Source organism: Mauremys mutica, chromosome 2, assembly GCF_020497125.1.
Source record: "Mauremys mutica isolate MM-2020 ecotype Southern chromosome 2, ASM2049712v1, whole genome shotgun sequence".
Lineage (NCBI taxonomy): Eukaryota > Metazoa > Chordata > Testudines > Geoemydidae > Mauremys > Mauremys mutica.
In genome coordinates, this window is record NC_059073.1 from 292,772,102 (window position 1) to 293,238,521 (window position 466,420).

General features: G+C 46.8%; 4 protein-coding genes and 1 long non-coding RNA gene across 19 annotated transcripts; 2 read left to right on the forward strand and 3 right to left on the reverse strand.

The window, feature by feature from the left end:
* Nucleotides 1-31,586: 31,586 nt before the first annotated feature.
* CSPG5 (chondroitin sulfate proteoglycan 5) lies at nucleotides 31,587-68,568 on the reverse strand. The gene is made up of 5 exons (XM_045006455.1): nucleotides 68,454-68,568; nucleotides 65,139-66,792; nucleotides 50,157-50,345; nucleotides 40,687-40,759; nucleotides 31,587-32,041 (listed from the first exon to the last, which is right to left on the reverse strand). Exons 1-5 carry the CDS (start codon nucleotides 68,551-68,553, stop codon nucleotides 31,880-31,882), a joined length of 2,178 nt encoding a protein of 725 aa, XP_044862390.1. The 5' UTR covers nucleotides 68,554-68,568; the 3' UTR covers nucleotides 31,587-31,879.
* A 20,541-nt stretch (nucleotides 68,569-89,109) lies between these two features.
* On the reverse strand, nucleotides 89,110-236,445 carry SMARCC1 (SWI/SNF related, matrix associated, actin dependent regulator of chromatin subfamily c member 1). The gene is made up of 28 exons (XM_045004886.1): nucleotides 236,211-236,445; nucleotides 224,834-224,953; nucleotides 221,515-221,600; nucleotides 217,555-217,636; nucleotides 215,232-215,324; nucleotides 209,960-210,029; nucleotides 206,742-206,811; nucleotides 203,442-203,517; nucleotides 194,238-194,363; nucleotides 193,359-193,477; nucleotides 185,162-185,286; nucleotides 179,813-179,872; nucleotides 178,888-178,925; nucleotides 176,579-176,700; nucleotides 172,187-172,258; nucleotides 169,009-169,122; nucleotides 167,983-168,136; nucleotides 167,466-167,579; nucleotides 163,903-163,962; nucleotides 151,530-151,788; nucleotides 150,585-150,746; nucleotides 137,211-137,266; nucleotides 133,417-133,531; nucleotides 132,263-132,417; nucleotides 120,915-121,049; nucleotides 114,219-114,477; nucleotides 93,069-93,245; nucleotides 89,110-91,210 (listed from the first exon to the last, which is right to left on the reverse strand). Exons 1-28 carry the CDS (start codon nucleotides 236,388-236,390, stop codon nucleotides 91,122-91,124), a joined length of 3,288 nt encoding a protein of 1,095 aa, XP_044860821.1. The 5' UTR covers nucleotides 236,391-236,445; the 3' UTR covers nucleotides 89,110-91,121.
* A 318-nt stretch (nucleotides 236,446-236,763) lies between these two features.
* LOC123363116 lies at nucleotides 236,764-260,849 on the forward strand. The gene is made up of 3 exons (XR_006576709.1): nucleotides 236,764-237,050; nucleotides 245,940-246,048; nucleotides 260,725-260,849. It is a non-coding gene; the product is annotated as an uncharacterized LOC123363116 (long non-coding RNA).
* An 822-nt stretch (nucleotides 260,850-261,671) lies between these two features.
* Nucleotides 261,672-422,550, reverse strand: LOC123363114 (KAT8 regulatory NSL complex subunit 1-like). 10 transcript variants are annotated; one of them, XM_045003909.1, is made up of 16 exons: nucleotides 422,438-422,550; nucleotides 419,786-419,926; nucleotides 395,561-395,648; nucleotides 389,954-390,106; nucleotides 369,239-369,380; nucleotides 351,179-351,385; nucleotides 336,206-336,333; nucleotides 313,624-313,825; nucleotides 312,036-312,201; nucleotides 305,810-305,971; nucleotides 303,660-303,835; nucleotides 300,771-300,892; nucleotides 299,662-299,716; nucleotides 283,050-283,162; nucleotides 264,086-264,311; nucleotides 261,672-262,356 (listed from the first exon to the last, which is right to left on the reverse strand). In XM_045003909.1, exons 4-16 carry the CDS (start codon nucleotides 390,034-390,036, stop codon nucleotides 262,075-262,077), a joined length of 2,064 nt encoding a protein of 687 aa, XP_044859844.1. In that variant the 5' UTR covers nucleotides 390,037-390,106; nucleotides 395,561-395,648; nucleotides 419,786-419,926; nucleotides 422,438-422,550; the 3' UTR covers nucleotides 261,672-262,074. The 10 variants fall into 10 exon arrangements, with proteins under 10 accessions (XP_044859844.1, XP_044859843.1, XP_044859846.1 ...); XM_045003908.1 differs by lacking the exon at nucleotides 422,438-422,550 and adding an exon at nucleotides 421,424-421,526; XM_045003911.1 differs by lacking the exons at nucleotides 395,561-395,648; nucleotides 422,438-422,550 and adding an exon at nucleotides 421,424-421,526.
* Nucleotides 422,551-422,588: 38 nt separating this feature from the next.
* On the forward strand, nucleotides 422,589-463,868 carry DHX30 (DExH-box helicase 30). Of its 6 annotated transcripts, none has more exons than XM_045003903.1 (20): nucleotides 422,589-422,682; nucleotides 427,831-427,885; nucleotides 441,381-441,511; nucleotides 442,132-442,242; nucleotides 444,494-444,849; nucleotides 445,726-445,849; nucleotides 447,959-448,108; nucleotides 448,578-448,730; nucleotides 450,093-450,914; nucleotides 452,150-452,228; nucleotides 453,737-453,841; nucleotides 454,985-455,160; nucleotides 456,906-457,112; nucleotides 457,701-457,782; nucleotides 458,351-458,544; nucleotides 458,619-458,778; nucleotides 459,241-459,398; nucleotides 460,026-460,129; nucleotides 460,424-460,563; nucleotides 461,636-463,868. In XM_045003903.1, the coding sequence occupies exons 2-20, from the start codon at nucleotides 427,858-427,860 to the stop codon at nucleotides 461,869-461,871; spliced, it is 3,516 nt and encodes a 1,171-aa protein (XP_044859838.1). In that variant the 5' UTR covers nucleotides 422,589-422,682; nucleotides 427,831-427,857; the 3' UTR covers nucleotides 461,872-463,868. The 6 variants fall into 6 exon arrangements, with proteins under 6 accessions (XP_044859838.1, XP_044859839.1, XP_044859840.1 ...); XM_045003904.1 differs by having other exon boundaries at nucleotides 422,613-422,736; XM_045003905.1 differs by having other exon boundaries at nucleotides 422,681-422,810.
* Nucleotides 463,869-466,420: the final 2,552 nt, after the last annotated feature.

The following is a 466,420-nucleotide window of genomic DNA, read 5'->3' on the forward strand; positions in this document are numbered from 1 at the left end:
GAAGGCCTCCTTTCGCCTTGGGGATGAGGAAGTATCTGGAATAGAATCCCCTGCCTCGCCTGCTGGGAGGCACCTCCTCGATGGCACCCACGCTCAACAGAGATTGGACCTCCTGTAAGAGGACTTGCTCGTGAGAGGGGTCCCTGAAGAGGGACAGGGAAGGTGGGTGGGAGGGAGGGGGCGAAATGAACTGTAGGCGGTAGCCGTATTGGACAGTGCTGAGGACCCAGCTGTCTGATGTTACAGATGACCACGCCTGGAGGAAGCGGGAAAGGCGATCGGAAAACAGAAGGGGTGGATCCTGATTGGAGAGAGGTGAGCGGCCCTCGGGCGTCCCATCAAAAGGCCGTCTTTGGGCCTTGAGGGGCCTTGGACGATCCCTGGGCTTGGTTACGCCGCCCGCCCGATGGTCTGCGGCGGAAGGGGGCTGAGCGCCGATTGTTAGGCGGGCGAGGTCTGTTGTGTTGATAGGGCCGATAAGGTTGATGCCGGAAGGAACGCCTTTGGGTGGCCGGCGTGTGCATTCCTAATGTGCGGATCGCCACTCTGCCGTCCTTTAGGGTCTGAATGCGGGTATCAGTTTTTTCTGAGAATAGACCCTGCATCTCAAAAGGAAGGTCCTGGAGCGTGTATTGGACCTCCGGCGGCAGAGTAGAGGACTGAAGCCATGCAATGCGTCGCATGGTTACCCCTGATGCTATGGTCCTGGCCCCCGAGTCCGCTGCGTCTACCGCTGCCTTAATCAAGGTTCGGGAAGCCAGCTTTCCTTCCTCCAGCAGTGCCGAGAATTCTCGGCGGGAATCCTGCGGGGTGAGCTCTGCAAATTTCCCTAGGCAGCCCAAGATGTTGAATGTATATCTTGAGAGCAGGGCCATTTGGTTGGCGATGCGGAGTTGGAGGCCGCCCGCTGAGCAAATTTTTCGGCCTAACAAGTCCATGCGCTTGTACTCCTTCGACTTTGGCGCAGCGGCGGGCTGTCCGTGTCGCTCCCGGTCATTGACAGATTGGACAACTAGAGAGTCCGGAGCCGGGTGAACGTAAAGGTATTCGTACCCCCTCGGGGGGACCGAGTACTTCCTCTCAACTCCGCGCGCTGTAGGCGGGACGAAGGAGGGCGACTGCCAGATAGCGGCATTGTTCTTTTGTATTGTCCGAATGAAGGGGAGCGCTACCCTCACGGGGGCCTCCGCTCCCACCACGTCCGTGATGGGGTCATCGACCTCCTGGACTTCTTCCACGGGTAGGTTGATGGCCTTAGCTACCCTTCTGAGAAGGTCCTGGTGAGCCTTGAGGTCGATCGGCGGAGGTTCCGACGGTGACGCCCCTGCCACCGCCTCATCGGGGGAGGAGGATGAGGAAGGACCCGGTAGCACTTCTTCCGGTGCCTGCTCCGTGTCTGCGGGAATAGGTGCCCGCGTTTCATGCTCTAAGTGCGTGCCGTGAGCGGCGGCCTGTGGAGTGGGGGACGGAGGTGGCCTGCTGACAGTGGCTACCGGTACCGACCGCACCGAGCCTGGCTGTCGCGGCGGAAGGGGAGGCCCCTGTTCATGTTCGGCCCAAGGCACCCAAAATCCCCATTGCTGAGGTCCATGTTCTGGTGGGAGGGACCCCGCCCGGAAGTCAATTGCGCTGCCCCCAGGGGAAGCGACTGAGGGCTCTCTTGATGGCCAGGGGGGAGCCGAAGCGGTGGCCGGGCGGACGTCCGGTGCCGGAGTAAAGTGCCCCCGCGGTGCCGACGGACGGTGCCGGTCGTCACGTGGTCTAGCCGGCGAACGGGACCTGCGCGTGGCGCGGTGCTGGGAGCTCGACCGGCGGTGCCGGGAGCTCGACCTTCGGCCCCGGGAGCTCGACCGGCGGCCCCGGGAGCTCAACTTGCGGCGTCGGGAGCGCGACCGACGGTGCCGGGAGCTCGACCGACGGTGCCGGGATGCGGATCTGGACCGCGTGCGGCGGCGCCTGGAGCGACTACGTGACTCTCGACGCCTCTCGCGGTGCCTGGAGCCGGACCTGGTACGGTGCCGGCGACTCGGCGACCGGGACTTGGAACGTCGCCGGGAGTGCGACCGGTACCGCGACTGGGAGCGGTACCGGGACTGCGACCGGCGAGGAGACGGGGAGCGTCGTCTTGACGTGGATCGTCGTGCCCGGTGCGGTGGAGAGCGGTGCCGTGAGCGAGATCGGGATCGAGATCTGGCGGCGGTGCTGCGATCAGCTCGGACGCCCGGGGACGGGGGGCGCATCATAAGTGGCTTCCCAATAGATTTGAGAGTCCGCACCGGTGGCAACGGCAGCTGAGCGCTTGCATCAGCGGTAAGGTCAATCAAATGTCTTGCCGTCGCGAACGCCTCGGGCGTGGACGGCAGCCTCAGCTCCTCCTCGGTAGGTACCGGGGAGCTGGGCGGTGCCGGACTTGACGGGCCTTGGAGTCGACAGCACGGTGCACGTTTTGTGCACAGCCTCAGCCTGCACCGTTACAGTCGGAGGCGGCTGGGCTAACGGTCTCTTGTGCTTGTCAGAGACCGTCTTCGGCACTTTGCGCTTCTTTCCCGGGGAGATGGAGCGGTGCCGGGTCTTCGGTGCCGGGTGCCGAGATGCATCATCGGCACCGGGGCGGCTGGGTGCGGTCGGCGCGCTGCTAGCTGAGTCAGTCTTTGGCGCCGCCGGTGCTGGTGCCGGAGGTTGGAGGGCCGACTCCATGAGGAGTTGTTTCAACCGTGAGTCCCGTTCCTTCCTCGTGCGAGGCCTGAAAGCGACGCAAATGGGGCACTTGTCCGACCGGTGCGACTCTCCAAGACAGCGGAGGCAGGAGTCGTGCGGGTCACTCACCGGCATAGACCGCTGGCAAGCCGCGCAGGGCTTGAAACCCGCCGGTCCGGGCATAAGCCCGCACCGGGGCGGAAGAAGAGGGCTAACCCCTCTAATTCCCTAATGACTATCGTAAACACTAACTATAGAACTATTAACAAAACTTAACAACTATGATAACTATATACACTAACGATCGGAGAACGCTAAGGCTGTGGAGGAAAGCAGATCACTCCACTGTTCCTACTAGCCGTCACGGGCGGAAAGAAGGAACTGAGGAGCGGACGGGCCGGCTGGGGTATATATCCGCCGCCATGGCGGCGCCACTCCAGAGGGCGCCAGCCGGCCCGCCGGAGTTGCTAGGCTAAAAATGTTCCGAAGAGCCGTGCACGCGCGGCGTGCACACCTACATGGAATGGATAGGAGCAATCACTCGAAGAAGAACCACTGGCTTCCCAGTAAACAGTCTAAAGCATCTTGGACTCGAGGCATTGTGTACTGATCAACCACTGTACGGCGGTTCAGGGTGCGGTCAATACACATCCGGATTTTCCCATTCATTTTACGGACCACCACAATGGGTGAGGCGTATGAGCTGCGGGACTCTGTAATGATGCCATTTGCAGCCAGCTCTTGAAGATGTTGTCGCACATCTTCCATCTCGGAGAGAGCAAGCCTCCTAGATCTCTCTCGGAAAGGTCGGGAGTCATGTAGTCTGATGTTGTGCTCTACTCCTTTTGCACATCCCACATCCCACTCATGCAGTGAGAACACCTTGGGTCTTTCACAAAGTTTCCTCCTCAGGCGATCTTTCCACTCCTCCGACAATGGTGAATCTCCAAAGTCAAACTTTGCTGGGTCTATTGTCGGAACTTGAGTCTCGCACTGGGGTTTCACAATTGATTCAGGCTCGAAGAGGTCTGCTATCTTTTGTCCTTGCTTCACAACAACATCTCGACATGTTTCATTAGCAATCAGTATAGTCACCTTTTCCTGGGCTTCAGCAGGTAGGGTTATGACTCCACTGGGGACCAGCACTCCTTCCGGGAGCTCTCCTTCAACTGGCTGCTCTATCATTGCTAATGCCCCTTTACTGCCTTTCAGCCTGGTACTCATGACAAGCACCTCTTGCTCTGTCCTTGCGGGCACTACTAAGGGGGTTGTGCCCATGTACTTCAGTGCCCCAATCGGTAGCTCAGATGTCTCCTTTTTAGCACTCTCAATCTTCCTATAGGCTTCAGCACAAAGCGTATGGATCATCAGGGTACTCAGGTACTGGTCCCCAGCCCGTCGTCTGCAGTAATTCGCGAGCACCTTGAAGAGACTGGAGTTGGTCCCTATCAGCACAGACACATCAGAGGTCCCTTTAGGGTCAGGGCATATTAAGGCAGCTGTGTCTACCTCTTCCGTTACCCCAGCAACCTCCTCTGGGAATTCCAGGTGCACTATTACATACCCTTGGTAGGGGTATTCATCCATGCTGAGGCCACACAGACCAATGCCAGTCAGTGGCTGTATAGGCAGGTGCCTAAGCATCTGTTGGTAGAATGACTGAAATATAATAGTCACTTGAGATCCAGTGTCAAGCACGGCTTTACACTCCACCCCTTCAATCCTCACCATGACCTCTGCTCATGGCCCTATCAGTCCTGCAGGGATCCCAGCTGGACGGTCTCTTTGGGGGGAATCTTCAAATCCTGTCGGTCTAGGTGGTCTCTGTCCCCAGACCTTCTGGCCGCTACTGGGTCTCTCCCAACTGCTCCTCAGCTTTTCATACACTAAGGAGGGGTTCTCTTCCTTATGGCAGTTAGTAGCACTGTGCCCATCCTGACCACACCGATAGCAAAAGAATTGCCCTTTCCCCCTTCGCCGGGGTGGGACAGTAGCTCTAGATACTGACTTCTCCATTGTCACAGTCTGAGGCTCCTTATTCCTGGAAATCTTAGCTCGGTCAACGGTGCTTTGCAGCTCAGCTATCCGTTCTGTCAGGACCTGCATTTGTTGGGCAAGTTCCTCTGTAGTGCTCACCATCAGTACACTGGCCATTTGCAGTGGCGTTGTGCTGGCTGGTTCCAATGTTTGGGCTTCCCAACACTCGCTGGCAGCCTGCCTTTCTTCCTCTTCCCTGACCTCCTTTATCAGCTGGGAGTAACTTGGGGGATGATCCTGCCGTTCTCTTAGTCGGAGATGAAGTAGGATCGGGTTCTGATACCGAGTCCCTCTTACAACTTGAGCCAGTCTGGTCTGATCCATCTGCTCAGCAGTCACTGCTCCCCTCATAACAGCTCTCTGAAGCAGTCTCTCCAGCCTCTGTATATAGGCTGAAATTTTCTCGCCCCTTTCCTGTCGGGAATCAAGGAATTTACAGTAACTGTCTTCAGGGCTCTCTACGCTCCCAAAGGTATTATCAAGGACCTCTAGGCAGTCCTTCACACTGACCTTAGGGTCAATGAGCTTCAGGGTGCAAAGTACATCTAATGCTGGGCCACTAAGGCTCTCTATTAGACATCTTCGCTTTTCTACATCAGGTACGGCCCACTCCCGCAGCATTTCAGTGGTATGCTCCAACCAGGGTTCAAACTCCTCTTCCCCAGCAAATAACCTTAACTTACGACAAAAGTTTGACGTAGCATAGGCCAACACAATCTTTTCCAATATATGCCCCAGTGCTTGTGCCCAATCATTGGCTGAGGCTGCCGCCCCTGAGCTAGGGGCTGCAGGACTGGGGCCCAACAAATCCGACATATTAGCCATTATACAAACAGTAATTCCCTCAAAATATAAAGACAATTGTTTCCCAACACAGTGGAACACTCAACAGGTGCTTGCGAGGGGTACTGACCCAGGGATCCCGGACGAGCCCCCAAAAATGTAACCCTTCTGCCCCTCTGAGTTGGCAGCAACAAGGGCCGGGTTCAGTATCCAGGGGTTCCGTTTCAATAACACAATGCAAAACCGGCTCGAGCCCCCACCCAGTGACCTGGGACAATTACCTACCACCACCCCGGGAGCCTCTAGGAGGCAATACTTCCCCACTCGCAAGCACGAAGTCTGAGTGTAGCAAAATCCTTTTAATAAAGGAGGGAAACAATGTGGCATCACGTTGGAGAGACACCACAAACAGGACTATACACAAACCATAAGCAAAACCCACCTCCAAGTACATTTGGCACTGTCCTTAGGGTCTTAAGTCCAATCACCCCAAAGTCCAACAACCCAAAAGTCTCAGTCTCCGGTCAGTGCCACCCCAGAGTTCAAAAGTTTATCTGCAGAGTTTTACTCCCCCCAGCCTGGGTGGAAATGGGGGGGGGGGTCACGCACACAGGGTGCTAGGGACACCTTACGTGGGCCAGGGCCGACTGCCCCGCTTCTCCGTGGAGTTCTGCTGCAGCCTTCACCACGACTGGCTCCACTCCACCAGCTGTGCCGCTCCTCCAGCAGACCCGTGAACCACGTCAGCCGTCCCCCACAAACCGCTCCACACTGCTCACTGGTCCATGGGCTGCTCCAACGTGCTGCAGACTGCTCCGCTCTGCCAGCTGCTTGGTGATAGCTCTTCAGGCTCTCCCACTACTTAACACAGCACTCAGTGATCTCAGCTTAGTAAGCTTAGCTCTTTTAGTGATTTCAGCTCTTAGTGATTTCAACTTGTAGTAGGAGAGCCCCACTGCCACATGGCCCAACGTGAATTCAGGTCAGCAACCTCCAGATGGACTCCTAAAGGATTCAAAATTAGCTCTGCTCTTCAACAGTGGAGAGAGGAGGAAGTGCAATTGGTGTTCCAGGCCCTCAAAAGGGGCCCATACCATCAGGTACACACACCAGTCCCCAGCCTCTCTCCCTTCACTGGGGTTTGGAACCCATGTCCCTTGTCTAGCAAGTACTATTTAATGTAGGTTGAGTCATTTCTGCCATAAAGCAGTCTCATAGTTCCTCATTCACATAATTAAGGTAACAGCCCCTTTTTTTCCTTCCTGCCCCAATAACAAAGAAATTGGGGATTCCACAGTGTGAAAATAACCATCCCATGCTGCTGTGTGTTATGCTAAGTGGAGTGGGCTTACCAATGCAAATGCACATTCCTAAAATTCCTTTGCCCACTCCTCATAATGTACCACCAGATGTCAGGGTAGATCTCATCCTGACTCTGCTTACATCAGGAAGCCTGTTTGCAGAGACAAGCTATCGGCAGTTTTGCTCGTGATTGGAGGTTAGTGATTGGAAGAAGCCTGTTTGCAGAGACAAGGTATGGGCAGTTTCCCAACCGCGCGGTTCTCTCCTCAGCTTACTTCCGTGTATAAGACGACCCTCAATTTTTAGTCTAATGATTTTAGGAAAAAGTATTGTCTTATACACGGAAAAATACGGTACAAAGGCCGCTCCCTGGGGAGTATCCTTTGGGATATGGAAGGAACCGGCCCCAGTGGTGGCAGTGGCATCACGGGAGGTGGAGGGGATAAGGATGGGGCTGGCATCAGGGATAGGGCAGGGGTTAGGAGTAGGGGCAAGCAGGGATCAGGAACAGAATCGGGGAACGGGGACAGAGGCAGAATCCCGAGCCTCAGTAGTTGGGCCGCTGGAAGGTGGCCCCTCTCAGTCCGGCTCAGGAATGAGGGGAGTGGGAAGGGGACCCTCAATGATGCCGGGCTCAGCCAAGGGCCAGTCCCTCCGGATGGCCGGTGTGGCAGCCACGGCATCTGGAGTTGGATGGTCATCAGTGGGGTCCCCACCCGGGAAGGAGATTGGTTGCCCCACACCTAAAAGGGACACCCCATGGGAATCGGGTCCCGGCAGTGTGGCACCGGCCATCGCCTCAGTAGGCTCGGCGGCCATCAGCGGGGTGCCACCTGCGGCCGGGCAGACGAAAGACTCCAGGGGACCCTCAGAGGCGGGAGCAGAAGCAGCGGTTAGAGGAAGGGAACCCGGGGAAAGGGGAACCAGGGTGAGGTCGCTCAGATGGAGGCCCGCTGGCAGAGGGTCGTCCTCCCCCTGCGTGACCGGGGTCAGACCCAGGGCCTCAATCTCCATAGATGGAGGGGAGATCACCTCCCCAGGGCTCTCCCCGCCAGCACCCAAAGCGACGGTCGCCTCGGTGCTTGCAGAGTTTCGGATGGTAAGGGGGCGAGAGGGGCTCCATCGGGGGCTTCCACAGGAAGGGAGGAGGGGCGATGTTACCTTCCAGTGCTGCCACGATGTCCCCAGCTGGCACCAACGAATGGGAGTTGTCAGGGGGCAAAGCGGAAGGCATCGGTGCCCCCCGCCTGCTCTTCCGGGGGGTCTCCGAATCTGAAGGATGGAACGGGGCCCAAGCCTTCCGTTTGCCCCACTTCCTCTGTACTAAGGACCAGCCCTCCATGGCATCATCTGGGGGCTGGCTAACAGAGGTCGGGTCGGGGGCCAAGGGCCATGGCTCAGGGACTCAGGGAGGCAATGGTAGGGCAGGACGAAGGAGGGAGGATTCTCCCTGGGGTGGGCCCTCTCCCATGCCCAGCGGTATCTCTGCCGCACCCGCCTCCACAGGCCCCGCCAGCTCGCAGACAGCAGAGGCGGGACTCTCCCGCTCATCTGGGCACGCTGGGGGGAGTACCCCTTGGGCCTGAGCGGGAGTAGCGATGGACCGAGAAGGAGGAGGGGCAGCTAGGGGCGTCGGTGATGACAGGGCCGGCGCCTTGCCGGGGCTCGGGTCCCGGACGCTCCTCCGTGCCGGGCCAAGGGCCAGTCCCTCCGGATGTGCCCCATCGCCCGGCAGAGGTAGCACCGGGCCTCTCCCGTAGAATAATGCACCCGGTAGTGGGCTCCCTGGTAGGGAACCAGGAAGGACCCCTCGAGCGTCTCCATCACGCACTGTCAGCGGCAGTTGAAGCTGCACCTGCCGGCGGAACGAGAGGACTGATTTAGTTGGGTTTGGTCCTGCTTTGAGCAGGGGGTTGGACTAGATGACCTCCTGAGGTCCCTTCCAACCCTGAGATTCTATGATTCTATGATTCTATGACGTGATGGAGGGCGGGGTCTTTGCAGCCCAACGAGAGAGGGCTGATGACAGAGATGGATCGCCCCAGGGTAGAAAGGCAGGCAGCAGGGCGGCAAGGGAGGGACAGAGGTCAGGATTAAGCGGACTCCCAGGTCTTCCAATGGCATACAAACTTAAGTATAGAACCCTTCTGCGCTTGTATAACTAATTCTATTTCATCTTTCCGTTTTCTTTTTTGTGACCCAGAAAGTTGTTTTCAACACGACATTATAACTTATAAGGGTATTTTTTTAAAGAAATAACTGCTTAAATGATTGTTTAAAATAGGATAGCTGTGAGTCTGTGACCTTGAGCTAGTGTAGACACACCTCACAAGGCACTCCACCCTGACTGAGACACAGTAGAGTTGGAAACCCATGTCATTTTTACAAAATCACTTTTTAGTTTTAAATATATAGTGGGCATCAGTCTTAATGTTAGTTACAACTCTATATCAACTTTATACTGTAAATAGATTAATGGCATTATCCAATTTAATACGCTGGGTTTCCAAGCAATGGGAAAAATAGGATCTTAATTTTATTCCTAGGTAAAGCACAAAGTGACCAAAATGAAGCCAGCACAGAATCATCTCATCTTGATTAACGTAGGACAGAAATGTTACAGAAGTCCTATCCACTAAAATTAGTGCAGCCATGGACAGAGACAAACTAATTTCTCTTTCCTATCTAATGTGCCCTTGTTACAGAAGGACCCTCTCCAGGTTTTGTCACTCATCCTTTCTGATAAACAATGCCAATTATGACAGTGAAAACTTCCATCACCAGTTCATTTTACATAGACAACTGAGTAATCAGATGATGATAACTTCTGATCACTTGCAATCTTGACTGGATATCAATACTTTGCTAGCAGCATGACTGCTTGAAGAGCCATTCTTTTCCATCAAGAGCTTATTCAGAAGAAAAATATTTTTTGAGATATTTCTGTGTTGCACCCACACCTCTAAGCTCTGCCTGTTCATACATCTGACCTTAAAATTGTGCCTTATTTTGGTTGGAAAGATGTGAGCAATAGCAGCACATTTTTGGCACTGCCAGAAATACATGATAAATCACTGCCTCTAAAGTTCCATCAAAAAGTTGGAAGGTGAACGGGGTCGCCACGGACATTTCCAGGAGCGATGTAAACCAGTGCTGGCATAGCCATGCCGGAGCTATCAGCATGACCTGGTCCCAGTCCCTGTGGATCTTGAGGAGCACCTTGTGGACCAGCGGTATCAGTGAGAACATGTAAAGCTCGTACTAGGAGTAGGAGAACTGTCAGCTCTGCCATTTTCTTGTTGTTCGCTTGTGCTCGCATTATTAGTATTATCTTCAGTCCGCGGTTTCTTTTCAGGAATCTTTTTAAGCCACTTCCCCATTTTGTGAGGGTTAGTTTAGTTTAAACTAGATAATATAATCCATAAATCCACTTAACCAGGCACACGTAAACTGCAATACGTCGCAATACGCTGAAAGCGAATGAACGCGTGAGGGCACCACTGTCAACTCTCCGTATTGTGGAACTGCCACTCTTCCCTCAGGATACCTCGCAGGGCCGGCTCCAGGCACCAGCATAGGAAGCACATGGCACACTGTAAGGGGTGGCATTCTGGCCAATCTTAGGATGGTGCTCCTCTGACTGCCCCACATTTTTCCCCTCTGGCAGCGCTCCTCCTGCCACGCCACCCTTTTGCTCCGGTGGTGCTCCTCCTGCCATGCCCCCCAGTGGATCATCTTGCACATCCCCTGGGGTGTGTGCACCCCTCTTTGGAGACCACTGTATTAGGGGATAGAATTACACAGATAGGGAAGGAGTAAATGTAAATGACTAATAGCTATATAATAAACAAACCCAATGACAGCAGCTCTTCCCTGCTAGCGTGAAGCTCAGGCCCAAGAATGAAACTAAACCCACCCTGGCATTCAAGAAATATGACCTCCAACTTAGAAACCCTAATTGCTTTCTCACTCAATTCCCAGCACTTCAGTGCCGGCGGTGAAGTCCAGGACTTCTACTCCATAGGTAATTGAAACCCTTGGAGGAGGAACACTGGAGAGTCCCTCGATGGATGTCAGGACAGAAGAAGCGGACCAGGAACCCTCTGGATGGTGGTGTTCTCCAGGTGCAGGACAGGTAAGATGGTAATGTGTCGTCTTCTTTTCTTTTCACTCTGGGAACGAATGGTGTTCTTCACTGATGCACAAGTGCCACGAAGACCCGAAACCATACACACCGTTGTTATGATGGACTGCCCCATCAGCCTGTGATCCCAGTTCTTTTATAGAATCTATGGTGGGAAAACATGATACGATCTGTAGAAAAGCAGGAAACCATCTGAGGTGATGGAATCTTGGGGATCACCCAGTGGCGGGAAAAACCCACTCAGTCCAGTTTTATCCAGACCAGACTGACAGTGTACAGAAGGTCACAAGATGACAGTTTTCAGACTCCATCTTGGATTACCACAGTGTTCTTAAAATCACTGATCGTAGGGTCTGATACTCACACATAATTTAATAAACAGTGTGTAATGAACCAGAGAACAATACAACAGTCCATACTCAACACAGAGTTGCAGATAGTGCACTATTTGATAACAGTCCAATATCCAATCCACATCCTTCATTCTCTTGGAGTGCAATATTACTTTCAGTAGTGACTGCTTTTTCAGTCTTGTTTGTATTGAGTGTTTCCTCCTGTGCAAGAACACTAGTCTGGACTGTTTTTGTATTTAAATCACACGTTTTAACAGAATCATCACAGGCTTGCTCTGAACTATTAGGCCCACTACTAGCTGTAGTGACTAGCGGTTCTGCCTGATCTTCTTTAGGCCAAACCCCACAATCAAACAAAGTATGACTACCCTTCCTACTTTTTTCAAGTAGGGCTTCTTTTTCTTGTTTTGCTCTCCGTTTCTGAGCTCCGGACTTACGTTTGTACTCCATAATGACACTCTGCCTGACCGCCAGTCACACCAGCAGAGTGCAGCAGCACTTTGGCAAACTATTACTGTCCAAATGGGCTATTTTTAACCATCGGTGTAGGGTTTTTTCTTTTTTTTAGCAGTTGTGATGTAAATTGTGCTATTGTGGGCTTCAGCTATTTTGCTGACCCTCACGCCAACATATATTGTCTGCCTGAGAAGTGCTGCACTTCTCCCTTTCACCCACCAGAGGGCGCTGTGGCTTGGCAGGGGGTGGTGTGTGGGGTGGACATGTGCACAGCCGGGAGCCGCTACCGCTGCGCATCATGCAGGGCAGGCTGGAGCCAGTCCCCACGCTGCTGCTGGCCCGATGGGACATCGTCACACGGACGCGTAGCTGGATCACATGCGGCATCTGGTGAACGCGTGCACAAGCTGCGCCTGCGCGGACGCGATCCGCCTGATATTTGGGGGGCCCCGGGCCCTTTTAAATCGTCCGGGCCCCTAGGAAATTGCCCCCTTTACCCCCCATCGGCGAGCCTGTGAATGTGGACCTAATTGAAAACCTAATCCAATTATGCCTTTAGAGCTGGACCTGTTTGAAGACCTGACTGGCTCTTCCCTCGGGTGTTTGGAGTGATGTTTCTTTCACCCCAGTCTACCTGCTCGCCATTGGCTGAACAGTCTAACACCACCATTTTGGTTTTCACAACTCGGATTCCTCACGGCCGCTGCTTTCTCTCTCACTGTGACTGCTTAAAACTAACTTTGACTATTTAAATCTTTATCATTATAAAACAAATTACATATTTATATGCATCTTATCACCGTGTTTCACTGTCACCACTCCAATTTCACCAGGGCCGTAGCAACAAAGAACGTGGCCCCCTCCGAACATATGTCCGGGGCCCCTTACAATGCAGAAACTGGAATGCGGTATTTATTTTATACAATATACAGGGTTCATATTATGTGTACATAGGCCTACAGTGTACATGTATTTCGTATTTACGCAAAGCGCTTCTTTCAAGCCTTGTTCTCCGCAAATTGGTTAATCAATGCGTCATAGTCCAGAGATCTGGCAATCTTGTTTTCGATTGAGATAACTGCAAGCGCAGAAAGCCTGTCATCTGTCATGGTTGAGCGCAGGATATTCTTGATCAGTTTCATTCTGCTGAAGCTCCTTTCAGCACCGGCGACAGTAACTGGTGTGGTCAGAAGAATTCTGATGCAAATGCAAAGATTCGGATATATCTCCTGAAGGCTGTTCTTGTATATGTACGTTAAAAAATTGTTTGCCGTGACAAGTCCTCTCTCTTTCTCGATGACATAAATAAAATGATTCAATTCCATTATGAGTTCGTTGGCATCAATGTCTCCCATTTTTCTTTCAAAATTTTTGCTGTGATTCTCCAGTTCATTTTCTCTGTGACACTGCTTCAGGCTGTTAGTGTTGTACAGAAATCCAAACAACTTATACCACTCCACGAGTTGGTCAAATCGCGACGAAACAGAAGATATGGCCTGATCAGTGAGAACAAGAAAGAACTGCGATTTGAATTTTTCTTCGGCAGAAAGACGACTCAAATCATCAGCACATTCGTAATCAAACATTCTCTTCTTACATCGCACCCTGGTTTCTGGAAACACCTGCTCAATACCCATATACTCTGCTATTTCACGTGCATTTGTGACCACAGAGTTATATCCTGTATTTCGATAGTCTTCCAAAAACTTCATTGTAGCACCGACTTCTGCCTGCAGTGCGTCAATTGACACATCTGGTGACTGAATTAATTTGCTGGTTTACTTGACGTGAAATAGTATATCGTACCACGTGTACACAGTCAGAACAAAAGGCCACGTAGTAACATGGTCTAAAAGCGCATCGGCTTCTGTTGCTATATTGCCATCTTTCTTTTCGAGCGCATATTCTCGCAAAGATGACAAAGCATTGTACAATTCTTCAAGGTGATAACGCAATGGCTTCACAGCATCAATTCTCGACTCCCAACGAGTGTCCGATAACCCTTTAACAGATATTGGCATATGTTCTTGAAGTATATCCCAACGTGAAGGTGACGAAGAAAAGATAACGTATATTCTGTTAATCAGACCGAAAAAGTCAACGGCATATTTCGATGACTTTGCCGCGTCTGAGATCACAAGATTCCAAGTGTGAGCTCCACATGGTACATACAAGGCACGGTCATTTATTTCTAGCATGCGGGCTTGAACTCCTTTATTCTTTCCTCTCATATTTGCGCCGTTATCATAAGCTTGGCCTCTCATGTCAGCAATGTCTATTCCTAAGTTGTTTGCCTTTTCAAGAAACGCTTCCAATAAGCCCTCGCCAGTTGTATCATGAACATTAAGAAAACCAACAAACGCTTCACGAATATTGACACCATCTTCACCGTTGCATTCAACAAAGCGTAACACCACAGACATCTGTTCTTCATGTGACACGTCGGGAGTACAGTCCAAAATAACTGAATAATATTTTGCTTTTTTAAGCTGCGCTATGTTGGCCTCTTGAATGTTACTGGCAACAAGTTGAATCAGCTCGTTTTGGTCTGTGGACTGGGGTACTGAACATGTGTCTCTGTCTTCTTAATCCTCTGTAAAAGTTTGCTGAGGACAGTATCATACTTTGCAAGCAATTCAAACAGTCCCAAAAAGTTGCCATTCGAAGGATCGACGAGCTTTTCATTACTTCCTCGAAATGCCAAGTTTATTTCGGACAAGAAAATAACAACATCAACCATGCGTTTGACAACATTTCTCCAGAAATCTCTTTCTTTCAGAAAAGCCTGCAATTCGAGTTGGTCAATAGATGTACGGTTTACTATGCCTGACCGAAGGTCAAACCATTTCACCATACAGTCTTGATGACCTTTGCCTGTTTCATGCTGCTGAAGTCTTTTTGACAGTGCTTTCCAAGCAGATGTTCCACGAAGTAGCGGTATGTTGCCAGTGCCAAATAATTTACAACAAAAACAAAAAATGGCATCTTTCTGAACTGAGTACATTAACCATGAACGTCTTATTTTCTCGCCATTTGCCATGGTTCGATAGAAATGAGTATTTGTGAACCTCCGTCTTTCCTCGTTAAATGGAAATTCGTAACTTTCATTCTGCTGCGGTGGGCCACGTGCAACAATGTCACACACTTGCCTGTCCGATATTATAGACGGCCAATCTCCTGGATCATCAGTCAGTGGTTCAGATACAGATACTTCTTTCCCGGCAGCAGCTGGAATATCTGTCACAGTTTGTTTGGTAGAACAACTGGCTTCACCTTCGACCTCACTTGAAGCACTTCTGGATACTTCTGGATACGATTCGTCGCTGCTAGCGCTGTCCGTTTCATGTGCCTGTACCTGTACGTTGGATTGCAGCGCAAAATACGTTGACAACTTTGGAATTTTCTCAAGTTCCTTCTCGGCATCTTTTGCTGCCTTTCGTTTACTAGCTCCGCTCTTATACGTTCTCTTAGACATCACAAAGCACGCTTCTGCGTTGGAAACGAATCCTCCCATCTCCTCTCCCTTCTTCCTCTTGCCAGCACTCTTCTTCAGGACTAATCCCAGCTATCATGAGGCATCCTTGTCCCTACCGAGTCCAGGTGCACCCTCTCTGGAGAGCACTATTGTACCTATTGCCTTTCTTAATAGATTCCCTCCTCACACTTTGGGGTTTGTCGCTGTGCTAAACCAGTGAAATTACAACTGTTAAAACTGTTGCCCCAAACCCTCCTTCCACTTCCAGCTTATTTTTTATACGTACAACCCATCAAACCTTATAAATATCAAAGTGGAGACATACGGAATGCATAGGGTCATGATGTGGCCTATAATCAAGTTGCTACCTTGACAACAAAGCAGTGGATAAAGGCAATGCATGACAGTACTAAGCAGCTTGATTTCATGGCTTTCCTTATAATTCCCAAGAGTGTGGCAGGGAACCTGAACTAAAAGTATGGGTCTCCTTCATGTCTTGTATATGTGTGGGGGGGGGAAAGCAGACATATGTAGATTACCTCCCTGGATTTCCTAGCTCAGGGAATTGAGGTGCCTGACTGACATATTTCAGTCTCTTAGGATATTAACAAATCAAAAACATGTCATTGCAAACAGAGCAGACCCCCTCACCTCCTAAATACAGGGGTTTTCTCATACTAGATAACTCAGTCATTGCTGATCAGTCCTCCAGGCTGCTATGTAAAGCCACATCAAAGCCATGTTAACGAGGGAGCAGTTTGGTGCAGGTTGGATAGCAAGTGCCGAGGATAAGAAAAGACACAGGCAAATTAACACTTTAACTCAGCTCATGTTGTGGGGATAAATTCAGTCAATTTAATATTTGAGCAGCACTGTGCCATGACAAAGAAGCAGCTGGAGGGAATCATGGAAGGGAGCCTGCTTGCCAGGTGCTGAGTTTCACTGAAGCAATGTGGGAGCAAGACTCAACAGAATTTCCAACCACGTGGGTCTCTCTGTGTGACAGCAGGTGGGGAAGAGGAAGCTGCAGGCCTTAGATAGAAAATAGCACAATGCCATTGCCAGTGACCCTGCTTCTGCCAGTGTCTCTATTACTCACACTGTTCTTTCCTCCGACCATGGCATAACCTCTGGCAATGTCCCTTTGGTGTCAACAGAGCCAGCTCTTTTCTATAGGCAAAGCAAACAATTTCCTAGGGAAGCAGAGCAGCTGGGTTCTGTTTGTTGTTTGAGTGTCAGCTGGGTGGGGTGGACATTTGCCCTATTTGCCTCTAATTTGCCTAGGTAAGTGCCACTCTCACGGATATCACTTGGGCCCACTGCCAGTCCTTTTGATAGTACCCACTGGGACCCTCACAGTCACTGTCACCACTCTTTCTTTCCACCCCCTGTGGTTAATGGCACTCTACCCTCCATCAGAGGACTCAAGATCCATGCTCACTTAAACACAGACGCCCCTCCCCAGGCACATTTTTAAATATATTGGAGGCTCAGATTGTAACATGACAAACAGCCACCCAGCAGGCTCAGGAAGGATTGGGAACATCCCTTACAATCCTGACTGTTCTTTCTTGGCAAGGGTTGGGAATACCATGGCTGATGAAACTGAGTTGCTCAAGCACCTGCAGATCCCCAGTTCTCTCCTCAATAGCTCACTGTGAGGCCACCTGTTTCGCAGCATCAGGGAACAGAAAAGGAAAGCCCCTGCTGAACTGGTTGGGAGAAACATGAAAATGCCTAGAACCCAGCAGGAGGCTGAGTGGACTTCAGGACTCCTAGGCCAAGAGAGTCCTTTGTTGATGGAACAGTCTGTGTAATCTAACACCCTGCTAGTAATGGTAGCCTAAGAGTTGTCCTTGAAAAGTGACATGCAAAGGGGAAAAAATAGAGTGGGCTGCCTTTTCCCTTTCTTTATGATGGCTAAAGAAGGCCTGAAGCTATTTTTAAAGGGCTTTTCCTTCCTGTTTTTTTACATTCGAAATTTTGGTCCTGTCTACCCTGTTTTTCCTGGAAGATTCTATGAAGAACTAGTAGGATTGTGACATCAGAGATACAACATAAATAAAGCTGATTAACTGAGAAGAACATTGATTTGTATTCAGTCATTTTCAAATTCTTTGCTTTTTGTTTGTATAACTCCTATTTAACTCAATTATGAGATTAACAAAGATATATATTTACCTATGTGTTTATGATTCAGCATCCCATCTACCTCCAACGAAGGGCTGAGAAAGCTCATAAACTTCATTTCTGAGACTTCCAGCAAATCCTCCAGCAAAATCAGGAAAGGCAAAAACTTGGCACTTCTGATAAACAAGCAGAAAACCCTTTGGACTTTCATCATAAAGCAGAAAAAAATACCACAAAACCAATGTTTCTGCCTCCTTCTTCAGATCACCTTTAAAATTAGCTTTCGAGCTTGGAAGCTGAAACACCTGCCAATGTTCCACCAGGGGGCACCATGCTATTTTCCAGGGTAGACTGAAAAATTCCTGTGGAAGTGAGGAAGTGTGCTGAAAAGAGCAGGAGTCAGAGAGGAAGAGTCATCAGAGTGGGGGTTTCTGAAGATGGGAGAGACTCAGACGACCATTGCAGATAAAAGGGGCTCAACATACACAGAAAGAAACGCTCTCCTCCTTGTTCCCTGTCACAGAAGTTTCTCATCTGCTCTCCTCCTCTAACACGTCCACTTCCCCCAGTGAATGACGCCATCATCATATATCCTGGTCTCCCTTGTGCCCACTCTCATCCCCTCCCTTATTCTCCCCTTAATCTCTCACTCGTGGAGCTTTCTGCTCATAAGACAAACACCACTTTAGTTGCTCCCATATTAAACCGGCCTTTGACTCCACTTGTCTCTCAAACTACCTCCCCATCTCCCTTCTGCCTTTCAGCTCTAAGCTCCTTGAACGTGCTGTGTACAATGACTGTTTGGAGTTCCTCTCCTACAATTCAATCCTAGGCCCTCTCCAATCCAGCTTCTGCCCCTTGCACTCCACCAAAAGTGCTTTTGCCAAAGCCTCTAACGACCTCTTCTTAGCCAAAAAACAGAACCTGTACCCCATCCTCATCCTGCTTGACCTTCAGCCACCTGTGGATACATCTATACGGCAAACAAACAAACAAAACTATAGCAGCAAGTCTCAGAGCCCAGGTTAACTGACGCAGGCTCATGCTGCAGGGCTAAAAATAGCAATGTAGACATTCAGGCTTAGGCTGGAGCCTGGGCTCCAAGACCCTCCCCGCTCACCGGGTTTCAGAGCCCAGGTTCCAGCCCAAGCCCAAATGTCTACCCTGCTCTTTTTAGTCCCAGTGTGAGCCCTGTGGGCCCAAAGCAGCTGATCCATGCTCTAAAACTCACTGCTGCAGTTCTTGTTTTTTGCTGTATAGACATACTCCTAGATGCTATTGACCATGCTCTTCTAGAAATGTTGTCCTCCCTTGATTTCCATGACTCTGTCCTCTCCTCCTCTCTAATTATTCCTTCAGCACGTCCTTTGGATGGTCCTCCTTACCGCCCTCCAACTTTTCCGTGCAGCTTCTACAGGGCTCTGTTCTTGGTCCCCCTCTCCTCTCCCTCTACATCTTATCTTTTAATACTCTCATTGCAAACACAAATGCAACTACTAGCTCTATGCAGAGGACTCACAGCTCTACCTCTCTACTAAAGACGTGTTTCCTTCTCTGTCCAAACTAAAATCTTGCCTTGTCGCTGACATCTCCTTGTGGATGCCTAGCTGGTGTCAGCTTGAGCACAACAGGACTAAACCGGAACTCTTAATCTTCTTCCTCCCCAACTCTTCCTGCCCCTCCCCCCAGCTAAAAAAATCCCATTCCCTCCTTGATTACTGTGGACAAATCCACCATCCTCCCTGCCACACAAGCTCATAACCTGGTTGTCATCTTCAATTCAGTCAGCTTGCTAGGTCCTTACATCCAGGCTATGTCCAAATCTTGCTGATTATTTCTGCATAACATCTCTAAAATACCACCTTCCTTATCCATCCACACAGCTAAAACCCTTGTCCAAGTTCTCATCATCTCACATCCTGATTACTGCAACATCCTTTTCTCTGGCCTTGACAAATGCTAAATATTTCCCTTCTTGTATCGATTCAGAATGCTACTACAAAGCTCATTTTCCTAGCCTGTTGCTTTGATCATGTCACCCCCTCTTTGCATCCCTTTACTAGTTCCCCCTTCTTTATTGCATCAAATATAAGCTACTTAGCTTAACTTTCAAGGCCCTTCAGTGCCTATCCATATGCTATCTACCATCGCTCATTCACTACCAAAGGTCAACTCCCACCTCTGATCAGCCATGTCAGCCTCCATCAAATTTTCAAATCTCTCTCATGCTGCCCCTCACACTTGGGATGGCCTCCCTGTAAATATCCACAAAGTTACTTCATTAGCCTCCTGAAAATTCTGCCTTAAAACTCTCCTTTGCCACGATTCCTACAAAAAACTTGACAATGGTGTGACCATGGGTGTGCTAAAAACACTGCCCTACCATACTGACCAATATTGTCTCATTGTCTCCTTGTATTCTCCTGTCTCCATCTGGTGTCTCTAGTCTCATGCTTAGATTGTCAGCTCTTTGGGGCAGGGACCACCTTTTTGTTATGTGTTTGTGCAGTGCCTAGCACAATGGGGCTCTGGTTCATGCATTAAGAAAAAGAAAGAAAGAAAGAAAATCTGAGCAATCTGCCAGAGTCCAGGCATTTCAGGGGACAGGCAGAAGTAAAGGAAAGAGGTTTATCATCCAGACAGGCCAGAGCCGCAGCCTCACTTCTGTCAGGGCTTGTCCACACTTGGAAGATGCATCATGTTAGAATGATGTAAAACAATGTAGACAAGACCTGTCATGCTTAAAATCCTCTTGGCAGGTTCTGAGGTTTAACCACGACCATCAAGCACAGTGTTAAACAAGCACCGCTGGCCCTGTCTACCTGGAGTGTTTTCCAGTCTGGGGGGGTTTGAATGAGGGATTTGCTCTAGGCCCATCTTTAGATCCAGGTGCGTATCACTTTAATATCTGAGACATCCCCTGTCAGGGGGAGGACGGAGCATCATGGTCTAATTGGTATTTCCCATCTCTAACTATTATAATCCTAATACGCTGTCTGACTATTTGTGTACCAGAGGGCAAAGGTCATTATGCTAATGAGAGGCAAATGTTTCCCTTAGAGTCATACATGCCCAAAGGGAACCCAGCAATGACAGAAAAATGTCATGCTCACAATGGTTCCCTCTTGTTGCACTACAGGGAGTGGACTCCTCCAGAGAGAGGCTGATATTTCAATGCTGCATATCTCCTTTAAGTCATGATGCTGGGGCAGGAAAGTAACGCTGATGTACAGTGAAATGCACTACCCTCCTCTCGCTCAGCCGGCCCTGCAGCAGTGCTAGACAGAGCAGTTCCCAGTGATGACCCAAATAGATCAGAAGAAATCAGAACTAGTCCCACAGCCCTGACCCTTCTTCACCCGTCCTGGGTCCTGGGAAATAGAAATGCTGAAAGAGAGAGAGGGTGATAATGGAGGATAGTGAGGCCTGATTCTGTGAGGTGCTGAGCATGGAACCTGAAGGCAGCAGGGTTAGATATGAGTTTTCGGTGCAATGTGGCAGTGAACAAGGCTGACAGCTTGGTGCTGCACACATAGTGGCACTGTGCCCCACGTCTGGACAGGAACGGTCCCTCTCTAAACAGCTCTGGTGTGTCTGCAGTATTGGGTTTATTTCTAGGAATCTCGGTACCTGAAAGACAAACTGGAGGAAGCTGAGAGCAAGACAGACAATCAGGGCCCAGGGATTGATGTGGGAAGAGAGATTACACTGAGACCTGGTCTACTTTATAAAACTAGGTCAAACCAACTACATTGGTCAGGGTTGTGTCAGTGATGTAATTAAGCTAACCTAGCCCCCGCCTAGACAGCACTAGGTTGACGGAAGAATTCTTCTGTCAACCTAGCTACTGCCTCTTGGGGCGGTGAACTACCTGCGTCTATGGGAGAACTCCTCCCATCACGGAAGGGAGCATCTACATTGAATCTCTACAGCAGTGCAACTGTGCCACTGTAGCATTGCAAGTGTAGACAAGCCCTGAGTAAACAACTACTAAGGGGAAAGGGGGAGGAACACGATAACAGTAAAAGGAAGGTGGAGCAGACCCAGCAGCTACCCTTAAAGAGGACACTGGACATCCTTGTGGCCTTCCTCCTAATTAGCTAACATCACATGGATGGATACCTGAGCCTGTTGTTGGTAGGGTTGTGTAGGCAGGAAGGTCAGGGCCAGCAAGGGTGGACTGGCTAATCAGGGCCAACGAAGCTGGGGAAGCCAGGCCCTAGGCCCCCTTCCGGACCACCGGGCCCTAGTAATTTGTACCAGCTTCCCCCCCTCTCGTCGGCCCTGAGGGACAGAGGTAAATTTGGGTCTGAAATGAGCAACACTCCCTTGCAATGGAGGGGGCGGGCACGGTTAAGGAGGGAAGGGGGATACCAAAATGCCAACGGTGCCCAACACGGAGAGAAGAGAAGCTGCTCCCTTGACCCCTTTTCCTCTCCTTTATTATGCCCCCCTGTCCCTTGCTCCGGGCCTGTAGTTAGTGAATCAGAACTCAGCGCTATTCTGTTTTGAGCAGGCAGAGCTAGTCAAAGAGAAGAAAGGCTCCTTGTCTGGAGGGTCATGGCTCTAATCCGCTCATGTGTCCACAACAGAAAAGAGAGCGACAGAGTGAGAAAGACAGACCCGGTTTGTATGCCAGTTCCCTCTCTTTTATACCCTCTCACCCATGCCAGCCATCGCCCTCTCACAAAAGACAGTCTCCCCTCCCGGCCAACTAACCAAGCAACTAAATTGAAGAGCTGCCTGCAGCCTCTCAAATTAGAAGTGATTAAACATCTTATTAAAGCACATGTGTCATTCTGCTGAATGGGAGGCACATTCCTTTGCAGTGAATGTGAAATCAATTCAAGGGACCAATTTAACACAGTGTGGCACCTCTTACCCCTTCCCTGCTTGGCCTGCACCCTGTCTGTCTTGTGTCCCACTGTATTGGAGTGAGGCCCTGGACAGGACCCAGACCCCTCAAATGTACCTGATTACCCAGGCTGTCAGTCCTGTCCTTTCTAGGACTAGTTTTGCCTCTATTCCATACAAGACCTTCTGTTAGCTCACTTTTCCCCTCCATTATTGATAGCAGATACACTGGAGCATTAAACCTGAGGCTACAGAAGACTTTGTAGGTAACAATGAGCAAAGCACGTTATAAACATTACCCCTCACGTCAGCTAGAAAAGGTTCACCAACCTCATTATACACATGGGGAAACCGAGGCACAGAGCGGCAAAGTGACTTGCCCAAGGCCCCAGAGGGAATGTGTGCAAAAGATGGGATTGGTGCTCCTGGCTCCCAGTCATGTATTACCACCCTTTGGGTCTAGGCAGGAACAAGAAAACAATCAAACTCCATGTATCTGGATGGAATGGGTAACTTCACTGGCTCAGATACTACGTTGACAGGCGTAGATAGAACTGAACTGAGCAGACAGACTAGAATTGTCGAGGGGAACCCCTAAGCTGAAGTAATTTACATCTTCTGGAGCTCTTAACGCGTTGGTTACATGAACATGGGAGCCCTTAGACTTACTCATATACTCCAGCCTGACTGCTGCACTCAGTTACACCCCCGTAACCCACTGAAGTTGGTGGGCATGCATGGGTGTAACAATGGACAGAATTTGTCTCTTAGGTTCACAGCCATTTATACCCCTTTACTCATATCCTCTGCAGCGAACCTCTGGAGTGTACTGGCCTAAGAGTGGGTTTGGAGGCAGGCACCAGTGCACTCAAACAGGTGGGTAGGTGAAGCACAGGTGCTGCTTGGTTTTTTTGCTATCTGCTCTATTTTCTATGCTTGTTACAGCCTGAGCTGCTTTCTGAGCAGCCAAATAGCAGCCAGAGGAAAAGGAATAAAAAATGAGTCATGCCGTCTCCAATGTGAAGGTCAATTACCATTGAAACCGTTTCCCACCAGAAGCCCTGGAAGTCTCACAAAGGTGCTGAGAGCAGCGGCTGTCTGGGAGGAGGGCGACGGCTCAGACCATGTTTCTGAGCCAGCGGGCTGCTGGAAAGCCGACCAACCGCTAAACAAACAAATTCAAAAAGCGAAGGCAGAAATGCTAATTTCCTTTCTTTCTCAGAGCCAAATGGTGATGGCAGCCCAGCTACCCAGTGGGAAATCTCCAGTGCTTAATTTGTAATGAAAGAGGTGCTGGGGCTCACGCCATTTTTTTACTTTCATAACTGATGTGGCAAGCCCAGAAGTGCCCAGGCTATGAACTGCTAAAGCCTAGAGGTGCCAGGGCTCAGCCCTTGCAAGTCCTGGCACAAATTAAGTACTGGAAATCTTCTTAGGGCTTCCTAGGGAAGCAGGGACAGAGTGGGCCCTGGTCTACACTACGTGTTTAAACTGAATTTAGCAGCGTTAAACCAATTTAACCCTGCACCCGTCCACACAACGAAGCCCTTTATATCGATATAAAGGGCTTTTAAAACTGATTTCTGTACTCCTCCCCGACGAGGGGAGTAGCGCTGAAATCGGTATTGCCATGTCGGATTAGGGTTAGTGTGGCCGCAATTCGACGGTACTGGCCTCCGGGCGGTATCCCACAGTGCACCATTGTGACCACTCTGGAAAGCAATCTGAACTCGGATGCACTGGCCAGGTTGACAGGAAAAGCCCCGCGAACGTTTGAATTTCATTTCCTGTTTGCCCAGCGTGGAGCGCTGATCAGCACGGGTGGCCATGCAGTCCTAAATCCAAAAAGAGCTCCAGCATGGACTGTACGGGAGATACTGGATCTGATCGCTGTATGGGGAGACAAATCTGTTCTTATCAGAGCTCCATTACAGAAGACGAAATGACAAACATTTGAAAAAATCTCCAGGCTATGATAGACAGAGGCCACAGCAGGGACTCAGTACAGTGCTGCCTGACAAGCCTAACGGAAAGCCAAAGAATCAAATGGACGCTCATGGAGGGAGGGAAGGGGGACTGAGGACTCCAGCTATCCCACAGTCCCCGCAGTCTCCGAAAAGCATTTGCATTCTTGGCTGAGCTCCCAATGCCTGAAGGGTCAAAACCTTTGTCCTGGGTGGTTCAGGGTATATGTCGTCAATTTACCCCCTTCCTCCCCCCGAAAGAAAAGGGAAAAAAATCGTTTCTCGCCTTTTTTCAATGTCACTGTATGTCTACTGCATGCTGCTGGTAGACGGGGTGCTGCAGCGCTGAACACCAGCATCCCCTCCCCGATGGCAGATGGTACAAAAGGGTTGAAAACCGTCCTCATCATCCCGTGAGTGCTCCTGGCTGGCCTCAGTGAGGTTGGCCGGGGGCGAATGGGCAAAAATGGGAATGACTCCCGGTCATTCCTGGCAGATGGTGCAAAAGGCTTGAAATCTGTCCTCATCTCATAGCAGCTGGATGCTGCGCTCCTCCAACCTCCCCCTTTTCATGTCTAAAGAAGATGCTGTACTTCCTAGACTATCATAGCAGCTGGAGGCTGCCTCCCCTTCATTTTATCTCACTAAAAACTCAGTGTTTCTTATTCCTGCATTCTTTATTACTTCATCACACAAATGGGGGGTTGTTGCAGGGGCACCCCCTAGAATGGCATGCAGCTCATAATTGCTGCGGGATCTCTGGGGCTCTGACCCGGAGCGGCTGTGCTCTCTGGTTCTCTAGTACACTTGACCCATATTCTAGGCAGGACTGACTCTATTTTTAAACAAAACATAAAGAAGGGAATGAGCTGGGGAGTCATTCCCATTTTTGTCCATGCACCCCCGGCCACCCTCAGTGAGGCCAGCCAGGAGCACCCATGACAGCAGCAGATGGTACAAAAGGATTGATAACCATCATGGCCAATTTCCAAATGCAAATGGTGCAAAATGACTGATAACCATCACCTCATTACCAATTTACAATGGCAGACAGTGCAATAGGGATGGTAAACATCTCTGCTACCTTGCAAAGGCAAATGAATAGTGCTGTGTAGCACTGCAGTACCGCGTCTGTCCGCAGCATCCAGTACACATATGGTGACAGTGACAAAAGGCAAAACGGGCTCCATGGTTGCCATGCTATGGCGTCTGCCAGGGCTATCCAGAGAAAAAGGGCACGAAATTATTGTCTGCCGTTGCTTTCACGGAGGAAGGATTGAGTGACGACATTTACCCAGAATCACCTGCGACACTGTTTTTGCATTGGGATCTCAACCCAGAATTCCAATGGGCGGGGGAGACTGTGGGAACTATGGGATAGCTACGGGATAGCTACCCACAGTGCAACGCTCCGGAAATTGACCCTAACCTCGGTACATGGACGCACACCACCGAATTAATGTGCTTAGTGTGGCCGCGTGCACTCGACTTTATACAATCTGTTTTAAAAAAACGGTTTCTGTAAAATTGGAATAATCCCGTAGTGTAGACATACCCTGGGTCCCTCTGTCTACTGGGGCTCTTACTTATACTCAGTGGTTCCCCTGCGAAGGAAGGTTTTCTCTCTCCTGCAAAACTGAATCATCTGGGTAGCCAAATCCACAGCACTTAGCTCCGATAACTCCTCTAAATGTGGGTGGCAGCAAAGTGAGTGGAGTGTGTTTCTGAAAGACCCTCATTGCAAGTGCTCAAATACTATGGTGATGTGGATGGCATAAGAACTAGTGAAGCAGAGATCGCAGCGAGATAAGGACAGGACAAGTCAGCTGTGAGTAACGCTGGAGCTACCTGGTGTCTACTCTTGCAAATGCGCTCCAGAGAGACATGCACGCTTAACATATAAATACAGCCAGCTGGTGGATTCTTTCACACACACTCAGGGAACGGTTAGCATTGTACCTGCTGCACACCTTGTCAACCCCTCAAGTGCGTGAAGGGCAAATGGGAGAGTTCTCTGGAAGTTCCCGCCGAGCGAGGCACTGGTTTGAGGTCACAGGAAAGTGCAGTCAAGTTTAGCCGGAGCGGGAGCATGGTGAACTGTGCACTGTGCACAGGGCTGGGGCCAGGAAATCCTGGTGTCCAAGCCCAGCTCTTCCGCTGACTTGATGTGCAGGCTCTGGTGAGTCATGCAACCTCTCTGTCAGTTGGTCTGTAACCTGGCTTAGCGCTGTACTTACCTCCTGGAGTGGTTTGCCGATGGATTAACTAGTGGCGGTTGCAAAGCCAGAAGGGACCATTGTGATCATCTAATCTGACTTCCTGTGTAACACAGGCCAGAGAGCTTTCAGGAACTCATTCCTGTTTGGATTAAAGCTAAGATCTTTAAGAAAAACATCCCATTTTATTTAAAAATTGCCAGTGACAGAGACTCCACCACAACCCTTGGTCAATTGTTCCAAGGGTTAATTACCCTCACTGTGAAATCTTTCTAGCTTCTACTTCCTGCCATTGGCTCTTGTTAGACCTTTGTCTGCTAGGCTGAAGAGCCCACTAGCAACTATCTGTGCCCCATGTGGGTACTTACAGACTGTGAGCAAGTCATCCCTTAATGTTCTCTGTTAAACTGAATAGACTGAGCTCCTTGAATCTATCACTATAACGCCGGGGATCTAATCCATTAGCCATTCTCACGGCTCTGCTCTGAACACTCTGCAGTTTATCAACACTCTTCTTGAATTGTGGACACCAAAACAGGAGACAGTATTCTGGCTGCAATAGCACCAGTGGTAAGATACAGAGGTAAGATAACCTCTCTGCTTCGACTCAAGACTCCCCAGGGACCAGTCTAAGTTTGATGGTGAAATATTGTTTTACTTCTTTTCTCTGACTTGGAGGGATTGGCTTGCAGGCTTCCATCCTGAACACATGACATTTTTCTAATGGTCTGCTAATTGCTGATTTTTCTCTCTCTGAAGGCTATATTAGGCTTGGCTTGAGGATGAATTCCTCCTCTAGGAGAAACCAATAGATCTGGGCGGTCACTTGGAGAATGGTACTGAGTAGCAGGCACAGTTTCGCTTTCCCGACAGCGTTGGGCTTGATTGTGCTGTCCCTGCTCATACAGCAAGCCAGATTCTGATCTCAGTAACTCTAGCACAAATCTGGGATAATGTTGTTGAAACAAATGGAGTTAGTCTTGATTTACACCCATGTAAGTGAGAACACAATCTGGTGCAAAGTCACTGAAGTTAATAGGAGGTCTGCTTAAGCAAAAATGGCAGGATTGGGACCGTCTGTATTCAGCCCCTACAAAAAAAAACCCCCACCTGTGTGAACTTTGAATTAGGGTTGTTACATTGCCTATCGCTCCAATGCAAACCATACAAAGCAAGGAATAATGCCAGTTGCAATTGTCCTCTGAAGAATCATTCTGCCCAGTTTGGAAGATGAAGTTCAACCATTACGGTGTGCAACCCGGCGATTTTAGTGCTGATTTAAGTGCAAATCTCAATGGGACCTGAACTACAGAGTTGTTACCAACACAATCAGAATACGTCAGACAGTTCCGTCTGATTAAAAAAGTATTGGGTGAAATCCTACTCTCACTTACGCTGTGTTATTCCAGAGTAACTCCTGTGACTTCTCCACTGTAACTGAATGCAGAAGTTGGCTTGGAGGGTTTGTTGATCGGGGTCACCTGCTGAAGGGTCGCCTCACTGTCTGGGTAAGCACCACAGACCAGGTCAATATATTGCTACTCCTTAATTGTATTACAGTAGCACTTAGGAGAATCAAAGAACAGAGCCCCTCAGCCCCATTGTGCAGGGCACTGCAGAGTCAGCAGTAAAAACGAACTCTCTGCCACAGTGAGCTCACAGACCAGGTTAGCACAATATACAACAGGGGCCGGAAACAAACGAATGAGGGGGAGAGAATGAGGTGAACTAAGTCAGTCACTGTACGCTAAACAGGGGTGTCTGCTCACCATGGGCCCGATCCAAAGCCCAGTGGAGTCAATGGAAAGACCGGATCTGACCCCACCTGCCTAGCTATGATAAGCATTGCAGGTAACGTGGCAGGACTGAGGCCTCAGGTGGAACTGGAAGAGTAAAGGTAGAAATTTGGCTGATTTTTGCGAGAGGTTTTAATGCAAGAAAGCCTAGTCCATTGAAGAGAGAAATGACCTACAGACGGTGACAGCCAGGGATGTTGGCAGAGAGAAAGTGAGTGGTCAATATGGGGAGGCATTAACAGGGCAGCTAGGCAGGTCAAGGCAAGTCAGAAAGGGATCTACAGACCAGAAGCCTGAGTCGGTGGAAATATTCTCCTTTTGTCCCCCACTGCTGAGCCTGGTTTCTATGTCCAGTAGTGATAACCAACAGCAGCTTTACTATGGCCTGATGTCAGTCTTCGTGTCACATCCCCTGGCTAATGTAGCCTGCAAGCTCTTGGGAGCAGGGACCTTGTCTTCCTTATTTGTGCAGCACAGTGCACCTAAGGGACATTCTGTACATCACCATTTCTCAACACCAGGCAACATGGTTCTGTTTCATTATCCTGCTCAAGTGGTTGAATTCCTTCAGCATCAACAGGGGGAAAAATCCAGGAGCAACCATTTACCTAATGCCCTGGACTTAATCCGGGGGAGGAAACTAGGACATTAATAATTGAAATGTAACGATTAGGCACTCAGCAGTATAAAGTCCATTTTGTAAAAAATTTCTTTTTACGTAATGGTTTGGCAACGTTAGAAGATTGTGAGCGGCTGCCTGGACCCCCGTCTACTATCACTGGAATAGACAATGACATTGACCTAACTAGTGGGCTTGGTGCAAATAGTTCTGAACTTTCTCTCTCTCTCTCTGAAGATCAGTTTGAGAGAAAAGTATTTAGGAATAATAGTCATTTATTATAAGAGTTTGAAAAATTAAAAAAAAAATCTAGCAACGGGGCATCATCACTGTACATAGTACTTCACACACCAACAAACGCTTACCTAGAGTTCATCTGGATTAGTAAGGGCGTCACGTTCAGAATTCTAATGATTCTTGGCATTTACAGAAAGCAGCCTGATTTTAGATGACCACCTTGAGGCATCTTCAAAGGTATTGAGGTGTCTCGTTAGCACCTAAGTCCCCCATTTAGGCATTCAGCAGCCTTCTAACCCCATAGGGACCTAAGTCCTGTAGATGTCTACGTTTCCGCTGGCCAGCATCCATAAAACTGCCTAAATCCTGACACCATCCCACAACTAACGAGCCACTGAGCGTCTTAGCATATGCCAAGGTCCCTCCACACAATTCTCAAGTTAGTCGGAGGAATTTCTATCCTGCCAGCAGGGTCTGAGCCTTTAGGCATGCTGTGAGCACACCTAACAGCTGCTGGACCCCCACAGCACAGCTTCACAGATTCCAAGGCCCAAAGGGATCATTGTGATCATCTAGTCCGACCGCCCGTATGACTCAGGCCAGAGAACTGCCTCGAAATAAGGCAGAGGGCTGGCTGCAGGCCTCCAGTAGGTAACGGGGCAGCACAGCATCCATACAAAAGACAAATGGGGGCCCAGGGATCTATGGGGTGAACATGAGAGAGGTATCAAGTATCAGAGGGGTCGCCGTGTTAGTCTGGATCTGTAAAAGCAGCAAAGAGTCTTGTGGCACCTTATAGACTAACAGACGTTTGGGAGCATGAGCTTTCGTGGGTGAATACCCACTTCGTCGGATGCATGTCAGATGCATGAGAGAGGTACTGAGTGTGGCAGGAGAGAGAGAGAGAAATAAGTGTGATGGCTACGGCATGGGCTACTTAAGTGCTTCCACTGACTGCAGGGAGAGCTCTGGGAACTCAGCACTTCTGAACTCAGCCCCTGCAGGCGTCTGAAGTTGGGCACCCAAAGGTTGAGGCATCTAAAATTCGTCAGTTTGTCCTGACATTTCACCCCTCACCGTGCTTAAAAAGATCCCAATGGCCTTGGGCCTGGGCATGAAGTTTCCTACCTTGATAGCACTGATGGGGGTTTTTTTGGACCAGCTGGGTGTATCCTCTAGGCTCAATTACCTGCAACAGCAGGAGGAAGGAGAAGGGGGTTATTGCTGGAGCTAGGGCTTTGGAGTCATCATCTGTATGACTGACTCCATTGTGGAAGGGGCAAGAGAAGTGACTTGGCTTGGGGTCCTCTGTGTCATTTGAATTTCCCTTCCCGTTGCTTCTCTTTAGCTGCACCTGGCGTGCCCATGGCCGTAGCATGCAGTGAAGTGCGGCACCGATTCCCTTCCCAGCAGTGTTTCATCAGCACTGGCCCGGTATCATTCTTCATCCAGCCTTCTCTCCCCTCCCCACCCCAGCAGCTGATGACAGTGGCAAATATGAGCAATGGCTTGACACGGCAGTGGTAGTATGAGAGCGTGTGCTTCTCCTCCGCGTGCCTTGTCCGGCAGGCTTTATGCAGGGCAAAGCTCCCAGTGCCATCACAAACACACTCTCAGCCTTTGCCAAGATGGACAGTGCAACGCTGCAGTAGGACCCCACCTTGCAATGGAGTAAATTGAGGCTCTGACTCAGTTTCACCCTGGCATTATTAGGCAAACCAAGCAAGCCTCACGGGCCAAACCCCATTGATGCCAATGAGAGCTTTTCCTGAGTAAGGACTTCAGGAAATTACCCCCTTCTAAACAACATTTCCCCAGGATCCTCGCCAGCCCTCCACTGGTGGCATTAGGAAGTTGTGTTGGGAATTCTGCAGGGGGAGCTGCTCCCTGTGACTCAGCAATCAACACCCCAGCAGGGTGTCAGACAGTACTATTCGGCTGGATGTTAGCTGCTATTTGTTATTCTGTTTAACATGCTTCGGTCTGCCAGTAAGGGGCAGAAACCATATAATGTGGCTTGACTGGGTTAGCACAGCCCATGACTAATGGCTAGCCACAAGGTGTGGTGAACAGCTCCCTGCCAATCCATGCGCTAACATTTTTTCAAATCGGGTGCAATTCAAGGTCACTGCACCACTACTTTGAGGACTTCAGTCCTGCACAGACTTTGTGCTGGATCTACGGACAGCTGCGGGTTATCACCCATAATCCATTTGGCAAATACTTACAAATATATTCACGATCAATATGCAAATAGCACCAAGGGCTAAATTTACAACAATGGTTGTTTGCGATGAGTAATCGACACTTGCTGAGCGCTGAAATGGGCAGCCCCTTGGAAACAGGAGTCGATCGCGGCCTATCGATGACCTATTTGACCTTTTCCATCTCCAAGCCAGGAATTACAGTCCAGCCCACTCACACAACAGCAACAGGCAACCGCATGGCTTAACTTTAAAAAAATGTTTTATTTCAAGATCTTTCTTTTTTTTGTTTTTAACTCGTATTTCAAAAAAAGTTGGGTAGAAGTACAAAAAAAGTCAGTTGAGTAACAGCAAAGGTTTAGAAATCACAGCCGTGGAACTAACCCAAGCAATATACAGACAGAGCACATACCAGACAACCCAATGGACACAATTCATCTGAAGAGCATTTTGATTCTTCTTTTGTATTATTTTTTCTCTGTACAAAATACACCAAAGCATGCCATGGAGCTGGGGAAAATATAACAAACTAGTTACTAGAAATGAGAGTTGTACAATAGGAAATGGAGTGTGCTCTCTCTCTCTCTCTCTCCCCCGTCCTCTCAGTTTCCTTCATGTCAAGTTGTTCTGCAGACAGTTCACACCGGCCTCATCCTGTTCGCCCTTCCCGTTATCATGCTTGGGTGACGTGGAGTTCTGAATATTAAATGATTCCTCTTCTTTCATGCAGGATTTCAGCGAGTCCTGCAGTTTGTGGGGAGCATTGGGGTCATCCTAGAAAAGAAAGAGGGGGAAAAAAGAAGGGAGAAGAGAGGTAACAGAGGAGGCTCTGAAGGAAGCCAGAGTAGCTAGAAAGAACAGGAGTACTTGTGGCACCTTAAAGACTAACAAATTTATTGAAGCATGAGCTTTCGTGAGCTACAGCTCACTTCTTCGGATGCATAGAATGGAACACACAGACAGGAGATATTTATACATACAGAGAACATGAAAAGGTGGAAGTATGCATACCAACAGGCAGAGTCTAATCAATTGAGATGAGCTATCGTCAGCAGGAGGAAAAAAACTGTTTGAAGTGATAATTAAGATGGCCCATAGAAGGTGTGAGGAGAACTTAACATAGGGAAATAGATTCAATTAATGTAATGACCCAACCATTCCCAGTCTTTGTTTAGACCACAGGTAATTGTGTCTAGTTTGCATATTAATTCGAGTTCAGCAGTTTCTCTTTGGAGTCTGTTTTTGAAGTTTTTTTGTTGCAAAATTGCCACCTTCAAGTCTGTCACTGAGTGGTTATTATTATTATGCTTCAATAAATTTGTTAGTCTTTAAGGTGCCACAAGTACTCCTGTTCTTTTTGCGGATACAGACTAACACGGCTGCTACTCTGAAACCTGTCATTATGCAAGGCACTGCATTTAGCCGTATGGAGTGGAAATCCATCAACTTCATGAACTTCAACCTCTCTAACCACTCAGTGACAGACTTGAAGGTGGCAATTTTGCAACAAAAAAACTTCAAAAACAGTCTCCAAAGAGAAACTGCTGAACTCGAATTAATATGCAAACTAGACACAATTACCTGTGGTCTAAACAAAGACTGGGAATGGTTGGGTCATTACATTAATTGAATCTATTTCCCTATGTTAAGTTCTCCTCACACCTTCTATGGGCCATCTTAATTATCACTTCAAACAGTTTTTTTCCTCCTGCTGACGATAGCTCATCTCAATTGATTAGACTCTGCCTGTTGGTATGCATACTTCCACCTTTTCATGTTCTCTGTATGTATAAATATCTCCTGTCTGTGTGTTCCATTCTATGCATCCGAAGAAGTGAGCTGTAGCTCACGAAAGCTCATGCTTCAATAAATTTGTTAGTCTTTAAGGTGCCACAAGTACTCCTGTTCTTTTTGCGGATACAGACTAACACGGCTGCTACTCTGAAACCTGTCAGAGTAGCTAGAGAAACCCTGCCTCTCTTTATTAGCAGAGCACTGAAAAAGCAGGGGGTGATCAGCACTGCGAGTTGGAGCAGAGGGGCTCCCTCGCTGCGAATTACCACAGAAGGTTCTCAGCCGGCCTGTCACCCACACTCATCCCGCCTGCCATCCTCTCGGCCATGTCCTGCCACGAGACCCCATGACTCAGCTTTGAAACAAACCCACAATGAATTAAATCTGCTCTCAGTGAGTTACTGCATGGCCTTGCTCTCAGCTCTGAAAGCCACTGAGCATAAACAAAGGACCCTGCCTGCCTTAGGGGCCAGCTGCTGCCATGCATCCTGTCACAGCAATGGAGACTGCCCGAGCTGGGTTCAGTTTCGAGAAGGCGAAAGGCAGGGCTGGGGAATTGTGTCCCCCTCGACACACAGCCTTTGCAGGGAGGATTGAGATTGTTTCGTTTCCTCCTCATGTTGCCGATGGAGGTTGTTTACTGGGGTTTCCCAGACATTGCTTCCATGCTGCAGCCCCTAATGACCAATCATACTGAGCCCTTTCCACCTGCAGATGTCAGAGCACTTTACAAAGTCGGGGGAGGGACTAACAGTTACCGTAGCCACCGCTGCACTAATTGGCACTGCTAGGTAAACCGCAGGAACTAAATCTGAGACAGGGCGCCAGTGTCACCATAGGCACGGACTCCATGGGTGTTCAGGGGCTGGAGCACTCACGGGGAAAACTTGGTGGGAGCTGAGCACCCACCGGCAGCACCCCACCCCGCCCCAATGCCCCAGCTCTCCTCCGCCTCCTCCCCTGGGCGCGCCGTGTGCCTGTTTTTTCCCCCTCCCTCCCAGCGCTTGCGCCATGAAACAGCTATTTCACACGGCAAGCGCTGGGAGGGAGCGCAGAGGAGGGGAAACGCGGCACGAGGCAGGGCCGGGGATTTGGGGAAGGGGTTGGAATGGGAGCGGGGCTAGGGAGGCACGAGCACCCACCGGCGCTGGGGAAAGTTGGTGCCTATGAGTGTCATCACCTTAATCTTTTACAGCTGAGGACACTGAGGCAGAGTCACTCAGCCAGTCAGCGGCAGAACCAGGAATAGAAACTGGGCGTCCTGATTCCTGATAGGATAGAGGTCTATAAAATCATGAGTGGTGTGGAGAAAGTAAACAAGGAAGCGTTATTTACTCTATCCCGTAACACAAGAACTAGGGTCACCAAATGAAATGACTAGGCAGCAGCTTTAAAAGAAACAAAAGGAAGTATTTTTTCGCACAACGCAGTCAACCTGTGGAACTCCTTGCCAGAGGACATTGTGAAGGCCAAGACTATAACAGTGTTAAAAAAAACCACAACTAGATAAGTTCATGGAGGATAGATCATGAATGACTGTTAGCCAGGCTGGGCAAGGATGGTGTCCCTAGCCTCTGTTTGCCAGAAGCTGGGAATGGGCGACAGGGGATGGATCACTTGATGATTCCCTGTTCTGTTCATTCCCTCTGGGGCATCTGGCACTGGCCACTGTTGGCAGACAGGATACTGGACTAGACGGACCTTTGGTCTGACCCAGTGTGGCCGTTCTTATGTTAAAAAAAAAAATCACTGCTGCCTAGTGCTCCAATGCCATACCCTCATCGGAGCCGGCCAGGGTTCGTCACCAGCCCCTTGCTCCTGGGGGAGCTTCTTCGGCAGAGCCCCAGCATTATGGATGGTGCAAGGCGTCTGGTGGGCTGCGAGCCGGATGTCTGTGAGGGAGCTGCTGTTTTGGAGGCAGCGTGAAGGGCTCCTGGGGATCTTTCTGGGGGCCCCAAACAGCAGAGCCTAACCCTTCAGATGTCCTTTGCATATTGCTGCCACGCCAGGAGGCCCTCTGGGCTGTAAAATCTCCATTACCACATGAATGTTAAAGGATTGCAAAGACAGCTGTAGATGGCATCCCCCGGGGCCCAGCAGAGCCTCCAGCAGCTCCGGGCTAGCTCACACCTCTGCCCATCGCGCCTGGCTCCTGTCCGGCAGCCCTTCTGCTCTTCCACTTCTGGGTCCTTTCCCAGCTCCGCCGAGCCGCCTCACTCCCGCTGTGCCAGTCCTGCCTCCCACAGCCTTTCAGCCCCGCTCCGCCACACCGCCTCCACTCCCCTTCGCAACAGCCTCTGCTTTTCCGACCCCTGCCTCCCCTGGATACAGAGATGTTAACGGCTGATCCTGCCGCGCTGACATGTTAACATGCTGCCTCTCTGCTGTGCTACCCAACCATTGCACCAGCAATTCCCTCAGGGATTTGGGGGCTTAGTCTGCACCCCGTATCACAATAATTCTACAGACAATGAATCAAGTCCATTGACGGGAGGTTTGCTACGTGTACATGAGCATGGTGCCATGAGCCACTCCAGAAATCAGGAGGAATCTGCCTCTGGTAAGGCATGAGCTGGTACGTTTGGATCTAAAGGCATTCTGGACTGCTCCCTTGAACTAAAGGGAGAAAGCCATTAGTAGTGACTAACATCACTTCCAGACCTCCAGCCACTAGAGAGTGAGATGAGTCCAGCCCTGTGAAAGGTCAATACCGTATCTGCAGCACTGCCCTCTACTGGATGGAATCAGTACTGCTATGCCGTGTGTCATAGGTGCTATACTTCTAGCAGGTAAAGGAGATTCTCTTTTGGCTCAACTCCTAGGAGCCTATGCTTTTGGAGGAGGAGGAAGATCTGAGCTCTGTCCCCAGTGCTGCCGTGAAGTTCTGCATGGCCATGATAGGCAGCATAATGAAGACCTAGGCAGTTGCAGGCTCCTTGCAGGATTTTAGTACCCAACATACTGCATATGAGAAAACAAATGCAACAAATAATGAATTTGTAGCTATTAGCGGGTGCTACGCTGAGAAACTGGCTGCCTGCCAAGAGCCCAGAGAAGGGTTAGCTAATCACGTGACACACTAAAGTAGCACGTTCGACCAGCAGGCTTAATTAAATGCCATCCCAATCACTGATGCTTTGCACATCGAGTAACTGTGGTTATGTAGCTGTGGAGCGACAGATGCAAATTCTGAGACTCAAAGTGCTCCAAGCTGATCAGATCTGTCCAGCGGTAGTTCCCCTGTCACAAAATACTCATCTTTAGGCCAGTTTCTCCTTACCAGTTTTCCCCACATTTAACTGAGCATGGTGAAGGTACTAGATTAATATCCCTGGAGCCTGAGCTCCCCTCTGTGTGCACAGGACAGGTACAGCCTGGACAGATTCAGTGGAAGATTCATACATTTTAAGGCCGAGGAGACCATCTGGTCTGTCCTCCTATATAACACAGGCCAGAGACTCTCCCCTAGCGAGCCCCCTAACTTCTCACACACCTCACTCTGCCGATCTGCCTGCCTTAGCCCCACTCTGGGGATGGGAGGGCAGTTCATTCTCCAGGGCCAGTTCAAACCTATGGTCAGCTGTGGTGGTGGATTCTGAGATGGGGAAACCCAGACACCCCCAGCCTGCTTCCCACAGACCACTAGACTGGACTCAAAGCCAGGCCCTAGAAGGGGAAGGTGCCACCATCTGGAACCAATCCTTGAAGCCATCCAGGCTGCCATTGCTGCAAGGTTTTGTTTGTGTTGGTGAGAAGGGAAAGAAAACAAATGAAGCAGCTCAAAGCCAGAGCAAGGGGTTTGGAGAAGACACCTGGGAGGTGCTGGAACAGGTCTGATCCTTGCACTCCTTCCTCTCCGCTGAGCCAAACTCCCATTACACAGGAGCAAGCCCATGGGATGTAACCAGGAAGGATGCTGATCTGCAGAGCAGTCAGGAGAAGAGGGCCAGCTCCTGTGCACAGCTCCTTACCCAGCCAACTTAGGCAGCTGATGGACCTGGGAAGCAATGGGTCAGACCGGGGAGGTGGGGAAGACAGAGGACTTGATTATACTGATGGTTGATGGTCCCCCAGCCTCATGGATCCAGATGCCAAACGGCCCATATATTAGTGCTGCTAAGTTTCTCTCATATTTCTCAAGATGTCTTCCACCCTGGAGTGGGGAAATGAATGGCTCCTTCATTTCTCTAGTGGAGCCCTCGGGATCTCTCCTCCCAGCCCCCCGCGAGCCATTCAGCTCAGCAGGTTAGTGCATAGCCCTAAGGACAGGGGGATTGATGGCTACGAACCAAGGACGGACAGTTGTGGTGAGAGGAGTGAGAGATAAGGAGAGTTGGGTTCTTGTCCCAACCCTGATACTGGCCTCCCGGCATGCCCTTGGGCAAGTCACTTGGATTCTCTCTGTTTCTGATTTTCACCCTCTGAAACATAAGGCAATATTATTCCAACTGTGGGGAAGTGTTTTTGAGCTCTGGAGGATAAGTGCAAACCCCCATGGCCTGAAATCTAGCAGTGCTGTTCCAATATCAGCCAGAGGGGACACTGCACTTTCTAGCCTCAACTAGCTGTACTGCACAGTGTTACTGTGTGCTGTGAATCAAGTGCTGGGATCCACCCCAGAGCGGGCTGCATTTCAGTGGTGGGTGAAGTGATCCATATATATCCATCCCCTTCTTCTCAGGGGTGCCATGGGAGTGTGTGCCAAGCACTTTGAGATCCCCCATGAAGGGAGCTATAGAAGAGTGAGCATCATTCTCTGTCCTACCCAAAGGTCAGGATCGTTAGAAGAGGTAGATTAATCGCAATAAACGCTGCAGCTCACCCTTGCCCTCCTCTTCGACTGTCACCTGCTCTCTGCGTCGGTCTCTCATTGAGTCTTCTCTAAAGCCCTGTACACGCTCTGGAGCTGGGACTGCGCCTGTACTAACTGTCTGCGATCAGTGCTGCCCAGGGCTCCCGAGGCTCTGGCTTGCGACTCAGTGCTCACTTTCAGGGGTGAGTCAGGGGATGGGCAGAGGAGACCAAGAGAGCAGGGCCGGCTTTATGAACGGCGGGGTCCGATTTGAATACCCGGCGGCAGACCGGGGCTTTGGCAGCACTTCGGTGACGGGGGGTCTGCTCTGGGTCTTCCGTGGCACCGAAGGACCCCCCGCCGCCAAAATGCCGCCAAAGACCCAGAGCGGCCCCACCCCCTACCCGCCAGGTGAGTAAAAAAACAATTAAAAATTAAAAAGACACCTAAGGCGCGGGACCCGAGTCCAGGGAATCGGGGGAACTGGCCTAAAGCCGGCCCTGCACGAGATAACAGGTTCATTTTCACCCCCAGTGGTGGCATTCTCTGCACCCAGGTCCTAACCTTGCAACACCTTCCTACCGAGAGGCAAAGGGGAAGCTCTGGGTGAGCATCTGTCCTGTACTTGCCCTTAGCTGGCCACGCTCTGCAGTTTGCATCTTTGGCTCCCTTTTCTGACAGGGAGTAAGGAGCTGGGCACAGGCACAGAGGAAGCCCAGCCTCTGGAGGATTCAGCAGGCTGCAAACCCACCGGGCCCAGGTGGACGGGCCAAGAGTGGCCTCCTGAGGTAAGACCCCTTTGCTGGGAAATTGGAGGGGGGCATGCAGGATCTCTCAGGCACCCTGCCCTTGGCTGGGTCCCATCTGGCTGCCCCATGCTGCTGCGTCAGCACCACTCACTCCCCAAGGAACCCTGCTTGCTCCGAGGGGGCAGAGCGGGCACAGGGACGTGGAGAGGTGAGCTGGAGGCACCGGGGAAATGGGAGAGAGAGGGAGGGAGCCGGAAGGAGGGCAGAGAAAGGGTGTGGGGGAAAAAATGCTCCCTGGATTTCAGGGATCAGTGACCCACATCATCCCAGATCTGGCGGGGCAGGACCCTGCAATGTCCCACGCATGGTGACACAATGGGTCCCTCAAAATCTTACATTCAGAGGGTCCCACAAAGTGCCACAGTGTCCCACACAGAGAGGGTCCTGCAATGCCCTGTGGTTGGGGGCACAGTGCCCAGAATGCCCCACAGTTGGGGGTGCTGGGTCCCACAGCATCTCCTGGGTCATGGGTCAGCTCAGCCTCTCCCATTTCAGGGCTTTGTGTCGCCCATTTGAGGGCTTGAGACCCCTATTTCCATGTACAACACCCAGGGCTCAGAGTCCCCCTTAGCCCCCATGCCCATGCCTTGGGGTCTTTGTCCCTTTCTCAGGGTCCACCCCCACCCCCCCGACGCAGCCAGCGAGGTCCTGAGACATGGGATAGGGGTTTGCACCAGACAGGGCCTCAGAACCTCACAGGCCCCACAGCGCTTTGCTGGAGCGAGTGAGTGACACACAGCGACACACCCAGACCAGCCACGCCGCCCTACCATCCAGGCTGCACAGCACTCCCACGTGAGCATGGACACGACAGAGGGAGGGCAGGGGAAGAAGCCGAAATGAGCGACAGGGGGGAGACGCTGACTAGACGGGCTGGCAGCCGCTACGGCACTGACGGAGGCTGCTTCAGAGTGCGAGGCGCAGGCCGAGCAGGGGGTCCTGCTCCAGCAGGGCGAGCTCCCGGAGCCTGCGAGGATCAGGGGCCTCGCTCAGTGTCAGAGAACAGGGGTGGGAAAATGGGGATTTCTCCCCACTCCCGCCATTGCTGTTCTGGGGTTTGCCCCGAGAGGGGGGCCGCTCTGGGCACCGCCAGTGAGAAGGCGGGAGGGAGAGCAGGACGTTCCACCCAGCGGCTTCACTCGGGCTAACGGCTGCCACCTCTGAGGTACGAAGTACCGGGAGGTCTGGGATGGTCCTGAGCCCACAACACTGGCTGGCTGGCAGTGGGTGCTGAGCACCCTTCCACACTGCCCAGGACAGTCCTGGGAAATCCTTGGCCAGTGGCAGCCCCACTCAGACCCGTGTCTATGTCAGGGTCCCCAGGGTGAGTCCACGGCCCCGGCCTGCAGACATCCCCCCTGGAGCCAGTAACCATCCCCGGCAAACCCTTTCTGTGCCCCCCGGCAGGGCCCTGAACTCTGCATTCCCTCCCCATGGCCCCTCCATGGTGCTGGCTCCCTCCTAAGCGTGTGAACCTCGGACATCTTCAGCCCCTGCACTCCCTCTCCTCAGACCTGAACCTGCTCCTGGCTCCCACCCTGTCCTGCCCCGCAGGCTCCTGCCTGGGATCCCTGCGCCACCCCAGCTCCTGCCAGGATCCTGCTGTATCACAAGCGAGCAGGATGCCAGGCACTGCAACGCTCATGGGTGGGGTTACAGTCCACGACACGTTGCCACGTCCTGCTGGGCAGCCTGTCACGGGCCCAGGAGTCACCTACACCTCTACTCCCCTCTGCACTGCTCCCAGGGGCAGGCCTGTGCAGATGGGGCAGGGGGTTTCACCACAGCCTGATCCAGTGCCAGCCTATTGGCACCAGTAGCCGCAGTGCCCCCGCTCTCTGTGCCGTGACTCTGCAGGCGCGCGCTGAAGCAGCCCCTGGCCAGCGCAGGCTGTGGGGAGGGGGAGGCGTGCAGAAGGGGGAGACATGAAGAAGACGAGTTACCTGACAGATAATGTTATCATAGTAAGCCAATGCACGGGCATAAGGGGAGAGGTTACATGGGGTGTCGCAAAGTTTCCTTACATTTGGATGGGAGCCCTCGGCAATCGTGGACAGGGAAAAGTTATCGTTGTGGAGCTCGGACGGCGTTCGGTACCTGCCAGCGGGGAGAGGAGACACAAATGGCGAGAGGTCAGTAGCCTGCTGATCAGTCGTACAGTCAATTGCTTGACCACATTTCGGTTAGGAAATATACCCAAGAGACCAAATAACACACTGATTAGTATGGCACAGGGGAAAGGTTCTACGCGATATGAGCCCCAGAAGAGCCATCCCATGCAGGGATGTTCCATTCACCTTACGCAGAAGGCAGGCTGCCCAAAGCCACGCCCTGAAACCAGTATTTCATACCCTACTTGTTTACCAGAAAAAGGTACCGCATCCGTCATTCAGCTTTCACGTGTTTGTGAGCCTGGTGTGCCCCATGTATTCCAGACGGGGACGTACCTTTGGCTTTGTGTCATAGAATCTCAGGGTTGGAAGGGACCTCAGGAGATCATCTAGTCCAACCCCCTGCTCAAAGCAGGACCAATCCCCAACTAAATCATCCCAGCCAGGCCTTAAAAACTCCTAAGGAAGGAGATTCCACCACCTCCCTAGGTAACCCATTCCAGTGCTTCACCACCCTCCCAGTGACATAGTGTTTCCTAATATCCAATATCCTAATGTCGCGTATGGACGTTCCAGGTGCTAAGGGGGATGAAAGCACCACCAAGGTTGTGTGGGCAGCTCCTTTCCCGTTGTTCTGAAGACATAATCAGCTGCCCTGATGCCGACAGTTTGCCTATCTAGTCGGGCCAAGGCCTCCCTCGGCCAGTGCAAAGAGTTATGGGATATTGAGCATCAGTGTTCAGGATTATGACGCAGGGGCGGGCCAAGTGGCCTCCATAGGTACAATATGTATATTTAAATGCTTGGGATATAGATAATGTGGGAAGTATTATTAGGATAATACGTACATACGTGCTGGCCAGTGGCTATTAGTCAACAGGCCCCACGAGCTCAGTCAAGACACAGCAAGGAGCACATGCCGAGCCAACCGACCCTCCCATCCAACACCCAGCTCCCAGCCCCTCCTGCCCTGGCCCTCCACCCAGCTCATCCCCAGCGCCTTCCCAGAGGCCTTCGCTTCATGCACTCTTGCTAACACAGAGTGACGGCACAAGGAGGCGCCTCATGCCAGGGATGCCCAGGGCCGCCCAGAGGGGGGGGGCAAAGGGGGCAATTTGCCCCGGGCCCCGGGCTCCGCAGGGGCCCCCAAGAGAAGAGCGGAGGCTCCCGCCTCCACCCCTCTCTTGGCGCCTCGGCGCATCAAGCGCCGAGTCTCCGGCCGAGCCCCTGAGCCCCGCCCCGCTCAGAGCTGCGTGGTGAGGGGGGCGGGGCAGCTGCCTCCACTGGGCGTGGAGCTCACAGCCCCGCCCCCTCACCACGCGGCTCTGAGCGGGGCGGGGCTCAGGGGCTCGGCCGGAGACGCGCTCAGGTAAGGGGCCGGGGCGGGGGGGAGGGGTTAGAGGCTGAGGCCGAGGCCGGGGCCGTGGGACCTGCCGCCGCCGCCGAAGTGCCCCGAAGGCCCGCGGTGGGGACCCCCCCGCCCCGCCCCCGAATTACCGCCGAAGACCGGGCTGCGCTTCGGCGGCGGGTCCCGCTTCGGCGGTAATTTGGCGGCAGGGGGCTCCCGCCGCGGGTCTTCGGGGCACTTCGGCGGCGGGTCCCGGAACGGAAGGGCCCCCCCGCCGCCGCCGAAGACCCCGGGCCCCCGGAATCCTCTGGGCGGCCCTGGGGACGCCTCCCTAACAGCAGGGAGTGGGGCTGCTGTCACAGGCAGAGTCGGAGATGGGGCCGTGCTAGTGCCATCTCCTGGAGTCCCCACACGGACCTTCCCACGGTCACACTCACACATACTGGCCTGTACGCACAGCTACACTGGTATGTGCATAAATGCATGCACACTCTCACACATTTGCGCGTGCGCACACACACACACACACACACACTTGTCCACACCCTCACCTCGAGTCCCCTTTGTACACATTCATTCGCCCGGCACACTGTTGTGTACACACTCCCAAGCCAGCCTGCACGCCCATATGCTCACTCCCCATCCTACATGAACTTGAACCATCGCTGCACTCACGTGCACACACGAGTGTCTCCACACACACATGCCATGCTGCACGCACATCTCCACCGATTAGACCAGGTATGCACATGTGTGCACCTATACCTGCGCATGGGCATTGTAACAGGTACACTGTCCCTTTAATCCTAGAAAGACCCAGAAGACCCCGTTCCAGGAACAATGGAATGAACAATGGCTCAGGAAATGGTGGACGCTGGAGGAGAGGCAGCAGCCCCAGGGGATTAGTAGTGGGATGGGAAAAACCCAGGACACCGTCCTTTTCAGGGCGCAGGACAGGGTGGGGCAGGCCCGCTGGGAGGAGCTCTCCGCAGGAGGGCAGTAGATCTGCTGCCTGCCTGCGCCCGCAGCACACCCGGCGGTGGGCAAAAGGAGGAAGCCGAAAAGGCTGCGCTCCGCCTAGAAAGGGCTGGGTGGGAGGGGTCGCTGTGTGCGGCGCAGACTTGGGCAGAAGAGCTAGAGCTGAGTGTGACCCTTCGTGTTGTGGCCTGCGGCTTGTTTTGAATAGTTTCGGGGGGTGGGAAGCCATGAGAAAAATTGCCTGGAGATCTTTAGGGGCAACAGAGGCAACCTGCTGCAAAACTGCCTCTGGCCACAAGGGGGGGTAACTCAACAGGCAGCTGCCCTGATATAAGCATATGCTTCCCCCCCCCACCCCCCACACACACACTACACACTCTTCCATGGACACTGGTGTGCACCCCTCCCCCATACACACTAGCACACCCTCTCCACGCCTGCTGTGCCACCCTGCACTAGTGTGCACACACACCCCTCTCGTGCATGCCCCTCCATGCACGTTCACACAGGTCAGGGGAAGCGGCTGGGGTGATGCTGCCGGAGTGACGGCCAGCACCCTTCCCCCTGCCCCCCCGGTGACCAGAGGCCCAGAGGCTGGTGCCTGGTGGAATCTGGTTTTCCCCAGAGGCTCCTGGCCCTGGGAACGGACAAAACACCATCTGCTGCTGCCAGGCTAAGCAGCCCCATGCAGAGCAGCAGCTGCTGAGGGCTTTGCAAAGCTCTTTCCCCGTGCCTCCCCGGAGGAGGGGCGGAAGGGACACCCGCTTTGTGGCTGTGCATTCAGGCAGGGCCCAGGGCCTGGCTCGTTTGCATTTGTGCCCGCGAATGGGAGAAAGGTGCCGCATGCACGTGCTGACATGCAGGCCGGGCCCATGACCCCCAGTCATTCAGGAGGAGAGTCCAAGGCAGTTCCCAGGCTGTACAGAGGGGCAGCCGCTAGGCACCGATCCCGGCAGCTGGGCTTCGTTAGCGCTTGGATTTAGATCTGAAAAGAGCCGCTCCAATTTACAGAGCCGCTTTCATCCCAATGAGAATCCCAAGCCCTGAATGGGCACCAGTCAGCCAGCCAGCTCCCTGCAGTGGGGAGAGGGGATACCGTTCCCCGAGACACCAGGGTCACCCCCACTATGCCACGTCCACCCACCTCTGCATCAGGGCCTCATCCAAAAGGGCCGCAGAGGGTGGGTGCATCTTAGCATGGAGCCAAGTGCAGGCTGGCAAGCGTGTGTGAGCTCGTGCCCTGCTGCAACTTTGTGGACGGTTTCAGAAACCCAGGGGCCTGCCCATAACCCTGGGTCCTATTGTGCAGAGGCTGGGGTGAGACCCCAAGTGTCCTGGCCAAATTCAAATGGAAGAAATGTAAATCCCGCTCCTCTTAATCTCCTCTTGTGTTGCAAGCTGAGAGGTTTGCTCACAAGACTGGGAGCTAGGAAATCGTAAGGATTAAACCTTGCTCTGAAAATGACCCTCTTCATAGCGTTAAGGTAAATCATGTCCCCTCAATGCCTCAGTTTCCCCATCTATAAAATGGGAATAATCTTTAACGACCTCAGTGACAGGGGGTTACAAAAATGGTTACTGCCTGGGAAGTGCTCTGAAGATGTAACGAGTGCTAATGAACCACCAAGGATTGTGATTCACTGGATGGAGAATTCTTCACTGCCGCGCTACAGTGTTGTGTCCTGTTGCTGTGCGCTGTTAACAGCTACCAGGTGTCACTCCAGAGCTGGCTGCATTTCTGAGAGGGCTGAAGCAATTCACATGTCCTGTGTACTGCAGAGTTTACTGGGACAAAGAGCTATCGATGTCAAGCTCTGGAGGAATGCGAGAAAGAGTCTGCATGATCCTGTAGGGTGCACCCACCACGGAGGGAGAGGGGCTTAATGAACAGACAGCAGGGGCTGTGGGGCGCCAGCTGGATCAATGGGATGAAATTAAGAAAGGTTAAAAATGAGGCCGCGTGTTAGGAGCGAGGCATGGCTAGCGAGACTGGGCTGTGGAATCGGCTCCAGGGGGAGAGAGGTGAGCGCCCCATCGCTTGGGACATTCAAACCAGGCAGCGCAAAGCACTTCCTAATAATAACACTAGGCACTTTACAAACATTAATTAACCACTCATTAGGGAGCCCTCCTGCCTGGCCCTGGGGGATGGGAATCTAGCTGAGCTCGTCCAGTCCATCACAGGCGGTGGGGCTCCTACAAGCCTTTGCAGTCCAGCACCGCGCTGCTTGGGGGGTATAATCAGAGGTTGACAAAGCCAACAGATGGATGCTCACGGGATGGGGGTGACTCCAGCAGCTGGCTCAGTCTGTTCCCCTCCAGCCTCTTCAGGGCAGAGAGTAACATGCACCTACAGTCTGAGCACGCAAAGGCAAAGCTCAGTTGGGTCTCTCTTGAGGAGCTGGGATGGTTTTGGGTGGGGCCGTCTTCCTGCACTCCAGATCTCACTGGGGCTGGGGAAGTGGTAAGGCTGCCCCAGCCCTTTACCCTGCTAACACAAGCTGAGAGCTGCCCCTAAGAGATGCATGGCTTGGCACACAGCCCTTTGCCCAAGAGACAAGCACCAAGCCGCAGTGTGGGCTATGGGTCCGAGCCCAACAACGGGAGCCAGGAACGCCTGGGTTCTAAGCCCAGCGACGACATGAACTGCTGCCTTGTGCCTCCGTTTCCCCATCTTTAACACTGGGAATCAGAGATCTTAAGGTCGAAGGGCTCATCTTGTCTCATCTCCTGCATAATTTAGACCAGAGAAGTTCAATAACCTCCAACTCCCATGGGGGCCATGAAAATTAATTAGTTAATGTTTATAAAGAATGTTAAATTATTAAAAATGCTGCAGGGTAACAGTGATGAATGACATGTCTATAAAGCCTTGCAGCCCAAGCCTCCAAAGTGCCAACTCACTGAAATGCAGCCACCTCTGGGGTGGGTGGCATCAGCTGATGAACAGCACACAGCAACACTACCCAACAGCCTGGCACAAGTCGTGAAGAATACCTTCTCCACTTAACACTGCCAGAGGATTTAGAGAGGCAGAATCTAACTATCCAGACTGGACTCTGACTAGGACACGGGGGGGGCGGGTTATACTCCAACTTTTCCAAAAAATGCCAGGGGATCTTCGATAGCCGCAAATTGTCAGCACCTGTTTCATGGCTCACTCAAAAGATGGCACTTCCCGCAGCACAGCGCCCCCTAGCACCAGACAGGGGCATTGCTTCAGTACTAACAGCGGTAAGTGCACCACCTACTGACTCACCCACACCACTGGGAGGTTTCCCACCCAGACTCTGCTTATTGGCAGAGATCTCAGCCTGCTGAGATGGTGACAAACCCCAGCCAGAGAGAGTCAGAGACACCCTACGGCCCCTTAGGGTGACCAGACAGCAACTGTGAAAAAACGGGACAGGGGTGGGGGGGTAACAGGTGCCTATATAAGAAAAAGTCCCAAAAAACGGGACTGTCCCTTTAAAAACGGGACATCCAGTCACCCTACGACCCCTCCTGCCTGATCCCAATGCCCTCCCTGCTGAGGCTGCTCCTGTGGCTTGCTCGCTGCTACGCACGTCTGGGATTTCACCCGGGAGATTTACTAGCTGACGAGCATAACAGCGACGGACGACACTGTTCCAGCTCACCGGCCAGGCAGCCCTCTGCCCGGCGCGGCGGCTCCCCACATAACTCACGGGCTCTGGCAGGGATTCCGCGGCTCTCCGGAGTGTGAAGCTGTGCCGGGCGGGAGCACAATGCTGCGTCCCATGGGGCTGTCCCATTACTCAGCACCCGAACCAACCCAGCCACTTCCTCCTGCGCCGTGGATGAATGCACGTTGCACAGGGAAACAGTGCACGGGCCTGCACTGGGACTGGGGCGTTCCCTACATCCTGCTCTCCTACACCATTCCCAATAGACTCCTGCTGGGCCTGGGGCGCTCCCTACACCCTGCTGTGTGACACCGCTGTGATGTTGCACGCCATATGTTTATGGAAACAGGCTTATGAGTGTGAATATAATGTAACTGGAATATGCTTTATGCAAAAAGGTCTCATTACAAAGCTTATCATCTACTGAGTGTGTTCAGCCTATTTGTATGAATGTATCATCCTTGTATCTGAAGCTAGCAATATGAAGTATAACTCTGAAGTCCTACTGTCATTGTGCAAAGTGTGGGCCATTAATGGTGGCTTGGAATCTTGATGGCTCCCATAGACTAGGACAACTGGTTGTGAATGGGTTTATTGACCTGCAAGCCTTCCTGTGTAGTGATGTGGGTAATGAAGAATGAGGTCTTACAGTGACATGTGGCCATGTCACGATACTGGAATCCATCTTAAAGCTGGTGCTGTTCCATTTAGGAGAAGGGTGGGGACCCAGAGAGACAAAAGATTCCCGCCTTGGGCCAAAGCTATAAAAGGGGGTGGAGCAGGACAAAGGGGGCTGCAGTCACGAGAAATCCCCCTAGTTACTACCTGAGCTGGAACAAGGACTGGACATGGGGAAAGGATTAGGCCCAGACTAGGAAGGAGCCTAGTCTATGAAAGACGCTTATTGAAACGTCTCTGAGGGTGAGATTTTACCAGTAATCAGTTTCTTAATGTATTAGGCTTAGACTTGCATGTTTTGTTTTATTTTATTTTGCTTGGTAACTTTGTTCTGTTATTACTTGAAACCACTTAAATCCTACTTTTTATACTTAATAAAATCACTTTTGTTTATTAACAAACCCAGAGTAAGTGATTAATACCTGGGGGAGCAAACAGCTGTGCATCTCTCTCTATCAGTGTTATAGAGGGCGGACAATTCATGAGTTTACCCTGTATAAGCTTTATACAGAGTAAAACGGATTTATTTGGGATTTGGATCCCCTTGGGAACTGGATGTCCGGATGCTGAAGACAGGATCACTTTCTGAGCTGTTTTTGGTTAAGTCTGCCTGTAGTGAAGCGGTGCAGCGCCTCCTGCTGGTGGTCCTGGGAATTAGCTCGATTCCAGCTTGGAGCGCCCTCTGCTGGCCAGTGGTTCACCTGCCTCAGGCCCCTGGTTCAATTATCCTGGGGTTCTGCCCTCTGCAGTAGCCCGCTCTGCGTTTCCCCTTCCTGGGGAACCCCCAACCCTCTATCCCCACCTCGCCTCAGTGGCTACTGCCAGTCATTGTCTAGCCGCCGCTCACTGGGGCCAACCGCAGGCTGTAAAAGGCCACTCATCACTGGCAAGGGGGGTCGGACCAGCTGTCTCCATCTAACTCCAGGCTACAGCCTCTGCAACCCCAGTACCTGTTTGGCCTTTAGCAAGGCCCGCAGCCTGGGGATTTGCCAGGCTGGAGCTCCCCAGCATCTCTGGCCTTTCCCTGTACCCTGAGCTCCCAGGCAGCCCGGTCCTTCTCCCTCCAAGGCTGGGGAGAGACTGACTCAGCTCTTGGCTCACAGCCCTTTTATAGGGCCAGCTGGGCCCTAATTGAGCTGGCCACAGCTGTGGCTGCTTCCCCAATCAGCCTATCTTGGCTGTTTTAACCCCTGTTCTCCAGGAGTGGGGCAGCCGCCCCACTACACTGCCACTTTGGGGGCGTGGTTCAGACCTGGGTCTGGGTTGCAGCAGGCTGGCGTGTCTGGCTCAAGAAGGCAGGGTACTGGAGTCCCAAGCCATCAGGGAAAACGGGCTCAGAGGTAATTTCAGCACCTCAGGTGACAGTCCCAAGGGGCTCTCTGTGACCGAACCCGTCACAACCATTCCCGATAGACTCCTGCTGAGACTGGGGTTCTGGGGAGCTCCCTACACCCTGCTGTGCGACACCATTCCCAACAGACTTGCTAGGGGAGTCTGCTAGTAACTGTGAGCTCCTCCTTCCCTCCAGTGACGCCTGCTTGAAGGCTCAGAACGCTCTCTTTCCTCTCAAAGCTCCTGGACTCCACGATCCAGATTAGACTTTCGCAGCTCAAGCACCCCCTTAGCTGGTCTTAGTCAGCATAACAAGAGCACACGCTGTGAGAGCCAGACGCAGGGCAGTGCCTTGCTCTTTGCTCACACCGATCCCTTGCTAGAAATGGGGTTCCCAGTAGCACAGAAAGTACCGACACCCCAAGAGTTTCCAATGCAGCCCAAACACTGGCTGGCTGCAGGCTGTTCTAGGGGAGTCAGCCACAGGGCTCTGGCCAGATTCAAACCTTGCATTTTGCCCCATCCATTTCAACTGGACAATTTCATTCCTGTCCTAATCTGCAGCACAGTATTGCTGTGTGCTGTCCAACTGCACCTCTGGCCTTCCAGTTGTCCCTCTGTGGCACATGCGGCATGTCCTTAGGGCTGCCATACATTGGTGGCTGGGTTTAGTGTGTGGGAGCAGGGTGGTGCTGATGGCCTGTGACATACCAGGGGCCGGATGAGATGATCCAGCGTCCCTTCTGGCCTCGAACTCTATAACTGGCTCTATAACTGCTGTGTCCTCCCACCCCCACCCCCCAGAGGTGGCTGCACTTCAACAGGGGGTGCATGGCATGTGGGGACCTTGCTGGATGACAGGCATGTACACACGCATGCCAGTCTTTTGCTCCACACCTGTGGGTCAGGACCCACACTGGGGAGAACTGGGCCAAAGGTGGGAGCAGAGATGGCCTAAAAACCGTGAGCTCTCTTGTTCCACAGTGTCGCCTCCCCAGCTGGCAGGGCCAGGGGGCAGGAATGCCCCCGGGGGTTGGCAGGCAGTCACTCCCCTTGGATAGTAGGTAGGTGCCCTTCCGTTTTTCACTGGCATCCCATGGGCGGGCTGGCTGGCATGTGCTCAGGTACCCTCCCACTCCCCATGGGTTAGACAAGTGGATGCTCCCCTCCAGGTTAGCTGCATGTGCCCTCCCGACCAGCATACTCCCTGTAAGCTAGCAGACAGGTCAGCTCCCGTGGGACCCCAGGTGGGCATGGTACAAGCTGATTAGCACATGGACCCTCTCCTGTGAGCTGCCAGCTGGGTTCCTTCCCACTACCTCCCGCATCCTGCCAGCCCCCTCCCCGTGGGCTCTCTCCCTGCCCTCCCCACCGGGCCCCTGCCCGCTCCCCAGGCCGCTCACTTGGTCTTGCGCAGCTTGTTATTCTCAGTCTTGAGCAGGTAGAGCTTCTTGGCGAAGAAGACGGTCATCATGAAGAGCAGCAGGACCACGAGTGCCGCCGAGCCCACGGCCACGCACATCACCTGGAAGTCGGTGATGATGGACTCGCAGCGAATTCCCTTGTGCCAGATGTAGTCCTGGGTGTTGCACCTGCAACGGGACCCGTCCCACCAGTGAGGGGCCAGCTCAGCAAATGCCACCCAGCAACAGAGCCAGCAGGACATGCCGAGAGCTGGCTCAGCCTGGGGGTGGGGGTAGGAAAGGGGTTTGCAGGATAAGAGAGGGGCAGTCAAAGCCAGTACTGCGGGGGGCTGCCTAGGCACCAGGTCACTGAGCAGGAGGGGAGAGTCCATCAGCCCACAGCCACCCAGGGAGACGGAGACAAGCAGCTGAAGGATTTACAGGCCAGACAACGCGTCTGGCTGGGCTAAGCACAGAGATGACAAGAGGCTGAAGGCTGTGAACACCGAGGAGGGCGAGGAATTCTTCAGGGTGCTCCGCGGGGGCCTCCCCAGGAGGAAACAGGATTACACCAAGAAAAGGGGAACCCCAGGGTGAGTAACAGGAAATGGTTCCTAGCGGTGGGGCGGATGCCTGCAAAAGTGTTGCCTAGGGCAGGGGAGACGCCTTTACATAGCCCCTAAGCCCAGCTCTGAGGTGATGCATGGCGGGGGGAGTCATGTGCTCCCCCCGCCCCCGATTTACCTGCTTGGCTTGTAACATCTGCTGAAGACACTGCCCTCACTCTGCTCTTACTTATGCCCCCTACACACACAATCCATAGGTACAGGGTGTCTCTGGACCAGCTTGCGCCAACCCAGGTGCCTAAAGTCAGGCGTATCCCTCCACAGTTCGGTCCCCGAAGGAAAGCTGATCACTGGAGTCAATGGAGGCTCTGGTCGCCAAACCCACGTGCCTGGGTCCAGATGAAAATGCCTCACTTGACCAACATCCAAGTCTGAGAACTATTGGCCGCAGACTCCTGGGGCGGGAGAATTTCCTTGCGAGTTGCTGATGTGCCGCACCTCCAGACAACTAATAAACACAACGATCAATGCAATAAACCTCAGCATACAGCTTGGCGGCCTAGCGGCTTTCATGCCCAATGGATCCCAGACAACATTGCAGGGTTAACCCATACACAGCCGGGGGGCTACAAGCAAGGGATTAGGAAAATGAGGCCACGAGGTACCAGGAGGCTGTTCTAGATGGCCTGAGCTGCAAAGGAGAAGGCTCAGGAGTGGTACGAGCTGGTACTAGATGGACAGAGGGGGCCAGGGTAGCAGAGAGGGGACATCAATTAAATCAGCTGGAGCACGTCCAGGGGCGGCTCTAGACATTTCGCCGCCCCAAGCAGAGCGGCATGCTGCGGGGAGCACTCTGCCGGTCGCCGGGAGGGCGGCAGGCGGCTCCGGTGGACCTCCCGCAGGCGTGCCTGTGGGATCTCCACCGGAGCCGCGGGACCAGCGGACCCTCTGCAGGCATGCCTGCGGGAGGTCCACCGGAGCCGCCTGCCGCCCTCCCGGCGACTGGCAGAGCGCCCCCTGCGGCATGCCGCCCCAAGCACGCGCTTGGCGTGCTGGGGCCTGGAGCCGCCCCTGAGCACGTCCTTGGAAGGATGTAGACTCAAGGGGGGCAGGGTGGAGCCGGGTCCTGGAATAAACAGGAGGCCGACGCGGAGTAGTTTAGCGACAATAAATAAAACTGTTCCCTCCTCTAGCACCCTGTGAGGACCTCACAGCATCTTACAAACCTGCAGGAACCGAGCTCGTAGCCCCAACCCCCGTGAGCTCGTAGCACCCCCACTGCACACAGAGGAAGCGAGGCACACAGAAGTCGCATGGCTTCCCCCAGGGCACACAGCGAGCCTGTGCCGGAGCCTGGCAGAGAACTCAGACAGTCCTGCCTCCCCTGGAGAGGGGCCGGGGCAGCGCTCTTATATCCGTGCTGGCTGCACACGCTGGGAAAGCTGTGGGGAGTGGGGGCAAAAGGGAGGTCTGGGACAAGACAGCGAGCACAACCCTGGAGAACGGACTGCAGGGGGCGCTCCTGAACTAGCCAAGGGAGATGCTCTAGGGCTGGGGCTGAGGGGATCAGAGTGCGGGAGGGGGCTCCGGGCTGGGGCAGGGAGTTGGGGTGCGGGCTTGGGGGTGGGGCTGGGGATGAAGGGTTTGGGGTGCAGGAGGATCCTCGGGACTGGGACCGAGGGGTTCGGAGGGCGGGAGGGGGATCAGGGCTGGGGCAGGGGGTTGGGGCGTGGGAGGAGGTCAGGGGTGCAGGCTCCGGTCGGCGCTTACCTCAAGCAGGTCCCAGAAACAGCGGCACATCCCCCCTCTGGCTCCTATGAGGAGGCACAGCCAGGCGGTTCTGCACAGAGCCACGGCATGTCCCCACCCCACTAGGAGCTTGAGGGCCGGATTAAAAGGTCTGATGGGCCGGACACAGCCCACAGTTTGCCCACCCCTGCTCTAGGGGGCCCAGTAGGTCTCTTCCATCTCTAGCTTCTCCCCTCGGATCCAGTGGCCCAGCAGAAGAGATGTAGGTTCAGATAGGGGAGAACTGAGGCATCGGCCGAGCCAGCAGGAGGAGGGGCTGTCTGAGCGCTTCTGGTGCTGTACCAGCAGGAGGCTGTGCTGGGCTGGTCACAGGGCAGCTTGCTCCATGCTCACCAGCTTTGTGCCCAACGGTCTCCAGCCATCTCAAGCCCTGGCTGGCCCAAGCCCTCGGCTGCCTCATAGGTTACCTCTGAGAAAGCCAGTCAGTCCTAGAGCCTGCCATGTCTCCTTGGGGTGTGGGGAAGTCAGCATCCAGGGACGACACAAACGCTCCCCATCTAAGGAGCAGCCCCCAGAATCCCGGCAGCGATGGGTGGGAATCTCTGCCTGATTCCTTTGGGCACAAGGCCCCAAACCTGTTCTGGACAAAGGGGAAAAGCAGCCCCGCTGACTGGTGAACGAGAAATGTCTAACAGCACAGGAGCACCATGCCGCCCAGGGCTGTGGTGAGGGGCTCAGCCAGGACACCAGAGTGCACCTAACAGCAGCGTACCCCCACCGGAGGGCCCCCACGCTCCTGGACACGGGCTTTCACCTGTTCTGGAAACCATCTGTCTGTGCCGTGAGCACCTGGACTAAAGGGCCAGGCCTGCGTTGGCAGGGCCTCCGGTGGAGTCATACCACGGACCGATCTCTCAGAGACAGTGTGCCTCAGATGGGCCCTCCGCCCGCCATCCATGGACTCTGGGGCTGGCCACCTCTACTCCTGTAACCCTCTCCTGTCTGTGCCCACCACATCCCACCCCCAGTCTGTCCAACATGCCACTGCTCCAGCCATGTGAACCCCTCCGTGCCTCTCCCAGCAGCCAATGAAGCTCCTTGTCCCCGCTGCAAGGTCCTGCCATAATCCTGACCTCTCCCACTGCTCACTTGTACCTCCCCAACCCTACGCGCTTCCTTGTCCTGTAGCCTTACCTTCCTCCCTTCCCCTTCTTTTCCCACCCGGAGCTGCATGGCTTCCATCTCCCGGCCCCAAGCCCCCAGCCTCACCCTCACTCCACCGCTCCTGTCCTGTGTCTCCGCCCTAGTTGGATAGTCAGTGATTTGGGAGGAGGAATTGTCTCTTTCTATGGCTCATGGGGACTGGTCTAACTCATGGAGAACAGGGGTTTCAAAAGCCAGCTGGTAGGCGACCAGAGGAGCTAGCGAAAAGGGGAGGTTTGCAAGGGAGTTTAGACAGGGAGTGTGAGAGCCCGATAAACCTAACAAATATTCCCTAAACTTAGGCCAGTAACATCCCACCCCCAAAAAGCAAACCCCTGCAAGAGTAAAAATAACGCAGGCAGAGTCCAGCGGCAGAGTGGGCGGTATCCAGTTTATTGGACTGAATGCAGCATGTCCGGGTACCCACCCTGTGGGCAGGTGGCGTATGTGGGCCTACAGTACTAGCAGCTCATGGCTCTCAGAGACTGAGGACGGGTCCTTGAGCCCAGAGCAGCTGAACTGGAGGAGCTAAGGCAGACAGAGAAGTACACAGAGGAGACTTTCCAGGGCACAGCCGAGTGGTTCCCCCCTGCCCGACAGCCTCCGTGCTGCTGAGGAGGATGAAAGTCCTGGGGCAGGAGAACATCAACCTGGAGCGGAGGGACATGATCCCATAGTTGGAACTCTCCTTCCAGCTGACGTCATGGTGTCCTCTCACACTGAGGATTCCCCCATGGGGGAGGGGACCCCAGTTACTAGGAAGAGACAGGTAATAGTAAGGGGGAATTTGATTATTAGAAATAGAGAGAGTTGGGTTTGTGATGAGCGGGAGAACCGTGTGGTGAATTGCCTGAGGGGTGTGAAGGATGCGGACCTCTTAAGACATCTAGATAGACTTATTTGCAGTGAAGGGGAGCAGCCAGTGGTTGTGGTACATGTAGGTACCGATTACATTGGAGAGAGGTCCTGGAGGCCAAATTTAGGCTGCTAGGTAAGAGATTAAAGTCCAGGACCTCCATGGTAGACTTCTCTGAAATGCTTCCAGTTCCACACACTGGGCCAGTTAGACAGGCAGAACTGCAGGGTCTCAACGCATACATGAGGCGACGGTGTTTGGCAGAGGGATTTAGGTTTATTAGGAACGGGGGACCCTTTTGGGAAAGGAGGTGTCTGTATAGGGAAAGTGGACTCCACCTAAATGTCACCAGACTGCTCGCATGTAAAATTAAAAAGGTCACAAAGGAATTTTTAAACTAAGGGCTGGGGAAAAGCCAACAGGTGCCTAGGAGCACACGGTTCGGACCGAGACATCCCTTAGGGGAGGATCTATTAATGGGGATTCCCTGTATCCTAGTAAAGAGGAGAGGATGGAAGTTGATAAAGTGCAGGTAGCAGCTGAAGAGAAACAGTCAACGAAAGAGAGCCCTATTCAATTACATCACAGGCAGGCAGCCCACAAAATATTGATACACTTTACAAGTGCTTGTAGGAGACTAAATACTAAAATGGGCGAACTAGAGTGCCTGGCATTAAATGAGGTTATTGATATAACAGGCATCACAGAAACTTGGTGGAATGATAATCAATGGGACATGGTAATACCAGGGTACACAATATATAGGAACTATGGCACTATGTGTTAGAGAAAGAATAGAGTAAAATATAGTAAAAATCTTAACTGAATCAAACTGTACCATAGAATCTCTATGGAAAGAAATTCCATGCTTGAATAATAAGAATATAGCAGCAGGAATTTACTGCTGACCACCTGATTAGGATGGTGATGGTGATTAGGAAATGCTCAGGGAGGTAAGACAGGCTACAAAAACAGAAATCTCAATAATAATGGGGGATTTCAACTGCACCCATGTTGACTGGGTACATGTCACCTCAGGACAGGATGCAGAGATAAAATTTCTAGACACCATTAATGACGGCTTCTTGGAGCTAGTCCTGGAACCCACAAGGGGAGAGCCAATTCTTTATTTAGTCCTAAGTGGCGCATAGGATCTGATCCAAGGGGTGATGATAACTGAACCACTCAGTAACAGTGACTATAATGTAATTAAATGTAACATCCTTATACGTTAAATCATCCTTAATTAAATTTCCCCTTATTTGGGGAAAATACCAGAGAAACCCGCCACAGTAGCATTTAACTTCAAAAAGGGGAACTGCACAAAAATGAGGACACTAGTTAAATGAAAATTAAAAGGAACAGTCACAAGAGTGAAATGCCTGCAAGCTGCATGGAAACATTTTTAAAACACCATAATAGAGGCTCAAATGAAATGTGTGCCAAAATTTAAAAAAAAAAAAGGAGGACAAAAAAATGCCACGATGGCTAAGCGACAGAGAAAAAGAGGTGGTTAGAGACCAAAAGACATCCTTTAAAAACTGGATGTCAAATCCTAGTGAGGAAAATAGAAAAGAGCACAAACTCTGGCAAGTCAAATGTAAAAGAACAATTTGGCAGGGCAAAAATAATAAAAAAAAGTGAAGAGCAACTAGCCAAAGACACAAAAACTAACTGCCAAAAAAAAAACCAACTAAGTATACCAGAAGCAGGAAGCTGCCAAACGATCAGTATACCCTGGACACTCAAGGTGCTAAAGGAGCACTCAAGGAAGACAAGGCCACTAGCTGTAGAGAAGCAAAATGAATTCTTTGCATCTGTCTTCACTGCAGAGGATGTGAGGGAGATTCCCTCAACTGAGCCATTCTATTTAGGTGACAAATCTGAGGACTGTCCCAGATTGAGGTGTCAATAGAGGAGATTTTGGAACAAATTGATAAATTAAGTCACCAGGACCAGATGGTATTCACCCAAGGGTTCTGAAGGAACTCAGCTATGAAATTGCAGAACTATTAACCATGGTATGCCCTATTGCTAATGTGACGCCATTTTAAAACAAGCTCCAGAGACGATCCTGACAATTACAGGCTGATAAGCCTAACTTCAATACCAGACAAATTGGCTGAAACTAGTATCAGACACATAGATAAACACGATACATTGAGGAAGAGTCAACATTGTTTTCATAAAGGGAAATCATGCCTCACCAATCTATTGGAATTTTTGGAGGGGGTCAAACAACCACGTGGACAAGGGGGATCCAGTGGATATAGTGTACTTGACCTTTAGAAAGCCTTTGAAAAGGCCCCTCATCAAAGGCTCCTAAGCAAAGTAAGCTATCATGGGATAAGAAGGAAGATCCTCTCATGAATAAATAACTAGTTAAAAGATAGGAAACAAAGGGCAGGAATAAATGGTCAGTTATAAACGGAGAGAGGTAAATAGTGGTACCCCCCAGGGGTCTGTGCTGGGACCAGGGCTGTTCAACATATTCATAAATGATCTGGAAAAAGGGGTAAACAGTGAGGTGGCAAAATTTGCAGATGATACAAAATTACTCAAGATAGTTAAGTCCAAAGCTGACTGCAAAGAGTTACAAAGGAATCTCACAAAACTGGGTGATTTGGCAAGAAAATGGCAGATGAAATTCAATGTTGATAAATGCAAAGTGATGCACATTGGAAAATATAATCCTAACTATATATACAAAATGATGGGGTCTAAATTAGCTGTTACCATTCAACAAAGAGATCTTGAAGTCATTGTGGATAGTTCTCTGAAAACATCTGCTCAGTGTGCTGCGGTAGTCAAAAAAGCGAACAGAATGTTGGGAACCATTAAGAAAGGGATAGATAATAAGACAGAAAATATAATGCCCCTATATAAATTCATGGTACGCCCACATCATGAATACTGTGTGCAGTTCAGGTGGCCCCTTCTCAAAAAAGACCATATTAGAACTGGACAAAGGACAGAGAAGGGCAACAGAAATTATTAGGGGTGTGGAACAGCTTCCATGTGAAGAGAGATTAAAAAGACCGGGACTGTTCACCATAAGAAAAGAGACGACTAAGGGGGAATGTGACAGAGATCTATAAAATCATGAATGTTGTGAAGAAAGTGACTAAGCAAATGTGATTTAACCCTTCACATAACACCAGAACCAGGGATCACCCAATGAAACTAATAGGCAGCAGCTTTAAAACAAACAAAAGGAAATATTTCTTCACACAACGCGCAGTCACCCTGTGGAACGTGTTGCCAGGGCATGTTATGAAGGCCAAAGTATAACAAGGTTAAAAAAAGAACTAGATAAATCCATGGAAGACGGGTCCATCAATGGCTATTAGTCAAGATGGTCAGGGATGGAACCCCATGCACTGGGTGCCCCATAACCTCTGACTGCCAGAAGCCAGGAGTGGGTGACAGGGGAGGGATCCCTCGATAATTGCCCTGGTCTGTTCATTCCCTCTGAAGCAGCTGGCACTGGCCACTGTCAGAAGACTAGATGGACCTTTGGCCTGACCCAGGATGGCTGCTCTTATGTTCTTAAGTCCCATTGACTTCAACGGGGCTACTCGTAGACTAAGTCCGAATCCAGTCATCTGCGTGTGAACTGGTGGGACTATTGAAATGGATACACTCATGAACGGGATCCTCTGACTAGGTGTCCTGTGAAAGCAAACGACTGGACTCAGAGACCCAGGAGATCCCGTCTAGTCCTATGCTCCTAAACAAATTACCACCCCGGCATGCACATACACACCCACTTTGATCACAACAGGGAAGACCCCTGGTAATGACGACATTCTATAGGATCCTACAGTTATAGTCTAGGCTCTGCGTGACCCTCCCTGCAAGCTGCAGTGCCTGGGACCAGGCCTGTAGGATCCTAGAGCATCGTTCTAGATGAGAGAAGCTGCTCCGGTACATGACCCTCCAGGTCGGTTCCGCTACGGATCTGCAGCCGCTCTCCATCCCCTATGGAGTCTGGCCTGGGTCACTCGGTTTCTCCCCTTCGCTCTCACCTGGAACTGGAATCAGTTTGGCTCCTCTGCTTAGGCGAAACAAACCCCTCTGCACGGGCCCTGGGTCTCATCCTGCTCATTTTCCACTTAAGCCCGTGGAGCCCGCCAGCTGCTCTGGCATGTACACGCACAACTCTGCAGAGGGCGCCAGTGCTTGCGCTGTGCAGAAAAGGGATTTCTGGCCATTGCATTTAGGGTGTGTCCCACCACTATGGAGAACAGTTTGGGCTCAGAGTAGTTGGAGGGTTTTTTGCGTTAGTTCTGGAGTCAGTACATAGGACCCAGAGGCTGTTTCCCACACTGGATTCTAACGATCATACAGGGGACGAGGGAGCTTGACTGAGATTTGGTGCCTTGTTTCTTCGATAAACCTTACAGAGCATGGCTGAGCCATGTGCTGGTGTCAGGATCGGGCTGGAGGCCCTTTCGTTCCTCTACCGTAATAACCCCTCGAGTGCTCTCGCAGGCTACAAGATCAGGTGTGTTCTATTATTGGCCTCACCGCTGTGTTTCACGTGGTGCAGCTTTTCTATGAATTACCGCACTGATGCTGGGAACACTGATGGCAATTATATAAGTAAACAGCCAGGTTTGGGAACACAATGCAGTGGCCTTGGAGTTTCAAGTAGCAGGAGTTGCTTCTACCTGCAGTTATAACATGACACTAGCCTGGGCTGAAAAAATGAGTTGCCGAGCCAGGGTTGCCACAGATAGGGCTGGGCTATGCTGCGGGCACAGCCTGTGGCTGGAGCCCAGGCAACATCCTCCCACATTACATGTCTCCCCACACACGTCAAGCATCTCCCTGGGGCTGTTGGGAGAGCAGCTCTGCTGTGCCCCATGCTTGTACGCCCCAGGTCACACTGCGGCAAACCTCCTCCAGCTCAGCCGCATGGGGACCAATCGGACTCGTCTCTGATCTAGTGCTGGGGGAAGCTTTCCCCGGCAGGGGTGCGCCTGCCACTCCCCAGGCACATCGCGCTATCTGTCCAGGTCCTCATCTGGCCCTCGTTGGTAGCATCCGAGACCCTCATGCTCGTTAGTGGATTTTCTCCTCACTGCCCCCCAGGAGGGAGAGGAGCATCATCCCCACTTCACAGGGAGCTGAGGCCCAGGGCGGAGGAAGTCACTTGGCCAAGGTCACACAGGAATCGAACCCTGGCTCCCGAGGCCCCATCTGGCATCCAATCCACTAGGCCACCCTTCCGCCTCGGAGAGCGCTGTGCTGGATGAGGGCACGCCCGTCCTCTGCCCGAGGCCCACCCCTGAAAAATCACAAACCCCTAAGGCACAGGCTGCATGTCCAGTCAGGCAGTGACCCAGCACGTCAGGTCAGCCCATTATTATTATTATTGAGATTTCTGTTTTTGTAGCCTGTCTTATCTCCCTGAGCATTTCCTAAAATAACTCCAGTGCTGCCGGTGGAGCGAAATATCGGGACGTCTGGTCACCTTACCTCTACCCAGGAGTCCACTCACATTCACCAGATAACATTCCATTCTCTTTGTCTCTAAATTCATATACAATGGGGCCTCTCACATCTGCACACAGGGCACATGTACATTGTGTGTGTCATACAACGCACATTTGTCCTCCCCATGTGCATTAGGTACACGCTGTACATTACACACGTGTCCTCCTCCCAGTGCACATGGGGTACATGCCTTTTGTACACGTGGCCTTCCCTTGTGCACATGGGGTACATACTGAACTATACACACATGGCCTCCCCCTTAGCACATGGGACATATGTCGTATGTTACATATGTGGCTTTGTACATGGCATACATTACACATCCCCTGTGCACACGGAATACATGGCATACATTACACCAGGGGTCAGCAACCTGCAGCACGCGTGCTAAAGGCGGTACGTGAACTGATTTTCAGTGGCACTCTGCTGCCAGTCGGGGTCCCACCCACCGGCCCCACTCAGCCCGCTGCCAGCCTGGATGGACAGAACCCCGGGCCGGCAGCGGGCTGAGCAGGGCTGGTGGCCGGGACCCCGGCTGGCAGGAGCCGGCGGATGGAACCCCAGACTGCAGCAGGCTGAGTGGTTCAACGCGCTGCTGGTCTGGGGTTCCATCTGTCGCCCCCACTCTGGACTGTGGTTCCATCCACTGGGCCCTGCCAGCCGGGGTCCCTGCCACCGGCCCCGCTCAGCCCACTGCCAGTCTGGGGTTCCGTCCGCCGGCCCCTGTAGATGTAAAACGTATAACTGGCACGCAAAACCTTAAATTACAGAAACTAAATGAAGACTTGGCACCCCACTTCTCAAAGGTTGCCGCCCCCTGCATTACACACATGGCCTCCCCCTGTGCACATGGGATACATGGCACATATTACATGCATGGCCTCCTCCTGTGCACACTGGGAATATGGCAGTGGCCCATCAATGGCCAGCCCTGGCTTTCCTGCAGCACAATCTGCCAGTGCCGATTAGAGACACGGGAGCATCGCAGTGCACGTCTCAGCAGAGTGGCATTGACCTAATTCCTACCCCGCTAAGCCCAGGCAGTGCTGTGGGGGGAGGGAGGGATGGGAAAATCCTTCCCCCTCGCCATCCTCGCCCTGCCGGCACTCAGGACCTGGCCTGCCCTCTGAATTACTAAGGGCACCCAGGCAGCAATAGAACCAGCTGCCCCAGCCACAGGGGGCTGGTCCAGGACCCACGCTCCTGGAGGGCTTCTGTGGGAGCGGCAAAGGGAGCAGAGGAGCTCTGGGGCTTGGCACTCACCAGCTCCTTCCCGGCATCACCCGGAGTTCAGCTCAGTCCCCAAGCGAGCGTTGCCAATGGGGCCTGAGCGGGGAGCACGAGAGGGGCGGAAAAGGCCAGTCGCCAGCAGGCGTCTCCTTCCATTGCTGCTCCTTCCGGCTGATGCAGCCTGACGGGGGAGAGGGGCCTGCTTCTGCCCCATCCCCCTGCCAGACACTGCAGCTCCCTGGAGGGATGGGACTGCAGAGGCCACGGAGAAGCAAAGACAGGGTGGGGAACGGGGAGAAGGAGCCCCCTGGAGCCGGCTAGCAGAGCTGGGTGGATATCAGCAGCCATGGGGTCAGGGGAAGAGGGAGTCGTGTGATTATCGGATGCGAGGGGACCCAGAGTAGCCACACACCCTGCTCTGAGAGGCAAGGAGCTGTCTGCAGGTAGTGTGCCACCCCGAACAGCCTCCAGCACCACCGCTCGCAGGCCGGCACCACCAGGCACAGGCTGGCGGAGCTCCAGTGGCTCACCCGGAGAGACCCGGGAGATTCCTGCCCACAGGGATCATGGTCAGTGACCCCAGGAGCCAAGCAGGGAAGGGAAAAGAAATTCCCCCCAGCCAGGTGCCGCAGAACATCAGCAATGGGCATGCCTGGGAAAACACCAATTGTTGTACTGCTGCTGACTGCAGATAGTAGCTGATCCCCTTCAAATCAGAGCTTGAAAGAGAGGCGCTGAGAGGGGGGAACGGGGAGAGAGGAAAGGCAGCGGGCAAGAGACAGAAAGGGAGGGAAACGTGAAAGGATAGAGATAGAGGGAGTTACATGAGTGCTGTTAAGCGTTATTACTGACAGCAGCTTCATTCGCTTTTGCCCTGGACCTGTGGTGCTCAGATCACACAGGGACCGGTGCTAACACAAAAACGACAGCGTGGGAGGGGCTGGCCAGATGGACGGACAGACCGACCGATAGGGTTTACCTGGCACAATACAAATTCCTCCTGGGTATTCCCTAAGCCCGGACGGACACGCAATTTCCCCTGCACTCAGCCACAGCCACTAAGCACCTGCTGCTGCGGCAGCCCCATGGTAGCTGCTGTAACTAACCCGCTTCTGAAGGCGGAGATCGGCCTGGCCGTGATGCCCAGAGGGGTAAAGAGCAGGCGGGGCGGCAGGCTGTGATCCTGTTCAGGAGGTCGGGATGTGGCTCTGCCCCTCATGGGTCCTGGGTCACCCCAACCTTGTGGCTTGGAGGCTCTATCACCCCCCACCACCACCACCACCAAAAGACACAGGGCAATTCGATATTAGACCTCATCTTGACAGATAAAGAGGAACAGATCACAGAACTAAAAATTCATAGTGGCTTACGTACGAGTGATCACAACTTGATCACATTTATAACGCGCAAACAGAATAAAGTCCAAACCAGTGACATATACACACGTGGAGCTTCAAAAGGGCCAATGTCACAAGGCCGAAAACAATCATGAGCCACATCAGCTGGGAGGAAGAACGTAATCAGCAAAATGTGACCGATCATTGGGAACGGTTCGAGAACACTTTACTGGATGCTCAAAAAGCCACAAGCCCACAACAGAAGCCCGTATTGGCTAAAAAGCCGACCTGACATAGCGGGGAAGTGGAAGCAGTTTTTAACTCAAGCCTGGAGGGCTTTCTAGAGATCTGCTCTAGGAACTATTCGGGGGGAGTTCGCTGGCCTGTAGCGTACAGAAGGTCAGACTCAAGGATCGCAGTGGTCCCTTTTGGCCTTGGAATGGATGGATCTATGAACCTGTCCGCCACACTCCACGCTGGCTCCCCACAGAACCTCGAGCCTAGATCCAGGTCTCGATCCTTATCTTCAAAGAGCTCCCTGGCCTGGGCCCAGCATATCTAACAGCCTGAAGCGCTGGGATTTCGGGCCACGGTCGACAGCTCTGCTCCTCAGGCACCAAACGGGCACAGATCATCTGTGTGAGAGACAGAGCTCGCGCCAGGGCTGGGCCGAGCATGTGGAACCAACCAAGGGCCACCACAAACCTCCCCACAGCGAGGCAGGCAGCCAGTCGCCCTGCTCCGACCAGTCCTTCTCTATATAAACACAGAGCAGTGTGAACACCACCCTGCCAAAACACACAATGCTCTGCTGCGGGAGCGGATGAGAGAACAAACTGCACAGGACAGAGGTTGGTCGTGTCGCTTACTGCCCCGCTGGAACGAGCCCAGAGGCTACGGTGCTGAACACGGAATAAGGAAGAGAAGAGAAGACACCTGACGCTTCCCTCAAAGGAAGCCCCTATCTGACAGCACCAGTGAGCTGGGACAGCAGCCCTGCTAACCCATGACTCTGCCCACCCATGGACCCCCCTGGACAACCCGCTCCATGCAGAGCCCAACAGAAATGTAACCCAAGAGCACTTGCACTGGGCTGTTCTATCATCTGAGCTCCCGTCCCGCTGGGAGCAGAACCATGTTAGCTCCTGCCCTGGGGGGGTGGGGGGGGGGCTGTAATGGCAGCTCCCAGTGCATCCATCACCACGCACAAGGCAGTACACAGCGCTTCACTGCATTACACACACGAGGCAGGAGGCACGGTGCATTCAGGAAGAACAAATCAAATGCTAAAACTCCCTGGAAATTAAATAACCTCTCCAGTCTACAAAACTGCCTGGCGTCATCTGCAACTTCGTTCCGGCAGGTCCCGCCCGTCCCTCCCCCTGACGGCTGCACCTCAGAGGCCATCCACATCCCTCCTCTCACTGCACTGATTGCATCTCCCTTCTCTTTGCCCCCCTCTGCCCCAGTCTCCACACTCCAGCATCCAAGGGTCAAAACTTCCATCACAATGGGAACATATCAATATATGCAGGCAGTGGGGTTCGGATCTCACAATGGAGTTGCTCCAGATTTACACGAGCGTGCCTAAGGGGAAGGATGGCCCAGTGGTTAGGACCCTAGTCTAGGACTTGAGAAACTGGCGTTCCATTCCCTGCTCTGACACAGATTTCCAGTGTGCCCTTGGACAAGTCACTTAACCACTCTGTGTCTCAGTTTCCCATCTGTACCACGTGGGTAACAGCACTGCCCTCTCTCGCAGGGGGGCTGTGAGACGGGGAGATGATCAGGCAGGCTGGTAATGGCTACCTTAGGTAGGGAGCAGAAGCAGACTCAAGCATGCTCAGATAACAGCAGCAATTAAAACCTTTCATATATTTTCTCCCATCAAATGCCACCTGCCTCTCTATGCCATGGTCTCTACGTTCCTCAGAGAGAATATTAACTGGAGGGTGCCATGCTGGTCCCAAGCAGGCCTCATTTTTGCTGGGGCCTCTTCCCTCTCTCAACTTTTGATCAACCGGCTCAAGCCACCCAACGCGATCTACCTCTCTGAGACCGCAGGAGGGCGACGGCAATCGACGGGAGCTTGCTTCAGGGGAAAACACTCGCTATAATTTAATAAACCGGAGCTTTGAATGCTTGAGATATAGTGGGGCGAATACTGCCCATGCAGCCTCCCAGTTTGGTCCAGGATGTCTCGAACTGTGTCATGCATTTTGGTCCAAAATCTAGAGAACTGGAGACACTGATCTCTTCTCCTCTGCACACTGGAACTGCCTCTTCCTGCCACCATTCAAATCTCAGCTGAAAACGCTTCCGTTCTCCCCTGAGCTTGGCCTGTTAAACCCTGTCCCCCTCCCCCCCCCGATCATAACCTGCCCGCACGACCTGCCACTGCACAGCCTGATTCTGGGAGGCATTCGGGGGACCCTCCCCAGGGAATACCGTTGCATGGCAAGTTTCAGACCTCCTGCCACACTAGTCCCTTTGGGGGCTGGCCCCGGCACCTCCTCGCAGCCCAGGTGTGGGTGCTTACCTGCAGAAAGCGCCCAGGCCCTCCACGAGGTAGCACTGGCCCCCGTTGTGGCAGTAGCTGGGGAAGATGTCACACACGGACTTGCAGGAGTTGTTATGCCTGACGTAGCCACTCCTGCACTCGGTCCCGTTCTCGCCCCCGGGTCCCGCCGCCACGGCCGACTGGCTCAGGTCCTTGCTGGTCTCTGCCGGGCGAGGTCTGGAGGTGGCGCCACTCCCAGAGACGATGAAGGTCTGCAGTGGGGGGATGACGTAGCGGCGGCTGGTGGTCTCGGCCTGCTGCACTGTGGTCTGGATTTTGGGCGTGAGCGGGGTAGGCAGCTTGGAGTTGTTCTCATCCTCCAGGTCCCTGGCCAACCCACCACCTCCGTCCTCCTCCTCTTCCTCCTCATCCAGCTCATCATCTTCACCATCCTCATCCCCGTCCGTGTAGAAGGAGGTGGTGGGGTAGAAGTCGGACTCGTCGAAGGGCGTGAAGTCGTCGTAGAGCTCGTGAATGGCCCAGGACGTCGTCTTGTCATCCAGTTTCCTCTTGGGGGCGTCTGCTCCCCCAGGGCCCCTGGCAGGGAAATCCTCCAGGCCCCCACCCCTGCCTTGGCTCTCCCCACCAAAGAGGTCGTAGTAGTCGATGTCGATGATCTCGGAGACCGATTGAGCTGAGGGAGGCTCGGGGGTCTTGAGAGCGTCGACAGGGGTCGTGATGGCCAACTGGGGCCCTGGGGACACTTCAGTATTGAGCCAGGTTAGATCGGTGCGGCCTAGGGCCCTCTGGGCCGGGGAGCTGCTGGACGACGCCAGCCACAGCTCCAGGGGCTCCTCCTTCTGGGCGGAGTCCTGTGCCAGCCCTGTGCTGCTCTGCGTCTGGGTGCCCAGCTCGGGGGCACGGCCATCCGGGGTGGGGGGCTGCAGCACCACTTCCCTGAAGGCCTCCAGCAGCAGGTCCATCTCGGGTGAGTCAGAGCTGAGGCCGGGTCCTGCCGACGAGCTGGCTGCGCCCGCCATCTCCATGGGGACCCGGTAGGCGGGCGGGGTGACCGTGAGCTCCACGAAAGCTCCCGGGTTCCACACATCGCCCGGAGAGGCTCTGGCAGGCTGGTCTCCGCTCCCGGCCTCCTCCTGGCTCTCAGGCACAAGGGCAGTGCTCTCCGGCGCTCCCTTTATGTCACTTAATGCCAAAACAATGGCCTCTCCATTCACAGGCCAAGCCACACTAGTCACGGCTGAAGAGGCTTCCATGGCCCCCTCATTGTCCTTAGCCAACAAAGGCTTCGGGGGCCAGGCACTCTGGCTGTCAACCCCCCTGGGGCATCCCAAACAGAGCGATGATTCATTGTTCTCCTCGCTAATCCCGCCGGGATAATACCGTACAGAGATCCCTGCTCCAGGAAGGCTGCTGACTTGGTCGGCGGAAGCTGCAGCAGCTGTGCCTACGCCTTCTGCTGCCAGCCCTGGGAGATCAGCAGGTGTCTTTCTCCAGGATTCCTTCACTCTGGCTGCCTCCGAGGGCGCCACTGTGTAGCTATTTTCCCCTGCCCCAGTGACATTTCTCAGGAGCTCTCCGCTCTCCCTTCCACTGTCCGGGGGTGACGGAGGGGCCTCCCACACAGCCCCCGGGGCATCCGTGGTGTTCTGGTGCTCTGGGTGCCTTTTGGACGCTAGAGGGTAAATTACACAGGAAAGGAAAAGCGTCAGGCAGTGCTTTAAAGCCGGGTCTGCAAATCACAAGGAGGAACGCGCTGCTCTGTGTGTGTGTGTGTGTGTGTGTGTGTGTTTGTGCTCTGCATGTACATCGCAAATAAAAGCAGCACCTCTGCATGCCCAAAGGGTACCCCCCGCCCACCGGCCACCCGGGCAAATGTTCATGGCATCATTTTGAAACAAATCATTGTTTTCATAACAACAGACGCCCCGGTAAAAATAGTGTCTGCATTTGCTAAATTAAGCCCTCGGCTGCACTCAATCTCTCTCCTACACTCCCCACTCACACACACGCTCTCTCTCTTTGATTCATGGTTTCCCCCCACACACACACATTTCAAGCGTAGTAAAGCAGCATCAGCTGCAGGAAATAAAATGGGAAAGTTTGTTCCCAGTTCCATCCCCTCCCCGCTCTGGCTTCATTTTTCCATTCCTGCCTGGGCGTTCCCCCCGTCTAACCCAAATCCCTGCCTGTCTCCCTAGAACCCTGCTGAAGCAGAGATCCCCTCTCTGCACAGGCAGCCAATAGGAACTGGGGGAGTGGGTGTATGTTGGGGGGGGTTACCCCGGCATGTGAACCTTTGCAGGACTGGTGAAAGCAGGCAGCAGTCTAATCTCTGCCCCTCTGGCTGTTATCATCATAGGGTCCATTCATGCCTTTCATGCAGCCACTACTGAAAAATACACAATTAGCATCTGAAGAAGTGGGTATTCACCCACGAAAGCTCATGCTGCAAAACGTCTGTTAGTCTATAAGGTGCCACAGGATTCTTTGCTGCTTTTACAATTAGCATGGTGTTCCTCACTCGTTTTCACTGGAGGGAGGAGACAGAAGGGACTTCTTATTTCCCAAGGCCGAAGGCCCCTGAAACCGAATTCACTGGGTCACGGAGACGTGAGCTGTATCACAGAGTCTCAAGCCAGAAGGGACCGCTGTGATCATCTAGCCCCTCGCAACACAGCGCCGGCCAGAGAACTGCCCCCAAATCACTCCTGGAGCCCGTCTGCTAGGGAAAAACCATCCCGTCGTGAGTGATGGAGGCTCCACCAGCACCCTGGGGAAATGGCTCCGCTGGGATGGGGCTCTGATTGTGTGTCTTGCTGCGCTTGAAAAGAAAAAAAATCCTTCCAAAATAAACCAGGGCCCTGATTCTTTTTTGGGGGGTGGAGGGGAAGGTAAGAGGGGAAATGCGCCCAGTACAGCTCCAATTTCCCTGTACCGCATCCCCCCCACCCCACATCCTACAGGTCACACATGCACCGTGGCCAAGGGGGGGACCCCCCACCTTCGTCCCCCTCCCCCACACATGCACCATGGCTGGGGGGGACCCCCCACATTCTTCCCCCCCACACACACACACACACGGCCGAGGGGGGAGGGACCCCCTCAACACGGCCGAGGGGGAAGGGGAATGTCCCCCCACATTTCCCCCCCCCCCTTTTCAATACAAAACATCGATGTTTGCAGTATGGGCTCCATTTCTGGGGGGGCCCCCCCGCCCCAGCTCGGCGTGGCCGTGCGGCATCCCTGCACGGAGCGAGGCTGAGGACGGGGAAGGCGGGGGGGGATCCCCGGGGAATGAAACGCACCCCCAGACCCCCCCCCGCGGGTACCTACCGGGAGCAGCCCCCGGGCCGGCGGCGAGGATCAGGGCGAGGGTCAGCAGCAGGGCAGGTCTCCGGCAGGGACCCCCGGCGGCACCGGCAGCGCTGCCCATTGTGGCATTGGCGAAATCGCCCCCCCTGCGCGCGCCCCCCCCCGGCTCGGCGCTTCTCCTCCTCCCACCCCGACGGCGCCCGGCTCAGCCCCGGACGCGCAGCAGCCGCATGGCCCGGCCCGGCCGGCGGTGGGTGGGGGGCGGCCGCGGGCTCCCCGCCTTGCCCGGCTCCAGCGCCGCCTGCACTGGCGGAGCCCAGCCCGCTGCACCGCCCTGGGCTCCCGGCGCCCGCACGTCAATGCTGACGCCGGCTCGGCTGCTGCTGCCCTGGGAGGGGGAGAGAGGCGGGGGGGGGGTGCGGCCCCTGCCCCCCCTTCCCCGCCCCGATCAATGCCCGCTGCAGCCCCCCCGCGCCCCGCTCCCGTGTGACTGGGCAGCGGGGACCAGGGACCCCCCACCGGCTGCGGAGCGGGGAGCCGGAGCGGAAAGCTGCGGGCAGAGGGCGGGGACCGGGCTAGCCCTGCCTGGGGGGCGACTCGGACCCCGGCAGAGAACAAGGTAGGGGCGCGAGCCCCGGGAGACGGAGCTGGGGGTGCCGGCTGGAAGGGGCTTCACAGGGGTCACCGTTGGGTTCAATGGCTCTCAGCAGCACCCCCCCCCCCCACTACAGGAATTGTTCCCGCGCCTCTGCACCCGGATTAGAGGGATGGATGGGGGCGGGTGCATGGGGATGGATGGATGGATGCAGGGGTGTATGGAGATAGCTAGATAGAGGGGGTGTAGGGGGATAGAGAGATAGACAGACAGACGGTCTCACACCCATATGCTGTAGCTCCACTGCAGGTTTATGGGCTTGGTGCAGGACTCACTGGTGAAATTCTGAGACCCGTGTGGTGCAGGAGATCAGACTAGATTATCCTAATGATCCCCGTCTGACCTTAAAATCCCTGACTCTGCACACCTCGGACAGAGATACTGAGACATCTACCACATGGGCACGTATGGAGAGACCAGACGGATGAGACCTGTAGCGACACAAAGCAGTAATATCAAGAGAAGGCGATAGGACGGAGGTGTCTGTGCAGTGAGGCTGATGAGACAGACACATGCAGCTCCATAGCACATCCCAGATACAGAGCTGTACACACACGTACACACACAGGCATCACATATCCAGGTATGAGTGCAGCTCATGCATTCAGACGAGGGAAACATCAAGAGGTACAAAGCTTAATGTGCAGCCGTGAGAAAGCCAGGTATGCTCTCACAGGGGGTATAGTACACTGTAGACATGCAGGTTGCTCCTATGAGACAGAGCCGGCCCATCTCACCACGCCAAGTCAGCGACATGCACCAGAATGAGCTGTGAAGCAGCATTACACACGAGTGGATAAAGGGCCAATCCGCACAACATGAGAGCCCATGATGGGATGATAGAAAGGTTTTATCGACGGGCATCTTAGCCAGAAGACTCGAGAGAGGGATGTGGATCATGCCAAACGAGCGCTGGTAAAACCTTCCAACCTCTCCCTGCCCCAGGTAGTCTGCATATTAGATCCAGTCAGAAAATAGAATTCCCATCCCACAGGAAATTCTAACATTTCAAATTTGATTTTTCCCCATTCCAAGTCAGGCTGGAAAAAAAAAAGTCAAAGTTTCCCACAGATCGGAAATTCCAGTAAATGTCTAGTCAAAACTATTTAAAAGCTTAATTTCAATAAGATTAAAACATTTCCATTCAATAACATTGAAGCATTATTATAACATATGTTAAAATTAATATTATAAAAGGCAACACAAAATAAAAACTATAAAGTTGAAACAAAATGGTTTTTAACCCATATCGAGACAAAAACCCTTTTGACATGATTGAAACAAGAACGTTTAAATGACTGATTTCAAAACACTGCCGTATAAAAATGTCATGAAAATTGACAGGGTCCCCCAACATGTTTCAGATTCAGTTAAACTGCATTTTCTGGTGGAAAACTGTTCCACTAAACTTTTTCAACCAGCACTAGCCTATATGTCGCATATGTCCCAGCCAGACTCTTCTTAGGAACAATTCGGAGAATTTAAAAACATTTACTGGCACTATTTCTTTTATCCATCTGCCTGCAAAGTGCCGTTATCCAGAGCAGGTCTACAGGGCTCAGAAGGGGACAAGGAGTAATTCCACTTTAATGTAATTGTCACATTAGCACTGACCCCCCCTCCACTTGGTAAGGCAACTCCCATCTTTTCATGTACTGTGTATATATACCTGCTACTGTATTTTCCACTCCATGCACCTGAAGTGGGTTATAACCCACAAAAGCTTATGTCCAAATAAATGTGTTAGTCTCTAAGGTGCCACAAATACTCCTTGTTGTTTTTGCTGATACAGACTCTGACACCCCTAAAAGTGACCCTAAATATCTTTTCTCTAAATTATGATTTAAGGTCCAACCCCTCGCAACGTATCAGGGCTCAACACAAAAAGGAAGCTCTCAGTGCTACTGCATTATGACTCTACAGCCTGCAGGTTACAAAATATCAGGTTGCCAAGCTGTCGTAGGTTCAGGCCTGAATGTTGCCTATCAGACAGATGTCGTTTGGAGGAGGAAATTCCATAGGGAAGGGCAGAGAAAGGGCAGGCTGTGTTGATCAGAAATGGTGCCTGTTTGATAGAAATAGACCTGGTGGCAGGATTAGTGAGCAGCAGGCAGGTGACACCATGCAAGCAAGACTGGATTAATTCATAGACTCAATAGGCCCATGCCTAGCACCAGGTCTTGGAGTCATGTGATGATATGCGAACCTCGGTTTTCTGAAAAAAAAAAGTTTTTAGTCCTCATGGCTGTGGAGAAAAGCTTGGAAGCGTGACCTGAAGTCAACCAATGCCGTGGTGTCTGCCTGAGCCTGCAGACAGCCTGAAACAATAGGGTGAACTGCCCTCTACATCTCAGTGGAGTGTTAACACCCAGACCCACAGCTCTGGAGGGCCCAGCCAACACCACCCCAGCAGAAGACTGTTTGTGTGGGGCAGGAGAAGAGTGTAGTGGTCCCAGCTCCCTCCCTACCAAATAGACATGCCCCATCCACTGGAGTAACTCTGGGGGCTCCCCTGCTGCCAACCCTGCCTCTTCAGAGTTGGGGGAACCCTTGCTGCTGTGCCTGCAGGAGGGGGGCTATGCTACTGCCCCCACCCCTTTAGGAGGGAGAAAGCTCACCACCACAACGCCAAGTAGTGAGCAGGGCCATGCACCACAGGGCCCCACCGCAGTGTGCACAGGAGCCTGGGTTGCCTTGGTCTGGCTTTGTGTGCAAGTCACCTCACATGGGAGAAGGGCTCAGGCCATAACTAGCAGGAAGCAGGGGCTGATAGAGAGAGCTGGGGACAGAGCCTCATCCAGTGCACATCAGGATACTCCACTGAGTTCAATGGAGCTGGGTTGATTTGATACCAACTGGAGGCCTGTCCTCCGGAAGGGATAGATATAGGGTGTGGGGAGGGGGGCCTGGATGGATGGACAGAGAGACAGAGGGGGGTGTGTGGGGATGGGATAGATAGAGGGGGTGTATGTGGATAAGATGAATAGAGTGTGTGTGGGGGGGTAGATAGGTAGAGGGGGTGTGTGGGGATAGATAGATAGATAGAGGGAGTGGATGGGGCTAGACAGATAGACAGACAGACAGAACAGGGAGGTATACGACATACAGAGAGACACTGCAGATGGAGATCCTGGCCAGGCAGATGGCAGGTTTCCTGGAGAACTGATTTTCCCCTCCGTGAGCGTCCAGGCTGACAGCGAGATGCAGGTGCACAGACACCCCCCACCCCCTCCGAACTGCCACCCTGAGGAACGCAGCCGGCTCGGCGCTTTCCCTGCCGGGCTGCTCAGTGTCCTTTTGAGGCAGAATCGCCTCCTCTTCAGCTCCAGGCGGGCAGGGCTCTCATACAGAGAGGGGGGATCCTGCAGGGGGTCCTCCGCAGAAGTGGGGCATCAAGGGGATTTCCTGTGCTGGGGACCGGTCCGGAGGGAGGCTGCCTCTGGCAGCGGGGTCCTGCAGAGAAGCTCAGCAGCTGTGCAGAGTGGGCCGGGAGCTTTCTTCCAAGCATCCTGCTTCTTCCTCAGCCAGCTCCTGGGCTTTAGCTCACACATGGCTCCGGGCTCCAGCAGTGACTGCTGAGGAGGGGGCAGCGCCTGGAAGGAGGAACGGCTGCCCCTCACCCCCAGCCAGTGCAGCCAAACGCAGCATGGGCCAGAGACACCCGCAGTGCGGAGCTGGGCCCAAACCCGAACCCAGCGGGGAGTTCTGGCCAAGGCCCCTGGGCCAGGTGCTCAGCTGATGTAACGCAGCGCAGCTGGGCCCATTTCACGTCAGCGCCTTCGCTTTGGAAGGGGGCTGAGACCAGCCCTGGCCCCAAGCCCACCCAGGCTTCGACCGGGCAGCCGCGTGCACAGGCTCGTTCACCTCTTACCCAGCAGCCGCGGGCGCCGTGGGAAGGAGAGAGTGGGGCAGCCCTGGGCATGGGGCAGACAGGGGGCAGTTTTAACCGGTCCCCCCCCACGGGAAGCAAGGCAGCAAGGTGCAGATGATGACACACCAAGGGGCCCGATTCTCCCCCTTCCCTCCCCTGAACCCCAGTGACTTCACTCAGAGGCTGCGGTGGAAGGATCAGGACCACAGCGGGGAGAGAATGCGGGGGAGGGGCTGGATGCCAGACTGCAACTTAGCTCGATTGAATGGGCCTGAGCTGGAAAAGAAAGGGGCTGGAGAGGGGAGCTCGCTCGGGAGGAAGGGGTGGGGGGGGCCTGCTGGGAGCCGTACAGAGGCTGGATTGAGGAGGAGAGCAGAGGGAAGGAGCTGTGCGGTCGTGACCGGCTTAGCAATCGGAGAGAGGGAGAGATGCAGAGACGGTCCGGGCAGCAGGACAAGGGAGTCTGGGGCCAATCATCCCCGGGGGGACTCCCCTGGCTCCAAGGGAGTAGTGCTGGTAGCAAACCTCACCCTGCGGTGTTAGGGGCCATTAGATCTAAACCACCGACTGTGTGTGCATGTGTGTGTTCGTGTGTGTGCCTATGCACAAGTGCAAGAGTGAGTTTGTGGTGTGCATGCACGTGCGTGTGTATAAGACTGATCATGCTTGTGGTGGCACAGATTGTGTGTGTGTGTGTGTGTGTGTGTGTGTGAGAGAGAGAGAGAGAGCAAGAGCACGGGTGTGTCTCCACCCCTCCTGCTCCCATAGAAGTCAGTACCTCACTAGTCAGTACAGCACCGGAGTCGGGCTTGCTGCCTGCGGAACGGAAATGGGCCCAACCTTCGGGGGGCAAAGCTGGGTCCTCGCGCAGCCAGGCCTGGTGCACTGGGGGAAGTTCCAGAGGCCTGGTACAAAGTCAAAGTTGACCTTTTTTGAATAGTGGCACAAGGGACTGCGCTGCATAACCATCGGCGGGTGAGCCTGGCTTCGATCCCTGGGACAAGCCTGGAAAAATTGCTGTGTGGTGCAACCAGAAAGCCTTCAAGGCAGGTAGCACAATTCATGCCAACCAGTCTGGGTCTATGGAAAATTGGTCTGGTCAGACAGTCGTGCTATTGTTTTTAGCTGAGGCCACAAGTCAGGCTGATAGAGGTGAGAACTGATACACGGACATCGGGGTACATGGAGGCATTTGACTTCATCCCATCTGATATGCCAATAAAAAAATTAGCACTATACAAAATGAATGGAACCCATATGAAATGGATTAAAACCCAGCTAAGTGATAGATCGCAGAGAGGGGGTGTGTCTAGTGGGATCCCACAGGCCTGGTGCTAGTCAATATCTTTATCTATGATCTGGAAGAAAATATAAAATCACTGCTGGCAAAATTTGCAGATGATCCAAAAATTGGTGGGGGCCGTAAAGTCTAGTGGGGCGAGGTCAGTTATACAGGGTCAGGTGGTAAACTGGCTAATTTGAACAACATGCATTTTAATACAGCCAAATGCAGGGTCATACATCTCAGAACGGAAACCGGAGGTCAGGCGGGGGTGGGGGGATTATCCCACACTCTTAAAGACATGGGGGTGGGGCCCAGTAGGTACCCAACTGACTGGGAGCTCCCAGTGTGAGGCCGTAGCTGGGAGGCCTAAGGTGATGACCCTTGGACGGCTGAGCAGAGGAATACCAGGTAGCAGCAGGGTGGTGGTATCACCCCTGTATACGGCATTACTGGATACTGCGTCCAGCTCTGCTGTCCACACTTCAAGGGGGTTGCAAAACTGGAGAGGGGTGCAGAGAAGAGCCGCCAGAATAACTGCAGGACTGTAGGAAATGCCTCCCAGTGAGGGATGTAAGGAGCTCCGTCTGGTCCATTCATGCTCTAGGAGACTGAGCGGGGACTAGATTACAGAGTACACCACCACCAGGAACTAAAGGGCTCTTTGGCCTGTAACAAGAACCAATGGTTGGAAGCTGAAGCCAGACAAATGCAAATGAGAAACGGGGCAGAAATGTTTTCCGTGCTTCCCGGAGTAGGAGCAGGCAGGGCGTCAGTTTTAAACCTCGCGGCGCTTAGCGGGCTCGACACCGACGCAGAGGGAAGAGCGCTACCATCCGCACTGCCTGCAGCTCCTGGGTTTCCCCAAGCTGTCGCCAAGTCCTGTGCTGACCCGGCCCAGCCCTGCTTAGCTTGGGATGGGCGCTAACTGGGGAGCGGCCCCAGGATCCCAGCCCATGGGGCGGAAGGAACAGGACTCTGTGTGCAGGGTGACCAGATAGCAAGTGTGAAAAAGGAACACACCGTGTGGTAATAAAGGTAATAATTGGAGATATACCAATCTCCTAGAACTGGAAGGGACCTTGAAAGGTCATTGAGTCCAGCCCCCTGCCTTCACTAGCAGGACCAATTTTTGCCCCAGATCCCTAAGTGGCCCCCTCAAGGATTGAACTCACAACCCTGGGTTTAGCAGGCCAATGCTCAAACCACTGAGCTATCCCTCCCCCCCATGTGTGTGCAACATGCACAGTCTGACGGACATGGGGTGGGTGTAAATGCACACAGAAGGCCCGCTCTGATCTGCGTGTGAGCTGTGACCTCTACAGTGTATCGGGGTTTGTGTGAGCTGCATAGTGTGCATGCTCTGACCCATACAATGTGCGTGTGCGCATGCACGAGTGCTCTGACCCATGTAGCGTGTATCTACGTGTGCACACATGCGCTGACCCACATAGTTCATATCTTTGTGTGTGTTTATGCACTGCCCCGTGCAGTGCGTAGCTGTGTATCTCTGTGCACACACCTGCTCTGCCCCGTGCAGTGCGTAGCTGTGTCTGCATGTGCACAGGCGCACGCTCTGCCCCGTGCAGTGCGTAGCTGTATGTATCTCTGTGCACACACGTGCTCTGCCCATTGCAGTGCGTAGCTGTGTCTGTGTGCACAGGCGCATGCTCTGCCCCGTGCAGTGCGTAGCTGTGTCTGCGTGTGCACAGGAGCACGCTCTGCCCTGTGCAGTGCGTAACTGTGTCTGCGTGTGCGCAGGCACATGCTCTGCCCCGTGCAGTGCGTAGCTGTGTCTGCGTGTGCACAGGAGCACGCTCTGCCCCGTGCAGTGCGTAACTGTGTCTGCGTGTGCACAGGCGCACGCTCTGCCCCGTGCAGTGCGTAGCTGTGTCTGCGTGTGCACAGGCGCACGCTCTGCCCCGTGCAGTGCGTAGCTGTGTATCTCTGTGCACACACCTGCTCTGCCCCGTGCAGTGCGTAGTGTGTCTGCGTGTGCACAGGCACATGCTCTGCCCCGTGAAGTGCGTAGCTGTATGTATCTCTGTGCACACACGTGCTCTGCCCATTGCAGTGCGTAGCTGTGTCTATGTGCACAGGCGCACGCTCTGCCCCGTGCAGTGCGTAGCTGTGTCTGCGTGTGCACAGGAGCACGCTCTGCCCCGTGCAGTGCGTAGCTGTGTCTGCGTGTGCACAGGCGCACGCTCTGCCCCGTGCAGTGCGTAGCTGTGTCTGCGTGTGCACAGGCGCACGCTTTGCCCCGTGCAGTGTGTAGCTGTGTGTATTTCTGTGCACACACGTGCTCTGCCCCATGCAGTGCATAGCTGTGTGTGTTGCATGAACCCTGAAAGCGGGTGAGGAAGACCCTTTTCCCTGGAAGTGGGGCAGTCCCTCGGCCTCCCCCCGCGGGGCCCGCGCCGCCCTGCCGAGCACGCTCAGCTGAGAGCTGATGAGTATCAAGTCTGGTTTCACTGACCTGTTGTTGCAATTGCCTCCTTCCTCCTGGGGCGAATTGGGCGGTGCGCAGCAGGGGGTACGGCCCGGCTGATGGGATCTCTGCAGTCACCCACCCATTGGCTGCACGCGGGGTCACAGCTGGCTCCAGCATGGGACACTCCTCCTCCCAGCAGAGCTCAAAGACAGTGCTGGCGCCAATCCTGACCAGCCCCACTCCCTGGCTGGTGTAGGTGCTAAGGGTAAGGGCTGTGTGTGCCCAAACGTCTGCACAGCTGGGTGAGTCTGCACAGCTGGGGGCTAAGCGAGAGACCATCACACAGATGGTGCCTAGCCCTCCCCCAAGGGGGCTGTGTCTTGCAGGGGCTGGGGTGGATGCCCCATGACCCCACTGTGCTCGCTCTTGCTGGATTGAACCCCCATCTCTCCGGCTCCCCCTGGGGCCCGCTGGGCTGAGCACTTTGGACCCAATCCAGAAGGGACGGAAGTAAACTCCAACATGCCTCCTTCCCCCCACTTGCCAACACAGGGCGTAGCCACAGCCAGGATCTGCGAGGCGGGGGACACTGACACAGGCTGGGGGGCACTTACACGGACACCCCACTGTTAGCAGCTTTCCCTGCCGTGCACCTCTCTCCTGACCCCTCATCTCTTAAGAACATAAGAACGGCCACATGGGTCAGACCAAAGGTTCATCTATCCCAGTATCCTGTGTACCGACAGTGGCCAATGCCAGGTGCTTTAGAGGGAATGAACAGAGCAGGGCAATCCATCCCCTGTCATCCACTGCCAGTTCCTGGCAGTCAGAGGCTAGGGACTCCCCGAGCATGGGGTTGCGTCCCTGCCCATCCTGGCTAATAGCCATTGATGGACCTGTCCTCATTGCAGCAGCTTGGGCTCCCAGGCCCACCTGATCCCCTGGGCTGAGCTCAGGTGACTGGACGGAGTATCTGCCAGAGACAATGTTCACATTGCCATTTTTAGCACGCTACCTTGGGCCCTGCTGGCACGCATCTGACTGCCCAGGCTGGGCGGCTCGCCCCCCGCTGTAGTGTAGGCAGGTCCTAAGTGACTCACCGAAAGTTAAGGGAGAAAGAGAACCCAGGAGTCCTGACTCATAGTCCCCTGCTCTAACCAGACAAGATGCAAGTTCAGGAGCCTGCGAGTCCCCTGGCAAGAGTTCCCGGCCCAGGGCCTCTAGCACGCTCATTGCTAGGCACCAGCTTGCTAGCAGCTGGATGCGTTCGCACCAGAGCCCGACCGTGGCCTCCAGGCATTACTGGACTAGAAATACAAATCAATAGACACTCTAGTCCTGGAGCCAGTGCAGGAGCGTCCTCTACAGTATCTGCTCCACCGTTCATTTTAAATATCCAAAGGGATGGAGCTTCCACCACTTCCCTTGGAGACCAAGAGACTTCCACGTGCGAGTGTTTTTTCTTTGTTTAATTTCATCCTATTAGAAGCAACTGATCACATATCACTTATCACGCGGAAGGACTTCTATAAAGCAACCACGTCACCTACCACTGACATGCAGCCCCCTCTGGGCTGCAACAGGGTCTCTGTTTCACACTGCACAGCAGTTGGTGAGGTGTGACAGAATAGTGCGCCCACGTGGAACTGCAGGGGGATGCTCAAAAGGGGGAAGGCAATTTCCTCGGTTGGCATTTGGACAGGGCACTGCACTGTCCCATTGTGTCCGGAAGAGGACCCCTCCAGCCACCCAGGTTCCCGAACACCAAACTGGGGCACTGGCTCGGTACTCACTCAGGAGGGGGAGCAGGGCCCAGCTACTGACTTACCAGCATTGCTCCCCCGGGGTCACCCTGAACTCCAGGCCTCTCCTTGCACCGCTACTACCCGAATACTGACTCGGCCTCCTAAACCACGGGGTCAAAAAGCTTGTCTGCTCCCCTATAAACGCCCCTTGCATGCGTCCACCGCTCCCTGGTTGGAGCGAAGAGGGAAGTTACCTGGCCACAGAACAAGCGGAGCATGGCCAGGTGCAGGGCAAGCTCCCTACCCCCGCCCATGCCTTCCCCTTGCCCAGGTGGGATCCTCTCAAGGGATGAGTTTGGTTTCTGCCGCCTTTCAGCCCTTGACTTGTGGCCACGACCAAGGGGCCCAGTTAGCACCACTTGTGATGGTGGTTTCCTGCGGGGGACAGCTGGGCACTGGCAGCCAGGCTGAGACCCATCCCGCTCATTTCACATGGTCTAGCACAGAGTCACAGAGGATACCAGCCCCTTTCGGTCTCCACCCAGCTCCTGGAGGTGGGAAGCGTCGGCTCCCATTGCCAGCCCCTTGAAAGCAGCCATCCCTCCCTTCTGCTTGGACAGCGGTGTTTTCCTGAGCGCAGTGAGGACTGAGACCCTACGTTTTTGATCCATGCCAGGCACGGTCAGCCTTGGTGCCCCATGTTGTACTGGGTGCATTTCCCATGGGGAGCGGAGAATTCAAGGGTGCTGGGGTTAATCTGACAGGAACGGAGCCCTAGAGGTGCCCCCAAAAGCCATCTCCTGGGGATCCCTTCAGCCCCATGCTCACCAGGGATGCTGAGCCATCCCGATTCCTCCGAGAGCCCCGTGGCCACGAACAAGGACACATCACCCCCGCTGGGGCTCTGAACGCCCCCAGGGGGGTCCTGTCACGCAGCACTTGCTGCAAACAAGCCCGGCTCTGTCTGCTTTGATGCCGGTTTTCACAAGGAGATTGAATGGGCTGCACCTGCTTAACATTCCCGGCGCTTCCGCCTGGGCGGGATGAATGCGCTCCCAGACTCCCGCGCACGTCTCGGAGCCGTTTCCAAGGGGACCAACCGAGAGGCCGCTCGGCCAGGCCTCAGGCTTGCTGCTGTGCCTGGGGGTGGGTAGAGAGGGTGGAGCGCTACAGCCGCTGGCTGCCTGGGAAAGGATCATCGCATGATTAGTGCAGAGCCCACTTCCAGCCCACCCCATACTGCCCTCCTGGAGCGCCCACACCATCACCGTGAGACGCAGCCTCTCCCGCTCTCCATCTTGGAGGCGTCTGGCCATGCAATGGGGGGGAGGGTGAGCCTTCCCTCCCCCCCCTTTGGAGATTGTAAACTCTTTGGGGCTGGGTCAGACTCGCAGTCTGGCCAATCCAGTGTCTTCGTCCAAGCCAGTGCCAGCTGCTCCAGAGGAAGGTGGGCAGAGGTGGGATTCTCCTCTCACTACATGGCTGTGCAGCACCATGAGTCCTGGATCCCAGCACTACCACAACACAGTGAATCAATACTGCCGTGGGGACGCTAAGGACAGAAGCGAGGGGCCATGGAGGAGCCATGCAGGGAACGCTCACCCACAGGACAGCACCATGCACCTGCCCCTCCCCAAGACCCTGCCCCAGTCACTTGCTCCTCTCCCCCCGTCGCTCGCTCGCTGGATAGTCTCAAGGAGCCTGGCTGCAATAGGAGGTGGCGCCAGCTGAGCAGCGGCTGGTGTGGGTTAATGGCCCAGCGCCTTCTCCTGCTCCGTGGTATCTGGGCTTTCGGGTCGGGTGCCATTTAGGGTTGCCGGGTGCCTGGTTTTCAACTGGAAAGTCTGGTTGAAAAGGGGACCTAGCAACCCTACATCACAACCGCACACAGAAGCCCGAACCCGGACAGGTGGCAACCCTACACGAGCTGCCAGCCAAGAATGTTCATTGGCGTCTCTCCCTCCCTTGTTTGTAGGGTCTGGATAAAAATACCCTGAGAACCGAAGTAGCACGACAGGTGCCGTCCTCCCATCCAGCAGATGCTGTCTGGCATCTGGGTGGGTAGCTCTTTGGGGTATGGGCCAGGTGTCCCCTGCAGTCTGGTCTGAAGCACCCGCTGAGCTTTGAGTTGTGCTGAAATACAACAGCACTCAGCAGTCCCCACGTTCATTGTTAGCGCGATTAATGCTGTGTATTACGGTAGCGCCCCTGGTACAGTTGCGGCCCTGTGGTGTTAGGGGCTGTACGGACAGACAGTGAGAGAGGGTCCCAGACCCAGAAGCGCACAGATTCAGAGGCAGGAACACAGGCTCTCGGGAACTTTCACTGCAAAAACACAGGGGCCGAGTGAGGTCAGGCGCCCACAGCGTTTGGCAGCCGCCCTGCGGGAGCTTTGCGGATCCCAGCAGTGCCTATACACAGGCGCTAGGCACTTAAGCAGCTTGGGGAGGGTAGCCCAAAGACCTGGCAGCTGCACTTCAAGACACGGGTCAGCAGGGGGACAGCAAGGAACCAGTGGGATGAACCGTGGTCACCGCTCACCAGTGGTCTAACTGTGGTTCAAAGTTTCTTTGCTACCTGCCATCACTACCACCCTGGGGAGGCTGGGAAACGTGGCCTCCGGTCAGAGCCAGGACCCTACGGCCAAGTCAGTACCAGGATCAGAACTCAGGGCTTCCCAAGTCCACACCCTGTGCTCCCACCATCACCCAGCCTGCCCACGGGGGCTCCAGCAGAACCCGGCTCGCTGCAGAGCGACGAGACAGCGCGTGATCCAGACAGCCCCACTTCCAGGCAAGGTCCCGGGGGAACCAGGCAACGAGTCCAGAGCAGTCTCCTCTATTAACAACGAGCACATTTAACGATCACCGCCTGCACGAAACGTCATCCCAGGCACCCTGCATCCCAAACCAGCAGCATCAGCCTCTAACCCGCTCTGAGCTTTTCCCACAAAGCACCTCCCCTCACTCTTGACCCAGTGGGAGGTGTGTGTGTGTGGGTGGGGGAGAAGCTCCATCTTTTCCAGCGTCTGATGCATTGACTCATCTCTATTCCTCTATCCCAGGGATCTCAGATTCTGTCTCTTCCCTGCTCCCAGCTCCCTCCTACGGACCCGGCACCCATCCTGTGTCTTCCCCTCCCCAACCCTACTGCCTCTTGCAGAGCCGCCGGGGAGTCTTGATCCCACAACTCTTTCCTACCTATGGGTTTATAGATCATAGATTCTTAGGGTTGGAAGGGACCTCAGGAGGTATCTAGTCCAACCCCCTGCTCAAAGCAGGACCAATCCCAACTAAATCCCCAAATGGCCCCCTCAAGGATTGAGCTTGCAACCCTGGGTTTAGCAGGCCGTGCTCAAACCACAGAGCTACTAGTGCCCATCCCCATAGCAGCTGAGACCGTGCCTCTTCTTAAAGGGACAGAGCACCGAGTCTTCCCCCCCCACTCCCAGCTCGATTCCAACAAGAGCCCTCAGTCAAAGGAGGGGAGGGGTTGGCCACACCCTAGCTCCTTCCTCTAGCTGTGGAGCCATGTTGTCCACACCCCGCCCCACCATCCATCCCTGGTGGCTGCCTCCTCTCTGAGGGCCTGCTGTCACCACAGGGACATGAGCCAGGCGGGCTCCATCCCCACCCCCAGCCCTTTGCTTTCCCCCATCCCCCCACGGACCCAGCCCTGAGCCCAGCCCTGGGACAGCCCAGGGGCAGCAAATGGAAATGGGGGTGGGGGGGACCCTGTAAGGGGGGCTGTGAGGGGCCACCCTGCTGAAGGGGAAATCCGGGGCCTGGTATGAGGCCAGCTCTAATGGCCGCTGCGACACCCCCAAGCCAGAAAGCACGGCAACCACAGGGGACTTCAGCTGGGGGGCAGTGGGAGATGGGGCCAGTCAGCTCGGAAGGGGAAGAGCAGCGATTCCTTAGAATAAATCCAGTAGCAGGAACAAAAGGCCCATCACAAGCACCCCTGCCCGGCCCCCTCCCTATTCGCCCCTCAGCACCCACCCCCTCACATGCGCCCACCCCTCCCTACTCAGCACCCACCCCCTCACCAGCCCCCTCCTTACTCCCTCCCTCCCTCCACCATGCCCCCTACTTACCCCCACCATGTCTCCTCCCTACTCACCCTTCAACACCCAGCCCCTCCCCCTCCTTACTCACCATCTCCGTTCCCTACTAATCCCCACCCCCTCACCATCCCCTTCCCTATTCACCCCCCATATCTCCCTACTCACTCTCCAACCCCTCACATGCCCCTCTCCTTACTCCCTGCCCACCCCCTCCCCCACCATGTCCCCCACTGCACCCTGACAGTCACAAATGGGGGAGGGATAGCTCAGTGGGTTGAGCATTGGCCTGCTAAACCCAGGGTTGTGAGTTCAATCCTTGAAGGGGCCACTTAGAGATCTGGGGCAAAAATTGGTCCTGCGATGAAGGCAGGGGACTGGGCTCAATGACCTTTCAAGGTCCCTTCCAGTTCAAGGAGATAGGATACCTCCATATTTAAAAAAAACAAACAAGAGTGTTGGGACAGGGCCCAATTAATTATGTATCAAATTAAAAACAATCAGGTACCCTGGACTGATTGGCTTAGTCACTTGGGTCCAGATTTTTAAAGGCAAGACCCCACTAGGTGCCTAAACCCCTTGGAACATGCAGCCCTTTTCCCTTTAATCGTGTACACACCTGCATCTTTTAAATGACCGGCTGCCAATCCAAGCTCTCTCACCTGCCACTGCAGAGTCCAGGCCCTGGGCCAGGGACATTGGCTCCAGCTCGCTGCAGAGCGGAGAGGCTCCTGATTAGATCTCAGGACAGCGCCGGGGAATTCAAAGGCAGCTTGGGATGAGCCAGTGTTCCTCTCGCTGCCCTGCGTCCCTTCGCTGGTGTGTGCACGTCGGGTGAAACGATGCTTATTGACAACACTCTAACCCTTCCAAGGGCAGGTATGTCCTTTGCTCCGTTATGAAAGACCTGGGTTCTACTGAGCTCTGCCGCAAGTGACCATGTGCAGTTAAATTACCTTGTTTATCACATTGTATGAACGTGATGGATGAAACTCCATTCAGTTCTGTCTCCAGCTCTCTCTAGCCCAGAGGGTCCAAGGGCCACATCTGGCCCATCCTGCCTGGCCCCTGACCGGGGAGGCTAGCCCCTGGCCCCTCCCCTGCTATTCCCCCTCCCCCGGAGCATCAGCTCGCCCTGTCGCCGGCGCAATGCTCTGGGTGGCAGGGCTGCTAGCACTTGCTGGGCAGTGCACCTGACCTGGTGCTCTGTGCTGCACGGTGGTGTGGCTGGCTCCAGCCGGGCGGCATGGCTGCCTGTCCTGGTGCTCTGGGAGGTGCCGTTGTAGCGCCGCCAGCACTCCAGGCAGCGCGGTAAGGGGGCAGGAGGGGGTTGGATAGAGGGCAGGGGAGTTTGGGGTGGTGGTCAGGGGGGTGGATGGGGGTCGGGGCGGTCAGAGGGCAGGGAACAAGGGGGGTGGATGGGGGGCAGTCAGGGGACAGGGAGTGGGGTGTGTGTGTGTGTGGATGGGGCAGGGGTCCCAGGGAGGCCGTCAGGGGACAAGAAGCAGGAGGGGTTAGATAAGGGGCAGGGCTGGGCCATGCCTGGCTGTTTGGGGAGGCACAGACTTCTCTAACCGACCTCCATACAATTTCGGAAACCTGATGTGGTCCTCAAGCCAAAAAATTTGCCCACCTCTGCTCTAGCCTATTTCCTATTAGATACCTGCAGGGTCCACAAGATGGCAGTCTGCCACCCGGAGTCCGTGAGTCTGCTGGATGTGTCCCTACCTGCCTGGCTCAATAAATCTAACCTGATTGTCTGCCCCACTGGGCTCCCCCCATGACTCATTTTCTGAGGAATCTGCCATATTCACAGCTCTCCAGAAGCTCGGAGAATTCCTGGCAGCGCTGAGATAGTAACTGTCCTTCCTCTGGTCCCTCCTGCTGTAGCTGCACCCTACCTAGAGTTCTCAGAGGTAGAAGCAGCCCACTTTGGGTTTGCTTGAACAGAATGCAAATAAAGCAATTGATCCTACTTACACATTTCCCTACATTGCTGAAAACCAAACCACAGTATCAGGCTAGTGCCTAACCACCCGCACAGTGAAGCTGATTAAACCAACGTAAATTGGAGTGAGCCGTCCGGTTTCTTTGGCCAAGATGAGCAAAATGCAGAGAGTGAGCCACCACCACCAGAGGGAATTCGATTAACATTTTCAGTTTTAATAAGATGAGGTGTCATCAAATAATGCTTACATTTCATCAGTGCCTTTTATCGCCAAGGATACACGATTTGTGCACACGAATCCCTTTACTGCTGAAACGCAGCCACGTCTAAGGTGGAAAATGGCAGATGTTTAACAGCTCAGGGCAAGGAGTGAATAGAATGCTGTATCCAATGGAAACTGCAGGGAATGCTTAGGTAGGCAGAATGTAATGTAAAGCCCTGGCTGGGATAATTGACTGGGGATTGGTCCTGCTTTGAGCAGGGGGTTGGACGAGATGACCTCCTGAGGTCTCTTCCAAGCCTGATATTCTATGATGGTATCTGGCTCAGACTGATGATAGCCCTTAACTCGTACAAAAACCGTCACAGAACCTTTAATGACTTCGAGTGTTCAGGACCTTGGATTTATGTTTCATCCAGATGATGGCACCTCCAGCTGTGCAATGCTATCTGGTACCATACGCTGCGGTACTGGTTGCACAATCAGACAGAAGAGTGCCCCCTCATGAGTCACTCGCTGCTCACATGCACCAGTGGATGTGCAGTCCCAGGGCGGAACTCTCCAGCCTGGATGCACTGGGACCGTTACAAAAATATGTCCCTAAAGTGGTGGCGGCGGCTAAGAGAAAAGATCAATAGAGTCATGGGAAGCAAAAACACAAAGTGTAAAACATGCTTTAGATGTTTTACTCACACCTTTTGCTCTAAAAAAAGCGTCTTTCATTTAAGGATTTCCAACCACTTAATGCCATTCTAAAGCCAGCACAAGCCCCCGAACCTGCTTCCCAAGCTGTGACAAAGCGGAAATTTTTTGTACTAGATTTATGATTCCTATGCATGCCTCAGTTTCCTTCCACACTGGGCCTGGCTATTGGGGGCAAGGTGGGGGAGAAGGATTAAGTCTACTCTCAGGGAAGAACAAGAGACACAGGTGGGCATGTGTCACCTAGCTGTCTGGGGCATTAATGAACAGGCTGGAAAAAACTGACCCAAAGCAACAGAGGATCCTCCGGCAAGACAAAGATGCTCCAACACCTGAAAAATCCACACCTAACAGCTGGAAACCCTGGCAGGCGGGACATGTGAACTGAGCTGGAGAACAAAGAGGAAAAGATGTCAGGTGACTAGAATAGCTGTCCTTTGGGTGGGGACAGGGGTTTAAGAGCTCTCGTCTGGGGGAGGGCAAAAGGACAAGAGAGGGAGCCAGAAATGAAGTCCATCACAGCTTGGTTGGCTCATCATAGCACTGTTTTGACTAGGATGGACTAGGGTTAACTTCTGCCTCTCTTTGCCAACCTAAAGACTTTCAGATTCTGTAGCCAGGTGCTTAATAAATTGTGACCTTGTTTGGAAAGGCTGCCTGTGTTGCTGCAAGTATTCCCTGAGCGCGTTGCGCCCTGAAGGAAGACAGTACAAGCCTCCCGCAAGACTCTGGCTGGGCTGGATTCACTGCAGTGAACCATGGAGAGAGAAAGATCACTGGGGCTGAAGGCCCAGTCTTGGAATCTTGTCAGCCATGTGCCTGCCCCTTGGACCTGTGGGGGTCTTTGGGGCCTGGCACATTAACGGGGTCACTCCCAATAAACTGGTTACAGGCTGAGGCATAGACCACATCCTGTGACTCCATGACACGAGACACTTGTGCCATTCTATAAACTGGCAGGCTGAGTACCAAGGTCTCCTGACTCCTAGCCCTGGCCTGCAACTCCAAGACCATCCTTCCTCACTATAGATATGAGTTGGAGCATGATTCTTTACCATCATTCTTACAAAGTTGGGCAAGGTCAACCTTATAATAGTATTATATATTATAGTTCTTATACAGCACTTTTCATCCCTGGATCTCAAAGTGCTGAACAAAGAGGGTCGGTATCATCACCCCCATTTTACAGATGGGGAAACTGAGGTAGAGGAATGAAATTACTTGCCCAAGGTCACCCAGCAGGGCAGTGGCAGAGACGGGAATAGAACCCAGGTCTCCTGAATGACAGCACAGTGCTCTATCCACTAGGCAATTCCACTTTCCATGGCAATACAATAGTGTCCTGAGTGTTGGATCTGGTGCAATGCACAGCATAGACATGGCCATACCTGGCTCGTCTATCCCGACCAAGGGAACAGGGCTAGAATCCTGCTAGGAACAAAAGTGATTTGGGAACACAGCAGTTAGCACAATTTTGTCATTAGCACAGATAAGGCCCTAGTATCCAGTGCACACTACCTCCATTTTGAGAGGAACCACAGGAGCTTTGCAAAAATCAGCAACTCAATTATCTAAACATTTCCCAGGAGAGATGCTGAAGTGACCTCTCAGTGAATGGATTGCCCAGGCGACAGGGAGATCCCCTATTCAACATCCCACTGGCAGAGGATTCACAGAGCCTTTGAAAAGGCTCCCTGAACTGTGACCCCCAGGGGTCTCCCTGAAAGGGAAATTTCTATGCATGCTGCACACACAGCTGGGAGGGAGACGGCACAGACAATGAATGACACTGTTCCTAGAAAGCCGGGCAGGGATTGGATTTGGAATAGCCAAGCCATTCACAACTCACTCTGAATCCCAGATCAGAGAGAATGCCCCCGGATCTCCATTTTGCTCAACAGTGTGTTGTTTGTAGTGCAGTAATGTGATATTTAAATTCAAGGGTATTTATTAGTCCACTGGATGAGCTTTGATGCCCCGCATCATAGGGTTGCTCCAACTTAGAAGGGAGAGGCACTCCCGTTACACTTATCACAAACCTAAATCAGCAGCAGGGAGTTTAAAGGAACTGAGTATCCAGCACTGCTAATGCCCCACCAACCTCTTCTGAAGCGGTTTCCAATGATCAGGGATTGGGGAAAGGAAGGATGAACGAACCTCACTATTCCAGTAAAACAGCTTTATAAGCAAACTTCACTCATCTATCGCTCAGCCCCTAAAAGCAGGACAGCAGAGAAACCTGTGTGGCAAGTTAAGAACACTGGACTTGCCTAGGGTGACCAGATGTCCCGATTTTACAGGGACATTTTTCTTATATAGGCTCCTTATATACCCCACCACCTCCTGTCCTGATTTTTCACACTTGCTGTCTAGTCACCCTAGACTTGCCAGACTAGATCAGAGCAGTGTGCCCATCTCGTTCAGTATCCAGCCCTTTACCAGTACCAAATGCTTCAGGGGAAGGTGGAAAATACCCATGATGGTGTAACCTGCCAGTAGGGGAAGTTTCTTTCCAACTCCTTTAGGCACTGAATTGGTTTCTATCCCAACTATGGAGATTCTCATTTAGCCTAATGAGCTCTTGGTCTCAATGACTTCTTATGGGCAGTGAGTTCCACAGGTTAATTATGCTTTGTGTAAAAGGTTTTATAGCTATTTTAAATGAGGTGCCTTTCAGTTGAATGTTTTTTGTTTTATGAGGTGGTAAATTGGAGTCAATTTATGGTCTCTGTACCAGTCATTATTGTGTACATCTCATGTCCTCCCTTATGTCTTCACTCTAAGCAGTCCCAGTCAGTTCAATCTCTCTCCTGCATTCGAATCCCCTTCCATTTGACAAGCTGTAACAGATTAGAAGTGGCAAGCTCCGAAGTATCACAAAAGGATATAAACATGGTGGTACCATCAGCATCAGAGGTCTGATCCTGTGAGGGCTTCGTGTGATGGCTTCAGCAGAGTTTGGATGAGGCCACACTTCTCTTTATCCAATCTTCCTACGTATTTTACTGTGACTGAGCATCTTTTCACTTCTGTAGCACCTTCTATCACAGGATCTCCGAGTGCCTGGCACACTGTGGATGCTATACAACAACAAAGTACACTAAGACTCAGGATAACAGTGAGGCAGGTGGTATCCTTATTTTCCAGAAAAAAAAACGGAGACAGGTCAGTTAAGTGACTTGACTCAGGTCCCCGAGTTCTCTTCCTAATGTGGCAAAGTAAGGAGGAGAACCCATATACGATTACCAGTCCTACAGCTTAACCACAACATGATCCTTCCTGGCAACCATAAAACTCTGTAGGGAGGGACAAAATTGGTACATTAAAGTGAAACAGTCAAAAGAGAAGGAGATGACCTTCAGATCCACTCTGGAATTGGAAGAAGGGTGACTTGGCCAAGTTCACATAGTAGGTGAGTGAAAGAGCTGGGAACAGAACTTGGAAATCCTGCCGATCAGACCCAGGCTTTAATCTATCATGGTGTGTGGCTTGATTTCACCACTTCCATTAAATGTTGATTATCTGATGCCTGGGTATGTAAAACACTCATTAATACACAGAAATAAATCAGATGCATTGGAAAGGGCCCTTCCTCCCTTATCTGAATGACTTTGATGTTCCCCATCTCAACTGGGTAACAAGCTTAGACTTGTATATACTTAGCTGTAGCCAATGCATTATCTGAAAACAATTCGATACCCACATCTCAGAATATTGCGCACGAGAATTTACTTCAACTCCCCACAGATTTGCAAAACAGTTTTGTACAAAAACCATGTTTTTTATTTCACAAAATTGGGTGGCTGTGTTGCAGGAATAAAACCGGCCCTATACAGAGGATCAGATGAAAAAGTCGCCACATGTATTTATACAGAAACACAACAGCGTTAAGAATTCAGGTACTTTGTAGGATCATCACTAGTACAGTAAAAAATAGTCTCCATCTGGATCCTTTAAATTTGAAATTGATCACACTAAAAACAACCTGAGGTTATTCTAAACTGGACCATGGCCTGAACCAGAATTCCATGCTCGCTCCAAAGACCCTGGAGGGAAAGGTAACATGTGGAATGGATTTCTTTTATGAAAGGTGGGGGAGGAGAGGTCCTGACCGTTCTTTGCTAGGCACTGCAGATTCTTGGAGCTTGACAATGGGAAAGTGTTATTCCTATACACTGGAAGTAACAAGGCCAAGTACAATTGTATGAGCATGGAGTTGATGTGCAGACAGCCCAAAAATGGTTACTTCACATATGTGCGCAAATTGTCAGGGTCTGGAAAGTTCAACTATTAACATTTCGAGGCATCAAGCACTTGAGTGCTCTTCAAGGCAAATCTGTATTTGTTCTACTTTATGAAATAGCATTGTGGGTTTCAGATCCTCCACCCCACTAGTGAAACAGCTGTGGTCAAGCTTTAAAACAAACAGCCCATCTTACACTCCTGATTACAGAGATCCACCCCTGAATGATCCTAAGTGCGTTGGTGAGGACGCTTGTCAGAAAGCTCTCTGGAAGGAGAGGGTCTGAACCACATAGAGGATGTGAACCATGCAGTCACTAATGATGAGGGCAAGGAACAGCATTTGGCAGTCCAAACTCAATCCATATTAGTGGCATTGTGTTGGCCTTCTCAATCGCCCCTAATCATGGAGCGTGCTTGGAGTCAACTGCCAAAGCTGTTCCCCCACTGCCCTACAAAGAATGGAATGATAAAGCTCAGCAAGTGGAGGGTGAAGTGTGAACCGAGGAGCGAGTGTTCTCCCACCTCCAATCCCAGTCCAGAAAGGAAAAGTACCACGTTCGCTGAATTCTGCCCAGCCCGGCTGACTGCAAGAGGTAGTTCTGGCGTTCACACCCCCAGCCATCCCAACACAATCCCATACACTAGCACTTCATTGCTATCTACTATTTTTTTTTTTTAAGTTCAATTTTAAAAGAAAAAAGTATATGCTCCAAAAAGAGAGGGACTAAAATTTGTTTTATTCCTCAGTTGGCTACTGTACCGAACTACCCAGAAGGAAGAGGATTCAACTACAAACTTCCCCTCCTTCCAATTAAACACAAAATAAAATATAAACTGGAGCAATAAAGCTCAGACAGAGTGGTTTGATTCTAACTGATTCACTCCTGGCTCTATTCACATCGGATCAATATTTTCTTTAATAAGTTAGCAAGGCAGCCTTGGGGCTCAGCTATTGCCCTTAATGAATACGGTCAGAATTAACAAAGCTTCCGCTCCGAGGCAGTGGAAGGAGAACTCCTCCCTCACTCTCTCTTATGTGCTCAAGCCACTGGTTGTTCTATTTGCTCTTGATGCCTTGCACACGGCACAGTAGATTACACCTCAGAGACTATGGATGGAACCCACCACCTACTACAGCCTAATATTCAGTTATGCCTCCAACCCAAAAGCCCCTCCCTGTCTCTAAAGAGAATCCAAAGATTAATCAGCAGAAGCAGCAAGATAAAGGAAAACCAGCGCAGAGCACTCATTCCATAGGGTAAACAGACAAACGTGTGAAGGATGTCCTGCCAGCAACATGAAGGTAACATGACTACTGCTCAATGTGTTCAGCGTAAGAGCTCCCCAAAGGAGTACAGCCAAATAATGCCAGACTATAAAGTCGGTGAGAGGGGAGGAGGTGCAGGCAGGCTGACAGGAGACCAAACCCCCCTGAAAGGAACAGAAGGAAACTGAGGAAATCCATTTTTGGTCGCCACTATCTTGGTTCTAGGGATCAGCTCTAGAACTTGGTTGTTGCTGGATGAGTTAGGGAGCTGCTGAGGCCGGTGTTGTTCCCGCTGTAGGTGGAGTCACCCCGTCAGCTGGTGGTGGCGGCTGCTGCGATGGAGGGGGATCTGCAAATACAGTGGAGAGTAGCATGTGAGCACCAGAACCAGATGAGGTAGAAAAGTTAATCACGAGGTTTAAATGATGCATAAGCTGAGCTATTTCCTTACGAAATCCATCTATGGATAGCAATGACACATGGCTTCCAAAGGGAAATGGAGGAGGGCCTAGCACTGAAATTATTTCACACTAGTCTGACACTGTAGTGAACTGCACTGGCTCCTGGAGATGGCCATGACCCCCAAGGGCTTTTCCATTCCACATTCTATGATTCACACTTTGAACGTGTGCTGTGCTTTTCATCCTCAAAGCACAGGACACACTCGCGTTCCTCTAGCGAGGTAGGGAAGTGCTATCCCTACTTTCTACAGAGTGGGTGATCGAGGCAGACAGGTTTAGCAGCTTGCTGAGATTATGGAGGGAGTTAATGTCAGACCTGGGTTTAGCACTTCACTGTTCCCATCTCTCAGTCCTGTGCTCAAGAGCATTAGATCAAGCCTCTTGTCTGTTTAAAACAGATGTAACAATACGCTTTACAAGCACAGCTCTGCACATACAGATTCAAGAAGTATATGTAGGTGCCAACACAGGCAGACATCTGCAGATGTGGCACAGTGGGGAGAGAAGAATGAAGGTAGGTACAAAGGCCGGGTTTCAGGCACAGTGATCAGAGCACAGGGAAACAGATGCTAATGGAATAAGACTGGGTTGTTCAGGAGAGGGAGAAAGTCAGGAATCAAGGCGAGGAAGAAGAGAATGGGGAAGTAAATTCAGCAGAGAGAGGACACTGTCAATGGTGGAGTTCCAGTAATATGGGAGAAGGAAAACAAAGGAAAGAAACAGCATAAGAAGGGGAGAAGAGACAAATCCAGGCAAAAGTAGCACTAGAACAAGACACTTCTGTTTACAGCAGTTACCATTAAAGAGACAGCATTTCCCTCGCACCCCTATCTGAGACAGCAGCATTTGATCTGTAACTTTGCTAACAGGTAATAGCAATAGTTTCAGGTACCACCGTATAGTGACTGCTCGTAAAAGGTTGACATTTTAGGAGCACTGCACAGGTATCATCATACTAGGTCAGGCCAGTGGCTCAGCCAGTCCCTTATCCCGTCAGTGCAAATGGACAGTAGCACATACTTTTAAAGAAAGTGCGAGGAGCCCCCGTACTAGACGAGCCTTCCTGCTTTGTTTTGGGGGGGGAGGGGCAGGAGGGTGAGGTGGGAGGGCTTGTGGGTATGCATAACTTCTGCGTCTCTTGCAGCTGTTTAAGTAACCTCCATGCAAAGTCTAAAGGCTTTTGGGCCAGATCTCTGGCTGGTGCAAGCCAGTGTACCATCAACCAATCAAGCCATCTGGATTTACACCAGTGGAGGAACTGGCCCATATGTCTTTGGTTTCTTTCTAACTAGCTTCCGCTTATTTAAAATCTTCCCCTTTTCTGAAGATGAAATTCACAGTGCTAGTTTTTGGTATGATGCTGCTGCACTTAATTATACTGTGGTCACTACTACTTAGTGATTTAGTCACAGTTATGTTTTGAACCCACTCCTGTGTGTGTTATTCTGGATTAAGCTGTGACTGGTTTTCATGGTGATCACAATGCCTCACAACCTTTACAAGTTAATCACAAAGGGGCAGTAACATGCTATGTTTTTTTTGGGGGGGGGGGGGGACAGACACTTTTAAATGTTCCAACACCCCTTTGACAGAGATTTTTGGCTGCTAAAAAGACAGATCTGATGGTTCCCACAGCACTCACAAAAAGGGTTTAAACTACAATCACTTTTCCAGTACTAACAAGACAAGCAATGGAAAAAAACTGTAGGTACATTCAGACAGAGCTAATTCTGAAAACCCACTTACACATGCCATTTGGAGCTGCTAGGGGAACACGAGGTCCAATTATGTTTCCTGGCATTGGTGGCATGCCAGATGGGGGAGGGCCACCGCTGGCTGGGTGGATGTTGGCTGACACAGATGGCATCATCCGGCCTGGCATGGCCTGCCCAGGTATCATTGAACCTGGCCCTGGCATCTGTCCTGCAGGGACATTAAAGAGAGATTGCAATGAAACACAATTAAAATACATAAGTGAACAGAAGAGGAAAAATGTGGCCTAATTGTTCTCTGAGCAGGAAGAGAAAAATCTCATGTGCCCAGATTCAACTCTGTGCTTCCACTCCAAATGCCATCTGCGATCATCCCAAAGGACAAGCTTCCCACCACTGAACAACACTCCTTTCAGGGGGAACTGCCGTGAGATCTTAATGTCGCTAAAACCTTATAACACAACAGGCAACTGGAGGAGGAGTTTATTCACAGTTGCCTCTAGAACGGGATGGAATCTGGGTAAAGAGGTGATTTTTAGTGGCCTTTGAAGATGCACTACAAACTGCACAGGGAGACCGAGGCTTCAAAATAGCAAAGTGCTCAGTAAAAAAGGGCAGGGACAAGGACTAATGGATTAATCGAATAGCAGAGCCGCAGTCACACAGCTATAAATGATACCAGAAATACCTGCACAATGTAAAATACATTTTGATTTCAGTACCAGGAAGGTTTCTTATAAACACCTCTGGGAGTGCAGCCCTCCTTGGTGGTTTAAGTTTCAGGAGCATCAAGAAACACTTAGAATTTTCAATGTCAAAACACCTATAACTCACCGACTGGATTTTAAAACCCCATTTGAAGAGAGAGAGTCCATAATCCATTACATTGACTTCTGCAGGATTCAGGGAACACACATTTTGTAGGTGCAGTACTTTAGTTAGGAAAGCAGCCACTAGCCATGGATTGTAGCTATTTACAACTGTAAGTAAGGATTATTTTACAATCCCAGACCCCAGGTAATTATGTAAAATAAACTGTCTGATTATAGAATCTCTTAAACATAGCCCCAACACCCACCTTCTTAAACAACCGAGCACATATATAAAACAGCATTAAGACCATGATGGAATTTAAAAGCCAGGGAAATTCTCAGGTCTGTATTTAGGACTGAAAGTCAGTAACTAGGCACAAAAATACATACGTCTATAATGCCTGCTGAAGTTCAGTTACTGGATGAGATGCTTAAATGAACTAACAGTTTTATTAGGATCTATTACTCATTTAGCATCCTTCAAACTTTATTCTTAAGACATTTATAATGTAATATAGACTTATAAAGAAAGTCAGCACCACGGACAGCATCACTGGAGATTTTCAGGCAACTGGACCCATTTGCAAGTCTGATAGCTCAGAGGAGCCAACTCCAAATAAATTACACACACTCTCACCTACACTATTGTTTGGGCTGTTCTGAACCCGGCCAAGGGGGAGGGGGGGGGGGCAGAAAAATGGGAGCCCCTGCGCCCTGACACCGCTCCCTGGCAGGAGCTCCGGGCAGGTGGAGTGAGGCAAGCCCCTGTGCCCCAACCCTGCTGCCCGACAGGTACGCCAGGCAGCATGCCATGGTCTGATTTCATCTGAGGAAGCTTCCTGCCAATCATATACTTGCCACTCTTCCTGAGCAGGTTGGGCTGATGGTATCTGCATGGACTGGAACACAGGCGTTCTTGAAGACAACAGCACTGTGGGAGGTTTGGTGCCAGGAAAACTTTCTACATGGTGCAGGTGCCTCCAATACCAGCAGGTTGTCAGTGTTAGTACCAGAGCAGCCGATAGAGAAAGTGCTGGGTTTGGCAGTATCTATGAATGCCTTCACGGATTCCTGAACATAGGGCCATGTGAGTAACTGAAGAGGGCTCTGCAGAACGTCTTTCCACGCCAACGGAGTCTCAGATGAAGGAAGCAAGCTGGGCTTTCTGGAACAGCAGAATTTGCACAGGTGGTTCCAAGGAGAACTCAGGTTCCAATAGAAGGTTCCTGATTGAAACTGGTGGTGAATACTGCTGCACAGAGTCAAGCAGCAGAGGCATAGACGACAGATTTGACTGGAGTCCTCAAATGAGAGTGGAAATACTCAACGGAAGTGGTATACAGACACCAGGGATGGATCTACAAAAGTCAGCCACGAAGCCTCCAGCTAAGGAGAGGTGTGTGGAAGCCAGTGTCAGGAAACATGGGTCACTGGTCGAGAATGAGAATGATGCCGCTTTTTCTCCTTTGACTCCCTCCACAAGTCAGAATGTTTTCTCTTCTTGGGCCGTGGAGCAGGGGTCACATAGATATCTGGAAGCGTGCATTTCGCTTACAGCGTTCACTGGCACTGATTCTAATGGCACCAAAGGTGTCTTTGGTGCAGACAGTAGAATCAATATCACTGTGGTATCAGTGCAGATTGTGAAGCTGGTGCCAGATGGGAAGCTCAGACACTGTAGGCATCGGGCTGAGGGAGGCGGACCATCAGCCCAACATTAAAGGAGGCAGAAGTGCTTAGGTGTGTTTCAGGTCACATGACAGAAGACCTCAAAGCACAGAAGTAGACTTCAAACCTCTTGCAGGAGTATCAGGACAAGCTGATTGGAGGCTTATTGAAGCCAAATACATTTGCAAACTGTTCTTGCTTGCCCAAGGAGTATAAGCATGGTGGACTGTTCACTGGGAAACGACATGCATTTCTCCCAGGCACATAAGGCACCGAACATGTGCATTTGTCTCTGGAAAGATGGCTGAACAGGTCACGTATCCTTTGACCCCTTACATGGTTCAGGACCAGACATGGTCTCAGGGTAACTGGAGGCCAACGGTCACAAATAACCTATTTTAAGAAAGAACGCTAACTAGCTTTGCATATACAGGAGAGGTAGATCCATCAGCTCGTGGCAATAGAACTAAGGTGGATGGGGAGTGTGCTTCCTTATATCAAGCCAATTACATTATTTTTGGGTGAGAGTGCTCCTAACACCACCCCAGAACACCTAGCTTTCCTACACAGTTTCCACAGCTCAGCACCAGAGGTGCTGAAGCCCATTAGTGGGAATGCACAGAAGTCCTTGAAGAAAAGAGGATTAAGTTAACATTATACCGTAATGACCAACTGCTCTAATAACCCTTCAACTCAATAAAAGCCTGAAATATTCCAATCATATGCCAATTTCCCTCATAACTGCAGCAAACAGATTTTAAAAAATCATAAGGAAAAAACAAAGGTGGGGGGGGGGGGGAAGACATTTACATAGAGGAGAGAAACATCTAAATCTATCCATGCACACACTGAGCACAGCCTCTGGTCAGTGGCCTGTAATGCAAGTCTGTGACATTTCCATTGTCACAAAAGAAAGAGCAGCAGCAGCCGACCAGAAAAGCTGTATGGATTTGAGAATCCTCTCCTCCCCCTTCAGCTCCCCATCAGCAAAATAGTTTTCACTATGGTGATTGTGAACAGGTGTACGTGGAAGACCATCGCAATGAACCCTTGCTTCTCCAGTCAAGGATCTAAAGTGCAAACTGGAGGTGGCAGACTTCCTGAAGACACTTGCCACAAGAGTCACTGAAGCCTTCCAAACCCCAGCACACATGTGGTGCGGTCCTTCACAGGTATGCCCTGTGTGGGCAAGTACAGTGCACACCATTTACAGCTGCAGATATCTGAAATCAGATTCCCCTCAAACAAGTTCAGCCAGAAGTTACCTAGCTTGGCTTGTTCCCTTCCCCTTGTAGCAAGCAGACAGCAAGAGCAAGGAAAAGAGTTACCCCTGTCAGATAACAGAGGATTTAAGCAGGCATACATGTCTGTTTTGGTCCAGGTCGCTCTTAGAGGTGAAGAACAGGCAACATGGGCATGGTAGGCAGTGTGAGAGAAAGCTACAACCAGCCTGGGGCTGAGGTTTAAAGTCATGGTAACCCATTAGCATTAGAAATAAATCAAAATTTCTAGGATCAGTATAGGCCCTATGTGGTGGCAGGGGGCTCCAGAATGAGAACATCCTCCAATCTTTCACCATCAAGAACCTACCTGCTTTTCCAGATCCTCTCCATACAAACACCAAAAACTGAAGAGTGCGGATTAACCCCCTAGGCAAAACTTCTGCTAGGGGTCACTGTGTATTAGTATTTAGCCTCTGGGAAATTTCAGCTTGTGGCTTTGAACAGGTGAATATGGCAGGAAGATGGGAAGCAATTGCCTCTTATTCCTTTCGCACAGACAAATTTAACAGCATAGAAGAGCACCATTGTACTTTCTCCCTATCCCTCAGCTACTAACTGTCACATGTGAAAATGCAGATCAGCCTTGCAGCAAAGCCCATTTGAAAACATGAAGGCACAAGATAAGCTGAGGTCAGTTGCTCAGCACCATGACTCAGGATTTTCCCCAGAACTGCAGGAGATGTGAGAGCTTATCTGGCGGGTATCAAGCTACTAAAATTCTGAGGCGAATCAGAGTAATACAGAATTTAGACAAGAAAAATCCTATTCTATTTAGCAATCTAGACAGGAGCACAGGCCATTAACCTGAACCACCCAAGGAAGGAAACTTCTAACCATGATATTTCCTTCAAAGCATTCTGCAACCAAATTTACACTCCTCTTTTCCATTTGGAAGACAGGATTAGAATTCAAAATGATCTTGACAAACTGGACCAATAGTCTGAAGTAAAGAGGATGAAATTCAATAAGGACAAATGCAAAGTACTACATTGAGGGAGGACTAATCAATTGCACAAATACAAAATGGGAAATGACTGCCTAGGAAGGAGTACTGCAGAAAAGGATCTGGGGGTTAGAGTGGATCACAAATTAAATATGAGCCAACAATGTAACACTTGCAAAAAAAACCCCAACATCATTCTGGGATGCATTAGCAGGAATGTTGTAAGCAAGACATGAGAAGTAATTCATCTGCTCTACTTAGCACTGATAAGGCCTCAGTTGGAGTACTATCCAGTTCTGAGATTGCACTACAGTACTTGTATTAGGTGAATTGAAAAATATTATTTCTTTTGTTTTTTAAAGTGCAAATATTTGTAATAAAAATATAAAGAAAGAACTGTACGCCTTGTATTCTGTGGTGTAAGTGAAATCAATATATTTGAAAAATGTAGAAAACATCCAAAAATATTTAAATAGTATTTTATTATTGTTTTAACAGTGCGATTAATTACACAGTTTTTTTAATCACACGATTAATTTTTTTAGTCGCTCTACAGCCCTAATTTATTCACATCACCAACACCACAACAGCTTGGGTTGATTGTTTTTGCTCTGGAGGGCCCCTGAACAGCCAGGGTTTGGCAGGTCAGGAGTGAGGTGCTTTGGGAAACCCGTGTGGCAGCCTGCTCACACTGGGTCTGGCTCAAGTTCGTGCTTGGTTATTTTTATGACCACTAAAATCTATCAAAAAAAATCATCAAGAGCTGGGTAACCACCACATCCAGGATTACATAGCCACTTTCTGATACAAGACCACACCTAAAAGGGGATAAGAGAGGACCTCACCAGAGAAGTGAAGAATAACGTCACTGAGGCTGGTGGAGCAAAGGCAGGAACCAACCTTGTGCTAAAGTAAGAAGTCACAGAGAGTGGGGGTAAATTGTGGAGTGCTTTGTTAGTATGGGCAAGCAGCTTATGTCTGATGGAACAAAGAAGGGGACCAAGTGGAGGGACTGAAATAGGAAATGACAGCGATGAACAGGAAGATTATTTTAACAGCAACATTTTGAATGGAGTGGAGGGATGTGAGATTGCAGGCAGTGAGGCAAGCATGAAGGAGATTACATTAGCCAAGGCACAAGCTGATCAGGGCTTGGCTAAGAGTTCTGACAGAAAAGAACATTAGGATCTTGGAGATACTGTGCAGGAAGAAACAGCAAAATTCAGACACTGCCCTGTGGGCCAAAAGAGAGAGCCTAGTAAAGATGAAAACAAGATGAACCCACGTGTATTGTATGGAAAAAGATGGGTATGGAAAGGAGAGACGCCCAGTTGGGGACCACCATTTGATGCAGAACAGACCCCACCCACCAAGGATATGGTCCTGCAAGGGGCACCGGGGCTCTTCCATCTTCTCCTGTCAGATTGTCTCAAGTAGTATCTCCCCCCACCCTTGAAGCATGAGAATCTTCAAGCCTAGGCTGGCTCTCTCCTTTCCTTCCCTTGCTTTGCGTAACAAGGCTTCTCTGTCCACATTATAGAACAACAAACATTACTTAAAACCCTTTGGGATAATTCATGCTACAGACAGCCATTCTAGGTAACCTACAGTAAAGCATAATATAGTTATAAAAACTGTATGGAAACTGTTTCAAATGAAGTTGTAAGCTTTAGCGTAGACAGGGGCTTCTTGGATGGATGGAAAAAATCAGAGCCCTTCAGAGTTGCAGTAAGGTATGGGTTTTATTGTTATATTAACAGCCGATTAAGACAATATTAAAGACAATTTAACCCAAAATTTTATATGTGGAAGCAAAGGCTTATTTTGTATCATGAGTTTATTTCCCGAGTCCTACTCTACACTGCTGTCCAGAAGACAACTATGTATCTAACTGTTAATTCTACAATTAGTTCCAGTGAATATTTTCCTTGCAAATTTAGAATGTTATATTGTATTGCAGTTTTCCTTAAAGCATCCATGAGATGGGGCTTTAACACTGCCCAGAGAAGTTCTGTGTATGTGTGTTTAAGGGCAAGACTAGCTTTTTATTTCTTAGCTTATTGCAGCAGAATGCATGCAATTTTATTTTAAAGGCAGCTAATGATACTTGCAAGAGATGATCTTATCCCATCTCCATTCTATCTCACACTAGGAGTTCATTCAACAAACAGTACCTAGCCAAACCTGGATTAAGCAATTGGGTTTACAGTTGTCAGCATGGCAAAATGAAATGTTGTTTCTACAGAGATAATATTCCTTTTCACTTAATGAGAAAGATACAACTTCAAAAAGACAGGCTAAAGCAGAAAATGTCAAAATGTGACCTACATAATAAAAGGAGAGAGCTTAAAAACAACAGATGTTTGAGAAGATAAAACAGAAAGATTCACTAAAATGAGATTCAGCTTGCTGAAAAATCCTTACGCGTTTACAGATATTTTCTAGTACGTGCTAAGGAAGTGTTACTCTTACTAGTACTGCATGACACACTTATTCATGTTCCAGTGAAACTGGTACATGAAGCCATCCTTAATAGACTACCCCAAGGTCTGTATTAGATGTCTCACCTCCATTAAAGCGGTCATTTGAAGGGCTATGGTGTTGGGTCCTAAGACAGGTTTCACTGTTTTTATTTTAAAGTGGGGGTGGGGGAAAAGAAGCAGAAAGTTTTGTAGTCTTCTAAACATTCACTTGCAAATTCTCTCTCATTAGCACACCCCTTAAACAAATGGCCAACTGCTAATGCAATCAGTGCTACGGGAGGGAGGATGCAACTCCTGGGGCCATGAGTTCTGAAAAGGGATGAAACACTGATTCTCCACTTCCAGGGGGGCCAACCTGAGCCTGAGAAGAAGCCAGAATTTACCAGTGTACATTGCCAAAGAGCCACAGTAATACATCAGTAGCCCCGCATCCGCTCCTCTGCCCCGGCTCCCAGCGCCTCCTGCCCACTGGCAACCCCAATGATCAGCGCCTCTCCCTCACTCCCCACCAGCTGTTTCATGGTGTGCAGAAGGCTCGGAGGGGGAGGGGAGGAGCGAGGGCACAGCAGGCTCAGGGAAGGGGGCGGGAAGGGATATAGTGGGGGCAGGGCCTGTGGCAGAGCCAGAGGTTGAGCAGTGAGCACCTCCTGGCACATTGGAAAGTTGGCACCTGTACCTCCAGCCCTGGAGCCACCCTTGCTCCACTTAGAAGTTTCTCTAGTGCTCTTTTGCTGAGCAGAAGATGATGATTCTGCATGAAATCATGCTCTCACCTGAGTGAATAAATCACTTTCAAGATGCTCATGACATTTCTGTTAGTCTGGTGAGAACAGGAAAATTCTTTCAGGGCGCTGTCTGCAGGCTTCACTGCAGGACAAATTTTGTAGTGTCACTAGACACGCCTCTTCTCTACTGTGAATGATTTTCAGAAGCAGAGTCAGAAACTCATATTGCTAACTAATCTTCAAGACACGTCCTTACTTTAGCGTGTCCTCCCCAACACACTGCCGCAGACAGAATTCTAGAGCCAAGAACTGTGAATAAATAACCACAATAACTCATTTAGCATCAAATCTCCAGGGAAGCAGTTTCTGCTTCACTTGCATATTGTATTTCTGTCACTTCCCTCTAGCACAATTCATTCACTGTAGACTATATAGGCACCAGCTTGAACGCCAAAGCGCACTGTTCTGGGGCTTTCCTGGTCCTGTCAGACTGGACCCCTAGCAGCTGGAGGCTCACCACTGCTTTCCTATAACATTTCACATACATGGTAAGAGTCTTTTGCAAGAAGTGACAAGCTGCTTACCCATCTACGTGAATGAGGACAATCGCTACCCAGGGCTGCACTGGCTACCTTAAAATATGTATGCATCTTAAATAATATATATGTGTATGGGGTTAGGAAGTGCTTAAACTCACTGGAGAGGCTTTGATGACATCAAAAAGCCAGGACAAGTGAAGCAGTTAAATCATATAATAACCTCAGTGGAATTGTTGTCCCTTGGCTGACTGTTATTTGCTATTCTACATAATACTTTTGCATGGTGAGGCTTTCACAGGTGGGATGATGCAGCTACCACCTTGTTAGTGGAAAGAACCCAAGCGTTCTACTTGCAAGGGGTTCAATGGTTATTTATAGTGCAATAGAGATGCATGGGCACAAAAATTTCCCTTTCCTACTGCAGTGTTAACAGCCTTTGTTCACGTCGCACTCCCCCTTAGTATCCAGCTGGGGTTGGGAAAGCTAATAATCCAACCAGGGGACCACATTCGGAGCTGAATCATGGTTATGTGCCACTTGGGGCACGTTGTACATACGCTAAGACCACCAGGCAGTATTAAAGCCACAGTAAAGGAACTTTAAAGCCAGGCTTTAAGTAGAATTAATGCTGGTCATTCTGTCAAAAAGGAATCATACCAAGCAATCAAGAATACACAGAATATAGTCCCCTGCCAGGCTTCACGTGACTATAAAGAGTTACAGTTTTAACACAAATTAACAAGTCCATAATTACACAATTATCTATCAGGTTGCAACTGGGAGAATTCTGCAAAGCATTTCCCACCAATATCAGTTTACACTCCTTCTGTGACCCTAGAAAAATGAGTTTAGTGGCAGGAGCGTTCAATAGAATACAGTAATTTAAGTGAACATTGGAGAATATTAGCAAGAAAATTATGAATCCAAAAGTCTGAACATTTGCAGAGGAAAAATGACTTGGACTTACAATAAGCCAGTGCGGAAAATGAAACATACGGTGTGACTAATGTGGACACAGTTAAAAACAGCTCAAATTCTGAATTTTGGACACTCACTATGAAATGCTTGCAAACATGCTACTGACAAGAACTAACAACAAAATTATTCATGGAATAATTTCAACCTCCACATCACAGAAAACTGGTTCTGGATGATGTGTGAACATACAAGGCAAAATTTTAACAGCTGATAATACAATTATTCACCTCGATGTTGTGGCATATTTTTAGTGAATTTAATACTAAGAGGTGAAAACCATGGAGACCCTTTTATCCACAGCAAGGGGGGGGGGGCTGCATTTTCACCGTGGGGAGCTCATCAAAACAGTCTCTGAATGGGCAGGAAGGCAGTCTGTGAAAATTGCACAGACCAGATCCTCTTCCACTGGAAGATATTTTCCCTTGGATGTAGCTTGTTCACCCTCTTTTACCGATGGATCTCGCTGGTGGCTGTCAGAAGGCTCAAACATAGCTGGTGGAAAGCATGTTCACTGGCTTGAGATCATAATGGAAAACAGAGTTCCTGCCATCTTCTGAGAAGCTAGAGCCAGTGGAGGAGAATCTGGAATGATTCTTAGACTTTTTTTGTGCTTTTCTTTTGCCGGGAACATATTTGCTTCCAGCAGGAGATTGCTTCCTCTTCCTAGATGGTGTCTACCGTTTGGGATTTAGGGCTGGATTTTCACAAACAGCTAGGTACCTAACGCCCATTCATTTCAATGCAAGCTAGATGCCTATCTGCATCTTCAGAAATGTAGATACCTTTGAAAATCTGACCCTTAGCTCACAAGGAGGGTTTTGAGCCCCTCTGCCCCTTGTCTCTCCAATATGTAATTAGAGAGGAAACAAAGGGGATCATCCCTGAGGGAACCCAGAGCCTGCTTTTGGAGAGAAAGGAGAGCCAGAAAAAAAATATCAAACGACTCCAAGATCCCTTTGAAAAAGAGTGTGTGTGTGGGGGAGGGGGAAAAGAAATCAGAGCTTTTCCCCTTTGAGGAGGACTGGGCTGGGACTTGAAAAGGACTTCCCTGTCAAAGAATTCCCCAATCAATGAAGACAATGAAGACTTGTGACAGTGTCTCCAAGCAGTTTCTGAAGGGGGGAGAGGGGAAGAAATGACAAATTCCAACAAGCCATCCAGATTCTAAGCCAGCGGTCGGCAACCTTTCAGAAGTGCTGTGCTGAGTCTTCATTTATTCACTCTAATTTAAGGTTCCGCATGCCAGTAATACATTTTAACGTTTTTAGAAGGTCTCTTTCTATAAGTCTATAATATATAACTAAACTATTGTTGTATGTAAAGTAAATAAGGTTTTTAAAATGTTTAAGAAGCTTCATTTAAAATTAAAATGCAGAGCCCCCCGGATTGGTGGCCGGGACCTGGGCAGTGTGAGTGCCACTGCAAATCAGCTCACGTGTCGCCTTCGGCATACGTGCCATAGGTTGCCTACCCCTGTTCTAAGCCCTTTCTCCCTAGCAACAGAAGCATCTGCAGGCTGCGCCACTGGAACATTTGCAGCAGAGTTCCTCTTCTGAAGCTTCTAAGAGGTTCTCCTTAAAAATACAGCACCACTTGGCCTTTTTTCTGCTTCAACAAACAGAGGGGAGAAACCTGGCACTTGATCCCATTTTAGGAATGAAGCCTAGGAAAAAATTGTTCCCTAGAAGGAAGATGGGGAGAGTTGATGGGAGAAGAATACTGCTCACTGCTGCACCAACACTTGTTTGCAAGAGATGGGATGATGATAGAGGTGGAAGAGCTGACCTACCTTGCTCTGCTTGCATGGCTAAAAGAGGCTTCATGGCCAAATATGTAGAATCCTGAAAATCTGTGTCTATTTGCTTTATAGTCGCAGACAGCTGGTTGTGGTATTTGCAGGAAAAGAGTTGCAGATGAACTGTCTCAGACTGGGGGAGAGGTCAGGATCTAGAACCTGCCATTCCTTTGATATTTTGATTTAAGGATTGTTGAAAATGGAGCTCCTGAAGGAGGATGGAACACTATACCTTTTCCTCTCCAAGCCTCTGGAAAAGAACCCATTTATGTGATAGGAAGCCCCTGTAAATGCGTGTAAAAGAAAGATACAGGTTAAGTGCCAGCAGCATGCTCAGTCCTTCACTAACATAAGGAGACATACCTCCTGCCCCATGCGGATTTCCATCCAGTACAGACACGCAGTACACCATGCTGATGGTAGAATCTGGTAGAAGTGTTTGCTAAGGCTTTGTGGAAGAAGGTTTGAGACATTTAGTGGATGAGGACAGAGGACATAAGGTGCTTAACTCTCCTCTTCCTTTTTCCTCTCAATCACTGTATCATTCTTTTTCTAACTGCTCTCCGGTGCAGAAAGGAAACCAGGCTACTAAGTGGTGCATTGTGGCAGCTGCTTTCTCAGGTTAGGAAAGGGGACTAACGAGACGCTGTGAAATGGAAAAGCTTTAGTGGATGTCCCTTTTTCAGCCCCATGTCCATGCAACCTACCAGATGAGCCTGGATCAAAAACTGCAGAGGCTTCCTTTCCCCAGCTTGATGCAGATAGAATCTGGATCCATTATGCAATGAGCCACAATAACAAATGCTGTAATTAGGCTCTGGGAAATGTAAAGCATCCTAGGAGCAGCAATACACAGTCAAAAGGAACTGAGGCCTTGTGGGTAATTTTGCATTACCCTGGGAGCTCCACCGAGGCAGGTTAGTGAGAAAAGGATCCCCACTCTAGCTTCAGGGGCTATCATCCTACTTTCTCTCAGCATCTGAGCTTGTTGTAAGCCAGGGTTATTTTTTCCTTCTGTTAATAAATGTTTTACAGACTTCAATCATCTTGCTTGGAATCATCTCTTCATCCCCTATCCCAGTCACTTGGGGGACACTCCAAGTATCATTTTGTTCATGGTCTAATGGATTGTAAGTTACTACTTTTTATTCTTTACTAAGAGAAAGAGCGCAGCCAAAAGTGAAGCCTGTTTAATAATGCAGTTGGGAAACAGAGTAAAGTCCACACAGTTAAAGCATACAAACTTCACAAACTTCTCAGGCAATCATACAGTCAACTGAGGAGTTGCATATGGGATAGCTGTACCAGTATTTTTTCCCATTCAGGCCCACTTCTTTTCTTCCATGTGTAAATGTGTTTTGACAGCGCGACTTCTGATGTTTCTGTCACTGTTAAACTTCCACCAATGCAAACAATGAGTCACCCTCTTGCAGAAATCTGCCAGACAAGTCACAGTCCACCCAACGGACTCTTTGTAGAATGAACATTATACTGCCGTACTTGTCACTTGGATAGATCACTGTGGGGGAGGCCTACCAGCATTACCGGAGGAGCCCCACACAAACAACAGGCAAGGAAATGGTTTGCTCTTTTTATAAAGTCATTTTAAAGGGGTGTGTTGGGTAAAAGGGCTGGACTCAGTCCTGGAGACCAAAATTCTTTTTCTACAACCCTGGCAGCAACAGCACACGCTTCACCAAACTGCTCTCCTGCCAGTGCACCCTCAGCCCAGACCACAAGGGATTTCCGTTAAGTGTCAGGTGAATTTCATCTCCAGAGACTCTACGATCTTTGGCACCTTTGCTACGATTGTTTACCTGGGCGCTAATCAGCATCTATTGTGGTGAAGTAGATTTGTGATGTGGCTGCCTAGCCAATAATTATTTTAAAATCATTAACTTATTTCAGAGAGGCCACCAAAATACTAAAATTTGTTACTGATTGGGCTGAAATATGAATTGGTGACCCAGAGACAAAAGATTCTGTATCTCACTACTGTCATAGGCATGTCCAAGGAGGGAAATATATACATGAGAGAGGAAAGAGATGTAGGTGAAACACATACATCACCCAAATCCTCTTCCCAGTATGGACTGTCTCAATCTACAGCTAAATGGTACACCAAAAAAGGCTAGGATATCAATTTATAATGTGGGGAAAGGTGAAACAACCCCAAGTGATGTCAGAAGGAGCTCAAAGTTTTTACCTTCTTCATACCCACGAAGCTGAAACTATTTTTAACTGGACCAAGAATTCCCTATCATAAAAGTGTTAACAGGATCCATCCCAGAGACATGTGTTAGTAGATTGAGCACAGAACTGGATGTCAAGAATGCTCCATTTTTAATAATGGCTCTACTATTGACTTGCTGCATGGGTTCTAGGTAAGTAATTTCTGCGTCTTGAGTTTTCCTCAGTTATAAAATAGGGATATATGTATCTACAACACAAGGGTGTTGGGATGACTAGATATTTGAACTTCATTTGGAAAATGTAAAGCCCTTTTTAAGTGTTAATTATGACTATGATCTACCTACGCTATGATAAAATGTAAGGTATTCTGAAGCTTCAGATGTAACAGGGAACAGAAGATCTTTTCCTGGAACGATTCTTTGATCCTCAGAAAGTTCACTGTTGATCAGCTGATAACCCTCCTTTCCTCTAATGAGGGGAAGGCTCTTCTCTTCATTCATATCTAGGAAGTTCCTGAAGGATCCATCAGTTTCAATTACTCTAGTAAAGTCCAATACACCCATTTGCTTACAGTGATACAAGATAAGGTCATGTCTGTTGGGAAAAATATCGTCTACTCCTACCAATCCCCGAATGGAAGGGCTCCCAGATTTGGGCTGATTTCTCTCATTTCACAGACTGGGTCCCACCCACTCTTTTAGGATTGTTGGTATTTAATGGAGGGATCTGTGCACTGTAAAACAGGGCCAAGAAGATCTGCGGGATATACAGGCTGGAGATTCCCAGTTAAGGCAAATAATCTAACATGCAGTGGCTGTCTTTCTCAGAGACCACATTAATGAACAAATCCAAGGCTTTACATAAAAGTTAAGGCCTCCTTTATGAGGAGTTCCATAATTAAATTTAGATGGGAAGTCCCTTGCCTCAGGAATAGAAAGAGGGTCCCTCCAGACTGAAACTCAGCTATTCATCCTGATGGCAGCACATTTGAGACACAATTGAGCTATATCATTCAAGATATTAGATTAGCTTCTTATCTAAATGCCTGCTAGCAGTTTTATACCAAGCTCCCCAAGAGCTCTAGAAAAATCTCATCTATTTGGATTTTAGCCATCCATTTAGTGGCTGCACTGGAAAAGGTAGGCTGAGCCAACAGAGGGTCTGTCTACACTGCAATTAAAAACCTGTGGCTGGTCTGTGCCAGCTGACTTGTGCTCACAAGGCTCAGGCTAACAGGCTGTTTAATAGCAGGTAAGACATTTGGGCTTGGGCTGGAGAACAGGCTCTATAACCATGCAAGGTGAGAGGTCCCAGAGCTCAGGCTGCAGTCTGAGCCAGAAAATCTGCACTGCAATTAAAAAGCCCCTCGGCTCAAGCCAGCTGGCCTGGGCAGCACCGGGTGTCTAACTGCAGTGTAGACATACCCAGAGAGGCTTAGTTCCAAAACAATAAGCTTAAAATCCCTTCCAGGCAGGGACGGCTCTACTGTTTTCGCCGCTCCAAGCAGCGCGCCGAATTGCTGCCGCAGACGGCGGGGACAGTCCGTGCGCCGTTAGGGCGGCACGCGCGTTTCCGCGGTGGCGGCAATTCGGCGGCAGCTTCTGTCTTCAGCCAGAAGACAGAAGCTGCACCGCGACAGACAGCTGAACACAGAAGCTGCCGCCGAACTGCTGCAGCCGTGGAAACGCGTGCGCCACCCTAACGGCACATGGACTGCCCCCGTCGTCCGTGGTGGCAATTCAGCGCGCTGCTTGGGGGCAAACACACACAGACTGCCGCCCCTTGCAGACTGCCGCCCCAAGCCCCAGCTTGGAATGCTGGTGCCTGGAGCCAGCCCTGCTTCCAGGGTATACTGTGTTTTTCTGTTCAGTGAAGTGCCCCTCATCTCAAAGGACTCTAAAGCACTTTATAAACTACATGCAAATATCACTCCACCCAACACAAAAATGCAATAATCTCAGGGTGGAAAGCAACACAGGAGTTAACCTAATGAGACTATAAACTCCTCTGGACAGGGTCTGTATTTTCCTGTGTGCACAGTGCTTAATACAAAGCACAGTCATCCTGACCACACTATTACAGTATTCTTCACTCTAATACACTTCATTAGTAGTGTGTCAACTGAAAACCGGAAAGGGAGTTTGGGGAGGAAGGAGGGCAGAGTGGTATTACCCAACCTGGAGTTTTTCCAGGACAGCAGGGTTAACAACCTTACTCTTAAATAATACACTGACACTTAACGAGCAGAGGTATTTGGGTGGTCAGTTTTAAACCTGGTCTGAAAGAGGTCATTTTCAGATGGATGAATGCCAGCTGCTAATATATATATTTAAGGGAAACTAAGAATCAGAGAAGGGAAGTGCTTGTGGCTCATACCACCATGAGGTTCACCAAAAATACTCATGTTCTATGATTACGGGCGTTGATGTAGATATCTGGACAGATATATTTGTGGATTAGTTATCCTAGGTCCTGGATGGACATCTGTTGGATGCGTCTATATGCTGTGTTTGTCGAGTTAACTGTCATTGAGGGATCTTCCAACAGAGACCCAAGGTGCCAGGATGCGGCGAGGGGAAGAGAAATCAAGAAGCAAGTTGTCTTCTATGCCTGTTCCACTCAGGTCAACTTGTGAGTCACTGACTCAGAGGACTGGGGGAACCCCCCAACTTGTTGGCGGTGCTTAAGACTGGCCCCAAGGATCATAAAGTTCTAGTTCTGATGCACTCTTGAAACCAGAGATTTATCCCATTTTCCCTTCACTAGGAAAAAAAATTACCCAAAGTTATCTCTCAGTTTGTAGCTCGAGAGGTTTTTTTTTTGCTACTTAAAATGATGGAGACTCTCCTAGTCTTCCTAGGAGGATATCATAGCAAACTTCTGGATTTCCACCTGAGATTTTGAAGGCATTTAAACCAATTCCCCTCTCTACAAGGACACTACAAGGGAAAGGCGAAAGAGGGAGAGATGTCGATTTTACCCTTGAGTTCTCAAGCAAACAAATCCCTTGAAAGGGCCAAGGATTCTTACCTTTAAGAAAACTGGAATACAGGAATTGCCATACTGAATCAGATGCAAGATCCACCTAATTCGGTCTTACAGTGATCAATAACAGATGCTTCACAGGAAGGTGTAAGAACCTCACATAGAAGGCAGATGTGGGATCATCAGATATAGGTCTTATCCTGATCTCTAATAGTTGCAGATTGGCTTAAACCCTGAAACTCTGGTTTAATACCCCTTCCAAAACTTATTCTAACAATTCGGGATATTCTTGATATCCATATAGAATGTACAATACCTTTTTGAATCTTGTGAGGTTTGTGGCCTCAATGACATTTTGTAGCAATGAGTTCCACCATCTAATTACATGTGTGAAAAAAATATTTCCTTTCATCTGTTTTGAATTTACCATGTTTTAATTTTGTTGAATGCCCCCTGTTCTTATGATATAAGATGGAGGAACAGAAGTTCCCAGTCCATTATCTCTAGGACATTATTGTATATACTTCCTTCATGTCCCCTCTTACTCGGATCCTTTTCTAATGTAACAATCCTCATCTTCCCAACCTTGATTCAGCGAAGAGTTTTTTTTTCAGGTCCTTGATAATTTTTGCTGCTCTTCTCTGAACTGCCTCCAGTTGTGCAATATTCTTTTTAACACTGAATGGCCAATACCGCGCACACAATTCCAGATGAGGCCGCACCACTGATTTATATAAATGTATAATAATATTCTTAACATTATTCACCATCACATTCCTTATGCAACTTAACATGGTAGCTATTTTGACCATGGCTGCAAGGTGAGAAGAGGTCTTCATTCAACTGTCTACTGGGACACCCAGGTCCCGTTTGTGATTTGATAGTTAGTTTAGAATTCTGTATGATGTATGTGTAGCTTAATTTTTTCCTCCAATGCATTTCTTTGCATGACAACCTTGAATTTCTGATTGATCTAGCTGATTTAGGACTCTCTGCAGTTATCACAGTCCTCTCTGGCCCTGTCTTAGCTAAATAAATGTCATCTGCAAAATTTGCCAAGTCACTGTCCACAACCCTCTTTCCATACCATTAAATCTGTTAAAATATGGGACCTAGTACATAACTTTGCAGCCCCTACTAACAACCTTTTACCATGATGAAAACTGACCATTTAATACTCTGCTTTCTATTTCCTAGCCACTAGCTTTTGATTCATGACAATACTCTGCCTCTCACCCCATGACTCCCTAGGTTCTTTAGTAGCCTCTTGTAGGACCTTGTCAAAGGCCTTTTAGAAGTTCAAATACATTTTGTCAGACGGTGGTTCTTCATCCACTACTCTACTGATATGATTAGCGAAACGCTATTTTCCTTTGCTGAAACTTCGCTGGTTAGACCTTTTCATGTCATGAGTTTCCAAGTGTTTTTTTTTAATAGTTTTAAAATTATCATTTGAACTGAACTGCCAGATAAAGATGTAAGGCTTAAAGGCTTTTAGTTTCCCAGGATCACCCCTAGAACTTTTTAAAAATATAGTTACATTTGCTACCCTTCAATCCTCTGGAACAGCAGCTGGTTCAATGGAACACTGCATATTTTGTTAGCAGCTCAGTTATTTCATCCCTAAGCTCCTTAAGAACTCTTTGATGGACCATCTCGGCCTGTTGATTTATTGCATTTTTATTTATCAATTTGCTTCTGCACCTCCTCTTCTGACACCTCAATCTCAGAGTATCTCATCATTATTATCACAAAAGCGTTGGTCCAGGGTAAGAAATTCCATGATATTTTTAGCACCGAAGAAAATGCAAACAAATCATTTAGCTTCTCAGCAAAGTCCTTCATTACTTCCCAATTACTCACACACACTTCCCATTTTGGTGCTGGCTTAGCACCTGTATGATGTGCGAACAGAAGAGGGGTGGCCTCACGGTCTTTGAACATTCCAGAATTTGTCACCTTTGCTCATTTCATAGTGCCCAACTGGTAGGTGCCTGACTCCTCCTCCTGGTGTGCTAAGAATAAAGCTACTTTGGCGGTGCCACCAGTGAGACAAGGGGTTAACCGCACCAAGGCAGTGACAACCACACTTGGCCTCTCAAATAATTCAAACTCATATAAGCAAACAAATTAAAAATAACTATAAACTTTATCTAAGAATTTGAATAAAGAGAAATATACAATCAGTAAAAATATTCAATGATTAAGATGATTAGAGATATTTCTAAAGTTTTTTAATTACTATAGGCTATGCTATCAAGCACACTAGGTCACATGACCACACACTCTCTAATGTTCCTAACCAAGAGTGATTCTCCCCTCAGTTTTGTCCATCTCTCCTGTCTCAGGTACCCAGACGGTGCATATGGAGATGTGTTAGGCCCACAAGGAAATGCTGTTAGAAACACACTTTAGAATCAGAAATGTAGGGCTGGAAGGGACCTCGAGAAGTCATCAACTCCAGAGCCCTGTGATGTGGTAGAACCAAGTAAACGTAGACCATCCTTGACAGATGTTTGTCCAACTGGTTTTTAAAAGCTTCCAATGATGGGACTCCATGACCTCCCTTGGAAACCTATTCTAGAGCTTAATGATCCTTATAGTTAGAAAGTTTTTCCGAATATCTACCCTAAAACTCCCTTGCGGCAGATTAAGCCCATTACTTTTTGTCCTACCTTTAGAGGACATGGAGAACAACTCATCATGGTCCTCTTTATAACAGCCCTTAACATACTGGACTTAGGTCCACTCTCAATCTTCTTTTGTCAAGACTAAACACACACAGTTTTGTTAACCATTACTTATAGGTCAGGTTTTCTAAACCTTTCATCATTTTTGTTGCTCTCCTCTGGACTCTTTCCAATTTGTCCACATCTTTCCTAATTTCCCTATTTATTGCCTGTTGTAATTTATACTGTTTATTGGCTTCACTAGCATTACATCTCCAAAATTTGAAGGATTTCTGTTTGGCTATAAAAAAATAAATAAAAATCTCTTGAACCTAATCTTGTGGTGCTTGCTCCAAACATTACAGTATTACTATTGTAAAATGCCGTATTTTGGACTATTACTGAAGAATACAGTAACACTTTTTATAAGGTAACTAAGATGAACCCGATTATTTAACTAGCTGGAGTTTTCCCTTTACGAAACCACAGATCCACTCTGGTCTTTAACCTTCTCTTCTGTTCTTCTAAAGAACCTCATTTTTTCAGGGGATTGGGAAGAGAAGAGACTAATGCTGGGCTCCAGAGATGGACGTGGTTTCAATTTAATGAAAACCACATGGATCACTTTGACCATCACTTTGCTCATCCGAAGGACCATTTATTCTAATTGTAACAGGGGAAGAGTAGCAGAATAAATCCATGATTTATCATAGTACTATAATTTGTCTTCATTGTCCTGTTTCTGAAGCTCACAACTTTGGGTTATCATGGATTCTTATGTCTTCCTCTCCTCACAAACAGGCTCTCTCCAAATCTTGTCATTTCACTCTAAAACATTTCTAAAATCTGTTCTTTCCTTCATAGTCCCATATCATAACTCTCATATTTGAGCTACTACAACCTTCCCTATCATCACTCCATCTGTTTATCCTTCCTGATATATACTTCTCCACTCTTCAGTCTAAAATCCAGAAGCTAAAATAATTTCCTTCCAGATGCTCTGACCAAGTCACCACCTTCCGAACCCAAAGACCTTCGGTGTCTCCCTATCATTGAATCGTAGGACTGAAAGGACCTTGAGAGGTCATCTAGTCCAATCCTCTGCACTCATGGCAAGTCTAAGTATTACCTAGACTATCCCTGACAGGTGTTTGAGTAACCTGCTCTTAAAAATCTCCAGTGGCGGAGATTCCACAACCTTCCTAGTCAATATATTCCAACGCTTAACCACCCTGACAGGAACCTTTTCCTAATGTCCAACCTAAACCGCCTTTGCTGCAATTTAAGCCCATTGGTTCCTGCCCTAGCCTCAGAGGTTAAGAACAATTTTTCTCCCTCTTCCTTGAAAACTTATGTCCCCTCTCAGTCTTCTCGTCTCCAGACTAAACAAACCCAGTTTTTTCAAACTTCCCTTATAGGTCATATTTTCTAGATCTTTAATAATTTTTGTTGCTCTTCTCTGGACTTTCTCCAATTTGTCCACATCTTTCCTGAAACGTGGTGCCCAGAACTTAACAGAATACGCCAATTGAGGCCTAATCAGCACAGAGTACAGCAGAATTACTTCTTGTGTCTTGCTTACAACACTCCTGATAGTACATCCCAGAATGATGTATGCTTTTTTTTTTGCAACAGTGTGACACTGTTGACTCATATTTAGCATGTTATCCAGTATGACCCCCATATGAGCTGTATTTGCTCATATAGCCTGCAGTTATGCCAAGTCACAGAAGTTACCACACAAAACTGCATCATACGTGAATAATGTTATCCATTCTGGCCTCAAAGTGCATTTCTCTTTTATAAAAAGGCACCCTTTATATGAAACACACACAATACATTAAATAAGTACACAAGCAGATGTGTAGTTTCGTCAGTTTGAGCACTGGCCTGCTAAACCCAAGGTTGTGAGTTCAATCCTTGAGGGATCTAGGGCAAAATCAGTACTTGGTCCTGCTAGTGAAGGCAGGGGGCTGGACTCGATGACCTTTCGGGGTCCCTTCCAGTTCTATGAGATAGGTATATCTCCATTTTTTTTTATTTTTTCATCTGTCATCACTTCTTCCTCTGGTTTTAATCAATCATGACGATCTTCTCTTACAAACTCTTACCTGGCTGTGGTGGATGAGGGGGGGGCATCTGGTGGTGCATCATAGGGTATGGAGGGGGCTGCTGATGAGGCAGCATGCCTGGATGACCCGGTGCCCCAAGTGGGTTCATGCCAGGCCCACTAGAATGCTGGTGTGATTGTTGTGTGTTCTGACTGTGCTGCTGCTCCATTTGCTGGCGGGCCCTTAATTCTGCGTATTTCAGCTGCTCCATGTGGAAGTTCTGTCGTTCCGTCAGCAACTGCTGCCTCTGCTGTTCTAACTGCAGGCAAGAGAAAAAACATTCAATTTAGAAATATGAAAAGATGTAAGAAGTGCTCCCCACAATGCTAGAAATTCTTATTACCAATTAGCAACTTACCTGCTCAGCTCACCACTATTTTCCAGTCAGGATGACAATATGTGCCATTAAAAAGGGATATTGTCCGTTACCACCAACAGCAGATAGTTAACTCTACTATGGTGTTTCCGTTCCAGGGAACATCATGGCACAACAACTACCATTTAACCCAAGATAGACTGTAAACGTTCACCTCCTCTCAATTCTGCGTGCCATCACTCTCTCCTCTGATCCAGTTTCCTCTCCATGTTGCAATGAGGAAAAGACAATCCCTAAGAAGGAACTGGATACAACCAGAGGAGTTTTCTATGGAAAGACTTTACCACTGAATTCTGCCCCAACATGGGCTCACAAAGTTCATACGGGGTCCTAATTCTCTGCCTAGATTTCCAGAGTGAAATCTATGCCTCAAGGCACCCTTAACCATTGATTTGGATTGCTGAGGCTAATACTGTTTCATGTTTGGACCAGCTGCCTTTTCCTTGAACTTTTTAAAAACAAGTTGTTATTGTGCTTTCAGTACAAAGCTTTGTAACAAGTAACCTAGATGCTGAATAAATAAGCCAACTGCAGAAGATACTTCTTACTATGGGGCTGTTACTATGCTGATCTTCTCATTATGGTTAGAAAAGCTCATATGTAAATCTTAGCTAACTCTAAGCCCAGCAAAGTGTAACAGATAAGTGTGTCCTTGTACCGCTAAATGTTTTAATCTAGTTGAGGTATACAGCAACATAGCTTTCACCAGATCCATCCAAACCCCCTTCTGTTCAGTTAGTCATGGAAGAAAAGCAAAAATGTGGGGAAATGGGATTCTGGAAAGTCACCTATGAAGTTTACCCGCTTGACAACATTATTTTAAAAACACATCCACCCTGCTAGCCAGGAAGCTGATCAGAGACCAAATACCAGCCTCTGAGACACGCTGCTCATAAATTCCTTTCCCATAAGAACGGCCGTACCGGGTCAGACCAAAGGTCCATCTAGCCCAGTATCTGTCTACCGACAGTGGCCAATGCCAGGTGCCCCAGAGGGAGTGAACCTAACAGGCAACGATCAAATGATCTCTCTCCTGCCATCCATCTCCATCCTCTGACGAACAGAGGCTAGGGACACCATTCCTTACCCATCCTAGCTAATAGCCATTTATGGATTTAGCCACCATGAATTTATCCAGTCCCCTTTTAAACATTGTTATAGTCCTAGCCTTCACAAACTCCTCAGGTAAGGAGTTCCACAAGTTGACTGTGCGCTGCTTGAAGAAGAACTTCCTTTTATTTGTTTTAAACCTGCTTCCTATTAATTTCATTTGGTGACCCCTAGTTCTTGTATTATGGGAATAAGTAAATAACTTTTCCTTATCCACTTTCTCAACATCAATCATGATTTTATAGACCTCTATCATATCCCCCCTTAGTCTTCTCTTTTCCAAGCTGAAGAGTCTTAGCCTCTAATCTTTCCTCGTATAGGACCCTCTCCAAACCCCTAATCATTTTAGTTGCCCTTTTCTGAAACTTTTCTAGTGCTAGAATATCTTTTTTGAGGTGGGGAGACCACATCTGTACACAGTTTCTTTGCAATCTCAACACAGGTGTTACGCTCTGTGAAGATGAACTGCCATGTCTAGATACAAACTAAAAACTCTTCTCTCTCTTCCCCAGGAAGAATGAAACAAGAGAGATGATGTGATTTTTCAATAAAACCCAAAACATCCTCTCCGCCCCAGAAGCTAAATGTCCGTTCAAATAGAAGCATTTAAAGCTACAATACAAACTATGGGGTCTAAAGAACAGTTTGTCTGCATTCAGAGTCCTTTGCTCATTGCAAACATACTTTAAGATTTCTAGAAGAACTCCACTCCACAAAACATTATGCAGCAGACTGTTCACTACCAAAGTGTGAGTGAAAAAACATTCGGCCACAGAGCATTCACCAGCAGAACCAGATGGGGACCAGAGCCAATGAATAATGCATAGCTCTTGTGGGGGGCTGTTTTTCAACATGTAATGACCACAATGTGTTTATTCATGCTGTCATGATTTCTTTGTCCTTGACCAATTTGACACTTTACCAGGAGGAACCTGATACAATGAAAAGACAAAAACACCAATGGTGTAATGATTCATGTGTGAAAACAGAAACAATAGGTGGCAGGCAGTTCACAGCAAAATTGCTTTAAGGGCTCTGGGAGCAACGCTTAATAAAAAGAGATACCACTGCAGCTTACTTTTATATTCTAACACATTCCTGATTCTCCATCTGCAGGCCACCTTCTCTTGTTGCAATACACGTAAAGAGGGCAATCCAGTAGAATGTCATTACAAACTTTCCCACAATGCAAACAAACGTCTAGCAATATGCATCAGATCTAAATGCTGCTGAAAGCTTTTCCTCAACACATTTCCCCCACTGGTTTGGCAAAAAGGATAGGGGGACAAGAACAGAAAGTCCCACAAAAGAGACTCATGAAAGTTGAAGGGTCATGTGAAACATACATGAGCTGTGATGCAAGTCAGGCCTAAAATTGACTCTCAGCCCAACATAGCAGGTTCCACATGCTAGCTCGGAAACTGCTAAGCCACTCTCCATGAGAAGTGCAAAAAAAAAAAAGGACATGTAACATATTATGTCCATAGAATTAGGCTTCAGGAGGGTTTGTCATCAAATACACATAGGTTTTCCATCGAGGCAGATCAGTACATCAGTACACATACATTTAACTTCCAATTCTCAGAGCCAGGTGATAATCTGACAATGACAAATCATACAGGAGCTAAATTAGATTGTCTCAGCCTGGATCAGAGTGCACATCTGTCCACATCACAAACCAGTGCATGAACAACTTGACTCATGGAGGTGACATGAAATGGAAAAAAGTGCTATGTCCAGGAGTGACAAAAGGTTGTTCAGTATATTTGCTGTAAACATCTACAACAGAAAAAGGTTTAGGCATAATGTTTTCAAGCTGCCTCAAAATGATGCACAATTAGAAATGACTTATAAATATCTAATATGTGCACACTACAGCAGCCATAATTGGTTCATCATTCTACCTCCTACACTGTCTTTCCATGACAGTAAAAAGACTGCATTCATTCATATGTTACCACAATTTCTGGGTCAACAATGCTGCTATCAATAGAATCTCCAGTTACACATAATCAGCGCTGACAGCACTGAAATAGCTTCAGATTACAAATAGAACAAAATGTGTTATGCATAAAACCTCCTCCCTCCTACCCCCCAACCCCACTTGCAGATTTCTTTTAACAGTTACAAACAGGTGACCTTTACTATAATAGAGGGCTGAGACAACTCAAGTGGAGTTGTATGGACATGTGGGTATGGAACCTGCCAAAATACCGAGGAACTTCTGTTTTGGTTACATTTAATTACTCCACTAAATATCCAGAGTTTCAGTGGAATAAAACTGAATTTTGGCCACCAGGAGCTGGGGGGGGAACTTATACAGAGTGTTAAAAAAGAAAATGTCAGGCTGCCAGAAAATGAAGAAAAGAAAGAAAGAAAGGATGTCACTGTAATGGAGTTTTTCCCCTAAAGATAAGAAAATCTACAGAGAACCTTTTCAACTTAGTTACGGCCATTTCTTTAGTTGCCAATCAGTGTCAGATGCAGACACACACAGTGAAACAGCTGAGGATACTAGGCAAAGAAGAATCTCTTGTTGACATTCTATTCCGATAAAAGACCACAGTTTGTCAAACTCTATCAGTCTGACTAATGCTAAGATGTGGATGTAAATTCCATTAAATTCACATGTGAGGACTGCCACAATGTCACAGGAATTGCATCCATATCTCTCCCCCCTCCCCCCAACACACAACCCCACCTCGGCAATCCACTCCAAGAGTGTCCAATAAGATCTCCAGCTGTCACACATATCTGGGCAGGGACCCTTGCCCCACTGCCTTCTGACTGAAGATTTTAAGGCTGCACAGCTCCCTGCCTTACACTGTGATATCCTCGGCAAACCAGTCTGCCTAAAAGCCAGCCCCTGTGCAATGCTCTCCAAGGACCATGAACAGGGTGTTGCCAGCAGTTACAAGTTACCATGCTGCTCTGTCTATGCAAGCACATTTATTTTTTCTCCAAATCTGCAAGGGTTGGAGCACCCCTTGGACAGAAAGTCCTGATAGTTTGCTGGATCAGAAAGAAAACCCTGAAAGCCTTTGTGTGTGTGTGTGTGTGTGTGTATATATATATATATATATATAAAAAAAACCAAAAGGCTTGTCTTTGTTTCCTAGTTTCTGGAAAATCCAGCTTGAATGAGGGAGTCTGTGCAAACCATTGCATGGTATGTACCTCTCTAGAGTTATTTAGTTTCAGTGATTCACCTTAATCACATCCCACTGTTTTTAGTTCCTGTAGGAGCTGTGGTAACCCTCCCCCCTGGAGTAGAACACAATCATACAGAAACCATTTGTAGATTTAATACAATACAGCCTACTGTTGCAATATCTGTCACAAGGGCAGGTATGGAAAACCCAGGAATTACGGTAAATATCCCATAACCTCATCTACTTCTATCATCACGCTGCCCACAAAGAGAAAAAACAAACTACTCCACCAGGATATGCAAAAAACGTGATGAAAAATTTAACTTTGAGCTCACCGCTGAAGTAGTCAAAAGGATACCATGTCTCTTTCAAAAAAAATCCAGCTGATCAATATATTAGAGGCTGATTCAGTGAATGCTGCATATCCTGCAAAGACAATCTGTCTTCCCCTGGTATTTCTTATTCTAATTGTGCACAGCAAAGAAATTACTGAGTGTTAAAACAAGGGACTCAAGAAGCCACCAAAAAAAATCATTAGTTTATTACTATTAATTTGTATTAGGACTGTCACGTTTCAAATGATCAGAAACTAAACTAAACCTGTGTCCTAGCCCCTACTATTATGCTAAGTCTCTTCCCAAGACAGAATGCTGATTCTTTGATCAGTAATCACCTTATCCTGCTGCTCAACTCCTCCTCTTTTCCCTCCATTGTCTCTACTCATTGCCTTCCATGTCCATCTGAGCATGTTCCCAGAGCAGTGTCTTCCTGGCCCCCTCTCCTCTGTTCCATTTTCTTAGCGTCTTTTTTTTTTTTTTACACCCTTTTTGACCTGCCATTTTCCTATTATTTATCATTCCCCTCTGTGCCTATGACTGCACCCTCCTCTTTGCTCTCCCCTCTCTTAGAGCTGCCCATTCTTCCTCCAGCTCAGAGATCTGTTACCTACTCAGGGAGTTCCTCCACAGCGTAAAGTGCTCTGTGCAGACCAGGGAGCTGAATGCTGCCCACAGGAGTGCACCCACTCTGCTACTCAGGTTGAGTAGAATACTGACTAAAAGCACAGAGCAAGTGAGAACCTCAGGAGAGGTGGAAGAGCAACTCCCCACAAAAGAATTGGAGAAGCAGACTGAAAGACCAAACTAGGTGTTTGATCTAAAACCAAGGTCGCACAGGAAAGGCAGAGGGTTGGTTTCCTAGAGACCATACCCCCAACTCCATTCCCTGTGGAGGAAAGAATAGCCATCCCTGAATTACAAATTGCTCCTCTCCCCCTACTCATCAGATGTAATCTCTGCACAGGCTCTGTAAATCTTCATCCCAGAATGAATACAGGGTGGGGGCAAGAGGAAAATTAGGGGCCAACGCATAATAGATACACTTCTACCCCGATATAACGCGACCTGATAGAACATGAATTTGGATATAATGCGGTAAAGCAGCACTCCGGGAGGGGCGGGGCTGCGCGCTCCAGAAGATCAAAGAAAATTCGATGTAACGCTGTTTCATCTATAACGCGGTAAGATTTTTTGGTTCCCGAGGACAGAGTTACATTGGGGTAGAGGTGTAATCCTAACTCACTCTTTTACATTACAGAGGAGATCCTGGGTAGACACATCAGAGAGGTGAATTAAACAGCTTCATGTGGGTAACTATGAGGGTATGTCTATACTGCAGTTAGACAGCAGTGGCTGGCCAGTGCCAGCTGATTCTGCTGACGCTAAGGGGCTGTTTAATTGCAGTTTAGACATTCGGGCTCTGTCCAAACTCTGGGACCTTTTCACCTGACAGGGTCCTAGAGCCCGGGCTCCAGCCCAAGCACGAACATCCACACCAAAGTTAAACAGCCCCTTAGCCCGAGCCTGAGTCAGTTGGCATGGGCCAGCCGTGGGTTTTTAATTGCAGTGTAGATATACCCTCGGTGAGCTAATGAGAGCTGTATATCTAAAGGGTTAGGAACAGATGAAATTGCTAGTACACCAGCTATTCTGACACGCAGAGACCTCTCTAGCCATTGGTTTGCTTTAGGATATCAGAGAATTAGTCTCCTGCACTTACTGCCTCTTTCTCTCTGTCCATGATTGTTTCCAGCTCTTCAAAATGACGAAGTTTGATCTCCAGTTTCTTCATTTGTGTTTCCACCAAGAGGGCTACCAAGGACTTGATCTTTCGCTCTTCCACTGCTGCTAGGTGCTGAGGATAAAAAACACACAAGTTAGCGCCCTCCGGCACACACCACCTTTACAAAATAGACAGTTCAGTGCTTTAAGGGATTGAATAACCAAGTGTGAATTGTGTCCTAGCTTTTCCATTTGTTCACTTAAACTAAATATTTATTTTCTTTTCATTTTCAATCCTTTATCTTCACAATGATAATCCTCCCAGTATTTCTGAAGTCTTTAGTCAAAGTAGATAGATGTTAAATGAATACTATACAAGCTCACTCCCACTAGACCAGGGGTAGGCAACCTTTGAGAAGTGGTGTGCCAAGTCTTCATTAATTAAGGGTTTCACGTGCCAGTAATACATTTTACATTTACAGAGGCCAGCGGACGGAACCCCAGACTGGCAGCGGGTTAAGTGGGGCTGGCAGCTGGGATCCCAGCTGGCAGGGGCCAATGGACGGAACTCCAGACTGGCAGCGCGGGCGGCAGATGGAACCTCAGACTGGCAGTGGGCTCAGCCCGCTGCTGGTCTGGGCTTCTGTCTGCCAGCCCCGCTCAGCCCGCTGCCATCCATCCAGGCTGGCAGCCGGCCCCCTGCCAGGCAGGGTCCCGGCTGACGGCCCCATTCATCCTGCTGCTGGTCCGGGGTTCCATCCATCCAGGCCAGCAGCAGGCTCTGAGGGGCCAGCAGCCGGGACCGGCTGGCAGCAGAGTGCCACTAACAATCAGCTTGTGTGCCGCAGGTTGCCAACCCCTGCCCTAGACAATTTGATTTTGCCTTAAAACCGCCTGAATTTGTGAGCAACTGGAGTAGAGGTTTTAAAATGGAAGAGCCAGGGGCTAACAAGGGATCAAAGGGCAAAAGATTTATGGTGGTTCAGTTACGTGTGATCTAAAAAGTCTTTACTATTGTGGTGTTTGCGAGGCTACTACACAGACACACACTCAGGAAGACTGATATACCTCTGTCATTCTAGAGATCTCTGCTCAAGTGAACTGGAGGTTATGTAACTAGTTAAAGTGGATCCCATTACAACATTCAACAGCCAACAAGTAAAATTACAATTTTGCCCATTGTAGCAGTTCCATATCAACCAGGGAGAGAGTCTACACAGCCTTAAGTAGCTACGACTCTCTGTCAGTGTATAAAGTTTGTTGAAAGGTTATATAAAAGAAACCCATTCTCCTTTACAACCAGCTTACAGCATTGCTCTTTTATGAAAAACTGAAGCTACATTCGAAATTTAAGAGTGCAGAAACAGATTACAGACAAAACCAACAAGCCTCAAATATTTCCCTCAAGCTTTACCTTTACTACTGTGGATAATCAGATGTATGTCTAAGGATGATTAATTATTTAAATACATGACGTCTAAATGAGACAGCCCTCAAGCACTGCTTGAGTATTTCAAGTTTAAAATGTAAAAAGACAGAAGGATGAGCAGTTTAATCGACCACACATACTAGCTATTGTTACAACTCATTGCTCAAATACAATCCCCCGCCCTTCCCCCTCCCTCGAAAAATGGTTACCTATCTTTCATAACTGTTGTCTTTGAGACATGTTGATCATGTTTAGTCTATTCTAGGTGTGCACATGTCTACATGCACAGTTGTTGGAGATTTCTGCCTTAATGGTATCTGTAGGGGTTGGCGGTAGCATCCCCTTCAGTGCCACACTCATGTGTTGGTGTATTAGGCGCTGCCGACCCTACACCCTTTTGGTTCCTTCTTGCTGGCAACTCCGACAGAGGGGTAGGAAGGCGGGTAATGGAATGGACATGAGCAACACATCTCAAAGAACAGTTACGAAAGGTAGGTAACCATTTTTCCTTCTTCATGCGTTCGCTCATGCCAATTCCATTCTAGGTGACTAACAAGCAATATCCTCGAAGTTCAGTCTAGCAGCTTGCAATGCTGCTCTACTGAAGCCAGCACCATCCCGGGCCTGCTGGATAAGTGCGTAATGGGACGTTAACATGTGGACGGATGACCAGGTGGCCGCCCTACAGATGTCCCGGAGAGGTGCTTGGGCCAGGAAAGCTGCCGAAGAGGCTTGCACCCTGATCGAGTGGGCGGTTACAATCGCTGGTGGTGGCATCTTCGCCTGATCATAGTAGTAGCGAATGCAGAATGTAATCCAAGAAGAAATTCTTTGAGTGGACACTGGAGGACCTTTCATCCTGTTGGCCACCGTGACCAACAATTGTGTCGACTTGTGGAATGGCTTGGGCCTTTCAATGCAGAAGGCCAGCGCCCTCCTGACGTCTAGGAAATGCAATCTATGCTCCTCCTCTGACTTATGTGGCTTTGGAAAAAGAAGACAGGTAAGTAAATGTTCTGGCCCGTATGAAACTGTGAGACCATCTTGGGCAGGAAAGCTCGGTGCGGCAACAGCTGGACCTTGTCTTTGTAGAAGACCGTATAGGGTGATTCTGAGGTAAGTGCCCTAATCTCAGAGACCCGGTGGGTGTATGTTATCACAACTAGGAATGCAACTTTCCAGGACAGGAGAAGGAGAGAGCAAGAAGTCAGAGGCTCGAAGGGGGCCCCTGTGAGCCGCAACAGCACAAGATTCAGGTCCCATGGCAGAACAGGGTCCCTGACGTGGGTTGAAGGGCTCAAGGTTCCCCTTCCTTCTTCGGGGATGGCTCCTTAGTTGCTGGAGACCGATGTGCTGCCCCCGTGTCGGATTTGGTACCGAGTCCCAACTCTGGTGCCAAGGTTGGTTTGTTCGAGACGGCCAGGGAGGACTGGTGAGAATATGGGACTAGCATTATGGGCATGCCCTACAGGTTCCAGTACAGCCATTGAGAGGGCCTACGTTCCTGCTACTATGCGGTCGCTGCAAGTGCTGTGCTGGTTTTGCGAGTTGGCAGTGAATCCCCCTCCTCGGCAAGGGGCTGAACCCCTGGTCCTACTTAGACCATTGCTCTTCCGATGACCAGGGCAGAGCTCTTGAGGCCTGAGTTTGCCGACTGACCCTGGTCGGTGACCAGAGAGGTGAGGAACGGTGCCTGCTCAACGAGCGGTACCGGGAAGATGGAGACTAGTGCTGAGTCAGGGAGCGATTCCCACCTGGTGGAGACTGGCATCTGGGAGACTGTCTAGGTGAAGGTGACCTGTGCCGTGGCGATGTTTGGTGGGAAGCTGTCAATGTTCAACTAGACAATGGTTCGACATGAGCAAGCACTGAAAAAGTCAGCCAGTCCAAATAACTTGCACCCAAGTGTTTTGAAAGAGCTGGCCTAGGAGCTCTCTGAACCATTAATGTTGATTTTCAGTAAGTCTTGGAACACCAGGGAAGTTGCAGAGAACTGGAAGAAATTCATGTTCAGCCAGTATTTAAAAAGGGTCAACAGAATGATTTGGGCAATTATAAGCCTGTCAACCTGACATTGATCCCAGGCAAAATAATGGAACAGCTGATATGGCATATGATTAATAAAGAAATTAGGATATTAATAATTAGTGCCAATCAATGTGGGTTTACAGAAAACAGATCCTGTCAAACTAACTTGATATATTTTTCTGATGAGATGAAAAATTTGGCTGATAAAGGTAATAGTGTCGATGTAATATATTTAGACTTCATTAAGGTATTTGACTTGGTACTGTATGACATTTTGATTACAAAAAGTGGAACAAAACAAAATCAACATGCCACACATTAATTGGAGTAAAAACTAGGTAACTGATGGGTCTCAAACCGTAACTGTAAATGGGGAATTGTCATCAAACAGAGGAGTTTCTAGTGGGGCCCTGTAGGGATCAATTCTTGGCCCTACACTATTCAACCTCTTTATCAATGTCTGGAAGAAAATAAAACCATTGATAAAGTTTACAGAAGACTCAAAGATTGCAGGAGTGCTAAATAAGGAAGAGGGCAGGTCACTGATACAGAGCGAGCTGGATCATTTGGTAAGCTAGGCACAAGCCAACAATATGCTTTCCAATATGGCCAAAGGTAAAATCATACATTTAGAAACAAAGAACGTTAGCCCATTCTTAAAAGATGAGGGACTCTACCCTAGGAAAAATTAATTCTGAAAAAGACCTGGGCATCATGGTGGATAATCAGCTGAACATGAGCTCCCTACGCAATGCTGTGGCCAAATGGACTAATGAGATCGCTGGAAGTATAAACATGGAACTACTGATTAAAAGCAGAGAGGCTATTTCACCTCTGTATTTGGCACTGATGCGACTGCTATTGGAATAGTGTGTCCAGTTCTGGTATCCACAATTCAAGAAGGATGCTGATAAATTGGAAAGGGTTCAGAGAAGAGCCACAAGAATAACTAAAGAATTGGAAAACATGCCTCATAGTGACAACTCAAGCAGCTAAATCAAAATGACAACTAAAGGGTGACTTGATCACAGTTTATAAGTACCTACCTGGGGAACAAATATTTGCTAATGAGCTCTTCAATCTAACAGACAAAGGTATAACATGATCCAATGACAGCTCAAGCAAGAAATTGAGATTAGCAATAAGGCAAATATTTTTAACAGTGAGGGTAACTAACCACTGGAACAATTTAACATAAGAACGGACATATTGGGTTAGACCAATGGTCCATTTAGCCAAAATCCTCTCTTACAACCATGGCCATTGCCAGGGGCTTCAGAGGGAATCAACAAAACAGGCAATTATCGAGTGATCCATCCCCTGACGTCCACTCCCCACTTATGGCAATCAGAGGCTAGGGACACCCAGAGTACGTGGTTGCATCCCTGACTATCTGGGCTAATAGTTTTGGCCTTCACAACATCCCCTGGCAACGAGTTCCACAGATTCACTCTGCACTGTGTGAAGCAGTACTTTCTTATGTTTGTTTTAAACCTGCTGCCTATTATTTTCATCAGGTGACCCATGATTCTTGTTTAAGTGAAGGAATAAATAACACTTCCTTATTCATCTTCTCCACAACATTCGTGAATTTAAAGACCTCTACCATATCCCGCTTAGAAGCCTTTTTCCAAGCTGAGAAGTCCCATTTTTTTAAAATCTCTCCTTATATGGAAGCTGTTCCATACCCTTAATCATTTTTGTTGCCCTTCTCTGTACCTTTTCAATTATAATATATATTTTTTGAGATGGGGTGACCAGAACTGCACTCAGTATTCAAGGAGTGGGCGTACATGGATTTATATAGTGGCATTGTGATATTTTCCTTACCCTCTATCCCTTTCCTAATGGTTCCTAACATTGTCAACTTGTTTTGACTGCCACCACACATTAAGCCCCAAGACCCCAATATCTCGTTCTTGAGTGGTAACAGCTAATTTAGACCCCATCATTTTGTCTGTATAGCTGGGATTATGTTCTCCCATGTATATTACTTTGCATTTATCAACAACGAATTTCATTTGCCATTTTGTTGTCCAAACACCCCATTTAGTGAGATTTCTTTGTAACTCAGATTTTGACTTAACTATCTTGAGTAATTGTGTCTGCAAATTTTGCCAGCTCACTGTTTACCTCTTTTTCCAGCTAATTTATGAATATACTGAACAACACTCGTCCCAGTACAGTTTCCTCCCTCGACTGTGAAAACTGACCATTTATTGCTACCCTTTGCTTCCTGTCTTTTAACCAGTTACTGATCCATGAGAGGACTGTACCACGGGCTGTTGTGGATTCTCCATCATTGGAAAATTTTAAATCAAGACGTGACGTTTTTCTAAAAGATCTGCTCTAGTTCAAACAAGTTATTTCAGGGAAGTTCTACAGGCTGTGTTATGCAGGAGGACAGACACAATGATCCCTTCTGTCTTGATAATTTATGAATCAGCAATCTTCTCATAGGCTGTTTTGATCAACCAAGTCTAGATAAAGAGCATTATATCCATCTACAGCAGAAAGTGTGTCCAGTGGTGGGAAAAAATGAAAAAGGACCCATAGGTCCTGAAATGCATTTTCATGGTGGAGGAAAATTAATTCAGCAATTTGGGGTTTGGAAGGGAAGATATTCAGTGGGTGTATCACCAAAACAATTAAAAAACAAAAAACCCCAAAACAAAATAAAGAAACCTATTAGAGAGGTAGCTGTGTTAGTCTGGATCTGTAAAAAGCAACAAAGAGTCCTGTGAATATTCACCCATGAAAACTTATGCTCCAATACATCTGTTAGTCCATAAGGTGCCACAGGACTCTTTGTTGCTTTTTTAAAAACCTATTATTTACCACTTTGAGCCTTTCACCAAAGGTGTTAAAGCACTTTACAAACTGGGTGTGTATGGGGATTATTAGCTCCATTCTACATGTAAAAAGCTATAGTGCAGAGGTGAAGTGACTTGCCCAAATTCAAAGTTATTAGCAGATCTGCGAACAGAAACCATGTCTCCTGATGACCAGCTCCCAACTCACCACTATATTGTGCTGCCTTCAAAACACGCCGACACTTTCTTTTAATAACATTGTCCTGCAGACACCAACCTCCCCCAGAAAAGCTAATTGCAAGATTTCTCCTGTGACACTTACAGTTCTATTTCTAACGCAAAGTTTGCAATACTATAATAGCTTTCCATATAATCTAGAGTTAATGGTCTGGGGTTAATATTAAAGTTTAAATTATTCCATCTCAGACACAGACATGGCTCACAAATGGCCTTAATGCTGTCTGAATTTTTAGTGCAAATGGGAAGAGAAGTCCTTGTCGCACTCCAATTCTACGCTGGAGTGTTAAGGTCCTGATTACAGGATATTATTTCCTTTAATATAAATTTTCTCTGTGTGTCTTTGTCAAAATCAAAAGGACTGCATTTTCCAAGCCCTTTCTTCCTCTTACATCCACCACCAATGGAAGAAAATGGGGACATGAGCTTGATTGGGAGCAGGAAGCCTCTCAAAATAGAAGATTAAATTTCACTCCTATTTACATTTTTATTGCTTGCCTGAAAATGCCTATCAATCCATGGTGTGCAGAAGAGAAGTAACTCTTAATACAAGTGCATGGTGCTCTGGCTATAAGGGGTTTTGCTATTTACAGAAGACCTTATTTCTACTCTTCAGACCTAGATGCAGACATGCAAAATTACCTACAATGAAGCCAGATGGTCTGAAGCACCAGCGCCTTTTTGGGAAATAGTCCCATATTATAGTACTAGACTTTGGCTTTAAATAAGGCCTTTCATGCTCTGACTGCTTTGTAAAGTGCTTCTGGACATCTAGCCCCTCGTACTGCACTGACTGCATATGTAAACGAGGTTGCTGTTAAGAACCTTTGATATTAAAATCTGTTTTGAAAGGAAACATTCACTAGAGTTATCACCAAATGTCATGAGATCATGAAGCAAGGACCCCAGTTTATTGGGAGAACTTCCAATAGTGTAACATTTTTCCATTACCAGTCTGCACTACTTTTTTTGCACCCAAGGGAAATATACAGATAAGTATCTAACAGATCAAGAGTCCAGAAGGCTACACTCAGCCACACACACAGCACATATGCAGCACTTATTGTGCATCCCAAGGCATTTCCCGGTACAACATAACAAATCATATCCATGCCTCAGTTTTGCCATCTGTAAAAAGCGTATAATACCTATTTCCCACGAATGATGTGAAGTTTAGTTAGTGTTTGTTACAACACTGACATCCTCAAATAAAAGGTTCTACAGAAATTAGATCAGAATTAAAAATACTTTGATCATCTTACCATCACTCGATGAAAGAAAGGAATTCCAGACCTGAGAAGCACAATTATGGTGTACGTGTCATTTTTTCCACAATTGTGTGGGTTATCACAGCAGACAAAGGGTTATTAAAGCAGAGAGATCTAGAAGGTGTGTCAGAACATGGCTTTTAAACAGCTTCTTTAAATGGCTCAAAATAGTGCTCACAAGGAGCAGATATCTGCTTACCTTGCTAAAAGCATTTATTCCTTTTAGCCTTGCAGTGCTAACATAGCTATGAAAGCATGATCTGATTCTGCCATGGCTCGTGCATCAACATTTAAGCTCTGAATTAATCCTTGATATTGATGATGCAAGGGACAGAAAACAGCTTGATCTTCAGATCTCAGGTTGAGTTTATAAGGCTGATAGAAAAAAAGTCGCCTTGGTAGTCACATCTCAAAATAATCCTAAAATTAATAAACGAACCATGGGGGAATCCCATATGCCAGTTTAATATTACATTTTAAAGTTTTTGTCAAACAAATTGTAAATGGAGCTTCGACTTAATCCCCTTTCTCAGATCAGTCTCAATAAAATGATGCATGACATTTCGATGACCTAACCTAGATTGCTTTACCTGAATCCAGCATCTCAAATTCAAGAGTTTTGAGAGTTTTAACGGTCCCATTTTAGTGACATCATCATACCCCAACTTGACAGAGTGCCCTTTTCTCAGATAAGAATTCACAACAATTTAAACCTAACCAGAAGTGAGTACAAGCATGCTCAGGGGAAGGGGATAAGGCCTATATTAATGAACCTGCCTAGACTGTAGGTAGATTACACACACACACCTGAATTGTCAGAGTCATGACAGAGGCCAGAGTATGACTCATTATCTGAGAATATAACAAACGACAGGGACCAAAGTCTAACGACACGGCTACACTGACCTGCAGTTTGGACAAAAGGGGTGTGAATAGCAGTGCACACGAAAGTGCTGTGCTATAACTTCCCCCGGTGGATGCTGCAAACTCAGGATCTTCAAATTTGCACCCTCAGCATCCACATGCCCGAAGAAAGTAAGAACATCTATGGCTAGGAAAATCTAGGGCGCTCCCTGAATACAGACTAGTTTAAAAGGGAAGTGAAGTCCAAGTTCAAGAAAGGAGTTCCCACTGTTTTGCTTGTCAAGAGTTGCTGAGCCCCTCCAGAACCAGAGGCTCCACTAAAAACTAGGGGGAAGGACACTATGTCACACTCTCCCTACAACTCCCCTCATCATCCACCTGGAGGGCTTCTGTGTACCCTCCAAAATCTCCTCTTCCCATACCAAGGTCCCCTAATCTTCCCTCCATGGCAGGGGTTCTATGTGCTCCATTCTCCTTCCTGCCAAGGGCTCTCTGTGGCCCCATACTCCCCTCCCGCCCCCCCACCCCCCAGTGAATATCTATTCCAGGGGCAGGCAAACTTTTTGGCCTGAGGGCCGCATCGGGTTTTGGAAATTGTATGGAAGGCCGGTTAAGGGAGGGGGTCAAGGGCCAGCCCCCACCTCCTATCTGCCCCCTGCCAGGACCCCTGCCCCATCCAACCACCTCTTCTCCCTGTCCCCTGACTGCCCCATGCAGCCCTGTCCAACCCTCCTTCCTTCCTGACTGCCCCCCCGGACCTCTGCCCCCATTCCTCCCCCCCAGCCCCGAACCACTGACCAACACCCCGAACTCCCCTGCCCTCTATCCACCCCCCGCCGCTCCGTGCCCCCTTACCACGCTGCCTGGAGCACCGGTGGCTGGTGGCGCTATAGCCGTGCCACCTGGCCCTGCCGCCGCCGCCACCACCACCACACAGCACAGAGACCAGGTCAGGCCAGGCTCTGCAGCTGTGCTGCCCCAGGAGCTCACAGCCCCACCACCCAGAGCACTGCGCCGGAGTGAGTGAGCTGAGGCTGTGGAGGGAGGGGGCACAGCAGGGGAGGGGCTCGGGGCGAGCCTCCCGGGCCAGGAGCTCAGGGGCTGGGCAGGATGGTCCCGAGGGCCGTAGTTTGCCCACCGCGATCTATTCCCAGCATGTCAGGTTCCTCCAGCCACATGCTATCGGGGTTCTGTTTGTCCCAATCCCCGAACTTATCCTAGCATCCTCCTTTCGCCCCACAAGACAGGGGCTCTGTGTGAACCCTCATTTCTTCCTTCCCCCCGATGCCAGAGGCTCTGTCAGTCTGTCTCCCATTCCTCTTCTGAGGTCAGTTTGTTTCCAAGAAATATGCAGCAACCAACTGGAGTTCTTTTTCCAGAGGAGCTAACAGCTTTCCCTTGCTCTACCAGAGTATTATATTTGCCTCTTCTAAGCATCATTAGCATAGCAATGACTACTCAGCCACTGTCAAAAAATGCAGGACAAAGAAATCCAGCACTGGAAAGTATGCATCCCAAGCAGGGTCAAGGGACCTGCAAAGAACACACGCGCGCACACACACACGCGGGATGAAGCACAAATGACAAAACATCATCATAAAGCAAACCAGGCAAGTGATGTGGCAGATAATCTAACTGACCTACCACACACACGATGGGGTCACAGTAATAAGGGCCTCTCACAGAGGTAGATAAATGCCACAGATCCATCCTACAGCAATAATTAATTGGGGTATTCTACTGTATGAGCAATTTCAGTGCTGAGGCCCAACCAATTGGACCGAATTATACATTTTATTACTAAAACCTGAACTGGAGTTTGTGATACATAGTATTCAGCAGAGCTAGTGAAAAGAACAAAAAGAGAGAAAGGATTACAATGAAACAAATTATCTGGGAAGTAGAGGAAATGTCTTAAATATGAGGAGGAAGAAGGGTGTAACATTCATTAAATTGAATGAAGCGGGATACTCAGAAGATATTTACAATAAAAACTGTAAGCCAGAGCTGCCATGTGGAACAGTGATTCAAGCTATGGCTCATTAGGTAAAGTCTGCAGACAATTTAATATGTGAGAAACAAAGGATTTAAAAATATACACAAAAAAGGTAGACTAAGAAAAATAATTCATTGATTTGTGGCTGGAAAGTTTAAGAGGCCATTTAACACAAACATGGAATGGAAAAAATACCACTCTCAATATCCAGCCCTGAAAAACAACAGATGACCTTTCATGTGAGGATCTCAAAGATCTTTACAATTATCACATTGCCCTGTGACGTAAGTGTTATACTTATTTTACTGACGAAGAAACTCAGGTACAGAGAAGTTAAATGAATTGCCTAAGGTCACACAACTAGTCAGTGGCAGATCCAAGAAGAGAACCAACAAATCTTGCCTCCCAATTCTGTTCCTTGACCACTAACAGCACACCCAGCAGAGACAACTGCCCACATTACACGTTGAAAAGATGACATTCTTTTTTGGGGATGCTCGTCCTGACTTTAGTAAGTTCACAATGGTAGCATTAAACTATTCACAGGGAAACAATTTCATTTAATGATAGTGTTCAAACAGCGGAAGTGAAAGAGCACAAACAAACAAAGGAGCACTTAAGGTCCCAGTGGTTTGGAACAATGGACCATTTTTGAATACTGCCCAATTGAAACTGGAAATCAGCTGCAGTGGACATTTGTGTATGACAAACCTTTGCTTTGGTGGCAGCTGAGGCAAGAGCAGCAGCTGCAGCTGTAGCTACATTTCCTTCAGAGATTTCGTGTTCCACTTTCTTCTTTCCAGCGTCGCTTTCCTTGTCTTTGCACGCATCAACGTTTTCCTTGTTCTCTTCTGCCTCCTTCTCTTCTAAAGAGATGACCCAATAATTTTTTTACATTCATTCTTCACTTCATGATTATCACATCAGGGACAGGATTTACATAGCACGTACTTCTATGCTCACACAGCATAAACCATGAACGAGCACATTACAACATTGCCACTTAGGTGCTTTATATTATTATAGCACCTCAGCATTTCCTCCACATACTGCTACAGAAGCAGTTTGAACACCTCCACAAAATGTATATTCCAGAGGATCCCCCCAAAATCCTTAGAGGTGATGCTCCCAAAGTATTTTCATTTTCTACCCCATGCACTCTTCTCTCCCCATCATTTTTTTTAGTCTTAATATCAAAATAATTTTAAGTTGTATTTCCAATAAACAAATTCCATGATCATCTCCATTTTGAGAGGCAAATGGAGACCTTTTTATTGTTTTGCTCTGTCCTCTCCTAAAATCCTGATGAAAAAAATCCAGTCAGAATAGATGTGCCAGATCTATACAACACAATCAGAACACAGATTCATGTAATAAATGACATGGTATTTTAAAACATAGGAAGATACCATGATTTTTCAGTACTTTATTCCCAACCAGTCAAATGAAATGATTTGCACAAACTCATAAGGAAACGGAGAAAGCTTGTTAAGCACAAAGCTGTGTTCATAGTAGTCCCATTCATCTGCTTCTTTACATTAGGAATGGACCAACAGATTAGCAATACAGAAATAAACTCATTTATATGATTTGTGCTCACTTTAGTTTAGCAATCTGCTCACTCAGTCCCTACAGCCAAGATGAAAAAAGTCCCTAAACTGAAGTCTGAAATGATTGCAATATGAATTTAGCACTTGAGCTTTTCCGTGAAATGACCTGGAATATCTACTGCTGAACCAAGCTGCAGACCTGACGTGCGAGAGAAAATATTTCTGCCACAATTAACTTTATAGTTTATTCTTACAGCTTTGGAGAAAGGCTTTTAAAACTAAAATGCAGCTCAAGTAACAGCTGGTGTCTATTACCTGACTTGGTATCAGACGTGACTTCACTGTCCTGCTCCTTTTCTGGATTTCTCTCATTTTCTCCTTCCTGAACCTTATCACCTTCCTCTATTTCACTTTCTCCTTTGCTTTCAACCTGGAGTGTTGGAGGGGGATGAAGGAAGAGAGAAAGGGGAACGTAAGAAAAAATTTCTTGTTAGCTCACAGAATCACCTGGAAGCTCTATCATCCTTGGGAAGGTGGAATCAATTTGGGACTGCCTGTTAGTTCTTTTCACAACCATGGTCAAGATTCTTGGGCACAAAGCAATTGCCATATTGGATCAGACCCATGATCTATCTAATCCAGTAAGCCATCTCCAATAGGGGGCAGCACCAGATTTTGTTTCTTGCTCCTCCTTGCTGATTGATGTACACACCGTTGCTCTGTTGTCCAACATTATTCTGATTGGGTGTCCTTGATGTGTGGCAGGAAGTGTTGGCAAGCATAATGGACTGCTGAGCTCCAATATGTTGATATGGAGGGGGGGGGTGTCTATTTGCCCTGAGCTTTAAGGCTTTGGAATTGTGCACCCCAGCCTATGAGGGAGACTTCTGTGGTGACAATCCTCATGGGAGGAGGCTGTACAAGTGAAACTCTTCTCTCCCCCACCCCCTTTTGTAGGTCCTTCCACCAATTCAGAGGACCTTCTGAGATATGGACACCTGCTTGGACTGACAGTCTGTTGGGAGTGTAGCAGTTCTCAATTATGATTGAAGACACGAAGAGTTAAGTCTTGCTAGGGAAGTCATGAACGTACAGGCTGCCATATGGCCCAGAATTTGTAGGAAAGCCCTTGCAGTGGGGTTTGTGGACTCCACTGGACTGTTGAAACAAGGTTGGACATTGTGATCAATCTACTCCTGGGGAAGTATGCCCTGTCATGAAGCACCCATAGGGACACTACTCGAAGTGCAATTCTTCATAGACTCTAGCTTATCCCAACTCAAGGACTTTAACTGTATTAATGAAATGAGCAGTGATTTTATGCGTAAGGGCAGAGGTGGGAAATATTTTAACATTGGCAAGTAATTTGGACTTATCTGAAGGTCTGCTCTACTAGACTGGGAATTAGTTTCCAATAAATTTGGAACAGTAATTTTCATGCCCATGATTACCTTGCACTGTATTTACATCTCTTATTTCATACAAGCAATATAAAGATAATCGAAAGAATACAGCAAACAAGGAGTAACATTCAGAATTATGTACTGTGAGTATTAGGCTTGGACTACACTACAAAGTTAGGTCGACATTGGACAGCTTATGTTGACCTAACTACATCATTGTCTACACTACAGACTTGCTACTGCCGATGTAAGTGCTCTACTCCACTATAACAACTCCACCTCCACGGCAGGCACAGGGCTTATGCCGGTGTAGCTAGGGCGACTCAGTGTCTATGTAGATACTGTTCCTCACATTGGCTGTTGGCTGTCATACTTGTTAATTTCACAGCTCTGCTTGAGCCATGAAATTGACAAGAAAGCCGGCTCCTGGCTCCCCAGCTGGGCTGCTGCAGGTCTCTGGCAGGGCCGGATTAAGGCAGGGGCTCTAGAGGCTGCAGCCTAGGGCCTTGGGGCTCAAGGGGGGCCCCCACAAAGATAAATCACAAGTTGCGATCTCTAGGCCGCTAAAAGGGGCTCTCAGGCTGGCTGCCAGCCTGCCATAGCACTATGCTGCTCTCGGAAGTGGCTGGCTGCTGTCACGTCTCTGCAGCCCCTGGCGGGGAGGGGAGGGGAGAGGCGGCTCCGTGCGCTGCCCCTGCCCCCAGCACCGTTCCTGCAGCTCCCTGTAGCTGGGGGGGCAAGGGGAGGGCGCCTGCAGGCATGGGCAGCATACTGAGACCTGCTGCCCCTCTCCCCGCCAAAGGGTGCGCAGAGATGTGCTAGCAGCGGCTATGGCAGGCAGGCAGCCTGAGCCCTGCTGTGCCCCGGGGTCCTGGCTCCCTGCGGGGAGCACTGCAGCCAACCAGACTCTGGGCATGGATCTCCCCGCCGAAGGAGAGAAGCCCCCTGGCTCTTAGCCCCCGACGCCGTCCCTCTTCAGCTAGTGGAAGTGCTCCTGGTGAGGACACGCACCACCGACAGGAGGAGGGTAGTGTGGATATCAGCCACCGCAGTAATTACTGTGATGGCTGTAAGTTGACCTAACAGAGGTCGACTTAAGATTGTCATGTACACATGTCCTTAATTTAAGCACCGGTGTTTCATTCATTTGACTGAAAAAGCAGGGTAACAGGAAAGTGTCACAGGTAACTGCAGACACAATGTAGTTATTGTTTATTCAAGAAAATGATGAATCAGTTCTAGAGCACTAGTTTGGACTTAGTGCAGGTCAGTACTGCCCAGAAGTCACTGCCATTACCACTTCACAGTTCTGTGACCTCTTTGAAAGGAGCCTCTAGCCATAGTCTAGATCTTAGTGGACATTTATCTACATCACAAAACCCACCACTGCAGTCACCTTCTGCTGACAATCTCAGTAGGAGAGATGAAGGCCCGAATAAACAGACAGAACTCCTCTCTCATTCTTAGGCAGCTTGTCTCTAAGGGTTTGATCATGCACACACTGAAGCCAATGACGGTTTTGCCACTGACTATCATGGGCTTAGGTTCAACCTCTAAGTCAGAGTTGAGTCACATTCATTAGACCAGGGGTCGGCAACCTTTCAGAAGTGCTGTGCCGAGTCTTCATTTATTCACTCTAATTTAAGGTTTCACGTGCCAATAATATATTTTAACGTTTTTAGAAGATCTCTTTCTATAAGTCTAATATATACCCAAACTATTGTTGCATGTAAAGTAAATAAGATTTGTAAAGTGTTTAAGAAGCTTAATTTAAAATTAAATTAAAATGCAGAGCCCCCTGGACTGGTGGCCAGGACCATGTGAGTGCCACTGAAAATCAGCTCATGTGCCAGCTTTGGCACATGTGCCATAGGTTGCCTACCCCTGCACTAGACAAAGGAGGGTGCTTGCATTGCCATGGTCTGTGATGCAACTATGAATAAATGCCTTCACTCACGTTGCCAATCCAACTCCAGCTGGCACACAGAAGGGAAATACAAGAACTATTTTCTGTGTCTTTCATCCTCTCGGTGTCTCTTGGTTTATATTTGTGTTATAAAAATAGGTTACTCGGAGCACTTGGCAGTCCACCACAACTGAGTTACACTAAATTCAAAAATTAGGAATGGTTCTTGGAGGACTGATTTCTCTTTACTGATCTCGAGTCAGATTAGAGCAAAGGTACTTAATCTTGGAAAGTCAATTTCTCACTGAATTAAACTGTGCAGAGCCGAAAACATCACAGCACTGCACAATCAGGAGTCAGAATCGTCAATCCAACACTACAAGAAAAACATTGTAACATGTCAGGATGTGCTGCTGCAGTTTTTCTATGGCTCTTCAATTAAATCTGACATCTCCACTTTGATCCTTCCTCAGACCCTCTCCTCATGGCTAGAAAGGACAGGAAAAGATACCGACATATCTTCCCACTTTGCTCAGCAATAAACTTGCAAGGGGGCACTCCTATGACAGGAGTGTTTAATTCACTCTGCACAAGATGAGGCTGAGAACAAGGAGCTCTTTACTACAATTTAAGTCACCTGGGGTAAGGCCCATCTTTTCATTATGCATTTGTACAGTGACTAGCACAATGGGCCCCGATCTTTGATTAAGGCCTCTAGGTGCTACTCAAACACAAACAACTCAAACTTGTGAACTTCATTAAAAGAATCACTGTATCAGAGACAAATCTCAGACTTTTACCTTTTCTGACTGTTGCCCATCTGTCTCAGTTTCCATTTTTTCTTCTTCAACTCCATCTGTGAGAAGAAATACAAGTACATAAAGCAGAGTGGTTAAAAGTGCCATAACCACCATTTATTATACTTGAAAATTAATTACAGGTCTAACTGAAATGTCCTACTCTGTTCTGTTGTGGTAATTGGGTTTATAAATTTACTTTAATTGTGAGTTTAACTGTAAAAAGTGAGTGCAAGTTCATAAGATGTCACAACCTATAACAACACATGTTAATGGGACTAGATGCAAGAAAACCAGACCGAGAAACTGGATTAGTTTAAACCAAAAAGGCCATGTTCAAATAATCCAAGGACTGCTGTAATTATACTTGTTAAAAACAAATGATGTGGAGTTAATGAACCAAAATTAGTGTGTCAGAAAGTAGGCCTAATTGATGGACAAAAATAATGAGGGGATGGGCTATTCCACCCTTTTTGAGTCCTGAAAGAAAGACCTTTTTGGGAACTAGGGGGAGGAGAGGTAAGGAGAACAATGAACAGGAAAAAAAAACAGATTAAGTGAAAGAACAGAGGATACTGAAGCAAGCTTCACCATCATGGCTGCCACCGCCTTCATCTCCTGGGGTCCCAGGCCTTCATTATCCTAACCCTGAGAGATGTCCTGACCAGACCAGGCCAGAGAGGGGGACCCAGATAATATTCCCACTTTTACTGGCTCCCGCTGAATCCCAGCCACCACCTGGGATGAAATGGGATCAGATTTTAACAGTAGTAGCTCCAGCTCATTTCAACTAACTTTTTTTCCTAGAGGGACAGTTATTACCATCTTTAATAATATCCAAGAGACTGTCAAACTAGAGGTTTTTCCTTCTAAAACTCTCCAGCTAAAGGGAACAAAACATATTAAAATAAAAGCCTGACTTGATTCTTTACATTTCAAATGCTTTAACTTTTTTCCCCCTCCTTTTCTTTATCTTTAATAGAAGGTTAAAATAAATTTTCAATTGTTTTTGGGCCATGGTACTAAGCAGGCTGAGGCCTCTGAATGCCAAACCCTGGACCATGTTTAACACTGTTTAGTGTTGGACAGAGACTGGGTTGTTAACGGCTTTGGCCCATTTGTTCCACCTAAATAAATAGAACAGTTCTTTAGAAAAATGCAAGAAAGCTTCGTAACACTGGACACATGGGAGGCTTGGCAGCACAATACATTATGCTATAGCCTTAGTTTAAAATTCAGGTTGAAATACAGCTTTACCTTTGCACGTTTGGCCAGCCAGGGTATGCGAGGCCAACAATATTAAAACAGCTATGCATAAGGATACGATTGTGTCACAGAGGCATGGATTCTGTGACTTGCAGAGACTTCTGTGACATTTTCTGCTTCAGCCCCAGAGCAGTGGGGCAGAGCCGTCAGCTGCTGCAGGGGGCCCCCGGGGCTCTGAGCCACTGAGGCTGCAGAAAGGGGCCCCCGGAACTGCTGCAGCAGAGGGTGCAGGACACCACCCCCAACAGTGGGGCTTGGGCTCTCTTCCCCCACTTGGGCTTCAGTCAGACCTCCTGCCCCAGTTATTTTTTAGTAAAAGTCACAGACAGATTGCAGGGTTCCATGAATTTTTGTTTATTGCCCACAACCTGTCCGACTTTTACTAAAAATAACCGTGACAGCATTTTTATTTAGCTATGAAGATACATAGTTTGCCTGTGCAGACAAAACTCAAACTGTTGCACACCTGTAAAAGGCCAAGGATACACCACAATTCTATAACATGTTCAATCCGTGTTATAATTCTGTTGGTTGACTATAATATAACATGCTCTGCCAATGTAGTCGATTTGTCTGTGTAGATGGTCCATAGCTCAAGCATGCAAGACCAGCCTCACTTAAGAACTTATTGTATTACAAGAGTGGGTAATCACTGCTTAACACAAACTTCCTGAATTGCTTTATGAACTCTATGCACACAAATATCAGCATGCATGGAAAGTCAGTAGGAGACTTTATTTCCAATTTGCAGGTGATCAAAACACTATCAGAGGCTAATTTTATCATGTTATCCAAATCTGACTGTAGAAGAGTAATTTATGTTCTGTAAAAATATTCTCACACTAAGTTCTAGCACCTCTACAAACAGTGTTAAAGCATTAAACATTCACAAGAAAGCCTCTCTATTTCCCTGCCCTAGAATTAGCAGGTTTTCTTTCATGCCCCATAACCACAGTTTCTTTGCCTAAGCTTCACGACCAGGGACCCTAGGGCTTGTTCCTCAATAAAACAAGACTCCCCTGCTACAGAAACATGCCCCTCTGTTCATCTTCCCTACCCAAGCTCCAAGCTGCTGGCAACCCAACACTCCCAAGTATCTCTCAGTACAGAGGAACTGATGGAACTCATGGGCAAAAGCAGCAAAACAGGATGCTACATTATGTATAAAACAAAAACAACTGATTAGAAAATGGGGTGGGGGAGAACAGTGAAGCAATTCTGAAGTTTTGATTCATGTAGATCTCCCAGTCAGAATGACCAATCTCGCTTTGCTCAGCCGTATGAAATATCACAGGCTGACAAAAGTACTCCCTGCTATTTATACAGTCTGAATTGCATTTGATAATAAAAGGTTATAATTAAAATAATCATGTGGGCTGCTTGCTGGCAGCCACCATACCATTGAAAAGTAACATACACCACACAGACATGTTTTCTTTCTCTACACACAACAGTACTGCATGTTCCTCTCTACCCTGTGTAAAATTAAGTTTCCATCTTGCTTTAATACTGACTTGGCAACCAAAAACATTAAATACGTTATTGTTGTTTCAAACTAAAATTCTTAGGATGACACTTTTCAGAAAAATGGTGGTCACCACTTGGGTGACAGATACATCGTAGTCCAATAAACCAGAGAAATTAGAGACTGACGATGCTCGTTAATCCCTATTTAGTTCACCCTTAGGGGGCTACTTCAGCATTGCTTCCTACAGCATATTCTCCAGTCCTTTGCCCTTTCTACTCATCAAGCATACTATTATAAACATACTTTGCATTTCTATAGCACCTGCTATCAAAGGATCTATTAGATCTTTACAAACATTAAACAAGCCTCCCCGGTGCTTTGTGTGGTATGTATTACCTCCAATTTACAAATGGGAAAATTAAGGGTGGGTTTACACTACAGCTTAAGTCAATATAACTTGCGTTGCTCAGATGTGTGAAAAAGCCCCCTCCCCCCACACATCTCCACACCGGACGCAGGAGATGCTCTCCCACTGACAGCTTCCGCATCTCCGATATAGAGTAATGATGCCGACAGGAGCTGTAGCTGTGCCGATGTAGCGCTGTAGTGTGGACTTGCCCTAAGACACACAAGTTAAGTTAGCTGCCCGGTGTCTGTGAGCTCAAGAGTCCCAGTATCATGCTCTCACTAACACACAGTACTCCATCCCATTCTGTTAAGCAGTTTCTTATCAAGTTACCGTGTAAGTGTAAGATGCAATCAATGAACAGAAAATCTACCATACAAGCAACGTGACTTTACTTTGCTACTGAGCATTTAGATTTGTTCCTATTCCTCTCTAACTCCCCTGGTACAAAATCCAGAGCTCTTTGGTTTGATTTTGCAAACTCCTTGCAGTTAATCTATTGTGCTTGTGGAGTTCACATTCTCAACTAATACTTCATTGTGCTCTTGCAGCAACTACTATATACACCCTTTTTAGCTGGTGTAGCCGATCAGATCTGCAGGAAAAAGGCTCCCCCCAGCATAGCATGCCATCTTTGCAGTGGCATAAAAATTTCACTCATAAAACATGTTTATTCTTTTTAAAAGAATATTTCTGAGTTGCAAATAGCCTATGAAAAAAAGTTTTCTACATTTAAATCTTTATGCGTTTATTAGTTGTAATGTTATATTGAGGCAACATCACAGTTCCCATGTTTACTTTTTAAATTGTAACTCATGTATTTGCTGAAAAGTAAAGGACTAGTTCTCAGTGTGACTAGACTGCCAGAAATACCTTACGTTTTAAAATTCAGCAACAAAAAAAGTGCACAAATAAATCTTACACTTTCCCCACTATAAATTTTGTTTTTCCCCACCCTCCCTTGCATTACAAAACTAAAAGAATTTTCCTTAAACTTCCAAAAATATATTAGCCTCTGCAATGAGACTAAACATGGATATGTTCGGTTACTAAGAAAATATCTTAAGTTTCATTATAAATTGCATTTTCACATGTTTATAATTCCTGATGTAATCTAGGTTGTCTAGCAGTGATTGTAATAATAAAATTTTGTTTTAACAAATAAAAAAGTCAATATGGCAAGTTTAGCCAGGTAGTAGTTGACGTTTTTTGAAAACTGTCTTATCGCATTGGTTGCGGAGCCATTATTTGCAGTGAAGTGTTGTGACTGCAGGCCTCCAGCTGGCATGAACTATTTACATTTTTTGCTTATACTGATGGGTGCATGCAGGAATGCTAAATGAATGAAATGAAAAAGGAAACTGAAAAAGTCTCTGCTATGAGTTTCAGGGCAAACTGAATTTAATTCATCTGAGTTCATGCAGGTTTCTATCTCTACATTTTAAGCCATTTTAACTACCATAGTAGTGGGAATTTTCAAATGAAGTTAATGTAATAAGGAGACTAGACTCTGGTAAAAAATATAAATATGACATCCAAACGTGAAAGGTATGTGAACCTGAAAACATCATATTTTGATAGTCTGGATACAAATGATAAAATAAAGGATGCCTGTATTCCAGGAAGATACAGACATGACCCTTATTGATTTTGTTGCAAACCAGAAGCAAAAATCTGACCAGGTAATGAAGAATATACAAAACTGACAATTTAGATGGGAATTAGCCCTCTGGGTCATGGGTATCCCCATCACAAACTGATGGTGATAACCTTCCTTCCCTTCTACAGGGAGTGCTCAGTAGTCCCTCTTACAGGGCCTCAAGGGTCTCTATTGCCACAATCCTCTTTAGCAGGTCCTGCATCACAGCAATCATCTTTTTCATGTGGAGAAAAACTATATGGCTCTCCCTTCAGAATCAATAAATTATGGTTCTTAAGCAGCAAGAGGTAGCAAGAGGTACCAAGCAATGCAAGGCATCATCCCAAGGAGGAGCACAGCACCTCCAGCCCAAAAGCATACCTCGCCCACACTCCAGGAATCATATTCCTAGCCTTAATAGTAAAACACAACCCTCAAAAACAGGGAGCTCTGCCTAGTTAGGTAGCAACATCTATTGGTTAGTGATGACGAACCTATGACTGGCTTCTAAGGAAGCCCCATTTAACCCTACAACTGGAGAAGGGAAACAGACTTCAAATCAACAGGGAAATTACAAAGTGTCTGAACTTTGTTTAATTTCTCTAATCAGGTTGCCTGCAAGCTACATGAGACAGCCTGGCCAGATAAACTCCCCACTCTTAGCAGCAGAATGCACCAATGCAAAGTTACCTTTAAAATGTGTTTAAACTTAGTAATTCACAGGTACCCTGAGAGCAGGTTGGCCCCGTTTGTTTTCACTGATTTACACAGTTCATTATAACATACCCTTTAATATGAACAAATACTAAATTGATTCTGGATAATCAATGTATTAGCAATGAAAAGGCCGATACGGTCAGACTGATTAGCAGGCTCAAATGTATGGCAATCTTGCTAGTAAACAGAACCTTTTTCCTCCATGCTCAGTGAAAGGTAGGAATGCACAACAGTTAGCGCTTCCCATACTTGTACTCTGTGACACTTCTACATGCTCAGCACGACAAACCTGCACACTTTCCCCAGAGGAGAATGGGTAGTTCACGAAAAGCTTGTGAAGCAGTTGTGAACACTGCATGAGTCCATTTTAAGAAAGGATGGATAGTTATCACTAAGGCTGCAAGTGTCATGGAGGTCACGGATTCTGTGACTTTGTCACCTCTGCAATGACAGGTGCTGTCCAGGGAGGGAGCTAAAGGCTAGGGGACAGGGGGTTTGGAAGATGTGGCGGGCGCACTTACCTGGGGTGGGGGGCCTCCCTGAAGCTCCTAGGCGGGGGTGTGCATCTCCCTGTACCACACGCTGCCCATATCCGCAGCTCCCATTGGCTGCGGTTCCTGGCCAATGGGAGCTGTGGCAGCTGGAGCTTTTGGCTGGAGTAGCGGAGGAGCCCCTGCCTCCACCACCTAGGAGCTGTAGGGACGCAGAGCTGGGTAGGAAGCCCCTGCCAGCCCCGCCAACCTTCCCTCCCCCAGCAACAGCGGGGGTCCTGGATCACCTCCCCCAGCACCCGTGGTGGTTGCCACCCCTGCCTAAGTTTTAGTCCAAGTGGGTATTTTTAGTAAAAGTCATGGACAAGTCATGGGCCCATGAATTTTTCTTTACAGCTTGTGATGTGTCCATGTCTTTTCTAAAAATACACGGCTAAAACGTAGCCTTAGTTATCACCAGTCCTCAAAAGGCACTGTACTAGCTGAGAGAGGTCTTGGCAGGGACATGAATGAGTAAAATATTCCACGACTGCTTCTTTTTAGCAATGTTTGCATTCAGTCAAATCACACACAGAGATGAAAGGGAAATCACTGCCTGACAAAAATACAGGAGGTAAAATGACCACCCTTATCTGTGCTTATTCTGCCTGTGAAACTTTCAAGTGCACAGACATGATAGGAACTGGGGCAAAATCATTCATAAAAACAAGGGTGGTGAAGTTTAACACACCTTCTCTCTCTTATGCCTCTCTACTCCACGTATTCACCACTGGCTTCCATCTTCTTTCAGTTCTGTTTCTATTGTGCATTTCCTTGGTCTACCTTGTTGCCTCTTGACCTGGGGGTTCCAGTCCAATGCCTGTCTTATGTTATTCGGGTCTTTCCTCCATGTATGTCCTAGCCATCTCTGTTTTTGTTCTGTAATTTGTCATTTTTTTTCTGCTCATCTGATATTGAAGAATTGTCTAAAAACTGTTTATGAAAGCCTGGAGTTTAGGTAGTAAGATCTTAATAAGAGAGGGTTACTCAACCTTGTGCAGTAACTGAGGTTCTTCAACGTGTGTGTCCCCATGGGTGCTCCACAGTAGTTCCTTCTCTGCTGCATCTACAGTGGAGCATCTGTGGAGACCTCACTCGAAGAAGAGAGGGTTACTCACCTTGTGTGGTAACTGAGGTTTTTTGAGATGTGTCCCCCCCATGGGACTCCACTGTAGGTGCAGCAGAGAAGGAACTACAGTGGAGCACCCATGGGGACATCACTCAAAGAAGTCATCTCCAAGTTTTAGTGCCACAGAGTAAGTTGACATTACAATGGTGTTGAATACTCTAAGTTTAGTTTGGAGGACAAGATTTCTGTTTCTTCAGCTTTAGAGTTACAAAAGGTATGGCAGGTTTTCACTGTTCTGGCTTTAATGTTTTCATTGGTTCCATCTGTGGCATCTGTGGTACTTACAGTGTTGCCAATACATGTAGAAGAGGTCTGAGGTTTCACATCAGTCCCATGGACTGTGCCTTGAAATGGCTGAAAGGCTTGAGTTCCCCATGATCCCGAGAGCTTTGCTGATGGGAGCATAACTTCTGATAGGGCCACTCATGCCAGACAGGTTGACGGATAGGACCAGGCTAAAGGCCTAGGTTATACACACCTTTGTTAACTCCCTGTCTAGACAGCAGCAATGCAATATACTTGGGCAACAAACCTTCAGCTCTTAGTTAACCCTAACTAGTACAAAATGCTGAAGTGCATTTCCTCAGCAACATAGGCTAACATGAGCACATCAGACCTGTCCTCTGCTCTATAAATTGGTTTCCCTTACAATATCATATGAAGTTCAGGGACTTGGTCGTTATCCTCAAGGCACTCAATGGCCTGGGCATAGTATAAAGATCACCCAACCCTCTGAGATGAGGACAAGATAGACCATTCCACTCCGCAGGCACAATGGAACTTTTTACAACAAGGGCAAAGATTGTGCAGAAGACAGAGTTTTCCCAGGGCTCACCTGAAACTGCAGAACAAGGTCCAACAGGAAGTAAGGGCCATCACAAATCTCACCACCTACCACTCCAAGTACAAGGTGAACTTCTTTGACCTGCCTTGTCTAACACACAGCACTAAACACACAAAAAAAAACCCTCCACCACAACCATACCAAAACACCACACTGTAGTGCACACAAAATTTTCCTGTGTGAAGTGGAAAAGTGAAAGAATAAACCACTGCTGGAAGGGACTTGGATAGAACAGTAATGAGGGCAGGATAAGACTCTGTATGAAACCGAACAAAACAGAACAGAGGTTTGCTTCATGTTTGGTGTAGTGCTTTGAGATCCTTGAATGGAAGCCATTACAGAAGGACAAAGTACTCTACCCAGGAAACTCAACATTCACCATCACCATCCAAACTGAAATCTCCAAGTTACAGTGTACTTTATTAATTAAAATATTTGCGAAGTTTAATATAAATGGACAAGGGCTGTACCTGGCTGCAAAGTGTGTAAACATCATTGCGGAATAATATATAGGGCACTGTGCACAGTCAGCTGGTTAGTGATCAAATCTAGTAGTTCTTTACCTTCTTGGGTTCATGACCTCAACTTTCCTGGATTCCACCAAAAAAAGTCTTTATGAAAATAATCTTTTGCAGCCAAAATTCGATTGTGGGGTTTGGGTCCTCTGACGATACAGTGGGAGGTTTTGGAGGCTAGATGAGGTGCTCTCTGTTAGAAGTGGGGCAGATGTTGAGCTGGAGGGCTTGACACAAGAATGTCGGAGGTTGCTGGTGCTGGGTGGTGCTCTTTTCTCCCTCCTCCCCACACTCACCTAACAATCGGATATGAGGCCTCACTGCTCCAAAAACCCAAAACTCAGAGGTGTGTGGGCAAGGACTGACAGGGAGGAGGAAGTGTAGGGCTGTTACTGGATTTGGGGACAGGAATGTTTGAAGCAAAGCAAGAGAGGCTCTGATGAATGTATGCAGAAGTTAATTTTTGTATTGCTTACAAGATAGCTCAAAACATATGAATGTTGGTTTGGGAAACTGCTTTTGTCTGGACATCTTGCATCTGTCCAGAGTGGAGCTGGCTGTACCTTTAAGATTCTAGCATTCAAGTGGCTCTTTGTACAAGCAATTAGAACTTAATCCTGCCCACAGTTCATCTGGGCAAACATCAATGTGCATCTTGCAAAGTATGTGTGCAAACAAAACTGGTTTAAAACATGGTTTAAAAACCATGAAATACAGGAAGACAAGGGTGATTATTAAGGGCTTGATCCTGCCCTTAAAGGTAACAGTGAACAAAAATCCCTAAGCTGAGGGCTCCCAGTGTATTCAGAAGGGGAATTCTGGATGTCCTTGATTCATGGCATCTATCATGTTAATGATCTGATCCACTATAGACTCTGTAATTGTCTACAATGGCTCTAGATATTGATGTGAAGGATCCTGGCTGTCAGCTTTGAATACAGCAAACCACAAAGGTTATTACAGGTCAGAATACTAGACTAACAGTGGCTCCCACAGTCTATATCAGTGTTTCTCAAAACTGGGGTCGCTGCTTGTGTAGGGAAAGCCCCTGGCGGGCCGGGCCGGTTTGTTTACCTGCCCCGTCCGCAGGTCCGGCTGATTAGGGCTCCCACTGGCTGTGGGTCGCTGCTCCAGGCCAATGGGAACTGCTGGAAGCAGCGTGAGCCGAGGTACTTACTGGCCACCGCTTCCAGTAGCCCCCATTGGCCTGCAGTGGCGAACCGTGGCCAGTGGGAGCTGCGATTGGCCGGACCTGCAGATGGGGCAGGTAAAACAAAGGGCCCTACACAAGCAGCGACCCCAGTTTGAGAAACACTGGTCTATACCAATCACATTTCCCACGTGACACTGAAATATATCAATATAAAAACCACGATTTTCAAAAGACTAGTGGAGCTGTAATTTTATTTCTAGGCTACATCAATGAACCTTAATTACAGTGTATTCCTAAATAGATAAATATGTCACTCTTGAAAACTACATTAAGTGTAATACTTCAGTTCTAGTGATGCAAGCACAGCTAGCTTTTTCAGTAGGCGTATGCCATGCAGATATACTTTATCTTATTAAAAACACTACTGCAAGTGCAACCTTGGTAGATTCTTCCTCTGCGTCCTCCACTGCAAAGCTGTTTTGAGGTGAAAGGCCATGCAGATTGTCGAGTGACCCAGTTAACTCTTGTTGTGAAGCTCCCCCAGGGAGAACCGTCTGCTGTTGTCCTAATTTATTCCATTAATCACAGCCCAATACAAATCACATTAACTATAACAGGCCAGTATTGGAGATAGAACCCAGTCCACAAGAATTATGTTATGGTTGTCTGCTTTCCACATCCCCTTATTAAATGGCAAAGGCTACAAAATCTGTATTTGCAACTAGTGGGTATCCTTTTGGAGAAAAGGGCAATGACAGGCCAGTGTCCAATATTAATGATGGAAAACTAAGGAATGTCAGGGCTCAGGCCTCAGAAAAGTCCACTCCTGTTGTCTCAAATCCTGCTGGGCAAGATTTACTATCAAATTGTAACTACTCCAGCTAAAATAGGCATAAGTCCATTGATTATTTTAATATAACCACTAATTTAACCTCAATCCAAGCTGGAAAATACTTAGATTTGTTTTACACGAGACTCTCAGATAAGAAAAATAAAACTATTCCCCCTTTAAAGGATTTAGAGGGCTATTGCTCCTGTCAATTCCACATGACAAAACAATGTGACACAGACATGGAGAAGGAGATATTCCAGATGCCATGATGTTTATTTTTCAGCATGTATTTGTCACGTCATTTCAGAGTTCTATGCTCCTCCAAGTCAGCTCTGCCCTGCTACACCATGTGGAACTGACAAGAGGTGACAGAACACTATGGAATAGCTTGCTAATTTCAGTTTCAATTATATATATATAAAAAAAAAGTCTGACAAGTGTAATGTGAAATTTAGGGGGTATTCTGCAGTGTTTTTAGTTTAAACTAAACACTGTCCAATTTAAATCTACGTACTTTTTAAAAATAAGCATCATACATGGTACACATATATCTACTTCAACTACGGAATGAAACTTAGAGAGGTAGGTGTTAAGTGTACTATTGTGCTCCTAGTTCCTATGAGCCCACCTCAAAAAATCACCACACAATTCTGTACTCTCTGCTCATGTCTGGAGTATTGGGGGATACCGTAGGTAAGGCCTGAGGTGTTCTGGCAGAGCTTGAGGCAAAGCTTGCACACTATCCAGACTACACTACGCTCAGCTTTATCTGGTACGAGACATGCTTCACTGGCACAAACCCTAAATTCACTCTCAAATTATTTGTGGTAGGATAAATAAGACACCAGCCAACCAATGCTGAACAGAGATTTTGAGATATTAAAAATTTACTGACAAACATTAACAGTGCTGCCAGATCTTTACTGAACGTTTAAAGATTAAAATCTTTTTGCGTTTTAGTGGGTATATAGCAGAGTCCCTGCAGGCACACTGTAGTAATCCAAATGGAAGAAATAAGAGCAACTATGCTGCAGGGTTTAAGGAACTAAATAGAAAACTAAGTTATATGACTTCCATTCTCTATTTAAGAATGGGATTTAAAGAGAAGTTGGTTTTTAGTGGAAAGGGTATTCAAATAGAGATTTTCCACGTATTCTAGGAGGTTGAAACAGCCGCATAGCTTCTACACATTTGTGCTACAGAGGACAATTTTTGTAACATGAATAATCATAGCCTAAAATATTAGCCTTATATGCCAGAGTATCTACTGAAGTAACTCAGTAAGCAAATGCGTCCGCACATTAGAAACTCAGCTCAACTGTGACAGTTACAGCTACATTAGAGTTTTCAAAAATCTAAGAATGGCCCAAACTATGCAACACAAAAGCACTACTAACCAATACGCATTGTCCATGTGCAGTTCAGGTCTAATGAAACAATGTTTTCTCATCATTACTGTTGTCTAACTCTGTACCCAGAACACAGGCAGGAAGTCATGAAAACAGAGTGGAAATGAAGAAAAAACATTATGTAATGATCCTCCCTCCCTCCCCCAGCATGGGTGTTCTATACTTACATTTTGACAAAGTCATACAATCCAGTTGGTTTTATCATAACTTCCAAAGAGATGGAAGGCATTATGTCTCATCTGGTCTGAACCAACCTTACTACCAGTGGGGTCAATGCAGAATTGTTCCCTCTGGAATATTTAATTGTTTTGCTTAGTCTGCTTTTATATCTCCCAAGAGATAGGGTTTTCATTCTGAGTCTTGTATACAGAAACATATGAAGTGACATTCGGGATCTGAACCAAAGTCCATCTTGTCCAGTACTGAAGGCTTCAGAGGTAGGTGTGAGAACTCTGCAGTAGGCAGATGTGGGATAATCTATCCCCTAGACAAGGTTTCATCCCAACTGTTGATAGACATTGGCTTAAACCCTGAAACATGCAATTTAATATTCCTTTCTAAATGGTTAGAATTTATTATGACAACTCTGGATATTGTAAATTACTTATATAAGCGTCCAATCCCTTCTGAACCTTGCTAAGTTCTTGGCCTCAACAACTTCCTGTGACAATGAGTTACAGTCTATCTCTGTGTTGTGTAAAAAGGAATTTCTTTATCAGTTCTCAGTTTCCCACCTTTTAATTTCACTCAGTGTCCTCTTGTTCTTGTGTTATGAGAATGGGAGAACAGAAACTCCCAATCTATCTTCTGTAGACCGTCCATTATGCTATATACTTTTATCCGATCTCCTTTTATTTCTTACAATTGTGCATATCAGTTACTGTGTCAATAAGAGTATTGTTTGGTCTAACACACATCTAACAACTACCAATGAGTCATGTCAGCTACCTGTTACTTACACTTTTATATAAATGTTTAAGATTTTTCCATCAGCAAAACCTGAAAACTTTCTATATTAAAATGTTAGCAATAGAAATAAATGGGTGACATTTACAATGTAGTCCAAGTTCCTTGCAGGAAAGCTGTATATTATAAAAATGTTTATATTCAAAAGACTCTAAATGCTATTGAACACTAACTTCTAATTTTGCTAATGACAAATGTGTCCTACCTCTAGCTTCAACATTTCGGGAATTGTTAACACAAAACAGATTTATGATAAGCCATATGCAAGACTTATTGCTGACAATTATTTGTTCTATAATTGTCTAGGTCTCTTTCTGACCTAAAAGGGACAGAAGAAGTGAGGGTGGGACCAAAGAAGAGAGAGATAGTATACTAAAGACTAACAGATTCAGGTTTTTACTATATTCTATATAGAAAATATATATGCTTGTTTCTCGCTGAAAAAAAGTATTAAAGATAAACCTGATATGCAAAAATGTCTGCATTCAAAACTTATGACCTACCAAGCTTCTCTGGCTCATCTGGACCTGTTCCAGCAATGCAGCTGCTCTCTAGTCCATATGTTGGATCCACCTTCCCAGAGGTTCTTGCTGCCTCCTGCACTTTCTTGACATGGGCTTCAACTAGTTCCAGTGGTACCTCCTCTCGGACCCGAGAAAATTCCTCTGTTAAAGAATTAAAGAGAAAATATTATGATGTCTGCACATCACATGTCAAAAATAATCAGTTTTCACAGACTCACATAAATACAATGACAAAGTGAATTTTCAATATGTTCTGAAGTTCCTCCTCACTTATAACATAAGGAAGCTCATTCCTTCCCTGAAATGTGATAGTTAGCAGTAGTTAGAGTTAATATCTCTTCCAAACTATACATATACAAACTAGTACATTTATTCTATCTACAGAAAATAAGATAACAGGTTACTGAGTATGCAAGAACTATTCTATCCAATCACGGTTACATAACATAACCAGGAAAGCAACAAGTTAAAATTAATAGAACCAAAATCGACTGCTAGGACCTTTATGTTTATCTTTTTTGTACAAGATTCCAAATAAGTGATTTAACACTGTAGCAGTATTTGTTAATGTAATGTACATTTAAACAAAATGATAAAAAGTAATAATGGGCACTTATGTAGTGCTTTACAAACCAATTAATAGTTCATAGAATCATAGAAGTGTAGGCCTGGAAGGGACCTCAATACGTCATCTAGTCTAGCATTAGTAAAATGCAAAACAGACAATAACCATACTGGTAACTCCTCCCTGAGTAATTTTATAGATATTTGCTTCTGTTTTCAACTTATGTTAGCTGCATTTTGAAGGAACACTAAAGATAGCAGCTGATCTTTCTAAAGCTCAAGGGAAAGCCAGCAACCAAGCACAAAGTTACACTATGTCAGACAAAATCATAAGGAAAGATAGCCCTAGCGACCCCATACCTAAAGCAGCTTTAGCTGCAGCTGATGCCACCCGAGGATCTACCACAGATGCCAAAAAAGCAACAGTGCTCATCACTGGGTTTCCAGACTGGCTGAAAGGTACAGGCTGGTAAGCCAATGGGCCCAAGGATGCATCAGAGTTCTCCAGATAAGGGTCCTCTATGGGAAGTCTCAGAAAGTGGAGAATGCATTCATCCTGGGTGCGACTCCCAACGTGCTCAGAGACTTTATTCCAGTCATCTTTGTACATCTCCAGAGCCTGCAACAGAGGAAGAGTAAGAATTGTTTTGCAAATAATGCTACGTATACACAAGTTTTTTTGTTCTCATCACCATCCATTCTGGTGACAAACAGAACAGTGAATCAAGAAAGGGGAACTATGTGAAAGGGAGTATATAAACATTGATTTTTCATAAACACTTGTTTAGACAGTTGAGGGCCTCTCACTTAAACACCAAGTTGAATTTATGGGCTATGGGAACTGGTAAACAGTATAATTCTGGTCTTTTATTCTGTGCCCAAACACACAAGTCTGATTCTCTGTTTGCTAATTACCATCTCAAAAACTTGAAAGATTTTACAAAACAATTGTTTAATTTGTGAGTCAACACAACCTATAATGAGACTATCTAAACACACCAACATTTGCAACAGACTACAGCAAAGGGGAGTGAAAGAAATGGAAGTTATTGTTAATATTTCTGAAGAATAATTCTATCTCACGTTAAAGGGACATCATTAACCTGAAACCTCGTCAATTAAAACAAAATTAAGTAGTTTCATGTACTCCTAACAATTTTTTGGTTTGACACATCTTATTTTCTTAACTTTAAAAGTGTTTCCCTTTCCTTGTTGCTGTGTGAAAGACTAACACAAACAGGGGAAACTGATCGACTATACAGGGGAATAGAGTGTTGCTTACACGAAACATTAGTTTCACTATTCCCTTTTCCCTCCCAGACCTACACCCTCCAGGAGGTTTCTCCTCACGTTCTCTCTCATCATATGCTAAAATTATAAGCCGTTTGGGGTAGGGTCTGTCTGATTTTATGTGTGTACAGTGCTAGCACAATGGGGCCTGGCCCTGAACCTGACTGGTGTTACTACAATGTAAACAATTGACTGTACACAAAGTACTGTCAGCTGCACAAAGCAAAACATGAAAAGATGAGAAAAAGTTTCTTTTCCCCATAACCTTAGTTACAATCTACTAAAAAAGGTAGGTAAAAGTTTTCAAACAGGAGTTTGATTTTTAAATTGATGGCGTACTTGTAAATTTTCAGACTAACGAAACTCTGAATGCAAATAATTTTGGCAGCATATTGAAGGATACCAGTGATACAACCATAAAATGAGCTATACAGATAAGTCTAATTTTTCTCAACAGCCTAGAAATAAGACTACAGAACATTCTTGATCACTGGCAACTAGATGGAATCCATGAGTTGTAAGGTGAGGATCTTGGTGTATCAGAACAAACAGATTGTCAATGTGGCTATATTTACAGAGCACCATCTATTAGACTATAAATGGTAAGGAAAATCCCGTGTTCAGAATTGAAGTATCAGAACGTAGTGTCGAGAGATTATTAGATCCCTTAACTAATCTTTGGTAAGAGCAGAGGTATTTGAACCACATTTCAGATGCAGGAGATCTTGTCCACAAAGTAGACAAATAAGTCTACTTTGTGGACAAGATCTCCTGCATCTGAAATAATTTATCAGAATCCCAAGTGATGGGGATTAGACACTGGACCACTGGTATACCAACTTTCCCAGACCTTGGTCCAGTTATACAACAGCAAGCCCTTGAAGAAGTGGAGGAAATTGAAATAATGACATGCAATTCGGATTCCCGCCAGTTGTGGATAGCCAAAAAGGCAAAAAGTTCCTTGGGCAAAATGAAAAGCTGACTTTTCTGTAAAGGAAGGCAATCTACCTTAAAGCATTCTATGATCTGATCACTACCTAAGATGTTGATCACTGTCACCAAATTTAGAGACGCCGGGGAACAGCCATCTCCCAACTACACCTGCCACCGCCAATATCCAACACTCTTCCCAATTGGGTGTTTAACCCATAAGAACGGCCCTACTGGGTCAGACCAAAGTTCCAACACCAGGATATGGTACAGAAACAGCACTTGCTGAACTGACGGAAGATTTCCTCCTGGCCACCACATACACAAAAACAAGATCCATACTAAGATTCCTTGGTCATCTCTCAATAACTTTCAACACAGTTGATTATGAGATGCTGCTGGACCACCTTAACTTTGCAGTGGTGAGCGCTTATGTTAGGAGTTGGTTCAGATCCTTCCTCTGATCCCCTATTTTCACATCTAGAACCCTCAACTGTGGAGTACTACAAGACTCTGCCCTCTATTCCATCACATTGATTGCATATTTAAAATCACTACGGAAGGCAGTGAGAAAATACAGCCTCACTTATCAACAGCATACAGATGTCACCCAGCTCTACTTATTCTCCAAGAATATCCCAATGCCTAAATGGTGGGTCAGCATCTAAATGAAAAGCACCAGGAGAAGATAAACCCAGACATGATGGAAACAATGCTAGTGGAAGATGGAAGTATTCTGAAGATCCAGTGAAATCTGTCACCAATCTGAAATGAGGGATCTGTCCTCCATTCATCAAAATAGTTTGCAACCTATTGATCCTTCTAGTTCCTTCTTTCACTGCTACTGGATTCACAAATAGTGGTATCTACCAGATCATCTTCTTCCATCTTTAACAGGCCACGAGTCAACAACTTACCCAAATGGATATCAATTTAGGCACAGTATTCCAAATCCTTTTGTAACCTCCACGATGGACTACTGAAATATACTGTACCTGGAAACAAACTAGTGCCTTGAAAAAAGCTTTAGCTAGCTCTAAATGCAGTAACCTATCTTCCAAACAGGTAGATGTGAGCCCTTCACCTGATCCTGTGGATATTACACTCCTCACAAACTTATCACAAGTTCTCATTTAAGGTTCTTGTTAGAGCCCTCATAGACTGGGCTCAGACTACCTCAGCACTGACCACTCTCTGTACATCCATGACTTCCCATGACAGTTACATTACTCAAAAGACTCGATTGCACCCATTACAAAGGTGAAAGTCTAGAGCAAGAGAAATCAGCAGCCCAGCGGCTTTTAAACTGCCTTCCACAAGACATTCAAACTACCAGAAATTTCTTCACCTTCAGGACAACATGCAAGATTCTCTGGTTTACATTCCTCCCTCTTCCATACAAGAAAGATTTACACAACCTTTCTGCACATGCAGGGAAGAGGAGAGACCCAAAAGGTAGATCAGCTTTAAATAGACTACTTGACTTATCGATTTCCACAAGGTACTTCGATAGCATGGGGATGGGTGCATCAGATGTTTAGATAGAATATTCTCTTGTGAGAGCTCCAAGACACACAAGTGCAAAAAGTAAAAAGATCTTGGAAGTTTTAACAGAGGTGTCAAGGACTAAATGGACCAGAGACCAAACTATCACTTTCACCCTCTGAGGCAGTTATTCCAATTTAGGACTAAGGGGAGGGAAGCTTGTACAAGTGTTGAATATGCTGTAACTTGTCCTGTGGGTAAAGAGGACATCAGTCTCCAGGACTATAAATATAGCACCTTTCACTAGCACTATACATACATTTTTTTAAATCCAAGAACTCTAGAATGAATTGTTTTCCAGACTGGAGTACTGCCCTCATAAGCCTGTAAGGAAGTGTTTTTGCAGCTTCAATAGCCTCAGCTGTAATTGTTGTAATCAAAGCCATGGTCATCTTCTGTCACAAGACACTTTGGGCTCTCAAGAATGCGAGTCAGCAATGTAAAATACAATCTGAGGAGCACTTTGGAAAATGTGAAAAGAGACTAGCCAGATGGATAGCTGAGCTGAAAATTGAAATGTTATAGATTTGTTGTGCATTGACCAATTTGAAGAAATACACCCACACCAGGTGGCCTACGGTCTTGTTTTGTATGATTATTTATAAGTGGTTTAGTTTTGCCTTGTTGAAACTTTTGGATCAGTTTCTCTTGCAGAGTTTAAAACTAGTGTTGCTCGACGTAGTAAAGAGACCTCCAGAATGACCTCAGTCCACTGCTGTACCCTCCATCCAAAAGTGTAGGAAGCAGGATTAGGTGGGCAAATGCAATACAAACAAAATTCCTATTTAATACTTCAGAGGAGAGCAAATGTTCCCTGTCACTATAACTTAAAAAGCCAGAAGGGGAAGGGCAACATGAATTATGAAAATGTCCAAAACCATAAACTAGGCAATCAGTACCAAAAGCTAAAGTTCTTTTAAAAGATACCATGGAAAGGAGAAATAACACCCAGGAAATCAGAGATTCTGTTTGGTCATCAGGTCCATACTACAGGCACCAATGCAGGGTTGTTCTTTATGGTATTGTTCTCCTGTGCTTTGTCCAGGCCAAATTTAAATGTCCCAAGCAATAGGGCTTCTGTTGTTTTCCAAGGAAAGTATTTCCACAATTTAGAAGATCTCAGCATCAAGCAGAATTTCCTTATATTCAGGCTATAGATTTCTTTCCCTAATTTCATCTAATTACTGCTGGCTATACCCCCCTTTTATCACGTTAGAAAGCTAGCGTGGCTGTATTTTTGCATAAAATACGATTCAGTGCATTCTACTTCATCGCTTATTATTTTTCTGTTAAACTAATGTTTAACTTCCCACAACACTTGCCCTTATTATGAACTGCTGAAAATGATCTTGTAGCAATGCAAGGAATACAGTGCTACGCTGAGATACAAGTGAAAAAATGGCAAATTAAGATGCTAGGGAGAGAAGCAGATTTTTCTCCCTCCAGCCATTCAGTCTATGGATAGTAGGGCAATAATTATCTTGGATAAGACTTTTTCTTTGGAACTTTACTGCACATATTTGCCCAAAGCTACCCTGAGGATTTAATTGGATGGAGTTGGCTTGTTGTAGGAGGATCACTTAAGCTTGAACTGATCTCCTCTCTCTACTGTTTTATTTATAGGCTATAAACCAAAAAGATTGAACAAATAGCATGGGCTCAGGACTCATTCCTTGTTTAATAAGCATTTGCTGAATTTGAGGTGATGTTTATTTGGATTATTCCACTGGGATATTTTCTTGCCATTTTTGGACATCATACGAGTATTGCACCTTTTTACGATACATCAATGGATCATGGCTGGATCACCATCCTTTCCAATCAGTTTTAACCAAACAACTAACTTTATTTACTGCAGTGAGGTGTTAAAATCTGGATTGCCAATCCAACATTCCGTTTTTGCTCACAAGTCATTCTATTATTTCTCTTCCATTCTAATGGAGCTATAACATTCCATGCTAGTGAAGTTATTAACTATCGCTAAGGAAACTGTCAATAGAATATTGGTTGAAAGTTAATCCACCAGCATGTTTAATTCAAAGTAATAACTGTGTTGAATTATAATTAAACAAATTAACTATAGCATAAATTTTGTGTGTCAAGGCTGATAAGCACGGAAATATCTCTATTATTTATGATGAAGTATTAAGAGTCCTATGTTTATACAGTATATGCCCAATATCAACTGCTACTTAGCTATTCTTGCTCTGGAAACCCATCTTATTATATGGTACTATATAAATAATTATCTGGGGCACAGGCCATGTTTATCTGTAACATGAGAAAAGAACTAAATCCGTTTTACTAAATACACTTCCAGTTCTATGAAGACTGTTTTAGTAAATTTTGCTTATTCATATAGGTGTGGTGGATATTAAGAGTCAGAGTATGACGTGCACTGCACTGTTGAAATTAAGAGTCCCTGGTTTTCCTTATGATCTCAGAACTTGGTAGAGGGTTTTCTGACAAGTAGTGACATGGCTAAAAAACCTAGACAAATCACCCAATAATACTCTGTTTGCATGGCAGAGTAGTACAATTCTGGAATATATAAAGCTTCTATATTTGGCTAGTAGTATAGTACAGGCAAGTTCAGAAAATGGTAGCGTTGGATTATTGTACTGATTAACTATCATAAAATGGGAATAAATAAATAGATATGAGCACCATTACACTAGACACACACAGAAGAACGATAATACCACAGAAATAGTTTCAAAACTGACAGCTCCTTTAGGCCAAGATCATTGTACTTCTTGTTTTTCTCTATTCCCTATAAAGACTTTCCCTGGTTTGCTCACTTTCCACTTTTTCCCCCCAAATGGCAATCAACTAGTTGCTCTTGTGTTGCATTAACACACAGCACAGCTGACATGTCCATCTTCCTCTATTGCTAAGCACTGCTGGCTCTTAGTACGGGTCAGTTTTACGAAGCGTAGTGGTAGTTTTTCTGTTTTTTTTTTTTTTAAACAAGGCTAGGAGTAAAGGGAAGGTATTACGGAAAGGAGAACCTTCTCTGTAGGCAGTGGAAAAGATTTCTAAGGGAAATGGTGGGAGCTCTATTACTGAAGACTTAAACCTAGACTGGACAAACCACTAGTAAATAAGAAAAATCCTGCCCTGAGCCACAGGAGAAAGCCTGTGACCCTTGTGTTTATTACATGTTTCCACAGCACCTCGCACTGAGACTGTGGCTATGTGACCGGGGCTCATTAGCGTTATCACAATGGAACCCATAACAGATGATCCAAGTGTTAATATTGAGTCAACAGCTCCAGTTCCAGTCAGTTTTGGTGGACAGACCTGATAGTATTATTGACTATTTATAGAGAGTCAACTTAACCCTGCCTTCTTGCACTCATTCCCTTAAGCCAGTGGTCCCCAACCTTTTTTTTTTTGTCCGCCGAGCCACTGAGGACCGTGGCCGGCGGACAAGCATCCGCCGAAATGCCGCCGAGACGCGGCAATGTCAAGAGGTGTCGCCGCTGAAATGCCGCCGAAAGTCAGTGGCATTTTGGCGGCGACACCTCTTGATGACGCTGCTTTTCGGCGGCGACGCCTTTTGACATTGCCGCATTTCGGCAGATGCTTGTCCACCGGCAAGTACGTGGGCACAGATAGATGTCCTGGCGGGCACCATGGCACCCACGGGCACCGTGTTGGGGATCACTGCCTTAAGCTTTTTCCAGAAGTCTATCAGAACACATTAAAGCACAGTTCTGTGGTCTAGAGCAGGGGTTCTCAGGACAAATTTTTTGGTGGCTTCAGAGTGTAGCCACCAACTCTTGCTGGCAGCTGCTCTCACATTTTTTCCTACAATACTTAATTAACTTTAGGGAAAACAAATAAATATGGACATGTACACGTCCAAATCATTGTAATGTATCTATTGCTAGCTAGTAAGTCTGCTGTGAAAAGTGATATTAACCAACATACAAGTATCACTTTTCACAGCAGACTTATTCAGCCCTGGAACGCCAGGGGACAAATTAAGCTTTGGATGGGGTGTGGTGGAAGCAGCAGGGCCAGGGACGATGGGGGCAGGGCAGGGAGGCAGCAGGAGGCTGGAGTCTGAAGCCCCACAGCCAGAGCCCAAAGCCCCATGGCCAGGGCCTGGGGTTGGAGGCTGGAGTCGTGCGGCTGCGCAGCCAGAGCCTGGGGCTGGAGCCCGAAGCCCCAGAGCCAGAGCCTGCTGCCTCGCCACCCCAGGGTTGAAGCCCAAAGCTTGAACCCAACTTACCCATGGAAGGTGGGGAACTCACCGGCTGCCTGTTCCTCCAGGTGTCTCCAGAGCCTGACCCCTGGGCTGGTGGCCCCAGCAACCAACACCAAGGGAGTGCATCCAGGGGCAACAGGGAGGGGGAGGGGCCACTACTTTATACCCTCTCCCGCCCCCGCCAGTGTCCAGGAAGCTATGGCCGCAAGAAAAGCCCTTGGTGGCCACATGTAGCCACAGTAACCGCATTTCAGAAACGCTGGCCTAGAGTCTCAATAGCATGTTAACTCGCACTATGGTTTTGCTATACAACTACATGACTAGGTGGCCACCTCTTATCTTGCTTCCCCTATTTATAGTGATGAAAGTGAAAATTAGTCAACATGTAACAGAATCATCTGTATTCCAGGAACAGATATGCTTCAAAAAGGAATGTTCGCAGTTTCCTCTAACACCTTGTGGCATAGCTGGGGAGCTGTGAACATTATCAGAACTTCACAGCATTCACCTTACTTGCAAATATATACACATCACTCCAAGGGCATTTCTTTCATAGTGTAAAACCACGTTTTCAACTGTTTGCCTCAAGACCTCATTGCATTGTAAGATACACTCAGGCACATAATAGGATTCTGGGGCTGCAGATACAGGAATCACATATTACTGGAAGTTAAAGCACATTTTATATAAAGATATTCTTATGAATTCAGAAATGGCAGCACCAACATCCATAGTTCTAAACTGCATGGGATCTCTCAACTGTCTTTTCCATTTTACATATGTGACTCTTTTTAAGAAGCTACCCCCATTTTAAAACTCAATTCATTGAGGCGGTCAACAAGCATGTGGACAAGGGGGATCCCGTGGATATAGTTTACTTTCAGAAAGTGATTTTCAGAATCCTTTTTACAAGATGGAGCTAGGCTGTTCTCAATGGTGGCAGATGACAGAACAAGGAGCAATGGTCTCAAGTGGTAGTGGGGAAGGCCTAGGCTGGATATTAGGAAAAACTATTACACAAATGGGATACCTAGGAAGGTGGTGGAATCTCCATCCACAGAGGTTTTTACGGTCTGGCTTGCCAAAGCCTTGGCTGGGATGATTTAGTTGGGGTTGGTCCTGCTTTGAGCAGGGGGCTGGACTAGATGATCTCCTGAGGTCTCTTCCAACCCTAATCTTCTATGATTCTAAGATCCCTCACCAAAGGCTCTTATGCAAAGTAAGCTGTCATGGGATAAAAGGGAAGGTCCTCTCATGGATCGGTAACTATTAACCGGTTAAAAGATAGGAAACAAAGGGTAGGAATAAATGGTCAGTTTTCAGAATGGAAAGAGGTAAATAGAGGTGACCCCCAGCGGATCTGTAGTGGGACCAGTACTATTTAACATATTCATAAATGATCTGGAAAAAGGGGGTAAACAGTGAGGTGGCAAAATTTGCAGATGATACAAAACTACTCAAGATAGTTAAGTCCAAAGCAGACCACTAAGAGCTACAAAGGGATCTCACAAAACTGGGTGACTGGGCAACAAAATGGCAGATGAAATTCAATGTTGATAAATACAAAGTAATGCACTCTGGAAAACATAATCCCAACTATACATATAAAACGAAAGGTTCTGAACTAGCTGTTACCAGTCAAGAGATATCTTGGAGCCATTGTGGATAGTTCTCTGAAAACAGCTACTCAATGTGCAGCGGCAGTCAAAAAAGTGAACAGAATGTTGGGAATCATTAAGAAAAGGAAAGATAATAAGACAAAAAATATATTGCCTCTATATAAATCTATGGTACACCCACATCTTGAATACTGCATGCAGGTGTGGTTGTCCCATCTCAAAAAAAATATACTGGAATCGGGAAAAGTTCAGAAAAGGGTGAAAAAATGATTAGGGGTATAGAACAGCTTCTGGACTTCTCAGCTCAGAAAAGAGATGACTAAGGGGCGGGGGAGAGGAGATACAATAGAGGTCTATAAAATCATGACCATGTAGGGAAAGTAAATAAGAAAGTGTTATTTACTCTGTCTTGTAACACAAGAACTAGGGGTCACCCAATAAAATTAATAGGCAGCATGTTTAAAACAAATAAAAGGAAGTATTTCTTCACAGAACGCACAGTCATCCTGTGGAACACTTTGCCAGAGGATGTTATGATGGCGAAGACTATAACAGGATTTTAAAAAGAACCAGATAAATTCATGGAGGATAGGTTCAGGATGGTGTCCCTAGCCTCTGTTTGCCAGAAACTGAGAATGGGCAACGAGGATTGATCACTTGATGATTACCTGTTCTGTTCATTCCCTCTAGGCATTGGCTACTGTCAGAAAACAGGATACTGGGCTAGATGGACCTTTAGGTCTGACCCAATATGGCCATACTTATATTCTTATCGACAAAGAAAAATTACTTACCTGTACAGTAACTGGAATTCTTCAAGATGTATTATCCAGATGAGTATTCCACTCAAAGTGCACATGTGCTCATGCGCCAGGATCAGACATTTTTGCTAGCAATGTCTGGTCCATGCATGCGCCCTGAACACCTTCCTGCCAACAGTACAAAGAGTGAAGCTGGTCTAACTACCACGCCAGTTCTCCCTCTATCGCAGAGCTCTGGCATGCAATAGGACTCCTAAGCAGAGAGAAAGGAGGGCAGGTTGTGGAATACACATATGCACTATACATTTCAAAGAACACTAGTTACTATACAGATAAGTAACTTCTTTGAATGCTTGTTCCTATGTTGACTCTATTTGAGATGAGCCCCAAACAGTGACCTGAATAAGGAGATCGGAGCTTAGAGTCTTACCCAATAGAGAGAAATGGACTGTTCTACTGAAAGAAGCTTCTGCTCTGGATGCCTCTACCACAGCATGGTGTCTATCAAGCTATGTATGGAACCCCACGTGGCAGCTTTTTAAGTGTCAATACTGGGAATTTTTTTTTTCTTAAGACAGTGCTCAAGCCTCCAGAGTTCTGATGGAATAGGCCTAACAATGATGGAACCTCATGGAATAAGTCCAAAGAGATTCACTTTTAAACATGCCTTCCCTGGACCCTTTTTGTCCATCTAGCTTAGAAAAGGACTTGCATATTCCACACTTTGCTGGCATATATGATTCCTCCAGACCAAACAGATCCAGAGTGTCAGTCATTCTAGGGAAAGGCTCTCTCACAAGAGGTGCAGTACTTCAAACCAGGAGATTTTGTGAGACATCATACCTAAATAAGAAAGCTTTTGATAAATGAAAGAGGAGAAAACAGGGGAGGTGCAAAGAAGTAAATTCTCAAAAAGCCTGATAACTATGACTAATACAACAAATTGCCAGACGTCAAAACACACTAGCACTAGTAACTATTAAAAACTACTCAAAATTCTTAGAAAAGATTTGAGGGATGCAGATACTGTAGCACTCCATCTCAAGCCTAGGGCAGCAAAGATGAACTGGAGTGGCAGCTGATCTGGCTCTTTATACCCTCTGTATGGGACATGAGGGAGTCAGGGGGGTTTTGTTTACAGGTATAGGTATAAGATAAAGCAATGATGTAATGAGCCTACAAGGCACATAACTATGTTTAAGATAGTTAAACAATCCATAAGGCCCAAAAACCTTAGCATAAGCAGTTAGCCAGGAGGAACCCTAGATCATAAGGTATCATAAGACAGAATGCTGTAATGACTAAACTGCTGACAGGTAATCACAACATGCTAGTTTATACCATCTTGGGATATTTTAAATTAGGATTATCGCAGATGTCTGACCACAAGAATGCCATGGTAACTAATTGACATATATGCTAATAAGCATGAGGTAAGAGGCCTAGTAACCTATGGGAGAAGGTAACCCAACATTAGTAGGGTGAGGAAATACAAATAAGGAAAGGGGGAGTAGGCACAATGTGTCAGCATAACACATTATAAAAGTTGTATCCCAGCCTGTGTGCACTGGGAGATGTAACTCTTGGGAGGTGCCAGGATGATGACCACTGGTGATGGTGATGAGGAAGATAATGACTAATACTTCAGGTTCTTTTGCAAGGGCTGGTGAGTATGTGGCTGCTCAGATGCACGTTCTGTATTACAGCCCAACCCCGCAAGGTAGATAAAGGTTTGTAACTTTTCTAACGGTCTTAGATACAGAGGGTTTTTCCTAGGTGAGAGTGTTGCAATTGTGCACATCAGGGTTCCCAAGAGACCAGTAATTTTAATACTATTGGACTTGATCTTGGGACAAGAACCTACCAAATCTCAGAGTGTCAACTGGGAATTCTTAAGTAATCGATATAATTAATACACAATAGATCTGACAACAGTGCATGTGTGGCCTAAACAGACACGAATTGAAAACTGGAGATTGAGACCACATGCGCACCTCAAGTGGTGCACACACATGGACAATCACTGGAAGAATCACCAGATTATATTTCATATTACTAAGGATATAATTTTGTCACAGAATAGATTCCGTGACTTTAACAGACCTCTGACTTCATCGACTTCAGCCCTGGCAGTCGGCGGTGAGCTCTCGATGGCGGGGGCTCAGACTGTTAGTCCCCACCAGGTATTTTTCATAAAAGTCAGGGATAGGTTGCAGGCTTCCGTGAATTTTTGTTTATTGCCAACGACCTGTCCATGACTTTTACTAAAAATACCCATGACAAAATCTTAACCTTAGATATTACATACAAAAGCCTCCTTTCTCTGGATTACCTTCAGTATAAAACAAACATTCTCCTTCATCAGCTCTTACCTCTAGTAACAGCAGTGTCTCTTGCTCTGTCCATTCTCTTCCAGCACTGGCTCCCTTACTCTATAAAGGAAGAAAAGTCAAGATAGATTACTTATCTTTGCAGGAGCACTACTTTGAGCAAAATAACTTCTTGTAAAAGCAGCAGCTGTGGTGGTTCTATCTACTACCACAGCCTATTAGTCACTCTTCCCAGCAATCCTGCTATAGTTGATCATATCGCTGCTTACCGTAGGCAGCTGTCCAGTCTGCAAGAATTACACTCAGAATTTCAAGAGACACAGGAGGACAGGAAAGTATGTTTAACTAAGACAACACTTGCATAGTAGACAGGTTGGATTGTATTAGGTATATAATGGATACAGTAATGTGCAGTTTGAGAGACTGGAGTAGTAGATTCTTACTAGGAAAATGATCCTCAAAAAGAGATAAAAATACCTGGAGCGAAAAAAGAATCTCCAAGGATAATTAATAGGGAAATGCAAGCTCTCTGAAAAAGAGACAGTCTCTCCCTGTAACTGCCCTTTGCCCTCAGTATGAGTATTTAGCATAGCATCACTCCCGAGTTTACTGTATCTACACCAAACTGATTTGGGAGTTACTTAAAAGTTTCCCTGAAACTACAGAACTCTTGAAGAGGATACTACCACCAGCTTCAGCTGATATAAACACCCCCTCACAGATGTCAAAACTTCCCTTATAAGGAGGGAAGGTTAATGGGGTTATGTAGTTCTATGTAAGACACTGAATTAATGCCAATAACTTATCCTTTCCCCAAATATCTGCACAGAGTACAGATCACTAACCCATGCGACACAAATTAAAAGTGTCAGCCATCAGGCACTCACAATTCTTACATAGGCGGTATGAGTCCTGAGGGCATTCTGTGCCAAAAAGTTAAAAATTATGCATCAAAAAAATAAAAGTTCTGCGCACTATATTTTAAAATTCTGCAAACTTTATTTGTCAAATCAATGTGAAGGCTCCAGCCTGGCACTAGGCAGCACAGGCCACTGGCTACACAGAGGTGGGAGATCACTGTGCAGCTCCCCCTGGGACATGGACTCAGCAGTGAGGCTGCACCCAACCCTGACACAGCGCAAGGACCGGCCTGCTCCAAAAACACCCCAGAGCCCTGCCCCTCTGTGGCAGGTGCACCAGCTGTGGGCAGGCAGGCTCAGCCCAGGCAGGATCCAAGTGTGGGGGGATCCAGGTTTGGGCTGAGGAGCGATGGATACAGGAAGTGGGAGGGGTGGGGGGAGAGGAAAGAGTTTGCAGAGCTTCCTTCAGCTGGGGGAGAAATCTGGGGGTGGGTCTGACACAGGCCCAGATGCCATGCAAGGGAAGAGGAAGTCCCGTCCTGCCCAGCCCAGCCGGGACTAGCAGCTGAGCCTGCTGCAGGATAGGAGCCACCAGCCAGGTCTTCCCCAGTCCCACCCGCTGCCTCACAGTGATTTACCTCTCTGCCAGCTTCTCTGGGGCCCCGAAACATACTGTTGGGGAGGGTCGCATGACCACTCCTGTGGCTCCCCCTTGATTCCCCATCAGAAGGTCATTTTTCTGTGGGGAAGCAAAGAAATCTGCAGAGGACATAAATTCTGCACATGTGCAGTGGCACAGAATTCCCCCAGGAGTAAATTGCATGTACACAAAAGGAAAACACTTTCGGGGAGGTGGGGGGGGAGCCCCAAAGCCCAAGTACATTTTTATAATTGTGTTTAAGAAGTGTCGAAGAGCACCTAGAGAAAAGGACAGGCACTCTCACTGAATGAGTGTATCAATCAAAAATAAGCGAATAAATCACACAATGAAATCTGGTATGGGTTGAATACCGATTTCTAGTTGGTACCCTCAGTCTTTAGAACAGTGACACATTGTCAGTAGTAATCCTCAATCTGTGTGCTCTTTGGGACAACACATACTGCTCTTATGGAATCCACGTCCAAGCAGTTTGTCTGGTCTCAAGTAGAGCGAGTGAAACGATGATCTGAGAAGAACCCTGTATAGTTCCAGACATGAGGCAGCACTGAATAAATGGACCAGGGTTTCTAGGATACCCAAGTACTGCCAAATACCTTCCCTCTAAGCAGTCAGAAGGGCAGAGGGAGAGAACAGTGTGAAATGCAGCAGGCAGCCACAGAAGCATGGCATTTTGTCTTGATGCTGCATTGCAATAGTGCATCACAGCATTAAATCCGTTTGGGACATGCTGCAATGATGGTGTGTCAGAACATCACTTCATGACTTGGCTCAGAGAGCCCCCCTTTGCTGATGAAGTGACCTTCCAGTTCTGTAAGACTGAGGAACACTGTCCCATATGAACTGGGAAAACAGAACAATCTATACAAAAATTGACTAGTGGGAATTACCTCCAAACCTCCTATGAAATCTATTTTGAAACACTGAGCATGCTGCATGCGACACCTATGATGAGAAGGGCCCTACCACTTTCACGGCTGTGAAAAACATATCATGGCCAGTGAAATAAGCCCTTCCCTGTGATATCCGATCTCCCCACATGCTGCCGAGAGCGCTCCAGTTGGGGGCTCCTAGCTGCTACCCTGGGCCGGGGAGGGACAGTACTTGTGCTTCCCTACACAGCTGCTGTTCGTGGGGAAATCAGACCCGCACTTCTGTGCTGCAGCTGCACCAGAGCTTGGCTCGGGGCACTGGGCTTCTGCCCCCAGCAGCTCGAGGCACCAGAGCTCAAGGTGCCCATTTTTCTGGAGGCCAACAAATTGGTCGGAGCCCCTGGGCACTGGCGAAGACAAGAAACTGTGAGTTCTCAGCTGGGGTGCTCCCAGCAGCACAGGGGAGATTGGACCCACTTCCACGAACTTCTTCCAACTGCATGAAGCTCCAGGGTTGCTGTCCAGCTGCAGAGCTTCCTGCAGCTGGAGGAGGTACTTGGAGGTGGGTCAGATCTCCCTGGTAGAGGGGCCATGCAAAGAAAGAACAAGTCCTGTCCCTCACCCAGCCGGCTGGGACTAGCAGCTAGCAATCCCTGGCTGGGGCATTCCCAGTAGCACAGGAAGATCAGACTCACCTCCAGATGCAGGAAGCTCCGTAGCTGCTGCCTTCAGAGTTCAGCAACACAGAAGTGAGGGTAGCAACCTCACAACCCCTCTCCTCCTCCTCCTCCCCCCCCAACAGCTTTGTGACCCTCCCTGCCATGATCCCCTTTCGGGTTGGGACCCCCGTGGTTAAAACACAGTGAAATTTCAGATATAAATTTAAAAACCCTCTGACCATGAAACTGACCAAAACGCACAGTGACTTTGGTAGGGCCCTAATCACAAGGCAGGAATTCCCAGAATGTTTGGAGAGGGACAGTGCTGATGAGCTTATGGGAGTGTAAAGGTTTGTATTTCTATTGCATTAAATTACATTTCAGGCACCTGGCACAACTACAAGAGGCCACAATTTAGAATATTGTCCAGGTAGAAGACACGTGGGACAAGGATGGAAGACCAGCAACATCCCACCTAGTGATTATGTAACGACTAAGGTTTGTGGGAGAAAGCTCAACAGAAGCCAAAGGGAAAGAAAAACCCAAGCAACTTTACCTTTGCCAAGGTCTTCTTTGAGTAAATGTCTGTGCGAAGTCCGAAGTTCTGCAGGTCAGTAGGCTTCTCTTTGTTTTTCTCAGGAAAGCTCAACATCTGCTGGGCAGCAGGGACCTAAACAAAACCCCCCAACAAATCATCATCAAAATGCATCTACACAGGTGTGCACTGAACTAGTATTCTCTCCACTCACCACTATTGGTACACAAAACTAGCAAATGTGGGTTTGGAGTGCTGCAACTGTAGGTGCACCATTACTCTACAGAATGATGGAGAGATGGAAAATCTACTACTAACAGAATTTCACTGAGACTGAAGGGCATGTGGAGAGAAGGATGCATTTTTTTCAGAAAATGCATGAGCTACATACTTCATTCAGGTACACACAGCACTGACTGTAGCTACAAATACAGACTGGTTGGGACTACATTAAGCCATTCCTAAAATACATGCATCACTATTTCTATCTGAATAAGTGTGTGTGCATGGACATGGTGGTGGCATCTGTAGGATTTACCTGAGGAGCTCGGAGATGAAGAGGCATAAGTCCAGAGGGGGTATCAGCAAGCACATTGAAGTGAGGAGTAGGAGGAGGGCCCATTGCCATGGGACGGCTTTCTGGATCCACTTGGTAGTTAACTAGACCCCACTGCTCCAGAAAGGCATGCACTCTAGGGAACAACATTACATGATTAAAGTCTGAGGAAACAAACCCTCAAGCACATCTGCAGCTGCAGAAAGAAGATACCAGGGAGAAAGTTCAAGTGGGGAACTGTGATGAGTTTGCTGCCAATCACAGACAGGGAAACATAACACATTGCATTAATTCTCAACGCAGGCTTGACAATCCCACTTCTCCGCGTTCAACAAAATGAGAGTGGACAGACAATTTCAATTATGGGCAACGGGAAACCACTTCACACAATTCAGAAAACAGATCTAAAGCTAAGCCCGCTGATGTGAAAACATCTTTGGAGGATTGGCGGGGGGGAGGAGGAGGAGAGAGAAGAGTGGGATGAATTGTGATGGTTTCCGCACTATGCATCAGTTAGCTCCCACCATCTGCCTCAGGGTGACTGTGCATCAGTGATGCTGTATGTATGGAGTATAACATGCTTTGGAATCTTTTGTACAAAAAGAGCTATTTTAAAGAAGTATTTATCACAATACAGATATAAGATGCTCACTTGGCAAAACATACAGTGAGCTGCCATACTGGAAATTCTGAAAACATATTAAAGAAATTGCATGGTAGAAGCTGAATATCATTGTATTAGTTAACATGCAATCTCTTGCTGGTCTCTGAGCCATGCTCACGGTATTTAACTTTCACTGTAAATAAGGGTATTATAAAATGTGGTGTTCACCACAAAAGGAAAAAAAGATGATCTGCTAATAGAAACATAATTGATGCGCCCAGGCCCCAAGTCTTCTACCTCACTATGCAGGAGGTATAGCTTTACAATTTGTAATAAAGCAGCTTTCCTGGGATAAAATGTATTGTTACAGCTAAGGGCAATGGCTGCAAGATTTAAGATTTTACCTCATTACAGCACATACATCTCCAGTCAGGTTCCTTCTGCAGGCAGTGCTGGTCAAGTACTCCTGAGGGTTTAAGCGATACGTATCAATCATGAAGTTACGGTAAGCCAGGTATCTGGAAAGAGAAGGCAGTTCACAGACATTTGAAAATCTACACAAGTTCGTAGTATGTGTCATTTCAAATTCTGACCATTACTAAAATAGCTCCATGTTGGCCCCCATCCTTCAATATATACAGCATGCCAGTGGTGCCTGATATTCAGTTCAAGGACCGTGAAGCCCTAAAATGCACGCTTATAACCACAGGGTGACAGTGAAGCTCTGTGCTTGCAGAAATAGGGGGGAGTGGCATATAACCCAGTGTGCCTCCCTATGCTTCCCCTCTGTTTGGGGGGGAATCTCCCCCAAAAAACTGCACCCATGCCAATCCCCGCCCCAGCACTGGAATTCTGCAGGGTGGGGGTGTTTTCTGTGGGCACGCAGAATCCCCCCAGGAGTAAAAATTGCACGAAGTCAAACAGAGCCCAAAGAATGCAGAGGTGTAACCTGCAGAAGCAGAGAGAAAATTTCAAAGCTCCTCAAAAACACTTGAAGTGGCAAAGAATGAAGCACAAAAACAAAGGAAGCAGAGGAAACCGGAAAGAAAGGGGTCACGGGAAAACTGATTCAAGAAAGAGTCATGGGGCCAAGAAAATCATTTATGAATTTTTACTCCCATTATTTCTAATTGAATTTTACTGGGTATCCTTGTGTGGGCTGGAGTAGTGGCAGTTTGAGAAATGCCTTCACCAGTAGATATAATCAGTTGTGTGATTTTCTAGCATGCTAATTAAATGAAGTACTAGTGAGGGAGGAAGAAAGCTATATTAAAGTAGTATTTAAGTCAGGGATCTTAAACTCAAATCAGCTCGAGGGCCACATGAGGACTAGTACATTGACCCAAGGGCCGCATCACAGAAACCTTTTCATACAACGATACAGAAGTATAGTAAAAATGAAAAAAAATGAAGAGTAATATAGTATGCTATTAAAAGTCAGTGTATTAACTTTTTTAAAACTGATGTGAAGAGGAGTTTTAATAAAATATAAACACTCAGTAATGCACCTCACTCAAATGACAAAATGTGCATTTACTTTTAGAATTACTTCGGTTAAAGATCCCCCCTCTGCTCCCGCCCCCACTCCACCCCTTCTATGAAGCCCTGCCCCACCCCTATTCCAACCCCTTCCCCTAATCCCCGCTCCGGCCCCGCCTCCTTCCCCGAGCACGCCTCCTCCCTGCTCCTCCCTCCTGGAAAGTCCCAAGCATCGCCAAACAGCTGTTTGGCAGTGGGAAGGGCAGGGAGGTAGGCAGAGGAGCAGGGACGTGGAACAGTCAGGGGAGGGGGGGGAAAAGGGGACAGAGGATGAGGGGAACTTGGCTGCCGGTGAAGTCAGCACCTATGGGGGGGCCGCAAGAAATACTCCACAGGCAGCATGCGGCCCGCGTGTTTGAAACACGTGATTTAGGTGAAGTCTTTACCCTCAGCAAAAATTCCCTTTAAGACATCTTTGCACCAGTGGTACTCGGCCAGTATTTCAAGCGACAACAGAAATGCTGTGTGTGTGTTTGGTTGTTCAGTTATGACACAGCCCGTTCCAAACTTTTTTTTTTTAAAAAGGTTTATTTCTTCTGTTTGGCATTCAACTTGCGCTTTCAAATCCCAATGCCAAAAATATGCAGCATTCACTGAAATTGCAGCAAGTACACAAAACTGTGCTAAAATTCCCACTCAAGATCCAGCTACCCAAATTGGTGCCATAATGTTTTACAGTGTTATCACAGATTTTAAGATTTAGTATGAGCAGACATGTTTTCATGAATCCTTTTAAACTAAAACAGAGTTTTGTCAATTTAAATATCTTCCTGTATTGCTGAAAACCCAATTATCAGCCTTGTGCTATTCCACAAAAATCTGACAGTGAAATACACTTTAAACAAACACTAAATAGCATAGTTTTACTTTTTGTGTTGACAGACATGCAATACTTTACAATAGCGAAGAGTAAATGTAATTCTCTCAATTTCATTAATCTAAAGAGTTAACAAAAAATAAGATTTATCTTGACAATCTCCTTTTAACCTTTCATATTAAAGGCAGTATTTCTACGACTAGTTGCTAGTGTACATGAACAAACATAATTAGCTTATTATTTTAATAGGAAGATCTTCTTAAACAGACGGTAAGGAGGAGATGCATTTATTAAAGCATACAGTAGGATTGCAAGGAGAACAGCAAATTCTAGAGATAAGCCAGTGATTGTGCATCAAAATGTTTATCACGTTATGTCTTGAACTGAACACACAAGTTAATCTGGTGTACAAAGCAACCTGGCATATTTTGAGACGGTATTACAGCCAAAGAGACTTTTACACTGAAATAAAGGACATCAAAACTGCCATTCCCAGGTCAGAAAAGCAGCATTTGTAGTGAGGATCCTGTGGTAAGTGGTTTTGTTATTTTTAAACAATTGTGTAAAGTTCTGCAGTGGATGATAGGCACTAGATACCACAATGATGGATGAAAACCTCTAGTTCAAATCAGAACAGCACAATTGCAGGATCATGAAAGCAGCTACGTTATAAATGAAAAAAGGTTACTAGGTGGCTTGGGATATTCTGTTTTTTTATGCTTACAATGGAACTGCAGAATCTCTGTGCTATATACTTGGAACTATGAACTTATGTTTAAATCAATGTGCTCAGGTGTTGTATATCTGTAAACAACGATCAGTGGCAGCTAGCTATTTTCATGTTTTGTTTTATTATGTAGGCTTAAAAAAAACAAACTTTTCAGAAACCATTTTACTGTGTACATAACACACTGTACTAGCTTTGCAACCATCCATCAGCTGTATTTCTCCTAGATATCCAACCTGCTTAGTATTGCTTAGATATGTACAATTCTTACCTAAAATCACAATAAAGTTCACTGTATAAGCAGATACTTCTTGACAATGGACAGACCATGAATGCCTCAATGCCCTTTACACTATTTTCTGATGCATCAGTTCACCCTTGTGTATGTGAAGGGGGGGGGGAGGAGGAGAAAATAACTACAGGTTTTCTGGAACTGAAAGCATCGCTTAGGCTTCACTAGGAACTTAGTCACATGCCTATATCTATGCATTTTACTTACATTTCTGGAGTCTTGGACTTGTTTTTCCCATTGAAGAACTCTGGCAGAGCGCGGCGTTCAATTACATGAATACTGCAAGAAAGTGTGATAAGCAACATGGTTACTAAAGAGACTATACAAAATCCAGCTGCCAATAGCTTGAGTTCACCTTCAAGAATTTTACACGCCCTTAACATGGGCACCTAAAGTGCTAACATTTAAAACAAACACTGTTGTTCAGACATCCAAATATCCCAACACAGCATATAGAAATATATCCTCTAATTACTTAGTTTTAACCACATAAGCAGAGCAATTTAGACATGAATTGCAAAGATTGTGCTTAATTCAAGCGATGAAAAGATACATGCCCAATGTTCCTTTAATCAGACTTGGAGGGAGTGAGAGGAAACCAGATTTTCAACCCATAAAACGATATTTTTACACTAATGTTTTGAAAGTTTATAGGTTGGTAAATGCACTCGCCTGCACCCCAGTCTAATTAGTAGAGAGTATTCAGCACCGGTCTGATTGCCTCAAAAAAACCTAAATGTTTGCAATTCATATGTAATTGATAAGCCTGCTTCAAAATCATGCAGCATTAGAATTGGGTGCTCATCGCTTTGAAAGTCAGGCAAATGCCTAAATAGGCATTTAGGAGTATTAAGATTATGATCCTATATTTCAAAATCTTTGCACTAGTCAATTTTTTAAAAGTGAATTAAAGCTCTGGTTGTTTTGGGGGGATTTTACAATCTCATTTTCTTATAAAAAAGTCTCTTTCTGCTACTGCCATGTGAAAGAGACACAAATAAAAGAGGAAACTGACTTATTGTACAGCAAAACTGAGAATACACAAAGTGCTATCAAACACAAAGTAAACTAGCTCAAAGAATAAAGTAAAAATTCAGTTTCTTTTAGTCAGTTATTTAATGCATTACATGTAAATACTATGGGGGAAATTTCAAATAAAAGTGGAATTTTTTTAGTTGACTGAAGGGGGATGAAAGAAGACTTTACCATTCTACAGCTTTTATTAGACTAGCTGCAAGTAACATAAGCTGTAGAAGGTGAAGAGATTTCTGTTAGTTTCTCTCATCCTTCAAATAAAGTGTAAGAAGGAAATATGGTTTGCTGATCTGTTACTTTAAAAAAAATACAAAGCAAACTGATCCAAAGACATTTCAACTTTAGAGTAATTCCACCTCCAGAATTCTATCACCATAAAGCTAGTCAGTTCATTTTGTGCAATCCACACAAGGTAAATAGAATATGAAAAAGAATCTTATACCAGGCTATGAAATGTAAAGTGCAAATAGAAATTCATCTTGCTTAAAAAACAAACTTGTCTGCCAAAATTTATATGGTCCTTGATTATTCAACTCATTTCTCCATGCTTTAATAGAAGAGCCCTTTCCTGGGTTATGTGTATTAAAGCAGCAAGGAATACACAGTATTCTGGATATAATTCTCTTGCCATCAACTTAACTATGAAATAGCTTTTCTGTTTTAGACAATGATAAAAAAAAGTCAGCCCCATTTTGTAAAAGAAGCTTAAATGGCACGGTAATGAGATTCCCTCCATAAAATTACTTGAATAAGCTCATATAATGACAACTATTTTGTATGAAGTTAAGAATTGGGGACAATTATGATGGCCTTTAGATATAACTTCTTTGGAGGGTGGGATGAGGGTATTGGGGCAGAGAAGAAAGAACACTCCTTGTAAAAGAAAATTATAGCAGTTTTTCCTTTAGATACTCATTCTATCTAGTGTGTATTATTTGCATTGAAGTAGTATGCAGTGACTCCAATCAGGATCCTGTCATGCTAGTGCTATACAAAACACACACATTCTTTTTTTTTTTTTGGTGGAGCTAAATGATATTAGCCTTAGAATGACTTCGATCATAACAATTTACAAAATATTTTAGAAGTAGTGTCTAGTCTAAGGTGCTTAAGCATGCATCAGCCTGGTGAAGTAATAGCCATCAGAAGTATTAGAGTCCAAAAGACACTAGGCTTTCTTTCACATCAATTTGTTGCTGTCTCGATGTCAGACCTCCTTCACCACAGACCTGCTGTATGTTGTCTATTCAGTGTCATAGTGGACATTAATGATCTAATAAGCAGTTTTGTATGGGTCTATAGAAACGCAGCACCAAGCTTCTGCCTGTCATGTTGCACCAACTGATTTAGCTGCCTGAGAGACCCCATTAGGATTATTACTGCTTCTGCTAAACAGATTAATCTGGAATCCTCTTAGTAGACAACCTGCAACTGAAATATCAGGATTTTGCCTGAAAGCCCCAGCATAATTGTACCTTGATTCCGAGTGAGGCCTGTGGGTGGTACCGTAATACAAAATGTTCTCTCTCTCCAGTACCAGAGTACCTAAGCACCTAACAATTCTTTAATGTATTTATCCTCACAACAACATTGTGAGGTAGGACAGTATTCTTAACATAAGAACAGCCATACTGGGTCAGACCAAAGGTACATCTAGCCCAGGATCCTGTCTTCTGACAGTGGCCAATGCCAGGTGCCCCAGAGGGAATGCACAGAACAGATAACCATCAAGTGATCCATCCCCTATCGCCCATTCCCAGCTTCTGGCAAACAGAGGCTAGGGACACCATCCCTGTCCATCCTGGCTAACTGCCATCTTTTATACAACTTTTATCCTCATTTGTAGGCACAGGGACTTTGCCCAAGGGTCATAGTTTGGCAAAGCAGAAAACTGAACCCAAATCTCAGGCTAATGACCTAACCATTGCATCTCTTTCAAATAATAATAATGAAAGACGACAACTAAGATGACATCTGACACATACGGTCATTTTTTGAATATTTGGAAACACACGTTAAGGATGCATTTGTCTAGATTAGAATTTGCTGTCACAGCTGCAACAGCCTAGAACTTCAACAAAGGAAACATCAATGTTATAACCCTAAAATGGCACACAGGCAAAGAGGTCTTCCCCTCAAATGATGGCCTCTTCAGGGTAGTGACAATCTCTCACCTGAGTTTTGAAAACATATATTTTGAAAAAAATCACTATAGTTAAGGGCTGGGTTTCCAGACACCAGTGATTACCAATTCTAGATATAGTCACTCATACTTCTCCTCTTCCATTCCCAACACACCCAGCGTAGATTAGTTCACCTAGATCTCTGAGCTACACAGTCATAATAAGCTGGACACTCCTTATAAAAAAGGATGAAAGGGAATTCAAAGACAAGCAGACATTCTTCCCTGCAGATAAAGTCCAAATAATAAGTAATCCTTTTAGAGCCAGTATTTGAAACCCACGATGGTTAAACATTTCCCATTTCTAGAAAAATTAGCAGCCAAGGTAGGTTATGGGTGAGCAGGAAGGTTACTGGCAAATCTGGGACTTACGAAAAATAAGTCTAAGCAACAATAGCCAAGGCAAGGCATACCGAAGACAGGTACTGTGCAAGCTTCTCCACCTTAATTCTAACCTACCACAAGCCCTACAAGACTAAGAGCAAAGAACTTCTAATCACATCTGTAGTAAGATGAGGCCCTGAAATGTGTCTGAGGCCTGAACCAAAGTACTTCCAGGCATTGCTAAGCAAAAGCTGGGCTGTGAGCCAGAGGCAGGCTTCACTCACAGAAGTTGGCGAGAAGAGGGTTGTTAGAAGCAGGTACATTCACATGTAAGTGCTAATAAAAGGAACTTGTGCCAAGATGGCACTTGGACATCCCGATACAAGGACACTCCACAGACATAACAAGGAACAGGCAGGTGCATCTTAAAGACAGGTTCAAAAGGACAACGTGATGGATAGATCTGTTTGTCTGAAACAATGTGATCAAAGGGGGAGACAGCACCCCAATGAGCCAAGGGGCTGTACCTCAATATGTCAGGAGGGATGAGTGATTTGTCCTGTAACTGTTTAGAAGTAGGTCCCGGAGTGTGCATCTTTGTCCAGCCTAGGGGGCAGTGGAAAGTCCCGCCACTGACTAAGCCGGTCCATTGCCAGGGGGCACATATTCGTAGTATGTCCTGTAGAGTCTATAGGAAACTATTACTGTGCTTCGTTTGACAATAAACCAAGCTCGGGTTTCTTTGTACCTTACTAGAGTCTGTGGTTTTGGGGGTTCTCTCAGGATTTGCTGTGTCAGTTATCTGCACGGAGCCGGGGCAGCACACAGAGGGACCACGCATGCAGCCGACTGTTATCATTGAACAAGAGCAGCACACCACACCGGTAGCTACTGACAACATTAAGGTGCATTTCGCAATGGGGATAGCTGTCAAGAAGGTGCTAGACCTAAACTAAATTAATTTCTGCTTGCAACTCAACAGAATTCCAGCCCAGGTATTTAATTGGTGAAGCAAGTTCAGTAACTCTCTGAATCCTCTCCCCACTTTTTGTTCTTACCAGTTGTAGTCAAACCATGATGCATAGCTTGGAATAATTATGTGATTGGTCTGTTCTGTGACATTGTCTTCACCTGGGTCAATGGATCGAGACTGATCACCTTTGTTGGGATCTTCATCTTCCTACAGCAGGAGAAAGACAATAAAAGCGTTAAAAGTGGGGGAGGGAGGGGACAGCATGAACAAGGACTTGTCTGCACAGTGGTCTAGTGCACAGCAAGCTGCCGTGTGACTCTACAGTTACTAACTGGCTGTGCCCAATCTGCTGCGCTAGGGAACTTTCAGTGCGCCGCAGCAAGGTCCACGCGCCCAGTTAATGTGGGCTGGCAATACGCCTGTAAATACAGCATCCTAATCAGAAACTTGCAAGTCCCCCGACAGGCTCTGTCTAGTACTACTGATGCCAGGGAATACTTGCATGACTCAGAGGCTCACGTTCCAATGTGGAGGAATGTTCAAGAAAAGGGAATTTAAAAAAGCATACTTCATCCTATCCTAACCCATGAAACACCACTCTCAGTCGGCCACAGAGATTGCAGAGGATCATCCAGCCCTCTACTATCCCATGCTGCTCGCGCACGTGGGCCCTAATGACATTGCAAGGTATGACCCAGGGCAGATCAGAAGTGACTACAGGGTTCAGAGTGAGAGTGAAGGGGTGGGGGATGCAGGTGGTGTTCTCCTTGTTCCCTTCAGTCAAGGGTAGGGACCCAGGGAGATACGGCTACATCCTGGAGGTAAGTGCACGCCAGGAGGGCTTCGGCTTCCTTGACTATGGGATCCTGTTCTGAGACAGACTGCTGAGACAAAGACAAAAAACAACCCCCCCCACAAACCTGTGTTGAAAGAGGCTGTTGATGCTTTTTAGGGGAGATTACTGGGCTGTAGCAGCAGTGTTTAAGAAGGAAATTTGAGCTGAATGCGTTGACAAACATAACTGTTGGAGGAAGCAGCCCTTGTTGAAAAGGCATGACGACACTGAATACTGTGTGTGGGTTTTTGTGTACTCCGTGTGGGGGTCGGGGGGGGGGGGAGAATAGGGTGAGGTTGCGGGTTATATAACGTTTCAAAAGTCATACCTGATTACAATCTGGATAGATGGCATACACCACTACACCACGTCTACATTAGGGGTGCTATAGCAGCATACCTACAGTGCTGTAGCTATACCACTGTAATCCCACAATATGGACACAGACTAATGATAGAGGTTTTCTGCTGCTTTATGAACTCCACCTCCCTGAGTGACGGTAGCTAGGTCAATGGACTATTATTCCATCGATGTAACTGCATCTGCATGGTGAGTTAGGTCAGCACAGCCACAGTGCTGAAGGGTGTGAATTTTTCACACCCATGAGCACAGCAGCCTAAGGGCTAGTCTACACTGGAAATGCTAAAATGCTGCCATGGCAGCACTTTAACGTGGCTTATGTAGTCATGGCAGAGTGCTGGGACAGAGCTCTCCCAGCATTCTAAAAAACCACCTTCACGAGAGGCACGGCTCCCAGCGCTGGTGCACTGTTTACACTGGCGCGTCACAGTGCTGAAACTTGCTGTGCTCAGGGGGGTGTTTTTTCACACCCCTGAGCGAGAAAGTTGCAGCACTGTAAATTGACAGTGTCGACAAGCCCTTAGATTCTTTCTTCTCTCCCCTTTTCAAACAGGACAAAGGTTCTTCAATTTTACATCAAACCCATATTCAAATCAGATATGTACCCAAAATTTAGTAAAACAAGAATAGCACAGACTGATTAGAATGAGTATGGAATAGGTTTTCCAAGTTGGACATGTGCAAGTGCAAACAAATCTAACTGGTGTGCACAGGTGTACGTGTTAGGCACACAAATTCCACACATGCAAATAGATGCACCAAATTTTTTAAATCTGGCTCTGTCTCATCCGCATGAGTGGCCTCTAGAGGTCAGTGCTCTGCCAGAGCAGTAAGGTTTACTTGGCAAATTGTTTATACATAAGACACTAAATTTTCAACAATTCAACTAATAAATTTTCCCCCAAAACAGAGGATTCAATCCTGAAGGTTTTTAAAAGCCGACCAAAGCATGCTGAAGTTTATTTAAGTCTCTTCAGATTCTATTCACCTTATGTTTAAAAGTGTGTAGTAATCTCACAATACTAAGTAAATTTTCTTTTACTATATACAAAGGAGTACTTCATATCAGCAGAAGACTCTCTCCTACAAAGGATGTATTTAGTCTTAAAGACCATTTAGGAGCAAGGTACAGTTTGAGTTCTTGAAAGGTCAGATGAAGGTTATTCCCTACTAAACTTTTCTAACTGAACAGTTGTTACCTTTCCTCCTGAAGCAACTGTCTCTTCATCCTGCTCATCTGCAAGGTAAAGAGCAAAGAGAATTAAACTCTAATAAAATGCAGCTGGATTACCTGCAAACCTTTGTACATCACAGTCATTTTATTGGACAGGATTTTGTTTGTTTGGGGTGGGCAGAGGAGAGACAAGAAAAAGGAACATGGACAGTGCATCAGTAAAGCACAATCTCTTCTTCATGTACACACTGAACTGCCACAGAGAAAGAGGATAAGAGCATAAATACAGAGCAAGGATAATTAAGCTCTCTCGAGATCAAAAGGCGGACTGTGGGCCAAATCCAGACCGACAGACGCTTTTGAATGGACGGCAAAATTTTTTTATTTTTTAATCATCATTATTGTTATCGGGAAGTGAAAAATGTTTCCCGGGAGACTGGACTTTTGGCTATACTTTGACGAAGAAATTTGGACCTTGACCAAAAATAAAAAATTGACTATACCCGGCCCAGGTCCTTAGATGCAGCCCTGCACACCACAATGTAGAAGACTCATTTAGGTCTTTAATGCCTAGAGCCCAGCAGTGCTCAGGTATGTCCCAAAGTGAATCACTCTGGTTCCCAGTACATGGAAAGAAGGGATCTGGAAAAGGAAAGTATCTGCCCCTATATACCAAGCTCAGTAATAGTGTAAAGAATGTCCACAAGGGAGCAGCTTCAAGGGAAAAAGCTGATGCATTCTATCATTTAATGCAGATTTATGTGATAGACGTTAAGTAACAAATGGAGATTCCACAAATGGAAGAACATCTAAAAAAATTTCAAGTATCTGGTTTTACCACATTTTTCTTTCTTAAATATAAAAAAATTACAAACATTTATTGCACAAACAGGAGCCCATTATGTGAGACAATAACTAAAAATAATTAAAAATATATATATATTTTTTACCTAGGTCTGCTACTGTTCCTCCTTTCACTGGCGTATTTTCACTGTCTTTCTTTGGGTTCACTGTGAAAGTAAACAAAATTGAAAATGTGACATTTGTGCCGCCTCTATCAAGATTCAATCCTTACTAGCACACAATGTTCCCTAGCAAGCACACCTGTCTCACCTACCACACTAGCATACCTTTGTTTTATTGGGGAGAAAAGGCCAACCCCATACATTACTACAGATATGCTGGGCTCTCCACATTGTGTACTCCTGGGGGAATTCTGCACCACTGCAAACACACAGAATTCATGTCTGGGGCAGAATCCCCCCCGAAAATTCACTTTGCTAGAGGAGTGCTGCAGTTCCACCTTTCACCCACCAGATGCCACTGTGGTACGAGAACAGCCAGCAGCTGGCTGCATTCATCACAGCACCCTGCTTGCAGAGCCAGGTTTGGACAGGCAGCGCGGGGCACATGGGGCTGCTGGGGGAGTCACAGACTGGAGTGCAGAAGGGCTAGTGGAGGGGGACAGACTGGGGAGCAGGCTCAGGAGTTAGTGGGATGAGAGCATTGAGCCAAGGGTTGAATGGGAGTGGAGGTGCAGGGCCACACAGAGACAGGGGCAGATGTGCCTCACTGAATGGGAAAGGCGTGGGGTCAGCCAGGGTCTGCATGAAGGAGGCTCCCCAACTCCCTAACAACCCTCCCTCAAAAAAACAAAAACAACAAAAAAAACCCCAAAACCCAAACAACTGTTTCATACTTCTCCTACCCACATCCAACAACCCTGCAGGCTCACTCCCAGGTTCCTTCCCTCTCCCTCAGCTCCTCCGTTACCCCTGACAGTCCCAAGCTTTTGCTCTGCTTCTGACGGATGCGGGAAATACGTTTCTGTATTGTAGTTTAAATGAATTAAACTTCTGTATTAATATGCCTAGCAAGGAATCTATTTGTCAAAAAAAATTACCTTAGGTTTTTTTTGTCTGTATTGCTACAGACATACTTGCTGACAGATATTTTTAAATAAATTACCAAAATAATTGAAACTGGCATGATTATATTGTGTTATTTGGACAAAAATATGCAGAATTTAAAAACGTTATGCGCAGAATTTTTAATTTTTTGGCGCCGAATTCCCTCCGGAGTAGCTGTGGCTGAAGTTTATTGCTGGTGCACACTGTGCAGTATCCTTAGATCTAAGCCACCAAAACTACCTCAAACTACCATGTTCCAAATCCCATATCACAGTTAACTGACCTACTGTACTTCAGATTAAAAAAATTAAAATACGCTAATTACTGACGGCCATATGAACTACCAACACATAAAAGAACAATGGTCTATGCAGTCCAGTATCCCACCTCTGGCAGTGACCATACTTGTTTCAGGAAGAAGAAAACAAATCCCAAACAAACCAACAACTCAGAGGTAGATTTCCAAAGCCAAATGACACTTGGGAGCCTAACTCCTGAAATTAAGGACCTACCCCTCTTCTCATTGCTGTACTTAGCCAATTGTTCAAGAGGGATTTTATTATGTTCATAGGAGATAGTGTGGTCTAGTAAACAAGAAAATGATAAGACTCATAGTTGGGTTTTATTTCTGGCTTTGTCACTAACCTGCTGTGTGACCATGGGCAAATCACCTCTCTAAGAACACAAGAGCTGCCATACTGGATAAGACCATAGTCCATCTTGCCCAGTATCTTGTCTCCAACAGTGGTCCGTACCAGAGCTTCAGTGGCGTGTACAGAAGAGGGCAATTATAGAGTCGATCTACCCATCTTCCACTCCTGGCTTCTGATTGTGAGAGGTTTAGGGTTGCCCCAAGCACGGGTTACCATCCCTGACCATCCTGGATAATAGCCATTGATGGACCTATCCTCCATGACTTTATCCAGTTCTATTTTGAACGCAGTTATGCTTCGGCAATCACAATATTTCATGGCAATGAGTTCCACAAGTTAGTTATCCACAGTGATGTCCATTCTACTTCAGGTGTTCACATGCCCAGTGCATTGGTGCAGTCACCCTCTGCTGCCTTATGTTGCTGTGTGAGGATATAAAGGGCAGAGCCAGCTCTGAATCCCTTCAGTTCTTTCTTACCGGGAAATCTCCGGTAAGAAAAGAAGGAGGGGGGGGGGTCATGGAATGTGAGACATCTCGAAGAACAAGAGTTACAGAACAGGAGAGTAACCATTTTTTTCTTTTTCGAGTGATTTGCACAAGTCCGTTATGCCTCAGGTACCACATAAATAGCTCAACTGAGAAGTGGGATCAGAGTCTCCCTGAATAATGACTGAAGGACTACACATCCATAGCTAGCATCATCTCTAAACTGTTGCAAGATGGCATAATGAGAGGCAAAAGTGTGCTCTAAAAACCAAGTTGCAGTTCCACAAATGTATACGACAAGCATACGGACTAGAAAGGTTGCAGAGGCTGAGAGAGATCTGGTTGAATGAACTAGTACTCTACTTGGTGGACTTAAACTGGCCATAACACTAAGAACAAGGGAAAACTTGCAATAACAAGGAAAAATGCTTCAACAACTGTAAAAGGCAATAAGAAGGAACTGTGGAGGTTTGGGGGAAGCTCTGACCTTTGTATCATCATGCAGCAGCATGAGGCAGAGGGCATATGCGCAACCCCGATGGGTACCGCCAAGGGGAAAAAAATCTGACACCAGTGCACCAGCTGAAATGGCAAGGATGTGTGCAATCACTCTAAACAGGGTCAATAAAACTTCGCTGATTCACTTTTTCCATAACGTTCATCATTTATAGACCTTTAGTCATCTCTTTTCTACTTTGAACAGCCCTAATCTTTTTAGCCTCTCCTCATATGGAAGTTGTTCCATACCCTTGATCATCTGTGTTAACCTTCTCTGTACCCTCACCAATTCTAAAAAATCTTTTTTGAGATGGGGCAATCAGAACTGCACGCAGTATTCAAGGTGCAGGCATACCATGGATTTATATATTGGCATTATATTTGTGTTTCATCTATTTTAATGGTTCCCAACACTGAACTTTTTTTGATTGCTGCTGCACACTGACCAGACATTTTCAAGAAACTATCCACAATGCCTCCAAGATCTTCCTTGTGTGGTAACGGCAGGGGCGGCTCTAGGTATTTTGTCGCCCCAAGCACAGCAGGCAGGCTGCCTTCGGCGGCTTGCCTGCGGGAGGTCCCCAGTCCTGCGGATTCTGCGGCACGCCTGCGGGAGGTCCACCGAAGCCGCAGGACCACCAGACCCTCTGCAGGCATGCTGCCGAAGGCAACCTGCCTGCCGCCCTCGCAGCGACCGGCAGAGTGCCCCCCATGGCTTTCTGCCCCAGGCACGCACTTGGCGTGCTGATGCCTGGAGCCGCCCCTGGTAACGGCTAACTTAGACCTTATAATTCTATATGTATACTTGGGATTTTTTCCTATGTGCATTACTTTGCACTTAGCAAAATAGCAGATGAAATTCAATGTTGTTTAGTCAACCAGTTTGGTGGAACCCCTTTGTAACTCTTTGCTGTCAGTTTTGGACTTAACTATCTTGAGTAATTTTGTACTGTCTGCGACTTTTGCCATCTCATTGTTGACCCTTTTCCAGATAATTTATGAATATTGTGACAGGATCAGGACAGAGGGCTACAGGAGAGTGATAGAAGGTAGATATATTAGCCCCAGATTAAGCAGGTCCCTTTTCCCTGAGAAGAACAATCAGGAAGTTGCTGGAACCAATTATGGCAGGCAGGCTAATTAGGACATCTGGAGCCAATTAAGAAGTTACTAAAATTAATTAGGACAGGCAGGCTAATCAGGGCACCTGGTTTATAAAGGACCTCACTTCAGTTAGTGAGGCCGTGGTTCGCCGCTCCAGGCCAATGGGAGCTGCTGGAAGCAATGGCCAGTACGTCCCTCAGCCCACGCCGCTGCCAGCGGCTCCCATTGGCTTGGAGCAGTGAACCGCGGCCCGTGGGAGCCGCGATCGGCAGGACCTGCAGACAGGGCAAGTAAACAAACCGGCTCGGCCCACCAGGGGCTTTCCCTACACAAGCGGCGTTCCCAGTTTGAGAAACACTGTACTACATTAATGTTTATATCCTGTTTTTGAATCAACCACATTTATGACTGACCAATGCAGAGAGAAAAAAAGTAATCAAATCTGAAGTCCATCAGGTAGGGTACCACAATGACAACTTGTGATGGTCAAGGTAAGAGGAAGGATGGCAGAAAATTAAAGGGAAGGCCCAGAATGATGATGAAAAATCTTACATCTGTGGCTGACTTAAGTAACTTTATTCACACTTTTTGGTATCCCATCCTGGAATGCTGAACATTCAAGATGCAAAATATGAAGATTAAGAAACAAAAGCATGAGCTCTCTCTTTCACACATTTCCCAAATATAGCTGTCCCTGGAGATCCTCTATGATGGATAGCGAAAAGGAGTTTACAGCCATTAACGTAGAAGTGAGATTCATGTGCCTGGATTTGTTACATCTATCAGGTCAGAGTGTCCGTTTGCTTTGTTGGTCACATGCATACAGTCCAAAAGAGGTCAGCTGATCCTGTGCAGTCTCAGAGGACAACAGATCTCCTGTTTGTGTCTAATTAATAAAAAGCTGATTTGCCTTCTTCTCAGGGCTGAAGTACTGCCACAGCCTTTTATTCTTACATATTCTGGAGAACGTGCTTTGTTTAGTGATATGAATACTATACTTCTACTGCCCACAAAACAATTATGAATATTAATTATTGATAAAGTCTGTTGTACCTTGGCTCCAAACTATGTTAAACTCAAACAATGATGAACACCCAGAATGCTTTGCTGTTAAGGATAGTGTTAGGAGGATGCAGTGTATTGCTGCTTTACTTTTCACCCAATGTATATTGTAATGAGAAACACTGTTTTCAAAAGGTTTGGAGCAGGAGGTTGGGAATCAGCACTGCTTGGTTTTATTCCTGGGTCTTCTACCTTGATGTGTTACCTTGGACACATCATTTATAATCTCTTTGCTCCTGATGTAGATTTTTAGATGCAAACAACCTAACTCGAATACACAGGGCAAACACAATCTTTAATATTTAGCTTGTTATTCACTTATCTTAACTGAATTTTCATAAACTTATTTCAAGAAAAAAATTGTGATAAAAGGGGTAACCTCAGCTTCAGAAGAGTGCCACATTCCAAAGCCTTGTCTAAATAAAGCCACATGGCCACACAGTCCAAAAGGAAGGCTACTTGTAGAGACAATATGTCAAAGATTTGGCTAAAATATACAGTGAAAATATAGTGTCTGCTGTTCATTTAGTGGTCTACCATTCACAAAATCCAGTGCAGCTAACATCTTGTGTGTGAATACTTTACCATTTTTGGGAAGTACCACTTCTTCTATGTTCGGTACAGGTGTTGGGTCCTCCATGTCCTTGGTAAGATCTTCTTGCTCATCCTCTTCTTTCTGACCTCGCCTTTTCCCATACAGTCCTGCTTGTCTAAAACAGATAAGACAAATTCTCTGCAAGTGATAACTTTAAGATGTAGCTGTACCATATTTGTGATGATCCCACTAAACCTGTCAAGTTAAGAGGGTTGGGTCAGGATGATACCTCTATGGAAACACCTAGGTGCTGCAGGAAGTGGTCTTAGTGATTTAGGAGATAGTAGCCTTCTCAAGTCAATATTGAAGTAACATCCTAGTAGGGGTCCTGCGTCCTGACCAAATTCCAGCTCAGAAAATTGGACTCTGTCCATTTAAATTCCTCCCACAGTTTCAAATGGATAGTCTTCTTAATTCCTTTTCTTATGCAGGCTTGCTTTGCCATATTGATATAACAGATGCATTTCAGATAATTTGAGGTGCTAGAAATGACACGTTTGTGGCCCTCATGTGTTAGTAAGATTAGAGAGGTTAGTGACCCATTTATACACATCTTTTTAAATTCTGTAACAGGCGCTGCAGTTTGCAGAAGATGTTACTATACAGTCACGTAATTAACAATTTGCTGTCCCAAACCAAAAGCATTAAATATGAAAATGCTTAAAAATGATCTACAAATATTTTTTTAAAAATTGGACTTAGAATTCAAGTCTCATTTCTTCTGGTTTTGTCACAGGACATCTTGGGGTTTTAAGAGCAGTGTGAACCCTTATACCTCAGCTCAGGGGGCTTAAATGTATAACAAAAATGTTTTTGTCCAAAATTTTCATTAGTCATTAAAGTTAAATAGGAGCAGCCAAAAACAAACAAACAAACAAGTTTAAAAAGTCAACTACCAATCCCTTCCCCTCTCAGTTGCCAAACTTTAAATCTCTTGGTTCCTGCCATTTCAGAACTTCACTATTCAGAGTTTTAGGTTAAATGAAACCTGACCATCTAATGCAATTAACAGAAAAAAACAAAAGAAAAAATCCAAACCACACAACTGAAGACTTTTAGACAACTGAAGAGAAAGTTTCTTGACACTTTAAATAACTGCTTCTTGGAGCAGCTAGTCCTGGAACCCACAAGAAGAGAGGCAATTCTTGATTTAGTCTTAAGTGGAGCACTGGATCTGGTCCAAGAGGCGAATTTAGCTGGACCGCTTGGTAATAGTAAAGAACAGTTACCTACCTTTTCATAACTGTTGTTCTTCAAGATGTGTTGTTCACGTCCATTCCACATTAGGTATACGTGTGCTGCATGCACGAGCGTCAGAAACTTTTCCCTTAGCAGTACCTGTCGGGCCGGCGGTGCCCCTGCCTGAGCAGTGCCACTGTGCCATGCATATATACCCCCCGCTGGCCTGACCCCCTCCAGTTCCTTCTTGCCAGCGACTCCGACAGAGGGGTAGGAGGGCAGGTGGTGGAATGGACGTGAACACCACATCTCGAAGAACAACAATTACAAAAAGGTAGGTAACCATTCTCTCTTCTTTGAGTGCTTGTTCATGTCCATTCCACATTAGGTGAATCACAAGCTCACCTTCGGAGGAGGGTAGGAGTCACGGAACAATAGACCGGAGGGCCGCCCTGCCAACCACCGCGTCCTCTCGGGCCTGCTGGTTGACCACGTCGTAGGTCGTAAAGGTATGCACCGACAACCGGGTGGCTGTTCTGCAGATCTCCTGGACCGGGACCTGCGCCAGGAAAGCCGCTGAAGCTGCTTGTGCCCTGGTTGACTGGGCCGTGACCACCGGGGCCGGAACACCTGCGAGGTCATAACACGTCCGAATGCAGTTTGTAATCCAGGAGGAGATCCGCTGCGCTGACACAAGGAGGCCTCTCATCCTTTCTGCCATGGCCACAAGCAGCTGCGTGGATTTACGAAAGGACTTGGTGCACTTCAAGAAGAACGCCAATGCTCGACGGACATCCAGGGTTTGCAGGCTGCGGTGACTCGGGTCCGCATGGGGTTTGGGAAAGAACACCGGCAGACACATGTCCTGGCCCAGATGGAATTGTGAGACCACCTTTGGGAGGAACTTGGGGTGTGGGCGGAGCTGCACCTTGTCTTTATGAAATACTGTATATGGCGGCTCCGAGGTGAATGCCCTCAGCTCAGACACCCTTCTGGCCGAAGTAATGGGCACCAGAAATGCCACCTTCCAGGAAAGGTGGAGGAGGGAGCAGGGGCAAGTGGCTCGAACGGGGGCCCCATGAACTTAGAAAGGACTAAGTTGAGATTCCATGGAGGAACTGGGGGGCATCAGTAAGGGAACACCCTCTCCAGTCCTTTAAGGAACTGCCCCACCATTGGGTGGGAAAACCCCAGGCGGAAGGCGCAGATGGCCGCCAGATGTAAGGACGGGGCCAGCCCCTGCTGCTTGAGGTGCAGTAGGTACTCTAGAATGGTTGGCACCGGAGCCTGGCATGGCTGAACCTGTTGGGGCCTACACCAGCATGAGAACCTCTTCCACTTGGCCAGGTAAGTTGCCCTGGTAGAGGGCTTCCTACTACCAAGTAGAATCCACTGCACAGGAAAGGAGCACTAGCTCTCCAGAGCATTCAGCCACAGAGCTTCCATGCCGTCAGATGCAATGATTGCAGGTCAGGGTGGAGGAGCCACCCTCTGTCCTGCGTTATGAGGTCCCAGTGTAGGGGCAGGGTTACTGGGGCTTCCACCGACAGCTCCAGGAGCGTGGTGAACCAGTGCTGGCGGGGCCAGGCCGGGGCGATGAGGATGACTGCCGCCTCGTCCCTGCACACCTTGAGCAGGACCTTGTGCACCGGAGGAAGCGGGAGGGAAGGCGTATTTCAATTCCCCTCCCGATGGGACCATGAACACGTCTGCTATTGAGCCTGGGCTGTGGCCCTGGAACGAGGAGAACTGCAGGCACTGGGCATTGCCCCTGGTGGCAAACAAGTCTACCCAGGGAAACCCCCACTTGCGGAAGAGCGAATACATGACGTCCGCTCTGAGCGTCCACTCATGCATGCAGTACAACCTGCTGAAGTGGTCCGCCAGCCCATTTTGCTCCCCCGGAAGATGTGATGCCTCAAGGTGAATGGCGTGGGCTATGCAGAAGTTCCAGAGGAGGAGAGCCTAGTGGCAGAGCGGCGAGAAGCAGGCTCCACCCTGCTTGTTTATGTAAAACGTGGCAGTCGTGTTGTCTGTCAGAACTGTCATGCTGTGACCACTCAAAGTGGCGTGAAAGGTCTGGCAGGCTAAACGAACAGCCCTGAGCTCGTTCACATTGATATGGAGCGATTGCTCTGCCCCTGACGACACACCCTGAGTCCTGAGGTCTCCTAGGTGAGCACCCCATCCGAGGTCTGATGCGTCCGTCACAAGTCTCAGGTCCGGCTGTTGTGCAGCAAAGAGGATGCCTTTGCAAACCGCGGTCTGGGACAGCCACCACCTTAGGGAGTCTAACACGTCCCCTGGGGCTGTCACTACCAAGTCCAGGGGGTCCCTGCCTTGGCAGTATACACAAGCGAGCCAAGCCTGCAGCGTCCTGAGTCTCAGTCTGGCAGGACTGACCACATGTGTGCATGCTGCCATGTGGCCCAGCAGCCTCAGGCAGCATCTGGCCGTGGTAGTGGGAAACTGGCACAGAGAGTTCACTGCTTGCTGGATGGCCAGGAATCGTGATACTGGGAGGCTCGCCTTTGCCTGTACCGCATCTAGGACTACCCCTATGAATTGCACTCTCTGTGCTGGAATGAGGGTGGACTTGGAGACACTGACCAGGAGCCCCAGCGTGTGGAGTAGTCTCAGGGCCACTTGCACGTGGGACCGAACCTGCTCTTCAGACCAGCCCACCAGAAGCCAATCATTGAGGTATGGGTAAACTTGAACCCTCTGCCTCCGCGAGAAGGCCGCCACTACCACCGTGCATTTTGTGAACACCCGTGGGGCCACAGCTAGGCCAAATGGGAGAACTGTGAACAGGTAATGTTCTTGGTTCACAGTGAAGCACAGGAATCAGTGATGTGCTGAGTGGAACGCGATATGAAAGTACGCGTCCTTCATGTCGAGGGCAGCGTACCAGTTCCGTGGATCCAGGGAAGGGATAATGGTGCCCACGGAGACTATGCGGAACCGGGCCTTGACCAGGAACTTGAGCCCTCGCAGGTCCAGAATGGGTTGAAGGCCTCCTTTGGCCTTGGGAATGAGGAAGTAGCGGGAGTAGAACCTGTTCCCCCTTAGGTCCTTTGGTACCAACTCTACTGCCCCCTCCTCTAGGAGTGTGCCAACCTCCTTTTCCAGGAGGTGCTCGTGAAAAGGGTCCCTGAAGTGGGACGGGGAATGGGGGTGGGGGGTAGGCAGGGAGGAGAACTGCAGCCTGTAATGGCGATGGCCGGATCGCCTTCTCCTGGTGCCGGTCTTTGGAGGGTGCTGCAGAGCGTCGGGTGCCTTGCGCTAACCCCGTGCGCTGACTCGTCTCTGGTACTGAGGCTTCCCTCTGCGTCAGGGGTAACAGAGTCCGCAGACTCGATGCTCAACCGGGACCAACGCGGGGAGCGATGCCGGGACAGTGACCTTGAACAGCGCACCATTGCCAGCTTTCCCCTCGACGGCACCATGGGCTCAGGTGCCGGAGGCTTCGCCCTGATCGGGAGGGGGCTCACCGCCAACAACTCAATGAGGTCCTTTGCCGCTTCAAAGGTGTCAGGCGTGGAGGGCTGATCCATTACTCCCTCGAGCCCGTCGTCCTCATTGAGTTCATTTAGGAGTTCAGAGGGACTTGTGGCGCCAGTGCCACCGGTGCCGGCACCGGTACAATGTCCATCCCGCTCTTTCTGGTGCCCGGGCACTTAGATGGCACCGGTCTCCTTTGTGGGGAACATCTGCACCCTTCTTTTGGCTTGGCCTTGGGCAGCACCGGGGAGGATGAGCGGTGCCGGGGCCTACTTTTCTCCAGGGCCGACGGCTTGTGGTGCTTGTCTGGCATCGGGTCTCTTGACGACTCCGGGGCACTCCGCACCGAGGAGGCTGGAGCCGGCATCAGGCGCTCCGGGTCTGATGGCTGCAGCGCTGCCTCCATCAACCACTGCTTCAAGCGAAAGTCTCTCTCTTTCTTTGTTCTAGGCTTAAACGCCTTGCAAATCTTACACCTCTGTTTGGTGTGCTTCCCCCAGGCAATGTAGACAGGAGTCGTGGGGGTCACTAACCGGCATAGGCTTGTGGCACATGGCGCAAGCCTTAAACCCGTGGGCTTGCGGCATGCCCCGGGGCAGGTGCTGGAAGTCTCCAAGCACCTAATCTACTAAGTGTCCACACAATAGAATGCTAACCAACTGATAGCAGCTAAGTACTCTAAAACTAAGGGACTGCTTCTCGTAGGAGAGCAAGAGGTTGTTCCAATGCCACCACAGACAGTAAGAAGGAACTGGGGGCGGGCCAGCGAAGGTATATATGCACGGTGCAATGGCGTTGCTCAGGCGGGGGCCTTGCCGGCCTGATGGGTACCGCTAAGGGAAAAGTTTCCAACGCTCGTGCACGTGTACATATAATGTGGAATGGACGTGAACAACCACTCGAAGAAGAACCATAATATAATTAAATTAGGGCTGTCGATTAATGGCAGTTAACTCACCCAATTAACTCAAAAAAATTAATCGTGACTAAAAAAATTAATCGCAATTAATCAGTTTTTATTGCACCGTTAAACAATAGAATACCAATTGAAATTTATTAAATATTTTGGATGTTTCTCATTTTGAATATATATTGTATTCTGTGCTGTAATTGAAATCAGTGTATATATATATATTTTTTTACAAATATTTGCATTGTAAAAATGAATAAAAGAAATAGTATTTTTCAATTCACCTCATACAAGTGCAATCTCTGCCATGAAAGTGCAATTTACAAATGTAGATTTGTTTGTTACATAACTGAACTCAAAAACAAAACAAGGTAAAACCTCATAGCCGACAAGTTCACTCAGTCCTACTTCTTGTGCAGTCAATCGTTAAGACAAATGAGTTTGTTTACATTTACAGGAGATAATGCTGCCCTCTTCTTATTTACTATGTCACCAGAGAGTGAGAACAGGCATTTGCAGGGGACTTTTGAAGCCAGCATTGCAAGGTATTTATTTGCCAGATATGCTAAACATTCGTATGCCCATTCATGCTTTGGCCACCATTCCAGAGGACATGCTTCCATGCTGATGATGCTTGTTAAAAAAAAAAAAAATGCGCTAATTAAATTTGTGACAGAACTCCTTGGGGGAGAATTGTACGTCCCCTGCTCTGTTTTACCCACATTCTGCCATATACAGCTCTACCTCAATATAACGCTGTCCTCGGGAGCCAAAAAATCTTACCACGTTATAGGTGAAACTGCGTTATATCGAACTTGCTTAGATCCACCAGAGTGCGCAGCCCCACCCCCCCGGAGCACTGCTTTACCGCATTATATCCGAATTAGTGTTAATATCGGGTCGCGTTATATTGAGGTAGAGGTGTATTTCATGTTATAGCAGTCTCAGATGATGACCCATCACATGGTTAATTTTAAGAACACTTTCCCTGCATATTCACAAAACGCAAAGAAGGTACCAATGTGAGATTTCTAAGGATGGCTACAGCACTTGACCCAAGGTTTAAGAATCTGAAGTGCCATCCAAACTGAGAGGGATGAGGTGTGGAGCATGCTTTCAGAAATCTTAAAATAGCAACACTCCAATGCAGAAACTACAGAACCCAAACAACCAAAAAAGAAAACCAGCCTTCTGCTGGTGGCATCTGACTTAGATTATGAAAATGAACATGCATCAGTCTGCACTGCTTTGGACTGTTATCGAGCAGAACCTGTTATCAGCATGGACGTGTCCCCACTGGAATGGTGGATGAAGCATGAAGGGACATATAATCTTTAGCACATCTGGCAAATAAATATCTTGCAACGCCAGCTGCAACAGTGCCATGCGAACTCCTGTTCTCACTTTCAGGTGACACTGTGAACAAGCAGCAGGCAGCATTATCTCCTGCACATGTAAACAAACTTGTCTGTCTGAGCAACTGGCTGAACAAGAAGTAGGACTGAGTGGACTTGTAGGCTCTAAAGTTGTACAATGTTTTATTTTTGAATGCAGTTATTTTTTGTACATAAATCTACGTTTGTAAGTTCAACTTTCATGATAAAGATTGCACTACAGTACTTGTATTAGGTGAATTGAAAAATACTATTCCTTTTGTTTTTCACAGTGCAAATATTGGTAATAAAAATTAATATAAAATGAGAACTGTACACTTTGTATTCTGTGGTGTAAGTGAAATCAATATATTTGAAAATGTAGAAAACATCCAAATAAATGGTATTCTATTACTGTTTAACAGTGTGATTAATCGCGTGTTCTGTTCATTCCCTCTGGGGCACCTGGCATTGGCCAGTCGGAAGCCAGGATACTGAGCTGAATGGACCTTTGGTCTGATGCAGGATGGCCACTCTTACATTCTTTACCTTGTAAAAACCCTTTCAGGCCTTCATAGATCAAAGCAACATAGAAGGGCAAAAATACAATAAAAATAATTTGCAGCTCACTAATAATCAGCAAGGGCTGGTCTGTATTAACAAAGTTGTATCAGTGTAGCTAACTGGATTAAAAATTCTCTCGTTATCCAGGTGCAAACTCCTCGTTGTAGACATTTAAATTTTTTTGAACATTAAACAACTTAAATTGGTTCAGTTTAATTCAGTAATTTACAAGTGTAAACTAAAATGATGTAAGCAAAGTTTAAACCTTTATAAATGCATCTATGTACGTAAGGGATTTGCACTAGTGTAACTAGATCAATCTAGGAACCCCGGAAATACTTTTCTAATATGGACAAATCCTAATTCTGACTGTTAATGATATCTGTATCTCAATGGTGGAGTTCTCATTAGGTTTAGAATAAATAACTGCACCAGACTTTGCTCCATCTGAAGGCAACACATTCCCCTTGGGTGATCAAAGAAATTCAATGTACAGCATTAAAAATTCATACATTCCAATTGCAAACACATGGTTACATTAACAAGAGTCTGATGTGGGGGGACAAACGGAGGAAACTGACTTGTTTCAAGAGCTCTCTCTGCTCCAGTTTCAGCCTGAGCAAAGTTCATCTTTGGTTGTCTGATCCTGACACTCACCCTTTCTTTCCAGTCTTTTTCCTCGATTCCACGGGAGTGGGGGGAGGAGAAGGCGAATGCTTTCTTTTTCTGGTACTCGCTGCTGCTTTCCTGTCTCTTCTCTCAGGGCTACGGACAGGCTGTTAGAGACGCGAAGTTTTCAGTCAGTACCAATTACCACAGCTCACTGAAACTAAGCAGACTGCAGACCTCTCCTAATACGCCCTGCACCCAGGGTGCTGAAACAACAACACTGCAGCAGCAATCAAGTTCAGCTTCAGAATACCCACATCGCAATATGAAAAATGGCCTGTACCATTTCTACAATTCTTTAACTGCTGGCATGGCTATCTGCCACAGAAACGAGCTTTTAAAACACAGCAGGGTACAAATACAAACCTTTGACTTGTCTGAAGCACTGAGCACACTCACAATGGGGAACGTTTGGCATTTAACCTTGAGCTCTGAGTAACTTCTAGGAATAGCTAATGTTTTCAGTGTTTTCCCCAGTTATAGTGACAAGTGTGGGTTAGTGGTCTCAACATGTACTTCAGGCCAAAGAAATTTGGAAATTAAGATCTTAAATTGCTTCTGTATCAATTTAGCCCCAATTTAAGTTTGTGGGAGGAAAAGAAAAAGCAAAGTAGGCTCCCACATTTATATTTTTTGGGAGAAAAACGACACACCCTGCTGGATCAAAGGGAAACACCAATGGCATCCATTTTCCAAAAGGGTGCGATACACATGCATTTACATGTGGCCTTGTTACCATTAGCTCCCGAGAGATGAGCACCTAATTTAGCAGCTTCGATTCCCAAGAAGTCTGGCTTACATGGCAGTAAAGAACATAATTAACACTGCTAAAACAACAAGTCATCCACCAACAGAGAAATACCATACCTCTTCATTCTTCATAGAGATTCGCTGGCGAAAACTCACTGGCTTCTTGTTCTCATCCACCTCATAATCCTCTTCATTCATCCATTCATTGAATACATCTGTGTCCAGAATCCATTTGGCATGAACCTAACAGCAAATCCAACAAATATTGATGTCAGTAAACAGACTCCCACTAATGCCAAGGTTTCTGCACTAGCTTTACACTTGAACACAAGCCTCCATGACCAATCCAGTAAGATTTTAAGGAAAGGGAGTACTATAATTTGGTTATCAAACTGGAGGTTTTGGAAAGCATTTATTGGTTTCCTATGTACCAAATGTAAGACACAATAACTGCATAAAGTAATGCAACAAGGTAATTATGCCAAGTAACAAGTCTATTGATTTCCTCCTTATTTCTGCTGCTTAGTTATTCTAAGTCTTTTGTGCTGGCAGGCGAGCGTTCTTGTTGGGACAATGCTGTACGAGCATGTCATTTTGAGACTAAAGATACAAAACTGCATTCTGTACAAAACCTTTAAGGTATAATAGGGAACATCTTGGTGGTCACAATCCAGTTCCCAGTGGATAGTTGTCCCCATCTCACACACAAAAATAATGCTCACAACTGGTGTCTTTGTTGGCAGTCTCAACAGAAAGCTCAAGGACTGAACTTCCCTCTCATTCTCAGTCGCTCTCTGTACTAAAGTCACATGAATATATAGTTCATTCCAACATGGACAGTGATTAATGAAATTGACATTTATGGAGTAGAGATTTGGGAAAGAAATCTCTACCAACTGAGCAGCACTAAAAGCCTTGTAAGATCCTGAAAGGGACACATCAATGCAACTGGTTCCTGTTATCAAGCCTTATTAGGATTTTCCCATGCAGTTCTAAAGATTGCATAGTTTCCTGTAGCTACAAATCAATAAGTTTTTGTTATGGACAATGATTCATATTTCTTAAAAAGCTAGCTGAAAAGAGAAAAAATGACTAAATATATGTAATGTCAACATTCCTGGACAATGCCATCTTTTGACCGGCAGTTTCAGTAATACAGGCTCATCTATTCGCCCTTTCTGAACTACACCTTAACATCAAATACTAGTGATCCTTTGACCTCTACATGCAAGTGCTCTAGTGGGCAACCATTTCTGTCAATTAAGGGTTTTCATGAAATTCAAATGGTTTTGTGTGTCAAGCAATAGTCAGAACACATCACCCCTGCCTTCATCCTGTTTGAAAGCAACACTGGCTCCACCCAGGTCCAGGATTCCAGAAGCCTAGAAGATAACCAAGAGATACTCTGCCATGGCCAAAGAAGCAAAGGGGAGGGGAGGAAGCAGAATCAGAAGTGAAAGAGTTTTCAGCTAGCTATGGAAGACTGTCTAGAAAACTTGGACCAGATACTGATTTACTTGGATAACCTTTTTGAATGGGTTTCTAGTTTAAATATGTGAGTAATAAAAATGGGCTTGAGTTTGACTTTAATATTTAAAACACGTTTTATAGAGCTATTTATAAAATCAATTCCACCCCTCTCCAATCATCCCACCAAAAATTAATTTTCTTCACTTGATCTGACCACAAAGACCTCCTCCTGCATTGATGCTAAACAAATTGGTAACAAAACACAACAGCAGGAAATCATCTTCTCTATGTATAAATGAATAAGCAGCATAATTGCAATCTTTTATTACAATTGTTTCCTTATCTTGTTTTCTTTCAATGAACTAAATCAAGAGAAACCAATGTGCCACAAACAGACCTCTAATCATGTAAAGGACCTAAAGAAGGCTGCTATCGTTGTTTTGAGCCCTTCCAAGTTCAATAGACCAGAAAGTGTTGACTTAGTTTTCATACCTAACAGCAGCAATGGTCAGAGTTCCAGTTAAATCATAAACCTTTTAACAAATGGTTTTCCTAAAGCAGTTCCTACAACAGCAAGCCTTCATAATTCTGTACAAAAATTCAGTTATTGCAGTACTTTCTGCTTTTATTACACCTTTCATCGAAGGATGTCGAACCATTTTACAAAAAAAATTGCTAATTATTTCCAGCTGTTTGAGATGTGTTGCTCATGTGCATTCCACGTTACGTGTGTGAACACCATGTGCACTGTTGCTGGAGATTTTTCCCTTAGTGGTATCCATCAGACTGGCTCTAGTGCCCTCTGGAGCTGTGGGCATATGCGCTGGGTAAGGGGTGCTGCTGGCCACATACCCTCTCAGTTTCTTCTTGACGGTAACTCCGACAGAGGGGTAGACCGGTGGGTCATGGAATGGACATGAGCAACACATAGAATCATTATAGAATCATAGAACTGGAAAGGACCTCTAGAGGTCATCTAGTCCAGTCCCCTGCACTCATGGCAGGACTAATTATCTAGACCATTCCTGACAAGTGTTCATCTAACCTGCTCTTAAAAATCTCCAATGATGGAGATTCCACAACCTCCCTAGGCAATTTATTCCAGTGCTTAACCACCCTGACAGTTAGGAAGTTTTTCCTAATGTCCAACCTAAACCTCCCTTGCTGCAATTTAAGCCCTTTGCTTCTTGTCCTATCCTCAGAGGTTAAGAAGAACAATTCTTCTCCCTCCTCCTCGTAACAATCTTTTATGTACTTGAAAACTGTTATGTCCCCTCTCAGTCTTCTCTTTTCCAGACTAAACAAACCCAAGTTTTTCAATCTTCCCTAAGAGGTCATGTTTTCTAGACTTTGAGTCATTTTTGTTGCTCTTCTCTGGACTTTCTCCAATTTCTCCACATCTTTCCTGAAGGGAAGAGCGGTGAATTGGTAGTGGTGCTGACCTCGAGATAAACCTGAGAAATCTTCTGTGACCACGGAAGATAAAGATGCAAATTTTCACATTTCTAAGTCAAGGATGGTGCAACAGTCTCCTGGATCCAGGAAGACCATGCGGAACCTGTTTCTTGAGGTATCTGTTGAGATGATGCAGGTCCAGGATGGTCCAGATTCCCCCTTTGGGATTAGGAAATATCAGGAGTAAAAAACTCTTTCCTCTCAAATCTTGTGGAACACCCCCCTGCCTCCCATTTGTAGGAAGGACTGCACCTTCTGAGAAGGATCCCTGAAGAGGGACTGGGAAGGAGGGTCAGAGGGAGAGATGGATGAAAACTGAAGGGTACAGCCAATTGTCACTGTACTTAGAACACAACAGTCCGATGTTATGGTTATGTATGACCATGCTGGGCTAAAGTGTGAAAGATGGTCCAAAAGTAAAAAGCGGAACAGATCCAAAATGATGAATGGTACCAAATCCTTGTGTGCACCTTCAAAACACCTGCTTGGGCCCCCCAAAGTGCCTCTGAGACCCTGAGGTGGACGAGAATGGTTGGCGCCATTTATAATCGTTCCCTTTTCCTTTGTAGAGCTCTTATCTTGGAGGCACCAAGAAACAAGGAGGCTGCTGGGGCCTGAAGTGCTTCCTGGAAGCCAGCAAAGCATAAAGGCTGAAGGATTGTAGGGTGCCCTTGAGGAGCCTTCGAAGGGGAGGCCCTAGATGGACTGTTGGACCTTGTGAGGAAGCCCCGAGGGCTGGAGCCAAGAACACCACCTCACGGTGACAGTGGAGGCCATTGTCCTGATTGTCACATTAGCTGCATTCAGAGCCACCTGGAGAGAGGTCGTAGCCACATTTTTACCCTCTTCCAAGAGGGCAGCAAACTCTTGCCTTGCATCTTGGGGCAGGGAGTCTTTAAATTTAGCCAATGAGTCCCACAGATTATAACCATCTCCCCAGCAAAGCTTGCTGGTTAGAGATAGGTAGTTGAAGGCTACTTATCTAACTAACTTCTCTTCCAAAAAGGTTGCGCTCAAGTGGCCTTGCCTGTCCCTCGTTTGCTGCAGATGCCAACAGAGACCCTGGAGGAAGGTGCAAGTACAAGTATTTGAAACCACTCACTGGCACATAATACTTTTTCTCTGCCCTCCGTGAGGTGGGGGGGCAGAGAAGGAGTTTTCCATAGGGTCTTGACCCATTCAATCGCCACCTCATTGATGTGTAAGGTCACCTTGGAGGAAGCTGCTGCATCCAGGACCTCAGTAAGGCTGTGGGATGTCTAAGTTCCTCAATTTCCAGACTCAGGTTTGCAGCTACCCATTTCAAAAGGTCCTGATGGGCCCCAAAATCGCCCTACAGAATCAGGCTGTCACAGCCTCGTGTGGAGAGGATGAGGAGGAAGTTTGCACAAGAGAAGGGGTTCCCTCTTCTGCCTCAGTAATGTCCTACCAGAGTTGGGGTCTGATGCTGAGTGAGGAGGAGTGGTAGCATGCCTCCCAGAAACCACCAAGTAGGAGCAATGGGAGGGAGGACCCAGTGCCAGGGGAAATCCCCAGGGGTTCCAGTACAGCAACTGTATTGGCCAGTGACCCACTGGCCAGGTGCCGGCAGGAGGACTGGTACTGAAGTCCGATGGTGCATAGGATGGATACCTGTGGTGAGCCTTAGGTTGCACATATGGATCCCCTTCGGACTCAGAAGAGGGGTCTCTCTCGGAGACCACGGAGGAGTGGTAGCCGATTTTGCCACCACGTGATACCAAGGTTCCTGGGACCGGCAGTGGACCAGAGATGGTTGGGACACTTGGATCAGGATGCCAGAAAGGAGCCCGACGCCCCCGTTCCTTCTTGCTTCTGAACACTGGAGCTGGAGGATGTCCCAGCAGAGCTGGGGGCGGGGGGGGGGGAAGAGAACAGGAGAGAAAGTAGGACTGCTTGAAAAGCCACTGAGATCGACGGAACAGCCAAGGTGGCTTATGGTTGTTGGCGGAGGGTCCCGCACCAGACTCATCGCTCTAGGCGGAGTTGACAATGCCATCGTGAGCCCAGGAATGGAAGTGTGGCCTGGCATGGGTCTCACTGTGCTGCCTTCCCCCCCACTTGTCTTTCTTCTTCACTGGTGAGCATCCTCTGTCAGTGCGCTGCTTTTTGTGCTTTTTCTGCTTTTTCCTTGGCACCAGAGAGAATAAATAGTGCCAGAAAGAGCTCGGTGCCAGAGCACCACATTACCCCAATGCCGAAGTGCTTGGTGTCGGATCAGAGCAGCTCTGCTCTGAATCTGGACTGAGGACAGCTTCCATGAAAATAGCCTTCAGCCTAATGTCTCTGCCCTTTTTAGTGCATGGTCTGAAGTCCCAACCGATCTGGCACTTGTCCTTCATGTGAGTCTTCCCCTAAGCACTTCAAGTAGTTGGAGTACGGATCACTCGTGGGCACTGGTTTGCCATAGAAGGCATAAGGTTTGAAGCCCGGGGATCATGGCGTGCCTGGCCCCTGGGGTGACTGAGTACCTTGACAGAATCTATTTACACTATGTACAATAATATTAATTACAAAAACTATACACACTAAACCAGGGGTTGGCAACCTTTCAGAAGTGGTGTGCTGAGTCTTCATTTATTCACTAATTTAAGGTTTTGCATGCCAGTAATACATTCTAAAAACATTAAGGTCTCTTTCTATAAGTCTAAAATATATAATTAAACTGTTGTATATAAAGTAAATAAAGTTTGTAAAATGTTTAAGAAGCTTAATTTAAAATTAAATTAAAATGCAGAACCCTCCGGACCGGTGGCCAGGACCCTGGCAGTGAGAGTGCCACTGAAAATCAGCTCGTGTGCCGCCTTCAGCATATATGCCATAGGTTGCCTACCCCTGCACTAAACTATGGTAACTAAGAACAAAGAGCGAGAGTCCAAACCACTGGGAAGAAAGCCTTGCCAAAGCAAAAAGGGTCGGTCTAGCAACTGTCACAGGCAGTAAGAATGAACAGAGGGTTTGTGGCCGGCAGCACTCCTTATACTGGCGCATAAGCGCATGGCTCCAGAGGGTGCTAGAGCCAGCCTGACCGATACGACTAAGGGAGAAATCTCTGGCAATGGTGCACACAGCGTATACATACCGAACAATGAAATGGACATGAGCAAGCACTCAAAGAAAAATCAATCTCAACACACCTGTGAGGTAAGTGATATAAGGATCACATCGCCATCACTGAAATACAGCTCCCTTTTGGATGAGACAAATTAGTTATCAGAGAACCTTGCAATGCTACATAATCGTGAGAAGTGAAAGTGCAAGGCAATGGAGGGGGTGGGTGGGAGAGGTGTTAAAAATCAGCAGACCTGGAATTTGCCTCTATTACACCAAATGCCCCAGGGGCACTGGTTCAGGTACTACAGAAAGTGGTGTGGGGATTCAAAAAGCACTCTGTTGCCGGCTTAAAGAGCCCGAGGCGGAGCAACAGCAGGGTTTGTTGCCCGGTGTGCGTTGCACTAATTATTACACCGGGGTGGAGAAGCAAAACCAGGTTTATTTGAGCCCAAATAGGTGCCAGGGAGAAAAGCATTTTTAAATTCTGCACCCCGATACAAGCGGTTTTTTTTTTTTATACACAACTTCAGCTAAGCATTCCCATCACCCCCACACTCCTCCTCTCCCCCCACCTTTCATTCCCATGCAGCAAATACACTTTGCAATAGCAATCACATGAAGCAGTTAAGTCATACTTGGCAAAAAACCACCTTAGCTCGTTAGCAACTTTTCTGTGATCAGTTATCTGTACTTTTCCACCGTGGGGGCTACGTTTTCATGCATATAACTTTAATTACAGCACCTGCTTTCCGCCTATCTTATTTAATATTGGCTACATCTAGTATCAAGCAACCTTGCCACTGCCAGTAATTAGCACATAACACAAAAGGTTACAAAAGTTTAATAAGGCTAACAAAAGCACTTTACATAAAGGTACTTTGGGTCACATAGGCCCAAAGTCACAACTTTGGTTTACTCAGGCCTAGTGGCACCAACAACTCTTCTCTCAGTACTGAATGTGTGTGTTTTCAGAAAGAGTCTGGATAGCCATCTGTCTTGGATGGTTTAGACACAACAAACCCTGCATCTTGGTAAGGGGTTAGACTACATGACTATGGTTCTATGAATGCCCAATATGCTGCTAAAGGAGCTGTACTACTGGAATTGCCAACTTTCAGAGGAGACACTATGATGGGATGAAACAGATAGGAAAGCGTTATGAACTGCTTGCCTGTCACATAACTCAGGTGGGATTGAAGAAAGGGGTGTGTCATTCTTTCAAGACCAAGAGGCCAGGGGAAAGACCTCTGGGTCTGCAACCTGCTTTGATCAGGGGAATTTATTTGTTTTGTGTTACTTCATATTTTGTTTTGGTTTTTTTTAAACAAAGTTATGCCCTTAGGCAAGGGCCTGAAACAGACTCCAGCGTGGCGCTGATCTTTCCTGGGCTGGAGAGATACTGATTAACTGTGGCGATTAAAAAATACCATGGCACTTTTTCAGAGTCTCTATGCCAAAGGGACCCACTATATTAATCTAATCTGACCTCCTGTATAACACAGGCTGCAGAACTTCCCCAAAATAATTCATAGAGCAGATCTTTCAGAAAAATATCAAATCTTGATTTAAAAATGGTCAGTGATGGAAAATCCACCACAACCCCTGGTAAACTGTTCTAACAGTTAGTTTACTCTGTTATAAATGTATGCCTCATTTCCAGTCTGAATTTCTTTAGCTTCAACTTCCAGCCACTGGATTGTGTTATAACCTTTTTTTGCGAGATTGAGCCCATTATTAAATATTTGTCCCCCATGTAGGGACTTACAGACTAATCAAAGTCACCCCTTAAATTTTCTCTTTGTTAAACTAATTAGATGAGCTCCTTGCGTCTATCACTACAAGGCATGTTTTCTAATTCTTTAATCATTCTTGTGGCTCTTCTCTGAACCCTCTCCAATTTATCAGCATCCTTCTTTAATTGTGGACACCAGAATGGTACACAGCATTCCAACAGTGGTTGCACCAATGTCAAATACAAAGGTAAAATAAGCTCTCTGCTCCTAATCAGGATTCCTGTTTATGCAACCAAGGATTGCATTAGCCTGGGGTGGCCAACTTGTGGCTCCGGAGCCACATGCGGCTCTTCAGAAGTTAATATGCGGCTCCTTGTAGAGGCACCGACTCCGAGGCCGGAGCTACAGGCGCCAACTTTCCAGTGTGCTGGGGGGGCGGGGGGTGTGTGCTCACTGCTCAACCTCTGGCTCTGCCACAAGCCCTGCCCCACTCCACCACTTCTCGCACCCTCCCGAGACTACCATGCCCTCACTCCTCCCCCTCCTCTCCAGAACCTCCTGCCTGCCATGGGATCGGGAGGTGTGGGGAGGTGCTGATTGATGGGGCTGCTGGTGGATGGGAGGGGGGGGTGGGATGAAGCTTATGTATTACTGTGGCTGCTGACGTATTACTGTGGCTCTTTGGCAATGTACATTGGTAAATTCTGGCTCCCTTTCAGGCTCAGGTTGGTCACCCCTACATTAACCTTGCACAGCACTGGGAGCACACATTCAGGTAATTATCTACCACAACGGCCAAATCTTTCTCCAAGTCACTGCTTCCCAGGATGATAATCATACTCCTGGTGGATTTAACATTTACATTACAGCAATGCCCAGGGACCAACCAAACCAGGGTCCAATCGTAAGGATGCTACCTTCATGTTCTAGGCAGATCACACTTTGTATATTACAGTCTAAGTTCTCCCTGATATTTGATCACCAATGGTATTTTTCCACATTCAGTCCTAAATGGTTGTATAATGATGCTATGCCCAACTAAACAGTTGCCAGGTTCCATCTCAGCAATGGCTGAAATTCAGTGGTGAGTAAAGGGATTCTGATAGTACTCTGAATGAGGCCTAATTAAATCTAAAAGATTATCCTTGGCATAACAGGGATGAATTATTTCTTCTTTCCCATTCTTTATAATCACCAGAAGCAACATTTGGGTCATCTCCAAACCAAAGAAATGTGAGTTTTTATATGTTAAATTGTGATACTAAAAATATTGATTTTTTCCATGTAAGTGGGAAAGACTGCATGCACATGCATCTGTCGTTAGATGTTTGGCTGCGTGCGTGTGCTCTTTTTGCGTGCTGTACTGACTCTGGCCAGAGAGCCCATACAGCAGGCTCTGATCGAATTGCTTAATAAATCCACAGACTCAGTTTTTAGCCTCAGGCTCATACCAGGCCTTTAACACAAGGCCTTATATCTCAGACCCTCTTTCTACTACAGCATCATCCTTCCAAAATACCCTCCATAAAAGCACCTCAGGATACAACATACTTAAATAGCACTTCAGAACAATTTTTTTAAAGGCTCTCACCTTCCATGGTTTTTCTGGAATTGGAGCATCTTCAATTTCAGCTTCAATGTCAGTAGCATGAACCCAAGTATCATAGCTAAAAGGGAAATCAGAAGAGAAAAAATGAATTGGTCCTCTTGGTTGTTCATCCCAAAGATCACTGGAAAGAGCGTTTGTTGAGCCATCAAAGCATGTTCAAATCATACCACTACGACAGAATGGTTTCAAGTTATTTTCTATCAAAAGAAAATTTGCTGGTTTCTCTCAGAGGAATGTTTGAAAAAATGCAGTGGAAAAGGAGTGGTTCAATCCAGCTGATGCAATACAGAAATTCACATTTCTGAATTAGAGATTTATAAAAGCTCACAACAGTGAAATTATATATTTTCTGATAATTCCAGGTTTCAGTGGTGTTTAAGGAATTCCTGAGTGAATTCCTATTTCTCTGCACCATTAATTTATTAAGTTGCCCCTATGTTTCTTAACCTTATCTATTTTAATTAAGATTCATTAGACTCTGAAAATAAAGGGCAGCAATACAATCTTTCCCACAAGCCTCTAGTTCTACAGAATCCATCTGACCATTATTTTCTTGTTTCACCAAATTACGTGCCATCCCAAAAAATGGCCGCTTGCAACAGTTCAACCAAAAAAAAAAAAGTCAGATAACTTTGTAATCAACACTAGGCATGTGATAAAGAGCCCAAGCAGGCCACAGCATTTCTCTGCTCTCACTTTAATTGGCTGGATTGCTCCGATTTTTATATGGATACAGTTGGTATACAGAACTGAATATAACTGGTGTAAAAATAAAAAAAGTGTACTAAAAATGCTTTATTGAAAAATGAAGATGTAATTAGGAAGTGTGGTCCCATCCCTGCCCCCAGCGAATTTGGTATTCACTTCTGCTGGACACAGACACACCACCACTGTTGAAATCAACGATTCCTGCAAGCATATCACAGCGGACATTTTGGCCCTATGGAGGGATTTTTTTTTTTTTCCAATAGAAATTTTACATTTAGGTTTGCAGATTCCTGGCACAGAGGCCATTTACGCCAAGCTGTCATTGAAATCTATACAGTTCCATGGGAAAATTTAGACTTACTTTCATGCTGGTTATTGGATGGCTGTAATGGGCATGCTTATAAACTAATTCTTATCTACTGTAAATTTTCATCTCATATTCAGACTACAAAGCATGGTGCAATTAAACGCTAAACAGTGCCTTTGAGAAATAAGTTGGTGGGTTTGTATATTTATTTAATAACTTTCAATCCAATTAGGTCAGTATATAAAAGTGTGGGGTTTATCTTTTTTTTTTTTTTAAACACATTAAGCATACACACAACCAATACAGAAAGCTACCTGGGATCTGAAAATATAGTTGTATTCTGCCTCTTACATCACACCATCAATAATAAAGATCCTCAGCTAACAGCTATAGTTAATTGTGGTTTTAACAAAGAGGGCAATTAATCATTGGAACAAATTAACAGAGAAGTGGTGAATTTGCCATTTCTTGATATCTTCAAATCAATTTCAGGAAGATATGCTTTAGTCAAACACAAGTTATTGGGCTTGATACAGGGGTAGCTGGGTGAAGTTTAATGGCCTGTGATATACAGGAGGTCAGACTGGATGACTGTTCTGGGTTTATGATCTATGAAAATACAAAATGGGATTAGACGGTGACACATATAAAATGGGAAATGACTGCCTAGGAAGGAGTACTGCAGAAAGGAATCTGGGGATCATAGTGGATCACAAAATAAAAATGAGTCAACAGTGTCACATTGTTCCAAAAGAAGCAAACATCATTCTGGGGATGTATTAGCAGGAATATTGTAAGCAAGACAGAAGTAGTAATGCTTCTGCTCTACTCTGTGCTGATTGGGACTCAAATGGATTATTGTGTCCAGTTCTGGGCACACCATTTCAGGAAAGATGTGGACAAACTGGAGAAAGTCCAGGGAAGAGCAACAAAAATGACTAAAGGTCTAGAAAACATGACCTATGAGGGAAGATTTAAAAAAAATAGATCTTTAGTCTGGAGAAGAAAAGATTGAGTGGGGACATAACAGTTTTTAAATTCATAAAAGGTTCTTACAAGGAGGAGGGAGAAAAATTGTTCTCTAACATCTGAGTATAGGATAAGAAGCAATGGGCTTAGGTTTAGGTCGGACATTAGGAAAGGCTTCCTATCTGTCAGGGTGGTTAAGCATTGGAATAAATTACTTAAGGAGGTTGTGGAATCTCCATCACTGGAGATTTTTGAGAGCAGATTAGACAAACACCTGTCAGGGATGGTCTAGACTCTAGATAATACTTAGCCCTGCCTTGAGTGCAGGGGACTGGACTGTCCTACGATTCTATGAAAAGGCACTGGACTGGGACTCAGGAGATTCAGGGTAAATTACCAGGTCTATCAGAGACATTGAAGGAAAAGGTGCCATATCACCAGTCCATAACCACTGGCAGTATCACACTGAGCAGCTGTATTACTGTGTAGATGTTAGTCTTAGGCTACGTCTTCACTGTGGAGCTTATGCCGGCACAGCCCTCTACAGTATACACAGCCTGTAGTGACAGAAGTTTTTCTGTTGGTGTAGAAACACCACCTCTCTGAACTGCATTAGCTACATTAACAAAAACAATCTGCTGTCAACATAACTGCGCCTACACTGGAGATTTTGTCAGCAAAGCTCTGTCAGTGAGGGGTGCGTTTTAGTCACACCCCGACACACAGCTATGCCAATATAATTTTCAAGTGTTATTAGAGTGAACAAAATCTCTTTTCTCTAGTTCTGGGTACTATAAGAATTACTAAGTCACTAGGAGGCCATACAGCATGAGACCAATACACTGTGTGTTGGGTATTCTAGCCTGTGTTGTACAGTCATTAAACCCCCCCCCAAAACAATTCAATCAGATGGTGTGTAAAATGGTGAAAAGGGGGCGTAGGGGTGGGAGGGTTTAAACTTTTATCTTACATGAAACCACCGGGCCTGACCCTGTGGCATTATTCTGTAGGACTAGAAAAGAAGAGTACAACTGCAGGCCATACAAAGCTGGGATGTCACCATTTTGTTCTGGATAACAATGTGCAAGTTCACTAAACTTAATCACAGCTGCAGAGCAGAAGGTGGTTTAACATCAGAAGAAATCAGACCCATGAAACCAAGAGGAACAGTTCATCTGTATGAAATGATGGATTAAATCATCTGCAATTTCAAACTTCTAAGACTTAACACTTCTCTTTTTTAAGAAGCTTTTTCAGGATTTAGAGATGAAGGGTCTCTCCCCATCTCCTTTCTTTACCTGTCTGGGTAAAAGCCCCAGTGCACCAACACCTGCTTATCTTTCTTCATCACAGGTCTCAACCATTCATCTGCAAAACGAAAAAACAGAGTCAGACTGAGATAGTGACTAACTCAAGCAGGGGGACCCTGCCACAGTAAGAGCAGGGTTTAGTTCAGTCACCTCTACCAAATGTCAGAGGAGGCAGGGAAGCTGCAGGCTGATTTTTAAGGTACATTTCTTTAATTGAACTACAGTGTGCTCAGGGTAAGCAGCAATATACCATTAGCTTCCGTATGGACTCTGCATCTGTCCTAAAAACCCTACTCCTGGCCTTTGGACAAGATCTGCAGTGGGCCATTAGAAATGCAAGATCCACAGTCCTGAATAGCAGAATGAGATAGGTAAGGAGCTGCTGGAAACATAGGGCATCTGAGCAGCCTTGCTGCCACACTACAATTTAACGCTTTTTTTTTTTTTTAAATCAAAGGCCTATTGTATTCCTTTTAGGCCTCTATAGATTCATAAATGGACCCACTGCCAATTTGTCCACAAGAATAAACTCACTTGAAGAGTTTAAGTCTCCATTGCTGACACTGCATATGCACTGCAGACTTTAACCCTGAGGTCACTGGCTAATCCCCAGAGTTTTAGCACCATGGTGACTGGTCAGTGTGTAAAGGCTTGAAAGTGGTCACTTGAAGGCACTGTACTAGAAGAGGGGGAGGATTTTTGGCTGATGGGAGGTAGAGCTGGGTTAAGACTTGCCTGCCCTTGAAAACTCTCCCTCTCCCAGCCCGCCCCTTCTAGCTGGCCGTCTCTCCCTGCCTGCTGCTAGTTTCTAACTCTAACGTACCAGGCTGAGAACCTGGTATGGAGCATAGAACAGCTCCTGCAGTACAAGGTTCAGTAAGGGGCTACTTAAGAGGCAGAAGTAAGGTGGAGCGAGCCAGGAAGTCTAGTTCCGCAGGACAAATATATCTGTTCTAAGTATTGTAAGGTTTGAAGCCCAACCCTTTCCCTCCAGAAGTTTTTTTTTGTCAATTGGAAAATATCTATTCCCCACCCCCACTGTGTCCTTGTCAGCATTCCCCTAGTCTGATTTACACCCATCAGCCTGTTTCACAGGAATTAAACTTCTAGATAAAGTGTACCTGATACAATCCTTAAAAACGCTCCTCTTTCAGGAAGATGGTTTTGAAGTGAGAAATAACTAGCCTTACATGAGGGAAAATTCACAGATTCTAAAGCAAGCGGCCACCATTGTGATCATCTATTTGACCTCCTGTATAGTACAGGCCATAGAACATCCCCAAAATAATTCTTAAGGCATAACTTTTAGGAAAGGAGTGTGCTAACTCAGCAGAACTTCCAAGACAATGCTGACCTAGTGAGACTAGTAATCCAGTTCTTGTTTCCTTCATGCAGAATGTTGTTACTAAGACACCTGTAATGACAATTGGTGCTTGGATACTGGCCAAACCAGGGACAAAGGAAATGAGTTTTTCCTTATCTTGCAGTAAGAGCATGAGCATGGTTCCAATACAGTTAGATAGGTAGCTGGCACTAGAGTCAATAGTGGTTTTTCTGAATGATGTTAGCTGTTTCTAAAAGATGTCTTAAAATATTATTTCCTCCCCCGCTCATGGCATTGGAGAAGGGGGAGAGGTGTTTAGAAATCTGGAGAATACTACCCATCACATGATTTTTAAATGTAGGTTAGAGTGCGAGTCTGAACTATGCAGTAGTATTTCTTGAGTTCATGGCTCCATTTCAGTCAAGCTGTCCCTGAAGCTCAGTAAAGTCAGGACTTAAACAGAGCCATGTAGCTCTATCTAAGAACATAGTTGCAAGTTCGCCACAGATGTCAAACTGCGCTCCTCCCTATTCAGGAAACAAATGGATTAAAGACAGCTTCTGAACACAAATGAGGTAGTTATGTACCAGCATTATGCCTCTTGGAGTGCAAAACACATTCAACCAAGGGATGCCAAAAGGATAAAACACAACATGCTGCAGTCTACACAGAGCTAAACACTCCCATCTAGTGGAAATCAGGCGCCAGGGCATAACAACACTATTTCATCTTTCTTTGCGATATGTTGCATCAGGGAAATCCAGTTCCACAGAAACAAAATTATATTGGACAATGAAATTTGAAAAAGGAACTTTTTGTAGTCTTATCTTAACAAGTAAGGTTCTTTAATAGCTAGCTAGATGGTGTACGATACAAGCATGATAAAATGCTTCTAGATAAGCTATGAAACTTCAGATAATAGTCTTAAATTAGAACTACAATATGGTCTTGATTTATCTAACCCACTCATTTCATTAATTTTCACTGATATTGCTCTCACTGCCACTTGTGGCTTAACCAATGCAGACATACACTGGGAAGCAAGGATGCTAACCACACTTCTATCCCTATGAAACTATACAAAGTAGTTTTTAATTCTTAGGTGTTTTATTTTGGCTCCAGTGTTCTCTACCACAGATCTAGCTCTGTTTCTTAAGAGGTACTATTAGGAAAGCAGAACATTTAACCTTTTTGCCTATTCTTATATACTATCAATCCTGTCGCAACTTAATTTTCAGTGTCATTTTTGTACTTAGTCCTGGAAGTGTCGATGTGGAGCTGTTTTAGCCACAATCCCATTGCATATGGTTTGAAATACGTAATTTGTGTGGATTAGCTCTATCACCCAGAGATCAGGGGCAAAAACAAATCATCAAGGTGAGGTGGTCCATGGTAGGTTCAGTCTCAAGCCCTGCTTACACCACCAATTTGTAAAAATTTTGTCATCTATGACCACTCCTTCCTTTGGCTCTTCCATAGTCTTGATTTTCCTTTGCATCTCTCTCCTCTAGATTATAAATTTTGAGGCATGGAATGTGATAATCTGTTTTACGCAGCACCCAGCACACTGCCAGCGCTTAATGCTAATAGCACAGTCTTTCACTCCATCAAGGCCTACATCATCATATGCTTTCCAGAAAATACAGTTCCAGATCTATAAAAACACTCAGTGTACCCCAACCCACCCACATCCCCATATTGTGATGCAGGACACTTAGGACTACAAACCATTTTAAGTCAAATCTTGAAAGTTACTGCTTTCTGAACAGCTCTCAATATTAAGTTGAGTGCATCTTCCTACCTAGTGGCTTTGTATAGCAACCATCACTTTAGCAGTTAAGTGTTTTAGTTACAAGATTCAGACAAACTCTGTATGATTTACCATCATCCAGTGAGGTAGGATTAGGATAAATATGGTGGGTGGCCTTTGCCTTCTCATCAGTGATGGTTCCCTATGGAAAAAAGTGAAACACTGCTTGAGAATCCACAGCTATACAGAAATTACTTCCTCCTATAAACAGAAAAAACTTTCCACTTCAGAAACATTAATGGGTGATTTTACTTATAATATAGTAAGATCCAGAACCTAAGTGCTCAACCCAATTACTTCCAATGTTCTAAAGGTATCAGAAAAGTAGGTTACTGTTCATCTTTTGAAGGTTACCGCTTCCCCTAACTATGCTTTTCTTTATTTTAAGAAGGATTGCTTCTGGCACACCATCTTGTCTCCATCTGGTACCACCCCTTCTCACCTCAATCTTTTCTTTCCTCTCACTGCTTTTCTCATTCTTCATTTTCCCAAATCTTAGTCTATGAAAGTCTATTGTATACATTCCTATGAGAAGATACCCATAATTGTGTTTGAATATAAACACTTTGATCCAAACTGTAATTTTAAAGTGACACTGTCAAATTTATTTTTTTTTAAATAGACTACAAAAATTCCAATCTCTGATGGATCCTCCTTTAAATAGCACGTCCTGAACTTTAAATAAACCTAAAAAAGAGTTCCTAAAAAAAAAAAGAAAAAAAAAAGAAAAAAAAAAGGGCTGTTCTGCTCTGCCTTGAATGTTTAAAAGGATCTGTTTCACAAGGGAAAAGACAACTATGAAGGAGAAAACAATGACACTGACAATATTCAAAGCTCTGTCAAATGCTCACAGTAAATTATAAAAGATGCTATTTTCACTGACTTCTTTGTCAGAATAATTTTAGGTATTCCTTTTAACTGTAAAAGATAAACATGTCTGTCTGAAATTATGTATTTTCAAGTTGATAGTGTCCATTTAAATATTATAATATTCAACTGTTTATTGATTTTAAAAAAAGACATTTGTTAACTGAGGATGCCATATTGCTTGACTGGTGTATTTATAATACAAAATTGCCTTTCCTCTGCACTAAAAACATCAAGATTATCCAATTTACTACACAGAGCCTCATAGTCACTACACAGCAGACAGAATCATACCCAAGGGACAGTCGGACTCTACAGATATATTTCTTCAAAATCTATGGAATTTTTCTTCGGTAGAGGGAGATGTATTTACAGAAATGGAAATGTTGTTTAGCATTTTTCACACAAACTGTATTCCAAAACATATATTACAGAATTAGATACTAGATGTGACAAAGTGGGACTGTTCTTAATGTTTCCTCTGAATACTGTGGGGTACCTCAGTTTGCCCTATGCATTTCTTAAGTCTCTAGGACAGGTATAGGCAACCTGCGGCACGCAAGCTGATTTTCAGTGGCACTCACACTGCCCGGGTCCTGGCCACTGGTCCGGGTGGCTCTGCATTTTAATTTAATTTTAAATGAAGCTTCTTAAACATTTAAAAAACCTTGTTTACTTTACATACAACAATAGTTTAGTTATATATTATAGACTTATAGAAAGAGACCTTCTAAAACCGTTAAAATGTATTACCGGCACACGAAACCTTAAATTAGAGTGAATAAATTAAGACTCGGCACAGCGCTTCTGAAAGGTTGCCGACCCCTGCTCTAGGAGATGAGATTGTTGCAGAGCAAAGGGCCAGTGTGCATAAATGGCCGTCACTCTGTCTCCTGGCAACTAATGGCCAGGGCCCTTCCCCCCCTGCAAGTGGATAGCTAAAGGTGTTGGAGAACAAAGAGATCAGGTGACCTCCAGCCTAGGAAAGAGGAAAAGGCCAGAAAGGAGGGGTTGGAGAGTTTCAGTCTTGAGCGGGCTGGGGAATCGTAGAGCCCCCAATCTCGGGGTTCTAAGTTCCCTACTACCCAGAAGGACCTGACTAAGGGGGTCCTGTTTATGCCGATGACTCTGGTGTGGACTGTGTTCCTGTCATCTAATAAACCTTCTGTTTTACTGCCTGGCTGAGAGTCACGGAGAATTGCAGGAAGCCGGGGGTTCAGGGCCTTGTCTCCCCACAAACTCTGTGACACTAGGGTAGTAGAGAGCATATGGTTAAGTTACAGGAGATAGAATGATGAATAAATCAAAGCATTCAGCAGACAAGGCTACCATCTGCAAAGGGAAAAAAGTTAGGAGACCTATGCATGGGAGAAGAGACGCATTTAAGATGAGAGCAGAGTATGAGGCTGAGGCTACACTTGCAGTTCAAAGCGCTGCCGCGGCAGCGCTTTGAAGCGCTAAGTGTAGTCAAAGCGCCAGCGCTGGGAGAGAGCTCTCCCAGCGCTGTCCGTACTCCACCTCCCTGTGGGGAATAACGTACAGCGCTGGGAGCCGCGCTCCCAGCGCTGGGGCTTTGACCACACTGGCGCTTTGCAGCGCCGCAATTTGCAGCACTGGAGAGGGTGTGTTTTCACACCCTGCTGCAGCGCTGCAAATTTGCAAGTGTAGCCATGGCCTGAGAGAGATACCACCAGAAGGCTGTTCAGATGGCAAAGTAAATCCCATTCTCCTAAAATTTACTACTTTACACTCACATAGCCCATTTCACATCTCAAACTCCTTTTTCTACATGAAGGAGTTAATCATCATCCTCCCAGTGAAGAAGGTAAGTATTATTGCCATTTTAAAGACAGGGAAACTGAGATAGTTGCTTAAGTGACTTGCCTAAAAACACACAGAAGTCTAATATAGCCAGGAACTGAACCTAGACTAGACCATCCTCTACCCAGGTGTGCATTGGCCACAAAAACACTCCTTTCTCTATATCAGGGATGAGCAACTTTAAGAATAGGGCCACAAAATACATTAAAACCCTTTGGTGGGCCCAACATTCTTTTAAAGAGGTTATATATTGCATAACTCAAACGTTTGCCACAATTAACATGTTAACATTCAGTTAACCTTGTATTAACACTGTAAAACCAGAGTGTTATTCAAAATAAAAGTCCCTTTTAGCACAACCTTGAATGTTTTTTTTTTTTTTTTAAAAAGAAGATTCAACCTAAACCTTTCACTAACTTTTTTTCAGTTTCCAGAAGAGGAGGGGGATTAATAAATGAAAACAAAAAATAAAAATATCTTCATGTTCTTCTCTGCTGTTTATTATTGTTACAGTATCTTGCCTGTCGGAGGGAAACTCAAGCTTGAGCCTGCCTGTGCACTAAGGAGGGCACATCTATATCATAAGCGGGAACAGTTTCATCAGTCAGTTGGTTCCTTCCTTAGACTTCAAATGATTCAGTGTAGAAAAGTTACTTTCACAAGCATAAGTAGCCCCAAACACAGAACACAATTTCAGTGACCACTTTCTCAGATTTGGGAAATGGGATTCAGAAAGCAGTTTTCAAAATTGAATGCCTCTTTCATCCTTCTTTCAAAAAAGGATCAGCCTGCAGTCTGCTCAGTTCTAGTTGGTGTTCACTGAAAACAGATGCAAATGAATCATTAAAATGGATGAGGTGAGGTCAAAGACTTTCAAAATCCTTAAAACATTGGTGGAAATTAAGCCGCAGCAGTTCAATGCCAGTAGTGTACCCGCTAAACACTGACTTGGCACGCTTGCAGTTTCAATGCAAATGCAGCACATATTGTAAAGTGGCCAAAATCCAAACCCAACAGGAGAATCTTAAAAAATTCAAGCTTACTCAGAAACCACCCAGGTGAGCAATGAAATCCAACATATCTGGTCCATGCCTTGCAATTTCAGATTCAAATGTCAGATTTTATCAGCCAAAAATGCCATAATACAGAAAAACAGAATCTTCCATTTTTTCCTGAAACTCTAGTATCAGAACTTGCAGTGTTTTTCAAACAATATCCCCTCAAAGTGCAAATAATCTGTCAAGAGAGACAAAATGGGTGAGGCAATATTTTTTTTTATTGGACCAACCTCTGTGTAAGCTCGAAAGCTTGTCTCTGCCACCAACAAAAGATATTACCTCACCCACCTTGTATCTCTAATATCCTGGGACCCACATAGCTACAACACTTGCATACAATAATCTCTGAAGATATTTATCATGATTCATCCATCATACTTCAGTGTATGGCTCCAAGTCACCATACTTTACATACACTTCACTGAGAAAAGCAACAAATTTGCTATTGTTGCCACCTCAGATTATGTTTGTAACTTTCATGACCACATTCATGACATGATCAAAGTTCAGTGATTTTCCACACAGACTTTTGATGAACAATTCAGTGCAGTGTTGGGCAATTCACTTCACTGTGCTTCAACAAATGTGCAAACCTGACCTGTGATGTACACACAGTAGGTGGTCTGTCCGTAACAACAGCAGGCAACTTTTTGAAAATCTGCAACAGCCTCCTGAACTCCACTAAAAATATCTGGGCCCTTTCCTGTTCTGTGTAATTAGGCTAACTTCATAAGCTCTTCGTGCATGTTAAAACTAGTGTAAATCGTCTAGATATATATCAGTATCTGACCTGCATCTGATACATCTGTACTCTAGTGTCAAAAGAAATGAAGAACAATTGAGCATAATTTTGGTTAACTTTTCTTCCACGTGTTCATGCGTATCTGAAACTCGTTGCAAAACTATACACTGAGAAAGATATACTGTTCTGAAATTTTTTTTTAAACCATTTTCTCATCAAGTGGAAATGCCTTTTTCATTTACATTTCACATCGACTATTAGCAGTGTATTTGTCATACTCGGCATTGCGATTGGTGCTGTAGAAATGGTTTAAGTTGTATTCTTTTGTCACTGCCATGACTCGCAAACAAATGAGGCACTGAGGCTTATGTCCATTTTCAGTAAAAAGATATTCACGCTCCCACTGTTCATGAAAGACTTTTCTTTATAATTTTTTTTAACTCGTGATAAAATTAAGACAAAAGTATCAGCCACGGGTTTGTCAACACACCACTTCCCACCACACTTGTGGTGCAGTGGATACAGACGTGCTGTTTCAGGGTATTGAATCCCCCTAGTGATCAGTCTTCCACACTAAAACAAGCATTTTATACTCTCAGAATGTTTATCACAGCAAAAAAGTTGAGCAATAAAAATAAATGTCACAGCAGAATAAGTCATGTGTTAACTGTTGGCAGGCCAAATAAAATGATCTGGAAAGACTAATGCAGTCCCAGGACACTGGTTGCCCATTGCTTCTCTATACTATTTAATTTTTGGAAGCTCATTCTAAAGTAATATCTCTACAGTTGTCCTTTATAAACAGCTGCAAAAACGTAACCTACAAAAATGCAAGGCTGCTACAAACATCTGTTACCTGGTGACGTTTGACAATGTCCTTTAGTTTATTAGCCAACTTCAATTCAATATCTGGAATGAGGTAGATTGTTGGTCTGCTCAGACAATTATTCTAGAGGAGAAAAGACAAAACTTTAAATCAGAAACTAGTGGATCAAAGGCATGAACCCATCAGGGATTAATTACTGCATTAAACATTACTGCTTGACAAACACTAATGCAAAGGTTCTGTGAGGAGCCTAACTAGGCATTTTAGTGCCCGTGGCAAGCAAGCATATTTGCACCCCCTAGAGGTGATGTGTGGGTGGGTGGGGACATGGGGTCATGTGCCCCCCCCCTCCCAATTTCTGCCTTCCATGTAGCAGAGAGGTTTTCAAACTGTGGGGGTATGCCCTATAGTTTGAGAACTGTTACCTCCTGCCAGGAGCTGTTAGATCAGAAGTTGGTGTGAGCTGGGGCACTGGCTGGCTGCCCGGCAGCCCTCTCTGCCCTTTTCCCTGAGCTGCACCACCTCTGCACAGATGGGCACTCCCCAGGCAGGGTGGGCAGCACTGCTCTGAGTTATGCCCCAACATGCTTCCGCCTCTCCCCTAAAGGGGCCCAGCACCACCCCAGGAGCTGGTCCCTGCCAATGGAGCCCAGCTGCCATGAGATGCTCCAGTAGTGTCAGGGCAGCAGTATGCAAGTGCCTAGGGGAACATCTCATGGCAGCTGGGCTCCACGGGTAGGGGATGGCTTCAGAGGATTTCACCGGCCAGTGCTGGGCTCCACGGGTAGGGACAGGCAAGAGTGCGGTGGATGGAGCTCTGCCTGGGGAGCATCCAGCTGTGCAGAGGCAGCCTGGCTCAGGGAGCAGGGCAAGGAGGCCTGCTGGGCTCCCACCAACTTCCAATCCCAGAGTTTGAAAACCCCTGTGCTAAATGGAAGGCAGAAATGGGGCACGGGGGGGTAGGAGGGACACAACAAGACATGTGACCCTGTGACACTCCCCACGCTGCCCATTTTTTTGCACCCTGGGTGGCTGCCCTGCTCACCACACCTGAGTTCTGTGCACCAGCATGTTCTTGGTTCATTGAAGAAAATGGAAAGATTCTCAACTTCACTATGCTTTGGATCAAGTCCTGAGCATGCTACTGTAAATGGAAAACTAAACACCATGTTCGATACATCCAAACTAGCATCTCACCCTACAGCACTAGGGTCTACAGATTTCTACATTACCTAGCACAGTGGGTTTAGCCATACTAAATGTTTATTTTAAAATAAAGTGAATATACAGCTATCAAATCACAGCAAAACAATTTATTCCAAAATGTCAAAGAAGAGTTCACTTTTTGGGTTCTTTCCCTCCTGTTTCTGATTTTGCTAAATACTTTAAAAGTACATCTTGAAAGTAGTACAAGCAAGAGTATTGGCCTAGACCCTATGGATTATCATAGGAAACAATCACTGACACAATAATAAACTTAATTTTAAATTGACCTGCTCTGGTGGGGAAGTGAGTAGATCACTGCAATGGCACAAGGACAAGGGATGAGTTATGGGATATACAGCGCTTTTCCACCTCTAGGTCAATGGTTCAAATTTGACTCTGGAGAGGAATGAGCTGCTACCATATGATAGCTGTTCTGTGGCTCAGACAAATGAGTTGGAGTTTCAGTCCATTTACTAGTGGAGAGGTATTCTCATCAGAAACAAAACGAGAACTTTCACCCTTGCTGGACTTTGATGAACAAAATTAATTATCTGCACACTCCTCAAGGTGGCCCCTCCAAGTCAGGATTGAGGCACATTGGTGGGATGTTGAAGTTTCTATTGCTGCTGCTCATAATGTACTTCTACACCTGCCCTGACAACCCAGCACCTTTCAAGAGCAGTAAATTCACTTTTTGCCTTAACGTAAGTGGCCAGGCTTTTGTAAGAATAGTTGTTTCACAAATGTTTACAACTTCTTCATTTCCTAAATTCTAAAGCACAATGTTTTAACCTGTTAAAGATACTGGACTGTATATGCTCAATTTTATTTTAAAGTTAAAAAATAGTTGTCTAACAATTTTAAAGCTCAAAATTATTTCCCCACCCTATCAGGTTTCTCTGTACTAAGTATTCCCCCTAGTCAACCACACTAACTAATTTCAGAGATTCTCAATGGGAAGAAAGGAAGATCAGACTGAAAAAGAGAAAAGTTACATTTAAACAAATTCAAGAAAGGTACAAAGTTTGGAATTCTTATGCAGGTCACACCTCTAAGGGACCTAAAAGCTAGAAGGTCATTTCCCCAAAGAAAGTGGAAAATACATTAAGACAAAACAGAAAATGTTTACGGTTATAAAATTTCTTGCCTGAACTAGTGTTTTTTCAATGTTCATGAACATCTCCACATTTCGATCCATTCGCGATGGATTCTGCAGATCAAACCTCCGCCTGTAAATGAGGAAAATGATTGAAAGATATTAAAGACTTCAACTTGCCTATTTTCAACAGCAAAGAATCTTTAGACTTTTTTATATTTGGTTTTGACCAAGAAGTGATATTTAAAACTATGCACATTCTAACAAATTATATTGGTATATTTAATATTAACAGAGAACGGATTCTTACAGTATCTGCATGCATGAACATAAATTATTAACAGAGTTTTAGAGCACAATAGAAATGGTTCAACCATGTTACTCTTGCTCCACTTAGTAAAAAAGGATCAGTCAATCCCAATCAACAAAATGCAGTTGATTTGTAAACTCTTAGTAGCACAATGGAATCCAAGGCTGAAGTTCTATTATCCAACATGATTAGCAACAAAACCTTGGAGCAAGACAGGTAGCCAATTAACTACATTTCTATACTCTCTAGAGAGTTCAGACAACAGCAATTAATTAAAAGCAGCTGAGAATGTCATTTGCTTTTACTGAGACAGAGCTCACAATGGCATCAGCAGCCGACAAGAGACAACAGCACTGGGAGCACAGACAAATCAATGTTTATGTCTTTAAACACTGCTTTCTATTTATATTTCTGTTGCATTCACTAGTCTATTGGTTATGTTGAGCAATCAGTTGTAGGCCTACATTCTAACCTCAGAAGCACACAGCACATCTTATTAAATCCACTACTATGCTTTTTTGAACTAGGCACATCTGAAAAAAAAAACACTATTCCACGCAGGAATACATATTGTAGATGTAATTGAAACAATGTATTACATCCATCCTCACACTGGAATGTGATTCTTGGCCTATTGTTAAGTGGGAAATCTTTTATAATAACCCAAGTTATTAATCTAATGATGCAGAGACACAGTAATGTGACATCTTTCTGAAGTCATGGGATGGATTCGTTCAAATCTAAAATGATTTACTTTCCCACCTCAATACTAAGGATTTGGGTGACAGCTGTAAAGAATTTTAAAGGTTAGGATATATATTTAGATACAACAAGAGCCTGCAATTTGACAGGCTCCAGGAGTTTCTGATCTCCAACAATTCACCTTGCATTATTAATTTGTTAAATGCTAGCAGTGTGGTTATCTGCAGTAAGTGGTTGTGAGCTTCACTTTGGCAACCAGAAGGATTAGAAACAAAGCTGCTGATAAAGAATTCAGTATCAGGTTCTTAGTTGGGGTGTATGACTTTCTGTCCAAGCATAGTACTACACACAATAAAAGGGATTAAGTGGTTGTTAGTGTACAAAGTGTAGTAAGCGGCAGTATACTTAAAATACACAAAACACCTAAGATTGTTACAGCTCGTAAATATGTAATGACATTAAATTCAGTTTTACACATCTTGATGTGCAAGTTTGAATTTTACAATTTCAAAAGCTCACATTAACTTAAATATTTATAACCTCACAATCTCATGTAATTTTATGTTAATTTACTAATCTAAGCAAGGGCATTACAGCTACCACTTTACCTTTATCTATCTGAGGCCCTTAAGTATTGCAGCACATATGGTCCTCCACATGGGGGGATCTTTATAATACACCAGAGAGGTGCACATCACTAGACATTCACATTTGTGAAAGGTTGTTTCTTTCCCTAGTGGTTTCGATTTTCAGCCAGTGATATGGGATTTTGTTCACAGAGGACTGAGTTTGTTGTAATGCCCAACATAACAGAAAGAAGTTAAGGGCAATCACTTATTTTTGTATGCTTGTCTTTCAACCGTAAAGTTCTCTATATTTAAATGTCAATATTACATGTCAACATAAATGTCATCTTAAAGTCTTAAAGTGACTGACAGAACAAGAAATCTTAAAAAGTTGCATATGGAACACTTCTGGACTGGTAGAAGGCGAGCTTGATGATCTATAATGTATTATTCTAACTGCCTTGATTAAAAAATCTTGCCCCAATATACACATACTGACATCATTTCACAATCTTTTGGTCAAAATGTGATCTTCTGATAGCTGCTCTGATTGAGATTAATGAGACAAAGTTAAGCATTAGGAAAGTGGACACAAAGAAAATTAAAATACCAATCATGTTCACAAGCATTTTCAGACTCAGACTCTACTATTTCAACCATTTTCAAAACACATGTTAAGGCTTAAACATCTCTATAAATCAGGTCACTTATTTAGGTGCTTAGCTTTAACCAACCATGTTTGAAAATTTTGGTTCAAGTCAACACTAAGGATTCATTTCACTTTGTTCATACATTCACATTTTTACCATAATTTTATTTAACCTTCCCTAAAAGCACTCGTTATTTCTTAACATATAAAGAGCAGCATATACTGTACTGGGCAATTAAAAAAAAAAAGTCACTTAAAAGATCACTAGGAGGTCCTCCTATCTTCTTGTTTAACTAATTATTTCTAGAAACTAAGTCTAGAGCAACAAGCTTTAGAGAACATCTGTTTGAATTACAATGATAAGGTACGTCCAGCTGCACTGGATAAGTGCATTTTTCAGACATACCTATTATGACCAGGAAAGGTACTTCTCCTATAAGACAGATCATTCACAAACAGGTTAACCAAGAGCGACAATGCATACCATTGAAAAAACAAAGAATCATGCATCAGGCACATCATATTATTTGGTGAAGTCAGTGAAGGGAACATTCCAGGTTCTACATCTGATCCTCAATGTTAAATTCTCAAGTATCATTTCCTTCCCCACTCCACATGCATACACACACAAGACACTACCAGCTAGTTTTGAGAGATCAGCAAGAGAGGGAGGAGAGAGGATGTGGCCAAATGTCAGAGTTTTGTTCTCAGATTTCTGTAACTGGGAAATAAGTTTGTCTGAAAAGAAAATAATATTTACTGTGTAGGAGCTAGCTGAGGTGCTTTTCCATTGAGACTCAGAGGAAACACAAAGCCCCCGAAAGACATACTATTCAGAATATCTCAAGCAGCAGTTGTCTGTGGCTGGGTATTAGCATTGTAGGAAAGGGAGAAGGGACTGCCAATAGTTAAATTATGGCAGCTTCTTATTCTTTCATGTCCTGCAAATGCCATTAGGGGGCACAGCACCATCTACCTTACAAAAATAATACTAAAACAGGGCTTATTTTTGCCTTTTGATTTGATCTTCAGGGGGTAATCTGAACCCAGGTACACTCACGGGCCTTCATAGCATTTGAAAAATAACTACATAAATGAAGGGGAAATTTCAGCCTTATTTTTAACTGAGTTATTGCTCTTTTATATTGACTATTTTTAGTTCCCAATTGGAGATTTTGCAATTTTCTCAATGATAATAATTTACTTATTTTGTAACGTCCCCTCTTGGGAAAAGACATCTGAATTATAATGTACACATGATAAACACCACTGGACTCCAAATGGACAGTTTTGAACACATCAATATTTATATAGGCAGTGGTTTTATGAAACTTGCATTCTTTATTTATGAACACAGATGAACAGTTACAAAGCATTTTCTATTTATTAGTATCTATGTGGTGCTTTGTATTTGTAGACATTAATTAATCCTAACAATATCCTAGGACACAAGAAAGAATAATCCACATTTTACAAATGTGGAAACTGAGGCACAGAGAGATTCAGCTATTTGGCCAATATTACACACCAAATAAATGGCAAAAATGGGATTATAAACTCAGGAGATCCTAACTCCCACCCTGAAGCTACAGCCATCAGTTCACAATACTTCTCGCCTTTAAATAACTTTAAATAGAGCATCAGCTAGAAAAATTTATTCCTCTTCTCAACTCCCTTTCCCACTCAACTCTTCAAGGAAGTGTATTAAATTGCAAGTAGTTTGAATAGGCATTTCATTTGTTTAGTTTCATGCAGAAGGTGTATAAATTCAAGTAAAAACTTACCAGCCCTGTTCATTCTTATACTTGTAAGCAGCACCAAGAATATGACATAATGTACCTCCAGCTTTAAAATCCATGAAGCACTTGGCCTAGAATCAGGAGACAGAAGTGCGAACCAAAAGTGACATTGTCAATGCTATGATAGCAAAGATACGCTTTGCATCATTAAATGTACACAACTCTGTACAGAACACAAATCCAACGAACTCACAAATGTACCATTCCATTTTCATCTGGGGCTTACTTTATAAAGCTTTACTCTTCACTCACTTAAAAACATTCCCAGTAGTAAAAAAAACAAAAACAAATACACATTCAAAATTAAACAGTTTAATTGTAAACACACAGAGAGATCAGATGCATCCTAAATTTCATCTTAATACATTCCATTCCTTTATATTTCTATTTCCCACAGATCGGGGGCTCAAAGGCCAACTTTGATATGTATTTTCATATTTATGTGGAAGTCGATGTTCTAATGAATCACAGAAATGTAGGGCTAGAAGAGATCTTGGCGAGTCATCAACTCCAGCCCGCTGTGCTGTGGCAGGATCAAGTAAACCTAGACCATCCCTGACACGTGTTTGCCAAAGTTAAACAAAAACAAAAAACCCAACCCTCCGATGGGAATTCCACAGCCTCGCTTGGAAGCCTGTTCCAGAACTTAACTACCCTTATAGTTAGAAAGTTTTTCCTAATATCTAATCTAAATCTAATCTAAATTTGATTTTCCTCATGAAGCCATAGTGACCCTTTTCCATTCTTCATCTCAGGATAGTTTGTAGTTGTGTGTATAATACTGTCTGCTTGAGAAACTACCAGATCTCCTGAACTCCTTTTTTCTCTAGATTTTCTTCCCACCGGACCTTACCTACCAGTTCTTTGAGTTTGTTAAAACCTGTTTTTTTTAAAGTCCATTGTCCTTATTCTGTTGCGCTCATTTCTTCCTTTCCTTAGGATCATGAACTCTATAATTTCATGACCACTTTCTCCCAAATTGCCTTCCATCTTCAGATTCGCTACCAATTCCTTCATGTCTGTCAGAATCAAGTCTAAAATAGCTGTCTTCCTGATTACTTCCTCCACTTTTTGAAACATAACATTGTCCTCAATACATTCCAAGAACTTACTGGAAATGTTATGTTTTGCTGTATCACTTTTTCAACAGCTGCCTGGGTAGTTAAACTCTTTCATTACTACCTGGTCTTGGGGTTTGGATACCTCTGTTATTTGTTCTAGAAATGCCTCATCCACCGCCTCTTCTTGATTTGATGGTGCATAGTAGACCTCTACCATGACACCACCCCTATTTTTTAGCCCTTTTATCTTTACCCAGAGAATCTCAACTGATCTGCCTCCCACTTCCTTCTGGATCTCAGAACAAGTGCATATATTCTTGATGTATAATGCAGCACTCTTCCCCAAGCCCCCCGGCACAGGATTCTTACATATTGTAAGAACATAATGTATCAGAGAAGAGCAACAAGAATGATTAAAGGTCTAGAGAACATGACCTATAAAGGAAGGCTGAAAGAATTGGGTTTGTTTAGTTTGGAAAAGAGAAGACTGAGAGGGGACATGATAGAAGTTTTCAGGTATCTAAAAGGGTGTCATAAGGAGGTGGGAGAAAACTTGTTCATCTTAGCCTCTAAGGATAGAAAAGAAGCAATGGGCTTAAACTGCAGCAAGGGAGGTTTAGGTTGGACATTAGGAAAAAGTTCCTGTCAGGGTAGTTAAACAGTGGAATAAACTGCCTAGGGAGGTTGTGGAATCTCCATCTCTGGAGATATTTAAGAGTAGGTTAGATAAATGTCTATCAGGGATGGTCTAGACACTATTTGGTCCCGCCGTGAGGGCAGGGGACTGGACTCGATGACCTCTCGAGGTCCCTTCCAGTCCTAGAGTCTATGAATCTATAAACAAGTTTAAGAGATATCACATGATTCTACATTTCAAGTCACTGGAAACTCCATAAAGAGGAATGGTGAGGTAAATAAAAGGCTTAAATGTACAGTTCAGTCACATATTGTTTAAATCAGAAAGGTGTTCGAGTCTTAGAGACTTGCACTAAAGCAAAGAAATGCTTTTTCTTTTAAAAAAAACCACTTCATTTGAATCCTGGTTTGGTTTTTTTTAAAAACAAAACCAAAACCTATAGAACTCTAGAACAGTTTGTGACACCATCCAGCTTAAACACTACAACCTACTTTATTCATAATCTTTGAGTTACACAGCAGCTCTACTCCGTGGAGGGTGTGTGTACACGTGTGTGCGTGAGAAATCTAGACAAGAGTGCCTGCTTGCAAAATGGGTTCTTTTCCAAGGTATGAATTGTAAATCTGCTACAGTTTTAGATGAAACACACTACCTAAGTCCAAAGTAGAATTAGCTTTGACCATTACATTTACCCTTTATATTCCCCCAGATTATTATGATTTTGCAATTTAGTTTTCCTAATTTTTAAAAAGTATTTTTCCCTCTCTCATTTCGATGTGCAAGGCCAGCACAGAGAAGAAACTAATTATATAAAAGCAACAGTGAAATTCTCCATGCAAGAAGTGCTATCAAGTGCACTTTGTAAACCAACTAGAAAAAATAAAGGTTTTCCTTATAATCTTTCAGTGACAGTAATGGGGGGCATGGATCAGTGTTCATGTCGCACTCCCCATCAGTATCTGGCCCAAGCTGGGGAAACTCATGATCCAACCAGTGGACCAAATTTGGTGATGAATCCTGGAAACATGCCACCTGAGGCACCTTGCGCACATGCTAAGAAAAACTGACAGTAATATTAAAGTGCTATTTGCAATGCGATCAGGAAAAACAATTTCTGGGCAGATGAGTGATTTTCAGATTGATTGTATCAATTTAATAGCGTCTAATTAAAACATAGCCATAATTATGAGGAATAAGCTATGGAATCTGGTGAAAATTTTTTGACCAAAGTTGAAACTTATAAAGTTATCAGTATTGCTGGGTTTCTCTGATAAAGATCAAATGCAAGTTACAGTAAATATTCCCAGATTTGACCCTACAAAAATTACTATGCCATTGGAAAATTAAAACCATTCCTCACTTTCAAATGAGCTGCTGAATATTGAAATGGCAGGATGTTTATAGCTTGAAGCTTGTTTCACAAGACAGGAGGACCAAGCTATTCATCCATCTGCATTAAGCACTGGCAGCGACTGTAGAACAGCCACAGATCTACCTTCTCAGCTGGAAGTGTGCCATTGTGTCATTTGGCAACAAAAATATTGGATGAACAAGAATGAAGTATTACTGCTATAATGGCAGTCGCTCATGGCATTCAAATACTCACAGGAAGTTTGGTGAAGGCAGGATTGGTGACATGTTTCCCAAAGGCATCTTCCTGGAACTGCAGCAGCTGCACCACCAGCCCAGCCAATGTTTTATTGGTTGGAGCATCTGCCTGAACATACTGAAAGACACAAACACATACTTACTGGAGATGGGGGAGAATGAATTGCCAAAGGAACTACACTATCTAAGACCAATTCCAGCAAGCTTCAGGGCACTTTTTTTTTTGCGCTAGCTTTTAGACTCATATAATCTTTAAAATACATAAACAAAACTCAGTTTTAGTTCTCAGGGACTATGCTTTCAATCCCAAATAAACCATACTGCCATAATCCACGAGAGGGGATAAGGTATGTATTTCTGTAATACAGCTCAATACAGCCGCAAAGAGTGGACATTTGTCTATTTTGGGGTTTTCATTATTCATTAGTTTTTACAGTCATGGATTTTATGTTCTTTAACAGTCATCTAACTTCATGAAGAGCAGCTATGTTAGAATAGTCATTACAGTCAACCACATTTACGAAATCTTTTTTTCCTGTTTATTTAATATATTGCTTTAAACTGATGCACAATAGTCTGTACTTTAAGATTTAGTCTAAGAGTTGGCAAGTATCTGTGGATCGTTATTAATTCACTGGATTCGATATTCTTCAGAAAAGGATTAAATACTTCATTAGAGATAGAAATCAAATCGAGTTCTAAGGCTAATTCCGGCTCTCAGATATATACAACTCACTAGGAAAACAGTCTACTCCTCTCGCAAAAGAGTTACCCTGTGAATACCACATTAATTCTTCCAGTTGCATCTCTTCACTAACCTTTAGTGTGTTCATGCACAATCAGGAAAAATATACCCAGAAGACCAAATTTCTGCAATTTTGCAACAATCTACAATCAGGTAATTTTTCTCCAGGATATATTTATTTCCCCAGGCACAGTACTTCAGTGCATGACCAGTTCATACATAATCTGAAAGGCTATTGTTAGTTGGTCAGTAAACAGACTAATCATTGAGCCATTTACCTGGTGAACAACTGATATAATACCCAACCAGAATGCCTTATTTCTTCCACTGTTTCTGTCTAGCCAGACTCCTATATATACTTCTGGGGGAATTCTGTGCCAAAAAATTAAAAATTCTGCACACAATATTTTAAAATTATGCGTATTTTATTTGTCAAAAGTAACACAATATAATCACACCAATTTCAATTATTTTTGGTCATTTATTTCAAAAGACCTGTCATCAAGTATGTCTTTAACAATACAGACAGCAAAAAAGATTCAGGAATTTTTTTTTGACAAATAGATTCCTTACTGGGCATATTAATCCAGAACTCTTAAACTACAATACAGAACCATATTCCCCAAACCCCACAGAAGCAGTGCAAAGGCTTGGGGGACTCATGGGTAATGGAGGAGCTGTGGGACAGGGAAGTAAATTGCTGGGAAGGAGCCTGGGTGTGAATTTGGGAGGGTTGTTAGGTATGGGTGGGAAAAGTATGGAACAGGGTTATTTTTGGGGGGGAGGGGAGGGATTGCTAGGGAGCTTCCCCCGTGTAGACTCTGGCCGACCCGTAGCCTCTCCCATTCTGTCAGGCATATCTGCCTGTCCCCATGTGTCTTTGCACCCCGTTCATGTGTCCCTCCACCCCCACTCAGACACCTATCCCCATGTGGCCCTGCACCCCCTTATGCCCCTATGTGCCTCCCCATGTCCCTGTATCCCCACCCAGCCATCCCTTGTTCCTATGTAGCTCTGTACTCCCTCCCTCATCACCATGTGGCCCTGAACCTCCCTCCCGCCGTGGCCCTGTGCCTCCACTCCCATTCAGCCCCTGCCCCAGTTTGTCCTCCCTCACTAGCCCTTATGAGCCTGTCTGACCCCCACCCCCAGCACCCCACACTGTCTCCCCATAGCCTGTCTCCTAACCTGGCCCACTATTAAGAAGGCAGGCTCTCTCTCTTCCCTAACTGGTGGGCAGCTGCTGCTTTCTTCTATTGCTACAGCGCCATCTGGTGGGCAAAACGTGGAAGTGCAAGAACATTATGGCAGAAGCTTTTTTTCTGCACAAAAAATTAAAAATATGCAGGGCTCATTAAGTATGCACATGTGCAATAGTGCAGAATTCCCCCAGGAGCGTATATATAGAGTACCGTGAGAAGTTCATGAAGCCATAATAGTTACACAGCAGTCAGAACTCCTACAAGTATTTCTATTCTTTGTTAAACCATTCTGTTACCTACATATCAGGTGCTGGTGGTCTCAATTTAGCCTGGTAAATAACCAAATAAAACCATTTAAGCCATTTACTAAAGTAGCATACAAGAAGTGAAGATTACTGTAAAGGCTATGGGTTTCTAACCATGAGATTTCAATAACTAAATGCTTAAATTTGTAAGTGTACTAACTGTAGAAGCCAGGCTGACATATCTGGAGAATGAAGTTTTAACGATTCAAAGATTATGAACAACACATGGCAGCACAAGATTCCCCGAGCTGCCTCACCAGTGTGTGCGTCTCAGCCATGATACAGAAAGTGTAGATGGTTTCCAAACCTGTTAATTATTCAATTATCTGCCAAAAGGGGAGACAGTTGTGGTAATTTTGTAATGTGGATAGCTTCCCACTATAAACTAGAAAGATCACCAAACCATTTCATACAGGCCACCACAGAGCTCTCTCTACTAATTGGGGCTGGATTCTATCAGGTGACTTAAAAGGGGCTCTCTCTGTTTTACCTACTAAGAGCCATTATGCCTCCTGATAACTACTCTGTTTTCTTGAAGTTTTAAGACTTATTTAACCAAGAAGGAAAGCATTTCATAACATTCATAGTGTTGTAAGTGTATATGCCTGTAAAAGAGAAAAGATGACAAATTGATGTTCCTACAGTTTAGAGCTTAAAAAACAAACAAAAACCACCTCGATTAGTGTGGCTGAATCTCTTCACTTTACAACTGTTTAGATGAACAAACAGGATTGTGCTGAATCACCAACAATAGCCCTGCAATTCCCAGAAAACTGAGCCAACTGTGCACAACAAAAGTCATCACTCTACCTTGTCTGATGTCACATAACATTTTGAACTTTCAGTTTAAGTATTCAAGACGTATCAACTAAATTGCATAGGAAAAAGTGTAGTTAAAATGTGCATTACTAAGCTGCAAAGTAAACATGTACAGTAGTTAACAGTGTATGAAACTGACAGCATGGGAAGTCAAGTGTCAGATGTTATAATCTTGTTTCCATTCTATTTTAATGGAAGTTTATGAAGACAAAATCTTTATTCAACAAGAACAGCATGTGCACACATGCCCAAGAAACAAAGCTGGCAGGTCTAATTTTAGGCCTATCAGCCTCAGCAGCACCTAAATGGAGTAGCTTGCCTGTGCTTATCATTACATCTGTTAGAACATATCCTCTCACCCTCAAAAGCAGTATATGATCTGCACATGTCAAGAAGAAAAATACTACCATTTCCAAAAAGGCTATTTTGTGCACGATCTTCATCCTCTCTAAATGAACTTCCTTTATATAAGTGTTCAATAACAGTACAACCTTAGTGACCATGAAAACCCATTTCACAAGGCGGATCCATTCTGCCATCTCGGATTCTTGCTTCGTTGCTGTTTGACCGCATGTGAAATCAGTTTTATTACTGTTAATTTTCCCTGAAATATGTAATTTTAAATGGTTTGAATACTTTTTAAAAATTTTATATAAGGCATTAAGTTCAAAGCACCATAAGAAGTGAGCCAACCCTTAAAATTTCTAAAAAGTAGGTAAGTATGAAGTGTTCCTTGTACAGATAGACATTCTCTTCTGTGCTTCAGTTTTTCTGTGTCTAAGGCCACATTAAGAGTCAGTAACCAAACTAGGATTAGAACTCTAAACATCTTGACTCCCCAATCCATACTCATTCCTTCAGATCATATTGCTTACCAGCACTCAAAACAAGGTACTTTTTTTGTTTCTGAAACTTTCTTCAGGCTACTGTAATAAAATTAAAAACGTAAAAGAGCACAAAATGTAACCTCACTCCAGAATACCAATATTTAGAAAAAATAAAATATATATTTTAGCTGCTACTTTATAGTTAGAATTCCAGTGTGTCCGCCCCCCAGGAAAATGTACCTTGGGGTTTGGATATATTTGGAAGAGTACACTTTTTTCACTCTTATTTCTTAACGGAGACTTGTGAATCCCACTCCCACCTCTCGCAGAGTTAAGTCAAACTTGAGGGCTATCAAGTTGTTGGAAAAGGAAATAATCAGCAATAGAATATAGCAGCCCTGATGCGGTCTCAGATTTGCTGTGTTACCTTGAACATGGACATGTCATTTAACGCCTCAATTTCCCCTTCTACAATAAGAGGATAGAAAACTTCACTACGTCAAGGAAAAGCTTAGAGGCTCCTTTCTCATTCACTATTTGGAAGTTTGAAAGTTGTACAAGAGGGCCTTGCTATGGGCTTTTGCCAGCAATATTAATCCAACCAGATTCTTATTTGCCAGTTGATTCATAGCTGATTTTTTGGGGGAAGGAGACAGCAGTGAAGCTTACAAGAATCATTCATTTTCATATTACTTTGCCCATAACGAGCAGAGGCAGCGTATGAGCCGGCAGAGAAGGAAACACAATAAAAAGTTTTAGAGTTAAGATGCCCCAGGGCAAGGGCTATGCCTTCTTTTGTGTTTGTAGACTCACCTGGCAGACTGTTGGCACTACAGAAAACAAAATAAGCCACATGCAGAAACACTAAAATGTCAGACTGTGATACAAAAGCAAGGAAACCCAACTTTAAGACCATCGCTATCCTTAAATAACTCAACTATGTTGTAGCACTTTCACACAAAAGACCACCACTTTCCTGACAATTAACCATATCTAGACAATGATTTGAACTAAAAGCAGAACAGTAACAATACTAGATTTACATCTTTAGCTCCTTTAAAAAAAAAAAAGCTATTTTCAGATTAGTTCAAAGGAAACTAGCAGAGACACACGTGCTAATTTAATGTTCCAATGGTACTGATAAGAAACTATGGAACAAATATGGAGATGACAAGTTTTCCAAATCCAGATACTGGTAGCTAATATGAAACAAGTTGGTGGTCTCAGTCTACAGGTACATGTCACAAACCACTAAAATTAACACTAACAGAGCTGCCAAGGCCTGAAGCAACATGGGACATCCCTCCAGGTCAGGGTTGAGGCATGTTAACAGAACTGTGTGGGGGAAGCTGGCATTGCTGTCTGTGCTATAACTGTTTTGTGGCTAAATAGCAGACTTTGAGCACCACTGCCATCAAGCCAACTCTTTCAACCAGCCCAGAGGCCCCTTATTAAAATTTAAAGGAAAACCAGAAACCTTGTTTTATTAAACAAAATTAGTCTATTGCATTAGTAAAAATTAGACCAATTTGAGAAACAAAATTTTGTGGCTCAGATTACTTCAGTATTCAGTCAGAATCCCAAATCATACCCACTAAACACACTCAAAAGACAGCCAATCCTCATGTTACTTGCATTCTCAGGCAGCACACCAGCTGTTTATCCATTTGTTTTTATTGCAGATCTCAACCATACCATCTGTCAGTGCTTTTTGTAGCCACCAACCTGATTTTCAGAAGCACTGAGCACCCACAGGCTGCAGCTACTTGGAGGTGCTTAACATAACTGAAAATCATGCCCATGGACTACATCTTTGGTCTGAAATCAACACCAAATTTGATTAAGACAAGTACAAAGTACTTGACTCGGGGAGGAAAAAAATCAAATGCACAACTACAAAATGGAGAATAATTGGCTGGGCAGTAGTACTGCTGACAAGGATCTGGGGGTTATAGTGAATCACAAATTGAATATGAGCCAACAATGTGATGCAGCTATGAAACAAAGCTAATATTGTGGGGTGTATTAGCAGGAGTCCTGTATGTAAAACACAGAAGGTAACTGTCTTGCTTTTACTGCCACTGGTGAGACCACAGCTGGAACACTGGGTCAAGTTCTAGTTGCTACACTTTACAAAAATTGTGGACAAATTGGAGAGTCCACAGGAAAGCTACAAAGATTAGGTCAGGTTTTCTAAACCTTTTATATAAGGACAGGTTAGGAAACTGGGCATGTTTAGCCTTGAGAAAAGACAACTGAGGGAGGGACTGGATAGTCTTCAAATTGTTAAGAGCTATTATAAAGGAGGACAGTGATCAATTTGTTCTCCATATCCACTGAAGGAAGGACAATAAGTAACAGGCTTTATCAGCAGCATGGGAGATTTAGGGTATGTCTTCATTACCCACGTTAAAGCACTACCGCGGCTGTGTAGTCGCGGCTCCAGTGCTGGGAGAGAGCTCTCCCATTGGTGTTTAAAAAAAACAAAAAACAAAAACAACCACACCTCCGGGAGGGGAGTGGCTCCTAGCACTGTAGCACTGTCTGCACTGCCACTTTACAGCGCTGAAACTTGCATCGCTCAGGGGTGTGTTTTTTCACACCCGACCAAGAAAGTTTCAGCACTGTAAAGTGGCAGTGTAGATAAGGCCCTAGGTTAGATATTAGGAAAACCTGTCCAACTATAAGGGTCCTTAAGCTCCGGAATAGGCTTCCAAGAGAAGTTGTGGAATACCTCATCATTGGGGGTTTTTAAGAACAGGTTAGACAAACACCTGTCAAGGATAGTCTAGGTATATTTGGCTCTGCCTCAGCACAGGGGGATGGACTAGATGACTTCTTTAGGTCTCTTACAGCCCTACAGTTATTTGATTCTATAAATCTTTAATGCCAAAGCTATTTGTTGATCTCCTTAGCACAAAAAGTGTTGGATGTTAAATGAAGAAAATGGGTGTTCGAAATTAAAGACCATCCATGATTTTAAGAAAATGTTTCCAGTAGAACTAAATAAATGGCCCAGAATAAAGTAGATAGAGGTATTTAAATAGAAAGCAATTAGTTGGGTAATCATTAATATAACATGATGCTAGTTGCTGTACATGCACATCATGGCCTGATAACTGGTGTCTCTGAGCATTAGTGAACTATAAATAATAAACTATATTAAATAACGTACTCAACTTTTCATAGTTTGAATTACAGATTTCTGTGTAAAAATAGTATTTTATCCAGTATCTATCCCACATAATGTGCATTAGGTTGAAGAATATCTCAGGCCTGACCATAAAAGACAGCATAATTCCCAGTTATGTCAATAGATTTGCATACAGATCATGAATAAAATTGTTTTTGTAGTCACTGAACTTTTAGAGTTCCTTGTCATCAATTCAGTATCACTAAAAGTATCACTGTTTTAACTAGCAATTTTACTTGACTTATGGCTCAATTGTTCATATTAATTCATCTACCCAAACTTAGTCAATGGAAAAATAAGGTGACCACTATATCTGCTTCTTGTTTCTCTTCCTTCCCCATTCTTTATTTCTCTTCTCTTTCCTGTGTTTATGTGCATCTTCTATTCTTCCTTCTGGATTTCTTTCACTACAGCAACTCCCAATTCCCACCCTCCTTCCATGGACTTCATTGCCCATGCCTTTCCTCCATGTATCCCACTGAAATGATCAACAATGAAAGTTATTTTTGATGTTAGTGTCATCATTGGTCTTTAGAGCTCATATCCTAATAAGATTAATAAAGCGTGAGGGAATTCACCGTTAGAGTTAGTTTCAGGTTGTCTGCAGACTCAGGAAGATGACACTGCATTGATTTATATTTGATTCACAGTTAGAAAATTACCTGCGTAATCCAAAGCTAGAAACTTACTTTTTCTTTAAAAAGTCTGGATTCTACAGTATCCATGTGTGATGCAGGCCACAAATTTTTCAACCAGACACAAACTGTTCAATTTATTAAGGACACTATCCTGCACCAGTTGAAGTCAATGGAAGTTTTACCATTAATACAGTAAAACTAAAATAGTTCACTATAAAAATGGTAACCTGTGAAAACTGGTATTAGTCTTATTATTAGAAAGGATAAACATTTACATCTGATGCTCTAGTTTTACTAACATCTAAAGATATTTGACTATACAAATCCCCTTGTTTGCCAAAACGGAGAAGCAGTTTTTAATTTTTTCCCAGTTTTTAAACAGACTATTCACCTCTCTTTTATAGAGGGCTTAAAAAAGCCACTTGCCAAGAATGATTAGATATCTTTTCCAGCTAAGTCCTATCAACTTTGCAGAATCTAAGTTTTCATGTAAGAAAAATATTAAGTGTCTGGCCATTATGGTTAAAATTACCTTCACATTTAACCAATGAATTGCTGTATTAAGCCTACACTATGATGGATCCAATGCCTCTCCTGACGCTAAGAGTCTTAATAAGCTACAACACAGTGAAAAAGTTCTCCCCAGTTTTCACAACTACAATCCAGAATCCTATGTGCAGCAGCGAAATTAACAAGAACTGAGGCTTTGGCTACACTTGCACTTCAAAGCGCTGCCGCGGCAGCGCTTTGAAGCGCTAAGTGTAGTCAAAGCGCCAGCGCTGGGAGAGAGCTCTCCCAGCGCTGTCCATACTCCACCTCCCAGTGGGGAATAATACAGCGCTGGGAGCCGCGCTCCCAGGGCTGGGGCTTTGACCACACCGGTGCTTTGCAGCGCCGCAATTTGCAGCGCTGGAGAGGGTGTGTTTTCACACCCTGCTGCAGCGCTGAAAATTTGCAAGTGTAGCCAAGGCCTGAGTTAACACCATTTTGATATCCTTGCTTGTGGAAAGCTCTGAACAGCAAGAGGGCAGGCACTGATTCTATTCCCTACGAAGGAGGACTCAAACTAGGCTAGAAGAGTGGTAAAGCAGTGGAAAAAATCTCCTCTCACATTAGCTGAGGAATCTGGGATGGAAATCTTGGGAAACGGAGTGAAAGAACACTCCTTTCTTCCAGGACCTAGAAATATTGGAGGAACCTCATGCTTATAGAAACCAATTAGGCTTCAGGTTGATATGAATGATGGAATCCCATCACAGTCCAGGAACAGCAGGTTTTCTAACACCCCCCCCGCTGTTTAGGTGAAGGATGGGGAAATATCTGGCTTCTCATCTGGGCTTTGCTCCAGATAATGCTCCTCAACTTTCATCTGGGACTTTGGCTAGAAGACTTAGTCCTCTGGTACTAAGTATCCGGTAACACTTCAAAGATCCACATGAATTGTGGCAGGGAAAAAGGGAGAAGATGGGATAAACTAGAGAAATACAATATGGAGAGACTTAAAAAGAAAATAAGGCAAAGAACACGAGTGGAAATACACAGAGTGAAAGAGAAAAGACACTGAATAAGATAATGAAGGACAAGTGATAACTTTACATGCTATTATAGGAAAAGACATGGAGCGAGCAAGGAAAGGGAAAAGTATAACAAAAGCAAGAGATACATAATTTAGTTTTTTAAGCTTTAATAAATAAGAATGTGATTAGCATGTTTAAAATACAGTTTAGCAAGTATTTTTATTTAAATTGCAGGAGTCGTGGCTTTGAGAGAGTATTGGCCACACAAGTATATAATCAAAAAGCTGCCCTGGAGTTACAAATCAGTTTAAAAACAACATTGTTAAACCACAGCAAAACCCTGTGCAATCTTATTTTGATTTAAAAGTGGGTTATTTTGGTTTAGCTTAAATCTATAAGGAATCTACTTCACCCAAATCAATATGTGCCATTCAAACTGAAATAAAATTGTACAGAAGGGGTTATGCTCAGGTTTAAATACACTAACTTAACATCATTAGCTAAACCAGTGCAAGTTTGCATGCAGATAAAGTCACAGTCCTCAGAAAAATAGTCATTGGGTAAATTTTTCTTGTTTTTATATTTAGACAATGGAGCCCTCAACCTAATAAGGTTATAGAAATGACGGATAGTCCAGATAGTTAGGGGTACTAGCCTGGGACTCAGGAGACCTGGGTTTAATTCCCTACTCTACCGCAGACTTTCGACAAGGTCTTGAGGATTGTCTCTCAGAGAATGACTTACCCATCTGTAAAATGGGATAACAGCACTTTGTCTCCTTCTATCTCATAAGAGTGTCTGAAGATAAACAGATTGTGCTCAGATACTGCAATAACACAGGCTGTACAAGTACCTAAGCTAAAGACCATCAGCAATGCAGTTTTAAATAAAAGTTAACTTAAAACCCCTGTTTCTCTCCATTATATGATAATCATGCTCAGCATGACTGGTGCCCCGTGGTGCTGGTGCTATACATGTCACAGAGATTACAGTCCAGTACACATTATATATTCCAACAGCTGCACACAAAGAAACTACAGTTAAGACTAAGATCAAGAGAGCTCCCTATAAAGTTGTGTAACCGGTGAAAACTAGGCTCAACCTGATGTTTAAGACTTCTATTCAGTGTGGATTCAGTCTGGCTGAAGCGGAGAGAAAGGCACAGGGGTAGGACTGGCGAAGCCACCACAGCCTGGGGAGCGGAGCGGGATGCTCCGGGGCCAGCGAACGCTGCAGAGTCACGTTACCAGCCCGCTGGTCGGTAAACCGGGCCCGCTGAACCCCAGCCCGCCTAGGGCCGGGATCCCGCTCCCACCACCCCCAAAGGAGCGGCGGGCCCTTTGTTACCGCGCCCGGACTACCTGGGGCGCTTCGCCGGCTACGCCAGCCCCGACGCCCCGCAGCCCGGGCCGCCCCTTCCTGGAGCGATTCCCTGGACCCCCCCCCCCGGCTCACTCAGCTCCTCGGGCCGGGCCACCCCGTCCTATAGCGCTTCCCCAGAGCCCCCCGCCCCCTCAGCTCCTCGGGCCGGGCCGCCCCTTCTTGTAGCACTACCCTGGACCCCCCTCCCCCCCGCCCCCTCAGCTCCTCGGGCCGGGCCGGGCCGCCCCTTCCTGGAGCGATTCCCTGGACCCCCCACCCCCCCGCCTCAGCTCCTCGGGCCGGGCCACCCCGTCCTATAGCGCTTCCCCAGACCCCCGTCCCCTCAGCTCCTCGGGCCGGGCGGGGCCGGGCCGCCCCTTCTTGTAGCACTACCCTGGACCCCCCCCCCCCCGCCTCAGCTCCTCGGGCCGGGCCACCCCGTCCTATAGCGCTTCCCCAGACCACCCGCCCCCTCAGCTCCTCGGGCCGGGCCGCCCCTTCCTGTAGCGCTTCCCCGGATTCCCCCGGGCACCCTCGGGTCCCCGCGGGCCGGGCCGCCCCTTCCTGTAGCGATGCCCTGGACCCCCCCCCCGGCTCACTCAGCTCCGCGGGCCGGGCCCCCCCTTCCTGTAGCACTACCCTGGACCCCCGGCCCAGCAGCTCCCCGCTTCCCTAGACCCCCCTCTCCGCGGGCCGCCCCTTCCTGCAGCGCTTCCCCGGAGTCCCCCGCCCCCCCAGCTCCCCAGCCCCCGCGGGCCGGGCCGCACCTTCTTGTAGTGCTTCCCCAGCCAGACCCGCACCGCGTCCAGCTGGGACACCGTCTCCGGGCTCTCCCAGAACTTGCCCGTGGGGCCGCCGTCCTTCCGCCGCGATACGGACAGGGCCGCCAGCCCCGCCGCCGCCGCCCCGGGGCCGGGGCCGCCACCTGCAGTCACTGCCGCTGCCATTGTTACCCTCGCCGAGCGCCGCCACCGCGGCCCTGCGCCTCCCACTCGCCTCCCTCCGCGCATGCGCCGAGCCCCGTACGCTCCGCCCCTTGGAGCATGCTCGGGAATACCGCTCCCTGCCCCCGCCACCGCCGTGCACGCGCCGGTTCCCCACCCCCCCGCGCCGCCACCGCCTCTGCGTCGGCACCCTGGGCCGCGCTCCACGCACGCTCCAGAGGCCTGCGATCTCTGCGCATGCGCTAGTTTCCCACTCCCTCCCTTTCCATATACACTCGCTTGTGAGAGCCAGTCTAACCTTTAACACATGCCCCTCCCCCAACCCTGCTGTGCACGCATGCGTCAAACCTCAACCGCCCGGCACGGGTCGCACTATGCCTGTACGCATGCGCCCACTAATCCAAGCTGCTCATGGGGCGCTCTGCGCATGTGCCATTTGGACAGTGATGGGGAGGGGGCTTGAGCTTCGGTTGCTGAGATTCCCAGCCTCGTTCTCGCTTCCTTGCGCTGTCGGGCGGTGCCTGCGCCCTTCCCAACTGCTGCGGTGTCGTTCCGCACGCGCCATGGGCGGGAACGGCGGGATTGTACGAGGGTCGTCCAGGCCGCCTGAAACCGTCCGTTTCCCGCCTCGCGAGTGCGCGCGACGTCCGCCTGGCGCTTTGGGTGAGCGCGCTGTCTTGCTTAGCCAAGCCCGGGGGGAGCCAGACGCGGTGTCCCTCCCGCTGCCCTCAGAGGTCGCCCGCGCCGGCCAGTCACGGCGTCGTCTCCGCCCGCAGGCGGCTGCCTGCTGTGCTGAGGGGACTGGTAGCAGTATAAGGTTGTTATCCCGGAGGGAACACGCCCTGCCTGGGGGTCGAGTCATAACCGAGTGCTAGGTTGACCCGATGTCCCAATTTTATAGGGACAGTCCTGATATTTGGGGCTTTGAATTATATTGGTGCCTCTGACACACACACACACACACACCCATTCCCTGTCCCGATTTTTCACACTTGCTGTCTGAGCACCCTACTGGTGCTGACACTCAGGAGCCATAGTTCTGGCCCTAGAGGGGAGGGGGCCCAGTGGTCACAGACTCATCTGCCCATCACTATTCATGTCCCTGGCTTCCTCCCCTAAACCCAGTCCCTTTGCCCAGCCAGGCCTAATCATCCCTGCTCCAGCTCTGAGTCCTGTATTCCCTCCCAGTTCTCCACTCCTGGCTGCTCATCTGCGCTCTCTCTCTCCCCCACTTCTGGCTTCTAGGCTCATAGACTTTAAGGCAGTGGTCCCCAAACTATGGGGCATACCCCCCTAGGGGGTGCTGAGGAATGTTGGGGGGGGGCAGGGAGGCAGTGTCACCCAGACCTGCTCAGCCCCCAGCTCCACTCCGGCCCTGCTCCTGGCCTCAGCCCCTGGCTGTGGTCCCAGCTGCAGCACCTGCCACGTTCCTGGCCACAGCTCAGGGGGGTTGTGGACCGGGTAAGGGGAGGGGGGGCGTGACCAAAAAGTTTGGGGACCACTGCGTTAAGGTAAGATGGGACCATTGTGATCATCTAGTCTGACCCCTCCTGTACATTGCAGGCCACAGAATCTCAGCCACCCACTCCTGTAATATACCCCTAGCTTCTGGCTGAGTTATTGAAATCCTTAAATCATGGTTTAAACTTAGACTTCAAGTTCCAGAGAATCTGTCAGTTATGCTAGTTTAAACCTGCATATGACCTATGCACCATGCTGCAGAGGAAGGCAAAAAACACCAAGGTCTCTGCTAATCTGATCCAGGGAAAATTTCCTTCCTTTCTGACCCCAAATATGGTGATCAGTTTGCCCTGAGCATGTGGGCAAGACCCACCAGGTAGATATCTGGGAAAGAACTCTCTATAGAACTCAGGGCTTGTCTCTACTTATAGCTAAATCAGCACTGCTGTGATCGATGCAGTGATGTGGAGTTAGCGGGTTTGGTAAAGACAAGCTAAGTCAATGGCAGAGCAATCTCCCCTCGACTTCTGTACTCCACCTCCCCAAGAGGCAGAAGGTAAGTTGTCAGCAGAGCGTCTCCTGTTGACATAGTGCAGTGTAGACACTGTAAATTGACCTAAATTACATCGACTTCAGTTACATAACTTATGTAACTGAAGTAGTGTAACTTAGGTAGATTTACAGCTTTAGTGTAGACCAGCCCTCTGAACCCTCCCCATCTAGAGTCCTATCTCAGTCCTAGTCTCCCTCTCTAGGCTCCTCAGGCTGCTGGGGAGATGAGCCCAACCTTTCTTACTGACCCCTTTTGTTTCCTTGTATTCTTTCATCAGCTTCTCTATCCCTGTCTTGGCTTAGATTGTAAATTCTCTGAGGCAGGGACTGTCTTTTTGTGCTGTGTTTGTACAGCACCTAGCACAATGGGGTCTTGGTCCATGACTATGGCACCTAAGCACTACAGTAATACAAATAGATATCCAGTCTCAGTCTCCTTACACACTGCTTCCCTGGCTCCTTGCCCAGCCAGTCCCAGTTTCCCTCTAGTTCCTTGTCCAATCTGTTTTAGCTCCCTCCATTTCACCTACTGGCTTCAAGTCCTAGGCTCCCCCCCCCCAATGCTAGGCACAGTCTTTTTGCTTATCTAGTCTCTCTTTTCTCCACTTCCAGTCCAGTCTGACCAGTCTCCTTATCCCAATCTAGTCCTTTCTCTGTCCTGGCTTTTGTTCCCTCTGCATTCAAATCAGATGGCTGCCTGGGTGCCATGAAAGGATCATGTGGTCATAGTGCACAGAACAGACAGGCTTCCTGCTCTCAGTTCTCATGCCCAGATCCATCACCACTGGGAACAGCCACTGAGGAAAAGACTGGTTTCACCTCTGTAGCCCTGGTCTGGAGGGAACATACTTGATCAGTCTGAAGGGATTGCTTATGTGAAGCTAGTCACATCAGGAGCACCCATGCTCCGTGAGGATGGAATCTTTGGAGATTTTAGCTGTTAAATATCAAAGATATTTCTACTGAGAATGTGCGAACTGTGAGTTATCAAAAACTTAACTTGTTCATGTATGGGTGGATTTTCACCCCAATGGCAAAAGGAACATCCATGCCCCAAAGGCAACCCTCCTATCAAATTTCAAGTACCTGTTCCAAAACAGTGAGTGCTACAGTTGTTCAAAAAGGATCAACAAAACGGGTTAATTTATTTTAAAAGTCCCACTCGCATACTCCAGAATTCTCCAGTACAGTCCAAATCATACTTTAAATTGTTCAAATCCGAACAGTCCATCAGCACACCAAGACAGCTCTGGCATCTCTCACCACAATCCAGTTCTCTGGAATAGGTCTGGCATCTCTCACTGCACCTCACCCCAGCCCCTCTAGCTGGACTGTTTCTCTGCTTAATTTTCAGGTTTGGAGACATCAGTGGGCTCTCTTCTACATCAGCCTTCATCCTTCTCTGGCCCTCTAGCTTCAGCTCTCTACCTCAGAGAGCCTTCAGCTCTCTCCAGCCACCGGTCTCTGGTCAAGAGAAATTTGTAGGTGACTCCCTGGCTGCCTGATCTAGCTCCACTAGGAAACTCTCATCACTCCCTTCATGGCCATCCCCTCCCTGAAGTACTCAGCATAGTTGTTGTCTGTTCTTGGAAACTCCCTCTCTGGGCTCAGAGTTCTAAACTCTCTTTCAGGGCATCTCCATGAGGAAACTAGACAGTGGCTTGTGGACTCTTTCCTTTAGGGTGTTTCTTATTTTAACTCTGAGGGATAGCACCCCCCTCCTCATTACACCACACTAGGACAGGAGTGGTAAGCCTGATTTAATTTAAGGGGCCAGCTATCCTGTTACATTTACATCACCTAAGAGTAAAACTTGCTAACAAGCTCCGGCTAGTGCAGAAGATGTCCATTCACCTCTGAGTGGTGCAAACAAGTATGAACATAATGTAGGTGGTCAATTCTGTACTTGATTCTCCATTTGTTTCTGATGTCAGTCAAGGTGTCCATCATGCTATAAAGCCATGAATGATCTGGGATCCAATTCCCTGAAAGATGTTTCATCTATAGGCTGCTGAAGCTCTAGTTTCTGGATCCTCCCCGTTTGAACACTCTGGGCCCAATTCCCTTGTGATATGGCCCTTTGCACGGCTCAATGGGGCTGTAATTTCAGTTTAACCAGATACCTGCTAATTTTCCTATCATAGAGGGGAAATCCACTGATGATACAGAACCAGTACAGCAGTTCTATGCATCCCAACCGCAATCACCATCAGTGGGGAAAAAAGGCCAGAGTTCATCTTCACTCTTACTCTTCCTAGCTGCAACAACAGATGCTGCTCTGATTTGCACAGATGGCTGATCTGGCCCAGTATATGGGAACATAAAAACATCAAAAACTCCATTAGCCTCTCCCACTATTCCTGTGGCAGAGTTTGCCTCCTGAGGGCAGGTCTTTCTTAATGACAGGCTCCTTGTGTGTGGAACCAGTTCTCCTTAACAGTCTGTCAGGTACTCCTGGGGGAATTCTGCATCAAAAATTTAAAAATTCGGCACATAATATTTTAAAATTCTGCACATTTTGTCAAAATAACACTATATAATCATTCCAGTTTCAATAATTTTGGTAATTTATTTCAAAATACCTGTCAGCAACTATTTCTGTAACAATACATACACACACAAAAATTCTCCCAGGAGTAGAGTTGAAGAAATCCCTACAACAACCCAGTTCCTGTTTCTCTGCCCCTCCCCTTCAGAGCCCAGCCAGGGGGCCAAACACTCATACCCCCTCTGCCCCAGAGCCCAGCCATGGGCCTCCCCCATCCCAGACACCGTCACCACCTCCCCTCCAGAGCCCAGCCGCAGTCCCCCTCATCCCAAACACTTACGTTTCCTACCCTCCCCAGATGCCAGCCACGGCCCCGACACTCATACTTCTGCCCCCCAGAGCTCTGGGATCCAGAGGGAGAAATAGCCCAATGTCCTATGTGCCGCCGCATCCTTCCTTCAGGATGTGCTGGGAACCCTCTAGTCCCCTCCCCTCTCCTAGGCCTAGTCTTCTATTTGTAAGCTGGGCTCTGCTGGGTCCAGCAGTCCCTAGTGGCAGCCAGCATCTCTGCAGCCCATTTCTGTGAGGGAGGGGAAAGGAAATTCTATGTGCACAACATTAATGTTTGCAAAATTCTGCATTGCGCAGTGGTGCAGAATTCCCCCAGAAGTAGTCAGAGCTCAGAGATGCTGAACTTCAGGACACAATATGAAACCCGTATGATTTATTTAGTACTGAGTAATTTTGTTTTGTGTACTTTGTAATTAGTGTGTCTAGATGTCCTAGGGATCAGTGCTCTAGAAATCAGTATAACAATAAAACAACTAGAACAGTTCTGTGGTGGGAAAAGTTCCCACCCCATCAGGAAGGGGTTAATGAGATCCTCTGGGCACAGTCAGCTGCAACCCAGAGCACCTGGGAGGCTTGCTGAACCTGGAGAAGGATTTTTTAAAAAACAAACAGGGATCCAAGCTCAGTGGGAGGTGCACCTCAGAGGGAAGTAGAACTGGGACAGAGAGCTTTCTGAACCCACCATACGGTTGCTGATGGCCCTCTGGACAAGCAGAGGGATTCTCCTTGCTTTATTTTCTGTAGAGTCCAGGAAGCTCAGCCTGGGCCCATTAGCCTCATAAAAGCCTAGAAAACTCAGCCCTAGCTCAGGGGCTGTTGACCAGTTGCTTGGCAAGGAGAGTAGGATGAACCTATACTGTGGGCTGTAAGACTGACTACTCCACCTTACCTTATTCACTTGGACTACTGTTAACCTGGGGGAGGAGAGAATTGTCTCCCTGATAGTGGTAGCTGGAAATAGACAATTCTTTTCATGCCCTGCTCCAGAGGAAGCTGGTGAGGGGAGAAACAGCACCTCTACCCACCCCAAAGGGGGTGCTCTAGAAGTAAAGCCTATGACAGGCTCCCAGTTGTCAATGAAGCTTCTGATTCGAACACCTTGTCTCTTAATCTTTGCATGAAGTACAGTAGAACCTCAGAGTTATGAACACAAGAGTTACGAACTGACTGGTCGACAATACACCTCATTTGGAACTGGAAGTATGCAATCAGGCAGCAGTACAGACCCAAAAAAGCAAATACAGTACAGTAAATCCTCGTTTAATGTTGTAATTATGTTCCTGAAAAATGCTACTTTAAGTGAAACGATGTTAAGCGAATCCAGTTTCCCCATGTAAATGGGGGGGGGGGGGGAGGTTAGGTTCCAAGGAAATTTTTTCACTAGACAAAAGACATTATATACATATACAGTATAAGTTTTAAATAATTTAATACTGTACTCACCATTGATGTTTGTGAAGCTTGATTGAGGCAGGGGCGTAGCGGGGTTGGGCACGGGGACTTGCCTCGCTCTGCCCACCCGCTGCTCCTGCCAGGGAGCAGGGGCTTGCTCGTTCCCCAGCTGGAATGCCAGACGGGTGGAGTGGGGTAAGCCCCCACTCCCTGGCTGGAATGCTGGGCAGGCGGAGCAAGGCGAGCCAAACAACCTTATAACGAACATTGCGTGACCTTAAACGAGTATGTTCTCTAATAGATCAGCAACCTAATAACGAAACAGTGTTAACCGGGACGACTTTACGTGAGGAGTTACTGTACAGTACTGTGTTAAATGGGAACTACTGAAAAAAAAAAGGGAAAGTTTAAAAGGAAAGATTTGACAATGTAAGGAAACTGTGCTGGTTTCATTTAAATTAAGATGGTTAAAAGCATAGTAAAGTTTCAAAGCTGTATTAAGTCAATGTTCAGTTGTAAACTTTAGGAAGAACAACCATAAAGTTTTATTCAGTTACAAACATTTCAGAGTTACAAACAAAAATCTCCATTCCCAAGGTGTTTGTAAATCTGAGGTTCTACTGTACCCTGCTGTTCTAATAGTAGCAGAGGGGAAGAAACTATTGTCCCCAGCACATGCTATTTCCTTGCTGTGGCTGCCTAAGCACAGCTGTAGTTCAGTAGGTGACATTCATGGGTGGCGGGTATAATAGGCCAGGGGAGGCTAAGCTGCTGCCGACTTGCCACTGGGTTGAGGTGGCCATGCCTCCTCCCCTCCCTGCTTCGCCCCTTCCCCAAGGCCCTCACCCTCTGCTGCTGCTGCTGCCTGGTGAGTCTTCCTCCTCTCCATCCCACCCCCTCTTGAAGTCCTGGAGGGGGTGGGTGGGAGAATCTCATGGTGGGTGGGCAGGGGGGGTCTGGCGGGGGGCCTCACGGTGGGTGGGGGAGTCTGGTGGGTGGATCTCACAGTGAGTGGTGGGGTCTGGCAGAAGAGTGAGGGGCGAGTTGTAGCAGGTGGCGGGGTCTGGTGGGGGGTGAGGAGGCAAGCGGCGGACAGGCAGGGGGTGAGGAGGCAGGCTGGCTGCTGGGGTGGGAGTCTTGCAGCGGGCAGAGGGTATGCAGGAGGCGGGCAAGTGGGGGTGGTCTGGCGGGGGTCTGAGGAGTTGGGTGGAGGAATGAGGAGGCTAGCAGTAGGCAGACAGGTAGTCTGGCGGGGGTGAGTGAGGGTCTGGTGGAGGAGTGAGGAGGTGAGCAATAGGCAGGCAGGGGGTGTCTGGCAGGGAAGCGAGGTGGTCAGTGGTGGGGGGGTTGAGGAAGCAAGTGGGTGGGGGAGTGATGAGGTGAGCAGTGGGCAGGGGATCTCTTGACAACTGGAGAGGTGAGGAGGGATGTGGGGAGCGGTGGGGGGAGTCTGGGGTGGGGCCTAGGAAGAGTGGGGGTGGAGTGGGGGGCAGGGCCAGGGGCAAAGAGTTGGGACAGGGAGCAAGCCTCCCCACCCATGGTGACATTTATGGACAGCTTTATGTAGAAGCTCCCAGGAAAAATAGAATTAACTGAGGATCTTTCATCAGAGGGTGATTTTCTCCACAACAAGCATTGAGCAGAGAGCTTGATATAGTTCTGTTGACTTAAAAGTATGAGACTCTTGGCCTTTTCAGACCATGAGAGAGTTCTTTGCTGCTAAGGTTCATTTTCTAAGATAGGTTGAAGTAGGGTTACACAGTGCCTTGACAAAGGAAAGTGCTAAGTATTTCATGTTTCAGTTGGTGGGTAATGAGAGAAGATGTTTGATGTGACATCTTAGAGCTTTGTAATCTTGATAAACTGAAAATGCTGCTCAGGTTTTGCTACAGGGCATTTTCCAAGTTGTCTGCAATTTTTCTCATGACAACAAAGCTAGTCCCAGCCTGAACTAAATTTCGCTCTAGAGAATATAGGCAAATTTATCTCTTCTGGTCTATTTGGATTGGTCCTAAGAGATGGTTAACTAGGACATTGAAATCCCAATTGGCAGATGGGGCGTATCTATGTAATCCCCTTTGGGCTTCCTTCATGATATTTGTATTAATGCTAACTGTAAGCATTTGAGAATCATAAGTAAGGTCCCAAGAAAAAACAAGATTAAAAAAAAAATTCCCTTCTGGTTTCTGAGCTTTTAGGGTGCACTCAGGTCATGTCTTCTCCACAAACTTAAAAAAAATAAATCTGAGATTCTCATGTAATTATTTGACTTCAGAAGCTGGGGTTTTAAGGAAATCAAATAGTGCAATAAAAATCACAAGAACTGGCAATATGGGATTAGAGTATCAGAACTAAACAAATTAAGGGGTGTTACTTTATTTTTTCCCCAGTCCTAATACATATGTCAAAAGAGCCAATTCTGCCCTTTCATTTGCAGATGTGAAGGGGATTCTGGAATTGTGTGGTTTTGCTGTGCAGGGGTAGGTTACCCCAGGTCTGCAGCGGTTGCCCTTGCATAACATTTGTAATGGTAGTAGAGAAGGCAGAAGATCATCTACTACATTATGTGCATTTGGTTCTTCTCTCCACTCCCATGGATGGTGGGAACCGTAAACTCACGTAAGGTCAGAGGTTACTCCAGCCATTAGGATAGCATGCTGCTTATGAAGTATCTCAGCTTCTACACTTGCTTCACAGTCTGGATATGGATGAGGGAAGAATCCTTCCCACCCCCCGCCACCCATAGCAATCCTTACCATCCAGCTCTGTTACTTTGGCTGAGTACTAGAGAGAACTTAGTGGTTAGAAAAGGGGACTCTGAGCTAGGAGACGTATATTCTGTTCACACCTGCAAGACTCCTTGACAAAAGCATGTGTTTTATTTAAAAAAAAAATTCACTACTTTTGGGTGCCCTGCATTAGACCCACCCAAGGCCCAATTTTCAGAAGAGTTGTGTAACTACAGGGGGAGGGATAGGTCAGTGGTTTGAGCATTGGCCTGCTAAATGTAGGGGTTGTGAGTTCAATCCTTGAGGGACCCATTTAGGGATCTGAGGCCAAAAAAAAAAAAAAAAAACTGTCAGGGACAGTACTTGGTCCTGCTAGTGAAGGCAGGAGACTGGACTCAATGACCTTTTAAGGTTCCTTCCAGCTCTGAGATATATATGGAGATATACCTACTGTTCCAACTCACTATAAGCTGTAGGTGTTCAGCACCTCAGAAATTCAGGCCTCATCATCCAGTTGGGCATCCAAAAATAGGGGACATTTGAAAATTTGGTTCTTAACTTCTGTTTCCTCTGTCTCAGTATCCCCAGTGAGAGAAGTCAGAATGACAGCCACTACCTTTATAAAATGCTTCAAGACCTATTCAGTGTGAAGACAGGCTGTAGCTCATTTGGAAACCTCTTCATACAGGTGAGAATAAACTGGCTGCATTGCTTTGGATGGCAAGTAGATATTTGGATGGTTGCTGAATAACATAGCTGGTAGACAGTAAACTGTGTGTGTGTGTGTGTGTATGGTTAACATTGACAAACACAATGGAAATTGAACCTAAAGCTAATTGCCACTGCCTTTCAGACAGGCCACCTCACCAGAGTGAGCTGGGTGCTGTCTACACCAAGATATCAGTCTAAGGGCATGTCTGGACTGTTATTACTGCAGTGGCTGATGTCCACACTGTCCTCCTCCTGTCGGTGGTGTGCATCTTCACGAGGAGTGCTTCCACCAACTGAAGAGGGGCTGTGTGTGGAACTGGATGCCAGGGCTCTCAGCTCTGCACAGCTCCAGTCGGGGAATGGGCAGCTGCCTGGGGTTTCTTGCCTCCGGCAGGGAGATCCACACCTGAAATCCAGTCGGCTACCATGCTTTTGGTGGGGATCATGGGTGGCCACCCAAGCCAGAAGCCCGGCTTAGAGCGGAGACCTAGAAGCAGCCCAGCTGGAGAGCCAGCTTTCTTGTCAAATTCACAGCGCCAGCAGAGCCATGAAATTGACAAGACAGCCCAAAGCCAATATCTGGCTTCTAACTCAACTGACATGAACACTGCACCTCTCCTGGAGGTATAGTAGGTCACTTACATCAGCAGAAGCAAGGTTGTAGTGTAGACACTGACATAGGTTGACATAAACTGCCTTAGGTTGACCTAACTGTGTAGCATAGTCCAAGCCTAACTAAAGCTGTGAATTTAAACAGGGACAATCCCTCTGATTTCAATTCACATCAGGATTATTTTGGTTTTTCACATCAGGATTATTTTGGTTTAGCAGAAATCAATTAGGAGCAGGTTTAAACTAAACCAAATAAGCCACTCCAACAGAAATAAGAGTGTTAGGGAGTTGCACCACCTACACTAAACTGTTTAATGAAATAGATGCAAATTTGCATGTAGACAAAGCTTAAGCCTGATAGGCATGGATACTTCTGACCACTAGATGTCACTAAAGCAGAGATTTTTCAGATAACTTTGTTGTAACCATGCTCCTAAACTGAGCTAAGTGAATAGTGCAAGAATATTCATAATCATTCACTTATGTTAAAGATAGCAGTTGATGCTACCATATTAGTGTCCTTTTCCCTAGACTGGGATTCGCACCAATGTCTGAGTAATGGCTGTTCATGCAACTACCCACATCCTTATGTGAACTGTCAAATTTTATGCATCGGTCTAGGCGCTCTGTCCAACCAGGTATACCTGCCTTTTTAAAAAAAACAACAACAACAAAGTTTATCATCCAGTCAGGAAGCAAAATATGGTATTAATCATATTCTATAATTAGCAAATTCTTAGAGCATGTAGTGCACAAACACACAGGCCAAACTACATTCACATCAAGTGTTCACATATGAGTAAGGAAAACAATTTAAAAAAACCCACTGTCCACAATTACATTGCTATCCTAAATACATGTAATTCTAGAGCTAGAGTCCCACAGGCTAGTTTTGTCCCATTTTATTCTTGCAACTGCTTTCAGATTCTTACTCTACAGTTGTAGTAGCCATAGAAATATGGTTTGTTTAGATCAAGGTGATCTTATAATTTAGCCCATAGAATTAGGTCATTACTAGGGTCCTGATTTTCAGAAGTATTGAGCACCTGCATCTTCCATTGACAGATTGGATTTGTGGGTGCTCTGCCCTTCTGAAAGTTAGACCACTGGTCTGTACTGCTTAGCAAATGGCAGATTTACAGAGGGAGATGCGGGTTTCCTGAAGTGGTGGAAAGAGGGACCAAGTAGGGATCCTTGCCAGGAACAACCCCCAAACCCACCCTGCTTCCAGAAACCCTCACTGATCTCTGCCCCGTAGCTCCTGAGGTGACCTCATATTACTAGTAACAGCAGGGATTTATGGAGGAGATGTAAGTGAATTCTGCGGGTTACTTAGGAGAAAACTGTCCTGGAACTAGCATAGGGAATAAAATGTGGGGAGGCTGGGTGATTTTTGTGGAAAGGGCCTTAACTTAGGGGAGATTAGAAGAAAAGAGGGAGTCTGCATGCTGAGTGGGGAGGAAAAGCTGTGAAAAGCTGGTTTACTCTCCATTTCCTTAGTGCACTGCATTGGACAACATGTTAACTGTCACAGCTATAAGGTTTAAAAAGAAAAATTGAGTCTCAACTCATCATCCCGTCAAGTTGATGCTAAATTGCATGCGGGGCTTGATGGATTGGGCACTAATGAGTTTAGCTGCAGTACAAGGTCTCTTTTCACAGGGTAAGTACAGACATGGTCTGAGTAGCGATTGTCTTTAGATGACCATGTTTCATCTTCAAACCACAATCATCATCCAGCTATTCCCATTAAGGGCAGTCTGGAGAAAAAAAAGTTACTCACCTTCTCGTAAGTGTTGTTCTTTGAGATGTGTTGCTCATGTCGATTGCAGTTAGGTGCACACGCACTGTGTGCAGTCTCATCGGAAAGTTTTTCCTCTAACAGCACCCATCGGGTTGGCTGTGAAGCCCCCTGGAGTGGCACCACCGTGGCGCTCAATATATGACCCTGCTGACCTGGCGTCTCCTCAGTTCCTTCTTGCCAGCTACTCTGACAGAGGGGAAGGTAGGTGGGTCTGGAATGGACATGAGCAACACATCTCTAAGGGCAACAGTTACAAGAAGGTGAGTAACCATTTTTTCCTTCGAGTGCTTGCTCATGTTGATTCCAGTTAGGTGACTCCCAAGATTTACCTCAGAAGTGGGGTCAGAGTTATGGAATCACAGACTGGAGCTCTGCTTTGCAGAAAACTGCATCATCTCTAGAGTGCTGGGTAATGGCTTAGTGAGCAGCGACGTTGCCGCCCTGCAGATCTCTTGAATTGGCACCTGGGCCAGGAACACTATCAAGGAGGCCTGCGCCCTTGTGGAATGCGTAGTGGGTGCCAGGGCTGAAATGTTGACCAATTCTTAGCAGGTGCGGATGAAGGAGGTGATCCACGATGAGATCCTCTGCGATGAGACCGGAAGACCTTCCATACGGTCTGCCACTGCCACAAACAGGTGGTTTGACTTTCGGAACAGCTTCGTGCGCTCAGTGTAAAAGGAGAGCGCCTGTTGAACGTCCAATGAGTGGAGTCTTTGTTCCCAGCTGTTCACATGAGGTTTAGGGTAAAAAATAGGCAGGAAAATGTCCTGGTTGGAGTAAAATTGGGACACAACCTTTGGAAGGAAAGCTGGGTGAGGTCTAATCTGCACCTTGTCCTTAAAGAAAACTGTGTAGGGAAGGTCGGAGGTGAGGGCCTTAAGTTCCGAAGACCCTCACTCCTTGCCGAATTAATGGTAACTAGAAAGGCAACCTTCCATGATAGTAACAGAAGCAAACAAGTTGCCAGCAGTTTAAATGGGAGCCCCATCAATTTGGAAAGAACCAGGTTGAGGTCCCACGCAGGGGTCGGCTGCCAAACCTGTGGCTACAGCCGCTCTAGACCTCTGGGGAAGCAGCCAACCATGGGGTTGGAGAAAACGGAGCACCTGGTCACTCCCAGGTGGAATGCAGAGATAGCTGCCAACTGTACCTTGCTGGAAGAAGCTACCAGACCTTGCTGCTTAAGGTGTAACAGGTACTCCAGGACGAGAGGAATGGGGGCCTGCAATGGTGGATTACGGTCCTGGGAGCACCAGATTGCAAACCTTTTCCATTTGGCCAGATAGGTGGTCCTAGTGGAGGGCTTCCTACTACCAAGCAGGACTTCCCTAACCGACTCCAAGCATATGAGCTCCGTGGGGTTTAACCATGAAGCTTCCGCGCCATGAGGTGAAGAGACTGGAGGTCTGGGTGAGGAAGGCGACCGTGGTCCTGGGTGATCAGGTCCGGAAGTAGCAGCAATGTGATCGGGGCATCCACAGAAAGTTCCAGGAGTGTGATGTACCAATGCTGGTGGGGCCATGACGGTGCCACCATTATGACTGTCACCTTGTCCCTCTGGATTTTGAGCAGGACCTTGTGCACAAGTGGAAATGCATACAGCAGATGATCCGACCAGGGGAGGAGAAATGCATCTGTAAGGGAGCCCCCTGGGCTGTGGTTTTGAAAGGAGCAGAACCGCGGGCACTTCTTGTTGCCCTGAGTGGTGAAGAGGTCAATATGGGAGTTCCCCACCTCTGGAAAGTGGCATGAATGACATCCGTCCGGATGGACCACTTGTGGTTGTGGAAGGATCTGCTGAGGTAGTCCGCCAGCTTGTTCTGTGAACCTGAGAGGTACGTCGCCTCCAGGTGAATGGCATGGGCTATGCAGAGCTCCCACAGCTGGAGGGCTTCCCGACATAGGGGAGAGGAATGGGCCCCACCCTGCTTGTTTATATAAAACGTTGCAGTTGTGTTGTCCATCATGACTCCCACGCACTGACCCTGAGCCTGGAAGGTTTGGCACTCTAGCCATACAGCCCTCAACTTCTTGATGTTGATGTAGAGCAAGAGCTTGTCCTGGGACCAGAGACCCTGCATCTGAAGGTCTCCCAGGTGCATGCCCCACCCCAGTGCTGACACGTCTGTTACCAGGGACAGGGAGGGCTGGGGCCTGTGGAAAGGGACTCCCTTGCACACATCTTGCAGGTTGAGCCACCAGCTGAGAGACTGGAAGACCTGTACTGGAAGGCTGACTACTAAGTCCAGACTGTCACGCCCTGGGCGATAAGCTTACGCGAGCCAAGCTTGGAGAGGTCTGAGACGCATCCTGGCATGCTGAACCATGTATGTGCAAGATGCCATATGACCGAGAAGCTTCAGGCAGCCCCGTGCTGTGGTGGTTGAGTACCGTCTGAGGCTTTGTATGATCTCTGACATTGCTTGGAAGTAGGCCTCTGGCAGGAATGCCCTGGCCCGACCCGGGTCCAGCACTGCCCTGATAAACTATCCTTTGAGTTTAACAACTTGCTTTCGTTAAGGAGAAGGCCCAGCCTGTTGAAGGTGGATCTCACAAAGTGGATCTGCACATCTACCTGATCCCTGGAGCGCCCCCGAAGCAGCCAGTCGTCGAGGTACGGGTATACCTGCACCTGTCTTCAACAGAGGAAGGCTGCTACAATCAACATGCACTTGGTGAACACTTGAGGGGGGGCTGTTGACAGGCCGAAGGGAAGAACCATGAATTGATAATGGTTGTGGTTGACCACAAACCTGAGGAACCATCCGTGAGCAGGACGTACGGATATGTGGAAGTATGCATCCTTGAGGTCGAGGGCAGTGTACCAGGACACCATGCAGAACTTCAAATTTCTCATTAATCTGTTGAGGTCTTGCATGTCTAGAATGGGTCTGAAACCCCCCCTTGGCTTTGGGGATTAGTAAATGGGAGTAGAATCTCTTGCCTCTTAGCTCCTGAGGAACCTCCTCCACTGCTCCTGCAGTGAAGAGCGTCTGCACCTCCTGTGCAAGGAGATGCTTGTGAGAAGGGTCTCTGAAGAGGGACGGGGAAGTGGGGGGAGGAGCAGAATTGGAGAGAATATCCCACTTCTTCTGTGCAAAGAACCCAGTGGTCCGTTGTTATTTGGGACCAAGCATGGTAGAAGTGGGATAAACAATTCAGGAAGCAGGGGCGAGGATCCGGTCCAGTGGCTGGTACGTCGTCCCCGGGCACACCTTCGAAAGGCCTGCTTAGAGCTGGAGGAAGTGCACGCCTGGCCCCGGTTAGATGAGGGCTGGGACGGGTTGCGCCTGCCGTTCCTACCACACTTCATAGAGTAGTCCTGTCTAGGGCGTGGCTGGTAGGGGTGCTGTAAGGGCTGAGGTTTAAAGTGTTTCCGCTGAGTGGCCAGGGTATGCACCCCTAGCGACTTCAGTGTAGCCCTAGAGTCTTTAAAGCTATGCAGCTTGGAGTCAGTTTGCTCCGCAAACGGGCCCGCCCCGTCAAATGGCAGGTCCTGGAAGGTCCGTTGCATCTTGGGTGGCAGCCCCAAGGCCTGGAGCCATGAGCTGCACCTCATGGCCATGCCAGAGGATAAGGTGTACGCCGCCGAGTCCGCAGCATCCAGCGGGGCCTGTAATGAGGTCCGTACCACTGCCTTGCCCTCCTCAACAATAGCTCCAAACTCCTCCCTGGACTCTGCGGGTACCAACTCCCTGAATTTTAGTATGGAGTTCCAAGAATTGAAGCTGTACCTGCTCAGAATTACCTGCTGGTTGGCAATCCTGAGTTTCAACCCCCTGGTTGAGTAGACCTTGCGTCCAAAAACGTCCAGCCACATTGGAAAAACCAAGGTACTCTATCAGCCCTCACTTGCACAAACCACTCTTCGTACTCCACAAATCACCATCAGTGGAGAACCCCTGGAAAATGTGGACCATTTTCCGTACCTTGGCAGCCACCTCTCCCAAACAGCCAACAGTGACACAGAAATTGAATACGGGATCTGTTGTGCCAACATATCTTTTGGAAGACTACTCAAACGACTATTCAATGATAGGGATCTACAAACGGGTACTAAGATCTTGGTTTACAAGGCAGTTGTCATCCCCACCCTTCTCTATGGGTGTGAGACATGGGTAACCATAGCCACCACCAACGAGCAGGGCTGTGGGTGGGTGTAGAGGTATGCATACCCCTTAGATGGGACAAAGTATTTCCTCTCCACACCCTTTGCTGTGGGAGGGATGGAGGCCGGGGGTCTGCCATAGGGTCCTTGTGTTGGCCTGGATGGCTTTACAGAGGGGTCTTCTTCTTTGGCTATCCCTTGATGTGAGGATGATGTTTGCCAAGGGGGTTCATTGGTGAGATTTTAAGTGGCTGAGGAGCCCAATTCTTGCCCTGCAGATTTTCCCACAGAAGTGACAGATGTAATCTTGGAGGAGACATAGTTGTTGGCTGGAGTGTTGTGCCCTTTTTCCCCTCCTTTGTCGCTTCTCTGTCTCATGAGCACGTCTGTTCTCCTCAAAGTGAGGTGTGGCTTGGTGTATGGTGTTGTGCCACTGTATTCTGTTCTGTGCTAAGTCCTCCCACTTTGTGGGGTTGATGCATCCCTTCTTAAGATATACTTTCAGTATGTCTTTGAAACGCTTCCGCTGCCCTCCATGATCCATTTTTCCCTGACTTAACTCAGAGAAGAGAACTTGCTTTGGGGGACTAGTGTCAGGCATATGTAGGTAGTGGCCAGCCCAGTGGAGTTGGTATTTCATGACCTGCGCTTCTACACTGCTGATGTTGGCTGCAGAGAGAATGCTGATGTTAGTGCATTGGTCTTCCCAGCTGGTCCTGAGAATCCTCCTGAGGCAGCGCTGCTGGACCACTCCAGTCCCTTGAGATGCTGTCTGTAGGTTACCCATGTCTCACACCCATAGAGAAGGGTGGGGATGACAACTGCCTTGTAAACCAAGATCTTAGTACCCGTTTGTAGATCCCTATCATTGAATACTCGTTTGAGTAGTCTTCCAAAAGATATGTTGGCACAACAGATCCCGTATTCAATTTCTGTGTCACTGTTGGCTGTTTGGGAGAGGTGGCTGCCAAGGTACGGAAAATGGTCCACATTTTCCAGGGGTTCTCCACTGATGGTGATTTGTGGAGTACGAAGAGTGGTTTGTGCAAGTGAGGGCTGATAGAGTACCTTGGTTTTTCCAATGTTGAGCGAGACACCCAGGCTGTGATAGGCATCTGCAAAAAGATTTAGGATGCTTTGCAGGTCGGCCTCTGTGTGCAAGAATGACAGTCATCTTCATACTGAAGGTCAGTGATGCCAATTCTCATGATCTTAGATTTTGTTTGGAGATGTCAAAGATAGAGGAGTTGGCCATCCATATGATACTCAGTCCCGATTCCATCAGGAAGGCGTTCGTGAATGAGAATCAGGATCACAGCCAGGTAAATAGAGAAGAATTTTGGACCAGTGACACAGCCCTGCTTGACAACAGTGCAGATGGTGAATGGTTTGGTCTCTGAACCATTGGACAAAATGGTGGCAGTCATCCCATCATGGAGTAGTCTGATGATGGAAATGAATTTCTGTGGACAGCCAAACCTACACAGCACCCTCCATAGGGCATCACGATGGATAGAGTCAGACACCTTGGTTAGGTCGATGAATGCCATGAATAGTGCCTGGTGTTGCTTTCTGCATAATGAGGGGTAGAGCCACCCCTGATGGACCTTCCAGGGCCAAGATGTCCACTATGGGGTCATCCAGCTCTACCATCTCCTCGGCTTGCAGACCCATGTTGCACGCCACTCTGTGCAGCAGGTCCTGGTGGGCGTGGTTGTCTATGGGGGGCTGCTCTGAGATGGAAGTCTCTGCTACTGGGGAGAACAACGAGGACACCAGTGGGGGGTAAAGGGTCCTGATGGCCCTCCTGAACCGCTGAGTCCCATTGCCCCACATCCACTGTGGTAGTGGTGGTTGGCTCTGGCACCCTTAGGGGTGGGGTGACTGGCCGATGCCGCTGGCACCTGTGGCTTGGACAGTTGGCTTTTGGGAGCCCTTGGATGGGGCGCCCTGGGCCTGGTGGTATGCCCAAGGGGTCCAGAATGGCCATTGCACAGGCCATGGCCCTGCACCCACATCTGGCTGCCTCTGGCCTGACCTGTGCCGGCTCCATTTGGAGTACCAGGACTCCTCTTCAGAGTCCAAAGACTAAGACCGGGACCACGAAGGCCAGGGTGGTGCCGAGTGGAGCTGTGCTGGAGAGCAGTGCCGCGATCTGGAGTGGTGCTGTGAAATGGACTGGCGTTGAGACATCAAGTGGTGCTGTGAGCGGAATCTCTGCCATGTTGGGTACCGGTGCCTCAGTGGGGAGCGGTGCTGAGATTGGGAATGGCGCTGCGAGTCCGACTTGCACCGCGAGCTAGAGCGGCGGCGGGACTCCCCACGGGGAGTCTTCTTGCCGGTGCCAAGTGCCATGGAGATATGGTTGGGCGCATCAACTATGCAGGCTTGCCTCAAGACGGTGCCACACACTATGGCACTGGAAGCTTTTCTCAAGCGGTCAGGGACCATGGTGCCATCATGGCAATTAAGTCCCTCGTGGCCTCGAAGGTGTCCAGGGTGGATGGCAGTCCCACATCCCCCACCACCTGGCTCGGAGAGCCTTAAGAACACTGGACTCAACGGCCCCACCTTGCGGGGCCAAAGTAGACAGTGCCGGCTCCTGAACTTTCGGCGCTGGGTGCTTCTCTGTAGGACGCACCCCAGCGCCAACTTCCAGGGCAGCAGACCTTAGTGTAGGGCGTTGGTCCCTGTCCAGTTTCCTTCTGATGCCGCTGCTGTAGCACTGGGGAGCGAGACCGGTGCCGGGGAGTAATGGTGCTGAGTGTCTCTGTGCGGATAGTCCTTTCTCGGCACCGCTTCTCTTACAGAGGCCAGAGTGCTCCACACAGAAGAACTTGGCACCAAATCCTGCCATGTCGAGGCGGGCTGAGGTCTCAGAGCCGCCTCCACGAGGAGCTATTTTAAACAAAAGTCCTGCTCTTTTTTAGTTCTGGGACGGAACCCGCTGCAAATCTTGCACCGGTCCATCTGCTGCTCTTCCCCTAGACACTTGAGGCAAGAGTCATGGAGGTTGCCCGTTGGCATGGGCTTTTGGCAAGACTTGAAGAGTTTAAATCCTTGGGATCGAGGCATGCTCTAGTCCCAAGAGGGAACAGAAAAATTGGGGTGGGGAACCCCCATGCCTATACACTAAGATTTAAGTAACTATAAGCTATAAATTATTAAAACTATGAAAACTATATACACTGAGCTCTAGAAGAACTAGGGGAGCACTTGCGAAGTCAAGCCACCTCAGTTCCAACGACTGTCACAGGCGGTAAGAAGGAACTGAGGAGGTGCTGAGTCGGCAGGGTCACATATTGAGCACCATGGAGACAAGGTGCCACTCCAGCGGGCTCCACAGCTGACCCGACAGGTGCTGCTAGGGGAAAAACTTTCCGACTGAACTATGTGCACGCACGCCTAACTGGAATAGACATGAGCAAGCACTCGAAGAAGGTGGTTCTTTACCACCTGCACATTATTTTCCATTATACGAATTATGAAGGGGAGAATAGGATTCAATCTCCTGCAACCCAGTCAGCAGGCTCCCTGCTATCAGCCTCTCCTTCTGGCATGGAGGGACTGAATTCCATGCTGATTTTTTGCCAGTAGCAGCCTGATGTGATTAGACCTGCAACTGGTTCTTGAACAATAATTATTAGGAATCAGCCATGGTGAAGTGAAAGCAGCTATTAATATACACACACACCCACCTACACCCTTCTACCGCGATATAATGCTGTCCTCGGGAGCCAAACAATCTTACCACGTTATAGGTGAAACCGCGTTATATCGAACTTGCTTTGATCCTCTGGAGCCTGCAGCCCCCCCTCCCCAGAGCACTGCTTTACTGCGTTATTTCCGAATTCGTGTTATATTGGGTCGCGTTATATCGGGGTAGAGGTGTATATAAATCAGAATTTAAGAAATGTAGAAAATTGATAAGGGAAGCAAAAGGAGAATTCTATAGCCAGCGAGTTAGGGTCAATAAGGAGGATGGGTATTTTAGGAATAAAAAAAAATCTTAATGGTATTTGATTATTACTAGATGGGAATGGTGGAATTGTTAATGCAGAAAAGGCAGAGGTGTTAAATATATGTTCCATATTTGGGAAAATCCTGATTACATAATATCACATGATGAAACACTTTCTAGTTCATAACTCATGAGGATGTTAAACAGCAGGTGCTAAAATTAGACATTTTTAAAGTCAGCAAGATCCACTCAACTTGCATTTGAGAGTTTTTAAAGAGCTGGACCATAATACTGATTTTGAAAAAAGTCTTGGAACATGAGGGAAGTTCCAGAGACTGGAAGAAAGTAAAATAATGAATGGCTGATATATAGGAACAAAGGACTAGACTGAACCTCCTGGGTCATTGCTACCACATGCCACCATGTCAAATAGAACTTTATGAATGGGGTTATCTTAAAATTTTGGAGATGATACAGAGACTGGGGAATAGGGTAAACCTAATTAGCTTTTATCAGTAATGATTTTGTTTTCTTCCAGGCCATTCATAAAAATGTTAAATAACTTAGGGCCAATAATCCATCTAAAAACTAAAAAAAATAAAAGGGTAATATAATTAATACAAATCAACATGGGTTTATAGAAAGTAGATCCAAACTAAGTATCTTTTTGATGAGATTACAAGTTTGGGTGAAAAGGTAATAGTGTTAATGTAAGGGCTTGGCTACACTTACAAATTTGCAGCGCTGCAGCAGGGTGTGAAAACACACCCTCTGCAGCGCTGCAAATTGCGGCGCTACAAAGCGCCAGTGTAGTCAGAGCCCCAGCGCTGGGAGCCGCGCTCCCAGCGCTGTCCGTTATTCCCCACAGGGATGTGGAGTACGGACAGCGCTGGGAGAGTTTTCTCCCAGCGCTGGTGCTTTGACTACACTTAGCGCTTCAAAGCGCTGCCGTGGCAGCGCTGCCGCGGCAGCGCTTTGAAGTGTAAGTGTAGCCAAAGGCTGATATATTTATACTGTTGTAAGTCATTTGACTTGGTACTACAGAACATTTTGACTGAGAAACTAGAACAATACAGAATTAACATGGCATACATTAAATGGATGCAATTGACCGATAGGTCTCAAAATGTAATTGTAAATAGGGAATCATGGAGCAGGTGTTTTTCTAATAGGATCCTGCAGGAATCAGGTCTTGGCTCTATGCTATTTAATATTTTTATCAATGACCTGGAAGAAAACAATCATTACTGAAAATTTGCAGATGACACAAAGATTGAGAGAGTGATAATGAAGAGGACTGGTCATTAATACAGACTGATCTGGATCACTTGGTAAGATGGGGGAGCAAACAACATGCATTTTAGTATGGCCAGATATAAACATATACATCTGGGAACAAAGAATGTAGTCCAAACTTACAGCCCAGGAAGTCTACCCTGGGAAGCAGTGACTCTGAAAAGGACTTGGGGTAAACATGAGGTCCTAGTGCAACCTTGTGGCCAAAAGGGCTAATGTGATCCTTGGCATTTCAGAGAAACATTGAGTAGGAGTAGGAAGTTTCTATTACCTGTTTTTGGCAAAAGTGTGACTGCTTCTGGAATACTATGTCTAGTTCTGGTGTGCACAGTTCAAGAAGGATGTAGATAAATTGGAGACAGTTCAGAGAAGAGCCATAAGTATGAGTAAAGGATTAGAACATATACCTTCTAGTTTTAGGATCAAGGAGCTCATGTCTGTTTATCTTATAAAAATGTTTGAGGTGACTTGATCTCAACTTATGAGTACCTACAGGGGAAAGAGAAATTTGATAATAAAGGGCTCTTCAATTTAGCAAAGATATAACAAGATCCAGTGGATGGAAATTGAATCTAGACAAGTTCAGATTAGAAATAAGGTGGAAATATTTTAACTGTGAGAGTAATTAACCTTTGGAACAGTTTATCAAGGGTGATGGTGGATTCTCCATCTCTGGAAATTGATAAAATCAAGGTTAGATGCTTTTCTAACAAAGATCTACTCTAGTTCAAACAGGAATTAATTCAGATAAGTCCCATGGTTTGCGTTATACAGATCAGACTTGACAATTGCAATGGTCCCTTATGGCTTTATAATCTACTAATAAAGGTCACATAGTTACTATAGGCTAAGGAAGGGGACATGCTCAGAATCTCATTGTGGATCCATCTCTTAAGTAGTGAGAATTCCTACCTGCACAGTGACACAGACCTTAACTGAAATCTAGTAACTTGGAATCATGTGTGTATAACCTGTACAGAGTGTATCACTTCATGACATTAGGTCACAGGCTAAATCTGAATCTTTTGCAATTTAGCAGAAATGACCTTTCCTATGACATATGGTTCAACCATCTGAGAACCACTGGTCTAGACCATTAGAATCAAACTGGGGTCCTTCAGAGGGTCCACGAGTCAACGGGGGCATTGGCCCCACTGATGAACTCCTCCCTCCCAGTACCTCCTGTATGCCATGGAACAGCTGATCAGCAGAGTGTAGGAGGCACTGGGAGGGAGGAGGAGGAACTGGAATGGGGTAGGCTTGGGGGAGAGGGCAGAAAGAGGCAGGGCAGGAGTGGAGCAGAGGTAGGGCCTTGGGAGAAGGGGTGTAGTAGGGACGGGGCTTGGGGCTGAGCAGGGGTTGAGCACCCTCAGGGAAAATTAGAAGCCATTTTGGGAGTCCGTGAAAATTTTACAATCAAAATGGAGGTCCTCAGGTTGCTAAAGTTTGAGAACCGCTGGTCTAGAGGAAGCTTGAGTCTAACTAGCTGTACACACAAAATGGCCAAATGACAGTGTACCTAGGTGTGTGTACGGTTTGATTTTAGCAATCACTAACGACGAACAAGAGCATTTTCCTCTATCAAGGTCACGATAAAAAGGAAAAGTCTTTTCCCTCCTGTCCACACTTTTTGACTAGGAGTCCCTAAAAAAACCACTCTCCTGATTGCACCAGCCATCCAAGTATGCTATTCTAATACTAAAAGGTCCCTATTTTGATAAATAGGGCAAGAATGTGACAAAGTGGTTGTCTTCATTGCTATCATCTAGTTAATTTCAGACAGGGCAGAGCAACTAGGGACCTTCCTCTATTTGACAAAGGAAGGTATTCTTAACTCAGATTCTGTGCTCACAATGGCTGTGTAGGATCAGGTAATCAGATACCACAATATTAAGAGAACAAAAGGGGGATGATACATTTGCAGGAAAAAAGCAAGACTTGGTCCATGGATTGCTATAAGCCTCAAGTTTTATTTTGCTTTCATAACCATAGCATTTAGTCAGATGTGCTTTGAAGTCATTATTGTGAAACATCTTTCCAAACAGATTTTGCCCCTTTAAATGGTCCCAGAGTTAGTTTGCTAATATGTTTCTTCATCCATAGAACATCCATCCACTCAAAATAACACAAATAAAAATGCCAAAGACAGGGAGAAAAGTACATATAGAGCAATTACACAAAAGATGACAGTCTCTGTGGGAGAACTCTTAACTTAATGTTTCTGTGCTTGTTGCTTATAATCAACTTAATGAAAAAAATATGAATTTGACAGGATGGATTTTAGGTTTCTCAGAATTTCATATTTCTCATTTTCAAACCACCCAAAAAGAAGGAGACAAAATGTGTGAAAGGGGAATTGGGTTTAAATGTGACAATGTTTCCCCAGAGGCTTCCTTAGCCATCCCTCATCTCATTGCCTTTATATTTCACACTGCTGCTTTTCTGGAACAAAGTGAGTTACTGCCACTTACAGCCCATTATAGCAGCTATGGAGACTCCATCAGATCTCAATGACCTGCCCACTAGATGCCGGATGGGATGCAACTGCATTGTTAAATGCAAGGCCAGTTATGCTTGGTGCAGCTGGTAGGCGGTCGGGCTGCCTTTTAAACAGTATCAGAGGGGTAGCCATGTTAGTCTAGATCTGTAAAAAGCAACAAAGAGTCCCGTGGCATCTTATAGACTAACAGACGTATTGGAGCATGGTTACTGTTTACTCATCCAAGTTTACCCTCCAAAATGTCAGCACGGCAGCCCTTCTATTTGACTATTTTATTTAATACTTTTATTACAGAACCATTGTACATACATACAGTCCCTGTCTTGATCATTGCTTTCCTATATTTCTATTTCCTCCTGAATGTCCCAGCTCAGGAGAAGAGAGAATACCTGCAAGGATACCATTGGAAACTCAGAAGAGCAATGATGTCCAGCTATCCAGAAATAACTTAGAAATACTGACCTTATAGACGATTTACAATGGCAGCACAATGAGTAAGCTATTTATCAAACTGGTTCATTAAAAAAAAGTGGGCTAAATGTTTAGTTCCATTAGTCCTGGGATGTAAACATACCAGCTGCAAAGGGCAGAGATTCGAAGTGGGAAAAGTAAAAAGGAGGATGCATGTCAAATAAGGTAACACGGTGGTAACGTGTTCAACTTTAACACATTTTCAAGCCCCCCTTCTAAATGTTGGTATTAAAAAGTACTACATGTTCTGGAAGGGCAGCTTTCTGACCCATCATTTTCCAGAAAGGCTCCCCAAAAATGGCTCAACACCCTTCCTACCATCTGATAGTTGAGAACTCTGCCCCCTCTGAACAATGAATCTATGGTATTTTCTTTCCCCAGTAGTTTTGCTTTACAGTCGTTTGCCAGCTAAGACCCATGATAGAGAACAATTGAGAAAAAGCTGTGAACAAGTTAGAGATTGATCTCCATCCATCCTGTCAGTTTCATTACAGTGAGACTATACACTAAATAAATGAAAACATCCACAGCATGAAAATGATTTGTAGTTTATTTGAAGGCAATTGATACAAACGTCATTTGTGCAAGGCCAAGGGAACCTGTTTTTCACATACTCTCAAGAAAGGATTTGCTTTCATAGCTGCATTTAAAAATAAAAGCCATGCAGCACTGTTAGACTTCCCCATACCTTTTCAGGTGTTTATCATCAGTTGATCTCTTGGAAATCTGTTCCTATTCCTGCTCCACCATGACACACTAGACAAAAAGCCACTGAAGACTGGATGTGCAGCCAGGGGGCACCCTTTCAAGATACAGATGTCTGAATATCGAACAATTAAAGTTAGAACAGCCAATGTAGTTTCCTCTCTATTGTTTGATTTTCATTCTTTTTGTTTGTTTGTTTTTTAACCCACCATATCTCTCTCTGCATTATCCTGGGCTGCTGCAACTGTCGCAGCACCTAACCTTCTTGCCAGCAGGGCAATTGATCCCTTTTCTCCAGAGTAAACCAGAAGTTGTTTTTTCTGGACAGCACGGTCCTCTCAGAGGTCCAGCACCTTATTTCTGCAGTGTGCCCAACTCTTCCCAATCTGGGGACTTGGGAGCCCAAAAGCTGCTGCTGAACCTAGGTCTCAGGCATGGCAGCACCATTCACTGCCAGTGCTCCTCTGAACCAGCTCATCAGCCAAGCTTTTGATTCTGAAATAAAGTATGTGCCTATCATAACACATCACATAAATCAGGTGTTCATCTGTTGTTGAACAGCCTTCCTGGGAAGCATTGCTGGTCTGTGAACACCTCCAAGCTTCTGTTGCCCTCTGTTTGCAGGTCCATATCTGAAACACGTGGCTCCCTGGAGTTAGATATGCCAGAGTCTATACTGTTAGTCCTGATACCCTGCTTGTTGCTGGAGTCCCACTGTTGAAAGTCACCTGACTGCTTGCATCCATCTTCACTTGGCTGTTCCAGAAGAGCTTGGTATGCTGTGTCTGAAAGGGGAAATGTACGTGGTTCCCAAGGTTGTACACTCTGTGGTGGAGAGAGAGACAGAGAAAGAAGGATTGGTACAGAAAACCCAGATTTCAGAGTGGTAGCCGTGTTAGTCTGTATCAGCAAAAAGAACGAGAAGTACTTGTGGCACCTTAGAGACTAACAAATTTATTTCTTAGTCTCTAAGGTGCCTCAAGTACTCCTCATTCTTTTTTAAGAAAACCCAGAGTTAGCCAGTTATAGGACATGACAATATTATTTCTCCCTCCATCCCTAAAGAGACCTCATGCTTCAATTTAAACCTCAAGCTCTTCGCTCTGGAACAGGGTGCTGAAGTAATGCAGACAGTTTCAATGAGCAATAGAAGTTATGCAGCATAGAACTGTGATATGTGAGCTCGCATTTATATTCTTAGTCCCAGCTAATCATTTTTCTGTTGGGATCAGGACTACTACCCTTCTGGCTCCTTACCTCCCTGATCTTTGAGGAAGTTCTTCCACAACCCCTGTGACTTCAAAAGACATTTAAAAAGTAAAGTTAGTGCCTGTTCTCAGAACAGGTCTGGCGCAGAAAGCAGCAATGAGATTCTTCAATCTCAAATACCTGATCTGGAAGGATCATCTCTAAGGGTGATAGGGGAGTTCAGTCCCTATGGTACACTCAGTCATAGATGCCAACTCATGGGTGCTCCAGCCCTGGAGCATCCACAGGAAAAAAAAAAAAGTGGGTTCTCAGCTCCCACTCGCTACAGCTGTTCCCCACCACTGCCGAACAGCTGATGGGGGCGGCGCAGCCACTAAACAGCAGTTTGGAGGCATAGGGAGAGATTTGGGGGAGGGTAGAGAGCAGGAGGGTGGGTGAGGGCCTCAGGCAGGGGGTGGAGTGGGGGCAGTAAGAGGGAGTGAGGGTGAGCCCTGGGGGAGTGGGCAGAGCAAAGGTAGGGCTTTGGAGGGGGTGAAGTAAGGGCAAGAAGAGGCAGAGCAAAGGCGGGGCCTTGGGGGAAGGGGCGGAGTCTCAGGGCAAAGTTGGGGCTAAGCACCCCAGGGAAAAGGAAAAGTTGGCATCTGTGCACTCAGTCCTTGATCTTTCTACAGAAACTGCTAACAAGGGTGGAGAATCAATGAAGTGGCTTGTACGGTGGATACCTGCCCAACGAGAATGGGCTGCAGGGCCAATCATTTCACAAAGGCCACTCAATTTTATCAAACAGGACAAGTCACTTAGCTTTCAGTCACTATGATTTAGAATGGATTTAAATTGGTGGCCTAGAGGTGGGATAGCTCATTCCAAATCCCTTGACCAACATAACTCTGGAGACACTTAAACTGAGCCAATTCAGTGACAGTGGATCACAAACTAACTCTGATCTTGAGTGTTAAAAAACATCTTAACTTAGCACTAAGTTTAGGTTTATTTCAGGTAGCAGAACATGCAGACTGCTGTGTTACAAAGGGACATATGTACTGGAATATGCTTCAACACTCATGTTTGTATGAGTATGTATATATAATGTTAGTGTGATGTCACAAATTTAGTGGGACTTCCCTGTAGGATCAGGAAGAGATGCTTTGTTTCAAATACAAAGCTTTACAATCTCCAAAGAAGTTCTGTGAAGTTCACACAAAACTGAATTCCAGTACCAGCAGTGTAAAGAAGTGGGGCAGATCTGTGGCTAACCATGCCAGTGAGTCCAAGATGGCATAAAAGTTTCATGTTCTCAGCCCTGAATATATGCAAGTACAGTGGAAAGACAATAAATGTCCCTCACCTGTATTACTTCATTTATTATTTCTGGGGAGAATCTGGTGTCCTCAGTGCAGGACAGCGGCACTCTAGTCCTGTTCTTTATAGAGAGGGGTTGCAGAATGTTAAAAGGCTCAGGGCTGAGAGATCCCATAGAAGGGTGCATATAGAGAAGGTCATTAAGGCAATTAAATCCAGGATCTGGAGATGCTGGTTGAGGTGTCCATCGACCATCTGTTTTGTTGGAGGACCTAAACAAAAACAACAAAGTTATTTAAGGGCCAATGTTGACACAACAACAAATGGATATAAACTGGCCATCAATAAGTTTTGGCTTGAAATCAGACAAAGGTTTCTAACCAGCAGAGGAGTGAAGTTCTGAAACAGCCTACCTAAAGGAGTAGTGGGGGGCAAAAAGCCTAACTTTTGTTTTAAGAGTGAGTTTATTTTATGGAGGGGCTGGAATGATTGGCTAAATGGCATATGGCCCATCCATGACTGCTACTAGCAAATTATCTCCAATGGCTAGAGATGGGACAATAGAGTGGGAGGACTCTGAGTTACTACAGATAGTTCTTTCCTAGGTGAGTTTTGCCCACATGCTCAGGGTCTAACTGATCACATTTGGGGTCAGGAAGGAATTTCCCCCCCCAGGTCAGACTGAGGTTTTTTCACCTTCCTCTGCAACATAGACATAGATGATTAGGGTTGGAAGAGACCTCAGGAGGTCATCTAGTCCAATCCCCTGCTCAAAGCAGGACCAACACCAACGAAATCATCCCAGCCAGGGCTTTTTGTCAAGCGGGGCCTTAAAAACCTCTACAGATGGAGATTCCACCACCTCCCTAGGTAACCCATTCCAGTGCTTCACCTCCCTCCTGGTGAAATAGTGTTTCCTAATATCCAACCTAGACCTTCCCCAACTGCAACTTGAGACCATTGCTCCTTGTTCTGTCATCTGCCACCACGGAGAACAGCCTAGCGCCATCCTCTTTGGAACCCCCCTTCAGGTAGTTGAAGGCTGCTATCAAATCCTCTCACTCTTCTGCAGACTAAAAATGCCCAGTTCCCTCAGCCTCTCTTCATAAGTGAAGTGCCCCAGCCCCCTGATCATTTTAGTTGCCCTCTGCTGGACTCTATCCAATTTGTCCACATCCTTTCTGTAGTGGGAGGGCCAAAACTGGACACAATACTCCAGATGTGGCCTCACCAGTGCAAATAGAGGGGAATAATCACTTCCCTCAATCTGCTGGCAATGCTCCTACTAATGCAGCCCAATATGCCGTTGGCCTTCTTGGCAACAAGGGCACACTGCTGACTCATATCCAGCTTCTTGTCCACTGTAATCCCCAGGTCCTTTTCTGCAGAACTGCCGCTTAGCCAGTTGGGCCCCAGCCTGTAGCAGTGCATGGGATTCTCCCATCCTAAGTGCAGGACTCTGCACTTGTCCTTGTCAAGTTTTCTTTTGGCCCAATCCTCCAATTTGTCTAGGTCACTCTGGACCCTATCCCTGCGCGCCAGTGTATCTACCTCTCCCCCCAGCTTAGTGTCATCCACGAACTTGCTGAGGGTGCAATTCATACTATCACCCAGATCATTAATGAAGAAGTTGAACAAATACGGCCCCAGTACCAACTGCTGGGGCACTCCGCTTGATATTGGCTGCCAACTAGACATCGAGCTGCCAACTAGACATCACTTTCTGTTGAGCCTGCCGACCTAGCCAGCTTTCTATCCACCTTATAGTTCATCCATCCAATCCATACTTTTTTAACTTGCTGGCAAGAATACTGTGGTAGACCATATCAAAATCTTTGCTAAAGTTAAGGTATATCATGTCCATCACTTTCCCCATATCCACAGAGCCAGTTAGCTCATCATAGAAGGCAATCATGTTGGTCAGGCATGACTTGCCCTTGTTGAATTCATGTTGACTGTTCCTGATCACGTTCCTCTCCTCCAAGTTCTTCAAAATAGATTTCTTGAGGAGCTGCTCCATGATTTTTCCGGGGAATGAGGTGAGGCCGATCGGTCTGTAGTTCCCTGGATTCTCCTTCTTCCCTTTTTTAAAGATGGGCACTATATTTTCCTTTTTCCGATAGTCTGGAACCTCCCCAATCGCCACAAGTTTTCAAAGATAATGGCCAATGGCTCTGCAATCACATCATCCAACTCCTTGGATATACTGCATCCAGCCCCATGGATTTGTGCATGCCCTGCTTTTCTAAATAGTCCTTAACCTGCTCTTTCATCACTGAGGGCTGCTCACCTCCTCCCCATACTGTGCTGCCCAGTCTGGGAGCTGACCATGTCTGTGAATACTGAGGCCAAAGAAGCACTGAGTACTTCAGCTTTTTCCACATCATCTGTCACTAGGTTGTCTCACCCATTCAGTAAGGGTCCCACACTTTCCCTGGCCTCCTTGTTGCTAACATACCTATAGAAACCCTTCTTGTTACTCTTTAAATCCCTTGCTAGCTACAACTCCAGTTGTGCTTTGGCTTCTTTAAAATACAGCCAGCTCTCCTGGACTTCTTTCCCACTCATGTTAGCCTCTCAGGGGATCCTGCCCATCAGTTCCCTGAGTCTGCTTTTCCTTAGTCCAGGGTCTGTAGTCTGCTGTTCTCCTTTCTTCCTTTTGTCAGGATCCTGAACTCGACCATCTCATGATCTCTGCTGCCCAGGTTGCCACCACATCTACTTCCCTGTTTGTGAGCAGCAGGTCAAGAGGAGCACAGCCCCTAGTTGGTTCTGGTTGTCCCCAACATGCTCCAAAAACTTCTTGGATTGTCTGTGCACTGCTGTATTGCTCTCCCAGCAGATGTCAGGGTGATAGAAGTCCCCCATAAGAACCAGGGCCTGGGATCTGGAAACTTCTGTCTACCTCATCCTTCTGGTCTGGTGGTCTATAGCAGATGCCCACCATGACATCATCCTTGTTGCTCTCGCCTCTAAACTTAACCCAAAGACTCTCAACAGGCTTTTCTCCAATTTCATACTGGAGCTCTGAGCAATCATACTGCTCTCTTACATACAATGCAACTCTTTCACCAGGTCACTTCCTGGTTCAAATTAGAGTAAGTGGTGGATTCTCTATAACTTGAAATCTTTAAATCAAGATTTGAGGACTTCAGTAAATTCAGTCAGAGGTTATAGGCCTATTACAAGAGTGGGTGGGTGAGGTTCTGTGGCCTGCGATGTGCAGCATATCAGACTAGATGATCATGATGCTCACTTCTGGCCTTAAAGTCTATGAGACACAGGAACATAACTAGATACTAACATGGAACCCAAGTAAAAATAAGCCACTGCATATTTCAAATGTGAGCCACAAAACAGAGAAGTCTGGACTTAATCATTGTATCCCTCCTTTATTCAAGCAGCTGGTCATGGTCTCCAGCAATTAGTGTTTTGCCACTGAATTGCAGCTTCTCCCCCACTGTCTGCTACAACAACAATAGCTCACAATTTTCTTGGGCAATTTCTGCCAATGTTGTTGGTGGTGAATTTTAAGATTAAGAAAGCATTTGCTAGCTGCTTTTTCTCATGATGAGACTTTGGGGAATGTGAGAGAAAATAGTATAAACCATCTACTACTAAGTACAGAGGCAGACAGATTGCTGTAATTGGAAGTTATACTGAAGAGTCCTGCCTATTTCTGACTGCATACATACATTTTTTTCTTTGAAATCCTTTCACCACCTCCTCAGGGCCTGACATGTGTTCATTGTGCCCCCCACTACTCCGGGTTTCCAAAATTTCTCTTCTCCTTTCCACTGTGTTATTATGACCTGCTGTCTAACCAAGGAGAGCTGGAAGAAATTGCCATGTTTACAATCTGTCAACTCCACTCCTAGGTAAGCAAAAGAGATGTAATTTGGAAAAAGGGCATGGAGTTTGCACTAACTTATTAGTTCCTAACATGAGACCAAGCTTAGTATGAAATTAATTTCTCATGTGGCATGATAACGTGCTGTGTCACTACTCTGATAAGCTGGCCCTATCCTATATACATTTCATCAACACTTTGCTTGTCAGCACAGCAGACTGGTTACATGAACCACATCAGCAGCAGCCTAGGATTTTTTTGCTTACAACGAAAGAACGGTTACTCACCTGTAGTAACTGTTGTTCTTCGAGATGTGTTGCTCCAATCCATTCCAGTTAGGTGTGCGCGCCGCGCGTGCACGGCTTCTCCGGAACTTTTTCCCTAGCAACCCCGGCGGGCCGGCTGGCGCCCCCTGGAGTGGCGCCGCCATGGCGCTAAATATATACCCCAGCCGGCCCGTCCGCTCCTCAGTTCCTTCTTGCCGGCTACTCCGACAGTGGGGAAGGAGGGCGGGTCTGGAATGGATTGGAGCAACACATCTCGAAGAACAACAGTTACTACAGGTGAGTAACCGTTCTTTCTTCTTCGAGTGATTGCTCCAATGCATTCCAGTTAGGTGATTCCCAAGCCTTACCTAGGCGGTGGGGTCGGAGTGAGACGTGGCGGAATGCAATACCGCAGAGCCGAAGGCTGCATCGTCTCTAGACTGCTGCACCAACGCGTAGTGGGAGGCGAAGGTGTGGACCGAAGACCAGGTGGCCGCTCTGCAGATGTCCTGGATGGGGACATGGTTCAGGAAGGCGGCTGACGAGGCGTGTGCCCTTGTAGAGTGAGCGGTGAGTCGGCATGGTGTCACGTGAGCAAGCTCGTAGCATGACCTGATGCATTGAGTCACCCAGGAGGAAATGCGCTGGGTAGAGACCGGTTCGCCCTTCATGCGATCAGCGACTGCGATGAAGAGTTGGGTGGAACGCCGAAAGGACCTTGTCCGGTCGATGTAAAACGCCAGCGCCCGACGGACGTCGAGAGTGTGGAGCTGTTGCTCCCGGGACGAAGCATGGGGCTTCGGAAAGAAAACTGGGAGAAAGACGTCCTGATTAAGGTGGAAGGCCGAGACCACCTTTGGTAGGAAGGCCGGGTGAGGACGAAGCTGCACCTTATCAGCGTGAAAGACAGTGTAGGGGGGGCCCACCGTCAACGCTCGGAGCTCCGAGACTCTCCTTGCAGACGTTATGGCAACCAGGAATGCCGTTTTATAGGAGAGGTAGAGGAGAGAACACGTGGCCATAGGCTCGAATGGCGGACACATGAGCCTGGCCAGGACGAGGTTCAAGTCCCAGGTCGGGGCAGGGCGACGTACTGGTGGGTACAAGCGGTCGAGGCCCTTCAGGAAGCGGGAGACCATCGGATTGGAAAAGATGGTTCGACCCTCCACCGACGGACGAAAGGCGGACAGCGATGCGAGGTGGACCCGCAAGGAGGAAACCGCCAGACCCTGTTCCTTAAGGTACCATAGGTAATCTAGGATGGTAGGGACAGGTACCATGAATGGGTTGAGCCCTTGCTGGTCGCACCAGAGCGCGAACCTCTTCCATTTTGCCATATAGGTGGCACGAGTGGACGGCTTTCTGCTCTCAAGCAGGACTTGCTGCACCGCCGCCGAACAGCCCCTCTCTGCGTGGGTCAACCATGCAGGTACCAGGCTGTAAGATGGAGGGACTGCAGGTTCGGATGGTGGAGTTTGCCGAAGTCCTGCGTGATGAGGTCCGGCCACAACGGGAGGGTGATGGGCTCCCGAACGGAGAGCTCGAGCAGCAGGGTGTACCAATGCTGCCTCGGCCAGGCTGGAGCCACGAGTATCATGGTGGCTCGATCCCTCCGAAGCTTCTGGAGCACTCTGTGCACGAGTGGAAACGGAGGGAAGGCATAGAGGAGGTGAGTCTGCCACGGATACAGGAAAGCGTCCGACAGAGAGCCCGGCGAGTGCCCCCGGAACGAGCAGAACTGGAGACACTTCCTGTTCGCCTTGGAGGCGAAGAGGTCGACCCGGGGAAACCCCCACCTCTGGAAGATCGTGTGAGCAACGTCGGGACGGAGGGACCACTCGTGGGAGAGAAACGACCTGCTGAGATGGTCGGCCAGCGTGTTCTGCACTCCCGGAAGAAAGGACGCTTCCAGGTGAATGGAGTGGGCCACACAGAATTCCCACAGGAGGATCGCTTCCCTGCAGAGGGGGGACGAGCGGGCTCCGCCCTGCTTGTTCACGTAGAACATTGCTGTTGTGTTGTCCGTGAATACTGTCACACAGCGGCCTTGCAGGTTGGTCCGAAAGGTGTGACACGCAAAACGGATTGCTCGGAGCTCGCGGACATTGATGTGGAGTGTGAGCTCGCTTGCTGACCAGAGGCCTTGAGTGTGGAGGTCTCCCAGGTGAGCCCCCCATCCGAGCGCAGAGGCGTCCGTGGTCAACGTTGCCGATGGCCGGGGAGGGTGGAACGGAACTCCGGCGCACACGACCTCCGGGTCGAGCCACCAGCGGAGGGAGTCGAGAGCCGTCCTGTTGACTGTGACCACCATGTCGATGGCGTCGCGATGCGGGCGGTACACCGTCGCGAGCCAGGACTGAAACGGACGAAGGTGAAGTCGTGCGTACGCGGTGACGTACGTACACGATGCCATGTGGCCCAGGAGGCGGAGGCATGACCTCACCGTCGTGGTTGGGAAACTGACGAGGTCTCGGATGATGGAGACCATCGCCTGGTGTCGAGCGCGAGGGAGACAGGCTCTGGCCATCGTGGAGTCGAGGACCGCCCCAATGAATTCGACTCGCTGCGTCGGAATCAAAGTTGACTTCTCGGTGTTGACAAGAAGACCGAGGCGCCGAAAGAGGGCCAGGACCTCTATTATCTGACTCTCCACGAGCTGTCTGGACAGACCGCGAATCAGCCAGTCGTCCAGGTACGGGTATACGTGTATCTGGTTCCGTCGCAGTGCTGCGGCGACGACCGCCATGCATTTGGTGAATACTCTGGGGGCGGTCGAAAGGCCGAATGGCAACACGGCGAATTGGTAGTGGGCGTCGTTGGCCACAAACCGAAGGTAGCGCCGATGAGGGGGGTAAATAGCGACATGGAAGTAGGCATCCTTCATGTCGAGGGCCGCAAACCAGTCTCCCGGATCCAGGGAGGGAATGATGGTCCCCAAGGTGACCATGCGGAACTTGGGCTTGAGTAGGTATCTGTTCAGCCCGCGAAGGTCCAGGATAGGACGTAGCCCGCCTTTTGCCTTGGGGATGAGGAAATATCTGGAGTAAAATCCCCTGCCCCGCCTGGAGGGAGGCACCTCCTCTATGGCACCCACGCTCAACAGAGTCTGGACCTCTTGTAGGAGGACTTGCTCGTGAGAGGGGTCCCTGAAGAGGGACAGGGAAGGTGGGTGGGAAGGAGGTGGAGAAACAAACTGAAGACGGTATCCCGAGTGGACCGTGCTGAGCACCCAGCCGTCCGACGTTACTCGGGACCACTCCAAGAAAAAACGGGCGAGGCGGTTGTGAAATAAACGAGGAGGATCCGTAGGGGAGAGTGATGTGCAGCCCTCGTGCGTCCCATCAAAAGGGTTGCTTCGCTGCCTGTGGGGCTTTGGAAGCGGCCTGGCCCCGGTTTCGGCGGTTGCCCGACGGGCGACGGCGATTTTGGGCCGGTCGCCGAGCCGGGTAGGGTCGGTACCGCGACTGATAGCGGGAGGGCTGCGGGCGGAAAGGTCTACGTTGCGTAACCGGCGTATGCATCCCGAGTGTCCGGATCGCCACCCGGCCGTCCTTGAGCGACTGGATACGCGAATCCGTCTTCTCCGAAAACAATCCCTTGGTGTCAAAGGGCAAATCCTGGAGAGTAAACTGGACTTCTGGAGGCAGGGTGGAAGATTGGAGCCAGGCGATGCGCCGCATCGTGACCCCTGTTGCTAAGGTCCGTGCCCCTGAGTCCGCCGCGTCTAGGCCGGCTGTAATGGAGGAGCGAGAGGACCGCCTCCCTTCCTCCAACATTGTGGTGAAGTCCTGGCGGGATGTTGACGGCAGGAGGTCAGTGAACTTGGCCAGAGACGTGAGTATGTCGAACACGTATCTGGCCAGGAGGACCTGTTGGTTACCGATCCTCATCTGCAGGCCCCCTGCCGAATAGACCTTTCGGCCGAGAAGGTCCATCCGTCTTGCCTCTTTCGCCTTTGGGGCAGCGGCCGGCTGGCCGTTACGCTCCCTATCGTTAACTGACTGTACCACCAGGGAGTCCGGAGTTGGATGCACGTACAGGTACTCATAGCCCGATGGAGGGACTGAGTACTTCCTTTCCACTCCCCTGGCTGTGGGAGGCACGGAAGCGGGCGTTTGCCAAATGGTGGTGGCGTTTCGTTGGACCGTGCGCACAAAAGGTAACGCAACCCGGAGTGGCACGTCTGACCCCACCACGTTTGTGATGGGGTCCTCGTCCTCTTTTACTTCCTCTATAGGGAGGTCCATAGCCGTCGCCACCCGGCGGAGTAAGTCTTGGTGCGCCTTCGCATCAACGGGGGGCGGCTCCCTTGATGCCGCGCCGGCCACTGCTTCATCGGGAGAGGATGAGGAGGATAACTCCTGAACGACCTCAGCCGAAGAGGGGTCCACCGCGTGGTGGGCTGGGGGTTCGGAGGGGCACTCTGGCACCACCGGAACGGCTGGCGGTGGGGATGGCGGTGGTCGGGATATCGATGCCTCTGGGACTCTGCGGTGGGCCGCTGGAGGCCTCGGCGGAGCCGGCATAGCGTCCGACTCATATTGTGCCCATGGGACCCAAAAACCCCACTGCTGGGCCCCGCGAGGCTGGGCTGGCGGCGTTGGAGGCGGGAGCCCATAGGCTTCTGCGCCGGAGGCGACCGACTCAGGGCGGGAAGGGCGGGAAGGCCAGGGAGGTGCCAAAGAGGGTCCAGGGCACACCGCCGGGGGATGCTCTTCCCCTCGGCTCTGGGAAGGCGACCTCGCTCGACGGTCTTCACGGTGCCGGGAGCTCGACCGGTGCCGGGAGCTCGACCGGTGCCGGGAGCTGCGCCGGTGCCGGGGGCTGGTCCGGTGCCGGGAGCTCGACCGGGAGTAAGATCTCCGATGCCGAGATCGACCATGATCACCGCGGTGCCGGGAGCTCGACCGGTGCCGGGAGCTCGACCGGTGTCGGGAGCTCGACCGAGAGTGCGAACTGCGACGCCTGGAGCGTCCGCGGGAGTCTCGGTGCCGGGAACGGTGCCGGGACTGAGACCGGCGGTGCCTAGCTGGTGGCGACCTCGATCTGGTGCGACGTCGGGAGTGCGACCGGTACCGCGAAACGGAGCGGTACCGGGACTTCGACCGACGAGGAGACTGCGATCGGTGCCGCGATGGGGTGCGGTACCGGGAGCGCGATCGGCGGGACGGCAAGCTGTCGACGGTGCGGGAGCGAGACCGGGACCGTGACCGACGTCCACGCCTCGATTCCATGGAGGGTGGCCGGACCATTGCCGCCGGTTTTCCCCTGGAGACGACAGCCCGCGCCGGCGGTGCCGGGGGCCGGAGGCCTGGAGCCTCTATGAGCTGTATCAGCTCTCGCGCAGAGGCGAACGTCTCCGGCGTCGACGGCCGCCGAAGCTCGACCACGGATGGCACCGGGGAGCGAGGCGGCGCCGGACTCGACGGCCCTTGCGGCGCCGGAGTCACAGGTGCAATGCACTGTTTGTGCAGAGGCACCACAGGGGCTGCAGGCTGTGGAGTCGCCTTGGCGGAGTCCTGCACGCGCGCCTGAGCCAAAGCCTTCGCCAGTCTTTGCTTCCTGGCGGGCGAGAGGGAGCGGTGCCGAGTCTTCGCAGCCGCTTTCTTCGCCGGCGGTGCCGCAGTCGGTGCCGGCGGTGTGTCCTGCACGGGAGGAGGCCGCGGAGGCGGCGCGGGCGGTGCCGGTGGTTGGAGGGACTCCTCCATGAGGATCTGTTTTAAGCGGCTATCTCGATCCTTGCGGGTCCGCGGCTTGAATTTTAAACAGATCTGGCACTTGTCAGTTCGGTGCCCTTCGCCTAAGCAGCGGAGACACGCGTCGTGCGGGTCTCCTACGGGCATCGGTTTCTGGCACCCCGTGCAGGGCTTAAAGCCCGGTGCTTTGGGCATGAGCCCGCACCGGCTAAGGCAAAAAAAAGGGGGAACCCCCCCTTTTTTAGCCTAACTAACTAACACTAACTATGCTAACTGAACAACTATAACTAACTATGCTAACTATGAACAACAATGAACTAGAGAAAGCTAGGGACGTGAAGAGCTATCAAGCACTCCACAGTTCCAACTGCCGTCACGGGCGGTAAGAAGGAACTGAGGAGCGGACGGGCCGGCTGGGGTATATATTTAGCGCCATGGCGGCGCCACTCCAGGGGGCGCCAGCCGGCCCGCCGGGGTTGCTAGGGAAAAAGTTCCGGAGAAGCCGTGCACGCGCAGCGCGCACACCTAACTGGAATGCATTGGAGCAATCACTCGAAGAAGAACCATAGTTTCACAAAGTATAAGGCCAGAAGGGACAGTAATATAAAGAAGTCAGACTAGATGATATCTCTGGTCATTACATTTCATTCAAATACTTCTATAGAGTTCATTCACTTCTCAGAAGACTAAACTGTTGTGTCACTGCCAGAGACCAGGAGAGTTTTAGGTACCGGCAATGGCAGGAAATTGATTAAATAAGATCTGCCCAGATCTTCCCAGCAGACGATCCATACCCCATGCTGCAGAGGAATGTGAAAAATCCCAATGTCCCTGTCAATCTGACCCCGAGGGGAAATTCCTTCCTGACTCCGAATCTGGCAATTCCTGATCCCTGCAGGTGATCAGCTGATGCATAGACACTCAAAATTTGATTATAGTCATTGTCAATGCAGAGCTGCAACGAGTATGTTAGAAGCAGTGCAGACAATCCTGTTTTCCCCATGATGCATGAAGGAAGGGGATAATGGGGGACTGATGAGAGTCCCAGATTCCAAAACCAGAAGGGACCACCAGCCTGACAACACCTTCCTCTCCCTCTGCACCCCCTGTACTCCCCGGCTATAGAATTTCTCCCAGACCAACATTAAAGGATATATTTTAGAAAGGTATTTGATTTCATCTTACAGACTCCGAGCACTGGGAAGTCCACCACATCACCTGATAAGCTGTTCCAATGCTTCATCACCCTCATTGCTAGGAAATTATATCTTATTTCAAGATTGAATTTGTCCAACTTCAACTTCCAGACACTGGCTCTTGTTATACCTTTGTCAGCAAGCTTGAAAAGTCCCCCACTATCAGACCTCTTGTCCACATGTAACTGCCTAGACACAGTGATCACATCATGTCTCCATCTTCTTTTCAATAAGCTGAGACTCCTTACTTTCCAGCTTCCTGATTATTTTTCTGGCCCTTCTTTGAACTCTCTGCAGCATTTCCACTTCCTTATAGAATCCAGTTCTGGTGTCCACACTTCAAGATGGTAATAGCAGTCTTACCAATGCAGTGTATAGAGGCAAGGTTGCTTTTCTACTTCTACTTGATAGTCCCCCTTTTTATACATCCAAGGACTGCAAGAGCTCTTTTTGCCACAGCATTGGACTGAAAGCTCATGGTAAGGTGATAATCTACGACAGTGATTCTCAACCTTTCCAGACTACTGTACACCTTTCAGGAGTCTGATTTGTCTTGTGTACTCCCATGTTTCACCTCACTTAAAAACTACTTGCTTACAAAATCAGACACAAAAATACAAAAGTGTCACAGCACACTATTACTGAAAAATTGCTATCATTTTTACCATTTAATTATAAAATAAATCAATTGGAATATAAATATTGTACTTACATTTCAACGTATAGTATATAGAGCAGTATAAACAAGTAATTGTATGAAATTTTAGTTTGTACTGACTTCACTAATACTTTTTACATAGCCTGTTGTAAAACTAGGCAAATATCTAGATGAGCTCATGTTCCACCTGGAAGACTACTGTGTACCCCCAGGAATACAAATACCCCTGGTTGAGAACCACTGATCTATGATGACCCCTTAGTCCTTCTCTGAGTCATGACAGAGTTTCCCATCCTGTAGATATAACCTGCATTCTTTGTTCTCAGATGCATTACCTTGTATTTGACTTATTAAAATGCGTTTTGTATGAATGTTACTGGTGATCCCTATCACTCGGTAACAGTCACCTGTCCTCATTATTTTCCACTCTACCAATCTTTGAGTCATCTGGTAACTTTATCAAAAATTTAATTTTGTCTAGATAGTTGATAAAGCTATTAAATAGCATTGGACCAAGAACCAATAGCTGGGGACCCCTTCTAGAAACAAACAATCTCGACCATTGATATCTCCAATTAACAACTACATTTTTAGATCCATCAGTTGAGCCAGTTTTTAAACACATCTAATGTGTAACATATTCCCAGTTAATTTCATATAATGCAAGCTTTTAAAAAAAGAAAAATCAACATGTCATGTGGTATTAGGTCAAATACCTTGGAACCGTGACCAAAAGCACCCCTGTATTCACACCCTACATGCTGTTATAATAATCTTTGTACAAAATATACCTTGTGACATACCATTTGAAAACTAATAACTCACTGGTCAATAATATCATGGTGAAATGTATGTGGCAATATTATACATAAAATTATTAAATCCTCCTGTATGATGTCCTGAATGAAGAAATGTTCCGTTTACCTCAATTTACATATAAGTAGTAAACAGGGTCCTTGAGACAGTAGAGAGAGGAGATGGCAGGAGACAAAACTGCATTTCAGCAAAGATAGGTGAGAACAAAGAACATGGAACCTCCTTCGCCACCAGACTCCATGTCACCTTCTTCACTCTTTGAATAAATATTGCTTTGAGGGGTAACCCTGAGAAGAATCCACTTCCAAGGTTAACTGGACTACAAAAGAAAGGGGCAGGAAAAAACAGTTACCTTTTCCGTCACTGGTGTTCTTCAATATGTGTTGCTCATGTCCATTCCATATTAGGTGTGCGCGCTCGCCACATGCACCGGTGCCAGACTTTCTTCCATCAGTAGTATCCATAGGGGACCTGCTCTGGCGCCCTCTGGAGTGGTGCCCGCGAGACGCGGTATAAGGGGCGCCGCCAGCTCCCCCCACCCTCAGTTCCTTCTTGCCGGAAACTCCAAAAGTGGGGGAGGAGGGCAGGTCGTGGAATGGACATGAGCAACACATCTCGAAGAACACCAGTTACGGAAAAGGAACTGACTTTTCTTCTTTGAGTGCTTGCTCATGTCCATTCCATATTAGGGGACTCCAAAGCAATACCCCTGGAGATGGGTAGTTCATGGACATGTAGACTGCAACACAGCTCTGCGGAACCCAGCGTCGTCCCTGCCTTGCTGAGTGATAGCATAATGGGCTGTGAATGTGTGGACGGAGGACCACATTGCGGCTCTAGAGATGTCCTGTACAGGGATAAAAGCAGCAAAGAATCCTGTGGCACCTTATAGACTAACAGACGTTTTGCAGCATGAGCTTTCGTGGGTGAATACCCACTTTGTCGGATGCAAGGATGTATAGGGATGTGCGCCAAAAATACCTGTGCTCTAGTTGAGTGGGTTCTGACAATCGGCGGCGGCGGAACCCCCGCCAGGTCATAACAGGTCCTAATGCATGAGATAATCCAATTGGAAATCCTCTGCGACAACACCAGATGCCCTTTTCATCCTATCTGCTGTAGCAATGAAGAGCTTAACTGATTTACGGAAAGGCTTGGTACGTTCTAAGTAAAAAGCCAAGGCCCTTCGGACATCCAGTGTGTGAAGACACCTCTCTTCACTAGTCTTGTGTGGTTTGGGACAGAACACTGGGAGGAAAATATCCTGGTTCATATTGAAGGAAGACACCAATATGAAGGCTGGGTGGGATTGCAGCTGAACCTTGTCTTTGTAGAAGACTGTGTACGGCAGTTCTGAGGTCAAGGCTTTAATTTCAGAGACCCGTCTCACCAATGTCACCACCACCTGAAATGCGACCTTCCATGACAGATGGGAAAGGGAACAGGAACCCAGCAGCTCCAAGGGTGCCTGTGAGCCTAGAGAGGACCAAGTTAAGATCCCATTGCAGGACAGGAGTCCGTACCCGCAGGAAGAGTCTCTTGAGCCCTCTCAAGAATCTGGCAGTCATGTCATGGGAAAATACCGTCTGTCTTTGGATTGGCAGGTGAAAAGCGGAGATGGCCACAAGATGCACTCTAACAGAAGAGTGTGCCAGGCCCTAGTTCCTCAAATGAAGCAAGTAGTCTAGTACAACCTGTATGGAAGATCGCAAGGGAGAGATGCCACACTCTGAGGCCCAGTGGGAAAACCTCATCCACTTGGTCAGGTAAGTCAGTCTAGTTTAGAGCTTCCTACTTCCGAGGAGGACCAGTTAGACCTCCTCTGAACAGGTCTGCTCCTCTGGGTTCAGTCATGCAGCATCCATGCCGAGAGGTGGAGGAACCAGAGGTTGGGGTGTAAGAGCCGACCATGGTCATGTGACAGAAGGTCCGGTCGGTTGGGCAGGGGCAAGGGAGGGGCTGCTGACAGGTTCATGAGTGTGCTGAACCAGTGCTGGCATGGCCCCGCGCCCTGTCTCTCTTGATCTTTGTCAGGACCTTGGTGATGAGCAGGATTGGAGGGAACACGTACATCAGGCCCCTGACTATGACAGGAGGAAGGCATCGGAGAGGGAGTCCTTGCCAAGAGGAAAACCGATGATGATTTCTGTTTTGCCTGGTGGTGAACAGATCCATTTGGGGAGTTCCCCACCTCTAGAAGACCATGTAGACTACACTTGTGGTGAGAGGAGAATGCCCTGCTGAGGTGATCCGCTACTGTGTTCTTGACGCCAGGGAGGTGACAAGCCTCCAGGTGGATCTCATCGTTGACACAGAAGTTCCAGAGCCAGAGTGCCTCTTGGCAGAGAGCCAATGAGCACACTCCCCCTTGCCTGTTGATGTAGATCATCGAGGCTGTGTTATCTGTCTGGACTCTCACCACCTTGCCTGACAGGTGAGATAGGAAGATGCTGCATGCCAATCAGACCGCTCTGAGTTCTTTGACGTTTATATGGAGCACCATCTCCTCCGAGGACCACATACCCTGGGTCGGGAGATCTGAGGTGTGCACCTCAGCCAAGGCATCTGACATCAACTCCATGGACTGGGAATAGGCAGTCGTCAGCCATTGCTGCAGGGGCTGCATCCGGAGCCTGGCATGGCGGACAATGTACGTGCAAAGCTGCCATGTGGCCCAGCAGACGCAGGCAGACCCTGGCTGTAGTCAGGGGAAATGCAGACACCTCTGTGATAAGGTCTGTCAAGGCCCAAAACTTTTTAGCGGCAAGAAAACTCTCACGCAGGTTGAGTCGAGCACCGCTCCGATGAATTCTATCCTTTGCACTGGTACGAACATGGACTTTTTGTCATTCACCAGTAGTCCCAGGGATTGTCAAGTGGCTTGCAGCACCACATCATCCCTTTGCACCTGAGACCTGGAGCTTTCCTTGATGAGCCAGTCATCGAGGTACAGGTAGCTCTGGATACCCTGGCGCCTGAGGTAAGCCGCCACCACCGACGTGTACTTGGTAAACACCCTTAGTGCAGTCGCCAGGCCAAACGGGAGGACCGTAAATTGATAGTGGCCCGGTCTCACTGTGAAATGGAGAAAACGTCTGTGCCCTTGGAAGATCGCTATGTGAAAGTATGCATCCTTTAAGTCAAGGGCGGCATACCAGTCTCCTGGATCCAGGGAGGGGATGATAGAGGCCAGGGAGACGATATGGAACTTCAGCTTCTTTAGGTACTTGTTGATGTCTTGCAGGTCCAAAATGGGACTGCGCTTGGCCTTTGGGATGAAAAAGTATCGGGAATACTCCCCCCCGCCGTTCCTGTACTCTAAAGGAACTTCCTCCACCACCCCCATCTGCAGCAAACCTTGGACCTCCTGTGAAGGATACCTGAAGAGGGACAGGGAAGGGGGGTGGGGATAGAAAGAAACTGAAGGGTATAGCCCTGCGCCACTGTGTTCAGGACCCAATGGTCTGAGGTTATTGTGGTCCATGCAGGGAGGAAAAGGGAAAGGCAGTTGGAAAAAAAACAGGGAAGATGGATCCAGGGAATAGTCTGGTAGGTCACCCTCTGGTGCACCCTCAAAATGGTCGCTTGGCCCCTTGGCCTTCTTGTGAGGCAGGTCCTGCTGAGGCTGCCTCCCTTGTCCCTGAGGCGGTTGCACTTTGAACTGCTTACGTGCTGGGCCTGGGACATACTGCCCCCGCTTTTTCAGGGTGGTACGGGAGTCCTTTAAACCATGCAGCTTGATATCAGTCTGTTCTGCAAATAGGGCCTGGCCGTCGAAGGGCAGTTCCTGCATCAACCGTTGAGCCTTGGTGGACAAGCCTGAGAGGAGCAGCCAGTAAGCTTGCCACATGGAGATGGCGTAGGCCATGGTGTGGGCTGCAGTCCGCCGCGTCAGAAGCTGCCTGGAGGGCTGCTCTGGCTGCTGTCGTGCCCTCCTCGAGGATTGTCCGGAATTCCTTCCTCGTGCCCTCCTTGAGCGAAACCTGGAACTTGCCCATGGCCTGCCACATGTAATCATAGCAGCCAAAGGGCCTGGTTATTGGCCACTCTCAGTTGCTGGCTGGAAGACAATTAGTCTTACGCCCAAAAAGATCCAGCATCCTTGAGTCTTTATTTTTGGGGGTAGCCCCTGGTTGGCCTTGCCTCTCTCTGTGGTTAACCGCCTCAACCACAAGGGAATGGGGGCTGGGTGGGAGTATAGGTACTCATGCCCTTTTGTTGGCACAAAGTACTTGCATTCAACCCTTTTAGAAATAGGGGGCAAGGAGGAGGGAGTCTGCCACAGGGCGGTGGTAATCTTTGATACCACCTCATGAAGGGGTAAGGGCCACCCTAGCAGGGGCCAAGAAGCACAGGATATCAAACAAGGAGTCCAAAGGTTCTTCCAACTCCTCGGCCTGGAGCCCCAAGTTAGATGCAACCCTCTTCAATAGTTCCTGGTGTGCCTTAGTGTCATCCTGCGGAACTGGGTGAGGCGGCTCCGTGATAGCCTTGTCTGGTGATGATGAGGACGATACCAGTACCGCAGGAACCTCCACGTTCATTGATGGTCTAGCAGGCTGCTCCCTCGAATGCTCCTGGACCTGTGGGGTCCTTTCCCCACAAAGGCTCGGGCACTGGAGGAGGTCGGGATGCTGAGGCTGCAGGCCTGCCCGAGGCTCCCAACACCACGTGGCCAGCCTGGGAAGGCTGGGTGAACCCCAGAGGTTCCATGGTGCCGGCCATTGTGTCTAGGGCCATGGGACAGGTTTTTGTGCTGATGATGTAAGCGGCACTGCAGGAGCCGGAGGCCGTCCCCCAGTTAGGGAGCCCTGCTCGGTGCCGGAGCAGTCACTACCCAGCAACCAGGATCTGGCGGAGCGGTGGCTCTTATCTGACCGGTGCCGGTCGCTGCGCCTGGAGGCAGACCTGTCCGAGCAGGACGAATGCCTTGGCTGGGGCCTTGGGGACAGATGGCCTTCGGTGTATCGGCGTCGGAAACCTGGTGATCTACGCCTTATTCTTCCTGACTGGGATGTTGAGCTGGACCGGGAGCTATCACGCACCAGCTGCCGGGAGGAACTCCCCAAACGCGATGATCCCCGTCTCAGAGATCAACAACAGCAGTCTGGTGACCTTGACCCCTGGATCTGTATCGAGCTCTTGGCGATGCAAGGGGTTGGTCTCAGTGCTCCTGTGTAGGGGCGCACGCCTCAGTGTGTCTGCGCCAGACTACCAGGGAGGTACGCCTTGAATCCCACAGTCTGTGCCCAAGGTCCAGGGATCAAAGAAGGCTCCATTGAGCCTGCCTATCTGAGGCGTGATGGCTTCAGGTGGGCGAGTGGTGGCAGGACGTTCCATGCAAAGGGGAATGGTGCTGCTGAGGCAGGGACATGCAGAGATCCCAAGGCAGGTTTACCCCGAGACTTGGATACCGCCGGAACTAGTGTGGGCGGCACCTGAAGCATCAGGATCTCCTGAACTGCCTGCAGGGCCTCGACAGCACTTGTAGCTGGCGGAGGCTACCTCTATCTGGAGTTGCAGGCAAAGCATGGGATGGGCTGCACCGCTCGGCTTGAGCTGGGGCCTGACTTCCCAAAGGGGGCATTGAGCTGCCTGGCGCAGGTTTTGGCTCACCCCCAGCCCTTTCTTTTTCCTTGAGGGAAGTAGACAATCTTCCTCCTCCCCGTCTTCTTCGGCTTCTTGGCTGGAGTTCGCAAGAACAGAGAACGAAACAATGCTAGCCGAAGCAGATGATGTTTCAGCATCGTCACTGGCAGCAAGAACGAACTGAGGGTGGGGGGAGCCAGCAGCACCCCTTATATCGTGCTATGCAGGCGCCACTCCAGAGGGCGTCAGAGCTGTTCCCCACGGATAGTGCTGGGGGAAAAACTTCTGGCACATGTGGTGAGCGCACACACCTAATATGGAATGGACATGAGTAAGCACTCGAAGAAGAACCCCAAGCTCTAGCTCTCTGTCTTTCACCTAAGACGACAAAGGAACCAGTCTTTTGATTTTCGGGGAAAGTCCGACTTGAGAATTTGGTCAGCCTTATTGCTGGGAACATGTTGTAAGGATTTTACCTTGGACCAAATCTAGCTTGTTAAATTTTAGCTACTAGAAAGCATTTTGTCTTTATTTCTCTTGTAACCATTTCTGACATTAATACCTGGTACCTGAATCCACTTAAATCCTATCTTCTTTTGTCAATAATCTTGTTTTATTTTTTAATCTAAACCAATCCAGTGCTGTGTTTAAACTGAACTGTTTGCTAACAGTTCAAGAAGCAAATTGTTGAACGTTAACCCTTTACAGGGACAATGGATTTTTAATACCTGAACTGTCCAGGAGAGAGCTGGTCAGTGTAGAACACATGTTGTGAGTGGCCCATGTTGGGAGCTACAACAACACAACCCCTCACTGGTCTGAAGTGCAACCCAGAATGTGACAACCCCGAAGCAGGATCTCTGTATAGTTTAACATGAAGAGGAAATAAAGCTTCTTGCTTCCATGCCTTGCTACGTAGTGCTAATGAGAAATTGATACCTGTTTCCTCGCTTGTGGGAAACAACTGCTGCCCACGAATCCCATCGGGCTCGTTCAAGCTCCTCATACTTGGTGTGATGGTTCAAATAGGTCTCATCAGAAGTGTCTTCCAGCTAGGAAAAAGAACAAAGTTAGTTTTCCCTCTAATATTCAAAAGATGACATTCTGTCTTCAGGGTGACACTACTGTTTGGTCAAGTACAAAGTAGCAGAAATCTTGTGATTCTGTACCACGGAACTCAGTAGATAACCATGCCTATTGGACAATACTGGAGAAACCAGAGTCTGTTTTGCCCCCCGAGTTCCTTAAAAAAGGTTTCCAAATGGAAGTCAATTCACATAGGATCAAGTTAACAAGGATTTAATCTTCACTTTAGGTTTGGCTGGTCAAAAATCACAAAATCTGCTGTATGCGACTTGCATATTAATTTATATAATTGGATTCTGAATGCTGGAAGATCAGACATCTGTTCATGCTGGTGTGTGTGTGTGCGTGCGTGTGTGTAAATATATAAAGAAGTTTCTTTCATGTAACTATAGAACAGTTTTCTTCACAATTTGTTCTTTGTAGAACACAGCAACCCACTAGAACTCAACATGAATTCTCTTACTGAATAAGCCCTCTGTGATGGGAGTTGAGACTTTCCAACATTGAGCAATACCATACAATCACATCATCTGTGGTTGCTCAGGTTGGTGAGATCTCCCTTAACTGGGGAATTGGAACCACTGTTTTGAATCACTAACGCAGTCATACTTTTCATGAGCCGCTGAATTTGAAGTTTGTGTATCAGACTATTGTCTGGATTCTCTGAGACAGACAAAGCCTCTATTATATAGATCATGTGAACAGATGCCAAGAACATTAAAGCACCACTCAAGGGTTTGCTGTGGCTGCTGCTTGTAGAGAGGGATGACCCAATAAATGCTTTTTCATAACAGCTGATGCAGATGTCAGGGAGCCAATTGCAGCACAGTCAATCTCCTACCAACAGAATGAGCATAGCTGAGCCTGGCAGGGGCTGTCTGATTGCACTTCCTGATTGGTGGAGGGGCAGGGCTAAGTTACTACTTGACCCAGCAGCAGCCAGAGCTTGATGGCTGCTCAATGCATCCCACCCCACAGCTGTGTTTGATCACGTTTCCCCAGTGCCTGCTCCTGCACCCTTCCAGCCTGTGCCTCCTCTTGTGACAGCTCCAGTTCCTGCTTCGTGCGCCTGTTCCTGCCCAGCCTGCTCTTGTGCCTGCCCTTCTCTATCCGTAGCTCCGCTTCCTGACCATGACTCCAGTTCACCTACTGGCTCTGGTATTCGGCTTCTGATCCCTGGCTCTGACCTTGGCTTTGCTCTTGACTATGCCCCTGGACATCCCATGGCTCAAATTCTCCGCTCAGCTCTAACCTCCAGACTTGGCCACCCCCCATGACTCCAACCACTAAGACTAACTGCTAACCTCCCAGTCCTGTTCCTGACAGATTGAGCAGCCTGCAAGAGAAAGACTGAAGATGAGGTTCTGCTGTGAGGTTGACCCCCATTAAGGGCTCTCTCTTCCTCACAGAGGTAATTGGCACCTTGCAGAAGCTACAGACCCAAATCATGGCCCTGCAGGCACAAGTCTCATTATCCAGGGCTCAGGTACCTCAGGAATTGAAAATTCTGCTGCTAGCTCAGTTTGACAGTGACTGTGGGAAATTTTGCAACTTCCTGAATCAATGCTGCCTCCTGTTCATGTGATGACCTCTGTCATTTCCCACTGACCATGCCCAATTTAGGCTTATCAGCCTGTTAACTGGGAAGGCCCTGACCTGGAAGGAGACTTCCAGCCCCTTGCTAGGGCAGCTTGAGGAATTCCGTGAAGACATGGCAGTTGTTTCGATTTATCTGAATTGTACCTGCTCTGCCAAGGGTGCTCTGGCTCCTATGCTAGGGAATAGACCATTCGCCATGGAATTCTGGCACTTTGTGGCTGTCACTAGATGGAATGAAGCAGTGCAGCACAACACTACCATTTCCGGCATGGCTTGAATGAAGAAATCAAGGACAAGCTGGTGTGGGTAGAGCCACTGTCTGACCTAAATGGTCTGGTCAGGCTGTGCATCAGCATTGATGATCACATGGCCAAATGTCAACTAGAAAGGGAGTTCCATTTTCTACACCTACAGGCTGAAGAAATTCGACCTTGCCTTGCCAACATAGAAAGGAACCTGCAACGAGCTCTAGATTTATGCTTATATTGCAGGGAACCTGGGCACTATGTGCAGTGGTGTCGCAGTAAGACTCGTGTCCTGCCCCAGTTGGGAAAGCCCTTTATGTCAAACAGTATCCTGGCTGTAGCTGGCTAGTGAGCCACCACCCTCCAACTTCCTCTTTGGCTACAACACCGTGCCATATTTGGGGTTTAGCTAAGGGCACTGGTGGACTCAGGGGCCTCTAACAACTTCATGGACCTAGATTTTACTTGGACCCATAACATTCCCCGATCAGTGAAACAGCATCCCTGATTTGATGGAATCCATTGATGGGTCCCCCCCTCCTCTGGCCCTATTGTTCACCAGATGACACTGCTGACTCTGACCACACTCCAGGTCAACCGGGAGATTCTGCAATTTGGACTATTTGTGCCGCTCAGTCCCCCATCATTCCATGGCTGGTTGACCATGACCTGCGCATCCAGTAGGGATCAGGCATGGTGTACTTTACATCAAGATTCTGCTGCCAGTTACGTCTCCCAAGGTTGGTTTCAGATCCAAACCCTCTCACAATGGAGCTGCTGAAGGGGGAAGTTCAAAGATAGCTGCTGCTCTCTCCATCACCCTCTCAACCATTTTAGGTATTGCGGGGAAATATCGAGACTTCGCTGATGTCTTTGATAAAAAGAGAGCAGATGTCTTACCAACACATCACAATTATGATTACTTCATACTCCCTCTCAGTACTGAACCTTCAGATGTTCCAGGAATACTTCCATAAGAATTTCCAGAAGGGGTTTATTTGTCCTTCTGCCTTTACAGCAGGGGTTCTTCGTCGAGTGATTGCTCCTATGCATTCCAGTTAGGTGTGCGCGCCGCGCGTGCACGGCATCTCGGAACTTTTTTACCCTAGCAACTCCGGCGGGCCGGCTGGGCGCCCCCTGGAGTGGCGCCGCTATGGCGCTGAATATATACCCCAGCCGGCCCGTCCGCTCCTCAGTTCCTTCTTACCGCCCGTGACGGCCAGTTGGAACTGTGGAGTGCTCTCTGTCCTCCACAACCCTAGCTCTCGCTACTTGTTTGTACATAGTTAGTTTAGTGATTAGTTTTTACAGTTCTGTTAGTTAGATAGTTAGTGTTTAGATAAGGTTAAGGGGGGGTTTCCCCCTTTGCCTCCCCCGGTGCGGGCTCATGCCCAAAGCACCGGGCTTTAAGCCCTGCGCATCGTGCCAGAGGCCTATGCCCGGAGACCCGCACGACGCCTGCCTCCGTTGCCTGGGCGAAGGACATAGAACAGATAAGTGTTCGCTCTGTTCCACCTTCAAACCGCGAACTCGCAAGGAGCGGATATCCGCTTAAAACAGCTCCTGATGGAAGCGTCGCTCCAGCCCCCGGCACCGTCCGCGCCGGCACCGCGAGCTTCCTCGGTGCAGAGCGCACCAGCGGCACCAAGCCGCTCAGGCACCGCGGCCCCGCAGCCTCAGAAGGCGGCTACGAAGACCCGGCACCACTCGCTCTCGCCTTCAAAAAGACACAAGCTGGCGAAGGCGCTTGCTAAGGCCCGCGCTGAGGACTCGGCGAAAACGATTGCGCCACCTGCGGCCCCCGCAGTGGCCGTGCACAAGTCGTGCACCGGGCCTTTGACTCCGGCGCCGCAAGGGCCGTCGAGTCCGGCGCCACCACGCTCCCCAGTACCGACCGTGGTTGAGCCCCGGCTGCCGTCTACGCCGGAGACATTCTCTTCCGCGCGTGAGCTGATTCAGCTCATAGAGGCACCGAGCCCCCAGCACCGCCGGTGCGGGCTGTCGTGTCGGCGGGAAAGCTGGCCAGAATGACCCGGCCGCCCTCTCTGGACAGACGACATGGACGGCACACCCGGTCACGTTCCCGGTCCCATGGCAGATCTCCGTCCCGTCGCTCGCGATCTCGGCACCGCTCGCCATCGCAGTACCGATCGCCGTCGCGACGCCGGTCGCAGTCCCGGTACCGCTCGTCATCGCGGTACCGGTCGCACTCCCGGCGTCGCACCAGGTCCAGGTCGCCGTCGCGTCGGCACCGGCTGAGGTCTCCGTCCCGGCACCGTTCCCCGCACCGCAGATCCGGTTCCAGGTCGAGCTCCCGGCACCGTGACGGACGTCGCTCCCGGTCGCCATCCCGGTACCGATCAGACCAGCATCGATCTTCGCTGCCGTCCGGGGACAGACTGCCTTATTCGGCGGCGCATTCCGTCAGCGCCTCGGCACCTCCATGGCCATCCCGCCCCGGTCGCTTCCGGGAGAGACGGCTACGGCCACCTGCCACCTACCCCACAGGGCCATCCTCAGGGAGCACAGCCGTGGGGCTTCTGGGTTCCCTGGGCCCAGTATGAGGCTCAGGGGGTGCCATTCCCCCCGAGAGCCCCGGCGTCCGAGTGCAGGGTTCCAGAGGCGACAATCAGCCGACCGGCCCCTTCGCCACCAGGCGCGGGTTCCATACCGCCTGAACCCCAGGGGCACGCGCAGCCCGACCCTCCTGGCGAGCAGGCAGCAGATCCATCGTCGGAGGCGGTCGTCCAGGGCTTATCCTCCTCGTCCTCACCTGATGAGGCGGTGGCCGGAGCGTCGACCAAGGAGCCTCCGCCGATAGACTTGAAGGCGCACGAGGACCTACTTCGCCGTGTGGCGACGGCTATGGCTCTCCTGGAGGCGGAGGTCCAGGAGGACGAGGACCCCATAATGAATGTCGTTGGGTCAGAGGCTCCAGTGCGAGTGGCATTGCCATTCGTGCGGACGATTCAAAAGAATGCCACCACACTCTGGCAGACGCCTGCGTCCATCCCTCCTACGGCCCGTGGGGTTGAGCGCAAATACTCTGTTCCTCCCACGGGCTACGAGCATCTATATACTCACCCGACCCCGGACTCATTGGTCGTGCAGTCGGTCAACGACAGGGAGAGGCACGGCCAACCTGCCCCTGCGCCCAAGTCGAAAGACGCGCGACGTATGGACCTGTTAGGCCGTAAGGTCTATTCCGCTGGCGGACTACAGATGCGTATTGCCAACCAGATGGTCCTCCTCGCCAGGTACGTCTTCGACATCATGGCGTCCCTGGCGAAATTTACAGAGCTCCTGCCAACAGCCTCCCGCCAGGAGTTCGCGGCGATGTTAGACGAGGGAAGGAGATCATCTAGGTCCTCCATCACGGCCGCCCTCGACGCTGCGGACTCCGGAGCTCGGACCTTAGCCTCCGGCGTGACGATGCGGCGCATCGCCTGGCTGCAGTCCTCCACCCTGCCGCCGGAGGTGCAATATACACTGCAGGACCTGCCGTTTGACACGCAGGGTCTATTTTCCGAGAAGACGGATTCCCGGATCCAGACCCTGAAAGACGGCCGCATTGCCATCCGCACCCTCGGGATGCATACGCCGGCAACGCAGCGCAGGCCCTTCCGGCAGCAACCCCCCCGGTCCTTCAACCAACAACGCTACCGCCCGTATAATAGCCGGCGACCAGCTACAAACCGCCGTCGTCCTTCCGGCAATAGGCGTAGCCAAGGCCAGGCCTCTTCCAAGGCCCCTCAGGGGGCCAAGCAGGCCTTTTGATGGGACGCTCGAGGACGGCCCATCACTCTCCCTACCGGATCCTTCCCCTTTATTTTACAACCGCCTTTCCCATTTCTTTTCGGCGTGGTCCCAATTAACAACAGACAACTGGGTGCTTCAAACAGTCCAGTCGGGATACCGCCTTCAGTTTGTTTCGCCCCCGCCTTCCCACCCACCCTTCCTGTCCCTCTTCAGGGACCCCTCTCACGAGCAAGTCCTCTTACAAGAGGTCCAGACTCTGTTGAGCGTGGGTGCCATAGAAACAGTGCTTCAAGACAGGCGGGGCAGGGGATTCTACTCCCATTATTTTCTCATCCCCAAAGCGAAAGGAGGGCTACGTCCTATCCTGGACCTTCGCGAGCTGAACAAGTACCTGCTCAAGCCCAAGTTTCGCATGGTCACCCTGGGGACCATCATTCCCTCTCTGGATCCGGGAGACTGGTTTGCCGCCCTCGACATGAAGGACGCCTACTTCCACGTCGCAATCTATCCTCCCCATCGACGTTACCTCCGGTTTGTGGTCAACAACGCCCACTACCAATTCGCCGTGTTGCCGTTCGGGCTCTCCACCGCACCGAGGGTATTTACCAAATGCATGGCGATGGTTGCCGCAGCCCTCCGCCGTCGTCGGATACATGTCTACCCGTATCTCGACGACTGGCTGGTTCGCGGGCAGTCTCGGCAGCTGGTGATGGGCCAATTGACGGACATGCTGTCCCTCTTCCGACGACTCGGTCTTCTCATCAACACCGAGAAGTCCACCTTGATCCCGTCGCAGCGGGTGGAGTTTATCGGAGCAGTCCTCGACTCCTCCTTGGCCCGGGCTTGCCTACCGCAATCTCGTCATCAGACGATGGTCTCCCTCATCCAGGACCTCGTCTCCTTCCCAACCACGACGGTGCGCTCCTGCCTCCGCCTCCTGGGCCACATGGCATCATGCACGTACGTCACCGCGTACGCGCGGCTTCACCTCCGCCCGTTCCAGACTTGGCTCGCGTCGGTGTATTGGCCGCATCGAGATCCCATCGATATGGTGGTCACAGTCTCCAGGCCAACCCTCGAGTCCCTCAACTGGTGGTTAGACCCGGAGACTGTCTGTACGGGAGTCCCGTTCCACCCTCCTCGCCCGTCCGCCACTCTGACCACGGATGCCTCAGCGCTCGGTTGGGGGGCTCACCTGGGCGATCTTCACACCCAAGGCCTGTGGTCGCCCCAGGAGCTCGCTCTGCACATCAATGTCCGCGAGCTGCGAGCGATCCGTCTGGCCTGTCGCACCTTCTGCACCCACCTGCAAGGCCGCTGTGTGACAGTGTTCACGGACAATACATCAGCAATGTTCTACGTGAACAAGCAGGGCGGAGCCCGCTCTTCCCTCCTCTGCAAGGAAGCGATGCTCCTGTGGGACTTCTGCGTGACCCACTCCATTCACCTAGAAGCGTCCTTTCTTCCGGGAGTACAGAACACGCTGGCCGACCATCTCAGCAGGTCTTTCTTCTCCCACGAGTGGTCTCTCCATCCCGACGTCGTGCACACAATCTTCCGCAGGTGGGGGTTTCCCCAAGTAGACCTATTCGCATCCAAGGCGAACAGAAAGTGCCACCTGTTCTGCTCATTCCGGGGTCACGCGCCGGGCTCCCTGTCGGATGCCTTCCTGTATTCCTGGAAGGATCACCTCCTCTATGCCTTCCCTCCGTTCCCGCTCATCCATCGAGTATTACAGAAGCTTCGGAGGGACAGAGCCACCGTCATTCTCGTAGCTCCGGCCTGGCCGAGGCAGCATTGGTACTCCCTGCTGCTCGAGCTCTCTGTTCGGGATCCCATCCCCCTCCCGTTGTGGCCGGACCTCATTACTCAGGACTTCGGCAGACTCCGCCATCCGAGCCTACAGTCCCTCCATCTTACAGCTTGGTACCTGAGTGGTTGACCCACGCAGAGAGGGACTGTTCCGCGGCAGTTCAGCAAGTCCTACTAGAGAGCAGAAAGCCTTCCACTCGCTCCACCTATCTGGCGAAATGGAAGCGGTTCGCGCTCTGGTGTGACCAGCGAGGCCTTAATCCCTTCATAGTCCCTGTCCCTACTATCCTGGACTACCTCTGGTACCTTAAGGAGCAAGGTCTTGCGGTCTCCTCCTTGAGAGTTCACCTGGCAGCAGTGTCCGCCTTTCGTCCATCCGTGGAAGGTAGGTCCATCTTCTCTAACCAGATGGTTTCCCGCTTCCTTAAAGGCCTGGACCGCTTGTACCCGCCGGTGCGGCATCCTGCCCCGACCTGGGATTTGAACCTCGTGCTGACCAAGCTGATGGGTCCTCCTTTCGAGCCCTTAGCCACGTGCTCCCTGCTCTACCTCTCCTGGAAGACGGCCTTCCTCGTCGCCATTACATCAGCGAGGCGAGTCTCTGAGCTCTGCGCTCTGATGGTTAGTCCGCCATACACCGTCTTCCACGGGGACAAGGTGCAGCTTCGACCACATCCGGCCTTCCTCCCAAAGGTGGTGTCAGCCTTCCACCTCAACCAGGAGATCTTCCTCCCGGTGTCCTTCCCGAAGCCGCATGCCTCGCCTCGGGAGCAACAGCTGCACACCCTCGACGTCCGCAGGGTGCTCGCTTTCTACATCGAGCGGACTAAGCCCTTCCGGCGCTCGCCCCAGCTGTTCATAGCGGTTGCTGACCGCATGAAAGGCGAGCCGATATCCTCTCAACGGATTTCCTCCTGGGTCACAGCGTGTATCCGGACCTGCTACGAGCTTGCTCGTGTGCCACCATGCCGCCTCACTGCTCACTCCACGAGAGCGCACGCCTCGTCGGCCGCCTTCCTGGCCCATGTCCCCATCCAGGACATCTGTCGAGCGGCCACCTGGTCTTCGGTCCACACCTTCTCCTCCCACTACGCGTTGGTGCAACAGTCTCGAGATGACGCAGCCTTCGGCTCCGCGGTATTACACTCCGACCCCACCGCCTAGGTAAGGCTTGGGAATCACCTAACTGGAATGCATAGGAGCAATCACTCGAAGAAGAAAAAACGGTTACTCACCATAGTAACTGTTGTTCTTCGAGATGTGTTGCTCCTATCCATTCCAGACCCGCCCTCCTTCCCCACTGTCGGAGTAGCCGGCAAGAAGGAACTGAGGAGCGGACGGGCCGGCTGGGGTATATATTCAGCGCCATAGCGGCGCCACTCCAGGGGCCGCCCAGCCGGCCCGCCGGAGTTGCTAGGGTAAAAAAGTTCCGAGATGCCGTGCACGCACGGCACGCACACCTAACTGGAATGGATAGGAGCAACACATCTCGAAGAACAACAGTTACTACGGTGAGTAACCGTCTTTTCCAATCTTTTTTGGTGTGAAAAAAGACATTTCCCTGGCCCCTGCATTGATCAGTGGTCTCTGAATAGAGTGACTGTTCGAATTCGCTACCCGTTGCCACTTAATGAACTTTTTGAAATACTTTGCTTGGCTGTTTTTTCCTTAAACTTCAGAGACTCCGCAATCTGGTTCATGTCAAGGAAGGTGATGAGTGGAAGATATGTTCCAGGTTCCATTCAGGCATTTTGAGTATTTAGTTTGCCAGAAGCTGGGAATGACTGACAGAGAATGGATTACTTGAGGATTCCCTGTTCTGTTCATTTCCTCTGGGGCACCTGGCATTGGCCACTGTCGGAAGACAGGATACTGGGCTAGATGGACCTTGGTTCTGACCCAGTATGGCTGTTCTTATATTCTAGTTATGCCATTTTGAGCTAAATAATGTCTCTATGTTAAAGCATTTCGTAAATGACTATTTTCAGGACGTGCTGGAACAATTTGTTGTTTATTTAGATGATATTCTTGTCTTCTCCAAAAACCAGGAACTACATGAGCAACATGTCCGCAACATTCTTGACAGACTCCACCAGAACAAACTTTACATCAAACCTGAGAAATGCAAATTTTATAAGGACACTATTGAGTTCATTGGCTTTATCATCTTCCCCAAGTACAGTCTGCTTTCAGTAAGCTAAAGAAAGCCTTCCCTTCCGCTCCCATTCTTGTGTATCCAAACTTTTTACCATGGAAGCAGATATCTCAAATGTTGCAATCAGGGCCGTACTTTCACAAAATGCAGGACCGCATCACCAACTCCATCCACGTGTGTATTATTCACGTAAACTAACCCCCGCTGAGAAGAACTATGATAACTGGGACTAGAATGACGACACTTTTTGGAGGGGCTCAGTTCCTGATCCAGGTCATCACCGATCACAAGAACTTAGAATATCCTTGAATGGCTTAATCAGATCTGTGGTCACTTTTCTTTGCCAGATTTGATTTCAATATTATCCACTGCCCTGCATCACGGAAAGCGAAAGCAGACGGCCTTTCCCACAAGGACAAATATGCTATGCTGAATGAACACTACTCCCCAAAACACTGTGCTACGACCATCTATGGCCTGGTCTACACTAGGCGTTTAAATCGGTTTTAGGAGCGTAAAACCGATTTAACGCCACACCCGTCCATACTAGGAGGCACCTTATATCGATTTTAATGGCTCTTTAAATCGGTTTCTGTACTCCTCCCCGACGAGAGGAGTAGCGCTAATATCGGGATTAACATATCGGAATAGGTTTAGTGTGGCCGCAAATCGACGGTATTGGCCTCCGGGCGGTATCCCACAGTGCACCACTGTGACCGCTCTGGACAGCATTCTGAACTCTGATGCACTGGCCAGATAGACAGGAAAAGCCCCGCGAACTTTTGAAATTCATTTCCTGCTTCCCCAGCGTGGAGAGCTCATCAGCACAGGTGACCACGCACAGCTCATCTGCATAGGTAACAATGCAGTCTCCTGAGAATCGAAAAAGAGCCCCAGCATGGACTGCACGGGAGGTACTGGATCTGATCGCTATATGGGGAGAGGATTCAGTGCTAACAGAACTGCGTTCCAAAAGACGAAATGAAAAAGTATTTGAAAGAATTTCTAAGGCTATGACGGATAAAGGCCACAGCAGGGACTCAGTGCAGTGCAAAGTGAAAGTTAAGGAGCTCAGACAAGCCTACCAGAAAACCAAAGAAGCAAACGGAAGGTCCGGGGCAGGTCGAAAAACATGCCGCTTCTATGCTGAGCTGCATGCAATTTTAGGGGGCTGCGCCACAAGTACCCCACCCCTGACCGTGGATTCCGAGGTGGGGGTTGTAATCTCTGCCATGGCTGAGGATTATGCAGACGGGGAAGATGAAGATGAAGAAGAGGACGACGACCTAGCAGAGCGCACACAGCACTCCGTGAGCCCCAGCAGCCAGGAGCTTTTTATCACCCTGACGGAATTACCCTCCTCTCAGCCCTCCCAAGCAACTATCCCAGACAATGGCGCCATGGAAGGGACCTCTGGTGAGTGTACCTTTGCAAATAGCAAACATTTTTTTTTAAGCAAGCGTTTTTTAATGATTGATTTGCCCTGAGGACTTGGGATGCATTCGCAGACAGTATAGTTACTTAGAAAAGTTTGTTAACATGTCCGGGGATTGAGAGGAAATCCTCCAGGGACATATCGATGAAGCGCTCCTGTAGGTACTCCAGAAGCCTTTGCAGAAGGTTTCTGGGCAAGGCAGCCTTGTTCCGCCCACCATGGTAGGACACTTTACCACGCCATGCATGTAGCAAGTAATCAGGTATCATTGCATGGCAAAGCATAGCAGCGTATGGTCCCGGTGATTGCTGGCATTCAAGAAGCATCCGTTCTTTATCTCGCTGTGTTATCCTCAGCAAAGTGATATCGTTCAGGATAACCTGGTTAAAAATCAGGAATTTAAGTAAGAGGGATGGCCATTTTCCTACTGGGTTCGTGGACTGCAGCAGCTTAAAAAAAAATCCTTTCCTGCACGTAGCCAAGCGGGGGGAGGGGAGGAGTGAAATGCCGATGATCTTTTTTGTGTTTGGTCAGCGGGGCTTTCCCAAGCTACCAGCCTCGCAGGGGGTGGGGGGTGGGTGGGAAGGGTGTTGATTAGCAGGGAGCTAGCGTGGTATTAGCCATGCGTTGGGGGGAGGGGTAAATCACTACAGACGCCGAAAGACAGTGGCTTACCATGGCCGCATGCAAGCTGAATTCTGATGCCCGGACCTGTGTCTGTGAGATCTGTAACTCCAGAGCTGCAGGCACTCAGTATTAAGATGAAAAATGCGACCTTGTAGGGAAATCACATGTGCTATGTAAGGTGAATAGTGCTGTTCACTGTGAAAGAGTATAACCATTGTTCTGTAAAACGTATCTTTTTAAATATTTCTCGCCCTCATGCAGCTGCAAATTTTTCAAGAGTCCTCCTCCATCCCAAAGGCTAGCACAGATAAGGCGGAGGAAAAAGAAGACGCGAGATGAAATGTTCTCGGATATTATGGAAGTTACACGCAATGAAAGAGCTCATCTGAATGAGTGGAAGGACGTGGTATCAAATTACAGGAAAGAGGCCAGTGAACGTGAGGACAGGAGGGACACCCGAGATGAGAGGTGGCGGCAGGAAGACCGGCAGGAAAATCAGCGGTGGCGGGATGCAACTCTGGGGCTGCTGCGTGATCAAACTGACATGCTCCGGCGTCTGGTGGAGCTTCAGGAACGGCAGCAGGATCACAGAGTGCCGCTGCAGCCCCTGTATCACCACCCTCAACCCTCACCATGTTCCACATCCTCCTCACCCAGACGTGTAAGAACGCGTGGGGGGAGGCTCCGTGCACCCACCCACTCCACCCCCGTGGACAGCCCAACCAGAAGGCTGTCATTACTGTGAAATTTTTTTAATGGCCTTCTCCATCCCTCCTATCCTCCTCCCAAAACACACCCTTACTTCTCTCCCTCTTTTTATAATGAATTAATAAAGAATATATGATTTTTAAACGAGAATGACTTTATTTGCATAAGTAAGCTGTACTCGAAGGGGGAGGGTGAGTTGCTTACAGGGAATGAGTCAATCAAGGGGGGGTGGGTGTTCATCAACAAACACAGCAGTCACACTGTACCCTGGCCATTGATGAAGCTCGTTTTCAAAGCTTCTCTGATGCGCACCGCTTCCTGGTGTGCTCTTCTAATCTCCCTGGTGTCTGGCTGCGCGTAATCAGCGGCCAGGTGATTTGCCTCAGCCTCCCACCCCGCCATAAAGGTCTCCCCCTTACTCTCACAGAGATTGTGGAGAATACAGCAAGCAGCAATAACATATGGGGACACTGGTTTGGCTGAGGTCTGAGCGAGTCAGTAATGTGCGCCAGCGCGCCTTTAAACGGCCAAATGCACATTCCACCACCATTCTGCACTTGCTCAGCCTGTAATTGAACAGATCCTGACCACTGTCCAGGCTGCCTGTGTATGGCTTCATGAGCCATGGCATCAAGGGGTAGGCTGAGTCCCCCAGAATAACGACAGGCATTTCAACATCCCCAACTGTTATTTTCTGGTCTGGGAAGTAATTCCCTTGCTGCAGCCGTTTAAACAGAGTAGTGCTTCTGAATACGCGAGCGTCATGAACCCTCCCTGGCCATCCCACGTGGATGTTTGTGAAACGTCCCTTGTGATCCACCAGTGCTTGCAGCACCATTGAAAAGTACCCCTTCCGGTTTACATACTGGGTGCCCTGGCGCTGCGGTGCCAAGATAGGGATATGGGTTCCATCTATCGCCCCACCACAGTTAGGGAATCCCAGTGCAGCAAAGCCATCCACTATGGCCTGCACGTTTCCCAGAGTCACAACCTTTCGTAGCAGCAGCTTAGTGATTGCTTTGGCTACTTGCATCACAGCAGCCCCCACAGTAGATTTTCCAACTCCAAATTGATTCCCGACTGACCGGTAGCTGTCTGGCATTGCAAGCTTCCACAGGGCTATCGCCACTCGCTTCTCTACTGTGAGGGCTGCTCTCATCTTGGTATTATGGCGTTTCAGGGCAGGGGCAAGCAAGTCACAAAGTTCCATGAAAGTGCCCTTACGCATGCGAAAGTTTCGCAGCCACTGGGAATCGTCCCACACCTGCAACACAATGCGGTCCCACCAGTCAGTGCTTGTTTCCCGGGCCCAAAATCGGCGTTCAATGGATAGAATCTGCCCCATTACCATCAGGATCTCCAAAGCGCAGGGGCCCGCGGTTTGAGAGAATTCTGTGTCTACATCCTCATCACTGTCATCGCCGCGCTGCCGTATCCGCCTCCTCCTCGCCTCGGTGTGAAGGTCCGGGTTCACCATATACTGCACGAGAGTACGCGAGGTGTTTAAAACATCCACGATTGTGGTATTGAGCTGAGCAGGGTCCATGCTTGCTGTGCTATGGCGTCTGCACAGTTCACCAAGCAAAAAAGGCGCGAAACGCTTGTCTGCTGCTTTCAGGGAGGGAGGGGTGAGGCTGTACCCAGAACCACCCGCGACAATGATTTTTGCCCCATCAGGCACTGGGATCTCAACCCGGAAATTCCAAGGGGCGGGGGAGGCTGCGGGAACTATGGGATAGCTATGGAATAGCTACCCACAGTGCAACGCTCCAGAAGTCGATGCTAGCCTCGGACCGTGGATGCACACCACCGATTTAATGTGTTTAGTGTGGCCGCGCGCACTGGATTTTATACAATCTGTTTTACAAAACCGGTTTATGCAAATTCGGAATAGTCCCGTAGTGTAGACGTACCCTAATTCTGTTGGTGGAACAACAGCCCAGGATTTACCATCTCTTATTCGGGCTCTACTCCCAAAAGACCTGCAAGCAGCCAAACTCTATGAGACCCTTGATACCTCCAATGCACCATTCAGCTTAGGCTTCCATTTGCACAATGGTCCACTATATCTTAGCAAGCACTTTTACATTCTAGATGATCAGCCCAGACTCAAAGTGTTAAGAATGTGCCCTGACACCGTAGGTGCTGGCCATTTTGGACACCATGAGACTCAGGACTTGGAGGTATGAAGTTTCTGGTGGCCAAGGGTGAGTATTGACGTGAAGAAATACATTGACTTCTCTGATCTAAGCTTTCAAAGCAAGGGCCAACGTGTTAAGATGCTTGGATTCCTCCAGCTTCTGCCACCCCACCTCAGTGCTGGTCCATGGTCGCAAAGAACTTCTTGTAGAGCTCCCTTTCTCCCATGGTTGCACCGTCATCCTGGAAACCATTGATCTGTTCATGAAGATGGTGTGTTTTATTTCTTTTCGCTCTCCCCCCAATACTCACGAAACAGTCTGCATTTTCTTAAACCATGTTTTTTGGCTCCATGGACTGCCAGTTGGAATAGTGTCTGATTGGGGCCCACAGTTCACTTCCCAGTTCTGGCATGAACTCCATAAAATCCTAGGAATTGAACTCTTCATCTTCTCAGCCTACCACCCATAGATCAACAGCAGGTACATCAAATCCTCAAGCAATATTTCTGATGCTTCTTTAACTATCGCCAAGATAACTGGTCACTCTCCTGCCATACACTGAATTCGCTTACAATACCTCTGTCTACGCCTCCATCCACAACAGTCCTTTTTTTTTTTTTTTTTTTTTTGCCAATTACAGCTTTCACTCTCAGTTCCCTCTAGCCGCATCTGCTGACTCAAGTTCTTGTTGAGGACAGACCTTGTTACCCACCTTCACCAAGTTCACCAGGAACTTATGGAGCATCTGGAAGCCACCAAGGAAACTTATAAACACCATGCTGACCAAGATCACCAAGTTGCACACATACTAAGAGTGGGTAATAAGGTCTGGCTGTCTGCTAAACATCTCAAATCCTCCCACCCACCAGCCAAATAAGATTATCAATACTTGCATCCGTTCAAGATCGCTGAACAAGTCAACCCGACTCCAGCTGCCTAAAACCGTGAAAGTCTATCCAGTTTTTCACATATCCTTCCTGAAGCCCTACACAAAAAAATCTCGCTCTGCTTCATGGCCCACTCCCATGGAGGTCCAGGATCAAGAAGAATATGAAAGGCAAGAAATCCTGGATTCTAAATGAATCCGAGGTCTATTTTACAACCTGGTGGACTAAGAGGGTTACGGTCCAGAAGAGAATGTCTGTGCTCTGGAGCTCATACATGCTTTCCACCAGAAGAACCTCGAAAAACTGGGCCATAAGGCCCCTAGAAGGCACCCTTGAGAGTTGAGGGCATTTGCTGTCAAGGGAGCCAGCTGCAATAGGGTCAGTCTCCTAGTAACATACTGGGCATAGCTGATCCTGGCAGGGGCTACCTAATTGACTGTACTTCCTGATTGGTGAAGGGATAGGGCTAAGCTACTACCTGACCCAGAAAAAGCCAGAACTCGTGGGCTGCTCAATGCAGTCCACTCAACAGCTGCACTTGATCCTCCTTCCTGTATTATGTACCTGCTGCTACTCCCAATCTGCTTTTGTGCCTGCTCCAGTTTCTGCTTCCTGTACCTGTTTCTGCTCCCATTCAGCATGTACCTGCTCCAGGTTCCTACCCTACTCTGTGTCCCTGACATCTCTGGCTCTGACCCCCGGCTTCAGTTCCCAACTACATCTCTGGCTCACCCATTGGTTATAGCCTCAATTATGTGCCTAGGTGTCCTGGGGCCCTGATTTGTGGCTCATCTCTAACCTCTTGGCTACCCCCATGCTTGGACCAGTAGGCATGACTGCCCACGTCCCGGTTGTGTTCCTGACAGAGGCACGCTTTGACCCTCATGCATATACTAGCAGTTCACTGATTAAGCTGTGCACTGTGGCGGGACATTTACTACAGACTTTGCTTAATAAAGCCTGCAGGCTTAGCAGTTTACACTCAGTCTTTACTTCTAATAATACAAAATGCCAATCAGACGTTGCTTCTAAAGACATTTATAATTTGTCAATAGTGCTCGAGACCAGAAAGTGTGACAAAGTAGATTTTGTCTCACCTCAGAGTCCATATGATCCAGTGGCTCCACATCTTTGGGCTCTACCACTCTCCAGCTGCAGGAAAGAACATTCAATGTCAGAACAATTCTGCACTCTCTGCCATGTCACCCTCTTGGCTAAGACCCAGAGCCAAGACCTGGCTTGATAGTTACTTCCCCATGGCTACTGGACACTAGACCAAAGGTGATTAGTTTTACTGACAAAGCTTCCTAGTACAGACATACACACATACAAGCACACCACTTATCTTGCAGCGCTCCTAGAAGTCATAGATTTAGATTTATCATGTATACACCAGCCAGCGATGTGACAACAGAAGCCTGATAAATTCAATCTCATTGGACTCTGTTTTGACAGGCTTTGAGGGAAGGCAAAAATGGTAGGGCGCATGAAAGTGAACAATGAACAACTGTGGAACTAATGACCATCTCATCAACCATGACCAATCAATCACTTTATCGCCCTTTTACATAAAAGACTTGTCTGTATTTTGTCTACAGAGATTGCAAGGGGCAGAGATCTCACTACAAGTTGGAGGTACACAGAACACTGGATGCTGAATAAATAATAATAGTAATCAGAACCAGGAAATAGGATGCGCAGAAACTCCATGCAGAACTCCATGCAGTACTGCACAGCTCTTCCAACAGTCCTCACTCCTATAGCAGTATCTCTGCTATTTCAATCTTTCTGAAACTAGTAATTATACCTTGAAGCACTCATACAATTCAAAGCTCTTTGCCTGGTCTGCTAATATACCTACAATGACATGTGCCAACAACTGAACAAGAGACTAATTTCCATTGCTAATCTTTTTCATGTCTGGGAATTTTCAGCCATCAGCCAGGAAGCATTGACCCAGCACAAACACTACTGCCATATGCTAGTTGGCCAGTGAGCGATGCTGCCATGAAATTACCTTTGAAGTGGCAAACTGCATCTTTTTTTTTTTTTAAAGATATACTGTCTTAATTTAAGTTATTGTTGTTTCTTGACGAAAGATAGAGCTTTAGTAAAAGAGAAATAGCTTTCCCTTTTCACAGCCAAAACAACACCACCCTACACAGAACACAATGGGAATTATTAATACTTTCCCAACTGCAGATACCTTGGTGTTAGAATCTCTTTGTACTGCAGCTTCTCCACTCGAGTGGCTGCTGCCATTGACATTGGGATCACAATGTTATTGATGTCATAGGAACATTCCACTTTTCTTTTCTTTGAGGAGACCTGAAACCACACGCAGAGTGGAAAGGAAAAAAAAACCAGACAGAGCATTAGTGTGAATACAAAAGAACATTTAAATCATACCATGGAAAGAGCAACTTCCCCAGAACAAGAGGTACATGTTATCTACTGTTCAGAGTAACGGTGTAAGCAGGATTCCTGCGTTTTTCCCCCAGTTCTTCCACCAATCTGCTGTGATATTCTGGCCACATCAAGCAAACCCTATGGCTCAATTTATTCTTCTCTAAAGTAGGCATATTTACCTATCATAGTTGATGTTGCCAATCCTAATATTTGTAAAGTGTTTTTAGATCATCTAGCATAACAAAGTATTATTTATTACTCAATTATTCTCAGCTAAGCAAGTCTCCTCCCCGCACTGGAATTTGAGCTCAAGCCCTGAGAAACAAAGATTTCCCTCTACTTGTAAATCAGGTTTTTGGAAGTCTCCATACTCAGAGTGGAACAAAAGCCCTCTCAGTTCTAGGTGAAGAGCTCAAACCCAGACTGCGGGTATATCTACGGTGCAAAAAAAACCCCAACAGCCTCGAGTCTCAGAACCCGGGTCAACTGAGTCGGACTTGTGGGGCTCATGCTACAGGGCTAAATGGAGTACAATTGGGCTGGTGCTCAGACTCAAAGCTCTCCCCTCTCACTAGGTTTCAAAGTCTGAACTCCAGCCTTAGTGGGAACATCTATACTGTTATTTTTAGCCCTGAAGTGCAAGCCTGAGTCAGTTGATTTGAACTCTAAGACTTACTACTGCAGGGGTGGTTTTGTGTTTTTGTTTTTGCAATGTAGGCACATTAAGTCAGTAGCAGCCAAAAGTTAGGTGCTCGGATGTCACAGTGATGAGCATAGTGTAAAAAACTTGAAACATAGATGGGAAGACGTGTCCATAACATCCTTTAGAATTTGGTCCAGGAAGCTTCTGAAGAGATCGTTCCACTCCAGAGCAAGGAAGGCTAACAGGCCCAACTTCCAACTCTACCCCTAGACAACTGCAGCTGGGCATTCCCAATGGAGTTGCCTATAGAAGGTGGGGCCAGAAAGATGGACAGCTTCTGGTAATGGGGCTCCAAGCAAGTGAGCTGACAATGTCAGTAGACTCTGTGAGGGAGTCCTCAAAGAATAGTCTTCAAATATTCTGGATATAGCAGTGAAGCATGAGATGGATCTGGAGCAGACAACGCAGGATGGAGATGGGTCAGCCCTGCTGAAGCTATCTGGGCAACAGGAAAAAAGTTCAGCTTTGGGATTGCGCCATCTGCTTCTATCCATCAAGCCTGAAACAGCTCCCCATTGGTCAAAAATAGTGTGTGTGGGGGGTGAGGGGGGGGGCGGGGAGGAGAGCAATAAATGTAATAATTGCTACTTCAAAGTCTCCTCCCTCCAACCCAGCAGTCTCCCCATATCCACAGAGGCCTGGACAGGAGCCAGTCAATGCTTATCCTATATGGGCTTATACAAATGACTATTGTGAGATATAGCATTTCCCCTCCCTGCCTCTCCAAAACAGTAAGCAAATATTAAAAACAATTTCCTGTTGATATTTTTGCTTTGTTCAGAGAAGTCCAGAACAATTCCCTTCTCTCCCACTTAATTTGTAATCAAAACAAAGTGGAGTCACAGAGCTCACACAAGGATTTGTTTATGCACAGGACTTACAGAATCATAGAAATGTAGGGCTGGAAGAGACCTCAAAAAGTCATATAGTCCAGCCCGCTGCACTGTGGCAGGAACAACTAATCCTAGACCATCTCTGACTGGTGTTCAGTCAACCTTTTATTAAAAACCTTCAATTGTGGGGATTCCACAATGTCCCTTAGAAGCCTATTCCAGACCCTTATAGTTAGAAAGTTTCTCCTCCTATCTAACCTAAATCTCCCTTGTTGCAGATTACACCCATGACTTCTTGTTGTACTTTCAGTGGATATGGAAAACAATGGATCAAAGTCCTCTTTATAGCAGCCTTTAATGTATTTTAAGACTGTTACCAGGTCCCGCCTTAGTTTTCTTTTCTCAAGACTAAACATGCCCAGATTTTTTAACCTTTCCTCATAGGTCAGGTTTTCTAAACCCTTTATCATTTTTTGTTGCTCTCCTCTGGTCTCTCTCCAATTTGTCCATATCTTTCCTAAAGTGTGGTGCCCAGAATTGGACACAGTACTCCAGCTGAGGCCCCATCAGTGCTGAATAAAGCAGGACAATTACCTCCTGTATCTGACGTATAAGACTCCTGCTAATACACCCCAGAATCATATTTGCTTTTTTTCCACAGCTGCATCACATTGTTGACTCACATTCAATTTTTGATCCACTATAATACCCAGATACTTTTCAGCAGTACTGCCACCTAGCCATTTATTTCCCATGTTGTAGTTGTGCATTCAATTGTTCCTTCCTAAGTGAATTACTTTGCCCTTGTCTTTATTGATGGTGAATGCTTAGTATCAAATTTATAGACCATATATGCTGGCCCTGATGGTGGTAGAGCAGGCACCCTAGCCACTTTGGGTCCTGGCTAAGACAACTGAAGCAAGTAGTTGGTACTGTCTGTTTAATATCAGCTCTTTTTAATAAAGGCATTTCCAGATTGTCCCTGCAGCCTACTGGCAGGCAAGGACTCCCCTCCCATAGCTTTGGCATAGGGTGCCCACTATGAGTCTAGCATCTGTTGGCAATGTCCAGCAACGCAGATGTTCCCCAGCTGCATTAAAAACTGCTCCCTTTTTTAGGTTTGTTTGACACAGATTATGTTCTGACTCACCATTGTTGAATTAGCAGTGGAAGGGGACTGGCTGGAAGATGGGGGTGGAGGAGTTTCTAGATACAAAGATGGTAGGTGGTGCATCAAAGGACTATGTTTATGTATCTGAGAACCAGGAACAAGCAAGCTGTGATTGTCTGTTCCTTTAAGCTGCCTCTCCCCTTTAAACAATGAACCTGTTAATAAAGCACATGAACAGAGAACCCAAGTAAAGCCAGAGTAATTTGTTCATAAGTCATTGCTGCTCCTATCTGTCAGTCCACCAGAATCCAGCTGGTGAATGCACTCTGTATTGTGGAAGAAATGCTAAAATCAAGGAAATGGGGGGGGGGAAATCTACAAGTCAGAAACCCCAAGTGAAACCATCAGCACTGCACAGAATTGAACATATCACTTGGGAAATTCATCTTTGGTGGGTGTTTACTGTTTTTTATAGTTATATTCATCACAGACTCCCCTCCAGTATGTCCAAAAAGTGGCCACCAAGAATCTTCCTCATACGTTGAACTGATCACATTAGCCCCATCTTTGAATTACTCTTTTGTGTATCACATTAATTAAAAAAAAACAAACCACTATTGACCACTATAATTAAGCCCCATAACACTTACTGAGGAGGGGAAGTGATATATAAAGATCTTTTCACCCGCCACTAAAATGCAGCAGCTGATCAAATTATCTCAACCACAGTACACAGTTTTAGGACAGGAAGTGAAGAATACCACCGCAGTCAACTGAAACTGCACAGAAAGACTGATGTGTCCTCTCAAACATGAATCAAAGGAAGTGAATTATTATCAGCGAAAACACTGAATATGCACTGCTGGCAGCAGTAGCATTTGCTATAAGAGAAAGGCTCTCTTTGACACCACTGGAGAGAAGCCAAGATTAATCCCTGAACAGAAGGGACCTAAAACAGAATACTACAGCAGCTATTCTAAAGCACATAGTAAAGCTATGGAAACTGACACAGGATGCAAGACTGATGGAGTTTATATTTAAGTGTAATAGTTTGCCTTCTTTAGTAGGTTCCTTATACCTGGAAAGGTGAGTTACTTCAGTGCTAACAGCCTGACCATTCTCTACTGGATGCCTCTTGAACCAACTATTGGATGGATGACATCTACAGTCTTTGCAAGTAACCTCCTCTCTCAAAGAGAAACAAACAGACTGAAAACAATGGGTAGGATAAAATTAACTATTGTTAAGCCAATGTATATAGTGCTTCCCTTTTCATACAGCTGAAGGCACAAAGCTGAACGCACATGGGATGTGCACCAAATGCCAAACACCACACTGCCTGGTGCCAATCTGTATTTTCAGCATAAAGTTCTTTTCTTTAAATGTTCTCTGGTTTGTTCATGATAATTCATATCAACAACTGCAAAACGAATAAGTACGTCAGAGTCAGCAGCTGTGGGCCCCATTATTAGAACTCCATGGACATGTCTGCCTTGCAGGCTGCACACTACTCTTGCTATTTTCTGCAAGTACTGGATATAAGAAAATATATTCTTTTAAAAAAACAAATTAGAACACCCACCATGGTACATTAAACAAGCCAGGATGCTATAACTGGAGTTTAATTCTTTCTAACATGGAATTAGTTTTTAGTCTGGGGTGAGTCTGTCAGCTTTCATAAGAGCTTAACTTCTATGGATAGTTTTAATATCATGCCCTTTAACGGGCTAAAAGAAACAGGAACCTAGAAAAACAGAAAAGAGTACAAGAGAAGACAGTGAAGAGCAACAGTGGCAGCTCTGAACACAACTGAAACAGAAATATTTGGCAGGGATTTGCCAGGCACTCTTGGCAGGTGGATACACACATGGCTTTGCTTTAGCACACACAAGGATCAAAAAATTTATCTTCTTTGACTTGCTTGTTAGTTCATTCCCAATCACTCTGTCTGGGTTTCTGCAGTAGCCATTTATTTGGTCATCTAACCAAAAGCAGGCTTCCCATTGAGGCGATGAGAACTTCTGCAATTTGCAACATGCCAAAGCCAATCACCACCTTACGTTTATGTACTGAGTTTATTGCTACTTTCTACAGAAATGACAGGAACTGTAGGCTACAATGTAGGGTTGCACTTTGGTCACCTGTTAAAACCTACATGTAAGTTTACACCCCATCTCAGCTGAACTTACTGGATGCAGAGAGAGGTGACAGGCCTAGCTTTGGGAAAACGTTGGTTAGATCTTGTGGCTTCTTTCCAAAATGGGACATCTTCAGAGCCTTGAGCTTATGGCTCAATCTATGCTGCCTGTCATCTCTTAGTAAGGTTTCAAAGTGCAAGTGAAGAGGCTTGTCTGAAAATAAAAACAACAGGTTATTCTAATATACATGAATCCTCTCTCCCCACTCACAACCCCAGTGTTGTACAGACATAATTTGTAATTAGCACCTGCCAGTACTGTTAAATTCTATACATAGGAAAGTCACCCATGTAGCTAAGCAGTTACAAATCATGCCCCTTTTTAATCTTAGCCCTTTGTCACGGATGTGATACAGAAAGTTCGGCATGAGACACCCCAAAATACACCTCTACCCCGATATAACGCTGTCCTCGGGAGCCAAAAAAATCTTACCGTGTTATAGGTGAAACGGTGTTATATCGAACTTGCTTTGATCTGCCAGAGTGTGCAGCCCTGCCCCCCCTCCCCGGAGCGCTGCTTTACCGTGTTATATCTGAATTCATGTTATATCGGGTCACTTTATATTGGGGTAAAAGGTGTAAAAGCCTTCTACAAAGCAGCTGGTCAGGACAATTGTGGAATTTGGCATCTTGCCTCAGTGCATTACCTCTCCCACTGTGCTGGCCTAAGCCATTTCCAACTACACTATCATTTCTTGACACTGGTCTGTCGTTGCCTGAAAAGCTTTAGCAAAGGCTTCTCATATTTCATCTCCTATTGTCTCTCTGTTCTTATTGTAAAAAGCAAGTATGACAAGGTACAACAGAAATTAACATCAGACGCGTCTGAAATAGATGCTTTCACCCTTGCACACTGGGGAAAAGTATACCCTTCCAGTTGCTTTCCCTACCTTTAAGCCCTGTGACAAATATCTTGTCCTTGCAGTTACCAAAACCTCTAGCAAAGGAAGAACAGTTACTTACTCTACAGTAACTGTGGTTCTTCAAGATGTGGAATACATGTGGAGAACACGTGTGCCTCATATGAGATAGGTTCTTTTGGCGTTTGCTGGGGCCACACCTGTGCCCTAGATACCCTCTCACTCTCCGCAGCCAAGGGCATAAAGGAATGAGGGCCATCACAATCACCCTTCAGTTGCTTCCTAAATCAGAATCTAGGTGGTACAGGACTCCACAGTAGTGGGGAAGAAGGGCAGGGAAGGTTGTGGAATGTGTGAACAATACATCTTAGTTAACAATAACTGTTGTTCTTCAAGTAACCATTCTTTTTGTGATTGTCCATGTGTATTCATCTGGTAACACACAAGTCATGATAGTCTGTCCAGGAGGTGGATGCTCAGAGTCTACTGAAAGTGAGTAAGACAGCTCTGCTAAAGTGGGTGTTTGATCTGGAGCTCTCCAACAAGCAGTGCTGGAGTTCAGTTCACACCCTCACCCAGCTGGGTGATCTACAAATCTGAGATTGGAATGCCCCTTAGAAGAGAAACTGCAGAGGATGCCTGAGCTCTGGTGGAATGGGCCATAATCTGTGAAAGTCGGTTCAAGCGAGCTATTGCGCACGATGCCCTGATATAGTCAGAAAGCCACAAAAATAATCTTTCAATGATGGTGATGCTTCATCATGTCAGAAAAGGCAAGGAACAATCTCTGAGAATTCCTGAATGATCTTGTCCTAGTTACAGTAGAAAAGAATTCTGAGCACATATAAGGAAGGCTACGATTTTGTCACGGATGTCGTGGAAGTCATGGAATCTGTGACTTCCAAGACCCCTGTGACTTCAGCCCCAGTGGCTGGGAGTTGCAGGGTCCTGCCACCTCCTGCAGCAGCAGGGAGCTGAAAGATATCCCCACTGCCTGAGGCAGCTGACCCCCAAGCTCCCAGCCACCCTGGGCATTGGGGGTTCCCCACAGCTCCCTGCTGCCGCAGTCATGGGGGGCCCCTGCAGCCCCCGGCCACCACAGGGAGGCATGGGGACTCCTCACAGCTCCCCTCCATCAAGGGGGGATGGGGGACCCTGGAACTCTGAGCCCCCACTGGTGGTGCGGGCCCCAGAGCTCCCAGACGCAGCTGCCCAGTTCCTTCCCATTTTATCATGGATATTTTTAGTAGAAGTCAGGGATAGGTCACGGGCTTCCGTGAGTTTTTCTTTATTGCCTGTAACCTATCCGTGACTCTTACTAAAAATATCCATGACAAAATCTTAGCCTTACATATAAGGTGTGAAGTTTGGCTTCCCCTTGACTACTACAAGGCTTGGAAAAAATTGGCAGGTGGATCACTTGATTCAGGTGAAGGTCCAAGACAGCCTTGGGCAGGAACTTGGATGTCACCTTGTCCTTATCGCATAAAGTATATGCCATGGAGGCCTGGATTTCCCTTATTCTCTAGGCTGCGGTTCTAACCATCAAGGTGGTTTTCATAGACAAGTGATATAAAGAAAAGGTTGCTAGATGTTCAAAGGGAGGACTCCCATTAACCATGCTCCATGCAAAGCTAGTTGAGATCAGTGTAAATTTGGCAAACCGTCAAGTAGGTCCAGGAGGTCACATGTCTTAAGAGCATGAGATATGCTGACTGATGTTGCCAGGTAAGCCTGGCATTGATTGAGGTTCAGCATGGGGAGGAATCTGTCCTGTGGCAAGTAGGTTTTACCATTGGTGGGGCATTATTTGACTCCATGAATGCTATATGTTTTGAGTGAGGTAGGAATGGGTTTCTCCCTTTTGACTCTGAGACCTAAGGGGGCAAAGAGTTGCAGTGTTACTTGAATGGAATTGCTCACTTGTTGAGGAGATCATCTTCTGGTAACCAGGTGTTAAGGTCTCTGTAGATTTGCACTCCTTGTATCCTTAGATATGCTGCCATAACTGTGAAGCACTTAGTCAATACTCTGGGAGCTGCAGAGAGGCCAAAGGAAAGCACCCTGTATTGATAATGCAACTTTCCCACAAAGAAAGTGAGGTATTTCCTGAGGGTCTGGTTGAATAGCTGTATGGAAATAGACATCCTGTAAGCTGAGAGCCAAAAGCCAGTCCTGAGGATCTAGGGTAGGAACTAAGGAAACTAGGGTTAACATCCTGAACTTGATGTGACAGATAAATGTACTGAGTTGTTGGAGATCTAGGATTGAGCACCAACCTCCATTCTTCACTGGTATTAGGAAACAAAGTGAATAAATCTCTCTGCCCTGGAATTCTACAGGCTCTCCTTCCATTGCTCAGAGCTATAGAAAAATTTATTCCATTTAACAGTATCTCATGAGAGGGGTCCCTGAAGAGGGACAGGGAAATGGGGCAGGGAGAGAAACTGTATAGCACACCCCATGACCACCATTTCTAGGATCTACTGGTTTCTAGGTTCCAGACCTCCCAAAAGCAAAACAAATGGTTCCCAAAAGGGTGGGGGAGGGATGGGACAAATGGAATACAAATCCTGTGGTTCTACGTGGCTCTGTAATTGGGTTTACAAAGCCCATACTAAGCATAGACAGATGGGAGAGGAGAGTCTTCCCTGCTTACAAGCAACCAGGCTGACCACACCCCAGCACAGCTGCTGGACCTGTCAATCATGGAGGCATGCATCCAGAGCTGAGACCAGTAAGATATTGGTATAAAGGAAGGAACAGCGAGAGATGGAGAGGCAGAAAGGCCTGGGACAGCTGACAAGAGGTTGATGCAGAGTGTATGGCAGGGGAGTAAGGAGCAGAGCATCTCCATCTCTGGAATTTCTGTATTTTCCTTGGGGGCTTTGTTTATCTCAGCTGGCATGGGGGGTTTAAGACATCTGTTCTTGGTGCTTCGGTGCCAAAACATCGGTATAGTGAGTGGCATGAGCAGGCTCTTCAAGCTGTGCCAAGTTTGTTCAGTCACCTGTCTGGGCCAAGCTGTCAGCAGGACCTGATCCAGACCTTGAACTGCCTCCTGGTTTGGACTGGTCTGGGTCAGCAAGGGAAATCTGTGTCTCCAATCACTCAGAGCAGTGCTCCTTAACCCTCAGAAAATTGTGTTGAGGAGGGTTTGGAGGCTCTCACAGACTTTGTAATCAACAAGTAGAACTTTCTCGAAGCTCTGGGTGGACCCCTGGGTTACTGGCCTGGTCATTTTCTTCACCTCAGGTTTGAAGTATGCCTTCATGGACATCTTCAGAAGAAACACTTTTAGGTGGGATTCCCTTGCTTTTGGTGTCCTCTTTGAAAAAGAGCGACATGTGGTGCATTTTTCTGGAATATGCACTTCAGTGAGGTAGAAGTCTTTTTGAGTGTCTGTCACCATATGGATAGCTGCCTTACAGATGGACAGGATTTAAATCCTGGAAATTTGATTCTGCCATGTCCAGGGCACCGTGTTGGGAGCACCTCCAAAGTTAAAGACCTTCTTTCTTTTTCTTTTTGGCCAGAGGGCTTAAACTATGTTAACTTAATTATATTAAGGAACACAAAACTAAAAACTAGAGCAGCGGTTCTAAAACTGTGGGTCGGCCAGGGCTGGCTTAGACTTGCTGGGGCCCTTTGGCTTCAGTTTTGCCCCCTCCTCCTTCCCTCCCACCTGGAATGGAGGGGCTTCAGCTTCCCCCTCCCCACCCTGGGGCAGTGGGGCTTGGGCAGGCTCAGGCTTCTGTCCCTCTTCCTGCCCAGAGATGCAGACACTGCCAGGGATTCTGTCTCTGCCTCAGATGGAACTGAAGGACGGTTGTGGCTGCCCTAACCTTTATGCCCTTGGCTACCAGGAGCAACAGGGCATTCAGGACACAGGGGCAACCCAAACACACACAGAATCCGGTCTCAGGCAAAAGGGCACCAGAACAGAATATATGTGGACAATCACTTGAAGAAGAATTCTAGCTAAATTTCCTTCAAAACATAGTGTCTTGTTTTCCCTTCTCAGCTGTAAGAGTCCCCTCTTCCCAGTTTTTCCTTCACAGGCATCAGTCCTTATATAACCACTTATGTGGTGAAACCTACTCAAGTCTCCATTCCAAGAGCCTAGTCCTGACCTAACTTTGAATACACCCAGTTTCCAGATGTCCACTGTCCCAAAAGTTAAATTTTAACAATAGTAAATATACTAGAGAAAGTCTAATAGGGTATGTGAAATCAAACAATTCCTGAGCCTCCAACAGAATTTAGCTGACTGTCACTGGCTGGAACCAAACCAATCACATACCAAGTAATGAGAATTCAGAGGTGAGGCCTCATCTATGATAACCCTCAAGGGGAATCTTTTCATCAACCCTGGAAAAATAGATTCTCTCTTCAAATACGTTTTGGGGAGAGTGCTGCCTAAAAACCAGCACTGAAATGAGTTTTAGGGCTAGTCTACACCGGCAGCGCTTTAACGTGACTTGTATAGTCATGGCAGAGCTCTAAAAAACCAACCACCAAGAGAGGCGTAGCTACCAGAGGAGCTGGGGCACTGTTTACACTGGCACTTTACAGCGCTGAAACTTGCTGCGCTCAGGGGGGTGTTTTTTCACACCCGAGCGAGAAAGTTGCAGCGCTGTAAATTGCCAATGTAGACAAGCCCCTTAGTCATTTTTGAGTAGATTTCCTGTTGTTAATAATCCCTCCTACCATTTGTTTCCTTCCACATTGTTCTCTTTTGTGCTGTATGCTAATTAATTTAGTGTTACTCAAAAGGGGGTGAGTCTGTCCCCTGCTGGTTTGTTGTTGCAGCCCATGGAGACAGGGTTAGACTTTTAGAACTTACTTATTTTTTAAATACAAAAATAGCAGCAGACTTTACTAACAGACACAAGAAAAAAAGATTAAGTTAAGATTTGGTCTGGCTTTCCAAATTCCCCTTTTAAAGATCCTATTCCTTCCCTGGAAAGAATCTGGGAGTTTTTCCATGGAAAATGAAGCAGTAACAAAAAGATTTTTCTTTCCAAGAGGGACACTCAAGGGAGGGCTGCAGTGGCACTGTCAAGAGCTCATCTATTTAAACATTAAACAGAGTAAAAATAGCAGTACCCTTCTATTCAGAGCATGGTATGCTGGGACCTGTAGTCTCCATGGGCTGTATCTCTGTATTAAAAATAAGGGGAATTAGGGTCACGCTGCAGAACTTTGTGGGTAGCCTCTGACTATTCCTTGCATATACACTACCCTAAAATTCAGTTTAGTGTATTTTAAACATTGTTGCCTGTAAGTGGAAGGAGGAGCAGGACACCTGTAGAATAAGGTCCTTTATTTTATACTAAGAACATGTAATCTACTCACCATGAGAGAACGACAGTATGGGATGGAAGCCAGAATCCAGCAGTGCTATACGCTCTTCTAAGGACATAGTGTCTGGGTCTATGGCCTGAATAGAGGTTTTACAACCACACAGGATACAAGTGCTGGGCCATTCACAGCTACACTTCATGGTGAGAGGTTTCTGCGGCTAGTAGAAGGGAAAATAAAAAGATCAGCCATCTAAAAAGGGAAAAATCACCAGTGTTTTCTTCAATTTAAGAAGGGATGCTGATATTCAGATCCAGTGTTTCCAGGGTCTGATTTCTACAGACAAAGTACGTTTCATGCCCTAACCAAAAAAAAAAGAAAAAAACGTTCAAAAAGGAAATATTTAGATAAGTTTTGAAAGACAGACATAACAATGGTCTTGTGGAATGGATCATCTCCAGTAAACCAAACACAGAGTAAACCAAACACAGACACACAGGTCCCAGAGCCCACTCAGCAGCAGTAACAGCATGTATGCAGGGCACAGCAAGGAATACAATCGCTCTTTGCTCCAGGATTCCACCTCTTATCCTTTGAAAAAATAAGTTTCGCTAGTACAAGACTAGAATTCTCCTTGTGGCTGAACATAAAATTGAATTACAATGGTATCTGGTAATTATACTTAGGCCTATAACACGAACATATGGTGCTATTTTAAAGGGACAATTCAAAGAAACTTCTTTGACATTTCCAAGTGAGTATAGCTTGTTTCTTGTATCATACAATTTTCTTCCATTGACAATATTTGATGTACTTGATGCCTCTTCCTCTGATAATATGTTGTGCTCTGCAAGCTCAGTCAATCAAAAGAGGGAGCATTAACAACTTTTTGCCCATAGCTGCCTCTCTTATTACGCTGGTAAACAAGATTGAGCCATGTTGGCTTTGTGCTAACAAATGCCAAGGACACAGACTAGAAGGAAAAGAAATTTAGTTTTCATGCTTCAAGATTATTCCAAGAAACAGAAATTAACAGATTACATACAGAGAAAGGGGCAACAAGACCATCAAATCAGTCTCATCAATATGAGAAAACTGGATATTTTCAAGAAATCTCTTATACTGAGCTGGAAACATCAAAATAAAGAATAAGATTTTGTAACATAAACACTCTAAGCTAAAGGTAAGTGGTGGGAAATAGAAATTACATCAGTGCAGAAACTAAAACCATAGTTAGGCTGTCACCGCTCGCAAAGGCATGGTCTGAGCACATGACTGGGATTCAGGTACTCTGGCTCGAATCCCAGCTCTTGACAGTTTCCCTGTGACCTCGGGCAAATCCATTTCTATGCCTTGTTTTCACCATTTGTAAAATTATAGAATCATCGAAGATTGGGGTTGGAAGAGACCTCAGGAGGTCGTCTAGTCCAACCCCCTGCTCAAAGCAGGACCAATATCAACTAAATCATCCAACTAAATCAACAAAATGAGAATATCTACTCTCAGAGGGACGTTGATAATGCAGTTGGAGATCCTGGGAGTGAAGGGGGTACTCCATTGTGTTTATACTTAATAAAAAAAATGCAGGATAGATAGTATTTTAGCAGACATGTGGCTAAACTCACTGAAAGTTTGCACCTACCTTCTTGCTAAGGAGAGACACAGTGTTAGCTCGGACCAGCTTGCGTTTCTTGTATCTGCAAATGGGGCGGATTCTAGCTGCAACACAGCTGTTGTCTGGTACAGAGGGTACAGTAGTCAGGCTATCCAGTCGTTTCTGTTTGAGAATCTCTTCAGCTTCCAAACTGGCCAGAGAAATGCTGTTGGAGCGGCTTGTGTGAAAACTGCAACCAAATAAATAAATAAATAAGACAGTGAGCCTCACTCAGAACAAGAGAGGCAAAAGTTAATACTGCACTGTGATGGCTGTGCTGACCGATCACCTCCAGGTATTTTCTTAGGCAGCTAATGATTTTTATCAGTTTGGGGTTTTTACTACAGCTGTGCTCCTTGTTAACTTAGGTTCTAATAATTCTTTAGGGGGGAAACATGCTCATCTGCTTATGCATCTAGCTGGAAATAAATACTGAAGGTTATAAAATCATAGAAATGTAGGGCTGGAAGGAAAAGACGGTTACTCACCGTAGTAACTGTTGTTCTTCGAGATGTGTTGCTCCTATCCATTCCAGTTAGGTGTGCGCGCCGCGCGTGCACGGCTCTTCGGAAGATTTTTACCCTAGCAACTCCGGCGGGCCGGCTGGGCGCCCCCTGGAGTGGCGCCGCTATAGCGCAGGATATATACCCCAGCCGGCCCGTCCGCTCCTCAGTTCCTTCTTGCTGGCTATTCCGACAGTGGGGAAGGAGGGCGGGTCTGGAATGGATAGGAGCAACACATCTCGAAGAACAACAGTTACTACGGTGAGTAACCGTCTTTTCTTCTTCGAGTGATTGCTCCTATGCATTCCAGTTAGGTGATTCCCAAGCCTTACGTAGGCGGTGGGGTCGGAGTTAGATGTTGCAGAACACAACCGCTAAGCCAGAGGCTGCAACAGCTCTGGACTCCCGGACCAATGAGGCAAAGGTGTGGACCGAGGACCAGACAGGTGTACAACACATGCCCCGAAAGGGAATGCGAGCCAGGAAGGCAGCTGAGAAGCGTGAGCCCTGGCGGAATGTGCAGCAAGGTGGCTCTATGGCACATGGGCCAAAACAGAAGAGGTGCAGATGCACAACGTCATTGAAGATGAAATCCTCTAGGAGGAGACAGGTATGCCCTTCGTCCGGTATGCCGGTACGATGAAGGTTTTGGGGGCGTTACGAGAGGGCTCAGTCCGCTAGATATAGATTGCGGACGCCCTGCAGATGTCGAAGGAGGGCAACCGTTGCTCTCCTTGCACAGAGAGTGGCTTCGGAAAGAAGACCGGAAGGAAGATATCCTGGTGGATATAAAAGGCCGACACCTCCTTAGGGAGGCAGGTCGGACGTGGTAATAACTGCCCTTGTCCTTGAGGAACACAGTATACCTTGGGCCTATTGTGAGAGTCTGAAGCTCGGAGACTCGTGTGGCCGCAGGAAAGACTACAGGAAACTGCCTTGCAGGACAGTTATATCAATGAGCATGTTGACATTGGCTCGAATAGGGCAGTCATAAAACTGGGTAGAACCAGATTGAAGAGCCAGGTTTATGGCGGGGCCCCACTGGGGGGGGGGGGTATAAACGCTCCAAGCCCTGAGGAACCAGATGGAATGGAGCGGAATCTCGGCGGGAGAAACCTTGCGCGTTTCGGAGCAGCATGAGAAACGCTTCCACTCGGCCAGATACTTTAATCGAATGGACGATTTTCTACCACCCCGGAGAATCCCGTAGAACCGAGGCCGAACAACGTAACTCGGATCGGTTTAGCCATGCAGGAGTCCTGCTGTGAGGTGCAGGGATTACAAGACCGGGTGGTGAAGGTCGTCATGATCCCGCGTCATGGGGTCTGTCCCAAGAGGGTTGCTACCGACAGGTGTAGCAACATGGTGTGCCAGTGCTGCCCAGGTTACACTGGAGCGAACCCGATCAGGGGCGCTCTGTCCCTGCGGAGTTTGAACAGGACCTTGTGAACCAGCGGGGACAGTGGACAGCGTACGGCAGATGGCTGATCCATGGCCTCAGGAAAATCCTCCAAGACCGAGCCTGGGGAGAGGCCTTGGAACGAGGAGAATTTCTCTCTCTCTTTCCATTCACGCGAAAGCGAGGAGGGCTATGCGGGGAAAGACCCACTTCTGGAAAACAGAATAGATAAAGACGGGAGGAAACCACCACTTGTGAGACAGGAAGGATCTGCTGAGACGATCCGCCAGCTGAATCGCCTGGTACACAAGGCAGACTGCTCTCAGCTCTCGGACACTGATGTGTAAGGCCAGCTCTTGCGCTGACCGAAGGCCGTGAGTGCAAAACTACACCAGGTGCGCACCCAGCCGAGAGATGGGCTGTCTGTCATGAGGGACCCCGAGGGGTGAATGAAACAGCATCCCCGGATACACCGGGGAGGACGCCAACTCCCGGTCGAGGGAGCCTAGGCTGCTCGGGGGAAACGAGACGACCACGAGTATGCCATCTCTGCCCGGGTGGCACCCCCAGGTGAGCCACGATTGGAGTGAACAGAGGCAAAGCCTGGTATGTTTAGTTGCAAACGTGTAGACAGCCATGTGACTCAGGAAACCGAGGCAAGAGCAAGCCCAAGTTGGCGGGAAGGTCCGTAGACCTTGTACAATTGTTACCCTCGCCTGAAACCAAGGCTGAGGAAAGCAGGCTCTGGCGAGTCTGGAGTCCAGGACGGCCCCAATGAATTCCCTTCCCTATATGGGAATCAGAGTGGATTTTACTATTGATCATCAGGCCTAGACACAGGAATAGGTTCGTGTCGATGCCCACATGACTGGTACTTTGGGCCCGGGGGTTCTTCGAATGAGCCACTCGTCTAGACACGGAGAACGTGTATCAGACGGTGGCGAAGAAAGGCGGCGACTACAGCCATGCACCTTGAATACCCCTGGGCTGTATAGAGGCCAACCGAGAGGGCCGTATACTGGGAATAACGATGGTAGGCCCCAAACCGAGGGTACCTTCTGTGTGGAAGAGAAATGGCAACGTGAAAAACACGCGCCCTTCATATCGAGGGCGGCGTACCAGTCTCCGGGATCCCAGGATGGGATGACGGTCGCCCTGGGTACCATGCGGAACTCATCTGCATCGTGACTTGTTGAGTTCCTGCAGGCCTAGGATAGGTCTGAGACCTCCCTTCGCTTAGGGGAATAGGCTTCGCCCTTAGGTACCTCCTGTATAGCTCCGATGAGGAGGAGCGTCCGCACCTCTTGCCAGAGGAATCGCTCGTGAGAGGGGTCCTTAGGAGGGGCGAGGATGGGTAGGCTTTTGCCCAATTGGTGGTCAGAAGGACCCAAATTCTGGCTCCTTTGGGGTGCTGATTGATGGCCACGACCGTGTAAGCCACGCCCGCTGGCCATGTCCTGACCTTGTCAAGGCGCAGGGTAAGAGCAGAGGTTGGGGACGGAAACGTCGGCGCTGAATTACCGGCATGTGTATGCCGAGAGAGAGAGCGCAAAGTGACCCTGCTGCCCTTTAGGTTCTGCAGCCTACGGCCAGTGTTGTCAGAGAACAGGCCTGTGCCACTGAAGGGCAAGATCTGTATAGCGTGCCGCAGCTGCGAGGGAAGGCTCGATAAATGGAGCCCTGAAACGCGCCGCGTGGCAACACCCGAGGCCAGAGTCATGGCAGCGGAGTCAGCTGCGTCCAACGAGACCTGGAGGGAAGCTCTCTCCAGCTCCATCCTTTGCTGCAGGAGGGCATCGAACTCTTGACAGGAGTTCCGAAGAACCGACTCTGTAAATTTGCCCACCGCCACCCACAGTAGCGGATAAGCAGGGCTTGCTGGTTCGCTACACGAAGTTGCAGGGCCCCCTCCGGGTACATCTTATGGCCCAGTAAGACCACACGCCCAGCCTCTTTGGATTTAGGGGCTGGTCGCATTCCGATTAGAGGAGGGCCGGAGGGGTATGTTCCTGCCCTCGCCTCATCTGGGGAGGAGGAAGAAGAAAGGCCCGGGACAAGCGGGTCCTGTGGGCTCGAGCTCCTGGACAACCTCCTGATCCGGTGGGATCTGGGAGCCCGGTGCCGAACCGGGGGTTGCTCTGTACCGGTCGGACGGGGACGACTAATTGTCACCTCTGGCACCCAGAGCTCGGAGGGAACGGAGCGAGATGGGATCACCGGTACGCCTCTGGCGTGGTAGTACACCCACGGCGTCCAGAATGCCCACTGATAGGTCTCCTGGAAGACTCTGGAGGGCACATCGGAAAACAGAGTGCTACGCATATGAAGTGTCCGCACGGGACGACACTGATGCGTGGCTGGATGGCCCTGGAGGAGCTGAAAGCTCTTGGTAGAGTCTCCGTCTGTAACCGACGTCGCTCGATGCGGCACCGGGATCGGTACCGGTAGACAGACCGGTACTGAGAACGGGACCTGCCACCGAAGCTGTGCCGGGCGGTCGACCGAGGGTGCGAGGCTCGATGATCAGGAGTGGCTACGAGCGTCCCGGTGCCTGGGGCTTGATCGGAGCTGAGTGTCCCGGACCGGCGAACGGAATGCTGACCGGTGCCGCGAGCACTACTGGTACCAACATGGAGAACGGTGCCGAGACCTAGATCGGTGACGGGACCGAGAACATCTGCGGGACCGCGACTCTGAACGGTGCCGCTGTGCGGTGCCGAGGTAGGGTGGTCTGATCAAGGCAGGCTTGCCCATCGACTATGTAACCCCCACCGGCGGTGCCGGGGGTTGAGGCAGCGTAGATGCTGCCGTTGCAATCAGCCCCCTCGCCGTGGACACTGTCTCCGGCGTGGAGGGAATAGTGAGCTCGACCATAGCTGGCACCCCGGATGCAGCTTCATAGCGAGCTCGACTACGGTCCGTACCGGGGAGTGTTCCAGCACCAGACTCGACGGCTTTTGCCTGGCCGGAGTTAATGGTGCGGGCATTGTCGGTGCGGCGGTAGACATCGGTGCCGGGCGATCCGACGGAGCATAGCGCTCGGCTGCGGAGCAGGCGGCTCAGACGCAGCTTCAGGGCGAGCTCGACCACGGTCCGTACCGGGGAGCTTTCCGGCACCGGACTCGACGGCTCTTGCCTGGCCGGAGCTAACGGTGTGGATACTGTCGGTGCCGCGGCAGACATCGGTGCCGGGCGATCCGGCTGAACATCGCGCTCGACTGCGGAGCAGGCGGCTCGGGCGCAGCTTCCGGTCGAGCTCGACCACCGTGTGTACCGGGGAGCTTTCCGGCACCTGACTCGACGGCTCTTGCCTGGCCGGAGTTAACGGTGCGGATATTGTCGGTGCCGCGGCCGACATCAGTGCCGGGCGATCCGACGGAGCATAGCGCTCGGCTGCGGAGCAGGCGGCTCGGACGCAGCTTCAGAGCGAGCTCGACCACGGTCCGTACCGGGGAGCTTTCCAGCACCGGACTCGACGGCTCTTGCCTGGCCGGAGTAACTCTTCATCCTCCAGGAGAGGGGTCCATGCCGAGGGTACGTCGGAGTCAGCGACGGTGGTGCCAGGAGGCCTTGGCGGCACCGGCGGTCCGGTGCCGAGGGAGCGCACCGTGAAAACTAACTAGCGCTCGGCGCCGAGAGCGGAGGAGCAAGAGCTGCCTCCCTCAGGAGCTGTTTAAAACGAAAGCCCCGCTCCCCTTTGTTCACGGATTAAGGGCCTCACAAATGCGGCACTTATCTGTGAGGTAAGATCCCTCGAGGCACTTATCTCTTGTCGGCAGCGGCTTGTGGCCGGCCGAGCATTAGAAAACCCTGTGGACCGGGCATCGGACCCGGCCCCGGGTGAGGGGAAGGGGATAAACCCCAACCCCTGTAAAATAAATACACTATACTATTCTACAAACAGAGTTAACTACAACTATAAACAGAACGAGAGAAAACTACGAGTAGCTAGGGAAGTGGAGGTCAGCTGAGCTGTGCTCCACTGTTCCAACGGCCGTCACGGGCGGAAAGAAGGAACTGAGGAACGGACGGGCCGGCTGGGGTATATATCCTGCGCTATAGCGGCGCCACTCCAGGGGGCGCCCAGCCGGCCCGCCGGAGTTGCTAGGGTAAAAATCTTCCGAAGAGCCGTGCACACACGGCGCGCACACCTACATGGAATGCATAGGAGCAATCACTCGAAGAAGAACCTCAAGAAATCATTAAGTCCAGGCCTCTGTGCTGAGACAGGACCAAGTAAATCTAGATCATCCCTGACAAGCCTATGTCCAACTTGTTTTTAAATGCTTCCAGCGATGGGGACTCCATGACCTCCCATGGAAGCCTATTCCAGAGCTTAACTACCTCTAGGGTACGTCTACACTACCCTCCAGATCGGCGGGTAGTGATCTATCAGGGATTGATTTATCGCGTCTAGTGTAGATGCGATAAAATTGATCCCTGATCGCTCAGCCGTTGGATTCTGGAACTCCACCGCGGCGAGAGGCGGAAGTGGAGGTGATGGGGGAGCAGCAGCGGTTGACTCACCGCCGTCCTTATGGCCAGGTAAATCGACCTAAGATACGCTGACTTCAGCTACGCTATTTGCATAGCTGAAGTTGCATATCTTAGGTTGACCACGCCCCCAGTGTAGACCTAGCCTTATAGTTAGGAAGTTTTTCCTGATAGCTAACCTAAATCTACCTTGCTGCAGATTAAGCCCATTATGTCTTGTCCTACCTGCAGTGGACATGGAGAACAATTGATCACCGTCCGCTTTGTAAAAGTCCTTAATAGAAGACTTATCAAGTTGCCCCTCAGTCTTCTTTTCTTGAGACTAAACATGCCCAGTTTTTCCAACCCTTCCTCACAGGTCAGGTTTTCTAAACCTTATCATTTCTGTTGCTCTGCACTCTTTCCAGTTTGTCCACACCCTTCGTAACTGTAGTGCCCAAAATTGGACACAATACTCCAGTTGGGGCCTTACCAGTGCCAAGTGTAGCAGAACAATTAGAATCACAGAACTGGAAGGGATCTCGAGAGGTCATCTAGTCCAGTCCCCTGCACTCAAGGCAGGACTAAGTATTATCTAGACCATCCCTGACAGGTGTTTGTCCAACCTGCTCTTAAAAATCCCCAATGATGGAGATTCCACAACCTCCCTAAGCACTGGAATAAATTGCCTAACCACCCTGACAATTAGGAGGTTTTTCTTAATGTCCAACCTAAACCACCCTTGCTGCAATTTAAACCCATTGCTTCTTGTCCTATCCTTAGAGGTTAAGAAGAACAATTTTTCTCCCTCTTCCTGGTAACAATCTTTTATGTACTTGAAAACTGGTATGTCCCCTCTCAGTCTTCTTTTCTCCAGATTAAACAAAACAAATTTTTTTCAGTCTTCCCTCATAGGTCATGTTTTCTAGACCGTTAATCATTTTTGTTGCTCTTCTTTGGACTTTCTCCAATTTGGCCACATCTTTCCTGAAATGTGATGCCCAAAACTGGACACAGTACTCCAGTTGAGGCCTAATCAGTGTGGAATAGAGCAGAAGAATTACTTCTCGTGTCTTGGTTACAATACTCCTGTTAAATACATCCCAGAATAATGATTGCTTTTTTTTGGCAAGTGTTACACTGTTGACTCATATTTAGCTTGTGATCCACAATTACCTCCTATGTCTTACATACACCCTGCCTGTCCATGACCTGGCACTTGTTCAAGTTTTCCATAGGAATCACCTTGAAAAGTGCGATCCCACATCACTCTGAGGGCACACTGAGGAGGGGAATATCAGGAACCATGTGTCTTGAACTCTGGGCCACAGGTCCTCTTAGGAGCCAGTAAATTCCAGCCTGCCAACCAGTGACCTTAACAGTTATATTTGTATCAACTGCTAAAATTTGCAATTTTCATGTCTAAGGCAGTTGAGGTTTCTATTATTAATGGCATGCATCTCCCCCTTTAACAGAGTGGGCTTTTACAGTCAGTGGTTTCATTTGTTCTTAGATAATAAATCTAAAGACAGGAGTTAGTGAGGGGCTGTTCTATCTCTATTTCTTTTGTAAACAGAAGACCAGAGAGAAATGGGAAGAATTTTCCTTTTCTGTTCTCCCTAGGAACTGTACAGCTATGTTTCAACATGTATCTAGCAACCTGGCACTTTAAAGTGCTCTCTCCCCTGAAAAGTGACTCTGTAAAAATGGCATCTTCTTACTTAAAAGGCCTGCTCCCTCTTTGCTCACTTGGACGAACATAAGCTTTTTATCAGTACTTACTCCTGTTAGCCCTGTAGGACCCATGTAGCTATGGAAGCTAGATTCTTTTCTGGCTTGCGTATTATCAGAAGAATTGTTAAAAGCACCATGTCTACTATTGATGTGTGATTCAGAAAGAATCCAGTTAAATTTTTAGACTTCATGTTGCGATCACACGACTGGCTGTTAGAAACAGCATCACTGAGACACAAACATGGATCCCCATTATGCTATTTTTACAGAACTGCACTATACATGTTTTCAACAAATAAAAGCTGTAACTTTACAAATGAAAACTTGATCTTTCTAAGCCTACATCCAGTCATTTTAGGTTTCACAATTATCAGACACATATTAATTATATTTGCCAGACAGCAGGATGCACTTAAAGCCTTTACTTTGCTCAACTGCTTTATTTAATTGCCCTGTACATGCCAGGAAGTTGGGCAATCTCCCTTTCACTCCAACGGTTAAATAGTAATTTGACTGCAAGAAAAGGTTCCATGGAGTATTAGAAATCTAATACTAATTCTCCATCAATATTAAGACAGAACTATGTTACCTACGAACAGGCTATCATATGCTCATCCACTATTCATCATGACTATACAGCTGTCTTTTTTCTGACATAGCCCTGTGACAGCTCTTGCTGGCTTATGCACACCTACCATGCTACATAGCTGTGTGTGTACCCATACATTCTGGGAACATCTGAGCAGCCATCCCATGCTGACTGAGGGAGTGGATTGTGGGTTTTTTTCCCCCTTCATGCAATGCACTTTGGAATGTCTTCACATATCCGGGATAGAGGAGAATTGACTGCCTAGGTTCTGCGAACAGTCCTATCTACACTACAGAACACCATTCACCTAAGGATGTTACAGACTGACTCATTATCAAAGCCAGAACACAATACAGCCACTAATTTAGAAACTACATGTTAACAATGTTATGTGAAGGGACGGTATTTAAATGAACTCTTATAGAGGCTGGTCACAAACTCAAACTCCATTGTGACAACAGGATCCAAGTCCTTCTGTGACCTGATGATTCTTTCACTTTGTACCGCTTTGCAACTTTGTCCCCACTCACAGCTCCAACTTTGTGTCTGTTGGACTGGACCCCCTCCAGAGCATGACAACTGTTGCTCAGCCAGCAAGAAAGATTGTTGAATGGGAGGTTCACCTTACTTTCTGAAGGCAAACATGCTGCCTCACAATTCTTCCATGTCCCCACCAACCCAGGGAGAGGGGAAAAAAAGACTAGACCATCACAAAGTGAACCTAAGTCTTCACTGTAGCAATGCATAGCGCTACTAAGCTAATCTTCCTTGTCAAAGAAATGGCTTACTCATGATTATCCTTTTACTTCTCTGCGCTGCTTTAAACTTATTAGTAGCACAGTATTCCACATCAACTGAACAGACTGTGTTAAGACAATACCATTTTATCTCGCAACTTCACAATGAACTGTTTATTGCCATAAAAGCAATCTTACATTCTTGCTGTGAAATTTGAAGTTGGGAATCCAAACTGATTTTCTTAGGAAATAAGCCAGGGATAAACATACAAGAGAAATTATGATTGATATATATTTAGCTGATCAGATAATACTGCCAGCTATCAGTGTCACCTGTGAACCTCAATTCACATAACTCCTTTAAAAACTTATGTTCAACTGTTCCAACTCTTGCACACTTATTAATGTCTCCAGCTCAACAGTAGCGGAGATTTTGGCCCTGAATGTCCTTTTTATATGACATTTTATCAAAACACTTCAGCTAAAAACACACCTTAGAGGATTAATATTACTCCTATTTTACTGAGGAAGCAAGCTAAATATATATCAATATATCAATCATAATTTCTAATAACTGGATTAGAGTCAAGGCAAGGAGACAAGGCTGTTTTGGAAAAGCTAAATGAATTCTTTGCATCAGTCTTTACTGCAGAGGATGAGAGGGAGATTTCCATACCTGAGCCATTCTTTTTCGGTGACAAATCTAAAGAACTGTCCCAGACTAAGGTGCCAATAGAGCAGGTTTTGGAACAAACTGATACATTAAACAGTAATGAATCACCAGGACCAGATGGTATTCACTGAAGAGTTAACTGTGGTATGTAACCGACTGCTTAAATCAGCCTTGTACCAGGTGACTGGAGGATAGCTAATGTGACATCAATTTTTAATAAAAGGCTCTAGAGGTGATCCTGGCAGTTACAGGTGGATAAGCCTAACATCTGTACCAAGCAAACTGGTGGCAACAACAGTAAAGAATAGAATTATCAGAGACATAGATGAATATGATATGTTGGGGAAGAATCAACATGGTTTTTATAAAGGGAAATCATTCCTCACTAATCTATTACAATTCTTTGAGCGTCTCTACAAACATGTGGCCAAAGTGATCCAGTGGTTCACTTTCAGAAACCCTTTGACAAGGTCCCTCACCAAAGGTTCTTACGCAGAGTAAGGAGTCATGGGATAAGAGTGAATGTCCTCTCATGGATCAGTAACTAGTTAACAGACAGAAAACCAAGGGTAGGAATAAATGGTCAGTGGTAAATATCAGGGTCCCTAAGGATCTGTTGGGACCAGTTCTTTTCAACATGTTCATAAATTATCTGGAAAAAGGGGCAAACACTGGAGGTGACAAAGTTTGCAGATGATGGAGAATTACTCAGGATAGTTAAGACCAAAGCAGACCATGAAGAGTTACAAAGGGATCTCACAAAACTAGTGGCAGGAAAATGGCAGATGAAATTCAAGGCTGATAAAAGCAAAGTAATGCACACAGGAAAACATAATCCCAAATATACATACAAAGTGATGAGGTCTAAATTAGCTATTACCACTTAAGAAAGAGATCTTGTGGAGAGTTCTCTGAAAACATCTGCTCAACGTGCAGCGGCTGTCAAAAAAGCTAACAATGTTAGGAACCATTAGGAAAGGGACAGATAAGATGAGAGCAAATACCATAATGCCACTATATAAATCCAAGGAACACCCACACCTTGAATACTGCATGAAGTTCTGGTTACCCCATCTCAAAAAAGATATATTAGAACTGGAAAAAGTACAGAGAAGGGTAAACAAAAATCATTAGAAGTGTGGAAGAGATTAAAATAACTTGTATTATTCAGTTTGGAAAAGAAGACTGAGGGGGATATTACAGAGGTCTATCAAATCATGAATGGTGTGGAAAAAGTGTTAATTACTCCTTCACAAAACACACAAGTCAGGGGTCACCTGATGAAATTAATAGGTGGCTGGTTTAAAACTAACCTAAGGAAGTATTTCTTCACACAAGGCATAATCAACCTGTGGAACTCATTGCCCGAGAATGTTGTGAAGGCCAAAAGTATAAACTGGGTTAAAAAAAGAATTAGGGCTAGTCTACACTGGCAACGTTAAAGCGCTGCTGTGGCAGCACTTTCATGTGGCTTGTGTAGTTATGGCAGAGCGCTCTCCCACTGCTCTAAAAAAAACCAAACCCACCTCCAGCAGGGGCATGGCTCCCAGCGCTGGTGCACTGTGAGAAAGTTGCAGCACTGTAAGTGCCAGTGTAGACAAGCCCTTAGATAAGTTCATGGAGCACAGGTCCATCAATGGCTATTAGCCGAGATGGTTATGGATGCATCCCCATACTCTGGGTGTCCTTAAACCTCTGACTGCAAGAAGCTAGGACTGGATGACAGGGGATAGATCACCCAATAAATTGCCCTGTTCTGTTCACTCCCTCTGAAGCATCTGGCCACTGTTGGAAGACAGGATACTGGGCTAGATGGCCCATTGGTCTGACCCAGTATGGCCATTTTTACGTTCATATGTGAGGAATCCTGAGACTCTCATTACCCTTTTGACCACTGGATCGCACTTTCTTCCTCAGAACACTAACTGCATTTGAATACATATGACTGCTTGGAAAATCCACACTTCTTAATCTTTACATATATAAAACATTAAAAACAAGAACAAACATTCCCTGAAAAAAAGCACAGGCATAAAAGTCAAAGTCATTACAATATTAACAGGTTTTTTATATGTAGTTGTTTGGGGGTGGTAAAAGGTAAGATAGCACTCAGATAAGTGATTACACGATAAAAGCCAGGCAATTCCCCACTTTTCCATAAACACACAACTGCATTTTTCAGTGACTAAACTATCAAAAAAAAAATCACCCATCTCTATATGTAGTGCATAAAGCATAGCCTTTTCACCTCCAACTCACCAGTTTGTTAGAGATTACATTTCAAAGAGAAGGATTTAGATACTGTTAGCCCAGATTCTAGTTCATATTTTGTTGACTTTGACAATGCAAGGTCAACTGTCTCAGAAAGACTCAATTTCCTTTCAGTACTATTCATGTGCTTTCCTGCAAGACATAGGGAAGGTTATTAGCAGGTCATTGGGGAAAGTTCACAAAGTGGTTAGAATGTGCTTGTTGACCCAAAACTACAGTAACTCCTCACTTAAAGTCCTCCCGGTTAATGTTATGTTGCTGATCAATTAGGGAACATGCTCGTTTAAAGTTGTGCAATGCTCCCTTTTAATGTCTTTGGCAGCCACCTGCTTTGTCCACTGCTTGCAGGAAGAGCAGCCCGTTGCAGCTAGATGGTGGGGACTTGGAACCAGGCTGGACTGGCAGCCCCCCCCATCAGCTTCCTGCTCCCCTAAATTCCCTGTGCAGCAGCTGCCCAGCAGGCTAGCAATTGCAGCTGTCCCTCCCCCCCACTGCCATGTGCTGCTCCTGCCCTCTGCCTTGGAGCTGCTCCCCAAGACTTCTGCTTGCTGTGCGGGAGGAGACGGGGGCTAATGTCAGGGTGTCCCCCTCCCCCCTGCTTACCCCATCTTCCATAGAGCAGGGGAGACACACAACAGGGCTCAGGACAGAGGGAGCTTGCTGGCAGCAGCAGCTGTGATCTCAGCAAGCTGATCTAATTAACAAGGCTTAAAGGGGAAATGCACATCTCTACACACACACTCACTCTCTCTCTGGGATGCTCTCTCCCCTCCCTTCATTCCTGCTGCCTTGTAGACTGTGAGAGTTAACCCTTGAGGGCTCAGCCAAGTGCTAGTTCATCATTTAGCAGTAAGGCATTCCCTGGAAAATACCCACCCCCCCACCTCAACTGAGCTTCACAATCATCATCACTGTGTACCAGTATTAAATTGTTTGTTTAAAACTTACTTTGTGTGTGCGCGCGCACGTCTTTTGTCTGGTGAAAAAAAATTCCCTGGAACCTAACCCCGCCATTTACATTAATTCTTATGGGGAAATTGGATTCACTTAACATCGTTTCGCTTAAAGTTGCATTTGTCAGGAACATAACTACAACGTTAAGTGAGGAGTTACTGTATTTGTCAATTTGACCTGATTAGTTTTGGCTGTGAAAATGTTTTTCAGGCCCAGCTCTGTGTGTGTGTGTTTGTGTGTGTGTGTGTGTGTGGGGGGGGGGGGGGGGGGGAGGGAGGAGACTGACAGTCCCTTATAATCTTTAGCCCAGCAGTTAGGGTACTCACCTGGTATGTTTGAATTTCCACTTTGGAGAAGTAATCAGAACGCAACACTCTCCCCTCCCAACCAATAGGCTATTTTGGGGTGGATTGCTCTGAATGTCTCCTCCTGAAGTTGTTTCACTTTGTATAAATACTTAAATACTCACTGGGCAAGAAAGAGAAAATTACTCTCCAGCCTGGTGATTAAGGCACGCAGCCGGGGGGTATGAGATGTGGATTCAAATCTTCTGTCTTTCTGATACAAAATGGAACAGCTTCAACAGGAGAGACTGAGAGCAGAGTAGTCTATAGCCTGGTGGTCAGGGGTCTCATATGGCAGAGGTGACACCTGAATTCAAGTCTCTGCTTCAATGAACATTTTTAGTATATACACAAAGTAGAACAGAGCTTCATCAGGAGAGACAGAGCAACCCACCCTAGAATAGCCTGTAGGTGATGGTGGTTACCTGGGAAGGGAGATTTGAGTTCAAGTTCCTGCTCCAGAATGGGGATTCAAACCTGGTTCTTCCACATCCCAAGAAAGTGCCCTAACCAGGGGGCTAAAGGTTACACAAGAGGGATGAATGCACATACACAGTTTTCTTAAGCTGACCAGAATGAAATGTTCCTTATGACCTGTAACAGACTTTTCCAATTTGCTGACAAATTCAGAACATTTTTTGACCCTAACCAAATTTTTTTCCTCATTTTTTGGTTTGCTGGCTGAACTGAAAAATAAATTCGCCCAGCTCTAATGATCTGTACTTCCGATACTTAATTCCAGTGCATATGAAATGCTAGTAATGCAAATTCTATAGAAATGAAGCTGAAATGGGACACTTGAAAAATGTATACGGAAAAATAGCTTTTATATATCCACATACATACAATGTAAACATAAAAGAGATGGAAGGGGAGAGAAGAAAAGAAATATTGTGCCCACACTTATAATGAACAAAATACTGTGAGGCTCTTTTAAAATGTTTAATTTAAATTGCTATGTACATTATATTCTGAGTTGTTTTTGGTGGTGCCTATTACCACTTTATGAAAGTGCTGCACATGCAAAATTAAGTGAATTCCAAATAACAAAAACTATTACATATCTGCATTGTTTTAGGAAATGAATGCCTGGAGAAGGATAAATCTGTCTTAGCTAGTTTTGTAGGTTCACATTTAAAATACCTGTTCACTTTTGGAGTTATAAATTCAGACAGTCAGTCTTTTTTCAATTAATAGTTAAACATTTCCAATAAAATCTATGAGTAAGTGGCTCTGCCTTAGAGGTGCCCTCTTTAATTCTAGGCTTGTGCATATACATCACTGCCTTTATATATGGGTGGAGTCATGCTTTCCATATTGGCTGGGCGAAGAGGTTATATGCTCTCCTGCTGGCAGCACATTGAGATTTTTCCTCCAGCTCAAGTTGCAGAGGCCTATTTTGTGTCCATAACCATACCACCCTGGGTTGGGATCTCATGATCTCACAAGCTAAGAAGGAAGAGCTTTTTTAGTACTTGATTGTGGATTATAATCTACTTCTAGGGAACTTGGAACCACACACACACACACACACACACACACATGCATTACTACCCACTCCAGCTCTTGATCTTTCCTTCTTTTGGTATTAAGCATTTCTAGCTACTTAAATTCCTAGTACAGTTTTTGCTTTATTAGTTATTTTTCCTTCCCCTTGAAGGAAAAGATGAATACAAAGTTAATACACCTCTACCTCAAAATAATGCTGTCCTCGGGAGCCAAAAAATCTTACCGCATTATAGGTGAAACCGTGTTATACTGAACTTGCTTTGATCCACCGGAGTACGCAGCCCCACCCTCCCAGAGCGCTGCTTTACCACGTTATATCCGAATTTATGTTATATTTGGTTGCATTATATTGAGGTAGAGGTGTATTGCTATTGGGAAGAAACATTTAAGATGCAAGTAATTTTTGATTAAATAGCATATACCATTTTAAATCTGAACTTTAAGTTCTCAGAAAAATAACCTCATACCTATTTTAAATACACCAATCTGCAAAAAAATTGGATACTTCAACTGAAAGTTAACACATTAAAAAGAGAAGTCTAGACTTAACCTTACAGTCATGACTAACATGTACAGAGTAAACATTCAGATTTGTATATATGAGCAATATAAATGCATATCACCAACAGATGAGGTATCTGCAAAATTATCCATCTCACCTGGTTTATTTTGAAAGTGTTTTAAAGTTTACTTCGTGGTTACATTATTATTGTAGCCGTCTTGGTCCCAAGATATGAGGGACTCAAGATGGGTGAGATAACTTCTTTTATTGACCCCCAACTTCTGTTGGTGACAGAGACAAACTTTTAAGATCCACAGAGCTCTTCTTCAGCACCTGTGGAGCTTGAAAGCTTGTCTCTGTTAGCAACAGATGTTGGTCCCCTAAAAGATATTACCTCACACACCTAGTCTCTTAAATGTTAGGCAGTTCTAAGTTTGACAACTATACTTTGCAACCTGCATATGAATAGCAGTCCATGACCATCCATAGCTTTAGTCTTGCATCTCTCACTGTCTTTAATGTTTTATCTTGGACATCCCACCATTATCTAAAGTTTAACATGGTCAATTAGCACTCACTCTTTGCTCCTAATCTCTGCTACTTCCATTCTCCATTACATTCAAACATTCTCCTTGTCTCACAGGCTTGTAACCTGGAAGCCATTTTCAGCTTCCTTCCTTTTGTCCATGTCCAAGCCACAACTAGTCTGCCTCGTTCTTTCTGTCTCCTCAAGTCTTGAGATGATCCTTGCTTCTCTTCCACCCATCAGCTATGTCCGAAGGGCTGCTTATGAAATTATCTCTTCGCTGTTTTTACCATGTTAATCTCCAATTCAAGTCACTCAAATGCCACTTCACTGGCTGTACATCTAATTCCAGTTTCTTGCCCTTGCTCTCAAGGCCCTCTATCACAAAGCCGTTTCTTCCAGTGACACTTGCACTGATACACCTTTCATCAGCTTCTCACAGGTATCTCCATGCCCTTTTCCATGCTGCCCTTGTGCTTAAAATACATTCACCAAATCTGTTCACTAAGACAGTTCTTTGATAATCCCACCTCTAAAGACCTGCTTCTGCTGCAAAGCCTGTAAGTGGCAAAAATGGTGGCAGGGGTGGCAGAAATGTTGTTAATTTCCCTTTGAAGCGGTCTAAAATAAGGTGCTGTACAACTGCTCAGTTCTTTACCTCTAGAACATTAGAAACATTCCTGCTTGGAGCGCACTGCTGTATTTTCAAGCATTGTCAGTTAGAAATTACTCACACATTATTGTGGTGCCATGCAGAATTATGAACAGGATCACTTCTACCCAGAATGGCCTGTATTCTTTACTTCTCCGTAGTCTTAAACACCTCTATTTAAAGCTCCTTATGTGCTATGCTGCTGCCATTATTGGAGAGTACAACTGTAGGCCCAACTCACAAGCTGCATAAGCAACTATCAGTGATTCATTGAATGAAATAGCCATTCTCTAACAAGCGTGTGAAATATGTGCTCACACTACAGCAGGGGTCTCAAACATGCGGCCCGCATGCGGCCCTCGGAGCTCTTCCCTGCGGCCCGCGGAGCTCCCCCAGTTACTTCCTGTCGCCGCCAAACTCCCCTCACCCCCACCCCCCTCCCCGAGTTATTTTCTGTGCCTAAGCTCCCCGCGCGCTGCTCCCCAATGTTTGGGGCCGGGTCTCTCCCCTGGCCCCACCTGCCGCCCCCACGCGCCTCCCCCCAGTGTCTACCAGCCCCCACTTGCTGCCCCCTCACCGCTGGTAGCCTGCCCGGGAGCTCACGCTGACTCCACTCCTCCTCCTGACTCCACTCCTCCTCCGCTATGCCGGCTTCCGGCATCACCTGCTGCCGCAGGGTCCTAGCACCCCCCTGCACTAGGGCCAGGGCAGGCTGCCCTTCCCCTAGTCCTGAGACTCTCCAATGCCCCGAGCCTCTCCAATGCCTCAAACCCCTCACCCTCAGCCCCACAGCCCTCACTCCTGCACCCTCTCCTATCCCCAAACTCCGTCCCAAAGCCTGCACCCCCACCCCCTGCCGCAGTCTGGAGCCTGCACCGAGCACAGAGCCTGCACTCCAGACCCCCTCCCCCACCCAAACTCCCTCCCAGAGCCTTAGGCAGTAAATCTAAGTGCGTGTTTTGTCCTTTGAGTGAGGTGCATTACTGAGTATATATTTATTAAAACTGCTTGGAAATGACTTCGTCAAAAAAAAGAACACTCATGGAAGAAAAGAGAGTTTTCCAAGACAAATGGGAGAATTTATATTTTTTCACAGAGGTAAAAGATAAAATTCAATGCCTTATTTGTCAGCAAACGATTGCTGTTCCCAAGGAGTATAACGTGCGTCGGCACTATGACACGATGCACCGTGAAAAATATGATGCATTCACCGGAAAAATCCGAGAGGAAAAAGTTGAGCAACTTAAAGCAGCATTTGCCAAGCAAAGAAATTTATTTTCAGGGATTAACAAGTCTAGCGAAGATTCAGTAAGAGCAAGTTTTGTGATAAGCAAAATGATAGCTAAATCATCACGACCTTTTACACAAGGCTTATTCATAAAAGAATGTCTTATGAAGGCCAGTGAAATTTTATGTCCTGATAGGAAGAAAGTTTTTGAAGGCATAAGCTTGTCTGCAAATACAGTTGCCTGCAGGATAACGGATTTAGCTGATAATGTGCAAAAACAATTGATTCAAATGGCAAAAGACTTTGAAGTATTTTCAATTGCTCTTGATGAGAGTACAGATGTATCAGATACCGCACAGTGTGCAGTGTTCATTAGAGGTGTGGACTGCAATTTGAATATAACTGAAGAATTGCTAGACTTAATGCCACTGAAGGGTATCACAACGGGACGTGACATATTTCAAGGATTGGAAGAGTGCATTGAAAAAGCTGTTGGTGGTGCTTAGCACTTTCCAGGAGGGAGGGGGGAGGAGCGGGGAGCCGCGCGCTTAGGGGAGGAGGTGGAGAAGAGACAGGGCAGGGGCGGGGCCTCATGGAAGGGGTGGATTGGGGGTGGGGCCAGGGGCAGCAAGGGGGCGTGTCAGTGATGCGGCCCTCGGGCCAATGCACTAGTCCTCATGCGGCCCTCGGGGTCATTTGAGTTTGAGACCCCTGCACTACAGAATGCAGACATCTTGAAGCCTGTAATCATACCATCTTGTACTGATCTCAGCTAAGTAGGGTCAGGCCCAGTCAGTACTTGTATGAAAGGAACAGCTAAGTATTGCAGAAAGAGGTGCTGGAGATTCAGTAGATAGTGTGCATCTCTCTGACAGGGTAGTCTGGGCTATTACCTGGGTTTTAGCCCAAACCTCCCCTACTGTCCACACACAAATCTTTCATGTGGGCTTGTGTGTGATTTGAATCCAGGCTTGCATAACCAGTTGGGGGTATAAGTTAGAGACTGGGTTTCACTTTAACACACCCATTTGGCAGGCTGAAAACTGGGTTTCAAAACTCTGGCTCTGATAGTCCTGCAATGCCTTCCCACAATTCCTTGGGGCCTGTATTTTCCTGCCCTTCTACATACTCAGCACCAGAAGTCACCTACTAGTTTTATGCACCTGGTTGGCATCTGAACCCCTCGTTTCATGTGACCTGCTCTCATTTCTGCAAAGTCTCTAACAGTGATTTTGTCCCAAGAAATCCTCATCCCAGCGTGCTGTTAGCTGGCCAAAGACTCTCTCCAAAGTTCTGATAGACTTGAGATATGAGGTCAGTAAGGCTCACTATTTGGGGAGATGAACCTGAAATCACCACCTCCAAGTGGCTGTCAGAAGAGGGGATTAAGACAAATTATCTTTTCCAAAGCTGGTGTTCTTCGAGATGTGTTGCTCATGTCCATTCCATATTAAGTGTGTGCGCTTGCCACATGCACCAGTGCTCAAAGTTTTTCCCTCACCAGTATCTGTAGGGAACCGGCTCTGGTGCCCTCTGGAGTGGTGCCCGTCCCGTATGGCATGGTATAAGGGGCACCGCCACTCCCCCCACCCTCAGTTCCCTCTTGCCGGAACCTGACAGTGGAGAAGGAGGGCAGGTTGTGGAATGGACATGTGCACTCCCCTTTGGGCTTGCTACACAACCCAGGGTATTCACAAAAGTTTTCACCATGGTAGCAGCCCAGGTGCAACACCAAGGCTAACAGTGAGCCTAGAGAGGATCAAGTTAAGATCCCACTGTGGGACAGGAGCCCATACCTGCGGGAAGAGTCTCTCAAGTCCTCTCAAGAATCTGACTGTCATGTCATGGGAAAACACCATCTGTCCTTGGATCGGCAGGTGAAAAGCAGAGATGGCTGCGAGATGCACTGCTGCTTCTTGAATTTGCCTTACTTTCTGTACTGGTTTTTACTTCCTACCCTACACTGTAGCATTGCTGTATGTTGTTATGCAGCTGTCATGTTTCAGTGGCACATGAAGTGATCTCTGTAATACTTTATTTACCTCACACAGCTTCTGGGACAACTAGTAACTGTAAAATGCTTTGAGAATTGGAATAAAAAGGTTCTCACAATTGTAAAGAATTATCTTCATCTCATTTCTGTTCCAACCACCACTATGCAAGTTAGACACCACTAGAGAGGTGCTCAGCAATAAAGCCCTATACAGTGTAAAGCAGTTAGTTGCTCTTTCAAATGTGGAAGTTTTCCTCGCATCTGTGCAGCAAACCCTACATTAAAGGTATGCATATTCAAAAAAATATGGTCTGATATATCCAACTGCATCAGCAACACCTGCAAGCTTAAGGCACTTTTGAATAAAATTAGCAATCAATAGAACAAATAATTCTGTTTAGTAAAACTAAGCATCAACGGAAAACTGGCAACCTGTATTGTAAGCAGCTAAACCTGAAAATGGAATGCATCTCACCTCACTCAGAGCAACAACTAAAATATAAATCCAAGAAATGTGCAATCCTCATAGTAACAGTAACAGGCATTCAAACTTTCCCCAAATGAGGATTTAATTAGCAACTTGCCAGAAACTGAATGGTGTACCCAATTAGCATAAAATGGTGCTAACTGCAACCCCAAAAGAGGTTACAGTAAGAACTATTTGTATTTTAGCAGAGGCTACTTGAATCAAGGTGGAGCACTGCACGCTGAGACAAATAGATTTCACAGGATGAACCTCCATAGTCAGGCAACCAGCAAAGGAAAAATATTAGTCTTTTACCATTTTGGGCTTCTTTATAAAGGATGAAAGGCCTGAAAAATGGTTCAGTTTATTTAAAAACAAAACCAAAAATTTTCACATTAGAAATTCAGGTCTTGTCAATACTGGAAGACTATGGCACAGGTGTCAAACACATGGCCTGCCACCCAGATCCAGCCCCTAAACCCTTTCCTATTACCCATAGCTGCCTGCCTGCTGTAGGTCAAAGAGAGCTGGCAGAGAGCTGGGAAGGTAGCTTGCACCTAATTGGGACCAGGCAGCTGAGACCTTCCTCTCTCCACCAGCACTGGTCAGAGTGCCTTACAGGCCACACTGAAAGGAGGCTCCTTTCCCGTCTTCCCTACCCTGTCTCTGAACCCACAGGAGCAGGCCTCTTTTCTCCCTCTACTGCCTACCTAGCCTTATCTTTGCCAGTCCCTCCACCCTGAGCCAAAGGAGACTTAATTCCAGGCTTCCTGCTCTTCTCTGCTGCCACCACTGGCTTGACCCCACAGGATCAAATGAATGAAAGCAGCTGCTTCTAAACGGCCCACTCTCCAGAGAGCTGGAGGTGAAGAGTAAGTGAAGAAATCCCCAGAGGTGGGGGAAAGGGAAAAAAGGGGAGGGAAATGATCAAGTGGTATGTATAAGAGGGTAGGTGGATAGGAATGACTCTCAAAGTGGAGCAGCAGGTAGGAAACATTCATAAAATGTGCATGCAGATGGCAGGTGCATAAGCAGGGAAGACAAGGGAGAAGAGAAGAGACTGGTCATGGAGGTATACACTGAGTGATGTTAGCGGACAACAGACAGAAGGTTTCATAGATGCATTTACTTTTTTAAAAAAATCTGTCTTTAAAATGACATTTAAAATTTTGCTAATAAAGAGGCTCATTCTGAGTTGTACAGACCATAACGTTTGCCTCTTGCCTGTGAACTTTTCACTCCCAGTCCATGGACTTTGGGGGACAGAGTAACTTGGCCTTCACCAAAGAATAAGGTGACTGGAGAACTAATTACATTAATGATATCACAAAAAGACACACTTGGGCAGCTGAGAGAAGATTCCTGTAGGCTACTTAAGTTTTGTTTTGGTTTTTTAACTCCCATATCTAACGAGCACTTGTTTGGAAGAGTGTGTTAAACATTCAATACCCTTTCCCCACTACTTTCATTACGGTATGAGAGCTCTCAACAGCCTGAGGCCCAAGAGGTCATTCAGTATCACTAGGGAAGACAGGATTGATTTCTGATATTGAAATACAAGCAGAAAAAGTGTCTTTCAGGCTCTCTTTATACATGATAAAATGGGAAAAAGGTCACAAATCCAATTGGGGGGGGGGGAGAACCTTTGTAGGTTACCTTTAAAGATTAGATGCATTTGGATTTGTGGGCAGCACTGGCCATCCATCCATTAAAAGAAGATAAAGCTATATGTAACACTTTGCACCAAATACTCTGCAAAATATGCAACATTATATGCTATTTTTAGATACGAAATGTAGATTGCAATATATAACCTAATATCTATCTTCAAAAATATTTCTCCCCCATCAGGCACGTGTATTTATTTTGGTTCCTTACATCATGAATTGTATTCAAAGAGAGAAGGTTCACCTATGATCACATTCTCAGCCACTATCACAAATGTCTTAATTATAAAAATTACTCAGAATAATCCCAAATAGGAGATTGGTCAACCTATAAGAAAAGAAGAACTAACCAGTAAATTTTTCCGTTGACTTGGTGGGGTGACGTGCAGGCTTTTGGGGGTCCTGGAGACCCATTGATGGGGGTACAGGAGGGACTTTGACACATAGGGTTTCCTAAAGACTGCGTAAGACGAGACCTCTGCAAGAGAAAAATAAAATCTCAAACTCAGGATAGCTTGATGAAAGAATGAACTTTGAAGAGGGATGGGGAGAAAAAAAGTAATCAAACTAAGTAGCATTTTGCAATTTAAAATAATGCTGAACATAGTTAGGCAGTCCCAATGCAATCAATTATTTACAGTTTCTTTCCATCCACTTTGATTCAAGGATCAAAGAAAGATTCTTCAAATCATCCCACATCAGTGATTTTAAATTGCATTCTTACAAGTTACAAAAAGTTGTCAAATACAATTTCTAGTCCTCTGATCTATAAATTGGAAACCACTTTAATTGCTTGCCAGCTTCACTTGGAATACGAGCAGCTTTGGTGTAGCAAAAACTTTGTTTCATACCAACTGTTCCAAAACTTTAGCCAAATGCTAGCATCAATCCAGGATATCTGGTAGTCTAGAGGCACAATTATATACTTACTGGAAATGATTCTGAAACACTGTAAAAGGACCTTGGACTCTGACATTAAGCTTTCAGACCTAAAGCTTGATGTGTGCATGCACCTACATTTTATGTGAATTTAGTGCTAGTGAAAAATAAAGTCACTCACCTTGCGCAGCAACTGTAGTTCTTCAAGATGTGTCCCCCTATGGATGCTCCACTTCAGGTGTGCATGTGCCTCTTTCCATTAGCAGTGTCTGTTCAGCTTGCGCATGTGCACCATACAAGCTCATGCCACACTCTTAAGGTATGCAGGGCTGCACAGGCAAATTGCCCTCAGTTCCTTCTCTATGTCCAACAAGAACAGTCCAAAGCAAGGGGGAAGAAGGGCAAGTCCACCCATAGGGAAACACATCTCGAAAAAAACACGGTTACTGCACAAGGTGAGTAACCTTTACTACTTCTTCAATTAGTGTCCCTATGGGTGCTCCATTTCAGGTGACTCTGGAGCTGTATCCTCACAGGGAGGAGGGAACTTAAGAATCAAGTCCAAGACTGAAGACAGTACAGCAGATCCAAGTACTGCATCAGATCTGAGAGTGTGGACCAAGCATCATGTTCAGAAAAGATATGCACTGAAGCCCATGTAGCAGCTCTGCATATCTCAGATGCTGGAATGTTTTTGACTAACACTGTGGTAGCTGCTTCTGATCTTGTATTGTATGCTATAATCTTTTGGGGAGCAAAGCACCAGCTGTATCATAACAAACAGTAATACACCCAGAGATGCATCTCAACAGTCTCTGTGAAGAGATTCTGTGAAGAGACTGTGGACTCCTTTGATCTTTCTGCAACGGAGACAGAATGTCTAGGTGATTTCTGAAATTACTTTGTCCTATCTAGATAAAAGTCCGATGTACATTTAATGTATGAAGGGAAGTCTACTGCTGAGATTTATGTGGTTTAGGAAATAGTATTGGCAGATAGACTGGTTAAGTTGGAAATCTGACAGAACATTAGGTAAGAACTTTGGATGCAGTTATAGAAAGACCTTGTCCTTGGGAAAAAACCCTGTAAATTGGGGGAAGAGGGGGTCCTGACATCAAGGCTCCAATTTCTCCAGACCTGCAGGCTGACGTGATAGCTACTAGAAAGGGTGTCTTAATAGAAAAGTGAAGCAAGGAGCAAGTCATCATAGGTTCAAATGGAGAGACAGGCACAAGGCATTGACCATGACACCAGTGGTTGAAACCTCTTCCATTTCTGGAGGTAAGTAATTTGAATTGACTCCTTTCTATTGTGTAGTTAGTATTACTTACTGTACTCCTGTCAAGCTGGTGGAGTCTAATCCTGTGAACCATCTAGGAGCTATGCTTGGAGAATGAATGACCCCTAGGTTGGGATGAAGCACACAACATGTATCCTGGGAGAGGAGAGGAGATGAGGGAGAGTCAGAAGTTGGGAGTGCCAGTTGGACACACAGGTGAAGCAGGTAAGGTTACTAAGCTTACCTCGGCCAGGTCAGCATTATGAGGATAACTCTGGTTTTGTCCTGCCTTATCTTGTTCATCACTCTTGGAATTAGTTGTGTTGGAGGGAATGCATAGAACAGACCCTTTTTCCAAGAAAGGAGAAAGGTGTCTCCCAAAGAAAGGTGAACAAGACTACTTCTTGAGCAGAATAAAGGGCACTTCCTGCGCTGGATGTGGTGAACAGGTCCACTTGTGGAAGTCCCAACCTCTGGAATATCCCATGAAGGATCTGAGAGATCAACTCCCATTCTTAGTCCTGGGAGAAGCATCTGCTGAGCATACTGGCTGTGATATACTAGACTCCAGGAAGGTAAATGGCTGAGATCTAAATCTGATGGGCTATACACTAGTTCCATAACTTTATAGCTTTTGTGCACAGGGAAGGCGATCTTGCGCATCCCTGTTTATTGATATAGAACATGCAAGCCATGTTGTCCATCATGATTCTGATTGATTTGCTCTTGATAGGGGTAGGAACTGAAGACAGGCATTCCTGACTGCCCTCAGTTCCAACACATTAATATAGAGATTGGTTTCCTACGGTGACCATCTGCCCTGAGTTGTGAGTGTATTGAAGTATGCTCCCCACCCTCACAGCAATGCATTCATAGTCACAGTTATTGTTGGAGCTGAGAGGAGAAATGGACACCTGTGCAGATATTGCATTGATCTTTCCACCAATCCAGAGTTCTTCTTCACCTGGAGAGAAACCGACACAGGCGCTGTCAACAGTAGAAGGGAGTCAACTCGAATTACTTACCTTCAGAAATGGAAGAGGTTCCAAGAACATCACCACTTTGTGCCTGAAACTTCCCCACTATCAGTCATCACAGATTATCTACTAGACTTAAAAAAATTGGATCAGTTATATCTATTAGGTTCACCTCACCATGATATTAGCTTTTCATTCCCCACTAAGGGGTTTTCTATTTTTGCACACCATATGTCTTCGATATTTATTACGGGTCTGGAGAATCTTTACCCCTGGTTAAGTATTCTTCTCTGACTTGGGATGTCAATGTGGTACTTAGATACCTGCTAGAACCTCTGTTTGAACCTATGGTGACCTGCTCCACTTATCAGGAACTTTTGAGACTTTACAAATTTGTTCAGTTGTCTTAGATCTACAATTGGTCTCCCCTCTCCATCCTTCTTTGGCACGAGAAAATACTTTGAGTAAAACCCTTTCCCTTTCTAAGGGGATGGGACTGGTTCTATTGCTCCTAAATAAAAGAGGGAGTGTCCTTCTTGACTAAGTATAGTCTTGAGACAGGGGTCAGGGGCTAGTCAGGGGACCCTGAAGAGAGATGGGGAAGGTGGTGGCGAGAGACATGAAGAGGATGATGTAGTCCAATAATATAACCTCCATGATCCACTTGTCTGTTGTAATAGGTCACCAGGCCTGTTGGCAATGGGAAAGGTGGTCTCCCAAAACGAAGAAGTGAACATAAGGTTGCAGCTTGCAAACTACAGGCAAGGGAGGATTTGAGCCTTCAATCAACCCATCAAAATTGCTGTTTTGATGATGACTGGGTAACTAGCTGAAGGATGGTGGGAAGCTCTTTTTGTCTGGAATCCCCACCCCTTTTTTCCCCCTAGAAGGTTAAGAACATAAGAACGGCCGTACCGGGCCAGACCAAAGGTCCATCTAGCCCAGTATCCTGTCTACCGACAGTGGATAATGCCAGGTGCCCCAGAGGGAGTGAACCTAACAGGTAATGATCAAGTGATCTCTCTCCTGCCATCCATCTCCACCCTCTGATAGAGTCTAGGGACACCATTCCTTACCCCATCCTGGCTAATAGCCATTAATGGACTTAACCTCCATGAATTTATCCAGTTCTCTTTTAAACACTGTTATAGTCCCAGCCATCACAACCTCCTCAGGTAAGGCATTCCACAAGTTGACCATGCGTTCAGTGGTTCTGTGAAAACCAGAGAACTGAGCCAGGTGTAATCTCTGGACAGTCTGAGACTTGCTAAATCTCCTCTTGTTTGTAGGAGTGTATATACCCAGACACCTCAATGTGGCCCTGGAATCCTTCAGCATGTGCAGGACCATGGGGGGGAGGGATAGCTCAGTGGTTTGAGCATTGGCCTGTTAAACCCAGGGTTGTGAGTTCAATCCTTGAGGGGGCCACTTAGGGATCTGGGGCAAAAAAAAATTGGCCCTGCTAGTGTAGGCAGGGGGCTGGACTCGATGACCTTTCGAGGTCCCTTCCAGTTCTAGGAGATTGGTATATCTCCAATTATTACTATTACTAACTTGTCCATGGTTCCTGAGAAGAGCATCTGACCATCAAACTGGAGGTCCTCAACAGTATTCTGAACCTCCCTTGGGAATCCCAAAAACTGCAGCCGTGACACCCTGCGCATGACATGTGCTCTGGAGATGAATCTAGCAGCAGCATCTAGGGACGCTTGGAGAGAGGTTTTGGCTAATAACTGACCGTCCTTAATGATGGCCTGGATGTGTTCTCTATGCTCCTTGGGAAGATGTTCAATAAAGGATGTGAACTTGTTGCAATTTGTGTAGTCATACTTGGCCATGATTGCCTGATAGTTTGTGATTCAAAACTGGAGGGTTGCAGATGAATAGGCTTTCCATCCAAAAAGGTCTAACCTTTTCTGACCTTGTCATAAGGAGTAGGCAAGCAGTAATACTATCTATCCCACTCATTTACGGTATCCACCACCAGAGAATTTGGTGAGGGGTGGGAAAATGAAAAAATCTGAGTCCCTGGGAGGAGTGGGGGAGGGGCTCCATAATATTTCTTATCTGCCCATTTACTAGTTGGTGGTATGGTGGCGGAAGTTTGCCACACAGTCTTTGCTGGATCCAGAAGTGCTTCATTAATGGGTAGCGCAAACTGAGTGGGTGTTACTGACTGCAAAATGTCCAAGAGTGTGTGATGTCAGTCTCAAGCAGTATCTAGGGAATGTCCGCCACCCTCTTCACAAGGTCCTGGAATTGACAAAAATCATTGATCTTCAATGGTGGAATGACTGCCTTGTCTGCAGATGAAGATGAAATAGGAGTTTAAGGGGTAGCCTCTTTGTCCACCCTAGCCTTCTACTTCCTCAAAGGTCTCCTCACGTTGGAGGTTTGGTGGAGGAGACAGTGACCCTAATTTCCTGGTGCAGTGGAATCAGTGGTTTGGCAAATTGCTGCCAATATGCCACCTAAGGATCCCAGTATGGCCACTGTAGAGGCCCATACAGGAGAGAAGGTAGAACCTAGGACAGAGCCCTCCATATGTGATGTGGGCAGGGGTCTTCATCAAAGTATGGATTCCTATAATGGTAAGTAGGATACTGATTAAGGGTGTAGAATCCTGCAGTACTGGGAAGCACTGGTAATCTGGAGACTGGGGTCTAAGTACCAAGAGTCATCTGGTACCCAAAAACAGGGAGCACTCCAGCTTCTCTAACACTGACAAGTCCCTGGTGTAACAGAATTCCTGTGGTACCAAGTGGGTTGGTACCGACTCAGCAGTTGACTTGGGCGGTATCAATAGTTTGGAGCTTGAAGGCACTGGGGATGAAGGTGTATGCTTCAAATCTGTCCGTACCGATGGAGCCAAGTGGGAAGGCATCATTGGTAAGTCTGAAATAAACTGTACTTATCTGAAGGCAGATGGTACCAGGGCCTTGCTGATGCCACATTTCTCTGAAGTGCTCTAGAATATCCCTACTCTGCCAATACCAGAGAAAGTCTCTTTCCCCTCCACGGTACCGAGTTGAGACATCAAGGTCTCAGAAATCGCAGACCTTGCAGCAGATTGGGACTTCTTGGGAGTTGGCTCCTTTAACTTCGTAAGTGAGACCTTAGCCAAAGTCAAAGGGGCACTGTGTGGAGACTGATATACAGGGAGAGGGTGAGTGTCTGTCTTCTGACCTGAATCGGAACCTGGTTGAAGAGAGTGCTCTATGAGTAGCAGCTTCAGTTTTGTCTCCCAATTCTTCCAAGCTACACTTTTGGGAGATATGGAACTCTCCCAAGCAATAGATACACTTAGAATGGCCATCGCTAACTGGGACAGCATCCTGACAAGAGAGGCATGATTTGAAACCTGGCAAGCCAGGCATGCCTTTCCATGTCAAATAAGCTCCCCAGAGGGGAGGGGAGGTTAGGAAAAACTGAAACCTCTCACAACTATACAACAACAACTAACTAGAAATGCTAAACTAACTAAACAACAACTACAAAACACGCTGACGCACGCACGCACAAGGCAAACACGCTAGAGCTCCACCTCAGGTCGAGGTGACAAAAGGAACTGACAGGTTCGCCTGTGCAGCCCTATATGCCCTTGGAGCACAGCATGAGGTTGCATAGAGCACACGTGGGCCAAACAGACACTTTTAATAGAAAATCTCTAATCAAGGGCTCAAGTGTGCATGTGCATCTCAAAGTAGAGCATCCACAGGGACACCTCTTGAAGAAGATCAAGTACAATGCAAGCAGCAGAAGTGCAAGCTTCCCCTCACTACTCTACCACCAGTGACTTGAATGGGGCCTCTTTAAAGGCAAAAGGGCAATTCACCCTCCATAGCCTTTGGCCTCTCTTTAGAGACTGCCAAAGAAGGGACTCAGTAGTATCAAGTGGGGTGGTGTTTTGGCCCAAGACCACAAACTCATTTTACAAAGGCCACTGAACAGTCATCTGATGGAACTCACTCTTGATCTGAAAGATGTTTTCATACTGGCTACAAAACAATCTGGTAGGGAGTTTTCTAGACTTTTTTTTTTAAATTTACATTCACTCAATTGCCAAGAAATATACAATACAAATATTGTGGTCAGATATTACAAACAATGAGATGGCTGCCCTCTAGTATGCAATTAATCTACATAGGAATTGTTATAGTTCCTCAAATACTATCAGTGCTGCTGATAAAGACTTAAAACAAAAAATTGTGATGGCTTTTGATCTTTTTCAAAGCAGAGAAACCAATATTAAAGACATTCTGTATTAAAATCAACCACTGTCCTGAATAAACACTCGTTAAGTTAGCTGTTGGTAGTAGTGGTGTGGTCAGATGCGGTAAAGGATAGATAGAGCTGTCTCTCCCGCACTTGAGCCCACACTTTCTAACCAGTTCACCTAATGGCTCCATATATATGTTGAAAAGGATTGGCACATGAATGTGCGGAGCAAAGCACAATTCAATTCCCACTAAACTTCTGAAACAGGCAAGTACAACTATTCCCATTTTACAGATAGAAAAATGGAGAAAGATTTAATAATTTTTTCCAATGCTACAGTGAAAGATGGTAAAGCTGGGGTTAAAGTGCAGCAGTTCCTGACTACCAGTCTGGTGATGAATCCATAATACATTTTGTTCCACTGGATAAACCCAGAGATAAAAACAGGCTATCAGTGTAGCAGAGAAAACTAACAATGTAAAACTACAACTGATTCATTGACATTGCATTTTACTCGCCACTCAGTTAAGTGAAAAATCAAATGTATTTGCAAATTAGCAGATTTGCTGGCTCAAACTTCTGATGGCAGAAAAATCAAATGTGAATAAAAATATCAAAGAAGTTTATTATGAGAGTATTCAGGGACATAAGATGGCACCTCACACACACGGCTCCCTGCTCAAGATGTTCCCTGGAAAAACCAACTAGGAGTCCGGTGGCACTTTAGAGACTAACAGAATGTAATCTGTTAGTCTTTAAGATGCCACCGGACTCCTCGTTGTTTTTGTGGATACAGACTAACATGGCTACTCCCTGATACTTGATGTTCCCTGATTATCCAGGAGAGAGAAAGGATGGTCTTGTGACTAGGACAAAATACTTGTTTTATTCCTGAATCTACCAGAGATTTGCTGTTTGACATTAGGTAGGCTGCTTCACTTCTCTGCCTCACATATCTATCTGTAAAATGAGAATAAAACTATTCCATAGATTAAAGACACAAGGGATCATTATAATAGTCTAATCTGGCCTTCTGAATTACACACCCTATAGAATTTCACCCAGTGAGTCCTTGTAGTTCAACTTAAAATGCTGCTCTTGGAAAGAGCAGCCAGAGCTTGCATTGAGACAGCTTCTGTTGACCCCATCCTTGCCAGTTATATTCAGGAGGAAACTCCTTTCTATGAATGATTTTGAATTCTTATGAATTGATGTTCTAACAGATAAAGCATAAGATCGGGTATTAGTTGGTGTTTGCTACAGACCACCAAATCACACTAAGGAACAGGGTGACTGGTTCCTTACGCACCTCTTTAATATGTATAAAAAAAAAGCTGTGTGGTCATTGGAGACTTCACTTTGAATGACATATGCTGGAGGTCTCATGCTGCCAGTATTAAAACAGCCTTGGTATTTCTAATTATAGATGACAATTTCTTAACTCAAAAAGTAAGAGAATGCTGTACGAGACCTTATCTTGACAGATAAAGAGAAACTGATCACAAAACTAAAATTAATGGTACCTTCGGTACAAGTGATCATGACTTGATATTTATAATGTGAAAACAGAATAAAGATCAGACCAGTGACACATATATCTGGTGTTTTAAAACAGCTAATTTCATAAACAAGTATGAGCCAAATCTGCTCGCAGGAAGAATTTAATCAGAAAAACACTTCACTAGTTGCTCAAAAAGCTACAATCCCACAACTGAGCAAGCAGGCCATACCAGTTAAAAAACTGACCTGGTTTAGAGGGGAAGTGAAGGTAGGCATAAAAAAGAAAGGGAAGAAAGAGGAAGCTGAATGTAATAAATACAAATGAGAAGCTAGGAATTGTAGAAAATAGGTAAGGGAAGCAAAGGGGGTCAAGGAAAAATCTATGGCCAGGAGAGTTACATAGGTACAATAAGGTGTTTAAGTATACTAGGAACACATATTGGTCCATTACTAGATAGGAATGGTATTAGTCCACTACGAAGTGGAAATGGTAGAATTATCAATAATACAGAAAAGGCAGAAATTTTCAGTAAATTTCTGTTCTGTATTTGGGGGAAAACCAGATGATATAGTCATATAATATGATAACACTCTCCATACCATTAAATATTTCAGGAGGATGTTAAATAGTAGGTACTAAATTTAGACATTTTTAATCCACAGGTCCAGTAAACTTACATCCAAGAGTTCTAAAAGAGCTGGCTGTGGAGTCGCTGGACCATTAAAGTTGATTTTCAATAAGTCTTGGAACACTAGGGAAGTTCTGGAAGATAGGAAGAAAGTCAGTGTTGTGCCAATATTTAAGAAAGAAACAAGATGACCTGGGTAACTATAGGCCTGTCAGCCTGACACTGATCCTGTGATAGATAATGGAGCCGCTGACATGGGACTCGATTCTTAAAGAATTAAAGGAAGGTGATGTAATTAATGCCAATCAATGGATTTATGAGAAATAGATCCTGTCAAACTAACCTGATTTTTTTTAAAAATAAGATTACAAGTTTGGCTGATTAAAGGTAAGTTTTGATGTAATATACTTAACTTCTGTAATGCATTTGACTAGCAGCAGGGTGGATAAACATTCATTAAATTAAAAAATTCCTATTTTATTTATTTATTTAAATCGGATTTTTTGATAAGTATTTTCCTCAAAAAGCATTTTATCTAAAGATAGTTTTAATTAAGACACATTATAGCTCAAAGATATCTCATCATGGAATAAGGATTATAAATTCTAATTCTATAGTATGAGACAATATATTTAAGTAATGTTTAAGAAAAGTTTTGTAAATGAGTTCTAATAGTTCATGGATTAGGGACCCAATCTTATGGGATTCCAGGGGCTTCTGTATATATTATTTAGGTTAATCTTTCTATCTACCCAATGGGACTCAGTGCTCAGTCTAGAAGATACCATCAGAAATGCTTAGTTTTGCAATTCTCAAACTGTGGATTTGTCTTTCTAGAGATAACATGCTTGTTAACAGCAAAAATGGTTTTAAAATAAATAAATACATAAAATATAGAAATGAGAAATAACAGACCTCAACCCTACTGTCCCTCTGCAAATTTGTGTACACAGAGTCAATCCCTTTCCTCTCTCTAAATGTGCAAAGTTTCAAAATGTTCAATGAATAGAAGATTGTTTGGGGTGGAATAGATCTGGACAAGGAAAAGAAATCTGGAGATAAAGGTGAGAACGGAGGCACAGGCAGTAGAAACAAAAGTGAAACTCTTTCAGCAGCATATTCCACACGTCTTGAGGTGTTTCTGAGTGTAGCCTCCATTGATTTGAGATCTACCATACCATTCTCTCACTAGAAGGGAAAACCTATAATGGCAGCAGGCCGTAAAAGAGACCCAGTTTTGGAATATTTTAATGAAGTTGCTCTACCTGTGGGTAAGACAGGCATGCGTGCAAAATGCAAACAGTGCAGCAAAGAAATGCAAGGCCTGGTTGCCCAAATGAAACAACATAATGAGATGTGTTCCTTCTCAGGAAGAAGCTGCGTTGAAGATGATGAAAGGAACATGTTTGAAAATGCAGGATCTTCAGGTTGGTAAACTTTTTTATTTCATACTTCTTTCTTAATGACTGCCTGTCTTCCTTCTGGACTATTCTTGAATTCTCATGTTTGAGCAAAAAATATAGTTGTTACTCTACGGTACTATCATTTTAGATGCAGTTGTGATAAAAAATAAATAGCTGAAATAAGCAGATCTTCCTTTTACAATTTCACCTTTAAAGTAGTACTGAGTGTCAGTGAATGCAATGAATAATACTAAGTGAGCAGTATGGTAATAATAATTAAATAACTGTATTGACTTATTTTGTTTAGGAGAATCCATCCTCAACATACAAGATTCTGAAGACTATCCACCTTCAAGATCACCATCATTTTCTATAATTTCAGAGTTATCTGCCAATGATAGTGTTTCAGTCACATCATGTATGTCCCAAAGCCACAGTATATCACCTGTAGCAAAAAGAAAAAAACCCTCCATCATCCAGAAAAAAACATAGATAAGTTTGTGATAAGAACCAGCGGATTACAAAAAGAGGTAATTGATGAAAAAACTGCCCGGTTTGTTTATGCAACAAACTCTCCTTTTTGTATGATTGAGAACCCACACTTTATTAACATGGTGCAGTCATTAAGACCAGGATACAGTCCACCCAACAGAGCAGATGTCGCAGGCAAATTGCTCGATAAAGTGTATGAAAGAGAAAGTGAGCAGTGTGCAAAAGGTCTAGAGGGTAAAATTGTTACACTGAGTCTTGATGGGTGGAGCAATGTCCACAATGATCCTATTGTATGTGCTTGTGTGACAACAGAAGGGAATGTCTTCCTTACAGAAACAATTGATACATCAGGAAACGTACACACTGAAAAATACTTATAAGTAGCAGCAGTAAAAGCTATAACAAAAACTGAAAAAAAAAATTCAAATGTCTAGTACGCAGCTTGGTCACAGACAATGCTGCAAATGTATCCAAGATGTGAATAAATTTAGAAGAGAGTCCTAAGCTAACAACATATGGGTGCAGTGCTCATTTGATGCACCTCCTAGCCAAAGGTTTCAGTGTTCCAGAAATAAAGGCTAATGTTGTTGAAACTGCAAAATACTTCCGTAACAACCACTTTGCAGCAGCGGCTCTGAAAAAAGTGGGAAGAACCAAGCTAACTCTCCCACAAGAAGTGAGATGGAACTCAGTAGTGGACTGTTTTGAGCATTATATCAAGAACTGGCCTAATCTGATGACAGTTTGTGAACACAATCATGAAAAAATAGATGGCACTGTCACAGCCAAAGTTCTCAACATTGGTCTTAAGAGAAATGTTGAACACATGCTGAGTACCCTGAAGCCTATTTCTGTAGCCCTGAACAAAATGCAGGGAAATAGCTGTTTTATTGCTGATGCTGTTGAAACTTGGAAGGAATTGAGTGCATATTTCTCTTTTTAAGATCTCAATAACAGAGTTAAATTACAAGCATTAAAAAAAACGAATGGGACAAGCACTATCTCCAACTCATTTTCTTGCAAATATTCTCAATATTGAGTACCAGGGTCAAACCTTAATTGCTGAAGAAGAGGAGTTGGCTATGACATGGACATCCAGCAATCATCCCTCCATAATGCCAATTATAATAAACTTCAGAGGTAAAGGTGAACCATTCAAAAAATATACGTATGCTGATGATGTTTTAAAGAGTCACACCAGTGAACTGGTGGAAGTCACTTAAGCACTTGGATTCAGAGACTGTTGAAGTAATAATCTCACTTTTAACAGCAGTAGCTTCTTCGGCCAGTGTAGAAAGAATATTTTCTTCCTTTGGACTAACTCATTCCAAACTGAGAAATTGTTTGGGACCTGAAAAAGCAGGAAAGCTTATTTTTCTTTTCCAGATTATGAACAAAACAGGAAAATTAAGGTGAAGACGACTGAGTTAGCTGCAGAAGCCAATATTTTAAGTTTCTCGTGTTGACCTGGCTGACATAGTCAATTTAATTTTTTTTTTAAATATTTCATTTAACTATTTTAGTTAAAAATAATTTTAACAAAAACAAACCTGATTTTAAAAAACTTGAATGTTTAACTAAATTCAAAAATTCATATACTTGTTTTGTTAAAATATTATGTTTGCTGTTGAAGAAAAAAATCCAGAATACATAATGTTGTTTTAGTTAAATAAAACAATGTAAATATCTGTCTGGTGATGTTCTCCTCCTAATGCAGTATGGCAGGAAAATCCTCCAAATACTAATGCTTAACCTGTTGAATTGGAGATACTTCACCTCCCAATGACTTCATAAATATCTGCTTCAATTACCTTTGGTAAATGAAATAACTAAACAATCATTGATTTTCTGATATCGCTGTAAAACTAATCTGAAAAGTTTTCAAAATAAAATCACTTAAAAATATATAGTGCATACCTTCTAAAAATGAAATCTACATACATCTGAGTTGTGAAGAGTATGTATTAAGATTATAACAATCAACAAGAATGCACTTTTATGTAGAAATCCATGATTAAATCGAGTCTTCCTGACTAGTGATTTAAATCAATTTGATTTAAATCAAATCCACCCTGCCAAGCACTCAACTGTGAGTGTGTCAATGGAGCACCTGGTAGCAATAAGCACTCATAACCCATTCTTACTGGAGCACTGCATGTCAAGCTTTGTTGCTTCTGGCCTCTGTAGCTTTGTCTAGACTAGGAATTAGAGGTGCTTCAGAAAAAGAGTTGACTAACATGTTAACAGTCCAATTTATACAAGGCAGTGTACATTTTAACACATACTAACCTGGTCAAGATGAAGCATAGCTTCAGTCTGACCAGCATGGCATATATTAAAATGTAAACTGCCTTATCTACACTGTCCTTTTAAAACATGTTAGCCAACATCTAACACAACATACCTTTGAATCCTAATTTAGAAAAAGCCTGTACAAGAAGTCAATATGTAATCTTTTAGGTTCCCTATCCAGAAGTTGCTTTAGTTCCTTTTTTAATTGTTAATCTCAGTTAAAGACAATTTGATTCCACCCAAACCAACCAAGCTGCTTTTGAGCTACTCTAGGGCTATGAGCTCAAATTTCTTACACAGGTTATTTTCCTGATGGCAATGACCTCTGCTCAAGCAACAAAGCAAGTTTCAGGTCATAGTGACTCATTTATTTATCATCAGTTTCTTTAAAGATCAAGTGGTACTGGACATCCATCTCAAATCAGACTAAGGCCTTTAGAAAGTCCGTCCAGCTTTTTAATTTTATTTGACACTGAGTAGGTTCTATAGCAGGGGTAGGCAACCTGCGGCACATGAGCTGATTTTCAGAGGCACTCACACTGCCCGGGGGGCTCTGCATTTTAATTTAATTTTAAATTAAGCTTCTTAAACATTTTAAAAACCTTATTTACTTTACATACAACAATAGTTTAGTTATATATTATAGACTTAGAGAAAGAGATCTTCTAAAAACGTTAAAATGTATTACTGGCAAGCGAAACCTTAAATTAGAGTGAATAAATGAAGACTCGGCCCACCACTGCTGAAAGGTTGTTGACCCGTTCTATAGTCTCCAAGAGCAAGACATGTAACTGGCTGACTGAATACAGCTTTCATTGATACAGCTTGGCAAGCCTAGATATGGAGGACCATGTTAAGGGCCATTCTCTGAGAGACAAGTATGTTGCCTCCTATATATTTATCTATACAGAAGATTCATAAAATAACCAAACTATCAAATGCAGATTTAAGGGTTTTCTAACTGCATATTTTTTTCCTCTTGCCTCATCTGGGTATTATAGGAGTATTTTCATGTTTAAAAGAAAGTCCCCATGTGAGCAATGGAACCACCCTTGGAAACTTCCAAAGGCTGAGGTGAGATGCCTGCTAGGTCCAATGGCTTAGAACTGTAAACCCAGGAGCATGAATTGATTGAGATGGGTATCTTCAGAACAATTATAGTTATGAGATTCTATTTACCTCTCTGTTAGCTGCCAACTGAGCAATAGGAAGGCTTCAAAATTCCATACAGTTTAGAAAGGTTCATCCAACCTCTTTAGCAATGGTAAGGGCTTGTACAGAGTATAAAAGAAACATACCAGGTCTTTAGGAGAGCCAAAGAAAAAAAGGCAAAACAAGTTATTCACAAGTTTAGAAAAACAAACAAAAAAAACCTCAAAAAAAACAAAACAAAACAAAAACTGATAACTACCTGTACCAGAGGACATATTATTTAACATCATGAAAATGAAAGCTGAAATGGGTTATAAATTAAAGTTAAACCATTAATGAACAGAGACTATGATAAGACTCAGTTATTCACTATCTTATGTGATATGTGAACTTATTTCAGTAAGTCTTATTATTGATATAAGATGTGTTAAAAGACAGTCTCTTCTGCATTACTCTGTATTGCTGCTTAAACACTGCATTCATGTTTTTCCTAAAAACTAACCAGTTTCTCCGCATTGTTCATGAAGTAGGAAGGGATGCAGGATGACAAATCACACGGTCTCTCTCCAGAAGGGACCTTCTGGATGGAAGAGGAGGAATGTGGTAGTCCCTTATTTCTTCTGGAATTCACCACTGATGTAGAACCTAATCGGCCCTGCTGTTTCATCAAATCTTCAGGCTGCTGATCACCACCAAGGACAACTGGACCCTGGGGAGAGAAAATGACATTGGATTCATCATCTGCACAGAGTTTTTGAAACTGCAGTATAAAGAATTAAAGCATCCTCAAGAAATAACAACCAGGGGAAGTAAATAAAATACATAAAAATAGATAATTAGGTTTTCATAAAAAACCCTGATCAGTATGAGTCAATGTTTACTTCTAAACTAGAAGTTTAACTCCTATAGGAAATAGAAATGTTTCTAGTCCAATTCTAATGCTACTGTGCTTTGCTTTTTTCTAGAACACTACCGAGGCAGTGAGAAAACAAACTAAAGAATGTAAATAATATACAAACTCTGAAGCAATTACGATTGCCCCCCTTCAACAAACCCACAAAAACAAGGAAATGAAAAGTAATCCACTCAACAGTACAAAGCCGCTACACCCACAAGCAGACATCTCACCATTACCAGAACATACACCAAAAACTGCAGGCCCCAATCTTTACTCTGCCTCCCACTTCCACTATTCTGACACACCCTTTACTCCTGGGGAAATTGTGCACCAAAATATTAAAAATTCTGTGCACAATATTTTAAAATTATGCATATTTTATTTGTCAAAACACCACAATATAATCACACCAGTTTCAATTATTTTGGTAATTTATTTCAAAATATCCGTCAGCAACTACGTCTGTAACAATACAGACATCAAGAGAGATTCAGGAAATGTTTTTTGTCGAATAGTTTCCTTATTAGACATATTAATACAGAACGTTGTTTGAATGAATTATTACTCCAATACCAAAATGTATTTCCAGCACCCCTCAGAAGCAGTGCAAAGGCTTGGGGGAGTCTTCAAAATCCCTCTTTCAAACTTCCTTGAACCTGAGCCCAGGTTGGCTCAGTGGCCTTGGAGCATCCTCAGGTTCTCCATACAGGAGAACATAAGAATGTCCATACTGGGTCAGACCAAAGGTCCATCTAGCCCAGTATCTTGTCTTCTGACAGTGGCTAATGCCAGGTGCCCCAGAGGGAATTAACAGAACACGGAATCATCAATTGATCCATCCCTTGGTCACCCATTCCCAGCTTCTGGCAAACAGAGGCTAGGGACACTATCCATCCTGCCCATCCTGGCTAATATAGCCATTGATGGACCTATCTGCCATAAATTTATCTAGCTCTTTTTTGAACTATATTATAGTCTTGGCCTTCACAACATCCTCTGGCAAAGAATTCCACAGGTTGACTGTGTGTTGTGTGAAGAAATACTTCCTTTTGTTGGTTTTAAACCTGTTGCCTATTAATTTGATGACCCCTAGTTCTTGTATAATGAGGAGTAAATAATACTACTTTATTTACTTTCTCCACACCTATCATGATTTTATAGACCTCTATTATATCCCCCCCAGTCATCTTTTCCAAGCTGAAAAGTCCCAGACTTATTAATTTCTCCTCATACGGAAGCTGTTCCATACCCTTAATAATTTTTATACCATTTTCTGTACCTTTTCCAATTCCAATATATCTCCGTTTGAGATGGGGCGATTACATCTGCACGCAATATTCAAGATGTGGGCAGTACCAGGGATTTATATAGAGGCAATATGATAGGTCCTTTGGACTGCATCCATTGTGCATCTGGTACAGATGACCAAGGCAATGAAGATGCCTGTGTTTAAAAACTGTCATTAGGCTTGGCAAGTACTTTGGTAACAGGAGCTTTCATTTCCCACTGGATATTTAAAATACAACAGAGACCATGAGTGTGGAAGGTGTTTAGCCTTCTCCCATGCCTGCTATAGATGGGCCAGGTCTTGCCACAATACAGCATATAGCTCAGGATGCACATCTCATAAATCCATATCTTGGTGTTCAATGTAAGTTTCTTATCATCCCACACATGCTTATTCAGCTGACCAAATGTGGCGGCTGTCCTTCTGATGCAAGAATTAAGCTCATCTAGAGCAACGGTTCTCAAACTGTGGGTCCGGACCCCAAAGGGGATCGGGACCCTGTTTTAATGGGGTTGCCAGGGCTGGCGTTAGACTTGCTGGGGTCTGCCACCCAGGGCCCTGAGCCCCACCGCCTGGGGCCGAGCCGAAGGCTACTGACTTGGGTGGCAGGGCTCAGGTTACAGGTCCCCAACCTGGGGCTGAAGCCCTTGGGCTTTGGGTTTGCTTCTCTCCCCCGCTCCCCTGGGGGGCAGCAGGGCTCAGGCAGGCTCAGACTTTGGTACCCACTCCTGGGGTCATGTAGTAATTTTTGTTGTCAGAAGGGGGTCGCAGTGCAATTAAGTTTGAAAATCCCTGGTCTAGAGAGATAGGTTAACCAATATAATTGATCCTAAATAGCAGATCTCGTGCACAACTTCTAGAGTAGTGCCAGCTATTTAAACTTCTAGTGCAGTCAACACACCTTGTGCCATAATCATTGTCTTCTTCAGACAGATGGCGAGTCCAAACTCAACACAAGCTAATGCAAAGCTACGGCAAAACTTCTGGAGTGCTTCTTCACTATGTGTGACGAACAATGAGTCGCTGATGAAAGTTCTCTTAGGAGCTGTTTAATTTTTAATTTTTTTTTAAAAACTCTTAGACTTTCAATGTTGAAGAGTTTTCCATCTTATCCTGTATGGAGATGTATACTCTCGGTGCTAGGTGAAAAGGCATGATGAATTGGTAGATCAAAAAATAACTGAAGAGTGTTGGTGCCAAACAACTTGTTTGACACTGCTGCAGATTTCAAAGCTGTCAAACTGATCATCATACTGGATTGTAGCTTTCAGGCAATCATGAAAGAAACCAATCAAACTATGGAGGATTGCGGGGCACCCAATTCCTTTGAGCTACTGAAAAAGCCCTTTCTGCTTACCAGGTCAAAAGCCTTTATAAGATCTATGAAGGTCATATAGTGAGGATTTTCTCTGTTCTTGACACTTCTTACAGGTGCCTTAGTGCAAAAACCATTTTGATAGTTGATCTACTGGCATGGAAGCTTCACTGACTCTCTGGATATACATGATCAGCAAGAGCTTAGAGCCTGTTGAGAATGACCTATGCAAATGCCTTGCCAGCAATACTAAGGAGAGAAATTCCTCTATAATAGTTGCAATCATTCCAATCTCCTTTACTTTTATAAAACATTTGGATATTGACAGGGGCGGCTCTAGGATTTCCGCTGCCCCAAGCACGGCGGCACGCCGCGGAGGGCGTTCTGGCGGTCGCCGGTCCCGCGGCTGCGGTGGACCTCCCGCAGATGTGCCTGCAGAGGGTCCACTGGTCCCATGGCTCCGGTGGACCTCCCGCAGGCACGTCTGCGGGAGGTCCACCGGAGCTGCGGGACCAGCGGACCCTCCGCAGGCATGCCTGCAGGAGGTCCACCGGAGCTGCCTGCCGCCCTCCCGCAGGACGCCGCCCCAAGCGTGCGCTTGGCGCGCTGGGGTCTGGAGCCAGCCCTGGATATTGACATCTTTCATGTCTTGTAGCATCCTTTCTTCCCCCCAACAAGCATGAAAGACATTGTGCAGATGTTTAAGCACAACCTATCTTCCTTATTTCAGTATTTCACAGCTGCAACTCCATCTTTTCCAGTGGCTTTTCCTGATGCTAGGCAGATGACTGCCTTTTCAAGCTCATTTACAGATAATTCTATACTAACCTCTTTGCTAGTCTGGAGCCTAAGTATCACATTTAGTGCTGCTTCAGAAACAGTGGTTTCATGTGAATAAAGTTGGAAGAGTGTTCCACCCAACATTGCATCCGTTTGCCTCTGTCAATGATGATATCTCCCTTATTAGATTTGAGTGGAGCAATCTTCTTGGCTTAAGGATCTATTGCTTTCTTGATGCAATCATACATACCTCTTAGATCTCCATTCTCAAGGCCATTTCACAGAATCATAAAAGACTAGGGTTGGAAGAAATTTCAGGTCATCTAATCCAACCCTCTGCTCAAAGCAGATGATTTGTATCTTCTCGCACAAATAGAGCCATGTGTGATTAAGCACATTTCTTGGTACCTGTTGCAATGCACTCTTGGCCAGTCTGAGGTTAATACAAGTATCAGGAGAGGGGTTCGTGTTGTGCTGGAGAAATGCTGTGCATTTTGCTTCTATGACCAGGAGCATTTCTTCAGACTATGCCGCAAACCAATCTTTATTTTGTACCATCTTTTTATTGAAAGCTAAAGTTGCAGCTGTATAGATATGTCTTCTGAGTGTATTCTATGCTGCATCAGCATCCAGGGAGGTACAAGTAGAGGACATATCTTCCCTGAGATACAGAAAAAATTGGCAACACCTTCCTTGGTCTTTTGTGTTGCTGATGTTAATGTGTAGGCAAATAGCTTTCTTTAGTATGATGGAATTTCCATAGTGAAAAATCTTGTTTTGCAGCATACAAGTGCATGGTCTATGTCAGTCTACACTGTGAAAACTGAGTACGGGGAACATTCTGCAGGTGTTTTATATGAGTGACAATTAAATCCACTTGGTACCAGTGTCCAGATCTGGGGTGCCTCCATGAGACCTTCCAACGATGCCTTGGAAGTAGGTATAGGTAATGCACAGTACTTGATGGGTGCAAAGCTCTAGTAGTCTTTTCCCACTATCATTCATTTTCCCCATTCCATGGTCCCCACTGCATAGTGGCCACAACTCGTGATCTGAGCCAGCTCTAACCTTGAAGTCTCCAACAGATAATGACTGGTAGCTTACTGGTGATACTATGAAGCTGCTGATAGAATAAGTCCTCCTCTTCAGAAATGGAGGAAAGTGTTGGAATATACACAGATATTGGCAAAGCTATGTATAGTAAGTATATTTAGGGATACATATGATGATATAATATAATACGTTCTGATGTTGCAACAGGACATTCGACTTTGGGTGCTCATGAGTTTTTGACTGCAAAGCCCACGGTTGCAGTACCAACCACAATGTTTTCTCCACATAGGATTGGATCATTAAAGCAGTAGAATATGAGAGGATTCTATCTCCTTGTTGACAATGTGCTTTGTAATACAAGCCCTATACCTGGATACCAACATAACCTACACAATTATGCACAGAATTATGCATGATGCATATTGTACACCCTGAAGGAATACATGCACCTCATCCCTTTTCTCACACATAAGAGTGTGGAAAACAGATCTATCACAATCACAGCTCTGTCACACATCTCAAAGTAATCCACACATTTACCAATAAGGCCCAACTATTACCTCTCCATTTAGTATAGGTTCACCTAACACACAGCCTGCTCCTGAAGTGTATGCAAATAATTCCCATTGGCTACTGCCAGCTCCAAGAGAAAAGAGAATGTGGCATGGGCAACCGTTTCCCCCCACCCTGCTTTTGTCCTTTAATAGTGTTAGATGGAATCCTGTGAGTGAGAGTGAATGGACTGTAAGAGATGAAGAGCTTGTATATCTTAACAACCGTGGGATTGGCAAACTGTGTGTGTTAATGAGGCACTGCTCAGAATGGACACAGTTAATGTTTCATGGGCAACCTCAACTGTGGATTTCGTGATTTTCAAAAGTTTGAAGTTTTGCTCAACTCGACATTCTGCAAGAGGATAACATACCACAAAGCAACCTTCACTCTGCGTTAACATAGTTTTTTGCTGTTGAACGTAGTCCAGCCCACTTAGATATCTTTCACTGCTAACAGTTTCATTATCAACCATATACTCTTTTCTCTCTCTTTCTTGGGAGAGATCCTTGAGAAGAGTTGGTCTGCTATTAAAATTAAGTAGTGCGTGACCTCTGCTAAAAGTTTAGATTGCTTCAAAACAGGTTTCAATATTTATTTGATACGCTGAACATTTAGCACTGATAGATAGTCGAGGTCAATAGATAAAAGCTACACTCATACTGAAACTACTAGATCTCTGAGGCCTCTATGACGGTTGATCATTAGGTGCTGCTGACTCACTCTATCCAGATGTTTATACCATGCACACCACTGTAATATATAACACACCTATTGTAGCAGTAAATTGGCTGTACATGTCCTTTTTCAACAGAACCCACAAAATTATTATGGGCAGCTGTTTTTTCGGGCAGCTCTTACTTGCAGAGTCCTACAGGACCTGGGTCTTAACCCCTGCCCCCAAAAGCTTATAGTCTAAACATTTAAGAGGTGTTCTCTCCTACTAAATTCATGGTGGCTAAGTCCATAAATGGCTATTAGCCAGGATGGGTAAGAATGGTGTCCCTAGCCTCTGTTCGTCAGAGGATGGAGATGGATGGCAGGAGAGAGATCAGTTGATCATTGCCTGTTAGGTTCACTCCCTCAGGGGCACCTGGCATTGGCCACTGTCGGTAGACAGATACTGGGCTAGATGGACCTTTGGTCTGACCCGGTACGGCCGTTCTTATGTTCTTCTTATGTTCTTATGTAAGTGTACAGTGCCTAGGCACAATGGGGTCACAATAATGTCTAGGGCTTCTAATCTAGGAGCTTCTATAATAAGTAATGTATGCCATGGAGAGATCGTGAAATGCTATGGTACTTCGGTGTCTTCTATATGTGAATGGCAACCAATTAGACAACCCTTCAGCAAACATAATATTGTTGCTAACAGCACCTGAACGAACTGGAGATCTGGAGTAAAAGCTGAAGATAAATTCTGGAAAGAATGGAAGATCACTTTGGTTGCCAGTACTGGAGTATTTTGGAAAAAACGTCTGTGGAGTGCACGTAACCTAGAGTGATGGGCATCTACAGGGTCTTAGACTAACCACTGCTCCCAAATGCCCATGCAAAAAGCAATGTTTTGTCACCTCAAGATGAAATTACAGGTTACCCTACCTGTGTGGCTGACCTATATGGCTATCTGGAAACTGTTACTACTGCAACATTCAGCTGTCCACTTCCTAAGTGGGGCAGATAGGAGAGAATATAGAACAGGTTTCTCTGCTCTGCAATCTACACTGAGCATAGATTCCAAAGCCAGAAGGGATCACTGTGATCATCTAGTTTGACCTCCTGCATAACACAGGTCATATAACTTCTCCAACATAAATCCCAGAACACATATTTTAGAAAGACATCCAATCTTGATTTAAAGATTGCCAGTGATGGAGAATTCACCACAATCCTTGGTAAAATAGGCAAGCTGCAGTTTTTCAAGACGGGCTATATTTTTGGAGTTTAATGTACCCACTCTACGTACACCCACATAATATATCATTTGAAAGCTTATTTTAAGTACATTTAGATGAGGTGTGATGTAGAGATGTTAAGTGGCATTATAAGCCTGTAGGTAAGGGGAAACAATGGTACTCATAATGAGAAAGTGTCATTTTTTGCTCAGTTCCAGAAATACTGCAACATGACCATGAGTATTTATCATAAATGCAAAGTAATACACACTGGAACATATAATCCCAACTATACATACAGAATGATGGAATCTAAATGAGCAGTTACCACACAAGGAAGATCTTGAAATCATTGTGGATAATTCTCTGAAAACATCCACTCAATATGCAACAGCAGTCAAAAAAAAAATTAGGACCCATTAGGAAAGGAACAGATAATATAATGCCACTATATAAATCCATGGTACGCCCACACTTTGAATACTGCATGCAATTCTGGTTGCCTGATTTCAAAAAATATATATATTAGAATTGGAAAAAGGTACAGAGAAGGGCAACAAAAATGATTCCAGGCATAGAGCAGCTTCTGCATGAAGAGAGACTAAAAAGACTGGCATTTTTCAACGTGGAAAAGAGGCAACTAAGAGGATACAATAGAGATCTATAAAATCTTGACTAGTGTGGAGAAACTTTCTTATTCACTGTTATTTACTCCTTCACATACCACAAGAACCAGGGGTCACTCACTCAAATTACTAGGCAGCAGGTTTAAAACAAATAAAACACAGTACATCTTAATACAACACACCGTCAACCTATGGAACTAGTTGCTGGGGAATGCGGTGAGCACCCCCTGGATCTGGCACCCTACATCCCAACCCACTGCCCTGAGCTCCCTCCCGCATCCAAACTTCCTCCCAGCCCCTGCACCCTCTCCTGCACCCCCAGTCCCATACCCCCTCTTGCACCCAAACTCCCTCCCTCTTCGTTAACCAGCATTTTTTCCACTTACCAGCACCCCTCATTCCCCCAACATGACAGATAAAACAGCTTTTACTGTACTAACATGAAATATTTTCTCAGAGATAGTCTTAATTGTTAAAATATCTCAAAAGTGATAGTTTCTATACTTTCAATTTAAATTTGCTGATCAGATCAGTCTCATACTCAAGGTTGTGCCCCAGTAGCAGCACATTGCATGCCCACAGTTTGTACTTCACAGTGGATAGATATAAAAGTACGTGAATTCCTAATGTAATGTTTCTCCATTTGTAAGCTTTTGTATATACAATTTAAACAGCTAGTCTGCCTGGTAGAGGATTTTAACTTGTAATTACTATGCATGCAGTACTAGCCTTTGAAATATTCTAAAAACTAGCCTTTTAATTCAGTGATATATGCACAGGTCAGTATGTGTGTTAGAGATGACAATACACAGCTTCGTATTATGAATATGCAAAACCTATGAGAGAAAGAAATAGCCTAACAAGAAGTAGTGAAGACAAAGGCCACAAACAAGTCCTTGCCTCTACACTGAAAAGGGATGAAGAGCATGTTGCAGCTCTTAACCATGTCATCAACAATATGATAAATCCATTTCCAGAGGTGCCTACCAACATATCTATTGCATGTAACATGAGATGTGCAAGAGTTTCTACTGAAAGTAGCAGATGATGGTGAAGAACAGATGGAGATTTTTAAGAGGTGCAGTTGATTCTGATGGGACATGTAGCTTCTTCAGTCCAGTCAAGAAATCTGGCATCAAAACATTTACTGACTTGGCCAAGACAGCCAAATTTAAGTCTGGCATCAATCACAGCAGCTGTCAGTCAAGAAATTGTTTCCCCACAGCCATATCCTTAGCAAGATGCAGAGATGATGTTTCAATGGCAACTATTTCTCAGTCACCCAATAGGACCTGTGCGTATGTCCCTCTTCCATGCTGATGGAACAATGAGAAGAACAGACAAAAATTGAATTAGGGCATCAGCTGGAAGATCAAGATGAAAGGATCCGTGAGCTAAGAGCATATAACAAAGAAACCACAGTGTACATCAGAGATGCCGTGGCTATGACAAATGATTGCTGGAAACAAATTTGACATTCAATGAACTGGCTGCTGAGTACTTGAGGCAGGTACTAAAAGGATTTGATAAAGCTAATTCTGTAATTGAAGTCTTTGATAGATATGACAACAATAATGCTCTGAAAATTGCAGAGAGTCAGCACTAGACAGGATCTACGGTTGGGTGCAAGAAATACCAGGTGACTGGTGGATGCCCTGTGCCTCCATGGAAAAAGTTTCTAAATGTGGTCCAACAAGCAGTCACTTGAAAAATTCCTCTATAAATATATGGTTCAAAATGCAGCTCAGAGCGTAGGAGTACACCCTACACAGACACTCCTCCTTACTGGAGGCTTTTCCAAAGAGGTGTTGAAGATGCCCAGGAGTACAGTACTCAAAGAGAAGCAGACAAAATGATGCTTCTGCATGCTGTATATGCCAGCATGGGTCTCTTGGCATCAAAGGAAACTTAGTAATTAGGTCATCTGATACAGATGTTTTGGTCCCTGCTGTTCAATGTGTTTGAAAAACAGGATACACAAAACATGTGGGTTGAAACAGGCACCTTTACCAGCACAACTGACAAGCGATGCTTCATGCCTGTGCATGACATTTGTGATGCTCTCCTGACTTCTGCTGCACATGCATTGACAGTATGTGTATCTGTGTCATCCCTATTTGGTATTGGAGGGTGTGGGGGAATCAGTGTTTAATGTTGTCAAAACAAAGGGAGCTTACAACTTCAGAGATCTTGACAAACTGGAAGACAGTGACAGAAAAAGTTGCAATTTTTGCAGCAAGGAAGTTGGTAGCAGTGCTGTAAGACCAGAGAGAGAAAGAAAAGATGACCCCCATAGAGACCTAGCCTGTGCCTCGATCTAGTCATCAAAAAGGACAAGTCACTGGCCAAACTCCTACCACGAGGACAGTTTTGAAGAGCATGACAAAAGAGCACCGTAGTAAACAAAGACTTGGATGTCTTTGCACATAGGAAAACCAGATATTGGATTACTATTGCAACATGGATGGAAAAATGTGGGTGATGAATTACTTCCTGTATTCTTCAAGCACCCAATGGCACCTGAGCTTTTACAAAAATCTTATTTGTGCCTGTTGAACAGTTGTCCGCAAATAGTGGGGAGCGGCCCCCTCCCCAGGAGGGAGTCCACTTCTAGAACAAAGATACTGTCATGAGCGTGGTCCTGGAAGCGGAATGGAGGATGTGGAGGAGGTAGTGTCGTGAACTTGATCACAGAGAGCTGTCTAATGACATCCAGGACTCACTTGTCTATTATCGCACTCCATGCTGGTAGAAAGAGTCCTAAGTGGCCTCTGAAGGGGGTGACTGGCAAGAGCAGTGGTGTGCATAGTGGTTGACAGCTCCCTAGACGCACTCAGAAATAGCACTTACACGAAGAGTGGGTGTGCTGTACAGAAGACTGAACCAATGGGCCAGGTGGACGGGACCGCTAGGTCTTCAGATGCTTTTAGGGAGGTTCGTAGGGTCGCTGGTGGTAAAACTGGGGAGCTTTGTACCGCTGTGCGTGAGCTGGCCAATAAATCTTTCATTAGGGTGTTGATGTATAAATACCCAGCAACTGCAAGGTGGCTCTAGAGTCTTTACACAAGTGTAGGGAACCATCCGTTTTCTGTCTGAAGATGTGGGATTCATCAAAGGGGAGGTCTTCAATTGTGTTCTGTACCTCCCTAGGGAAACCAGAAGAGTGTAACCATGATTCCCTCCTCATGATGATTCCAGTGCCCATAGAGTGCAAAGACCTGTCAACAGAGCCTACTACCGCCTGAAGCTTGGTTCTGGTGACTAATGTGCCCTCCTCCAGAATAGCTTGGAAGCTGGCACGAACCTGTTGGGGTAACTTGTTCACAAACTGGCCATAGTTCAAAAAGTCATATTTAGCCAGCAGTGCCAGGTAGTTAGAGATGTGGAACTGAAGACTGGCTAAAGAAAAGACCTTTCTACCTAGAAGGTTTAACCTTTAACATCCGCATTCCACTCCAACCAACAAGGAGGGTGTTGTCTGGCCTGCTCCTTAGCAGCCTGGATAACCAAAGAATTAGGTGGGGGGAAGAGAAAATAGAAATTCAGACCCCTTCGATGGAGCATAGTACCTCTTTTCTGTCCCCTTCATGGTGGGGGCACACATGATTTCAACAATTTCCATCCCACCATCAACCTCAGGCTGGACCAGTCCACACAAGAAATCCACTTCCTGGACACTACAGTGCTAATAAGCGATGGTCACATAAACACCACCCTATACCAGAAACCTACTGACCGCTATACTTACCTACATGCCTCCAGCTTTCATCCAGACCACACCACACAATCCATGGTCTACAGCCAAGCTCTAAGATACAACTGCATTTGCTCCAACCCCTCAGACAGAGACAAACACTTACAAGATCTCTATCAAGCATTCTTACAACTACAATACCCACCTGCTGAAATGAAGAAACAGACTGACAGAGCCAGAAGAGTACCCTGAAGCCACCTACTACAGGGCAGGCCCAACAAAGAAAATAACAGAATGCCACAAGCTGTCACCTTCAGTCCCCAACTAAAACCTCTCCAGCGCATCATCAAAGATCTACAACCTATCCTGAGGGATGATCCCTCACTCTCACAGATCTTGGGAGACTGGCCAGTCCTTGCTTACAGACAGCCCCCCAACCAGAAGCAAATACTCACCAGCAACCACACACCCAAAACTCTAACCCAGGAACCTATCCTTGCAACAAAGCCTGTTGCCAACTCTGTCCACATATCTATTCAGGGGACACCATCATAGGACCTAATCACATCAGCCACACTATCAGAGACTCCTTCACCTGCACATCTACCATTGTGATATATGCCATCATGTGCCAGCAATGCCCTTCTGCCATGTACATTGGCCAAACCAGACAGTCTCGACGCAAAAGAATAAATGGACACAAATCAGACGTCAAGAATTATAACATTCAAAATGCATCTGACAAAGTGGGTATTCACCCATGAAAGCTTATGCTCCAATACGTCTGTTAATCTATAAGGTGCCACAGGACTCTGTTGCTTTCAACATTCAAAAACCAGTCGGCGAACACTTCAATCTCCCGGGTCACTCAATTACAGACCTAAAAGTGGCAATACTACAACAACAAAAAAACCTTCAAAAACAGACTCCAATGAGAAACTGCTGAATTGGAATTAATTTGCAAACTAGACACCATTACATTAGGCTTGAATAAAGACTGGATTACACAAAGTAGAACTATTCCCCCTACTGTTACTCACACCTTCTTGGAAATGGGCCATCCTGATTATCACTACAAAAGTTTTTTTTTTTTTTCTCCTGCTGACAATAGCCCACCTTAACTGATTACACTTGTTATAGCTGGTATGGCAATACCCATTTTTTCATGGTGTGTGTGTGTGTGTGTGTGTGTGTGTGTGTGTGTGTGTGTGTGTGTGTGTGTGTGTGTATATCTATCTTCCTACTGTATTTTCCACTGCATGCATCCAATGAAGTGGGTTTTAGCCCACGGAAGCTTATGCTTAAATAAATTTGTTAGTCTAAGGTGCCACAAGTACTCCACAAGCTTTCTTGTCTCTCTCACCAGCAGAAGTTGGTCCAATAAAATATATTATCACATCCACCTTGTTTCTATAAAGGCAGAACTGTCATTCAAAAATCATCCTGATTTCCTCATTAGCATTTTTCCAACACAAAACCTAATTTGCAGCAAAATGTTTGACAATGACTACATAAAATAAAGGGAAATGCAAGTGATTTTTAAAAAAAAATTTAACATATCAATGCCAGTGTTACTTTAGCTTGCTGGATTTAGCGCACGAGTCAACAGGATCCATGCGTAACAGCTTTAGTACTCCATTTTCTCACCCCTACTCTCAAACCATTTTCCTCTTATTTTATCTTATCTTCCTTGGGGTTTTTCCCCCCGCCATTGGGAATGTAAATAGTTTGCATCAAGCTTTTGACGCCTCTCTGCTTCATGTAAGGGTACGTCTACACTACGGGACTATTCCGAATTTGCATAAACCGGTTTTGTAAAACAGATTTTATAAAATCGAGTGCGCGCGGCCACACTAAACACATTAAATCGGTGGTGTGCGTCCATGGTCCGAGGCTAGCGTCGATTTCTGGAGCGTTGCACTGTGGGTAGCTATTCCCTAGCTATCCCATAGTTCCCGCAGCCTCCCCCGCCCCTTGGAACTTCCGGGTTGAGATCCCAGTGCCTGATGGGGCAAAAATCATTGTCGCGGGTGGTTCTGGGTAAATGTCGTCAGTCACTCCTTCGTCTGGGAAAGCAACGGCAGACAAGCATTTCGCGCCTTTTTCCCCTGGATTGCCCTGGCAGATGCCATAGCATGGCAATCATGGAGCTTTTTTTGCCGTTTGTGACTCTCACCGTATGTGTACTAGATGCCGCTCACACAGGCGATTCAGCAGCGCTACACAGAAGCATGCTTTTGCTTTTGCATGACAGCAGAGATGGTTACTAGCCATATTGCACCATCCAAATCCTTCCATAAATTGGAACTGAGGATGATCATGGCTACCAGTCCTTTTGTACCATTTGCTGCTAGTGCCCCTGGTCAATCAGCCAGGGGCGCAAAAGCCAAGAGTGGTTACTAGCCATATTGTACCTTCCATCGTTTTGTACCATTGGCTGCTGTCATAAGTGCCCCTGGCCGATCAGCCAGGGGCGCAAAAGCAAAAATTGGGAATGACTCCCTGAGTCAATCCCTCCTTTTTGGTATCTAAAAATAGAATCAGTGCTGCCTAATATAGGCAAGTGTGCTAGAGAACCACCTGCTCTGTGTCAGAGCCCGCAGAAATTATTATCTGTATGCTATTCACAGGGGGTGCTCCTGTAACAACCCCACCTGTTGATTCCGTTCTTCCCCCAGCCTTTCTTGGCTACCGTAGCATTGTCCCCCCACTTGTGTGATGAATTAATAAAGAATGCAGGAATAAGACACACTGACTTGTTAGTGAGAAATGAGTGGAAGGCAGCCTCCAGCTGCTATGATAGTCCAGACAGGACATTAAGCAGTGTGTAGGAGAGAAGCCCAGCATCCCACTGCTAGTCCAGGGGCAACTGAATCTTTTCTTTACACATGAAGGGTGGGGGCTGATGGAGCTCAGCCCCCTGTTGCTATGATGAGGATGGTTACCAGCCATATTGCACCATCCATCCACCAGAAAAAATTAGGGCCAATAGGCTGATGACGAGGACGGTTACCAGTCCTTTTGTACCATCAGCTGAGGCTGATGATGAGGATGGATTTCCATCTTTTTGCACAATCAGCTTATGCTGATGATGAGGATGGATTTCCATCATTTTGTACCATCAGCCGCCCATGACGGGGGGGGAGCAAGGATGTTGGTGTTGAGTGCTGCACTATCGCGTCTATCTGCAGCATTCAGTAAAGATAGGGTGACATGTAAAAGAGTCAGAGGATTGTTTTACCTTTCGCTTCTGGGGGTGGGTGGGGGGTGGGTGAGTAGATTGCCAAGCTATGCCCTGACCCGCGGGCACTGTGTTTGACCCTAGAAGCATTTGGAGCTCAGCCAAGAATGCAAATAATTTTAGGAGGCTGCAGGAACTGTGGGATAGCTTCAGTCCTCCAGTCCATGCGCATCCATTTGATTCTTTGGCTTTCCGTTACGCTTGTCACGCTGCAGTGCGCTGAGTCCCTGCTATGGCGTCTGTCTGGAGATTTTTAAAAAAGGATTCTGAATTTCATCTTCTGTAACGGAGCACTGATAGAACGGATAGAACGGATTTGCCTGCCCTTACAGCGATCACATCCGCATGGTCCATGCGGGAGCTCTTTTTTTTATTTTGATTTCGGACTGCATCGCCACCCGTGCTGATCGGAGCTCCACGCTGGGCAAACAGGAAATATTCAAAAGTTCGCGGGGCTTTTCCTGTTTACCTGACCACTGCATCCGAGTTCAGATTGCGGTCCAGAGCGGTCACTGGTGCACTGTGGGATAGCTCCCGGAGGCCAATACCGTCGATCAGCGTCCACACTAACCCTAATCCGATATGTTAATACCGATACTAGCGTTACTCCTCTCGTTAGGGAGGAGTACAGAAACCGGTTTAAAGAGCCATTAAAATCGATATAAGGTGCCTCCTAGTGTGGACGGTTTTGGCGTTAAATCGGTTTTACGCTCCTAAAACCGATTTAAACGCCTAGTGTAGACCAGGCCTGAGAGCCAAGAAGCAAAGTGAAAGTAACAAGGTATACAGTGCAAGACATGTTGATTAGTCTCCTTATTGAATATGGTCTTTTTTTTTGTATTTTCACTCAAGTTACTAGGTTTCAAACAAAGTTTATCTGCTATAATATTTAAACACCATTTAAAAACAAAGCCAACACAAATGAACAGGAGGAGCTAAAAGTATCAGTTTCATGTTGTAACTGAATAGTATAGCAAATTCACAGATCAGAATGCTGACATTATTTAAAATCAAGGAGCAGCAAAAACATATGTGAACCAGGCCAGAAGGTATGAAGCAGTGTGTACAGAAGAATTTATATAATTATGAACTATATTATAGTAGTAACAAGAGGCCCCAAGCAGGATGATTGTTCTAAATGAGAAACATTCCTATGTGTATATCATTGTAGCATAAAATATTGTGCCAGAAGGCTACCGTTAATACGATTATTTGGTTTTACACAGTAAAATCACCCCTACCATCATGTAACATGGTGCCCGAGCAAGCGGCAGCAAGTGTAAGTAAAGCCAAATGAGCCTTGTGTCAGGAATGAAGGGTCTCAAAAACAGCACAGCATGAAAGATTAAAAGCACCCAAAAGCATAAGGCAAATACTGACTACAATGTCTGACAATTAATTTCAGGGGGAAATGTTCAGAAAATACACATACTTAGCAGTGAGTGCATACTAATTCAGATGCCAGCTGGCACATGAATCAATTAACTGCATCAAACTACATCACCATCTGGTGTCAAAGACACATACATCAATTTAACACAAATTTATATCAACCATTCCAAAAATTCAGTTTGAGGCTTCCTGGTGCACAATTTGAACTAATCTGACCATATGCAGATCACGTGCTGAGGAGACTCCACTGTAGTTTGCAAAGTACTTTGAATTCCTATGGGACAAAAGATTCTCTACATAGGCAAACTTTCGCTTTTTTTTAAGCTTTAACTTAAATTTGAAGTTCGTTAGACACTTGAAACAACTGACTCCCACTTGAAGGCTTTTCCAGTAGACTCTCAGAAGGAAGTGAAAGAATTACTGGTGTTTGGGAAAACTTGTATCTGGAGTCAAGCCAACACAAGCACCATCTTCTTCCTAGAGAGAAATCAGTTGGTGTGCGTTTGCCCCTGCGCGCACGCACACACACACGTAAACAAGAATAAGGCAAGTGTCGGTATGCTTAATCAGCTGCATATTATGTATGGGTATGTATGAGTAGCTGTACAATGGTGGCGGGGCCCTCAAAGTGACTGAGGAGCACATCTTGCTTTTCCATCAGGAAATTCCTTGTCCATTATAAAAAGCTTTGCCTCTGACTTTTCCCCATCATCCAAACTACTAATCAAACCAAATTCAATGAAGTGGCCATGGTACTCAACCACACATAGAAGATTAGTTTAGATTATTTTAAATTCCCCATCTTCAATAGAATTACATGCTGAGAGCAAGTACCTTGCTGAACTGAGGCCATAAACGTTTAACTATCCCCAAAAAGGAATGTTTAAGACACACCACTCAAAACAATCATTTAAATACCTCCTTCAAATTCTTAACCTAAGGCCAATCTTTATGTTGCAATAATGAATTAACTATCAATAGTGGAACACTCCTGAAGGCAAAAATGGTGAGGTGGAAGATTAACACCCTTACATATGGAAACTTATAGCAGGCAGATAACAGATGTTTGCAGTCTCATGTGGTCCTGCAACTATACCAGATTAATGTCACCTAAGAAACACGTCATCTGAGAAAGGTAGAATAAAACATTGATATTTTCTTCCAGCACCTCAGAGGGTTTTTTTTAGCTGAACTTGTATTGTCTTTGCAGGAGCACTGCCACTGGGTGATTCACCTCCCTGTGTTGGCCCTGTCTGAAAGGCAAGTTGGAGGCTTTAAACTATGAAATGTAATTTATACAGCTAATAGATGTGGTGATCAGAATCCATTCACTCCACCTATTATGTTTTTAAATTACATTACAAGTTTCAAAGCCTCCAACTTAACTAAATATACACAATTGGTCCAATACAGGGATAGAAGCAATCCTGCCACACTCTACCTGAATGAATGTTTAGCAGCATGTTCTCCCCTGAAGGACATATAAGGAAAAGAGATGTCTTAATTTTTATCTTCTCCTGGATTTTGAAATAAAACATGGGGACAAGACAGAAAAGTCTGAGCTCCTAGGTTAATTAGGACTAGACTAGACAAAGCATTAGATTAGAATATATACTGCAGGAAATAGCCCTGAATTGGCAATGGTGATTACTTAAATAACCTAGCAGATTTTTTCCACCTTTAAAATATGTGATTAAAAAGAATACCAATTAATACTCATAGCTTCCCTGGAGAGGTTGCTGCTGAAAGTCCTCCATTAATGTGCTGTCTACAAAATTATAGATACCGTATAAAGGGTTAAAATCTCCAAGGTACAGAATGGCCTTACCTTGTTGGCACGTAGTTGCTTATAAATATCTGTCTGCTGCCTTATGCGATACTCCAAGTCAGAGATCTGAGCCTGCAGCCACGTCCACTGACAGATAATGCCTGCTCTCTCCATTGCCCATTGGCACTCTGCTCGATGATGCCTGGAAAGCAAGTTTGCATACTTTAATCACTTCCATTTATTTAAACTAATTTACTCTACATATAAAATCAGCTAGGATAGGCAAATATTTGCAAGTAAAATTCAGCACAAATTCACTTTAAAAGAGACCTATAAATAGCTTCTAAAGTCTATATCAAAACAACATTTCCTGGAAGGCAGGATCAATTATTTTTGCACTTCTACAAGCAATACCAACAATCCATTTCCAGTCACATACCAGCAATCATCCCGGCAATTATAAGGCAGTGAGAATAAATGACTTAATTCTTCCTCAACTGCAGCAACACAAACTGTTATTCTCTTTGGTGAGAGTATAAGTAATCACTCGGATGACTTGCTAATCACAAAAAGTGGTCCGTCAAGGAAAGAGTTCTGCTTTCACACACCTAGCCACCAGCACACAGAGAACGTGAGAAATCTTTTGCAGCTCAGTGGGATTGAATTATTGTAAAATGATAAAAAGGAATCTTTTGCTCCTTTATACTCTAAAAAGGTATGACAACTTATCTTCACTGCCAGAGTTAGTTCAAGTTAGTTTACTTGAGTTACTCGAATTGAGCTAGTCTAGCTAGAGCGAGGGCTCTTCTACATTTGACATTAGCGTGCAGCAAGCCAGGGTGTGAGTCTAAAGAACACTAGCTTGCCATACAGTAATGTCCCCTGTGGACACTGTTTCAGTGCACTAGCTTAGGCTATGTCTACACTACACACCTTTTAGCGACACAGCTGCGCCACTAAAAGGCGCACAGTGTAGCCGCTCTTTGTCGGCAGGAGAGAGCTATCCCGCTGACAAAAAAAACTTCCACCCCCAAGGAGCGGCAGCAGCTTTGTCAGCAGGAGAGCTCTCCTGCCAACAAAGCACTGTTCACACCGATGCTTTTCATCGGCAAAACTTTTGTCATTCGGGCAGGGGTGTTTTTTCACATCTCTGAATGACAGAAGTTTTGTCATTCAGTTTCCATAGTAGACAAAGCCTTAGTGTAAGCCTTCTGGACTCACACCCTGGGTTGCTGTACACTAAACTCAGTGCAGACAAGTTCTGAGAAGAAAGACAGCAACCATTCAGCGACCTCATTAGCAGATAGAATAACTAGATTAGCAGTCTGAGTTGTAACTTGAGCTGCTGCATGCCCACTGCACTACTAGCTGAAGCATCAGCAGCCCTGAAGTTTCAAACACTCCATGAGTAAAGCACTTAACTCAAACTAGAGATTTGTCTCTGCAGACAAGAGTCTAGTTAGAGGCAAAACTCGAGATATACCTCAAGCTAACAATACAGTGAAGACAAGCCCTAAGCTACAGCTAGAATGAATGGGATCCTGGCAAAACTAACTGGAACACTTGGCACTGACACCATAGAAATAGGAGAAACCTAATATCTAGAGTCCTGTGAAATTTTTATTCTTTACAATTTTGTGTTTTATTTTTTTGAAAATTTATTATTATTTCATTTTATCCATGTCGGAGGGGGCTGGGTCCTGCCCCCAGGGTGCTGGGAGTTGCAGAATGAGCCACCCTGCACTCATGTTGAGGTGGCAGCTCCAGTCCCACAGAACTGGGTCCGGCTCCCTGCTCTGGGTGTTGCCATCTGGCATATGGGTTTGCTGTGCCAGCTGCTCAGGTTTGGCTTAGCCACCCTCATGAGCCAAGTCACAACACCCAGAGCTGAAAGCAGGGCCCAGCCACACAGGACAGGAGCCACCACTGCAAGGTGAATTTTTTTGTTTTATTTTGTATTTGCAAAACATGGGGGCTACTACTATCTACCTTTTCCCATAAGAGTGTTTACGGTAAAACAGTGTGTTGCTTTCTGTTTGCTGCCATTAACTGTGGCAGAGAAGCATTTTATGCAATATAAACTTTATTCACAGTTGTGAGATTATGGACAACAAGAATTCAAATGCAAAAAGGATATGTCTATTTATGGTCCTCAAAAGTACAAGGGAGACAGAACTCAAGGATGAAAAGGAAGAGCACTCACAGGAATAAAGTCAGTCAGCTCAAGAGCAAGAAACAAATCACCACAGAGGAAACACTATGGCCAAATGGGCTAATGCAATCCTTGGGAATCTCGAGTAAGAGTAGAGAGGTAATATCTACGCAGTTGGCACTGGTGCAACAGCTGCTGGAATACAGTGTCCAGTTCTGCCATCCACAATTCAAGAATACTGATAAATTGGAGAGGATTCGGGGAAGAGCCTCAAGAATGATTAAAGGATTAGAAAACTGCCTTACAGTGACAGACTCAGGGAGCTCAATCTATTAAGCTTAACAAAAAGGTTAAGGGATGACTTGATTACAATCTATAAGTACCTACATAGAAAGCAAATATTTAATAATGGGCTCTTCAATCTAGCAGAGACAGGCATAATGTGATCCAATGGCTGGAAGTTGATGTCCCCTGTACAGCACTGTTACATTGCACTGGCTTAGTGTACAGCAAGCTAGTGGGTGAATCAGGAAAGCTCTGGCTTGGGTTGAGTAGAGCAAAAGGAACAAGAGTTGACTTTTCCTCGTTTATCAACAGCCTCACCACTTGGAAGGTGAAATGGACCATGCTGATGCTGTCCTGTACGTGAGCCTCTGACCGATCCTTGATCAGCCAGTTGTCCAGGTAAGGTAGATCTGAACGCCTCACTGTCTGAGGAAGGCCACTACTAACGCCATGTACTTTGTGAAAACCTGCGGAGCTGTAGACTGGCCGAAGTGAAGAGTGGTAAAGAGAAGATTACTCACCTTGTGCAGTAACTGAAGTTCTTCGAGATGCACGTCCCTATGGATGTTCTACTTCAAATGTTGGTGCATTCTGGCACCATTGATTGGAGATTTTTGGTAGCAGTGTCCGTCAGGATCACGCGTGTGCAGTAGTCATCTTGCAGCGCTGTTGGCACCTTGACCAGTGCACGCAGGGCATGGCGCAACCCAACCACCTCAGTTCCTTCTCTATTGTAGAGTCCTTACTGTGAACTCTGAAATAGAGAGGAGTAGGACGGGTAGTGGAGCATCCATCGAGGAACACATCTCCAAGAATCTCAGTTACTGCACAAGGTGAGTAACCTTCTCCTTCTTTGAGTGCTGTCCCTGTGACTGCTCCACTTCAGGGGATTGTAGAGCAGTGCCCTTGTGCAGATAGACGGGGCTTCGGAGTTGCATTCACAGTGGAGGCTTGCACTGTTAGACCTACCACTGTATCTGAGCTTGAGCAATTGCATAATGGTTCGTAAATGTGTGTTCAGAGGCCCAGGTGGCCACTCTGCATATGTCTACTATTGGTACATTATTTTAAAAAGCTATTGAGGTAGAATACTGATCTTGTTGAATGGGCCTTTATCCTTGATGGGGGTTCTGTTCTGTGCTGTTGGTAACACATATGGATGCAACTGGAGATCCATTTAGATAATTTCTGTGTGGATACTGCAGAACACTTGGAACGCTTTGTCATTGTAACAAAAAGCCTTGGGGATTTTTGGAAAGGCTTTGCTCTGTCCAGGTAGAATGCTACTGCCGTACATACAACAGTCTCTTGTGCATTTGCATGGGTCTTGAGATATAATGTAAGCAGATGAATTCGTTGATTGAGGTAGAAAGAGGATGATATTTTGGGTATAAATTTTGGACGTGGTCTCAGTGTCATTTTGTCCTTGAAAAAAAATGGTGTACGGAGGATGAGCCATGAAAGCCCCTATTTCGCTTACTTGTCATGCAGACATAATTGCAACCAAGGACGCTACCTTCATTGATAAATGAAGTAGGGAGCTGGTAGCTAGTGTTTTGGAATGGGGTTCTGGTAAGGCTTCCAAGGCACCAGCTTTAAGTCCCATGCTGGTCTAGGGTCACGTATTTCCCAGTACATATTCCATATACCCTTGAGGAAGCAATTCATCATCAGGAGCATGAATATCGATATACCATCAATCTTATGGTGAAAGGTGATAACAGTTAGTAATACTACAGCAAAGCTTGTAGAAAACCCTGAATCCTTTAGTTCTAATATGTATTCCAAGACCAAATGGAAGTGGTGCTGTGAGTGCAAATACATGTTTGTTCTGGTACCATAAAGAGAACCTTTTCCATTTTTGGAGGTAAGTGGTATGTGTGGCTGGTTTTCTGATGTTTACTAATACCTGTTTTACTTGTTTCAAGCAGGTTAGCTAGTCATGGTGGAGCCACACCTTCAGGTGAAGTTTCTCCAGGTTCAGGTGGAGGACTTGACCTCCTCCTTGTGAGAGATGGTCCTGTTTTTGGGGGGGGGGGGGGAAAAGAGAGAGAGTCCATGGTGCGCAGATCACCATGTGCATCAGGTATGGGTATCAGGTCTGCCTAGGCTATGTCGGAACTATAAATATGACCTTGGTTTTGACGGTCTGTAACTTGTGTATTACTCTGGAGATTAGTTGTACAGGTGGGAATAAGTATAGGAGAGGTGCATCCCACCTGATTAGAAAGGCGTCCCCTAGGGATTGTGTTCCCAGTCCTGCTTGTAAGCAAAATTGCAGATATCTGATGGTTCATGGTGTCGCAAACAGGTCAATGCAGGGGAACCCCCCACTGTTGGAATATGTGATGTAAGACACTGGTGTTCTGTGCCCACTTGAGATCTTGGGGAAAGTGTCTGCTTAGTGTGTCTGACATTGTGTTCTGGAGGCCCAGAAGGTAGAAAGCAGTAATGGTGATGTTGTGAGTTATGCACCCATTCCATAATTTTGTGGCTTCCGTGCATATAGTATGAGAACGGGCTCCTCCCTGTTGACTTATGTAGAACATACATGCAATGTCTGTCATGACTCTTACTGTTTTGTTCTTTATCACTGGGAGGAAGAGAACGCACGTGTTGCGAACCACGCGCAGTTTGAGAAGGTTGATGTGTAGTTGTGTTGCACACATTCACTGGTCTTGTCCACCAACGTAATGAATGCTGGACTTTTGGTGTCAATGTTAAGCACAGTCTAAACAAAAGCCTGTTTGATATGTATACTGAGCTTAGCCATCCCTGTAGACAACGCATGTGTAGTCAAGTGTGCTTTACTATGAAAGTGGTGGCCACCATGTGACCCAATAGTTGCAGGCAGGTAAGTGCTGAAACCTTTGGGCTGTTTGACCACTCATATCTGTGGTCACAATGTTAAGAATCTGTTCCTTGGTAATGATGCTCTGGCCGCTATAGAGTGCACATACACCCTGATGAAATCCAATTGTTGTACTGGAATTAGAGTTCATTTTTGTTTATTTGTAGCCCTAGGGTCTGAAAGAGGGTATTAGTCCTCTGGGTAATGTCTCTCGTTTCTAATTGGGTAGGACCTTTTGGTAGGCAATTGTCTAGATATGGGAATATCATTATTCCTTGTCTGTGCAAATGTGCCGCTACTACCACTAGGGTTTGGAGAAGACTCTCTGAGCAGTCAAAAATCCAAATGGCAACACACTGTATTGGAAGTGATCTTTTCCTGTGAACCATAGGAACCTTCTGTGTGCAGGATTTATGGTAATGTGAAAGTACGCATCCTTTAGGTTGAGGGCTGAAAACCAGTCCCCCTTTTCCATTGCTGGGATTATTTAAGTCAGTGTGACTATCTTGAATATTTGGATTTGGTACAAACTTGTTGAGTTTTCTGGGATCTAATATGGGTCTCCATCCACTGTTTTTCTTCTGAGTCTTCACCGGTGTTATCGGTGCCATTTAGGAGGAGTCTGGCTTGTGTTTGCCTCTTGACTCCTTAACCTTGCCAGCAGCGGCCCTAGTGCAGGTGGTGCCGGAAGTTCCCAGTGCATCAAAGGTGCTCACTCTTGGCATGGCCCGCACCAACAGCAGCAACCTTGCAGGACACTTTTTTCTTTTCAACGGTTTTCTCTGCGGGGACAATGTGGCTCTTTTACCCACTTTCTTGAAGGAATGATACTTGTTTCCAAAAATGACATACCAGGAGTCCCCGGTTGAGGGGTTCTGCTATCCAGGGTCAGAAACTGGCTGAAGGGATTTCTCCATGAGAATAAGTTTCAGGCGGAGAACTCTATCCTATGTGGCTCAAGCTTTGAAGTTGCTGAAGTGAGTACTCTTTTATGGTGTGCACAACTGACCTAAGCTGTGGACGCAGGGTGAATGGCCATCAGAAAACAGCATAGGGTCCTTGCATGAGAAACATCTTTTGAAGCCTGGTGAACCAGGCATGTTTTTAATGTCCCTCGCTGAGGTCATTTTTAAAACAGAATAAATGAAAGGTGGGGTTTTTTTTGAAGGGAGAACAAAAAAAAAAAAAGACGTGCAAATGTCTAAACTTGTAACCAAGACCTAACTATCACTAATTAATTCTAACCATTTCTAATAATTGTTCCTAGGTTGTCATTCAACACCACTACGGAGCTCCGTCTCAGGCCAAGGACAGCTGAAAAGCAACTGCGGGGTCGGGTCACACATGCAATGGTCAAAGTGCCAACGGCGCCATGAGATGACTACTGTACATGTGCAGCTCTGATGGACACTGCTACTGCAAATCTCTGATCAATGATGCTCGGACACACCAACACCTGAATTGGAGCACACACAGGGACAGCACTCAAAGAAGAATTGGTAGCGGCATCGGTTCACAATAAATCTGAGAAATCTTCTATGGCCACAGAAAATACTACTGTGAAAGTCAGAGTCCTTTAAGTCAAGGGTGGCATACCAATCTCCTGGATCCACAGAGGGAATGATGGAAGCCAGGGAGACCATGCAGAACCTCAGTTTCCTGAGATATCTGTTGAGGCAACACAGGTCCAGAATGGGCTGATGGTCCCCCTTGGTCTTTGGGATTAGGAAATATCGGGGGTAAAACCCCTTCCCTCTCAAGTCTTGAGGAACCTCATTCACAGTCCCCATCTGTAGGAGGGACTGCACCTTCTGGGTGGGGAGTTGCTCATGGAAAGGGTTCCTGAAGAGGGACCAGGAGGGGAGGAAGGGGTAGATGAAAACTGAAGGGAACCGTTGATTGTCACGGTACTTAACACCCAGTGGTCCGATGTTATGCAGAACCCCAGAGCTGAAGTGGGACAGACAGTCCGAAAAAAAAAGTGGAGACAGGAACTGGTATAGTATCCCCAGGCACACTTTCAAAAGGCCTGCTTGGGCCCACTAAAGTACCTATGTGACCGCGGATGGGAAGATGAGATGGAGGGAAGTGGCTGACACTACTTGTAACCTCTCCCTTTCCTTTTAGGACTCCTGTCACAGAAGGGGAGACAAGTACCCTCTCTACTTCCATTTGGTGCCAGAGGGTCAGGGGACTGGCAGCAGACCAGAGACAGTTACAATGATGGAATCAGGGTTGGCCTGCCCCTAGAACAGGGGTTTTCAAACTTTTTTTCCTAGTGACCCAGTTGAAGAAAATTGTTGATGCCCATGACCCAATGGAGCTGGGGAAGAGGGGTTTGGGGTGTGAGAGGGGCTCAGGACTGGGGCAGAGGGTTGGGATGTGGGAGGGCTGCAGGGTGGGGCCAGGAATGAGGGCTTCAGGAAGTGGGAGGGGGCTCTGGGCTGGGGTAGGGGGCCAGGGCTCTGGGGTGCAGGATCCACGGTAGGGCCGGGGATGAGACATTGTTTGTCCTTTAGAACTTTAACCATTTAAGGATTCAATATATTTTTGTAATACTGAATTTGTGAACTATATTACAGTGATACTGATAAGGGGTGTTGATGATTGTATGAACTGTAGAGTTGTTCGTTTGCTAGACAAGGGAGAAGTAAAGAAAATTTGTGGGTTTTGAATGACATTATAGAAGCAGAGTTTATGGTGCCTGGGGTTGATTACTGCTGATGTGCTTCATATAGGGACAATTTATTTCTGAGAATGGGTGTGAGTGTGCATGTATGAAGCTGCATAGTTTCACCCTATTTTCTGTGGCTTTGAATTAGACATTGTTTGCCCCTCAGCAATTTAAACTATTTTAAAACAGCCTGTATATCTGAATTTCCTTTTGTAAAATTTAAAACTGAAGGCACTGTAAAGACAGAGACCACGTCATTCAATGTTTGTAAGTAACTTCTCAAATTGAATATTTCCAGACCTTTTAAAAAAATAGATAGAGTGAAGATACACAGGAGTGTTAAGATTTCCCAGCTCTCACAAAAAGGTCCTAAGACTTCCATAACCAATGGATGGAGAATTACAAAGCAAATATATTTGGAGCTGTGATTGCATCAATTACAGTGGAGCAGTGAATTTGCAAAGCACAAAGTGTCAATTTGAGAGATCTATTGGAGACTCATGTTTTTCTTGGGAACAAAACCTAATGGATGTTTCATGCAACCCTTTTTATGGCACCCAAAAGTTTGCTAGGTACCTCACAAGACAAGTTCAAAAACATGATCCCTGGCACAAACTAATATCTAACATGATGACATAAGACAGTGAACAAGGTAGTAAGGAGGGCACAGGGGGTAGTAGTACACAGCATGATGTGGGGGTTGTCAATAGAGTAAAACAAATGTTGGCTACTTTCTCGTAGGCTTAGAGAAAAAATTTTAGGTGGGAAGAAGACTGGGACAAGGTCAGAACAGGTATTCTAAGCATACAGGCACTCTGGGGATGGTGGTGGTAGGAGGAGTGGATGATGTTTGCTATCAGAGCAGAGGCAATAAAAAAAAAAGATTATTTCATAGGAGAGGCAGAGTTGTGCAAGGCCTTGAAAGCAAATACAGGCAGCTTGTACTGATGTTTGCAGAAGGGTGAGCCAAAGGATGGATTCAAAGAATGGGGGATGACATAGATCAATGGGCAAGTAATAGGATCTTAGTGGCTGCATTGGTGTCAAAGGCCAAAGAGGAGGTTGTAGTGATGAAAAGAGGGCATGAGGTGGACCTATATGAAAGTTTTAGCACTGTGGGCAGAAAAAATGTTGGCTCTTATAGACATTGTGAAGAAAGCAGCAGCAAGAGCTGGACATAGATTAGATTGTTGGAGGAGAAAAATCATAGATGGCCTCCAGTTTACAGGCTTGAGTGACAGGCATTATCTGTGGTGTGTTCAACAATAAGAATGGGAGAGTGGAAAGTGTTTTGGTGGAAAGAAAGAGATCCAGTTTTGGCTATGTAAAGCTTGACGGAATAGCAAGGCATGTTTAGATATGAGATTGGATAGCAAATAAGTCAGGAGGTGGATTGGAGAATTGTAAGAGTCATCAGCATAGAGAGTATAACTGAAGCTGTCTGAGTGAGTTAGACAGCCCCCCAACCTGAAACAATACTCACCAGCAACCACACACCATAGAATATAAACACTAACCCAGGAACCTATCCTTGCAACAAAGCCCGATGCCAACTCTGTCCACATATCTATTAAAGTGACACCATCATAGGACCTAATCACATCAGCCACACCATCAGGGGCTCGTACACCTGCACATCTACCAATGTGATTTATGCCATCATGTGCCAGCAATGCCCCTCTGCCATATACATTGGCCAAACCAGACAGTCTCTATGCAAAAGAATAAATGGACATATCTGACTTCAGGAATCATAACATTCAAAAACCAGTGGGAGAACACTTCAACCTCTCTAACCACTCAGTGACAGACTTGAAGGTGGCAATTTTACAACAAAAAAAACTTCAAAACCAGACTCCGAGAGACTGCTGAATTGGAATTAATTTGCAAAATGGACACCATTAAATTAGGCTTGAATAAAGACTGGGAGTGGATGTGTCATTACACAAAGTAAAACTATTTCCCCATGTTTATTCCCCTCCCCCCGCCCTGACTGTTCCTCACACCTTCTTGTCAACTGCTGTAAATGGACCATTTTTGATTACCACTACAAAAAGTTCTCCCTCTCTCCTGCTGGTAATACCTCACCTTAACTGATCACTCTCATTAGAGTGTGTATGGTAACACCCATTGTTTCATGTTCTCTGATCTATAGCTTCCTACTGTATTTTCCACTGCATGCATCCGATGAAGTGGGCTGTAGCACACGAAAGCTTATGCTCAAATAAATTTGTTAGTCTCTAAGGTGCCACAAGTACTCCTGTTCTTTTTGCGGATACAGACTAACTCGGCAGCTACTCTGAAACCTATTTTTATTACAGTTGCTATAGAGGAGCTGTTACTGAGCAAGTAATTAAAATGGAGTTACTGTGATTGGAGACCTTTCTATAATAATATAGCTGAAAAACTTTTTAAAAACAATTATTGAATCCTATTTTACAGCCATATAAATATTGCTTTTTAAAACGAACTGCTACTGTGACACAGACTTGCCCAGACATGTATATTAACCAGTCAGACCATCTTCTCAATATTTCACCAAAGGGGACTGCGTGTGCTCTCTGCCAAAAGCTAAGAACTAGCTGATTGTCATGGTTACTGTGAGATGTTTGCACAGGAAACATTTTAACAAATATGTAAAATGTAGACTATTGTCACCTGAGATAAGTGAGCTCTCAGGGCTATCTCAATCAACACTGAGAATAATGGACATCTGTGGAGATGAACACAGTCTATCTTCTAGACCAGATGCAGGCTTAAGGATTTACTAAAACAAAAGAACCTCCCAAAAGCCTCTAAGGGATCACTGTGGTAAGATACAGTAGTCTGCATGATACAGTAGTCTGCAACTATATAAGACAATAGAAAAGAGCACAAGATTTTATCCATTACAGAGGAGAAACCCTGCAAGCACGGTGTCTCATGAAAGGCAGATCCCAGCTGTTTTAACTGGACCAGCACTGCAAGTATAGTAACTCACTTAGGCCTGGTCTACACTAGGATCTTAAATCGAATTTAGCAGCGTTAATTCGAACTAATCGCTCAACCATCCACACCAGGAAGCCATTTAATTCGAACTAGGGGGCTCCTTAGTTCGAATTTGGTACTCCACCCCGACAGGTGGAGTAACGCTAAATTCGCACTTGCTAGCTCGAATTAGGCTAGGTGTGGATGCAAATCGAACTTAGTAGCTCCGGGAGCTATCCCACAGTGCACCACTCTGTTGACGCTCTGGACAGCAGTCCGAGCTTGGATGTTCTGAGCAGCCACACAGGAAATGACCCGGGAAAATTTGAAATCCTTTTCCTGTCTGGACAGTTAGAATCTCATTTCTTGCTTTGACATCGGGGCAAGCTCCGCGGCACCTGCAACGATGCAGAGCTCTCCAGCAGAGGAGTCAGCCCAATGCAAGAATAGAAAGAGATGCCCAGCATGGACAGACCGGGAAGTCCAGGATCTGATCGCTGTGTGGGGCGAGGAGTCTGTGCTGTCGGAGCTGCGCTCCAACAAGCGTAATGCAAAGACCTTCGAGAAGGTCTCCCAAGCCATGACACAGAAAGGATACAGCCGGGATGCGATGCAGTGCCGCGTGAAAGTCAAGGACCTGAGGCAAGGCTATCAAAAAGTCAGAGCGGCAAACGGACGCTCCGGAGCACAGCCCCAGACATGCCGCTTCTACGAGGCACTGCATGCCATTCTCGGTGGGTCTGCCACCACTGTCCCACCAGTGACCGTGGACTCAGTGGATGGCATAGTGAGCCAGGACAGTTCCTACTCGATGTTCGCCGATGGGCAAGACGACGAAGGGTCCGTGGAGGAAGGCGCAGGCGACAGCGAACACAATGCCGCTTTCCCTGACAGCCAGGATCTGTTCCTCACCCTCACAGAGATCCCCTACCAACCCTCACCGGCCATGAACCCGGACTCAGAGTCAGGGGAAGGATCAGGCGGTAAGTCGTATAAACAAGAAAATATTTATTTGCTCGAAAACATGTATACCAAAAATATAAATTCTATCTATAAATACTATATCTAAAAGTTTTTAAAGGGAAACTAAACGAACAGTAGGTCTACACAGATTGGGATGGAACAATAGTCCTCCATGGACAATTCCACAAATGCTTCAAACAGTTCCTCAAATACCCTCCGCAGGAGGTTTCGAGGAAGAGGTGCCTTATTTGGTCCTCCGGTGAAGCTCACTCTTCCACGCCACGACATCCTCAGATACAGGGGAACCATCGCCTCTACCAGCATGGCCGCGTAGGGTCCCGGTCGGTGAAGTGCTTCCCTTAACATCCTTTCTTTCTGCACTCGAGAGACACGCCTCAGGGTAATCTCGTTACTGAAGTGCTGCATCTAATTAGGGCAATTAGCGAATAGTTACTGTTCTTAATGGTTTACTTATACTTTGCATAACAAAGCCCCGCGCTTAGCAGCCACGTGCTGTAGGCCACACAGGAAAAGCATACATTGATCTTTCCCCTGCAGTGTCGGGAGTGGCTGCAAAAGGGTCATAGTATCTGATTTCCAGATTGCCTTTAGCACGACGGCACAGCTATCCGTTAACTGATAAGCATAATGTACTGTAAGGCTTACCAGGACTCTCTGCTAGAGGGATTCTGCTATCTCTCCCGACTTCTTCGCTCTCCTGTGCAATGGCGCAGCCAATCAGAGCGTAGGCCAAAATGTTGTGCTTCTCTGGAGACCACGTGACACTTGTTGTCCGGTACGGTCTTCTTCATAGAAATTGACTAGACGGTGTTCACTGTTCGCCAAAATGTATCTGTACAAGGAAATCACTAACTTTCCCCATCACACAGCTTCGGCTCCTTCCCGGACTGCCCCGGCATCCCCCTCGCAGAGACTGGCAATGATTAGACGGCGAAAGAAGAAGACTAGGGACGACATGTTCGCTGAACTGATGGCCTGCTCCCGAGCAGAGGCTGCAGAGCAGAAACACTGGAGGGAGACCCTATGTGAGCAGCATCGCACACTCATGGAACGTGAGGATAGGTGGCGGCAGGAAGACCAGCAGACCACCCAAACGCTGCTTGGTCTCATGAAGGAACAAACGGACACGCTTCGTCGCCTTGTTGATGTCCTGCAGGACTGCAGGCTGGAGGACAGGGCCCCCCTGCAGTGTCTCTGCAATCGCCCTCCCCAGCCAAGAAGTCCTGGCCCCCCCTCACCCAAAAGTACAAGACGGAGGGGTGGTAGAGGCCGTGAGAACTGTCACTGAACCAGAGCAGAGCGGCCGTGTACCCCGCACTTCTCACGTTAGAAATTTGTAGAAGTGCTTCCCTTATAGGCTCAGCCAGTCCCAAATCCAAGGTTCATCCCCCCACTGTTTATTAGATTAATAAAAGATGTTTGCTGTTAATCACTGTTTCCGTCATGTCTTTCCTGTCAGAGGATTTTTCGGTGTATGGGGTGGACAGGGGTTTCATACTTGCACGGTATAGCCTACAGTACCAGGGTACAGACTTGGGGAAAGGATCAACTGCGGGGCACACACACACTGCAGTCAGTAGGCACCAGGGTCATTCTGTGTTGTGTATGCTGCCCCTGATCATTTCGTAATGTGTATGCTTGTCCAGGGTCCTAGCGCCTGCCACGCCATTACTGTGAAGGCAGGCTGCCCTTACGATGCACTTGCAACGGATCCACGAGCCTATCCGCTGCCCTGAGCCCCAACAAGAGCCCTCATCCACGGACAGATAGTCACCCTTCTCCCACACCCATCACCCCTTCCCACGCAGAAACCCGCAGCCCACTGCCGTCATCCAAACCCCTATGCAAAGAAGGCACCACTCGCCCCTTCCTGCAAACCCTCCCCTTCATGCAGAACCACTGTCATCCGTCCCCCACCCCAGAGACCTATGTAGGAGCAGGAGGATGTCAGTCCTCTATGGAGGAAGCGGTCTGTACGTCAGTGCACACCGTGCCCAGCACAGTATGCGTCCATGTCTCAACACCAGAACAGAAATGCAAAGTAAAAGAAAGATTTATTAATAATGAGTGTAACAATTAATTTGCTTAAAAACGTGCTTTGGAAGTGAGGGAAACTTGGAGAACGCGGCATGTAGCCGCAGATCCAAATCGACACAAACTGACACAGGCCCAGGGTCAGTTTCTCTTGAAAGCAAGTGGAGAGTCATAGGTTACCCTGCTCTCCGAGGAAACTTGCTTTCAAAGCCTCCCGGATACAGAGCGCTTCCCGCTGGGATATTCTCTCGGCACGGGTGTCTGGCTGAGCGTAAACTGCAGCCAGGCGATTTGCCTCAACCTCCCATCCGGACAAAAAGGCCTCGCCCTTGCTCTCACACAGATTGTGCAGCACACAGCATGCAGCAATAACTACGGGGATATTCTTTTCGCTGATGTCCGAGCGAGTGAGTAAGCTCCGCCATCTCCCCTTGAGACGTCCGAAAGCACACTCCACCACCATTCTGCACTTGCTCAGCCGGTAGTTGAAGAGTTCCTTCTCTCTGACCAGGGCGCCTGTATAGGGCTTCATGAGCCAGGGCATTAGCGGGTAGGCTGGGTCCCCGAGGATCACTGTAGGCATCTGCACATCCCCAACCGTTATTTTGTGGTCCGGGAAAAAAGTACCTGCCTGGAGGAGTCTAAAGAGACCAGAGCTCCTGAACACACGCGCGTCATGAACCTTGCCCGCCCACCCGACGTTGATGTTGGTAAAACGTCCCCTATGGTCCACCAGTCCTTGCAGCACCATGGAAAAGTAGCCCTTTCGGTTAATGTAATCGCTGGCCTGGTGGGCCGGTGCCAGGATAGGGATGTGAGTCCCATCTATAGCCCCACCGCAGTTTGGGAATCCCATCGCGGCGAAGCCATCTATGATGTCCTGGACGTTTCCCAGGGTCACCACCTTTGAGAGCAGTTGCTCAACAATTGCGTGGGCTACTTGCATCACAGCAACCCCCACGGTAGATTTGCCCACGCCAAAGTGGTTCGCTACTGACCGGTAGCTGTCTGGCGTGGCAAGTTTCCAGAGGGCTATGGCCACTCGCTTCTGCACACTCAGGGCTGCTTGCATCCGGGTGTCCTGGCGCTTCAGGGCAGGGGACAGCAAGTCACACAGTTCAAGGAAAGTGCCCTTACGGATCCTGAAGTTTCGCAGCCACTCTGTGTCATCCCAGACCTGCAGCACTATGCGGTCCCACCAGCCCGTGCTTGTTTCCCGGGCCCAGAATCTCCGTTCCACAGCATGAACTTGACCCATTGCCACCATGATCTCCACTGCCCGGCGTACCCTGCTTTCTGAGAGGTCTGCGCCACTCTCCTCACCGCGCTGCCGGAGCCTCCTCGCCCGATTTCTCAGCAGCTGACTGTTGCAGAGGTGGACGATAAGGTGCGAGGAGTTGACAACGGCCATAAGTGCGGCGATGATCGCAGCGGGCTCCATGCTCGCAGTGCTGTGGCGTCCGCGCTGTCACTGACCAGAAAAGTGCGCGAACAGATTTCCCGCCGGCGCTTTCAGGGAGGGAGGGCGTTTGTGAGTGACGGTTGAATGATGACAGTTACCCAAAACCACCCTCGACACATTTTTCCCCCAGCAGGCATTGCGAGCTCTACCCAGCATTCCAATGGGCAGCGGGGACTGCGGGAACTGTGGGATAGCTTCCCACAGTGCACCGCTTCCAAAGTCGACGCTGGCCCCGTGAATGTGGACTCAGAAATTCGAATTAGTGTATTTAGTATGGATACACAAATTCGACTTCATAAGGTCGAATCCACAAATTCGAACTAAGTTGATTCGAAATAGTCTTGTAGTGTAGACAAGGCCTTAAAGTGGTCCTGGTTAACATTGTTTCGTTGTTATGTTCCTGATCAATTAGAGAACATGCTCATCTAAAAGTTGTGCAATGCTCCCTTCTAACGTTGTTTGGCAGCTGCCTGCTTTGTCCGCTGCTTGCAGGAAGAGCAGCCTGTTGGAGCTAGCTGGTGGGGGCTTGGAACCAGGGTGGACTGGCAGCCCCCATCAGCTCCCCACTCCCCAAAGTTTCCCGTGTGACAGCCACCCAGCAGGCTATCAATTGCCAGTTCACCTGTCCCTCACCCCACTGCCATGTGCTGCTCCTGCCCTCTGCCTTGGAGCTGCTCCCCGGAGCCTCTTGCTTGCTGTGCGGTGGGGGGGGGGGGGGAAGGGGAGGGGAGGAGAAGACCACGACAGGGCTCAGGACAAAGGGAGCTTCCTGGCAGCAGCTTCTGTGTCAACTTGCTGATCTACTTAAAAAGGCAGTGTGCTTAGAGTGGGGTCAATGTACTTAAAGGGGCAGTGCGCCTCTCTCTCTCACACACACACACACACAAAATGTGTGTGTCTGTCTGCCATGCTGTCTCCCTTCCCTCCATTTGTGCTGCCTTGTAAAGTGTGAAGCTACATTAACAACAATGGGTTAACTCTTGAGGGCTCAGCTGATTGCTAGTTCATCATTTAGCAGTAAGGCATTCCCTGGGAAATATCCCACCCTCTGACTCCTCCACCTCAACCAAGCTTCACAATCACCATCGCTGTGTACCAGTATTAAAAATTGTTTAAAACTTATACTGTGTGTGCACGGATGGATGGATGGTCAGTCTTTTGTCTGGTGAAAAAAATTTCCCTGGAACCAATCTCCCCCTATTTACATTAATTCTTATAGGGAAATTGGTTTTGCTTAACATCATTTTGCTTAAAGTCACATTTTTCAGGAGCATAACTACAATGTTAAGCGAGGAGTTACCATATTAACCTTTGGGTGAGACCTACGTTACTAGAGGAAAGTTAATAAGTACAGGCTATAATTTGTGTCTTATGTTTTTCTTTTACCTGTAACCTTATGCTTACAAATCCTTATACTTGCCTTTTTTTTTTTAAATATTTAACTCAAGCTCTGAAAAAGTAAACTTCAATTTGGTTTTATTATAAATCTGTTTAAGTGCCTTATGCTAAGGAGAGTGTTGAACTGAGGGAGACCCATGAACTAGGATGCATTGTTTCAATGGATGCAGCAGATCAGTGTACATTGAAGGTGTCCAGAAGATAAGGGACTGGGAACCCAAGTGTAACATAGTGGGGTGTGTAAATTGCTAGCCTTTAGAGAGAAAATGCAGGGCTCATGGAGCCCTGAGTGGAGTGCTTATGTTGCCAACAACCAGTAGTTGGAGAAGGTTTCTCCTGGTTGGCAGAGACAAGGCACAGTGATGCTGTAAGCAGTTGGTAGTGATTCATCCCGGGCACCTCAGGTAACCCCCCCCAAAGCCTCAATTACTGATTATTTAAAAATAAATGTTGAGCACCATTAACAACAATGTGTTAGTATGCTTATCTTTGAAAATACTATTCTATGCCTACAGAACACACATGCCAGTTATGTGCAATTACCAAGTTAATTTAAGTTATATATAGGTTGCAGAGTGGATTTTTACTTTAAACAAAGTTGGTATTTTCCTTCATTTATTAATGCAGATTCTATGTTATAAGAACTTCTAAAACCACACACCACTGTACCAAGATGCTGACATACTTGAATTCTTGAATCAGCTGCAGCAACACTAAGTCTTTTATGGGATCTTCTTCTGTAGTGTCAGGGGCGGCTCTAGGGATTTTGCCGCCCCAAGCACGGCAGGCAGGCTGCCTCCAACGGTTTGCCTACGGGAGGTCCACCGAAGCCGTGGGACCAGCGGACCCTCCGCAGGCATGCTGCCGAAGACAGCCTGCCTGCCGCCCTTGCGGCACCGGCAGAGCACGCCCCAGGGCTTGCCGCCCCAAGCACGCGCTTGGCATGCTGGGGCCTGGAGCCGCCCCTGTGTAGTGTCAGAGGTCCAACTCACTTTCTACATTAAACCATTTAAATCTTGCAGTAAAATTCAGTTAATGAATGGTCAGTTACAGGAGTTACAACTTAAGTACTTCTGTGTCCCCCATCACCATATTCCTTACAGTTTTAAGGAAGCTAGTATGTTTCTTTCCTTTATTTATTCTATGTCAGTCAGATAAACACAAGAGCAAGTAAATTCAGACCGGCTCTACACTTAAAATTTAGATCAAGCTGGAGGCAGAATGAACTGGGAGCTTCATCATCACTGGTTAAGGGGTAAGTGATTATCACTACAAAAGATTTTTTTTCCTCCTGCTGATAATAGCCCACCTTAATTGATTAGTCTCATTACAGCTGGTATACCAACATGCATTTTTTTCATGTTCTCTGTGTACATATATATCTTCCTATGTATTTTCCATTGCATGCATCTGATGAAGTTTTAGCCCACAAAAGCTTATGCCCAAATAAATTTGTTAGTCTCTAAGGTGCCACAACTACTCCTCGTTCCTTTTGCTGATACAAACTACCACTGCTACCACTCAAAGGTGTGGTTCTGCCCCCCCAAAGGTTCATGGAGATTGAATACCTATTTGACAGGACATGAGACTAGATGATTGTAAGTGTCTGTCTTCTGGCCTTAAAATCTATTCATCTATAGTATTGCACCACCACACATTTTTCCATTAGTCCAGACAGATTATTTCCAAAGAATTTTCTAAGTGCAGAAATCCAAGTCTAGCTTCTCTATAATAGTGGGCAATGTTAACTGCCATCATCAAAATGAGAAAGGGTGCATAAACACTTACTGCTAGTTTAAATTGCAAATGTTAAAAACACACTTTCTGATTCTGTGTCAGATTGCTAGAGGTGGAAAGAAACAAAGCATAACTAGATATTCAATTTTAATGAAAGACATAGTCGGAACAATCAGCAAGGGTAGTTGAACACATTAAACCCTTTCCTTTCTTTCTCCAAGTCCTCTTCCTGAACTGTCATTATGATGGCTTTATCTTTCATTTGCTCAGTGTTTTAAATACAGCACTTCTGTTCTTTAGTAAGTGGCCCGCATGAGAGCAGATAACTATATCAAGTGGTTACTACAGAGAGGAACTTCTGAGAAATGTAGATGCTTTACAAGAAGGTAGGAATAAGGCCAGATGTCCCTTTCTCACATCACGGAATTTCCCTTCTTAGAGGGGGAAAATGGGGTGGGGAGGAGACAGACCGACTACGACAGTTACTGGGAAATGGTTTTCCTTTTTTGTATGGGAGTCAGTGATGTAGCCACAGGAATGTTAATAAAATTCATTGTTAAATAAAATTAAGGAGGGGCTTTTATTCCTTTTAAAGTTCTAGATAGATCATTTAGAGAAGCAGAGTCAAGGTCTCAAATTGGTCGTGCCTTCTGAGCCTCTTTAATATGATCTGAACAATAAAGCACCTCTCCCTCTTAAAAACCACACTGCAGCCAAGAGAGATGGAAACTTGTAAAGAACAGGACCTTTGTGAAACAGGTAACACTGATGTTTTCCTGAAAGATATGCTCTAGGAGGAATTATTTTTGGGAAGTTCTATGGCCTGTGTTATACAGGTCAGACTAGATGATCACAATGGTCCCTTCTGGCCTTGGAATCTGCGAATGATGAGTGGAGCAAGGCCTGCAGTATGGACAGACAAACACAGCTTGTTACTAAAAAAGTGGTTGTTCTAAAGGTGATATATAAAGGACTTTTTAAAAAATTATGTTAGTTTCTTTATGGTTTGTGAAGAAAGCGTGAGACATGCTCCTATCCCTTTGTTTACTTTAGAAATATTGGAAGTGTCAAGTCTGGCTTTTTTTTTTAATATAAATAAAGACTTCTTGAAATAAGATCTCAAATATTTATGAGCAGTTCACATTGTTAATTAACACCTTCATACTTTCAGAGAGACATAGCTTCTCCCAAGTCTTCATTAGATATCAAGTTTTAGTTTTTTCTTAAAATTGCAGAGCTTGGATGCCAAAGTAAAAGTCATAGGACTGGAAGGGACCTCCAGAGGTCCTCTAGTCCAGTCCCCTGCACTCAAGAATTATCCTTGATGCTAAGAGCAGCAAATTTCATAAGCACTGCATATGGCTGACTGAATGGCTTTACTCAGAATGACATTCCATAACATATTGCACAACAAAAACAATCTCCAGTTACTGAACAACCAATCCTCTGCTTCTGGCTTCACACCATCAGGGACTTCCTGCTAATCTCACATTTCTAACTATATTCAAGGTCAGCACTTCAATTATTCAAGGTTTTACAAGGCTTAGTGTTCTCAAAAGAAACTCAAAAAATTGCACGCTCATCAGCTGAAGTCTTGATATCTTTAACCTTGTCTCAGCCACCCGTAGCTTTTAATCTGAAATTCTCACATTATGCATTGGATATAATCTAGTTTCAGATACATTTTTTAATATTAATCTTTGTATACAACTGTAACAAGCATAGGCTGCCACACATGCACCCCTTATTGAGAAGCAAGTTTGAATTTAGTCTGGAGTCTGACACCAGTACTAAATAAGTCACCAGCAATAGAATACTGATGTTACACATTAGGTGTATTTTTAGATTAAAGATTGTGCCATAATATGGTAGAGTTATAAGAATCAGAATGAAGGTTCAAGGCTGTGCTTTATAAGCTACTGGGTCTTATGAAAACTTTTGCTTAGATATTCATACACTCACTTTAAAGACCCCCTGAGAGGAACTCTCAGTTAAGTTTCACATGTTTAATGATAGTTGAACAATAGACTTTGCTTCTGCCAGTTGAACAAGTTTTATTGTTTACTTCCTTCTAGGGTCATGTTCCTGCCTGTGGAGCTCAGCTGCCTCCCTCTTCTTCATGTGCAGACGGAGGGATCTGAACACAGCATGAACAATGCCAATGCTCGAGTGTGGGGCAAGGAGCCTTTAGGCCCAGCTTCCCTCCCAACTGCTGCCACCCTATAGCAGACCTCTCAAGGGATTTCTGCTGATATCCCAGGCTGGGGCCTTCAGCAGAACACACACCCATCTGGCTCATATTGGTCCAATACATTAGAAAGGGACGGCTTTTCTGAGGAGTCAGTCCTTGAATCCAAGTACTTTTCCTGAGACAGAAGGAACCCCTGTAGTGGAGGGAAAACAATAAGATTGATAATTCCACTCAAGTATCCCTTTCAAATCTGACTGACACTGGATGAAAGACTGATTTTTACAATAGCAGATCACCTCTGTGAGGCAGAGACAGAGTCCAGTGTTAGGTTAAAGTCAGGCCTGAGAAGTATAGCCTCTGCAGACAGAAAGACAGTATCACTGATGCTCACTTTCATCTAGAGTTAAGGTTTCCCAGTGACAGCTTGTGACCTTCCATAATATCAAGTTTTCCAAAACTCAAACTTCAGAAAAAACAGGACACAGTTAAGTTACATACCCTATATAACCTTAATATTGCCCCCTGGAGCTGGCAGCCACTGGTGAGTTATCCGCAATGGTCTGAAACTGCATCCAGTGAGAGAGTTGTAGCTGTACTAAATGGCTTGAGTGGTGGAGAGAGTAGGTGGGGCAGATTAGTGGAGGTGTGTTTGTGAGCTGAGGAGAGAGAGATTAGTTTAAGGAGCATCACAGAATTGTGGCGTAATGTCAGATGGGTTTGAGCCCACCCTGTGGGTGCGAGTAAAGAAAAAGGGAGCATGTGAACCTAGCCTAGTTGCCTGAATAATTTTATTGCAAAATTGTGTAGGATGTCTCATTAGCAAAGCACAGGGCAGGGAAGGGGAGTGTCTTGATGTGACAAAGTGGGGGGGGGGGGTTCCTGTGTTTTCAAAAGGTTTGCTTGCAGATGGAGTGGGACTCAGTGTCCCTGGGTGTTACTGGTTTAACTAGGTGAGGGGAGAGGGAGTTTTTGTTACAGAGGACAGGAGAGGGAACTTGGGACCTCAGCCAATGGCCTGGAGGACGGATACCCCAGCGACTGGTGACCTGATGACCCAGCTCAGGAGTCTCAGCTGGTTCTGGCCAGTGGGAGGACAATGGGCTATAAAGAGAGGACCCCGTGACCTAACCAGCCGGTTCCAGCCAGAGGCCAGAACAGGCCACCCAGGCGACCTGGTTTCCCTGGAGAGAAGACAATGGACAGAGGCGGGGCTTGGGGGAGGTGATATTGGATGCCCAGCTGGAGAGGGAGAGGAGGCAGAGCCCACCTGGATGCAGGGGAGACTGGGATGTGCTGTGCTGAAGGAGGCCAGGCCTGAGGCCCTGAGAGTTTCCTGTGCGGTGTTCAACGCTCAATAAACCCTCCTGTTTTACACTGGCTGAGAGTCACTCCGGTCTAGGGAACAGGGTTACATTGTCTGCTTCAGGGGGGTGGAGGCCCCAGGGGTCCAGAGCGAGTGGACTCCCTGAGGGGGCCCACAGTGAGAGACAGGAGTGCGAAGGCTCAGAGAGATGCAGCTCCAGAAGTGGAGGGGCCTAATCCCAAAAAAGAGTGGACCCGAGAAGGGCTGTCTCATTGAAAGGGACACCCCCCACAGACCGCATATGGCCAAGAGTGGGCACGATCTGTGAGTCCATGACACTTGCCAAGCAACCGGAATGGTCAGTAATGAGGTGGGATATGAGAGCGGTCTGTGGGTTTAAATGATGGGTATGGGAAAGTATAGGTTTAGATGGTATACCGTAAGTGCAAAGTGGTATTCTGAATAGGCTATGTGAGTGTAGGGCAGGTGCAGGTAGGTCCTTTCCTTTACACTGAAAGTTGCAGGTGTTGGTAGGAGTTAGTGGTCATTGGGGCAGCTGTAGACAACATGTAGAACAACAGTGGACTACCCACTTCTGGTCCTGCACTCTTCTCCCTGCCCCTTGCCACACAGCTGTTCCAGCCAGTCCTGTGCCTGCTAGTCCAGCCACCCTCTCCACTGGCCCTCACCATGCTATTCTGTCCAAGCTTCCCCACATCCTAGGCATTCCCTAATGTGTCTATGTGGCATTGTATCCCATTTTCCAACTGTCAAATCAGAATTTTCCCTATAGATGATGAGAGAACCCAAAGGCTGTTTTAAAATGTTAACACAATTTTCTGAAAAGGAGCGGCATCCTGTGCATTCCGTGGCCAGTCTGCATTTTCCCCTCACATGCCCAACCCCCTTCATTCTTGGTATGTGTAGCAAACACTACACATCCTTCTGCAGCATAGGAGTCTCAGAAAGGGGTGAAGTGGCCCATTTATCTCAATACAATGGCATGCCTGAATAAAAACACCTTAAGATGATTGCAGCCTGAAACAATAGTTCTGAGATGTATGAATGACTCCATTCATATCAATCTCATTCCCCGTATCCAGCCAACTTCAGGAGAGCCACAATAAACATGCCTATTCTCAACACCTGCATGCTCCCAGTATGCCTGTTCTCAGCTGCATACCCAAGGGACGGGGCTTTCCCAGTTCCCCCACATATAGTGGAGAATAGGGAGACAGGCTCTGACCTCCTGGAAGGACAAGGTCCCCCACATCCTAGCTCAGAGAAGGGGGCAGGCAGGGGTATTAAACCCCTATATATGGGCTGGGGCCCTCCAGATCATGGCGCACACATGGGAGGGGAATATCAGGGTGACAGACGCATATGCTCCTATTTCCCCACAGTCTGTCACTCATCCCCACCCCGTTCCCTTTTCCTGATGTCCCTACCCCCACATTTCCCCATCACCTAATCCCTCTACTATGCACCCATCCCCATTTATCCCTCTCCTCACACCCCCCAAACCCTTTCCTCGCTTATTTCCACCCACTCTTCCACCCCAATCACCTTCCACTCCCAGCATACACTTGCAGATACAATTCATTTTTGAAAAAATAGTTTCAGTGCTTTTTGAATATTTACTATACTAAGATTATATTTCCCCAAAATAAAAATTATTTTTTGACAGAAGCAGATTCAAGCAATATGCTTCCCTTTTTAATTTCTACCCTGGGTTGGGGATTTGAATTCAGTGTGCCTCTGTGGGGTTCAGATTCAATGGCCAGAACATTCCCTTGAAGTCCTGCAAATCTTAGGTGGCTTTCACCACCACTGGGCTCTCTCTCTGTACATGCAGAGGGTAATCCATTAGGTAGTGGGGCCTTAGATATGCTTACCAGAACACTCACCTGGAGAAACACTCTTTTTCAAAGAATGCTGGAATTTGATTTCTCCTAAAGAACTGGTGGGTGCTATGCATTTTGTAGGGGTAACCCTTGAGCACCGGAGACACTAGTGCAATGATCTCAGCCATGGATGGATCTCTAATTGTGCATGAAAACGTTGCATGTGTCAACTTTAAGAGCTTTTTTTTCTGGGGGCTGTATCTTGGGAACCCCTTGTTCACATTGTCCCAAATTTGGTTCACTGACCAAATCCCACTTCCCCATGAAGTGCACAACATTTCAAGGCAATCCGAGTAACTGTATGGACTTTAAAGCTCAACTTCAAGTGCTCTAAACAGAAAGCTTGTCTTGATCAAATACAACAGAGCTGGTGGCACTCTGCTATAATTAGAGGGAAAATGGTGGGGTGGGGGCACTACAAACCCATCATAGCATAGCAGGCTCAGCGAAGTGCTGAAGTGGCTCATTCATGTCAATGAAATATTCTCTGATAAAATAACAGCCAATGGAATGAATACAACCTGAAACAACAGTTCTGAGATGTATGAACTACTTCATTCATGTAACTGACGGTCCCATCTCTCCATCCCAGTACTGAAGAGTTACTGATGTAAACATGCCCATTCTCAGATCCTCACCCAATATCCGCACTGTGCTCTTCATGTGTGCTCCAAGTATTCCTGTTCTAAACTCTCCATCCAAGGGCAGGGCTTCCCCAAAACCTGGTTCACTCGGGGGGAGGGAGAGAGGGAAACAGAGATGGGCTCAGATACCCTTTGGGCGACAAGGCAACCCAGATCCCAGCTTACATGAGGGAGGCAAGGAGAGGGTCTAAGACCCTCACAAAGGGAGGGAGCAGAGGTGAAAGTAAGCTGGTACGGAGTACAGGCTGGTACGGCATACCAGCAAGAGCCAGTAGGCTGTGCTGGACTGGACCAACTTCCCCAGGCTGGTGCTTTAAAGGGCCCGGGGCTCCCTGCAGTAGTCTGGAAAGGTTGAGAGCCACTGTAATAGAGGGTGTTAGCATGCTAGTCATGGGTGATCTAGAAATACCTGAGAGGAAAAATAGCTTCTCTCCTCTAAAAACTCCTGGTGCACTCCACTAGCTATTAGCGCTGCAATACATATGAACATGAGATAGTTCAGAGGAATTTTCTTACATACACTCCAATCACCATGTTTAGCAACAATAGTTGTCTACATTAGGTCAATATTGACATTTTATACTATATGGTTTAAACTTCTAGACACCAAATTGGATTACCAGTTGGAAGGCAATGAGAATTCCCCATATAACATCAGTAAAGGAGGTCCCTTCATCCAGCAAGGCCAAATTATCTCACTGTATGGTCCCATTTATGATGGATACCTAGATATCTATTAAGGAATTTCAGAGGCATGAAAATCTACAAATCAAACAAAATATCAGTCATCATGGCAGTCATCTCAGTGCTCCAATATTAAGCCGGATGTTTAATAGGAAGCAAATTTATAACAGGAAGAGTCAGCACATTTCTTTGCTCACATGTTTCTATGAGCAGATGCCTTGCAGCAAGATAACAATTTAAAAGTCCAACTGTAGATCTTGCTCTGTTTAAACACAGGCAGCCTTAAGGATGTACAGAAGAACATACTAATTTTCCTGTTTCCTGTTCTGAAGGACACCATTACAGTACTGGCATTAGCAGGGGATTTGATATTATGCTAATTATATTCTCCCTTTCTAATCAAGTTGTTTCCTTAGCTAAATGACTAAGAGAACCACAAATGTTTACATACTCTGATCCTCAAACCCTAACAAATCTAAGTTAAATATTTAACATTTCAGATTTAGATAGAAATAAGCCTTTTGACTTTCCATAAAAATTCACTCCCAGATGGTAAAACAGCAGAACATCACTAATTTGCACTAGCAGTTATGGCTTTTGCAAGTTGGAGAGTGAACAATTAAAAATAAATAAATATACCTCTACCCCGATATAACACTGTCCTCGGGAGCCAAAAAAAATCTTACCGCATTATAGGTGAAACCACGTTATATCGAACTTGCTTTGATCCGCCTGAGCGCGCAGCCCCACACCCCAGAGCACTGCTTTACCACGTTATATCTGAATTCGTGTTATATTGGGTCACGTTATATCGGGGTAGAGGTGTAAATCACAATGAAATTTAGTTATAACTGATAATACTTTGTATTCATCTCGATAAGTGTTCTGTACAGTCAAATCAGTAACACAAAACCTTACTACTGCACCCTGATATTAGATCTTTCAGAAGTGAAGCAAGACCACTTGGTAACATATGCAAGTTAATATGTGCATCAGCAAGGTTCTGCTGTGACTGGAAGGCACTTATAGTTAAGCATTTGCACACAGGGAGAATATTAAAGCTTTTTCACTAACATTCAATACAATCTTATTGCTTCCACTGTCAGCCTCACCTGTGATATTGTGCTGGGTTCTCAAATTATAATCAAGTTCTCAACTCCAACTGTAGTTCTCTAGTAATGTTTGTCCTCACGTCTAATGCTGAAACAGATTAAACAAATTAGGTTTTGACTTTAAGTTTACATGACAGCCAAAACAGATGTCAGCTTAAATTTGTGAAGAGTGTCTAACCAATATGTGATGCTTAAGTAAATGCTGTACTGTTTTTGCAGATCTAGCCTCTCCCGCTACTCTAAAAAAAATCTGAATATCCAGAAAGCAAGCTTGGGTTACATCTAGATGTGATTCCAGTTAGATTCTAATACAGTTCCCTTCACCACAGCATGAGCAACTCACAAAATTCTGAAGTGTTGAAGATATAGTTCTCTCTTCCTTGCAGTGTGCAGAGACTGGCGTTTTAAAAAAAAACTGCGGTGATACTGTGAAAAGCCTAATCAAAAGTAGGATTTATATTTTTTTTTTTCCTGAGACAGAGCTTCATGGACATCCCGATCTCTTTGGGGAGTGAGTTCCAGACTCAGAACCAGTTAAAGAAAGTTCTCTGCTGCACACCCAAGTCTAACTCTTCAGGGTGATAATTCCATTCTTCCAATGCCAATTTAGAGGCTCTGATCCTAACAAAGTCTTACAACACATGGATTAATTCCTTTCTGAGACTACTTCTGCAGGGTGGGGGCGGGAGGAAAGGTGTAGATACTGGGGTGCCTGGGAATTCCCTGTGTTTATCAGGATCTCAGTGACAACATCCAACCCCCAAGACACACTCACATTTTTAATTTAGTTAGGTGGCCTCTTCAAGTACAAGTATACGTTGCTTTTAAAGAGAGATCCTGTGCAATATTTCAGCCTCACTGAATTGAATTCTTCCAACACTTAAGGGACTTTACTAAGGAGTATTGCCTCTAAGTTCTCAGAAAGCTGCGCAGCCACTCAGCAGCCTATTTAGCACCACTCAGATGCTCAAGGAACCCACCCGGGGACTTGATGCGGCCATGGGAGGGGTGCCCCTCCTCCGTCCCCAACTCTGCTGTGGCACAGCCAGGGAGGGGCAGCCCAGACCTACTGGGGCCAGGGGAGGTCTGCCTATTCTGAAGCCCCAATCCCAGAGCTGCCGTGGCAGGGAGAGGCACCTCTTCAACCCAGCCCAGGTGCTTCTGTGGGGAAAGAGAACTGGAGTCCTCTCTTCCTGCCGTAGACCTGAGCATCCTCCTGCACCCCAAACTCATCCCCTGCTCCCCAACCCTCTGCCCCACCCCAGAGCCCCTCATCTCCAGCCCCACTCCAGAGCTCTCACACCCCCAACTTTCTGCCCCAACCCTGAGTCCCTCACCCCCAGCCCTACCACAGAGCCCACACACCTCTGCACCCAACCCTCTGCCCCTGCCCTGAGCCCCCTCCCATATTCCAAACCCCTTGGCCCCACCCCACCACACATCACCTCCATATTGGTGCACATAACAAAATTCATTCAGCACATGGGTGGGAAAAATTAGAAAGAACACTGCTGGCGATATGCTCATTAGTAATTTCATAAAATTTTTGGATAAGAGATTTTAATTGGCAATCCTACAAGTCTAAGATGATAAATTTTTGCTAGCTCACCAAATCTGATGTTCATTATTAAAGGAAGTAAAGTCAACTCTGAAGTGATACCACCTCCTTCTATATATCAAATACTATGTATGACTCCATCACATTTCAACTGCTGAGAAGACTTCCTGGAGCCTCTGATCAAGTCCTAGTTGCACTACTACGTATTACGCATCAATCACATCAAAGCTAGGAACCTCAAATTCTTTAATTCTCTACATAACGAGGCACACCCAATTGCATTTGATTGTCATTGTCCTGCTGCAAGATTTCTCTCTAAAGCAGGATTCAAACTCAGCTTGCTGGTTCCCACTTCCATATTTCATCTATTAAGCCAGCATCATTTCCACCTGGGGCTCAGAAGATTACACTGCAGTTACAAAAGCAACATCTACGGTATAATTAGCTTCCAGAGTGTTCTTATTTTAAGTAGAGCAATATGAAAATGATTGCTAGGCAGAGCTAGGAAATCAGTTTCCCTGCAGGCATAGCTAGCTGGCAATAAGTCTTCAAAGTACGAACAAACAGAGAACTGCTCACATATAAATTCCTATCGGCTAATTAGTTTTGCTCACTGTACTCAGAGTGATAATGCTGATATGGAAGAGATTTTGTCCCTAAAACAATGAATTCATATCAAATATATGCAGATAATGGCAACCATTACTTAGTAGATGGACTCATTCGGATTTGTCATAACCCTATGTAAATTCCCAGGCAAGAAAAGAGTGAATTGTATTTTAAAAATTCAAATTAATTATCAATTTAAAAGTTACTCCATTAAAATAAATACTTAGAAATTCATATGTTTATTACATAGCAGCAAATAAGCAGACTTTCATTGTTTTCAGAGCTCATCTACATGTTTAAAGCCTCTCAGGAATGTAAGAAACACTGTAAAACTGACTATTGATACAGAAATCAGAACTGACTACCTGCACTCTCTCTCAAATACAAAGAACACACCAAGAAAAGAGATCTTTAGATCTGTTTTAGTAACAAATTCTCATGTGAAATGGGATAAAAGATGTGCAATATTTTTTAAGTTGTGTCCATTTAAAGCCACCAGCTAAGGAAGGCTAAATACTGATGAATATAGCACCCCCAGCTTTCCCCCACCCCAATTAGTACCCTCAGAGGAATCTCTTAAAATTACCTTTGAGATTGCTTCACTGGTATCTGCAGACAGACACATTAAACTTAAGGCACTTTACATCACTACTAATCGTACGACTGACTGAGAATGTGCCATATTCATAAGAACGGCCGTACCGGGTCAGACCAAAGGTCCATCTAGCCCAGTATCTGTCTACCGACAGTGGCCAATACCAGGTGCCCCAGAGGGAGTGAACCTAACAGGCAATGATCAAGTGATCTCTCTCCTGCCATCCATCTCCATCCTCTGACAAACAGAGGCTAGGGACACCATTCTTTACCCATCCTGGCTCATAGCCATTTATGGACTTAGCCACCATGAATTTATCCAGTTCTCTTTTAAACGCTGTTATAGTCCTAGCCTTCACAACCTCCTCAGGTAAGGAGTTCCACAGGTTGACTGTGCACTGCGTGAAGAACTTCCTTATATTTGTTTTAAACCCGCTGCCTATTAATTTCATTTGGTGACCCCTAGTTCTTGTGTTATGGGAATAAGTAAATAACTTTTCCTTATCCACTTTCTCCACATCACTCAATTTTATATACCTCTATCATATGCTCCCTTAGTCTCCTCTTTTCCAAGCTGAAAAGTCCTAGCCTCTTTAATCTCTCCTCATATGGGACCCTCTCCGACCCTCTCCAAACCCCTAATCATTTTAGTTGCCCTTCTCTGAACCTTTTCTAATGCCAGTATATCTTTTTTGAAGTGAGGAGACCACATCTGTACGCAGTATTCGAGATGTGGGCGTACCATCGATTTATATAAGGGCAATAATATATTCTCAGTCTTATTCTCTATCCCCTTTTTAATGATTCCTAACATCCTGTTTGCTTTTTTGACTGCCTCTGCACACTGCGTGGACGTCTTCAGAGAACTGTCCACGATGACTGCAAGATCTTTTTCCTGACTCCTCGTAGCTAAATTAGCCCCCATCATATTGTATGTATAGTTGGGGTTATTTTTTCCAATGTGCATTACTTTACATTTATCCACATTAAATTTCATTTGCCATTTTATTGCCCAAATCACTTAGTTTTGTGAGATCTTTTTGAAGTTCTTCACAGTCTGCTTTGGTCTTAACTATCTTGAGCAGTTTAGTATCATCTGCAAACTTTGCCACCTCACTGTTTACCCCTTTCTCCAGATCACTTATGAATAAATTGAATAGGATTGGTCCTAGGACTGACCCTTGGGGAACACCACTAGTTACCCCTCTCCATTCTGAGAATTTACCATTAATTCCTACCCTTTGTTCCCTGTCTTTTAGCCCGTTCTCAATCCATGAAAGGACCTTCCCTTTTATCTCATGACAGCTTAATTTACGTGACAGCCTTTGGTGAGGGACCTTGTCAAAGGCTTTCTGGAAATCTAAGTATACTATGTCCACTGGATCCCCTTGTCCACATGTTTGTTGACCCCTTCAAAGAACTCTAATAGATTAGTAAGACATGATTTCCCTTTACAGAAACCATGTTGACTACTGCTCAACAGTTTATGTTTTTCTATGTGTCTGACAATTTTATTCTTAACTATTGTTTCGACTAGTTTGCCCGCTACTGACGTTAGACTTACCGGTCTGTAATTGCCAGGATCACCTCTAGAGCCCTTTTTAAATATTGGCGTTACATTAGCTAACTTGCAGTCATTGGGTACTGAAGCCGATTTAAAGGACAGGTTACAAATCTTAGTTAATAGTTCCGCAACTTCACATTTGAGTTCTTTCAGAATACTTGGGTGAATGCCATCTGGTCCCAGTGACTTGTTAATGTTGAGTCATATTATAGGTGGCATTACCAGCTCCTCCTATAGTTCAGGTTGCTTGATACTTCCCATTATAAGATGCTTTTTATCAGGGATGTGCCTTTTGCTGTTCCTGTGAAAAAAAGTCCAAATTTGGCAGCTATCAGCCTTTGAAAAAATTTCAGTTTGCACGTGGTCAGCAGACTTAAGAGTTTGGCAGCTACATTCTCCAAAGATTATCTGTACTGGGAATGCTCCATCCTGCGGCTGAGCTGGAATTACCTTACAATCACTGCTTCTGACTGCTGGGGGTCATTGTACCAGGCACAAAAAACTTTATCTTCCTGCTGACGCCCGGACGGAGTGGAGGAGGACACAACATGACTCTAATACAGAGGGAACAAGAGCTGCACTGGAGAAGGGGTGGCACATGCGAAGACAAACAATCAGAATGGAGAAGAGAGAAGACGACTATACCTGGCAGGGGCTGTGCAGAGAGAGAGAGAGACTGGGAGGAGCCAAGGTGCTGCAAGGGTGGAGGGGGAAATGATTGGAACGGGCAAAAAGATGGTACTGGAAACCAGTGTAAAGGGGCTGGGGGAGAGATGTTAAATGAGAAGCCCAGGACAGGATAGACACAGAGACTTGAGAGTAGGGGGGGTGCTGACAGACAGATTCATATGTTCCATGGCCAGAAGGGACCATTGTGATCATCTAGTATGGAACAAGGGCAGAAGGGTATCAGGATTAGGGAGGGAGATAATGCACAAGAAACAATGACTACTAGAGACACCCCTCTCCAGAACCCAGAATGGAAACCAAGATTCCAGTTTCAACATTTCTTTGTCAGCAAATATCTGTGAAACTAACTGCTATACAGGTCTCATCCTTATCTAGTGGCTGGTCATCTGCCTTTATGTGAAACTACTACAGCCTTCAGTTACTCTGTTACCCAAGTGGTTGTGCTATGGATTCAAAGATCCCAACACATCCAATGAAAAACATGGGTGTCAATGATTCCACATAAAACATCCCATTATGGTTAAAAAAACCCACACTAGAGAATTACATACAAAAGCCTACATTAATAGAATGTTAAGACTGTAAACTCAAGTCCTCAAGTTATGAAATGCCAGAATTAACACTGCTTGTGCAAACCTAATTCGACTCCCCCTGTGTACACGCATTATTATGCGGTCCTAATTACATGACTGTTTTTGCCATAAGTTCTTTGCCTCATTCAGTGCACAGAAAGTACCATGCTCTAGGAATGAATCAGGATTATGTATCAAAAGAGGCTGTTAGTCAACCCCTGCCTCATTTGTGGCTAAAGCTTAAATGTGTTTAGTGCACGAGGCAAAGGACTGCAGGAAGAGAAAGGATGTTTTCATAGTTAAAGCAGTTGAATGTTGCAAGGGAGATTAGGAGTGCATCACTGTCACAGACATGGAGTTCTTACATGATGCTAGGCAAGTTGCTTAAATCAAACTTTACATCGGTGGTCACTACTTGTGCACCTCATTTTCTGTGTGCCCAGCTCTAGATCATGGGGTCTAATCTGCAGAAGTGTTAAGCACTGTACAGCGGCATCTGAAGTCAAATGGAGATATGCTCTGAACATAGAAAGTGTTATATAATGCTACATACTCTGAAAAACATGAAGCCCTCAGCCTCTCAATTTGGGCACCCAAACTTAAGACCAAAGTTGTCCACTAATTTCTCAGTGCATCAGTTCTCCAGCTGCAGAATGCAGCTAATACATCTCATCTTACAGGAAAGTTTTGAAAACAAGTTAGTGTTTATGAAGCACACAGCTACTAACATTACAATCAACATAAAAAAGCCGACATGGAAATACTCTTATAGTGTGCACTAAATAAGGCATGGGGCCAAACTCTGAAAGACTATGATAAAACAAAATGCTGAATAGCTGCTCCTCAAATAAGCACTATCCTTTGTATGTACTGAATGAGTGAAGAGGTCCTGTGGGGAAAAAAAATAGTATGCGATCATGTAGTTAGAGAATCATAACACATACGCACAAGAAGGGCAAAACAAAGTTGCATAGACAGCCTTAACTTTGGCATGGCCTAACTTGACCTCACAACCTTAAGTAATATTGAAAATTATCCTGCTTTTGCAAAAAAACAGTAAAACCGTAAGAACGACCACACTGGGTCAGACCAATGGTCCATCTAGCACAGTATCCTGTCTTTTGACTGTGACTGGCGCCAGATGCTTCAGAGGGAGTAAAAAGAACAGGGCAATTTATTGAGTGATCCATACTGTCATCCAGTCCCAGCTTCTAACAGTCAGAAGTTTAGGAACACACAGAGACGCAACCACATTATGGCTAATACCCATTGATGGACCTATCCTCTATCAGCATATCAAAGGCCTTGTCTACATTACAGAGTTTTGTCAACAAAAGTGATGTCGACATTCAAAAAGCACTATAATAAAAATTGGTATTGCATGTTCACACTTACTCTGTCAGCAAAGCGCGTCCACACTTGGGGCACTAGCATCGACAGTATGAGCAGTGCACTGAGAGTACCTATCCCACAGCCTAGTTCGACACCTTCTGTCGTTATATTTCATGGGAAAGTGGAGTGGATTGCAGCGCATCTTGGGACTGGGCTCAATGTCCTGTGATACATTGCTTTCTGTCCCAGCATTCCACGGGCTTACAGCTTTCTTTCATGGCATTTTTCAACAGCCCTTCTTTGCTGTGCAACTGGGCATTTTTATGAGAAAGAATGGATCCTGCACTGCTCTCCTATGCTCTGATAACTGTCATGAAGACATTGAGGATGGCAGTGCAGTTAATCACAAAGTTCTCAACTGAAGATGACTCCCAGTTGCCTGACATGCTGTGTAATATGGATAGGAGCAACTTTAGATTGCTTTTGGCATTCACAGAACAGCTGCAGAGGGTCACTTTGGGGCTTGGGAAACAAGCACTAAATGATGGGATCGTATCATCAGACAGGTGTGGGATGACAACCAATGGCTATAGAACTTTGTGATGTGAAAAGCCACCTTCCTGGAACTCTGCACGGAGCTCACCCCAGCACTGCAGTGCAAGGACACCAGAATGAGACTGCCCTATTGTTAGAGAAGCATGTGGCACTGTGTGGAAGCTGGCGACTCCAAACTGCTATCAGTTGGTCGCGAATGAATTTGGAGTTGAGAAGCTGACCCCTGGGGATGCATTAATGTAAATGTGCAGGGCAATAAATCGCATCCTGTTACAAAAGGTCCGTGACTCTGGGAAATGTGTGTGAAATAGTGGACGGCTTTGCAAAAATGGGTTTCCTTAACTGTGGAGGGGCTATAGATGGCACACACATTACAATTTTGGCACCAGACCAGCTTGCGATGGAGTACATCAATAGGAAGGGGTACTTCTCCATGGTGTTGCAGGCGCTTGTGGATCACCCTGCGCGTTTCACTGACATCAGTGCGGAGTAGTCCTGAAAGGTGCATGATGAATGCATCTTCAGGAACACCAGCCTGTATAGAAAGCTATAAGCGGGGACTTTCTTTCCAGATCAGAAGATTACAGTGGGGGATACTGATATGCCTGGACACCCGACGTACCCCTTACAGCCATGGCTCATGAAATCTTACATGGGAAACCTAGAGAGCAGTAAGAAGCGGTTCACAACAGGGTGAGTAGGTGCTGGATGACAGTGGACTGTGCCTTTGGCAGATTAAAGGTGCGCTGGTGATGCTTTTATGGCAGGTTAGACCTCAATGAGGATAATATTCCGAGGCCCGCTGAAGTATCTACGGGCTCTTGGGGGTGGCATCGCCACTGAGGATAGCAACCAGCTCCTTATAGAACTAGCAGGTCTTTGGTACAGCATGAGTGACTGTTTGCCTCCCGCATTTAATGATATGCCTGCCTCAGCTCCGTTATCTTCACTCTGCACTGCAGAGTGTCCCGATAATAGCTCTTTTCACAAGTCTTGAGAAATGTGCCCACAGGCATCCCAATTCCTATGGCTCAAGTGCAGCTGTGACTCCTCTCCCCACATACTGATCAGATCCAACAGCTCTGCAGTGGTGCAAGCTGGAGAGCATTTGCTGCAATAACCTGCCATTACCACCTGGGAAGATGCGATCAGACCTCTCCACAGTGAGCAAACAGAAAATGGAATTTCAAAAATTCCCAGGGCTTCTAAGCGGGAGGGATGGATGGTTGTTTACCTGGCTGTAGGACAGCGGAGTTCAAACTGTTGACCAGAGCAGTCACAATGGGCATGGTGGGACACCTCCTGGAGGCCAATTAAAGCAATAAAATCCAGTGCAGTGTCTACTCTGGCACTTTGTCAACAAAAATTTTGCACAAAAAGCCATGTCTACCGTCACGGTAGTTTTATTTGTCGACAAAACTTTGTAGTATAGACAAGGCCTAATTCTTTGTTGAACCCAGGTATACTTTTAGCTTTCACAATATCCCAATGGCAATGAATTCTATAATTTACTGTGCACTGTGTGAAGTACTTCCTTATGTTTGTTTAAACCTGCTGCCTATTAATTTCATTGGGTGACCCCTGGTTCTTGTGTTACGTGGAGGAGTAAACAACACTCCTGTATTCACTTTCTTCACACAACTCATGATTTTATAGACCTCTATTGTATCCCCCGCTCCTCCACCATCTCTTTTCCAAGCTGAACAATCCCAGCCTTCTTCTTTCAAATGGAAGCTATTTCATTTTTGTTACCTAACTCTGTACTTTTTCCAGTTCAAATATACACCTCTACCCCAACATAACGCTGTCCTCGGGAGCAAAAAAAAATAAATATATATATATATCTTACTGCGTTATATCAAACTTGCTTTGATCCGCCAGAGTGCACAGCCCCCAGCCCGCACCCCCCCCCCCCCCGAGCACTGCTTTACCGCATTATATCTGAATTCATGTTATATCGGGTCGTGTTATATCAGAGTAGAGGTGTATCTTTTTTGAGATGGGGCAACCCAACTGCATGCAGTATTCAAGGTGTGGGAGGAAAATGGATTTCTATAGTGGCATTTTATTTTCTGTCCCATCTATTCCTTTCCTAATGGTTCCTAACATTGTTAGCTTTTTTTTTTTTGACTGTTCCTGCACACTGAGCAGATGTTTTCAGAGAACTATCCTTGATGGCTCCAAGATCTTTTTCTTGAGTGATAACAGCTAATTTAGTCACATTTTGTAAGTATAGGCGGGATTATTTTCCCAGAATGCATTACTTTGCATTTATCAACAATCAATTTCATCTGCCATTTTGTTACCTGGTCACCCAGTTTTGTTAGAGCCCTTTGTAACTCAGTCAGTCAGTTTTGGACTTAACTATCTTAAGAAATTTTGTATCATCTGCAAACTTGGCCACCGCACCGTTTACCCTCTTTTCCAGATCATTTATGAGTATGTTGAACAGCACTGGTCCCAGTACCTCTTTCCAATGTGAAGAATGACCATTTATTCCAACGCTGTTTCCTGTCTTAACCAGTTACTGATCCATGAGAGGACCTTCCTTTTTATCCCGACTCCTTACTTTGCTAAAGAGCCTTTGATAAGGTCACTTATCAAAGGCTTTCTGAATGTTCAAGTACACTATATCCACTGGATCACCCTTGTCCATATTTGTTGACACCTTCAAGAATTAGTTAAGTGTTTTAAGTGGTGTTTGTTTCCTTCAACAAAAAAAAACGATATTTTAAAATAATTTTACTACAAAGGCAACGTTAGAGCATGTACTGCCTCCACACCATAGTCTAAATTTTTTCAGCTCACAAAAAAAGCAATACAAAATTAGGTTCAAAAGGAGATGCACTGCATGCATCAAGAGGGAAACAAAACATGGAATATCACTTCAAATACAGCAAATCCCCAGAAATTAAAAGCTTTGCAGACACCTACTACCCAAAGGCTATGAAAACATAAGCCCCACCTCTCCAGTGGGGTTAAGCAGCGCAGCACCACCTCTGCCAACCAAAAAGCAGCTGGGAAGGACACTGGAATTTCCACCAAGGTCCTGATCCTTTGCTCAGAAGTTCTTTTATATCTACTTCTGGTTATTAAGTCATCAGTTTTGAAGATCTACCCCTCTACCCACTAGAAGGAAAAAGTCTCCCGGGACCCAGAAGGCCTGACTCCTTGGGCAAGGGTGCTCTATTCATCCCCTTCCTTAACATCCTAGCAGATGAAGCTCTCCATCTATTGCTCTGCCTCTTCCAGCCTGCTTTATTTGGGTCCTCTTACCTCACATGAATAGCTTTACAGTGCTTGTCATTATAACTTATTTTTCATTGCTACAATTCAGTTCTGAGCAGTGCAGGGAAACTGACAAACATCAGGTCAATTTCACTTCGCTGATTCTTGTGAACCCTCTGAAGACCAACTGAGACAATTGGAGCTGTTCACTGAAAGAGTCATAGACATAGGCTAGAAAGAACCAAATATCAACGATTCCCCCCTCCTCACAACAGCCAAGAGGTTCTGCTAGGTCAGGGATGGGCAAACTTTTTGGCCCGCAGGCCACATCTGGGAATAGAAATTGTATGGTGAGCAATGAATGCTCACAAAATTGGGGGTGGGCTATGGTTGGGGGTGCAGGCTCTGGGGTGTGGCCATAAATGAGGTGTTCAATGGGCAGGAGAGGGCTCCAGGCTGGGGGAGTGGGGTCTGCGGGGGTGTGACGGTTCCAGCTGGGGAGATGGTAGGACTGGGGATGAGGAGTTTGGGGTATAGGAGGGTGCTCGGGCCTGGGACTGAGGGGTTTGGAGGGCAGGAGGGGGATCAGGGCTGGGGCAGGGGTGTGGGAAGCGGTGCAGGCTCTGGCTAGGGGTGCAAGAGGCTGCTCCGGGCTGGGATCGAGGGGTTCGGAGGGTAATCCGGGCTGGGGCAAGGGGCTGGGAGAGGCTCGGGCTGCAGGCTCCCAGCAGCGCTTACTTCAAGTGGCTCCAGGAAGCAGCAGCAGCATGTCCCTTCTTCGGCTCCTACACGGAAGCGCAGCCAGGCAGCTCTGCGTGCTGCCCCATCCACTGGAGCGCGTAGGGGCTGGAGAGGGATCATCCTTCGGCTTCTGGGAGCCACATGGAACAGCCCTTGACCCTACACCCTGGCTGGAGTGCCGGAGTGGGGCCATGCGTGGCTTCCGGGAGCCGCGTGGTGAGTCCCCCAACCCTGCTCCGTGGCTGGAGCACCGGAGCAGGGCAAGCCCCAGATCCTGCTCCCCAGCAGAAGCTCGCAGGCCAGATCCAGCCCGCAGGACGTAGTTTGCCCACCCCTGTGCTACGTAACATTCACTGTTGTGGTTCATCAGACACCTACTAATCAGAGGCTTATAATGAAGATGAAACTCCTGAGCAGGAAGAGGGGTAGCACCCTAGTAAGAATCTTAGCATCCTTCTAGAAAGCAGTCTCTACCCTCACGCCACATAGAGGATGCTGCCTCTCAATAATGATTCCCTTCCATCCACTTTTAGCTAATAAGTTACCACAGGGGGGAATAGAACACTCACCTCACTAGATAACTGGAAAATAAACATCAGGAAGAGGCTCATTCAAGAGCTGGATAATGCAGCCTAATCTGTAGGATTATGTGCACCATAAAAATCTACTCTTAAAAAGAGCCCTCTCTTCCAATCATCTCAAAGTACTTAAAGGTTAATTACAGCCCTAAAACACAGTAACCCCTAATTAACAGATCAGTAACCCCTAACTGACAGGGGGAAACTGACAGATTAAATTACTCTGCTATAGTCCAAGTGTGACAGTGATAGGAACAGAACCAAGATTAACAGTCTCCAAGTTTTGTGCTCTTATCAGTAAATGATCAATACCATCACCACAGATTCATGGATTCCAAAGTCAGAAGGGACCACTGTGATCATCTAGTTCAGGGGTAGGCAAACTTTTTGGCCCAACAGCCACATCTGGGTATTGAAATTGTATGGCAGGCCATGAATGCTCACGAAATTGGTGGTTGGGGTGCGGGAGGGGATGAGGGATCCGGATGGGGGTGCGGGCTCTGGGATGGGGCCAGAAATGAGGAATTCAAGGTGCGGGAGGAGGCTCTGGGGTGGGGCTGGGACAGGTGGTTGGGGTGCAGGAGGCTGCTCTGGGCTCAGACTGAGGGGCTTGGAGGGTGGGAGGTGGATCAGGGTTGTGCCAGGGGGTCGCAGTGCAGGCGGGGGTCAGGGATGCAGGCTCCCAGTGGCTCAAGTGGCTCCCAGAAGCAGCGGCACATCCCCTCTCTGGCTTCATGAGGCACAGCCAGGCAGCTCTGTGTGCTGCCCTGTCCACAGGCGCTGCCCCTTCAGCTCCCATTGGTCACGGTTCCCAGCTTGGGACAGGGGCAGCATGCAGAACCCCATGCCTGCCCCTAGGGGAAGGAGCCAGAGGGGAGACATGCCACTGCTTCTGGGAGCCATGCTGCGTGGGGCAAGCCCCTAATCCCACTTCCCGGCGGGAGCTCAAGGGCTGGATTAAAATGTCTGGAGGACTGGATGTGGCCCCCAGGCCGTAGTTTGCCCACTCCGATCTACTCTGTCCTCTTGTATAACACAGGTCACAGAATGCTCGCAAAATAATTCCTAGAATATTCCTAAAATAACTCGTAGGACAATATCCAATCTTGATTTTAAAATTGCTAGTGAGAGAATCCACCACACACCTTGGTAAATTGGAACAATGGTTACTTACACTCTCTCATAAATGTCTGCTTTATTTCCAGTCTGAATTTGTCTGGCTTCAACTTCCAGCCACAGAATTAGGGATTATATCTTTATCTGATAGACTGAAGAGACCCTTATTTAATATTTTTCCCCATGGAGGTACTTACAGAATGTAACCAAGTCACCCCTTCACCTTTTTTGTTAAGCTAAAGAAACTGAACTCCTTGAGTCTGTCACTGTAAAGCAGATTTTCTAATCCTTTAATCATTCTCATGGCTCTTCTCTGAATCCTCTCCCATTTATCAACATCCTTTCTGAATTGTGGACACAAAAAAAGAGAGAGAACCCTTCTATTCCTACTCGAAATTCCCGTTTATGCACTCAAGAACTGTATTAGCTAAAGCACTGCACTGGGAACTCATGTTTAGTTGATTATCCACCATGACTTTTTTCAGTCACTGCTTCACAGGATAGATTACATAATATTGAAACTGTGCTGAATGCTCTAAATGCATCCTACAACTGTTGTTTGCATCTTATGTCTAAAAGTAAGAGGTTCTACATCGCAAACTAAGCAACTGGGGGGAGGGATAGCTCAGTGGTTTGAGCACTGGCCTGCTAAACCCAGGGTTGAGAGCTCAATCCTTGAGGGGGCCATTTATGGGAGGAAAAAAAAAAAAACTATCAGGGACAATACTTGGTCCTGCTAGTGAAGGCAGGGGATGGGACTCGATGACCTTTCAAGGTCCTTTCCAGTTCTAGGAGATAAAAGTAATATAATATAGGGAGAGATACCTATTTATTTAACTGTCCAGTCTGCTAGTCACTTCCTCCCTAGAAAGCAAAACAATAGCTTGTAATAAATATGCAATGCTTTCAAAGCGCACACATGGCCTCTATTAAAGAGAATGAATTACTAAATTAACAGTATGAAAACATGGTGGTTTTAATTTGTAATATACATCCAAAAAATCCTAGTTTCACTATGCTGAAAGTTGTTTGTTGATAAGGATAGTGGTGTTTCAAGATCTCCATGCTCAACAGGAACAGTGAGTTTCAGAATTTTTTTTTTTTTTTTTTTTTTTAAACAGGAATGTTCTTTGTTTCTCCCCTTTTGTACTTTTCACCCCACAAATCATGGCCTGTTTGATTTTTTCCAACTATTACACTTCTTTAGGCAGGGACTTCCTCGCCCTGAATGTCTGTGAAGAGACACATTCTACTAGCACTATGGAAAATAAATCAATGACATTTTAAACAAATCAGTTCTCCTCTGTAAAGTCATCTATTTATATTACAATATAAACACCACAAACCAGAAGTCCCAATTCTCAGATTACTTGCAAACACAAATTTACAACCTGAAGAGACTGTTTTGGCCTAAAAAATTATTCAAAAGCCCTATATGATGGTCTTAAGATGTTGGTTACCGTACTGTCCCCTTGCCTCAAGAAAGTGTCCTTATGATTCTCTCTAAGTTTTGATAGAAGACCTATCAGGATAGTATTTTTAAGAATGTCACAACAACCTTATGAGATAAGGAAGTATCTGCATTTAAATTAGATAAATGAAGCAAACAGTGACACCAAATCTCACACAGGAAATCTATGGCAGAACCAGTAATTGAACCAAGATCTCCTTGCAACTCAGTGCATTTACTACAAAACCATACTCTTCTTTTCTATTACTGAAAACTCATACTTTGTGTTCTTTTTGCCCAATGTTTTATTCTACCTGAAAATGGAAGATTAGATTAAGCAAATTAGATGTTAACTAAATTACATAGCCGAGACTTAATTATAATACTGAAGCAACTCTACAAAAATAAGCATGAAGTGAGTTTGTTTGAAAACTTAAACCTGAAACTATGGATCAGGTACTCAAGGAAAACAACTCGTTATGACAAAGCATTTATTTATTCACCCACGTGAGAGAACATGGCCAGAATCCGCGTTCTGAGAGTAGTATCAGTAAGGAAGCGGTGAGTTGTATGAATGCGCACATCTGGTGACAGAGTTTAAAGGAGGAGCCGGTAACCTCAAGGTTAGAAGTCTGACTGATAGCGGGTGGGGCGGGAAGCAGTGGAGAAGTTGGCGACGCAGATTCCCGTCTCGGAGGAGGAGTTGCGGATTTAGGCTTTGCTGTGAGCAGTTCAGGCGGTGGCGGCTTTCACGTCGCTGCGGTTGTCACAGCATCTCCTCTCACCAGGAAGGGTTTTGCAGCGTGTACGGCAGGGAAGCGCCAAGTGACTCTCAGCACTTTAAATCCACCTCAGGAAAACTCTCGCCGCAGCTGCGGGAGAGAAGCCCACGCGCCGGGATGACCCCGCCACTTCCCTCGGGCCCCAGGTGCGAGAAGGGCGGGTAACTTTGCAGCCCTCACCCCCGGGTCCGGTAACTGCCCCCACCCGCGACTAAGCAGCCCCGGTTACTCACGCTGCAGGGGTCGGTACGGGTCGCTCCTCCTCCGGGCTTTCGCTATCAGTCTCCCCCCCGGAACCGCAGCTAGAGCCGCCGCTGCTGCTGCTGCTGCTGTCGGTGGCGTCCGAGTCACAAGCCCCCTGGGCGGCGCGGAGCCTGGCGGTGGCGCTGGCCGCCAGCTGCCGCAGGTCAGGCCCCAGGACGCGAGGGAGGCCGGCGGGAGCCGCCCGCCCCATGTACCGCACCAGCCCGGCCAGCTGCTGCCGAACGTGCCGCTCCACCTGCTGAGCCTGCAGCGCCCGCAGCCTCCGGCACAGGCTGCGCGCCCGGCCCCACAGCGCTGCCTGGCGGCCCCGCACCGCTGCCTCCGTCTCAGGGGGCACCTCGGAGGGCGGCTCGGGGAGCGCCGGGGCCATGGCCGCCGCCATGCGGGGGCCGAACGGGGCCGAGAGCGCCGCGTCACGGGGGGCCCGGGCTCTCCATAGGAGCCGCAGGTTCTGGCGGGCTCCTCTTTCCCTCCACGGCCACCTCCCGACGGCCGAGCCCGGACAATACAGCGCCCAGGAGCGCCGCCTCTCAGCGCGCCCAGTCAGGCCCGCCACCGCGCGCACGCGCACACACCGCGCCCTCGCCCCACGCAGGCATACCTCTCCCAACCCCTCCCCCGCCGGCCCAGCACATGCGCACACTAACCCCAACGTCTCCGCTCACGGCGCCGGCCTCGCACTCTCCAGTCTACGCAAGCGCACTCTGAGACCCCGTCCCCCCCTTTTCAGCGTATCTGCGCGTGCACCGGGCTGTCGCAGTCAACAACTCCAGTCGCACGCGGAGGAGGGGGGGTGTCACCTCCCCTCTGTTCTGATTGGTCCTTCTGCTACTATCACCGCCCTTCACTGGGGAAATTCTATCCAATCAGAGTAGACACGGCCAGAAAGAGAAATGGACAGCTCGCTGTACCAATCACAGCTATTACCCCACCCCCCCATCGGCACAGCCGAAGCGAGATAAAGCTGGACGGGGAAAGGGGGGGGGGGGTTCTGACTGCCCTCCAGTGGTATCACTAACACTTGCTGGTTTCCCCAGTGGAGGGGCTACACAGCCACCCTAGTTCCTCACTTGTGCAAGGAAGTCAGCCAGGCCCTGGGGATTCAGCTTTGTTCCATGTCCTGAGTGCAAGCAGAGGAGCAAAGAGGAAGAAGCACGATTCCAGTGCTTTAAGCCAGAGATGGCAAGGGGTCAGACCCAGCTACATACATACCGGTACATACAGATCTGTCACTAAGGGAATGTACTTTAAGCACTGTCTTACCCAAGCTGTTGCTCCCACATCTTTACAGAGCACCCCATACACACATTAAGCACTTCATAATTGTATACAAGCAAAGCAGTTAGCTTTGTGCTTCAGAGACCCTAACGGTTTTTCTTCCTTCTCTATTTACAAGCAGACATAAGAGCAGGATATTAGTGTTAGAGTACCACACATTTCTCTCCGTGCTTCAAACACAAGCCCAACCTCAATCATCAACTGACTTTATCCAGCCAACAAACCAAACATCCAGGTTCAGCAACTACCTAGGAATACTCTTCGGGACTTGCCGCCTAGGCAACTCAGGGGAGTGCACTATTTTCAGTTTCACTGTTGCCAACTCTCCCAATTTCTTTGCAACTCAGGTGAACTTGGCCAGAGCCACAATCATTCTAAAAAGCTCCAGCCCTCTCACATATTTCACTTCTGTATTGGGGAGACCCCCTTAGATGGCAGCTTTCCCCATTGCCCTGCTTCTGGAGGAAGAGAAGCCAATCGGAGCTGCTGCAAGAAGCAGAAAGCGCAATTCTCATAGGAGGAAAACTAAGAACAGTTAGAGCCCAACAGCTCAGGCTGCACCCTCCTTCCCTCCAATGGGTAACAGCAGCTTTTCTCTGTTCCTCCCCTTTCCCTTCCTGCAACACTAGAGCTGGGAATGGTGAGTGAGAGAGGCAAAGAGCCCCTGGAGCTGCTCCCACCTCCAGCCTGGAAGGGGAAGAAGGGGATCCTGCAGCAGATCTCTGTACTGCTGTCTCCTCTCCCCCCCCCCCCCCCAAAAAAAACAAGCCAACAACCCTGGGACAGGGATGAAGAGCCCCAGGAACTGCAAGAGATGCAGAGGGTGAGGCTGGGAGGGGGGCAGAACTGATGGTGGAGGTTGGGAGAAGGGAACAGAACTAATAGAGGACTTGGGAAGACTGGCAAATGTGGGGGTGAGAGCTCCTGCAATGAAGATCAAAAACATCACTTAAATATGTTTGGGAGAAATGGCAACACTAATTGTCACAAATACACGGGGGATGGGCATTGAGAGTTCAAAAATCAAGACAATCAAAATCAATTTTTTAAATGTATTAATTTTGCTGCTAATCTCATGATTTTTTTTTTAACTGGGGTTGCCAATATTCAGTTTATATAAAAGCAGTGGACTGTGATCACAGTAGAAAGATCAACATCCTGAAAGGCAGGTGTATGTGTGAAAGGGTGTAGGAGACTGGTTTACTCACAGAAACAGTGCCTTTAAAAGGTCTTTTCATTGTATACATTTGATCTGGAACACTGAGCGCTCGGAGATTTGACAAACCCCACAGTAAACATGAAACTTAAAGCCATAAACACTGAGCCAGTCTAACAAAAGCTTTTCATTCATAGATCCCAAAGACATATTACCAAGCTGGTCAAAGATCATCCTCATTTTACCATGGGGAAGCAGCTTGTCCAAGGTGAATCAGTAAATCAACATAACAGCAGAGCTGCAAGTAAAATTCCAGTTTGTGTCTCAGACATGTGCCCTTTGCAGGGACCACACACTTAGTTAAACAAATAAACAGTATTAACGCTGAACAGTTAGGTGACTAAGTTAGTTCAATAAGAGTATTAATTAGGAGCAGTACAAGTAAATTAAGAAGAAAAATTTAGTCTATCAAGAAAATCAGAATAGCTATCATTTAGAAACTGGCAGTCTAAAAGTCTCCACCCCCACAAAAAAAAAAAAAGTCACAAGAGCGCCAGAAGAACACTTGCTTTTGGAAGCAAACTGTGACAAAGGAGAAGCAAGTTTTCCACATGTGGTCATCAGAAGCTTTTAAATTTATTTTGGGAAGGGACTACAACAATTTTATTTGACTGAACTTCTACTGTAAACTGGAACAAAAGTAAATATATAACTATATTACATTTTATTGGTTTAAAAGAGGCTCATGGCAAACTTCCTCTACCAACGTAATGGGTTATAAAGATTATAACATTAATCGTATCTGATTAAATATTTTTTCCCAGAATGAAAGGCTAAGAACAGTTAGGAATTTAGTGTTTATAATTATCTATTAACTTAAATGCACAAAAACTATTTCAATATTATGTTTTTGCTGTATTTTCTAGCAAAGCCGAGGAAAGACTTCCATTACTAGCTCCTATTTTCAGGCATTTATAATTCTGAAAAGATTCCTCTCTGGGATGACATTTGTCATGCTTGTTTATAAAAAGAAAAAGGGGCAGAAGAAGAGAAAGATTTAAGAAGATCTCAAGCTTTCTTTTCCAGAGAAACCTTAAGAAAAGCATGCTTGCTTCTAGGCAAAGTTAAATACAAAATTAATGTAAAATCTGAAGTTAAATCCTTTTTAATTGTGAACTAGACTTTTTGATATAATAATCAGAAAAAATTACTCATTGAGTGATTCATTGGTTTTTTTAATCACTAATAGTGTTAGCGTAATGCTATTTTATAATGAAAAGACAACAGATATATTGCTATTTCTTGGAAGGCTGTAGCATTCTGCTTCAAACTGGAAATGTACAGTAATACCCTAGCACAATACACATCTTGTCATATTTTGTTGCTTAAAGTGAAGTTCTTCTCTCTAAAACATGAGACTAGAAACAGTGAAGTTCCAAGTTTTACACTTAGTAGCTTCGATGCTTTAAAGATAAGTTAAACATTACCTGCCAATAATCCAGTATAGTAGCAATTTTTAGTATTTTTGTTAGCAGCTCAGTCACTAAGTTCCTTCAGAACATTTGGTTGTGCAAACTGGGCCTGGTGATTTTTAAAGCTTTTAATTTAACAATTTGTTCCAGCATCACCTCTTCTGGCAGCAATCTTGGATATTACCTCATCTATATTACCAAAAGAGAGTATCTATCTCTGCCATGAAGAATGATGCTGAGAAGCTAAATAAATGACTTCTGTGAAATTGGTTTAATCTTCATTATTTGCTCCCTTTAATTCCTGGTGATCCAGCAGACTCAATTTTTTCAAGGCTTTCTGGTGATCATATTTAAAGAATTTATTGTTTTTTGCTCTTTGCTATTTGCTCTTTAAATTTCACTTTAGACCTCCTAATTTCTGTCTTCAACATTGCCTGCTAGTTTATGCTCCTTTTTTATTAGTTTCACTACAGTTAGATTTCCAAACTCTGAAAGATTTTGGCTGAGTTTGTATAACCCTCTTGAACGCTGCAATTTACCCATACTGGTTTACTTCTTGCTTTTTTGCTTCCTTTTTTGTTCAGAGGCATGCATGTATTCTCAGACTACTGTTTCCTTATATAGCAAGCATCCGTGCCAAATCTACAGCATTTGTTTTCTTTACTTTTGACTCCAGGGCCTTTTTGACTAGATTCCTTATTTTATTTAAATCTCCCTTTTCAAACTTCTTTCTTCTCCCTAGTCAGTGACATTTCACTACTTTATGGTCACTATTACTTAGCAGCTCAGCTATTGTTAATTCAAGCACCTCATAAACTACAAATAAGATTTTCAAACTAATTCTCAAACTCAAAATATACAGTTTATAGAGAACTTTATTAACCCTGTTAGAACGGAAACTCTGGAGCAACCTGGATTATGGTTACAAATTGTATTTTAATTCTGATTGACCTTAGGGTATGTCTACACTACCAGATTAGTTCGATTTAACTTAATTCGAATTTATGGAATCGACCTTACAAAGTCGAATTTGTGTGTCCACACTAAGGACACTAATTCGACTTTGTGAGTCCACACTAACGGGGCAAGCGTCGACATTGGAAGCGGTGCACTGTGGGAAGCTATCCCACAGTTCCCGCAGTCCCCGCTGCCCATTTGAATTCTGGGATTTCCCCACAATGCATGCTGGGGGGAAAAATGTGTCGAGGGTGGTCTTGGGTAACTGTCATCATTCAACGTGCTTTCGGACACCTCAAGGGGAGATGGAGGAGCTTACTGACTCGCTCGGATCTCAGCGAAACCAATATCCCCATTGTTATTGCAGCTTGCTGTGTGCTCCACAATCTCTGTGAGAGCAAGGGGGAGACCTTTATGGTGGGATGGGAGGTTGAGGCAAATCGCCTGGCTGCTGATTACGCTCAGCCAGACAGCCGTGCAATTAGAAGAGCCCAGCGGGAAGCGCTGTGCATCTGGGAGGCTTTGAAAGCTAGGTTCCTCAGGGAGCAGGGTAACCTGTGACTGTTCAGTTTCTTTACAGAGAAGCTGAACCTGCCCCTACTTCAGTTACTGTTGACTTTCTTCTGCGGTTACATACCCCGTTCACCACGTTTCCCCCCTTCCAACACACGTTTAAAAATAAAGTTAATGGAACATTGTTAATTAACAACGTTTTCTTTATTAATGAATTCGCGTTAAAGGGTTGGGTAGGGTGTGCAGTGATGTTAACACCGCTTCTACACTCGAGGAATGATAGGCTCCTGCTCCTAGAGCGGTCTGCAGTGCCAGACTGGTTGTTTCAACGGAGCCTGCCATCCCTCCTTTTCGGGACTCTATGTGCGGGGGCTACGTGACCTTGTGGCGGGGGAGGACGGTTACAGATTCCCCTGCTGCGTGGCTCTGTGGTCCGGGACAAGGACCGCTGCATAAGTTCTGTAACCGCCCTCCCATGCCACAAAGTCACGTACCCCCCACCCACACAGAACATGGAAAACACCTCCCAGACCGACCAGGGTGCCTACTGACTGCACTGTGTGTGTGACCTGCTGTTGATCCTGCCCCCGTGACTGTACCCTGGTAAAGGTGACTGTCCTATGCAATTAACAACCCCCTCCTCCCCCCCCACTTCACAGACAGTTTTCTGTAGAAAAACTTGACGGAAATAGTAATTAACAGCAAACTACTTTTAATAATCAACTACACACTTAGGGGATGAAACTGGGATTGGGGCTTCAGTGAGCCAGGAAGGGAAGGACTTCTCAACATTTAGGGAATGAGAGCCTTCTTGTATTTGTGCACTCTGCAGGGGTGCAGTGACAGTTTTCACGGTCCCTGTCGCCCCTCCTTCTTGTTACTTTGGGTGAGGGGGGTTTGGGACTTTGTGGCGGGGGAGGGCGGTTGCAGATACAGTGCAGGGGGGCTCTGTCCTCCTGCCTGCGGTCCTGCAGAACATCCACAAGGCGCCGGAGCGTGTCAAATTTTCCCTGGGCATTTCCTGTGTGGCTGGTCAGAACATCCAAGCTCGGACTGCTGTCCAGAGTGTCAACAGAGTGGTGCATTGTGGGATAGCTCCCAGAGCTACTAAGGTCGATTTCCGTCCACACATAGCCTAATTCGACATAGCCATGTCGAATTTAGCGCTACTCCCCTCGTCGGGGAGAAGTACAGAATTCGAACTAAAGAGCCCTCTAGGTCGAACTAATTAGCTTCCTGGTGTGGACGGGTGCACGGTTAAGTCGAATTAACGCTGCTAAATTCGACATAAACTCCTAGTGTAGACCAGGCCTTAGTTGCCACTCCATCCAGCACCTCTCTAGTGGTTGTAAGTTTCTATTGAAATTATTTCATTGTTAAATTTAAGTATCTAGTCTAGAATTGTAAAGAAAGTCACCTGAATGGCCAGATATAGGACCACGACAGTCTGCTGAAAGACAACCTGACAGAATAGTGTTGAAATCCTAATTAAATAAACTGTTCTACATGTGAAGACTCCGATGCTGCACCTAAAGCAGTTTGCAGAGTCAGAGCCTAATACTGTCAATTGGTCTCATTTGTCTCAATGGTTGAAAGATCTGAAGCCTAATGGTGATCGTTAAGGCTACGATTTAGTCACGGAGGTCACGGCAGTAATGGATTCCGTGACTTTACCGGGCCTCTGTGACTTCTTCAGCTTCAGCTGTCCGCAGCTGCAGCCAGGGTTGGAGCCGGGGCTATGCTCCCCACATAGCCCCATAGTGGGGGCTACAGCCAGGGCCGTGCACCTCTGCCCCGCAGCTTGCACTCCTGCCACCATGTGCTCCTACCCCACGCCTTGCGGAGGGGGCCGCAGCCGGGGCCCTGCACTCCTGCCTTGTGGTGGGGGCTGCAGCCGAGGCTGTGCACTTCTCCCAGGAGGCCTGTATGGTTATTTTTAGTAAAAGTCACAGACAGGTCACGGGCTCTGTGAATTTTTGTTTGTTGCCCATGACCTGTCTGTGATTTTTACTAAAAATAACCATGACAAAATCTTAGCCTTAATGATCAGAGGTGAAAGAGTAGAAGCCACCAGAAGGGGCAAGGGAAGTGAGAGATAAGCAGTGTTCTACCACTCTTCCCCCCTCACCCCGCCCACACACACACTTCACTGCCTATAGCCACTGAAGACATAAACTTGAAGATTTTTTTTTAAGAAAAATCTAATTTATTTTCACTATTTATGTTGTGTTTGGAACTTTATTATGGATAGATTCAGTTTCATGTTTCTGGCTTTGGGGCTTGTTGTTTTTTTCCTTAAGTGTGTTGAAGATACAAAGACAGAAGTGTTTCTTTCTCTAGCCCAATACTGAAATTTTGGGAATAGAAGTTGATTGTTGGTGATCATTAGCACCAATTAAAAAAAAAAGTCAAAACATGATCCACTTTGTCCTCATTTTGCAGTTACAAGGAAAAAGAAGCAGTGAGCTGAATTTAGATTTCAGGTCACACTTTGGTACCTCTGAATTACTCCTTAGAAATTAGTAATGTTTGGAAACGAAGTATTGAAAGCCTGCAAGACATTTTAAGGGAAGCTTGGGCAAAATATTGTACTCTGTAGTCAGCATGTTTCAAGGAAACAGAGCAGCACTGGTCACAGAACATGCCTAATGTTTAAAATAATGGCACCTTCAAACAATTCCCTATATTAACAAAGAGGGTATAAAGCAATAAAACTCCCCTTCCTTCACCACTCCAAATCAGTAACTTTTCTTAAGTTTACTTCAAAACAGTCTATTTTACCCTCAAAATCCTGAGCAGTCAGAAATCAAACCCAAAGGACAGGTGCTCACTCTTCATTACCATTATTCCTTCCTATACAGCCCATCTGTAGAGGTCTCAGAGGGATAAATGTTGCCTAATTCAACATTTTTGGCAGCCACACCCCAGTCTCCAGACCTAACCAAACCTGGTTCAGTCATTTTTCTCATAATTATTCAAAAGCTGGAATAAGAGTAAAGTATGCTGTATTTGAAGCTCCCTGCTAATCAGATAGAAGAACAAAGGAAAGTGCAATACCAAAAAAGCGAAGTCTTTCTTCCCACCCCATACATTGTACTCCTGCCATCTCCATTTATTCTGGATGCATTCTAAAGTCAGAACTGCCTGATTTTGCCAGGGTTGTGAGGGAAACTGGATGAAAATTATGGGAGATGCCAGTAGTCAGACATTTCTTACCTTCACGTGACTCCCTTGCCTATTCCATCACATTTTGTTCCATCCATTTTCTTTGTCTGATTGAGAGAAGCAAAGCTCTGCACTGTAAGCCACAGCAAAAAGTTTGGAACTGGAATAGGTTTTCCAACCTTAGCATTTAACCTGGAAGGGAAAAATTAAAAAATAAGAACAAAAGTGTTTGTTCTCTGATGCAGTTTTAATTATGTGGACAAAAAAGAAATTTTACAAATGTAATGGAGAAAAATTACTTTTTAAAAAAGTATACATACATATGGATGGAGGGAAAGAGGTCTTCCTTAAAACCTTGAGCCTAGTGGTTAGGATACTCATGCAGGATGTAAAAGACCCCAGTTTAATTACCCCCTCTGCCTGATGAGAAGGGATTTGAACAGAAGTTTCCCATGAGTGTCAACCACCAGATTATTGTGTGATCCTCACTCACCCAATATTTGTTAAAGCTATTCCACTATAATTAAATTATTAGAGACGCACATCAGAATATCCTAGTCAGTCCAATAATTAAAGATCACCTGAGATAGAGAACCCATGTTCCGATCCCTTCTCATCATGCAGAGAGGGGAATTTAACCAGGATCTGCCACTTCCCATGTAAGCACCTTAATGCCTCAGCTGAAAATTATAAGGGAGCATCCCTGCTCCTCCTATGCCAGCTGTTTTGTGTGGAGTTAAGCAGCCTCTGAGTATGCCCACTTGAACAGGCCCCACAGGCAAGATAGATTGGGGGAAAACACCTATCTTCCCCTGGTTTGAGGATCCTACCAGGACTTAGGTGTGAGATGGGCATCAGGATGCCTAGAGTGAGACAGCAGCAGGCATGCCTAAGGACTGCCTCTGCTCACAGGAGTAGTCCCACTGAGGTCACTAGGAGGAACAACGGCAATGGGATATGAGACTTTCACTGCAAGCTGACAAATTCAAATCTAGAGCAGGTTGGTAGTCATAATGGGCCTAGCTTCTGAGGTGTGCAGAGCACTTATTTGATAGGTACTTCATAAGAATGCATTCAGTGTTAAACATTGACAAGGGAATGTCTGAGATCAGCTTTGCTGTTTGTTACATGCCAAAACAGAAGGTTAAATAATGACCTAGTTGCCACGGGTGGTACTTAGCTTAAATCTTAATATATCTGTTACACTTACTGTTCCATGTAAATTGAATAATACAGTAGTACAAAAGGTAACATTTCCCAGACTGGCATGGAGACATTCAGTTTCATATTTTGTGAAACCACCAAACTATGCCTTTCATAATGACCATAACCCAAGACAGATGTGAACTTCAGATTAAAAGTTTATCATATAGCTGCCACATGAGCATATCTATTTCACCCTTGCTTATCTCTACTGCCAACACTTCCCTGTGATATCGTTGCCTCCTGCTGTACGAACTTGATTTTCTAAGACACCATGCCCATGTACGGCACTATATAACTAACACAAATATGCTGCTTAACATGGCCAGCCCTTTCATTATTGAAAAAATAGAACTATTCATCTCCAGTGCTTAAAGTTAAGATGAAGTCTTGCTGTATTTCACTTCCTACCACAAAATCCAAGTCTTGTCTTCTAGAACTAATCTCTGCTCTAGTAAAAGAAAATAAAAGCCATAAGTCACTTACACCTATGCATTTCATTCTGAATTATCTTCAGTGCCTACAGCTTCGTGTCAAGGCCTTCACTGATGGAACCCCTTGGGATCTAAGCAACTCCAAACCAGACCCCCTGTTTAGGCAATTCCCATCCATCTTAGCTGAGGCTCTTTGTTGGAGGGCATACACGAGGAAGCTCCTTTTGTGCCTCTTATGGCCCCAGGAGCCCAGTCTCCAGCACTGCCAGGACAGTGTATTTCACTGGCACTAAACTCAATAAAAAAAATCAAATAGCAGCTACCCCTAGTGCAATGTAAATGACCCCGGGGTCCTTCAGGAAAGGACAGACAGATTCCTGCACAAACTTCCTAAGGCCAGGAGACAAATTCAATCTGCTGAAGAGGGGAGACCAAAAGGGGAGCCCAGAGGATATGTAGTGGTGGTGGCCTATGTGTGTGACCCTGCCATACCCTGTTCAGTCCCCCCTCCTCCCCAGCCCCAGCAGCTAACACAGGCAGGAATAGCTCAACGGAGGATGGGAAGGGACAAGGAGGCGGCGGCGGCGGGGGGACCTGAGGCGAGGCCGGCGGCGGGGGGACAAAGGGGCGGGGGGGACCCGAGGCGAGGCCGGCGGCGGGGGGGACCCGAGGCGAGGCCGGCGGCGGGGGACAATGGGGGGGCGGCGGCGGGGGACAAGGGGGGGGCGGCGGCGGGGGGGACGTGAGGCGAGGCCGGCGGCGGGGGGGACCCGAGGCGAGGCCGGCGGCGGGGGACAAGGGGGGGGCGGCGGCGGGGGGGACGTGAGGCGAGGCCGGCGGCGGGGGGGACCCGAGGCGAGGCCGGCGGCGGGGGACAAGGGGGGGGGCGGCAGCGGGGGGGACCCGAGGCGAGGCCGGCGGCGCGGGGGACAAGGGGGCGGCGGCGCGAGGGAGGGTCGCAGGACTGGGGGGGAGGCGAAGGGACAGTCTGAGGCAGCGTACGGGGCTTAGCGCGCCCGACGACAGGGCGAGACGCTCACACCTGTTCGCCACGCTCCTCGCTTACCTGAGTACAGACGGACCTCCCAGTACGGCCACCGTCCGCTTCCAACCCAGCCTCTAGCCCTGCCCTTCCTGCCTCCCATTGGCGTGAACGGTTGCCATGGGGATAGATCCCACCCCTCACCCCTTGGCGGTATCAGCCAAGGTTGCAGGTTTCGTTTCCGGTGCGCACGCCGGAAGCGGATTGCAGAGGCTCCTGGGAGTTGTAGTTTCGGCTGTCGCGGACCGGCGCTAGAGAGTTGTGAGGAGGTCGGGGACCTGGGACCTGCATCTCTCCATCCGTGGGAGGCTCCGAGCCGCTGTGTGCGTCGCGGGCGGCTCGCAGCATCTGCGTGTGTGCGCGCCGCGGGCAGGAGGGGCTCCGCGCCGGGGAGCCGGTGCGTGGGGAGGGGGGAGCGGGGAGCCGGTGCGTTGTGCTGATGGGGCGGCTCGGCGCCTCTGTGTGCGGCGGGGGCGAGGTCTGCGATGTGGGGATGGGGTGTGTTGGTTTCTCGGCGTGTGATGGGGGCGGTAGGAGGCAAGGGGAGCTAGTGTGAGGCGTGGGGGTGTCTGAGCATCGGATGGGGGGCAAGGGGGATGGGGGGCAAGGGGAGTTGGGAGTGGGGGAGATGGGGGCAAGGGGAGTCAATGTGAGGTGTGGGGGTGTCTGAGCCTCCGTATGGGGGAGATTGGGTGATGGGGGGGTGTCTGATGTGGGGGGCAAGCTGAGCCGGGGTGATGGGGGGGGTCTGAGCCTCCATATGGGGGGAAAAGAGAGCCAGGGTGATGTGGGGGTGTATGTCTGAGCCTCCGTAGAGGGGGGCAAGGGGAGCCGGAGTGGGATTGGGTGGGGGAAGGGGAGCCTGTGTGAGATTGGGAAGTTTTCAGAGATGTGGATTTTAACAGCTGAGTTCCAGAGGCAGCTGTTCACTTCTGGGAATCTCCAGAGGAGAGCCCTGGTTTGATAGTGCTGGGGAAGTTTCTCAAGCCTGGTGTCTCCTCCTTAGTGCTAACAGCTGCAGGGGGGGTAATTTTGTGGGGAATGGATGAGGTGAGAAGGTTCCAAAATGGGTATCTGGAATTGGAAGCAAAATTGGAAAGAATTGGAAGCAAAATTGGAAAACAAAGCTCCCAGCTGACTCCTTTTTCCTGCAACCCAACTGGTCCTCAGCCCTGCTATAGAGCCTAGTTCCCTGACTCCACATGCAGCCCTAGTGCTAGGCCTCTGGGCTCCCCACTGGGCCCACAGACCTGGATTCCGCAGTGGGATTCTGGGTGTGCAGCAGGTGCCAAGGACCTTTGGGAACTCCTACTGCCAATGCTACCCCAAGCCGCCTACCAGCATCAGTGACCCTCCACAGCCTCACTAAACTTAGCAGCAGAAATCCCAGGAAGGCAGTGATGGAGAACAGAAATCTTCTCTAAAGAACCAATGCTCCATCAGCCTCTGTGGTAGAAATTAAAAACAGTTCTTTGAGCATTGCCTGCATGGATCCCCGTTTTAGGTGAGGAGCAAGCCTTGGGAATTTTGAAATACCAATGTCTGGGGGGGCTGGATGAACTCCCTGCCAGTGTCCTTGTGACCTTCCCTACACCCAATGATGTACAAAGGGATGTGACTGCAGCTTAGTTTTTTCTGACTGCTATAGGCAGTGAGCAAGAGCTCTGTGGTGTAGGTTGCTTCCTTGTGTGACCTGTTTTGGGAAAACAGCTTTTTCTATATATAAATATAGATTTATTTATAGCTGGGAATAGTTACTGGAGATGGCCAAAAATCCTAATGCTCTGTTGAGCATTGTGTTTCTGGGCTGTTCTCATGCTGTTGAGGGCCTATCTAAAAATTACTAAAGTCAAGTTTGCTGGCTTCAATCTGTGTCCCTGCTGTAACTGTATTAAGTCTGTCATCAGCTAACATATTTGGTGCCTGTTCTGCTTCAGTGTAAGCGTGTCTCATTCTGCTTAGTCAGGTTCTAATGCTGGGCCTGGAAATGCTTCAGCACCCAGAGACTTGGCTTGGTCATCTTATGTTGTTGAGTCTAAATGTCCCATTGAACTGCCTGTTAGAAGTCCCACAGCCTCATGGTTCCATTCTCCCTAAACCCAGTGTCATGTCAAAAAGAGATACAAGCTCCCACCTCTAGCTGAGCATCAAGCCTTAACAGCAGACTTCTTGACTCTTTGAAACACTCCATCTCTCATTATCATTCTTCTCCTTCAGTGGCAAAGATGAAAAGAAGCCATGAGGCCACCATAATTGCAGGTCTTCCTTGGTGTCAGTGTCTTCAGCAATGTCTGGTGGCAGCATTGAGTGTCTTGGGATCATCCATCTTGGTTTTGGGTGTTCTGGTATCATTGATGGCTTCTGGTTCGAGATCCTCTGTGTTAGGGATCTTGGCATTGGACCCTCCGGTTCTGGTGCTGGATCTAGCTGATGAATATTGCCTCAATGCTGAGTACATCTATCCAGGCTGTTGCCTCTGTGCTGCTCCTGGCTACCCAGCTGCTGGGTGGCTAGATCCAGGTGTGACTGCCCCCAAAGCTTTCTATGTCATTCAGAGGAAACTTAGCCCAATGGAGGGAACACGGGACTATGAGCTCTGGCTCTGACATTCTATGTAACCTTGAGAAAATCACTTAACCTCTCCGTCTATGCACTTGTTCGCCCTCCACCCTTAATCTTTCTTATCTCTTTAGACAGTCCCTGCCCCAAAGGGCTTACAGTCTATTACTATGTGTTTGACCAGTGTCAGGCATAATAGGGGGGGGTGCAGGCATCTCATTTGGGGATCTCTACGTGCTACTGTAATATAAATAATGAATAATTACTTGACATTGGTGGTGTTTTTGAATTGAGCTAATCTGTTGCTGAATCTCTCTGGATCTCTGTGTTCACTGGCTCTGACATCTCCTTCCTTGGTGCTGAATAGTGAAGCATCCCCTCTTTCTCCTTTCCATGTTTTCTCTGTGCACTATCCTGGTGGACTTGGTCTTCAGAGCCCGGTACCATCAGAGTCAACCTTGCTGCCATCATTGATGAGGTCGTAGATCCACTTTTGGATCTACTGATTTCAGGATTCTTCTGCCCATCCTAGTTCAGATGAGGCCTCCTTGGTTCTCTCTGAATTCATGGTCCTCCTGGCATGAATCTCACCTATTCTATACACCAAAGGCACATTAGCCCTATTGGACTATGTAGGCTCAATTTCTTGTATTACTTACATGAGACCTCATCGTGCAAGATCTTTCACTGAAGATTTAGTCTACATGCAAGTAACTGATGTCTCAATCTTTGTCGTATTTAAAGGAATGGAAGGAAAAAGATAGCCTCATCTAAGCCATATGCTTTTGTGACATCATTAGCAATCAATCCCTAATGACTTTAAAGTTTTCAAGAGCTGGCTATTTTGTATCATATTGGGATAATACTAGAGATCAGTCCATTCCCACTCATAGATTGTCAAAGTAGATTAGACTCAGCATCCACATTTGCCATGAATTAATAGAGATACCAATACCAGCAGACATGAAGGCATCTTGTACCAAGTCTACAATGACCATTACTCCAAAACTCAGGAATGTTCATCCCCAGAGAGGCATATTAAACTGCTACCTAGAGTTCCATCCATGAATGATGTTTTGATATTCATGCTGCATTACTACCAGGACTTAACTTGTAGGTTGGATGATCCAATTTGGAGCATCCTGGAATCCTTAGCTGAGCAAGATTCTCCAGCCTTATCTCTTTGGGTTTGGAGACTGCTTGTTAATCACCTACAGTGGGTTTTCAGGCAGGCAATGCTGAAAGAAATATGTAAATATTTTTCTATAGCAATTGTAACTGTTCTTTGAGGATGACTGCTTGGATGGATTCACACTATCTGCCATTCTGTATCATTGGGCTAGGAGGGAATCCAACCTCAACAAGTACCGCTATTGAAAATACCAAGTTCATGCCTACTGTACACTTATCAGTCACCTACAGTATGGATCCATGCAGGCAATCCCCTTGAGAGATCATGTTTGCTATAGTAATTAACCATTTTTCACAGTAAGAAGCCAAATAACTTTGTATTCTTAATTGTTTATTTAAAAAATATTGAAATAGACTAAGTGTCAACTTCTTATCACCAAAATCAGTAGGTCTGGCTCTGCGTGCACACAGGGCGTAGATCTGTTGAATATAAGAAAGGTGCCATTTTCACAAAGTCACTTTTCAGAATAGAGACATGTTTTAGGCTGTTCTTGCACCACTGGAATCAATAGGATTTTTGCTATTGGTTCCAGTGGGAGCCCTTTGAAAGCCTAGTAATAATAATATTGTCTGAATGGGAACACCCACAAATCTGCTTCAGATCTGCTTCAAATCTGTTATGAAATCTTTGTTACTCTAATTCCAAGAATGCTCTAAAAACGAACTAGTGGGCATGGGTAATAGATTATTTCCAAAATTATGTGGTGTTGTCCTTGTGTTTCTCTTTCCCCTATCAGATGTCATTAGTGCCACATTGAGGACAGTGCATTTTAAAATAAAATAGCTAGCTTAACTTCTTAACTTGTATTGGACAAAAAAAAACAACTGAAATCTCAAACAAATGCAGGACTTTTCAATGTTTCTTATAACTGGAAAAATACATTAACAGTTGTATGTCAGCCTTAAGAAAAATAAGTGTGTGCAGGGGTTGGGGGGAGAAATCACAAGCGTAGTCTATCAGTATATTATATTTCATCTCAGTGGGACTTGCTATGGCTAAAATGTGAATGCCTAGAAATCAGTAGCACCTTTCATCCTGCATATTTCCAAAGTCTTTACAAACTTGAACTGATATTTAGAGGGATCACTTTCCCCATCTCTAGATATAACATAGCAGCTATTTAACAGAGTGTAACAACTGTATTCAGAAGTACTTGTGGCACCTTAGAGACTAACAAATTTATTTCAGCATAAGCTTTCGTGGGCTACAGATCACTTCTTCGGATGCATAGAATGGAACACACAGACAGGAGATATTTATACATAGAGAGAACATGAAAAGGTGGAAGTACTCATACCAACTGGAAGAGTCTAATCAATTGAGATGAGCTATCGTCAGCATCCGAAGAAGTGAGCTGTAGTCCATGAAAGCTTATGCTGAAATAAATTTGTTAGTCTCTAAGGTGCCACAAGTACTCCGGTTCTTTTTGCGGATACAGACTAACACGGCTGCTACTCTGACAACTGTATTCAGTAATTTAAGACCTCAAATAATAGATACTATAGCCAAGCAGAATGCAATCATTCAAACTGGAATTTGATCAGAACCTTCAGCTGTATTCCTCACCTAAAAGATAGTTAGTATCAGAAAAGCTAGTGGAGGCTTAGACATTTCAGAGAGGAATATAAATTCTAACTTCCTGCCTCTTCACCTTCTTGCTTCGTAGGAATCAGATCTTTTCACTTTGACAGAGATGTTCTCGCTGAATTCATGTAGAAAAGGTAAGGACTTGGTTGGTTTGGGAAACTCATCTCTCACCATTAATTTTTCTTGATTGATCAGCTCTAGATCTCTAGACAAAGACATCCAGTTCATAAATAATTCATAAATAATTTTACCATCCTTTTCTATGCTGGATGATATGACAGGTGTGCCATACTGCCTTGCAATGTGAGTTGATACCTCGTTCATTTAAGTGTTTGTGCCACCAATACATGTTTAAATGTGCTACAAAGGAAAAGGAAGGATGTGTGAGAAAATGTGGCCACATTGGCAGTTGTTATGTAACACATAGGGCCCAATTCTGCCTTCCTGTATCACTCTTTTTAACTGCAAGGGGAGCCTCACATCTGAGGGTAGAATTTGTCCCTACTTGTAAAAGTGTAAATGTTTCCAAACCATAATTGTTTGATATCTAGTACTTATGCAGCAGTGTAAATCACTTTTCAGCTAGGGCAGCTGTCTGAACAAGCGTTAACGTCACAAGTATCTGTGCTTATGTTAAGTAGTACAGTAAGAGAGTCATTTCAGGGGAATACAGAAGCTGGAGATGGAAAAGAACTACTATGTCATCCAGTCCATCTCCCTGACAATACAGGGTTGTTCCCTAAAGTGCATTACTTAGTTCTTCATTCAGTTTAGTTCTAATTAGTTTGAAGTTTCCCTTTTAATTTCATCCTCCTACTATTAGTTGTTTCCCTTTGTACTAGTTCAATAAGTCTCTCTCCTTGGTGTTTACATAATTCAAAACATCAATTTATCATGTCCCTTTCTGTCATCACTCAGCCAAGCTCTTTATTTAGCTCTTTTTAGTCTTCCATCATAAGTCAGTCCCTCCAGGCACTGGTCATTTTTGTTGCTTTTTCTGAATGTCCTTCAGTAACTCAATCTTAAAATGAGCTGCTCAGAACTGAATCCAGTATGCCTGGACTGGTTGCACCAGAGATGTACAGCGAGGGTCTATTACCTCCCTGCTCTGGGAAGTAATGCCTCTGATTCACTGCTTTGGTGGCATAACATTTCATTAGCCATTCTTGTTTCAACGTCAAGCTAAAAAATTAGGTCATCAGAAGTCTTCGATCCTATAATTTAAAAAAATAATGATATTTGACATTTGTATTTCAGTGGAAAAACTTAAGATGCCAAGTAAAAATCTGGGCAGAATGGGAGGCTGAAGGAGAGCAGCAACTCATGAGGGCTAGTGGTTTGTCATGGCTGGACTGGGGGTAGGGACTTCATGGATTCTGTGACACTACTAGTTTTTTGAGGAAAGTCTTGAAGCTAGCATAGCTGGATAAGAAGCTTCTGTACAATGCTGCTGCTGCCGCCGCCATCCCTTTTGCAAGGCTCATGTAGGGGAGAGGAAGGGTCAGCCGTGGCTCGCTACTGTGAGTCTGAACTGGCAAGCAGTGGGCTAGTGGTATTAAACTATTAGTTAAATGCTGTTAAACGCTTTTCATTGCAAAATAAAGGATATTTTGATTGAACTAATGTAACCTGTGACTTCTGGCATTTTTTCCATAAATTGATTCTTGCCTTTTTTCTGTGACCAGACTTTAACTTATTGTCTAATTTACCGTGACAAACCACTAGCCCTATTTCTTATATCTAATTTGCTGAACACTCACCCTTTTCTTTTTTTCTGCATCACTGTTTCTTCCTCCCATTGAATGTGTTTTCCATAGTCTTCCCCAAGATGTACAGCTACGTTTTTTCCATTGTTGTATTCTCCACCGATGGTTCTCATCTCTTTATTTCTGCATTCACTGGTATGCATAACTGAAAACAACTTAGTATAATCTGTGATTTTTCCTTAATGCAGTGGTTCTCAACCAGAGGTCTGAGGCCCCCTGGGGGTGCTGCATGCAGGTTTCAGGGAGGCCACCAAGCAGGGCCAGCATTAGACTCACTGGAGCCCAGGACAGAAGGCCAAAGCCCTGCCCTATGGAGTTGAAGCCTAAGCCCTGCCACCCAGGCTGAAGCCTGAGCATTATAGCTTTGTGGCGGCCCCTGTGGCATATGGGGCTCCAGGCAATTGCCCTGCTTGCTGCCCCCTAACCCCAGCCCTGGCTTTTATATGCAGAAAATCAGTTATTGTGGCACAGGTGGGCTGTGTAGTTTTTATAGCATGTTGGGGGGAGGGCTCAGAAAGAAAAAGGTTGAGAATCCCTGCTTTAATGGACATCTTACCCGTTCAAGATCACAGTGAAGATGTTAAATAAATAAATAAACTGGATACATTGGCATTTAACATTAATCCCCTCTACACACACGCTTTTTATTTCCCCCAGAAGTTTTACTTCCAATTAACGATTTCTAGCTAAACCAATTTGAAATAATTTTTCAAGATAGAGTTCGTGGGGTTGAGTATCAGATCGTTTGCATCTACTGAATTTCCTTAATTTGGGCAACTTGTCTGGCAAGATTTGTTCTGTAGGAACCAATGCCATGTATTGCTTATGGTTGTCATCTTCTAGTCCTACTTTTCTCAATATTTGTTTAATTATTATATTGGGGATAGACTTATGGGACAATAAACTGCCAGGATCATTTCAATTTTCTTTTTTGAAATTCTGTACTGCATTTTTTCCAGTGCCTCTCTGGCTGCCTGATTTTTCAGAAATATTTGTCATTGGTACAGTAAGTTAGCTAATTTGCTTAATACCCTAAGATGCACATCCTCTGAGACAAGTGATTTAGCATGTGTTCAGATCTTCCAAGTACACTTTTATCTGTTCTTTGTTAAAAGTCTTTTATATGGGGTTTTCCTAGCTTAACTGTTTAGACATCTTTTAAAAATCTGCCCTCTGCATGAAAAATGTAAAAGTTAAATTTCTTATTTTATCTCCCTCCTGATATTAGGTTTTTTTCCCTCTCCTGATATTTGTTGAAAGCCTTATTTCTCTTAATGATTTTTTACACATTTTAACCAATGTAAAATCTTGGTTTACAAGCAAAGTATTTACTGATTAATAAATGACATTTAAACTAACATAAATAGATCTCACTACTGTAAAGAGGCACTCTCAATTTAATTGTAGCCCAAAGTGCATACGTTATAAATAGGCTTCATAAAAGTTAAGGTGTATATAAATATTTTGACCATTTTAAAAAAGAATTCTGATGGGGGGTGGGAGGATTAAAGCATCCCTGCAGTGGTAGGGTAGTTGACATCCATATGTTACAGTATTAAGAACTTTATGGTCAAAACGATTAATTGTTAAAACTGACCAAATTTAATTTTTGTCAAGGTGAGAAAAATGCAAACAGTGAACAATATAAATAAGAAGTATTTTTTAATTCTCAAATGTTAGTATCTAAAGTGTTAATAAAATAATGAAGTTTGATTGCAACTGAGACTCTGCAAACTTGAAGTATGGTCAGTATGTATCTTTTTTAAAAATTACTTTCAGGTACTAAACCTGCTCCTGAACTTTCCCTTGGTGTAGTTCTTGAAGTCAGATCTTCCTGTTTGCTTGCTTGCTTTTTTGTTTGGTTGGTTGGTGTTTTTTATATGTGGTCTCATTACTATGTGAAAAATCTGAAAAAAACGGAGAGAATATGACTCAGCTATGTTGGCGAAATGGTGAAAATATACACAAGGGGTTGGCTAATGCATTTTTGTCTTCTACTCTTCAAATTTGTAATAGTTTAAAAAAAAATCAGAAGTGATATTTTTTGAAGTTGGTGGTGCCCCTTTAATATATTTAAAAGAGCAGGGGAGTAGAAGTTGGGATATCTGGGTACCATTCGCAGCACTGCACTATCTTGTTCTGGTTTGAGCAAGTGAATCATAAACATCTCTGTGGGTCAGTTTCCTCATTTGTAAAAATTGTGTAATGCTAACCTACCTTGAAGGGTTGTTGTGAGGCTCAGATAGTATTCAGAAAGTGCTTTGGGGTCCTTACCTCAAAGCTATAATATCTTACATGTATAAATAGGCTTAATTTCTCTTATGTTGCTTCTGGCTGATATGCATGTGATCCAGAGACAAAACAAAAGAGTAGATTTGCTACCTAGGGGCACTCAAGGGGGAGCAGCAGGCTAAAAATGATATTTATACAATGTCGGATGTAAATATGACTATACTTTAAAAATAAAAAGGGGTGGGGGTGGGGGGAAGGGCCTACTGGCAGAGCTGGCCTGGAGCTTGACGTTCTTTGTTTAACCTCAGAACAGGTATGGGCAGGACCAGTGCACATTTTCCCCCATTCTGCCCTTTCCCTCAACTTTGACGTGGAGAGGACCCCTGTAACAGGGCGAGGGATCCCTTGCTTTCTAGCCCTATTAACTTCTCGGTGGTTTCCATGCAGCTCGCCAATGGGGGGTGGGTAGGGGATGAGTGGACAGTATCAATTGCCAGAAGGCCGCAGAATCGCCGTTGACTGTGGATGGGTAAGTTACTATAAAGCAGGGGCGGCGGAGCCTGGCGGAGCGAAAGGGGGAGGCTGTTCGCTACAGGGCAAGGGGGTGGAGGCAGGACCGCTCCCAGCAGCCCCTGTGCTCAAGCGCCCCCTTGCCTGCAATGCTCCGGCCTTTTCGCTAGGGGCCGCTGCGTTCAGCTGGTTCCTCCTGGCGCAGACGGCGCCCCCGTCGTTGTCCCTGCCCGGCCTGAAGCCGGGAGTGGGCGGTCTTGCAAGATGGCGGCGCCCAGGCGGCTCCTGCTGGCGCTGGTGAGTGGCGCTTCCGGGCCGCGGCGCTGCCGCCGCTACCGCCGGGCGGGGCTGGTGGAAGCGGGCGGCGCCACGCGGAGCCTGTGCGCGGGCGGCCCCCTGAGCGAGGCCGGGCCCGGAGCGGAAGAGGAGCCGGGAGCGGACGGAGCGGGAGAAGCCGGCGCCATGGTGAAGGGTGAGCTGCGGACGCCGCATGGGCCGGCGGATCTTCCCCGGAGGCCGCGGGGGGGGGGGGCAGGGCGACAAAGGCAGCGGCCCCGCTTCCGCCATAGAGGGAGGGGGCAGATTCTGCCCCCCAGGGAAATGGGGGAGCGAGGCCCCCTCCCCCCAGCGTGGGGGGCCGTGTGCGAGCCCAGCACATCCCCCCCCTCCCCCCCGAGCTCCCCGGCCGGCCGGCCGGCTTCTTTCCAACTTGAGGGCGGGTAGGCCCGGGCGACGGGCCCCGCACTGCGCGGCACAGCCCCGCCGAGGGAGCTCGCACCTCTGCCGGGAAGGGATGGGGTGGACGGGACAGGCCGCCCTCTGCGACCTGTGGGTCTCGGGGCCCGCTGGCTGGCTGGCTGGCTGGCAAACAAGCGCAGGGGGAGCCGGTGCTCGGTGCGATCGCTGCGGAGAGACTCGTGCGGCCTGGAGTGACCCGGCAGGGCAGGGATTCCTGACTGGAATCTGGAGCAAGGGAGATACGCGGGCGAGGGGGCCCTGCTGCCCTGTCCCGGCCCTCTCCTACTGCTGCGTCCGCAGGTGAAGTGGCGGCTGGCGGTGCTTTCTAGGGCCCCATCTCTTCTCCCAGTGTGGCCACTAACACGGGTGTGAAACTGCAGGTGCTGATAAAGAGGCCTGGGCCTGGCTACTTGGATAACTGTGGAGCACTGCATGTTGGGATGGTGGCAGTGGTTTCTGAGGCCTGTCTTTAATAAAGATCAGAATGGTTCTGGGCTTCCTGAATGTGAATTTCTCAGTATTATGAACATTCATTCTGTTCTCTGCCTCTGATTTACAAATAGGGTGGATTGGATGCTCAGGAGAGTGGTGAAAGATTCCATATCCTTTTATCTCAAGGTCACTTGTTTGAATCTGGTCCAGACTGGCCATGACTGAAAGCCTTTTCATCTCTCAGCCTTCTGGGTTAGCCTATGTGACATGAAAATGCCCTAATAAATGGTCCTCTCTTTGGCATCTGATGCGGGGGGTATCAACTGAACAGGCTGTGGAGAGGAAACGTCCTCTCCTATCTGTATAGAGAGCTAGGACAGTGTGGACAGGTAGATTTCTCTGCCACTGCCCATGCTGTCCCTGTTTTGTGGACAGCAGACTTCAGTCTGTAGAGCTGGCAGGCTGGCACCTTTGACCAGCTAATGTCTCTGTCCAAACCAAATGAAATGTGAAAGGTAAGCTGGATGTTAAAAATTCCTGTTTACCGTACATTCCTGTGTGTAACAACTTCCATAAATTACATATGGGAAACGGTTTGTTAGAGCCTGCTGGGGATTCCTCTCTGCATATCATCCTTCAGTGTGTAGCAGACACTTACTTGAGTTACAGTTTGTTTCCCTCTTAATGTCTTTATCCCATTCAGGGCTGGCTTAATTGTGCACTTAAAACCTCACACATTTTAAAAAAGTTTTTGCACCTTTCAATTATCTAGTTAAAACCTCGCATACCCTTTTTAAAAAGGTTGTGTGTCTTTCAAGGATGTTTGCAAATATAGTAATAAGCCATGACAGGCTTACTGCAGGTCTGATATTAAGCTACTGGTGCACAGATGCTTTGTGAGATATAATGCCAAAGGCTGAGAGCCTTCATCTACCCAAGAAGTGTGTTGGAAGGCTTATTGCTGTCATATGATGGTTTATGTGTACATTCAGTTTTTTTTAAATATAGTGTGTGTTTTGGTTGGACTTATTTCTGTGAGCTTCCACTATGGAAATTAGGTCCTACTAAAAGGATAAGAAAAATAGTAGGAAAAAAGTTATATAAATACCTCTATCTCAAATATTTTCATTTTTTAACCCTTCTTTGTCTCTAATTGGTCAGTTACTTCCCTTTCCCCTCAAAAGGCCCACTATCCTTTTGGTAGCAGTTTAGGACCTAACAGCTTTCAGCTCTTGCATATAAAGTGGCCTGTTGAACAGCTACCAATTTAACCTGTTTTCTAGTGCAAATGTTAGAATTGAAACAATCCCACTCCACCCCAAACTGCTTCTGAAAGGGCAGTTTGACACACTGGGAGAGGAAACACTCGAAATTCATTTTTTCTCCTTTAGCACCCCATTTCCCTCAAGACAACTGCCACCTTCTTCATCCATCCCCTGTCTCTGTGCTTCCCTTAATTTTTTCCCAATGCCCATTTAACATAATAGGTACTGCAGTCTTTTTGTGTTTCAGTGAGATCTTGGCTGTACACTGTTGGGAGCTGGCCTACTTTGTGACATCAAAAAGCCCAACCAGCCAACCAGAATGCTGCTTGCGTGTTACAGGCAGACTTTGATAGTGATAACTGATTCAGACAAAGCTGGGGCAGATTGCTGGAGTCTCTTCTTCCTCCTTGCCTTCTATTGAGTTCTCCAGTGGTTGAGGTCGTTTCAGGATGCTCACTGAAAGAATAAAAGGTCTGCCTCATTCAACACGTAAGGTGTCTTTAAGGGCTCCCTGAAAGCCTGAGCTCCATCTCTGTGGCTATTACTTGAGCCCATAGGGAGCATGAAAGTCACTTTGAGGTATTTCTTATGGAGGCAGGTCCCAAGCCTTCCACTGTCAGGTTGGTGTCTTCAGCTCAATTTATCCAGGTACCTTGGCACTGACATCTGGTGAAACCACTACAGATATTGAAAATGCGTCTCTGATCTGAGGTGTTTTCTGGGTCTGTTACTGAAATCCATATGAATTTTGGTTTGCGCCAGTACGGACTCTCTTCCTTCCTCTCTGCAGCTGCGCAGATTTGCCTCACTAGTTGTCAATTGTGGTTCTCCAATTTGAGATGATCTACCCTAGTTCTGAGGGTTATTGTTGTCATATTTAGATTTTAAGCACTTTAGGGCAGGGACTGCACGGTCTTTTATTTGCATTGTATCTACCCTATTGGGTGATGCTGTAATATAAATATTTGTAATGGAGTCTCTGAGAACTCTGGTGTGTAGTCCTGTAGCAAGAAAGGTCCTACTGTAATTATCTACATGAGTGGATGTTGGAGGGCCACAAGCTTTTCATCCTTGCACATGTCTGATGCTTCGGGGGCATTCTCCATTAATTTTTATGGACCTTAGTCTTCCTGTGTATCTTTTGCTCATTTCCAGCCTCTTTCTGAGGAAGAGGCTATGGAGGAAGGTATGAACAGTCAAGATCAACCTAACAGTCTTTTTTTTATTCCCCACATAAGAATGTAGGCCATTCAGTCTCTCCATTTAACAATTTTTGGCATTTCCTGGATTTTCTGGGGCTGATTTGCTTAGGTGCTATGGATGGGATTTTCAAAAGCACTTGATGTTGGCCTTACTCTGCTCCCATTGAAGTCAGTAGTAATATTCCCACAGTCTTCTAGAGTTAGGCCAGTGCTGAGTGCTTTTTACAACCCACCTTAACTTGTCTACTGTCCAAGAAGGGAAGACTGTCTCTCTTTCTACAGATGTGGCCTGTTAGGGACTAAAGACTAAAACCAGCGTCCATTTCATCCATCTTGGGGATATCAGGTACCAACTCTCTCAACCGGGTTTTTACTACCTTTTAGCCCATCTGCAATTAGGGCCTCTAGTCTTGACAGTCACAGAGACTGTAGTGGTAGGTGACATTCGCTACGTGGTCCCACTGCAGCAGTTAGCCAGCTGCAATCACAGAAAATCTTCCTAACTGCTACAGAACTGCTTTAAAATCACTGATGGGTACATGACTGGAAATGTGGTGCACATGGCTTGAAATACTTGATGAGGATGTCAAAATGTACAGTGATGTTGCTGAATGCCTTCCTGGAGGCATGGAGAAAGATTGGTCGACCTGCAAATGTTTAAATCGCCTCTGAACAAGAGTTGGCAAGTCAAAAGCCAATATGCAGAAGTGGGGCTGTTCGAACACATGACTGCATCAAAACACAAATCATGGGACATCTGTTGGTCCGCTGGCTCCTGGAGGAACCATGCACCATGGCAGATCTCATCAAGGCTGCAGACTGGGCCCAACACTGGAAAAGTCTGATTGTGGCGGAGGGACAAGATAAGAAGTCTCAGAGAAATAAGTCATTCTGCTTTTGGATGAAGGTGCCAAGAAATTCAATCTGCCAGGAAGGAAACTATACTCACTGCAACTTGGGAATTCAGGTTTGCATCTTCAAATACTTATGGTGATGCATGTCTTCTCCACATGGGATTAGGCCATTTCAGTTCTGGAGTTGAGGATGTAAGATGATTATTGGGGTGACTCCTTGGGTGCTGCATTTTCTGTGACAGTCAGTAGCTATGACGCATACATTGTTGCTCAGCTGACAATTCAGATCTTGATCTACAAGCTGAAATGGAGGATTTTGCCATTTGGAGGAACCATTCTCCTTTGCTCCCAGAAGGATTAAACACTGAAGTTGACTACAGATCCATCTCAAAATCCTTGGTGTCATTATATAAACACGTCTGTTCTTCGTAGATACGTGTGACAAGGTCTTCCCCATCCTTTGTCTGCTCCTTATCACAGATTTCCTCAGAAGCAGCCCTGTTTCTCAAAGCAGAGGCAATCAGAGACCAAAAATACATGCTCTTGTTGATGGCAGTCCATGTAGCTCCTCCTCCTCCTCATCCACAAAGTGGGTTTAGCGGGGGTGATTGTGAATTGTTTCTTTCCTTTTTCCCCTAAGAACGGGATTACTGTAGACAGACTATTAGTGTTAGAGGATAGTAAGAAAAGGTTACCCCCCATGCCAGCTACCAACCCTCCCCCTCTCTTCATGGAACCATGTCATGGCACTGTAGTGAGTGAAGTAGCCTTCTTCCTGCTTGAAGTGAGAGAGGGGGTTCTTTTAGAAATATCAGGGAGAGGGGTTTATTCACATTAGTTTTTCCTAAGAAAAGGCACCATTGCAAATTATAGCTAACAAAATTGAACAAGTATATCAGACAGTGATGTTAGCTTTCATTATCCCTTCCCTAATTATACAAGATTGGTTTGAGGCATCATAACATAAGAACGGCCGTACCGGATCAGACCAAAGGTCCATCTAGCCCAGTATCTGTCTACCGACAGTGGCCAATGCCAGGTGCCCCAGAGGGAGTGAACCTAACAGGCAATGATCAAGTGATCTCTCTCCTGCCATCCATCTCCATCCTCTGACAAACAGAGGCTAGAGACACCATTCCTTACCCATCCTGGCTAATAGCCATTTATGGACTCAACCACCATGAATTTATCCAGTTCTCTTTTAAACATTGTTATAGTCCTAGCCTTCACAACCTCCTCAGGTAAGGAGTTCCACAAGTTGACTGTGCACTGCGTGAAGAGCTTCCTTTTATTTGTTTTAATCCCGCTGCCTATTAATTTTATTTGGTGACCCCTAGTTCTTGTATTATGGGAATAAGTAAATAACTTTTCCTTAGCCACTTTCTCCACATCACTCATGATTTTATCTACCTCTATCACATCCCCCCTTAGTCTCCTCTTTTCCAAGCTGAAGAGTCCTAGCCTCTTTAATCTTTCCTCATATGGGACCCTCTCCAAACCCCTAATCATTTTAGTTGCCCTTTTCTGAACCAGTGCCAGTATATCTTTTTTTGAGGTGAGGAGACCACATCTGTACACAGTATTCGAGATGTGGGCGTACCATGGATTTATATAAGGGAAATCATATATTCTCAGTCTTATTCTTTATCCCTTTTTAATGATTCCGAACATCCTGTTTGCTTTTTTGACTGCCTCTGCACACTGTGTGGACATCTTCAGAGAACTATCCACGATGACTCCAAGATCTTTTTCCTGACTCGTTGTAGCTAAATTAGCCCCCATCATATTGTATGTATAGTTGGGGTTATTTTTTCCAGTGTGCATTACTTTACATTTATCCACATTAAATTTCATTTGCCATTTTGTTGCCCAATCACTTAGTTTTGTGAGATCTTTTTGAAGTTCTTCACAATCTGCTTTGGTCTTAACTATCTTGAGCAGTTTAGTATCATCTGCAAACTTTGCCACCTCACTGTTTACCCCTTTCTCCAGATCATTTATGAATAAATTGAATAGGATTGGTCCTAGGACTGACCCTTGGAGAAGACCACTAGTTACCCCTCTCCATTCTGAGAATTTACCATTTATTCCTACCCTTTGTTCCCTGTCTTTTAACCAGTTCTCAATCCATGAAAGGACCTTCCCTTTTATCCCATGACAGCTTAATTTACGTAACAGCCTTTGGTGAGGGACCTTGTCAAAGGCTTTCTGGAAATCTAAGGACACTATGTCCACTGGATCCCCCTTGTCCACATGTTTGTTGACCCCTTCAAAGAACTCTAATAAATTAGTAAGACTCGATTTCCCTTTACAGAAACCATGTTGGCTATTGCTCAACAGTTTGTTTTTCTGTGTGTCCTTTTAGACTGAGACCATTTTCCTTCTCTCTCTCCCTGCCCAATACCTCACCCGCCCCCCCAATAAATAAATAAATTAAGAGATTTACACATGGAGTACTCTGTATGTAGTTCTCTATGATTCCAGGGGCCTTGACCAGGTAAGTGCCTGGCAGAAGTGGTAGCCCATGTAAAACATCGAGGAATCCAAGTCTCTCATTGCCTGGATTCTGAAAGCACAGCTCTACAAGAACCCAGTTGACTCTATAGACAGCGAGGGCACATTTCCTATCTCTCTGGGCTGCAGGATAAACCTAGAAAATTTAGAGGGAGTCACAGGGATTGTTCTGGACTCTAGATCAGCATCTTTCTATTTGCCAGAGGACAGGATCCAGAATATGGGAGGTTGGTGGTCTCCAAAAGCCTTTCCGTGTAATATAGTTTTTGTGGCATCTTATACCTGTATGATACTATTTGCCAGGCTCTACACGAAAGCCCTGCAGAGTTGGTTAAGGATAGTATATCTGCCACAGTACAATGTACAGTCTGTCAGTGATCTCCCAGAAGATCCAGGAGACAGTCTCTTCTGTGGTGAACAATGTTCAGATATGTCTGCAAATGATACTGTCTGGGGATTTCAGAGGCATCTCCTTCAATAAATATTTCTGCATGAAGGGAAAATGCCTTTATCTATATTCCAGAGATAGTAGCAAATCAGTTTCTTGACGGATGCTGTCCTCTTGACTTGGAGTCAGGCGTTCCCATGTGTCTTCCCTCAATATCTCTGCTACCAAGATCTCTCAGAAAAACTAAACAGCACAGAGTGTGAGTGAGATTAATAGCTCTGACTAGAACAGATCACTTCTTGTTCCCACATCTCCTAGGCTTTGTATTGGTAGCTGAACAGCTGATTCTTTCTCTCGTTACCTGAAATCCCTGACTTTTAGCAACCAGGATTGTAATGTATTGATGAAATCTGACTGACCAGGGGAAATTCAGCAAATCTTTCTGGAGAGTTGTAAACCTTCCATGAAAGAGGTCTATGCTTTAAAGGTGACGTGCAAAGGTTCATTAAGGGGCCTCTAGAATAACTCGGGAATGTTTCTGTTACTGAAATCTGCTAAACGGCTACGTGTGTGCTGCATGAACATATGACACATTACTCATCTTAGCAGCTGGGACATATGCTCAGCTTGGGTAAGCAGCTCTGCAATCTTTAACCAGTTCTCCTCAGACCTACCTCCTTAGTTGCTGTTAGTGCAAGTTAATCTCGCAAAAGTGGAGGTCTGTGATGACAAACTGCAAGGAGAGATCCCATATCCAGTAACTGGTTCTCTGGGCAGATTCAATATAGATCCCCACTTCCCTTTCCCTCTTTTTTGAGTCCTGCTGCTAAACTTAAATTAAATGGACAGCAGCTGTGGTGGAGTTAGGGAGCCACAGCTCCTTAAATAACCTCCCACCATGTATCCAGATCCCACAGTGCATTTCTTCACGTCACTACTTTCTGGAGGCCATTGACTTGGAAGTGGTGGGGTATGTGCATCCCAAGTATTTGGGTTTGTACTAACAATTTGTTCAAAATGCAATTATTGCTCAATAACCTTTTTGCCATTTTACAATTGGTGTTCGGTTGGAGTTTTTTTGAGTTAGGGAGGGTAGGGGGGGTTGCATTTGTCTCAAGTCAATTAAAACAATTAGTTTCACTTATTTTGTTTCATTTTCTAGCTTCAGGGGCTAGCCGAGTGCCGCACTGTTTAGGTTCTGAACACTTCAAGGGAATGTTTGCATCCAAAGAAATGGATTTCAATTAGATTTTTTTTAATCATGGAAATGTTTTCATTCATCTCAAAGCTTAGAAAACTTGTTTGTACAACATAAAGTGTTTCTAGATTGGCCTTCATGGTGTGTCCTTGAGTCACAAAACCAAAAGTTCTAACCATGAGGAAATCTGAATAGAATATTTTCAGGTTTTTTGGAAGTGGAATAAGTAAACATAACTGCCTGACTTCTCCTGAAATCCAGACCAGAATAGCTATTGGTGTGTTGGTAATGGAGTGTCCTGCAGTGCTGAGAGCCCAGGGGACTTCAGGGTTTCTGGATTCTGTTCCACCGACACATTGCAAGACCATGGGCAAAGCACTTTCTGCCTCCAGTTCCCCATCTGTAAAACAGGGATAATATTAGACCTTGCAGCACTTCAGTGAGATAAGAGTTTATAACATGCTTTAGCTCCTTTAAACAGGACTATACAAGTATGAAAATGGCATTCACTTTTTCCATTGCTCTTTCAGATTCCAGAGACTTGTTGAAAGAATTTCCACAGCCGAAAAACTTGCTCAACAGTGTGATTGGAAGAGCCCTGGGGATCTCTCATGCAAGAGACAAACTAGTGTATATCCACACTAACGGGCCAAGAAAAAAGGTAATTCCATTATTAACCTCTGGCTGTGGAGGAGTGCTTGTATGTGTAGGTGGCAAAGGGCCAGGAATACTCAGAGTTGTAAGTGATTTTTAATATACATGTCTGAAGCACTATTGCAATTCTAAATGGTTTATTGCACAGTAGTATGTGTTTCAAATATACTCCCCCTCTGTCTGGTTCTTCATCTCAGCACATTTAATATGCGTGTAAAAACCCAGTCTCCATCTCTAACCCACCCTGTTTGTGGAAGGATGATTATTTGACATAACTAGTTTGCTGTAGTTGGCTTCTTTCAGCAGGGAGGCAGCATGTGCATAGGGCAGCGTGCTAGGAGTCAGACCTGAGTTCTAATCTTAGTTTTGTCACTGACCTACTATGTGATTGTGGGCAGGTCATTTCATTTTCCTGGGCTTCAGCTGTCACATCTGTAAAAAGAGGCTAAATGAAAAGCCCTTTGAGATCCTCTACTGAAAAGTACAAGCTGAAAATAAGTGCTGCTTAGTGATATTTATTAAACCTTTCTCTTGCCTGGCATTCAGAGAGGTCACCCAAGCACTAGGAGGGGAGAGGGCTTGGATTCTGCACTGTCTCTCGCTTCACTGCTCTTCTTTTCTTTTCAGAAAGTCACTCTGCACATAAAATGGCCTAAGAATGTGGAAGTGGAAGGCTATGGGACCAAAAAGATTGATGCTGAGAGGCAGGCTGCAGCTGCTGCATGCCAGCTCTTCAAGGTGAGCTGCTGTTCCTCCCCTCCTCTTCTCCCCCTCCCCGCCACACTCACCCCCTCAACATCCCTGCCAAGAGTCAGGAAGAGGCCTCTGAACTTGCTGGCCTACCTTAATGGCTGTTTGACCTCTGGCTTACTTAAAGCCCTTTCCTCCTCCATTTTCTCAGTTGTTTTGTCTTCGAGTCAGGAACAGAGGCAGCCCCACTGTTGGCTGGCAGTGGCTGGATGCGGCTGAGCTTGCACGCCCACTTGCTCCCGTGGCCAAGCAAGTAGGCTGTCTGAGCTCATTAACAGCCTTGGGGTACTTCTCTATTATGTCCTTTGTTGTCCTCAGTCTCCAGCCAAAGCTTCACTCTTGGGAGAGATGGGTGCACCTAATGCTGTCCCTGTGTGTTCTTCACTGAGAAGCTCTCCCCTGCCTCGCTGTCGGACAATATAAAGTTCTATTGGGAGCTGTTTGGGAGGGAGGGAGCATGGTCTAGTGGTTAGAGAACCACCCTGGAAGGCAGAGTTCTAGGTGCAGTCCCAGCCCTGCAGTTGATTTTGCTGTGACCTCGAGCAAGTTGCATCACCTCTCTGTTCCTTTGTTTCCTCGTCTGTAAAACGGGGACAGTACTCACCTATGTGCTATTAAGCAACCTATATACAGGGGTTGCTGCAGCTCCCCCCTAGAATTTAAATCTAATTGCTTCCAAAAATTAAAAGAGCAATATGGTTGCAAAGCCAGGCACTCAAAGGTTAGGAAATGACAGAATTAAGGTTGCCTATGCAACCCTTAATTTGGCCCCTTTATGCATATGCATTATGATGCAGTCTTTAATTACGTGGTCACGGATTCTTTTTCCACAGGATCCCTGCCTCATTCAGTGCACAGGATGGACGGTGCTTATTGAATGAGTAGCGATGGAATATTTTGTTTTATCATTATTGTTCAGTGTGCAGCCCTAGACCTACCTTACTGTGCAGTATAAAAAGCATAGAACCTATGAAACGCTAAAGCTTCTTAATGAAATGGTTGTAAGAATTTTTTATCATGAGGAAGGGGGGAAGATATATTTTACCTCAACTGTGTTCTCAGAAGCAGCTGAACCATTTTTGCTGAAATTTTTCAAAACAGTTCAGCCCAATGCATGCATTTGGTACAGAAAATTTCAGCCTGAATGGTTAGTTTAGCAGAGCTTTACGCAACTGAGAACAAGGGTTTTATAAGAGGAAGCATTGGGCAACTTTATCTAAAGGAGGTGATTCCGGTGCTATCCATAATAAATAAATAGTTTGCCATGCAAGTAAACAGATGGTACTATCTGCTTAGGGCCAGGGACTGTCTTTGTTATATGTGTATGTAATAGGTGGGGCCCCAAATCAGGGATTTGGATCTTAAGGCTCTACCACAGTACAAAATAATACTGTCCTGTCTAATAGGGGTGTTGTGAGTCTAAATGAATGAATGTTGCCAAAGCTCTTTGAAATGTCACAGTAAAGAAAAGCAAGGTATGTGTTGTCATGGGTGTCCCTGCACCTGTTGTGGGTACATTGGCAATTAGTAATCTTGCAATGAATACATCTAGTACATCTTGCAATTAGTAATTACTCAAACAGCAGTTGGGAGCTCTTTGTAGTTCCAGGCACAGACAAGTTTTGAAGTCCTTGTACGTTACAAAACTCAGAAACACCAGCATCTGTCACTCAAAGGTAAACGTCTTCCGTGAAAGAGGAGGACATGAAAAATTAACATTTTCCCTAACAAGAACCCCAGTGGTGCATTTGGTGGGATGTCCCAATTATTTTTTGTTCTTTGAAGTAAATGTGAAGTTTTTACTATGTGAATCAATATTGCCTGTTCTGGGAGAGAAAAGAGGAGTCTAGAAAAGTTAGTGTAGTCTGTGTTGTGTTGTGGAGGGGATTCAGTGTTTTAAAACACCAAACAGATAGTGTCTGTTGTATAACAAACCAGCATGCACTGGCCCAGCCTTTGTAAGCAACGGCATGATACCAAGCCACTGTATGTGATCAAAAGAGAAGTCGGCAAGAAACAGATTTCCCTTTTAAGGAGTGACTATAAATAGGTACAGGAGAAATACTCTTTTTTTAAGGTCTGCAAGTCCCTTTTCAGCTTCCTTTCACTCTCCTGGACACAAGGGATTCATCTCTGCATGTCTCCCTTTGGACCAGGCATGGTCCCACTCTGCTTTAGAAGTTGCCGAGTGCTGCTAGCTCCCTACAGCTGTCTAACAGTGTGTGACTCTTTCATTCAGGGCTGGGGGTTGTTAGGGCCCAGGAACGAGCTGTTTGATGCTGCAAAGTACCGAATCCTTGCTGACCAGCTTGGCTGCCCGGAGGACAGGTGGTGCCCCGAAAGCAGATGGCGTTCCAAGTCTGGACCATCTCTAGCGGACTTGTCGACTTGTTGGAGACGGGTGGAACCAGATGACTCCATCCAGTCCATGGAGCAAGGCAGGATGCCTAAAGCAATGAGAAGAGAGGAGCTGGAGGAAGGGGAGCTGGAGGAAGGGGAATTGGAGGAAGGGGAGCTGGAAGAAGACACGATTGATGTTACTGATTACCTATCGATGGCACAGAACGAAGCTCGGACCCCAGCTAGAGACATGAGGTAAAATCATGTTCTGACAAGCTCACTAAAGCAGGGAAGTAGTGAGAAAATGGTCTGTGCACTGGCTGATGTATCCCCATAGACCCTCAAAGTTGACCTCTCGCTGCCCACAACATAGTGAGCACACAGAGGACTTCAGCAGAGTGTGAACATAAAGCTCCTGTGCCAGGCTCCATGAGGATGCCACACATGCTGTGCCATTCCATGGTGGGTCTGCCTGCTTTCATACCTAGGTCAGCACTAGAGGGCGTGGGGTTCTTTTCTGGACTCCTGCTCTTCTGACAGGCAATTGCCTCAGCTTACTCACTGTCAGCCTCAGAGATCTGGTGGGGAGCAATTCTCTTGGCCCGCAGAGTTTGTTATCTCCAAAAGCCACACTTAAATTTGGCAGTCTTTTTTTAAACCTTGCCAGTGTCCTCCGGGAGAAAGACAAGTCAGGACCTGTATTTCAATTTTTTTTTTAAGGGAAACATTTTGGGACAAGAGGGGAAATACTTTGAAATTGACTTTGTCTCCTAAAGAAGTAGTAAAAGCCATTCCTGTATTCCAGTTTTCATTGCAACTGTAAATATTTGGGATGGCAGTTACTTTCAGTAGAAGCTAGAATTCTGACTTGGAGGTTCCATTGGCTAAAGGGATTGTCTTTATTCTGAGTTCTGTAACGCAGTGTAATGGTATTCTCTACCCAGTTGGCTGCAAACCCTCCATTGCTAAGTAACTCAGTAATCTCCAGTACTCACATTGTATTCTTTAATTACTCGATTTTAGGCTATGGCAAAGGAGCTGGAGGGGGAAGGGTTTGAGCACAAATAGAATTAGGGAGAAGAGTTGTTGTTTTTTTTAAACCTACCTGAACTGTTACTTTTCGTCTCGCAGGGGAGGGGCCTCTGTTGAAATGACAGATGACAACAATGCCATCAGGGCTCTGACCCAGTTCCCTCTACCCAAAAACCTTCTGGCCCAGGTGATTCAGATTGCAACATCTTCCTCCACAGTCAAGGTGAGTTACTGTTCCAATGGCTTCTCCCATCTTCTCTTGTTGGGAATCTGCCTTTCAGCGGCTGGGAAGGATGAGCTGCAGCAGTTGAAAGGGTGTAGATTTCAGGGAAAGAGAAGAATTCTTTGTGGTTCCCCAAGGGCTGGCTAGATAGTGATGAGCTGGAATTAGGCTGAAGAACAGGAAAACCTTATTGACAGTGAGACTTGGGGAAGAGTCCCTCAGGAGAAGCAGTGGGAGCGTTCTTACTCAAACGAGAAGCTGTTGTTATATGTGGGTTGTGTTTTTGCTGGGGTGAATTGTGCTGCAAGCCCCCTTGATTTGTGCAGCCAGCCAGAGCCATATCCTTTGTTCTGAGAATTCTGTAATGTTCATTGGTGAGATTTGTCCAGAACTCCAATCCTGCCTATATATCTGGTTTCCTTCTCCTTCCTCTGAGCGCTTCACCCACCTCCTTTTCAGACTTTGTTGTGCCCTGCACACACTGAACATTTTTTGACAAGCTTTGCCCCTTGTGTCTTTCACCTTCTAACTCCCTCCTTCCATGAAGTGCTCTACACAGCAGCCTGTTTATATCTTATCTTTGTACTGACCAAGCCTTTAGGATGTGAGCTCTCAGGGGAAGGGATTTAGCACAGGTCACCTCTGACTACACGGATACTGCTATATAAACTACTGGCTTAGTGTATGGGGGAAAGCAGTGCACGTGAAATACCTTGATTTTAGGAAGGTTTTTCACAGTCTCGCATGACATTCTCCTAAGCAATCTAAGGAAATGTGGTCTATATGAAATTACCTAAGGTGGGTGGATAACTGATTGAATGACTGTACTCAGTGGTTTGCTATCAAACTCAGAGAACATATCTGCTGGGGACCCATATGGTTCTGTCCTGGGTCCAGTACCACTCAATATTTTAATTAATGACTTGGATAATGGAGTAGAGAATGTGCTTATAAAATTTGTAGATGACATGAAGCTAGGAGGGGTGCAAGCACTTTGGAGGACAGGATTAGAATTCAAAACGACTTTGACAAATTGGAGAATTGGTCTGAAATCAATAAGATGAAGTTCAATAAAGACAAGTGCAAAGTATGTATGTAGTATAGTTATAGCTGAGTTGGTCCCAGGATATTAGGAAGCTTGTCTCTCTCCAACAGAAGTTTGTCTAGTGAAAGATATAACCTCACCCACCTTGTCTCTCTCAGTGCAAAGTACTTCATTTAGGAAGGAAAAATCAGATGCAAAAAACCACAAACTGGGGAATAAGTGGCTTGGTGATAGTACTGCTGAAAAGGATCTGTGGATTATAGTGGATCACAAACTGAATATGAGCCATCAATGTGATGTAGTTGTGAAAAAGGCTGATATAATTCTGGGGTGTATTAAAGGTGTGTCGTATGTAAGACATGGGAAGTAATTTGCCACTCTACTTGGTACCGGTGAGCCCTCAGCTGGAGTACTGTGTCCAGTTCCGGGTGTCACACTTCAGGAATGACGTGGACAAATTGGAGAAAGTCCAGTTGAGAGCAACAAAAATGATGAGGCGTAGAAAACCTGACCCTCGAGGAAAGGTTAAAAAACTAGGCATGTTTAGTGTTGAGTAAAGATGACTGAGGGAGGACCGGATAAGATTTCAAACATGTTAAGGGCTGATATAAAGAGGATGGTGATCAATTGTTCTCCGTGTCCAGGGAAGGTAGGACATGAAGTAATGGGCTTAATCTGCATCAAGGAAGGTTTAGGCTGGATATTAGGAAAAATTTCTCACTGTAAGGATAGTTACACTCTGGAATAGGCTTTCAGGGCAGGCTGTGGAATCCCCATCACTGGAGGTTTTTAAGAACAGATTGACAAACGCCTGTCAAGGATGCTTTAGGTTTACTTGTTCCCTGTGCTGTGGCAGGACCTAGGCTAGACGACTTTTTGAGGTCCCTTGGAGCCCTACTTTTCTATGATTCTATTCCAGAAGGTACTGAGTTAAAATCTTACAGGTAAAAATGCCCTGCTGTTTAGGTAATATAGCCTAGTAAACTGTTCAGAGGCTCCCTCTGAATAAACCAGCCTTTCAGTTGCCTTCCTCTTCCCTCACAAGCTGCCTGTCTCTCTTTCAGGAATTCATGCAGTTCCGTACCGTGGGCACCAAGACTAAGATCTGCAAGCTCACCCTGCGCTGGCCCTGCCCGATGACCTTCGCCGCCAAGGGCCGCCGCAAGGTCGAGGCCGAGAACAAAGCAGCAGCACTGGCTTGCCAGAAGTTGAAGGTGAGTGACATGTGTCTGGTAGCAAATCTTGATGTGGCTCCTACCGCAGCATCCCTTCCATGCAGGCACTGTCCAGCCTGCTGTGAACGGACACTGTTCGTACCAGAACTGTCCTATTCGGGGGGGTGGGACAGCGCTGGGCTCCAGGGTGTGTATTTCACAGCAGGGAAGATCCTGCAGGGTTCACCCGGGTCTCAGTCTCCTGCCCTGGTGAAGGCAGGAATTGTTGGGGTTGGGACCTTCCTGGGTAGGAAGACTTGCCCTTCCTTGCACACCACCTTCCTTTGGGGAAGGGTCTCGCAGTGGTTAGGCAGGGAGATGCTAAGCTAGATGAAGAGAATGGCTCTTGCAGTCAAAGCTAGTCTGGCTCTGAAAATGCTGACTTAATTCTCATCTGTGCTGTGTTCCCTTCCCACTCCCTAGACACTGTTTGATGTTTACTGTCCCCGTTTGTCTCCCTCCTTTCCAGAGCCTTGGCTTAGTGGACAAGAACAATAACCCACTGAGCCATGCCATGTACAACATGACGTCCCTCAGGGAGCTGGGCGAGAATCAGAGGAGACCCTGCCACATCAAAGTCCCTGAGGCCACCCTGCGTAAGATCGAGAACTACCTGAACCACGTAAGACTTATTCACGTGTTGTAGGGCCACCTCTGGGCAAAGGGGGCAGCTAGGTTCCCTGTCCCTGAACCAGCCGAGCCACAGGTATCATACGATAGCGTATGAACTCAGTGAGCTGGCTTTCGTCAGCTGTGTACTGGGAGGACTGCTTTGGTAATCCCAAGCCGGGGATCTCGGGTGTGGGACTGGCTTGTTCACAAATCACTCAGGGTAGTGACCGCTGTCTTAGCGCAGGCGGGCTTAACAAACTATACAGTGATCTCTGCTTCATTTACTTGGCTTACGATGAGCAGCTGCGAGTATTTGTAGATGGCCCATGGGGATTTTTCTCTCATGGCACTGAATGCATTAAATGTTGGGCACGACTTTTGTAAGGGTACTAGAGCAGTAGGTGCTGGTTACACAAGGCGCTTTACCAGGAAGTCTCAATTCTCAACCCAGAACCAGGCTGGGATGCTGAAAACAGTGGGAGTTGTGCCCACTTCCACTAGGAGAAAGGCTGGTCTCTGGTGTGTGCAGAGATGGCGGGTGGCTGTCCAGTATCCAGTAGATGGTGGTACTCTGCAGTCAGTACAGCGTCAGTGTCCCAGCCTGTTTCTGGGAAGTGCTGTTGTTTGGGTAAGACTGAGTCCTGAGATCCTGACTCGGCTCTAAAATGCCTGTAGTCCTTTCAACCTGAATAGGCATGTCCTGACCTGAGGAACTGCCTTCTTCTCCCTAGAATCCCCCTGTGCTTTCCATGGGATCTGAGATTCATTTCTTGCCACAAGCTGTCGTGTTGCTGTGTATGACTGAACAGCAGCTGGGTTCCCATGGACTCTAGGGGTCTAAAGTTAGCTGGCCTGACTTCCTGAGGGGACAGGGTTATTTCACAGCACCTAAAGCACTGCTCATGGAAGGCCTGACCCCTGCCCTGGGGCGCGTACCCTATTTCTAACATTGGCTTGTATGGGGGTAGAAAGTAGGCTGGGTCACCACTACATGATGCTGCGGTTTCTCTGTTCTGTCTTGGGCACCGCATGGAGGGTCAGTTATCAGGGCTCTAAAATCTTTGTTGAAAGGACTGAGTGCTCCAGACGAGGCTTGAACTGAGGCAAGCATAGAGGGCTAGCTGAGGTGTGCCATGCAAAGGGGATGGTTTGAGGTTATGTTCTGAGCTGAGTCTTTACAAAATGAGAATTCAGAGGCTGAATTGCCCAAAGGACATAAGTTGGGACTTGCTCCTGGCCATGCAGTCAGTGCCAAAGCCAGCATCCTGCCTGCTGGTCCCCAGCTCTGACCCCGCAACATGGCGTTCTGTGTTCTAAGGAGCTGCTTCAAAGTTAAGCACCTGTCTGTGCCAATTTTCTCCTCCTCCCTCAGTACCCGGTGGACTCGAGGGAATCCAGGCCTCGGATTGCTGACGACATGATGAACCTGAGTAAGGAGTCTGGTGCTATCAGTGACGCCATCACAGGGAAGACGTACACACCCATGTCAGAGGGGGAGGAGGTGCGCCTTAGCCAGAACCTCCTGGCCCTCTGGAAGAGGAGGGGCTCATCGTGGCTGGAAAGCCACCAGCTGCCTGTGGATCCTCACAAGGACACCATCTTGTCGGCCGTTGAGCAGAATCCTGTGGTGGTAATAGCAGGAGACACTGGCTGTGGGAAAACCACCCGGATCCCTCAGCTGCTGCTGGAGCGTTACATCCTGGAGGGGCGCGGTGCCCGCTGCAATGTGGTGATCACCCAGCCGAGGAGGATCAGCGCAATCTCGGTCGCCCAGCGGGTTGCGCAGGAGCTGGGTCCCAACATGAGGAAGAACGTGGGTTACCAGGTGCGACTGGAGAGCAAACCGCCCGCCAGGGGAGGAGCCCTGCTCTTCTGCACGGTGGGCATCCTCCTGCGAAAGCTGCAGGGGAACCCCAGCCTGGAGGGGGTCAGCCACGTGATTGTGGACGAGGTCCACGAGCGGGACGTCAACACCGACTTCCTGCTTATCCTGCTGAAGGGCATCCAGAAGCTCAACCCCGACCTGCGCCTGGTCCTGATGAGCGCCACAGGAGACAACCAGCGCTTCTCGCAGTACTTTGGGGACTGTCCCGTGGTCAAGGTGCCAGGGTTCATGTACCCAGTGAAGGAATATTACCTGGAAGAGATCCTGGCCAAGCTGGGCCGACACAGACACCGGCACTACGAGGTGAAGGTGAGCCTGCAGCACACTCTGATTTGTTTCCCTGTCTGTGGCACTAACCCTAGAGATGGCTAGCGGTGAAAAGAGATTTGGGCTGGGGCTAGTTCCATCCTGCTGCAATTCTTCTGCACTAGCCCAGTGCTGCTGGGTTTGGGTTGTCAGCTATTGGCAAAGTTTTAATTCCAGCCCAGCCCTCCTGAGGTTCCCATTAGGTGTGGTTAGATCCCATTTATGACCTTCATCTAAAATCTGAATCAGATCTCAGACTTGGCTCTAAACTCCTTGGCAGTGGCTCCTTTGTAATGAAATGTTAAATAACTCCCTATGGGTTTGCCTGCACTTGGATGCTTTGAGATAGAGGAAATGGACCGCCAGCCAATTCGAGTTAGCTCACGTCAGTATACATGTAAGTCGGGACACTCCAGAGACGTTTGAAGCAGGGCACACCCGGTTATGGTTTACTCTGGCCTCTCGTAGTAAACGCAAATGTTTGTGCAGTGTCCAGACAGCTCGTTAAACAAGTGTAGATTATCTACATGGCTGAATTCTCCTTTCCCTAGTTCTGTCCTTGGATACATGCTGCAGCTTGGGCCTGTTTTCCTGAACTCCGTCCCCCTGGAACGCTTCCCTATATAGAGATTCTTCATAATATTTCTTGGCTTCTGGGGTGTGTCCAATCACAGCAGGGTCCAGTCTCTCTCTCTGACACATACTCTCTCTCTCTCTGTCAGTCTCTCTGTGCATTACTCTTTCTGGTTCTGTTATCCTCTTAAAAGGCCTTTACCACTCCAGATGCCTGCCCCACTCCTTGGGTGCGCTCTCTTTCTCACTTGCGAAGAAATGAAAAGAAAAGCTGCTGGCTCGTGCTGCCCCGTAGATTCACTGATGTCCCATTCTCGCATGGCAGCCTCCTGCCCCCACCAAAAGCCATGATTTAACTGAGCTGATGGTGACCATATAGTACGTAATGCTGATATTTACAAATCCCTGCAGACGCTCACAGACTGGGGAAGGGAGGTGGTATCCGCACTTTACAGCAGAGATTATGACCAGAATGAGTCTGAGCCTAAATTCAAGCTCCTGGAGTTCTTGGCTCATAGTGCTGTGATCAGACTACTAGCTCATGTCTCTTATTAAAGGTGTTTGCCATCTTAGGGGGATGCCGCGGGGTGTGTAGCACCCCTCTCCCCAGCCCATTGGGTCACTGCTGCTACCCCAGTATTTACATATCCTCCTGTGTTTCTCAGCAATCAGATGATGAATGTGTCCTCGACCTTGAGCTGATTACTGACCTTGTGCTCCAGATCGATGCCCATGGAGAGCCAGGTAGGTGCTGCTTTACTTTCTCCCTTGCCTGCGGTTTTGGAAGATGGGGAAAGAGCAGGTGGAGCCTGGACCCTTTGCCAAAGCAGATCAGACCAATAAAATAGGGCTGGCTTCTGCAAAGGGCTGGCATCCTGTCTTTCTCTACGGGCACTGAAAGTACTTGGCAAAACCAGCCCTTGATCCTTGTATTGCGCTGGCTGAGAGCACTGTCTTCTGGGTCCTGGTGGTGAAACAGCCACAAAATTGAGGTCAGCGATGCCTGAAAGCACCTGTGTGGATGTGCCATCAACCCCTTTGTATTGGATCTGCTCTCTGAGCCCTTTCACCCTGAGGCAGCCCAGGGTAAACCCTATTGCCGTTAGTGTGCAGCTGCCATGTGCCCGTGGCTGCTATAAGCTACAGAGAGACCCCATGTCTGGGATTCACTGAAGCTGCAAGCAGATCTGAAGAGTTTGTCAGTAAAGGATGCACTCGCTGGTAACTTTTGGGTCTGCATATCGCAGAGTCATAACAAGAGTGAGTCAAGCAAGTGGATTTGTGTGTAAAACGTTGCCATATAATAAAAAGGGGGTGACGTTCCCAAGTCTCTTGAGATCGCATTAGTAGCTGTAAATCAGTTGGCACATCTGTCTCTTGGGGATAAAGTAACCCGTTATATGAATGCACAGTGCATCATGTACAGGAGAGCAGTGACTTTACTTGCTTGAATCTCCTGGGGCATGGGTAGAGCGGTGGTTACTGTGTTGGCAAATACTATTTGACTTGCATGGCATTTTTCAACATGGATTATCGGGCTTCAGAGATGTAGACACACTGTACCACTGAAATGCAGCCACTCCTAGGACAAAGTGCAGCAGGTTCATTTGTACCAGTGCCCAGGGATCTTATGTTCCCACAGAGCAGACAGGATCTCTGATTATTTTTGTAAGGCTGAGCTCCCCCCAGTAAACTGCACAGAATGCTCCTTCTCCCCAGGAAGGATGAATGCTGGTTTCGCAACTATGCTTTTAGTCTGGCTGTTTCAAAGCCAATAAGCTTCATTTCCTCTCATGACACTGAGCTGGGATCCGAGGACACCTGGTGCTGATGTCTGTCTCGATGGCAGAATATCCCATGAAGGAGTTGGTTATACTGTGTCTAAGTTCTCTGACAGGCTGTCACATATTAAATCTCCCCCTACATTCTCCCTCTTGATTTGATTTTGTAACTCCCCGGGGTCCCCCGGCTGAAAGGGTGGCTCACACGGTGCTGTTTGTCTGTGATCTGTATGGACATGTCTGACAGGTTTTAGTGGTGATCAGTCCTGATAGGTCGGTACCACAGACTTGGTAACCTGTTAGTCTCCTGTTCATGTTTCTGGGTCTAGATGGGAAAATACTGGGCTTCCCCAGGACTCCTTGGAGTATGGGAGACCTGGCACGGAGATAAGAGTCGTGGTGTCTGTCTGCAGCTTGGAAAAGAGCCCCATGCATCTCTGTGTTGCCTGTTCTGCTCTTGATCCTTTGCAGGCGGGATCCTCTGCTTCCTTCCTGGATGGCAGGAGATCAAAGGAGTGCAGCAGCGCCTGCTGGAAACACTGGGCTCTCAGAACAGCCGGTACCTTGTCTTACCAGGTGAGATGGCTCTCCAGTGCCTGGGGGAGAGGGAGCGATGGGTGGGGCTGAAACATAGTATTCGAGGTAACGCTTCCAGCTGTTGCTGTCTGACGCAGAATGAGTTTGGATGCGTCAGACACACTGGTAACCCTGTCACCTAACTATGCATTTGGGGTGGATTGGCCAGGCCATGCTGGTCTGGCTGCTGCTGAGACCTGGGGGACGAACTCACTCCAATTGCTCCACTTACCTGCTGTTCTTTGGGGCCCTCAGCATGCAAGCCCGTCTGCTGTCGGGAATTTCCCCAGGTCCCTGAGCCATAAGAGGAAATGTGTGGGATGGAGTTACAGGCCTTTGGCTGCAGCCCCTGCTGGTCAGGTGGCATTACGTCATAGCTGAGCCAGACCCAATCCCCTAAGCGGGGCCAGGTGGAAGAGCGGGGTGGGAAAAGTGGTGTCCTCTTTAAAAAGTGGAAAGGCAAGAACCATGCAGAATGAAATGTCTCCACCCGTGGGTGGGAGTAGGTACTACATCTCCTACAGCTAGGAATCCTTGAGAAAGTCCAAGTGTGCTCTGTTTGATCTAGAGCAGTGGTTTTTAACCATTTTTCATTTGCGGACCCCTAAAAATTTCAAATGGAGGTACTGAGCCCTTTGGAAATCTTAGGCATAGTCTGCAGACCCCCAGGGGTCCACGGACCACAGGTTGAAAACCACTGACCTGGGGAACTTCTGCCTGGCAGGAAATTCTTAGATCTCCAGGTGCTGCTGATTTCTTTTAGGTCACAGAGGTTGAAATGATCCCTTCCTATCTGCAGCACCTGGAGTATGTTGCCATCTGCTGTTTAATTTTACTGTGCTTGACCCTTCCAAAGGTTGGTTTTGGGATTATTGGAGGAAGCAGGGGTGGGTCTGACGAGTAAGCTTGGGAGAACCATTGGTCACAGTAATGCCAACGTTAGAAACAACTTTCTTTGCAAGTGACGGCAGTGACTAACCCCAGCCTCTCGCAGGGGGCTGAGAGAAGGGGCCTACGTGAAGGAAGAGCATGAGCAGTATAGAGAGAGTTCTGGAGGGCTGAGTAGACCTGACCACCTCCCTAACTGGTGCTGGTGGGCTGGGCAGAGCAGGGCAGGGCTAACTCTGCACTTTCTCATGCCAGTGCACTCCAACATCCCCATGATGGACCAGCAGAACATCTTCCAGCGGCCCCCGCCTGGAGTGAGAAAGATCGTCCTGGCTACCAACATTGCTGAGACCTCCATCACCATCAATGACATCGTGCATGTGGTGGACAGCGGCACTCACAAGGAGGAGCGCTATGACCTCAAAACTAAGGTGCTGGCTCTTTCTTGCCCCGTGTGTTCCGTGTGCATTCCTGGAACAAGCCGCGGCTGATGCATGATTCTTAAAGCAGCAGTTGAGATGCCTCCCGCCTGCCATTAACTCCTTGGTGCTCAGGGCTTGAATTGCTGATTCACTTTGCATGTGCTCTCTGCAGAGCAGGGATAATGCCCCCCCCCCCCCCCCCCCGTCTCAGAGGCAGGTCAAAAACAAAAAAATCCTTCTCAGGCACAGGCCATTGTGATTGATTGCGCAGGGAGCATTGGTTGTCTGAGCCAACCCCCTCCCAGTGCACAGCCTGCCCCAGTGTGCACCAGGAAACTCACCCCTGAACAAATCCTGTTGTCTGCGTGCCACCCTCTGTAGATCTCCCTGCCTTACAGCCCTCCCTAACAGACTCCCATCAGTCACTTCCTAGTAGCCAAACCGAGCTGGCTGTTGCTCCACCAGCCGGAGCGAGGACTGTTGAATAGTGGCATGAGGCAGTGCCTGCTGCGCTCCTGATTGCCCAGACCTCGAGAGAGACTGAATAGGATTTAAAGTGGGCTTCTTCATCAGCATAGCCCAGGCCTATGCCCAGGCCCGGAGCCCCTCTCTCTTGAGCCAGCAGCATTCAGCGAGGCCGTGTGCTGGGTCTCAAATGAATTTGTGCTGTGGCTCCATGTGTGGCCATAACATCTGAAAAAGTGGGCTGTAGCCCACGAAAGCTTATGCTCAAATACATTTGTTAGTCTCTAAGGTGCCACAGTACTCCTGGTCTTTTTGCTGACACAGACTAACACGGCTACCACGCTGAAGCAAATTCACGGTGGTCTCAGTTACGACAGTTAAAATATACTATTGACAGCCTGGTCCCTCCAGAAGTCGTGGTGGCCACGCTTGAGAATCCCTGAGCTGAAGGATGTGCTGTTGAATATTGGCGGGGAGTGTGCAGACTTTGTCCAGCAGATGGCGCCAAACTTGGCGTTTCCCTTCAGCTCAGACAGGGATGAGAGAGAGAAGCCTGAAGAAGGAAGGCAGGTGCTGAGCTGTGCACAGCTGGCTCGCATGCATATCCGGCTGCTTGGCTGCTGCCATTGCAGCAGGGCAGTACAACCGGAACACGGGTTCGACTGGTGGGATAGCTTGTGTTTATTGCTGCCGTTTGGCAGACATGTGAAATCAAGCTCCCTTCTGCCCAACTCTGGAGGTTGGCTTAGTGGAAGGTAAAGGTCCCATGGTTCTTTCCATAATGCTGGGGGGTTGTGTGTGTCTGAGATGCCAGGGTTTGTATGAAATGAACAAGCAAGGCCCTTGCCCACTCTGCAATCAACTAAGGATTGTTTTATCCAGCTCTCCCCTCCTCCAAATCCCAGTGTAAGTCTCGACACACCTAGCTTCCCCTGTCGCTTGCTGCAACATTCTTCATTGCTGCTCCTGATTAGGTGTTCAACCCCAGAGGCAGTTGCATCTCGGTGGTGGGTACAGTTACCCTTTGTGTCTAGTCCCTATAGCAGGTTGTTAGCAAAGCACTTGGCCCCAAAAGGGGTGTGTGGGTGTCACTAACTGGCCTAGGACTGAGGAGAATGGGGAGAGCTTCCCAGCTCCTGCACACTAGAGAAGCAGCTTGCCAGCTAGCCAGGTGACATGGGAAGCCCTTGGGGCAGGGGTTCCTCGGGTCTCTGGGCTAGAGGGGGAACTTGGTGAAACAGACTAAATCGCAGCAGGAGCACTTGCCTCTAACGCTCCTCTTCCCCCAGGTCTCCTGCCTGGAAACGGTGTGGGTGTCAAAGTCAAACGTCGTGCAGAGGCGAGGGCGTGCAGGCCGCTGCCAGTCGGGCTTTGCCTATCACCTCTTCCCTCACAGCCGCCTGGACAAAATGCCCACTTTCCAGGTCCCTGAAATCCTGCGCACTCCCCTGGAGAACCTGGTGGTGCAGGCCAAGATCCACATGCCAGAGAAGACGGTAGGTGTAGCACACGGCTAGGAGACGACAGTGCTGGCAGAACTCTGTGCCCGCTCCGTGCCCCTTCCAGTCAGTGGTTTTGAGCTCAGGTCTGCAGGCAGTAAACGGGAAATCCAGGGTGCTGCAGGAGGTGCTGATAAGTAGGTAGGATGTTCCCCAAGGATTGGTACTGACCTGTGTGCCGGTGCCATGCTTAGGGGGCCCTATGGTCTTGTCCATGGATACTCATTAAAGATCCTGTTTGCCTGAGCACTGATAATTTCACTTTGCCTCCCTACGCTCCCCATATCATTTCAGTGAGCTACAGTTTTCGCCATCTCTTCCTGCCCTAGCCAGTCATGCTAATGCAGGGAGTCCCCAGGAGGGAAATGTGCAGATTAGCCAGGGTTAGCGCCCGGCATACGTGGCGCCATGCGGAAATGCAGAGCACTGAACTCGGCTCCCTGCGGGTCAGCAAAGGAGGAAATGACATTCCAGTGTTTCGATGTAGAGCAGCCATTTCTGGGCAGGGTGGAGAATTCTTCTGCATGGGTCAAAGTCGCTCCTGCGCTGGGGGAGTCTCATGTTGTCTCTGCGTGTGTGTTGCAGGCAGTTGAATTCCTCTCCAAGGCTCTGGATAGCCCTGACATCAAAGCTGTGGATGAAGCAGTGATCCTCCTGCAGGAAATTGGTGAGCTAACTTTGAATATGGAAGGGGAGAGGAGCCACAGCTCCAGTACAGATCTAAGATTCTGGGCTTGGGACGGGATCCTCTTGCTCTGGGTTGGAATGGGATCTGAGCCCTCGATCAGAGCGGGGAGTAGCTGGGACCATTCCAGTCATAGTCACTTAGCTTGTGCTGGTCTAACTCTGGATTTCGTGCACTGCTTTGCTTATTGGGGTAGATAAAAAGAGAGGGAGGAGAGCAGTGGTTCCAGGAGTTACGGCTGGGTGCTCAGCTGACCACGTGGTCACCTTGCAGCCCTTTCACTCTTTCCTAAGAGGTCCGAAGCTGCTGGGGGCTCAGTGACTCCCCCAGAGCAATGTGGTCCTGAAGGTTCGTGGCTGGAATCCAGGGGGCCGTGCCCATCCTGGAGGTGACTCATTGGCTGTCACCTCAGGCTCCTGCGTCAGGTTGCTGCACTCAGGAGGGTACTTGCCCTGCCTGCTGAGCGGCATCATGTCTGAAACCAGTGGCCTCCCCTTCCCGGTGCTGCGGGGAGGCTGATGGATGTGCCCATGGTGGGGTTCTCTTGCAGGAGTGTTGGATCAGCGGGAAGCCCTCACCACGCTGGGCAAACGCCTGGCCCAAGTCTCCACAGACCCTCGGCTGGCCAAAGCCATTGTCTTGGCATCCATCTATCGCTGCCTTCATCCGCTGCTCGTCATCGTCTCCTGCCTCACTCGGGACCCCTTCAGCAGCAGCCTGCAGAACCGAGCGGAGGTGGACAAGGTGAGGTCCGCCGGCTGGGGCAGGGAGGGGGCGAGGAGGGTTGTTGCTCATCTAACTCAGCTTCCTGGCTCTAGGCGAAGGCCATTCTGAGCAGAGAGAGCGGGAGCGATCACCTGGCCTTTGTCAGGGCCGTGGCGGGCTGGGAGGAGGTGCTGAGGCGCAGAGACAGCCGGGCCAGAGATAACTACCTGCAGGACTACTTCCTCTACGCCCCCAGCCTGCGCTTCATCAATGGTGAGTCCCGCAGGCCCCTCCCACCGCAGGAGCAAGCGCCATGTGTCCCAGACCCAAGGGGCGAGAGCTTGGCTGTAATGGGGGTGGCACTCTGGGCAAATCCCTCGTGGGCGAGCCCTGATCTTCAAGTGACTGCACAGCTGGGCCTCCTGCCCCTCTGCACAGGAAATGCCAAGGAGCCTCAGGCCAGGCATTTTCCTGTGACAGCGAGTGAATCGGCCTCGCGTGACCCAGACAGGTGTGGGTGCTTCCGCGCAGACCCTCGGGAGCCAGTCTGTGTCTGACCACGGGTGCCCATTCCACAGAGGGAAGAGAGCAAAGGGTCCGTGGTGAAGCACCCGAGTGGGGAACGGGCTGGCAGCTCTCTGGGTACAGGCTGTGAGCTGGGGCTTACAAAGGGGTGAGCAGCAGCTCCTGTACTGAGAGCCAGGTGCTCATGCCTGCCCTGGCTCCTCCCCACAGGCCTTGTCAAGCAATTCTCCGAGAACATCTACGAAACCTTCCTGGTGTCGGCGCCCTCAGACTGCACCATGCCCTCTGCGGCCTGCAACCAGTACAGCGAGGAGGAGGAGCTGGTGAAAGGCGTCCTCATGGCCGGCCTTTACCCCAACCTCATCCAGGTAGGAGCCCCCCAGGTGACGGGAGCTCCCTCCGTCCTCTGTGGCTGCCCCAGTCCCAGGGCTCAGCAGGCTGCCAGCACTCCTGGGCATTGTGGTCCCACCGCACACTCTCCTGGCTCCCCGGACGTTGTCCATTTGCCTAGTGTGTGAGAGGGTGGAGGCGTGGGGCTGTGTTCTGGGATCACTCTCCTTCCACTGGGGCTCTGTGCTCGTGTCTCTGTTGGTAGGGCCAGCAAATTGCCTGCGCCCCATCCCATGTGACATAATCAACCCCCCCCAGATCTCTCCCACTGCCAAACCAGCCAGGCCGTCTGGTCTCAAACACAGGCCTGTGCTCATCCAGCCATGGCTCATTGAGGCAATGGACAATTCCTCCCCAGTTGGGCTCCCAATCCTCTGCCTTCCGTGACGTGCTTTGCAGCAGCCAGGGCTGGCCATCACTTCTTCCTGCCCACAGCTGTCACCTGCCAGCAGCAGGGAGAGGCCAAGGCTGCCACAGCCACTCAGGGTGGCCAAGAGGGAAATCCCTGCTCAGATCTTGCTGGTTGCTCTGGATTCCAGCAGCACCTGGCAGGCCTGTGTGTAAACGGACTCTGCTGCTTGCTGAGATGCCTTTCCTGTTCCTAGGTGAGACAAGGCAAAGTGACCCGGCAGGGAAAGTTCAAGCCCAACAGTTACTCCTATCGGACAAAGGCCGGCACCGTCCTGCTTCACAAGTCGACCATCAACAGGCAGGTGGCAGATGTGAGGGTGTGAACGCGGGGGCAGAGGGGCCTGGTGCACGCTGATGCCAGCACCACGGGGAAGGGAGTGAGCTCCCGGACTGCGGGGCTGGAACCTCCTCCTAGGTGGGAAGAGGAGCTCCGCTGTTCCAGGGCTGCCTGGCCTCGCCCTTTGGACAGGGCCATCCCCTCAAGGCCCTTCGCTCCGGGCTGTGCCTGGCGTGTTGTCAGTGGCAGGGCTGGGCTGGGCTGGGAGCAGGTACCTGCATGTGTCCGCAATAACCCCCTGCTTTCCCTGACCAGGGAGGCCTCTAAGCTGTACAGCCGCTGGCTGACTTACTTCATGGCGGTGAAGTCCAACGGAGGGGTGTTTGTGCGGGACTCCTCCCAGGTCCATCCGCTGGCTGTGCTGCTAATGACTGACACTGATATCCACGTCCGAGGTGGGTGCTACGGCTGGGTTTCCCCAGCTCTCCCGCTCATGCTACTCCGCAGTGCTGCCTTCCCACCTCTGCTCAGTCCCTGTTCCCGGCGGTAAAGGGGTGTAAACTGAGGCATCTGTCCGACCAGGAGCCCTTGCTCCTGTCTCACCTCTCCCCAGTAGCTCCTGGCCGAGTTAACCCTTCGAGCACCACAGAGGCAGTGGTTACTTACCTATGAACCGGTCTACCCGTTCCATCCAGCTGCTGGAGCCCACGCTCCCAGCCTTCCCCTGCATGCTCCCAGGTCTGTGTCCTCTGCCGCCTGCATGGTAGAACTCTTGCTTTGGGCTGGTGCTGATAAGATGGATACACTGTGGCTTTTGGACCGTTCCCCTCTGGCTGGCTTAGAGCCTGAGGCAGGAAGGGCTGCTAGACCCAGACAGTGTCTGAACAAGCAGGTAGTTGTGAAATCTCGTGCTCGGCAGCTAACGTTTCACATGCTGGGCCCAGTTCCCGACAGCTCGAGGGCCTGACTTGTGTGGATACACCAGCAAGAGGCGAACAATGGCTTCTAGCCTAAACCCTGTCACTTGGTGAGTGAGGTGGGGGCTGGAGCTGAGGAACAATTTCTCCTCCCCAGGGAGATGCAGCTTTATCACTTCAGATGTAAACGGTACCTCAGCAGGCCCCAGGGTCTGTACATCCTCGGGAACGTAACCTCCTGTTCATGGCTCTTGTGGCCTTTCCCAGTCCCTCTCCCAAGGCAGCAGCCTGGAGTGAGTGAGGGTAAAGCCATCAGCAATGTGCTGGGCCCTGGTGAGCTGCTTCTCCCTATCCTCCTGTCACGTGTGCACAGACCTCGAGCTGCTCCTTCCCCAAATGTGTGGAGGAGCCCGAGTGCTCTGGCAGGTGAGAGCACAGCGTGCAGAGGGGATCTCAGACTTTGGCAAACAGAGGGCAGGGGGTGGGTCTGCACCAAGTCCTCCTGCTCCAGCGGCAGGGGAAAGGCTGAAGTGCATTGTGACATGCTGGGCCCAGTCAGCTCCATCCTGCTGGTTAACTCCACTCAACTGCTCCTTTCTTTTCCCCCCAGACGATGGCTGGCGGGCGACAGTCTCTCTGACTGACAGTGACCTTCTGGTACTGGAAGGAGACTCGTACACGATCCGCCTCTTGCGTGATTTCCGTGTGTCACTCTCCAAGATGGTGGAGACCTGCCTGTGTTACGAAATGTCTGCCATCCCGGGGGACCTGCACCATCAGCACAGCCAGCTGCTCGACATCCTGGTGGATCTGCTCAAGGGACCTCCTGGCAGCTTTGGCGCCTAGACAGAGGTGGAGGATTGAACGTGGGGACTTGTAATTTGTATAAAGATGTTCACAAATGTTTATTTAAATAAAATTCTATTTATCCCTTGTGAAGTCATCTCTCTCCATCCTAGAAGATCAGTGTTGTCAGAATCTCCTGCTGTTGGCTCCGGGCATGGTCATCGTGTAGGAGGAACCAGCGCAGCCCTGGCGTCGGCCACTGCTGAGACACAGAGAATGGACTGGAAGTGCTGATGCCCCCGAGTTCAATGGAAAGCCACTTCCTCTCTTCCAAAGGTCGTTGTAGACCCTGAACTGGAAATCGATCGACACCGCTGACTCCTGCAACGTTTCCGTCACCTCCACCCTGTGGGGCGTGCCCGGAGCAGCTCTCCCCGTTTGAGAGCTGCTCTCAGCTTAGGAGGAAGATGGACTTTCAGCTCATGGCTGTGCCTGCACTGAGGGTCGGGGCCAGCCAGAGCGGAGCTGGCAGCTCTGCTGCAGGGTGGTGGTTTGTCGTCTTAATTTTCCACTTGCTGAGCCCAGTCTGAAGAGGCAAGACCCGACATTCCATGCAGAGGGCATCTCTGAGCCTGTGGCAGCTAGAGGCGGTTTCCTGCTGCACAAATCAAGCTCAGTGTTGGCATTAGGAGTGTGAGATGTCGTGTATTTTCTATCTGCCTGTATTTTTGTCCTTTTTTGCTTTTTATTTTTTTAATTTCTTGTTCTCCCTCTGTCAAGGAGGCCAGCTCCCTGTAACCTGTGCAACCCATAAAGCGATTGCAGAGGCCACTGGTTCTGGTAGCCTGTCTCCTTGAGTAATGCTGTTCCCTGTTTTTCTATGACCTGCACCCAGAGTAGCACAGGAGGAGGGTTCTGTGACTAACGCACAACGTTCTGAGGCAAGAGCTCTGATCCCAGCTCTGTCTCCGCCCTAGCCGTTGATGAAGATCACAACCTACCTCACAGGGCTGTTGTGAGGATAAATTCACTAATGTCTGTAAAGTGTGAGAAACGGGTGGCTGGAGAGTGCTACAGCTGAGCCGGCGCTGGACAGTCGCTTTGCAGATGATGTCTGTTACGAAGTGCACCAGAGGTGCAGGTGAAAGTCCTGTATCAAACATGGCAGGTGCCAGTACAGGTGCCTGCTGCTGCTGATTTGCCCACCAGGGAAATGAAAGGTGGTCACTGGACTTGCGATTTGTTTTTATTTCTACTGCTCTTTGTAGCTAAGCAGAGATTAACACTACTCTACTTGCAGCTGGCAGAGGCACTTGTGTGATGGAAAAGGGGGGGGGGGGAACCATTCCTGCCCTGGCCCAGAGTCTAGTTTATGTAGGGGGCACAGTATTGTCACTGGGGCCCTGTTACCCTTTGAATTGGGCAGGTGATAAGCCACTAGGAGCTCCCTCCTCCCACAGGGGAGCCAGCAGCTTTCTGCATATGGATTAACTGCAGGAGCAAAAACTGGCCTGTCCTGACCTTCAGTGCTTGTGCTGGGCTCTAACTGTGGCAAAGACAAGAAGCAGCCTCTGGCCATTGTAACTGAAGTCCTCCACCTGGGGTAGTGGAGAGGGAATCGCTCTGCTCTAGCTATGGGCTGAAGCACAGGGGCAGCGGGTGGGAAAGCTCATGGGGGTGGCTACAAGGGACCAGATGTCAGTGTTGGCAGTGAGCTCCAGGTAGTGGTTACTTTGGCTTCAGCCTCTTTGAGTAGCGTTGTTCAGAACTGCACCTGAGGGAGGGGCTGTGCTAGGCAGCCTGGGGGTCCTGGAGCCTGTAGTCATGCAAAACTTTTGATCTACATTTCACTTGCTTGAGAGGTTGTCACAATAATTTGACCAGTGTTTTCCATTCAGTCTGTACAATAAACTATGGTTTTTCCCTTCCAGCAGGTAAAAGAAAACCTAAGCTATTGTCTAAATGGTTCAGAACTAGTGTGATATTGGGATACTTCAGTGGCTGTTATGTGATACTGGATCTTTTTACAACATTAGATTAAAGACAATAAAAAGGGATAGAGTAGTAACCGGTTCTGTCCTTTATTAACCGCTGTATTCAAAGCAGATTGTTCTCTTGCGACAGCCTGCAGCCAAACAGCCTAGGATGTGCCCCTCCCCCCCCGCATCATGTTTTATTTTGCTGCATCAGTGACAATAGGAGGAAAGAGGCAACACTACCATTAAATCATAGTGCTGAGCCCAGCTGGGCTGCAGACCTGGTACTTGAGCAAGAGCACGTGTGTGACTGGAGCTGGTACCCTACTGCCAAAACTACATAGCTCAGGGGTGGCTTGTGATCTCAAGCTGATTTCCAAGGTAGCAGGTAGTTTGAGAGAGGTATGAACACTTGCACTGTGGGATTGCAGGGGCCCTGATGCCTTGTAACACCTCACTGTAATTTCAGTTGTTGGGCTTGGTAGCTAGGGATGACCTGTGCTACACAAGGCATCAGACTAGATGATCTGGTGGGTCCCTTCTGGGCTTAAACTCTGAGTGACAGCACCTGCCTCCTTTATTCCTCATTCATTTCCAGTTTTCACACAGACCAGGCTGCCTCAGGCCATTGTTTTACCATGTTCAGTTGAGCCACACCACACCTGGCCCTCCCAGCCTAAGGGGGCCAGGTGCAGAGGAGGAATAAAGGCAACTCTGTAATTAAAGTTGCACCTTCAGAATCGGCAGCTTAAGAACAAGGTGGAGTCAAACTGCTGTAGGCCTTCCAAGTGGTAGACACCTGCCTGAGCCATGACTTACACCCCCAACTAGCTGCTCCTTGGGGGCCACACACATGTTGCCGACAGTATGTTCCTGCTCTGCAAGCAAGTTGGACAGAGTAGGGACCTAAGGAAGAGATTTCAGTCACAGCCTTGCCACAGCCAGGAAGGAGCCTGTTTGCTCCGAGGCTGTTTACTGGTCCCTACCAGCAATTTCAGCCTGTTAACTGATTGTCTCCTGCAATCCTTGACCATGCACAAGGCAAGAGCTGCAGGAGGGCTCCTAGTCAGAATGCTGGCACAGTACAGAAAGCTGACAGGGACAGCTAGGCCAGGCTCAGGACAGATACCTAGCAGCCCTACTTGGCCTTCTGTAAACCTACACAGTATAGTGAGGTGTCTCCAGCTTCCCTCTCCATCCTAGGCACCATCACCTAAGCCAGGCTTCAGTGGGCAACCCCACACTGAGCCTCCCCAGGCTCCAGCGGCACGGAGCTTGTCCCAGAGCTCAGAGGGTGCTCTTACTGCAGTCAGGTTCTTACACTGTGCCCATCACCATACCTGTGTTACCTCAGCCTTGACTATCTAGGTCTATTCCATTTGTTACGGGCTCACTGTGGATTATGGGGCTTAGTGACACTGAGGGGGTGTTACTCAGCAAGTGAAGCTGGGTAACACTCCCTGGTGGCTCCATGTTCCTCACAGAAAAAAGACCCAATGAGGTCAGGCAAAGGAAGGAAGGACCAAGCCCCACCCTGCTGTGCTCACACTACATCATGCTGGTTGAAGGTTTTAAAACCAAGAGGCAGGTAGCAACTTGCGTAGGGCTCACAAAAGGAAGAGGAGTGAAGCCCTTATGGCAGGGGGCTCAAATTCAATTTACCTTATGGCCAGTGCCAGTCCTCAAATCCTCCCCGGGGGCCAGTGTCACTCATGCTGCCCAGAACCCCCCCACCCCCCCCCAAAAAACTTCTGTCCCCCCTGGCTATGGCTCTGGGGTAGGGGGGTTGGGTGCAGAAGGGGTGAGAGGTTGGGCTGGGGGAGTGTAGGGAGGCAGTGCAGGCTCTGGGAGGGAGTTTTGGGGGAGGGTGGGTGCAGGCTCTGGGAGGGGGTCGGAGGTGCAGCGCTTACCTGGGGCTCCAAGGCAGGGCAGGCTAGGGGCCTCCACTCACTGCTGCCCCCAGGCACTGCCCCATTGGCCTCAAGGGAGGAGCACTGCCCTGAGGCACAGCCCTGCCCCACCCCTGGGTTGCAGGGAGGGGCCTGCAGCCACTGGAGCGAGCAGGCAGATGCCGATCAGCACCACTGCCCTGCTGGAGCCCCCAGGGGCCGTAGGTGGGGCCAAGCCCCAAAACTGCTGACGCCCCATGGGCTGCAGATGGCCCCCGGGCCGGGAGTTTGCATTACGGTCAGGACGAAGAGATCAGCTCTTTCCCCACAGCATGGCGCACTGGGCCTGGCCTGGATAAAATAAGAGGAACTCAATGCGGGGAGCTGGAGAGGTTTCATTTGGGCACCACTCCAGGGCTTTGGGATCCAGATGCAGGAGGTGCATAACTGAGTTTCTAAAAACAGCCCAGCCCGATTTCTGCCCCTCCCCTTTCTTCTAATTCTCCCTCTCAGCCTGATTTGCAGCAGTGCTCGACCCTCACAGCTCGCAGGTGGAAAAGTTGCAGATGCTCATCATGTCTGGAAATCTGGTCACTGAGCTTTAGGTCTCCAAAGCACTTTGCCAACATTAAAGTATCCACAGGAAGCAAGATTTACACCATCTTCCCTATCAGGAAACTGAGAGCAAGATACAGTAAGTGACTTGCCAAAAGTCACAGAATTAGGTTCACAGCTGGGAGTCAA

Bases quoted from the DNA above. Each gene is read 5' to 3' on its own strand.
- LOC123363114 (XM_045003907.1), bottom strand. From the start codon at position 411,575: ATGGCGGCGGCCATGGCCCCGGCGCTCCCCGAGCCGCCCTCCGAGGTG. The intron at 351,386-369,238 runs GTAAGGCCATTC...TTCTCTCCCCAG, and splicing joins AGCAACTACGTGCCAACAAG to GGTCCAGTTGTCCTTGGTGG. The intron at 262,357-264,085 runs GTGAGGGACATT...TCTCCACCACAG, and splicing joins TAATAAATGAAGTAATACAG to AGTGTACAACCTTGGGAACC.
- SMARCC1 (XM_045004886.1), bottom strand. From the start codon at position 236,390: ATGGCAGCGGCAGTGACTGCAGGTGGCGGCCCCGGCCCCGGGGCGGCG. The intron at 178,926-179,812 runs GTAAAAAATATA...TTTACCTTGCAG, and splicing joins AGGAACAGTAGCAGACCTAG to ATGAGCAGGATGAAGAGACA. The intron at 132,418-133,416 runs GTAATAGACACC...TCATCTCTTTAG, and splicing joins CACGTCTGATACCAAGTCAG to AAGAGAAGGAGGCAGAAGAG.
- DHX30 (XM_045003900.1), top strand. From the start codon at position 432,524: ATGGCGGCGCCCAGGCGGCTCCTGCTGGCGCTGGTGAGTGGCGCTTCC. The intron at 457,783-458,350 runs GTGAGCTAACTT...GTTCTCTTGCAG, and splicing joins GATCCTCCTGCAGGAAATTG to GAGTGTTGGATCAGCGGGAA. The intron at 458,779-459,240 runs GTGAGTCCCGCA...TCCTCCCCACAG, and splicing joins CAGCCTGCGCTTCATCAATG to GCCTTGTCAAGCAATTCTCC.
- CSPG5 (XM_045006455.1), bottom strand. From the start codon at position 68,553: ATGGGCAGCGCTGCCGGTGCCGCCGGGGGTCCCTGCCGGAGACCTGCC. The intron at 66,793-68,453 runs GTAGGTACCCGC...TTTACCCTCTAG, and splicing joins CGGCCCGGGGGCTGCTCCCG to CGTCCAAAAGGCACCCAGAG. The intron at 32,042-40,686 runs GTAAGGAAACTT...TTTCTTTTCTAG, and splicing joins CCGAGGGCTCCCATCCAAAT to GATGACCCCAATGCTCCCCA.